General features: G+C 43.8%; 5 protein-coding genes and 2 non-coding genes across 7 annotated transcripts; 3 read left to right on the top strand and 4 right to left on the bottom strand.

Moving 5' to 3' along the window:
• Nucleotides 1–29,011: 29,011 nt before the first annotated feature.
• Nucleotides 29,012–40,918, bottom strand: LOC132586452 (uncharacterized). Its single transcript, XM_060258533.1, has 4 exons — nt 40,599–40,918; nt 38,651–38,892; nt 30,023–32,220; nt 29,012–29,082 (listed from the first exon to the last, which is right to left on the bottom strand). Exons 1-4 carry the CDS (start codon nt 40,875–40,877, stop codon nt 29,012–29,014), a joined length of 2,790 nt encoding a protein of 929 aa, XP_060114516.1. The 5' UTR covers nt 40,878–40,918.
• A 36,898-nt stretch (nt 40,919–77,816) lies between these two features.
• On the top strand, nt 77,817–398,744 carry ITPR2 (inositol 1,4,5-trisphosphate receptor type 2). Its single transcript, XM_060257486.1, has 57 exons — nt 77,817–77,911; nt 108,866–108,936; nt 115,705–115,820; nt 118,292–118,378; nt 124,503–124,661; nt 133,323–133,421; nt 135,177–135,260; nt 138,967–139,113; nt 139,247–139,342; nt 146,208–146,252; nt 154,201–154,349; nt 163,119–163,218; nt 163,328–163,488; nt 165,562–165,703; nt 168,479–168,640; nt 180,145–180,317; nt 180,573–180,692; nt 180,787–180,972; nt 186,607–186,858; nt 190,998–191,142; nt 192,598–192,748; nt 194,784–194,977; nt 200,456–200,588; nt 202,937–202,994; nt 210,339–210,504; nt 217,630–217,803; nt 227,611–227,700; nt 228,591–228,716; nt 228,840–228,962; nt 234,278–234,478; nt 238,361–238,612; nt 251,129–251,254; nt 256,902–257,030; nt 258,646–258,766; nt 265,570–265,760; nt 268,934–269,076; nt 278,341–278,449; nt 286,731–286,839; nt 294,419–294,606; nt 300,714–300,897; nt 307,546–307,802; nt 309,878–310,078; nt 313,807–313,917; nt 316,063–316,158; nt 322,919–323,038; nt 324,382–324,489; nt 330,335–330,527; nt 334,005–334,130; nt 342,776–342,951; nt 356,793–356,957; nt 370,667–370,862; nt 372,752–372,839; nt 374,856–374,988; nt 388,146–388,311; nt 390,463–390,623; nt 396,244–396,405; nt 398,480–398,744. The coding sequence occupies exons 1-57, from the start codon at nt 77,820–77,822 to the stop codon at nt 398,564–398,566; spliced, it is 8,100 nt and encodes a 2,699-aa protein (XP_060113469.1). The 5' UTR covers nt 77,817–77,819; the 3' UTR covers nt 398,567–398,744.
• On the top strand, nt 121,712–121,783 carry TRNAP-GGG (transfer RNA proline (anticodon GGG)). The gene has a single exon. It is a non-coding gene; the product is annotated as a tRNA-Pro (tRNA).
• Nucleotides 191,791–191,857, top strand: TRNAN-GUU (transfer RNA asparagine (anticodon GUU)). Its single transcript has one exon. It is a non-coding gene; the product is annotated as a tRNA-Asn (tRNA).
• A 10,387-nt stretch (nt 398,745–409,131) lies between the features above and the next one.
• Nucleotides 409,132–438,069, bottom strand: SSPN (sarcospan). Its single transcript, XM_060258001.1, has 3 exons — nt 437,763–438,069; nt 430,190–430,276; nt 409,132–410,190 (listed from the first exon to the last, which is right to left on the bottom strand). The coding sequence occupies exons 1-3, from the start codon at nt 438,066–438,068 to the stop codon at nt 409,825–409,827; spliced, it is 759 nt and encodes a 252-aa protein (XP_060113984.1). The 5' UTR covers nt 438,069; the 3' UTR covers nt 409,132–409,824.
• A 22,704-nt stretch (nt 438,070–460,773) lies between these two features.
• On the bottom strand, nt 460,774–507,256 carry RASSF8 (Ras association domain family member 8). The gene is made up of 4 exons (XM_060258338.1): nt 507,068–507,256; nt 484,559–485,445; nt 462,585–462,729; nt 460,774–461,209 (listed from the first exon to the last, which is right to left on the bottom strand). Exons 1-4 carry the CDS (start codon nt 507,168–507,170, stop codon nt 461,088–461,090), a joined length of 1,257 nt encoding a protein of 418 aa, XP_060114321.1. The 5' UTR covers nt 507,171–507,256; the 3' UTR covers nt 460,774–461,087.
• Nucleotides 507,257–517,710: 10,454 nt separating this feature from the next.
• LOC132586024 (histone H2A-beta, sperm-like) lies at nt 517,711–518,413 on the bottom strand. The gene has a single exon (XM_060257942.1). The coding sequence runs from the start codon at nt 518,175–518,177 to the stop codon at nt 517,728–517,730; it is 450 nt and encodes a 149-aa protein (XP_060113925.1). The 5' UTR covers nt 518,178–518,413; the 3' UTR covers nt 517,711–517,727.
• Nucleotides 518,414–556,083: the final 37,670 nt, after the last annotated feature.

Genomic DNA, 556,083 nt, shown 5'->3' with positions numbered 1-556,083 from the left:
GAGGAATGGACCTCTGGGGAAGCTGCTAGGCAGTAGTTTTTGGTAGGCAATCAAGCTTGGTTCTGTCAGTAAAAGGTGGAGGGAGGAGGCCCTTTCCAAGCCTGTTTTGGCCTTTGAGGGAGAACTCTTTGGGGTCAGTCCTGACCAGTGTTCCCTCTAAGCCGAATTAATGTGAGCTAGCTTATAGTTTTTTAGCCTCCAGATCACACATTTTTGTCTTAGCTCAGGAAGGATGACCCCACAGCAAACTGCTTTCTGCACTAGCTCACAACTTTCGTGCCAGTAGCTCATGGAGTAGAATTTTTGCTCACAAGGCTCTACAGCTTAGTATTGGTCCTGACTAGGGTTGCCAGCTCCAAGTTGGGGGAAAATTCCTGGAGATTTTGTGGTGGAGTCTACAGAAGCTAGAGTTTGGGGAGGGAAAAGGCCTCAGCTTGACTATAATGCCATAGAATCCACCCTCTAAAGCAGTTATTTTCTCTAGGGGGAGAGAGATCTGTTGTCTGGAGTTCAGTTGTGATACCAGGAGATCTTCAGACTTCACTTAGAGATTGGCTACACTTGGCCTAGCTGCTTGCTACTCTTCAGCAGCAGCCCCTCATGACAGCCAGCATGGCATAGGAGTTTGCGCTTCAGAGCAGCATCTGTCAGACCAAGGTTCTTACTGTGGAAGCTGACTGGGTGATTTCAGAGCAGTCATAGACTTTCGACCTAACCTACCTCACAGGGTTGTTGTCAGGTCAAAAGGGGGAGAGCAGAATGATGTAAGCTGCTTTGTCCTCACTGCGGAAAAAGACTGTCCTTTTTCAAGGCAGGGGCTGCAAGGAAGGGGGAATATGGAAAGTTGAAGTCAGAGGGGCAGATAAAGGTAGGTTGATGATTGGAAAGAGGATACGTTTGCCAACTCCAGGTTGGTAAATTCCTGGAGATTTGAGGGGTGGAGATTGGAGAGGGTGGGGTTTGAGGAGGGGTGGGACCTCAGACAGGCACAATGCCGTAGACTCCACCCTTCAAACCAGCCATTTCCTCCTCCATTGTTGTTAATCTCCAGGTAAGGGCTGGGGAAATTACTCAGAATTACAACTGCTCTCCAGATGGCAGAGATCAGCTCCCCTGAAGAAAATGTCTGCTTTGCAGGGTGGACTCTGTGTCATTATACCCTGATGAGGTTGCTTTGGTCCCCACTGTGTAGAAAGACTGTAGTTTTCCTAGGCAGAGGCTGCAGGGAGGGGGGAGGAGATGGAAAACTGAAGTCAAATCAATTCCCCTATAGAAAACAGTTGTCTTGAGGTGCATATTCTATGGTATACCATAACACAACCATGCCAGGCCAAAAACTCAGACCATGCCACAAGCTCTTGCTGATGCTAAACACTGCAAGGCTGAATAGGACAGGAAGAGGCAGCAACAATGCACCATAAGCAAAAGGAACACTGAACTTCAACGTCTGTGTGACCGTTATCATGCCCCCCGCCTTATTCTTCCTTATGTCTATTCTGGGCCTGTTTCAGGGCTTTGAGGAACCCCAGACATGGGGACACACATACACATGTGGGAGGGGAACCAGCATCTGTTTCAGCTGTGGGGTAGGTGAGAAGGCAGCAAGGGTGAGTTTGGGTGGGTGGGAAGACAGGGGGGGTGTGGTTAGTGAAGGCCAGGGGTTGGTAGATGGGTGGGAAGACAGCAAGGGTGAAGGTGAATGATTGTCACAGGTGGGGGTGGGATACAACAATAAAATATTTTGAACCACAGGTGGGGGTGTAGTGGAGTGCCATGGGTGTGGGGGTAGTTGAAAGGAAGAGGTGGTTGTGGGTGGGTGGTAGTTGGATGGGGTTGGAAGACTCCAAGGGTAGGAGTAGTGAATGCCTTCGCTTGGGTGTGTGGGAGGGAAGACAGCGGAGGGGGGGCACTTGTCCAGAGCATCTTTGTAGAGCTTGTATTGTCTCTCACAGTGGGCCTTATTACTAGTTAGATATAAAGATACATTATTGTGATATTTGATATGTGCATAATTTGAAACAAATTGGACTGAAGCAGAATTATATTCTAGCACTTTATTAAAATTACTCAGACAACTTTATAATACATTTGGATAAGTATAGTTAATTTGCACACAGCATTTTTTGCAGTATTAGAAAATAATTTTTATTGAATAAAATCATTATTACAGTTGTAAATTGAAAATCCCATGGATGGTTTGATTATCTCTTTAGAAAATTCTTCAAAGTGTAATTGAAGGTTAGTTTGCACAAAATTTTGGACAAATGCATGAGTACATTGTAAAGTCTCCCAATTTCTTTTTTGTTACAGATTGGAAACAGAAAATGGAAAAGCCAGCCGGCAGTAAATACTACATCTAAGATCTAGAATTGGTCATGCTGCATACATTTTTAATGCCTGTTTTTGGTATCTGTATTCTAAGATTCAGTTGCTTTTGCATATTGTTTACATGCTTTTCTAATTTTAGCCCTTTTCTATGAAAATATAAAATGTTAATATAAATCTTTAACCCCTAATCCCCTTTTAGTCTGTCACTGAATAAAGCAAGACTTCTATTTACAACTAGCAGTATGGTCTTAATAGAGCTCATTTGCAATATACAATCACAATATATTTGCGTGAAACTTTTAAATGTTTATTTAGTACTCTTTAGATGCATGAGAATCTTTTAAGGGACATACTTCCGGTCTCGGCAGGGTGGCGGCGCATAAAATCCAGTATTAGACTTGAGATGCCTTGGCCCAACCTCAGTAAGGAGCTGCCCTTGAACAAAAACTTGCTCTTAGCATTGCCGGCAGGGCTTTAAGTGTAAGCATGACCCACTGAACAGAATTCTTTGGGGGGATAAAGATTAAAAATTACTAATAATCCATAAAAAACTGTATAGACTTCTTTGTAAATTACAGATTAGAAGTGGGGACCTGCAAGGAACTTGTGGGGAGTTTCCCTTCCCCCTTTTTTGCTCTCTTCCCCCTTCACTAACAATCCTCCTCCTCTTTCTCCCCCCATCTGTCAATCTAGCCCCATCTCTCTTGCCCCCATCCCTTCTCTGTTAATCTCCTCCTCCTCTCTGTCAGTTTACTGCCTATATCCCCCTTTCCCCCATATCCTTTTTCTGATAACCTAACGCCCCAACTTTTTTGCCCCCCCCCACCTTTCCTCCACTAGTCTTGCTACTCTCCCTCCCACCCTTGGTACGCCACTCACCCCCATCATTGCAGTTCTCCTTATCTACGCTCCGTGGCGCTCCTCTTAGCCCCGCTTTTGCAACTCTCCCTGTCTACCTCACACCCTTGGCATTCATGTGCTTCCCACCCTTACTGCTCTCCCTACCTACCTTCCATAAAAATGTGCAGTAGGCTACTGGCCCAGAGCGGGCAGTGGCAAATACTTCTTCCCAGCTCAGGGAGGGGGAAAATCACAACACCCCCACTTTCTTGTTGGGCTCAGCATAGCTCCCAGCCTGCCACAGGGCAGCTCTCAGCTTGCTGCACCTCCACTGCCGGGCCCAGTGCAGCTCCGGGACTGCTGCATCTCCACTGACGGGCCCAGAGTGGCTTCTAGGCTGTCCCACTTCCACTACTGGGCTCAGGGTGGCTCCCAGGTTGCTATCCCACCAACATCAGGCCCAATACAACTTGTGCAGAGAATGCTATTTTATATGGGGGGGGGGGTTAACTCCCACTGCTTTTTTTTTTCTTTGTCAGATTTTTCTGCAAACCTAGAGAACCTCCCAAATTTGCAGAAATATCTGTTTAGTGTCCACGTGACCCTGATATATGAATTTCGGTATCTGCAGATGGGGTCCAGATATCACTAATACCATACCATAGACCTTTATTGGCATTGATATAAGGGTACAATATACTTTAAAACCAACAATAACACTATAGAATATAATAAAACCTTAAAAAAAAACAACAGCAAAAGTTAAATGACATAAAATAGCTGTGGGCTATGCATGAGTAAAAGCCTCTCTGATTTGGATCGCAACCTGTAAAAAGCAAGCAACGTGAGTAGTGACAAAATTGTGTTTCCCGTGGAGTAAAAAGCGAACCTTGGCATTGACAGAGAGGCCTTGATGGTCAAAGAGCAGAGCATCTAGGTATCTTGCTCGTGGACTGCTATAGAAAGGGCAGTCCAGAAGAACATGAGAGACCGTTTCAATGGCTCCTTGGCTACAAGGGCATCGTCTAAGATTGCGGGGGATTCTGTGGTATCTTCCGGAGAGGATGGCCGATGGTAGTGCATTAAATCTGGCCAGCATGAATGCTCTTCTTTGGTGAGGATCAGTTAAAAAGAGGAAATAGGGAGCTAACAACCCAGGAGTCTGGGATAAACCCAGATAGCTTGGGGAGCAAGTTTTCCGAGCTGCCTCAGTTAGACGTTGCAACTGGATATCTAGTAGTCTGCGTTTGATGGATTGAAATACCGCAGGAGCAGAGGATATCGGTATCTGCAGATGGGGTCCAGATATCACTAATAGTAAATAAATGTGTCCCCTGAACAGTGAAAAAACTTTGCATGAGGAAAGTAGTCTTTTTCGGTTTATTTGTTTCAGCCAGAGCATGCAACTTTTCAAGATTTACCGTAATGTGGCAAAGCTTGACAAATCCCTTGTCACAATAGTGCCTCGTTGTTTCAGTGTGGCAGCTAGCGTTTTCGGCATTTTATTGTAGCATCTCTTGCCAAAGCTCAGTGGAAGTGTAAATCTTATTTAATCTTTCACATCAGAATATTTTTGTGGTATTATATGAAAGGGAAAGGAGCGAGTGAAGGGTGAGCTCTTCTCAAACGTGAGCTTTTGCAAGCGCAAGCCCTCACTATTCCAGCCAGATGGAAACATGGTAAGGGATCCAAGAAACCGATGTGGATGAACAGAGAGCTCCAGAGTAAACTAAGAGAGAAAAAGGAAATGGAGAGAAGGACTGGCCTCTAAAGAAGATTATATGAGAGTTATTAGGTATTGCAGATCAGCCATAAGAAAGGCCAAAGCTCAGTATGAGCTGGGTCTGGCTAGGAGGTCTCGCCGCAACAAGAAAAAAAAATGTAGATAGGTGAGAAGCAAATGCAAAGTAAAGGAGGCAGTTGGTTTGCTCTTGGGAGTAAAAGGAGAAACTCTGACAGAGGGCAGGGGAAAAGCAGACAGGCTTAATGATTTTTTGGTCTCAGTTTTCTCCCTGAAGAATTCAAACCCATCTAGAATTGGTGGAAGACTTAACAGAGCGCTTGAGAGGCTTGTTGACCTGGGCAGAGAAATTGTGGAGAGGCACCTGGCTGCACTGGATGAGTCCACATCCCCTGGGCCGGATGCTGTGCACCCAAGAGTGCTCAAAGAACTTTCAAAAGAGCTAGCGGAGCCTTCATCCATCATCTTCAAGACCTCCTGGAGAACTGGGGAGGTCCCACAAGATTGGAAGAAAGCAAACGTTATCCCAATCTTTTAAAAAGGGAAGAAGGATGAGCCGGGAAACTACAGGCCAGTTAGTCTGACTTCTGTTGCTGGAAAGATATTTGAGCAGATTTTAAAGGATTTGATCTGTGAGCATCTGAAGGATAACTTGGTGATTCAAGGAAGTCAGCATGGATTTGTCTCCAACAGGTCTTGCCAAACCAACCTGGTTTCCTTCTTTAATCGAGTAACAAGCTTTCTGGATTGTGGGAATGCTGTTGATGTCGTTTACCTAAATTTCAGTAAAGCTTTTGATAAGGTTCGCCATGACATTCTGATGGGCATACTGGAAGACTGTGAACTGGACTACAGAACAGTTCGGTGGATAGGGAAATAGTTAGAGGACCATACCCAAAGAGTGGTTCTCAAGTTTCATCAGATTGTGGAGTTTCATCAGATTGGAGAGAGGTGTCCAGTGGGGTGCCACAGGGCTCGGGTTTGGGCCCGGTTCTTTTCAACATATTTATCAATGATCTGGATGAAGGGGTGGAGGGGTTGCTCATAAAATTTGCTGATGATACCAAATTGGGAGAAGTAGCAAACATCCAGGAGGATAGAGTTAAAATTCAACAAGATCTGAATAATTTGGAGAAGTGGGCAGTTGCAAACAGGATGCAGTTCAACAAAGATAAGTGCAAAGTCTTACATCTGGGCCACAAAAAATGTGACGCACAAATACTGGTTGGGGGATGCACTTTTCGAAAGTGGTGTGTGTGAAAGAGATCTTGGGGTACTAGTGGATTGTAAACTAAATATGAGCAGTCAGTGTGATGCTGCGGCAAAAAAGGCAAATTCAATCCTGGGTTGTATCAAAAGGGTTATTACATCAAAACCACCGGAGGTCATAGCTCCGCTGTATACTGCCTTGGTCAGGCCACGCTTGGAATACTGTGTGCAGTTCTGGAGGCCTCACTTCAAAAAAGTGGGTGCAGAGGAGAACAACGAGGATGATCAAGGGCCTGGAAGAAGAACCCTATGAGGAAAGGCTGAGGACCTTGGGAATGTTCAGTCTGGAGAAGAGGAGATTGAGGGGGGGGACATAATTGCTATCTTTAAATATTTGAAAGGCTGTCTTTTAGAGAAGGGCGAGGAGCTGTTCCACGTGGCAGCTGAGGATAGGACCTGAATAAATGGGCTCAAATTACAAGCAGAAAGGTACTGGCTGGATATTAAGGGGGTGGGGGATTTACAGTCAAGAGTAGTTGGAACCAGCTGCCTAGGAAGGTGGTGAGCTCCCCTTTATTGGCAGTCTTCAAAACGTGTCTGGATGATTATTTGTTGCAGATGTTTTAGGCTGATCCTGCATGGAGCAGGGGGTTGGACTAGATGGTCTGTATGGCCCTTTCCAACTCTTACGATTTTGGGAAAATCCTCTCTTTGCTTATTTATATGTAACTTCAACATTACACCATTCAGTGGAAGTAAATAAAATTTTAACCAGTTGCTTTCTTTACTAGTGCCAGTATTCACTTAAACAGAGCTTTTAAAAGCAGCAATGGAACTAAGAGAAATTGGTGAGAGGTTAGGGTTAGAGGTTTCCCCTGTATTTACTTACGTACTATAGCCCTTTTGCATTGCAATATGTGGCACTCTGGAGGCGTTGCAATATGTGGAATTGTCCCCATCTTAAAGAAGAAGAAAAAAGATGATCCGGGTAACTACCGACCCGTCAGCTTGACGTCTATACCTGGAGAAGTTTTAGAACAAATAAACAGCCCTGGAACGTTTAGAAAGAATGGATGTGATTACTAAGAGCCAGCATGGGTTTCTCAAGAACAAGTCATGTCAGTCTAACCTGATCTCTTTTTTTGAGAAAGTGACTACCTTGCTGAACATGAACATATGAAGCTGCCTTATACTGAATCAAGACCCTTGGTCCATCAAAGTCAGTATTGTCTTCTCAGACTGGCAGCGGCTCTCCAGGGTCTCAAGCTGAGGATTTTCACACCTCTTTGCCTGGACCCTTTTTAGTTGGAGATGCCGGGGATTGAACCAGGGACCTTCTGCTTACCAAGCAGATGTTCTACCACTGAGCCACTGTCCCTCCCCTAGAAGGGATCAGGGGAATGCTGTAGACATGGTTTATTTTGATTTCAGTAAGGCTTTTGATAAGGTTCCACATACTATCCTTGTTGACAAGTTGGTAAAATGTGGTTTGGATCCTGTTAGCTTTAGGTGGATCTGTAACTGGTTGACAGATCACACCCAAAGAGTGCTTGTGAATGGTTCCGCATCCTCTTGGAGAGGAGTGACAAGTGGAGTGCCTCAAGGATCTGTCCTGAGGCCTGTTTTGTTCAACATCTTTATAAACGATTTGGGTGAAGGAATCGAGGGAATGCTTATTAAATTTGATGATAAGACCAAATTGGGAGGGGTTGCAAATACAGTAGAAGACAGAAACAGGATACAGGATGACCTTGACAGGCTGGAAAACTGGGCAAAAATCAATAAAATGAATTTTAACAGGGATAAATGTAAAGTTCTGCATTTAGGTAGGATGGGGGAGATTTGTCTCAGCAGCAGTATGTGCAAAAAGGATCTAGGGGTCTTAGTGGATCGTAAGCTGAACATGAGCCAACAGTGTGATGCGGTGGCTAAAAAGGCAAATGCAATTTTGGGCTGTATCAACAGAAGTATAGTGTCCAGATCATGTGAAGTGATGGTATTGCTTTAGGCTGCTGGGTGGGACTGAGACACAGGATTGAGGGGCTTGGTAATAGCACTCAAAAGGTGTGAGTCCTGTATGCTAGTGAGAGTGTCTGTGAGGGGATTTATCTGGCACAAGTCAGAAGTCCTCAGTGTGAATAGCAATGAGTGTGTGACCCTTTTATATTTTGGGAGTTGGGAAACCCAAGTTTAGGGGTACAATCCATCTCTGCATAGAGTGTTCCTATAGTGCTAAGGCAGCACTGCCTGCCTGTACAAAGTTCTTATATATTTTAAAAACCTGCCTGCTTGTTAGTGTTTTTATATATAATTAAGCCTGCCAGTGTTTGATGTTTTAAACAGTTCAACTTGCCCAGTCTCTGGGGATTAGAGATTGTCTATTTTGTTAAACTGCCTGCCAACTGCTTTGTTTATAATAACCAATTAATATTATTTTTCACTCCTTCCTTGCCTTTTGTAATCCAATAAATAACTTTTTGGTTTTAAATTTGAAAACGTTTGGTGCCTAGTTTATTTCTGACGGGATTTTAGTTTGTGTGCCTGAGGTACTGGGTGGAGGTGATAGGAAAAAATTGCAGTGGTCACCCTCCCAAGCTGACCCTGATTGGTTCCTTACATATGTATTTTATCATTCTATGCAAAGAAAGCGTTAAGAGTTTTAATAAAGATATGTGTGTAATATTTGTTCATGACTTGCAGCTCTCAAACAGCTGATGTTTATTCTATGTGGCTCTTACGTTAAGCAGATTTGGCCACCCCTGATCTAATCCAACGTCCTTAATAGCCAACCAAATACAATGAGAAGGCCTACCAGATACAATGAGAAGGCCTACCAGATACAATGAGAAGGCCTACCAGATACAATTAGAAGCCAAACAGATACAATTAGAAGCCAACCAGATACAATGAGAAGGCCTACCAGATACAATTAGAAGCCAACCAGATACAATGAGAAGGCCTACCAGATACAATTAGAAGCCAACCAGATACAATGAGAAGGCCTACCAGATACAATTAGAAGCCAACCAAATACAATGGGAAGGCCAACCAGATACAATTAGAAGCCAACCAGATACAATGAGAAGTTAAGCCCCAAACCTCTCCCAATTGTTGATAGTCAGGAGCATACTTCTTTTGTTTCAAACAATTTATTAGTAACATATGGTAGCATAATCAATTTCCTATATCATTAATAACTACTTTTCCCCCTCTATCCCATATATTACTTTCTACCCACCCCTCCCCCCGTTATTTGACCCCCGCCGGTGTACTTTACTTAAAAAAATTAATATTAAAGGTACCCTTAATTACTAAGAACCAAAATTAATATCCTCCTCCCTCTTGTACTTAATCATTATCAAAAATTGTCCAATGTCCTTTTATTTTCCACTCTTTTTCTACGTAACTTCTAAACTTTTTCCACTCCATCTTAAATACTTCTAAATCATAGTCTCTTAAGGTTCTTGTTAACGTGTCCATTTCACTCCATGTCATAACTTTTACAATCCAGTCCCGTTTCTCTGGTATTTTTTATTGCTACCACAACTGCGCATACAATGTCCTAGCAGCTGAGAGCAAGTCAGGAACATACTTCTGAACATGGAGGTTCAACTTAATCATCCTTGCTAATACTTTATGGAAGTATCCATATTCTATTAGACTTCGATGGCTGCTGGATACTTAAATCTGTGGATTGGAGTCACATGGAGGCTAAAGGGATTTTTCTGCACACTCAGCTGTGACACTTTCCAGAAAAATCTGAAACTTGCAAAAAATACAGAGAGGTTTACATCCATCATCAGTGGGAGGGGATCCAAGCTGGGTTCAGCAGCAGTGGTGATGCTGCTCAGACACAGCCACTGCAGCAGAGAATGCTGGCTGCTGCTCCGTGTCTGGCAGCAGCAGAGGAGCTCCAGCCCAGCCATTGTAGGCCCAGCATCAGTGATGGAGCAACTTGGCCCAACCATGGAGCATGTTGGCTGCTGCTCTGGGTCTAGCTGCAGTAGCAGAGCAGGTTGGCTGCTGCTCAGGGCCTGGATGTAGTCTGAAGGGGAGGAAGGAAGCCTCAGCAAACCCATCCAAGCAGCTCTGAATAGGGTTGCCAATCCCCAGGTGGGGGCAGGGGATCCCCCGGTTTGGAGACCCTCCCCCCCCCCCGCTTCAGGGTCGTCAGAAAGCGGGGGGAGAGGAGGGAAATGTCTGCTGGGAACTCTGTTATTCCCTAGGGAGATTTATTCCCATAGAAAATCATGGAGAATTGATCTGAGGGTATCTGGGGCTCTGGGGGGGCTGTTTATTGGGGTAGAGGCACCAGAGTTTCAGTATAGCATCTAGTGTCTCTCCCCAAAATACCCCCCAAGTTTCAAAAAGATTGGACCAGGGGGTCCAATTCTATGAGCCCCCCAAAAAGGTGCCCCTATTCTTCGTTATTTCCTTTGAAAGGAAGGCATTGAAAAGGTGTGCCGTCCCTTTAAATGTGATGGCCAGAACTCCCTTGGAGTTCATTTATGCTTGTCACATCCTTGCTTCTGGCCCCGCCCCTAATGTCTCCTGGCTCCACCCCAAAGTCTCCTGGCTCCACCCCAAAGTCTCCTGGCTCCACCCCCGAAGTCCCCAGATATTTCTTGAATTGGACTTGGCAACCCTAGCTCTGAATTAGCTACCAAGAGAGGAAAAGGGGGAGGAAGGAAGCCTTGGCAAGCTCAGAGCACCTCTGGGCAAGCCACTTAGAGAAGGAAATGGGGGAAGCCTCAGTGAGCCTGCCCAGAGCAGCTGCTCCAGGCCTGACCATGGCAGCAGAGCATGCCAGTTGCTGCTCTAGACCTGGACTTAGTCTGCAGAGAAGGAGAGTAAGGAAGCCTTGGCGAGCCCACCTGGAGTAGCTTTGGACAAGCCACCAAGAGAGGGATGGGGGTGGGGAGGAATTCTAGGTGAGTCTGCTTGGAGCAGCTCTTGATAGGCCACTGAGAGTGGCGGGGAGGAGTTGGGTCGAGCAGCTGCAGGGGAGCCTAGAGAGAAAGCAGGGGGATGAGATTGCTCCCTGTGAGTATCTACTTGTCTATAGCTAATCTCCTTTTAAAACTAAACCAGGGGTGTCAAACTCATTTGTTTTGAGGGCCAGATCTGACATAAATGAGACCTTCTTGGGTCAGGCCATGCCAGAGCGGGTCGTATGTGTTCCTGTTTAAGATTAGGTAGCAGAAACCTTCAGGGAGGGACGGTGGCTCAGTGGTAGAGCATCTGCTTGGTAAGCAGAAGGTCCCAGGTTCAATCCCTGGCATCTCCAAAAAAGGGTCCAGGCAAAGAGGTGTGAAAAGCCGCAGCTTGAGACCCTGGAGAGCCGCTGCCAGTCTGAGTAGACGATACTGACTTTGATGGACCGAGGGTCTGATTCAGTATAAGGCAGCTTCATATGTTCATATGTTTATAAAGGACATAGACAAACACAAAGATTTTTTTTTAACTTAAACTAAAACATGCTTAAAACAATAGCACTTGTTGGTCTTAATGGTGATTTCTTTGTATTTCTCCCATAGGATCCAGGGAAGCTCTGGCTCTTTCCTTCCTTCCCCAGGGGACCAGGAGGGGGAGGAACCTCAGCCAATAGAAGAAAGAGAGGCTTGGCTCAGTAGCTCTGCTGTGCAATTGAGAGATAAGCCAAATACAAAGAGAATCACGGAAACAAGACTGTGTAAACAAATCCGTGAAAAATAACTAATGCAAATAATCACTAATAAATAAATATGTATAATTCCAGTTACACATATATAGTCCAGAATATATCACAAAAAGCCTTATAAGACCACAATGATTCTTCTAATATTTCTTCACAGTGCACACAAGCGCTTAGTAGATTGAAATTGATAAGAACAAAGTGCTGATCAAACACTGAAATTGAAGTCCCACATATTTCAGGTATGAAGCAGACGTCTTGCCGAAGCCCTTGATGTGGATAGTTGACAGTAATCTTCACATTCTAGTGGAGCTGCACCAGTTACCGGAAGAGGTCAGGGCCCTGTGGGACATTGGACAGTTCCGCGGGGCCTGTAAGACAGTCCTCTTCCGGTTGGCTTATAACTGACCGGCATTGAAATATTGAGATATTCTGACAGAAGGCTATAAGATAGCACACTGAGACTGGTTGATGTATTGATATATTAGTTGTTTTAATTATGTAAATTATTATTGTATTTTAATTCTTGAATGTTATTGTTAGAATTTTTATGTTGTGAGCCGCCCTGAGCCCGCTTTGGTGGGGTAGGGCGGGATATAAATCAAATAAAATGAAAAATGAAATTAATTGAGGAGGGATGTTACACCATCCACCTGGATTTCTTATACATAATATATGCGCCAACAAAATGTTCACATATAATCCAATCTCAAATGATACAAATAAATTATAACTGAATAATGCAAACCTTACCAATAGGAATTTCTTATAGAGTGTCCAGCACAGTGGCAGCAAGCATGGAGAAAGCTATCATTTTTCAAAAACAATATCAGCAATTTGCATCAGAAAATGTTTGAGAGGATTCTGTACCTCACGCTGGTCTAAAGTGTTTTCCAATCCCTGCGCCACGGGTGCAAACTAGGCATGTGCATTTCCTCTAGAGGAATCAAGGTGTAAAGGGCTGAAACATCTAAGGACATCAACACTGCTTCCCACAGAACACGCATGCCCTCCACGTTGATAATAAAATCACTAGTGTCCCTCAACATCCACTGGAGTGACTTTGTGACCAACACTGAAGTCCTCAAGCGGGCGGAGGTTACCAGTATCGAGGCACTGCTGCTGAAGACGCAGCTGCGCTGGGCAGGGCATATTTCTAGGATGGAAAACCACCGCCTTCCCAAGATTGCCCTGTATGGTGAACTCTCCACCGGCCATCGAAATAGAGGGGCACCAAAGAAGAGGTACAAGGACTCCTTGAAGAAATCCCTTGGCACCTGTCGCATCAACCATCACCAGTGGTCTGACCTAGCCTCAGATCGCAAAGCATGGAGGCACACCATCCACCAGGCTGTCTCTTCCTTTGAGAACGCACGTATAGCTGGTCTTGAGGACAAAAGGAGATTGAGGAAGAATCGCACTGCTACAGCACCAACCCTAAATCAGACTTTTCCCTGCAGCCACTGTGGCTGGACCTGCCTGTCCCGCATTGGTCTTGTCAGCCACCAGCGAGCCTGCAGCAGACGTGGACTATTGCACCCTTCTTAAATCTTCGTTCGCGAAGCCAAGCCGAGAGAGAGAGTGTCCCTGTAACGGTCCGTCCCAGTTGTGACTGAGATTTAGGGCAAACTGTTGTGGTTTTTTTATAAATATTTTTATGTTTTATTGATTCTTGTAAAATTGACCATTACAAGATATGATTGTTCGAATTACAAATAACCCTTCCCCCCCCCCCCCCAACCCTCCCCAACTACTCTTAGTCTTTCCCCCTCAGCCAAGGGCACAAAGTCTTGATCTTCCACTAAATGTCCTTCCTTGTTTCTCCCGAGATCCATTCTAAATAAGGATTCCATCTGGTCTCGATTTCCTTGACTTTATCTTCCCACGTGGAATCCTTGTTGATTGTTGCCACGATGTCAGACTGTATGTAATCAAACAAATAGTTGTGCCAGATTTCTATTGACCATTTACTTTTATCTTTCCACCCCAAAGCGATGACCACCTTCCCCGCTAATATCATCGCCTTGGCAAGGTTTTGAGTGGGTCTACTTAGTGCCGGACTTCCTATTGTACTTAACAACATCATGTTAAAGTGGACTGTTAAGATGGTGGCTAAAGCAATAACAAAAACCAGGCCCCAAACTGGGTGCTGGGGGTAGTTCTGCCACCAGACTGGGTACTTTCAAACCCTGAGGTCCCCAGTCAAACCTCAGGGTTTTTTTTAATCCTATACTAGGGAAAGCCAAACCACATCTATGTGGCCAGGAGTTCCCCAGAACAAAACACTTTTCTTTCTGGTAGTTTAGGCAAGTTCCGAGGCGGTTAGGTAAGATTTTGGCATAAGTTGTTACGACTTTCCAAGCAAAAAGTAGAATATCTTCTTAAAACAAAAAGTTTATTTAAACATCAGCATAAGAATTACATCGGGAGCTGTGAGCCAAAATAAGAACGTCATATATCTAAACATTCTAACTGGTTCCAAGGTAGGCAAGGCAACAAAGTCCATTAGAAGTCCATAAATGAAGACCCCAGCGTGGTATGGGTCTTAGGGTTTAGCCCAGAGGTCCTCAACCTTTTTAAATAGGGGGCCAGTTCACTGTCCCTCAGACTGTTGGAGGGCCGGACTGCCGTTACTGTACAAGGCCGCGGGCCGTCAGTTCTCCGTCTTCTGCATCTCTCTCCCTTCCCCACACCACACACCCCGGCCTGGGAACTCACCTCACCTCGGTATCACCTCACACTCTGTCTCCGCCGCCTCAGCCCAGTGCCAGAAGTGTGCATTGCTAACGCGAGTTTAGGTCGAACGTCACTTCCGGTCTGATTTTGCCATAACCCGGTGGGCCGCATAAACGTCCTCAGCGGGCCGCATCTGGCCCGCGGGCCGTAGGTTGAGGACCCCTGGTTTAGACAAATAGTCCCAAACAGACTAAAGAGAATAAAGAAAGTGAATTTTTTATTCCTAGGAGTCCCCCGTGGCTGAATTCTAATAATCCAATCAAAACCCGAGCTGGTCAGAATAACACTAATTGCATACTGATAAGGAAGGCAGCAACAGATGACTCCCCTTTGTTTCCAGGGCAACAAGCCACAGGTGCAACTAAGCTCAAGGCCGGCACTAATAGGCTTGACCTTTAGGTTTCAATCTATTGGGCCCTGCAGGAAAAACTTTTCATATAATAAAAGTTTACAAGCAGGCCTCAAGCCTGCCTAATTTAAAACTAAGAGGAACCATTTTAATTTGGTCTACAGCATTACAGTCCCTCACACAGGACTGAATCCGGAATACAAACGGTTGCAAAAAAGAATCCAGGTATTTGGACAAAGGATAGGGAATTCTTTTCTTTTCCTCTTACATTGAGAATGATTAATGTTTGAGTCTAGTAGCGCTAAGACCAACATTTTATTCAAAGTATAGAATTTCATGTGCATGCACATGTGTGCATGCAAATGAAAGCTTATACTTTGAATAAAACTTTGTTGGATTCAAACTAGGGCTGCCAATCCCCAGGTGGGGGCAGGGGATCCCCCGGTTTGGAGACCCTCCCCCCCCCCGCTTCAGGGTCATCAGAAAGCAGGGGGAGGGGAGGGAAGTGTCTGCTGGGAACTCTGTTATTCCCTATGGAGATTTATTCCCATAGAAAATCATGGAGAATTGATCCGCGGGTATCTGGGGCTTTGGGGGTGCTGTTTGGAGGTAGAGGCACCAAATTTTCAGTACAGCATCTAGTGCCTCTCCCCAAAATATCTCCCAAGTTTCAAAACGATTGGACCAGGGGGTCCAATTCTATGAGCCCCCAAAGAAGGTGCCCCTATCCTTCATTATTTCCTATGAAAGGAAGGCATTGAAAAGGAATAACAGCGTTCCCAGCAGACATTTCCCTCCCTTCCCCCCGCTTTCTGATGACCCTGAAGCGGGGGAAGGGCCTCCACACCGGGGGATCCCCTGCCCCCACCTGGGGATTGGCAACCCTATTTGTGCAGTTGTTGCTGAGAGAGGAGGGCCTGTTTGCCTGGGGGTGGTTGCTGGACCCATCCTCTACTCTGCTCTGGCTGGTGAGTCAGAGGTGGGTGGGGTTTGAACCTTTAAATTGCAAGGCTCCTCCTTGCCAGAGGTGTGAGCCTTTGGCGATAGCCAAAGGGCTTTTGGCCTGTGGCTCTTACCTTGGGGATCTAGCCTGGGGGTTCTTTAGGTAGGTGAGTAGTTCCTCACCTTGTCAAGCACGGTTATTCTCTCCATAAGATGGCTGAAGTATTGTCAAGTAAAAGCACTGGTTACCCTCTATTCCCTACACCCCCCCTTTCCCACGTCCCTGCTGCTATCTGGAAAAGGATGTTTATCTAACAGAATTGTCTTGCTGTGTCTAAGTGCCCAAACTCCCACTTTCATTCCAGGCCCTTCATGAGCCTTATCTTGGTCATGGGTTGGTGTTAGAATGCTATTGCTAGGTAGAGGAAATTTACTGCTTTGTCCTTTGAACCCCAGATTCGAATGGTGTGTTTTTGTAATGTTTTTATGATACCCTATATCAGTGTTTCCCATTTGCAGGGTCGTGACCTGGTACCGGGCCACAGAAGCCTCACTACCGGGTCACAAGAAAAGTCAAAGCTAGCCCCGCCTCCAGCAAAGCTAGCCCTGCCTCTGTGTTGTGCAGAGAGGAGCTGGGCTGCCCTCTCCTTCCTTCTCCCCTGCTCCCAGTGTTTAAGAGAAAAGCTGGCATCCATTGGCACTTTAGACCCATGAAGTGTTCTTCAAGGTATGAGCTTTCATGTGCCTTGCAGTATGTTCTTTTGGGGAGATTCCCCCAGGAGGCCTCAGCGACAAAGAAGGGTGTGTGTTTTTTTCAGCCAGGAGGGGCAGGGAGTGGGCATTCCAGTAGCTGGTTGTTTTTTTTTTTTTACCAAACGACCTCTGGGCAGAATTTTTTGCTGACTGGGGTCATCTGATGGTGAGGAAGGTTTTTTTTCCCTTTGCCCCTCCATTCTTTCTTTCTTTCCCTGCAAGTGATGCTCTGTCTATATTCTTGGTGCTGGGAGGGGGGGAAGCAACAGTGGGAGGGCTTCTAGTACCCTGGCCCCACTGGTGGACATTCTGGTGCTTTTTGGGCATTGTATGAGGGAATTTGGGACTGGATAGTCCACTGGCTTGATCCAACATGGCTCCTCTTATGTTTTTTTTTTTTTCTTTCCATGTCTTGTCTTGTCTTTCCTTTCCTTTCCTTTCCTTTCCTTTCCTTTCCTTTCCTTTCCTTTCCTTTCCTTTCCTTTCCTTTCCTTTCCTTTCCTTTCCTTTCCTTTCCTTTCCTTTCCTTTCCTTTCCTTTCCTTTCCTTTCCTTTCCTTTCCTTTCCTTCCTTCCTTCCTTCCTTCCTTCCTTCCTTTCTTTCTTTCTTTCTTTCTTTCTTTCTTTCTTTCTTTCTTTCTTTCTTGCTGGATGAAACTTTTCTGTTCATCATACTGTTGTTGCAGACATAGGAGCTCTGCCAATGAAAAGTTGGCACCCCCAGTTGTAGCCAGGTGGCCTTCTATGAGATTTCTGTGTGAGTGAGTGAGAGTAAGAGGTGTGGGGCAGAGATTATTGGAGATTACTGCAGTATATCTCAACAGCACTGGAAGAGATGGTACTATGAACTTGGCACCATTTTACTGGTCCTGCTTTTAATGGCTGTCTGACACCAAAATTAATCCTGTAGATATTAAAAAGTATGAAAGTAGTTCACTGGCTAAGTATCTGCACAACAGGTTGCTTTTAAAGGCATGGGAAACACCACCAGTAAAAAGCTGCAAGCCCCTCATAAATATCCTTTTTGGGATAACTTTAGAAAAGCTTGTATGAACTTCATATAACTTGAAATTAATTAATTAATTGCAGTACAATTCTCTGCTACCTTTCACAGAAATTTCCCATTGTTTCAACCAAAAAAAGGTATGAAAAATAGCTGTCGAAAGATTTTCTTGAAACCAAGCAAGCTTGGTTGTAGCTTGAGGAAGGGTTCCAGTAGTAGCAGCTGAAGGAAGGGCCTACTAAATGTGTCAGCATATTTTGAGGTAGAGCAACTGCCAGGGCCCAGTGTGGGTGGTACACAGTGCTGGCATTCCTGATGGCAATGGCAACAGCACACCCAACTGCATGCACTGGCCAGTGTTGTTGAGGAAGGGATGTGTAGGTGGTGCAGGCAATTGAACATGGGCATTAGGAGTGCTTGCAAGCTGGAGAAGAATACACAAACAGATAGATGTATGCAGGTGTGAGGGTGAAAAGAGGACTGCCCACTTTCCACCTCCATTTTGGCTCAGCATGAGTTTCAGAGATTTTTTTCTGAAAATGAATTTACTTCTGAAGAAGAGGCAGGTTTGGGGGAGTGCTCTGGAAGTGACATCACAGGAAAAGGTGGAGTTTTGGTTCAATGTGCCCCAGAAGTGACATCACTTGGTCCTTGACACCACAGGAAATGACATAATTTCTGTCTCCCGATTCCAATCCCAAAGTCTCCTGGCTCCACTCCCAAATTTTAGTGGGCCACAAAGGAGAAGTGTGAAAATAACCAGGCCATGGGAAAGTAAAGTTTGGGAAACTCTGCCCTATATAGCATCTTGTAACCTCTGATACCTCAGTCTTCTCAAAGACAATGTTCTGTATGCAACTTGGAGTTAAATAAAGACGTTCATTTGAACCATAACAAAGGACTCTATTATTGAAACTACTCATGCTTGACACACAAGTAGTCTCAAGTGGCTGTTGGTGGTGGAATTTACAGGAAAAATAATTTTGAAATGAATTGCAGCAGCATGGCTGGGGAAGGAGCTGAGGCAGTGAAGTGTACAGTCTGTTGGATGTTTGTATTTCTACTTGAAAGTAGCAGCAATTACACTTGCAGCAAGTGTAAGTTAGCACCCTGCTGGAGGAGAAGATAAGGGGACTGGAGACATGATTGTCCACACTGTAATGTATAAAGGAAGGTGAGGATTTTCTTGACAGAACCCACGAAGCATTCTCGAAAGGACATCAGGAGGAAGAGGAAGCGGTATCTCAGCAATTGGAAGAGAATCCAACACAGGAGGAGGGTTCATGGGAAAATGTAACCTGAAGGAGCAGGAAAATCAGGAGATGTTCTGAGCCTCTGCTACTCAGCAATCGGTTCCAGGATCTCCCAACAGTAACTCATTCTGAACCATTGGGGCAAGGGCTACTTCCCCAGCCTCCACGAAGCTTGAAAAAAGTTTCTCAGGATCCTGTGGATAAGAAGCCTGGAGCTTCTGCTCCCCAATATAGAAAGAGGAGGGTGGTAGTAATTGAAGACTCCTTGCTCAGAGGGATGCCCAAAGTGTGCAAACAGGATTTGTTGTCCTGTGAGGTCTGCTGTCTGCCAGGTGCATGCATGCAGGATGTGACAGAAAGGATTGAAAGACTTATCAAGCCCATGGAATATTATCCATTCTTGCTGATCCACGTGGGAAGAAAAAAATGGGAAAAGCCTAAAGAAGCTGAGGTGGTTCCATAAACAGCTCTCTAAAGACTTGAGAAATAAAAAAGACTCCTTTAGGAAATGGAAGGAGGGCCTTATGACCAAGGACGAATTTAAATGAATAACCAGTGCTCGCAGAGAAAGAGTTAGAAAAGCTAAAGGTCAATATGAACTTAGGCTAGCCAAAGATGCTAAAATAAAAAAAAAAGAATTCTTTTCTTATGTTCGGAGTAAGAAAAAGAACAAGGACAAGGTAGGACCATTGCAAGGGCAGGAAAGTGAAATTGTAGCAGGTGATGAAGAGAAGGCAGAACTGCTCAATTCCTACTTTCCTCAGTCTTTTATTTATTTATTTATTTATTTATTTTATTTGCATCCCGCCCTCCCCGCCAAAGCAGGCTCTTCTCTTCTGAGGGAAACAGTGTTCAACATAGCAAAAGCAGAACATATAATGAGAGAAGGGAGTTGCAGCCTAACATCAGCATAGGGGTAGTCCATAAACACCCAGTTTATTTAAATAAAACAAAGTCCTCAGGACCAAATGAACTGCATCCAAGGGTACTAAAAGAGCTTATGGATGTAATTTCTGAGCCTCTGGCTACTCTTTTTTAGAATTCTTGAAGAACGGGAGAGGTGCTGGAAGATTGGAGGCGGGCAAATGCTGACCCCACCTTCAAGAGGGGGGGAAAGGAGGATTCAGGTAACTACTGACCCATCAGCTTGATGTCAATACCTGGAAAAGTTTTAGAAGAAATCATCAAGCAGTCAGTCCTGGAACATTTAGAAAGGATGGCTGACAGCATGGGTTTCTCAAGAACAAGTCATGTCAGTCTAACCTGTTCTCTTTTTTTGAGAAAGTGGCTACCTTGCTGGATCAGGAGAATGTTGTAGACATGGTTTATTTTGATTTCAGTAAGGCTTTTGATAAGGTTCCACATACTATCCTTGTTGATAAGTTGGTAAAATGTGGTTTGGATCCTGTTGCTGTTAGGTGGATCTGTAACTGGTTGACAGATCACACCCAAAGAGTGCTTGTGAATGGTTCCTCATTCTCCTGCAGAGGAGTGACAAGTGGAGTGCCTCAAGGATCTATCCTGGGACCTGTATTGTTCAACATCTTTATAAATTATTTGGATGAAGGAATAGAGGGAATGCTTATTAAATTTGCTGATGAGACTAAATGGGGAGGGGTTGCAAATACAGTAGAAGACAGAAACAGGATACAGGATGACTTTGACAGGCTGGAAAACTGGACTGAAACCAATAAAATGAATTTTAGCAGGGATAAGTGCAAAGTTCTGCATTTATGTAGGAAAAATCCAATGCATGGTTATAGGACTGGGGAGACTTGTTTCATTTTTAAGAAACTCCCACCCCTCTTGAATCCCCTTCTTCCTAAGTATTTCTGACCATGGGATTTTACCCAGCATCTGTTGGAGTTCGCCTTTCTGAAGTCCAACCTATATGTTTAACTATGTACAACTTTCCCCTTCCCTAAGACCGTATATCCAAAAGCACATGGTTACTACTGCCCAGATTGCCCACTATTTCCACCTCATCAACTAGTTCTTCCTTGTTGGTGGTCGTTTTCGCACTCCCCTTAATCAGCAGCGACGACCCTCTTCACCACGCAGGATCTGCGCGGATTTCGCACTAATTGCCGCGGAGCACCCAGAAGAGCCGGAAAGTCCCGGCGCTTTTGCAGCGCAAACGGAAACCACCAAAACCCAGTTTCCGTCTGCGCCGCAAAAGCGTGGTGAAGAGGGTCGTCGCTGCTGATTAAGGTGAGTGCGAAAACGACTGGTGAGAATCAAGTCCAAGTTAGCAGATCCCCTTGTTTCCATCTCCACTTTCTGGAAAAGAAAGTTGTCAGCAAGGCAAGTCAGGAATTTACTTGACCTTTCATTTGTAGCAGAGTTGGACTCCCAACAGATTTCTGGGTAGTTGAAATCCCCGTGACCACTAAGTCCCTTCTCTTGGAGAACGTTGCAATGTGTTTTAGGAGTATCTTATCCAAGTCTTCTGCCTAGCTTGGTGGTCTATGGCAGACCCAAACCATAATATCACTGTTATTTCTTATTCCTTTTATTTTTACCCGAGATGCTCAACTGATCACGTATGGATCAGAAGAAGGCAAGTGTGAGCATCATTGCCCCAGTAAAAACCTTCCCACATGGCTCTACAGCTGACCTAGGGTTGCCGGGTCTGTGTTGGAAAATACCTGGAGACTTTGGGAGTGGATCCAGGAGAGGGCGGGGTTTGGGAAGGGGAGGGGCCTTAGCATGGCACAATGCCATTGAGTCAAAGCAGCCATTTTCTCCAGGGGAGCCGATCCCTGTCATCTGGAGGCTGACCAAATTGGTATGCGATGGATTCATGGGACAGCAGCACCTGTCCTTTGAATGAAGATTCACTGATTTTGCTTAGTTCAAGAGTGGGAGTTCTGTCAATAATTGCCTACGGAGCCTTCAGGAAAATAAGTACTCTGTAGTCGTTAACATCTCAATCACCTTTGGTATGTTTTATTGTTTCAGAGTACTTGTGAGACAAAACAGAGACAAGTAATTATGCTGTTAACTTTGTGCTTTGCCTGCAATATAGGCAGATTTTTTGTCTTTACTGGGCATGGCAGATGAAGGAGTTTATGCTAAACACTTGGCTTCACGAACGGCTTTATATGTATCTGTTTTGTTTGGTACTTCATTATTAGGCATTATGAAATAATTACTAGCACGTCCAAATCCATAGTCACGCCTGTTAGCAGTTTCCAAAAGCCAACTAGTTTGTTTAGGGTTGTTTTTTTAAAAAAATCCATTATAAAGACAAATAATTGTTCCATCTTCCTGGACTATATTATCAGTATAGAAGATGATGAAGAAGAAGATATTGGATTTATATCCCGCCCTCCACTCCGAATCTCAGAGTCTCAGAGCGGCTCACAATCTCCTTTATCTCCCTCCCCCACAACAGACACCATGTGAGGTGGGTGGGGCTGAGAGGGCTCTCCCAGCAGCTGCCCTTTCAAGGACAACCTCTGCCAGAGCTATGGCTGACCCAAGGCCATTCCAGCAGGTGCAAGTGGAGGAGTGGGGAATCAAACCCGGTTCTCCCAGATAAGAGTCCGCACACTTAATCACTACACCAAACTGGCTCTCATAGCCTTGCTTTGGAACTGGACTTCAAATGGTTATGGCTGTCACAAGTCCGGCTAGGTCCACCCATTCCATATAGTGGTGAAAGTCTATATTTTGGGGATGGAGGTAACCTGGAGGCAGCAAGTTTTGCACTTGGACTGCAGGGGTGCTGTTGGGATGGTGTTGGCACAGGTAACCATAATTCAGCTGGCCACGGAACCTCTTGTTCAAGTATCATTGATTTCTGGGATTTCAGCACATCCATTTCCAAGTCAGCATAGCTAATGAAAGGCCTTCCATGAGATCCAATTATTTTCGTCTTGTATTTACAGTAGCAGAAGGTCATCATCGATATTATCGTAATAGCAGCACACATGCTGATTAGCAATGCAATTTTTTTCCCCCTCGTCCAGGAATGGCAGTCTTTAAATGCAGTTATGGTTTGGTTTGATACGAAGGACTCATTACAAGAGCAGGTTCCATGATACGCAACATCCTCTGTATGGCAGATGTTGTATTCTGGCAACATTGCCTCAACAAAATTTGGATTAACACTTCCACTTGGTAGTCTAAGTTTAGCCAGCACTCCCTGGATTTCGTCTCTTGCACATCTGTTATTCCTTGTGCAAAAAGAATTGTCATACCATGTGATAAGAGTGGACCCAGGTCTGAGATGCAGCAGTATCATACTGCCTGGATTGTCGGTGCTCAAATATCTGGAAAGCTTATCAAAAAACAAGTAAATTTGTTCTCTTTCTCTCAGGAATGAGTGGTAGCTATTGTTTGTTCTTATAGTATAATTGTGACATGGGATAGCGGTAGGTCTGAGTAGTTCTATTGTCAGTATATCAGATGTCTTCAGGCCTTCAGAGTCCGTGGCAAACAGTAAAAATTTCTGAGGTGAATAATGGAAATCATTAGCAAGTGGGTAGCCATGCATGGTTTGGGAATGTGAATTAAACTGCAACCAGTTCCCTGGGCCTATGGGAGAACCATCAGCTGGGTTCATTCCAAGGGTCAGCTGAGATGTATCTCCATCCTCCTGATCATAAAATGTGTCTGGAGGTACTGAAAATGAGAACTTGTGTCCAATTGTTGCCGTTATCCAGTTAATGGCATTGACAACTCTCGGGGAGGTATTCGGCTGACCTAAGAAAGGGAGAAGAAAACAGAAAAGAATACACACAATAGTCTGGTACTAAATGACAAAATGAACTTGTCAAACTATGCCAGTTTGTTTTATAGAATTTATCAGAGGTAAGCCCTGGCAGTTCACCTTGCTGAGGCAACATTTCCTAAACATTCATTGGTAGTGACGCTAGCGTTGTCAGGCAGTGCCTAACGGTTGGAGGGAGGGTTGGGAAATGCAACATTGCAGGACATTTTTTGAAAAAATGCAGTCTCAGGTTCTTACTGGAAGTATGGTTTTACCACAGAGTTTCCACAAATTTTTGTATAAATTGCCATCAAGTAGCTTCTGACTTATGGCAACCCTAGGAATTAATGTTCTCCTAAACGCCCTAGAGCTACCCTTTGTCACTTCCAGTAAGAACAAAGCTGCATTTTTTTCTTCTGACGTGTTCTGACAATGGGTGTAGGCTTACCTGTCAGCATGACCTGGGAAGCAAGCAGCCAGAGTGTATGTATTGCTTTTGGGCCATAAAATGATCCCTCAGATGGCACAAGTGGAAGGATGCTTTCACCTGCATACAGTGAAGTGAAGGATGCATCCAGGACTGTATAGTAAATGGATTATTGACAGTGAATGTATTAGTGAGAAAAGATTGCCAAAAAGACATCAAGTTTGGGGGCAGGAACAGTCGTGGCACCCGTTTTGTACTCCGACCCTTCCGTCTGCCACTGGCCTGCCTGAGCGATGAGTCAGCACTTGGAGTGTGCCACTTTTCCCACTGACGAGGTGGTCAGCAGGGGGAGGGGGCAGAGGGCTTTACACAGCCCGAAATTGACCTGGGGTGGGGAAGGGAGGGAGGAGGAGGTGTGGGGGATGGCATGATGCCGCGGAGGGGGCAAACGTGGCCTGACTTCCCCCTGGCCAGAGTCAGCGGTTTAAAAGGTAAATTGCTCCCATATTGTTTCTTTCCATTTTTCTTTTCTTTTCCTTTCTTTTCCTTTTGTCCCTCCTTTCTTTCACTCCTTCCCTCCGTTTTCCTTCCTTCCTATTCCCTTTCTTTTTCTTTTTTCTTTTTCTCTCTATTTTTCTCTTCCAACTCTCTCCCTCTCCCTTCTTCCCTCCCTTCCATCAATTCATTCTATCAGTCTTTTCCCCTATTTGCTTTATTTCCCACTCCCCTTCCTCTCTCTCTTTCTCTCTGTCAGTCTTTTCCCCTGTCTCCTTCCTTCCTTCCTTCCTTCCTTCCTTCCTTCCTTCCTTCCTTCCTTCCTTCCTTCCTTCCTTCCTTCCTTCCTTCCTTCCCATGCTAATCTGAGTAGAGCGGAGTGGAGGGGGGAGAAGCTTGAAATGCCCTGCTATTTCATATTTCCCCAGCACTGCCTTCTTTCTTTCTTTCTTTCTTTCTTTCTTTCTTTCTTTCTTTCTTTCTTTCTTTCTTTCTTTCTTTCTTTCTTTCTTTCTTTCTTTCTTTCTTTCTTTCTTTCTTTCTTTCTTTCTTTCTTTCTTTCTTTCTTTCTTTCTTTCTTTCTTTCTTTCTTCTCCCCTCCCTTCCCCTCCCTTCCCTTCCCTTCCCTTCCCTTCCCTTCCCTTCCCTTCCCTTCCCTTCCCTTCCGGGGTGGGGAGAGAAACTTGAAATGCCATTTCATGTTTTCCAGGCTGAGAGCATTTTGTATTTTTAGTTTTCTGCTGTGTGATCCTTGTGCTTTTTCTTGATGTTTTATTTTTAAAATTGCATTGCAAAATTCCACTATTCTCCTACCTTTCCTAAACAAAATATTGCAAGAGTTTTAGGCTTGTTTGTACATCATTTCCTGTCTCCTGGCTCCACTCCCAAATTTTAGTGAGCCGTGAAGAAGAAGTGTAAAAATAACCAAGCCATAGGGGAAGAAAGTTTGGGAAACCCTGCTCTACGTGACAGCCCCTCAAGTACTTGAAAATGGTGATCATATCACCACTTAGCCACCTCCTCTCCAGGTTAAACATACCCAGCTCCTTCAGCCTTTCCTCATAGGACTTGGTCTCCAGACCCTCACCATCTTTGTTGCCCTTCTCTGGACCCATTCCAGCTTGTCTATATTCTTCTTTAAATGTGCCCAAAACTGAACACAATACTCTAGGAGAGATCTAACCAGAACAGAGCACTTTGTGTTACCTGGATACTACTGTTGATACAGCCCAAAATCGCATTGGCCTTTTTAGCTACCGCATCACACTGCTGATTCAAGTTCAGTGTATGGTCCACTAAGACCCCTAAATCCTTTTTGCACATACTACTGCCAAGACAATTCTCCCCCATCCTATAATTAAGCATTTGATTTTTCTTAATTAAATGCAGAACTTTACATTTATCTAGGGGTCATTTTGTAGAAAAAAAGGTGCAGGAGCTCAATAGCATATGTCATTTGCATATGCCCCGGGATCTGTGTGCAGCAGGGAGAGAACTCCCCACTGCATGCAGATCGTGGCTGAAGGTTCAGGAGGTGCGCTCCTGTTAGCCCCTGCTGAATTCAAGCCCTGCATTTATCCCTGTTAACATTAATTTTTATTGGTTTTAGTGAAGTTTTCCAGCCTGTCCAGATCATCCTGTATCCTGACTTTCTCTTCTATTGTATTTGCATCCCCTCCGAATTAGTATCATCTGCAAAATGAGGTTCAATGTGGCCAAGTGCAAAGTAATGCACATTGGGGCCAAGAATCCCAACTACAAATACAAGTTGATGGGGTGTGAACTGGCGGAGACTGACCAAGAGAGAGATCTTGGGGTCATGGTAGATAACTCACTGAAAATGTCAAGACAGTGTGCGATTGCAATAAAAAAGGCCAATGCCATGCTGGGAATTATTAGGAAGGGAATTGAAAACGAATCAGCCAGTATCATAATGCCCCTGTATAAATCGATGGTGCGGTCTCATTTGGAATACTGTGTACAATTCTGGTCACCACACCTCAAAAAGGATATTATAGCATTGGAGAAAGTCCAGAAAAGGGCAACTAGAATGATTAAAGGTTTGGAACACTTTCCCTATGAAGAAAGGTTAAAACGCTTGGGGCTCTTTAGCTTGAAGAAACGTCAACTGCGGGGTGACACGCTAGAGGTTTACAAGATTATGCATGGGATGGAGAAAGTAGAGAAAGAAGTACTTTTCTCCCTTTTTCACAATACAAGAACTCGTGGGCATTCGATGAAATTGCTGAGCAGTCAGGTTAGAACGGATAAAAGGAGGTACTTCTTCACCCAAAGGGTGATTAACATGTGGAATTCACTGCCACAGGAGGTGGTAGCAGCTACAAGCATAGCCAGCTTCAAGAGGGGGTTAGATAAAAATATGGAGCAGAGGTCCATCAGTGCTATTAGCCACAGTGTGTATATATATGTGTGTGTGTGTGTATATATATATATATATATATATATATATATATATATATATATATATATATATATATATATATATATATATATATATATATAAATTTTGGCCACTGTGTGACACAGAGTGTTGGACTGGATGGGCCATTGGCCTGATCCAACAGGGCTTCTCTTATGTTCTTACGTGACACAGAGTGTTGGACTGGAGGAGCCATTGGCCTGATCCAACAGGGCTTCTCTTATGTTCTTATGTGACACAGAGTGTTGGACTGGATGGGCCATTGGCCTGATCCAACATGGCTTCTCTTATGTTCTTATGTGACACAGAGTGTTGGACTGGAGGAGCCATTGGCCTGATCCAACAGGGCTTCTCTTATGTTCTTATGTGACACAGAGTGTTGGACTGGAGGGGCCACTGGCCTGATCCAACAGGGCTTCTCTTATGTTCTTATGTGACACAGAGTGTTGGACTGGAGGAGCCATTGGCCTGATCCAACAGGGCTTCGCTTATGTTCTTAAGTGACACAGAGAGTTGGACTGGATGGGCCATTGGCCTGATCCAACATGGCTTCTCTTATGTTCTTAAATTTAATAAGTGTTTCCTCTATTCTTTCATCCAAATCATTTATAAAAATGTGAACAAAACAGGTCCCAGGACAGATCCTTGAGGCACTCCACTTGGTATTCCTCTCCAAGAGGATGAAGAACCATTAACAAGCACCCTTAGAGTGCAATCTCTCAACTAGTTATAGTTACCAGTAACAGTAACAGGATCCAAACCACATTTTTCATTTGTCAATAATAATATTATGTGGAACCTTACCAAAAGCCTTTTTTTGGTCCCTTTCCTTGAACTCTTCTTTTGTCTCAATGGGAACCTCTTACCTGAATGTAAACCCTTAGGACAGAGGTGTCAAACTCATTTATTTTGAGGGCCCGATCTGATATAAATGAGACCTTGTCGGGCTGGGCCATATTGGGCTGGGCCGTGTGTGTTCCTATTTAAGATTAGGTAGCAGAGATATAAACTTTATAAAGGACACAGACAAAGACAAAGACTTTTTATTTATTTTTTAAAAACCCTTAAAATAAAATATGCTTAAAATATTGGCCCTTGTTGGTCTTAAAGGTGCTTTCTTTGTATTTCTCCCGTGGGATCCAGGGAACTGGGCAAAGGAAGCTCTGGCTCTTTCCTTCCTTCCCCAGGGGACCAAAAGGGGGAGGAGCCTCAACCAACAGATGGAAGAGGGGCTTGGCTCAGTAACTCTGCCGTGCAATTGAGAGAGTCTGGCAAAGCAAACTCTCCCCTTCCTCCCCAAAGGAAAAACCTGAGCCAATGGAGAAAATAGAGGCTTTGCTCTGTAGCTCCTGTGCAACCGAGCAAGCCTTGCAAACAGCAGTTATGCAAAAGGAAGCAAGAGAGAGGGCTCAGGGGCCTGATAGGAGCCCTCTAAGGGCCTGATTTGGCCTCTGGGCCACATGTTTTAGGAGGTAGATTTAAACCCATATAGATCTTAATCCCTTCAAGGCAGGGTATCCTGAGGGAGAAATAAATATCTGTGGATCTATTAATTGTTTTCTTTTAATAAGATTGCACATGGGAAAGCACTGGCATAAATGCCATGTGAAGATGAGCAAACTCACAGATTAGATTGAGCATGTAAAATCATTCTAAACGAGATTAATGACACATTTTTGCTTTCTTAATCCTTTATGGGCAAAAAATCCTCAAAGGATTCTTATCTGGGCAAACTTTGTATCCTGAAATTAAGAGTATCCATTCAGCTTTCACAAGCAACTAAATAATATTTCTATAATAGCATTAAATTAACATGGAATTCCTCATTCATTTAGGCATTATCTTACCCCCTCAACAAGGATCTCAGGACAGTGTACATTATTCTTTCCTTTTCTATTTTATCATCATAACAGTCTTGTAAGGTGGGTTAGACAAAGATACACATACGGATTGACTAGCCCAAGGACACCCAGCAAGCTTCATGGCACAGTAGAGATTTGAACTAGGGTCTTCTAGATCTGAACTGTGCACCCTTACTGATACACCATTCTGGTTCTACTTCTTAAAATATGTGGTGAAGGCCACTGGCTGAGACAGGTTTAAAGTTAATACTCTTTATTAAATAAGTTGATAGTAAGTCTGTTGATGGCTATTACCAGTGATAGCTTAATGGAACCTGCATTTTCAGAAGCAATTTACTGAAGACAAAGAATGGGTCATGGCAGCTTAATCAGTGGGTCTTGGGAAAGCACCTGGCTGCTTTTTTGGAGAAAACTGGATCCTGAGCTTGACTAGATCTAACAAACCTGTTGATATAATGAGATTATTGACCATAGCTTTCCCAAAGAAGTAAAGGGTATTAGAAAGCATGTTCTGTGAAGAGTTTTTAGTTAACCGTTTTTCCTAATATGAAGATGAAGTTATTGGATTTATATCCCGCCCTCCACTCTGAATCTCAGAGCGGCTCACAATCTCCTTTCCCTTCCTCCCCCACAACAGACACCCTGAGGGGTAGATGAAGATATTAGATTTATATCCCGCCCTCCACTCCGAGGAGTCTCAGAGCGACTCACAATCTCCTTTCCCTTCCTCCCCCCCAACAGACACCCTGTGAGGTAGATGAAGATATTAGATTTATATCCCGCCCTCCACTCCGAAGAGTCTCAGAGCGGCTCACAATCTCCTTTCCCTTCCTCCCCCCCAACAGACACCCTGTGAGGTAGATGAAGATTTAGATTTATATCCCGCCCTCCACTTCGAAGAGTCTCAGAGCGGCTCACAATCTCCTTTCCTTCCTCCCCCACAACAGACACCCTGTGAGGTGGGTGGGGCTGAGAGGGCTCTCACAGCAGCTGCCCTTTTAAGGGCAACCTCTGCCAGAGCTATGGCTGACCCAAGGCCATTCCAGCAGGTGCAAGTGGAGGAGTGGGGAATCAAACCCGGTTCTCCCAGATAAGAGTCCGCACACTTAACCACTTCACCAAACTGGCTCTCCAATTGTTGTTGAAAGCATGTTAGGGACTGACAAGGATACAGTTTCCCCATAGAATGAAATCTGAGGTGAGGGGTTCAGATGGACATGCTAGTAAATATTAAGAAAACAAAACAGAGCTTACCTTGTACCCCTGGAAACACAGAAGTGGCATGAAGTTCAGCCTGCAAAGATGTGACAATTGAATCTTCCAGCAGCCAGGATGTAAGTTGCCTGGTGATGGGGAAGGCTGCGTTGGTTCCCAGTGAGCTAGCCAAAATTAAATCACTTGTCTCCAGTTGTAAAACACCAGGACATGCCACAGGGATTCTAACAACACCACTGGCATATGAACTGAAATAATTTGTAGAGAACTGTAATGTGGGAGAACCAACAGATTCTATAGGCAAGGAAAGCAGTGGAGTATCATAAGGATAACACAAATATGTCTGACTTGCCCCTTGACATAGGCTGTTTACACTTAGAAACTGGCTGCTTAAAACACCACCACCAGATGTTGTAATATAAATTAAATTGCATGGCTCTTTCCAAAGGGGAGTCTCCACATGCATTTTGGTAAGACTTGAGGCTTTGTAATTTAAAAAAAGTTCGTTTGTCTGTGGAACAGTCACAAAAGATTCTGATGCATGTTCATCAGTCTTAAATACTTTTTGGCTCCCGCATCTGCTAATGGACCATAATTCTTCCACTGGTAATATATCATGAAACGTAAATGAACTTTTCATTTCTTTTGTTGTTGATAAAGGCAGGGAAGGAAGTTCTGTGGGGATGCTACTTGTTCTGGATTGTAATCCAAATTCTACCGGAGAGGTAAACAGGGAAATGATGGATTCTTGTATGCTATATGTTGTCAAGGCAGGAGTTTCGTCACTGTAATATAATTGTGGTACTGGACTTGTTTCAGGAGCTAGCCAAAGTTCATGGACAGAAGCACTGCCTGTAGTGGCTAAATCAGGTGTTGATGTAACATCCATCAAATTTAAGTCCATGGCCCACTTGGACATTTCAGTCAGGACTGAAGGAAGTTGGGGAGAGTTTTCTTCGGTAAAGAGATGTTCTTTCACCTGTGGACTTGACATAAATGATTCTGAGACATAACTGCTGTCGCTAAATAGGTCTTGGTTTTGATGGCTGCAACCTGAGAAGAACAAAGATGTGGCCACATTGGAAACTGGAAACCTTAGCTTTGCCAGTGTGCACCTGGTGGAAAGTACAGGAAGATTGGCTATTAAAAAAGTGTCATCAGATGCTAATCCAGCTGTTGTTAGACAAGCATTTGGGCTGCTAGGAGCTAAATTTGTTACAAATTCTTTTGGAAAATGCGCTACAGGCATATTTCCATAAAGTGCATCTTCTTGTGAAACAGAAACACTTATTGTGGACTGAACAGATCTTGAGGCCTGGGTTTTGCTGGCTGGCACAGAAGAACTTAAATAATACTGAGTGAAATGAGGTTTTGGCTCAGATTTCTGAGGTGTGGAGTGCATACCTTGCTGTTGAAACTGTGGGAGTTCTGATAATGGTTGTGTTCTGAAAGGCAGATCATCCTGTCTCCCAAATTCTGTCGGTAATAATGTCATCATGGAAGGCGAAAGTTCAGGAACAGCAGAAGAGAGAGACTGGAGAATAGTAAATGCTGGTGGTCTAGTATGAACACTGAGAACATGTAAGGTTCCTAAATCCCTCTGGCTTGTAACAGAATGGAAAGAGATATCAGTGAAGCTGGGAACAACTGTCTCATGGTACAAAGATGATGAACTTCCATTAGGTCTTGCAGCAAACTTTGTATGGAGCAGACCAATTGACCAAAAAGTGAAGGCCTCTATTTTTGTTGGTTTCACTGCTATTTTAGTTGGTCTCACTGTAGGCCTTGGGGTGACCATTAATTGCCTCCTGTGTTGTTTTCTGACTTGCTTTTTCTCATTGCTGACTTTCTGAAGTATTCTCCAGCCAGCAATTTCATAGCCCAGCAACTTTGAGAGATGGTTTGACTGGACATTGTGTCGTAGAACTTGTTCTAATTCATACAACATAGCAAACACTCCAAACCCAACTGGCCAACATAGTCCTACATAGTGGTTTTCCACAGTGCTGATGTATTTAGTATCTTCTCTTAGGACAGTTAGATTCCACAAGTATTTGTTAAACGATTCCTTGAATGGAATAAGTGTCAAGAAGGATGGGTCCAGGTGGAGATACTCTGCCATAGCATAGATGAGAGAGATTCGTTCTTGAATGGTTAGAGAACCAGCTGTGTGGTAGATTATGATCTCAGCAAAGGTGACAGAAGTGTCCCTTGCACACAGTTCTTCAGAACAGATACTGAAATCCCCAGAACATATGCTATTAATATATACTGACTTTATTAAAACTTTAGTTACAGTCCAAACTTATCAATGTTTGCTCAAAACTAAACCTCAGACACTAACTTCAAATGCCTCTTGGGGTCCAAATGACTCACTCCCTCCTCTTTTTTCTTCCTTGAGATACTCCAAGGATAATTATTTGAATTCTGCAGGAATTTGCCTTGCCAAATTTTGTATTCAATTTAACAGAATCTGGCTAAATGGTCTAAAAGAATTCTGCAATTCAGGAGAGTTTACATTTGCATCAGTTAGAGGATGCAGTGTAATCGATTATGTTTTAGTGCCTTCCTCCTTTCGAGACGTTGTGGCAGACTTCTCTGTAGGGGATTATATTAGCAGTGACCATTTTCCTTTAATCTTGACTATTAAAGTCGACTCCCCTTTAAACCTTTTGTCTTCTGTGCCAGTCCAAAGTGAAGAGTCAGCCTTTTTACTAAGAATTCATAGGGGTCCCGCATTAAATGAAAAAATCCAACTACTGTTTAACTCTAGTCCATCTCTAGAGTACAGGTCCCTAATACTTTGTGCTGATGATCCACTACAAACTCTTAAATCCTACAGTTCATTAATATCACATATGATTGATTCATTGAACCAAAATTCAGAACCTTGGAGGAATTCACAGAATAAATTAGGGAAAAGCATCTCAAAGCCCTGGTTTGATAGGGATTGTAGGAACCTGAAAAAACTATTACGTGCCACCTACAGCCATTATAGAGAATCCAAGGCTGTTGCCCTTCCTACTAGCTTTTTCAATCTTAAGCTTCTGCAACTCATAAAAAAAAAGAGAAATGATTATATTAATGGCCAGTGGGAGCAACTGATACAAGCGGCAACTTTGAATAATTCAAAACAATTTTGGACCATAGTTTCTGGTGCATTCCATAGGGAAGCTCCCCTCACGTCCCTTATTCCCCCTCATGTCTGGTTTCAACATTTCCTAACAGTGTTCTATGAGGAAGGTAGAAGTGTTTTAGAACCATCTGATTTTTGTTTGAGTGACTTACCTGATTGGCCCCCTGTAGTTTCTGATGAGATAAGGGAATTAATTGTCCAGCTAAAGGCTGGGAAAGCCCCTGGTCCAGATGTGATAACCCCTGAAATCCTAAAATCAGACCCGGATTGGTGGGCTCCCTTACTTGCTGCCCTTTTTACAATGGTCGATAAAACTGGTTTAATGCCCGAGGCCTGGACAAATGCAGTAATAGTGCCAATCTACAAGAAGGGTGACTGTTCATCCCCCTCAAATTTGAGACCTATTAGCCTCCTCTCTATAATTGGCAAGTTGTACGCCAAGCACTTGTTAGCCAAACTTACTGCATGGATGTCACAACAACAAATCCTAGGGCCAGAACAAGCGGGTTTTCGCCATGGGAAATCCACACTGGATCACTGCATCATCTTGTCCCATCTAGTAAATAAATATACTAGGAAGGCCAAGCTTAAGTTATATACTGCCTTCCTCGATCTTAAAGGAGTGTTTGATTCCATAGATAGAGACTTACTTTGGGACAAATTGAATAAAATGAATATTGACAAGCGACTACTTTTTCTTATCAGAAAATTGCATACCTCAACTACTTGCCAGGTTAAATGCTCTCTAGCCGGAAAGTTAACAGCAAAAATTCCATCTAATAAGGGTGTTAAGCAGGGCTGTATTCTAGCCCCCTCCTTATTTAACCTTTTCCTTAATGATCTAGCACTGACATTGTCTGGCACCGATGGTCACAGCCCTAAACTTGGTTCCACTCACGTGCCACTGTTACTGTATGCAGATGACGCTTTACTAATGTCCTGCACACGAGTGGGTTTGAAGCGTCTTTTTAGCCACTGTCTTGAGTATTTTGAATCTAATAAGCTCCAACTTAACTTTGAAAAAACCAAAATTCTTGTTTTCTCAAGAACTTGGAAATTATTCAATTGGGACTTTAATGGAAATAGAATAGAGCAGGTTAGACACTTTAAGTATCTAGGTATTCATTTCCAATACAATGCTTCTTGGACTGTTCAGCGAAGGTCTGCAACTAATATGGCTAAGGCCAGTGCCCAGGCTCTCTGTCGTTTTTTCTATAATAAGGGAAATCAATTTGTGCCGGCTGCTCTGAAAGTTTTTAAGGCCAAAACATGTGCGCAACTACTATATGGTATGCCATTATAGATTGGTGCGTTTGATTATTCCTTGGAACGCATCCAAGCCAAATTTCTTCGTAAAATTTTGGGAATGCCATGTTGCGTGCCTTATGCAGCCCTTTGCCTAGAATCGGGGTAGGTCCCACTAGAAACTAGGGCATGGCTCTTAACTGTTAAATATTGGTTGCGAATACACTATAACTTCGATCCTTCCAGTCTTATCTTTCAAATGCTCTCAGAATCTAGTTACTCTAATTGGCTAGACTCCATCGAGAAAAAGATTAGCACTGTTGGTTTATCTTTAGAGTCATTATCCATGCTCTCACAAATGGAGGCATTTCGTATGATTAAAACCAGAATTCTGGATATTGAATTACAAAATCTCCACAGCGCTGCTAATAAAACTTGTTCTCCCGTGAGTCTAGGGTTTTCGTTTGATGTTGGCCATATGGCTTCCTATCTTTATTCTTTGCAAAGTCCTCAACAGCGTAGGGCCTTTTCATTGGCAAGATTTGATGTTATGCCATCAGCAGTTCTATATGGCAGATATCATAATATACCCTACCCGGCCAGACTATGTCCATGTAAGTCTGGATCTATTGAAACCATTTCACATATTCTCCTGTATTGTCCTTTTTATCTAAGTATTCGTGGTCGATTTTTGGATCCTTTTCTTTTAAATAAGATGGGTCTGGCTGATTCAGATAAGGTCCAGTTTCTTTTGAAGGATGTTATTCCTGACATAACTGTAAACACTGCCTTATTTCTGTACTGGGCCAAAATGATTCGTCAAGACAAGGAACAGTCTTGTTGTCCCATTTAACTGTGATCTTATGTAAATGTATTTTAATCCTGATGTCCAGTATTTTAACCTATTTTCTGTTTTTCAACCCATTGTTCTTTTAACCTGTTTTTACATGCCATTAAAGGTTGATTGCTTGATTGATTGACTTTATTAAAACTTTAGTTACAGTCCAAACTTATCAATGTTTGCTCAAAACTAAACCTCAGACACTAACTTCAAATGCCTGTTGGGGTCAACAAACATTGGTGCATACAATCCAGGATCAGATCTCCTAACATCTTTTTTTTTTTTTTTTTTTAAATGTGTGACTACTAATTTGATGGAGAAAGTGATAATAAGAGAGGGTATGTTTAACCCATTCTTCCTGTGCTATTTTCCAGATCTAAAAAGCTCTTGTTTTATTTCCAAAAGCTGATGGGACAATACAGGAACCTGTATCTCCCCCCCCCCTTATTGGACCTAATAGCAACCTGGGGGAGGAATAGACTGGGGAAACACCATGAGGTGAAAAGGTACTTCCTTTCCTTTATCACTTGCCTCAATCAGATTAGCAGTCTCACAAGTCCCCTTTCAAATCAAGAAAAAGTTAAGTTGTCAAATAATAGATTCTGGAGATCATAACTGGGTGAAAAGGTAGCACATATATGTTTTAAATAAATCAATAAATCTGCATCGCATCTATTTTGGCTCTTCACTGTGATGTGGGTAAGGTGGAAATGATTAAACATACTCTAGGTGTAGCCTTTATAACAAAACATATGCCAGATACCTACAATTCATATCAGTGAAATTTAAGGGCCTCTTGGAATCTGAAACTAGGAATATACTCCTAGCAGAACAGACCACAAGTCACTCTTGCATGTTCTAAATTTTTACTTTCATCTTCTAGAATATACAAAGATGATCTAAAAGAGTGATCCTAAGGTACAAAGGACTTCTGTATCCTTTTGTCGTTGGCTTGACATTAGTTCTTTTTAAATTAGTATAATATTTTATGTAATTATCTATATTACATACAGATTGTGCTTCTTTTAATGTATTCATATTGGCTGTGGGCTGTAACATTAATAAATTTTAGTTGTAGTCAGATACCTTTAAATGAAATTAGGACTTTCACTGACTGCGGTTCCAGAAAGTGAAGAGCTGTTCAGAAACAGGACAATAGGTAACAATTGCCTTTGGAGAAGACATTTTGTCAAAACGTGTTAGGCATTGCACTTTAGCCCATAAATTCTCCATCTAGAACCAGACTGGTCACCTTTCTGCTTTCTTGGCCATTTTTGTTTCTACTCTGTTTTCTTTTAAAAAAAATGTTCAATATTCCCTCTGTACAGTCAAAATGCACATTAATGATTTCTGCATGAGTGATGTTGATTACAGGGGAGGCAAACACTCCATACATACGGGGAGGGACGGTGGCTCAGTGGCAGAGCCTCTGCTTGGGAAGCAGAAGGTCCCAGATTCAATCCCTGGCATCTCCAAAAAAGGGTCCAGGCAAATAGGTGTGAAAAACCTCAGCTTGAGACCCTGGAGAGCAGGGGAGGGACGGTGGCTCAGTGGCAGAGCATCTGCTTGGGAAGCAGAAGGTCCCAGGTTCAATCCCCGGCAACTCCAAAAAAGGGTCCAGGCAAATAGGTGTGAAAAACCTCAGCTTGAGACCCTGGAGAGCAGGGGAGGGACGGTGGCTCAGTGGCAGAGCATCTGCTTGGGAAGCAGAAAGTCCCAGGTTCAATCCCCGGCATCTCCAACCAAAAAGGGTCCAGGCAAATAGGTGTGAAAAGCCTCAGCTTGAGACCCTGGAGAGCCGCTGCCAGTCTGAGAAGACAATACCGACTTTGATGGACCAAAGGTCTGATTCAGTATAAGGCAGCTTCATATGTTCACAAATACAGCTCTAATTCCCCTGCACGTCTGTTGCCATACGGCTCTCTTGCTGCGCTTTCACTGTATATATAGCTGTAAGCTCACATGGGATGGGAGAATCTGACAATAGGGTCACTTCCCATGTTTGTATCAGTCTGATGGCCCGCTCCTACTTCTAAAGCAGTCGATCCTGCCCAAATGATCTCATTCTCACAGTTATATTATCACCAAAGCGTGGAGAGCATCTGTGTGGGAGCACACAGTTTTCTTTCTCATAGAAAAAATGTAGGATCCCACGGACCCTTCTCTGCGACCATCTTGATATTATGACTAATTTTTTTCCTTCCATTCTCCAAGTTACTTATATGATTTTAAATGCATATTACATTTTACAAACCACGTCATGTTTTTTGAATCACCTGATCCAGAAGTACTCCCACTGGCTGAATTCATCCATACCACTTACTGTACTTTTTAGCCCTACTATCCTCATGCGCATGTGAGAAACTGGCACTTTTAAATGCTCAAGTGGCAGGTTTCTGATTTGTGCAAATCAGGTAGCTTGAATTGCAATGGAACTGGAATTTTGTATGGGTGAAAGGCTGACTGACTATCAGATTCACATTTCAGACTTTTGGCAATTTATAATGCATGCACATTGGACTCAGAGTCCAAGCTCTATGTGGGCTGGATCTTCCAATTTTCTTATACTTGAAGAGAAACTTCTAAATTAAAAATAATACACATCCTAGTTCTATAGTGGCAAATGTCCTTGCATGTATGAAAACAGGAAACCATGCCTGGGGCTCAAAGGATTATGGCCACAATTGAAGAAAGATCTATGTACAGATAGAGCAATTATATGTACAACTAGAGTTGCCTTTGGTGTTTCTACTACAGCCACTCCTCAGGACAAACTGGCAGTGTTTTCCTGTTTAGCTGTGCAAATGGCCTCTACATAGATTTTAAATACACCTCTGGCTGCACATTCAGTTCTTTATTTGTTTCATTCAGACACCATCTTTATCCTCAATGAGGACTCAAAGTGGCTTACACCATTCTCCTCTCTTCCGTTTTAGCCTCACAACAGCCCTATGAGGTAGGTCAGTCTGAGAGCGTATGACTGGCAGCAAGCCACCATGGCAGAGCGTGAACTCAAACCCTGTCTCCCAGATTCTAGCATGACACACTAACCACTACATCACACTGGCTCTTCATTCCCTCCTACATACACATGCATATAGATTACTAGGATTATAGCCTATCTGCATAACAACCTCTAGGCTTAGCAAGGGAGCATATCTTCAGCCTGCAGATGCTTCCCCAAGTCCCAGTTTGGGAAGAACAGCGGGGTATAAATGAGGTAATAGAATTCCTTAGGTTGTTCCTATCCTGCAGCAAAAGAGGATACTTTAATTTCTGTCCTATCCCCAGAGTGTTCTTTCTATTCTCTGACCACTGAGTCCAAAATGTCCCTTATTTTTTTTCTTTGTTGTTAATGCAGAGCATGCAGCAAACATCAGAGGAAACTGAGTCATGTGAATTTAGTTACATGCTTTTAAAAAAAAAAAAAAGACCTTCAGCTTACTTGTCATTCGTGGGCTTTTGGTTTGTGCTTGTTTGCTTTTCACAGACAGTTATGTGGTTGTGAACATGAAGTGTGAAGCTGACGGTGGCCACTGGTGTATTTAAGTCACAAGCCTCTCCATGTGCTGCTACAGTGAGATAGTATTCTCCACTCTCTTCCAGCATTGGCAGCCCTTGAAGGGTTCTGGTGGTAGGGTTATATTCTAGCCATTTTGGCAAAACTGATCCATTAGCCAGAGAGACCTGTTTATAAGCAGATGGAGAAAAGACAAGCCATTGGCATGTACCGTAATAGACACAATAATACTGCTTGTTCAAAAACGAGACAATGAAGCAATTCTATGTGGAAGTGTTTTAATGTGCCTCCTTGCCACCACACAACTTAGAATATAGGAATTTGTTAAAAACAACAACAGAGGAGAATATTGTATGATCACTTTACAGGGTCTTGAACGAAGAGAATGAATTCTCCTCATAAACCTTAACAAGGAAATTGATATTTAAAACCAATAATATTTCATGTCTAAAAACAAGAGGAGGGAGAGAAACCTTAACTGTTTTAAGAGGAAATTAAAATTTTGTCTCCTGCTTCTCCTATGCTGTTGTCTGGCAAATGCAGGAACTTGGTGAGGGTACAGGTTGGGCTGCCAACCTCCAGGTGAGGCCTGGAGGTCTCTCAGACTTATAACTGATCTTCAGACTACCAAGATCAGTTCCCCTGCAGCTCCAGACATCATATTTCTCCTGAGCTCCATCCCCGCTTCCCAATGCCCACCTCCAGGCTTGGCTGAGGCCAGTCACTTCCCATCCCACTGGTGGCTGAGAGTAAGCTGAGCTGCTGCAGGGCCCTGGCACCCTCCTCCTTGTGCTATTGCTTGAGGGTGGGGGGCTTAGGCAAAGAACTGGCTGTGGGGATGCCTCCCCCTTTCCTCCATCAAGGACTGCCCTTCTGGTTTCCAGCAACTGGACTACAGCTAGGGTTGCCAGTGTCCAGGTGGTGGCTGGTGATCTCCTGGGATTACAACTGATCTCCAGGTGACAGATCAGTTCTCAAATATGGTTGAACATGCAGTGCTAATATAAAAGGGATGGTGGCTCAGTGGTAGAGCATCTGCTTGGGAAGCAGAAGGTCCCAGGTTCAATCCCCGGCATCTTCAACTCAAAAGGGTCCAGGCAGTAGGTGATGGAGATGGAAGGACGGTGGCTCAGTGGTAGAGCATCTGCTTGGGAAGCAGAAGGTCCCAGGTTCGATCCCTGGCATCTCCAAAAAAAGGGTCCAGGCAAATAGGTGTGAAAAACCTCAGCTTGAGACCCTGGAGAGCCACTGCCAGTCTGAGAAGACAATACTGACTTTGATGGACCAAAGGTCTGATTCAGTATAAGGCAGCTTCATATGTTCATATGTTTGGGGAGGGATGGTAGAGCATCTGCTTGGGAAGCAGAAGGTCCCAGGTTCAATCCCGGCATCTCCAACTAAAAAAGGGTCCAGGCAAATAGGTGTGAAAAACCTCAGCTTGAGACCCTGGAGAGCTGCTGCCAGTCTGAGGAGACAATACTGACTTTGATGGACCCAGGGTCTGATTCAGTATAAGGCAGCTTCATATGTTCATATGTTCAAAATACAGAATATATGTTAATTATGCATAGGAAATATTAAAATCACAAATAAAAACCACATAGCTATAGTTCTGTATAAAGTAGCTATACCTAATTTCAGAACAAATGTCAGAATATATAAATACAGGCTTAAAGGTACAAAATGTGCCAAATACAAGAACCCATTGAAGTCCCTCCCCTCCCTAAACCCTGCCCTCTTCAGGCCCCACCCCTAAAATCTCCAGGTATTTCCCAACCTTGACCTGGGAATCCTAACTGCAACAGAACAAAAAGCTTAAGTCATCAAGTGTGGCCAAGGGCATTCTTTCTGGCCTACTGCAAACAAGCACTACCTTGTAGTGAGTTATTGTTCCATGGAAAGCAAACGATGATATGGGGTAAAAAAATAATTTCCCCGGAAATGCTCTTGTGTCTTGAACACCTTGAAAGGCCTGTATTTCTTCACACGTGTCATGTGACTGCTTGACAACAGCAGCAGGTCTGAGAATGGCAAGAGATGCCATGATGAAGAACAAGGACAGAGCTGGCAGCATTTGCCTCGCCGGTGGCAAAGTGGCACCAAATGCAAAGCAGCAGTCACTGGGCACTGTGAGGGTGAAGGAGGCCTCCATTCTTCGTCTGTAAAACAAGGATGATGGATACGACAGTGTAGTCAGAACTGGAGAAAAACGAAAGATACCTAAAGGCAGCTCAAGAGGAAGCTTGAAAAGCCATAAAAGACTCTCAAGATACTACCGAGAAACCACATTTAATTTTAAACAAACTCAGCAAATGATTGACAAATGGCAACTACTTTAAAAATAAGCCAGGCACTCACTCTTCCACTAAGGTAAGGCTTCTTTCCTTGAAATTCATCCTACAATCCTACAGTTTCCTTTAACGATTATCGCAGCCCAGTCAATTCTTCTCCCTTGTCCAGATAAAGAAGGCCACTTGGGTCTCTGAATGATGAAATACAACACTAGGGCTCCTTGAGGGGGGCCTTCAACTAACAGCCTCGTAAAATAAGAGCCAAATAAACTGATCTCACTTACTCAAGATTGGGGATTTTTGTACAACTCAGGGATACTAGATCAGACACGTAAACACAGCTGAACAATGAAAACATTTCACCAGATCAGCCACCTAAATTATGGCTAAGGGAGCGATGGAGGGAGTGGGTGATTTCTTGAACCTATGTGCATCTAGCTGCCTTCACATCACCCCCATAGGGAAGCCTGTGTTCTCCAGAGGGGGTGGTGGTGGTGGGTAGGAAGTACTTCCCTGGGCAAGAAGGGTGTGTATGTACTATTTCATCCTTCTCATGAGACCCAAAAGATGCAGATCTAGAAGCAAAAACATTGTTGGTTCTTTAGGGTATCCCAGATAGTCCTTACTGAAGTAATTTTGGAATGGCACTCTGTAAAGGTAAATCTACTTTAAGGATAAAATACATTAAAATATAAAAATAAAATCCAATGGTACCTTGAAGGTTAACAAATGTTTATTCAAGCATAAGCTTTCGTGCGGCAGAGCTCACTTCAGCAGATATATAAAGTGTTCAGTCATTAGGCAGATTCATTTATCAAAGATTTCAGGTTTTCACGGCTGGTAACATCATTAGGGTTTGTAGAATCTTTCGGGCTCAAGTGCCGTGTTCGACTGGAGAAAGTTTTTCTTCCAGACGTTTCGTTCTTGGCTACGGAGAACATCCTCAGTGGCGTTGCAGCCGGAGCAGGCGCACTGACTGCAACGCCACTGAGGATGTTCTCCGTAGCCGAGAACAAAACATCTGGAAGAAAAACTTTCTCCAGTGGAACACGGCACTTGAGCCCAAAAGATTCTACAAACCCTAAAGATTTATACTCAATGCTGCAAACAACAGACAGGTGAGGTGGGCAGGCAGACATGTTCCAAAAGAGATGCCAGTTATAATATAGCGCAGGGGTGGCCAACGGCAGCTCTCCAGATGTTTTTTGCCTACAACTGCCATCAGCCCCAGCCAGCATGGCCAATGGCTGGTGCTGATGGGAGTTGTAGGCAAAAAAAAATCTGGAGAGCTACCGTTGGCCGCCCCTGATATAGTGGGCTCAATGCAATGAAGAGGCAAGGTGGTAGTGATCATAGCTCTTTTTATTATCGCAGCATAGTATAGGGCTGTGCTCTAAAACTGAAGACTGGGCCAACAGGGTCAACTATATATACACTCCCAAGTTCCCACGCTAGCATGCTATTGGACCATTCAAACCAGCAGGGGGCCTGTGATTGGAGCAGGACAGCAGGGATTTGGATGCTACTACCCGTTGTTCCTGAGTCCCCAAGCTCAGTTCTGCAGGCTCCAATGAGCCAGGCAAGAACACCATGCTTTATATATATACGATCACATATACAGCACCAGTATTAAACTATATCCAATCTGTTGTGTACTCCATTTTAGTCCCTGAATCTCCAACACAGTGTTGCCTAGCGCGAGCAGGGGAACCATAGGATAGCGCGGGTCCCCTGACTAGGGAAGGACAACTGACCACCTATTAAGAACTGTGGCACAAACTTTAACCGTTCGGGATTGGACTGGACTCGGGAGGGGGTTGTTCCGGGTGCATGCATATAAGCGGGGACCTGGCCCCGCCATGTTGTCTTGTTGTGTGGTTGTTAATAAAGTATGATTGCTGTTGAACATCTCCAAACCCAGTACGTTACACTAGTGACGAGGATGTGATCCTGTTGAGATAGCCGACTGCTCAGCTGCACGCACGCTCCAAGCATCAGCTCCAGTGCTCTAGCCATGCTCTGAGCCAGCACCGTGGCTGGGATCGTGGCTGTAGCTCCAGCACACCAACTACCAGAGTTCAACCCTTCCAGGCCGGACCTGTGGGAGTCATCAGTGGACTGGCTCAAGTATTGCGTCCTGCTGCACAAGATGGAGGAAGCAGATGACCAGAAGGTGCTCCTGCTGAGCTCATGCAGAGTTGAGACTCTGCAGCTGATGAAGCACCTCATCACACCAACCACACTCGCTGCCGCCACCTACGAGGGTCTGATCAAGGCAGTGACTGACCACTTATCGCCACAGGCGATCCTCCTTGCATGCCGGCACTCCTTCTACAAGTGGCAGCAGCGGCTGGCTGAGTCCACAGCTGACTACCTTGCTGAACTTAGATGTCTCACCCTGTGCTGTGACTTCCGAGGGGACCTGGAGGACATCCCGCTCAACCGATTCTTGAACAGATACCTCATCTGGCTCATACAGTCTGCCCCATTCCACCGGGCAACCAATGGCCAAGCAGAGTGCATGTTCCACACAACAAAACAAGCCCTCGCCCGCATCATTTATGGGGATTGGGACCACCGCCTGGCCACCTTCCTTTTTGCGAACAGGACTACCCTGAACCCCATTACAGGCCGCAGTCCAGCGGAGCTGTTAATGGGCAGGCGTTTGATCACCCGACTGGACAGACTGCATCCCAATCAAGCACCAGACCTCTGCAACTCCCCCGAGGTCTGAGAAGCCACAAGGGGGTTCTTTCCGGGAGACCCGGTATACACAAAGAACTTCTCCAGCAGACCGAAATGGCTGCCAGCCAGAGTGATGAGGGTCACCAGCTCCTGCTCGTACGAGGTGTCGGCAAAGGGGGGGGTCAGATCCTCCATCAACACATCGCTCAGTTGCACCACTGGACGTTGCCAGAAGAACCAGAAGAGCCCGAGGTAACGGGGGCGGAGAAGTCTTAGGGTCACCACAGACTGCCGACACACCATCTCCAGACCATCTGGGGTTCCCCATATAAACCCCAGAGAGCACTGAGGTCAGCAGGGAAGAACCTGCTGACTATCCCCGGGCCGAAAGAGGTAAAACTACAGAGTACTCGCACCCGGGCTTTCTCTGTAGTGGCTCCACACCTATGGAACCAGCTCCCGGAAGAAACGCGGGCCCTGCGGGACTTTGAACAGTTCCGCAGGGCCTGCAAGATCATCCTTTTTAGGATGGCCTACACCGATTAAAGAAGAGACTGCTAAGGAAAATTTACCATCTGTCTTAATAGCACCAGGATGTCAATCTTATTTTATTTTATTAATTTTAGAATTTTAATTAAATTGTTAAATTAGTTATTGTTCGAAATCATTGTATCTAATGTATTGATTTAATGCTGTTAGCCGCCCTGAGCCTGCTTCGGCGGGGAGGGCGGGATACAAATAAAATGATGTATGTATGTTTGTATGTCTGACCTCCAAACCTCACAGAGACTTATCTACATGTTCCCCTGCAGGGGGGAGTGAAAGGATTCCATTCTCTCAGAATCCACAGAGCGTGTCCCCCCTTCCTTGCCTCCCAGTGAGAAACTGGCGGCACCGAGCATAATTCCTACAGCCCCAGTTCCTCCGGCCAAGCCTCGGCGTTCTCATGGCCATCGAATGGTGGCCACCGAAAAATCTCATGGATTATGTGTGCTGAAGTGTGTGTGTGTGGGAGTGTTGTATACTGCATTTTGGTCCCTGAATTTCCAACACAGCTTTGCCTAGTGTGAGCAGGGTCACCTGACTAGGGAAGGACTTAACTGCTCACCTATTATGAACTATGGCACGAACTTTAACCGTTCAGGATTGGACTGGATTTGGGAGGGGGTTGTTCCGGGTGCATGCATATAAGCAGGGACCCAGCCCCGCTATGTTGTCTTGTTGTGTGGTTGTTAATAAAGTATGGTTGCTGTTGAACATCTCCGAACCCAGTACATTACACAATCAAGACAGTAATCTGTGCACTCAGAACGGTTGAGTTGGGGGAGGGGAGGGATTTCAGTGGGTATAATGCCATAATGTCCATTCTGCACAGCAACCCCCCCCCCCCCCGGGAACTGATCTCTGTATTTTGGAGATCAGTTGTGATTCAAGGAAATCTCCACGTCCCATCCAGAGTCTGGCGACTCTATTCAGAACAGGTGAAGATCACACCAAGGGCTGGCCCTATCTGGCACCCTAGGCAAGGCTCCCTGAGCAAACACAGGTCCCAGACTGTATTCATAAGTGATTCGAGAAGTGGGTTGAGGATCAGGGCAGGCTTCTTTAGAACTGGAGGGTACTTCTCTTTTCTAAGGACCTGGGGAGCTGTATGTTAGAATCCACATCAAAATGCAGCCATGGGATCAGGGCCAATGCTAGGGTTGCCAATCCCCAGGTGGGGGCAGGGAATCCCCCGGTTTGGAGGCCCTCCCCCCACTTCAGGGTCATCAGAAAGCGGGGGGAGGGAGGGAAATGTCTGCTGGGAACTCTGTTATTCCCTATGGAGATTTATTCCCATAGAAAATCATGGAGAATTGCTCCGCGGGTATCTGGGGCTCTGGGGGGGGGGGCTGTTTTTTGGGGTAGATGCACCAAATTTTCAGTATAGCATCTAGTGCCTCTCCCCAAAATACCCTCCAAGTTTTAAAAAGTTTGGACCAGGGGGTCCAATTCTATGAACCCCAAAAGAAGGTGCCCCTATCCTTCATTATTTCCTATGGAAGGAAGGCATTAAAAAGGTGTGCTGTCCCTTTAAATGTGATGGCCAGAACTCCCTTTGGAGTTCAATGATGCTTGTCACAGCCTTGATCTTGGCTCCGCCCCTAATGTCTCCTGGCTCCAACCCCAAAGCCCCCAGATATTTCTTGAATTGGACTTGGCAACCCTAGCCAATGCACCTACACCCCCGCCCCCCAGCTGCTTTTAGACCCTGTAGGCTGTGTTGGAGTTTTCAGGTTGACATCACTTTCAGTCATTATAGAGTTAATGTTGCATGAGGTCTGTAAACAGGATATGACCTGACTGACGTGTAACTAATTAAGAGTAGAGTTTACTTTGCCCAGGAAAATTGTAGGTGGTGTTAGTTAAATTTTATTACCAATTTCTGCCTTTCTTTGTGGGAGGCGAAGAAGCAGCAATTTCCATTACTGTTTTTTAGCCATGCTGTACTAAGCATGTAGCTGTAGAGACTCGGTCTGTATTTTTCTTTTCTCCAAAGTCCCCCCCCCCTTTCCTTTTAGTAAATAATTTTTCTCCCTTTAGGGAAACACAAGGGCTCTTGTTTATTTACTGGCTCTTATTTATTTACTCGGCTACTCTGCATTGAAGTGCCCACAATCAACAGGTTCTGGAAAGCTCGGATCACGACAGAAAGCAAAGAGCTCTCTGTGTGTTAGCTTTGTGTTTTTGAGCTAAATAGAACAGAGAGGACACAAATGTTTCTTTCGCGTTGGATTTACTTGGACACAGCCCTTTTCCCCTTTAATCTCTCTTGACTTGCATGAGGGGTCATGTTATAGAAAAAGAGGTGCCAGAGCTCATTAGCACAATTCATTTGCCTGTGCCACACACCCCTTACATTACCGGAAGGTGTACTCAATTATATCAGCTCAGCATTTATCTTAAAATGTTGAGTTATAATTGTCATAATAAAACCTTACTCCCATCTAGGGTTGCCAAGTCCAATTCAAGAAATATCCGGGGACTTTGGGGGTGGAGCCAGGAGACTTTGGGGGTGGAGCCAGGAGACATTGGGGTGGAGCCAGGAGCAAGGCTGTGACAAGCATAATTGAACTCCAAAGGGAGTTCTGGCCATCACATTTAAAGGGGCGGCACACCTTTTCAATTCCTTCCTTCCATAGGAAATCATGAAGGATAGGGGCACCTTCTTTTGGCGCTCATAGAATTGGACCCCCTGGTCCAATCTTTTTGATACTTGGGGGGGGGGGTATTTTGGGGAGAGGCACTAGATGCTATACTGAAAATTTGGTGCCTCTACCCCAAAAACAGCCCCCCCCCAGAGCCCCCAGATACCCGCGGATCAATTCTCCATGATTTTCTATGGGAATAAATCTCCATAGGGAATAACAGAGTTCCCAGAAGACATTTCCCTCCCCTCTCCCCCCCCCTAGGCTTCCCAATCCCCCCGCTTTTCCGGGAGACTTCTGGGTTCCCAGCTTCATCCCCCGGTCTCCAGAAATCAGGAAGCGGGGGGGTGGGGGGGTGGAGGGGGGGGGAGAACATACCTGAAGCGTTCATGTTGGTGTAGAGCTCCTGAGTCCTGAGCAGTTTGTAAAATTTCTGCCCCTTTAAGGCTGGGCAGGAAGGAGGAAACAGGAAGGGCTTCGGAGTACGGCCCCGCCCTTTCTTTGCTTTCGTTTTCAGAGCAGGCAGAGGGAAGAAGACCAAGTGCGGTAAGTGTTTGTTTGTGTGTGTGAGAGAGGGAGGGGGCAGGGAGGGGGGAATTCCCTGGTATGGAGGCCCTCCCCCTTCCTTTAGAAAGCGTGTGTGGGGGGGGAGGGAAATGTCTACTAGGCACTCTATTATTCCCTATGGAGAACAATTCCCATAGGGAATAATAGGGAATTGATCCGTGGGTATTGAGGGCTCTGGGGGGGCTATTTTTTGAGGTAGAGGCACCAAATTTTTAGTATAGCATCTAGTGCCTCTCCCCAAAATACCCCCCAAGTTTCAAAACGATTGGACCAGAGGGTCCAATTCTATGAGCCCCAAAAGATGGTGCCCCTATCCTTAATTATTTCCTATGGAAGAAAGGCATTTAAAAAGGTGAGCTGTCCCTTTAAATGTGATGGCCAGAACTCCCTTGGAGTTCAATTATGCTTGTCACATCCTTGTTCCTGGCTCCACCCCCAAGGTCTCCTGGCTCCACCCCCAAAGTCTCCTGGCTCCGCCCCCAAAGTCCCCAGATTTTTCTTTAATTGGACTTGGCAACCCTACCCCCCCCCCCGCTTTCTGACGACCCTGAAGCGGGGGGAGGGCCTCCAAACCGGGGGATCCCCTGCCCCCACCTGGGGATTGGCAACCCTACTCCCATCAAACTTTTTAAATTACTTTCTCCTATAGTAGCAGTCCCATGATGAGGATTTCCATCTGTCTGCTTTATATGTTTTGATAATTTCCCCATTTTTTTTGTGGGGGGAAATATTAGAAATTTTGCCAAATCTTAGAGTTCAGCAAAATTCTCACAGTGGAGTTGCACAATAGAGCCCAGTATTGGGGCGGGGGGGTTAAAAAAGAAAGAGCACAATAAAATTTAGAGGCTCCAGAGCTCTGCTCCTGTGAGCCCCTGCCGAAAATGAGGCTTGCTTGTGTGTAAGCAGAGGCTTTTCTTTCAGCAGGATGTGAGAAGCATGCAGCCCTTCTGGATTTTTTTTGTTTCCACCGAAGCTGAGAGGAAACTGCAAGCCAAGAGAACATGCAGAGAGAAAGGTGGGGAGGGGATCCTTGCCAGGAAATCTGTCCACAGAAAGAAACTTCTTGTGAAGTTGCCCTCCAGCCTCAAAAAGAGTCAGCCATGCCTGCTGAGGAGGAAGCCAGCTCCGGCACAGCTACTGAAGGAGCGGGAGAGAGGGATTAAAAAAAGGGGTCTAGCATGGGGAGATTTAGTTCCATCTGAACGCGGTCAGCGCGAATAAAAAGATTTTTCTTGAACCCACTGTTTAATAAGGAGGGGAGAGGGAGAGCTTGGAGCCAGGAGCCGGAGGGTTTGATAAGACCTTCAGAGACAGAACGTTCCTGCCCCTGCTGCAGAGCGCCGCTGCCCTCAGCCGACCACTTGCTCCAGCGCGGTGTGGCCTGGCCTGGCTGGGAGAAGGAACCACTCAATGAAGACCCATGGCTGGGAGGGAGCAGAGGGGGTACGCCACTTGGCTCTTCTTCGCCTGCCCTGGCATTGCACTGTGGTGGCAGAGCCCTAAAACAGGGGGACGGTTTCAGATGATGCCTCCTGATGACAAACCTGTCCATTCATCCCTGCCCTCTGTGCCTCAGACATTGTCATGTGGGGGGGGGGGGTCTTCCAATTTGGCACCCTCTGAAGGCCTGCGACCTAGGCAAATGCCTAATTTGCTAGTGGTTGGGCTGGCCCTGAGCACACCCAATCGTTGATAGGCAAAGTAGGATTAACATTGGTACTCGCTGAATGCAGCTAGTTGCTTTTAAATGCCTGTATTTTAATTGGTCTGTGACTAAATAAAAAAATCTGAGTCTACAGTAGGGTTGCCAATCCCCAGGTGGGGGCAGGGGATTCCCCGGTTTGGAGGCCCTCCCCCTACTTCAGGGTCGTCAGAAAGCGGGGGGGGGGTATAAATCAATGTTCTTCATTGTTATCTCTATTCCAAGGTACCTAACTTTGGTTGTGACTTCACAACCTGTCACCTTTTGTAGTTCGTTTGTTTTATTTGGTTGCATGTTTTTACAGAGGAATTTCGATTTCTCCTTATTTATGTATAATCCTGCTAGTTCTCCGTACTCTTTTATCTTAGCTAACAGCAGTGGTGACACTTGAACCGGATTCTCCATTATGAACACTATATCATCTGCAAAAGCTTTATATTTATAAGAGAATCTTCTAATTTTTAGACCTTCTATTTTTTCATCTTTTTGAATTTGTTGTAACAAAATTTCAAGAGTCATTATAAACAACAATGGTGATAGCGGGCATCCTTGCCTTGTTCCTTTACTCACTTTCAATTCTTTGGTAAGGTCTGCATTTATACACAATTTTGCATGCTGATCTGTATATATTGCTCTTGTCATTTTTATAAATTGTTCCCCTAAATTAATTTTTTCCATTACCGCAAACATAAAGTCCCAATTTAAGTTGTCGAAGGCTTTCTCTGCGTCAACAAAAAATAAGGCCACTTCTTTTTCCGGGTGCTTTTCATAGTATTCCACAACATTAATAACAGCTCTTACATTGTCCCTTATTTGTCTTTTAGGAAGAAATCCCGCTTGGTCTTTGTTTATAAAGTTGGTCAGGTATTGTTTCAGTCGCTCTGCTAAAATTCTTGTATAGATCTTATAGTCATTATTCAACAATGAGATTGGTCTATAATTTTTTACGTTTGTGCTATCTTTATCTTCCTTAGGAATCAGAGAGACTACAGCTTCCCTCCAGGTCTTTGGGATTTTCCCTTCTTCTCTTATCGTGTTTAACAACTTCAACAGTTTGGGTGTTAATTCATCCTTGAGAGATTTGTAAAATTTTGACGTGAATCCATCTGGCCCTGGAGCTTTACCCTCTTGCATTGCTTTTATTGCTGCTTCTATTTCAATTTTCTCTATTGGGTCATTTAATATCTTTTTCATATGTTCCTTCAAAGGTGCCACCTGAATGTTTCGTAGATACTCTTCCACTTTTTCTTTACTTACATTCACACCCTTGAATAAATTTGCATAGTATTTAAAGAATTCTCTTTTAATTCCTTCTTGATCCACTACTGTTTTCCCATTTGCCATGATTTTATTTATAGTCTTATTTTCTTTCCTTTTTTTTAATTGCCAGGCCAGGTATTTACCAGGTTTGTTTGCACTTTCAAACGATTTCTGTTTCAAATTTTTTAAATTCCATTCTAGTTCTTTATTCAGCAAATGTTTAACTTGGGATTGTAATATCGTAATTTCTTTTATTAATTTTTTCTTCCCTGGTCTTTTTTTTTAAGTCCTTTTCTTTTTTATCTATTTCATTTTGCAGTGCTGACAGCCTTTCTTCTCTTGCTCTTTTGTCTTTATTATTCAATGTAATTAATATACCCCTCATTACTGCTTTATAAGTGTCCCATACTGTTGGATATTCCATATCATCCGTTTCATTTATTCGGAAGAATGCTGCAGTCTCCTTTTCTAAGAATGATACAGTGTCTTTATTTTGTAGTAAATCCTCATTAATTCTCCATCTTCTTGATTTTCTTTGCAATTTTGTTGACCAGCATATTGGATTATGGTCCGCCCAAACCTTTGGAAGAATCTCAATTTTTTTTGTTATGAGGCCCAAGCCTTGGGAACCCCACAACATGTCAATTCTGGAAAAAGAATTATGCCTTGCTGAGAAAAATGTATAGTCTCTTACCTCAGGGTTGAACTTTCTCCAAATGTCTTCTAGATTTTCCTGTTTAATCAACTCAAAGAAAGAATTGGGCAGCTTCCCTTCTTTATCATTCTTCTTTGGACTTGATCTGTCAAGGTTGTTTTGTATTGTCCCATTAAAATCGCCCATCATCAATACCTGGTCATAAGTCTCTTCGTCCATTTGTCTATTTATGTCTTTAAAGAATTTGTCTTTCGCTCCATTGGGTGCATAGAGTCCTAGTAGTAACGTTTTTTTCGCCTCTATCGTCACCTCAACAGCAATCTTCCTTCTTTGTCTTTAAAGATTAATTTTGGGTCAAGTTGTTCTTTAATGTAAAAAACCACCCCTCTTTTCTTTTGCTCTGCTAGTGAAAAAAATTCCAACCCCAAATTTCTATTCCACAAAAATTTACTGTCCTTGCGTTGTATATGAACTTCCTGTAAACAAATTATATTACATTTTTGCTTTTTAATCCAATGAAATGTTCTCCTTCTTTTCTGTGGTGAATTTAGTCCATTTATATTCCAAGATAGTAATTTGTACTCCATTATGATGTTGGTTCTTTATTTTCTTCAAAAAAGCTATGCATCTCTTGTTCGCTTCTTATTGTAATCCTTTTGCCATTTTGTTCAAATCCAAGACCCTCTGGTATTATCCATCTATATCTTGTGCCCTCTGCACGCAACTGATCGGTTAGCTTCTTGTACTTTTTCCTATCGCTGATCACTTCTCTTGGTAGCTCTTTCATTATTTTAACTCTGCTCCCTTCTATTGCCCAGGCTTTTTGGTACCCTTTCCTCAAAATTTTCTCTGCCACTTCTTTTGATCTTAATCTTATGACGATGTCTCTTGGCAGACCTTTATTTTTCGCATAAACTGAGTTGACTCTGTAGGCACCCTCCAACATACTCTTAAATCTGTCAGGGTCTTCTTCTATGTACTCAGTGATGATATCCACCATATAGCCTTTTAAGTCTGTATCTTCTTTTTCAGGTACCCCTCTTAGACGCACTTGTGACTCCAGCAACTTACAGTCGTGTATTATGACCTTTTCTTGAATTTTTAGCAAGGCAGAGGCCTGTGTATCCACTTTCATCTCTACCTCTTTCACTTTATTTTGAGTCTCTTCCTTAAAATTCTCTATCTCCTTCTTAAAGTCTCCAACTTCTTTTTTAATATCTTTTTTTATTGCCAAATGCAATTTGTCCATAGCTTTTAACATTTTTGCCTCCAGAGCGTCAAATTGAGACTGCATCTTGTCAAATGATTGGGCTCTTGCACGTGTTGTTCTTTCTACTGACATATAAAAAATCACCAAACCTTAAAAAAATCCCCACATAAAATTTAGCATCCAATCCAATAGCTTAGAGCCAGTTCTTTCAGATGAGACTAGTTTCGTTTTTCTCCCTTCTTCCTAAGCAAAGATATTGAATTTTAACAATTTTGACAGTTTTTCTCCCTTTTAAAATGGCAATCGTTATTTCTCTATGGTACAGTTCCAGCCTAGAGAGGTCTCTCTTCGTCTTTCTTGATCTGAGTCTTGGACTCAATTCCTTCCTAGTTCAAAGGTCGGATGTCACAGCTCTTGTTGTCCTTATAGGCTCTGATTTATTGTCCAGCCCCTTTTAGTTTCACTTCCTGTCACAGCTTAGACTGATCTCGTGTCTAGTCTCGCAGTTTTTTGAGCTGCATGAAGAAACCGCAACCACAAAAATTCACAACAATATGTCTTTTCTCCAAAATATCTTTGAAGGCAATTGTTTTTACGGCGTTCAGTTTTCACAAGCTGAATTCTTTTCCTGCTATGCCCCCACTCAGCTCAGTTCATTCTAGGTTCTGCAGTTTATGGGCATATATACACGGCAACTCTCTTTTCTTTCTTCTGCGTCACCAGCCTCCCATTGCCAACTTTCACTCTTATCTTGAAGGGTTTTTTTTTTTTTTTTGCTGTTGTTCACATCCAAAGCCACAGAGCTCAGCTTAACAAGGTAAAAGTTTTTTTTTTCCCATTCAATTATGCTTTGCCTTCGTCTGTTATTAATCCACTCAGTGTTTAAACTATATTCAAAGTCTCTCAGAGTGAAGATAAGAATGATGAGTCTACCTTTTAGATGTTCTCAACTCCCCCGGCTGCTATTTTCTTGCAATTAAAATCAGTCCTTCTAGAGTGCTTGGATTCCGACAGCCTTAAGTGACCGAAGTCACTTTAGAGTCACTGCAGACGATGGTTGACATTCCATTGCCGGACATCAAGAAATGAAGGAGTCAGCTCCCTGACTGCTCCAGTTCGATATCAACAGCATTAAAGGAAGATAAGTCGTCTTGGGTTAACCCTTGCCTAGGGTTAATGAGCATAGACCTTATCAGGGGTCTTTAATACCCTGAACAGTGACAATAAAATCCCCCTCTGTTAGGGAGCTGCAGACTGTCTTCCAGCCAAACAGGAAGTCCTGACATAAACAATTATGAAAAACTGTGGTGTAAGATGGACAAAGATTTGATGAAATGGAATAAACTCAACTTGTCCTTACTGGGCAGGATAGCTGCAATCAAAATGAATATTTTGCCAAGGATAATGTATTTGTTTCAAACCATCCCGATTGTAAAAGAAGCAAAACAATTCAACAAATGGCAAAGGAAAATCTCTGATTTCATCTGGGCCGGAAAGAAACCAAGGATAAAGATGAAGATCTTAACGGATGCCAAAGAGAGAGGAGGTTTTCAACTTCCCGATCTAAGACTATACCACGATGCAGTTTGTTTGACATGGATAAAAGATTGGATAATGCTGTTAGATAAAAAACCTTTGTGGTTAGAAGCTCACGGAAATAGATTCGGCTGGCATGCATACATGTACTATGGGAAGAATAAAATGGATGGTTTTTTCTCTCACCACTATGTCAGAAATACATTACTAAATACTTGGATAAAATACAAGAAATACGGGGACGAGAGAAAACCATTATGGATAGTGCCAGCAGAAGTAATAAAAATAACAGCTGATTCTGAAGAAAAAAGAGAAATGTCATATAACCAACTGCTTAAGATTCAAGGAGACAAAATTGAATTAAAAACCTCAGAAGAGCTAAATAACAATTATGATTGGTTTCAAATGCAACAAATTAAAAGTTTGATGGAAAATGACATAAAATCAGAGGGGATTAGACGAGAACAAACAGAACTGGAAAGAGTCCTGTTAGGTGACAATGAAAAATTGATATCAAAAGTATATAAGTTATTATTGAAATGGTCTACAGAAGAAGAAGTAGTAAAGCCTCAAATGGTCAAATGGGCAATTAATGTGAATAGAGAAATACAAATGGAAACATGGGAGCACCTCTGGAAGAACTCAATGAAGATATCAACTTGTCAAAGCATTAAGGAGAACTGTTTTAAAATGATGTATAGGTGGTATATGACTCCGAAAAAATTGGCTAAGATAAGTAAGAAAATGTCGGATAGATGTTGGAAATGTAAAAAACATGAAGGTTCTTTCTTCCATATGTGGTGGACATGTGAAAGAGCGAAAGAATTCTGGAAGATGATACAACAAGAAATCACCAAAATGTTGGGCTATGATTTTAAGAAAATTGCAGAGACGTTTTTACTTGGATTACAATTAGAAAAATACCCAAAAGAAGACAGGACTTTAATTTGGTACCTGTTATCAGCTGCTAGGACTTTGTACGCGCAGCTTTGGAAGCAAGAAAAAATACCAGAGAAATGGGAATGGACCATGAAAGTTTTATCGTGGTGTGAAATGGACAAATTAACCAGAACACTAAGAGACTATGATTTAGAGATATTCAAAAGGGAGTGGAGAAAATTTAAAGGATATATGGAGAAAACTTGGAAAGTAAAGAAATATTGGACATTTTTTTAGTTGTAAGAATATATATACGGAACTTTGAGCAATCAGAAGTGCCTTTAGTATGGATTTGAACTTATAACCTCGGGGAAGTCAACATTGGAGGGAGGGGGGATGAAAATGTCATATGGGTTAATGTGAAAAAAGAAAAAATTAAGAAATAGATAAGCTTTGTAACCATATGCTACCAATAAATTGTTTAAAACAAAAGAAAGCGGGGGGGGGAGGGGAGGGAAATGTCCGCTGGGAACTCTATTATTCCCTATGAAGATTTATTCCCATAGAAAATCATGGAGAATTGATCTGCAGGTATCTGGGGCTCTGGGGGGGCTGTGTTTTGGGGTAGAGGCACCAAATTTTCAGTATAGCATCTAGTGCCTCTCCCCAAAATACCCCCCCAAGTTTCAAAACAATTGGACCAGGGAGTCCAATTCTATGAGCCCCAAAAGAAGGTGCCCCTATCCTTCATGATTTCCTATGGAAGGAAGGAATTGAAAAGGTGTGCTGTCCCTTTAAATGTGATGGCCAGAACTCCCTTTGGAGTTCTATGATGCTTGTCGCACCCTTGCTCTCGGCTCCGCCCCCCAATGTCTCCTGGCTCCACCCCCAAAGACTCCTGGCTCCACCCCCAAAGTCCCCAGATATTTCTTGAATGAGACTTGGCAACCCTAGTCTACAGAGAATTGTTTACAAGGGAGTAATCTACAAGCAGAGGGCTTTTAATCATTGAATCTGTATTATCCTGCCAAAAGGTAAAAAGAATCCTGTCTCCCACACACTTTTGCAGATGGCTGAGCTGATGCATTCTCATCAGTAGCGGAATGGATGATGTAGGCAACCTGATCAATGTGGAGAGTTACCAGTTGGAGTTAACAACTGACCATAACCATCCTATGTAGCAACCACTGATGCAGTGAAAAGAATTTTACCAGCCTCTGTAATCAGTGGCGTCCAACTTATTTGTTACAAAGGCTGCATCTGACGTAAATCTTACTTTGTCTGTATGGGCTGGTTCTGGATCCCCAGCTGTATGTATGAAACCCCTTGTCTATGTCATCTTTACTATCAGCAGGAGAAGCCTTGTAGAATTTGGGTTGCCATCTCTTGATTGAGAAAGTCTTGGAGATTCAGGGATGGAGCCGTAGGAAGACAGCGATTGGGGAGAGGAGGCACCTCAGCACGTTATAATGCCACAGAGTCCACCCTCCAAAGCAACTGTTTGTTCCAGGAGAACTGATCTCTGTAGTCTGGACAGCAATTGTAATTCTGGAAGAATTCCAAGTCCTAGCTGGAGGTTAGTTTTATTAAGTGGATCATGGGTGTAGAGATCATAACCAAAATACAAAGAACCGTGTGCAGAAAGATAACTCAAACTATATTGTTGGGAAAAAAATAGAATAACATATGATACCACGTTACCAGCGCACCTAGGCTGTTATACAATTTTGGGACTTAATTTTTTATTATTTTACTAGGAGTAAGGCTTGTTGTGAAGAAAAAATACACTGGGCTCTAGAAGGAGGCTCTGGGCAAGTGTCCCCCCACCCCTGCTGTCTTCCCACCCAAGTGAACGCATTAACTTCCCCCCCACCTCAAGGGGAGTTTATCTCTGCTATCTAGAGAGCAGTTGTGAATCTGAGTGATCTCCAGTGGTTCCCTAGGAGGAAATTGCATTTTACCTGTCTGAGGTCCCACCCCTCCACAGGCTCCACCCCTTAAATATCCATGAATTTCCTAACCTGAAGTTGGCAACCCTATCTCGTTCCCTTTATCTACCCCTCTGACTTCAGCTTTCCATCTCCTTCCCCGTCCCTGCAGCCTCTACATAGGCTGTCTTTCTCCACAGTGGCGGGGGTGGGGGGAACAAAGCAGCTTGCATCATTCTCCTCTCACAACCCTGTGAGATGGGTTAGGCTGGAAGTCTGTGACTGGTCCAAAATCACTCAGTCAGGTTCCACAGCAAGGACCTAGGTCTGGCAGACCCCACTCTGAAGCCCTAACTCCTATGCCCTCCTCAAACTCCATCACAGAATCTCCAGGTGTTTCTCACCAACCCGGAACCGGCAGCCATAGTCAGGAGTGGCCCCAACGAGTTCTGCCTCAGAGGCCTGTAGTGAGACCTTTCAGACCAACAGTCTATCTCTGACGGACTGTTAAATAGGAAGGAGTCATCAGCCATTACATCAGCTTACAGCATTCTCCTCTCCCTCCATTGAGCTGAACAATAACAACCCCATGAGACAGGTTAGGCTGGTTTGAAATCACCCAGTCAGTTTCTAGAACCCTCACCTGGAGATTTGCAACGGTGGTTCCCCAGGAGGCCTGTAGTGATACCTTAGGAATTTCTGACCAACCTGGAAAGATATAACTAAAGGCCTTTGGATGAGTGCCCCCCAGCCTTGCTGTCATCCCACCCTCCCAAGTGAAGGCATTCACTCCCCCCCTGCCCCCCTGGGCTTCCTACAATAGGCCCTGAGGAGAAGCAGAACATGAACATATGAAGCTGCCTTATACTGAATGAGACCCTTGGTCCATCAAAGTCAGTATTGTCTTCTCAGACTGGCAGCGGCTCTCCAGGGTCTCAAGCTGAGGATTTTCACACCTATTTGCCTGGACCCTTTTTGGTTGGAGATGCCGGGGATTGAACCTGGGACTTTCTGCACACCAATCAGATGCTCTGCCACTGAGCCACCATCCCTCCCCAAACATATGAACATATGAAGCTGCCTTATACTGAATCAGACCCTTGGTCCATCAAAGTCAGTATTGTCTTCTCAGACTGGCAACCGCTCTCCAGGGTCTCAGGCTGAGGGGAATGAACATATGAAGGAGGGGAATGAACATATGAAGCTGCCTTATACTGAATCAGACCCTTGGTCCATCAAAGTCAGTATTGTCTTCTCAGACTGGCAGCAGCTCTCCAGGGTCTCAAGTTGAGGTTTTTCACACCTATTTGCCTGGACCCTTTTTTTGGAGATGGCGGGGATTGAACCTGGGACCTTCTGCTTCACAAGCAGATGCTCTGCTACTGAGCCACCGTCCCTCCCCAAACATATGAACATATGAAACTGCCTTATACTGAATCAGACCCTTGGTCCATCAAAGTCAGTATTGTCTTCTCAGACTGGCAGCTACTCTCCAGGGTCTCAAGCTGAGGATTTTCACGCCTACTTGCCTAGACCCTTTTTTTGGAGATGCCAGGGATTGAACCTGGGACCTTCTGCTTCCCAAGCAGATGCTCTACCACTGAGCCACCGTCCCTCCCCTGATCAGTAAGCTCCCTGTCAGCAGAGAACTGTCTCCGTCAAAGGTCAGTGGCCTTCTGCTGGGGTTCTTGCCTGAAGTTATGTATATGGTTTGTGGCATATGATTCCTGCTGGGCTCATTGGAGCCAGGAGAGCAGAACTTGGGGGACTTGGGAACAATGGACAGTAGGATCCAAATACCCTACACCAATCACAGGCCCCTACCCATTTGAATGAACCAATGGCATGCTTGCGCAGGGACCTGGAGTTGTATATAGGTTGGGCCCGTGGCCCCATGGTCCAGTCTTGTTAGTGCAGCCATCTACCATGCTGCCTCTAATAAAGAGCTGTTATCACCGTTGCAACGTCTCCTCAATACTTTGAACCCACTATATTATACCTGATGAGGCCGGTGGTGGGTGGGGGCGAGCAGAATGAGCCAATAGCACGGCAGAGACAGTGTGAGCCATTCCTGCACAGGCCACATCCAACGAATGAAAATCCTCAGAATTGCCACCACAGTTGTGCTTTTATTTATGACTGATATTCTTGTACAGTACATAGAATGAGTAACTCAACATAAGTGCTACTGTCTAGGAAGGGCGACATTCTTATCAAAAACACTGGGCGTTTTCCCACAGAGCTTACCGCAGAGCGACGTCCCTCTTCACCACGCAGCGTCTGCGCGGATTTCCCACCAACTGCTCCGCAGAACCAGGAAGAGCCGCGGCTTTTGCATCGCTAACGTAAACTGGTTTTTAGCAGTTTACATTTGCAACGCAAAAGACCTGGCACTTCCTGGTTCTGCGGAGCAGTTGGTGGGAAATCCGCGCAGATGCTGCGCGGTGAAGAGGGACGTCACTCCGCGCTAAGCTCTGTGGGAAAACGCCCATTAACAAAATACTAGCACTACAAACAACATAACCAGTACAGTGCTCCACACTAATACACTATTCCTTATCCTAAAAAGGGAATGGACATCACATCTTAGACAAATATCAACTATTTAATAAATATTCTCATTCACAATTAGAAAGACCAAACAGAGGTCTTCAATATCTTGTTTTTTTAATACAGTTGATAATCAGCAAAGCTGAGTAAGAAACAAAAAGTAGAAGTCCATCAGACTATGGGGAACTTCTACTGTTGCCTGTTTTCTGTCCACCTTTCCTCAGGTCAAATTGGCTTCACATAGCTGACAAACTCTAATCTGTGTAGACGGCTGCCACTTTGAAAACTCTCTGAAAAAGTTTGGAACCTCCACTGGTCCTGCTAATAGGTAAGTTTTGAAATGTAACAACAATACGTAGCAATATGTGAAGCCTTTTAGACCTGATGAAAGGCAGACAGAAGCAGGCAAAAGTAGCAGCTCCCCATAGTCTGATGGGCTTCTGTTTCTTACTAACCTTTGCTGGTTATCAACTGTATAAATAATCAAGATACTGAAGACCTCTGTTTGGCCTTTCTGGAGGTTGGCAATTCAAATTAAATTCACGTGACAGATGCTGCCTGTTTATACTTGCCCTTGCTCCCTTCCTCTCCCGTATTTAGTAAATAGTCATTTGTATTCACCACCAAACAGCAGCAGGCACATGGTAAAACACCATCCCCTGAAAGTGGGTACCATTTAGCTTCATACTCACCCCGTGGGGTAGTTCACTATTACTTCCATTTTACAAAATACGGAACAGAGTCTAAGAGCCCATAACTTTCCCAGGATCTCTCAGTTGGATCCAAATCTCCCGGATACAAATTGAATGTCCTTATATGCAAAAGGAAAAAAAAATTGGAGCAGTATCCAGAACGACTGTTGTTGTGAAGTCAAGTGGCTAAGTACAAAGAAGGTTTTGAGGCCTGGAGATACTGTTCTCTCTGTTCTGTCGCCATTCAGAGTGTTCTAGGAAGAAGCCTTTGTGCTCATGTTGCCAGGTTACATTTAGATGCATCTACAGGCTGCTTCTCTCATTACAAGATCTTGGACAACTAGTATTCCTTGGGGGAAAAACAGATGCAAGTTTTGCGGTGAGATTACACTATGAATTGTAGCCACATTGGTGGATAAGATTCCAGTTAACGCCGTAGTCATCCAAGCATACCTTGGAGAGAGGACACAGGTAACACCTGTTGAGACTTGTGGCATTGGGTCCATTGCAGGAAAGGGTGAGGTTGTGCAGGGTTTGTAATGGAAATTCAGTACCTCCCAAGGAGCCCTCCAGCCTCATACCCCCTTCCTTCCTTCCCCTTTCAGCCCCTGAACTCCTCCCCCCCACCCTTCAGATCCCTCTTCAGTCACACCATGCCCCGACATACAATATCAGGCATGAAGGAACCAGGCAGAGTAAACAGAAAATACTTATTTATTAACCAGATACTGTAACTGTTAACTAAATAAGAGAGCAGCTAGGGAAATGGAGAAGAATTAACACAGGGTATGCTATAAACACACAGGGCAAAACTCTCCCAGAAAGAAACTGGCTGGAAAACCAATGAAGTTCCCTAATATAACTGTCTTACTGAGTTTCTAACACAATACTCAATACCCTCTAGATATGGTTGCGGACATAGTTAATTAGTCGGAGCTGGCCGGCGGCATTCTTATCGGCCTCTTCTCTGACATGGCATTTTATATCTAATTAACATTTTATATTTATTCTTGTGGCTGTTTTTGGCTAGCCGCATAGAAAGCCTGCTTTTCTTTCAGACAACTGCATCGGCAGGCAGCTGTTTCTCATTTAAAGACTTTTATTTTCTAGTGCTCTGACACTCTCACACTGTGCGAAATTGGCTTGGCCTTGAGATAGCGACTTTCAGAGCAGAGCTAGAGACTGAGGCTTTAATATTATTTTGCCTCATAATTTTTTAAAAAATCGTTATTATTTCTTGGTTTTTCCCCACCCCTTTCTTTTATACAAGACTGTTACAGAGCTCAGCAGACGTAGCTAGTCAGACCAATTTTACAACTAGCTCCACAATTTTTGGTCTCTACTGATAGAACTCTGAAGTTACTGAAGCACAGATGGGGAGGAAAAGAGCCCCCCCCCCTCCATGAGCTTTTGGCATCCCAGAGAAAACAGAGAGGATGGATGACTTCTTGGATGTAAGTTCTCCTACTATTTGCTCCCGCCAGCACTTCCCTTTTCTACTCAATGAGAAGACGTTACAATCTGCTGATGCCGGCATTACTAATGAGACCAGAACTTTATTTTTATTTATTTATTTAATTCGCTTTATATCCCGCCCTACCCCACCGAGAAACTTTAGGAGAAACTTTAGTTTCTCCTGCTCCCAAATTATCAGCTATGGAAACTTCTGAGGAGCAACTGATAAGAATTCATGTTAAGGACTTTGAATTCTTGGCTTCCCAAACACTTTTAATAGCTCAAACGGTGAGCAAAATTTAAGAGAAACTTGATCCGTTACTTCAATTTTTTTTTTTTTGCAAACTATCTTTGGATTCCCTGCTTTCAAAGCAGGCTGAGCGAGAAAGCAGATACATAAACAAGCACCAGAGACAAATCTCTTATTCTTCAAAAGAGAATAAATCCACTACTCTGCAGGCCCCTGAACCTAAGCTTTCGTGTGCTCTAAACACATATGAACATATGAAGCTGCCTTATACTGAATCAGACCCCTGGTCTATCAAAGTCAGTATTGTCTTCTCAGACTGGCAGTGGCTCTCCAGGGTCTCAAGCTGAGGTTTTTCACACCTATTTGCCTGGACCCTTTTTTGGAGATGCCGGGGATTGAACCTGGGACCTTCTGCTTTCCAAGCAGATGCTCTGCCACTGAGCCACCGTCTCTCCCCAACACACTTCATCAGACGAGGAATCTGGCACAGTGAGCAGAGCCACACTTACGTGAGAGTAAGTGAGGTAGGCAGATACCTAGACTGCCACCTCACCAATTGCTTGGAGCAAAGAAAGAACGACGGGGCCCCACCCCCTGTCCAGCTCCCTCCGAAGTGGGAAAGGGCAGAGCAGGGCAGGGGGGCGCAGAGTGTTTTTCCTTCGCTCCAATTGCTCGGAGTGAGGAAAGAATGACATGGTCCCGCCCCCTGCCCAGCTTCCTCTGAAGTGGGAGAGGGCTGGGCAGGGGGGCGTGCCAAACATCCTTTCTCGACTTTGAGCCATCGGAGCCAAGAAAGAACACTTGCAAAAACGTGCCAGCGTGATGACATCGCTTCTGGGTACCACACCCAGAGTTTGCATGGGGGCAGCAGTGCGGGGTAGACTGCATGACATTTTGATCTCTCCCTAAATGCCACTCTCCCAGGCTGCATTTCCGAACCAGGAGTTGGCAACCAAGAGATCAATCTCACCCTCCTTGGTCGAGGAATCTTCTCCGTCTGGTAGCAGCCTCTCTGCTACACAGGTCCTGGCATCAGGATCCTGGGAGCTACTTCTGGCTCAGCCGGAGCAGGCCCTGAGAGCAGCTCTGAGCTTAGAGGGGGTCCCAGACACTGCCGCTGCTGAGCTTCAAGATGGATGGTTAGACTAAAAAGGCTCAGCAGTGGTGTGGCGGCGAATGGAATTCCCCTCCCTCGGAGTTTTGCAGGCCTCCACTTGTGATAAATAATCGGACTATAGAGATCATTTACCCTGGAGAAAATGAGCAATCCTATATAATCTCACTCTATGTGTAGAGTCTTGTGTAATCTCTGCCTCTTCAACAGCAAATGGTTTACCTTTCTCTTTCCGTTTCACCTAGAAATGAGCCTCCAGGTGGGACCCGAGGATCCCCCAGAATTACAGCTCATCTTCAGACTACACAGATTAGTTCCTCTGAAGAAAACCGATGCTTTGGAAGGTGGACTCTATGGCATCGCACACTGTAGAGAAATGTGTCATTTCATGGGAGGCTGGGAACAAGATGCGAGGAGCAGTGAAAACAGGACCTAGAGCCCTGCAGACTGGGCAAAGCAGGAAAATAAAAGTTTTTGTCCCATACAAGGAGGGGGAAGACCCCTCAGTATATCCAATTTTGAGAAAGCACCTATGCTGTGGGGGGTTGCAGAGACAGACTACATGTCCTACCTCTGTTGCATCCTAACCGGGGAGCTAGCTGCTATCTACTACAGCATGCCCAGGATGGAGGGTGGAGTAACTTTTAAGGATTTCAAAGCCACAGATATTAAAAATGTTCAAACTGGGGGCTGACCACTTTCAAAAGCAGTTTCAGGTTTTATTCCCACAATGAAGAAGTTGGAGGAGCAGGAGGAGATTGGATTTATAACCCACCGTTCACTTGGAATCTCCTTCCTTTCCTCTTCCCACAAGAGACACCTTGAGATGGAGTTGGGGCTGAGAGAGCTCTGAGAGAACTGCTCTTGAGAGAACAGCTCTGTCAGAACTGTGGCTGACCCAAGGTTACCCAGCAGCTGCAGGTGGAGGAGTGGGGAATCAAACCCAGTTCTCCCATATTAGAGTCCACGCGCTTAACCACTACACCAAACCACAAAACCTATTTGGAGCATGTGGTAAAACTAAGTGAGATGGGGAGGAAATGGGTGGAAGAAACCAAAGCAGGGAACTGTGAAGCTTTGAGAGCCAGTTTGGCGTAGTGGTTAAGAGTGGAGTCAGTCACAGTTCTCTCAGAGCTGTTCTCTCAAGAGCTTTCTCAGTCTTACCTGCCTCGCAGAGTGTCTTTTGTGGGGAGAGGAAGGGAAGAAGATTACAAAATTAGATTTAGGCTTAAATTTATTAGACATAGTTTCATCCTTGTCTCCAAACATGTTATCTTAACTTAATATTTCTAAAGAACTTAAATAAATTAATATATGTTTCAAATGAATCATAAGTGCTGACAGGAACATATCCCAAACCAAAATTCAGAACTTGTTTCTCTAAGTCTGTTAACTGCCTTGATGACAAATTCACAACTAACTTTTCTTCTTGCTCTTTTTGGACCCTAACAACAAACTTTTGGCCCCTATGGATTATAAAATGCTCTGAAACTCCAAGTGAAGAGCAGGGTACAAATCCAATCTCCTCTCCTTTAAGTGTGGATTTGGGTTGCTCAGCTGTTTGTAATATAATGCTGTAAATGCGAGTGTTAATTCAGTGAAAGCCTGATGCCAGTTTGAGTGACTAAGTTTTCCTACAGAGAATTGTTGTGAGCACAGGGTGAGTTACTGAAGTTTTATATGTTATAAGTAATTTTAATGAAGTGTTTGTGATTACCCTTGCGTGTTGTATATGCGTGAGGTTATTTTAAGCTTGTTAATTTCAGTTCTGTTAAAGTCAGGTAGCTGGAAGAAGAGGGATTCTCCATCAAAACATACAAATATCTGGAATGTATGTTGCCAACCTACCAAACTACTTTGAATAGTTCTGCATACTTGGGATTTTTTCACTACATTTCAGTGTGATTTAACATGGAGCTGTTTCCTGGTGTGAAACTGAGCTGTGTCATCATTAGAGTTGACCATGGAGATTTATGGCATGTTACATGAAGGTCAGCGTGCTGCTTTAATGACTGTTTTAATGTTATGTTTGATGGAAATTGTATGAGTGACTAACCAGCATGTGTATGATTTGTTAACAAAGTAAATTTATGAGTGACTATAAGTGAAGGTTATGTGTACTTGAGTTCATTGCATGGATATCCAAGCGTGTTTTGCCAGCTTTTATCAGCCATTAATAGCACAGGTCTAGGAGGCATGTTTTTGGCCTAACAGCACCCCGAACCCTGTCAAGCGGATGGAAAGTTTCAAGAATTGAATCCAAGGACGGCCAAGGGGCCACTAGTTCACTTATTGTATCAATGGTTGCTGGGAGATCACATTGGAGAGACAGCACTTTTTCCACAAAAAAAGCTTGCAAGAACCTCAGAGCTGAGAGCTGATTACCTAATGTTGTGGTTTTTCTCAGAGAAGTTAGTGATCCAATTATCCTAAATAATTGCCTGGGTGTGAGCTTGTGGAAGCAACGGAAGCTGTGAAATACTCCTTCATCACCATCTCATAGGCTTTCCTATAAGATTTATTTATTTATTTATTTATTTTTCGCATTTATATCCCGCCCTCCCCGCCGAAGCAGGCTCTTGCTGCCTCATCATGAGTTTGCTGCCACACTTGCGCTAGCCCTCTCAGCACCCTTTTCACACACACCCTGAGTTCCATTGTATATCAGGGGGGCAATTTAGTGCAGAAGCATAGAGAGCTTTGGGAGGCAATCTCAGCGATGGCTTTGAGAGATGGGAATCCCAGTCCTCTATCAGCACATCTAATGAGTCACCAGAGGACATCGGATCCCATAAGGCATTCTGGAACCCAACTGGATCCAGTCTCTGCAGGTGAGCATAAATCCACTCATCACCTTGACAGGGGGTGGGTGGGATAGCCATCTGGGCCTTTAGAGCAAAGTGATCTGACCAGGGCACTCTGTCCTTATCTATCAGATCCATATTTATCCCCATACCAAAAATCAGATCTAGCATGTGACCTGCCTGATATGAGGGACCTGATACAATCAGGGAGAGTCCTAGTGCTTGCCACGAATGACACCAGGTGTGCAGTCTGCATTAGGGTTGCCAAGTCAAATTTAAGAAATGTCTGGGGACTTTGGGGGTGGAGCCAGGAGACTTTGGGGGTGGAGCCAGGAGACATTAGGGGTGGGGCCAAGATCAAGGCTGTGACAAGCATCATTGAACTCCAAAAGGAGTTCTGGCCATCACATTTAAAGGGACGGCACACCTTTTCAATGCCTTCCTTCCATAAGAAATAATGAAGGATAGGGGCACCTTCTTTTGGGGCTCATAGAATTGGACCCCCTGGTCCAATCATTTTGAAACTTGGGGGGTATTTTGGGGAGAGGCACTAGATGCTGTACTGAAAATTTGGTGCCTCTACCCCAAAAAACAGCCCCCCAGAGCCCCAGATACCCGCGGATCAATTCTCCATGATTTTCTATGGGAATAAATCTCCACAGGGAATAACAGAGTTCCCAGCGGACATTTCCCTCCCCTCCCCCCGCTTTCTGACGACCCTGAAGCGGGGGGAGGGCCTCCAAGCTGGGGGATCCCCTGCCCCCACCTGGGGATTGGCAACCCTAACAGTAGGCCTTGTACTAAAAGTCCTGTAAGCTCTTGGAGGATTGGCTACATTGGGGGGGTGGCCTAGTATGCAAAGGAGTTCCTGCTGCAAAAAAAGGTCTTGCTTCTGGGGCAACAGAAATGCTGTCATCGGGCCCAAGCTTTAAGGCTTCTTTGTTGGACTATGTGGCCCTAAGGACAAAACTCTCCTATTTTAAAATTATAGGATTCCATGTTAATACAAAACAGACTAAAGCTTTATTTGAATGGTAAGCATCTTGGTTTCAAGATGTTTATAGGGTAGCCATTTGACAGCAAGGCTGATTCTGTTAATTTGGCAGATCATGAAAAGGAAGGCAGGAAGGGCTGCAGCAACGCTTAGTTCATGTGGCCCTTTATTACACACCCAGGGAAATGCTGATTGTCACTTTGGGCTCAGTCAGCAATTTTTCTCCAGGCCAATTCGGCAAGGGATCTTGGAGGTTTTTGCCATCTTATGGGCATGGATCAGGGGTCACACAGAAAAGCAGGGAACAAAGATTTGAGAAGACTAACGATACTAGAGAGGCTGTCAGGAAGGGAATTACTAGAACCTACAGGAAAAGCTCTGGCTCATTTGGGTACTGGAACGTATTGGCATCGATAGTGGAACGTTTGGGGTTGTGCTACCAGAGACTTTGCTGAGCTTGAGGCTCCAGAACAATAGCCACCTGGACTCTGGGAGGTGGCCAGTCAGGAGACAATGGGGCAGTACTTGTACCTATAGTTAAGAGTCCATGGGTTTAGGGTGGCATCATTTGCATGTATATAAGCAGGGGCATTGGCCCTGGAAACCAGTCTTGTTGCTGGTTTCATTATATAAAGCAGAGCTGTTTCACTGCAATGCATCTTGAACCCAGTATAACACCCCACCTGACTTGTCAATGGGAGGAGACAGTGATTTGATGAAGCATCCTTGTAAAAAGAAGTCAGTCTCTTTTCCTTTGGGGGCTGCATCTTGGAGAAGAACAGGCAAATCTTTCCCCTGAGCAGGTGACCACGGACCATGTGCTCATCTCCAGACCTGAGGAGATCCTTAAGGTAATAGAAACTTTGTAAAAAAAAAAAATTAGTAACCTGCTAAGCTACAAGGTAGGGAGCCCCGTGGTGCAAAGTGGTAAAGCTGCAGCACTACGGTCCGAGCTCTCTACTCACGACCTGAGTTCGATCCCGGCGGAAGCTGGGTTCAGGTAGCCGGCTCAAGGTTCACTCAGCCTTCCATTCTTCTGAGGTCAATAAAATGACTACCCAGCTTGCTGGGGGGAAAGTGTAGATGACTGGAGAAAGCAATGGCAAACCACTCCATAAAAAGTCTGCAGAGAAAATGTTGTGATGTGATATCCCAGAGTTGGAAATGACTGGTGCTTTACCTTTTTTTTTTTTAAGCTACAAGAAGCCTGTCCTATTTTTACCATTAGATAGAGCATATATAAAGAGACAGGGAGAGAGGATTTGTGATTTCTCTAATTTCCTTTGTTTTCCTTGCTCAGATCTGGTGTTCTGCTAAAAGTATGCTTGTAAACATTTTCTTTTTAATAAATATTTAAAACTTTTGACTGCTGGGAATGGTTCTCTGTATCTCATAGTCCTCTGCTGTTTCAAACATGCTATTTTAAGAAGAGCTCCAGGGAGGTTGGCAAGTGGCTGTTCCTCCAAGGGCATCCAAGGCACTAAACTGACCCAGTGACAGCCAGGCATTGGGCAGTGGGAGACAGAGAGGCAAGGCCTCTGAGCTTGGAAGGGAAACTGGGAGTCCTGATCTTCCCAGTGGGAAAATCCTGTTACCCATTCCTATATGGCTGGAAAGACACATATTCCTGATCTTTCATGTTCATGGCCTATGCTTCGATCCTGCATACTTCAAGTCTGTGTTTTCAATTCAAACCTTGATGTCAGCAAGAGACAGAAATTTCTATCGGGTTAATATGGACTCTGTTAAATTGTAACCAGGACTCTCAGTCAGCAGAACACTAAGATACATGCAAGAATATTGATCCATTATTCTGTAATATATTTCAATAATACTCATCATCTATTATTAAAAGTTGAAACAAAAACATTACATTTTTCTCCTCCCTCCCCCCCTTTTCATGACCTCCAACGGTGTATTTTAAGTAAATTGCTAAAACTAAAATGTAATTTTATCAAATAAAGAATCTTCATAAAAAATCTTACAAGAAGATAAAAAGGAAAGAAAAAACCATATGTTATAATTATAATCCATCTTCATTATAATCCTTTAGTCCTTATCAAAAGAAAATTAAAAATAAAGTATATTCCCATATTCCCGCTTTTTGACTATAGTTCATGTATACTTCCTCCAATGTTCAACTATTGTCAAAAATCGCCAAGTATCCTTTAACCTTCCATTGTTTTTCAACATATATTTGAAATTTTCCCCATTAATTTTTAAACTTCTCTAGATCATTTTCTTTTAAGATTCTTGTAAGTTTATCCATTTCACTCCAATACATAACTTTTAAAGTCCAGTCCCATTTTTCTGGTATTTTATCCTGCTTTCACATCTGTGCATATAGTGTCCTTGCAGCTGAAAGCACGTACCAAATTATCGTTCTATCTTGTTTCGGAAATTTTTCCATTTGTAATCCCAACAAAAAGATGTCTGGTGCCTTCTTAATATTATAATCCAAAATTTTTGAGATCTCTTGCTGAATCATTTGCCAAAATTGTTTTGCCTTTTGATTTTTGTTTTTTCACCTTATACAAATATGAACAAACAGATAGAAATGAAGACTTGCACAAGATCCTGCTGCAAAAAGAGGCATACTGGATACACCGGTTTAATTGCATTTCTCTATATGGACTGAATACGACCAATGATTTGACATGCTTTTTATGAATGGTCTTCTTTATAACATTAAGACTGCTGTGCATAATTTGCCTGTGTGATAACATATTTTTGTATAAATTATGGGATTTGACATTCTTTGTATGGAATATTTTGTATGTTGTATCTGTTGTGATATAGTTTGTGGTGTTTGTGTCTTTTAGCATGTTGCATTAGAAATATGTTACTTTACCTTTAAGAGGTTTGTGCAATGGCAGCTGTAAATGAGATGTTTGCCTTTTTGAACATGTTAGTTGCACCATTAGGGTGCACAAGAAGCCACATACTGAGCTGTAGCCGATGTGAAATTGCTGATGGAGACACTCCGCGTCCCTCTTTTTTGAAAATTGTGTAAAGAATCCGTATAATTGAATCAATATGTAAGTATGATATATTTTTTTTTCTCTGGAAGAGGGTTGGTGGTGTCTGAATGTCCTTCTGATATTTTTGTATAATATTTTCTTTTGTTAGTGGTCCCAGGTCTGATGAAGACTGGAAAGGAACAGGTATTTAATCGATTGGCTTGTCACCACACTAGTTTGGGACTTGAATATACATGTTTTGGACATTTGGACTGATTTCTATATACTTCTTAGTAAATTGGTCACTAGCTTGCATTTTTTGTTGTGCTCTCTATGTCTGTAGCAGGCAACTCACTCACCATCCAGTCCTCTGCGTTGGTCAGCAGCCTAGGAAACCTTCCGGCTGCTTCACTACCAACCAGGCCACCGATAAAAACTCACGAGTACAACATTCTGCTTCAGGATTAATGCTGCTGTTTTCCTCAGTGAATCCACAGGATTCTGGCATTCACAGGTATGTCCAAATTTCTGAATTGCAATTTAAGAAGTATAGGCTTTTCTAAACTATTGAGAGGAGCTTCATTTCAGTGCTCCCTCTCAGTCGCCATCTTAGTTCTCTCTGGATCACCATCTTCAAGTACTTGAAGGGCTGTCATATAGAGGATGGTGCAGAATTGTTTTCTATTGCCCCAGAAGGTAGGACCAGAACCAACGTGCTGAAATTACATCAAAAGAGTTTCCGGCTCCACATTAGTAAGAACTTCCTGGCTGTTAGAGCGGTTCCTCCGTGGAACAAGCTTCTTCAGTAGGTGGTGGGCTTTCCTTCTTTGGAGGTTTTTAAACAGAGGCTGGATGGCCATCTGACATCAATGAGGATCCTGTGAATTTAGGGGGAGGTGTTTGTGAGTTCTCTGCATTGTGCAGGGGGCTGGACTAGATGACCCTGGAGGTCCCTTCCAACTCTATGATTCTATCAGTTAAACATGGCTGGTAGTGGGCCAGCATGGGAGTAGGCAAGGTAGGCAGCCACCTAGGAAACCACCTGGCCTATGGGGGGGCACTGAGCTCCCCCTCCCCTCCCCCTGCTGCTCCCGGTTTCCTAGGTCTGCACAGACCCAGGAGCTGAAAGCAGCAGGTCAGCACATCAGTGTGAGTTCCCCTCCTAGCTCTTCCTCCAAGGGAAGGCGGGCATGGAGGAGAATGTGCCTTGCCTGGCTGCTCTCATTTTAAAGGCAAAAGCAGCTGAGCAAGGCATCGACACGCTCCTCTAAGCTTGCCTTCCCTCGCAAGGGAACAGGGGCTCGTAGAAGAACATGTCTCACCAGCCTTCAAGGTGAGAGCAGTTGGGTGGGGCATCGATGCTTGGAGGGACCTGAGGCTTGGAGCATACCGTACCCATGAAATGCGAATGTTCACTTGCTGGACATGTTTTCTGCTAAGTTCATGGTACCTCTAGTGATAATATCTTGATTATCACAATCTTATATAAAATCCTAAGCTCAATAGAGGAAGAAGAGTCCACACTGTTTCAAAAGCAATGGCCGAGTGACTTAATAATAATAATAACATTTTATTTATATCCCGCCCTCCCCGCCTAAGCAGGCTCAGGGCGGCTAACAACATCCATAAAATACAATACAATAAATATACAAGACTTTAAAATAACATTATCCAAAACAATTCTAAATTCACATTTGACATAATTTGACAGAACAGTGATGTTCCTGGCGCTATTTCTGTCAGTTTACGTAATAGCGAGGATCCCTGGGCAAATTTTTGGCGGATCCATTTATTTAGCGATCATAAATCAGCAGTCTGTAAAAGCTGACCTAAAAAGGATAGTCTTGCAGGCCCTGCGGAATTGGTCAGGACTCCGCAGATATCTAATGAGGATTGGGAGGTAGATCCAAGCGGGCAGCTGTGTTGGTCTGAAGCAATAGAACCAAGCAGTAGACAAGTCGCACCTTTAAGTCCAACTTAAGTTTTATTCAGAATGTAAGCTTTTCTATGCTCTTAAGCAGACTTCATCAGACAAAACTGGAATGTCAAGCAGCAGTTCTTCATATAAGTGGGCAGTGAGTTGGTATGTTGATTCATGGGAATGTTTTTAGCAGATTAAAAGAATCACAAATTGGGGCCTGTGTTTGTTTGGTATTGTCAACTGGGCTGTAACAGCCATGGAGGGTGATAAAAAGCAGACATGTCGTAGGTGTGAAGTGCCATAAATCTGGGTGTCATTCTGGCTTCTTAGTTGTGGGTTTAAATGGAGGGCATTAGTATCTCAAGAGGTTATAACATCATATAGTTTGCCATTAGAAGAAAAGAATACATTAAAATATAGTGGAAGATGGGTTAGTATATGTAATAAGATCAACAGCCAATATATCTATTTGAGAATGTCAATACAAAAAAACAAAATATTCTGATACACTGTTCTAAAAGAGAAATACATTCTAGTTTGCCATTAGAAAAAAAGGGTACATTAAAATATAGTGGGAGATGGGTTAGTATATGTAATGAAATAAAAAGCCCATATCCCTTATTTGAGCATATCAGTACAAAAAACCAAAATATTCTGATACACTGTTCTAAAATAGAAATACATTTTAGTTTGCCATTAGAAAAAAAAGTTACCTTAAAATATAGTGGGAGGTGGGTTAGTATATGTAATGAGATATAAAGCCCATATCCCTATTTTGAGTATAAGAAAAAAAAAACATTATTCTGATACACTGTTCTAAAAGAGAAATACTTTGGAATACTGTGGATGTATAGCTAAACTCAGTGAGAGTTGGTTTAGCATATGTAATGAGATAAAAAACCAATATCCCTGTTCAGTCCTGGGGAGGTGTTTGTCCCAAGTTTCATAATAATTTGTAAATCAGCAATTTCTCTCTCCATTCTGTTCTTGAAGTTCCTTTGCAGTAAAACAGCTACTTTGAGGTCACCCATTGAATGCTCAGGAAGGTTAAAGTGTTCTACGACTGATTTCTCAGTTCTGTAATTCCTGATATCAGATTTGTGTCCATTTATCCTTTGGTGTAGGGTTATGCCCTATGTAGAGAACTGTAGGGAATTGCTGGCGTTTAATGGCATATATAATGTTGGAAGATGAACAAGTGAATGAGCCTGAGATGGTGTAGTTAACATTGTTAGGCCCAGTGATTGTGTTGTCTGGGTGTATGTGGCAGCAAAGTTGGCACTTGGGTTTATTGCAAGCTGTGGTGCAGGTGTTCATGCTTAGATGCGATGTTGTATTGTTGTGGGTGAGGAGTTGTTTGAGATTGGGGGGCTGTCTGTGTGCAAGAAAAGGTTACCTCCCAGTACTTCTGAAAGAGAGCTGTCAGTGTCCAATAGAGGTTGTAAGTTGCTGATGACACGTTTAACTGTTTTCAGTTGAGAGTTGTGTGTGACTACTAGTAGTGTTCTGTTATTGTCTCTTTGGGATTGGGAGGGTATTTGGTCCTCCTCTGACATCATGTCTAGTATCTTTGTGGTTAGATTTCAAGCATTTAAAATTGTAGCCAGTGGTGCCTAATGCTCTCCATGCTATACAGATTTAAAGCATCTAAAACTCCAAATTGTGTTAAACAAAGTCGGCAAATCATTACATACATCCACTCCTGGTGGTCTTGCCCCTACACAGAGCCGGATCTAAGCGGGGGGGGGGGGGGGGGGCAGAGGGCGCCGATGGAGGGGGGAGGCGCCAAATTGGGTATGGAATCCATTGTATTCTATGGGACCATAAGATAGAATGGCCCATAAGGGGGCGTCATTTTTTAATTTGCCCCCCCCCTCAAAAAACATGTAGATCCGGTCCTGCCCCCACATTCAGATATATTGGAAAATGATTGTTTCAGAAATAAACAACATATTCAATATTAACTTACCTTTCAATCCTGAAGTGATCTTACTGGAAAACTGGACCCACTCACGCAGAAAAGAGGAAAAGAGAAATGTCATCAACACTCATAGCAGACATTGGAAAAGCTCTAATATTCCGACTCTGTATAGCTGGAGAAACAAAATCTGGGAATATTTTCTTAGCAAACTTGCATATTTACAAAATGACATCCCACCAGCATTATATGAAAAGAAAATGATAGAACAATGGTATTCAGTTATTGCTTACCTGTCAGAGCAGAATCCTTTGTACCAACATTTATTTCTGAACTATTGTGCTTAGTAAGACTATGGATCATGCTGCCTATTTTAATACATGTAGATGTACTTCTTTGGTCAATCAATGAAGTTTATTTGGGAAAAAAAATGTTAAGCACATTGAGGAACTTCCTATGGAGGACGAATCAGCACGACTCCCATCAACATTAGCCTTGTTCATAAGTTACTTACAATCCGTGCACTTTGTATGCACCTTGAGTAAATCTCATGTCAATAATTGATGTACAGCTAGTGTGTTAAGAATATGCTACAATCCTCCCCAACCCTATCATTAAAGTCGCCCGCTACCAAAATTTCAGTGGCCAGAAATCTCTTTTCCAGGTTGTCCAGAAGTATGGCCATATGGTCCCAGGCCTGGGCAAGAGTTCACCATAAACATTCACCATAATCAGGGCTATGGAGGGGAGGGCCAGTTGGACTGCCTGTGCAGTAAAGCTATTTGCCAGAAGAGTTATTGGCTTTGAAACTAGGTGCGAGGAAACTTTGTAATCCTTTTACTCTGTATAACTGATTTCTTTTATGCCAATAAAGGCTGACGATGAGCTAGTGTGTTAATTTTTTCATAGAATATTTTGTATTTTTATCTATATTTTGTATTGGTGTTGTTAACAACCTCAAGACTCAATAGCCAGGGAAGGGATGCGATAAAAATTGCAACAAACAAACACAAACCCCAAATTTATCCTGTTGATTCCATTTCATTCAGAAAATGAACAAAAATCCTGTAAGTGAGCCAGTTTGGTGTAGTGGATAAGTGTGCGGACTCTTATCTGGGAGAGCCGGGTTTGATTCCCCACTCCTCCACTTGCACCGGCTGGAATGGCCTTGGGTCAGCCATAGCTCTGGCAGAGGTTGTCCTTGAAAGGGCAGCTGCTGTGAGAGCCCTCTCCAGCCCCACCCACCTCACAGGGTGTCTGTTGTGGGGGAGGAAGGTAAAGGAGATTGTAAGCCGCTCTGAGACTCTTCGGAGAGGAGGGCGGGATATAAATCCAATATCTTCTTCTTCTTCTGTATGAGAGGGGTGTTGCACAGGAGAGGGGTTTTGCCCCCATGTCCTGTGTGTATGCCTTTTGCAGGCATTTGCAAACTGGCCACAGTTTGAGAGATGAGATGCTGGTCTAGACGGCTCATTTCCATGCTATGACTTACCAGCTCTTATGTTCTCCCACCTAACTTTGCATCAGTTATCTGGAAGCAAATCAGAGTTATCTGATGCAAATTTCTGTACAAGGTAAGGTGGCACGCTGGTTCACCCTGCCTCCATTCGGTCCTTAGGATAAGTTTGTGAGGTCAGCGAGGTAAAAAAGAAAAAAAGATCCCAGTGAGTTTCATAGCTGATTGGATTTAAAATGTGAAAAAGGCATAATCAGTATTTTCACCCTACGCTTAGCCGTGGAATTCACTGGAAGCAGAGAGAGAATAGAGAATGTTGCTGTTTTACAGTTCAGTCTAGGGTTGCCAATCCCCAGGTGGGGGCAGAGGATCCCCCGGTTTGGAGGCCCTCCCCCCACTTCAGGGTCGTCAGAAAGTGGGGGGAGGAGAGGGAAATGTCTGCTGGGAACTCTTTTATTCCCTAAGGAGATTTATTCCCATAGAAAATAATGGAGAATTGATTCGCGGGTATCTGGGGCTCTGGGGGGGGCTGTTTTTTGAGGTAGAGGCCTCAAATCTTCAGTATAGCATCTAGTGCCTCTCCCCAAAGTACCCCCCAAGTTTCAAAAAGATTGGACCAGGGGATCCAATTCTATGAGCCCCCAAAGAAGGTGCCCCTATCCTTCATTATTTCCTATGGAAGGATTGAAAAGGTGTGCCGTCCCTTTAAATGTGATGGCCAGAATTCCCTTTGGAGTTCAATTATGCTTGTCACAGCCTTGATCTTGGCTCCACCCCCAAAGTCTTCTGGCTCCACCCCCAAAGTCCCCAGATATTTCTTAAATTGGACTTGCCAAGCCTAAGGCTGTGACACCTTTTCAATGCCTTCCTTCCATAGGAAATAATGAAGGATAGGGGCACCCTATTTTGGGGCTCATAGAATTGGACCTCCTGGTCCAATCTTTTTGAAACTTGGGGGGTATTTTGGGGAGAGGCACTAGATGCTATACTGAAACTTTGGTGCCTCTACCCCCAAAAACAGCCCCCCCAGAGCCCCAGATACCCGCGGATCAATTCTCCATGATTTTCTATGGGAATAAATCTCCATAGGGAATAAAAGAGTTCCCAGCAGACATTTCCCTCCCCTCCCCCCGCTTTCTGACGACCCTGAAGCGGGGGGAGGGTCTCCAAACCAGGGGATCCCCTGCCCCCACCTGGGGATTGGCAACCCTACACAGCCTTGATCTTGGCTCCACCCCTAATGTCTCCTGGCTCCACCCCCAAAGCCCCCAGCTATTTCTTAAATTGGACTTGGCAACCCTAGTTCAGCCCTAGCTATAGGGTTGCCAAGTCCAATTCGAGAAATATCTGGGGACTTTGGGGGTGGAGCCAGGAGAATTAGGGGTGGAGCGAAGATCAAGGCTGTGACAAGCACCACTGAACTCCAAAGGGAGTTCTGGCCCTCACATTTAAAGAGACGGCACACCTTTTCAATGCCTTCCCTCCATAGGAATTAATGAAGGATAGGGGCACCTTCTTTTGGGGCTCATAGAATTGGACCCCCTGGTCCGATCTTTTTGAAACTTGGGGGGCATTTTGGGTAGAGGCACTGGATGCTATGCTGAAAATTTGGTGCCTCTACCCCAAAATAGAGCCCCCCTGAGCCCCAGATACCTGCAGATCAATTTTCCATGATTTTCTATGGGAATAAATCTCCATAGAGAATAACAGTTCCCAGCAGACTAGGGTTACCAAGTCCAATTCAAGAAATATCTGGGGACTTTGGGGGTGGAGCCAGGAGACTTTGAGGGTGGAGCCGGGAGGCTTTGGGGGCAGAGCCAAGATCAAGGCTGTGACAAGCATCATTGAACTCCAAAGGGAGTTCTGGCCCTCACATTTAAAGGGACGGCACACCTTTTCAATGCCTTCCTTCCATAGGAAATAAATGAAGGATAGGGGCACCTTCTTTTGGGGTTCATAGAATTGGACCCCCTGGTCCAATCTTTTTGAAACTTGGGGGGCATTTTGGGGAGAGGCACTAGATGCTATACGGAAAAGTTGGTGCCTCTACCCAAAACAGCAGCCCCCCCAGAACCCCAGATGAATTCTCAATGACATTCTATGGGAATAAATCTCCATAGAGAGTAACAGTTCCCAGCAGACTAGGGTTGCCAAGTCCAATTCAAGAAATATCTGGGGACTTTGGGGGTGGAGGCAGGAGACTTTGGGGGTGGAGCTGGGAGGCTTTGGGGGCAGAGCCAAGATCAAGGCTGCGACAAGCATCATTGAACTCCAAAGGGAGTTCTGGCCCTCACATTTAAAGGGACGGCACACCTTTTCAATGCCTTCCTTCCATAGGAAATAATGAAGGATAGGGGCACCTTCTTTTGGGGCTCATAGAATTGGACCCCCTGGTCCGATCTTTTTGAAACTTGGGGGGTATTTTGGGGAGAGGCACTAGATGCTATGCTGAAAAGTTGGTGCCTCTACCCAAAACAACAGCCCCCCCAGAACCCCAGATCAATTCTCAATGACATTCTATGGGAATAAACCTCCCTAGGGAATAACAGAGTGCCCAGCAGACATTTCCCTCCCCTCCCTCTGCTTTCTGACGACCTTGAAGCAGGGGGGAGGGTCTCCAAACCGGGGGATCCCCTGCCCCCACCTGGGGATTGGCAACCCCGCCCAGCTAGCGGGTGCAGGGCAATGCCCCAAAGCTGCACCGCAGGCCTTTCCCCCCCGAGGGCCGCAGCGCGAGGCTGGTGTCTTTCGGCGCCCTCCTTCCGCAGGTTCGACCAGCCTCCCAAACCCTCCAGCTGAGGCCGCCCCGCGCACACCTGGCCGGGCCGCCCTCCCCTCCCCTCCTCTCGCGCCGCCCCCGCTCTCCGGCGCCTGCTCTTGGGACGGCGCCGCTCCGCCCTCTGCGCTGCCGCCGCCCGGTTTCGCTTTCGGCAGGGCGAAGGGGCGGCCGCCGCTTGGCCGAGGCTCGGGGGAGGCAGCTGCAAGCGGGAGGCGACGCGGGGCGCTAGACGGCGTGGAGCGCCTGCTCTGGGGGAGCCGCGGGGCGCGCGCAGCCGGAGCGAGGAGCGGCTGCCCGAAGATGGCTGACCAAACGTCGGGCTTTCTGCACCTCGGGGACGTCGTCTCGCTCTACGCCGAGGGCGCGGTCAGCGGCTTCATCAGCACCTTGGGGTGAGCGGGGGCTGCCGCGGGGAGGGCCCTGCAGACGCGCTTGGAGAGCTCCGCGCACGCAACGCCCGGCCGCTGAGGAGGGTCGCCGGATGACTGAGCGGGGGGGGGGTCGCTGGGCACTCCCGGAGAGCGCTTTTCACACGCGCTGCATGCACTCGCAGTCCGCTCTCCAACTGGCTTTTGGAAGTTCGCACAATAAAATCCAGTTGGAAAGTGGCTTGAGAGTGTGTTGTTTAGTGTATCTGATCGCAGCCTTAAAGCATTTTACGAGTCCTGTGCCTTGCTAGAGCTCTTCCTTACTCCATGTCTTGTAAGCCACCCTGAGCCTGCCTCAGCAGGGAGGGCAGGGTATAAATTATTATTATTATTATTATTATTATTATTATTATTATTATTATTATTATTATTATTGTTAAGAACATAAGAGAAGCCATGTTAGATCAGGCAAATGGCCCCTCCAGTCCAACATTCTGTGTCACACAGCGGCCAAATATATATATACACACACACACACACTGTGGCTAATAGCCACTGATGGACCTCTGCTCCATATTTTTATCTAACCCCCTCTTGAAGGTGGCTATACTTGTGGCCGCCACCACCTCCTGTGGCAGTGAATTCCACATGTTAATCACCCTTTGGGTGAAGAAGTACTTCCTTTTATCTGTTTTAACCTGTCTGCTCGGCAATTTCATCGAATGCCCACGAGTTCTTGTATTGTGAGAAAGGGAGAAAAGGACCTCTTTCTCTACTTTCTCCATCCCATGCATAATCTTGTAAACCTCTATCATGTCACCCCGCAGTCGACGTTTCTCCAAGCTAAAGAGCCCCAAGCGTTTCAACCTTTCTTCATAGGGAAAGTGCTCCAGCCCTTTAATCATTCTAGTTGCCCTTTTCTGGACTTTCTCCACTACTTATTATTATTACCACTACTACTACTATTATTACTATTATTATATTACTGCTGCTGCTACTACTACTACACTACTACTATTGTTACTACTACTACTATTGTTATTACTACTACTATTACAGCTACTACTACTATGATTACGACGACAACTACTGCTATTACTACCACTACTACTATTTGTTTCCTGCAGCCCTCTCAGGGCTCCCTAATGGGAAGAGAAAGAGAGAAAATGCCAAAGTTTTAATGTACAGGAAACAGCAAACGGATAGGAATGTGGAGAAAGGAGGAAAACCGGAAGTGCTCTAAAAGAGCCGGGGAGCGCAGGCTTTTTGGGAGGGGTGCTGGTCCTGTCTTTGCACAGCAGCCCGTGGAAGGTTCGGGACGACCAAGCCCAACACGAGCCCCTTGGATGTTTGGGGGAAAAAGTGGTTTGCGCGCTCACACTGAGCTACTCGGCGTTGAAACGGGGCTGCGCATTGGCCTGAGTCGCTTCCAGTGCAATCCTAAAGAGAGTTACTCCAGTCGAAGCCTGTTCATTTCAATAGGATTGCATTGTTAAGGTTGACTCGGAAGTGAGCCGCAGGAAGGGTGCCGCGCTGCAACCAGAGACTGTGAGGACGCACGCGCTTCCTTTGGAGAAAGCACCTTGTGAACTCACTGCCGAGAGTAGGTCTTGCGGCACCCTGAAGATAAACAAGTGTGCTTGCAGCATAAACTTGTAAGTGAATTTGCCAGGGGTTACTTTCTGCATAAAAACATAGGTTTGCCTGGAACTCTGCTACCCCTGCAGAGCTGGTGTTTATCTTTTATTTAATGACATACACCTGCTAGGAGCTGTATAGAATGTAGATACTGGAGCTCTAAAGTAAGTATAGCCTCAGACCCATGACAGTGTAGCTTTAATTGCAGACCCATGATTTAATTGCAGTGTATCTGCAATTGCAGACTCATGACTGTGTCTCTTTAATTGCACGTGCTAGTTTTCACAGTCCAATACTGTGCAGAGTTATTCTGGTAACTGGCTTACGCTGGAGAAACTCTGTGCAGGATTGCACTGTCAGACTGACAAGATTGGAGATCCAGTGGGATACAGATATTTTAATAACTTTAGTAATAATGTACTCTGTATTTTAAAACGCATACATGTTACCTGTTTGGATTGCACCTGAAGGAATAGCTGTAGTGCTTTCCAGTTCTGCACCTTAACCGATACAAAGATGAGCAAAAAATTAAGTGTTGTTCCATTATGCTTCTTGAATTGCCTGCTTATGGTAATCTTAATGGTTCCATAAACATCGATCAGGCATTGCATTGATAAACTTGATAATGGTTTTTAATCCTCTTGAACAGTCCATAATCAAAGAAGTTTATTTAGAAAGTAACTTTATTTGTAGAGCCAGTTTGGTGTAGTGGTGAAGTGTGCGGACTTTTATCTGGGAGAACCGGGTTTGATTCCCCACTCCTCCACTTGCACCTGCTGGAATGGCCTTGGGTCAGCCATAGCTATCATAGAATCAGAGTTGGAAGGGACCTCCAGGGTCATCTAGTCCAACCGCCTGCACAATGCAGGAAACTCACAAACTCCTCCCCCTAAATTCACAGGATTTTCATTGCTGTCAGGTGGCCATCCAGCCTCTGTTTAAAAACCTCCAAGGAAGGAGAACCCACCACCTCCCAAGGAAGCCTGCTCCACTGAGGAACCGCTCTAACGGTCAGGAAGTCCTTCCTAATGTTGAGCCGGAAATTCTTTTGATTTAATTTCAACCCATTGGTTCTGGTCCTACTTTTTGGGGCCATAGGAAACAATTCTGCACCATCCTATATGACGGCCCTTCAAGTACCTGAAGATGGTGATCATATCACCTCTCAGACGCCTCCTCTCCAGGCTAAACATCCCCAGCTCCTTCAGCCTTTCCTCATAGGACTTGGTCTCCAGACCCCTCCCTATCTTTGTCGCCCTCCTCTGGACCCATTCCAGCTTGTCTATATCATTTTAAGGATACATTTTGTGGTGCCCAAAACTGAACACAATACTCCAGGTGAGGTCTTACCAGAGCAGAGTAAAGCGATACCATCACTTTACGTGATCTGGACGCTATACTTCTGTTGATACAGCCCAAAATTGCATTTTTTCCTTTTTAGCCACCTCATCACACTGTTGACTCATGTTCAGCGTATGCTCCACTAGGACCCCTAAATCCTTTTTGCACATACTGCTGCTAAGACAAGTCTCCCCCATCCTATAACCATGCATTGGGTTTTTCCTACCTAAATACTGAACTTTACATTTATCCCTGTTAAAATTAATTTTTATTGGTTTTAGCACAGTTTTCCAGCCTGTCAAGGTCATCCTGTATCCTGTTTCTGTCTTCTACTGTATTTGCAACCCATCACAATTTAGTATCATTGGCAAATTTAATAAGCATTCCCTCTATTCCTTCATCCAAATCATTGATAAAGATGTTGAACAAAACAGGTCCCAGGACAGATCCTTGGGGCACTCCACTTGTCACTCCTCTCCAAGAGGATGAGGAACCGTTCACAAGCACTCTTTGGGTGCAATCTGTCAACCAGTTACAGATCCACCTAACGGTAACAGGATCCAAACCACATTTTACCAACTTGTCAACAAGGATAGTATGTGGAAGCTTAACAAAAGCCTTACTGAAAGGAAGATAAATGATGTCTAGAGCATTCCTCTGGTCCAGCAAGGTAGTCGCTTTCTCAAAAAAAAGTGATCAGGTTAGTCTGACATGACTGGTTCTTGAGAAACCCATGCTGGCTCTTAGTAATCACAGACATCCTTTCTAATGTTCCAGGACTGACTGTTTGATGATTTGTTCTAAAACTTTCCCAGGTACAGATGCCAAGCTGACGGGTTGGTAGTTACCCGGATCCTCTTTTTTCCCCTTCTTGAAGATGGGGACAACATTCGCCCGTCTCCAATCTTCTAGCACCTCTCCTGTTCTCCAAGAATTCTCAAAAATAATAGCCAGAGGCTCTGAAATCATTTCCACAACCTATCACAGGAGTTGTCGTTGAAAGGGCAGCTGCTGTGAGAGCCCTCTCAGCCCCACAGGGTGTCTGTTGTGGGGGGAGAAAATATAGGAGATTGTAAACTGCTCTGAGTCTCTGATTCAGACAGAAAGGCGGGGTATAAATCTGCAGTCTTCTTTTTCTACAAATATGGTAGTATGTACGAATTCCTTGAGCATGGTCTTAGTGGTGTGGTACATATACTGTGTATGTTGAAGTATATATATTGTAGTGAAATATAGTGGAAATATAGTGAAAGATGGGTATAGTATATGTAATGTGATAAACAGCCAATATCCCTTATTTGGGTATATTTTATTTATTTTAGTAGATTTATAGTCCGCCCTTCTCCATAATAGGCTCAGGGTGGATCACAAGCATGATAAAACAGTAAAAATACAACAATGAAACCATAAAACAATCAAAATATGCAGCATGGATGGTACAGCGTGTTTCATGGATTAAGTTATAGGTAGAATCATAGAGTTGGAAGGGTCATCTAGTCCAACCCTTTGCACAATGCAGGAAACTCATAAATACCTCCCCCTAAATTCACAGGATCTTCATTGCTGTCAGAGGGCCATTGATGTCAGATATCATAGGCGTCATAGTTGTAGGCCCAATATCTAGCAGTCCGAATACTTGGTCAGTACAGGAAGGTCTGTTAGATTATATGAGCAGTAGGCAGATATCATTACAAAAAGCATTATTATGATACACTATCCTAAAAGAGAAATACATTGAAATACTGTAGATATATAACTAGATTTGGTGAGAACGGGTTTAGAATAATGAGCTAAAAAACAATATCCCTGTTTCCTGGAGAGGAGTTTGTTCCAAGTGTTGTAATAATTTGTAATTCAGCAATTTCCCTTTCCATTCTGTTCTTGAAGTTCCTTTGCCATAAAACAGCAACTTTGAGGTCACCCACTAAGTGTCCTGGGAGGCTGAAGTGTTCTCCTATAGGTTTCTCAGTTTTTTGATTCCTGATGACAGATTTGTGTCCATTTCTTCTTTAGTGTATGGTTTGTCCTGTTTGTCCTAATGTAGAGAACCAAAGGGCACTGTTGGCACATAATGGTATGCAGTTTTAGAAGATGAGCAAGTGAATGAGCCCGAGATGGTGTAATTGATGTTAGGTCCAGTGACTGCGTTGTCTGGATGTATGTGGCAGTAAAGTTGGCATTTGGTTCTGGTAACAGTGTCTGTGTTCAAAATAGACGTTGCATTATTGTGAGTGAGGAGTTGTTTGAGAATGGGAGGTCACTTGTGTGCAAGAAAAGGTCTGCCCCCGAACACTTGTGAAAGAGAACTGTCATTATCCAGTAGAGGTTGTACGTCACTGATGGCGTGTTGAACTTTAAAGTTGACAGTTGTATGTGACCACTAGTGGTGTTTTATTATTGTCTTTTTGGACTTGCGTTATTTATTTATTTACTTATTTATTTACGGGATTCCTATCCCACCCATCCCATCAAAGCCGACTCAGGGTGGGTTACACGCATAAATATAGTACAATATATAATCAAAAACATAAAAATTTCTCAGTTTAAACAATACAAAATGTACAGTTATTAAAGCAACAACATGTTGGTATCTACCTAAGTCTGCTCACTAACATTCTAATTTTAAATTCAGTTCGTGGTAACTGTAATTCTTCATATGAGCAGCTGAAAAACAGGTTGGGGCCAGTTTGCAATTGTATCAGGTGTCCATGGCCTCAGCTAAAAGCCTGGTGGAAGAGGTCCATCTCGCAGGCACCGTGGATGGAACCACAGTAAGTTCTGCAAGGCCCTGATCTCCACGTGGAGCTCATTCCACCGGGTCAGAGCCAGAGTCGAGAAGGCCTCGGCCTAGTTGAGGCCAAACAGCACTTTCTCAGGTCAGGGACAACCAGTGTGAGGGTTTGTCAAGTAACTCTCGGATAGACTATAAAGGCATAGGTGAAGCTTTAATAATACATTACAACTACAGACCTTTCTCTTGCAGAGGCCATGCCTGAAGTGAATGTAAGAATTAGAGACATCATTAAGTTAGGCTTCCCAACCCCCCCGCCCTGCTGGGGGACCCCTGGATTAGCAGCCTAATCCCCCACTATCTAAAAATCTGATAGCGGGGGTGGGGTGGAACGGCGTCGTGTCTCTTTCCCTGCCTGGGTTCAGGCTTCTCCCTTCCTCCGGCTCACAAAGACCCGCCCACCGCCACCCTGCTATTCGCTCCAGTCCGGCCTCCCTTCGCGAGGTGCATGCTGGGATTTGTAGTCCTTACATCCTCTCACGTCTGCTGAGCATTATTCTCTATGTGGAGATTGATTCTCATAGGGTATAATGGGGAATTGATCTGGAGGTTTCGAGGGCTCTGGGGGAGCTGTTTTTTGAGGTAGAGGCACCAATTTTTCAGTTTAGTATCTAGTGACTCTCCCCAAAGTATCTCCCAAGTTTCAAAACGATTGGACCAGGGGGTCCCATTCTATGAGCCCCAAAAGAAGGAGCTCCTATCCTTCATTATTTCCTATGGAAAGAAGACATTTAAAAAGGTGTGCGGTTCCTTTAAATGTGATGGCCAGAACTCCCTTGGAGTTCAATTATGCTTGTCACACCCTTGTTCCTGGCTCCGCCCTGATGTCTCCTGGCTCCACCCCCAAAGTCTCCTGGCTCTACCCCCAAAGTCCCCAGATATTTCTTGAATTGGACTTGGCAACCCTACATTAAGTAGTTCTAAAAAGTGCAGGCTCCCCCCCCAATAGCACATAGCAGGGAACACATCTCCTTATCTCTTGAGAGGTAAAGGCTATTCTATTCTCAGCCTCTGTCTCCAGATAGTGGAGTGGAAGGAAGGGCCCCCACATTCCCAGGCGCTACGAACATCTCCACTATGAGAGACAAGATAACCTTTTACAAGTACAGCATGACCTCATAACATACTACATAGTGAAACTAGAGATGTAAAATTTCTGGAAATTTTGAAGCTCGGAAATCCCCCCAGTTTTTTTCCATTGTATTTTTTTTTAAATGGAAATTTTTGGAAAAATTGAAAAAAAATGCTACATTAGCTCTTCTCTCCCCTCCCCCCAGATTGAAAGTCATTCTGTTACTTTAAGAACATAAAATATGACTATGGACAATTTTATTTGGCATGAAATTATCACAACTAGCATATTAAAAATATAGTGTATCCAAACAATGATTACAAATAGAATTTACTTTTTAAATAATATTTATTTGTAATCGTAACAAATGGAGCAACAATCTCCTGAACTGTTTACTAGTTTATGTGGAACAGACAAAAAAACCTCCACAAAACAATTTTTAAAAATCCAGAAGTAACAATTATTCATATTTCCTCTCCACAGTATTAAATAAAAGTTAAAAAAAACTCATTCTCATAAAAAGAATTGAAGAGAGGGGGAAGTGTATAGAAGGGAGTGTAGGACTAAGTTTCAATGAATGGGCATGACCTTGTCCTCGGTGCATAGAAATTAGAGCAATCTGATACCATACATAAATATTTGAGCACCTTATCTTAAAATATTTTATTCATCATGTTAAAATAAAATGTTCCACAATCATTTTTTTCCTTTCCTTTCTTTCAGTTTTTCCATTTTTTTCAGAAAAAACAAAACAAAAAAGGCTTCAGGGAAAAAAAACGAGGAAAACCAGGTTTTTTTTCCTGAAATTTTCCGGGCCTTCACATCTGTAAGCGAAACAGTAACAGTTACATATAAGGTTACTCATGCAGGAGACATTACGTGGATCCTAACACTGTGCCCCCACAATATTACCCCCCACTGGCTTGGTGGGGTACTATTTCCGTAAACAAAGGCCAACTTACAGATTGGCTATACCGGTCTTCGCCTTTGACATTCTGATTGGTCAAATAAGTCTCATATCTCATATGACAGGAAGGCTGGCTTCCAGCCTTATGTGTGCAAACCTTCCCACAGCCCCATGGAACTTTGCACCCAAGCAATTGGATTCAACTGTAAGAAATACACTTAAGAGGAGAGGAAACCTCTGATCACCCCCCGCCCCCCCCCCATGGGCAGAAGTCCAGACTGCTGCAGTGGTGCAGGCAAAGAGGCTCTGTTGTTGCAGGTTGTCACTTGTCATTGCAGCCTCCTCATACACTCCTCCCAGCTGACTACAAGTTCTTTGTAAGTGTCCCAGCCAGCTTCAAAACATGATGAATTTCAGTCACAAAATAAGCACCTTATAATGGAACAGAAAATGGTGTGTATGTGTGTTTGAACTGAAACTGGTTGCATAATCTCAACTTCCGTTGCTCGGAGGGGGCAAAGAGAGGGGGAGCTAAGAGGGCATGGTGCAGGAAAATCTTGAGTGGTTTGTCTTGGTGAGCACCACGAACCGAAGCAGCAGCGAAGAGCTTCATCTCTACTGCCTCAAAACACACAAACACACACCACTTTCCCTCTGCAAATTGCAGACAACTGCTCAACTTGAGCTGCAGACAGCTGCCCCAAGGAAGAAGATGCAAACCTTGCAAAACCTCTATTATCCACCATTCTGATCGCTCCAGTATCTCTTGAGCTGCTGCTTCTTTTCTGAGAGCGATTTGATGAGCCAGCACATGCAAAGGATGTGCCTAGCTCCCAGCGCACTACCTGGAAAGTGCTATCCCTCAATGGACAGTGCTTTCACACCACCCGGGTCCCCAAGGCAAGCATCAAGAGCCCCCAGGACACAGAGACTCCAGGCGCAGGTCTGGGATGAGGTGGGGGGATGGACTGGAGCAACCTTCACGGCAGAGGAGCAGCATCACCAAAGCTGCTTCAGGTTTGCTCAGTGCCTGGCTCTGGAGGGCATAAAGCCCAGACTCTGAAACATGAGCTGGGGACTCCCCGCTCCTCCCTGGCCAGCCAAACCGAACACTGCCACCCCCTTTGGTCCTTGCGCCCATAGCGCAAATGGGGCAACGCTTCTTTGGAACCTTGCAGAGCTGGGGTAGAGGCCAGGTTGAGCAGGTGTGGGTGCCGGGGAGGGTGGTACCCTGCTGCCCCCACCCTTGGATGATGAGCAGTCAAAACATCAAGGTCACAGACAGCCCTCTTTCCCTCCCACAGCAGACAAAGCTGTTGCTTGTGTCCTGATAGGATGGGGAGTCTCTGACAGCTCAAGGAGGATCCATGAGTAGTGTGGCGGACCGGTCCTGCATCTGCTAGCTGGCCCTGCCCAGCTCTTCTGGGTATGCTGACCTGAAAGGGCCGTTCCACTTTGCTGCCTCAGGGTATTTGCTGCCACCGCTGTCGCTCTCTGGGCTCTGGTTAGGTGGGACAGCCTCCCAATCTCCCTCTGAACTCCCTAGGAACTTGCCTCAGGGCTTCCCAAGGATCTTTGGGGGCTCCCCTGGAGAGTTGGCAACCTACTGCTGTGCTACCTCTTTCTACCCTAGGGATTCCGCAACCCATTTCTAGCGTCCCAAGAGGTTGGGGGAACTATGTGGTACAGAGGGACTCCACTTTAAACAGAAAATATCTACGGTAATTGACTATGTACAGGCATTTCAAAGAAAAGTGAGCAGAAGAAATAAATCAAAGTAGGAAACGAAACGCTCCTCCTCTCATTGTTAAAATACTTGCCCTAACTAGATGACATGCAAGGCAGGAATCTTACTTGGACTGTTGCATGCCTGACCTCACTTTCCTGAGTCTGTCTGAACTCCAAGACTGAACTCAGCTGACTGCCTGTCCACTTTTAACTGTCTGCTTTCCTGCCCCAAATCTCTCTTGCAGCATTCTGGGAGGCACGCCTCAAGGACTTCCTGTTTCTTTAGGAGGCTCCCCCAGAATTGCTGGTTCCAGACAGGAGGGGAGAGGGGAGGAGGAAGAGACTAGGTTCAAAGCTTGCCGAGAGTTTAATAGACTCCTCCAGCCAACTTCCAGTGAAAGACCAGCCAAAATGACATTTCTCCTCAAGCAGTTTGTCTGGGAGGCTGCAATGGGTGGTTGAAGTAAGCCCACTCTCAGCTGAATCTCAAAGTGTGCGGCCTGGCTGGAAGACACTTCCGCTCCTGCACAGCCTTCCTGCGCTCAAGTCAGCCATGACCCTCCCCTCTCACCACATCTTAGCATTGATTGTGTCCTTAACGAGCCAGCGCCTCCACCAACAAAGGCGACAGATGGGGGAGGGACTAAGGCCAACTTTCCATGACTGAGGAACGTCTTGCCAGTTGCTCGCAGGCTGGATTAAAGCCCTGGGCAGGCCGGTTCTGGCCCGCGGGTCGTACGTTTTACACCTCTGGTGTAGACTGTTACTGTAACAGTGTTCAGCATATGGTAGAAAATCTACCCAATCATCCTGTTGGTAATTGATATAGCATCTGAGAAATTGTTTCCAGCACTTGATTAGTCCTCTCAGTTTGCCCCTCCATTTCTAGATGGTGAGCTGAGCTGAGCCCTTGTTCCGTGCTAGTCAGTTTCATAATTTCCCCCCCGGAATTTAGCCACAAACTGGGAACCCTGTTCTGAAACTATTTTGTCTGGAAAGGAATTCAAGTGTGCTACATGCTGCGTAGACAGTTTGACTTAGCTAGCTTTTGGGCAGTGGGAACCTGGGCACATGGCACAAAATGAGCTTGTTTAGAAAAAGTATCAGCAGTCACTAATATCACAGTTTCCCCTTTGCTGGGAGGGAGATCTGCGATAAAGTCTATCAAAATCACTGACGATGGACGGGCAGGGTTTGCAAAAGTCCAGGTGGTTCCCTGCCCCATCCCCCCCCCATTAAACGGGTTTGATAAGAGGTCACATATTGGGAAATGTCTTTGTGCATGACTAACCACCAAAATTGCCTCTGGGTCAAATGCAGTGTTTTTACAAATCCAAAATGCCCTGCTGGTTTGCTGTCATGACAATGTTGTAAAATCTCTTGTCTCAGGACTTCAGGCACATATCATTTATCACCGATGTACATATGAACATATGAAGCTGCCTTATACTGAATCAGACCCTTGGTCCATCAAAGTCAGTATTGTCTCCTCAGACTGGCAGCGGCTCTCCAGGGTCTCCAGCTGAGGTTTTCCACACCTATTTGCTTGGACCCTTTTTTGGAGATGCCAGGGATTGAACCTGAGACCTTCTGCTTCCCAAGCAGATGCTCTACCACTGAGCCACCATCCCTCCCCAAACATATGAACATATGAAGCTGCCTTATACTGAATCAGACCCTTGGTCCATCAAAGTCAGTATTGTCTTCTCAGACTGGCAGCGGCTCTCCAGGGTCTCCAGCTGAGGTTTTCCACTCCTATTTGCCTGGGCTCTTTTTTGGAGATGCCGGGGATTGAACCTGGGACCTTCTGCTTCCCAAGCAGATGCTCTACCACTGAGCCACCATCCCTCCACTGCTCTCCAGGGTCTCAAGCTGAGGTTTTTCACACCTATTTGCCTGGACCCTTTTTTGGAGATGCCAGGGATTGAACCTGGGACCTTCTGCTTCCAAGCAGATGCTCTACCACTGAGCCACCATCCCTCCACTGCTCTCCAGGGTCTCAAGCTGAGGCTTTTCACACCTATTTGCCTGGACCCTTTTTTGGAGATGCCGGGGATTGAACCTGGGACCTTCTGCTTCCCAAGCAGATGCTCTACCACTGAGCCACCATCCCTCCCCTAAATGTAGAGGCAGCCATCATCACCCAAGGTTTTTGAAGTCCAACTTCCTGTCCTCTGCCAGTGTGTCTTTCATTTTCTCAGTCCAGGGATTGGGGGGGAAGGTGGCTAAATTATTGCGCCTACTGCAAGTTACTACTGCAACCCCCCCCCCTCCCAAACTGGGCAGGCATAAACAATGTTTTGACAGTTTCCTCCCTCTGGCTTTTGTGTTGAGGGAGGCACAACAATGTACCTGCCAAAAAGCCCAACTTCTCTGGGAGGTGTTTTAAAGTGCATTGGAATCTTGAAAAGAATTCCACCCATCCGAGTTGTTTAGCCCCCAAATGCTGTGGGGAGGGGAGTGCCTCCAAATTTCTGTGATCAGTTCATACTTCAAATGGCACTTTGGCACCCTCCAGCCAAGTCGCAAGCGCTAATTTTACAATGGCAGCCTCTTTGTCCCATACTGACCAGTGGTTCTCTATTTTTGAAAACTTTGGGACACATATGCACAGCGATGTAATGTAATTCCTTCCCCAGGTCCTCTTGTAAGGTCACCTGGCCCATGCCCATGTCACTTGTGTCTTCTTGAACAATGATTTTTTGTTCTTATCTGCTGGCAATCAGTAGTCCAGTTCAAGCTAGCTCCAGGCTACGCTTCCTGGAGAGCCAGTTTGGTGTAGTGGTTAAGTGTGCGGACTCTTATCTGGGAGAACCGGGTTTGATTACCCACTCCTCCACTTGCACCTGCTGGAATGGCCTTGGGTCAGCCATAGCTCTGGCAGAGGTTGTCCTTGAAAGGGCAGCTGCTGTGAGAGCCCTCTCCAGCCCCACCCACCTCACAGGGTGTCTGTTGTGAGGGAGGAAGGTAAAGGAGATTGTGAGCCGCTCTTGAGACTCTTTGGAGTGGAGGGCGGGATATAAATCCAATATCTTCTTCTTTATCTTCTTCTTCTTCTTCTTCCTCTAGCTTTTTCCCCTTAGTAAGTCTGTTGAAGGTAATGTGGTTTGGGCAATGGAAATCCAACTCCTCCTTGTGGAATTCACACTTAGACAGTTTTGCATACAGCTTGTTTTCATAGAGGGTGCATAAGACTTCCCTCACCAGTTTCACATGAGATGATATATCATCTGAATAAATCAACATGTTGTCTAAAGTAAACCACGACTCCCTTGTATAAAAATTTGTGCAAGACTTTGTTGACTCCATCATGGGGAGGCCAGGATATAAATCTAATAAAATAAATAAATAATAAAATAAAATAAAATAAAAACCCTGGGAGCCCCCTGAAGTCTGAATGGCATCACCAAGTATTCGAATTGTTTGGGGGTGGTGGTGTGAAAAACAGTTTCCCACTCATCTCCTTGAATGTGGACCTGGAAGTATGCATCTCTCAAATCCAACTTTGTAAAAGTCTTCCTATTAGCCCAACGGGGATTAGGGGGAGGGGGTGCGCTTTGGACATGGAAATTGCATTTATCCCCCTATAGTCAATGCATGGTCAGAGTCCCCCATTTTTCTTTTTCCTCAACAGCACTGGGGCAGCATGTGGGGAGCTTGCTAGATGCATAAAACCTCTTAAGTTCTTGTCAATGAACTTCTGCAGCTCAGCCGGCTCAAGCTGCACTCATGGAGTACAACTTTCCTTTGGGAAGTGTTTCTCCCAGAATCAGTTCAGTGGCACAGTCCGTGGCATGATGGGGTGGCAGCTCATCAGCCCCCCCTTAATCCCTATATTTAGGAGGGATTTCCCCTAGTTCCTCCTTCAAGAATACGGTGTCTGGGAGGGAAGGAGGGGTGGAACCCTACTTTCGGTTCTATCTATGCTCTTTGCATCTTTCATCAGGGAAGCAAAGTTGGCCAGCATTCTATTGTATCTAGAGGTGAGCCAGTTAATTCCTAGTACCACGGGGAATTTTGTAGCGGGTCTCACAAAGCTCCTTCTTTCCCAGTGATCTCCCATTCCCACTGGCACCAGCTCAGTTTAAAAAATTCAGGGGTCGCTTTGCATGGGGGTCCCATCCATCTGGTTGAACCGGATAGCTTCTTGAAGCTTCATCAGATTTCGTCTCAACCTTGTGACCAACGCTAGATTAATTAAATCCCTACTACATCCAGAGTCCAGAGTTGGACCTGGATGTGAGGTCCTTGCAGGGGGGTTCACTAAGATTATGGGGATAAAGAACAAAGTTCTTTTGTCCTAACCTGAGGTGGCATGCTGATCCCTTGGACCTGCTGATTGGCACCCTTCACGGCAGGTCTTGGCTGTTTCCCTGACAGCTGTGGCCCTGCTCTGTCTCTGTCAGGTGAACTTCCTGACATAGGGCTCTTCAGTGTCAGGACACTGTCCTGCCATGGGCTATTCTTCTTACATGTTTATTGTAACTTAGCTGCGTGTCCGCCTATATGCTGTAAAGCAGGGGTCCTCAGACTTTTTAAATAGGGGGCCAGTTCACTGTCCCTCAGACTGTTGGAGGGCCGGACTGCCGTTACTGTACAAGGCCGCGGGCCGTCAGTTCTCCGTCTTCTGCATCTCTCTCCCTTCCCCACACCACACACCCCGGCCTGGGAACTCACCTCACCTCGGTATCACCTCACACTCTGTCTCCGCCGCCTCAGCCCAGTGCCGGAAGTGTGCGTTGCTAATGCGAGTTTAGGTCGAACGTCACTTCCGGTCTGATTTTGCCATAACCCAGCGGGCCGCATAAACGTCCTCAGCGGGCCGCATCTGGCCCGCGGGCCGTAGTTTGAGGACCCCTGCTGTAAAGGGTTGGGGGAAGAGTGATACTCTTTTGCTTTGTAGTTCAGATGCTTTTTTTTTGCTTTGTAGTTAGATCCAGTGTTTGTAAACTATAGCTTATCTAGTTGTCAAGGAAACGGGGATTTGGCAGCGGCAATGGAGATTCCCTCCCTCGACCAAGGAATGCGAATGGCCTTGAAGGTGCGAAGGGAAAGGTAATTCACTTGTCCAGCATTGTCTAGGAAAGTGTGGCTTGCACTTTTCTGAACTACGTGATATCTGTAATTCTTGGTTTCACTTCTGGCAAAATGTGAGGTTTTGCCAAGTAACAGACTTTGGCTATAAAGGCATAGGTGAAACTTTATTAATATGTTACGAGTACAGACCTTTCTCTTGCAGAGGCCATGCCAAAAGAAAAATGAAGAATTATAGACATCATTAAGTAGTTCAGAAAAATGCAGGCTCCCCCCTTCCTCTCCAGTAGCACATAGCAGTTCAAAAGGGAACACATCTCTTGAGAGGAAAGGCTGTTCTATTCCCAACCTCTGTCTCTAGATGGTGGAGTGGAAGGAGGGCCCCCCCCCCCCACATTCCCAGACACTACCAACATCTCCACTGTGAGAGACAAGATAACCTTTTACAAGCACATCAGGACCTCATAACATACTACATAGCAAAACAGTAGCAGTTATGTACATATAAGGCCACTCAGGAAGGAATGCATGACAGGACATTATGTGGATCCTGACATTCAGATGACATCGACCAGCCGATCTTAAGTCCCTTTGTGGGACACATAGGGAGAGGCAGCCCTGCAGGTATGTTGGTCTCTGGCCATTCCAGTCCTTAAATGTTAAAACCAAGATCTTGAACCTGATTTGGAATTCTGTCGGCAGCCAGTGCAGTCCGCAGAAGGCTGGTTGAATGTACGCCCATAAAGGGGTCGTAGACAGCAGGTGCGCTGTTGCTATCTGCACTAGCTGTAACTTCTGGGTTAGGTGCAAGGGTAGGCCTGTGTAGAGCATATTATAGTAGCTTAATTTGGAAGTGACCATTGCATGGATCACTGTAGCCAAATCATTGGAAGTGAGGCAGAAAATTTGCTGCCAGACCTGCCGAAGATGGGAAAAGGCAGATTTGGCAGCCATTGTGACCTGGGCCTCCATAGATAAAGAGGCATCCAGCATTACACCTTGGCTCTGGACTTGGACACAGATATTAATGATACCCCATCCAAAGTTGGAAGCTGGATTTCCCCTCCCAAGTCCCCATGACTCAGACACAGGACCTCTGCCTTTGAGAGATTCAACTTCAGCCGACTCCGCTTCAACCAACCAGCCATGACTCCCAGTGCCCATTCCAAGATATCTGGGGCTGTCCATTAACAGATACAGCTGGGTGTCATCTGCATATCGATGGCATCCAAGCTCAAACTCCTGGGTCAGCTGGATGAGAGAGTCATATAGATGCTAAGTAACTTAGATTTGCTCCCTGAGGGACCCTGCAACTCAATGAGAATCATGTGGAGACCTTCTCCCCTAGCACCACTCTCTGTCCCTGACATTGGAGATAAGAGGAAACCCATTTCAAGGCAGTCTCTTGAATCCCCAAATTGGCTAGGTGGTGAGTCAAAAGATTGTGATTGACCGTGTTGAATGTTGCTGTAAGATCTAAAATAACAGCTGTCTCCAAAGTTCATTTGTAAGGGTGACCAAAGCCATCTCAGTCTTGAGGCTGGGTCAGAACCCAGACTAGAAGGGATCTAGGATAGAGATGTCCTCCGGGAAAGCCTGCAGCTGTTTGGACTCCGCTCTTTCAACTACTTTGCCCAAGAACAGAAGGCTAATCACTAGGCAGTAGTTGGCCATGACTGTTGGGTCCAGCGATGGCATCTTTAAAAATGGATGCACCGCTGCTTCTTTCAGCCTCCCTGAGAAACCCCCAAAGGCAGGGATTGATTGATAATGGGGGGTGGAGGCAAACTCTGTCTCCACAGGCTTTCACTAATCAAGACGGGACATGGGTCAAGGAGGCGTGTTGGGCCTCACAGCTCCAGGAGTCTTGTCTGTACCCTCCTGAGAGAGGTGGCTGAATGTGTCCATTATAGGACTAGGAGACAGCCAAGGGGCTTCCAGTTCCACTATTGTTTCAACTGTGGTGGGAAGGTCTCAATGGAGCAACAAGACTTTGCCATCAAAATGGTTCACTGAAGCCTCACAGCCTATATTTTGTTTGCCCTGTGGCAATGATGTCAAGGACTTAATTGTTCTGAATAATTGTGCTGGTTGGGAGCTCCCTGATGAGATGATAGCCGCATTATAGTTCTTCTTTGTGTCCGTTGTCAGATGTATACAAATGAATTAAATGGTATTTTTCTTGGTATGAAGATAAAGTCATGGAAAAACCAGTTTCTGCATTCTAAACTCCTGCTAAAGGCAGAGTTGGTCAAAAGAAGCTGTTATCAGGAGGCATTATATCAACACCATAATTTCACATAAGAATGGTAATGACCTTTGGTTTGGCAATATAAGGGCATTTTTATGGAGATAATGAGCTATGGGCTGCAGTATTTTGGGAAATGTAACTGTGCTTGCTCTGCTCCTTCATGTGGGCTTTCAAAGCTACCACCTGTTCAATGGCTCCCTCCAAAACAATCAGAGGTCTATTTGAAATCCATCTCTCAGCATTTCAAGAAAAAAGCAAAATTATCCTTGGATGTGACATTTGGAAAGACTATAAAATGAACAGGCTTCTTCGTTGCTTCTCAGCCTCTTGGCTTTTAAATGTATCAGCATTCTCAGTTAAAATCATTCTATCACGTTAGTATCTCATAACATCCTCAGAACTGTATATTAAATGGAGTTCTGGAAAAAGGACATGGATGGGCTGCAGAGACTCTATCTCCATATGGCACATCTCCCTTTCATAATAGTATTTTTACTTAAAAACACACTAATATTTTCTCTTTACTCATTGCTTTTTGCTTTTTTAATTTCTGCCTTTATTTTCACTTTTCTTTGCTCATATTCTTCAAACAACAACAGAAAATATGCATTATTGCTGTTATTTTTCCTATTTGTCTGATCTGTGCGTTGTCTTTTTTTTTTTTTAAATATTCCCAATGAAACCTTTAAAAAAAGAGCTCCGTCACTTTATTGTGCAACAGATTTAACAAAGAAAAAGAAAGCACGTCTGGTAATCACTGCAGTTTAGGTATTATAAGAATAGCATGCTAGTTACTTCTGTGCTTAACCGAAAGATATTTGACTAAAGAGATTTATTCAAGCGCCAGGCATTTGAAAACGAAACGCTTTTTGGTTTAGAGTATCCCATGCTCCTGAATACTAAACAGGCTTGTAATTAAGAGGCTGAACTGGAAATTTCTCTACTGACTCATTGTTACGAAGCTGTAGCAAAATGCAACAGTACAAAGTTTCAGATGAGTAGCCATTTTAATCTATGGCAGCAAAATAAAAGGCCTATAATATTAACTGACAATGAAAATATCTTGGATGGAACAAAATGCATCTATAGACCGCCGGTTTTATTCTATCTTGTTTTTATTAATTTATGGTTAATTGTATTTTAATAGTATTTTTAAATGTTTTAAACTGAAGTGTTTGAATTATTATGCTGTAAGCCGCCCTGAGACACTTAGGTGAGAAGGGCGGGGTATAAATCCTAATATAAATAAATAAATAAATAAAACAGGCCTCCAGCGACACTTCAAAAGCCGACAGTTTATTCCAGCATGAACAGACTTCACCTGTTTTAGTCATATCTGACCCATGAAACTTGTGTTGAAGTAATTTTGTTATCTTTAAGGAGCTGCCACTTTTCGGCTACTGCACTCCAAGGCGGTTTACAACTCAAAGTAACACCTGTCATGCAATACACACAACACAAAGTTATCCCAAAATATCTACACAGCCAGTCTAGCTGTTGCCTGGCAAAGAATCAGGAAGTGCCCGTTGCCAGACAGTAAGAACGAACCAGCAGAACTTCTGAGGGGTACAGACTCAATAGCACCTTTCTACAAAAAAGAAAGAAAAGCAGAAACTTCAAAGGAAATATACAAAGTGAAAGTGCTGAAACAGAACTCATCAAAATATTAAACACTACATGTCATTCCATCTTTATTTATTATTTTATTTATTTATTTGATTTATATCCCGCCCTACCCCACCGAAGCGGGCTCAGAGCAGCTTACAACACAGAGATTCTAACAATAAAATTCAAATTTTAAATACAATAACAATTTACATAATTAAGAGATTAAAACATTAAAATACATTAAAAATCAGTACATCAATCCAACACTACGCTACCTATCAACTTCCTTCAGTATTTTGGTGGTTTTGATGGTTTTGGTGCCGGTCAGTTATAGGCCAACCGGAAGAGGACTGTCTTACAGGCCCTGCGGAATTGTCCAATATCCCGCAGGGCCCTGACCTCCTCCGGTAACTGGTTCCACCAGCAAGGGGCTGTTATTGAGAAGGCCCTGTCCCTGGTTGACTTCAACCGGGCCTCCTTTGGCCCGGGGATTACGAGCAGATTTTGGGAGCCAGATCGCAGTACTCTCTGGGGAACATATGGGAAGAGACGGTCCCTAAGGTAGGCAGGTCCTAGACCATATAGGGCTTTAAATCTTAAACAGCGATTTGGATTTTTTTTTTTTTGATGACACTACATTGGCTTTACAGGACTCACAATTGAAAAAGAAATTTTAATGGCTGTTCTTTGTATACCTTTTCTTTATACTAATATCAGTTTCACTTGAACTATTTGGTTATGTATCCTCTGGCCTCCCTGAACATCCCGGATATGGAACTGCTAATTCTGTTTATTTATGATGGGATCAACACCTAACCTCTACATCAATTCCTCCCTCTTCCCCACCCTCTAACCTGCCTCATAAAATTGCCCCAGTATGATTTTCCATCACATCTCTATCTGATGAAGTGAGTTGTGACTCACAAAAGTGAAAACTGAAGTTAATGCTAGTCTTTAAGGTGCCACGGGACTTTTATTTTGCTTCGTCCAACTAGTATGACAATGTGGCCAAGTGCAAAGTAATGCACATTGGGGCCAAGAATCCCAGCTACAAATACAAGTTGATGGGGTGTGAACTGGCAGAGACTGACCAAGAGAGAGAGCTTGGGGTCGTGGTAGATAACTCACTGAAAATGTCAAGACAGTGTGCGTTTGCAATAAAAAAGGCCAATGCCATGCTGGGAATTATTAGGAAGGGAATTGAAAACAGTATCATAATGCCCTTGTATAAATCGATGGTGCGGTCTCATTTGGAGTACTGTGTGCAGTTCTGGTCACCGCACCTCAAAAAGGATATTATAGCATTGGAGAAAGTCCAGAGAAGGGCAACTAGAATGATTAAAGGGCTGGAGCACTTTCCCTATGAAGAAAGGTTGAAACGCTTGGGACTCTTTAGCTTGGAGAAACATCGACTGCGGGGTGACATGATAGAGGTTTACAAGATTATGCATGGGATGGAAAAGGTAGAGAAAGAAGTACTTTTCTTCCTTTCTCACAATACAAGAACTTGTGGGCATTCGATGAAATTGCTGAGCAGACAGGTTAAAACGGATAAAAGGAAGTACTTCTTCACCCAAAGGGTGATTAACATGTGGAATTCACTGCCACAGGAGGTGGTGGTGGCTACAAGTATAGCCACCTTCAAGAAGGGTTTAGATAAAAATATGGAGCACAGGTCCATCAGTGGCTATTAGCCACAGTGTATGTGTGTATATAAAATTTTTTGCCACTGTGTGACACAGAGTGTTGGACTTGATGGGCCGTTGGCCTGATCCAACATGGCTTCTCTTCTGTTCTTACCCATTTGCAATCACCACAGTGCTAACCAGCAGGTTCCAAATTTGAGCATCAGGTGTTTCTGGCACCTCTGTTACAGGGGTTTGTAAGATATTATAAGTGCTTAGGAGCACCTGAGAAGTATTATATATTCAGCAGATTAAGCGGAAATGTTTTTTCATCAAATGAAAACGTTGTCATATAAACAAACCCTGTGTTTCGTGATGGAGAATGAGGAATACAAATTCTTCTGTTAAACAAACAGCAATTGACAACTGCCAGTAACCCTCTAAGGAACTCAGTAACAATGAATGTTAATTGCAAAAATAAAGTGATTGTTGTAAGTAATTTTGTTACCTTTAAGGAGCTGCCACTTTTCTGCTACTACATTCCAAGGCGGTTTACAACTCAAAGTAACACCTGTCATGTAATACACGTAAAACAAATAGTTATGCCAAAATATCTACACAGCCAATCTAGCTGTTGCCTGGATTTTAAAAATAGAAACTTTAGCAAATCTTGAGGAAACAAGTCATACAGTAAGATCTGTTAGTACACGGAAAACTCTTGCAAGGGAAATTGCAGAAATCCTTTCATCTATGACGTTTAAAACCACAAAGAATTATTTAGGCTAATTAACTGTCAGAGAACTATTATCCACACGTATCAGAACATGGGACAACTGACCCATCTTTTGTACTTTCTGGTATGCATACAACTTAGCAATAGTCCCTAAGAGTTAAACCAGCACTTCCTAACCTAGGTTGTAACTTCTGGGGGTGAAGTTGAGAACCAGTTTCAATTTATAAAAACTGAAGCAATCCACCCAAGCCCAATACCTCCTCTAAGCTGTGAAGTCTTGTGAGCAAATAAATCTATTTTGTGAGCTGTTGGCATTAAAGTTGTGAGCTACTGCATAAATTAATTTGCTCTGGGACCATTTTTTTCTGAGCTAAGACAAAAATGTGTGAGCTGGAGGCTAAAAAATTGTGAACTAGCTCGCACTAACTCAGCTTAGAAGGAACACTGCATAAGAACATAAGAGAAGCCATGTTGGATCAGGCCAGTGGCCCATCCAGTCCAACACACTGTGTTGCACAGTGGCCTAAATTTTTTTTATATATATATTTTTATATGTATGTGTGTGTGTGTGTGTATATATATATATACACACACACACACATATATACACGCTGTGGCTAATAGCCACTGATGGACCTCTGCTCCATATTTTTATCTAACCCCCTCTTCAAGCTGGCTATACTTGTAGCTGCTACCACCTCCTGTGGCAGTGAATTCCACATGTTAATCACCCTTTGGGTGAAGAAGTACACCTCCTTTTATCCGTTCTAACCCAACTGCTCAGCAATTTCATTGAATGCCCACGAGTTCTTGTATTGTGAGAAAGGAAGAAAAGTACTTCTTTCTCTACCTTTTCCATCCCATGCATAATCTTGTAAACCTCTATCATGTCACCCCGCAGTCGATGTTTCTCCAAGCTAAAGAGCCCCAAGCGTTTTAACCTTTCTTCATAGGGAAAGTGTTCCAAACCTTTAATCATTCTAGTTGCCCTTTTCTGCACTTTTCCGAATGCTATAATATCCTTTTTGAGGTGCGGTGACCAGAATTGCAAACAGTATTCCAAATGAGACCAAACCATTGATTTATACAGGGGCATTATGATACTGGCTGATTTGTTTTCAATTCCCTTCCTAATAATTCCCAGCATGGCGTTGGCCTTTTTTATTGCAATCGCACACTGTCTTGACATTTTCAGTGAGTTATCTACCATGACCCCAAGATCTCTCTCTTGGTCATTCTCTGCCAGTTCACACCCCATCAACTTGTATTTGTAGCTGGGATTCTTGGCCCCAATGTGCATTACTTTGCACTTGGCCACATTGAACCTCATCTGCCATGTTGATGCCCACTCACCCAGCCTCAACAGATCCCTTTGGAGTTCCTCACAGTTTGGTGTAGTGGTTAAGTGTGCGGACTCTTATCTGGGAGAACCGGGTTTGACTCCCCACTCCTCCACTTGCACCTGCTAGCATGGCCTTGGGTCAGCCATAGCTCTGGCAGAGGTTGCCCTTGAAAGGGCAGCTGCTGTGAGAACCCTCTCCAGCCCCACCCACCTCACAGTGTGTCTGTTGTGGGGGAGGAAGGTAAAGGAGATTGTGAGCCGCTCTGAGACTCTTCGGAGTGGAGGGCGGGATATAAATCCAATATCTTCTTCTCACAATCCTCTCTGTTCTCACCACCCCGAACAATTTAGCGTCATCCTCAAACTTGGCCACTGCACTGCTTACTCTCAACTCCAAATCATTTATGAACAAGTTAAAGAACATGGGACCCAGTACTGAGCCCTGCGGCACTCCACTGCTTACCGTCCTCCACTGTGAAGACTGCCCATTTATACTCACTCTCTGCTTCCTATTAATTAGCCAGCTTTTGATCTACAAGAGGACCTGTCCTTTTACTCCATGATTCTCGAGCTTACTAAGGAGCCTTTGATGAGGAACATTATTAAAAGCTTTCTGGAAGTCAAGGTAAACAATATCTATCAGGTCTCCTTTGTCCACATGTTTGTTCACCCCCTCAAAGAAATGTAACAGGTTAGTGAGGCAAGATCTTCCCTTACAGAACCCATACTGAGTCTTCCTCAATAACTCATGTTCATCAATGTGCCTACTCATTCTGTCCTTGATAATGGTTTCTACCAACTTTCCCGGTATTGAAGTCAGACTGACTGGCCTGTAGTTTCCCGGATCTCCTCTGGAACCCTTTTTAAAGATGGGGGTGATATTTGCTACCTTCCAGTCCTCAGGAAGGGAGGCAGATTTCAATGAAAGATTACATATTTTTGTCAGAAGATCCACAAGTTCAACTTTGAGTTCTTTCAGAATTCTTGGATGTATGCCATCCGGACCTGGTGACTTATTAGTTTTTAATTTGTCTATCAGTTGTAGGACCTCCTCTCTTGTCATCTCAATCTGACTCAGGTCTTTCAACACCCCTTCCAATATAAGTGGTTCTGGAGCAGGCAAACACTTCTCATCTTCCACAGTGAAGATGGAGGCAAAAAATGCATTCAGCTTCTCAGCCATTTCCCTATCCTCCTTCAGTAATCCTGTGACCCCTTGGTCATCCAAGGGCCCCACTGCCTCCCTGGCTGGTTTCCTGCTTCTAATATAGTTGAAGAAATTTTTATTGTTGGTCTTTATGTTTTATGCAATATGCTCCTCATAGTCCCTTTTTTGCCTTCCTGATCACAGTCTTGCATTTGATTTGCCACAGCCTGTGTTCCCTTTTATTAATCTCACTTAGACTAGCTTTCCACCGCTTAAAGGAGTCCTTCTTACCTTTTACAGCTTCCATTACTTTTTTTTGTTAACCATGCAGGCCTTCTCTTATATCTGTTCGTGCCTTTCCTAACTTGTGGTATATATTTTATCTGAGCTTCTAGGATTGTATTTTTAAATAGCCTCCAAGCTTCCCCAAGGGTTTTGACTGTATTTACCTTTCCTTTCAGTTTCCTCTTCACATGCCTCTTCATCGCAAGAGAATTTACCCCTTTTAAGACACTTACCCTTCTGACTTCTTTATTTTCTGCTAAATAAAAACTTGTGGTTTATCTCCATCAGTGTTGTGACTTTCTGGTAAAAATCCATATGGAAAAAGGATTCATATCTACAGTGTATACAATTACAACAGCATCCCAGCAGGGTCCAAGTAAGAGACCAGTGGGGGCACGCAGCTTACATTCTACCAGCACTTCAGTCTCAACTCGTATCACCTATTTACCTGATTGTGGGTGACTGGGGTTTAACAGAGACACAAAAAGGCTGGTGTGTAGAACTGGACATTTTAAAAATGGCCCCATGGACCTGCAGATGTGCCTGAAGCATATCAGTTCAGTATACTAGTAAGCATAACAACTCCTTCAACCTAGCATGCTTCTGCCTTAAAGGTACATTCTCTTATATCCCCTATAGCTGTCCCTTTTGCTCTCTGGACAGCCTTTTGAACAGACTGCCCAAGTGCTCAGTAAGTGAATACAGATAAGATGATACCATATTCACAGACATTATAAACAGAAGTGTCATTTGAAGAAAGAAGCTATACAGCAGTGGTACTCAGTCCACAGCTCACAGAGCCCTATTCAAGAAGAAGATGATGATACTGGATTTATATCCCGCCCTCCACTCCGAAAAGTCTCAGAGCGGCTCACAATCTCCTTTCCCTTCCTCCCCCACAACCATCTCCTTTATCTTCCTCGCCCACAGCAGACACCCTGTGAGGTAGATGAAGATATTGGATTTATATCCCACCCTCCACTCCGAAGAGTCTCAGAGCGGCTCACAATCTCCTTTCCCTTCCTCCCCCACAACAGACACCCTGTGAGGTAGATGGAGATATTGGATTTCTATCCCGCCCTCCACTCTGAAGAGTCTCAGAGCGGCTCACAATCTCTTTACCTTCCTTCCCCACAACAGACACCCTGTGAGGTGGGTGGGGCTGAGAGGGGTCTCACAGTAGCTGCCCTTTCAAGGACAACCTCTGCCAGAGCTATGGCTGACCCAAGGCCATGCTAGCACAATTATTATCAACCAAAAGAGTTGTATTTACTTCTACCCCTGGCACCCTATACTTCAGAGTGTATTGCAGCTTACCTGTTTCTCTGGCAGTGGCTGTTTCAAGATGGAAACCAGCTGGCAACTTACGAATCTTAGTAGGCGAGGGTTTTCCCCATTCTTCTGAAGCATATGGCTGGTGTCATATTGGGGAACAGTGCTCAGAACAGCCACAAGTGATGTGTCGAAGAGCCACAGGTAGCTTCTGAGCCACTATCATTGCTCTATGGAATAAACAGGAGCTGAAAAGCATGGGGACCCTTCATCCAACATAGGCTGCTGATTCTTCATCCTTCTAGCCTTGAAATCTAGGTTACAAACTGTTGGCAGCAGAACAAGGAAAGGAAGTTGTCAGCGATCCAAACCCTTGACATGAACGTTCTCAATGTTTCCTAAGGAATTAGTACCCAGGACAAGCCTTGCAGTGGGTTCTGGAATGCAGAAACAAGATGAAAAAGATCTCAGGGGTAACGTGCTGGGAAAACTTTGTAGATCCGTCCGTTTATTACAAAGCTTCCTTTTATTGTGTGTAGGGAAAACCCTCACTTCCCCTCTTCGGCTGCAGCAGAACAGCAGTCACTGTTGTGGGTTCACCAGGCTAGTGGAAGATAACACTGTGGAAGGGGAAGTTTAGTACCCAATGAAGGTCTACGTTTACACCAGGCCTCATTTTGGGCAGGAGCTCACAGGAGCAGAGCTCCAGAACCTCTGAATTTTTATTGTGCTCTTTCTTAACGCCCCCCCCCCCGCCCCCAACAAAAATCCAACTTGCTTCTGGGCTCCATTGTTCAACCCCACCTGTGAGAATTTTGCTAAACTCTAAGATTTGACAAACTTTGTAATATTTTTTTCCCATGGAAAAATTGGAAAGAAACCAAAACACATCAAGCAGAAAGACTGGACTCTTCATCATGCCGCTGTGGCCACATAGGAGAAAGTCATTTAAAAAGTATGATGGGAGTAAGGATTTATTATGGCAATTATCATTCAAGAAGCCTTTTAAGGTAGATGCTGAATATAATCACCTTCTGGTGATGTCAGGGGTGTGTGGTATATGCAAATGAGTTGTGCTAATGAGCTCTGGCACTTCTTTTCCTACAAAATAACCCCTGGTTTGCACCAAGTATTCCTTCCATGAGCTTCCTCTCTGACTCTCTCTGGTTGCAGGTTAGAAGAGTAATTCAGTGTTTTGTTTGGGACTTTGTGGAGGGGGCAGACTGGTTTAGGAAGGGCAATCAAAAGACTTTCTGGGCAGAGAGTGACAGATCAACCAGGTCTCTGCTAGGTAATCCAGACCTCCTTCATTATCAACAGTCCTGCAGCAGCAGAACAAGTCCATGTGTTTCAGTATAGCCACCAGGTATGCTCCCCGTCAGAGCTTTGATCTTTAAACACAGCAGATAAAAATTATTATTTGATTATATTGCATTTATGGATCACCCAATCCCTGCTACTGCAGGGAATGGGTGATGTACATAATTAAAAAAATTAAAACCATTAAAGAAGAAGATGATATTGGATTTATATCCCGCCCTCCACTCCGAAGAGTCTCAGAGCGGCTCACAATCTCCTTTACCTTCTCCCCCAACCCCCCACAACAGACCCCCTATGAGGTAGATGAAGATATTGGATTTATATCCCGCCCTCCACTCTGAAGAGTCTCAGAGCGGCTCACAATCTCCTTTCCCTTCCTCCCCCACAACAGACACCCTGTGAGGTAGATGAAGATATTGGATTTATATCCCGCCCTCCACTCCGAAGAGTCTCAGAGCGGCTCACAATCTCCTTTCCCTTCCTCCCCCACAACAGAAACCCTGTGAGGTAGATGAAGATATTGGATTTATATCCCGCCCTCCACTCCAAAGAGGCTCAGAGCGGCTCACAATCTCCTTTACCTTCTCCCCCAACCCCCCACAACAGACCCCCTATGAGGTAGATGAAGATATTGGATTTATATCCCGCCCTCCACTCTGAAGAGTCTCAGAGCGGCTCACAATCTCCTTTTCCTTTCCCCCCACAACAGACACCCTGTGAGGTAGATGAAGATATTGGATTTATATCCTGCCCTCCACTCCAAAGAGTCTCAGAGCAGCTCACAATCTCCTTTCCCTTCCTCCCCCACAACAGTCACCCTGTGAGGTGGGTGGGGCTGGAGAGGGTTCTTACAGCAGCTGCCCTTTCAAGGGCAACCTCTGCCAGAGCTATGGCTGACCCAAGGCCATGCTAGCAAGTGGAGGAGTGGGGAATCAAACCCGGCTCTCCCAGATAAGAGTCGGCACACTTAACCACTACAACAAACTGGCTCTCCACATAAGCAGTACTAATGCAGCAAGTTTTAAAGAGTCAGATGGCAAACTTTCAGTTTCGTATTCTGGACTACAATCACCTCGTAGGTGGTGGTGGTGGTGGTGGGAAGGAACAGAGCAGCCTGGAGAGGAGGACGGGGTGCCAGCCAGAATGGAAACCATTGCTGTCCTCAACCAAAAGCCCGGCAGAACATCTCTGCCTTACAGGCCCAGTGGATATTCAAGAGGATGTCTTCACAAAGTACTATAAAAATCTCTGACATAGCTGACTCTTCCTTATTACAAGCAGGCAATAAAACCTTAGAGGACTGGTATTTAACTGGTGGATCTGTGCCAGTGGTCCGCCACTATTTACTCCATCATCTTTTCTTTCATTAACTCTATCTCATGTTCAAAGAGGTATGGATAAACCAGCATTTAGAAATAGCATGCTTGACACTCTCCTTGGGACATGCTGCTTAAACCACTGCTTAAATGCTGTATTCTTTCTGGGGTAGTGACGGCTTCTCTCTCTGTGGTTATCCCAATAATCTGATTAGGAAAGTTCTTTGTCTTAGTCTGTTGATGTTTTTTTTGACTGGTCCAGAAACCCTAGCAAGCACATCTTTTAGTTTGACACAGTTTTTGGGTAGAGTCCCTGGCTTCCTTCTGCACACACACTACGCTATACAGAATGCTATATCACAGTGAAATAGAGTTCAATGTGAAGTGATATAGCATTCTGCAATGCAGAAGTATTGAAGAAAAAAATATTGTCTTCCATGGTGAAAGTTTGATTAACATAAGAACATAAGAGAAGCCATGTTGGATCAGGCCAACGGCCCATCCAGTCCAACACTCTGTCACACAGTGGCAAAAATTTTTATATATACACACACTGTGGCTAATAGCCACTGATGGACCTCTGCTCCATATTTTTATCTAAACCCCTCTTGAAGGTGGCTATACTTGTGGCCGCCACCACCTCCTGTGGCAGTGAATTCCACATGTTAATCACCCTTTGGTGAAGAAGTGCTTCCTTTTATCCGTTTTAACCTGTCTGCTCAACAATTTCATTGAATGCCCACAAGTTCTTGTATTGTGAGAAAGGGAGAAAAGTACCTCTTTCTCTACTTTCTCCATGCATTATTTTGTAAACCTCTATCATGTCACCCCACAGTCGACGTTTCTCCAAGCTAAAGAATCCCAAGTGTTTCAACCTTTCTTCATAGGGAAAGTGCCCCAGCCCTTTAATCATTCTAGTAGCCCTTTTCTGGACTTTCTCCAATGCTATAATATCCTTTTTGAGGTGCGGCGACCAGAACTGCACACAGTACTCCAAATGAGACAGCACCATCGATTTATACAGGGGCATTATGATACTGGCTGATTTGATTAATTTTTCAGTGTCAGATCAGTCAAGATCCTAGCAGTAGAACAACACAGCTCTTTTGGAGCCAGCACAGCAGAGAGACTATGAATTTCACAGACATGCAAGTTAACCCTTGAAAAAGAAACTCTAGTTCGAAATGGACTATATATAGTAAATTTGATCCGTTGGGTTCATCTATGGATTTATGAATATTTTTCTGCTGCTATTTTTGGAAATGGTTATTTTGAAATAGTGGATCATGACATGAATTTTCTGTTTAGACGGAGGTTGTGCATGTATTTGTATAGAAATAATTAGATTGAACAATAGTATTTTGGATAAGTGTTTATTACAACAATATTGATTATATGTATCACATGGTGTAGTTTGGTTTATTTTTGATTGATCTTTCTCCGTGGTTCCTGATATATTTCTGGCTACAAAGCCAGTCAAACTTTCTGGATCTTTTCTGTCGCCAAGTTATAACCTGACAAATTAAAAAAAGTTCAGCCTTGTTTATTTTAGAATTTCAGCTAGTGAATGAAGCATTATACTTTATTCACTAGCTGAAATTATAACATAAACTTTATTCTCTAGTTGAAATTCTAAAATAAACAAGGTTGATTTTTTTTTAAAAAAATCAGCTAGTACTTGTATTTTCTATTACATTTTTTATTCCATCCTTCCTATAAGGAGCTCATGGTGGCATATATTGGCCTTCCTTTATTGTTATTCCATTGTAATCCTGTGAAGATGGTTAGGCTGAGAGAGGGTGACAGACCGAGGCTTACCTCATGAGCATCATAGCTGAATAATAATAATAATAATAAGATGATATTGGATTTATATCCCGCCCTCCACTCCGAAGAGTCTCAGAGCGGCTCACAATCTCCTTTACCTTCCCCCCCCCACAACAGACACCCTGTGAGGTAGATGATGATATTGGATTTATATCCCGCCCTCCACTCCGAAGAGTCTCAGAGCGGCTCACAATCTCCTTTACCTTCCTCCCCCACAACAGACACCCTGTGAGGTGGGTGGGGCTGGAGAGGGCTCTCACAGCAGCTGCCCTTTCAAGGACATCCTCTGCCAGAGCTGTGGCTGACCCAAGGCCATGCTAGCAGGTGCAAGTGGAGGAGTGGGGAATGAAACCCGGTTCTCCCACATAAGAGTCCGCACACTTAACCACTACACCAAACTACACCAAATAAGGATTCAAGCCTAAGTCTTCCCAGCCTAGTTACCGTGCTATACCGTGCTATACTGTTTCAACTGTTCTCCATTGATTTGCCATGAACAGCCCAGTCAATCCAGATTTCTTGAATTTTAAACAGTTGTTGAAATCATTAGGACTAAACTTATTTTATTTTATTTATAACCCGCCCTCCCCACCGACGCAGGCTCAGCGTAAAATCATAAGAGACAATTAAAATCAATAAACATTAAAAATTACACATTCAACAGTTAAAACAGGATATTAATTTTAGTGCTGTTTCAGTGGCTACGGCCTAAACTTGATGTCATGATTCCCTGTGACTTCAGACCAAGGGTCCCTGTGAGTACACTCTCCCTATTTCCTACTCTGCCATTGTGACTTACAATTTATATTTCAAATGCCCACTCACCGCAGCTGCCACCTTAAGTCCAGACTTTCCACAGCCCACCCAACTTGTAAGTTTGCAGGACCCCTGGGCATTCCTCCATTTCCTCTGGCTTCTGCTGTTTTCAAGAGTGACTCTTCTGCTGTCTCTGTGAGTCTGTTGCTCCGGCTTCCATGTGCTACTGCTGATCTTCCAGGTGGTGGCATGAGCTCCACCCTGGCTGTAGGAGTGGTATTTTGCCTCCCACTGGCAGTAGCTTCTTTCTGCCCTCCAGGCACATATATCCTTAACGTTGGTCAAAGCCACAAGAGAGCCTCAGCCACTGATTGGGCCCACTGGGATTCCTGATTGGTTACACCTTAATTCCAAGTGCGGGGTTGTGCTGGGATGGGTAAGAAACCCATTGGTGTGCAGAAGTCTTTTGGTCTGGCAGAGAAAACAGGTAGCCAGTATGCAGAACTACAGTCTAAATCACATTGTACCTGATGTATGGTTGTTGGACAATGTAGCATTGTCTCTGTAAAGCCTGGCAAAAGAATAGCATGATTAAACATTGCTAAGCTTGCCAGTGTTTCTTCTGCAGCAAATGGTAAAAATGTTTGTTTTGCAATTTAGAGGTAGAGTGGCACATTCGTGAGTTCATTCAGAGATAATACTTTTTCTTTCTTTCTTTCTTAGTGCCAGAGACGTGATTGTGTGATTATTTGAGAGGAATACATTGGTTGGATCCTACAGATCCATTCTCGTAATGGAGATGACTTTCTCTGGGGCAAGAGGTTCTTCTCTTGTGTCAGTGGAAAGCTTCTTCTGTGGAGGTGTGTTCCTGTGTTAGTGGGGGTGGATCCAGCCCACTGAAATGTTCTTGGAAGTTTTGATTCTACGTATGTGAGTGGTGTGAAAGCAATCATTAAAATGACGGCAAATAAACTGTTTCTTCCAGGCTGGTGGATGATAGATGTGTGGTTCAACCAGATGCTGGTGATCCTCATAATCCTCCTAAGAAATTCAGAGGTAAGCAAGTAAAAGTCATATATACCATACCAAACCTTTAATGAAATAACGGTTGCAAATGAGAATGCACCGAATATTAAAAAAAACTAAACATTGGAGATAAAATCAAAAAGAAACCGAGATTACAAATGCATTCATACATGGTCAGATTGAAATTTAAGAATGTCAGCCAAAATTTTTGCCGCAGCCTCGCTAACCTCCCACTCAGTATCATTCAGTAAATAATGACAGGGTCGCAGAATAAAGAGATCTGGGGAGAAGGAAAGCTTGCAAAATAGATCTTTACGGAGATTATGATATATAGAACAATCAAGCAATATATGCTGAATTGAGTCGGGAATATTCGCTCCATAGGAACAGAGTCTATCACATATCTCCCCTGTAAAACTTTTGAGGGAAATACATTTAGTCTGGCCAAAATAAATGCCCTGCGAAGTCTAGGAATAGTTAAGTCTGATAGATAATGGGGCATTTTGCCACAAAAAACATTGAGACCTAAGGATGCTGGGGAGCAGATATAAGGGTCCGTTGGGCATTGTTTCGTTTCCTCCAACTCCAAAAATTCTCAGTTTAATACATTTGAAGATATATGACTCATCAGGTGCAAGAAAATCATCAACCGCTATCCTCAACTGGTTAAGTTTGGAATAAGAAGTGCTGACCTGGATGAAATATATGGATCTCTTTTCAGACAATCAAGAAGGCTGTTAGGATCCATTCTAAAATGAATTTTGAGCCAGAATTTAAACACTGCAATCCAGGCTTTTGCCTCCACCAAAGACTGACCCACTTCAGAGCAGAGAGCAAAGTAGGACACACATTTTGGCATACCAAGAATTTGTCTACAGAATGAGGCTTGAATGCCCTCCACTTTACTGGTAAATGTTGAGATCCGTATAGGGATACCACAGAGAGTTTGGGCTAGCATTTTAGCTTTGAACACTTTAATTTCTGCTGGGACTAATTGAGATTTATATTTCTTCTTGATATTTATATTTCTTCTTTTTTATTATTGACATAGTTTTGTCAAGTCCAATAAATCTATCAGAGTAGTAGGATTGCTTGTGTCAAATGGACACTGCTATATAGTCCATTTGAAATCCCTGGCACTCCTTTAATCAAACTACTGATTTTTCTTTCTTTTTTCTTTTTCCCCCTTCAAGTTTTAAAAGTGTATCTAACATCAGTAAATTTACACAGAACATAAACTGCAGTGTATGAAGTAACTCAAAAATGCAAGAGAAAATTATAAATATATATAAGTGGAACCTAAATACATTAACAAAAATGGTAAGTTAAACTAAACATCAAAGAACTGAAGTTGGAAGATCTCTCTGCTTTAAATACATAAGGGGAGCAATTCAATCAATCCAGAAGTTGAATGGAAATTAAAAGAGAAAAGTGAAGTGAGGAAGGGAAAAGGAATAGGATGAAAGAGGAGATGAAAGGAAAAATATAGATAAAATTATTGATACCCACTCCTGTGCCCAAAAATATAGTGTGAAGTGAACGTTGATAAATAAGTAAGAAAACAAAAAAGACAGTAGGTAAGAGGTAAGAATTAGAAGTAGATCATAGCCATCTGCGAGGGGCTGTAAGGAGGAAGCTCATGTGAAGTGACATAATCGATTAAAGGAAACCATTCTACTGATTTTTCTTGATTTAAGTTCTCGGGGGTAGTACTAGGTGGCAAGTACAAGCAGGTAAGAACATCTGTAAAGCTTTGAAAGGCCCTTTAACTGTATAGGAATGCATTTAGATCTAAGATTTCTTGAACATAGGCTCCTTCACAGTTCTGAGTCTATGATTTGTCTAGAGCAGAGGTGTTGAAATTTTGGTATGAGAGCTGGATCTGACATATATGGGACCTTGTTGGGCCAGGCCATGTACGTCATAAAATATAATGCCAGGTAGTGGATAAATAATCATTATAAAGGACATAGACAAACACAATTAAAGATATTTTTTCTTGAGATACAAACGTGCTTAAAACGTTAACACTCTTGCAACATTTTGTTTATTTAACAGTCTTTGATAACTGACACCTCTTGCCCTGAATTACTGTATCAAAATCTGGAGACAATGTCTGTGCTGTAGCATTCTTGAATATGCTGTTTAGGTGTGTATCTGTATGCTACAACTGTGATTTTGTTTTATTGACATTCATTACAGAGATGAGCTGTTCACAGTCATACTTTGAATGCTTACAAAATGTAGCAGCGAATAAACGCAATTGTGCCTATTTAAAGAAAATGGTATGTAAACCTACAATTAAACCTGCTGGGTAGTAAGCTCCCACTAGACTTCCTAAATTGAAATCAGGCAGTGTTCCAGGGCAAGACCCAACAAGCGTCACAGAAAGATTCCACAAGCAAGCCTGGGTTTCAATGGAACAATCCTAGCACAAGTGCTATGTAAAGAACTGATTAGGGGCAGCTTGGTGTCGCTTGTATTTGACAGAGTTGACAGTTTATAGCACATGCAGGGAAAGTGAAACTTATCTGCTAAGCTAGATCATCTAAATGACAGGAGGTGGCTGGGTGCCAGGTTGCATCAGCCCAGAAGCACAGTCAGCCTGACTCAGCAGGATGCTGATTGGTTACTTGATGTATAAATGTACAAAGACACTTTGCTATGTGTGGGTTATGGAAGTTGGAGAGCAGCGGAGCATTCTGTCGGATTGGAGAGTGAGAGGTGTGAATAAACTGTATATTGTGGTTTTACAACTGCTGTGTGCAACCTTCATTCTTGCGTCACTAAAGACCACCCTCTTAAGCTCTAGGCGCATCAACATTTGGGAGGGTGACCACTAAGAATTTTTCCCTGTCACTTTCCCTCAGTACCTCAGGCACCCACACAGAAATCCTGTCAGAAGTATAAAAATAGGCACTAAATGTTTTTAAATTTAAAAAAACCCACAAAAGAATATTTATTGGTTCACAAAAGGCAAGAAAATGGGATAAAATAATATTAATTAGTTGTATTAAAAACAAATCAGACAACAAAACACCACCTATCCATTCTTTGGACGACAATGCTAATTTTACAAGTATCATCGCTTTTGTATGATGTTGGACTGGGGTGTTTATTTGCTCAGCATACACCCTGTGAACTGTGAACAGTTGTCTCTTTTTAATTCAATTAAAAGTGAAAAATTCCTTTTATGCTGGTCAGAGTTCTTTGCCAACCGCCTCTTCACATAAGCCCAGAGGTCCTTGAGACCCGATAATTCCACCTCTGCCACCATATCAGGTCTGAAGCCAATCACACCCAACCATCCCATGCAGACTGGCTCCCGTTCCTTACATCACCATCTTCAAGTACTCGAAGGGCTGTCATATAGAGGATGGTGTGGAATTATTTTCTGTGGCCCCAGAAGGACTGATCAGAACCAACAGGTTGAAATTAAATTAAAAGAGTTTTCAGCTAAACATTAGGAAGAACTTCTGACAGAGCGGTTCCTCAGTGGCACAGGCTTTCTTGGGAGGTGGTGGGCTCTCCTTCCTTGAAGCTTTTAAAACAGAGACTAGATGCCATCTGACAGCAATGTTGATTCTGTGAATTAGGCAGGACATGAGAAGGAGGGCAGAAAGGGTTGCATCAGTACTTAGTTCTTGTGGCCCTTTCTTACATGCCCAGGGAAATGCTGATTGACAATTTTTCTCCCGGCCAGTTTGGCAAGGGATCCTGGAGGTTTTTGCCATCTTCTGGGCATGGAGCAGGGGTCACTGGTGATGTATGTGCATTGGGGAGGTATTTGTGAAGTTCCTGCATTGGGCAGGAGGTTGGACTAGATGACCCTGGAGGTCCCTTATAACTCTGTGATTCTGTGATTTCAATGTGCATCACCTTACACTTAACAGCAAGGTTCCCATTAAGTTATGCTGGCCTGTGCTGGTGCACATATTTTTTTGTTTTTGTTTTTCTCTTTTCTTTTTCTTCTTCCCTCCCCCATATATTTCCTTCCTTCCTTCCTTCCTTCCTTCCTTCCTTCCTTCCTTCCTTCCTTCCTTCCTTCCTTCCTTCCTTCCTTCCTTCCTTCCTTCCTTCCTTCCTTCCTTCCTTCCTTCCTTCCTTCCTCCCTTCCTTCCCTTCCTTCCCTTCCTTCCCTTCCTTCCCTTCCTTCCCTTCCTTTCCTTTCCTTCCCTTCCTTCCCTTCCTTTCCTTTCCTTCCTTCCTTCCTTCCTTCCTTCCTTCCTTCCTTCCTTCCTTCCTTCCTTCCTTCCTTCCTAACATAGCTTGCCAAAATACCTGAAGAAATAATCCAGCAAATAAATAATTCTAGTAGTTCAGTTTGTTACAATCAAAGATCAGTTAAAAAGGAAATAAATTCGAAGTTGTGCCAGCAGCTCATGGCTGCTTTTATTCTTGCCTGATGTGCTCTCTCTCTCTCTCTCTCTCTGTATGTAGTGATGTATAATTGCACAGTGAAAAATGAAATATTTACTTAGATGCTATGAAAAACTAACAAATGAAGAGAGACTTTATGCCTTTATGCCATTTTGTTTTACATGTTTTATTAATTGCATTTTTTCCTGCTTTTCCTCCAAGAAACTTTAGATCAGGGGTGTCAAACATACAGCCCTTGGGCTGTATCTGACCCATGCAGGGCTCAGATCTGGACCCTGAGCAACTTCCTTCTGCTACTTCCTTTCCACGGGTGCTGCTGCAGTTGCACTATATTACACCCCCCACCAGCTCCCTCAGTAGCTCTTTGCTTTCTGCTTCTTGCCTCCCTCCTCCATCTCTCTTACACAAATAGCACTAGAGCTCCATGGCTGCTTTCTGCTTTGTATGGGAGAGAAAGGAAGACAAATCTCTGTCTCTCCCTCTCTCTCTCGCACACAAGTGTGCATGTGTGCACACACAGAGATTCCACTTTGTTCTTTGGGTGGCGGAGGGAAGAGAGAGAAAGAAAACAGCTTCAGGACCAGCAACATTTTATTCTGGGTATAAGCTTTTGTGTGCAAGCACACATCTTGAGAGGGAAGGAAGGTGGGTAGATGGATTCTTCTGACAAGCAGAATGTACAACAAGGAAATTATTTTGGCTTATTCTGAAAAGTAAAAAAAAAGACTGGATTTCTCTGTTCCTATTTGGATTTATTTTCTTTCAAAAATACCCTGATTAGGAATTAGAACACTTAAACTGGTCCTTATATCTTGGAGAGTGGAGTGATTGTAGATGACAAATGATAATAACACACATTGGTAATGAGACAGGAAAACTAACTCTGAATTCAGTCCTGGAGGATGCATTGTCTTGAGCTTCATTATCAATTGCAATTAGGAAAGCAATTTCTATTTCTAATCTCCCTTTGAAATTCCTTTGTAAGAGTACTGCTACTCTTAGGTCAGCAACTGAATGTTATGGTTTCCATTTACTCTTTGCATCCTCCTGGACCAAACTGAGACCTAGGTTTCCTATCTCATTACCAATGCTGGTATCTCCATGCCTACTACCTCTCTCTATATCACACCTAATCCAATCAAGCTTGCTATTGTCATTCATCTGCTATTGCCATTTGACATCTGAAGTCACCTTTATAAAAAAGTGTACCTCTCTGTTACATTTTACATGTTACATTTTATGACACGCAAGGTCCAGCCCAACAAGTGAGTTTTATGTCAGATCTGGCCAGGGCTTTTTTTGTAGCAGGAACAGTAGGCCTTGTGAACTCTTGGAGGATTGGCTACATCAGGAGGTGTGGCCTAATATGCAAAGGAGTTCCTGCTACAAAAAAGCCCTGGATTTGGCCCTTGTAACGAATGAGTTCAACACCTCTGCTTTAGATGGTCTACATGATTCTTTCCTCCATTGATATCCTTACAACGCTGTAAAGTACGTTAGGCTGAGAAAGTAGCTAGATTCAAGACCAGAAGCACCTCACAGAGTTTGTAAACTGGAAAAAAAAAGTTTTAAAAGTCAGCTCTCTCACAACTTTAACAGTTTGGCTCACAGGTTTGTTTGTTTTTTGGCACACAACACTCACAGCTTAGAGGGCCATTACTGACCACCACTGAACTTCATTTGCCACATTGTCATCCGCTCATCCAGTTTGTGGAAGTCCTCTAGGAGCTCTTCACCATCAGCTGTGGGTTTTACCATTCTGAATAATTTTGTGCCATCTGCAAACTTGGCCAGTGTTCTTCTCCACCTCTACTTCCAGAGTGTTGATGAATAAATTAAATAGTATCAGTCCCTATACTGATCTTGGTGGGGCTCCCACTGTTTTATTTTCCTCCATTGTGAGAATTGCCCATTTATTCCTTCTGCTTCCTGTCATTCAACTATGTAGATTAGCCAGGACACATGTGAACGGAGAATGTTCCCGGAATGCTCTGCAGGACATGGGTTTCCTTGAGAGACAAGTTAGCATGGAAAAGTTTCGCTGAAGGAAAATAATCAAATGCCTGCCTGTGGATACAGGAAAGACAACTGGATTGATGGCTGTACAATTTTTGTGAGGCCTTTGTGGTGTCATTAAAAGACTGTACAGGCTCTAATATACAGATATGTCAAGGAGGAGCATATGTCCTCAGAAGTCAGTCACGATGGGTTTTGTAGACCTTAAAGGTAAAGATAGTCCCCTGTGCAAGCACGAGTCGTTTTTGACTCTGGGGTGACATTGCTTTCACAACGTTTTCACGGCAGACTTTTTACAGGGTGGTTTGCTATTGCCTTTCCCAGTCATTTTGTGGACCTTACTGCTGGGTTATTGCGGATAGGATTGCAGCCTTAAAAGTGACTTTGTTTTCTTGTCCTCAGACTGTCTCTTTAAAGTATGTCCTATGAACCGATATTCTGCACAGAAGCAATACTGGAAAGCCAAGCAGGCAAAACAAGGGAATCACACGGAAGCGGCACTGCTGAAGAAGCTGCAGGTAAAAAGGCACTATGGCATCCAGAACCTTTCAGGCAATGGTTGTTAATTTGTGGTGTGAATGCAATGGTTGTAGCTGGAGATGAGAAGGCCAAAATATGCTTCTCCTAGTTAGCTCATCCATTGCTAGATAGTTAAATCCAATTTTGATTTCTCAAATGGCTATCCTGGGAGGTGGGATGGTTGTCTTTCTCTTCCCGTAGCATGTCTTATTTTTCAGCAGTGAAATGCGCTTGAATAAATATAATGAATACCTATTGGCTAGTGCCTTTGAAATTCTCTACCGATGAGTGACTCCTTTTACTCCCTCCCTTTCCCCTTCATGCAGTTTATAAAACTTTAAAATAAATGCAGTCGTTTTACTGGTTTTCAGAAGTAGAATGCCAGCTACTGAAACATTTGGACACACAAGTGCTCATATGCATTTTAAGAGAGAGAGAGAGAGAAGAAATGAACATTAGGGTTTGTAGAATCTTTCGGGCTCAAGTGCCGTGTTCTACTGGAGAAAGTTTTTCTTCCAGACGTTTCGTTCTCGGCTGGAAGAGAAACTTTCTCCAGTAGAACACGGCACTTGAGCTCGAAAGATTCTACAAACCCTAATGATGATGCCAGCCGTGAAAACCTGAAATCTTTGATAAGAAATGAACAGTTTGCGAACACCCAGGGTTGGCGCCAGGGCTTTTGGGACCGTAGGCGAGGCCCCCCTGCCTGCACCCTTCCTCCCCCCCCACCTGTGAGCAAAGCCAAAGAGGCAGAAGAGGGTGACGAGGGCAAGGACGGTGGTGGCGCAGCAAGACTCAGCACCTCAGAGCCAGGGCAGGAGTCTTGCTGCGCTGTCCCCACCACCAGAAGCACAGAGCCGGGAAGACTGAGCAGGGGCAGTGGGGCGACACATGTGCTCTGAGGTGCTTGGTCAGACAATTCTTTGTCTTTTTGAGAACCTTATCTCATTTTTAATCTCCCCTTCCCCCCTGAAAGTAAAGAAGAAGAATTGCAGATTTATACCCCGCCCTTCTCCCTGAAGTAGAGACTCAGAGCGGCTTACAATCTCCCATGTCTTCTCCCCCCACAACAGACACCCTGTGAGGTGGGTGGGGCTGAGAGGGCTCTCACAGCAGCTGCCCTTTCAAGGACAACTCCCACGAGAGCTATGGCTGACCCAAGGCCATTCCAGCAGGTGCAAGTGGAGTGGGGAATCAAACCAGGTTCTCCCAGATAAGAGTCCACACACTTAACCACTACACCAAACTGGCTCTATTTTTGCCAGCTAGAAAATGGCTGTAGAGAGCAAGTTTGGTGTAGTGGTTAGGTGTGCGGACTCTTATCTGGGAGAACCGGGTTTGATTCCCACTCCTCCACTTGCACCTGCTAGCATGGCCTTGGGTCAGCCATAGCTCTGGCAGAGGTTGTCCTTGAAAGGGCAGCTGCTGTGAGAGCCCTCTTCAGCCCCACCCACCTCACAGGGTGTGTGTTGTGGGGGAGGAAGGGAAAGGAGATTGTGAGCCGCTCTGAGACTCTTCCGAGTGGAGGGTGGATATAAATCCAATATCATCATCATCTTCTTCTTCTAGAGGGAGGGATTAAGACTAATCTCCCTCCCCAAACCACTTTTCTCCTTGAAGAAGCAATCCTGGTAGCTAAATCTGGAAAAGGCAACAAGAACAGTAGTTTATTTCAAACAGTAAACCATTTCTAGTGCGTGGTTGAGCCCTAAGTGTATGTTGGGCATTAATTTTGCATTCTAAGAGCAGAATTGCATGCTGTACGCTAATGTGCATAAAACAAGCCTGCGAGCTGCTTCTGGAAGGAAAAGGAACTTTGAAGTAGAGGAACAGCACGTGAGGTTTACTTCATATCTGAAAAAATAACTGATTTTCTTAAAAGGGCTTCCAGTGTGTGCTTGTGTATAAACATATTTCTCAACTATTTGCAGGGTGGGAGGGAGGGGCAGTAGAAAACTGGTGGGTGAAGTAGAGGCTCAACGTTCCCTCACCTCTTGCACTTCCCCACTCCGAATGACCACCTCCTCACAAGGTTTGTCCCAGAAGTGCACATGGCAGATTTGTGTTTAGTGCATCATTCCACTCTTAATGGTGCAGAATTGTGCTCTTCTACGCCCATTGATTTAAATGGACTTAGGGCCAAATTGTACAAGATGATTTTTAATGAGTTGGATTGAGTTTCCCAGAGCTGAGTTGCTTTTCTCACAGGCACTTAGCAGTTGTGGGGAATGGCAGTGGGGCCTTGAATCAGCTCAGGACTGCGATGTTGGGGAGTTTGGTGAACCTATGTGACAGTGTGGCTGCAGGGTAAGTGAGTCAGGTCCATTCCTCTGGACCAGACTCCCTGGATCTGACGTTAAAAATTATATTGTGTCGTTTGCCCTTAAAGCTTTTGTGTACCTCTGGTTAGTGCAGTAGAGGCTGAGGCCTGTTTTTGAAGTCTTTGGCTTCAACCTTGCCAATCTTGCAGCATGCAGCGGAACTGGAGCAAAAACAGAATGAATGTGAGAACAGGAAGCTGCTGGGAGAAATTGTAAAATACAGTAACGTCATACAGGTGAGTTCTGATCTCCAGCCTCCCCAAAAGGGGAGGGCAGATGGTGGTATAATGTCACTAACAGTCAAGAAAGTGAAATCAATATGCTGTGCCACTCAGTACCCAGTGTCCTCAGTTCCACAGCGGATGTTGCAGAATAACTGTGGAATAACAGTTGTGATGAGTAAAATTAGTAGGAAGGAGCTGTGAGAGCCAGTTTGGTGTAGTGGTTAAGTGTGCGGACTCTTATCTGGGAGAACCGGGTTTGATTCCCCACTCCTCCACTTGCACCTGCTGGAATGGCCTTGGGTCAGCCAGAGCTCTCTTATTTGGGATAACCAGGTTTGATTCCCCACTCCTCCACTTGCAGCTGCTGGAATGGGCTTGGGTCAGTCAGAGCTCTCTTATCTGGGAGAACTGGGTTTGATTCCCCACTCCTCCACTTGCAGCTGCTGGAATGGCCTTGGGTCAGCCAGGGCTCTCTTATCTGGGAGAACCAGGTTTGATTCCCCACTCCTCCACTTGCAGCTGCTGGAATGGCCTTGGGTCAGCCATAGCTCTGGCAGAGGTTGTCCTTGAAAGGGCAGCTGCTGTGAGAGCCCTCTCCAGCCCCACCCACCTCACAGGGTGTCTGTTGTGGGGGAGGAAGGGAAAGGAGATTGTGAGCCGCTCTGAGACTCTTCGGAGTGGAGGGCGGGATATAAATCCAATATCTTCATCTGCCTCACAGGGTGTCTGTTGTGGGGGGTGGGGAAGGTAAAGGAGATTGTGAGCTGCTCTGAGACTCTTCGGAGTGGAGGGTGGGATATAAATCCAATATCTTCATCTACCTCACAGGGTGTCTGTTGTGGGGGAGGAAGGGAAAGGAGATTGTGAGCCGCTCTGAGACTCTTCGGAGTGGAGGGCGGGATATAAATCCAATATCTTCATCTACCTCACAGGGTGTCTGTTGTGGGGGAGGAAGGGAAAGGAGATTGTGAGCCGCTCTGAGACTCTTTGGAGTGGAGGGCGGGATATAAATCCAATATCTTCATCTACCTCACAGGGTGTCTGTTGTGGGGGAGGAAGGTAAAGGAGATTGTGAGCCGCTCTGAGACTCTTTGGAGTGGAGGGTGGGATATAAACCCAATATCTTCATCTACCTCACAGGGTGTCTGTTGTGGGGGAGGAAGGGAAAGGAGATTGTGAGCTGCTCTGAGACTCTTCGGAGTGGAGGGCGGGATATAAATCCAATATCTTCATCTATCTTCATATTGCCTGAAAACAGATGAGGAGGGCAGGACAGCTGTCTCTTGAGAATATTTGAGCAAGTGGTGCTTTCCCCACTCCTTCATGGCAAGCTTCACTGACCCCAGTCCTCTCTTCATAATTCATTTTGTCCTCCTCTTCACAGCTCTCTGTATCCCTACCTGTAGAAATTCCATTTTGTCACCACTGAGGGCAGGAGCTGATAGTGTTGATGAAGCTCCCTTCCTCCTAGCCTGGCCATGCATCCATCTAGTGTGGGAGGTGCTTCCCATGGTTTTGGGCAAAGAGAGGTTTTTTCCAAACACCTGCTGTCTTGAAACTCTTTAAGTGGAGACTGAACCTGGAACTTCCTTCATAGAACGCAGGCACTCTTCCACTTGACTCTTCCCACTGTACATTAATGTACTTTGATGAAACTGTGTATATAGGGTTGGATTTTCAGTTGCCATAATAGCAGACATGCTGGCGTGGATAACCGGAAAAAAGCCTGCAGAAAACCCCTACGGTCAATAAATGTTCACAGGAAAATGCCCACGTGGAAATAAGCCCATATGGAAGAAAGCCCACATAGAAAAATACCATGTAAAGCACCATAACTATTTATAATTGTGGATAACCATTCATCTCCATTTATGAGAATGAACAGTTATTACCTATTTTATGTGATTATAGGATTCAAATATGTCATATTCACATGCAACAATCTGTGCTGCGATTTTGTCAAGTAAATTAAATAATAATCTTGCTATTTGTATATTTGAGCTGCCTGTGCATTAGCCAAGATTGGGAATCCATAGCTTCATTATTTCAAACATTCTGTCATAGGTGTCCGTTCTTTTTTTGAAGTAAAATGTAAATACATGGTGGGTATGAATTACCCAGCTTGGAATGCCATGTGTACGGTTGATAAAAAATATTCGGCACTTTATCAAAGGTGCCATCTCCATAGATGGTATCTTTGTTTAATTCGAGCATAAGACCTCTATCGCCTAAAATCAGAATTCTGTATGGATTTTCCACATTGGAATCATGACGTATCAGTTGCCTATACTTCTCAGGAATGTCAAAATTTATGAGATTTGGATTAGGCAAATTAATAATAATAATAATAATAATAATAATAAATTTATTTTTATATCCCGCCCTCCCCCGCCAAAGGCAGGCTCAGGGCGGCTAACACGACATGGTACGCACCATGATTACGATAAAATACAATCATTACTATAAAACAATTAAAATAAATAAAATTACATTCATAGATTAAGTTAAAATTAGATAGACAGTTAAACCATTATAAGTTATAAATTGCTGCTTGTTCTATGATAGTGAAGACTTCTTGCAAGGGATAATTGGGCATATGGGCCAATATATCATTATTTAACCCTGACATCACATTTCCCATTACATTGTGAGAAGTAGCACTTACTGCTCTCATGTCTTTCCTCATTTTCCTTCCGGCAACATTAGCTGCTGCTTATTGAGGACAGGAGTCCAATCCAATCCAAATACCTTTATTGGCGTAGAAATAAAAAGTACAGCATGGCAAATTTACACAGAGTTTCAGTTATAAAAACCAGTCAAACATCAAGAAGGGGAGCTGGTCTTTTGCTCCCTGATTGTTATGGCAGCCAAAAGATACTTTGCAATTAGGCTTGTGATATGGGAACATTGGTCAGATAGCGGAAAGGAAACTAACTTCAGATAATCCAGAAAGGTTAGACAGGATAGGTTTGAATATACAGTCCCGCACTTCCCCATAAAAATCACAGTGAGGTAAGACATGGGCGACTGTTTCGAGGTGCCTTCCATTACATGGGCAGAATCTTTCCTGATAAGGGATGTTGCCAAACCTCCCAGATAGTACCGCTGAGGGTAAAACATTGAGTCTTGCTAACATAAAGGAGCAGTGCAACTGGGGTGATATAAACTGGGAAAGGTAGGCAGCAGGCAGCCCATAATTTGGTATTAGGGAGGGACAGTGGCTCAGTGGTAGAGCATCTGCTTGGTAAGCAGAAGGTCCCAGCTTCAATCCCTGGCATCTCCAAAAAGGGGTCCAGGCAAATAGGCATGAAAAACCTCAGCTTGAGTCCCTGGAGAGCCATGAATGGGGTTGTGGCTCAGTGGTAGAGCATCTGCTTGGGAAGCAGAAGGTCCCAGGTTCAATCCCTGGCATCTCCAAAAAAGGGTCCAGGCAAATAGGTGTGAAAAACCTCAGCTTGAGACCCTGGAGAGCCGCTGCCAGTCTGAGTAGACAATACTGACTTTGAAACAGGCCCATTCCCCCCCCCCACCAATTAAAAGACCCCCTTGGGTGGCAGGGACAGCGTGCAGTTGGGGCAGCCTGGGGTGGCAAAAACCCCAGTCTGTGAAAAATTGTCTTCCACGAAACCAGTCCCTGGGGGTTGGGAGACACTGCCTTAATGGAAGCATGGTCTGAAAAAAAGGCAGAAAAATGTAATAAAAGCATTGGCACTGGGATATATTGTTTTCTTTTTAAAGGCACCCCCATCCACCAAACTAAACCACAGACATATGGTCACATGCTTCTTTGGCTAAGGAATTATTTCAGCAAATGTGCCATATTAAGTCAACCATATGGAGCACATGGCGTTAACACATTACCCAAAACACATTCTAAAGAAGTACAAAAAAAGATAGCTGGCTGCTTTGAAGACCTTTCAGCAGACATACCGTTTTTTTTTAGTTTCCTCCCAATCCTATGAATGAGAAACATAATTTGAAAAAAAACATGCTTTACTAAATTAAAACCCTGCTACTTCTAAATTAAATTCTTCCCAGTATCTAATTTTTTGCCCCTTAGCAAGAGGAAAATGTGTGGAGAACTTACTTATGTAAAAAGTCTTGCTTTCTTCAGCACCTGGCTAATAAAGGGCCTGGATCATACCAGGCCAATCATTTTATATCTCTACCATTGTGCAACTAAAACGACCATCCTGACTGCAGAGACTGGTCTGATCCAGCAGGGTTCTTGTTTATGTTTATTTCGATTTATACCCCGCCCTCCCCGCTGAGGCGGGATCAGGGCGGCTTACATCAAAATCATAATATACTATGATTGCAATCATAAAATCAATAAAACCATTAAACAATATAAGTTAAAACAATATAGAGTTGGTACTAACAAATTAGATGTTACTCATATTCTCAGGACGACAGTTCTTCCAGAATTATCCTACGGTGGACTGAAGGCTTGCCGGAAGAGAATGGTCTTACAGGCCTTGCAGAACTGAGCGAGATCCTGCAAGGCCTTAACCTCTTCCGACAATTGATTCCATCAGGAGGGGGCTGCCACTGAAAAGGCCCGATCCCTGGTGGTCGGCAGTCTCGCCTCCTTCAGCCCGAGGATCACTAGGAGATGTTGAGATCCAGATCTTAGTACTCTCTGGGGAACGTGTGGGGACAGACGGTCCCTCAGGTAAACGGGTCCTTGGCCATATAGGGCTTTAAAGGTGATAACCAGCACCTTGTAATGAATCTGGTACACTATTGGTAGCCAGTGCAGTTTCTGCAGCGCTGGCTATATGTGCTCCCACTTGGGCAGCCCCAATAACAGCCTAGCAGCCACGTTCTGCACTAGCTTATGTTAATTATGTTACCCAGCCCTCTCAACTGCTGCCATGGCTTCCTCCTCCTTCTCTTTCTTAAATAGTAAAAGTAGTTAAGGCCTCATAGTTCTATGAAGCTAGGCAGGGCTGACTCAGGTAAGTACTTGGAAGGGACGAATCAATAAACATAGTGGTGATGAATTAAAAAAATGGTATTTGTAATTGTAATTCAAGTTTATTTCAAGTTTTAATAATTAATAAAAATGGGATTTTTCCATGTGGGCTTTCCGCCCCATGTGGACAATTTTCTATACGGACTTCTTTTCATGTAGGCATTTTTCTATGTGGGCTTTCTTCTTGTGAACATTTATGGTTGTGTTTTTTTTTTTCCTGTGAGCTTTATAGAACTGCTGGCATGGGCACTTCTGACTGAAGAAGTGGCAAGGATGCTCTTTGCTGAGTATTCCCTTTTGCCTCATACCCCACTCTGCTCCCACACTTTTCCCATGACCTTGTGGAGCAGAATTTCAGGGTCACCTAGGAGAGGGGAGGTTCATATGATGCTGGCTCTGTACATGTTATAATAATAATAATAATAATAATAATAATAATAATAATAATAATAATAATAATAATAATAATAATAACTTTTTATTTGTATCCCGCCCTCCCCGCAAGCAGGCTCAGTGCGGCTCACAACATGTAAATACAGTATACAATAAAACCATGTGCATCAATTATAAATTCATATACAATTTCAATTATAAAATCAACCTTAAAATCATTAAAATTACATTACTTAAGATTATGGTGCTATAATTAAGATCTTTCATAAAATCCAGTGATTAAAGCGTAAAACATAGAACATTTCCAACAGGGCTTTCTTGGCTCGGTTTTATGTGAAGGCTATTTTAAAGAGGTAGGTCTTACAGGCCCTGCGGAATTGATCTAAGCATTGCAGGGCCCGTACCTCCTCCGGAAGTTGGTTCCACAGCTGGGGGGCTGCTACAGAGAAGGCCCGATCCCGGGTGGACTTCAATCTGGCCTCCCTTGGCCCAGGGATATTCAGCTGGTTCTTTCCAGCTGACCTCAGCGCCCTCTGGGGTTCATGCGGGGAGAGACGGTCCCTCAAGTAGACAGGTCCTCGGCCACATAGGGCTTTAAAGGTGATAACCAGGTGTTCTTCCAGGCAGCAGGGTTGGAAGTCTTTGCATAGATCCAACCAGCCCAGGAGGAACCACAGAAGTAACAATATCAGGTCTATGTCAGGCTTTGGCTGTATTGTCCATGTGTACATGTATGCATGTGTGTGTTCATTTTACTATTGACAGTTGCTTCACATCAAAAGCAACAAGTACCTTACAGTCAACAAGAGATTGCCAGCTCTGTTGGAGAAGAATGCTATGCGAGTCTCTCTGGATGCTGCTGGGAACGAGGGGTCATGGTTTTACATCCAGCCCTTTTGGAAGCTGAGGAGTGAAGGCGACAATGTAAGTGAGTGGAAAAGAAAACATTTATGTGTGAAGAACTGAGTGGTGCTAGGACAGAGGCCAGAGTCATTTTCCCACATCCAGAATGTTCTAGAATCTTGAACCGTTTGTAAGAGCCGCAGGGCTGTCTTGCCACTCAATTCTCCAGTGCCATATGCTCAAAATAGGATTCAATGCATCTTGGAATATCCTTTAAAAAAGGTTGGCATTGAATAGATTCCATATTCAACCTGGGCCCAAGCAGGACTTCTCTTGTAATACAGTGCTTTAAATATGTAAGTAGCTCCTATGTATATAATTTCATGGACCCGTGAAAGGGGGGGGGGGAAATCATATCATTCTGAACTCGGCTTCAGAGGTCAGGTGCAGAAAGGTAAGGTATTTTTACAAACCTTAGGAAGTCCTCAAGTGTGTAAAAGAATTCCAAAATATAGACAAAGTGTGTGTGCATGGAAAGGGGGGGGGGCGGTCAACCACAACAAAACAGAGATCCTGGTTGGCGTTATACCTAGCACCCCAAACGATGAGGCATTTTAAACCAAAGAAAATAAGGAATGGCCAAGGGGAAGGGAAGAAAGCGGTGTAATGGTGGTTGGGAATGGAGTGAGGCTTGGTGGGCATGGAGGAAAAGGCAGTGAGAAGAAGTCAACAGAGGTGAGAACAAGTATAGGCTCTCTTATTTCAGGAACTTTTCAAGGAATTATGGCTCTCATTTTCTGTCTCTTAATGACTAATTCAATTCTACAGGTTTGTTTTGTATAATGCATTATCTGGTCTTACATGACAGTAAGTAAACTTTATGTGCAGCATGGCATGTGAGAACTTTTTCATCATTGAATGTTTTGGTGTTGAAAAGATGCTCATCAATATATATGCATGTGTGTGTTTATGAGCATGGTGATTCCAGGCGAGGTTACCAATATCTATTTCATCTTTGTAAAAATAAATAGCGGGGAAAAAAGAATCCAATTAATTAGTTTTGACTTCATTTATTTAAGGGTGGCATTTGATATAATACTGTTTAAAAATCTTGGTTCAATGCCTGGTCTGATATTGTTACCTAGCAGTCAAATGGAGAGAAAACATGGCTCAGTGGTGGTGCACTCAGGGGTGTGAACTGGCAGAGACTGACCAAGAGAGAGATCTTGGGGTCGTGGTAGATAACTCACTGAAAATGTCAAGACACTGTGCGATTGCAATAAAAAAGGCTGCCATGCTGGGAATTATTAGGAAGGGAATTGATAACAAATCAGCCAGTATCATAATGCCCCTGTATAAATCGATGGTGCGGTCTCATTTGGAATACTGTGTACAATTCTGTCACTGCACCTCAAAAAGGATATAGCATTGGAAAAAGTGCAGAAAAGGGCAACTAGAATGATTAAAGGTTTGGAACACTTTCCCTATGAAGAAAGGTTAAAGAGCTTGGGGCTTTTTAGCTTGGAGAAACGTCAACTGTGGGGTGACTTGATAGGGGTTTACAAGATTATGCATGGGATGGAGAAAGTAGAGAAAGAAGTACTTTTCTCCCTTTCTCACAATACAAGAACTCGTGGACTTTCAATGAAATTGCTGAGCAGTCGGGTTAGAACAGATAAAAGGAAGTACTTCTTCACCCAAAGGGTGATTAACATGTGGAATTCACTGCCACAGGACGTGGTGGTGGCTACAAGCATAGCCAGCTTCAAGAGGGGTTTGGATAAAAATATGGAGCAGAGGTCCATCAGTGGCTATTAGCCACAGCATATTATTGGAACTGTCTGGGGCAGTGATGCTCTGTATTCTTGGTGCGTGGTGGGGGGCAAAGTGGAAGGGCTTCTATCTCCACTTGTGAACCTCCTGATGGCACTTGGGGGGGATTTTTTTGGCCACTGTGTGACACAGAGTGTTGGACTGGTTGGGCCATGGCCTAATCCAACATGGCTTCTCTTATGTTCTTATGTGACACAGAGTGTTGGACTGGATGGGCCATTGGCCTGATCCAACATGGCTTCTGTTATGTTCTTATGTGACACAGAGTGTTGGACAGGATGGGCCATTGGCCTGATCCAACAGGGCTTCTCTTATGTTCTTCTGTGACACAGAGTGTTGGACTGGATGGGCCATTGGCCTGATCCCACAGGGCTTCTCTTATGTTCTTATGTGACACAGAGTGTTGGACTGGATGTGCCATTGGCCTGATCCAACGGGGCTTCTCTTATTTATATTTTTTATTTATTTATCTGAGATTTATATCCCGCCCTTCCCACCAGGTGGCTCAGGGCGGCTTACAACATGTAAAACTAACATAAAAACATAAAATTAAGCATTAAAATTAACATTTCATAGTTTATAGTTAAAAATTTAGGCATTTGTTATGTACATAAACGTTAAAATCATAGTTCTGCTTAGTTCAAATGCCTTTGGAGTTAGACTCTTGTGGAATGAGTCCCAACTGCCCTGACATATATCCTGCTACAGCAAAGAGTGTTGTGAGGAAAGTGCATTTGCTGCATAGCATTTCATGTGATCTGATGAGCCACTGGTAAAAATGTAGGGGTAGTAGCAATACTTAACTCACACATTCTTAGAAAACCTTTCATTAATTTTATGTTGATAAATAATTCATTATCATGAAAGTGTAATAATTTAAATTATTACTAAAGCAAAAAGTCTCCTGAAAGACCAATCTGAAAGAGCTTAAATGTAGTGGTACACATTGTAATTCATTACAGAAACAGCAAAAGAAAGGGGAAATAATTCCTTTTGAACTTCTGTCTCAAGCAAAACATTGTTCTTATGTGACCCAGAGTGTTGGACTGGATGTGCCATTGGCCTGATCCAACAGGGCTTCTCTTATGTTCTTCTGTGACACAGAGTGTTGGACTGGATGTGCCATTGGCCTGATCCAACGGGGCTTCTCTTATGTTCTTATGTGACCCAGAGTGTTGGACTGGATGTGCCATTGGCCTTATCCAACAGGGCTTCTCTTATGTTCTTATGTGACCCAGAGTGTTGGACTGGATGTGCCATTGGCCTGATCCAACAGGGCTTCTCTTATGTTCTTATGTGACCCAGAGTGTTGGACTGGATGGGCCATTGGCCTGATCCAACAGGGCTTCTCTTATGTTCTTATGTGACACAGAGTATTGGACTGGATGTGCCATTGGCCTGATCCAACAGGGCTTCTCTTATGTTCTTATGTGACACAGAATGTTGGACTGGATGGGCCATTGGCCTGATCCAACAGGGCTTCTCTTATGTTCTTATGTGACCCAGAGTGTCGGACTGGATGTGCCATTGGCCTGATCCAACAGGGCTTCTCTTATGTTCTTATGTGACCCAGAGTGTTGGACTGGATGGGCCATTGGCCTGATCCAACAGGGCTTCTCTTATGTTCTTCTGTGACACAGAGTATTGGACTGGTTGGGCCATGGCCTGATCCAACATGGCTTCTCTTATGTTCTTATACACTTACTCTGTGTGCAGAAAGACCTACATTCAGTCCCTAATATCTAAACGATCGTTGTCTGAGATCCTTGAGAACCACTGTCAATCAGAGTTGATGGTCTGGTTGGTGGCAGGTTCATATGTTCAAACATTCGGATATAACAAAGGCCGTAGAAAATAATGCACATTTTAAAAAGTGTTCTAGAAGACTTCTAGAAGACTTTGGGTGCCACATTCCCTGGGTGTCCAAGCTTTATTGAGAAGCATGGCACATCACAGGGAGAGCTTTCCTGCTGAAATGCAGTGGTTTAGTGGAACTCTTTCTTATTTATTTATTTGATTTATATTCCACCCTCACCAAATGGGCCCAGAGCGAATCCCAGCAACGCAGAGTCAAAAGACTCATTTACAATAAATTGCAATAGATTAAAAACATTAAAACAGGAAAAATCAAAGGTAGCAGCAGCTACAGAAGAAAGACCCTTTAAGGCCACATAATGGAGTAAGCGGATACTTTAGTAAGTTGGGAACTGGGGCAGGGAGGCCAGTCTGAGATGGACACCCACCGCCTCACCCAAAGGCCTTAGGAACAGCTCCATTTTACAGGTCCTGTGGAATTATACAAGGTTCTGCAGGGCCCTGATCTCCAGTGGGAGCTGAATCCACCAGCCTGGAGGCAAGACCGAAAAAGCCTTGGTCCTGGTCAAGGCTAGGCGGACATCCTTTGGGTCGGGGTTAGCCAGCAGGTGTTGATCATGTGATTGCAAATCTCTTTGGGGCACACAAAGAGAGCAGTCCTTCAGATATGTCGGTCCCAGGTTGCATAAGTCTTTCAAGGTTAATACCAACACCTTGAAGTGGATCTGGAACTCAATTGGTAGCCATTGTAAGCAGCACAATACTGGCGAAATGCATGCCCTCATAAGCAATGCTGTCAGCAGGCACCTTGGGAGGGACGGTGGCTCAGTGGTAGAGCATCTGCTTGGTAAGCAGAAGGTCCCAGGTTCAATCCCTGGCATCTCCAAAACAAGGGTCCAGGCAAATAGGTGTGAAAAACCTCAGCTTGAGAACCTGGAGAGCCGCTGCCAGTCTGAGTAGACAATACTGACTTTGACGGACCAAGGGTCTGATTCAGTATAAGGCAGCTTCATATGTTCATATGCTTGGGGAGGGATGGTGGCTCAGTGGTAGAGCATCTGCTTGGGAAGCAGAAGGTCCCAGGTTCAATCCCCGGCATCTCCAAAAAAGGGTCCAGGCAAAATGGTGTGAAAAACCTCAGCTTGAGACCCTGGAGAGCCGCTGCCAGTCTGAGAAGACAATACTGACTTTGATGGACCAAAGGTCTGATTCAGTAGAAGGCAGCTTCATGTGTCCATATGCCTTCACATTCTGTATCACCTGGAGTTACTGGATCAGTCTCAAAGGCAAGCCTGCATAGAGCAAGTCACAGTAATTAAGCCTGGAAGTGACCATTGCATGGGTCACTGTAGCCAAGTCCTGGGAGGAGAGGTAGGCAGCCAGTTGCCTGATCTGCCAGAGATAGGTGGGCAGCCCAATCCTGGCCTCAAACACCCCCCCCCCACGCACACACTCAGGTACAGGACCTCTGTCTTCATTGGATTGAGTTTCAACCAGCTCTGCTGTAACCAACCAGCCTGAAACCTTATGATTTATGCTGGTGTGATTTGTGTGTGTGTTCGCTTTGTACTTTCTCCTAAACTTTCTGTCCTGTTCAGGTTCTGCATAGAGCCAAGAATCAAATATGGCTTAACTGAGAGGTGAGAGGCTAGAAACTAATCCAGAGATGTCAAACTTGTTTGTTACAAGGGCCAGATCTGACATAAATGTCACTTTGTTGGGCTGCGCCATAAAACATAACACAAGGAGCCACGGATTAAACCTTTATGAAGATGGTTGTTAGATGCTGAATGGCATTAACCGGCATGCTTGGATCAGGTGTGATATGCAGAGGGGTACAGCCATGGAGATATCAGCATTGGTAATGAGACAGGAAACCCAGGTCTCAATTTGGTCCAGGAGGATTCAGTCCAGGAAGATGCAAAGAATAAATGGAAATAAGCCTTAACGTGAGCAGTGACGCAAGAAAGCACATTTGTTGTTGTTCAGTCGCACAGTTGAGTCCGGCTCTTTGCGACCCCAAGGACAAAGTCATGCCATGCCCTCCTGTCTTCCACCATCCTCCAAAATCTGCTCAAATTCATGTTTATTAAATCACTAACGCTGTCCAGCCATCTCATCTTTTGCCATCTCCTCCTCCTTTTGCCTTCTGTCTTTCCCAGCATCAGGATCTTCTCCAAGGAGTGCTCCTTTCTCATTTGGTGGCCAAAGTATTTGAGCTTCAGCTTTATCATATGACCTTCCAGAGAACAGTCAGGATTGATTTCCCTTAGGGCTGACTGATTGGATCTTCTTGCAGTCCAAGGGACTCTCAAGAGTCTTCTCCAGCAACACAGCTCGAAAGCATCTATTCTTCTGCGCTCGGCCTTCCTTATGGTCCAGCTCTCACAGCCATACATTACTACCGGGAATACCATCACTTTGACTATACAGACTTTTGTTGGCAGGGTGATGTCTCTACTTTTTATTCTACTGCCCAGGTCCGCCATAGCTGTCCTCCCAAGGAGCAAATGTCTTTTAATTTCATGGCTACAGTCACCATCTGCAGTGATCTTGGATCCCAGAAATGTGAGGTCTGTCACTACTTCCATGTCTTCTCCTTCTATTTGCCAAGGTGTGATGGGGCTGGATGCCATGATCTTAGATTTTGTGATGTTGAAAGAAAGCACACACACTACCACAAATTTTGTTAGTTTTCAAGGTGATACTGGACTCTTACTCTTCGTACTGTTATTAGAAACCACAACATTAAAAAAAACAACAACAGTTGGCGGAAATTTTAACCTTCCAGGACATTCAGTTGCTGACGTAAGAGTAGCAGTTCTCTTGCAAAGTAATTTCAAAGGGAGAGTCTGCTGAATTGCAACTGATAATGAAGCTCAAGACGATGCATCTTCCTGAACTGAATTGAGACCTAGATTTCTTCTCTGCTGTCATTTGGAGTCTGAAAACACTTCATTCTCCAAGGTATAAGGACAGATGGACTCCAGTTGTAGCTGTATTTGAAGAAGTGAGCAGTAACTCATGAAAGCGCCTACCCTGCCACAAGTTTTGTTAGTCGTTAAGAGGCTACTGGACTTTTGCTCCCTTCCACTAATAGAGAATGCAAGCTGTGCTGTTAGGTTTGGCCCCCTCCCCTTCCACCTTTATCGTTTATATGGTTTTCATTTGTTTGTTTTCCCCCTTTCCCCTTCGCCTTCCTTTTCTGGGAAGTTAGTCCAGTCTATAAACTGAGCTCTTCTGAACTCTGTCAGTGTGTATTCTCTGTGTAGGGAGTTTATTATGCAGCTTTTAATTTTGATCATATTGTCTTGTCGTAGCTACCTCTTGAATTTCACCTGTCTGAATCTGATCCTAGGATAATGGCATAGATGTGTTGTTATAGGTTTTTGTCTGGGGATTTAAAGGGTTAAGTATTTTGTGAATATTTGACTGCACTTCTCATATATCGTTTTTTAAAAAGTTTAATCAAAAAAAAGAAAGACTGAAGAACTGGAAAGGGGTTAGTGCCATGGGACCTCTATCACTCACTCACTCTCTCTGGCATTCTCTCTTTCTCTCTCTGGCTCTTTCCTTCTCCCTTCCTTCCCAGAGGAGGAGGTCTCATCCAATCAAGGGAATGGAGGTTTGGCCTTCTTTCTCTCCTCTGTGAAGCAGGAAATAGGAGAGACCGGGCAAAAGCCAGCTCTGATGCTGGAAACAGGAAGGAGGAATAGGAAGTACAAAGCAGCAGACAGCCAGTTGCTTGTGGGCCTGATGTGTTTATGTGTGTGCACCTACTCTCAAACACTTTCTAGTATGCATGTATCTCTTGTCTCGGTAGTACTGGGGAGCAAGGGACCTCCAGACTTACCCCTGCTGTCTAATGACTCCCATGATGCATTTATGAGTAAGCTTCCATGTGCATGCACAAGGCTATTCTTGGCAGTATTTGAGCTTGGTCACTTGAGTAGCATCCTGATCCTAATTTTACTGATTCTCTTCTGAGGATGATTTTTATCAAATGTTTGTCAATATGTTAAGCAAAACAGAAGCCATTTTTATGCATGTTTTAAACATGGCCTAGCAAGATATGAGAGAAGGTTATCCAAAGTAGCAGCAGCAAAAATGCCCAAGGTATCTTAACCAAATAACTGAAGAATACCAATATACACAAACCAATAATTCTATTGACAAAATCTTCAAGCAAAATCACAACCAATCAATATAAATCATGCAATATGTAGCCCATATGTAGAAAAGAATGATTTCAGTTTCTCATGCAGAAAGTCTTTCTGCACAAATGAACAAAGTATATATAGAAAAGGAAAGGTCCCCTGTGCAAGCACCAGTCGTTTCCGACTCTGGGGTGACGTTGTTTTCATAACGTTTTTATGATAGACTTTTTACGGGATAGTTTGCCATTGCCTTCCCTAGTCATCTACACTTTCCTCCCAGCAAGCTGGGTACTCATTTTACTGACCTCAGAAGGATGGAAGGCTGAGTCAACCTCGAGCCGACTACCTGAAAACCCAGCTTCCGCTGGGGATCGAACTCAGGTCGTGAGCAGAGGGCTCCGACTGCAGTACTGCAGCTTTACTACTCTGCGCTACGGGGCTCTATATTTTAGACCTCACCTACACTATTGTGTTCAGTTTTGGGCACTACAATTTAAGAAGGATATAGACAAGCTGGAACTTGTCCAGAAGAGGGCAATGAAGATGGTGAGGGGTCTGGAAACCAAGTCTTATGAGGAAAGGTTGAAGGAGCTGGGCCTGTTTAGCCTGGAGAGGAGACAATTGAGAGGTGATAAGATCACTACCTTCAAGTACTTGAAGGGCTGTCCTATAGAGGATGGTGCAGAATTGTTTTCTTTTGCCCTTCTAATGCCTTCCCAGAAAGCAAAATACAGGGAATACTTCAGGGTGGTGTCATTCCTCTTCAATAGCCTTTTGATGTTCTGGAACCTGTTAAGAATTCAAAGCTGTGATTCCATAGTTGTGTAAGTATGCTGAGCCTATGAACTTGATCCTCCTTAAAAACAATAACCCTTAAAGTAATAACACAGCGAAAGGAAATAGAACAATTGCATTGATGTCTATTTTGATTTTCTAGATTGTTGTTGGAGACAAAGTGGTTCTTATGCCAGTCAGTGCAGGACAGCCTCTTCATGCCAGCAACATCGAACTCCTGGACAATCCAGGATGCAAAGAGGTGAGTCTGCCAAGAGCTGATATAACGGAGAAACCAGGAACCTAGCAAGTAGGAGCTTCTCACTGGAATAGGCTTTAAGGTCAATAGAAGACTGAGGGGAAAGGGAAGCTAGTCTTAGGACAATTGGACTGTAACTAAATGATCAAGACACACGCAGCCTTAGGGTCAAGGATCTAGAGCAAGGGTTTCAAACTCATTTATTATGAGGGGTGGATCTGACATAAATGGGACCTTGCTGGGCCAGGCCATTGTGTCGTAGAATGTAAAGCCCGGTGGTGGAGATGTAAACTTTATAAAGGACGCAGACAAACACAAATAAATATATTATTTTTTACTTAAAATACAAACATGCTTAAAACATCAACACTCTTGCAATATCTTGTTTATTTATCTGATGCTCCCATGCTGCCTGGAGTGGGGAGCAAACCACTTCCCCAGCTCACTGTCATGGTCAATGCTCTGAGCCTAAGACCCAGGGGAAAAGATGTGCAAGCTTTGCAAGCCTTTATGACTTCTTTGAAACAAAATACCTGCCTTCCCTTCTAGCAGGGGCTCTGGCAGCCAGTGCGCTGATGAAGACCTGAAATGGAGGGTGATGTATTTGAAATTGGCTGAAAAACTCAGGCACCAATGTGCATAGCTCCTCCAGCCACATGCAGACAGCAGCAAGAGACAAAAAAAAAAAAAAATGGAACTTTTGAGAACACACAATGTAGAGGGGCCACTACCAACAACCAGCAAATTCCACAGAACAATCAGCACAGTCAACAACCATCTTCCTTATCTTCAAACCCCTTCCAACCCTCCCAGCAATTAACACGGAACAATGGTCACATTCAACAGCCAGTTTCCTTATCACTACCCTTCCAGGAAGCCCCACCAAACAATGGGCACATCCACAAACCAATTGCCCTTTCATCACATCCCCTCCAGCCTAGAAATAGCAGCTCTCCAGCAGCCCTGGCCCCACTCAATGCACAGCAGCCAAGAAGGTCTGAGCGCCTGCTCCGGCTGCAACGCCACTGAGGATGTTCTCCGCAGCTGAGAACGAAACGTCTGGAAGGAAAACTTTCTCCAGTAGAACACGGCACTTGATCCCGAAAGATTCTACAAACCCTATTGAAGTGTTCTCTTCCATTCACAATGGAATCTATGCTTTTAAATTATTGGCCTACAATAACAGAGACCCCATTAAAAAAAGAACTGGCATCCTTTCTGTTGATAGCTGTGAAGATTTTAATAGCCCAATACTGGAACAAGAAAACGTTACCTTCAATCCAACGGTGGTGGGCTAAAACTTGGGAGACAGCTGCAATGGACAAATTAGCTATACAAATCCATGTAGCCGAAGTCCCTACAAGAGACAACAATTTTATAGAAAAATGGTATTCTTTTTTGATTATGTTAGTAATAACAAAGAACTACAGAATACAATTCCACAAAAATATATTACTTTTTCTTACAATTAATATTGTGTAGTAAACTGAATGTCCTATGATCGATGTGACTAAGCTATATGACAACTTTTGCGGTACTACATTGTTTATAAGTTTTGAGTTATTTTTATAATGTTGATGTTGATTAACTGAAATTGTTATAAATATGTTTTGTTATGATTTTGTCTTTTAATTTAGCAATAATATATGCGGTACTAAATATTGGCAAGCAAAAGCCTAGGCAAGCTCTGGGATTATATGAAACATAGTGTGCATTTTACGCAATGAAATCTACAATTCTGTATATATTTGCCTGCAGGTGAATGCTGTTAATTGTAACACGAGCTGGAAAATAACTTTATTTATGAAATACAGTTGCTACAGAGAGGATGTGCTTAAAGGGGTAAGTATGAATGACACAAGCCTTGTGGAATGGCCTGCCTGATGAAGTCAAGAAGGCTCTTACTCTCCTGACTTCCCTCAAACTATGCAAAACTGAATTATTCAGGAGGTTGGGGTGTTGTGCTGTTTTTTACAGAGGTAAGACTATAGTATAATGAAATCTTTTCAGAAAGACTTTTGGTAAAGGAATAGGGACTGTAGTCTGAACTATGGTGTCTAGTATATATTGTTTTGCCATAACTAACATCTTTCTGTGTAGCTGCTTCAGTGTGTAATATGCGTAAAGTGTCATGTTATTGCTTGTTTCAGCTCCATTCTCAGATTTTCTGTTCATTTTCAGATTTCTGCAATCCAAGCCTATAGTCTTTTTTTAAATCTGATGCTACATGCCTGTTTGCTTTAAATCCTTTAGTGCCGTTTAAATGGCCTTGAGTCTCAGTGAGAAAGGAAGACAATAAATGATGGAAATAAATAAATATTTTTAAATACTACACTTAAATCATTTGGTAAAGGGATAGGGACCATGGTCTGTAGTACTATGATGTCATCTAGTATATATTGTCTTGCCATAAGTAACATCTCTCTGTGTAGCTACTTCAGTGTGTAAAGTGGGCTGACGGGTACTGCCCTGAAATGGAACCAGTTATGGCTGCCATTTAGACCTTGAAAACATCCAACTTTGAAGAAAATTTCTTATTTTTTTTAAAAAGCTAATTGAACCTAAAACCCCAAAATGGTGAAGTGACTTTTGCACATTTGTATATATTGCAAACCACCTCGTAAAAAGTCTGCCTTGAAAACGTCGTGATGTGACGTCACCCCAGAGTCTAAAACAACTGGTGCTTGCACAGGGGACTACCTTTACCTTTCCCTATATATTGCAAAAGAACAAAAGTCACCCTTCTGGTGACTTTTGGGGTTGCTGTAGCAACCCAAAATAGTGCACAAAAATGTAGCAGTAACAAGAAGGAGGGATGACCCATAACTAGAATGGTGAGTTGGGGAGGGAAACTGTCAAGGAGCAGACTGGGAGAGGGAAATTGGATTTCTCCTGTTAGATCCCTTCTTGTAGTCTTCTGAAACTATTCTTATATGAGAGAGATCACAAATTATGTTGCCCTGGTTCTTCAGTTATGCAGAATGATTATTTGTTTGTCAGGTACCAGGTGTGCCATGTACACACCACACCCATCTTCTGGGCATGGAACAGGTGTCACTTTATGTGTATGTGGGGAGGTATTTATGTATTTCCTGCACTGTGCAGCAGGTTGGACTAGATGACCCTGGAGGTCCCTTCCAACACTATGATTCTATGTTTCTCCCTGCATTCAGTGAGAAAGAGAACATATTCTGTCTCTCAGATATGAAGAGAAGAATGTCAATGTTTTTGGTTTAGATTTTTGGATTAGATTATCCCAAAACATTTGTATTTTTGAGAAACCCATAGATGCCTAAATCTGACAGAATAAATAGTTAAAACAACATTGGCAATACTTACATTCTTTATTTTTGCTTTACAAAGGATGCTGAAGGTGACAGAATATAAATATCTAAGACTGCAAAATTTTAGAAAAGAGAAAAACAATTGTAAACATCAATATGCCGATTAAGTGTAAACTTCCAAAATTGTCTAATGTTCCCAAATGATAGCAAACATTGTTTTTAGATTGTCTCCTGTTTTTTAAATGTACACATTCAGTCAGTTTAGCTATTTTTGTGATTTGCCAGGCTTTTTTTTTTAAGTCCTCCTTTAATGGAGGGAGATTTAGAAGTTTTTTACTATCAACATATTTGCCAGTTGTCTGAAACTGAAGATAATATTTTTTGTAATACACAGAGACTGGGTGGATTTTATTTTAATCATTATTTAAATCACTAGTCAGCAAGGCATGATTTAAATCATAGCTTTGTACATAAAGGCTAATTCTTTCTGGCCATAATAGATACAATCCAGATGAAGATTTCATTTTAATATATTATCTAGGGATGGGTATGAACCAAATCATGATTCATGCTAAAAATGGATGAGTCATGGTTCATTCTAAACTGGTTTATCTGATCCCATCACACTTAAACACAAAATGAACCAACTTTCTTTCTTGGCATGTTGCTTGGTTCATGTTTGCTCTGTTTTTCCAGGCAGCTTGGCGCCAGCATGTGCACTTCTGGTCAGTTTCCACAGAAACTGACAAGATATCATAGCTCCACTCTCCCCCCCATCACTTGTGCTTCTAATCAGTTTACAGAAAAACTGACTAGATGCCACAGCTCCACTCTTCTGGCCCCTTCACTTCTAGTCAGTTTCCAGAAGAAAGGCAAGCCGCCCTGCAGCTTCCGGTTCCTTTAACCCCCAGGAAACTTGGAAAATAATTAGATGCTGCAGACCAACTCTCGCCAACTATCTGTGGTGTCTAGTTATTCTAACAGGAAACCTCCTCACACTTAACTTTTAACAATCCTCCTTATCCGGACCTATTCCACCCTTAATAATCTTATATTTATTGAACATCTTGAAATTTAGGATTTAAGAGATAAGGAAGAATTGAAGAAGAATTGCAGATTTATACCCCGCCCTTCTCCCTGAATCAGAGACTCAGAGTGGCTTACAATCTCCTATGTCTTCTCCCCCCACAACAGACACCCTGTGAGGTGGATGGGGCTGAGAGTGCTCTCACAGCAGCTACCCTTTCAAGGACAACTCTTGCGATAGCTATGGCTAACCCAAGGCCATTCCAGCAGGTGCAAGTGGAGGAGTGGGGAATCAAACCCGGTTCTCCCAGATAAGAGAGCTCTAGCTGACCCAAGGCCATTCCAGCAGCTGCAAGTGGGGAATCAAACCTGGTTCTCTCAAATAAGAGAGCTCTGGCTGACCCAAGGCCATTCCAGCAGGTGCAAGTGGAGGAGTGGGGAATCAAACCTGGTTCTCCCAGATAAGAGTCCGCATACTTAACCACTACACCAAACTGGCTCTCCATCCCATGCAAGGAGTGATTCTTTGTACATAGGCTTGTAGAGAAACAATGGGATTAATTTCTTTTTTCCAGTTCTATATGTTTATTTTATAACCTTTTTGCTGTGAAGCATGTGATCGCTGCAGATACAAATTCACTATTCTGAGAACTGTAAAACCAAGCATCTGCGATAATATTGTCTAGATAGAAAATCACCCAATAATCTTACAGAAACTTTTTAAATAGCATGATATTGTGAGTGGATTAATGGAATTCATTTGCCAAAAAAAAAAAAAAATTAAACTTTGCATGCTTATACAGCCTCATGCTACATATTTAAAAACGAATCCTTATTTCATAATGAATAACCTTTGGGCTATAATGTATCTTATAATGCAAAACTAATCTTTTTACAGTAAGATTCAACAGTGGAATCAGCTACTGAAGGAGGTGGTGAGCTCCCCCTCATTGGCTGTCTTTAAGCAGTGGCTGAACACTTACTGGGCATGCTCTAGGCTGATCCTGCATTGAGCAGGGAGCTGGACTAGATGGCTTGCACGGCCCCTTCCAACTCCATGATTCTATGATCTTTAGATAGATTTTCCCTCAAAAAAGCATCTTATTAGAAATCCAATTTAAAAATTAAAAATCTGATTTAAAAAAAAATCATTGATTTTTATCCACCCCGCATAGAGAACTGACTGGCAGAACAATAGCTATAAGAATACTGGTAAAACTTCCCTTTTATTTATCCAGGGGGATGTTGTCAGATTATTCCATGCTGAACAGGAGAAGTTTCTTACCTGTGATGAGTATCAGAAGAAACAGCACATCTTTCTTCGGACAACGTTACGTCAGTCGGCCACTTCTGCAACGAGTTCTAAAGCCCTGTGGGAAATTGAGGTTTGTGTGGCCACTAACTGATGTTTTCCTAAACCTGAGAGACTTCAGAATATTTAACTCCCTAGGACGGTGATGAAGATTTATAACCATCTTATTCTGTGTAACTATTATCTGTGGGCCTTTTTTCCTATAGGTGGTGCACCATGATCCGTGCCGTGGAGGTGCGGGACAGTGGAACAGCCTTTTCAGATTTAAACATCTGGCAACTGGAAACTATTTGGCTGCAGAGGTGAGAATTGCTTCTACTGAATACAGTAAAGAATGTTGTGCTGGAATTGTCTGTGGCCGGCTTATACCTAGTAGAATCCCAGGAAACTAGCTGCTGCTTGAAAATCAAATTTCATGAGAATTTGTATGCAAGGGTAGTTGTTTGTGTGAAGAGCTGTCCGTCTGCTTTGGGCAGAGGATAACCATGTTATTCTTGGTTTGGTTTGCCAGCATGACCACAGCAGCTAAATAACATAGACTGTTCCTTAGTGCATGTCTGTGAGTTGACTTGTCTTATTGTGAAACTTGGGTAAGCATGTGTTAAAATTCCCAGCACTTTGGGATACTGCAGCTTTTCCCCACCTTCCCCAAACTTCCCCTTCTGAGATGTGGAGAGATATGAATGACAAGGAGCCGGGCTGGTCTAGGAAACAGAATGATTCTGTTTTCTCAGCCATAGTGGAAGAAGGAGGGTTGTTTCTGAGTGTGAGGAGTAGGGTTGCCAAGTCCAGTTCAAGAAATATCTGGGGACTTTGGGGCTGGAGCCAGGAGACTTTGGGGGTGGAGCCAGGAGACATTAGGGGTGGAGCCAAGATTAAGGCTGTGACAAGCATCATTGAACTCCAAAGGGAGTTCTGGCCCTCACATTTAAAGGGACGACACACCTTTTCAATTCCTTCCTTCCATAGGAAATAATGAAGGATAGGGGCACCTTCTTTTGGGGCTCATAGAATTGGACCCCCTGGTCCAGCCTTTTTGAAACTTGGGGGGGGGGGTATTTTTGGGAGAGGCACTAGATGCTATACTGAAAATTTGGTGCCTCTACTTTAAAAAACAGCCCCCCCAGAGCCCCAGATACTCGCAGATCAATTCTCCATGATTTTCTATGGGAATAAATCTCCATAGGGAATAATAGAGTTCCCAGCAGACATTCCCCCCCCCCCCGCTTTCTGATGACCCTGAAGCGGGGGGAGGGTCTCCAAACTGGGGGATCCCCTGCCCCCACCTGGGGATTGGCAACCCTAGTGAGGAGCATGAAGTTTGTTGCTGATTTAAGGAAGAGTTTTTGTGTAAGTGGGTACCTGATATGAAAAAGGCTTCTTTGCCTTTTAGTTGGAATAGTTGTGTTTCTGACTTCTTTCCATCTTGACTTCTTGTACGTTTTTGCAATGTCTACGCAAGATCAAATGGCTGTGGCTACTGGGAGAGAGGGCCTGGTAATTTTATTCTTTTTGATATTATTCTAGGTTTTCATAGACATGTGATCTTGCACTGGATAACACCCCGCCCCACACACATACACAGTGTGTTTGGTCTGCACAATGGGGGCATCTGTTGCTCTTAGAAATGTGAAAACATGATTAAGAATATCAGATAAGCAGAGTGATTGCTTATCTGTGTTCTTTCATCTTAGAAAGATTAGACTGTGTTGTGACTTATTAGTGACGTCGCAAGCATGGCCATTGTTTGTTTTGTTCTAATAAAGGTATCTGCAGTAAAATATGAACAACAAACCACTGCAGGAACAGCCTGAACAGGTTTGGAATTTGGAATCTGTTGCCTTTTTTTTTTAGTTGCTGAACTCCAGTTCTCTCTGGAAGAAACCTGGAGCTTGCACATTAGGTAGAGAACATAAGAACATAAGAGAAACCCTGTTGGATCAGGCCAGTGGCCCATCCAGTCCAACACTCTGTGTCACATAAGAGAAGCCATGTTGGATCAGGCCAATGGCCCATCCAGGCCAACACTCTGCGTCACATAAGAACATAAGAGAAGCCATGTTGGATCAGGCCAGTGACCCATCCAGTCCAACACTCTGTGTCACATAAGAACATAAGAGAAGCCCTGTTGGATCAGGCCAATGGCCCATCCAGTCCAACACTCTGTGTCACATAAGAACATAAGAGAAGCCATGTTGGATCAGGCCAATGGCCCATCCAGTCCAACACTCTGTGTCACACAGTGGCCAAAAATTTTATATACACACACACACACACACACTGCAGCTAATAGCCACTGATGGACCTCTGCTCCATATTTTTATCTAAACCCCTCTTGAAGGTGGCTATGCTTGTGGCCGCCACCACCTCCTGTGGCAGTGAATTCCACATGTTAATCACCCTTTGGGTGAAGAAGTACTTCCTTTTATCCGTTTTAACCCGTCTGCTCAGCCATTTCATCGAATGCCCACGAGTTCTTGTATTGTGAGAAAGGGAGAAAAGGACTTCTTTCTCTACTTTCTCATCCCATGCATTATCTTGTAAACCTCTATCATGTCACCCCGCAGTCGACATTTCTCCAAGCTAAAGAGTCCCAAGTGTTTCAACCTTTCTTCATAGGGAAAGTGTTCCAGCCCTTTAATCATTCTAGTTGCCCTTTTCTGGACTTTCTCCAATGCTATAATATCCTTTTTGAGGTGCGGCGACCAGAACTGCACACAGTACTCCAAATGAGACCGCACCATCAATTTATACAGGGGCATTATGATACTGGCTGATTTGATTTGATTTGTTTTCAATTCCCTTCCTAATAATTCCCAGCATGGTGTTGGCCTTTTTTATTGCAAACGCACACTGTCTTGACATTTTCAGTGAGTTATCTACCACGACCCCAAGATCTCTCTCTTGGTCAGTCTCTGCCAGTTCACACCCCATCCTTTTTGAGGTGCGGCGACCAGAACTGCACACAGTACTCCAAATGAGACCGCACCATCAATTTATACAGGGGCATTATCATACTGGCTGATTTGTTTTCAATTCCCTTCCTAATAATTCTCAGCATGGCGTTGGCCTTTTTTATTGCAAACGCACACTGTCTTGACATTTTCATTGAGTTATCTACCACGACCCCAAGATCTACCACTATACACTATACTTCTGTTGATACAGCCCAAAAGTGCATTTGCCTTTTTAGCCACCACATCACACTGTTGACTCATGTTCAGCGTATGGTCCACTAAGACCCCTAGATCCTTTTTGCACATACTACTGCTAAGACAAGTCTGCCCCATCCTATAACAATGCATTGGATTTTTCCTACCTAAATGCAGGACTTTACATTTATCCCCATTAAAATTCCTTTTATTGGTTTTATCCCAGTTTTCCAGCCTATCAAGATCATCCTGTATCCTGTATCTTCATCGTGGTCTCTGTGCAGTTCCGCACATGGGGTTATCCGCCAGCATCGATCCCGACCTCGGAGAATGAAAGTAATCTTGGAGCGTTAATTTTGCCGCGCACTTCCGCTCGTCCCGGGGAGGAGGCATCCACTGTGCATGCCTAGACCAGAGGGAGGCGCTTCACCCACCCAGTTTCTTCTTTACTGACGCCCCGGATACACCTTCCTCTCTGAGTCTCTTCTATTCACTGCAATCTTCATCTGTTTTCCTGCACTTTCTCCTCACCGTTTGTCTTCGTCTCCTTCTTCAACTTCACTGGTATCGTTAAAAAAAATTGTTATTATCTTTCTACCCTCTTTCTACCTTCATCCCTTTCCTTCTTCCTCCCCCCGTCCCCGGGCGGATGGAAGGGAAAGACAAAATCACTTTCAAGAAGTGTGTTTGGTGCGCCTCAAAAATCCCATCCACAGACGGACATTCTTTATGCCTTTTTTGTCTGGGTGAGGCCCATCATACTGACACTTGCCTGCATTGTAGTCAGTTTGGAAAGCAAGCAAGAAAAAACCGTGTGGCTAGACTCAGAAGTCATTTGTTAGAGTCGTCACTGCACCCTACTTCAGGATCTCAAACCTCGCCATCTTCCCTATCTACTCAAAAGGTAGTGGCTCGACCGGCAGCTTCCGTGGCTTCGGTTCCCAGCAAGCTGAAGTCCGGGAAGCACTCAAAAAAGTCTGATGATTCTAGCAAGAAACATCGCACAGAATTGACTTCTAATGATCCCCACTTGGAGGCGTCTGTCGTGATAATCACAGTGTTCGTACGAACGGCATTCCTGCCAGGAGATGACGATCCATCATCCACCATTTTAGAGATGGGATAATGTGAGATGGGACTGTAAGGGAGGTCATTTGGTGTTGCCGGTGTGGATTAAATGTCTGGACAAACCACAGTTGCAGAGGGCGCATATGAAGTCTTGCAAAAGTCCCAAAGAGGGACAGGGGGCAGTGCCCTATACTGGATCTTAGAAAACTCAAGCTCCATATTCGCTACAAAAAATTCTGCATGATTACTCTGCAATCTATCCTATTACTGATTCCAGAGCAGGCCTGGATGGCGTCAATAGACCTACAAGATGCTTACTTCCATCTCACCATCAATCACCATCACAGAAGATTCCTCAGGTTTGCTATCGGAGATCAACACTATCAATTCTGCGCTCTCCCCTTCGGTCTTTCGACAGCACCGAGAGTTTTCACGAAATGTATGGCAGTGGTGGCAGCTGTACTCCGGCAACAACAGATCTCCATTTACCCTTATATAGACAATTGGCTGGTCGTATCTCAAGCAAAGGAACAACTTCAGAAGGACATCTTGTCTACTCTGTCCCTCCTGTCTGCACTAGGTCTTTAGGTCAATCATGCAAAATCCAACCTGAATCCCACTCAGAACATACAATTTATAGGGGCACGTCTGTCGACAATATCACACAAGGCCTACCTTCCCGCAGACAGAGTGCATCATATCCAGTCCTTGGCCAATACCATAATCACGCACCGTACCCAAACAGCCTTCATCTTCCAGCGGATGTTAGGTCTCATGGCGGCCACCACCTGCACACAGTGTTCGAGACTTTCGGGGTTCCGAAAATAGATGTATTTGCATCTCCAGACATCACCCAGTGTCCGCACTTTTACACCCAGGGTCCTCCATCCCCACTGTCTGCGGGGGACACCTTCCTCCATCAGTGGTCCGGGACACTACATTATCTATTTCCACCAATCCCTCTCATCACGAGAGTATTGCAAAAGATAAAGTTAGATTGGACCAATTGCATCCTGATTACAGCATGGTGGCCCCGTCAACCCTGGTTCACCACTCTTCTCTTCCTCTCGGACAGCACGTTCCTCTGACTTCCTCAAGTTCAGGACTTGATTTCCCAACAAGAAGGCAAGGTTCTGCACCACAATCTGGGACTTCTACGACTGACTGCCTGGAAAATCAGTTTCTGAATTTTCCTTCGGACGTTCGTCATGTCCTACTCAATGCCAAAAAATCTGCCATCAGAAAATCTTATTCTTTAAAGTGGAAACGTTTCTCTGTGTATGCTGCTCTACATAATTTCAAGCCTGAACTCTCCACTGTAGCTCAGATCCTGACCTACACATTATCCCTTTCTAACTCAGGACTGTCGTACTCTTCTCTGAAGGTCCACTTAGCGGCCATCTCTGCATTCCATCCATACATCGAAGGGTGCACTGTTTTCTCCCACTATGCTACCAAAGCCTTCATGAAGGGGATCCTCTACCTTCATCCTCCAATATGTCAGCTTCACCCCACATGGAGCTTGTCTCTTGTGCTGAGCCAATTAATGAAGCCACCTTTTGAGCCCATGGCATCCATTCCTATGCATCTCCTGTCCTTGAAGACAGCTTTGCTGGTAGCGCTTACTTTTGGCAGAAGAGCCAGCGACATCTGCGCTTTCAGAGCAGACCCGCCATACACTATTTTCCATCATGACAGAGTTGTTTTACGGCCTGACCCTTCCTTTTTAGCCAAGGTAGTCTCACCATTTCATCTAGGAAAGTCGTCTACTTTACCTGCCTTTTTTCAACACCCTGCCGACGCAGGTCAACGAACTTTATACAACCTGGATGTACGTAGGGCCCTTGCTTTTTACATTGAGAGGACACGTCCATTTCGAAAAGACACTAGACTCTTTGTAGCATATGCAACCCCCAACCAAGGCACTAAAATCTCAACACAGAGATTTTCAAAATGGATTGTGGCTGCTATTACTTTATGCTATCGACTGGCTAAACAGCCTATACCTGAACATTTACGAGCTCATTCTACCAGAGCCGTTGCCACTTCATCAGCCTTCTGTAAGGGCGTTCCGATGGAAGACATTTGTGCTGCTGCAGTCTGGTCGTCTCCATCTCCGTTTGCCTCGCACTATGCTTTAGACGTCCGTGCTTGGCGTGATGCGTCCTTCGGGCAGGCTGTGCTACAATCCATTTTCAACTGATGTCTCCAGTCGGCTACACTGTAAGTACAATATTGCTTCTTATATGCATAACTAACTGTGTCCTTTGGTTACAGATCCAGCACCCACCTCCGGACAGATTAGCTTGCCAGTCACCCATGTGTGGAACTGCACAAAGACCACGATGAAGATAAACAGGTTTCGTACCTGTAACTGATGGTCTTCGAGTGGTCATTTGTGCAGTCACACACGCCCGCCCAACCTTCCCCACTGCTGGTTCCTTGTTCCTAATTAAAAAAATTTCCACCTATATGGTGGCGGGAAGAAACTGGGTGGGTGAAGCGCCTCCCTCTCGTCTAGGCATGCACAGTGGATGCCTCCTCCCTGGGACGAGAGGAAGTGCGCGCCAAAATTAACACTCCAAGATTGCTTTGAATTCTCCAAGGTCGGGATCGATCCTGGCGGATAACCCCATGTGTGTGACTGTACAGATAACCACTCGAAGATCATCAGTTACAGGTAAGAAACTTGTTTTTCTGTCTTCTATTGCATTTGCAACCCCTCCAAATTTAGCATTATCAGCAAATTTAATAAGCTTTCCCAACCTTCGCTCCCAGCTCTTTAACCTCCTGACCCAGAGCCGCAGAGTCTCTTTTAATACCTTCAGGACTGTGATGGATAGTATTATTGGTTCCCACATGGATCAGCAGAATCATTTGTTTCCACATGGATGAGCAAGAAAGAAAGTTGTACTGTAAATTTTAATGAAGTGCTTTCCTTTTGCAGTTAAATCCATACTATCTAGACAGCAATAATGGAGAAAAGGCTGTGGTAAGTACTTTTTCTTTAAATATGCGGAACAGTTGCCTGCATAATCAAACAAAATTGGAGGTGGGGAGTCACCTGGATTCTAGAAACAAATGGAACAATAAATCTAATACATTACTTTTATATTACAGAGCTAGGAGTTTGTCGCTAGTCTTTTTTTTAGAATATGTCAGGTCTTAGTAGACAATATTGATTTTGATGGACCTTGTTTTTAATGTTCGGCCCTTTAATTGCATATTAACCTTTTAGGTTTCTCACTCCAGTTTTTGGGTTAAGTTTCTTTCCCTTCTTTGTTTTTCTGTCCTAATTCAGTATAAGACAGCTTTGTGTGAATGACCATTGCACTCCCTTGTCTTGTGATGTTCAATTATAAAAATCGCTAAAAAGATTTTCCACTGTGTCGAGATCAATTGATTATGACTAAAGACTGGGGGGATCTTGGCCTGAGTATCAGACTTGGTTGAAATCATAATGGATCCACTGCTGCTAATGTTTTACCCTTAGCTACTTCCCTTCCCCCCTTTTCTTATTTTGATTTGCAACTGGTGTGAAGGAAATAGTCGGCGCCTTCTCAGGGCCTGAGGTGGGAGGAAGCCTTGCATGATGATACAAGGACAAACGGCTAGCTATCGCCTGAGAAAGTATCTTGTAGTTATGTGTGAATGTTCCCTCCTGGAACCCCCCCCCCTTATGAATGTTTTTGAAGTGTATCTTAAAACCCATGTATCAGTGTATTGGTTTCATTCTTAGCAAGCTACAGGCTTGCGCCAGAGTACCGGTTATCAATAAATGTAGTCTTAGTATCAACTTTGGCTCATTCTTGAATCTGTCGACTTGACACACTGTATATGCATCTGATGAACTGAACTCTATTTTCTGAAAGCTTATGGTTGAATAAATGTTGTCACTCCTTAGAAGATCACTTTTCCAAAGGTAGGCTGGCATTCTTGGACCAAATTACATCTTGATTATAACTTGGCCTTTTAAACAAGGGTATAGGAAAGATGGCAGATTAAATCTCTACCACTGCCATATGGGTTGATGCTATATATCTATCACTCTCTTCCTATTATAATTACTAATTAGAGAAATGGATGACATCATTCCAGGAGTCTGATCTGAGGGTAGTAGTGAAGGGAGACACTGTATGAATAGTCATTGGACACATTTACCTGGTTCCTCTACCACATGTAATGTCCAGATAGAGAGGTTTGTTTCCCCACAGTGGAATTCTATTCTGGGTATTGTTCCCAGAGATGCTAAATTTCCAGAAAGTTTGAAGCCATGATGAAAATCTCTGGCTTTTGTTTGGGGTAGGGGGGAGGGGAACTGAAATAAATGCATTACTTATTTTCCTACATAACTAAACTTGTTTTACTGCTTTAACCCCTTAAATATATAATTTATAACTTAGCTTGTAAAATGGTACTACTTGAAATATTTATGGAACACAAAAAATGTAAATGTCTTGGTTTTCTGTAAGAAAATCTGCAAATATAATCAGTACTTAAGAGAGGCTGGCTTCAGACAGCCAATTTGAGCTGACATAGGCACTTCAAAGAAAGATATCCCACCACCTACCGAGGAAGCCTGTTCTACTGAGGAACTGCTCTGACTGCCAGGAAGTTTTTCCTAATGTTTAGCCAAAAACTCTTTTGATTTAATTTCAACCCACTGGTTCTGGTCCAACCTTCTGGGGCAAAAGAAAACAATTCTGCACCATCCTCTATATGACAGCACTTCAAGTACTTGAAGATGAGGTTCCTGTCACCTCTCAATCATCTCCTCACCAGGCGAGACATTCCCAGCTCCTTCAACCTTTTCTCATAGGATTTTGTCTCCTACCCCTCACCATCTTCATTGCCCTCTTCTGGATACATTCCAGCTTGTCTGTATCCTTCTTAAATTGTGGTGCCCCAAAATGAGCACAGTACTCTAGGTGAGGTGTAACCAGAGCAGAGTAAAGCAATACCATCACTTTGCATGACCTAGACACTATACTTCTGTTGATACAGCCCAAAATTGCATTTACCTTTTTAAGCTACTGCATCACACTGCTGACTCATGTTCAGTATATGTTCCACTAAGACCCCTAGATCCTTTCTGCATATACTGCTGCCAAAACAAATCTTCCTCATCCTATACCCATGCATGGAATTTTTCCTACCTAAATGCAGAACTTTACATTTATCCCCATTAAAATTTATTTTACTTATTTTAGCCCAGTTTTCCAGCTTGTCAAAGTCATCCTCTATCCTGTTTCTGTCTTCTACTGTATTTGCTTCCCCTCCCAATTTGGTAACATCTGCAAATTAAATAAGCATTCCCTCTATTCCTTCATTCAGATCATTTATAAAGATGTTGAACATAACAGATCCTAGGACAGATCCTTGAGGCACTTCACTTGTCACTCCTCTCCAAATGGATGAGGAACCATTAACAAGCACTCTTTGGGCATGATCTGTCAACCAGTTTCTGATCTACCTAACAGTAATAGGATCCAAACTGCATTAACAATGTCAGCAAGAATAGTATGTGGAACTTTATCAAAAGCCTTACTGAAATCAAGATAAACGCCGTCTACAGCATTCCCCTGATCCAGCAAGGTAGTAACTTTTTCAAAAAACAGATTTCAGGTTAGTCTGCCATGACTTGTTCTTGAGAAAACCATGCTTGCTGTTAGTAATCACAGCCATCCTTTCTAAATGTTCAGCTATTGACTGATTTGTTGTAAAACTTTTCCAGACATCAAGCTGACGTGTCGGTTGTTACCTGGATCCTCCTTTTCCCCCTTACTGAAATGGGGACAACATTTACATGCCTCCAATCTTCTGGCAACTTACCTGTTCTCCAAGAATTTTCACAGATAATGGCCAGAGGCTCAAAAATTACATCTCCAAGTTCTTTTAGTACCCTTGAATGCAATTCATCTGGCCCTGAGGGCTTTGTTAAATTTAAAGAAAGTAGATGTTTATGTACTACCCTTCGCCGATCCTATGCGGCAACTCCCTTCCCTCATTATATTTTTGGGTTTTGCCATGTTGAGCACCATTTCCTACACAAGAGAAGACTGAGGAAAAGCAGAAATTGAGCAGTTCTGCCTTTTCTTCATCACCTATTACAATTTCACTTTCCTGTCCTTGAAGTAGACCTACCATATTTATGCTTATCTAACCCCCTCTTGAAGCTCTCTATGCTTGTGGCTGCCACCACTTCCCGTGGTAGTGAATTTCGCATGTTAATTACCCTTTGGTATTATTTTCTATTTATAGTCCACCTTTTGCCAAATGGGCTCTGAGTGGGTAGCAACAGTCAATAATACAAGGTTAAAATTATATATATATATATATATATATATATATATATATATATATATATATATATATATATATATATATATAAACATTATACAATCTAAAAACAATATAACTGTCTAAAAACAAACGCCAGTTCTGCAGTTAGTGGTATCAGTTGCCTCTACTCCTTCCATACATCTGCCAGCTGGTATAAAATGAAAGGGTCAACAGAGTTATTTCATCAGGGTCCGTGCCAGCAGGAAGGCCACAGAATAACAAAATGTCCATCACCTCAGTTGAATGCTCTTTCTTACAGGTTCTTTCTTAGAGGCCCTGAGGAACTGCAGCAGTCCCTGCAGGGCCCTAATCTCCAATGGAAGCTTGTTTCACCAGGTAGGGGCCAGGACAGAGAAGGCCCTGGCCCGGGTTGAGACTAAGTGGACTTCTTTTGGCCAGGGATTACCAGCAGATGTTGATCCATGGAGCATAAGGCTCCCCGGGGGAGGGGGGCGGGGTTTACGGGAAGAGGTGGTCTTGCAAATATGCTGGTCCCAGGCCGTTCAGGGCTTTGAAGGTCAGAACCGAAACCTTGAACCAGCTCTGGTACTAAATTGGTAACCAGTGCAGCTGGCAGAGCACTGGTTGCCTATGTGCCCTTATAGGCACTGCAACAAGCAGGCGCGCTGCAGCATTCTGCACCAGTTGGAGTTTCGATATCTGATTCAAGGGTGCCAGTTGTTTCACCTGCTGTAGATAGTAAAAGGTAGACCTGGCTACTGCGGTGACCTAGGCCTCCATAGACAATGAGGCATCCAGAAGCACCCCAAGGCTCTGAACTCTCGGTGACGGAAGTGCCCTGCCATTGGTTGGGAGCCTTGTTCCCATACCTATTCCACCCCGGGCCAGACACAGGACCTCCGTCTTAGATGGATTTATTTTCAGTCAGCTCTGTTGCAATCACCCTGTCATGGCCTTGAGTGCACAGCCAAGATTTTCCGGGGCAGAGTCTGGGTAGCCATCCTTCAACAGATAGAGCTGGGTGTCATCGGCATATTGATGGCAGCCCAACCAGCGTTCCCTCAAAGCTGAGTTAGTGTGAGCTAGCTCACTATTTTTTAGCCTCCAGCTCACACACTTTTGTCTCAGCTCAGGAAAAATGGCCCTAGAGCAAACTAATTTATGCAGTACCTCGCAACTTTAATGCCCGTAGCTCACAACTTTATTGCCTGTAGCTCACAAAGTAGAGGTTTTGCTCACAAGACTCCACAGCTTAGAGGGAACATTGAGCCCAATCCATATCTCCATACTAACTGGGCAAGGGGACGCATATAGATGTTAAACAACATTGGCGACAGGATTGCTCCCTGTTGCACTCCACATTCTAATGGATACCACTGGGAGACCGTGTCACCAATTGCCACCCTCTGTCCCCGACCCTGGAGGAAGGAGAAAAACCATTGGGTATGATGGCTGCAACTACAGCAGTCCTCCTACATGCATGCTTGTGTATGAGACCGCTACAGATGTGGTTTGTCAGGCTGTTCAAACCTGCACTGCACTCTCAGAACTGGAGACCCATGCTACCGCAGGAGGTCCTAGCTTTCCTTTCCTGGTGGCAGATGAGCGAGAACCTCATGCAGAGCACATCGTTTCAGATTCCCTCTCCCACTCACACGGTGACAACGGATGCCTCCCTCTGGGGATGGGGAGCGCATCTACAGGGGGTTTGTGTCGGGGCCCCTTGGGTACCGCATTTCCAAACCAGCCATATAATCTTCCTGGAACTTCTGGCAATCAAGTACGCTCTTCACTCATTACTGTACCTACTGAAGGGCTGTGTGGTATTGATCCTCACGGACAACACCATGTCAACAAGCAAGGCAGGACGGTGTCCCGCAGACTGTGTTACCTAGCACTGGTCAAATGGGAGAGCTGCCTCCGCTGGGACATATATCCCAATAGCCACACACCTACCGGGCATCCAGAACGTCACAGCAGACACCCTGAGCAGAGGGGAGGGGACATCATTCCATGAGTGGGAACTCAACTGGACATACCTACAGCTTCTCTTTCAGAGATGGGGACACCCGGGCATTGATGTGTTCACAACCAGACGCAACAAGCAGTGTTGAATATTTTGCTCCCGGGTGGGAACCGACCCCAAGTCCCTCAGAGACAGGCTCTTAGTACCATGGGAGGGGAGGCACCTCTTCCCCTTCCCTCCTCTTATCACTAGAGTGATACAGTGATCCCCTGTGCGCAGATACCCAGGGGAATCTTGATCACCCCCTGGTGACTGAGGCAGCACGGGTTTCCTTCCCTGCTGCACCCGTCGAAGTGAACCTTTTATCAGTACCTTCTAAAACCCGATCTTCTCCTAGGCCATGGTAGCCATCTCCTTCACCACAGTGTTCCTCACCTGAAGCTGACCACCTGGAAACAGCACTAACGTCAGTCAGGAGACAGATTGATCATGTCCTGCTTAACAGCAGGTGACCCTCTATGAGAAGATAGAAGGCTTTTATGGACCATCAGGGGTATCCTCATGATAGCATATAATGATAGGCCTCTGATTACATTGAGATCCTTCAGGTTGTGGGGATTTATCTTTGTGGCACCTTAGCGTTTCTGCAATCCTTGCCAAGCACGGTCGTAATTAACAATTCAGCCTGTGTAATGCAAAGCCTGTTTGTTTTGTAGGGCTCACTTGGGAAGAGTCTTACTAAGTCAGAGAAGCAAAAATTAAAAGGAAAATGTACCCAGTGCTGTAAAACAGCAGTATGTGGGTGTACATATGAACATATGAAGCTGCCTTATACTGAATCAGACCCTCGGTCCATCAAAGTCAATATTGTCTTCTCAGACTGGCAGCAGCTCTCCAGGGTCTCAAGCTGAGGTTTTCCACACCTATTTGCCTGGACCCTTTTTTGGAGATGCCAGGGATTGAACCTGTATACACTTACATAAATATTCAAATCATGTAAGAACTGTTTGTGGCAGTGAACAGATGTCCATGTGCACACAGTCACACTGATCTTGATGTATTAGATTTGTATTCAGCTGAGGCACACATGTCTGCATCAGCTTGGATAAGGTATATATCTTGTTAAAAAAAGTCCGTCTCTTCCTTTTTCTCCTTTGAACAGTATTTGCACCAAAAATTCTCTACAAAAAGTACTGAGTCACAAATAATGATAAGATGAATGAAAGGTGTTAGGTGAAGACACTGGATTATGTTTAATTTAACAGAGGCTTCTGGAATCTGAGCTCTTAATAATCATAATTTCAGCTGCTGTGTGCACATTAACTTGAAGCATTCGTGTAGCAAAAAGACTTAAACATCATTACACTAAGCTGTGTGGTACTCTTCTAAAACTATTGACTTCAGTGGATTTAAAAGGATGCAACTTTTAAGCGTTGCACTATATGACTGGGAGACCAAGTTTGCATTTTAAAGAAACGATCTGTAAGGTCTAGTACACCTCTTATTCTATACTGTGGGTCAGTCTGTGGAAAGGAAAGGTCCCCTGTGCAAGCACCAGTCATTTCCAACTCTGGGGTGACGTTGCTTTCACAACGTTTTCACGGCAGACTTTTTACGGGGTGGTTTGCCATTGCCTTCCCCTGTCTTTTACACTTTCCCCCCAGCAAGCTGGGTACTCATTTTACCGACCTCAGAAGGATGGAAGGCTGAGTCAACCTTGAGCCGGCTATTTGAAAACCCAGCTTCCCCTGGGGATCGAACTCAGGTCATGAGCAGAGTTTAGGACTGCAGTACAGCAGCTTTAACACTCTGTACCACGGGGCTCTTAACCGAGTCAGTCTATACATGCAGAAAAAACATCTGTGCATCCGTCCTTGGGTGGTACCGCTCCCCTTTGCTGTTAGGGAAACCATTTTTTCATTATTTCATGTAAAAACTTTGTATAGAAAAGTTTTTACATGAGAAGTATAGAGAAGTAAGGAAAAGGTTAGTTTAGAATCCTTCTTAGCATCCGTTGTATGCTGAGTCCCCCCCTTTGCCATCTGAAATTGCATAATCCCAGCAAGACTGTACCACATAGTTGCTGATGTGTCAGTTGGTCCTGAAATCCATGTACAGTCTGTGTTCTCTGAATTCTAATTGAAGACCCTGGACTTCCTGCAGGACCTTGAATGAAATATGTCTGTACTGAGAGTTTTAATACGAAGCCTCTGGTAGTACATATTCTGTAACTCATCAAAATGTGCAATGTAGGGTTGAGAGGAAAACAAGAGTTCTGCCCAAATCTTTGTTGCCATCTAGAAGACCCTTGATATAGAGACAGGCGAGAAGCTCCTTTCTTATCACATCCTGTCTTCCACTTGTTTTGTCGCTTTATCTTTGTCCTTCTTAATTGCTCTTACTGCATAGAAAGAAAAATAGCCTTGAAAAAACACATATCTGGTTCTTATGTCGTTCACACTGGATAATAACGTGTACAGTCATGGGAGGCTTTTTGACCTATTTGTGAGCGAGTGGCTGCTTGTCTCCCTAGAACCCTGAACCAGATTGCTCTGTGTTTCACAGTCCACACAAAGCCTAAAATACCATGGTGGTGATTTGTGCAAAAACCAAGCAACCTGTGGATCATACAATAAGATGCAGTGTAAGACATGTAACTCTTGTTCATCAGCAGACAGAACCTCTCACTTCAAAGAAGAAACGGCAGACAGGGGAGAAAATTATGTACACTTTGGTGTCTGTGCCGCATGGAAATGATATTGCCTCTCTTTTTGAACTGGATGCAACTACCCTTCAGCGAGCTGACTGCTTAGTTCCCAGGTACGATTGCAGACATGACGCGGTCTACGTAGATGTGCATCTGTGTACAGGTACATGGACCTATGTATAGGATTGCTTCAACATTGCCAGTGCCAGAAAGTAAAGGGGAAACAAAAGCTTCCCTTTGTATGAGTTACAAACCAAGAATGCTGACAGGCAAACAAAAGATGAATAAAACCTGAAACGGGTGTTGGCAACTGGCAGTGAAATAAATATGAAGTTAAGAAACAAGATTTCAAATGGGATATCGCAATATAACAACCCGATTGTTAGCTGAGAGATTGGATCAGGCTACAGAATAAGGCGTTTACGATGAAATTGGCTCTGATTTTGAAAGCATTTTACCCATAATAATACCTTCTCCCTCCACCCCAGCCCAAAGGGTTGTAAATTTTCAGGAATGAGAACTTCTCAGTAGAGAGAAGCTCCATTATTTAGCACAAAGTTGGCTAATTAACAGCCTAGTTGTATGGGTTGCCTAGTTGTATGGGTTGGTATCTTATGTCAGGGCCGGATCTGTGGGGGGGGGGGGCAGAGGGAGTGGCTTGCCCCTGGCACCATTTGGGAGGGGACACCAAATTGGGTGCTCCCCAGGGGATGGGTGGAGCAAGCCAGCAGCCCCGAAGATCTGCTGCTTTTGCCGCCTCTCTCTCTTGTGGGGAGGCAGCTAAAGCAGCCCAGCACCCCTCAATCTGCCTCCTTCCCCAACTGGCCAGCAGGGGTTTTTAATGGGTTGGGAGGGAGATCAGTTCTTTTAATTGCTTCTCTGCAAAGCAGAGAGGCGTTGAAAAACAGCCCTGTGCCTGTGATCTGCCTTCCCTTCTGTGCTACCACTGCCTCTCCTCCTCCTTCCACCCTTTCCCCCAGACGCCTCCTTCTCCTCTCTCTAGGTCCCTCCTACTTTGGTGGTCTGCCTTGCCATTCTCTCCTCGCTGCCCTCCTCTTCCCACTCCTCTCCTCCATGCCCGGTTCCCTTCTCCTTTGGCTGTCTTGCTGCTGCTTTCTCACCACCGACAGGGAACACAAGCAGCCTGCCTCGCAGAAGCTGTGGAGCTACACTGGCACATGGCAGAGGCACGCTGCATTGGTCCGGCAAAATCACTGCAAAGCTTCCTGTGTTGGGAGCTTGCTTCCCCACCCCCCTCGGTGACTTGCAGGCTCCCTCTGTCAGTAGCAGAGGACAGATTTTTTTAAAAGTTCCCTTTGCTCTTTTGGCTGCCTCCACTCTTTCTATCAAGTGCAAATGAGAGAGGGGGAAAAAACCCCAACAACTTCCCGCGGTGGGAAGACAGTGGCGGCTGCGGGGAGGCGGCAGAAGGTGGCGGGAAGACAGCGGCAGCGGCGGAAGATAGCGGCAGCTGCAGGGAGGTGGCGGGAAGATAGCAATGGCTGCAAGGAGGAGAGGTGGCGGGAAGACAGCGGCAGCTGTGGGTAGGTGGCGGAAGGCGGGAAGACAGCAGCGACTGTGGGTTGGTGGCAGAAGGTGGCGGGAAGACAGCTGCGGCTGCGGGTTGGTGGCAGAAGGCGGCGGGAAGACAGCGGTGGCTGCGGGTTGGTGGCGGAAGGTGGCGGGAAGACAGCTGTTGGTAGGTGGCGGGAAGACAGCAGCGGCTGCGGGTAGGCGGCAGAAGGCGGCGAGAAGACAGCAGCGGCTGTGGGTAGGTGGCAGAAGGCGGCAGGAAGACAGTGGCGGCTGCGGGTAGGTGGCGTAAGGTGGCAGCTGTGGGATGGTGGCGGGAAGACAGTGGTGGCTGCAAGGAGGCGGCGGAAGGCAGCGGGAAGACAGTGGCAGCTGTGGAGAGGTAGCGGAAGGTGGCGGGAAGGCAGCGGCATTGTGTGCATTTACTTTTGCCCCCCTCAAAAAATATGTAGATCCGGCCCTATCTTATGTTCATCTACTAGGGTTGCCAACACTAGCTTGGGAAATTCCTGGATATTTGGGGGGGGGGCAGTGCTGAGGAGGATGAAACTTTGTGAGAGGGTGGAGGCTCAGGAGGGATCTAATGCCATAGAATCTGCTATCCAGAGCTGACCATTTATATTGTAAGCTATCTTGAGCTCTGTATGGAAAAAAGTGGCTAATGTTTTAATAAATAAAATTTCCTCTAGACCTGCAGGGGTGGCCAACGGTAGCTCTCCAACGGTAGCTCTCCAGCATGACCAATGGCTGGGGCTGATGGGAGTTGTAGGCAAAAAAACATCTGGAGAGCTACCCTCGGCCACCCCTGCTAGGGGAACTGATCATTGTAGCCTGGAGATGAGTTATAATTCCAGGAGAATGCTAGGCCCTGGAGATTGGCAACCCTAAACAGCACTGTACCAGCACTGTTGAAGGATTGTCTGGTGCAGTAATATCAGCACATTTACCAAGGAAGCCTATAGCAGTCTCATAGCTTCTGCCTAAACAGCACTCATCTTTGCCTGATACGTGGAAGTGCAAGAAAAAATTAACTCCTCCTGCATGCCTCAGCCCCTGCCATGAATTCCCGCTTGCCCTGTACCTGGTTTAGCCTTTAGAGAAAGGTACTTCGTTGTGTGTGTCGTTTGATCCTCTGTGGGGCAGGAAGTGAGAAAGCTGAGCCTTGCTGGTTGCAAGAAATAATGGCAGATTACCAGCTGCATCCAGAATTGGTGGGCCTCTTGATGCATGGGTCTTCTTGCGCTAGATGTGCAGTAGACCACTGCATGGTAACTTGTCTAGACCTGTCAAGCGCCGATATTGCCCAATAACAAAGTCCTTTTGTTTTGAATCAAAGATAGGTTTATTGTAAGAAACTCAGGAGCTTTTCCAAGGACCCAAGCCTTGGGAGTAACGGGGTACAAACAGTTACATAGTTGCTATACAGGATATCATCAAAGGTTACATTACAGGCGCACACTTGAGTCACGGGTTCAAAGGTTACTAAGCAACCATTACTAAGGAATTTTAGGCTATTGAAAACATCAAACCTTCTCACACTTCTCTGTGAAGAGATAAGAGTTGTCTGTGTGAAACCGGGGTGGGGGGAGCAGCTTGGGGGTACCAGCGGCCAGCCTTTAATATAAACATCCCAGGGCCAGATGTTTTCTCCACGTGCCCTTTGGGTTGTAAATAATGGGGGAGAGCTGGAGAACTCTCTGCGTAGCAAAATGTGGTCCAGAAATGAGCGCGCTTGACAAGACCATTGTATGGCAACTTAAGGCCATTTGGCTGACTCCAGGTGTGTTAAAGTCTAGCAGAAACAAGAATGTGCCTTCTCATGAAAGCCAGAATGCATGATGGGCTTAATTCTTGCAATCTTCCCCCTTCTTGATGAGGAAGAATCCTGTAAATCAGGCTCCTGCACCTTTGGGGTTTTTCATATTGCGTATCCATGGGAAAGAGCGTGTGTCATCATTTTCAGTGTTTAATCCCTGACCTACAGCAAGTATTTGTCTTTGGTCTGCTGTGCAGTTCTGCATTGGGGACTATGTATGTGTAAGGCCTGCTAATGGAGATGATTTTTTTAGGAATAGAAAAGGTCCATAAGTAAAAAGACCGAAATGCTTCAAGATTATATTGCAGCGCAAGATATGGACCTGGCTTGCATGACCGAGACCTGAGTTAGGGAGGGCAAAACAGTTGCCTTGAGAGAACTTACCCCACCAGGTTTTTTGGTCCTGCATCAGTCTTGAAACTAGGGGCAAGGGTGGAGTGGCATTGATCATCCAGGAGGCTCTCTCCTTCAAGCCACTCCCCATCCCAGAGATCCCCAGGATTTATTGTGTTGGTCTGGTGTGGAACACTGAGGAGAGTTTGGCCGTCTGTCTGGTGTACCAACCACCTGATGCACCAGTGGACAACCTTCTGAGACTGTTGGAGGCAGTAGCTGAGTGGGACTTGGAGTTTCCAAGATTGTTGATTCTTGGGGACTTCAGCATCCATGCAGGTAGATCTGCCGCCTCCACTCAGACCTGGTGTCTTCCACGGCAGCATTAGGACTCTCCCAATTTGTTTCAGGTCCTAAACATCAAGCAGGCCACACCTTGGATTTGATCTTTGGCATGGGGATGGATGTGGATCTAACTGCAAAAAAAGAAGTGCCATGATTGGATCACTTGGTTTTGAAGACCTGGCTGGGCATTCCCACTCTTCCCTGTCTAGGCGGTGAGCTGATTTATGCTTGTCCACGGATACTAATGGGCCCAATTGGGTTCCTGGATGCTCTGCAGGATCCAAAGCCTTCCGGCACCTCATTAGATGAGCTGATAGGAGACTGGAACTCCTGTCTGGCTGAAGCCATCAATAAGGTTGCCCCACGACGTCCTCTACACTCCTGTGGTAAATCATCCCCTGGTATACAGAGGATCTCAGGGGGGTGAAATGTGAGCTTAAACTAGAGCATGTTTGGTCTCTCGGCTTGGCTTCGCGAACGAAGATTTAAGAAGGGTGCAGTAGTCCACGTCTGCTGCAGGCTCGCTGGTGGCTGACAAGACCAATGCGGGACAGGCAGGTCCGGCCACAGCGGCTGCAGGGAAAAGTCTGATTTGGGGTTGGTGCTGTAGCAGTACGATTCTTCCTCAATCTCCTTTTGTCCTCAAGACCAGCTATGCGTGCGTTCTCAAAGGAAGAGACAGCCTGGTGGATGGTGTGCCTCCATGCTTTGCGATCTGAGGCTAGGTCAGACCACTGGTGATGGTTGATGCGACAGGTGCCAAGGGATTTCTTCAAGGAGTCCTTGTACCTCTTCTTCGGTGCCCCTCTATTTCGATGACCGGTGGAGAGTTCGCCATACAGGGCAATCTTGGGAAGGCGGTGGTTTTCCATCCTAGAAATATGCCCTGCCCAGCGCAGCTGCGTCTTCAACAGCAGTGCCTTGATGCTGGTAACCTCCGCCCGCTTGAGGACTTCAGTGTTGGTCACAAAGTCACTCCAGTGGATGTTGAGGATGGTGCGAAGGCAGCGCTGATGAAAGCGCTCAAGGAGTCGCAGGTGATGACGGTATAAAACCCACGATTCGGAGCCGTAGATGTTTGGTAACATACAACGAAACTACAAGGACATCCTATAAGATATTTATGAAATCCTATGAGTTGGTGGTGAAGGCTGCAAAGAAGGAAATCCTATTAAGCATTCATCATATCCATTAGCTGTCGCCCAGCAGAATTGTTTAGGGTGATCAGGTCTTTAATGTTCCTCACAGGCAGGGGCCAAACAGACATAGAAATTCAGCTATTTTCTCAGAAGCATTCATGAGCTTTTTTGCAGACAAAGTCTTATAGCTCCGCCATGACTGGTCTGCCAATCTTGACACAGTATATGAACTGGAGGCCTGTTGGCTACCTCTGGATTCAGTTTGTGATTCTTTCAGCTTACTCTCTTCTTCCAGTGTTGACAGTTTCCTGGGTACTGTTAGGCTGACCATGTGCCTGCTTGACCTGTGTCCCTCATGGCAGGTCAAAGTTAGCAACGAGAGGATCTGGGGCCCTATGATGGATATCATCAATCTGTCCTTGGAGACAAGGGTGTTTATGGAGGGTCTCAAGGAAGCCATGGTTGTACAGCTCTTAGAAAAAATATATTTAGATCTTTTAGATCCAACCAATTACTGCCCAGTTTCTAACTTGCCATTTCCAAGAAAGGTGATTGAGAAAGTGGTTGCTGAACAGCTCCAGGGTTTCCTGGGGACGCATTGTCACTAGACCTGTTCCAGTCTGGCCTCCACCCTGGCCATGAGACACTGACTGTGCTGGTTGCTGTGACAGATGATCTTCATAGACAGCTGGATTGAGGCAGGTTGGCGCTGCTGTTATTGCGTGACCTCACAGTGGTGTTTGACACAGTTGACTATGATCTCATAAGTCATTGCCTCACCAATGTGGGAGTTTGTGGGGCAGCCCTCAAATAGTTTACTTCATTTCTTCTTGATCAGGGACAGAGGGTGGTGCAGGATGAGAATGTGTCCACAAGGTGTCCCTTATTATGTGGAGTTCCACAAGGAGCAGTCCTCTTTTAGATGTTTTTTAACATCTATATGTATCCCCTCACCCAGGAATTTCAGGCTTGGATGTCATCAACATGCAGATAACATCCAGTGGTATCTGTTGTTGGATAATCAGGGATTGGAAAAGCCATGGTGGGTTGGCTATGGAAGAGCAGGTTGAAGCTGAATCAGTTAAAAATGGAGGTCTTGAGGCTGGGGGGGAGGGGAAGGTGGGATTGGAGTGCAGACTCTCAGCTCTTGACGGGGTGCCATTAACACCGGCACCATCTGTCAAGAGCCTGGGCATGACGCTGAATACCTCCCTTTCAATGGAGGCATACGTCATGTATATTCCCAAGGTGGTGTTTTTCACCAAGCCTAGTGACTGGCTCATTTCCTGTCGTGCTCAGACCTAGCCACAGTGATCCATGCAATGGTCACCTCCACACTAGACTACTGTAACTCGCTCTACGCTGGCCTACCCTTGAGACTGATCTGGAAGCTCCAACAGGTCCAGAATGCAGTAGCGCAAGTCCTGACAGAAACACCATAGATGGCACATATCCAACGGTTCTGTGCTGGGACCTACATTGGCTCCCACTGGAATACCAAGTCAGATTCAAGATTTTGGTTTTTACCTTTAAGCTCTTGAGTGGTCTGGGACCAACATATCTGTGGGACTGTCTCCTCTGTTATGGCCCTGGGAGAGCATTATGCTCTACTAGAAACAACTTTCTGGTGATCCCTAAGGAGTTCCTGGTCTTGACCTGGTGGAACTCTCTGCTAGATAACATTGGGGCCCTGCAGGATTTTATGCAGTTCTGCAGGGCCTGAAAGGTGGAGCTGCTCTACCAGGCTTTTGGCTGAAGACATCAACAGTTTGCAAGCTGGCTGGCGCCTTCCATCCTCCACTGGAGTCGCTTGCCCTTTGTCCTTTCAAATTCACTCCACTACAGCCTTCTGCAGAGGTGTCCCATTTCATGAGGTCTGTAGAGCTGTTACTTGGTCACCAGGGGACTTGTTCATTCAGCACAACACCATTGTTTGCAGATGCCCAGAAAGATGCAGCAGTGGGCAGGGCAGTCCTGCAGTCTCTCTTTGATTAGAAATCCAACCCACCATCAGGTGAGCGACTCGTTAGTCTCCCCAATGCGGGACTGCACAGAAGACTGAAAATGAAAACACAGTAGCACCTACCTGTAACTGTTGTTCATTGAACAAAACAGGAGTCAGGTAGCACCGACTTAGTTTTATTCAGAACGTAAGCTTTCGTGCACTCTCCAAGCACACTTCATCAGACGAGGAATCCGGTACAGTGAACAAAGCCACACATAGCTGATAGGTAGTGGCTCAGAATGCAAACTGGTACAAATTTAAGATCCAATGACAGAATAGTAAAAATTGGATTGATTGTATTTTATGATGTTGTAAGCCGCCCTGAGTCCGCTTGCGGAGAGGGCGGGATATAAATTGAAAGTAATAAATAAATAAATCTGGTAGGGTGTGGTTTAGAATGCAAAATGGTACAAATTTAAGATTCAATGACAGAATAGTAAAATTAACAATTTGAGCAAACCTTTGATTTGAGTAGCATGAGTGTGCAAAAGCAATAAAACAGTAATATGTCAAAATGCGAGAATGTCTGTTAATGACCATATTGTATTAAGCCTGGGTCAAAAGGAAGGTATTTATATCTTAGAAGATTTCCCATCCAACTAATTTACCTTTTAACATGCAACATACATATAGTTTGCCATTAGGAGAAAAATACATTAAAATTAGTGGGAGATGGGTTCAGTATATGTAATGGGATAAACAGCCAATATCCCTTTTTGAGTATGTCAGTACAGCTAAAAGAGAAATACATTGGATAGTGATGTTCTTGTCCACCTAATTTACTTTTTAACGTAAACATCATTCTAGTTTGCCATAGAAAAAAAAAAGAATACAATAAAATATAGTGAAAATGGGTTAAGTATATGCAATGAGATAAACAGCCAATATCCCTATTTTGAGTATGTCAGTACAAAAACTCATTCTGATACACTATTCTAAAAGAGAAATACATTGTAGTAGTAGTAGATTTTATTTGTATCCCGCCTTCCCTGCCTAGGCGGCTCAGGGTGGCTAACAACATTTTATACATTTACATAGATAAATAAAAACTTTAAATTTAACAGTTAAAAATTAAACATAAAAACCAGTTAATAGAATTAAAATACATAATTCAAGTTAAGTTAAATGTATCTGGAATACTGTAGATGTATAACTTACCTCAGTGAGAGTGGGTTTAGCATCTGTAATGAGATAAAAAAACGATATCCCTTGTTTAGTCCTGGGGAGGTGTTTGTTCCAAGTTTCATAATAATTTGTAATTCAGCAATTTCTCTCTCCATTCTGCCCAACTGTGAGCTCTTTCTGTGGCTGTGTTTTGTGCCACAGAGGGGCACAGCAGTGTGGAAGGACTGAGGGAAAATGACGCAGCTTGTCCTTGGCATGATTTCAGTGACCCACTCTGGGCATGTGCTAAGGAAAAGGGCGCCTTTTCTGTTTCTAAGAAGTTAGAAAATTCTCTCCATCTGCATGCCTGTGCATGCACATTCCCTAATGTGTGCCTGCACAGAAGACAACAGTTAGAGGTAAATGCAACCCTATTTTCTAGGATTTGGTCCTATTTTGCTACTCTTCCAATTTATTCTTGTCTTAAAAGATTTTGTCAATGGAATTGCAGCCTATATAAATGCTTTGCCATGGTTTGAAAAATGATACAGCATGCTCAAATGACTTAAAGCTGCTCCTTGAGAAGTGTTTTTTCCCTCTGCTTTAGAAATTCATATGTTCGACTGAGACACCTCTGTACCAATACGTGGGTTACCAGTACCAGCATCCCAATAGATAAAGATGAAGAAAGGCCTGTGATGTTAAAAGTAAGTATTGAGACCAGTCAGTGTAACTTAGCTGAAGAGTAGTGTTTTTCACTGTTAAGTGCTGATGATGGTTCTCTCCCCCACACCCCGCTTCCCCACATTGCTGTAGATTGGAACTTGCCAAACAAAGGAAGACAAGGAAGCTTTTGCTATTGTGTCTGTTCCTCTGTCTGAGGTGAGGGATTTAGATTTTGCCAACGATGCCAACAAAGTTTTAGCAATGTCAGTTAAAACACTGGAGAATGGCTCGATATCGCAAAACGAAAGGAGGTCAGTGTTCTTGCTTCCTGCTTTCTTCCTACCCTCTCCTTGATAGGACACTAGTGAACAGGGTAGACTGGTCATTGAACTCATGGGGAAGGTTCCTGATGGGCTGGCCCACTGATGAGCCGGAGACAGCTGAGCCAAGAGACCCTTGATGGTGCTGGCAGTGCTGAAGGCGCTACTCAGATCAGACCAGGCCCTGGGCATTTAGTTCAATTTGCTCTAGGGTGGTTGTAATGTCCTGATTGATCCCTGACTGGCAACAAATGTGTGTATATATAATGTAGCATACACACATCATAATGTTAGACTTTGAATCACCCAGAAGAAGAAGAAGAAAAAAAATGACATTTTAGTGTGGATAGAAATTATGATGGTTTATTTGCTACAGATTATTTCAGATTACTGTCAATCCTAGTTTGTGACTGCTTTTTGGTCTATTCGGTGGTGGAAAGTGTTGCCAAGGGGCAGCCAATTTACGGTGATCCTGTCGGGTTTTCAAGACAAGAGATGTTCAGGCCATTGCCTTTCTTCATAGCAACCCTGGACTTCCATGGTGGTTTCCTATCCAAACGCTAACTAGGGCCAATTCTGTTTAGCTTCTGATATCTGATCAAGTCAGGGCCGGGCCATCCAGGTCAGGGTGGGTTCTGTTTACAGCTTTGCAAATTTGTCTATTGCACATGTGGTAGAATCATACCCATCCTTGCCCTGTCTCCAGGCCCATCTCACTTCTGTGAAGGAACAGTTCTCCACATATGTGTCCTTGGCTTAGCAGGGGGAGAAGGTTGAAGGGGTTGATGTGGCTGAGAATTTTATGTGTCAGGAAGAACCCTGACCTGAATGGCCCAGCCTAGCTCAACCTTATCAGATCTCAGAAGTTAAGTACAGTTGTCCCTGGTCATAATTTGGATGTTCCAAAACACCTCTGAAAGTCTCTTGCCTTGAAAACCCTGCAGAGTTGCCTTAAATCAGCTGCAACTTGGCAGCACTTTCCACCACCAGAGGGAGAACAACACTGAGTCTACATCATCTTGTCAGTAATAATTCCGACAAGCCAGCAGAATAGAAGAAGAGATTGGATTTATACCCCATCCTACTCAGAGTGGTTTACAATCTCCTTTCCTTTTCTCTCCCCAAAACAGACACCCTGTGGGGTAGGTGGGGCTGAGAGAGCTCTCAGAGAACTGCCTTAGCTCTTCTGAGAACTTGTGACTGAACCAAAGTCACACCAGCAGCTACATATGGAGGAATGGGGAATCAAACCTGTTTGTTCCAGATAAGAGTCTGTGCACATAAGCACTACACTAAACTGGCCAGTTAATAATTTTGGCTGGAGTAATTATGTGTACACTGAACTTGTGTGGTGTTGGAATCTCAGCACATCTTTGCATGCTCTGTGCACAGAGTCCTATCCCACCTCCTTTCACAGTCTCTGTTAGTCATGTCTGGGCTGTCTCATATCAGGATGAAGGGCAGGTGATCTCTTCATTGCAACGGTGACTTTGAGTGTTGTTCTTTGCTTTTACCAAAATGAATGAATTAATATCATTTAGTTATTTGGGAGAATCAAACCTGATCGTTTTTTTCATGGCCTCATTATGGCTCATCTACATAGCTCCATTCAGGGTTTTGTTTTTGTTAGGGCAAAGCTTCATGTTATGTAGGAGGTACAGGATCAGGACTCTTGAATTGGTCTTTGATATGGATATTCATTGCTTTCCTCAGTCAAATCCATGCAAATGATTTACAATAAAATCCTAAGCACAGGTATATCTTTCTAAGGCCATTTTAGTTTATGGCCATTTTAGTCAATGGCCTTAGAACGATGTAACATTGCTTAGAATTGCATTGTTAAATACAGAGCTTGGAATAAAAGAGACCCAACCCAAAGTTGTAATGTTTTCTCTAATGTTAAAAAGCAGGGAGGTTTTTTTTGAGGAGGGGGCCTGATTTGGAATGAAGGCCTGGGTCCTTAGGATGGGTTTCCTTTGTGCTGGATCCAACTTGTAATATGATAGAAGGATATATTATTGGTAATTGATGCTTATTGACTATATTGCGTTTCTCCAAACCCAGGTTTGTTACCAAGCTCTTAGAAGATCTCATTTTCTTCATTGCTTATGTACCAAATAATGTTCAGGAGGTTTTGGATGTAGTAGTCACTAAACCCAACCGGGAAAGGCAAAAGTTAATGAGAGAACAAAACATATTAGCTCAGGTACGTGTTTGATAATTAATAATGGTTTCTATGCAGCAGATGATTTTATTAGGATAATATAGGTCTGCTAGCTGTTTTTCACATAGCATGTAAATAGGCATCAAAGAGAGAGCTATCAGTTGGCAAAGGATCAGAAATACAGCCATAATCTCCCAACTACTATTGGTACAGTGCAGGAACTGCAAGCTTGTTGTCCGTCTTCAGGCCCCATGTTGGACCACTTCAGCCGTCTCTCTCCGGAGGATGTGGACAGGATCTTGGCTGCAGTGAAGCCCACCACTTGTCCCTTGGACCCGTGCCCATCTTGGCTTGTTAAAGCAGGTGGGGATGATACTCAGGGGCCCTTGGTTGAGATTGTTATCCCTTTCATCAGGGGTATTTGCGGCCAAGCTTAAAGAGGCAGTGGTTCGCCTGCTTTTGAAGATGTCATCTTTGGACCCATTGGTCCTAGCCATTTATGGCCCGTATCGAATTTACCTTTTCTGGGCAAGATAATTGAGAAAGCAGTGGCAGAGCAGTTTCAAGTTTTCCTGGAAGATACATCTGCCCTTGATCCCTTCCAGTCTGGCTTTCGCCCTAATCATGGGACAGAGGCTGCTCTGGTCGCCCTCACAGAAGACCTCAGAAGGCACCTGGACCAAGGCGGGTCAGTGCTGCTATTACTTTTAGACCTTTCAGCAGCATTTGACACAGTCGATTACAATCTAATGACCCACCACCTTGCCAATGCTGGAGTTCAGGGGGTGGCCTTACAGTGGTTTTCCTCCTTTCTCCGTGGTCGGGGACAAAGGGTGGTGATCGGCGAGCAGTCCTCCCTGCGTCATCCACTAGAGTGTGGTGTGCCACAGGGAGCTGTTCTCTCGCTGATGATGTTTAACATCTATATGCGCCCCCTTGCCCAGATTGCCAGAGGTTTTGGGCTGGGTTGACATCAATATGCAGATGACACCCAGCTCTATCTGTTGATGGACGGCCACCCAGGCTCCACCCAAGACCATCTATCCAGGGCGTTGGAAGCAGTGGCTGGTTGGTTGCAACTGAGCCGGCTGAAGCTCAGTCCAGCCAAGACGGAGGTCCTGTACATGAGCCGTGGGGGGCTAAGATCAGGCATCTGGCTCCCCATGCTGGATGGCGCATCTCTTGTGCCAGCTCAGAAGGTGGGGAGTCTGGGTGTGATACTGGATGCCTCCCTCTCTATGGAGGCCCACATCGGCCTTTTACCATCTTTGGCAGGCCAAGCAACTAGCGCCCTATCTGGCCCCTCGGGACTTTGCTACAGTGATCCATGCAACAGTCACTTCCAGGTTGGATTACTGTAACTTGCTCTACACAGGCTTGCCCTTGAGGCTGACCCGGAAACTCCAGCTGGTGCAGAATGCGGCAGCACGATTGCTGACTGAATCGCCTGTACGGGCGAGCAGTCGGCCGATGCTGCGCAGTTTGCACTGGCTACCAATCGAGTACCGGATCCACTTCAAGGTTTTAGAACTGACGTTTAAAGCCTTACACGGCCTGGGACCAACATACCTGCAGGACCGTCTCTCCCCATATGAGCCCCAGAGGTCATTAAGATCAGCAAATCAACATCTTTTGACCATCCCTGGCCCAAGGGACGTCCGGCTTGCCTCGACCAGGGCCGGGGCTTTCTCAGCCCTGGCCCCAGCCTGGTGGAACCAGCTCCCTTTAGACGTTTGGGCCCTGCCAGATCTGTTGCTATTCCGGAGGGCCTGTAAGATGGAGCTGTTCTGCCAGGCCTATGGCTGAGGCAGGCGGACGTCCTTACCTTATTATACCATCAAATTGGCCTCCCTGCACTGTTACTTAAGTTGGGCCAATGCAGCTGATATCCTTGACACTGATGTGTCCACACCATTCCATGCCTCATTGAAATCAACACTGAGTTAAATGGCTTATCTTGTATAAATTTTAATCTGTTTTTAATTGTGTGATTCTGTTTTATTGTTGATTTGACTGTTTTATTGTGTTGGAACCCGCCCTGAGCCCATCACGGGATAGGGCGGGCTATAAAGCAACAGAAATAAATAAATAATAAAATAAAATAAAGGAGTGTGGTACGCCCATTCTCTGCCTTCCATTGATTTCAGTCGGGCTTCCAGCCTGGCTATGGGACGGTGACAGTTGTCCTGGCACTGGTCTCCAATTGCAAATGGATAGGGGAAACTCTTCTCTGTTAGATATAGTAGATCACATAATCTTTCTGAATCACTGGCAGAGAAGCATTTGGAATAATTAGCATTGTTCTCTGTTGGTTGTGGTCTATTTTATATGCAGTTTCCCTTCGAGAAGGGGAGTCTTTTCCTTGGTAACTGTCAGGCATTGCACCCCTTTCCCAGACGGGCCTTATTCCTTTGTTGTTCAGTCGCACAGTCGAGTCTGACCCTTTGCGACCCCCTGGATAAAGTCTTGCCAGGCCCTTTTGTCTTCCACCATCCTCTGCAGTCTGCTCAGAATAATCCAGAAGACTGAAATTTGCCCCAAATAGAGTCTGAAGTCCATTTTGTGGTTTATTAAAGAAAAAAAAATGTATTAAGAATGAAAATTGCATTTAATGTTCCATTATTAATTGCATTTAATGTTCCTTTTTTTTTTTTATCCGTTGAGTTATTCAGCCTCCTATACGTAGGCGTGGTGCATTAATTTTCTTTCCGTTGGCTTGAGTTTTTGCTTTTAATATGGCATTTACAGGACTTCTTCAAAAGACTCTAGGCTTGCTCTCACCTTCAGTTGTCCCTTTTTTGTTTGTTTCCTTGACAGATATTTGGAATCCTCAAAGCTCCATTTAAAGATAAAGCAGGAGAGGGAGCCATGTTGAGGCTGGAAGATCTGGGTGATCAAAGATATGCACCATACAAATACATCCTGAGGCTTTGCTATAGAGTGCTCCGACATTCCCAGCAAGACTACAGGAAGAATCAGGTTGGGCTCGGTGCTTTTTCCATGTGCCTCCATAACTGAATATGTCGTTCAAGGACTGAGCATTCTTAGAGCTGCATACAGTCCAGAGGGGTATGAGAGCTACAGTTTTCCTTTCAGTAAGGACCCTTGTTCATTTACAAGGGTGATTAACATGTGGAATTCACTGCCACAGGAGGTGGTGGCGGCTACAGGCATAGCCAGCTTCAAGAGGGGGTTAGATAAAAATATGGAGCAGAGGTCCATCAGTGGCTATTAGCCACAGTGTGTGTATGTGTATAAATTACTTTCCCTATGAAGAAAGGTTGAAACGCTTGGGACTCTTTAGCTTGGAGAAACGTCGACTGCGAGGTGACATGATAGAGGTTTACAAGATAATGCATGGGATGGAGAAAGTAGAGAAAGAAGTACTTTTCTCCCTTTCTCACAATACAAGAACTCGTGGGCATTCGATGAAATTGCTGAGCAGCCAGGTTAAAACGGATAAAAGGAAGTACTTCTTCACCCAAAGGGTGATTAACATGTGGAATTCACTGCCACAGGAGGTGGTGGCAGCCACAAGCATAGCCAGCTTCAAAAGGGGTTTAGATGAAAATATGAAGCAGAGGTCCATCAGTGGCTATTAGCCACAGTGTGTGTGTATGTATAAAAATTTTTTCCACTGTGTGACACAGAGTGTTGGACTGGATGGGCCATTGGCCTGATCCAACATGGCTTCTCTTACTGGCCACTGTGTGATACAGAGTGTTGGACTGGATGGGTCGTTGGCCTGATCCAACATGGCTTCTCTTATGTTCTTTATTTGACTATTATGACTACAATAATGCTATGTGCCTGATTCTGTGGCTCATGTGCCTCATCTGATATAAATACCGAAACAGGGCGGTCCTAAGACCTGCGGGTTACTCGGTGATGTCTTCCTTGCAAAACTGGCTTATATTTTCTGATGTGCGTGATGGATTGTGTCATCTTGGGTTGATTTGCTGCTGTTGCTTTCACAGTGCTATTATTGTTTATATATTTGACTGGCAGTAAAGCCTGTTGTAGGAAGACATGCAGTTTGAAACCCCAGTCAAGGCGCTGCCATCACACACACACTCCCAACCACCCAAAATGGGCTTTGCTTTGGGTCTGGTTGGAACTGGGCTTTTATTCCAGGAGGGGGGGAGGAGAAGTGGACAGAGCCACCAGCAATCTGGGCAGAGGAGAGATGCTGCCCCAGGCAACGGCCCCTATCCCCGCTGTCACATGCTGCCTCTTTCTCCTTGCAAGGGAAGCCGAGCTCAAAGGGGAAGAAGGCACCCCGCTCGGCTGCTCTCGCAAGAAGGTGAGAGCATATGGGCAGGCCGGGCGCCCTCTTCTCCTCTGACCTTGGAGGGAAAAAACATGCCCCTCTTGCCTGCTCTCGCTTTCAAGGTGAGAGCAGCTGGGTAGAGTGCATTCTCCTCTGAGCCCAGCTTCCCTTGCGAGGACAGCCGGACTCTGCGGAGAGTGCCACCGACACGCTGTCCAGCTGCTCTCAGCCAAGAGTGGTGGAGTGGGGGCACTCCATAGGTGAGGTGGCATCCCAGGCCACTGCCAACCTTGCCTACTCCCATACGCCGGCCATGGGCCCTGCTGCTCCAAGGCAAAGACTCCTGCCCCATGGTAGTGTGCACATTGCTGCCATGCGCCACCTCTTTCTCCTGCCCAGGACCCAAGCAGGTGAAGAGGGCGGCGAGACGTCTCTCCACCACTCAAAGGCTGCCTTTGTTTGCAAAGGAAGGCAGTCTCTGAGCAGTGCACATGTCACCAACGCCTCTTTTGCCCACTGAGGATGAGGGCAGGCCTAGTGCTAGGGCCTTGGGTGCCCCAGGCCGGCACCTGCCCTGCCCCCCACCATGCCTGCCCTGCTGCCGCACTCCCACCCATGGGGAGAGCAGGCGATGTGGCATGGAAGGAGGGCTGGGTGGGCTCTGGCTGAGCGAGGTCTGTGCGGTGCACTCTCGGAGGTATGGAGCACCTCCAAGAGCACACTGCAGAGGCATTCTCCTCTTAGTTGCACTCAGAGAAGCCGCACCGACGCCCCGCCCAGCTGCATTCACCTTGATGGCAAGAGCAGCCGGGCAGGGTGTATTTTCCTCCAAGTCGGGCTTCCCTTGCACATGTCAACACGCCTCTGAGCAGTGCACCTAGCGACTTCCTGAATCAGTGCTCTCGCTAGTCAACGATGAAATGTGGGACGGGGCTTTGGGGAGGAGTTTGCAAGGGAATCTGGGCTTGGAGGAGAGTCTTACTGATGCTCCATCCAGCCACTCTCATCTTCCTAGGTCTGTGACCGAGTATAGTGGGGTGGGGAGGATGGGATACCCAGTGGTGCCCTGTAGGTGAGGTGGTGCCCCAGGCCACCACCTACTTTGCCTACTCCCACACACCAGCCATGGGCAAGCCAGGTCCCTCTGCGGTCCATCAAATATACAAATAGCAAAAATATTATTTAATTATACTTGATAAAATCGCAACAGAAGCTGTTGCATGTGAATATGACAAATTTTAATCCTAAAACAACAACATAAAATATAGGTAATACCTGTTCATTCTCATAAATGGAGGAGAATGGTTATCCACAATTATAAATATCTGTGGTGCTTTACATGGTATTTTTCCATGTGGGCTTTTTCCTGTGAGCATTTATGACTGTGAGTTTTTTTCTGTGGGCTTTTTTCTGGTTACCCTTTAAATTATATTCTTGGCTTCTTGTTTTTCCATGCAAACGTATTTATTTGTTTTTGCCAGTCACTCAAAGTCTTTTCAGAGATTGACACTGGAATAATCCGTAGCAGAAAGTTTAATATTGGTAATTTATTAATTTTTATTGCAGAGATTCTTCCAAGCCGGGATAGTTGTAGTTTGGACCATCTTTCAAAATCTTTTTGTATTTTAGTGTAATTTTGTCCCATAAATTGTATTAATAGTATAATTTTGTGTAATTTTATCTCGTAAGATGTATTCCTAAGTATTTGACTGGATTGCTTGTCATATCACATTCTGAATTTTTCTTAATCTCTTCTTCTAGTTTAGATGGAAATATTAGAATGATCTTGGTTTTCTTCCTGTTGGACTGAAACAAACCAAACTTGTTGATTTGCTCCATTACATGTTGGAGAAATAATTGGGGGTTTGAGAATGTTAGGACCATGTTGTCAGCATAACTCATTAGTTTAAACACTTCTCCTGCTTTTACTCCTTCAATATTAGAATCTGGTCTTAACTTGGGGAGGGACGGTGGCTCAGTGGTAGAGCATCTGCTTGGTAAGCAGAAGGTCCCAGGTTCAATCCCCGGCATCTCCAACTAAAAGGGTCCAGGCAAATAGGTGTGAAAAACCTCAGCTTGAGACCCTGGAGAGCCGCTGCCAGTCTGAGTAGACAATACTGACTTCGATGGACCAAGGGTCTGATTCAGTATAAGGCAGCTTCATATGTTCATGCAGAAGCAAATATTTCCATTGTGAGAATAAAAAGAAGTGGACAAAGTGGACATCCTTGACAGCTTCCTTTTTCTATTTTAAATCCATTTATCCATTGATTAAAATTTTTGCATGTTGTTTATTATAGATATTCTGTATCCAATTTAAAAATCTGTAACCATACTAAACATATTGTAGTGTTTTGCCTTCTGGGCTATGTTGCTTTGCTAGCAGGTGGATTCGCAAGCACTCCTGCTTGCGACTCCCCCTGATCAGGCAGGGGGAGGGGTGCCACGGATGTTACACCCCCAAAGAGTCCCTGGGGGGGTCTCTTAGGCATGGGGCTTTCACAGTGGAGAAGGGGCGCAACGGCAGTTGCTCCTGTTCCTTCTGTGTGTGCTCTGAAGCTCTTCCCGTCGCGATCGCTAATACAGCAGCAAGAGGCAAATGCTCAATTGCTTGCCTTTCTTTTCTTTAACAAGCTTTTGATCTATCACCCCTCTATCTCAAGCATGACAAATCTGCAATGCAAGTAAGTTGGCTTTCAATTGCCAAGGGCTATTGGGTCCTTTTTACATTCTAATGACTTAGTAGTTCAAAGGAAGGGAAAGAGATTGATATCTCTAATTTCCCTGTGAATGAGGCCGTGGAAAGTCAAAGAACATCTTTAAGTACTGGAAACAATTTGAATTAATTGGAATATGGACATTTAAATCTACCCAGTTCATAATTGGATATTTGTTAAAGGGCTGCAATACGGTCTGAACAAAATGAGATACTTGTTAGAGGAATTTTTCCTTGTTGTCTGATCTGAAATTCATACGTTAACATCTAAAACTTCAGTTGGAGGAGATTGAGAAGGATGGGCTATCTGGGACTGCGAGCTACTTTTTAATCAGGATTAATGGACTGAGTTTGCTGACAGAGAAAAATGGCTTCGCTAAGCGAAATTTCTTATAAAAAAGACATTTTAAGCAGTTTAAAATCTCTGAGGCAAGATCTTGGTTTATTGGTTGACTTGATTAAGAAACAAATGGCAACTTTTTTGCTGAAAGCTTGTGAAACCTCAAATCTACATGAGCAGAGTGCTAAAGAGAACCTGGTGATGTCTGTGGAATTGAAATGGGAGACTGAGCTGTTGGGAAATCAACAAAAGAAAATTAAAATGGAATCTTGTGGCATACTTATAAAAGAAATGGAGACCGACTCAAGCTAGGTTGATAGGAACAAAGGCTGTGGAATTTTTCTCATCTCCTTCGAGAAGGATAACTGCATTAAGAAGTAAGAAGATGCATTTTAACAAGAAAATCATGATGTGGAAATCTTTCAGAAAGAAGAGCCTCCTGAACTAGATTTTTCTCAGTGGATAGCTGGACGTGGACTTCGTAAGAAATTCTGATATGTGAAATTAGAAGGCTAAGTGAGACTTCTTTTCTTTTCTTTCTGTTTGTTTTTGGGCTATAATAAGCTGTCTTGTTTAAAAAATATGGATTTAAAAGTTAAAGGGCTAAAAAGTTTTTGAAAATAATTTTATGTAAAAATAGTTATTTTAGATTAATTTTTAAGATGGCAGATAACGTAATTTCTTGACAAATTGCTGAACTTGTTTTTAATAGATAATATTAGTTTCTCTGTTTGTTATAGATACGGGTAATTCTACAAGTTAATCTATAACTCAGGAGATAGATTTCTTTTTAGTAAGAAGGGTTTCCTGAAATGTTTTTACCTTGGATAGTTGGGTAGGTAACTCTCAATAAGAACAGATATGAGACTTTTATTTTTGGGTCATAAAAAGTTGTTATTCCTAGGGATACAAGAGGTGGATTGTTAAAAAGGCAGACAACAGAGATGTTATGTAAACTGCTACTAGATTTGGTTTTTTTAATAATGTCCCCCAGGAGAAACTGGTTATATTGAGATAGACATAATACCAGGTTGTATTTCTTTTTTAGTTTTTTTTAAGGAAAAAGATATGCATTTTTCGTGTCACTGTTAATGAGGATAGCGATAAACTGACAAATTAGTTTGTGTTTTTTTACCAAGGTTAAGCCAAAGTAGTTAGTTTCGTGCTGAGACTGCTCTGACTTGTTCATATTTATATGTGTTGAAGAAGAACTGTTTAGACTTGTATTGCAAATAATAGCTTGGTAAAAATGGTTTATAATGGAAGATAAAGATGGTAAAATATATGGAGAATTTTATACTTGCAGGTAGAACGAATTGGATATTTTATTTGGAGGTAGATTTAAAGTTGATATATTTGTATTTTTCCCTTCCCCCCCCCCCCCCCGCCTTTCCTATTCTGTATATGTCCTCCCCCCCCCTTTTTTTGTATCTGTGCTTATGCTTTTTCTTTTGTAGTTAAAACCAATAAAAATTAGAAAATATTGTAGTGTTTTTGTAGAAAAGTTCAATACATGTTATCAAAGGCTTTTTTAGCATCTAAGAATAAAAAGGCTGCTTTTTTGCCATTATGTTTAACAAATTCTAGTGCAGGGGTAATGAACTCATTTGTTATGAGAGATGGATCTGACATAAATGGGAATTTGTGAGGCCAGGCCACCAGGGAAAAACATGAAATGGCTAGGCATTGTAAGTTTTGAAAGCCCACACTACCTCTCTGAAACAAATACTTGCCTTCCCTTCCAGCTGGGGCTCTGGCAACCCATGCACTGACAAAAACTTGAAAAGATGGAGTGTTTGAAATTAGCTGGAAACCACAGCCACCATGCCAGTCAAAGAGCACAGATTCTATTCCCAGGAGCTGTCATTCCACTTTGAGGGCTGTCATTCCAGTCCCAGAACGCTTCTGTTTATCCCAAGGGCTCTTATTCTACTCTGCACCATTCCAGTCCCAGAGAACAGATTCTATTGCTAGCAACTGTCATTCTACTCTGGACCGTGTCATTCCATTCTCAGAATACTTCTGTTACTCTCAGGGCTGTCATTAAGAAATTGTGTGCTCTAGCAGTGGACCTCTGGGAAGACTGCATACAGATCCAGACTTTCATAGTAGCTACTCACCTGCCCGGGGAGCTCAATGTGCAAGCAGACTCCCTAAGCAGAGGGGAGGCTTCTGCTCACAAATGGGAGATGAATTGGTCTTACCTCAACCCCGTCTTTTTGAAGTGGGGCTGTCCCACAATAGATGTCTTTGGACAGATTTAAGGACAGTTTCTATCCAAGTGCTGTGGTTAGGTTAAATGCAGGGTTATGAAGGATTATCTGTTTTAGATGTATTTAATGGTTTAAATGGTTTTAATGGTTTTATGAATGTTTAATGGTTTTATGAATGTTTATTTAATGGTTTAAATGGTTTTAATGGTTTTATGAATGTTTATCCGTTTTAGATGTATTTAAATGGTTTTAATGGTTTAAATGGTTTAATGGTTTCAGATGTATTTAAATGGTTTATGAATATGTGTGTTTGATGTGTTGGTATGTTTGTGCAAGAGCACCTCATTTCGTTGCTCTCTTTTTGTTGAGAACAATGACAATAAATTCATCTATCTTTGCCACGGTTACCAATCGCAAGTGCAAGCAGTTCTGTTCCAGAGGGGGGAAGGGGCCAGGACCCCTAGGAGACAGTCTCCTGCTGCCACGGGTGGGCAAGTTTCTATATCTGTTTCCACCCATACCTCTTCTCATCAGGGTGGTTCATAAACTGACCTGGGAACATTCAGAGTGCATCCTGATCTCTCCTTGGTGGCCATGGCAGAATTGGTTCCCGATCCTTCTCGCTCTGGGGAAAGAAGAAGAAGATAGAAGATATTGGATTTATATCCCGCCCTCCACTCTGAAGAGTCTCAGAGCGGCTCACAATCTCTGTTACCTTCCTCCCCCCACAACAGACACCCTGTGAGGTAGATGAAGATATCGGATTTATATCCCACCCTCCACTCCGAAGAGTCTCAGAGCAGCTCACAATCTCCTTTCCCTTCCTCCCCCACAACAGACACCCTGTGAGGTGGGTGGGGCTGGAGAGGGCTCTCACAGCAGCTCCCCTTTCAAGGACAACCTCTGCCAGAGCTATGGCTGACCCAAGACCATGCTAGCAGGTGCAAGTGGAGGAGTGGGAAATCAAACCCGGTTCTCCCAGATAAGAGTCCGCACACTTAACCACTATACCAAACCACAAGTTTCCCTCAGAACTAGACTTTCTCCTGGCTTAGGGGAGGCGACTTTTTCATCACAATGCCCCTCATCTCAAGCTGACAGCTTGGCTGATCAGCTTCCAGCCTTCTCAGATGGAATAAAGCATATCATGTTGAACAGCAGGAAGCTGTCAGCTCGTCACTCCTATGTGGGGAAATTGACTAATTTCACGAGGTTTGTGATGGAGAGAGGTGTTAGTGCCCAGGCTGCAAGTCTTGAGTATGTATTTGAGCTCTTACTGACACTAGTGGATGCCGGACTTAACCACTCCTCTATTCGAATTTATTTAGCAGCTATCTCTGCCCATCATGATTTGGTGGATGGTAAATCGGTCTTTACGCACCCATATACAAAATGCTTCCTGAAAGAAGTCTAAGGTTCCGTCTCCCACATGGGACCTTCCCTTGGTTCTGGATAGACTGACAAGGTGGCCCGTTGAGCCCTTGGCTTCCTGCCCACTGCATCTCCTCATGGAAGTCTGCCTTTTTTGGTTGCTGTTACGACAGCCAGAAGAGTGGGTGAATTGGTGGCTTTGCGTGGTGTTCCTCCCTACATTTCTTTCCATGATAGGGGGGTATCATTGGCTCCTGATATTTCATTCCTCCCAAAAGTGGTATCTAGCTTCCACTTCAACTTGGAGGTTGTGTTGTCCACCTTTTGCCCTTCTCCGGAGGAAGAGGGATGTCTTCATTCCTTGGATGTTAAAAGGGCCGTTGTTTTTCTTGCATCGCATGAAGGCTTACAGAAGGGACCCCAATTTATTTGTCTCATATGCAGCTCCAAGGCTGCGTCTCAAGGTCTCTGCCCAAAGACTATCAAAATGGATCACAGAGACTATAAGACTTTGCTCCCTGCTAGCAAAAAGACCTTTGCTGGGTCTGATCATATGAACATCTGAAGCTGCCTTATGTTGAATCAGACTCTCAGTCCATCAAAGTCAGTATTGTCTATTCACACTGGCAGCAGCTCTCCAGGGTCTCAAACTGAGGTTTTTCACACTTACTTGCCTGGACGCTTTTTAGTTGGAGATGCCGGGGATTGAACATGGGACCTTCTGTTTACCAAGCAGATGCTCTACCACTGAGCCACTGTCCTTCCCATCTGTGCTTATTCCACTAAGACTATGGCTACATCTACGGTGTTCATCAAGGACACTTCCTTGACATAAATTTGTACTGCAGCAACCTGAGCATCCCCTCATGTCTTCATGCAACATTATGCCCTGGACATCAGGAAGCACTACAGAGCACATCAGGGTAACCTGGTCCTTCAAGTGGCTACTTCTGCCTGACGGCCAGCTTCCACCACCAGGTAGACCTAGCTTGCTAATCTCCCATGGGTGTGAAGCACAGAGACCATGAAGAAGATAAACAGGTTGCTTACCTGTAACTGATGATTTTCGAGTCATCATCTGAGCATTCACACCACCCACTCTCCTTCTCCACTGCTGCCGGTCTTGTTTATTCTAGACTGACTGCGATTAGAAGGAACTGGTGGGATCTCCGTGCCCGCTCAGTGAACATGCACACCGGGGCTGTCACGCATGCCCACCGGGGTCAGGGAGCAAAAAATCCCGGACTTTGGAATTACTGATTGGGGGTTGGCACTGGCACTTCATCCCATGGATGTGAATGCACAGATGACCACTCAAAGATTATCAGTTACAGATAAGCAACCTGGGTTTTTTTCTTGTCCCTCAAATGGGTAGTCGCCATTCAAAGTTTCCTATACCTTTCCCCTCCTTAAATATACCATACAGTTTTTTTATTTATACAATTTAAAAGTGTAGCTTAGCCATTTTCAGCAATAACACGTTTACACCAATAATAAAACAGTATTTTCATGGTATGTGCTTTCACTATTTATGAACTTCTTTCAAATATTAAATCAGCTTGAGTCTTCAGTAGCTGAGTTTACAGGCTAAATTTTATTACACTGACCTGTTAGATATATTAAAAGAGAGAGTAGGAAAGGATTAGATATAAACTAGTATTAGCAAGAAAAAGGAAACACTAATACTTGAAAGGGATATAGGCTAACAAGGAAGAAAATAAAGGATTTTATGTTAATATTAATTGTATTAGTTAGTATAGTTTAATGTTGGGATTTTGAAACAAAAAAAAATTGTAAAAAATAAAGTGCTAAATTTTAGTATGTTATAGAGAGGAGGATGGATATATAATCTTTACCAGCTGGCAATTAGGAGAGAAAATGAAGGCAGGATGCCAAAAGCAGTTAGCCTGCAGATATATTCGGAGCAAATTCAGTTTGTTTGTTTATACAAACATTCCAAGAGTCAAAGTTACCCTCTAAACAAGGAGATATCAGATGGGCAGCAAGTCATAGGTTAAAAAAAATTCAGTTCATTATATGTGTCTAATTCAGACCTAAAAGTACCCAGCCAGTACAGGTAGAAGCAGATACGGTACATTCCATCAGTAAATTGCAAAAAAGCAAAATTAGATAATCCCATGGGGATGGGAGAAAAGCAGGGGGGGGGGGAGCCCATAGGTCCTGAAAACTGAAAGTTCAAATTTCTGCTACTATGTTGTTTTTAGCTTGTTCAAAATAGTTCATTAAAAAAAAAAGTAACAATATCAAAAGTTTAGAAGTAGATCGGCATCCTGGAAGTAAATCAGATTTAACTTTTTTCCTTGGCATTTTTATCTGTTTTTCCTGAGTCAAACTGATATGACACATAGTTGAAAGAATGGGGCATAAAAAGTTCCTTAAAAATATTCATTCACATGTGTTGTTGAAAGCTTTCACAGACTCATTAGTCTGGAATAAGTCTATCTTGTTATTGGTCAAAGAAGGATATTTCCCTTCCAGGACAGAGCTTTCTTCTTATTAGAAAATGAAGCAAAAAAATAAATTTTGGGGAGAGGGGATAGCTCTTCATTAAAGTGCTCCTAGCCTTCTGCATAGTCGTGACTGTTAAAATCAACTGGCGGTGTGACTTCATCATTCATGTGCCAAATTTAAATTGTCTGTTTTAGTATTTTTGTTGTATGCAAGGGAAAAGGCTTAGATGGGGAAGAAGACCTGATAGGGAGGGGTGTAGGAAAAGCTGGGGAGAGTCCAAAGGGGTCTGCTCTTACTGGCAGTATGCTTCTCCTTCCCCACAGTCTTGGTGTTCTTAGAGCTGTTCTGGAAAAGTACCAGGTGAGCTCACCTGTTAAAGTCCTTCTACAGAAGGGGGAGGGGTTGACTGTGCCTCCCTCCAGTGTTTATAGCAAAACGTTTTCTGTGGGGTAGAAACAAAATAGAGATTGGTTCTAACAAGCAACTTTGATAATCAGAAGTCAGCATTTTTTATTATCATCCTGTAGAATTCCAGCAACTGCACTGACTCCCAGTGGCTTTCTGATCTCAATTCAAGGTTATTGGTTTTGACTTTTAAAGTTCTTTGTGACTGGGTCCAAATATCTTCAGGATCCCTTTCTTTCTAGTCTTCTGCATAGTCATGACTGTTAAAATCAACTGACGGTGTGACTTCATCATCTATGTGCCAAATTTGAACACCTAGTGCTTAAACACAGGTGGGGATGATGGCTGCTTTCATAGTTGATACTTTCCATAAAAGGCCTGGGTGAGCTGTAAAAGGTTGTTCTTTGCACTGGCATTTGGTGTCCAGAATCAAACAGGGATGTGGAAGTACTAGTATTAGGTACTTTTTTTTTCTAATGTGAGTGTTTTATTATTAAAATAAGAGGCAGGGAAAGGCAGAATAGCGATGGAATAACGGAAAACAATAAAGAAATTGGGGTGGCGCAATTCATCCTAAAAAAATAAAGTGAAGGAGCCATTTTGTTCTAGTGGCAACCTCAAAAGGCGCAGGGCGGGGGGGAAGTACTCTTCCAGCTTTCAAGTGATTTGACAGACTATCCTGGGATTTTCTTGCAGGAATACATTGCAAAGAACTTCTGTGTCATGCAGTCGCAAATTGGCTATGATATCTTAGCAGAAGACACAATCACAGCTTTGTTGCACAACAACAGAAAGCTACTAGAGAAACACATCACAGCTAAAGAAATAGAGACATTTGTGAATTTACTCAGGAGGAACAGAGAGCCAAGGTTCGAAGCAACATTTGTATCCCCCCCTCTCCCCCGCTTTCTAAACACTGCTGTTTTTTATTTGGATAGCAGCTCTGGATATGTATGTGTAAGGAATCTGTTGGATTACTTCTTAAAGTAACCCATATCTCTATATAGTGTGGTCCATATTTTGGTAGCAGGGTACTGTCGATGATCCTTGTGTCGGTTGTTTTTCATAAATCCAAACTGTGATTTTTGTGGATGTTTTCTTCATAATTCCCCCTTCCCTACAAGGTTCTTGGACTATCTATCTGACTTGTGTGTTTCCAACGCAACGGCTATCCCAGTAACTCAGGAGCTGATTTGTAAATATATGCTGAACCCAGGAAATGCCGATATTCTCATTCAGACCAAGTAAGTTAACTAGAACCTTCCTTTTACGCATACTATTATCTTGCACTATTTATGTAGATCATCACTAGCTATCGCATGGCTTGTTTGTTTAAAGGTTGGTTTCAGTGCAAGTGGATGGTCCCATGGAATGTTCTGGCCTTTCTGACGATAGTGATGAGGAAGAGGTTTGGCTGTACTGGATCGATAGCAATAAGGAGCCACATGGCAAGACAATCCGGCATCTTGCTCAAGAAGCGAAGGAGGGCAACAAGAGTGATTTAGAAATCCTTACTTATTACAGGTAATGCAGTGTTCATTTGAAGAACACAGTGGTGGCCGATGGAACATGCGTTAACTCTAGGATCTTCTAGGAATGCTGAGTTCTCTCCATCCTCTCAGGATTCATCAGCACTGAAACACAAAGTTTCAACAAACTTTCAAAATTCCCAGATAAATCTACTGGAGTTAAGACAGGCATGTGTAAGTTACGATCCACCAACAGGATTGGTGGCATACTAGGACCTCAGTAAACATCTTGGCCGTTTTCCCACTGAGCTTACCTCGGAGCGGCGTCCCTCTTCACTGTGCAGCGTCTGCGCGGATTTTCCACCAACTGCTCCGAGGCTGCTCCGAGGAACCAGGAAGTTCCCGACCTTTTGCGTCGCAAATGGAAACTGCCAAAAACCAGTTTACATTCACGACGCAAAAGCCGCGGGACTTTGCGGCTCTTCCAGGTTCTGCGGAGCAGTTGGTGCGAAATCCGTGCAGACGCTGCACGGTGAAGAGGGACGTTGCTCCGGAGTAAGGTCAGTGGGAAAACGACCCTTGTTTTAACTGTTTGCTAGACCATGCAGAAATATTCTCAAGCACCTGCAGCAGGCCGCAATATACAGTTTACATAGTCCTGAGTTAGGAATTAAATCAGTGCCGGGGGGTGGGTGGGGGAATTACCCCTTTGAAAAAAATGCACCTACAATAGGCTTCCCAATCCTCTGGTCCCAGCGGGGGAACCCTCAGTTTTCCAGGCTCCACCCTGCCCACAGCCAACTGGCTGGCAGGGGAAGCCCTACCCACACAGCCACCTTGCGCCTTTAGATCTCTGCAGGCAAACACATTGTGTTTAATGTGTGTGCGTGCCTTTAAATTTGAGCAGGAAGTGAAAGCTGCATTGGGAGAGGCTAGCAATAGAGCCGAGAGAGAGAGAGAGAGAGAGAGAGAGAGAGCGCAGTCCCTCTGCTTGCTTTGGTTTTGTTTCAAATGTCTTTGTATAGGAACCAGAGCTAGTAAGTGTGTGTGTGTGTGAGAGAGTGAGTGAGAGTGAAAGAGAGCACAGTTTCTGTGCTTGTTTTGGATTCATTTCAGAGGTCTTTGTATAGGAACCTGATTTTAGGATGGAGGAAAACACCACCTCTCTCTCTTTTCACTTGTCTTTGTTAGTGTGAAAAAGTTGGTTGGAAATACAGCAGCTCCTGTGCACAAAGCCCCCAGTGAGATCAGAAAAGTGTGTGCTTGCAAACTCTGTTTATTTTGGCTGCTTTATTAGTGTGTTTACTTTCATTTACTGGAATTGCAGCTGCTGGGGGACAAGGAAATGAAGACTATTCAGGGGAATTGCACTGCTATATTTTTATTTATTTTAGGGAATGGGAAAGTCTCCTGGCTCCACCCCCCAAAGTCTCCTGACTTCACCCCCAAAGTCCCCAGGTATTTTTTGAGTTGGCAACCCTAAACTACACCCATTTTCAGTATTGTTAAGTTGGAAGTTGGGGAAAACCTATAAAAACAGTGTCTAAATAAAGCCGCAGTCCATGAATGCTGCTACCAGAGGTGCTGTCATGCTGTTTTTATTTTGATGTGATGGAAGTGGGGTTGGCTTCAGGACCTGGTGAAGTACCTGGGCATGCCTGAAACTACAGCAGTTCCCTAGACTAATCCCTAATTGATCCCTCAGTAGGAAGACGGGTGGAAAGTTACCTTGCAAAGTGGTGCAGTAATTAGATTATTGGATTAGGATCTGGAAGACCCGGGTTTTGAAAGACTCTGGTGTGGAAGTGTTACAGGTGACGTTGGCCCAGTCACACCTCTCAGCCTAACCTACATCACAGGATTGTTCCGAGGATAAAAGGAAGAAAGGGAGAATATTGTAAGCTGCTTTGGGGCCCTGTTGTGGAGACAAGTAGGTATAAATAAATACCGTATTTTTTGCACCATAAGGCGCTCCGGATCATAGGACGCACCTTCCTCCTGGGGGGCGATCCGCTGCCTCTGCCTCCGATCCCGGCGCTTCCCCCGCGCCTGCCTGCCTGGCTCCAGCTTCTTCCAGCAAGCGCTGGGATCGCTCCACGCTGCCCTCACCGCAAACCCAGCGCTTTGCGAGCGCCAGCTGTGGAGAGGGCGGCGTGCTTCCTCCGTGCCTGTCTGCCTGGCTCCAGCTCTGATGCTTACAGCAAGCGCCGGGATTGGAGGGCAGAAGGAGTGATCCTGGCGCTTGCTGTAAGCGTCAGAGCTGGAGCCAGGCAGGCAGGCACGGGGGAAGCGCTGGGATCAGAGGCGGAGGCAGCGGATTGCCCCCCCCCCAAGGAAGGTAGGTACCTTTGCTCCATAAGACGCACACACTTTCCCCCCCACTTTTTTGGGGGGGGGAAGTGCGTCTCATGGTGCGAAAAATACGGTATTTAAATAAAAATTGAATTCTTGCTCCCCCCATTTAGGCCCATTATTGTGGGTTCTAAAGAGCAGATGAAATTCTCCTGTTGCTGATAACTTCAACAATCCTTGAATTTTAAGCCTTTATTATAAAATGTGTAAAACCTGGAAAGGTTCTCAAGAATCATTCATGACTACCTAGAGAGCATCATAATTCTGACAAGAAAAACAGCTCAGATTTTTCATTCTTGCCTATTAGTTATAAAAGGAAGAAATGCCAAACTATAGCAAGTAGGCAGAAATTCTGAGCCTAAAATTAGGAGGAAGAGAAGGACCTCCCACCTCCCATGGCAACTTCTGCTTTGGGTAGCATGGAAAAGCAACATCTTTCACCTGGTATCAATAGCATCACAAGGGCATGTTGATTTGAAGCGGGCAAATTCTTATCAGTTTATTAGGAATCAAATCCCTTTTACAATTAACTGGTTGAGTAGCAATATTTAGTCAAAAGTAATCAAGTTTTTAACGGTACCCGCATTATTTGACATTTCAGAGTCAAGCCACTGTTGATAATATAACATGGGAAATGTTTTAAACTTTCTTTGTGATACTGTCACAGTTTTATTTCTTTTAACTTGCACATACGTGATTTTAACAGGACTTAATTCCACTTAAGCATGTTTTTAAAAAGATTACACAGCTACCAAAAAACAAGTGAATAAATAATGTATAGTCCGTAGAACTCCAGGATTCATTTTACAATTACAATGACAGTGGCAAAAATCTTTTATATATTATTCCCCTTTGGTCTTGGCAAATCCAAGCTCCCTCATTGGTTGGGACTGGGTAGGACTGTGGCGCATCAACCTTTGGCCCGTCAAACCCTTCATCAACTGCTCTTGCATCGCATTGGCTGACTCTGCTCTCCCCCAGCCCCTGGCAGCCCCAGGACAGATGAAGATTGGGCCTCTGGGGAAACTGCTAGGCAGTGGCTGCTGCTAGGCAACTAACCTTGCTTCTCTCAATAAAAACCAACTAAGCTTGATTTTCTCAGTAGAAGCTGGTGGGCGAGGCCCTTTCACATCCTATGTTGGCCTTTGAGGGAGAACTCATTGGTTGACTCCACTCCTCTCTCTCACCCAAGTGGCTGTTGCTAGCCAGCCAAGCTGATTCTGTCAGTCAAAGGCAACCAACCTTGGTTCTGGCAGTTGCTGCCTCTCCCTGATCTCATTGGCTAAGTTGCCTGTAGCACTGCTTTGCAGAGGAGATAAAGAAAGCCTTCCCTTGACTGGCTGAGGGACTGAGGAGGACGGAAAGAGCCATAGAGAAAGCCTTCCCATGATTGTCTGAGGAATGGAGGTGGAGGGAAGGCTTTCTCTTCATTGGCTGAGGACTCCCTCAATTGGCTGACAACTCCTCCCTATCCTCCTCTGGGAAGGAAACACCCAGTGACGGGGGGGGGGGGGGATGGTGTCCTGTCATAGTAGGCCAGATACAGAGAGAGACAGATAGGGAGGGAAAGCAAGAGACAGAGAGAGATTGAAGTCAACTTTATCAGAGATAGAATGTTGTTCTGAAAGGTATCACTAAAGGCCTCTGAGGAAAAACTCATTGAGGCCAGTCCTGACTAGGGTTGCCAGTACCATGTTGTTGGGACATCCCTGGAGATTCTGTAGTGGAGCTTGAGGAGGGCATAGGTATTAGGGCTTCAGAGCGGGGTTTGCCAGACCCAAGTTCTTGCTGTGGAAGCTGACTGAGTGATTTCGGATCAGTCATAGACTTCCAGTCTAACTTGTCACACAGGGTTATTGTTCAGATCAAAGGGGGGAGAGGAGAATGATGTAAGCTGCTTTGGTTGACCCACGCACACACTGTGGAGAAAGTCTGTCCTTTTCCTAATTAGAGGATGCAGGGCAGGGGGAGGTGATGGAAAGCTGAAGTCAGAGAGGCAAATAAAGGGAAGGAAATAGGTTTGCCAACTCCAGATTAGGAAATTCCTGAAGGGGTGGAGCCTGAAGAGGGTGAAGTTTTAGAAGGAGTGAGACCTCAGACAGATACAATGCCATACACGCCACCATCCAACCCAGCTATTTCCTCCTGTGGAACCACTGTTGCCAATCTCCAGGCAAGGGCTGGAGATCAATCAGAATTACAACTGATCTTCAGATTGCAGAAATCAGCTCCCCTTGAGGTGTGTGTGTGTGGGGGCGGTGAATGTCTTCACTTGGGTGGGTTGGAAGACAGTAAGGGTGGGGGGCACTCACTCAGAGCTGTGTTTTTCTTCACAATGGGCCTTATCTCTAGTATTCATTATAAAACTGCAACAACAATCTAGTGGGGTGCAGTGTACTGGAAGTGAGGGGTGGCACATGGGAAATGACATCACTTGACTTGGAAGTGACATCACAGGATGTGACATCACAAAAGTGATATCACATCCATGCTCCTGGATCCATCCCCAAAATACCCAGATAGTTCAAGAGTCGGACCTGGCATCCAGGACTTTTTTTGTTGCAGGAACTCCTTTGCATATTAGGCCACACACCCCTTATGTAGCCAATCCTCTGATAGCTTACAGGGCTCTTAGTACAGGGCCTACAGTAAGCTCCAGGAGGATTGGCTGCATCAGGGGTGTGGCCTAATAGGCAAAGGAGGTCCTGCTAGAATTCCTTACAGGGCTCTTCGTACAGGGCCTCCTGTAAGCTGCAGGAGGATTGGCTACATCAGGGGGGTGTGGCCTAATAGGCAAAGGAGGTCCTGCTAGAATTCCTTACAGGGCTCTTCGTACAGGGCCTGCTGGAAGCTTCAGAAGGATTGGCTACATCAGGGGGTGTGGCCTAATAGGCAAAGGAGGTCCTGCTAGAATTCCTTACAGAGCTCTTCGTACAGGGCCTACTGGAAGCTCCAGGAGGATTGGCTGCCTCAGGGGTGTGTGGCCTAATAGGCAAAGGAGGTCCTGCTAGAATTCCTTACAGGGCCTGCTGGAAGCTCCAGGAGGATTGGCTACATCAGGGGTGTGTGGCCTAATATGCAAAGGAGTTCCTGCTACAAAAAAAGCCCTGCTGGCAACCCTAGTATGAAGCAAGACTAGGTTACGAAATTTACTTCTAAAACAAATGATTTCAAAGTTGCTTTGGGGTTAGCAGGTGAATTGCTGTGTTCGTGTTTGTGTATCTGTACACCTTTTATAAGTAAGTTCTGAAAGATTGAAAGACACGTCTCGTCAGATTTCAGATATGTCCTTCAGGAGGCCACCGTGGAGTGGAAATGACGGTTTCTTTATCTTAAGGTATCAACTGAACCTCTTTGCACGGATGTGTTTGGACCGCCAGTACTTGGCAATCAACCAGATTTCCACCCAGCTCTCAGTAGATTTGATCCTGCGCTGCATGTCAGATGAGAGCCTGCCTTATGACCTGCAAGCCTCTTTCTGCCGCCTCATGTTGCATATGCATGTGGATAGAGACCCTCAGGAAACCGTTGTGCCTGTGAAATATGCCCGACTATGGACGGAAATCCCTACTAAAATAACCATCCATGAGTAAGTTCCCTTTCGAAAGGAGCAGAGCGAGTTGATCGACGGTGCCCTCAGACAGATAAAATAAAGTGGCTTTGATCTTATGCAAAAGGGAAGTTTCTAACCTCCCTTTTCCTGATGATATTGACCATGCCTTCCAGAATCCCGACCCTCTGGGGTTGCTGGGCCCCCAGGAAAACTGTGAGTGGGGCTGAAGTGAAAAGTCTGTTTTTGGAGTGGAGAATTGGTAAAAGTTGCACCCATGCCCTTCCACTCACAGGGATTGTCTCTTCTGAGGGGAAAATGTAGTTAGAATCCGAGCCAGTGTTTTTCATCTCACAGGCTTAAATGGCTAAACACATGGAGGATTGATGTATTGATGCCCATTAGCTATGGTAAGCACAGTGAAACCTTGATGTACAGAGGCAGGAGACCTCTGAATACCATATACTGAGGATTACTAACCAGAGAAGATTGTCATGTTCACAGTTTGTTTTTAAGTAGATTTGTAGAATATAGCATTGCCACCTGTTCTTAGAGAAAATGGAAAGACCACGCCAGTCACTAAGAGATTAAAATAAAGTAAAACCAGTGGTGCAAAAGAAAAGTAAAAATGTATTTTATTATTCAGTTAAAATCCCACAGATCCCCTATGTATTTTGCCAAGAAGCTTCATCGGGGAATCTGTTAGTCTTGCAGTGATTCTTCAAAAAGATCACCATCCACCTTGGCTTTATTTTTTAATCTCTATCTGTTGTGGAACAAATGGGATACTTTCTTTGTTAATTAATTCTTCAATTATTCTGCTCATTGTATGCAAGCTAAATCATTTATAGTGGAAATCATAGAATTATAGAGTTGGAAGCAACCTCCAGGGTCATCTAGTCCATCTCCCTGCACAATGCAGGAAATTCACAAATACCTTCCCCTAAGTTCACAGAATCAGCTTTGCTGTCAAATGGCTTTTAGCCTCTCTTTAAAAACCTCCAAAGAAGGAGAGTCCACCACCTCACAAGGAAGCCTATTGCACTGAGGAACCACTCTCTCAGAAAGTTCTTCCTAATGTTGAATCAAAAACTCTTTTGATTCAATTTCAACCCATTGGTTCTGATCTGACCTTCTGGGGCAACAGGAAACAACTCCATACCATCTGCCATAAGACAGCCCTTTAAGTACTTGAAGATGGTGATCATATCTCCTCTCAGCCATCTCCTCTCCAGGCTAAACATACCCATATCTTTCAACCTTTCCTCATAGGGCTTGGTCTCTAGACCCTGGACCATCGTTGTTGCCCTCCTCTGGGGGTGTTCCAGCTTGTCTATATCCTTCTTAAATTGTGGTACCCAAAACTGAACACAATACTCTAGGTCAGGTCTAACTAGAGCAGAGTGAAGCAATACCATCACTTCACGTTGTCAGGCATGGGTTCATTGAAGCTCACAAGAACGCAGACTTAGTAGTTTAAAACAAAGTTGCATTTATTGGATACTTCAGAGTTACTCCAAGCAAGCAGGTAAATTGGAACTGATAGAGACTGTTTCAATCTATAGCTATTCATCCTCTACTTCAAAGCATTCAGATCTACCCCACAGTTCCCAAAACAAAAGGCTTCTTTTGCATATGAGACATTCCCAGCGCTTTGCCTTATCTCTACCGTTGGTGGTTACATTGCCCAGAGGTGCTGGCCTTGGAGCCTTCGGAGAGGAGGTGAGAAACTGGCACCTATGGGTGGCTTCAAAGACTCTTGGCAACCTTTGATAGTCCTGGGAAAAGGCTCTCTACTCTTCCCCCCTCCCTTCTGATTGACCCCATTTCTGGTTAGTAAGAATCCCCTTGCACATTTGATTAACGTTAGTAGCAATGGTTAATAATGCAATGAATGAACAGAGCCTGACACACGTGATCTGGACTACACCATACTTCTGTTGATACAGCTCAAAATTGCATTGGTCCTTTTAGCTACCGCATCACACTGCTGACTCATGTTCAGTGTATGGTCCATCAAGACCCCAAGATCCTTTTCACACATACTACTGCCAAGACAAGTCTCCCCCATCCTATAATGATGCATTAGATTTTTCTTACCTAAATGGAGAACTTGGCATTTTCCCTTGTTAAAATTTATTTTATTTGTTTTAGCCCAGTTTTCCAACCAGTCAAGATCTGTTTTCTATTGTATTTGCTGCTCCTCCCAATTGAATTCAGGTAGTGGGCAGAGCTTGGACTGCAGTACTGAAGCTTACCACTCTGCCCCATGGGGCTCAGCATTTTAACTAAGATGTCTATTTTATACATATGTTAGAAATCTTCAGCATTAGTTGTTTCAAACACTTTCTTTCAATAAAGAGTCTAAAGAATTTAAAATCTGGTAAGTTTACCATGAAGAGAGTGTATCAATCAAATCAGGAATGTCATCATATTTTGATAAATATTCCATCAAGGGGAGTCAGATCGCCTCAAAATTGGATGAAAATTTTTGAGAAATAAAAAATAATAATAAATTATCAGAAAGTGTGGCCATAATATGGCTCAGCAGTGTGAGGCAACCCAGAGATGCCTCAGAAACCAACTTGAAAAATCTGTTGTAATGAGCACATCTGCTGCCCACCCCCATCCCGTACTCACCCCATCATCTGGTGTCCTCAGAGTGGCTCAAAAAGCTACCACATTCAAGTGGTAGTAAATTTTTGAGCCGCACACAAGTTGCGTCTTCAGCGTCTGGATGCGGAAGAGAGCAAGCGAGACACATTGACGGTTTGAAACCGAGCCATACCAAGCTGCTTCCAGGTGGTTCTTCTTTTTTAAAATATTGCTATCAAGCACATAGGTGCATGGGTGCATGAGCACTCATGTACATGACGAAAAAATGATTGGGAAAAAAGCCCAAACAAGCTACAGGGGATGGTGCACTGCAGCTGTCTGATTGCGCCAAGTCGCCCCACGGACAGGTTTGTAACAGCTTGTGAGGGAGCGTTTGGATGGTTTGGGCGTTTTCGCACTGACCTTCAAGTGGTGCGACCACCCTCCTCACGCCGGAGGATCTGCAGGGATTTCGCACCAGAAGCGCTGGCGCACCCAAAAGAGCCGGCGACTTCCGTCGCGAAACCAGCTCAAACGGAAACCGCCAAGAAGCAGGAAAACGTTTGAGCTGGTTTCGCGACGGAAGTCGCCGGCTCTTTTGGGTGCGCCGGCGCTTCTGGTGCGAAATCCCTGCAGATCCGCCGGCGTGAGGAGGGTGGTCGCACCACTTGAAGGTGAGTGCGAAAACGCCCTTTGAGAAGCTTCTTTTTGAGCTGGCCCAATTTAGGACTCCTCCCATCTGCCCTCAACTGGCCTGCTGTTATCAGCCTATATGGGTTCCATAACTTTCTGCACCATAGTGATACATCTAGGGGAGCTTTGACTTTACAGTGTGAAGCTATAGTTGATTTCACTGTGTAGAAAAGAACTGAAATAGCTTCAGATCTGTGAGGGGCAAGAATCAGACTTTCAACCATTGAGGAAAAGATGGTCAGAATTACATAGGATTTCAATACCAGTTATTGTGTGAATTTGTTTAAGTACTTGTTCCCAAAAAGAGTGAATATAAAGAACAGGTGAGCCAGCAGTGCAGATAATCTCCACATTGTCCACACTCTTTCCAGCAGTGTGGACTTACTGAACTAGAAATGGGTGCCAGTTTTTGTGGGGTTGGATACCACTTCGATAACAACTTAAAAGCGTGAAAGGTTCGATAACAACTTAAAAGGTTGCTGGCCGCTACAGCTTAATGCAACATATAAACCAACAACAACAATCTGTTGCACAGCAGCTGCAGAGAGGACAACTAAGACCTGTTGTACAGAGAATGACAAATTTGGAAATGGTTAAGATCATAGCATCAACATTTTTATGTATTTATGTTTATTTTATTTTGTGTTTTATGGTTTTAATGTTATACCCTTATGTTTATTCATGCATGCGAATGTCTGTGTGAGCCGCCCTGAGCCCGCCTCGGCAGGGAGGGTGGGATATAAGGGGAACAAAATAAACAAATAAATTGACATTTCATTGGCAATATTTTTGAATTAACTGGAAGTGAGAAGTATGGCAAAGTATTGAGCATTTTCTGCCTCCTGATGAATGCTGCTCCTTTAGTTTGCTTTCATTGCCTTCTTATGTAGGTATGACTCTTTCACGGATTCAACAAGGAATGACATGAAGAGGAAATTTGCCTTGACAATGGAATTTGTAGAAGACTACTTGAGGGAAGTTGTGAATCAGCCATTTCCCTTCGGAGACAAAGATAAGAACAAGCTAACTTTTGAGGTAATTTTTGTATCACCCAGGCCAGCACCTAACATGCAGCTCAGATCAACACCTGCCAGAAGAAGACTAGCAAAGTACTAAAGCTGTTTAGCTCACTCTTCTTTGCTCTTTCCTTACTATTACTTGCAAATCTTCCCATCTGTTGTCTTGTATACATGGTAATTTCTGATAGCTCCTAGTTATACCAATGGTCCAGTCTTTGAATTACTCCAGAGACTTAGCATCTTCCTTCCTGCTCTGCTGGGGTAATGTAAGAGTGCTCAGATCACATGGGCATGACCCAAAGTGCAGCGTTTCATCATGCCCATGCACTGATAGAAGAGTGCGCATGATTCTGCACAAGCACAGAAGATGTGCAAGGTTGGATACAGAATTTATCATCCTGAAAATCTAGCTACTGCTACAGAGCTTGTAAAAAAACTAAACTGCCTGGTAAAGATCCAGAAACCAGATGCAGGGTTCTGAAAGCTTGTCAGAGATCATGGGATGCTGCCTCACATCGCTCCTTGCCCTTCTCTGTGATTCAACAGAAGCAGAATAAATTATGCCACATTATATGCACATGTGCTTGATGCATACAGTCTATCTAGGTTTAACAATTCAGGTTGCATGGTGTAGAGTGATGCAAACCAAGGGACGGGGAGGGACGGTGGCTCAGTGGTAGAGCATCTGCTTGTTAAGCAGAAGGTCCCAGGTTCAATCCCTGGCATCACCAAAAAAGGGTCCAGGCAAATAGGTATGAAAAGCCTCAGCTTGAGACCCTGGAGAGCCGCTGCCAGTCTGAGAAGACAATACTGACTTTGATGGACCAAGGGTCTGATTCAGTATAAGGTAGCTTCATATGTTCAAACAGCACACCATAACAGAGCTAGCTCTGAAATGGCTTTCAGCTACATCCTGAAGAAATGCAGAGGACAGGCTTCATAAAAATAATAGTTACAATGTAATAACAACTGTGGTCCCTGAACCCGATGCTGGGTTTTAGGTCTTTTGCTCCACCTTCCTTCCCAGGCCTTCCAGAGCTGAATTCCTGCCTGATCATAGCCAGCATGTTGTCAAGTTCATGAGAACCTCACACTTCGTATTCATTTTTTAATTTATTTTATCAAATTTATATCCCGTCCTCCCCTGTTATATGTTACTGGGACGAGTGAACAAGCTGTCCAGGCGCGTGCTGATAAGAATGGGAGCCTTATGTCAGAGTAGTCCAATTTCTTCTCTGATGACCTGAAGTCCCTAGGTTTGCAGCACAGCAATGACCTCGTCATTTCATGGCCGGGTTCAGGCCCTGAGCTATTTCAGGCAGGATCCATAGTTTCCATCAAACTTGCAGATATACATCTGCAAAACAAATCCTTCCAGTGGCACTTGTCCAGATCCATTCATGACTAATTTCGTGTTGACATTTTGTTCTCCCTGTTGATCTTTCCGTTTTTCCCCCCTGCCTTTCTGTAGGTGGTGCACCTGGCTCGCAATCTCATATACTTTGGGTTTTATAGTTTCAGTGAACTACTGAGGCTGACCAGAACACTCCTAGCTATCCTTGATATTGTACAAGGGCCTGTGTCATCCTACTTTGAAAGATTAAGCAAATTTCAGGATGGAGGTAAGAAGGGAAAAACAGCAGACAGTGCTTAACACTTTTAATACATTATTTATTAGTTTCTCTTTGACCGTTATTTTCCATGTAAGAGATGCTTCAAAGTAGATTCCCAGGTATTTAAATTGATTTACCTGTTCCATTGGCTGGCCAGCTATGTCCTGTTTGAAGATTGTCCTGTTTTTCTTTTGGTGAATATTATGACGGATTTCACCATGTTGATAGACGAGCCCTTACGATAACAGTAAAGCTTAAAAATTTTTAACAGCGTGCAAAGGCCCACTATTGGTCTAGACATTATCACTGCATCATCAGCATATAGAAGAATTTTGTGCTTGGATAAATGTGGAAGATGACATGCTTCCTTCAGAAGACAGGATCTGAGGTCATTTATATATATACTGAACTACAGGGGCACAAGTACACATCCCTGCTTGACTCCTTTTCTAGGGTAAACGGCTCAGATATCTGTCCTACCTTCCTTCATCTAGAAGGGTGGATGTAAAGCTGTTTAATTAATTAAAGGAGATGTAGTTCAATGCTGTATTTCTTCAGCTTTTCTCATAGCCAGAGTCTAGAGATTGTATCAAACACTGATTTTAGGTCCAGGAAGGCAGTTGCCAACATGCCTCCTCCAGAATTCCTGTATTTATCAACCAAGGACTGGAGGGAATGGTAATGGTTGATGGTACTTGCTCCTTTTCTAAAACCAGCTTGTTCATTTCCCAGAATGTTATTTCCTTCAACCTCAGATCCCAACTTTTCAAAAAGTATTTCAGCTATAAAGTTTTCCTATAGTGAACAACAAGTTTTCTGGACAGTAATTCATTGGGTCCATCATAAGAACATAAGAAAAGCCATGTTAGATCAGGCCAATGGCCCATCCAGTCCAACACTCTGTGTCACACAGTGGCAAAAATTTTATATATATATATATATATATATATATATATATATATATATATATATATATATACACACACACACACTGTGGCTAATAGCCACTGATGGACCTCTGCTCCATATTTTTATCTAAACCCCTCTTGAAGGTGGCTATGCTTGTGGCCGCCACCACCTCCTGTGGCAGTGAATTCCACATGTTAATCACCCTTTGGGTGAAGAATCCCCATTTTTGTAGATCCCCATTTTTGTAGATCAGAACAGTTATTGCACTATGCCAGACTCTGGGCATCTTTCCTCTTATTTATTTCAGTGGAAAAAGCAGCCAAAATCTGCATCCACCAGTCTGGGTCAATTTTGAACAGGTGGCATTAAATTGGGCCCAGGTGCTTTTCTTTAAAAATTAAAATCCTAATCTCATTGGCCATTGCCAGAAGCCATTCCTTCATACCCAAAGGCAAGATTACCCTACTTTCCTGGGTATCTCTATTTCCATTTGTAAAAATAGAGGTAAAAAAACAGTGTCTGGAATGTGACAGGAGACAGGGAGCTGTGTGTTTAATCCTCTTGGAGTTGTCATTACAGGTTTTTTTATTTGTTGTTTTTATGGCTCAGAGCAAACTTTCCCAATCTCTTTCCCGTGCCTCAGACTTCTTAAATCTCAAGTTTTAATATTGTTTTGTTTTTCAATTTCAAAATACTCTCTATTCTATTTCTTATATAGGCAAGTGATTGATCTTTTGTACCAGTTATTTCTGTCAGTTGTACCCTGTTCCATGGGCTAAAACGGAGTGCAGAAAACGCTTTTGAAATGCTTCTTCCCTGGGATAAAGCCATGTTCAAGCGCAAAGCTGAATTTCAGCAGCAAAGTTCTGCTCCATATTTTCCAAATTGGTCAGCAAACATATCCCATTCAAACCAGTTTTGGGCTGAGAGCTGAAATATCTTTATTTGACTCAACTGGTGGACTTTGTAAAAAAAAAAAATCATTTTGGTATTTGTAGATGAGTTATGAATTTTATTAATTACAAAACATCATTTATTTATGTCGAACTCCTCTTTTTCTGTACCAGTCATATAAATCGAAGCAGCCAGTGTTCAGTAGCAAACCTCTATATTTGTGTTTATTTCTGATATGTAGGAAACAATGTTATGAGGACCATCCATGGGGTCGGAGAGATGATGACGCAAATGGTTCTGAGCAGAGGATCCATCTTTCCTCCCGCGGTGCCTGATGTACCTCCAAGTGTTCACCCAAACAAACAAACGGGCACTGTAGAGAGTGAAGATATTACTGTGATGGATACCAAGCTAAAAATCATTGAGATTTTACAGGTAAAAATACCTTTGTTCTAAAATTAAACGAAAGCACTAATAGAATTCATTAGTGATGTATTTCACTGTGAGCTCAGGCCATTATGTTGCTTCTGCAGCCTGTGCCTGAGGGAGATGAGGACTGTTTCAGCTCCATCCAAGGTTTCCTCTGTGACTGCATTATAGAATGATGGCTGATCCATCTTTGTTAGAGCTAGGAAGGCAAGTGAGACAGGACATGGTTGAAGGAGTCTTTTAGTGTTGATATGGTGTGTTTGAGGCTCTTCGTTGTATGTCTGACTTTTACTCTGCTTTTAAAGCATTATTAATTATTGTTAAGTTGGTTTTAATCAGTAAGCCACTTTGGACTTTTAGGAAAAGCCATATCAGATATCTTCAATTAATATTAAGGAACATGCATGAGGACTCAAGACCTGGTTTTTAGAGCTGTAGCACTAGATTTTGGTTTGAGCATAAAGTTACTTCACCAGTTTTTTGTACTAGACTAGGGTTCTGAGTCTTGTGTATTCTGATAGTAGAAGACTGGACTACCTTGGTGCAGAAAGAAAGAAAAAGAAAGAAAAACTCCATGGAAAGAAAAACTCCAAAAGCTTCTAGAAAGCTCTGATGAGCTCCGCTCCATCAGAGTTGGACCGCTTTTCCTGTGGTAATAGTTCCATGACAGAGGGGGAGGGAATAGAGATGTAAAATTTCCAAAAATGTTGAAGCTTGGGGGGAAAAAACAGTTTTTTGGGGGGGGGAAACTGAAATTTTTGGAAAAATTGGAAAAAAAATGCTATATTAGCACTGCTTTTTTCTTTCCAGATTGAAAGTCATTCTGTTACTTTAGGAACATAAAATATGATTATGGACAATTTTACTTGGCATGACATTATGACAACTAGCACATTAAAAATATAGTGTATCCAAACAATTATTACAAACGGAATTTACTTTTTAATAATAATATGTAATTGTAACAAATGGAGCAACAATCTCCTGAACTGTTTACTAGTTTATGTGGAACAGACAAAAAAACCTCCACAAAACAATTTTTAAAAATCCAGAAGTAACAATTATTCACATTTCCTCTCCACAGTATTAAATAAAAAGTAAAAAACTCATTCTCCTAAAAAGTATTGAAGAGGGGGGAAGTGTATAGAAGGGAGTGTAGGACTAAGTTTCAACGAATGGGCATGACCTAGGACTTGCTTGTCTTCAGTGCACCGAAATTAGAATAATCTGATACCATACATATTTTTAAGAAATGCTTTGGAAAATATTTGAACACCTTGTCTTAAAATATTTTATTCATCATGTTAAAATAAAACGTTCCATAATCAATTTCTTTTCTTTTTTTCAGTTTTTCCATTTTTTCAGAAAAAAACAAAAAAGGCTTCAGGAAAAAAAACAGGAAAAAACCCAGGTTTTCCCCCAGATTTTTTCCAGTTTTTTTTCCAGGCCTTCACATCTCTAGGAGGGAGCACTCTTCCCTCAGTTCTCTTTCTACCGCTTTGGAGAGAAGACATTCTGCAAGCTGCTTCTTAGAAAACTTCGTCAGGTGTTCTGAGAAAACTTCGTCAGGTGTTCTGAGAAAACTTCGTCAGGTGTTCTGAGAAAACATCTTCAGGTGTTCTTCAGGGTTTTTTTCATTACTAGAGAGCAAAATTACCTGCTTTTAAACATCATGGTCTTGTTTCAAAAGTGCCAACCCTGCAGCACAAAAATGGTTTGGAATTATGAACATGCTGAATGCATAATGTATTTAGGAAAAGGGCACGATATTAGCATCTGCCAAGTTTGCCAGCTATTCATCCCCAAAGTATGCCAAGACTGGGCTTCCTGCCTAAAAATGGCATTATGGGAAAAATTATTAGGTATACCACCAAAATAAACCAAGTCCTCCCATAATGGATCTTGCATTCCTTTTTTAGCCTCAGTCCTGGCATTGAAATCTAAGCCTGACAATGAAGAGGCCTTGCCCACACAAAGAGAGACAGAGCCTCCAGCTAAAAAAGCTAAGAAGAAAATCTAAGCATTTGGAGTCAGCACTGTCACAATCCAACTGATCCTCCAGCACAAAAACAACTAAGTCTCTGCCTTGACCCCCCACTCAATGCCATTTGTCTTTGTCTTCTTGGTGCTGAGGTCTGTCTCCAGCTTGGATCAATCACTCATTTTCCCCATGGAGTTGACGTTGTTCACCTTGGAGTGAGCTTTGAAGTCGAGGTGACTGAGCTCTCCAAGTCAGTACTGATCACTGTCACCAGATTGAACTCGGAAAGCTCACTTGACCTCGAAGGTCTCACTTGCCTCAACTCTGTTTTTCTGTCTATTGATGCCAGAGGGTATCTTTCAAGGGAGAGAGGATATGTCATCACCCCCTCCTTGGGAGTGACAGACTATCAGTCCTCAGGGACAATATTGTTGAGATGCCCCCTCAGATTCTGAAGGCTGAAGACTGACCCTTGGCTGGGCAGTCTTCCACCTGGTCAGACCCCAAAATACCTCAGGCAGGACACTGGCTCCCTCAACCACAGTGCGGTTTTTACCCTCCCCAGGTAATTCCCCCTTGGGGGCAATGGGATTTATCTCAAACCTTCCCACAATGGTAACTAGGGGTGTGTAAAAGAAAAAAAAATGGAAAAATTCAGATTCAGGGGTATTCAGGGCTAAAAAATACAGGACACCGCATATCTCCTAATAGCAGATTTGGGAGCCAAATCTGATTCAGGAGATACATGGCTATTTCCAAATATACGACCCCATTAATACCCTATGGGCCATTGAAATCAGTGGCAAAATAGGGTATAATGAAGTGTAGCTGGGGGCAGGGGGTTTGAGATAGAGGCTCCAGATTTTCAATGACGCTTCAGTGAAAATTGAGGTGCAGGCTCTCTGCGAGGACTGCTGCACAGAACCAGTGCATTAAATGCACTACTGCCATGCAGCAGATATGGGGCATGAACTTCCGGCATGTCAAGCATCTGCCCACTGAACCACAAACTCACAGAAGAAATACCCTATTTGGGTGCCCATAGAATTGGACCCCTTGGTCCAATCTTTTTGAAACTTGGGGGTTCTCTAGGAGAGAGTCCCCTGAAAATTTGGCGCCTCTACCTCAAACCCCCTGCCCCCCCAGCCGCACTTTATTATACCTTATTTTGCCATTGATTTCAATGGCCCATAGGGTATAATGGGGCCGAATGGACGGCAATTTGCAGCTGCAGTATACGGCTCCCGAATCAGATCAGAGAATCTATACTGCTTTAATACAGCCGAATCAGCTGTTTTTCAGGGGTGTATTCATTTTGGCCGAACTGAATGCACACCTCTAATGGTAACCTCCATCAAGTGCAGCCTACCCTGGGATGAGTTCACAGAGTGCATCTGAGATGCAACATCGCCTTTCAAAGGCCACTTCGGACCTGTTGTCCTGGAATCCAGATGAACTACAAGACACCCCTCCCATTTTATTAAAATCTTTATTCAGAAAAGATAGCAACCTATTTGTCTGCTTTAAGGGTTCTAGTAAGGAGAGGACTGTGTCAGCTCAGTTATTTTCTAGATGGGTGACATCAGCTGTTAGAATTGCATATGACAGAGCAAAGGTGGACTGTCCACTCATAAAAGCTCACTCAATGAGGGCCCATTGATCATCAGCAGTTTTCCAATGCAGTGTTGATATATGAGAGATCTGCAAGGCAGGAACTTGTGTGGCCAAGAGACGCTGCATGCCTCTATAGGGGTACCCGACCTGAATAATGGGGTTCCCAGCTCTGGAAACAAAATGGATTATTGTCAGAAAACAGGCCAAGGAAGAACACATTCTGATGTCAAATAGCAGAGAAACATGCTGGAGTCTGGCTCGGAGTACAACATAGGCATTTCCCTGGTCTGACTACTCTCCCCCTCCCATCTGAATGATGAGATTAAGAGTTCAACACGTAAGCATTGTTTCTGCTGTAATCCTTGGCCAACTAATTAAGTTGCCATCTCCCGGTTTTCGTACTGCAACTCTTCCTATCTTTGTTTATTCTTATAGTAAAGCCTGCCACCTGGAGAAATCCCTTGTTTTCTATACTTACTCTTCCTCCAGGTATCTCAGATAAATTGATTTAACCATTAACCATCATCCTAAATCATCGCAACCCAGTCTGACACTTATTACTTCACCTGGAGATCCATTCATGTGTTCAGGATATGCCCATCAATGACCAATAAGGTCTCCATAGTTACAGGAGGGTCTCCTTCCCTCAAAACCCTATATAAACTGAGTTCAAATCATGTCACGTCCATTCTGTAAGGTACCATATACAGTTTGTACACCCCCCCCCCCGATTACGCTCTGTAATTGGGTTTATTGGGCGTGTCACACTGGTCGTGCATGCTCCCCTCTCCATTTTTCCTTGCTACATGGACATCTGCACTTCAGACAGGTAATATTACCTGCTTCAACCATCCCTATAAACCCCTATCGATCACCTCTATCTTTCCTAGTCCTTGCTTGTGTATATTATATTGTTTGTGCATGTGATTGTACCTTTTACATAATTTTCTAGTAGACATTATAAGATACAATGGATCTGGAGTCTTCCTTCCTGAAACCAGACCTTTGTATCATTGGTGAAGATCTCAGCTCCTAATTCGCTCTACCTCAGTCTCCCTCTTGCTAATTTCCCCATCTAAAAGAGGACACATCAAAGCATTTCTGATAACACTTGGTTCTCGCCATCCAAGTTCATGAAGCACTACTGGATTGATGTGGATTTCAGGAGGGAAGCAGTTGTGGGGAAAACAGTGCTACAGTCATTATTCTGATAATCAGCCCACACCCACTTCCTTGGTATGTGAGCTTGCTATTCTCCCATGTGGGACTACACAGAACATGAACAAGGAAAAATGGTTGCACTTGCCGGTAACTGATGTTCCTCGATTGTCTTCTGTGTAGGCACGCATCCCTTCCTCCTTTCCCTGCTGTGGACTGGCACAGCCATGCTCTGTTCTACGCTCCATGGCAGCAAAGGGAACTGAGGCAAGAGTTCTCCCTCTCTTTCAATCACGTTGCCATTTTGGCAGGAAAAAGGCTCCCTGATGGAGGTAAGGGGGAGCACTCATCAGAGGAGCTTCCTAAAAGCATGTGGAGGTTTTCCTTTTGCAGCAGGCCTGCACTGAGGCAGTCCTACACGGAGACTTGTCCCCCATTTTTATATGCTATCTGTAGATGCTCCTGGAACTGTAAAAAAAAAATGTATCTTCATTTATTGTTTTTATATTGTTTACTTTATATATTGTTTTAAATTATATGTTGTATGTTGCCCAGGGCCTTGTGACAGCCAGGATGGAATGATTAAAACAACAATATCTGAAAAAGTGTACATTTACATGAAAGCCTATACCCAGAATTAAACTTTGTTCTTAAAGATGCCAAAAGATTCAAACTTCGTTGCAAAAAAAATAAATAAAATAAAAATGACCTATTATCCTTTTGTCTTGTAGTTTATACTAAGTGTTCGACTTGACTACAGAATATCCTACATGCTATCTATTTACAAGAAGGAGTTTGGAGAGAGCAGTGGAAATCTTGATACTTCCATGGCATCTCATCCTGAGTCACCAGTTATCACTTCAGGTAGAGTGGTTAAAATGGGATAATTTAAAACAAGAGAGGATTCCTTTTAATTGGCATTGGGAGGGGAAAAGATGTGCATTTGTCTTGAATCAAAAGGTTTAGAAAATGGTGCAGAAAACATGAAGCCTTTAGACAATAGTCACATACTCAGAACCTGTAGGCCTGGCAATTGGCAAGCAGGTTTCCTGCTCATATCCCTCGATTGCACAGAGAACATAATGAGTATTATGTATTTGATTATGAGATGTCCTGAAGCAGTAGCTGATATGGGGGCGTAAGAAAGACCCTCTCCTCCTACTACCACAGTATGGAATGGCCTGCCCAAGGAGGTCAGGAAAGCTCTCACTATCCTGGCTTTCTGCAAACTATGCAGAACTAAATTATTCAAAATGACTTCTCTGTGCAGGTAACAGGGTTGCACTGTTCAAAGTGGTTAACGAACTTATTTACTTGGATACATTATTAGGGACTGTGGGCTATACTTTTGTGCATAGCTTACTGTAAGTAGAATCCTATTACATACGCTGTACCTATTAAGATGCCATGTTAATGCTTATGCTGTGCCTCAGTTCTTTCTGGTGGTTCCAGATTTCTACAATCTGATCTCATTGGAGAGCCAGTTTGGTGTAGTGGTTAAGTGTGCGGACTCTTATCTGGGAGAACCGGGTTTGATTCCCCACTCCTCCACTTGCACCTGCTGAAATGGCCTTGGGTCAGCCATAGCTCTGGCAGAGGTTGTCCTTGAAAGGGCAGCTGCTGTGAGAGCCCTCTCCAGCCCCACCCACCTCACAGGGTGTCTGTTGTGGGGGAGGAAGGTAAAGGAGATTGTGAGCCGCTCTGAGACTCTTCGGAGTGGAGGGCGGGATATAAATCCAATATCATCATCTTCTTCTTCTTTGTTCATTGAATGTTCCAGTTCGTTGATCGTACTGACTCACTATGTATAAAATCTACTTCAAGCCCCTGTGAGAAAGGGGGCTACGAATAATGTAAATTTTGAGTTCCACTTAAGGAGAAGTGGTTGTGGTGTCCTTATTAGATGGCCTCACAAGATGATGATGGAGATAACATGATTGTGGCTTAAAGCACTGTGGAGATGCACAGCTACTGAATGGGTACCAGAGCTTGCTCGGGGCATTAGGTTCTGCTGTCATTCAGTAGCTGAATGCCTGTGTGATGTGATAACGTTGTTGTCTTTGTCATAACTTTTAAATACCTTTTGGTAAAGGCACTACTTCATTCTTCCCATTCCATGGCACTCAGTGGCAGGAGGGAGAATCTGCCTTTCACACCAACATATAGGACCAACATATAGGACCTCCTTTTAAGGCCATGGTCTGATCAAAGGGTCAAGACAGATCCTATTCTTCCATTAATGTTGCATCTCCCAATTCCGCAGTTATGGTTCTTGAGTGGGAAACGATAGGGCAGCCTGAACAGGCATTCAGATAACAAATCGCTGCTGGGCTTTATTGTTTCAGTCACACATCATTTAGTTGTTCTGCTGTTACTGATGCCTGGGATGTAACATGGGTCAGTGCCATGTGAAACTGGCTGTATGTACTCTTCAGAGCCAGTTTGGTGTAGTGGTTAAGTGTGCAGGCTCTTATCTGGGAGAACCGGGTTTGATTCCCCACTCCTCCACTTGCACCTGCTGGCATGGCCTTGGGTCAGCAAGAGCTCTCTTATCTGGGAGAACCAGGTTTGATTCCCACTCCTCCATTTGCAGCTGCTGGAATGGCCTTGGGTCAGCCAGAGCTCTCTTATCTGGGAGAACCAGGTTTGATTCCCCACTCCTCCACTTGCACCTGCTGGAATGGCCTTGGGTCAGCCAGAGCTCTCTTATCTGGGAGAACCGGGTTGGATTCCCCACTCCTCCACTTGCACCTGCTAGCCTGGCCTTGGGTCAGCCATAGCTCTGGCAGAGGTTGTCCTTGAAAGGGCAGCTGCTGTGAGAGCCCTCTCCAGCCCCACCCACCTCACAGGGTGTCTGTTGTGGGGGAGGAAGGGAGAGGAGATTGTGAGCCGCTCTGAGACTCTTCGGAGTGGAGGGCGGGATATAAATCCAATATCTTCCTCTACCTCACAGGGTGTCTGTTGTGCGGGAGGAAGGGAAAGGAGATTGTGAGCCGCTCTGAGACTCTTCGGAGTGGAGGGCGGGATATAAATCCAATATCTTCTATCTTCTTCTTCTTCATCTTCTTCTTTAACATTAGTTAAGAATGGCTAATTTCCCCAAATAATACCAGTCTTGGTGATTGTTTCCTTCTAGTGCAGTGTGAGAGGGGAATCATGACTGTTTGTGACAAGGTGACTCTGCCCTTCATCTGTTTTATGTTCTTTTGTAGCTGTTGTTCCTGACATAGATGAAATTGCAGCTCAAGCAGAGACTATGTTTGCTGGCAGGTAAGCTTCAAAAGGAGCCATTTCCTTTGCTCTCCTCTCAGCCAAACCTTTCCCCTTCCTGCATTTTAATGTCCCACTTAGTGTTTGTGGTTTCCTATTACCACTGTTTTTTTCTTCTTTCTGTCTGGAACAACAGAAAAAGGGTTCTTTTCTTATGTTCAGAGTAAGAAAAAGAACAAGGACATGGTAGGCCCATTGCGATGGCAAGAAAGTGAAATTGTAACAGGTAATGAAGAGAGGGCGCAACTGCTCAATTCCTACATTTCCTCAGTCTTCTCTTCTGAGGGGAACGGTGCTCAACATGGCAAAAACAGAACATATAAGGGGGGTATGAAGTTCCCACCTAGGATCAGCATAGGGGTAGTACATAAACACCTACTTTCTTTAAATGAAACTAAGTCCTCAGGGCCAGATGAATTGCATTCAAGGGCTCTAAAAAAGCTTGCAGATGTAATTTCTGAGCCTCTGGCAGTTATTTTTGAAAATTCTTGGAGAACAGGAGAGGTGCCGGAAGATTGGAGGTGGGAGAATGTTGTCCCCATCTTCAAGAAGGGGAAAAAGGACGATCCGGGTAACTACTGACCCATCAGCTTGACGTCTGTACCTGGAAAAATTTTAGAACAAATCATCAAACAGTCGGTCCTGGAAAATTTAGAAAGAATGGATGCGATTACTAAGAGAGAGCCAGTTTGGTGTAGTGGTTAAGTGTGCGGACTCTTATCCGGGAGAACCGGGTTTGATTCCCCACTCCTCCACTTGCACCTGCTAGCATGGCCTTGGGTCAGCCATAGCTCTGGCAGAAGTTGTCCTTGAAAGGGCAGCTGCTGTGAGAGCCCTCTCCAGCCCCACCCACCTCACAGGGTGTCTGTTGTGGGGGAGGAAGGTAAAGGAGATTGTGAGCCGCTCTGAGACTCTTCGGAGTGTAGGGCGGGATATAAATCCAATATCATCATCATCTTCTTCTTCGAGCCAGCATGGTTTTCTCAAGGAGCGTTTTCGCACTAGCGTTTACTCCGGCGTAGCACCCCATTTACCTCCGGATCTTTTCCTGGTTTTCCCACCTGTTGCTCCGGCGCTGCGGTTTGCTCCAGCGCTTCAGGGGTTTCACGCCAGAGTATGTTTTTCAACATCCTTCCAGAGTTTTTGAAAACCTCCGGATCCACACCGGATCCACTCCTCGGAGTTTGCTGTGGGAAATCCATCCACGCCGGATCGACTGCTTTGTGGGCGTCACCCTCTCCCTTTCCGTCCTCCCACCCCATCCACCCCCTTGGCCAATTATCAGCCGTTCGCGGCGCTTCCCAAAAGTGCCCGCACGGCCATTTTTTTAAAAACTTCATATTTCTTGCGTAATAGCGATATTTCGAAATTAACAAAAAAAAACCCCCTCCTGCGTTATTTGCCGTTGCGTTATCTTGCAACTACATTATACATTGTTGGGGGGGGGGAGAAATCTAGTGCCGGCGTGGGCCAAAGCGTTCATGTGTGTGTGTTTTAAAAAGGCAATGCCTCCCTCAGCTGTGCCACCAGGATTTCTGGACCTGCACAAAATCGCCATGTATAAAATGGGAAGTTGGAGTCCTGCATTCTTCTCCCTGGCTACATTCCGCTCGGTTAGAAAATAGACGCGAGCTCGCTCTTCACACGCGCCACAGAAGGGGAAGAAGAGAATGGGGTGTGGGGGGGGAGCTCTGGCGGCAGGAATCAGTCAGGTCCCCGTTGCAAGCGCCAGCCAGGGAGGGGAAAGAGCGCAGAGGAAATCCCAGCTTCGCCACCCGGGAGGGAGCGAGGCTGGGAAAGGAAGAAGCTGCCACACACACACACACACACACCCCTCGATTTCTCTCTCTTCGTTATTGCGATATTTCGCAACTTCAGAATTTGGGGGGGGAATCTAGTGCTAGGATTCTCCACTGTGAATGCTTCTGTTAATAAATAAAGGGCTGTGGAGGATCCTACAGCTACAGCCAATCCATGAGCAGAAGCAGCACACGTGATGCGGTTTGTCCATGAAAAGAAGGGGAAGGAACAGCTGTGACTGCTCGATGTTACGTTATTACGTCCTTACGCAACCAGACTTGCGCTTAAAAAAAAAAATGATTGACAGGGCATCGAACTCAAGTCGATGCCAGTGGGAAAACGATTTGAGCCGGGGCTTCATGGAAAGCGACTCCGCAAATGAGTCCATGTGCGAAAACGAGGAAAATGAGCCGGACATAATTGCGCCGTGGAATAAGGGGAGCAAACGCTAAGTGCGAAAACACCCAAGAACAAGTCATGTCAGACTAACCTGATCTATTTTTTTTTTGAGAAAATGACTACCTTGCTGGATCGGGGGAATGCTGTAGACATCGTTTATCTTGATTTCAGTAAGGCTTTTAATAAGGTTCTACATACTATACTTGTTGACAAGTTGGTAAAATGTGGTTTGCTTAAACAATTTTTATTTGGTAATATATGGTAATTATATCCAATACTAATAAAATATTAATAAACACTTACTACCTTCCCCATATATTACGCTTTCCCCTCCTCTCCTCCCCCCAAATCTTGACTTTCGCCGGTGCCAATGGCCTAAAATTCTAATATCAAAAGGTATCTTTAACTTTAAAAGAATCATCATTAAAAAAGGAAGTATATATATGCATATCAATTTGCGGAGAAATAAAAACAAAACAAAACACATTTCTTATACTTTATAAAGTCCCACCCAGTCATTATAGTTCATCTTCTTTCTTCTTCTAAAAACCTAAGTGGTATTCTCAAAAATCACCCAATGTCTTTTTATTTTCCATTCTTTTTCTATATATCTTCTGAATTTATCCCAATCCGTTTTAAATCCCTCTAAATCATAGTCTTTCAAGATTCTTGTAAGTTTATCCATTTCACTCCATGACACAACTTTTACAATCCAATCCCATTTTTCTGGTATTTTATCTTGCTTCCATAACTGCGCATATAATGTCCTAGCAGCTGAAAGCAAGTACCAAATTACAGTTCTATCTTCTTTTGGAAATTTCTCCATTTGTAATCCCAATAGGAAAGTCTCTGGAGTTCTCTTAAACTCATATCCCAAAATTCTAGAAATTTCTTGTTGAATCATTTGCCAAAACTGTTTCGCTCTTTCACAAGTCCACCACATATGGTAGAAAGAACCTTCATGTTTTTTACACTTCCAACATCTATCTGGCATCTTATTGTTCATTTTTGCTAGCTTTTTAGGAGTCATATACCACCTGTACATCATTTTATAACAGTTTTCTTTGATACTATAACATGTTGAAATTTTCATAGAGTTCTTCCACAAGTATTCCCATGTTTCCATCTGTATTTCTTTATTAACATTAATTGCCCATTTTATCATTTGAGATTTTACTACTTCATCTTCAGTAGACCATTTCAGTAATAGTTTATATAGTTTTGAAATCAACTTTTCATTATCTCCAAGCAGAACTTTTTCCAATTCAATTTGCTCTTTTCTTATTCCTTCACTTTTAATGTCGCTTTCCACCAGGTTCTTAATTTGTTGAATTTGAAACCAATCATATTTCTTACTTAATTCTTCCATCTTGATTTTACCACCTTGAATTTTCAATATTTGACCATATTAGCCACTTTCCTTCACCTTCAGCATATATTTCTATTACTTCCATTGGCACTATCCACAATGGCTTTCCCTCATCTCCATATTTTTTGTATTTTACCCACAAATTTAACAAATTTCAACTTATATAATGGTGAGAGGAAAAGCCGTCCATTTTACTTTTACCATAATACATATATGCGTGCCACCCAAATTTGTTTCCATGTCTTTCTAATGCTAATGATTTGGATGAAGGAATAGAGAGAATGCTTATTAAATTTGCAGATGATGCTAAATTAGGAGGGGTTGCAAACACAGAAGAAGACAGAAACAGGATACAGGATGACCTTGCCAGGCTGGAAAACTAGGCTAAAACCAATAAAATGAATTTTAACAGGAATAAATGTAACATTCTGCATTTAGGTAGGAAAAATCCAATGCATGGTTATAGAATGGGGGAGACTTGTCTTAGCAGTAGTATGTGCGAAAAGGATCTAGGGGTCTTAGTGGATCATACACTGAACATGAGTCAACATTGTGATGTGGTGGCTAAAAAGGCAAATGCAATTTTGGGCTGTATCAACAGAAGTATAGTGTCCAGATCACGTGATGTGATGGTATCGCTTTATTCTGCTTTGGTAAGACCTTACCTGGAGTATTGTGTTCAGTTTTGGGCACCACATTTTACGAAGGATATAGACAAGCTGGAATGAGTCCAGAGGAGGGTGACGAAGATTGTGAGGTATCTGGAGACCAAGTCCTATGAGGAAAAGTTGAAGGAGCTGGGGATGTTTAGCCTGAAGAAAAGGGGGCTGAGAGATGATATGATCACCATCTTCAAGTACTTGAAGAGCTGTCATATAGACGATGTTGTGGAATTGTTTTCTGTGGCCCTGGAAGGTAGGACCAGAACCAATGGGTTGAAATTAAATCAAAAGAGTTTTCAGCTCAACATTAGGAAGAACTTCCTGACCGTTAGAGCAATTCCTCAGTGGAACAGGCTTCCTCGGGAGGTGGTGGGCTCTCCTTCCTTGGAGGTTTTTAAACAGAGGCTAGTTGGCCATCTGACAGCAATGAAGATCCTGTGAATTTAGGGGGAGGTGTTTGTGAGTTTCCTGCATTGTGCAGGGGGTTGGACTAGATGACCCTAGAGGTCCCTTCCATCTCTATGATTCTATGGTGGCATGGTCTGAGAACTTTACTGCTGTGTGTGGTTTGTGTGCATTATCTTGTTCTCTGTGCATTTCTATTTTTGTAATATCATTTACTTGTTTAAATGCTTATGCTTTTTTCAGATTTCTGCCTTTTCCCTTCAGTTCCAGTCATATTATGTTGCTTATTAGATGCCTCATTCTATTAATTGCATCTTACACTGTGTAATCTGCTTTGAATCTCAGTGAGACATATGGGCTATAAATAATGTAAGAACATAAGAGAAGCCATGTTGGATCAGGCCAATTGCCCATCCAGTCCAACACTCTGTATCACACAGTGGCCAATATACACAAACACACAAACACACTGTAGCTAATAGCCACTGATGTACCTTCGCTCCATATTTTTATCCAGTCCCCTCTTGAAGCTGGCTATGCTTGTAGCCACCACCACCTCCTGTGGCAGTGAATTCCACATGTTAATCACCCTTTGGGTGAAGAAGTACTTCCTTTTATCCGTTTTAACCTGACTGCTCAGCAATTTCATCGAATGCCCACAAGTTCTTGTATTGTGAGAAAGGGCGAAAAGGACTTCTTTCTCTACTTTCTCCATCCCATGCATAATCTTGTAAACCTCTATCATGTCACCCCGCAGTGATATATTATTGACATTGATATAAGGGTACAGTATACTTTAAAAACCAACAATAACACTGTGGGATATAATAAAACCTTAAAAAAAACCCCAGCACAAGTTAAATGACATAAAATAGCTGTGGGCTATGCATGAGTAAAAGCCTCTCTGATTTGGATCGCAACCTGTAAAAAGCAAGCAACGTGAGCAATAACAAAATTGTGTTTCCCGTGGAGTAAAAAGCGAACCTTGGCATTGACAGAGAGGCCTTGATGGTCAAAGAGCAGAGCATCTAGGTATCTTGCTCGTGGACTGCTATAGAAAGGGCAGTCCAGAAGAACATGAGAGACCGTTTCGATAACTCCTTGGCTACAAGGGCATCGTCTAAGATTGCGGGGGATTCTGTGGTAATAATAATAATAATAATAATAATAATAATAATAATAATAATAATAATAATAATAATAATAATAATAATAATAATAATAATAATAATAATAATAATTTATTTCTATCCCGCCCTCCCCGCCGAAGCAGGCTCAGGGCGGCTCACAACATAAAATGCACTGTACATCAGTTATACTTATAAAAACATAGTTAAAACAAATTATAAATTATTAAAATTAACATTCTTCCGGAGAGGATCTTCCGGTATCTTCCGGAGAGGATGGCCGATGGTAGTGCATTAAATCTGGCCAGCATGAATGCTCTTCTTTGATGAGGATCAGTTAAAAAGAGGAAATAGGGAGCTAAAAACCCAGGAGTCTGGGATAAACCCAGATAGCTTGGGGAGCAAGTTTTCCGAGCTGCCTCAGTTAGACTTTGCAACTGGATATCTAGTAGTCTGCGTTTAATGGATTGAAATACCACAGGAGCAGAGGATAGATAAAATGCATCCAAAGAAATTCCTATGGATGTAATTTTCTTTTGGATCAGGGTCAACCATTTGGATGCATGATGGTCCATCAGCATCAAAAAGGTGAAAGAATTCTGATCAGAATTAAATAAAAGGCGCAGCCAAAACTTAAAGGTGTGAACTGGCAGAGACTGACCAAGAGACAGATCTTGGGGTCATGGTAGATAACTCACTGAAAGTGTCAAGGCAGTGTGCGTTTGCAATAAAAAAGGCCAACGCCATGCTGGGAATTATTAGGAAGGGAACTGAAAACAAATCAGCCAGTATCATAATGCCCCTGTATAAATCGATGGTGCGGTCTCATTTGGAGTACTGTGTGCAGTTCTGGTCGCCGCACCTCAAAAAGGATATTATAACATTGGAGAAAGTCCAGAAAAGGGCAACTAAAATGATTAAAGGGCTGGAACACTTTCCCTATGAAGAAAGGTTGAAACGCTTGGGACTCTTTAGCTTGGAGAAACGTCGACTGCAGGGTGACATGATAGAGGTTTACAAGATAATGCATGGGATGGAGAAAGTAGAGAAAGAAGTCCTTTTCTCCCTTTCTCACAATACAAGAACTCGTGGGCATTCAATGAAATTGCTGAGCAGACAGGTTAAAACGGATAAAAGGAAGTACTTCTTCACCCAAAGGGTGATTAACATGTGGAATTCACTGCCACAGGAGGTGGTGGCGGCCACAAGCATAGCCACCTTCAAGAGGGGGTTAGATAAAAATATGGAGCAGAGGTCCATCAATGGCTATTAGCCACAGTGTGTGTGTGTGTGTGTATATATATAAAAAAATTTTTTGCCATTGTGTGACACAGTGTTGCACTGGATGGGCCATTGGCCTGATCTAACACGGCTTCTCTTATGTTCTCATGTTCTTGTAAGTACTATTATGATGGCCACTTCAGATACATCTCATTGGATAGGCCAAGCCTTCAGTATTTTCTAGTTCTTACTTTGGCCCATTGATGAGAGAGAGGAATGTATGCCGAAGCCTGTGATTTTTCCTGGGGTGAGTTTTCCAAATCCTTTGTCAACAGTATCCTTTTACCTTATTTGTGTGCAGAAAAGAAAAGAATGCGGTGCAGTTGGATGATGAAGGAGGCAGGACTTTTTTGCGTGTCCTGATCCACCTTATTATGCATGACTATCCCCCTTTGCTGTCAGGAGCCCTACACCTCTTGTTCAAACATTTCAGCCAGCGAGCAGAAGTTTTGCAGGCATTTAAACAGGTATAGTCACAAGAGTGTGCCTTGAAATCTGTATGCATTTTTTGGAAAAACTCATTATATGCCCTCAAGTTGTTTCTGGTGTATTGTCTATAAGTGTTCTTAGTAATGATGCAAATTCAATCACAATTTTTACTGATTACCCTTGCCTGAGTCAGTGGAGACAGTTCTTCAGGCTTCACTTTTCACTAGAGAAAGTCAACAAGATAGTGGTGGAGACAAATTTCCAGAATTCAGGCACCCATGTTATTGCATGCATATAGAAGGCTAGCCTGAGCTGTATCCTGTAAACATGATAGACAACATAATGTTGTTGATTTCACCATTTTTATAAATAGGGAGTTGTTCCAAAAGACCAACTCAGCCACTTTTAATTTTAAAGGGGGTGATTTCTCTGAAATGAGGAAGCACGTGAAGAGAAAACTGAAAGGAAAGGTAAAAAAGGGTCAAAAAACTTGGTATAGCTTGGAGACTATTTAAAGCTACAATCCTAGAAGCTTAGATAAAATATATACTGCAGGTTATCAAAGGAACAAATAGGTATAGAAAAAGGCCTGCATGGTTAACAAACAAAGTTACGAAAACTGTCCAAAGTAAGAAGGATTCGTTTAAGTGGTGGAAAGCTTGTCCCAGTGAGGTTAATAAAAGGGAACACAGGCTGTGGCAAATAAAATGCAAGTCTGTGATCAGGCAGGCAAAAAGGGAATATGAGGAGCATATTGCGCAAATATCAAGACCAGCAATAAAAATTTCTTCAAATATATTGGAAGTAGGAAACCAGCCAGGGAGGCAGTGGAGCCCTTGAATGACGAAGAGGTGAAAGGATTCCTCAGGGACGATAGGGAAATTGTTGAGAAGCTAAGTGCATTTCTTGCCTCCGTTTTCAATGGCCGTACAGGAAAAAGTGCAATATGTAGTACTGACCAGAATTCATAACTTCTCAAGAATCTGTTTTCATTTTGTTTTTTAAAATCAAGTTTCTCACTCTTATGAATGCAATAATATGCTTGGGAAAATAGGCTAGAAAAGCCTAATGAAACTGCTGGAATTAAAATTCTTCCAGAAGAAGGGAGAAGGAAGTTGTTATGCTCAGGATGCATAAAATGTGGATTCCGATGTCTCTACACTAATGCATAGAGTATGGGAAACAAGCAGGAGGAACTGGAAGTCCTAATAAAGGAAAGAGACTATGACGTAATAGGCCTTACTGAAACTTGGTGGGATGACACAACTGGAATATTAGGATTCAGGGGTACAACTTATTTAAAAGGGTCAGGCAAATGAGAAAGGGCGGAGGTGTAGCAGTGTATGTGAAGGAGGTATATACTTGTGAGGAAATATGTGAATCTGAGCATAGCAGCTCAGTTGGGAGTCTCTGGGTAAAAATAAAAGGAGTAAGAAATAACAGTGATATTATTGTGGGGGTCTGCTATAGACCACCAAATCAATCAGAGGACTTGGATGAGATACTTCTACAGCAGATAGCAAAGTTCTCCAAGAGAAGGGATACTGTGATCATGGGAGATTTCAATTACCCAGACATCTGTTGGAAGTCCAACTCTGCTAAAAATGAAAAGTCAAACAGATTCCTGACTTGTCTTGCTGACAACTTCCTTTTCCAGAAAGTGAAGAAGGAAACAAGGGGATCTGCTATCTTGGATTTGATTCTCACCAACAAGGAAGAATTGATTGAAGAAGTGAAAATAGCAGGCATACTGGGCAGTAGTGACCATGCAATTTTGGAATTTACAGTCTTAGGGAAGGGGAAAACTATACATAGTCAGACTTATAAATTGGACTTCAGAAAGGCAAACTTTGATAAACTTAGAACTATGCTGGGTAAAATCCCATGATTAGAAATACTTAGGAGGAAGGGGGTTCAGGAGGGGTGGGAGTTTCTTAAAAGTGAAATACTGAAAGCGCAATCACAGACGATTCCTATGAGAAGAAAAAATGGAAAAAACCTAAAGAACCCGAAGTGGCTCCATAAACAGCTCTCTAAAGATTTGAGAAATAAAAAAGACTCCCTTTAGGAATTGGAAGGAGGGCCTTATAACCAAGGATGAATATAAACAAATCACCAGTGCTTGTAGAGAAAAAGTTAGGAAAGCTAAAGCTCAGGATGACCTTAGGCTGGCCAAAGATGCTAAAAACTACAAAAAAGGGGGGTTCTTTTGTTATGTTCAGAGTCAGAAAAAGAGCAAAGATATGGTAGGCCCATTGCGAGGGCAAAAAAGTGAAATTGTAACAGGTAATGAAGAGAGAGCAGAACTGCTCAATTCCTGTTTTTCCTCAGTCTTCACTTCTGAGGGAAACACTACTCAACATGGCAAAAACAGAACATATCATGAGAGTGTGGAGTTTCAATCTAGGATCAGCACAGGGGTAGAACATAAACACCTAGTTTCTTTAAATGAAACTAAGTCCTCAGGACCAGAGGAATTGCATCCAAGAGTTCTAAAAGAGCTTGCATATGTAATTTCTGACCCTGTGGCTATTATTTTTGAAAATTCTTGGAGAACAGGAGAGGTGCTGGAAGATTAGATGCGGGTGAATGTTGTCCCCATCTTCAAGAAGGGGAAAAAGGAGGATCCGGGTAACTAACGACTCGTCAGCTTGAGATCTATCCCTGGAAAAGTTTTAGAACAAATCATCAAACACTCAGTCCTGGAACATTTAGAAAGGATGACTATGATTTCTAACAGACAGCATGGGTTTCTCAAGAACAACCTAATCTCAATTTCTGAGAAAGTGACTACCTTGCTGGATCAGGGGAATGCTCTAGTCATAGTTTACCTTGATTTCAGTAAGGCTTTGATAAGGTTCCACATTTTATCCTTGTTGACAAGTTGGTAAAATGAGGCTTGGATCCTGTTACCGTTAGGTAGATACGTAACTGGTTGACAGATTGCACCCAAAAAGTGCTTGTAAATGGTTCCTCGTCCTCTTGGAAAGGAGTGACAAGTGGAGTGCCTCAAAGTTCTGTCCTGGGATCAGTTTTGTTCAACATCTTTATCAATGATTTGGATTAAGGAATAGAGGGAATGCTTATTAAATTTCCTGATGATACTAAATTGGGAGGGGTTGCAAATACAGAAGAAAACAGAAACAGGATACAGGATGACTTTGACAGGCTGGAAAACTGGGCTAAAACCAATAAAATGAATTTTAACAGGGATAAATGTAAAGTTCTGCATTTAGGTAGGAAAAATCCAATGCATGATTATAGGATGGGGGAGATTTGTCTTAGCAGTTGTATGTGCAAAAAGGAACGAGGGGTCTTAGTGGATCATATGCTGAACATGAGTCAACAGTGTGATGCGGTGGCTAAAAAGGCAAATGCAATTTTGGGCTCTATCAACAGAAGTATAGTGTCCAGATCACGTGATGTGATGGTATCGCTTTACTCTGCTCTGGTAAGACTTCATCTGGAGTATTGTGTTCAGTTTTGGGCACCACATTTTAAGAAGGATGTAGACAAGCTGGAACAGGTCCAGAGGAGGGCGACGAAGATGGTGAGGGGTCTGGAGACCAAGTCCTATGAGGAAAGGTTGAAGGAGCTGGGCATGTTTAGCATGGAGGGGAAGTGGCTGAGAGGTGATATGATCACCATCTTCAAGTACTTGAAGGGCTGTTATATAGAGGATGGTGTGGAATTGTTTTCTGTGGTCCCAGAAGGTAGGACCAGAACCAATGGGTTGAAATTAAATCAAAAGAGTTTCCAACTCAACATTAGGAAGAACTTCCTGACCATTAGAGTGGTTCCTCGGTGGAACAGGCTTCCTCGGGAGGTGGTGGGCTCTCCTTCCTTAGAGGTTTTAAAACAGAGGCTAGATGGCCATCTGACAGCATGAAGATCCTGTGAATTTAGGGGGAGGTATTTGTGAGTTTCCTGCATTGTGCAGTGAGTTCGACTAGATTACCCTGGGGGCCCCTTCCAACTCTATGATTCTATGATCAGGTGACCAAAGGCATGGAAAACTGGCTCCAGGTATGCCACACTGATGGACCACTCATGCTCCACTGTGCTGGTTCGGCTGAGTGTCTCTGCTCGAGAATTCTGAAGGCTGGGAATATGAATGGCAGATAGAAGAACATTGTGAGAATGGCACCATCCAAATGGCTATAGACGGATGACAAAGTTTGGCAGGAAGTGTTTGTGAGTTTCCTGCATTGTGCAGGGGGTTGGACTAGGTAAACCTGGAGGTCCCTTCCAACTCTATGATTCTATTCCTGACTAGCAGAAGTAAGGTGTTACGCAAAATAAAATGATAAAAATTTCCATAATTTATCTAGAAATAAGGTCCTGTTTCATAAACTTAGAATGACTTGGTGCAGAATTTTTTTTTAAAAGCATGGAAATTCCTTTAAATTCAGGGTTTGTATTTTTAAAAAGACAAGTATCTGTATTGTTGGGGAGAAGCAGGCATGAATGTATGATAGTAAACAGTAGACATTTTATTTCTGAATAGTGATTTGATACTGAATAGTGATTTCTCTCCTTCTCTAGTCTCCCATAAAAAACAGTCCTCTACACCTAAGCTGTATTTGCTGTTATTATATGATTTTATCATTTCCACTATTCTGATTTTCATCCAGTACCTCTAAAACTAGGTGAGAGATAACTGCCAACCCTGATTTCACTCCATGTCTTCACTAATAAGCCTGGCAAATGAGCAGCCTTGTAACAAATAAATAAATTTCACAGATGAAATAAATTGGGAAGTTGTGAGAAAAAACTTAGAATCATAGAATCATAGAGTTGGAAGGGACCTCCAGCGTCATCTAGTCCAACCCTCTGCACAATGCAGGAAACTCACAAATACCTCCCCCTAAATTCACAGGATCTTCATTGCTGTCAGATGGCCATCTAGCCTCTGTTTAAAAACCTCCAAGGAAGGAGAGCCCACCACCTCCCGAGGAAGCCTGTTCCACCGAGGAACCACTCTAATGGTCAGGAAGTTCTTCCTAATGTTGAGTTGGAAACTCTTTTGATTTAATTTCAACCCATTGGTTCTGGTCCTACCTTCTGGGACCACAGAAAACAATTCCACACCATCCTCTATATAACAGCCCTTCAAGTACTTGAAGATGGTGATCATATCACCTCTCAGCCACTTCCTCTCCATGCTAAACATGCCCAGCTCCTTCAACCTTTCCTCATAGGACTTGGTCTCCAGACCCCTCACCATCTTCGTTGCCCTCCTCTGGACCTGTTCCAGCTTGTCTATATCCTTCTTAAAATGTGGCGTCCAAAACTGAACACAATACTCCAGGTGAGGTCTTACCAGAGCAGAGTAAAGCGATACCATCACATCACGTGATCTGGACACTATTCTTCTGTTGATACAGCCCAAAATTGTATTTGCCTTTTTAGCCATCACATCACACTATTGACTCATGTTCAGCTTATGGTCCACTAAGATCCCTAGATCCTTTTTGCACATACTACTGCCAAGACAAGTCTCCGCCATCCTATAATCATGCATTGGATTTTTCCTACCTAAATGCAGAACTTTACATTTATTCCTGTTAAAATTCATTTTATTGGTTTTAGCCCACTTTTCCAGCCTGTCAAGGTCTTCCTGTATCCTGTTTCTGTCTTCTACTGTATTTGCGACCCCTCCCAATTTAGTATCATCAGGAAATTTAATAAGCATTCTCTCTATTCCTTAATCCAAATCATTGATAAAGATGTTGAACAAAACTGGTCCCGCGACAGATCTTTGAGGCACTCCACTTGTCACTCCTCTCCCGAGAGGACGAGGAACCATTTACAAGCACTCTTTGAGTGCAATCTAACAACTAGTTACAGATCTACCTAACGGTAACAGGATCCAAGCCTCATTTTACCAACTTGTCAACAAGGATAATATGTGGAACCTTATCAAAGCCTTACTGAAATCAAGGTAAACTATGACTAGAGCATGCCCCTGATCCAGCAAGGTAGTCACTTTCTCAGAAATTGAGTTTAGGTTAGTCTGACATGACTTGTTCTTGAGAAACCCATGCTGTCTGTTAGAAATCATAGTCATCCTTTCTAAATGTTCCAGGACTGAGTTTTTGATGATTTGTTCTAAAACTTTTCCAGGGATAGATCTCAAGCTGACGAGTCGCTAGTTACCCGGATCCTCCTTTTCCCCCTTCTTGAAGATGGGGACATTCACCAACCTCCAATCTCCCGGCACCTCTCCTGTTCTCCAAGAATTCTCAAAAATAATAGCCATAGGCTCAGAAATTATATCCGCAAGCTCTTTTAGAACCCTTGGATGCAGTTCATCTGACTCTGAGGACTTAGTTTCATTTAAAGTAACTAGGTGTTTATGTTCTACCCCTGTGCTGATCATAGATTGAAACTCCACACTCTCATGATATGTTCTGTTTTTGCCATGTTGAGTAGTGTTTCCCTCAGAAGTGAAGACTAAGGAAAAGTAGGAATTGAGCAGTTCTGCTCTCTCTTCATTGCCTGTTACAATTTCACTTTCCTGCTCTCGCAATGGGCCTACCATGTCCTTGCTCTTTTTCTTACTCTGAACATAACAAAAGAACCCTTTTTTGTTCTTTTTAGCATCTTTGGCCAGCCTAAGGTCATCCTGAGCTTTAGCTTTCCTAACTTTTTCTCTACATGCACTGGTGATTTGTAGGAAGGTATTCTAAATAATCTGGTCAGAAATGAATAAAATGATTTTTTTTCAACACCATGTCTAAAGCATCAGTTAAAACAAACTACAAAACATTAAGATGGCATCACATTGTCCCGAGTCTGCTTCAGGTCTTATTAAATCAGATCTGATCAGTCAGATTTCAAATTCTCAGAGCCAGACAGGAGCATTTTTCCTGGCAATTTGTGCCTATAATTGGAAAAGGCAGCTTGAGCAGGATGGTCCAATCATAATAGGCTTATCCTTTCATGCCTTCATCAACATGTGATCTATTCCAAGTAATTCATGGCTGATAAATCAATGACCTTATATATGTGAACCAACCCTCTAGACCTCTTTGAACTACTAACATCCCATTTGGTGATCTTTTAGAAGGGGGAACACTTTTGTGATTTTCGAAGTGCTTAATTGTAACAATTACTACTAGTACTCCAGTAATATTTTTGTAAAATTATGTTTTAAACAGGTTCAGTTGCTGGTGTCTACTCAGGATGTGGACAACTACAAGCAAATTAAAGCTGATCTTGACCAGCTGAGACTGACAGTAGAAAAATCTGAACTTTGGGTTGATAAGAACAGCAGTTATGAGAGTAGTGAACTATGTGAAAGTCAAGTCAAAGGAGGCGATGAGCCCGTTGAGGTGTGTGTCTTGGTTTCGATCTGAGCATGCTGCATGGGGCTTAATAAAAGAATGTTGACACAAGGCAGCTTCCCATAGAAATAACAAAAACAGATAATGTTCCTTAATTTTGGAGGATGACAGATTTAGAGGATGACAGAGTAAAAGGTGTCTTTTTAGACTTTCTCTCTTGAGGAGTTCCTCAAGAAGCTCCATTGGTGTTTCAAGGCTCGTGAGGTGATGGAAGTCACCAGGTCAAGGAATTTAAGAGCAAGTCGGGTGAGGTAGTGGTTGGAATGTCAGACTAAATTATGAGAAATGTAGGGTCAAAACTTACTTGGATAGGAAGCTTGCTGGGTGATGGTGGGCCAAAACAAAAGAGAAGTCCATTAGCACCATAAAGATTAACATTTATCCAGCATGACCTTTTGTGAGTCAGAACTCACTTCTTCATATGCAATTAAAAGAGAGAAAATCTCATTCCTCATTTTTGCACAGAAAATTTCAGAAGTGAACTAGGAGAGACCTGTTGTCAGAAATCAGGTGTGGTTCAATGACATAGTTTGTTCCATTATTATTATTATTGTAGTTATTTATTTATGTGTTTAGTTTTTATTTATAACCTGCTCTCCCAGAACTGACTCAGAGTGGGTAACATCCTTTTGAAAAACATACAAGATTCTAAAAATATTAAAATACAATCGTTAACTAAAATTTATTATAATTTCAATAAATATCATAAGGACTATAATATATGTACAGCTAAAAGATGGTATTCCTGTGAAGGGCAATGTTAACTGTTTGCATTCTGGACCAATTGCAGTTTCTGGGTCAGTCTTAAGGGATGTCCTGCACAGAGTAGGTTATGATAGTCCATGCTGGAGGTTGCATGGATGACTGTGGCTATGTCAGAGGGTGACAGGAAAGGGAACCAACTGCTTAACTTGATGAAGATGGTAAAATGACAATGTCAAGAGTCGATATTTCTCAATAAGCAGTCTTTTGTTTTAAATCAAAGCTGTTTTATTGTTAGAAACTCAGAAGCTGTACCAAGGACACAAGCCTTGGGAGTAATGATGTATACAGGGTTACACAGTTGCTATATCTTCAAAGGTTACCATGCAGATGCATACTTGAGTCATGGGTTCAAAGGTTACTAAACACTATCTCTTTTATAGCTAAGGAATTTAGACTATTAAAAAACATCTCCCATTCTCACACTTCTCTAGACGAAGATAAGAGATGTCTGTGTGAACCTGTGGGAGAGGCGACTTGAAAGTGGTACCAGCCAGGCCATAGCATAAACATCCTTGGGCCAGATGGATTTATTACTTGCCCAATGGTTGTAAATAAGGGGGGAGCAGTAGAGAGCTGGTGACCTGCTCTTTATCTAAAAAACAATTATGTTACAGAAATAAGTGTGCTTGACAGACGGCTTAACAATATTTGTTAACAATAACCTAGCCCTCCATTGAAAGGAAGGCATCCAGGATTACCCCAAAACTTCTGATGGATGTTCCAGATGTTACTGCTACCCTATCAAGAGCTGGGAGTTGACAACCTGACTCAGAATCCCTACTCCAGCCCAGCCATAGGATCTCCATCTTCGTTGGATTTAATTTTAGCTGGCTCTGCTTTTATCAATCAACCACAGCCCCCAAACCCTTGACCACGTTCTCTGGAATAGCATCAAGAAATAATGAGAGGGGTCAGGGATTTTAGCCCTTCTGTCATGTGGCAAAGTTCCAATTACCTACTCTTAGCCTTGCTTATCTTACCAGGCTGTTACGAGGGTAAAATTGGGAGGGGAGAACCATGTGTGTTCCTCTGAGTTACTTAGAGGAAAGGTTGAATAAAAATGTGTTTGAGAGACATAAGAATATAACAATTATGTGTAGAGTACTGCATTAGAACCTAAATTTAAATCCTTATTCATCTGTCAAGTTGACTGTGAGAATAAAATGGGGTAACCCCAACTGTACAACATTGAGCTCATTTGAGAGAGGGCTACAGAAAATGAAATTATTTTTAGAAATGAGCTTACTTGCTATAAAACACACAGTGATTTTTCATGTGCAGTATGTTGGAAAGAGCTTGATAGAACCCTTTCCTTACTGAGTTTTGCTGGCAGATGTGTGACCCATCCAAGTGCCGGCACAGATCCTCCCCATTGATTTCATGCTGATATCTTATGCCAAATTCCATTGATCAACTTGAAAATCAATTTTTAAAGCACAAATAGTGAACTCTTCATGGCTGATGGAAAATAGGGAAAGCTATTTGATGAAATCCAGTGAAGAGTCATTGTCTTTCTTCCGTTTTACTGTATCAACCTGCTGAAGTGTGCAGTATTGTATTCTGCTGTTTCACTGGTAATCTAGAAATAGCTGTCAATCTTGTGGGAAGCCTCTGAAAGTATTGTATCTCTAGAAGTGTCTGATTAGTGCATGTGCTTTCTTTCCTTTATTTTCCTTGTTTACAAGCCAAAGGGCATATGGTGATCTCAGAGCCCTGCAAAAAAGAGAAAGCTTATCAGACTGGAATAAAAATGTGTCCAAGTCTCGTGAGGTAGCTCTCTGGTTTCCATAACCATAATCCCTCTCACATTTTGGTTCCCCAGCTCTCATTTTGAGCCTTAAATAGCTGAATATGCCATTCTGTTTGCTACCACATGGTAACTTAACCTTGAACAGCTTTGCTGTTGAATGAGGATAGAGTGGAGGATGCTTTTCAGGGGACTGTGACTGTGTGTGTAAAATCCTTTATCCTCAATTGTTTATCTCCAGCTTTCCCTCCACCAAGTATCTTTTCCCATGGCTGGGCATAGTGGGCTGGGTAAAAAACAGCCTTTCTGGGAGAGAGGATGTTAAGGGGAGAATTGACTATTAGGAAATAATAATAATAATAATAATAATAATAATAATAATAATAATAATAATAATAATAATAATAAGCCAGTTTGGTGTAGTGGTTAAGTGTGCGGTTAAGGGGACTTTGGTGTAGTGGTTAAGGGGAGAATTGACTATTAGGAAATAATAATAATAATAATAATAATAATAATAATAATAATAATAATAATAATAATAATAATAATAATAATAATAATAATAATAATAATAATAAGCCAGTTTGGTGTAGTGGTTAAGTGTGCGGACTCTTATCTGGGAGAACCGGGTTGCACCTGCTAGCATGGCCTTGGGTCAGCCATAGCTCTGGCAGAGGTTGTCCTTGAAAGGCAGCTGCTGTGAGAGCCCTCTCCAGCCCCACCCACCTCACAGGGTGTCTGTTGTGGGGGAGGAAGGGAAAGGAGATTGTGAGCCGCTCTGAGACTCTTCGGAGTGGAGGGCGGGATATAAATCCAATATCTTCATCCACCTCACAGAGTGTCTGTTGTGGGGGAGGAAGGGAAAGGAGATTGTGAGCCGCTCTGAGTGGAGGGCGGGATATAAATCCAGTATCTTCATCTACCTCACAGGGTGTCTGTTGTGGGGGAGGAAGGTAAAGGAGATTGTGAGCCGCTCTGAGACTCTTCGGAGTGGAGGGCGGGATATAAATCCAATATCTTCATCTTCTTCTAATAATAATAATAATAATCATAAATTTTTATTTATACCCCGCCCTCCCCGCTGAAGCAGGCTCAGGGCGGCTTACAGGACATGGTGGGTCACACCATAATATTACAATAAATACAACATAACCATTAAAATACATTTCCTAAAAACAGCGATTAGATCAAAATTTAAAATTTAAATTACAGTATAAATTAATGGTGGTACATTCTTAATATACATGGAAATGGAGTAAGCTCTCTCCTGCTTAGCTTCCCTGCAAATGCCCCCTGTCAAACAAGTGTGCTTGTTTGGAGAAGGTATACACAATTAATAAAATCAGATCCCTTACTGGGGGACAAGTCTGTGATAAAATCCATCAAAACCATTGACCAAGGCAAGGGCAAGAGAGGGTCTCTAGGGGCTATAGAAGTCCCCATTAAACAAGTGGGACATGATAATATGTATTGGGGAAAGTATCTGTTTATGTATTGGGGAATGTATTGCACATGTCCAGTCACATGTCTCTGGGCTAGGTGTAGGTTTTTTTACAAACTCATAGTGTCCAGCTAGACCGCTGTAATTGACAATGTTGTAAGATTTCTGCCCTTAGGCCCTCCGGCACGTACACTCTCTCACCCCTGTACAAACAACCATCTGTTCCCGAGGTGAAGATGTCATCCACATCCTGTGCCTTTTCCTCGAAGCAATGCTTTTAAAAAATTTTCTACCCAGGCGTTGGAAGTTTTTCATTATCTGTCACCTCCTCCGCTTGACTTCCGTGTTGTAGGAGGTGGGATAGAGCATCAGTGATAAAGTTTGACCTCTCAGGTCAAGTTGAAGTTTGAGAAAAATGCTGCCCACCTAAGCTGTTTAGCTCCCAATCACCTTGGGGAGCATAACGCTTCCAGATTCTTGTGATGCGTCTAAGCTTTGAAAAGTACCCAAGAGCCCTTCAACCAGTGATGCCAGGTAGTTAATGCTAACTTAACCGCAGCCACCTCTTTGTCCCATACTGACCAATGTCTCTCTCTCCCTCTCTGAAAATTTCTTCAAAACATGCATGTAGGGTGTGTAACTTCCCCTTGGGACCCTCTTGCAAAATTACCCTTCCCATAGCAACGTCGCTTGCAACAACTTGGACGATGAACTTTTTATTCTCATCGGGGTGTCGGAACACAGGTTCTGGGTGTTGGAACACAATTTTTTTTTTTAATTGAAGACCTGCTGGCAGTCTGCAGACCAATTCAGTCTAGTGCTTGGCTTTGCCGCTCTCAGTCCCTTCAAGTCCGTTAAAGGCAACGCTACGAAGGGTTGGTGAAACCAAGAAATCATTGGAGCTGCTGCCTGATCTTAGGGGGTTCCCAGCCTAGCACATCCCAGACCTTAGCCAGGTCCATCCCCAGTCCCTTGCAGGATACTCTATAGCCCAGAAAATCCAATTCCTCCATATAGAATTCGCATTTAGATAGCTTCACGTACAGTTTATTTTTGTAAAGGGTTTTCAGTACTTCTCTCACCAACTTTACATGGGATGACACATTGTCCTATGGGGGAGAGGCTCCTGCAGCTTCCCTGCAGATTTGAAGCCTCTGCCTCAAATCCTCTCCTCCCTAGCCACAATTCATTGTACTCTATTTTGCTAATGACTTCAATGGCCCATAGGGTATAATGGCAGGATGGGGCACCCTCTTTGTGTGCCCCTAGAATTGGACCAAACATTGGGGTGTCTGTGGGACTCCCGAAGCTTCCCTGCAAATTTGGAGCCTCTACCTAAAACCCCCACCCCCCCAGATGCAATTCAGTGTACTCTATTTTGCCATTGACTTCAGTGGCTGTCTAATGGGGCCGTATATTCCAGAACGTCCAAATATCTCTTGAATCAGATTCGGCTACTGAATCCGCTATTAGGAAATATTCGGCCTCCCAAATTTTTAAGCCCAGAATACCCCTGAGCCTGAATTTTCCTGATTTTTTTTTTTATTATTTGCACACCCCTACTACACGCTCACGTTTCTCCCTTGGTGACTCTCTTTCCCCGGTCTAGGTGTCTGGGTGACTTTTGTGGTGGAGAAGAAGAACTTGCAAGCCTGCTTATTTCCCCCTCCTTCCTTACTTCACACATGGTAGAAATAGTTGCCTACCTATGGGTCAGCACTCAGAGGCGAGGTCCTGATGCTATGCATGTTTACTTGAGAGTAACCCTGCATTAAGTTCCTCCTCACTCAGGAGCCACACTGTTAACAAGTATACTATATAGGCCACATCCTTATAAGACAAAAGGGATCTTTTATTCAAGTACTCTGGGAGGAACACCTTCAGAGAGAAAAAGGCACCAAACTCCAAGCTCTTAAATATATGGAAAATTAATTTAATATTAACCAATACATGAATTTAAAGGTTTAGGTATAAGATGCAGTCAGTGTATGATCACAGGCTTACATGGTTAAATTCTTATATGGCTGCAGCCTTCTCTACTCTAAGGTTCCCTAGCCTGTTACATTGATAAAAGCAAAGCCATTATATGAATAGCAAAGAGCATTTAATCTCACCGCTCCTAGGATTTTCTAGGTGATTGTCTAATGAAGAGATGAGGAAGATGGAGTGGCCGGGCTTCCCGGGAGGCTCCTCCCCTATACTGAATTTTCCTCCCAATTTATACACTTTTGCAAGATGTCTGCCCCTCTCCTCTGACCAATCAAAGATGAGAAAACTATCTTCTGACTGGAAAGTCCCAAATTACCACTACATCTTGGAATTTACCAGAGACCTCTCCCCGGTACTTTTCCTCCCTGGGTCCTTTCCAGTACCAAAACATCCCCTTTACATAAGAAAACCACCTTTGTTGCCAAAGGTGTCAGCCTGGCCCTTATTCACAATTCTGGGTCCTTGGTATCAGAGGGGTCAGGAAACTGAAAATTTCCATCTGATACTGGGTAACTCAATTTAAAAACCTCTTATTCTGACCATATCCTGGTCAATTCCCCATTTGATACTAGGGAGCCTAATTTAAACCCATTATTCTAATCATGCTACTATTCTCCCCTACATACCATAGACCAGGGGTCCTCAAACTACGGCCCACGGGCCAGATGCGGCCCTCTGAGGACGTTTATGCAGCCCACCGGGTTATGGCAAAATCAGACCGGAAGTGACGTTTGACCTAAACTCGCGTTAGCAATGCACACTTCCGGCACTGGGCTGAGGCAGGAGAGACAGAGTGTGAGGCGATACCGAGGTGAGGTGAGTTCCCAGGCTGGGGTGTGTGGTGTGGGGAAGGGAGAGAGAAGACGGAGATGGAGAACTGACGGAGAACTGACGGCCCACGGCCTTGTACAGTAAAAGCAGCCACCACAACAGTCCGGCCCTCCAACAGTCTGAGGGACAGTGAACTGGCCCCTTATTTAAAAAGTCTGAGGACCCCTGCCATAGACGATACATTCCATAAATTATGAAATCATAACATACAATAAAGGCAATGTTTGTGCATACAGGGGTTCATGATTATGTATTCCCAAATATGTTTCATGTTGTTCCCACCTACACATCTATATATGCATGCATGCCCTCACTAAACCTTTCTAATAGCTATGCTTACTCATCCGTTCAAACTTATACTTACTAGCCAGTTTAAGTCCATCTATAGCTTTCTAAAGTATCCTATTATATATGTAGCATACAGATATCTAACTAAGTTCTAATATATAAATCTGTTTAACAAAATCCTTTTTCTAAAATCCTTCCTTCTGTGTCTTTGCAGATGAATTCTAACAGACAGCTTCTCCTCTTTCCCCCTCCTTTCTCTACTTTGCCATGGTATTGGATCAGTTCCCTGTATAAATTTCTCTCAGTCTATGAACTATAGGAGGCTATCTCTTTCACCTTCCCCCCCCCCCCTCATCTTCCTGCAACCGGTGTTAGGCATAACGTAATTCCTTTTCTTAAAGATTCTGTATATACTGTACATATTATTCTCTATAACTCAGGCAATTCAGTATTCGTCACATGCCTGTGCTGGATCCTTCTGATGACAGTTTATTTTTGCCAATTTTTGATAATGTTGATGAGCCACCATTCCAATGATCTAATCACCTTCCTAGGAATGTTAAAGCCCTGATGTGGGGAATGCACCCGTGTATCAAATCATCTTATAGACCAGTTTTGTAGCTCCCTCATGTGCAGCCTAGCAAACAGAAACACAGCAACTGTAGATGCCATCAAGCCAAAGGCTCATTATATCATTTAAACAGACTGAAAACATTTCCGCTGGAGGGATGTTACCATAGTCTTTAAACTCAAAGCTCTATCCGTAGGCAACAAAAGCCCTACTGACTAAGGGACTTGTATAGGGTTGGGTCAGTGGGCAGCACGGTCAGGGTTTTGTACATCTCTCTTTGCACAGAATACTGATGAATTCTTGTCAGAGATTAAGAAAAGCAAGCAAGCGGTGAGATTTTTGAGTGTCTACTCTGGTGGAAGTCAGCAGGGATATTGCTATATAGGATTGGTTCAGTGGGCAGCATGAAACCCTGGCCATTAGATGAGGCTGAGAGTCCCTCAGCAGTGGGCAGCTACCCAGTACCCAAAGACTGGATCCGAGATTGTAAGTTTGAGTCTTCCGTCTCAAGATCGGAAGCCAATTCGAATCCGTCACCTGATGAGAGCCTAGGAGATGCATTTTCCTCTCCAGCTAATGAGGACTTTAAGTCGTATAATGAATAGATGGTGTGCATGGCATGTGCCTCAGAGATTAATGTAGCCGTTTCAGATTCAAAACCTAAAGAGAAAATTCTGGCATGTTTATCAGCAGCACCACCTTCCACAATCTTTCCCAGGACCCTTGGAATCAGGGGGAAAGGTTGGAACACATACAGCACTGCTACCCAGAAGTATATCCACCATCCAGTATGCATGCTTCTCATTTCTGTCATCCAGATAAAGAACTCTGCACTTATCCTTGCTGAACTTATATATATAAAAAAAAGCACTGCTCTCTAAAACTCATTTGTTATCAGGGCTGGATTTCACATAAATGTGGCCTTTTGGGGCCCAGCCATATGTGTCATAAAATGTCATGCCAGGTAGCAGAGATATAAACTTTATAAAGACCACAAACAAAATTAAAGATTTTTTTTAAAAAAAAATTGAATAAAACATGTTTAAAACATTAGCACCCTCGCAACATTTTGTTTATTTAACAATCTGATAACTGACACTTTTTGCTTTGAATTATTGCATCAAAGTATGGAGCCAATGTCAATCCTGTAGCAATCTTGAGTATGCTGTTCAGGTTTTGTTCAGGTGTGTGTCTGTAAGTTGCAAACCTACTTTCGATTTACTGACATTCATTACAGAAATTTCATGGTCAATGCCTTGAGCCTAAGATCCAGAGGAAAATATGAAATGGCTGGACATTGCGAGGTGTTGAACATAAGTTGCTTCATGTGCTGGTCAGCCAATGGAGAAAATAGAGGCTTTCCTCTGTAGCTTGATTGAGCAAGCCTGGCAAAGCAAGCTGTGATGCAGAAGGAAGCAAGAGAGGGAGAAGGAAGCAGGCGACAGTGATTTGTTTGTGGGCCTGATAGGAGCCCTCCAAGGGTCTGATCTGGCCAATGGGCCACATGTTTGATACCCCTGCTCTAAGATCTCTGGCAGAGTATAAAATTTATCTTCACTGGAATTGTCAAAATTACTAGATAATTTTAACAAAAGATTTATACTATAAAATTTTAAAATGGATTATGTACAGTTTAGACAAAACAATACGGGACAATTTATGTAAAGAAAATATTGTAGAATTAAGCTTGTATTCTTTGAAAGTATTTTTATGCAAAATAACAACAGAATGTATTGTGCTTTCCTATCCCTTATCCCTATTTTTTTCTGAAACCAATAAAACTTTTGAAAACTGTAAGATCTCTGACAGAGAAATGTCTTCCTTAATGTTTCCAGATGGGAATTCTATAGCAGGAGTTCAATGGCGCCTTAAAAACTAAGAACACATTTCCAGCACAAACATTTGTGAATCTAAGCTCACTTAATCAGATGTATAATGCTAACACTTACTACCTGTAATTTTTTAACTGGAGATAACTGGACTAAACTTTGAATCCTTAGAAATTTGAAGGTGGCCTTGGCCCTGTCTCCAAATTTTGGCCATTGCAAATAAAAAGTTGTCTACCTTATTATATTTTATATAATCTCCTTGCCTTTTGGTATTGCACTCTTTTGGCTCATGTTTGGTATTTTGAAGTTAATGTTTCTCTTTTTCTAATTACAGGAATCAAGTATTCTGAGTTCAATTCAAGATGGTAGCAAGAAGCCTCAGATTGACAGCAATAATAGTAACAACTACAATATCGTTATGGAGGTTTGTGCCTTTGTAGATGATGTGTCTTTCAATGGTAGCTTATGTACTAGCTGACATTTTATAGCAGGGGTGGCCAAACTTGCTTAAAGTAAGAGCCACATGGGATAAACATCAGAGTTTGAGAGCTGCAAGACGTGAGAGTGGCTGGACTTGCTTTGGTCCACCAGCTCCGGAGATGCCGACCGCACCCCTGTCCGATTCACTGTGCAATTATATATTATTACACATACAGAAAGAGAGAGAGAGCATCAGGCAAGCCTTGAGCGGCTCATACAACATTTTTTTTATTTCAGTTTTTAACTGATCTTTGATTGTAATAAACTGAACTACTAGAAAACTAGAACTATTTGTTTCCTGAAATTTTTATTGAAAATGAAATATTTTGGCAAGCATTCTCTAGCTCCCTCAATTGGAAACAAATTAGAAAGAGAGAGAGAGAGGTGGAAAGAAAGCACCTTTAACTTTAAATGTGTTCTCCAATCTCATCCCGCGTCCCCACGCCAACCAACTTGGCTTGGAGAAAAGATTTCAAGAGAGACATGCCCTCTCTTAGCCAAGCTAGCCAGTTGGTGTGGCAATGGGGCAGGACTTGGAGAACATATCTAACTTTAGAGGGAGAAAAAAGAGAAAGAAATAAAGAAATCTGGAAAGAAAGCAACGTTAACTTCAAATGTGTTCTCTGAGCTGCTGGCTAGCTTGACTTGGAGACGGGATTTAAAGAGATAAATGCCTTCTCCAAACTGGCCAACAGGGCAGTGGGGGCTTTGAGAGCCATACAATATGTGTGAAAGGACCACAAGTGGCTCCCAGGCTGCAGTTTGGGCACCCCTGTCTTATAGTCTCCTGTATGTATTCTTTGTGAATGATAACATAATTCCTTGTATTGCCAGATTTTGATTCGCCTAAGTAAGCTCTGTGTCCAGAATAAAAAACGTCGAAATCAACAACAGCGATTGCTTAAAAACATGGGAGCTCACTGTGTAGTGTTAGATCTTTTACAGATACCATACGAGAAGGTAAGAAACAAACATTTAACTATTGTAATTAAGTTTGATTGTCTTTTGGCTTCTCTGTTCTTTGGGGAATAGAGTATTCACAGTTCATACGTTATACATTTTAACAATTAAATTTATCTGCAGACAGATGAGAAGATGAACGAAGTGATGAACTTGGCTCACATGTTCCTTCAGAACTTCTGTCATGGAAACCCTCAGAATCAAATTCTGCTTCATAAACATATAAACTTATTCTTAACACCTGGGGTGAGTACCTGATTGGACGATAAATGGCATCGACAGGAACAAGTGGGATGCAATTAAAACATTACAGAGGGGCAAATTCCTCTTTTTCACATTGCTTTACCTTAAATTCCTGGATTCTCATAGAAGTTAGGAAATACCTTGCTACCAAGGCCAGTAATATGAGATCATCGGTTTAATAGGAAATATGAAACAAGCCTCTCCTTGGAGTACCCTTTCATCTCACACAGAGATGAAATAATTAATAATTCAGCATAGAGATCACAGTAGAGCAGTACATAGGCAACAGATTAGGGACTTCCAACCTTACATATACACAGTTTATGAGAATAGGGGACATTTCAGATGATAGATGCCTTGACAGAGGCTAGGGCTACTTGTATAAACAAGATTTCACAACTCATTAATAGTAATAGGATGGGCCATTGGCCTGATCTAACATGGCTTCTCTTATGTTCTTATGTATTTTAAAAATTATACTTAATAGTCCCCTAGTAGTGAGTCACTGCATATTTATGCAACTGATTGCCTAATCACAGTTCAGAGGTTAGGATGTGCATTCCTCTCTGTAGTCTTTCCCTAGAGGGAATTTCCCCTTACTTTGGTTAAAGCATACTTTGGTGCCAATAATTAAGGCTATCTGGGTCTCTTGCTTTAAGAAACCTAGTTAAACTGAGAACCTCTGAATAGTCTTAACCAGAGCTGTTATTGGGATTGTTGTGTCCTGTCTGGCTCAGACTATGGCAGCATGGTTCTTCCGGGAATAATAGTCCAAAGTCAAGGAATTGTTGCCAGAGCCTGAGCAGCAAGGACAGGAGTGTCAGCAAGCTTGGAAAGGGTCAGTGGCCTGAAGGGCTAAACAGTAGTGGAGTTGTCCATACAATTACAAGTACAGGAGGCAGGATCTGATCTACAGAGCTAGAACATAGCTGCTGGTAAGGGGAGTGAGTGCGATTTGCTTTTCTAAAACTGCTGGGGAGCGTTACCTAGGGTTGCTGTGGGAGGGAACTGTGTGAGTGCTTGGTGCCTGCTGGAGAGGGGTTTCTGATTGCTTTTGTGTGTCTTTTGTGTAGCTGTTGCTGAGTGAGGAGAGCTTGTTTGCCTGGGGGTAATTGCTGGCCCCACCCTCTGCTGTTGCTCTGGCTGTTGAGTCAGAGGTGGGTGGGGGCTTGAGCCTTTAATTTGCAAGGCTCATCCTTGCCAGAGGTGTGAGCCGAAGGGCAAGAGCCAAAGGGTTCTTGGCCTGGGGGTTCTATAGAAAGATGGGTACTTACAAGTAGTTTCAAGTGGGAGTGGGATTTAAAGAGAAGTCAAGATACAGAAAATTTTGAAATGGATTGCAGCAGCATGGCTGGTGAGGGAGCAAAGGCAGTGACATGTAAAGACTGTGGGATGTTTGTATTTCTATCTGAGACTAGCACGAATTACACTTGCAGAAAGTGTAAATTAGTGGCCCTGCTGGAGGAGAAGATACAGGGACTGGAGGCACGATTGCCCATACTGCAGTGTATAAAGGAAAATGAGGATTTTCTTGACAAAATGTATGAGGCACTCTTGAAAGGACAAGAGGAGGGAGAGGAAGTGGTATCTCAGCAATTAGATGAGAACCCAACACAGGAGGAGGGTTCCTGGAAAAATGTAACCTGAAGGAGAAAGAAAATCAGGAGATATTCTAAGCCTCTGCTGCTCAGCAATATGTTCCAGGATCTCCCCACAGTAACTGATCTGAACCATTGGAACAAGGGCTGTTTCCCCAGCCTCCAAGAAACTTGAAGAAAGTTTCTCAGGATCCTGTGGATAAGAAGCCTGAATCTTCTGCTCCCCAATATAGGAGGAGGAAGGTGGTGGTGACTGGAGACTCCTTGCTCAGAGCGGTGGAGCCCATAGTGTGCCGACCGGACTAGTCATCCTGAGAGGTCTGCTGTCTGCCAGGTGCACACATCCAGCAAGTGACAGAAAGGATTGGAAGACTTATCAAACCCATGGATTACTATCCTTGCTTGCTGATCCACATGGGAACAAACAATATTGCCCGTCATAGCCCTGAACGTATTAGAAAAGGTTGTGTTTTCATCAGTTCTTCCTGTTGAAGGCCGTGGTTTAGGACGGGAAAGAAGAATACTTCAAACAAATGACTAGCTACATCGATGGTGTCGTCAGGAAAGATTTGGATTTCTGGACCATGGCTTACGCTTTCAAGACGGTGGTCTTCTATTGGGAGATGATTTGCACCTTATGGCAGTAGAAAAAGGGTGTTTGGTAACAGCCTTGCTAACCTAATAAGGAAGGCTTTAAACTAATTTGTATGGAGGAGCGAAACAATAATTCAAAGCCTCGTAAGATGCCAGAAACTGGGGATAAGGACATTAAAGATTTGCAAAGAGTGGCGCATATGCTAAGTAATTTGAACTTGCAGGTCTGTATGGAAACTAAACCCTCGGGATGCATAAAACGTGGATTCCGATGTCTCTACACTAATGCACAGAGTATGGGAAACAAACAGGAGGAACTGGAAGTCCTAATAAAGGAAGGAGACTATGACATAATAGGCCTTACTGAAACTTGGTGGGATGACACTCACAACTGGAATATTAGGATTCAGGGGTACAACTTATTTAAAAGGGACAAGCAAATGAGAAAGGGAGGAGGTGTAGCAGTATATGTGAAGGAGGTATATACTTGTGAGGAAATATGTGAATCTGAGCATGGCAGCTCAGTTGAGAGTCTCTGGGTAAAGATAAAAGAATTAAGAAAAAACAGTGATATTATTGTGGGGGTATAGACCACCAAGCCAGGCAGAGGACTTGGATGAGATACTCCTACAACAGATTGCAGAGTTCTCCAAGACAGGGGTCCCTAACCCCTGGGCTGGAGACCGGTACCAGCCCGCAGCGTGTTTGCAACGGGCTGCGCAGCCTCGCTGTCCTCCCCCCCACGGCACCTCCCCCCTGTTTCCACCATTTTAAGGCCGGGGGAGGGAAGGAGGAAAGGGCAGCGTTGCTTGCCACTGCTGTGGTTTTCCTGCCAATCAGCTGATCAGCTGGGGGCGGGGTCAGGCTGGGAGGCACTTCACGGCCCCTTCCCTGGCCTAAAAATGGTGAAAATGGGGGGGGGGATGGGAGGAGGTGGCGAGGCTGTGTGGTGGGGCAGCGAAGGAGGGAGGAAGAAACGGGGGAGGAAAAGAGAGGGGGAGGCGGCGAGGCTGCGCAGGGGGGCAAAGGAGGGAGGAGGAAATGGGGGGAGGAGGTGCCATGGTGGGTGGGGGAGAGGCCAACCTGGGTGCCCCCACCCTGCCAGCCCGGGGGCCACAGTTAGCGTGTCAGCCCTGGGGCTGGTGCCTGGATCCACAAAGGTTGGGGACCACTGCTCCAAAAGAAGGGATACAGTGATCATGGAAGATTTCAGTTACCCAGACATCTGTTGGAAGTCCAACTCTGCTAAAAATGAAAAGTCAGATTCCTGACTTGTCTTGTTGACAACTTCCTTTTCCAGAAAGTGAGGAAGGAAACAAGGGGATCTGCTATCTTGGATTTGATTCTCACCAACAAGGAGGAACTGATTGAAGAAGTGGAAATAGCGGACACACTGGGCAGTAGTGACCATGTGATTTTGGAATTTACAGTCTTAGGGAAGGGAAAAACTATACGTAGTCAGACTTATAGGTTGGACTTCAGAAAGGCAAACTTCGATAAACTTAGAACTGTGCTGGGAAAAATCCCATGGTCAGAAATACTTAGGAAGAAGGGGGTTCAGGAGGGGTGGGAGTTTCTTAAAAGTGAAATACTGAAAGCGCAATCACAGACGATTCCTATGAGAAGAAAAAATGGAAAAAGCCTAAAGAAGCCAAGTTGGCTCCATAAACAGCTCTCTAAAGACTTGAGAAATAAAAAAAGACTCCTTTAGGAATTGGAAGGAGGGCCTTATGACCAAGGATGAATATAAACAAGTCACCAGTGCTTGTAGAGAAAAAGTTAGGAAAGCTAAAGCTCAGTATGAGCTTGACTGGCCAAAGATGCCAAAAACAACAAAAAAGGGGTCTTTTTTATGTTCAGAGTAAGAAAAAAGAGCAAAGATATGGTAGGCCCATTGCGAGGGCAGGAAAGTGAAATTGTAACAGGTAATGAAGAGAGGACAGAACTGCTCGATTCCTACTTTTCCTCAGGCTTCTCTTCTGAGGGAAACAGTGCTCCACATGGCAAAAACAGAGCATATAAGGAGGGTATGACGTTCCAACCTAGGATCAGCATAAGGGTAGTACATGAACACCTAGTTCCTTTAAATGAAACTTAGTCCTCAGGGCCAGATGAACTGCATCCAAGGGTTCTAAAAGAGCTTGTGGATATAATTTCTGAGCCTCCGGCTATTATTTTTGAGAATTCTTGGAGAACAGGAGAGGTTCCAGAAGATTGGAGGCGGGCAAATGTCCCCATCTTCAAGAAGGGAAAAAAAGAGGATCCAGGTAACTACCAACCCGTCAGCTTGACATCTATCCCTGGAAAAGTTTTAGAACAAATGATCAAACAGTTGGTCCTGAAACATTTAGAAAGGATGGATGTGATTACTAAGAGCCAGCATGGTTTTCTCAAGAACAAGTCATGTCGAACTAACCTGATCTCTTTTTTTGAGAAAGTGACTACCTTGCTGGATCTGCATCTGGGTATGTAGCAGGTGTCAATCGGGGTGGGGTGGGAAGGTATTTGTGAGTTTCCTGCATTGTGCAGAGTGTTGGACTATATGACCTTGGAGGTCCCTTCCAGCTCTGTGATACTATGATTCTAGGTGTCTTTAATTGCTGGGTTGTGCTTGTTCACTGGGATTTCTTCATTTAGTGGCTGAGTTTGGTTTTCCATCTGGATGCCCTTGATTCTAAAAAGTCCGCTTTTAGTGGGGTCTGCTGAGGTATTGTCCCATTCTAATGCATGGTGAGTCTTGACACAAGCTGTCCTTTAATCCTGGATCATGTGATTACCTGGCTGGGATTACTTGGCAAAGTTAAGAGGATGCACATGACCATTGGGGCTGTATTGCATTGCCAGAACTATACTGTAAAATAATTTCAGAATCAATTCTCAGATCTATTTTTCATTTGCCTTCAGTTGTATGTGTCTGAATGAAGTAATTTACCTGGGGGCATTTGGCAATATTTTTCCCCCTGTTTCCGCTGACAGCTTCTTGCAGAGTAATGTTATAGGTGCTAGAGACTTGCATTTTCCATGTGTTTTTTCCCTAATTACCGTACTTCAGTCAGAATTTATGAGTGCTCTATTTTCACCATTCTTCTGTGGGGCTTTGTTTTTGTCTGTTTGCGTTTAAATTAGCTTCTTGAAGCTGAAACCATGCGGCACATCTTCACAAACAACTATCATCTGTGCAATGAAATTAGCGAGCGAGCAGTGCAGCACTTTGTACACTGCATTGAGACACATGGCCGCCACGTGGAGTATCTCCGGTTCCTGCAAACCATTGTGAGAGCAGATGGCAAATATGTCAAGAAGTGCCAAGATATGGTAATGACAGAGGTATGTTAAACCAAACATTCTACGAGCACTTTCCCCCACTGGAGTTATTGCACTTCCTGATTAATGATGTAATGCAATCAAAGGGAGTGGTGCTTCATGGGGAGCGGAGGCCTTTCCCCAAGGTGCTTACCGTCTGAGCTGATCCAGTCCCTCCCATCGCTTTCCACTTATTTATGTGCACTATTTATAATCCACACTATCCTCTCCGTTATGTCCTGCATAGTGAATTGGATTCTTCCTTTGAAAGAGTTTTTATCCTTGTATGTTGGAATGTTTTGCCATCCAGCAGTTTTTGTCGCTTCCTAGAAGCACATTCTCCTTCCAATGAAAGAGTTTTTACCCTTGTATGTTGGAATGTTTTGCCATCCTAGAAGCACATCCGTTTAATCTTTGTGGCACAGGGATGATAAGAGAATGCAGTTATTAGAAGGCAGTTATAGGTCTAGTCCTGCAAGAGGCACACAGGATTCCTATGGGGCTTGCTTCTGGGATCTTGGGATCATTGCTTCTAAACAGGGAGGCTGAACTTGGGAGTTCAGTGATGGAGTTCAGGGGGGAGCAGGAGAGAACACCTCTAGTCCAAGTTTCCTGAGAAAGGACATACAAGTGTCAAATCAGCAAGGATGGTGGTATGCTGCTGTGTTCTTCCTGCTATGGAAGTCCACGAAAGTTCAGCTAAGCACCCTGTTTCACTCCAAAATACCTTTAAAAGACTAATAATTTATGAATGTCGAAAGCAAGCAGGTGGGCAAGGGCTAGCCAATGTTTTGCAGGAAATGCCACAAATATGGTTAGAACATTGTGCTGACAGCTCTTCTGCTGTTATGGAGAGTGAGAATCTTGAGGTTGGAGGACATCAGTCTGAGGAGGAGGAATGCAGTCCCTTAGAAGGGACCTCTTCCATAGCCTAGATATGTTGCTAGATTGTACTGAGGAAGGGGAAGCAGTTGTGGTGCACATTGGCACCGATGACATTGGGGAATGGAGTTGGAGGAAATGGAAATGGTCCCGGAGGGAAAAAAATTAGACTGCTAGACAGAAAATTAAAAGCCAGCACCTCAAAGGTAGCATTATCAGAAGCAGAGAGCTATATGTGACCTTTAGTTGTGTTTTGTTATTTTCTCTTTTGTGCCCGTCTGTTTTGAATGCCTGGTGAAATATGTCCAGTGTTTGTTTACCAGGGCTTTCTTTGTGTCCACACAAGAAAGATATCATCAATGTATCACAGGTATAAGAGAGGTGTGAATGGGTAAGTGTTTAGGAAGCATTATTTTAAGCCAGCTATAAAGGTGTCAGCATACGGTGGGGCCGCCCATGGCTATACCATTGATCTGAAGGAACCAGTTGTTAACAGATTTGAAATGGATATGGGTGAGAACAAAATGGCAGAGTTTGATGGCAAAGTCAGCTGTGGTGTTGTAAGAAATTATGTTCCTTATGGCTTGTAATCCATCTTTGTGAACTCTAGTTTTATAATTTTTAATGATTTTAACTACAAAAGGGAGAAGCAAGAGCAAAAATACATAAAAGGGGGGGAAGGGCATGTACAGAGTGGGAAGAACAGAAACAAAGAAAAGTACAAATATATTAATTATAATTCTACCTCCAAATAAAATAGCCAGATCATTCTACCTGCAGTATGAAGTTCTCCATATATTTTACCATCCTTGTCTTTCATTATAGAAAACTAAACTATTACTAGCAATATAAATTTTTTATTTATTTATTTATTTATTACTTTGCATTTATATCCCGCCCTCTCCGCAAGCGGACTCAGGGCGGCTTACAGTATCATAAAAACAATCAATTCCATAAAACATATAAAACCATAATACATTTATCAGTTTAAAACTATTACGCTATCTCGATCCAGTCTGGCGGTATTGGGTTCTGACTATGACCACCAGCTTCTGTAGGATGTCCGGTGGCAGCCCATTTTCAGTCAACCAGAAATGCCTGTCTAAACAGTTCGGTCTTACAGGCCCTGCGGAACGCCGACAGATCCCGCAGGGCCCTTATAGCTTCTGGGAGGGTGTTCCAGAGTTCTGGTGCTGCCACCGAGAAGGCCCTAGATCTTGTTGCGCATAGCCTGGCTTCTTTTGGGCCAGGGGCAGATAGCAGATTTTTTGTCCCTGATTGCAGTGCTCTCTGGGGGATATATGGGGAAAGGCGGTCCCGTAGATAGGCAGGTCCCTGACCATAAAGGGCTTTAAAGGTTAATACCAACACCTTGAAGCGAACTCGGAACACAACAGGCAACCAGTGCAGCTCTCTCAGCACTGGCTGAATGTGCTCCCGTCGTGGTAGCCCCATTAACAGCCGTGCCGCAGCGTTCTGCACTAGTTGTAGTCTCCGGGTTAGCGTCAGGGGTAGCCCCATGTAGAGAGCATTACAGTGATCTATTCTTGAGGTGACCGTAGCATGGATTACCGTCGCTAGGTCGCTGTGGTCCAGGTAAGGGGCCAGCTGCCGTGCTTGCCGAAGATGGAAAAAGGCAGATCTAACAGTGGCTGCCACCTGAGCCTCCATTGTAAGGGAGGACTCAAGGAGCACGCCTAAGCTCTTGACCTTGGGGACCGGTATTAGTGGCACCCCGTCAAGGGCCGGCAGCTGGATCTCTCTCCCCGGACCGCCCCGACCCAGGTAGAGAACCTCCGTCTTCGTTGGATTCAATTTCAGCCGACTCAGTCTGAGCCAGGAGGCCACTACAAATCTCTTTGAATTCAAACTCTATCTTCTAGTATATTTGCTGCTCCTCCCAATGTGGTGTCACCTGCAAATTTAATTAGTAGCCCCTCCACTCATCCAGATCATTGATAAAAATATTGAAAAGTACATGGCCCAAAACTGAGCCCACTGGACACCTCCCTCCATTCAGATGTAATGCCATTGACAACTACTCTTTGAATGTGGTTCTCCATCCAGTTCCCTACCCACCTAACTATCCTAGAGTCCAGTCCACAATCCTCTAGTTTACCATCAGAACATCATGGGGAACCCTGTCAAAAGATTTACTGAAATCTAGGTAAATAACATCAATAGCATTCCCTTGATCCAGTAGGCTTGTCACTCTCCAAGTTATTTGATTGCAAAGATGTGCCCTTATAATTCACCTGGAAATTGAGGGGAAAGACCCATCTATAATAGATATTATACTTTATTAGTCTTTCTGTAATTGGCTTTAATTACCTTCATTTTTGCATAGTTTTCAAAGTCTTGGAAAACTACGATTTTCTTTCATTTGTTACATCAAGGCTACTTTAGTTTTGGACTCCCTAAAATTTCTTTTGTGAGATAGTTAAGGAATTTTACTATTATCTATCTTAAGGTGTGTATTTGATTAAGATACTAGCCTGTAAGCTCTTTCTATTATAGCTCCAGAGGACTTATAGCCATAAAAATTGTTGGAAATTATAGCCATTGTTGGTGGTACTGTCCTCTCTTACTGGGGTTCCGGTGGCAAGTCTGCAGTTTTATTTGTAAGATAATTAATTAAATTACCCACTTTTGTGCTGGCTTCCACCAACTAATTCAGAATGGTTGGAAAACGTTAAAGAGTATTATATCTTAGACAAAATTTCCAAGAAATATTCAAAGCCAGATGATGATTCCTGTATCACTAATTTTGTTTCAACCTGGCTTCCAGTAATGACTTATGTTTTGCATGCTGACCTTTTCCTACATTTGCCTTCTCAATGGATCCTCTACTATAAAAGGTAAAGGTCGCAATGGGTTTGTGGAGGTGTTGCATTGTACACCAAAGAGGGCATAGAATCAAATAAGTTTAAAAACATCAGGGGAATGAACTCCCCAACAGAAGTGATACGGGTAGAAACTTAAAGTGTTTAAAAGAAGTGACAGTTTTCCTTGTTGTCATTTCAGCTCCTGAATGGAGGCGAAGATGTGCTGGTGTTTTATAATGACAGAGCCTCCTTTCCAGTCCTTCTCCAAATGATGTGCTCTGACAGAGACCAAGTAGATGAGAGTGGGGCTTTGGCTTACCACATCACCCTGGTGGATTTGCTAGCAGCATGTACAGAAGGGAAGAATGTGTATACTGAGATCAAATGTAATTCCCTTCTGCCGCTGGATGACATTGTGAGAGTGGTTACTCATGATGACTGCATACCTGAGGTAAGCTGGACTTTGCAGCACAGTGAGTGGCAAATCAGTGTAAGCATACTTCAGGAGCCTCTGAAGAAACAGACAGCATTCAGAGTCACTGGGCTAAAAATAGCCCCAGATGTTCATATTCCATTGAGTTGCTTTCAGTGAAGAAGTAAAGTAGGCCATTTGACATTTCTAAATGATTAAGTGAAGCAGTGTAGACTTTCTTTTGTGCTGTAGCAGGCACTAAAGTGCGATGTTTCCTGTCCCTGCTCCTATTTCACAAGGAACAGTGATGTCATATAAACTGGGGCCAGAATACCATTCATTGTTCTTACAACAGGTGTACAGCACATGGATATGTACAGGGCCGGCGCATGGAAGTTGGTGAACTAGGCAATCGCCTAGGGCACCATCTCCCAGCAGGGCCGGGGGACTGTCGCCCCCTCCCTGATCACACCATCCCTGAGCCTCTGGCTCATTTTTTCTTGGCTCTGAGGGATCAGAGGAGTTCCCCCAATCCCTCAGAGCTGAGAAAGAGTGGTGTTTCCCTTCCCCTGCATCCTCAGAGGGCACTGGGGAAGCGAAAGGCCGTGTGATCTGGCCCTACTCAGCTTTCCCACGCCGCGTGAAGGTCGAGCGGGAGGGCATTTGCACAGAGGACTCCTCAAGAGGAGCTCTCCATGCAAACAGGGCCATCTGGCCTCATTCAGCTTTCCCAGGAGCCCTCTGTGTAAACGGGGCCCGATTTGGACCAGTGCTGGGGGCCCTCCCCCACTGGAGGGCGGAGCCAGGGCCTTGCCTGGGGTGGCAAAAAACCCAGCGCCAGCCCTGGATATATAAATATATCAGAGTATGGTTGAATGCTGCTTGAGATATTAAAACTAGGGGAGGGACGGTGGCTCAGTGGTAGAGCATCTGCTTGGGAAGCAGAAAATCCCAGGTTCAATCCCCGGCATCTCCAAAAAAGGGTCCAGGCAAATAGGTGTGGAAAACCTCAGCTTGAGACCCTGGAGAGCAGGGGAGGGACGGTGACTCAGTGGTAGAGCATCTGCTTGGGAAGCAGAAGGTCCCAGGTTCAATCCCTGGCATCTCCAACTAAAAAGGGTCCAGGCAAATAGGTGTGAAAAACCTCAGCTTGAGACCCTGGAGAGCAAGGGAGGGACGGTGACTCAGTGGTAGAGCATCTGCTTGGGAAGCAGAAGGTCCCAGGTTCAATCCCTGGCATCTCCAACTAAAAAGGGTCCAGGCAAATAGGTGTGAAAAACCTCAGCTTGAGACCCTGGAGAGCAGGGGAGGGACGGTGGCTCAGTGGTAGAGCATCTGCTTGGGAGGCAGAAGGTCCCCGGTTCAATCCCTGGCATCTGCAAAAAAGGGTCCAGGCAAATAGGTGTGAAAAACCTCAGCTTGAGACCCTGGAGAGCCTCTGCCAGTCTGAAAAGACAATACTGACTTTGATAGACCAAAGGTCTGATTCAGTATAAGGCAGCTTCATATGTTCATATGCTTGGGGAGGGATGGTGGCTCAGTGGTAGAGCATCTGCTTGGGAAGCAGAAGGTCCCAGGTTCAATCCCCGGCATCTCCCAAAAAGGGTCCAGGCAGATAGGTGTGAAAAACCTCAGCTTGAGACCCTGGAGAGCCGCTGCCAGTCTGAGAAGACAATACCGACTTTGATGGACCAAAGGTCTGATTCAGTATAAGGCAGCTTCATATGTTCGTATGTTCAAAACTCTCCTCCAACAGCACATATCAAATGAATCAACTTTTGTCCTTTCAGTTTTCTTCATTGTCCAAGCCGGGCATTCAAACACATAAAACAGCCATATACAACAATATGGTTAAATAGTCCTCAGGCTAGGAACCATCCATAAAACAACTAAAAAACATTGGTCGGGAGCACTATTCTATATTCCACCCCCCCTTCCCCTTCTGAGTAGGGTGATAGGAAAGCTAGTGATGGAGGCATCAAACTGTATTCTTTTAGCCTCCTTTTGACCTCAGATCTGGTTTTTAGAGCTGTTTTGCATAGCAGTCTTGGAGTTTGTTATGTTCCCTCCTGCCCCAGATTTACTGACAAACAGTCAGATATTGCACCACGATGAAGCAAGGCTGCAACTTGCAGTGCGAAGGATCTGACCCTAGGAATATACTTTGCCCCAGAGGTGCTGCATATTCTGATATAGGCCCAGAAGTCTTCTAAAGGTACTCTTGTAAGAAATGGGTGCATTTTGAAGTTTGGTTTCATCTAAGGGAGTACCCCCTTCAACTGTCCACTATATTTTGTTCTGGAGTATTTGCTTTCTTTAGCACAGGAAGGGGTAGCCATATCCAGGGGTCATTTAATAGAAAAAGAGGTGCTGGAGCTCATTAGCACAACTCATTTGCATAACTTATTTGCATATGTCATACATCTCTGCCACCACCGGAAGGTGTACTAAATTATATCAGCTCTACCTCAAAATGCTTCTTGAATTATAATTGTCATAATAAAACCTTACTCTCATCATATTTTTAAAATTACTTTCTCTCATGTGGCTGCAGTGGCATGATGAAGATTTCCATCTGTCTGCTTTATATGTTTTGGTTATTTCCCCATTTTTTGTGCGGGGGGGGGGGGGATATTAGAAAGTTTGTCAAATCTTAGAGTTCAGCAAAATTATCGCGGGGTTTGAACAGTGGAACCCAAAAGCCAGTATTGGAAGTGTTAAGAAAGAAAGAGCACAATAAAATTTAAAGGTTCCAGAGAGCCGCTCTTGTAAGCCCCTGCCCAAATGAGGCCTGGCCATATCCTTGTTGAAGACCCACCTCACAGCCATTTCAGCATTTCATAAGGAGATAGACAGTGGCTCCATTTTCTCTCAGATGATGTCCCAGCATTTCCTTAAGGGGCTGTCAAGTGTTTTCCCTCCCTCCTCATTGTCCCTCAGTGGTCCTTGCCTCTGGTGACTGATGAAACCTTGTCTGACCGACAAAACCACCATTTGAACCACTAGCCACATGTCCTTTAGCATTGTTCTTGAGGAACGTGGCCTTTTTAGTGGCAGTTACCTCTTCCAGGAAGGTGAGTGAGCTGGTGGCCCTCAGGGTAGATGTCCCATTATTCAGGGTTTTTAATGAAAGGGTGGTGCTTCATCATAGCATGGACTTCCTCCCAAAAGTAGTCTCCAAATTTTACCTGGTGCAGGAAATTGTCTTACTGTCCCCACCCACCCCTCTCAGGGCCCAAAACTGAGAAGACCCTGCATACCCTAGACATTTGGAGGTCTCTATTGTATAATAGTGACATGACCCAGTCATTCCATAAAGATAGGGCACTTTTTGTATGCTACTGGGGTTCTAAGAGGGGGTGGGCTGCCTCTTCCCAGTCCTTGTCCCTCTTGGTGGTTGCCTCAATTTGCTCCTTCCATGTGGCAGTGAGGAAGCCATTTCCACTGGACATGACAGAAGACTCTTTTAGAGCGCATGGATGCCCAGCTGTTTTCCACAGGAGCTTAAATAAAGGCAGGAGACCTTTAACACATAACACAAAAATAGTTTTCAAATGTTCTTTAAAGACAAGGGAGGGAGGGGTTCTGTGGCCTGTTTCATGTTAGAAGTCATTGTGGGTGAGGAGTAACCCCCACACACTGTAGCCCTAATTTGAACTGAGCCTGTGTATAATTTATTTGAAATAAACAAATGCTTTGTTGAGGGACCTCCCAGCATCATGAGCTTTGGACAGAGGAAGAGGCTAAGATCATACTTAGGCTATTATCAGCAGAAATAAATGTGGGCAGAAGCATGCAACCAAAGTTTTGGAAGTGAATGCATGCTAATAAAAGGAAATTAGTGAAGAGATATGGTTAGCTAAAGCTGGAAGGATATGGAGTTGGGAAACTGGAAGACCACAGTGAAGTGCATTACTGTAAGGGCGGGGTGAATTAAAATAACCCTCAGTTACCACACACTGGTTTCCTTTCCTTTGTGACATTGATTTGGGTTTAGTGCAGTTCTTACCATCTTAAAGTCATCCATCCTTCCACTTTCTAACCTAAAAACATGTTCTTCTCCTACTGAAGTGGCAATTGGTGTCTGCACATGCTCCAACTGACAGTATCAAATCGCCTCACTCTCCTTTGGTGCTTCTTTTGGAACTGCCAACTCTTGACGGCTCTAGCAAGATTAGCTTTCAGCTGTAGTTCTTCCCCCTCAAACCTTCCAGTGTTCTCTGTCTTTATTAGCAGACTATTTGTGTGTGTTTGCATATATTTCAGTGTCCCTTACTTCTTCAAGCAATTTGAAGATGCTTGCTTAATATCCAATTGATTTAAAAACAGTCTTGATTGCTATCATTAGGGTTTGTAGAATCTTTTGGGCTCAAGTGCCGTGTTCTACTGGAGAAAGTTTTCAAATGTTCTTGATTGCCTTGGCTTTTACCAACAGGGAAATTTATCTGAGATTGAAATACAGATGGATCAGTCATTCTTGGCTTTACCTTGGAGTCTCTAGTCCACTTAATTTAAATCATTTATTTAACGCCAACTTTTTGCCACTCTATCAGTCTGTTCTCTCTTCATTCAAATAATGGGAAAATAAACTCCTCTCTTGGCCAGAGCGACTTTGTTTGCTCCTTTATCCTTCCTAAATTCATCTACCGATTTAGGACTTTACCCATAGATACCCCATCCAAACACTTCACAATATGGCAGCGTTCACTAAGTACTTTTATTTGGAGTCATGAGAAACCTAGAATCAATAGGTCTTACAGAAGTGGTGGTTTGAGCAATTCTGATTTAAAACTATCATGATTCAATCCGTCTTTCTGATATACTTAAAATGCTCCATTCATCTCATCACATAGAATAGACTGACATTGAGTGTTTTCATGTTTTTCCATTCTCCCTCCTGGAATTAACCTGGACTACTTTCCCTCTAAATGCCTGCTACAAACCGGGGGAGATAAATTTTAATAAATCTGGAATGGTAGATGCAATACTTTGGCGCCCTCCCCCCCCCCCCCTCCATTTTTCACATTTCTATGACAAGACTAATTTTTGCCAGCCTTACAAAACAGAGTTTATGATGTCTGGAAATCTGCTAATCTATCTAGAATAATTGACAATAAAAGACAATCGAATTCAAGATAAATTATCCTTAGACACTAAGGCTACTTTAACTCTACCGTGGCTTCAATATCTACAGTTAAAGCACTTTTTAGAGCAACCGAAAATCATTGCTGCCTTCTCTAGAGATCTTACACCTTTTGAACATCTCAAATCTGGATGTGATACATCTAAGGACATTATCTCTAAATTATACAAAATTCTTAGCACTGATTCTTCTCTGCCTTCATTCACAGCATTGTGGCACAGGGGCTGCAACCTTACACTTACTGCAGACCAATGGCAGCAATTATGGTCCTCTCCTGTTTATCAAACTAAGATGAAAAAGAAGACGACGACTACAGATTTATACCCTGCCTTTCTCTCTGAATCAGGAACTCAGAGCGGCTCACAATCTCCTATATCTTCTCCCCCCAACAACAGACACCCTGTGAAGTGGGTGGGGCTGAGAGGGCTCTCCCAGAAGCTGCCTTTTCAAGGACAGCTCTGCGAGAGCTATGGCTGACCCAAGGCCATTCCAGCAGCTGCAGGCGGAGGAGTGGGGAATCAAATCCAGTTCTCCCAGATAAGAGTCTGCACACTTAACCACTACACCAAACTGGCTCTGATGTTCCAGTCATTTAAGGTATTGGCATGCTGGTATTATACTCCCCTGCAATTTCACCGTATTAACTTTCAAACGGGGGCTCAGTGTTGGAGAAAATGCAAAAAAATAGGAACTTATTAATACTCTTGGTGGTCTTGCACTAAATTGCAGCCCTTTTGGAGATTGGTCTACTTGCAAATACAAGATATAGTTAACCATCGCTTTCCATTTACACCGGAAATCAAGCTGCTTAATCATTGGCATAATGTTCAGATCCCTAGTACATGTAACCCTTTGATTACCTTTTTATGTGCTGCAGCTAAAGCTGTGAATGCAGCTGCTTGGAAGGACCCTCATCCTCTGGTTTTTACATCTTGGCATAAGAAAATATGGGACTATATGCTCTCTCTCTCTCTCTCGGCTTGGCTTCGCGAACGAAGATTTAAGAAGGGTGCAATAGTCCACGTTTGCTGCAGGCTCGCTGGTGGCTGACAAGACCAATGCGGGACAGGCAGGTCCGGCCACAGTGGCTGCAGGGAAAAGTCTGATTTGGGGTTGGTGCTGTAGCAGTGCGATTCTTCCTCAATCTCCTTTTGTCCTCAAGACCAGCTATGCGTGCGTTCTCAAAGGAAGAGACAGCCTGGTGGATGGTGTGCCTCCATGCTTTGCGATCTGAGGCTAGGTCAGACCACTGGTGATGGTTGATGTGACAGGTGCTAAGGGATTTCTTCAAGGAGTCCTTGTACCTCTTCTTTGGTGCCCCTCTATTTCGATGGCCGGTGGAGAGTTCGCCATACAGGGCAATCTTGGGAAGGCGGTGGTTTTCCATCCTAGAAATATGCCCTGCCCAGCGCAGCTGCGTCTTCAACAGCAGTGCCTCGATGCTGGTAACCTCTGCCCGCTTGAAGAACAGTCTGAAGACAACCTGGATGCACCCACGGTCCAAGCATTGGCACCTTATCGACTACATTCTGGTGCGCCAGAGAGACCTTCGAGATGTCTTACACACCCGAGTAATGCCCAGCGCAGAATGTCATACGGATCATCGTCTTGTACGCTGCAATCTCCGTCTTCACTTTAAACCCACACCCAGGAGAGGAGGTATCCCTCGGAGGAAGTTTCAGGTTGGCAGCCTCCAGTCAGCCGAAGTTAAAGCTGCCTTCCAGGCAAAACTCCAGTCAAGAATTGAGGACCTCAGTTGCCCCACAGACCCTTCTCCAGAAGCACTCTGGGAACACCTAAAAACTACCGTCCTGCAGATCTCTGAAGAAGTCCTCGGGTTCTCCACAAGGAAGAACAAGGACTGGTTTGATGAGAACAATCAAGAGATCCAAGAATTACTGGCAAAAAAGAGATCTGCCTACCAAGCACATCTTGCTCAGCCCTCCTGTCCTGGGAAAAAAGCAACCTTTCGCGCTGCATGTAGCAACCTCCAGCGCAAGCTTCGAGACATTCAGAACGAGTGGTGGACCAAGCTTGCAGAGAGAACCCAGCTGTGTGCAGACACTGGTGATTTAAGAGGGTTCTACGAAGCCCTGAAGGCAGTATATGGTCCATCTTATCAGGCTCAGAGTCCCTTGCATAGTGCAGACGGCCAAGTGCTCCTCACAGACAAGGCATCCATACTGAACCGGTGGTCGGAGTATTTTCAGGTTCTCTTCAGTGCCAACCGCGTAGTTCAAGATTCAGCAATCCACCTCACCCCACTTCAACCGGTGAAAACAGAGTTGGATGAGATCCCCACCCTAGAAGAGACTGTTAAAGCCATCAAGCAACTGAAAAGTGGCAAGGTAGCAGGAGTTGATGGAATTCCACCAGAGATCTGGAAGCATGGGGGCACAGTACTACATAGCTCACTTCACAAAGTACTTGTCACCTGCTGGGAACAAGGCAAATTACCACAGGACTTTCGCGATGCAATCATCATCACCCTATACAAGAACAAAGGGGAAAAGTCAGACTGCTCCAACTACCGGGGGATAACCCTGCTCTCCATCGCAGGCAAAATCCTTGCCAGAATACTCCTGAACAGACTGGTGCCCACCATTGCAGAAGAACTCCTCCCAGAGAGCCAGTGCGGCTTCAGAGCTAACAGGAGCACCACCGACATGGTATTTGTTCTCAGGCAGCTCCAAGAGAAATGCAGGGAACAAAACAAGGCCCTGTATGTGACTTTTGTCGACCTTACCAAAGCTTTCGATACCGTTAGCAGGAAAGGCCTGTGGCAAATCTTGGAACGTTTAGGATGTCCCCCAAGGTTCCTCAGCATGATCATCCAGCTACACGAAGACCAGCGAGGCCAAGTCAGACACTGCAACGACCTCTCGGAGCCCTTCCCAATAGGCACAGGTGTAAAGCAAGGCTGCGTTCTTGCGCCAACTCTCTTTACGATCTTCTTTAGCATGATGCTTCAAAGAGCCGCAGTAGATCTAGATGAGGACGATGGTGTCTACATCCGCTATCGCACCGATGGCAGCCTGTTCAACCTGAGGCGACTAAAGGCACACTCCAAGACAATGGAAAAACTCATCCGAGAGCTACTGTTTGCTGATGATGCTGCACTCGTCTCCCACTCGGTATCAGCTCTGCAGCATATGACGTCCTGCTTTGCAGAGGCTGCCAAGCTATTCGGCCTAGAAGTTAGTCTGAAGAAGACAGAAGTTCTCCACCAGCCTGCACCCCAGGAAGATTATCACCCTCCCTGCATCACTGTGGGTGAATCAGTTCTGAAGACAGTCCAGCAGTTCAGCTACCTGGGGTGCATCATCTCCTCAGATGCCAAGATCGACAAGGAGATTGACAACAGGCTGGCAAAGGCAAACCGTGCATTTGGCCGATTGCACAAAAGAGTGTGGAGCAACAAGCATCTGAAAAAAGGCACAAAGATCAATGTTTACAAAGCGGTTGTGATGACAACCCTCATCTATGGCTCCGAATCGTGGGTTTTATACCGTCATCACCTGCGACTCCTTGAGCGCTTTCATCAGCGCTGCCTTCGCACCATCCTCAACATCCACTGGAGTGACTTTGTGACCAACACTGACTATATGCTAATGGAGAAGATAACAGCAGACCTACAGTTTTCTCAGCTAGACTCTGCCCATGACTCTTTTGTTGCTATATGGTTTCCTCTGATGGACTTTGTATCCTACATTAGGGTTTGTAGAATCTTTCGGGCTCAAGTGCCGTGTTCTACTGGAGAAAGTTTTCGTGTTCTTCTTCAGTAGAACACGGCACTTGAGCCCGAAAGAGTCTACAAACCCTAATGATGATGCCAGCTGTGAAAACCTGAAATCGTTGTATCCTACAATTTGTCATTGTTTAACTTTTCATCTCCTATTGATGTTCTGCTCTTCTTATGTGTTGCCTGTTATGGTTTAATTACACTACACCTACCTCTGCTTTTGTGTTATGGTAAATGTTGTACCTCGCCCTTTTAAAAAAACCACTATATTGTATATACCTACATTATATTTTCTTCCTTGCTGTTTTGATACAATGTTGTATGCTACTGTTTTTAAAATAAAGGTTTTTTAATGTAAAAAAAAAAGGAAAGAAATTTATAGCAGATATTTCTATCCCTAACTTGACAAGTGAACCTTGCTAATGGTTGGAGTGGCCCATATCTAGTGCAGAGATAATAGAGGCAATTGATTGCTTAAAAACAGGGAAATCACTGGCCCAGATGGACTCACCAATACATTTTGTAAATGTTTTGCTAAAGAATTTAATTCTTTACTTAGAAAACCAATTTTCTAAATTGGAGTGTAAAACTGGAATAGCAATGTTAAGTATCCTACCAAGCAATCTTGAGAAATGGAAAAAGCACACAAAAATCTGTTGGTAGCAGCAAGGCAGTTTCTGGCACATGCCTGGAAACAGTCATTGCCCGGCATAGATTAATGGTTTGACATGTGATTCTAATGAACAAAATAACAACATATAAGAAGGTTTTTGAAGGAAAAATTGGTTCCCAGGAATTGTTTGCTCGAATTTGGTCCCTTTTATTAAATATTGGAATAAATATAGACCAAAAAAGCAAGTAAAATAATTTTGAAATGTATTTGATTAATTGAATGTAATAGATAGAAGACTTTGCGGTAGCTTAGACCAGTAGAGTATAAAGTTTAAAATTTGCATTTTGCATTTTCTACGTGACTTTTTCTAACTAATTATCAAATTGTATTGTTAAATAAACAAATTAAGTTTAAAAACTAATAGTAAGGGACTTGTCGTACTGCTTACTTTATTCCTTTTTAAAAACAAACTTTCTTTTCTATCAATATAGCCTTATGTTGACAGCAACCATACAAATAAAATTTCCCAAAAGATAGAATATTAATACAAAACGAAATTCAGATATTTTGATGGCATTTTACACTCCATTGAAGTTTTTCATCTATATAATCAAAAAATACAAACAGTTTTCCAACAAAGTTGTCCACTATTTTAGGATTGTCATTATGTATAATCTACAAAGCAGCCCCGTGGTGCAGAGTGGTAAAGCTGCAGTACTGCAGTCCTAAGCTCTGCTCATGACTTGAGTTTGATCCCGACAGAAGCTGGGTTCAGGTAGCCGGCTCAAGGTTGACTCATCCTTCCATCCTTCCGAGGTCAGTAAAATGAGTACCCAGTTTGCTGGGAGGAAAGTGTAGATGCCACCCCGTAAAAAAGTCTGCTGTGAAAACATTGTGATGCGACATCACCGCAAAGTTAGAAACAACTGGTGCTTGCACAGGGGGACTACCTTTACCTATAATCTACATAGCTATTTTATCTTGATTTATCATTAACCTTATTAAACCAACTTTTTATTGTTGGAATTTTCTTAGTTCTCCATCACCTTTTTAAGTTCTGTTTTACCTGCTAAGAGTAATAAAAAAATTAGTTCTACTTTCAAAGCTGAAAAGGTATGTTTTGGCCAAAAATTTCGCAAAACGGATTCTGGATGTGGGGATAGGACAATTCACTATTTCCTCTATCTTGTTTAGGATTTTTTTTACCAGAATTCTGTCTTCAGGCACATCCACCAACTATGGAGGAATATGCCAACTTGATCACATTCTTTTCAACAGAGAGATCTGTAAGCCAAATAGCCCTAAAAATAGGTTTGGGGAATTAGTTTGGTAGGCAACTAGGCTCTAGCAAGATCTATGTATACAGAAGATGTCTCCTTTGGAAGTCACCCAATAATGAGGAGTTGTTGTCTAATAATCAGTGGTATTTATTATAAAATAAAGGCAATCATACAAGGGAATAAAATCATTCAACACACATACAGTCCTAGGAAAACAGTATGAAACACACAGGGATAACACGAGGATGGACAAACAGGGCAATACAATTACCTTTTTTAGTGCATTGTGCAATTGATGATATTTTAGTCAAGGTATATGGATGTTAAATTTATGAGAGTCTGTTTGGTGTAGTGATTAAGTGTGTGGACTCTTATCTGGGAAAACCGGGTTGATTCCCCACTCCTCCACTTGCAGCTGTTGGAATGGCCTTAGGTCAGCCATAGCTCTTGCAGAGCTGTCCTTGAAAGGACAGGTTCTGTGAGAGCTCTCTCAGCTTCACCTACCTCACGGAGTGTCTGTTGTGGGGGAGGAAGTTAAAGGAGATTGTAAACCACTCTGAGATTCCAAGTGAAGGGTGGGATATAAATCCAATATCTTCTTCTTCATTGTGCATGAGTTCTAAGTTTACCATTTGTACAGATATCAAGTAGCCAAAATATTTTATGTTTCCACAAAATCTGAAACTCAGATGTTGGGTTGCCAGGTACGAACCATGGCTTCCCTAAAAAGGCCATCACCGGAGAGGATGGTGGTACCAGTGATAATCTATATTGATTCCATATGTCTGTTCTGACTTCAAAAATGGGTTGTGTAGCTGAAGTCTTTTCCTTTCAATTCTGATATTCAATATACATTCATATTAAAAAAAATGGGTATCTAAGACGTTTAAATTTGTACCCATGCTTTACTGCTTGCTAGAATTGAATATAAAAGAATATTCCACAATTGAGCTGCCAAACAATATTTTTCCAAAATTGGGACACCTAAACCTCCCAAGGTTGAAGGTTTGGATAGCAGGTAAAACAAAATTTTAGGGTTTTTATTATTCCAAAGAAAAGAGGTTAAACAAGATTGCCAGTTTTAAGAATCCTTCTGTGGTATAGGGATCTGAAGATTTTGAAAAAGAAAAAGAAATGTTGGTAAAATAAATATTTTAATAGGGGTCAATTTTTTCCAGGAAAATGAAATTTAATTTAGACCAGTTATCCTAGGCTATTTTTAATAGAGCTAGATAAGGGTGCATAATTAGCAGAATATAATTCTTTAAATCTTGCGGAACTTGAATAACTAAGTGTCACCATGATCTAGTCACCCACTTAAAAAGAAATTTTTCATCTTTGCATTCAATGTATTACTCTATTCTGTAAAGCACGTTCATTGTTCATAAATGACAACAGAAAGGCAGAAGGCAGGGCTGGATTTAGGAATAAACTAGGTAAACTATGGCTCAGAGTCTCATAATACTAGGGGTATTTAAATAAGAAAAATGTGAAATTGTCTCCAGCTGCAGCTTCTTTCCATACTGGCTCAGATTAAGAGAGAGACAGAGAGAGACTCAACAAGAAGATCCAAATCAACTTTTTTAATAATCATGTAGGACCTCTGAAACTTACCTCATCATGTCATAATCCATACCTGCCCAGGTCTATACCTAAAGTGATTGGGTTTTTTTGTACAAGTTTGAAGGCTGTCATTTACAAAAATATTTTATGGACTACAAGGAAAATAGCATCCTGGCAGTTTTAGTGTATTTTGCTTTGTTTTTTTACTCTTCAGGTCAAGATTGCATATGTGAACTTTGTCAATCATTGCTATGTGGACACTGAAGTGGAAATGAAGGAAATCTACACTAGTAACCACATCTGGAAATTATTTGAAAACTTCCTTGTTGATATGGCAAGGGTAGGCTTGTATATTCTGTTAATTATTGCAACAGCTAAATTGTCAGTTGTGGTGCTTCTGCTAATTAAATGTATTCATTGTTGTGGTGTCTGTGCAGTCACACGTGGGTTCTGTACATGCACAGGCCCCTCTTGGAGAGGATTTTTTTTAAAAATTAAGTATAGTTTAATACAGAATTTCAAAACAGGCCTAGAAAAGCAGTGAACAATAAAGTTACCGTATTTTTTGGTCCATTAGACGCTCCGGACCATTAGACGCAGGTGCCTGGCTGGGAGACAAGTGGCGAGATCGCTCCCTCCGCCCCCACAGCAAACCCAGCACTTCACAGGGAGCGATCTCGCCGCTTGTCTCTCAGCCAGGCACGCAGGCACGGGGGAAGCACGCCGGCGTGCCTGGCTGGGAGACAAGCGGCGAGATCGCTCCCTGCGAAGTGCTGGGTTTGCGATGGGGGCGGAGGGAGCGATCTTGCCGCTTGTCTCCCAGCCAGGCACGCAGGCGCGGGGGAAGCACGCCGCCCCCTCCACAGCCAGCACTCGTGAAGCGCTGGGTTTGCGGAGGGGGCGGGTGCTTCCTCTGTGCCTGTCTGCCTGGCTTCAGCTGATGCTTACAGCAAGCGCCAGGATCGCTTCCTCCGCCCTCCGATCCCAGCGCTTGCTTTAAGCATCAGCTGAAGCCAGGCAGACAGGCACGGAGGAAGCACTTGCCCCCTTCGCAAACCCAGCGCTTCGCGAGCGCCAGCTGTGGAGGGGGCGGCGTGCTTTCTCCGTGCCTGCCTGCCTGGCTTCAGCTCTGATGCTTAAAGCAAGTGCTGGGATCGGAGGGCGGAGGGAGCGATCCTGGCGCTTGCTGTAAGTGTCAGAGCTGGAGCCAGGCAGGCGCGGGGGAAGCGCCGGGATCAGAGGCGGAGGCAGCGGATCACCCCCCCCAGAGGAAGGTACGTACCTTCGCTCCATAAGACACACACACTTTCCCCCCACTTTTTTTGGGGGGGGGAAGTGCGTCTTATGGTGCGAAAAATACAGTAATTGAATAACAATTGGGATTACAACAAGGAACATGTAAAATTCTAACAGACCATGCAAAAACCTCAATGTATAATTTGATTTTACATTTAGAAAGCCAGGCAACTCAGCTCAGGGAGGGAAAAAGAAGACAGACAAGCCACAGGAAAGGTTCTAATATGAAATGGACTGACATAAAAGATGCATTGTGACAGTTCATGTGGGAACAAAAGCGCCCCAACCTCACTAACCATGAAGCTCTCTTTATGACTTGAGATTCACACAGAATTCAGGGTCTCCTTTCCCCTAATCTTCAGCTCCTGTGAGCAAAAAGGAGCAATGATTGCCATTCCAGAGGCCATCAAGAAAAATATGAACACAGTCCTCTCCTCTGCCGAGGCCATGTGGTCTGACCAGTGGTCTGACCAGCAGACAGTCAATTTGTAACGGCTTTTAACACAGTTTAATAAAGGTACTATCAATTTGGAAAGGATTGTGATACTGTTTCCTGCTCAGGCTATGGTCTATGAAGAATATCAAAATGCCCTTTCTGAATGTTTTTGTCCATCCGTATATAAGAAGCATGCTCTGCATATGTCCAAGAAGTGCAGGGCTTACTCTTTTTCATTCTGCTGTCATGGATGTCATATTAGCAAGGTGATATACTGATTTAAATTTCCAAGTCCCTCAGCCTTTCCTCATAGGACTAGGTCTCCATAATTTTGCATGCTACACCCACCAGTCCCTCAATACAGCCACAGTACAGTTCTCCCCAGGCTAATGGGTAAACCGTTGGATCCTATGGTCACATGCTCCCTACATCTTTTAGAGGAAATACAAACAAACACTGTGATACGCTCCTTAACACATTTAGTAAAACTTTTTTACAATAATCATATTAATCTTTTGCCACATTATAGTGACGTACATTCTACAATATTATAAAGAGAAGTCCATCCTCTTGATGTTACAATAAACACCCAGATGTAGGCTCATTTCATCAAAATTTTCCTCAGGATTATTCTTATTTTCTTCAAAGTTATCAGCCTCTTGTTACAATCCAGTTTTATACTAGGAGCAAGCCAATCCGTAACCTCTTTTCTAAACAGCTGTGAAAGCCATTTGAATTTGGCAGCTAACAGAAATGTTGAGTTGATTTATTTTGTCGTCGTTTCTTTCTTTTTCCCATTTGCCTCTCCTTCTTTAGGGGGCATTCCAGGGTCTTCTGAACCTGATCACTGTCTGGTTTCAGTACTTGTAAGAATTCTTCCACCTGTTCTAATGCTATTATGTTCTTACCCTTTGACAAGAATATTTCTAAGGTGCATGGAATTTTCCAACAATAATATAATTTTTCTTTTGAATTCCTTGTGTCAGATTTCCAAATTCTTTCCTTTTCTTGATTGTATCCAGTGGAAGATCTTGAAGTATTTGAATTTCTTTACCTTCAGTTCTGAGAGGCTGCTTCCTGTGTTGTGATAAAATTGTATATTTTGATTTATTTTTTTTTGTGAGTGAAAGAGACCACTATGTCTCTTGGTAGATTATTTTGTCTTATTGTATCTTTAGCTGATACTGAAGATTTTCTCCATTTCTGGGAAGTCACCTTGTACCTTTAAATAATCTTGTATTAATTTTCTGAACCTGTTTTCTAAATTCTGATCATAGAAGGATTCTGGAATAATGTGAAATTGTAGATTATTAGTTCTAAGTTTCATTTCTTAAATTTTAATCCTTTGATTTGCTTCTGTTGGGGAGTGTTCTTGTACTACTTGAAACTTGTCTTGTTTCCTTTCAAATTCTTTTTTAATCTCTTGTTTGTTTTCTTGAATCTTTTGGATTATTTCTTGCAGTCCAGTTGAAATCTCAGTCCTTATTTTTTGTATATCTTCTTTAGTATCTTGTAGTTGAGTTAGTACTCCTCTATTTTCTTGTTTAAGTTTAGCAGTTAAAGTTTTAATTTGTTAAAAAAGGGATTTTTCTAAATCTCATAATTTGAATATCTTCATCAGAACTGATCCCCTTTTTTGTAGATCTTGTTCCAGTTGCCATCTTTCTAAGCTTTGTTAGTTTTCTTCTGTTGTTGAAATGCCTTATATAATCTTTCCATAAAGCTACATAAACTTACATAATCATAGCATTATAGTGTTATTTAAACTTCTACAGTTTTAAAATATAAGCAATCTTAGCAGTTTTAAGATAATCTTAAATGTCTTAATATTTAACAATATGAATGGATTGGAGCATATAATATGTATATTTTATATATTCAATCAATTTCTGTCTTCCCCCTCCCCCAATACAGACTATGTTATAAACTTCTACAAAGTTATAAATTTCTGCAAAATTGTAGCACACAATTGCTATTTTAGCTGATAAAATGAAAGGTTTCAGTTCAGATTTTACAATTGAAAATAACTGACAGTCTTAGTTATAAAGAATAAAAGTAAAATAGATAGTCTGTTGAAAATGTGTGTTACTCAGTATGAGTTGTACAGCAGGTAGCAGTAAGAACTTAAAATCTTGTGTATTTAAGGCTTGAGTTGGGCATAGGAGACCACCAAGATGGGAGCAGTTGTTTCTTCTTTCAATGTTATTGTTACTCAAGTGACAAAAAAGGTACAATATTCCATAGAAGGTCCAAGTAGTAGTCAATATGGAGAAGGATTGTAAATCAGTACTTATATTTTTTAATATGCCAGTGTTCTTGTTCATGAAATACCATCCATAAGAGAACAAGCATTTAGAATAGTCTTTTGAGATCTAATTTGATATAAGAAGATAACAGCAAAGCGAAGTAGCAGCATAAAATCAGTGGTACTTTTTTTTAAAAAAGGTGAAAGAATAGAGGCGGTTTATTCCAGTTTGTTGCTAAAGGAAAAAACACAGGGCAATTATATACCAAAGGACAGAGCGTGAAAGTAGTGGCAGTATTCAAAGACTTGCTTGGACTTTCTCTGTGAAGACACCTCTTTTATCGTTTTTTGCTACTGTGTACTTTAGTATAATTTCTACTTTGTATAATGAGATTTAGTATAATTTCTACTTTGTATAATAATATAATTTCTTTATAATTTTTTTTATTTGTGAGTACACAGTTGTTTTGACTCCCTTGCTGCTATAAAAAGGCAGCAGCAGAATACACCCTCACTATGGTTGTGTGTGTGTGAAATAATGTTATTTCTTTGCCAAAGCAAGTTGCTACAAGGCTCATACTGAGTGAGGTGGACCTACAAGGATGATGACCCCAGGCCATTAAGGGTTTTACAGCCTTATAACGTTTCCCCACATACTTAGAAAGGGAACTTTTCTGCTGCTCTTGGATCTTAGTCCCTCTGCACTGCTCCTTGGCCTTTTTTCAGGCTGGCCCATGTCTTTTTGTGTTTTAACAATTTATTAATAACATATGGTTACAATATTTAATTGTCTCTTTTCTATACTAACCCATATGATATTTCAACCCCCCCTCCTTCCCATATTTGACTTCCCCGAAGTTACAAATTTAAATTCAATTATAAAGGTACCACTAACCAATCAAAGTTCAATACGTTTCTTTTCTCATTAATACTAAAAGATTGTCCAATGTCTTTTTACATTCCACTCTTTCTCCATATATCCTTTAAATTTCTTCCACTCCTTTTTGAATATATCTAAGTCATAGTCTCTTAAAGTTTTAGTTAATTTGTCCATCTCACTCCACGATAAAACTTTCACAATCCAATCCCATTTCTCTGGTATTTTTCCCTGTTTCCACAGCTGCGCATACAATGTCCTAGCAGCTGAGAGCAAATACCAAATTAAAGTCCTGTCTTCCTTTGGAAATTTTTCTAATTGTAATCCAAGCAAAAAAGTCTCTGCAGTTTTCTTAAAGACATAACCCAAAATTTTGGAGATTTTGTTGTATCATCTTCCAAAACTCTTTCGCTTTTTCACAAGTCCACCACATATGAAAGAAAGAACCTTCGTGTTTTCCACATTTCCAACATCTATCCGACATCTTTTTACTCATCCTAGCCAGCTTTTTCGGAGTCATATACCACCTGGCTGGCCCATGCCTTTTGTATCTTGACAGCTCCCTCCTATGTTTACCTGGATATCCTGCTTAATATACTTCCAAGGAAGAATGTTTAGAGTGGCAGTTTGAGCCAACAAATGAATTTTGTTAAGGCCTAAGTGCTTAATTTTGAGGTGTAACAGGCTCTCACGTATACTGAATTGTATGCTGGTGGAGTAATAATGAATACCAAGGAGAGGACAGCATCTGTGTCCTCAGAAACCACATTAGTCTTGAGCGATCAAGATTCTAGGATCTAGAGACCATGGAATCTATGATCTGAATTGGAAATCTCCCAGCCTGAGCTAGAACTTGGCCTGCTGAGGTACTGTGGACTAAGTTCTCTCAGAACTTTCTTTAGGCACAGGAGTGACAGTAGTGTACAATCCTTTGAATGGCAAGCAGTGCCCAAACAGTGTTCTCTCCTGGCCTAGGTTCTATTCTGGTCTAATGTATTCTGAGAGAATACAAAAATATGAATTGTTTGAATTGTGTATTTGTGTTCAATTACTGTGGGCACTGTTTACCAATATAACTGAATTGGCCCTGCAATTTCCCCACCTTCCCTGCATGACCTCTCTACCCAATCTAGGTTTGTAACACAACCACAGACAGAAAGCATGCAGACACATCTTTGGAGAAATATGTCTCTGAGCCCGTCATGAACATTGTGAGTGGCTTTTTCAGTTCTCCATTTTCAGACAATACCACAAGCCTCCAGGTAAGGACAAATGACTGTTCAAATCAAAATGCCATTTTATACTGCTGACATGCCTCCCCCCCCCCCCCGCAGGAATGCCTGAATATTTCTTTTTAAAGGCAAACAAAGGAGAAAGTCGGAGCCTAGACTACTGATCAGCCTAGCCCTGGTGTCTCCACCATTCTTGCCACTGGGGCACAACAGGAGATGTGGCCTGTTCCAGATGATTGGCCTGTCTATGCCTGTTGCTTTCTCTTTGGGTTTTTGCAGGCCCTTTGGCTGCCAGAACTGAGCAAGAAAGTGGCAGAATATTGGCTGTATTATACTGATGTGGGTATCTGAGAGAGTTGACATGCCAGGGCCCAAGATGGTTTCTTGACTTCCAGGGAGACTCCCACCTGCCGTTTTCTCTCCACCTTAGATCAGCAAAGTGCAAAAGCAGGTGATGGATCCTGGTATTCCCCCTTTCATCTGCTCAGCACCAGGTGGTACCTGCTTAGGGTTGCCAATCCCCAGGTGGGGGCAGGAGATCCCCCGGTTTGGAGGCCCTCCCCCCGCTTCAGGGTCATCAGAAAGCGGGGGGGAGGGGAGGGAAATATCTGCTGGGAACTTTATTATTCCCTATGGGGATGTATTCTCATAGGAAATAATGGAGAATGGATCCGTGAGTATCTGGGGCTCGGGGGGGGGGACTGTTTTTTGATAGAGGCCCCAAATTTGCAGCATAGCATCTGGTGCCTCTCCTCAAAATACCCTCCAAGTTTCAAAAAGATTTGGATCAGGGGGTCCAATTCTATGTGCTGCAAAAGAAGGTGCCCCTATCCTTCATTATTTCCTTTGGCAGGAAGGCATTTAAAAGGTGTTGAGTCCCTTGAAATGTCATGGCCAGAACTCCCTTTGGAGTTCAATGATGCTTGTCACAACCTTGCTCCTGGCTCCACCCCCAATGTCTCCTGGCTCCACCCCAGTGTCTCCTAGCTCCACCCCCAAAGTCTCCTGGCTCCACTCCCAGAGTCCCCAGATATTTCTTGAATTGGACTTGGCAACCCTATATCTGCTAACAATGGTGGTAGGCAACCATTCCAGAAGGCCTACCTGCCTGACTCCCCCCACATCCAGTTCAGAAATCTGCAAGATACCATGAATGTGGATTTCCTGGGACTTGCACAAAGACGTCAGTGCCGTTACTGAGAGGGATCCTTCTGAGGGCTGTTCTTCTGAAGTCTCTCCTAAAATAAGCATAAGGTGGAGAAATGCTGAAGAGTTGGGATCTTCTGATGTAGCCAAAGAATTTAAAGACGAGTCTTCCATGAAAATGCTTAAGTGTGAACAACACCAAATTCTGGGTCTGGGTAGTTCACGATTTGTTGGCCTTTATGAGTCAAATTCTCAGAAATGGTTTTCTTCTCATTGATTTGGCCTTGTAGAAGAATACCAGTCAGTCCCATTTTGTGTACCCTGACCAAAGAGACATTCTTGCAGAATCTGTATTTACTTCAGAAATGTAGTAGAAACGTGGAATAAATTAATGATAATTCAGTTTTTTTGGTTGTGCAAGAACATAAGGCAAGTATTACTTATCTTTGAAATGTTTTAGATTACCCAACAGAATTTTTTAATTTGGTTTTGCTTTCAGACTCATCAGCCTGTGTTTATTCAGCTGCTGCAGTCCGCATTTAGAATATATAACTGTACCTGGCCAAATCCGACCCAGAAGTCTTTGGTGGAATCCTGCATCAAAACTTTGGCTGAAGTTGGTAGGTGCACATTAAATTTCAGTTATGACTTCCAGTTCAAGGGATTTTATAATAGTACTCTGGTTATTTTCATGACTTTAGTCTCCAGGGAAATCAGAGGAGCAAATTCATCAGGAAACCTCTGCACAGTCTCTACTGAGCAGAAGCAAGTTGTATTAGAAGATAGCAGTCCCAGCAGGAGATTAAGGATGGGCATGAACCACCTCACAAAACCTAAATTCATGATGAACTGGACTTGGTTCATGGTTCGCAAGCTGAGGTTCATGCCATCCCACTGCCACAAACCTCCCAGGTGATTTTGGGAGGTTTGTGCAGTTTGTGTTGGCAGACATGCTTGAAAAAGTCATTTAGAGAGGCTGCGGTGCAAATGATATACATAATATATTTGAAGAAATTTTTATTGTTGGTCTTTATGTTTTTTGCAATATGCTCCTCATAGTCCCTTCTTGCCTGCCTGATCACAGTCTTGCATTTGATTTGCCACAGCCTGTGTTCCCTTTTATTAATCTGACTTGGACAGAGACTTCTAGTTTTGGTGACCCAAGGTAGGGAGCTTCCTGGGCCAGCTCCCGAGGATTGCCCCCTAATCAGGCAGCAGAGGAGCCTTCCCACATCGGGGGGGGGGGGGACTGCGTCATGGATCCCAGAGGGGTCTGTGCAGGCAGGTGGCTTGAGGAGCGGGACGGGACGATCAGCGGTGGCTGTATCCTGATCCCCTCCTCGCTGCAAGCATCGCTGCCCCTGATCGCCATTTTAAATGGCACTGGGGTTCAATACCGGACTCTTTTGATTTCTTCTTTCACTTTTAACTTCGGACTCTGCATGATCGGACTTGACTGGACTTGGCTATCCCTCTGCCGATTGTAAGTTATTCCATTTTCTTTTCCTTTGGGAGGCTGGAAAAATCAAGAGGAGCAACGTTAGAGGTGAGCGTGAAGGGGGAAAGTGGGGGGCCTACCTGGTCTCCCTTTTCCTCAGGCAAAGGCTTCCAAAAGTTTCTGTGCCTCAATTTTCATCTGCTTTTAAGTGGCTTGCTCTGGATCTAATTTTTTTTTAAGTTCACACCAATCTTATTCCAAGAAGAAAACCTGTTGGTGTAAAACTAATCGGAATTTCCAGAAAATCTTACCCGTGTACTGGTAACTGACCAGCAGATTATTCGTGAATATATCAGGCAGTGAAGTCTAATAGCTGCCTTGGAAGATTTATGTTCTGAATAAAACTTGGCTGGTCTTAAATGGTTAACAATATTGCTGGAGAAGAAGAGGAAAGGAGCTCTATGGAATAAAGCTTGCTGATTCCAAATAGGCAGGAAAGATCCCATGGTTAGTGGATTATAAGAGAGAGTCTGTGGGAAGATGTAACGTGCTTCGTTTTTTGCTTCCCCCCCCCCCCCCCCTGTGTTTGCACTGCCTATTTTTGTGGATTATAAATCTCTCGTTGGGATATATGGGTCTTTTTTTTGTTTTATATTTTTCTGTGTGCCCAGTTGCTGGATTATAATTATAATGTTGTTTTGAACGTATTGGTGGATTTTTGTTTTTTTACTTCATCTTGATTTTGTACTAATCTTTTTGGTTTTGGGTTGCTGGATACAAGAGGCTATTGCCCTTTGCATTTAGGCTGTGCATTTTTAAAGTACAATCTGCTATCTCCGCGTGGTTTTTTAGAACGGAGTCTGACTACTTGGATCTGACAGTTTTGGATTATAATTTATAGCTCTGGTGCCGGATTGTTTGATTGAACTGCTGTAAAACTGCTGTAAAAAGGAGTGACAGGTCTATTTGAATTGACTTAAGGGTGCAATGGACTAGACTGAGCTGAATTATCTATTGTGAGAATGCAATACAGGGCACTGTTATTGTGAGTTTGACTGTTTGGAGTTGGTGATAACCAAAGGCTGTTAAAAAAATTTCGTTTAATATATTGGTTACTATTGTTTGGGGTTTGTTAAATTGTTGATACATGTAAGAAGGTTCTGTTCCCAAACAAGCTACTATCTCTCCATAATATCGATATTATTGTTGAACAGTGGGTTTGTTGATATAAACAGGAACATTGTGTTCAAAAACAGGCTGGTTAAGTGGAAACATTTAAAGTCTTTGGCCGTGAGGTCTAATATACTGGAGAGGATGGACAATAAAATGACTACTGGTCTTAAGGAGGCCAAAAGGAAAAAAGAGAACCGAGAAGGTAGACCCACGATCCTGTCGCCTAGCGTTGCATCTGGCCCTGGCAAGTTTACACTGGTAACCATGCATGGTGATATGAAAGAAATGCAAAATACTCTTTCAACTGCCATAGCACAACTGACGGGCAAGGTAGATAATATAGAAGAGCAGATGGCGGAGATTAAACAAGAACTTCAAAAGAACAGAAAACAAACAGCAGAGACTAATGAAGCTTTGAAGGTCCTAAATGCACAGGTGGCAGATAATAGTCAAAAGGTGGAACAATTGGAAAAGGAGCAGCAAGCATATGATAGTAGATTTCTTCAGCTAGAAATAGATCGACTCAATTGATTACTTGATAAATAAGATTAATCAATTTGACAGTTGGGCTGGACTAAAGATAAACTACCATAAAACAAAGTTCATGACCAACAGAACAAATCCAACTACTCCAACAAAAATCAGGATTCTCCTATGAGAAAAGAATTAAATACTTGGGCATATACATTACAAACAAATGTAGTAGCCTAAAGATGGATAATTATGATACTGCTTAAAGAGATTAAAAAAGATTTGGGAAAATGGCAAAATTTGAATTTATCCTTAATGGGAAGAATAGCTTCAGTAAAAATTAATATTCTACCAAGATTGTTATTTCTATACCAAACTATACCTGCGCTTCTAACTAATGTGTTTTTCCAAGAATTGAATATAATGATTCTGACTACATTTGGCAAAAGAAAAAACCAAGAATTAAACTGAAGACTTTACAGGACTCTAAGTTAAGAGCAGGCTTGGGTCTTCCCGACTGGCAACTGTATTACAAAGCATTGGTGCTGACCCGGGTAAGAGACTGGGTCTTATTGAATGACAGGAGACAATTATTGCTAGGGCCATGATCTCACTTTGGACTGGCATGCGTATTTATGGTCTCAAAGACTAGAAGGGCACTCTTACTTTAAAAATCATTGGTTCTGGAAATCGTTGCACCAGACATGGGCATGGTTAAAATCGAGAATTGAGAAAATTCTAAGATGGGTGTTTCCAGTGGAAGCATTTACACCTCCGAATCTTATAAGACCAAATCAGAGCTATAGATATGAGGAACTGTTGAAAAAAAACACAATCAACTGAAAACCAAGGAAGAGTTAGAAGAGATGGATATTAAAATGAATTGGTGGTTGAGAACACAAGTGGAATTCAGATATGCCAAAGATAAGATAATAGATGTTATATGGAACAATATCCATTTGACAAAATCTTTTTGGGTCCCCAAGAAAAACTAATTTCTAAATTATATTCATATTTGCTACAAATGAAGATGCAAAATGAGATTGTGCAAGATTGTATGGTTCAGTGGGCCAAGAATATTGGTTGCAATATTACGTTAGAAGAATGGGAGAGGTTATGGAAACTTAATATTAAACTAAGTCAGTGGCCTTTAAGGAAAATCTGTGTAAGATGTTTTACAAATGGTAACTCCACAAAAACTTTGTAAAATGTACCCTAACATGTCTAATAAGTTTTGGAAATGTACTAAGCAGGTCAGGTCATTTTACCATATGTGGTGGACTTGTGAGGTGGTGAAAGACTATTGGAAGATGGTGCATGAACTAATACAGAAAATTTTGAAGATACAGATTCAATTTAAACCAGAACTATTTTTATTGAACATATATCCTAGTGACTACACGAAAGAGATGAGACATTTATTGGCGCATATTAATACAGCAGGTAGAATTCTTCTGGCACAGAAATGGAAACTCCAGGAAATTCCTACAAGATTGGATTTGATGGGGGAAATTTTGGAAACTGTCAAGACGGATTACTTATCCCAGCTGCTGGCTGGGAAACCTAAGGAAGAAAATACTGGGTGTTTTATGTCTGGTTAGATACTTAGGATTCTCTGGTGTGAACTTTTACTTTCTATCTTTCAGGCAATATATACTACATGATCATTTTTTCGTAATAGAAATGTAAGCTTAAATAGATAATTTGAATGACTTACAATTGCTAAAATACTTTATTTAGATTTTCATGATATAGTTTAAAGTGATATTAATATTTGTTAATACCTTTTTAAGGAAATAGCTTCACGCAGATCAGATTATATTTGTATTGATTTTTTTATTTCTAATTCTTATCTCTTTGTTTTGTTTCTTTTATACTTTGGAAAACTAATAAAAATTTTGAAACTTAAAAATGCGGCTGACAGATCTAATAGTAACAGTACTGCTGAGCCACCCTGATCCAGATGTTGCATGAGGTCATTTATGAGGGTAACCAGAACTGTCTCCATCCCATGACCTGGTCAAAAGCCAGACTGGAATAGATCCAGTATGAAAGTGTCATTCAGGAATCCCTGTAGCTGAGTCGCCACTGCCCGATCTATGACCTTATCCCAAAAGGGAAAGTTCGATGCCGACCAATAATTCGCCAATACGGCCAGGTCTGCAGATGGTTTTTTCAAGTGGGGATGGACCACAGCCTCTTTAAGAGGTGTGGGAAAGATCCCTTCTAAGAGGGATCTGTTGATAATAACCTGCAGTGGTTCACATAGCAAGCTTTTATAAGCCACAGGCACAGGTCCAACCCACAGGTAGTAGGGCATACAGCAAAAAGGATCCTGTCAACCTCCTCCAGGCTGAGTGGAGTGAAGGAATCTAGAAATGGACCAGAAGACATTCTCGGTGTCTTGAGTTCTTTCACTGTATCAGTTGTGACAGGGAGGTCGCATCGGAGCGATGAGACCTTATCTGCAAAAAACCTCGCAAAAACCTCGCAGCTAATTTCCAATTCTCTAACATTTGGTTTACCTTGTGGTAAGGTTGTCAGTGACCAAATTGTACTAAATAATTGTGCTGGGCGCAAGGTTGCAGACGTTCCCTGGATCCCATGGGAGAAATATAAAGAAAGCACCCTTAAGACCAATAAGTGCTTATTTTTAAGAATGTTTAAAGTTTTTTTTAATCTTTAATTGTGTTTGTCTGTGTCCTTTATAGAGTTTATATCTCTGCCACTTAATCTTAAATAGATACACAAATGACCCAGCTCGACATGGCCCAGCCCGACAAGATGTGGTGACTCATTTATGTCAGATCTGGCCTTTATGACAAATGAGTTTGACACCCCTGGCTTAATCTGTGTTGGCAAGGGGTATAATGTTTCTGCCTGTCAGATTTGTTGAAAATTTAATCAAAAAGCTGGGGCTGATAGAGCCTCTTGTCTCAAGGCTGCCCTTTGGGAGAAAGTACTGTCCTTATCACTCGCTTATCACACCTGTCACTAGCCCAAGTGTGTTGACCTCGGTTCCACAGCTGGGCCCACCAATTCTGAACCTTTTATCGGTTCACTCTATTCCATCGGTTCCTACCGCATCCTTGGTTATCCTCAGGGTATATACCTTGGTTATCTCCAGGCAGGAGCAGATGCACAGCCAATCTCCTTTTCCAGTCTAAAGCCAGATTTACAAATTAATTTGAATTGGACAGAAAGATACAATCTAATTAAATAGTTCATTCTTCCTAAAGGCTCCTTGCCTTTAAAAGCCAGACTTAATGAGGTTTTATATCCTTTCATACATCTTTGGAACACTAAACACAAATGCCTCTTACCCAATATCTCAAAATATTCTACTTTTTAAAATAAAAAAAATGGTTCCTCTATGGCCAAGCTGGCAACTCTTTCATGTTCTGAAGACAATGTTTTATAACACGCTTGACTGACATATCAAACAAACATGGTATTTTGGGAAAATCAGCTTTGGAAATCAAATTAGGACAATCAGCTCCCTGGTTTCTCTATTTTCAATTAGGTCAGCTTGACAAATCTTATCTACACTCCTAACAGATCTGGAATGTATCATACACTCAAAGATTTCAGGTTTTCACGGCTGGTAACATCATTAGGGTTTGTAGAGTCTTTCGGGATCAAGTGCCGTGTTCTACTGGAGAAAGTTCTCCTTCCAGACGTTTCGTTCTCAGCTGCGGAGAACATCCTCAGTGGCGTTGCAGCCGGAGCAGGCGCTCAGACCTTCTTGGCTGCTGTGCATTGAGTCTCAAGAAGGTCTGAGCGCCTGCTCCGGCTGCAACGCCACTGAGGATGTTCTCCGCAGCTGAGAACGAAACGTCTGGAAGGAAAACTTTCTCCAGTAGAATACGGCACTTGATCCCGAAAGACTCTACAAACCCTAATTATCATACACTCCTATGACACTCAAAACTGTGGTTTAATTTCCAGCATCCATAAGCTTCTTCTGAATACACCACAAACAAAACTTCTGCCTTATCAACTTGCATGTCAGAAAGGTTGCACAACACCCCTTGCCCTGTCCTCCGTCATAACCGAGGGACATTCCTTGCTGGCAGATTTGTTACAAAATAGAACTGGTTTTCCACTTTAACTTGCACTGTAAACAGTATAGCTCTTCTAACACAAAGATGCCAAGGCCTGGAGTACTTCCACTTTGTACTCAGAGAAAATAATGGCCTATATCCACTTTCAAAGTTGAGACTGTGATTTGCAATTGACTTCTAGGAAGAACCATTCACAAGAACAGCCCCTTGTCTTGTCAATTAATATCCATTTATAGGTATTCTAATATTTTCTTATTATATGTGTGTCCTTCCCAAGCAAAGAACCGTGGCATTGCAATTCCAGTAGATCTGGACAGCCAAGTCAATACATTGTTCATGAAGAGCCATACCAATATGATCCAGAGAGCAGCAATGGGCTGGCGAATCTCTGCCCACAGTGGTCCTCGTTTCAAAGAAGCCTTGGGAGGACCTGCCTGGGATTATAGGAATATCATTGAGAAGCTACAGGTATCTGGGGAAATGGTGAATGTATGAACTGTTTATGGTGAATGTATGAACTGGAGAGCCAGTTTGATGTAGTGGTTAAGTGTGCGGACTCTTATCTGGGAGAACCGGGTTTGATTCCCCACTCCTCCCCTTGCACCTGCTAGCATGGCCTTGGGTTATCCATAGCTCTAATAGAGAGCCGGTTTGGTGTAGTGGTTAAGTGTGCGGACTCTTATCTGGGAGAACCGGGTTTGATTCCCCACTCCTCCACTTGCAGCTGCTAGCATGGCCTTGGGTCATCCATAGCTCTAATAGAGAGCCGGTTTGGTGTAGTGGTTAAGTGTGCGGACTCTTATCTGGGAGAACCGGGTTTGATTCCCCACTCCTCCACTTGCACCTGCTAGCATGGCCTTGGGTCAGCCATAGCTCTGGCAGAGGTTGTCCTTGAAAGGGCAGCTGCTGTGAGAGCCCTCTCCAGCCCCACCCACCTCACAGGGTGTCTGTTGTGGGGGAGGAAGGGAAAGGAGATTGTGAGCCGCTCTGAGACTCTTCGGAGTGGAGGGCGGGATATAAATCCAATATCTTCCATCTACCTCACAGGGTGACTGTTGTGGGGGAGGAAGGGAAAGGAGATTGGGAGCCGCTCTGAGACTTTTCCGAGTGGAGGGCGGGATATAAATCCAATATCTTCTTCTTCATCTTCTTTATTACTATTTAAATATACACAAGGTATTCAAGGATATAAATGTCCATGTTACAAAGGCACAATATATCAATTCTTGATGTTATCTGACCTTGTAGCTCCTCTTGTTGACTTTTATACAACGATACTCAGCAGCTTGGGAGTCACATGTGCCTCTTTGATGTACTCTTCTGAACACTGCTTCCCTTGGTGCCCAGCCCATGTTCCAGGAAAACTGGCAATTTCTTTAGAAATTGAAATTATGTAGTCATTACTATTGGTCCAAAATTCAACCATTGTATTTTTAAAGTGCAACACAACTTGCCCAGGATGATTATATCAGGGTTGGGCAGATGTAGGGGTTCTGTGCTTGAGGCTTGGCCAACATATGTAGCTAAGGTGGAAGTATAGGACATACCACTGTTGAATATTAGCTCATAAACAAAACTCCCAGTAGTGAAGACAGACAACCGTAGATGCTCAGAGATACTGTACTAATTAAAAGGGTTATATCATATATTGTTAGTACATGTTTGGGGTTATGTTATTGTCTGTGGCTGGCACCCACACTCCCCACACTCACCTCTGGTGATAGAGCCAACACTAGGGCACCCTGACCAGTGGGATTTGGGAGGTAGCAATGGCACAAACAGAGTGGAGAAGGAGTGGCCTGTCCCAATGTGAACCTAGCTGGCCACAAGAAGCCAGAAGATTCACTAAATAGAACACAAGTGAAATTCACAGTATGGTAGCAGACAGGCCTACCACAGGATGCTTAGCCTCACTCATTGCAGAGATAGGTGGCACCTGTGGAGTGGAGGGACGTGGTAGCAGCACAGCTAGTAGGGGAGATCGGGCTGGGTCCTGCAGAACAGGGGATAGGCCCACAACTGGACATAGGTTGGCAAGAGTTTTAGGGGGAGGAGCAGGAAAGAGAGGCCTTGCTAGGCCTGCATTGGTGGAAAACCATGTACAAGAAATTCTAGATGCAAAATTAAAAAGAGGGGTGCTGTATTTTCGAATTAGATGGAAACACTTCCCACCTTGTCATGAGGAGTGGGTAGATGCTTCAAATGTAAGAGCTACCAGATTAATAAAGAAATTTTACCAATTAAACCCAAACAAACCCCAGAAAAAATCTTGGGGGGGGGGCATTATGTCAAGCATGCTATTTCTGTGTACTTAATCAATGCAGTTATTGGAATCTAATTTCCCTCTCTCCTTTGTTCTAACATCTTTCCTTTCTCATAGTTGCATTTCAAAGCTCACCCCCCTCTTCTCACCTTCCCTTTTCCTTTCCCACCTTTGGCTAGCAAGGAATGCAGTAACTTTGATGATAGAGAGAAAGGAGGCGCCTCCCCCGAACAGTTCCCATTCACCGCTTATCAAAAGAAGTAGGAATGCATGGGAACGAGGGAAGTTTCAACCACATGATAATACTGGATAATATTTTTGCATAGTTGTAACAATTCACATATCCTTGTTATGTCTTGAGGCTATCTTTTCTATATCCTTTGATGTAGACCTTAAAACGCTATGCTATGTGCAACTCTGTGTCACTCTCAAGGTACCATACCTTGAGCAACAACGGATTATCAATAAAACGAGTCTTTGTATCAAACAATTGCTTGTTTATTCGAAATACCAATGCTTGACACACTCCCATTATGTTTTGAGAGAAGCAGGTGTCCAGAAACGGGGGGGGGGGGGACAGAACCTTCCTCCTCTCTCTAATCCAAGGCTCATTCTAGGTTTAGCCAGAGAAAAAGGGAATATTGGAGGACTCTATGTCCCCTGAGCACTGTGAGAGCTTAGCAATTATATACATATTATTATTTGAGGTGGTGCCCAAGGCATACAGAAGTCATTTGGCTCTTTGATCAATCGGAACTGTGAATATGGCACTCCATGATCTGCACAGAATCTGACAGGATGTGACACAGCGTAAGAACTGTTTTAACAAGTCACTTTTAAAGCACACACTGAAGTGGTTCATAGCATTCTGGATAGGGTGCTTCTCAGCACTGTACATTCAATACCTTTCTGGAATAAAAAGAGGGAGGAAGCACCAAGGAAAGGTGAGAAGGACCAGAAAGAGAGCATTTTCTACAAATTATTTAGAAAGTATTTTCTGTTCTCATTTTCCAGAAAAGAAATAGAACTTTCCTTTTCCCATTGGCACTTTAAAGATTTTCTATATGGGTTACTCTTTGGGGATATTTCTTTTCTTTTCTTTTGGATCTTTGTTTTTAGGTTCCATACACTTGTGGTATTTATTGATCATGCACTTATATTACATGCATAGAAAAGGGCATATAAATCTGTTTCAAATAAAAATGTTTTAAATGCATTGCAGGAGTATATTTTCTTCCTGTCAGCTCAGTTGAACATTTAAGGTGATAAAAAACTGAGCATTTATCGGCTGCTTAACTAGACAGTTATTGGAGACTGTCTTGTAGAATGCCCACTAACATCCATGTTCTGATGACCTCTTTTTGGCTTAATTTTTTAGGATGTGGTAGCTTCCTTGGAACAGCAATTCAGTCCAATGATGCAAGCTGAATTTTCAGTGTTGGTTGATGTTTTGCATAGCCCTGAGTTGCTCTTTCCTGAGGGGAGTGATGTTCGAATCAGATGTGGAGCTTTCATGTCCAAGTAAGTGCCTGAAGTGAGTTTTGTTTCATTTTTTTTCTGCAGAACAACAACAACAAAAAACCCTTGGAAGTATTTGGATTCTAACACAGAGATGGTCCAGGCCAAGCTGATCTTGTCAGATCTCAGAAGGGTTGGCCTTTGTTAGTACTTGAATTGGAGACCACCAAGGAACTCCAAGGGTCATATACAATGACAAACCACCTCTTTTTGTCACTTGCCTTGAAAACCTGACAGGGTCACCATAAGTTGGCTTGGACTTGACATCACTTTCCACCACCAACATATGCTTCTGAAGTGGAAAAAGGGGCTAGTTTTTCTATAGTTCCATCTGACTTTATGCCACTGTTGAGGTTGAGCCTGCCATGCTTTTTTTCTTCTGAATTCTGTTAAGTTTCGTTTCTCTAGTGCTTTTATGTAACTGTTAAGTGGGTGCAGGAGGGGGATGGAGGACAGAGACCTTGTTATATATACATCACTGCTGTAATGAGCTCGCTTAGCTAGTTATAGTAATGAGCCCAGTTGGCCTGGGAATGCAACTGTGATCTTGGAGGTGGAAAGCCTTGGAAGATGCATCGCACCTTGAAGTACCAACCTCTATGAAAACCAATGGACTAAGGGGGTGGGGATGATGCTAGCCCATGCTTTTTGCTGTTTATAACTGTAACCATTTTGCCTATTGAGTCATTCCTGGCGATGGCTTTCTAACAGAAGGTTAACTCTTGTATCTGACTTTAATCTTTAATGGTTTTGACGAGGAAAATGTACAGGACCCTGTTATTACCAGGCGGGTCCATGAGAGCTCATTTGGATTGTTTAACTGGCTGTTTCCAGGAGCTACAGTCCAGAGGCAAGGATGTCTCTCTGGAGGACCAGGTTTATATTTTGCAGAGCTCTCTCCCCCCGGATTATATTTTTTGATTACGTCTTTGGAATCAGCTTCTCCAGCTTCCTTCACACTGGCTTATGTTACTACAAGTCTTCTCAACAAGGAGAGGAGATTGCTAGCTGATAACGAGCCAGCTGTTGCTTCTAGGAGCGTTTCCAAGTGGCAGGCTGCCAGAGGCGTTTCCACGGAGACCGGTCGTAAAGCTGTCATTGCAAGAGAAGAGGATTTCCAGCCGTTTGCTTTACATCTCCGGAAGTGTTTTGTTTGTGGCTCGCAAGTGCATTTGAGGAAATCCTGCCCAGAGTTGAAGAAGAGGAGAAGCAGTAAGGCTTCATTCCAGCAGTCTGCTGGGAACGAGCAGGCAAGGCTTGTCACGACTGCGACTCCACAGAGGGATATTTCGTGGCTGCTTGACTCAGGGGCTTCATCTCATATTTGCAACCAGAAAACTCTGCTAGAGGATCCCAAGCAATGCAGCCTGCAGCATGTGCATCTGGCAGATGGGACTGAATCTGAGATTCTATGTGAGGGAAATGTTAATAATCGTGTGCTCTTTAAGAAGGATCCTAGCTTTGGGTTCCTAAGGGTATTTGGGACCAAGGCCTGGGTCAATGTGCCTCTGAAACAGAGGAAAGAGGGTGCTGCCAGGTCTAAATAGATCACAATCCATTAATGTGGTCTACAAAACCCGTGACAAAGACTCTAAGATGGCAGATAAATGAAGATTTGCTACAGAAAAATGAAGTAGTGGTATCTCTGGACAAGGAGTCAACCACATAATTAAAGCTTAAGCGCATTCACAACCGCCTGAAAACTCACCATAAAGATGTAGCGTTTCTACAGGAAACGCATCTTAGAAATAATAAGAATTTTTTTTATTTAATTCTCAATATTTTTCCATTTCATTTGATGCTCTAGGATCTTCCAGCGGTGTGGCTATTCTATTGTGCAACAGGTTCATGTGCCAGGCCAATGAAAAGGATGAACGAGGTAGATTTTTATTTGTTAAAGGGGGCCCTAAGCAATGTTTTAGTAACATTGGCAGTTGTTTACACTCCAAATTCCGGTCAGTTAGGCTTTATAAGGGAGGTAACATCTAAACTTCAGTCTTTCCAAGAAGGTTCTCTTATTTGGGAAGCTGACTTCAATTACCTTATCAATAAATTTTTAGGTAAGGCAACTACACATCATTCCAAGAGAACCCTGAATCAAACCCAAGCCTCAATCTCAGACCTCCAAAAACTTATGCCAGATATGAACTTAGTTGGCGCTTGGCGTTTTTTACAACCTTCAGACTGAAGGGTGTAAAATATACTTATTTGCTTATTTCTCCAGTCATTTCAGTACCTTTACTAGAATAGATTATATTTTTATCTCTTCTTCCCTTGTTATACTTATTTCTCCAGATTTCAATACCTTTACTAGAATAGATTATATTTTTATCTCCTCTTCCCTTGTTAATTCAACTACTGCTATGATAGGGCTCACTTGTTGATCTGATCATGCCCTATTTACGTGGCAAAATCATCTCAATATCCTCTGCCTATAAAAGGAAGAAAGAAGAAATGAAATAAACTTTTACTAAATAATATTAGATCTTTAGAATCTCAACATAGGAGAACCTGCAGCACCAAAATATATAGAAAACTTTTGGAAAAGTAGAAAAAATATGAAGCGCTGGAAGTTAATAAAACAAAACAAAATGTCTTATATTTAAAGCAATCATTCTGGTATAAAGGCCCACAGGCTCTATGCTTGTTAGCTTGGAAGGTTAAGAAACGATAGAGTTAGGTATTAAAGGCATTTAGGATTTTAATGGTCAACTACAAACATCTTATCAAAGCAATTTTAAAAACATTTAGAGAATTTTATATGAAATTATATCTTCTTAAAACTCTAATAAGTCCTTGAAAATTCTTACAGATCCACAAAATTTTTTTAGAACAACCTATTGATGAATTAGAGATCTCCCGGCACAGATGGTTCTACTTTTGGGTTTTTATAAATTTTTAAATTCTTTATTATCCCCTTATTTATTAGAGATTTTAAATCATATTTGGTCTACTGGCTTCGCACCTCCAACCTGGAATCTAGCTAAAATAGTGGTTCTACATAAGAAAGACAGGGATCCCCTCTCACCTTCTTCCTACCAACCTGTGTCCGTCCTAAATCACGATTACAAATTTTTCACAAATATGTTAACACAACGCCTAAATCGCATAATAGGTGATTACATCTCAGCAGTTCAAACCAGTTTCATATCGGGGAGGGACTTAACCGACAACATTAGAAAAATGTTAAATACTATACACTATTGTAAAACAAACTCAATGAATGATACATGCCTTCTCTCACTGGATGTGGAGAAGGCATTCGATACCATAGAACATCACTATTTAATTTATAATAATAATATAATAATAATAATAAATTTTATTTGTACCCCGCCCTCCCCTGCCGAAGCAGGCTCAGGGCGGCTAACAATACGGTGACCAATGGTGCACCAACAATAAAACAGTCACATTAGAAACATTAAATTAAACATTAATTAACCTTAAAAACCTGATTAAAACAATTAACTAAAACATATTATAACGCTTTACTTTTACAATAAGCTAATTTCGGCCCTAAATTTTGATAAATCATCTCTTCATTATACTCTCAACCCCAAGCTTTCTTATGCATTAATAATAACTGTTTCTCTTTGGCTAGAGGAACACACCAAGGATGCCCACTCACCGCCTTACTGTTTGTGTTAGCAGTAGAACCCATAGCCAACAACTTATGGGACCATAGAATCATAGAATTGAAAGGGACATCCAGGATCATATAGTCCAACCTTCTGCACAATGCAGGAAACTCACAAATACCTCCCCCTAAATTCACAAGATCTTCATTGCTGTCAGATGGCCATCTAGCCTCTGTTTAAAAACCTCCAAGGAAGGTGAGCCCACCACCTCCCGAAGAAGCCTGTTCCACTGAGGAACCACTCTAACAGGAAGTTCTTCCTAATGTTGAGCCGGAAACTCTTTTGTTTTAATTTCAACCCATTGGTTCTGGTCCTACCTTGTGGGACCACAGAAAACAATTCCACACCATCCTCTATATGACAGCCCTTCAAGTACTTGAAGATGGTGATTATATCACCTCTCAGCCACCTCCTCTCCAGGCTAAACATGCCCAGCTCCTTCAACCTTTCGTCATAGGAATTGGTCTCCAGACCCCTCACCATCTTTGTCGCCCTCCTCTGGACCCATTCTAGCTTGTTTATATCCATCTTAAAATGTGGTGCCCAATACTGAACACAATACTCCAGGTGAGGTCTTACCAGAGCAGAGTAAAGCAATACCATCACATCACGTGATATGGACACTATACTTCTGTTGATACAGCCCAAAATTGCATTTGTCTTTTTAGCCACCGCTTCACACTGTTGACTCATGTTCAGCGTATGATCCACAGACCCCTAGATCCTTTTCACACATACTACTGCTAAGACAAGTCTCCCCCATACATTGGATTTTTCATACCGACATGCAGAACTTTACATTTATCCCTGTTAAAATTCATTTTATTGATTTTAGCCCAGTTTTCCAGCCTGTCAAGGTCATCCTGTATCCTGTTTCTGTCTTCTACTGTATTTGCAACCCTTCCCAATTTAGTCTCATTGGCAAATTTAATAAGCATTCCCTTGATTCCTTCATACAAATCATTTATGAAGATGTTGAACAAAACAATTCCCAGGACAGATCCCTGAGGCACTCCACTTGTCATTCCTCTTCAAGAGGATGAGGAAACATTCACAAGCATTCTTTGGGTGTGATCTGTCAACCAGTTACAGATCCATCTAATGGTAACAGGATCCAAACCACATTTTACCAATTTGTCAACAAGAATAGTATGTGGAAACAAAAGCCTTACTGAAATCAAGATAAATGATGTCTAGAGCATTCCCCTGGTCCAGCAATGTAGTCACTTTCTGAAAAAAAGAGATCAGTTAGTCTGACATGACTTGTTCTTGAGAAAACCCATGCTGGCTCTTAGTAATCACAGCCATCCTTTCTAAATGTTCCAGGACTGACTGTTTGATGAAATGTTCTAAAACTTTTCCAGAGATAGATGTCAAGTTGACGGGTCAGTAGTTACCTGAATCCTCCTTTTCCCCCTTCTTGAAGACAAGGACAACATTCGACCACCTCCAATCTTCTGGCACCTCTCCTGTTTTCCAAGAATTCTCAGAAATAATAGCCAGAGGCTCAGAAATTACATTTGCAAGCTCTTTTAGAACCCTTGGATGCAGTTCATTTGGCCTTGAAGACTTAGTTTCATTTAAAGAAACTAAGTGTTCATGTACTACCCCTATGCTGATCCTAGGTTGTAACTTCATACCCTCCTTATATGTTCATGTTGAGCACTGTTTCCCTCAGAAGAAAAGACTGAGGAAAAGCAGGAATTGAGCAGTTCTGCCTTCTCTTCATTACCTGTTACAATTTCACTTTCCTGCCCTCACATTGGGCCTGCCATGTCCTTGGTCTTTTTCTTACTCTGAGCATAAAAAAGAGAATTTTTAAATTGTTTTTAGCATCTTTGGCCAGCCTGAGCTCATACTGAGCTTTAGCTTTCCTAACTTTTTCTCTACAAGCACTGGTGATTTGTTTATATTCATCCTTGGTTATAAGGCCCTCCTTCCAATTCCTAAAGGAATCTTTTTTATTTCTCAAGTCCTTAGAAAGCTGTTTATGGAGCCAACTTGGCTTCTTTAGGCTTTTTCCATTTTTTCTTCTCATAGGAATCATCTGTGATTGCGTTCAGTATTTCACTTTTAAGAAACTCCCACCCCTCTTGAACCCCCTTCTTCCTAAGTATTTCTGATCATGGGATTTTACCCAGCATAGTTCTAAGTTTATCAAAGTTTGCCTTTCTGAAGTCCAACCTATAAGTCTGACTACGTATAGCTTTTCCCTTCCCTAAGACTGTAAATTCCAAAATCACATGGTCACTACTGCCCAGGGTGCCCACTATTTCAAATTCTTGAATCAATTCTTCTTTATTGGTGAAAATCAAAGCCAAGATAGCAGAACCCCTTGCTTCCTTCTTCACTTTCTGGAAAAGGAAGTTGTCAGCAAGACAAGTCAGAAATCTATTTGACCTTTCATTTTTTAGCAGAGTTGGACTTCCAGCAGATGTCCAGGTAATTGAAATCTCCCATGATCACTGTATCCCTTCTCTTGGAGAACTTTACAATCTGTTGTAGGATTGTGCCTGGCTTAGTGGTCTATAGCAGACCCCCACAATAATATCAGTTATTTCTTACTCCTTTTATTTTTTCCCATAGACTCTCAACTGAACTGCTATGCTCAGTTTCTCATACTTCCTCACAAGTATATACCTCTTTTATATATATTGCTACATCTCCACCCTTTCTCATTTGTCTGTTCCTTTTAAATAAGTTGTACCCCTGAATCCTAATATTCCAGTTGTGAGTGTCATCCCACCAAGTTCATGTTATCTCAGGTATCCATATTAATACCCATCATTTTCACATACGTTTATTTGCAGATGATATAATCCTTTATATCTTGAATCCTCTGATACGTCTTCCAGCTATCCATTCACACCTAATAAAATGTAATATAGCTGCAGGTCTCAAAGTGAATTTTGACAAATCTATTTTGTATCCAATTTCCATCTCTTCCACAATGAAACAATCCATATAGCATTTGTATTCTTACCATTGGGCAAAATCTTCTTGGAGATACTTAGGTATCCATATTCCATTGCAATTCACTAAATTAATTCAATTTAACCACTTGACAATTTCTAATTCTTTTAAGGATCTTCTTTCAGGTTGGAATAATTTTTTTTGTCACTTCTTGAGAGAGTACAAGTTATCAAATCTCTTATTTTACCCAGAATCATTTTTATATTAGGGCTATTCCTTTTTCCTTACCTTCATCTCTACTTAAGAAATGGCATCAGACTTTAATAAATTTATTTGGGGTTTTTAAAAATCTTGAATTAATTTCTTTACGCTTCGTACATCTATTAAGTTTTTCAGTTCTTGATATTACTCTATACCATGATTCTATACTTTTAACCAACCTTATTAAACAACACAGATTTTATTATGAAGCAGACTGGAAGATTATTGAAGACTCTTATTTAGTTTTTAGAACTTTTCACAAAGAACTCTGGCATATTTTTTTTTAAAAAACTACCTCCATATATTCGCTCTAATCCTTTTTTGGAAGCAACTTTTAAGGTATGGATTAAATATCACTCTTAGTTAGCTCCACCAACCTCCTCCTTAACAAATTTTATGGGTCAGAGATGGTTCTTGCCAGGCAGCTCACGATCCTCTTTTCAGATGTGGAAATCAGCTGGCATATCACATTTTTATGACATATTAGCTGATGGCCTTTTGAAGAATAAAATGGATTTGGAGACTAAATATGGACTAAATATACCTTTGTATGAATATCTGCAGGTCCAGAAGCTTCTAAATGCACATTATTTTGACTTCCCCTTCAGGGTTCTATTATCTGAATGTGAAAAGTATATGTATTCCAATGCAACACCAATAAAAGGGCTAATATCAAAAATTTATGAACTATTACTTTGCTGCAAATCTACCAGTCTTCTCCATTATCAAAAGGCATGGAATGTGGCCTATAACATACTCTCATGGAAGCTCAATGGCACTCGATTTGCATGTCTTCCCCAATTTTGTCAAAATCCCTTAACATCCAACTACAAGCATACAAAGTAGTAGCTCGTTGGTATTTGCCATCAACACAGTTATCACACTTTAAATCCACAGTTTCACCATACTGTTGGAAAGGCTGTGGGATTCACGGCACTTACTTTTACAACTGGTGGCAATGTCCCCAAATTACTTTCTGGAAGCAAATCTCAAAAATTCAATCACCATTTTCTCTCTCCCTTTCATTCCTGAACTTGCTTTATTGTCTCTATGGGAATTACCTAGCATTCCCAAGTGCTAGATTTAATTTAATTGATTTTCATGGCTGCAAAATATGCTGTAGCCAGGGGCTGTTTTGTAGAAAAATAGGTGGTGGAGCTCATCCAGGGATTGTTATGCAGCTGCACAAACTATTCAGTGGACAAGGAGGTGGAACTCTCAGAAGGAGGAGGTGGAACTCTCAGAAAGGTTCAGGAGCTGCGCTCCTGTGAGCTCCCACTGAATCTGAGGCCTGACTATACCTAAAAAATGGGGAACTACTGATATACTTTCACTTCACTCCTGATCATTGAAATGTGGGAATACGTTATGCTAGATAAGCTAACTTTTGACGTAGGCCAACCGCAGAAACATTCTCATCAATCCTTTTTTATGGCTAAATGGCATCCTTTTTTTGAGTAAGGAATTTTCCTTCTGCTACTTTTTCAATAATGGCTTTACATTGAAATTATTTTTCTTTCATTGATGTTGTAATTTATTGTAAACTTAATTAATTTTTTAATTCTTATTTTTTCTTTGTGTAAAACCTAAGATTTCTAATTTAAATAAAGTTTGTTTATCTGAAGAAAAAAAAAACCCTGTGTGACTAGAGCTTAAATATCCCCAGCAGATAAACCAAACAGCCAAAAGAAAAGTTTTTATCAATGTCTGAGGTTAGTTCCCTCTCTCCAATGGTTTTCTTGAGGTGTGTTTTATTTGTATAATATGGTGATGGAGGTTATGGCTTTTGCCTTCTACCTGAAAGTTGGCCCTGTTGATGTTTTCATGGAGCTGTTCAGTGATGGAAGTGGTGCTGAATTGCTTGTTGGTGTGGTAGAAGGTTTATCCAAGACCGTAGCTGAATGATAAAATCTACTCTTTTAGAAACAGCTGAGCTGACACTAGTAAATAGGAACTTAAAGTGCCGTCTTTATCAGAGATACACCCTTCTAAACCCATTGACTTTGGTAAACTTAGAAGGGTGTAATGTTGCTTAGCAAGACAGTACTATTCCTGTTCATTGTTTACTTAAAGATAGGAAGCTAAAATTGCACACTTGAAAATTACTCTTTACTTTAAAATAATGTGTAATATTTTAAATACTACTTTTAAAAGATAATCATATATTGCAAAGACATTAATGAAATGTCAAATCATATATTAATATGTAAACATCCTAAATTTTAAAAAGGAATAAGAAATAGATTAGAAGAAAGGAAGAATTGTACCTTAGCAAGAACATAATAAGATATTTTAAATTAATATATGTATAATTTGTATGGAACTTGTAGTATAGCTCAAACATTGTTAATTGTTAGCTTTTGCAAATGTAATGAAGGGGACTAAGAGGTCATAAGAACTTTTCTTATCCCTTAAAGGTTACATTTCGTGTTATGTTTTTGTTTTATTTTTTAAGGCTGATAAATCACACAAAGAGGCTAATGGAGAAGGAAGAAAAACTCTGTATCAAAATTCTGCAGACATTACAAGAAATGCTCGACAAGAAGTACAGCTTTGCAGAAGAGGTACATGGGGTATCTTAGTTCTCAAGTGCACAAATATATGTGATATTTCAGCAAAATTTGTGCCAATCTTGTGTGTGAGGGATGGCAGATCTTTCCATTGTAAAGCAACTTTTGTGTCTGAGGCAAAATGTGAATCATCTCCAGGTGCAAAAAGAACAGATAACTAGTCATGGTCTTTTATTGTAGTATCAGCATCCTGTGCAGGTAGAGGTGTGTTCAGCTGGCATTCACATTAGTTCAGGAGCATTAATCTAATTTGAATGTAACAAGCCTGAAAACAAGAGCTTTTCTCTGAAATCTATTTCGTTGTTGCCATTATTATCAGGAAGATTAGTTCCTTAGCAAATGCCAAGATTCTGCCCTTCAGTGTCATTCTAGCTGTCTTTCTTGGTTAAGATGATAGAATTATAGAGTTGGAAGAGACCTCCAGGGTCATCTAGTTCAACCCCCTGCACAATTCAGGAACTTCACAAATATCTCCCCCACACACATACATTCCTAGTGACCCCTGTTCCATGCCCAGAAGGTGGCAAAAACCTCCAGGATCCCGTGCCAAACTGGCCTGGAAAAATATTGCTAACTGACTATGAAGTGGCAATCAGCACTTCTCTGAGCATGTAAGAAAGGGCCATGAGAACTAAGCACTGATGCAACCCTTCCTGCCCTCCTTCTCATGATTGCCTAATTCATGGAATCAGCAGTGATGTCACATGGCCATCTAGCCTCTGCTTAAAAACCTCCAAGGAAGGAGAGCCCACCACCTCCCTAGGAAGCCTGTTCCACTGAGGAACCGTTCTAACTGTCAGGAAGTTCTGAGGATAAGGGGAATGTGCCCTCAGAAGGGACCTCTTCTTCAGTTGGTGAGGGGGTATTCTTTCACGCCAAGGAACCATCCCTGGGCAGGGAGGGGGGTGGTCTTGGTAGTTGGTGATTTGATCCTTAGGCAAGTAGACAACTGGGTGGCAAAACCGCGTACTGACCGTATGGTGACTTGCCTGCCTGGTGCGAAGGTAGTGGACATTACGTGTGTTGTAGATAGGCTGATAGACAGTGCTGGGGAGGAGCTAGTGGTCGTGGTGCATGTTGGCACCAACGATATGGGGAAATGCAGTCGTGAGGTCCTGGAGGAAAAATTTAGGCTGCTAGGCAGGAGACTTAAGGCCAGGACCTCCAAGGTAGCCTTCTCAGAAGTGCTACCTGTTCCACGTGCAGGGCTGGAGAGACAGGCACAAATTAGAAGTCTCGATGTGTGGATGAGACGATGGTGTAGGGAGGAAGGGTTTAAGTTTGTTAGGCACTGGGATGCTTTCTAGAACAAGCGGGAGCTGTACAAAAGAGACGGTCTCCACTTGTCCCCAGATGGAACTAGACTGCTGGCGCTTAAAATCAAAAAGGTGGCAGAGCAGTTTTTAAACTAAATCTTGGGGGAAAGCCGACAGGAGATGAAATGTCTCTGGTTCGGGAGGATTCATCTCAAAGAGATGAAGGGTTAGCTGTTACTTTTCTACCGGTAATGGATCAGAGTTGTCCACTGAGATGGTGACAAACAGTATGGAATGTCTGCCTAAGTGTCGAGGCAGCAGGAGGAAGGTTGTAGGCCTAACATGCCTTGGGAATTATAGTTGTTTGTATACAAATGCTAGTAGTGTCTGAGGTAAAATTGGTGAGTTGGAATGCTTAGTGTTGGGGGGAAATATAGACATTGTGGGTATTCAGAAACTTGGTAGAATGAGGCAAATCAGTGGGACGCAGTGATTCCTGGATATAAATTATATCAGAAGGATAGGGAGGGAAGGGTTGGAGGCTGGGTTGCTCTGTATGTCAGAGAGGGTATACAGTCCAGTAAGACTGAGAAGGTTAGAGAATTAGATTCCCTTCTAGAAATGCTTTGGGTCGAAATAGAGGGCCCCAAAGGAAATTTAACTATGGGAGTTTGTTATCGCCCACCAAATCAAAAGATAGAGGACAATTATAATATGATAGAAAGATTAAAGTTAGTGGCTAAACGTAAAAGCTGTGTCATAATAGGTGATTTTAACTATACGCAAAATGATTGGGTCAATATGTGTTCAGGTCGAGAGAAAGAGATTGAGTTTCTAGATGCTCTCAATGACTGTGCTATGGAGCAGATGGTCACAGAACCTACCAGGGGTGGGGCGATCCTAGATTTGGTCCTAAGTAATGCCCAAGACTTAGTGAGAGATGTAAAAGTGATCACACCACTTGGGAGCAGTGACCATAACGTTATTGATTTCACCATTTGTATAACTAGGGAGCTGCCCCAAAAGACCAGCACAACCACGTTTAACTTTAAAAGGGGCAAATTCTCTGAGATGAGGAGGCATGTGAAGAGGAAACTGAAAGGAAAGGTAAATGCAGTCAAAACCCTTGGGGAAGCTTGGAGGCTATTTAAAACTACAATCCTAGAAGCTCAGATATAATATATACCACAAGTTAGGAAAGGCACAAACAGGTATAAGAAAAGGCCTGCATGGTTAACAAACAAAGTAATGGAAGCTGTAAAAGGCAAGAAGGACTCCTTTAAGCGGTGGAAAGCTACTCCAAGTGAGATTAATAAAAGGGAACACAGGCTGTGGCAAATCAAATGCAAGACTGTAATCAGGCAGGCAAAAAGGGACTATGAGGAGCATATTGCAAAAAACATAAAGTCCAACAATAAAAATTTCTTCAAATATATTAGAAGCAGGAAACCAGCCAGGGACGCAGTGGGGCCCTTGGATGACCAAGGGGTCAAAGAATTACTGAAGGAGGATAGGGAAATGGCTGAGAAGCTGAATGCGTTTTTTGCCTCCGTCTTCACTGTGGAAGATGATAAGTGTTTGCACGCTCCAGAACAACTAATTTTGGAAGGGGTGTTGAAAGACCTGAGTAAGATTGAGGTGACAAGAAAAGAGGCCCTACAACTGATTGACGAATTAAAAACTAATAAGTCACCAGGTTCAGATGGCATACATCCAAGAGTTCTGAAAGAACTCAAAGTTGAACTTATGGATCTCCTGACAAAAATATGTCATCTTTCATTGAACTCTGCCTTCGTTCCTGAGGACTGGAAGGTAGCAAATGTCACCCCCATTTTTAAAAAGGGTTCCAGAGGAGATCCGGAAAATTACAGGCCAGTCAGTCTGACTTCAATACCGGGAAAGTTGGTAGAAACCATTATCAAGGACAGAATGAGTAGGCACATTGATGAACACGAATTATCGAGGAAGACTCAGCATGGGTTCTGTAAGGGAAGATCTTGCCTCACTAACCTGTCACAGTTCTTTGAGGGGGTGAACAAACATGTGGACAAAGGGGACCCAATAGATGTTGTTTACCTTGACTTCCAGAAAGCTTTTGATAAGCAGATGAGGTTCAAAGTGGCCAAATGCAAAGTAATGCACATTGGGGCCATGAATCCCAGCTACAAATACAAATTGATGGGGTGTGAACTGGCAGAGACTGACCAAGAGAGAGATCTTGGGGTCGTGGTAGATAACTCACTGAAAATATCAAGACAGTGTGCGTTTGCAATATAAAAGGCCAACGCCATGCTGGGAATTATTAGGAAGGGAATTGAAAACAAATCAGCCAGTATCATAATGCCCCTGTATAAATTGATGGTGTGGTCTCATTTGGAATACTGTGTACAATTCTGGTCACCGCACCTCAAAAAGGATATTATAGCATTATAAAAAGTTCTTTCCCTATGAAGAAAGGTTAAAACACTTGGGGCTCTTTAGCTTGGAGAAATGTCGACTGTGGGGTGACATGATAGAGGTTTACAAGATTATTCATGGAATGGAGAAAGTAGAGAAAGAAGTACTTTTCTCCCTTTCTCACAATACAAGAACTTGTGGGCATTGAATGAAATTACTGAGCAGTCAAGTTAAAATGAAGTACTTCTTCCCCCGAAGGGTGATTAACATGTGGAATTCACTGCCACAGGTGGCGGCGGCTGCAAGCATAGCCAGCTTCAAGAGGGGATTGGATAAAAATATGGAGCAGTGGTCCATCAGTGGCTATTAGCCACAGTATATATATGTGTGGACAAAATATATCTATATATATATATTGGCCTTTGTGTGACACAGAGTGTTGGACTGGATGGGCCATTGGCCTGATCCAACATGGCTTCTCTTATGTTCTTATGATGTTAATCCTAATGTTGAGCCGGAAACTTTTTATTTAATTTCAACGCGTTGGATCTGGTTCAACCTTGGGTGTGGGGGAACAGAAAACAATTCTGCACCATCCTCTATATGACAGCCCTTCCAGTACTTGCAGATAGTGATCATATCACCTCTGTTTTCTCTCCAGGCTAAACATGCCCAGCTCCATAAGCCTTTCCTCATTGGAGTTGGTCTCCAGACCCCTCACCATCTTCATTGCCCTCCTCTGGACCCATTCCAGCTTGTCTATATCCTTCTTAAATTGTGGTGCCCAAAACTGAACACAATACTCCAGATGAGGTCTTACCAGAGCAGAGTAAAGCGATACCATCACATCACATGATCTGGACACTATTCTTCTGTTGATACGGCCCAAAATTGCATTTGCCTTTTTAGCCACCGCATCACACTGTTGACTCATGTTCAGCATATGATCTACTAAGACCCCAGATCCTTTTCGCACATACTACTGCTAAGACAAGTTTCCCCTATCCTACAACCATGCATTGGATTTTTCCTACCTAAATGCAGAACTTTACATTTACCCCTGTTAAAATTCATTTTGCCAACTTGTCAGCAAGGATAGTATGTGGAACCTTATCAAAAGCCTTACTGAAATCAAGATAAACTATGTCTACATCATTCCCCTGATCCAGCAAGGATGTTTGGTACGGGGCTCATATCTGGTCAGTCCTTCTGCCTGCTTTATCCTGAACATGCTTTTTCTTGCTGCTGGGAAGGATCTGAGACATCCAAGAAGTAGGAATTGGACAGCCAGGTGACTTTAAGCCACTGTGACTCCTATATGTTACTGCCAGCTGTGACTCCTTGAAATAACATATTTGCTATCATGTTAAACAGTCAAGCAAGTTGGGATCTCAGTGAGATTGAAAAGCTGTTCTCATTTTAGTATTCGGTGCAAGCCTATTCACCAACAACGATTTGATTTCAGCTAGGCAGAGCAAAATCTACTTGATATTTGTATGCTATAGCTCTGAAGTGTAGAATCGACTACAGGCAGTGGTTATTCCTAATATCATCTGACAGTATGTACATGGTCAGCTAAAGAGCCTGAACACCTTACATGACACCAGTGGTTTCAGGCATGAAAAGGGAGATTATGAACATATGAAGCTGCCTTATACTGAATCAGACCCTTGGTCCATCAAAGTCAGTATTGTCTTCTCAGACTGGCAGCGGCTCTCCAGGGTCTCAAGCTGAGGTTTTTCATACCTACTTGCCTGGACCCTTTTTTAGTTGGAGATGCCGGGGATTGAACCTGGGACCTTCTGCTTCCCAAGCAGATGCTCTACCCACTGAGCCACCATCCCTAGTTAATGTGCTAGTTAATTGCTTTCAGAATGATAATTTCTCTTTTGGGCTGTTCTTTCTTTAACCACCCCCCCCCCCCAAGATTCTCCACTTAATTAAACTGAATACCAATGCCAGGAGACAACATCAGGGTGTTAGCCAAACTGCCCTCAGACAAGGTATGAAGAGTTTAATTAGGTGAGCCAATATGGCTAAAACATATGGGGTCTATAGCCTATGTATACAGGAGTCTGTTCACACGGAAGCCCTCTTAAATAATGATGAGATTGATATACTGAAAATTGAGTTTTATTGGAAAATCACAAGCTCACAAGGAAAACACAATTAATCAACTATCATACAGGCCTAAGAAACAAGGTAGGAAATTGGATAGGGAAACATATAAGGTAGGAGACACAAGGAAATACTTTGCCTCTCGACAATGAAAGGACAGCCATCTGCAAAGTGAGTGGAAATAGGGAAAGGGGCAGCAAGAAACTACCAGTGTCTCCCACAATAATGGGCCCAAAATTGATCAGGATTTGGGGGTGGCTCAGACAGCAAAGTAGGGGTACTGTCAGAGACATAGGGTTTTCATAGGTGATTTTAACTACCCGCAGATTGATTGGGTCAATATGTGTTCTGGTCGAGAGGAAGAGACTGAGTTTCTAGATGCTCTCAATGACTGTGCTATGGAGCAGATGGTCACAGAACCTACCAGGGGTGGGGCGATCCTGGATTTGGTCCTAAGTAATGCCCAAGACTTATTGAGAGATGTAAAAGTAATTGCATCGCTTGGGAGCAGTGACCATAATGTTATTGATTTCACCATTTGTATAAATAGGGAGTTGACAATTATCTCCATCTGTTTTTGACATCTTGTTGCTTAGATGTTTCTTTCCCTTGCTTGCTTTTTATGATATCTTTACTAGCAGTATATGGTGTTTGAATCTTTTTGACTTTCATAAATGCATACTTGGTGTGGCCCCTCATGCAGTCATCTTCTAGCTGTTTGCAATGTTTGTCCCAGTGAACTTCCCTGTTTTTCCTTGCTGTCCTCTGGAAATCTGTCTGCAGGCTTCTTGCTTCTTTCCATTTTCCTGCTGCTATGGCTGCTTTTCTTCGGTCTGCTATTCTTATGGTTATGTTTGGGAGCCACTTGCACTTCTTCTCTGCTTCTTGCATGGGTCCAGCTGATATTTCGATTATTGTCAAATGAATTTCCTGCCACAGTTTGCTGGGCATTCTCTTTGCAGTGTCAGCAGTTCAAACCTATTTTTTACCTCAATTGTGTATGGTGTGTGTGTGTGTGCTGTCCTTTTGAAGTTTGACTCTGGTTTTAGACACCAACAATTCATGATCTGAACCACATTTGGTGCCTGGATACTGAACTGGTCCATCTATGATTGCATAGAATATAGTCAATCTGATTATGGTGTACGTTTGGAGAGGGTTAAGTGTATAAGCGGCATTTGTGCTGTTTGAGCCAAGTATTCATGATTTGAAAATGATTTTCTTGCCTTAATTATAACAAATTATTGCCTGCATTGTTCCTTTCCCCAAGTCCAAATCTATCCGTGATGTTTGTCTCTGCTTGGGTGCCTACTTTTGCATTAAAAATCACCCAATATGTAAGCAATGTCTTTTGGGGGCATACATTTGAGAGAGCATAAGAATAAGTAGAGCCTGCTGGATTAGACTATTAGTGCGTCTAGTCCAGCATTCTCTCTCATACAGTGGCCAATCAGTTACTATGGAGACCAATAATGGGGCATAGAGGCCCAAGCTTTCCCTTGATGTTGCCTCCTGTCACTGACATTCTGAGGTTTGCTGCTTCTATAGATGAAGACTCCCTTCAATCACCGTGGCTATTAGCTACTGATGGACCTCTTCCCCATGAATCTAGCTCCCTTTTTAAAGCAATCTATACTTAAGGCTATCCCAGACAGTGGAAAGCTATTTGTTACAGTTTTATTTATAGATAAATGATCAGACTTGGGCTGGTGTGATGAATTCTACAATGTGAGGATTTTGTTCTCATTAGATGAGATTTCTCAGGGCAGTTCACAGCAATTCCCCCTCCCCCCCATGAAAACATGTCAGTGTTTGCAACTAAGATTTTCAAAGATTTCAGGTTTTCACGGCTGGTAACATTATTAGGGTTTGTAGAATCTTTCGGGCTCAGGTGCCATGTTCTACTGGAGAAAGTTTTCCTTCCAGACAAGTTTTCCTTCCTTCCAGTTTTCCTTCAATGCACAGCAGCCAAGAAGGTCAGAGCGCCTGCTCCGGCTGCAAACGCCACTGAGGATGTTCTCCGCAGCTGAGAACGAAACGTCTGGAAGGAAAACTTTCTCCGGTAGAACGCGGCACTTGAGCCCGAAAGATTCTACAAACCCTAACTAAGATTTTCCTTTGATCAGGTGTTATTCCTTTAACATTAGATGGAAAGAGAAGCTGAAAACTTGCAATGAAAATGTACTGGGTGAAGCAGTAGCTCTTCCTAATGATACTTACTTGCCCAGTCCAGTAATCCCATATTGACTCTGCTATGCACACAGACCTCCATTGTCTGCAAAGAGAGGACAGATCAGTGCACAGTGCATTCCAGGGTTGCATCTCCGCATGTGCGCATGTAAAAACCTGCATATATTTGCTATGAATATGGGCCATTATAGTTTCCTATTTTTCTGAACCTGTACTCAGATGATGAATTTACTGATGACGAATTTACTCTGCAATGAAGATCAAATGGAAAACAATAACTCCTACTCACATTTCCCCCCACTTTCTTCTTAAAGGGCAGCAACTTGAGAAAGATACTGCTCAATCGCTATTTTAAAGGTGGCAGTGGAAGCAGCATCAGTGGCCCCGTGTCCAGCAGCTATGGCAAAACTGCGCAAGGGGGAGGTAAATACCATCTTTAGGGGAAAAAAAGAATTAAATATTATAGCTTTTTCTGGCAAGGGGCATCTTTTTCAGTTGAAGAAAAAAGCAGTTCGACTAGCCAGAGTCCAGCATGTTGAATCTTTGTGGAATGTATATTTTATGCATCTAACAAAGTGAACTCAGTTTCAAAAGTCCCACTAGATGGTGTAGTATGTCATGCCTTGAAATCACTGAGACATGCAGCTCAGTCCTGCGTGTGGCTCAGAACTAAGTCCCAGAGTATTCAGCTGATTTACTTGAAAGTAATTAGGTATAAGGATTACACTTGATTTGGCTAGAACGTACCCAGTGTCTGCTTATCTCAGTCTTACCAAGGCTGTGTATTTTGGACTACAAGAATTCAGAAAAGTAATGAGCACTTAAAGCCTTTGATTTCAGTGGGCAAAAGTATATCTGCACAGGATTGCAATGTAAATGTATTTGTTAATGTACCAGTAAATAATTAAAATATATCCATGAAATGATATAATGTACAAAGACAAACCTAGTTTTGTGACCAGTTAGTGAATTTTCATTTTCCTCTGTGATGTCCATGCAACCACGAGGGTGGATTCTGCACTGGTCCAGAATGCAAGCTCAAAAAATTCTAGAGCTCCAGCCAAAGAATTGTTCAAGTCTCCTCCTTGGGGAGGAGCCTGAAGTTGATTCCTTATTTGCAGTTCCTTATTCATTCCTTATTGGTTACTTATTTGTGAATACAACCAAAAACAATGAGGAGAGTTTGAAAGCCCTGAATCCCAAAATAAGTTCTAGACTGCCATATATCATACACCTCCATGTTCAAGGGACTCTGCCCTTCGAGAGGACATGTGCTGCCTCATGGTCCAAAGAGCAGTTCTCATGCCAGTTGCTCCAAAACAAAGTGCCCCCCTGGACACTCAAACAGTAAGACACTGGGGCCAGGCTGTACCCCAAAACAATATTTGGATCACCCCAAAAGACACATCCCCAGGCTCGGGACACTGTCCCATTCAACTAGACATGCAGTGGTGGTCGGTCCAAACACTGGTTCCAGTGCAACAAGCTTCCAATTGAAGTGCCACCTAGAAGCCTGTATTCCAGACGCCTGTATCTCTGTAGCGCTGCAGCTACAGAGATTTCTAGATGACGCTTCTGTCCTGGACCCGTGCCAGTCTGGCTTCCGACCGGGTCACGGGACGGAGACGGTCCTGGTCGCCTTGGTGGATGACCTCCAGCGGCAACTGGATCGAGGCGGTGTGGCAGTGCTGATGTTATTAGATTTGTCGGCTGCATTTGATACAGTCGACCATCAGTTACTGATCCGCCGCCTCGCCGACATAGGGGTAGAGGGGCTGGCCTTACAATGGCTTTCCTCCTTCCTCATGGGTCGGGGACAGAGGGTGGCGATTGGGGGTGAGCGATCCCAGAGGCGCACACTAGACTGTGGGATGCCCCAGGGAGCAGTTCTCTCCCCGATGTTATTCAACATCTATATGCGCCCCCTCGCACAGATTGCCTGGAGATTTGGGCTGGGTTGCCATCAATATGCAGATGACACCCAGCTCTATTTACTAATGGACGGCCGGCCCGCCTCCGCCCCGGGGAACCTGGACCGGGCTTTGCAGGCTGTTGCAACGTGGCTTAGACTGAGCGGGCTGAAGTTGAACCCAGCGAAGACAGAGGTTCTCCATGTGGGTCGTGGCACTCTGGGGAAGGAAATATATCTCCCGGCCTTTGACGGGGCGCCACTGAAGACGGCGCAACGGGTAAAGAGCCTGGGTGTTTTACTGGAGCCTTCATTATCAATGGAGGCCCAGATAACAGCCACTGCCAAGTCAGCATTTTTTCATCTGAGGCGGGCGAGGCAGTTGGCCCCTTTCCTAGAGCGGCAGGACCTAGCAATGGTGATCCATGCGACGGTCTGTACCGGACCCAGGAACTGCAGCTAGTGCAGAATGCGGCGGCCAGGCTGCTACTTGGTCTCCCAAGATGGGAGCATATACGGCCGGGGCTATGTGGACTGCACTGGCTGCCGATTGTATACCGGATCCAGTACAAAGTGCTGGTCATAACCTTTAAAGCCCTATATGGGCAAGGACCGACCTACCTGAGGGACCGTCTCTCCCCATATGAGCCCCAGAGAGCACTGAGGTCAGTAGGCAAAAACAGACTGAATATCCCTGGGCCAAAAGAAGTTAAACTTCAAAGCACCTGCACTCGGGCCTTTTCAGCCGCGGCCCCACAACTCTGGAACCAGCTCCCAGAGGAGGTGCGGGCCCTGCGGAGCTTAGACCAGTTCCGCAGGGCCTGCAAGACCGCCCTCTTCAAACAGGCGTTCACCAATGACTGAGCTAATGTTTACTGCTAAATTAATAATGTTTACCGCCAATGTTAGTTTTAGGAATGTTTTGATTATTGATTGACTGGTTTTAATGTGAACTTAATGTTTTATTATTGTACTGTTTCACTTTTAAATGTTGTTAGCCGCCCTGAGCCTGCCCCGGCGGGGGAGGGCGGGATACAAATAAAATTTTACATTACATTACATTACAAAGCAGATTTGAACAAGGAACTATTTTGACTGCTTGCCCTCTGCACCCCAGAATGCAGTATGGGCCACCACATGCCATACACTCCCACGTTCAGGGTTCAAAGTTCAAAGTATTTTATCATTATCAAAGATTTCAGGTTTTCACGGCTGGTAACATCATTAGGGTTTGTAGAATCTTTCAGGCTCAAGTGCCGTGTTCTACTGGAGAAAGTTTTCCTTCCAGACGTTTCGTTCTCAGCTGCGGAGAACATCCTCAGTGGCGTTGCAGCCGGAGCAGGCGCTCAGACCTTCTTGGCTGAGCGCCTGCTCTGGCTGCAACGCCACTGAGGATGTTCTCCGCAGCTGAGAACGAAACGTCTGGAAGGAAAACTTTCTCCAGTAGAACACGGCACTTGATCCCGAAAGATTCTACGAACCCTAATATTTTATCATTGTAGCCATAAGCCATAAGCCAATATTTTATCATTGTAGCCATAAGCCATAACAACCCCCCAAAGTATACAGTTTACTTCTAGCCATAAAAATTAAAACATTGGAAAAAAAACATAGTAAAATACAGAACTATGAGCAAGATTTAAAACATAAATAATAAAACGTGACAGAATGAGACTATAACTTTTCTAAAATTCTTGTATGGGTGACTCCTTATTTTTGTTGCTAAAAAAGATGAAAGTAGCCACCTTAAGGTTAACATCTGGAATGGCATCAGTCAATAAAAAATTAATACCTTCCTCTTCTTATTTAAACTTTGTGAGAAATTGATTCAGCAGTTTATTTTGAATGGACCCATAGAATGGACAAGATAGAATACAATGAGCAATATCTTCTATCTGATTGGTACCAGAGGAACAAAGAAGCAGGTCTACAGGTATTTTTTGAAATCTACCCTGAAGGTAAAATTAATTAAAATAGTAGTAATCAGAAATATAATTTTTATATAGTTCTTTGGAAGAACCTCATTTTCAGAAAGGTAATTAACAATAGGATACCAAATTGCAATCAGTTTAGCTTCTTGAGAGATTGATGTAGCGGGTTCAACATAGGATGTGATTTTATACTTAATGAAATAGTTCCATAGTTTGCACTGCCAAGTTCTAATAGAAAGTCTGGTTTTAGAGATCCAGAATGACGCTATCACTGATCGTGCAATGGACAATAATAAGTGAACAGACTGAATTTTCATTCAATCACCAGTAGAATCAGACTATTTGCCCAATAATAAGATTTCAGGAGACATAGGAAGTGCAATTGAAGTAATTTGTTTCGTCTGATTAACAATTTGGTACCAAAAGAGATTAACATATTTGCATAACCACAAGCAGTGGTCATCTTTCAAGCCACATTGTTTCAACAGTTCGGATCAGTATTCTTTTGTACGTGATGAAATGTGGCTGGGGCTAAATACCAACAAGTAAGGACACTGTAAATTTTAGAATTGTACAAGGCAAGGACCAAATTAAGATCCAATCTTTCTCAGTTAAGTTTCATTGACAGTCAGCCTCCCATTTTGCTTGATAAGATAGCAAAGACTTGTGGTTGAGCAATATTAAAATCTTATACATTTTTGGAAAGCATCTATGTAGAAGCCAGATCCAATTTACCTAGAAAATTTCAAAATCAGTCTGGAAGCGCATCAGTTTCTCCTTGAAAAGAGAAGATTCTAAGAGATGTTTATTTGCAGATAAGAGAAGGTTTCTATTAAAGCATTTGCTGTTTCCATTTGGATGCTCTTTTGTTTTCCCTCCTTTGCCCTTTTCCTCTCTCCCCCCCACACTCGAACATTTAGAATTTCATGTCCAGGGAAAGTGATAACACCAACAGGAATTATGCTCCAGTGTGAACAGTGGGAGCCTGGAAATATTCACCTACTCGTGTGTTAGTTTCCCTTTAATCTAGTGGTTGGGGGCAAACTTCCGCACTAACCTTTATTTCTTTGATATGTATTCTGAAAACAAAAGTAGAGTTTTATGACCATGACCTGGGGTGGGGGTGGGGAGTAGTTGAGGTATTTTAATGTGTCTTTTATTCAGTCAGGCACGCTTGACAAATGCCCCATGGGGATCAGGACGCCTATAATGAATCATAATAAAAGCTTCTTCTAAACCAGACAACTTTGTGTGGGCATTACTTGCAAGTTTTACACAAACTAGCTCTGGGAGAGTGCTCTTTCATCTATTGTCAGGTGCTGCTCCAAGCGCTGAGGCGAAGGAAATGAGAGATATCCATATTTTAAATATATCAATAACCACAAGAATTTCTGCTTCTATTTATTTATCAAAAGCAGCGTTCCTTTCCCGCCTCCCAAATGTAAAAACTGTGTCCCTTTCTTTTGTGTTTAAAACAATTTTATTGATAACGTATGGTAACAATATCTAATTATATCATTACTATCTCTAACCCATATGATATTTTCCAATCCCCCCTCCCTCCATTACTAGACTTCCGCCGAGGTTATATACTTAAGTTCAGTTATAAAGGTACCCTTAACCAATCAAAGTTCAATATCTTTCTTTTCTCGTATTCATGTTAAAAAATTGTCCAATGTCTTTTTACATTCCACTCTTTCTCTATATATCCTCTAAATTTCTTCCACTCCTTTTTAAACACATCCAAATCATAGTCTCTTAAAGTTCTTGTTAATTTGTCCATCTCACTCCACGATAAAACTTTCACAATCCAATCCCATTTCTCTGGTATTTTTTCTTGCTTCCACAACTGCGCATAAAACTGTCCCTTTCTTGACTCCTTGGGAGCCTTATGGAAAAGCAGCTCTGTTTTTTTTTTTTAAAAGGAAGGTGCCCAGTTCTGATTGCCTCAGTACTGTTGTGTTTAGGAAAATTATCATTTGAAAAAAACTAAAACAAGATATTGTTTGCTTACGAGAGATGCGTATCAGGAAGAAAGATGCAAAGTAATTAGTATATAAAACTTTGGAAGAAGGATTTATTTTGGCAAGAGGTAAGAAGAAAAATGGTTAAATATAATTTAAAGCCAGAGTTGTATCATTCTGATATTTTTCTTGGCATTTTATCACACATGCACTTTCAAGTTTGTTTGTGAAACTGCAGGAACTAGAAACCTTGGGTCCACCTTCTAGCATGAGTTCTCACTTAGTGCTGAGAGTAGGCCTTATTTTGGGCAGGAGCTCACAGAAGTGGAGTTCTGGAATCTCTAAATTTTGTGCTTTTTCTTTCTTACTCCTACTCCCCGCCCCCCCCCCAAAAAAAAACCCTTGCTTCTGGGCTCCATTGCTCAAACCCCCTGTAAGAATTTTGCTGAACTCTAAGATTTGACAAACTTTCTAATATTTTCCCCCACAAAAAATGGGAAAGTAACCAAAACGTATAAAGCAGGCAGATGGAAATCTTCCTCATGCCACTGCGGCCACATAGGAGAAAGTAATTTAAAAAGGATGATGGGAGTAAGGATTTATTATGGCAATTATAATTCAAGAAGCATTTTAAGGGAGATGCTGAGCTGATATAATTGAGTGCACCTTCAAGTGATGTCAGGGGAATGTGGCATTTGCAAATGAGTTGTGTTAATGAGCTCCGGCACCTCTTTTTCTATGAAATGACCTCTAGCTGAGAGACAACTAATTTATTTGTATCTCATGGTGCCCACTTTCTATTTTAACAAAAGGTAAGTTTTCCGGAAGCTGAACACTGACCCAATACCATAATTTGTTTGGAAATTATTATGGAATTCAAGGACAGCCTAGCTTCACCCCCTAACATCAGAGATGTGAAGGCTCACACTTTAGGCTTGTAGGTGGTAGATCTCATTTGCTTGGGGACTGGCTTCCAATTTCAAGTCAACTATTAGTGCTTGCTGGTTCCTAACATTCTCATAATACATGCTGGAAAATGGTGATCTTGGCCGGATCCAGCAAGTTTTTAAGGTTTAATTTAAGAAGTGCTTTTCTGGATCATGTCAAGGTCAATCTTATTCAGTGTGCTTTATTAGACAGCAGGTATGAATCAGTCTCTACTCTGCATGTAGCAAGACTATATTTTCAGGATCATTTCAGACATACATAGCTATGCTTTACAGCTTGTGACAAGTACCTGAATATGCATGCTCGCTTGAACATTTGAAATGCATTAGTGAGACCTGGGGGTTATAGTGAAATCAGTAGACCTTGCAGGACTCCTCAGGAGCCCCCTAGGGTAGGATTTTCTGCTCCTCTTGCCTGGTACTGTTGTTGCTTATTTACTTCAGTTTCAGTTTATTTCAGTTTATATCCCGCCCTTCCCACGGAAGCGGCTCAGGGCCGCTTCACTAGGGTTGCCAAGTCCAATTCAAGAAATATCTGGGGACTTTGGGGGTGGAGCCAGGAGACTTTGGGGGTGGAGCCAGGAGACATTAGGGGTGGAGCCAAGATCAAGGCTGTAACAAGCATAATTGAACTCCAAAGGGAGTTCTGGCCATTACCTTTAAAGGGACGGCACACCTTTTCAATTCCTTCCTTCCATAGGAAATAATGAAGGATAGGGGCACCTTCTTTTGGGGCTCATAGAATTGGACCCCCTGGTAAAATCTTTTTGAAACTTGGGAGGTATTTTGGGGAGAGTCACTGGATGCTATACTGAAAATTTGGTGCCTCTGCCCCAAAAAAACAGCCCCCCCCGAGCCCCAGATATCCACGGATCAATTCTCCATGATTTTCTATGGGAATAAATCTCCATAGGGAATAATAGAGTTCCCAGCAGACATTTCCCTCCCCTCCCCCTGCTTTCTGACGACCCTGAAGCGGGGGGAGGGCCTCCAAACCGGGGGATCCCCTGCCCCCACCTGGGGATTGGCAACCCTACGCTTCACATATTTTTGAGTTTACCCTGATTCACATTTGAGCCTGATGGTTTTTCTACTTTCGTGTTAAAAATGGTACTCTTTTATTATTATTATAGCCACATATATACGGTAATTCCCAAATTCTAAGAATGGGAAAATGGTACATAACAGTAGATGAGTTTAATTTACAGTTTTGCTATGCATATGTATATTGTTGCCTTGTATGTATTCCAGGTAGCTTTTCAGGACAAGATTCAGATAAGTCTGGCGTGCCAATGCATGATATCCAGTGCCTTCTGGATAAAGAAGGAGCATCGGAACTTGTCACAGATGTCATAGTTAGTACTAAAAATGACAGGATATTCTCAGAAGCCCTCTTGCTTGGCATTGCTCTGCTGGAAGGTGGAAACACACAGATTCAGGTACTTATTTGGTGCTACGGTATTGTTTTTATATATCTAGATTGATATTAATTTAAAAAAAAAACTTTTAAGCTATGAAAGCAGTCTTATGGTTGTATAGAAGCATGGGAATGGGTCTGGTTTGTGCGCAGATTCACCCCTACCCCTAAAATACCAGATGTATTCGTCTCCAAGGCCAGTCCCAGGCTTGCTGGCACCCTAGGCTGGGAGGGTGGGGGTCGCCCCTCCCTTCGGGGCAATTTAAATTGCATGGGAGGGATTCTGAAAGAAGCTGACTGGCAGTCGGTTCAAGACTGACAAAAGGACTAGTGTAAATTAATTCATTTATTTTAAAAAGGAATAGGAAAGCACAAACCCACAAAGAGACAAAACTGTCAAAGAGGTGTTCTAAAATATGTTCAGTGGCAGTGGAATAAGTTTAGCCCCAAAGAATTTTCTTCAGGATTGAAAAAAATTATTTGCTATTGTGCTAACTCACTTTTAGCAAACCAGTTCTCAAAATATTACTAGATTTTGTAGGGAAGACATTCTTTGCCAGGGAGTTCTTCACCCTTTCCTTGTGGTTTTTAAAAGGATTAAACAAATTCATGCAGGCCAAGTATATCAACAGATGTTAAAACATGATGATAAATGGTTCCTTCCTTACTAGAGGCAGCTTTGAAGGCTAGATGCTGGAGGGCAAGCAGCAAGATGAAGTCATTACGATTAACTTCTAAAGGCTTCTGACTGATGTTAGTTACAGGATACTGGCCTAGATGAACTTTGGTCTAATCCAGAAAGGCATTTCTCACGTTCTCAGTGCTGTTAACCATATTTCTGTACCACTTAGAAATGACCACTATGTCTGACTTGCAGTTTTGCTCATCACTTTGGTGTGGACCATATGAATGCATTCCATAGGCATTACTTGGGTTGCCTGGTCTGACTCAGGAATATCTGGGGACTTTGGGGGTGGAGCCAGGAGATATTGGGGGTGGAGCCAGGAGCAAGGATGTTGCAAGCACAATTGAACTCCAAAGGAAATTCTGGCCATCACGTTTAGAGGGACCGCATTTCTTTTAAATGCCTTCCCTCCATTGCAGGATAGGGGCATCTTCTTTGGGGAGCTCAAAGAATTGGACCCCCTAGTCCAGTCTTTTTGAAACTTGGAGGTTTTTTTAGATGAGGCACCAGATGCTATGCTGAAAATTTGGTGCCTCTACCTCAGAAAACAGTCTCCCTAGAGCCCCAGACACCCACAGATCGATTCTCCATTATACCTTATGGGGACTAATCTCTGGAGGGTATAATGGAATGCTCAGCAGATACTTCTCTCCTACCCCTTCAATTTTTGATAACCCTGTAGCAGGGGGGAGCCTCCAAACCAGGTGATCCCCTGCCCCCACCTGAGGATTAGGCAAACCGGAAACCACAGTGTGCAGATTAGTAAAACACAAAAAGAACACTGTGAAATTATATTCTGTAAATAAATGCTTTACATGCTTTTCTCATTATAGTGAACACCTGTCACTCTTTACAAAGTTCCAATATCAACGATAAGTTCACAGTTCAAAGTTCATAAATTGAAACAATATTCCAAATGAAATCCAACTCTGATGCTGTATATAGTAGGTACCAAATCCTGCTATCTTTACACTCCTCTTGTTGGCAGATGTAGACAGTACCAAATTTCAGAATCAATCCTGAGGTAGCAGTCCTCTTTTCAACAGGTGTGGCTACACGAGTCTCAGGTTTATTTCATGTTTCATTTGCCACTTCCACTGGCCATGTATTCTTTACTCAGGAACTTAACACATAAAGTGAAATTAGTAAACAAAATATATAGAAACAAATAAATTACAATAGTGCATTCAAACAAATCTTACCCCGTGCTAAGTCAACCGCTTACATCTACTTTATTTAGTCTTTCTGATTTGCATGAATGGTTCTCAACCTTGAGCTCTCTTGACATTCATTAAATGGTCTACAACAGCTGTTTCCAATTAATGACTAACATAACACAAATATATTTTAAGTAAACACTAACAACAGATCCAAGGAAGCATTTAGATCCCAAGGGGACATGGTCTGAAATTTTTACAAATTTATGTGGACTTTAAAGTTAAAAGTGCTATTTGGTGTAAGTAAACAGGATGAACCTAGAGGAATTTAAACCTGTCGTCTTTCATAACTCTTCTTCTAGCATTTGAAAAGATTGTATTAATAGATCTAGAAAGGGAGGAAGCCGTCCCGTGCAGGCATAGATATAACCTTACTCGTGAGGAATATTCTACGATAAGAGAACTGGCCACTGATCCTAACTTGATTATAAAACCGCCAGATAAAGGGGGGGGGGGGAGGGAGTGGTTTTGATGAACAAGCCAGAATATTGTGCTATGGTGAAAAGGTTGCTGGAAGTTCCTGGCCATTATAAACAATTAATGGGGGATCCAACAAAACATATAATGGCTACAGTGAAAACAATGGTAACTGAAGCTTTGATGCCAGGATGCATTAATGAGCGGGTGGCTAAGTTTTTGTATAATGAGTTTCCACAGTGCCCAGTCATATATGCATTACCCAAAACACATAAAGGGGGCAACCCGGCTCATTTTGGGTCCAGGATCTATTTTAGAACCATTGGCACAGTACCTTAGTTTTTTTCTACACACGTTCATTCCCAGTATTAAGTCTTTCATTAAAGATACGAAGCATTTTATCCAGAGAGTAGAGGGATTGGAAATTCAACCTGATGTAGTGCTGGTCACAACGGGTGTGTGTGCGTTCTATACAAATGTACCACATGAAGAGTCGAGGGTGGCAATAGAGAAATGTTTATAGAAAAGAACGAATAAGGTTCATCCTCTCAATCATTTTTTACTGGACATTTTGGATTTGGTTTTTGAGCATAATTTCTTTAGATTTCTTGATGAGCCACAAAGAGAGGTCGATTAGATGCTTGCATATGCCTTTCAATATTCAATTTGACCTAAGCAAATAGTTAATATTCTTAAGAAAAATTGGCACATGGTAGCAGATTTACCAGGGTGCTCTTCTTTTCTGGTAATTGGCTGGAAGAAATGTAAAGCCTTTATGAGACATGTTAATCCTTCTGTACCAGCTATGCCTATTGGACATTAGAAATGCAAAAATTGTTCAATTTGTTCCAGTACTATGGAAATGAAATCCATAAATGGATTTACTTGGAAACTGACACATTTCAGTACTTCAAAAATAATTTACTTTTTACGGTGTCCATGTGTAAAATATCATGATGGGTTGAGTATGCGTAGCCTGAGGGCACACTTCTTGGAACATAGGTCCCGGGTTCACCTAGGAGTCCAAGAAGCTTTGATTGTCCAGCATAGTACAGATTTGCAGCATTCCTTTGAGGATATTCAATATACAGTTGTGTATGCCATTAAAGGACATCGGTTTAATGTGGAAAATGCATCAGAAATTTTGTTACAGAAGGAAGCCTTCTTTATTCATAAATTTTGGACCATGTCCCCCTGGGGTCTGAATGCTTCCTTGGATCTGTCAATGTTAATTTAAAATATGTTTGTGTTATATTAGTCATTAATTGGACACTGTTGTTGTAGACTATTTAATGCATGTCAGGAGAGCTCAAGGTTGAGAACCATTCGTGCAAATCAGAAAGACTAAATAAAGTAGATGTGAGTGGTTGCCTAACCAAGGGGTAAGATTTGTTTGAATGCACTATTGAAATTTATTTGTTTCTATATATTTTTGTTTACTAATTTCACTTCATGTGTTAAGTTTCTGAGTAAAGAATATGCGGCCAGTGGAAGTGGCAAATGAAACATGCAATAAACCTGGGACTCGTGTAGCCACACTTGCTGAATAGAGGACTGCTACCTCAGGATTGATTCTGAAATTTGGTACCGTCTACGTCTGCCAACAAGAGGAGTGTAAAGACAGCAGGATTTGGTACCTATTATATACAGCATCCTGAGTCGGATTTCATTTGGAATATTGTTTCAATTTATGAACTTTGAACTGTAAGGTGTAAAGCATTTACTTGCAGAATATAATTTCACAGTGTTCTTTTTGTGTTTAACCCACCTGAGGATTGGCAACCCTGTGTGCTACTTAGTTTCCACTGCAGATTGTGCTTCCTCTTTCACTAAAAGTACCATTTATGCAAAGGCCCATTGAAAGCCACTGATCTTGTGTGAACCGAACTTGATAATGGGAAAGGAAGCATGCTCTCTAACATGCACAGAACCACGGCCAGCCCTTCCACTTGACAAATCAGGCATTTGCCTAGGATGCCAGCCTGGGGGGGCACCAGATTAAGCGTTCCCTAGATGACTTTTATGAGGAGTCTCTAAGCCTGACCTTTGCCCCGGCTCTGAGCAAGCGCCGCTTCTCTCATCTTTTTCTCCTTCCTTGCTCCCCCCCCTTTCTCCTGGGCATAGTGCTTCCCTCCCCACCTTCCCTCCCGTTCATCCCCTCTTTCTTTCTTTCTTTCTTTCTTTCTTTCTTTCTTTCTTTCTTTCTTTCTTTCTTTCTTTCTTTCTTTCTTTCTTTCTTTCTTTCTTTCTTTCTTTCTTTCTTTCTCTCTCTCTCTCTCTCTCTTGCTTTCTTCCTTCCTTCCTTCCTTGCTCTCTCCCTTCCTTCTTTCTCCTGGGCATAGTGCTTCGTTCTCCTCCTGTCCCCTGTTCTTTCTCTCCTTCCTTGCTTTCTCTCTCTCCCTCCCTTTCTCCCAGGCATAGTGCTTCCCTCCCCACCTTCCCTCCCGTTCATTCCCTCTTCTTTCTTTCCTCCCTTGCTTTCTCTCCCCTCCTTTTTCCTCCACCCCCTTTGACTGCTCTCTGTTTTCCTGAGAAGTTGGTGAAAATAAAGATGGTTGCATTCACCAAGTCCTGTGAGTAAATTGCCCAGTGAGATCCACAAATGTGTGGGCTTGCAAACTCTTTTATTTGGCTGCTATGTGTGTGTGTGTGTGTGTGTGTGAGAGAGAGAGAGAGAGAGAGAGAAGCCATCTCTGGGGGATGAAGAAATTTTATTTATTTTAAGTAATGGGAAAGTCTCCTGGCTCCACCCCCAAAGTTCCCAGATATTCTTGAGTTGGACCTGGCAACCCTATGCTCTGTTGTCCACAGATAAGGTATTTTGATTCAAATGATTCAGGCTGACTTGGATTAATCAGAACTGAGCAGCATTTACTGCATCTTGTGATCATTGGTGAATCGATAGTGTTCATTGATCAAGAACAAGATCACTGATCAAGATATAGCAAGTGAAATAGTTCACTTACTTCTTCAGATGCCAGGTGATGAAATCATGAAAATGCTTCCCAATTGTACAGCAATTGTCAAATAATTATTTCACTTTAGTGCAATTATACAGCTGCAGTACTGCAGTCTGAACTCTCTGCTCACGACCTGAGTTCGATCCCCGGTGGAAGCTGGGTTTCAAGGTAGCTGGCTCAAGGTTGACTCAGCCTTCCATCCTTCTGAGGTCGGTGAAATGAGTACCCAGCTTGCTGGGGGAAAGTGTAGATGACTGGGGAAGGCAATGGCAAACCACACAGTAAAAAAGTCTGCCGTGGAAACGTTATGAAAGCAACGTCACCCCAGAGTCGGAAACGACTGGTGCTTGCACAGGGGACTTTTCCTTTTAAGCCTTAGAAACAGAATCCCCCTGGCTTTTCCCATCTTTTTCCTGCCTTGGTGTTTTTAATGGTGGTGGTGGGGAGCTGATTGCGCAGGATTCTACTAGAGGCTGCTTCTTTCACCATAAGAGTACCTGGAAGTCCTGATGACAATCCATCTGTTTTTGAACATGGGTTTGCCTAGTCTAGCAAAACCTAGCTTTGCCTAGCGCACCAGATAGTCTACGCTGGCCCTGCACAGAACTCATTGACAGGCTCCAAGCCCTGGAGCTCAGTGATGAGTAAAACTTCCTTTTGCTGACCGACATTCTGAAAGCTCAGCATAACGCCATGCAGGCCTTGATATTCCGTTCTCTTTGATTCAGGAAGTAATCGTCTGCTCCTTCAGTCTTTTGCAAGGCCTTAATGTGTTGTTTGCGTAATTTAATATTATGCTAGATACAATTGTTCCATTATTAATGTACTGGTACCTAATATTTTGTTCCAGTATTCCTTTTATCAGCAGCTGAATGAGCAAAAAAAGTCTGAGAAGTTTTTCAAAGTCCTGTACGATCGAGTGAAAACGGCGCAGCAGGAAATCCGATCAATAGTAACAGTGAACACTGTTGATCTGGGGACCAAAAGGAAGGATGAAGACAATGATGTGATAGTCCCACTTCCAAAAAAGAGAGGTAAAGAGAACAAGAGAATGTGCTCTGTCTGCTATGCTCGTTTCACTGCAGACTCCAAACACCTTAAGGAGGACGAGCTTGTTGAAGGCGGAAGGACAGAATTAAAGATAAATAACACTTCCACAATTTCTTCATAGTGGTTTTCCTCATCTGCACATAAATACATTTATTTAAATTATTATATGCCACCTTCCTTGTTATCAGCAATTGAATGTGGGGTGAAATGGAAGTGAACACAACAATATGGTGCTATGGAGCAGATGGTCACAGAACCCACCAGGGGTGGGACGATCCTGGATTTGGTCCTAAGTAATGCCCAAGACTTGGTGAGAGATGTAAAAGTCATTGCACCGCTTGGGAGCAGTGACCATAACGTTATTGAGTTCACCATTTGTATAGCTAGAGAGTTCCCCCAAAAGACCAGCACAACCACGTTTAACTTTAAAAGGGGTAAATTCTCTGAGATGAGGAGGCATGTGAAGAGGAAACTGAAAGGAAAGGAAAATACAGTCAAAACCCTTGGGGAAGCTTGGAGGCTATTTAAAACTACAATCCTAGAAGCTCAGATAAAATATATACCACAAGTCAGGAAAGGCACAAACAGATATAAGAAAAAGCCTGCATGGTTAACAAACAAAGTAATGGAAGCTGTAAAAAGTAAGAAGGATTCCTTTAAGCAGTGGAAAGCTAGTCCAAGTGAGGTTAATAAAAGGGAACACAGGCTGTGGCAAATGAAATGCAAGTCTGTGATCAGGATGGCAAGAAGGGACTATGAGCAGCATATTGCAAAAAACATAAAGATCAACAATAAAAATTTCTTCAAATGTATTAGAAGCAGGAAACCAGATAGGGAGGCAGTGGGGCCCTTGGATGACCAACGGGTCAAAGGATTACTGAAGGAGGATAGGGGAATGGCTGAGAAGCTGAATGCATTTTTTGCCTCCGTCTTCACTGTGGAAGAAGTGTTTGCCCACTCAAGAACCACTAATTTTGGAAGGGGTGTTGAAGGACCTGAGTCAGATTGAGGTGAGAAGAGAGGAGGTCCTAGAACTGATAGACAAATTAAAAACTAACAAGTCACCAGGTCCAGATGGCATACATCCAAGAGTTCTGAAAGAACTCAAAGCTGAACTTGTGGATCTCCTGACAAAAATATGTAATCTTTCATTGAACTCTGCCTCCGTTCCTGAGGACTGGAAGGTAGCAAATGTCATCCCCATCTTTAAAAAGGGTTCCAGAGGAGATCCAGGAAATTACAGGCCAGTCAGTCTGACTTCAATACCGGGAAAGTTGGTAGAAACCATTATCAAAGACAGAATGAGTAGGTACATTGATGAACACAAGTTATTGAGTAATACCCAGCATGGGTTCTGTAAGGGAAGATCTTGCCTCACTAACCTGTTAGAGTTCTTTGAGGAGGTGAACAAACATGTGGACAAAGAGGACCCAATAGATGTTGTTTACCTTGACTTCCAGAAAGCTTTTGATAAAGTTCCTCATCAAAGGCTCGAGAGTCATGGAATAAAAGGACAAGTCCTCTTGTGGATCAAAAACTGGCTAATTAATAGGAAGCAGAGAGTGAGTATAAATGGGCAATTTTCACAGTGGAAGATGGTAAGCAGTGGGTTGCCACAGTGCTCAGTACTGGACCCCATGCTCTTTAACTTGTTCATTAATTATTTGGAGTTGGGAGTAAGCAATGAAGTGGCTAAGTTTGCAGATGACACTAAATTGTTTAGGGTGGTGAGAACCAGAGAGGATTGTGAGGCACTCCAAAGGGATCTGTTGAGGCTGGGTGAGTGGGCGTCAACGTAGCAGATGAGATTCAGTGTAGCCAAGTTCAAAGTATTGCACATTGGGGCCAAAAATCCTAGCTATAAATACAAGTTGATGGGGTGTGAACTGGCAGAGACTGACCAAGAGAGAGATCTTGGGGTCGTGGTAGACAACTCACTGAAAATGTCAAGACAGTGTGCGATTGCAATAAAAAGGGCCAACGCCATGCTGGAAATTATTAGGAAGGGAATTGAAAACAAATCAGCCAGTATCATAATGCCCCTATATAAATCGATGGTGCGGTCTCATTTGGAATACTGTGTACAATTCTGGTCACCGCACCTGAAAAAGGATATTATTGCACTGGAAAAGTGCAGAAAAGGGCAACTAGAATGATGAAAGTTTTGGAACACTTTCCCTATGAAGAAAGTTTAAAACGCTTGGGGCTCTTTAGCTTGGAGAAACGTCGACTGCGGGGTGACATGATAAAGGTTTACAAGATTATGCATGGGATGGAGAAAGTTGAGAAAGAAGTCCTTTTCTCCCTTTCTCACAATACAAGAACTCGTGGGCATTCAATGAAATTGCTGAGCAGTCGGGTTAGAATGGATAAAAGGAAGTACTTCTTCACCCAAGGGGTGATTTACATGTGGAATTCACTCCCACAGGAGGTGGTGGCAGCTACAAGCATAGGCACCTTCAAGAGGGGATTGGATAAACATATGGAGCAGAGGTCCATCTGTGGCTATTAGTCACAGCGTATTGTTGGAACTCTCTGGCTGGGGCAGTGATGCTCTGTATTCTTGTTGCTTGGGGCGGGGGGGGGGGCAAAGTGGAAGGGCTTCTAGCCCCACTTGTGAACCTCCTGATGGTGCTTGGTTTTTTTTGTTTTTGTTTTTGGCCACTGTGTGACACAGAGTGTTGGACTGGATGGGCCATTGGCCTGATCCAATATGGCTTCTCTTATGTTCTTAATATGCACAACTGCACATAATGACACTCAAGGAAAACCAGTTATTACACACTGCAGAACAGAAGGACATATAAATGCATTATGCATCCAGGCATGTTCCTGTGAGAAGGAGATCTTCAGGTGCTTTGGTCCAAGATAGTCTAAGGCTTTACAGTTCAATACTTGAACTGAGCCTAGAAAATCATATGGTAACTATCTGAGATGACTGTTCTTTACCTTGTATGTATGTGCCTGTTGACTGGGATTTTCTTCAGAAATTCTGCTCCCCCCCACACTCTTTTTCTGAGGTGAAGCAGGTCATCTCAAGAAGCAGAGCCTTTTCTGTCATGGTGCCACAATTGTTGCACAGCTTCCCAGTAGCTATTTGCATGATGCTAAGCCTGTTGAGTTTGGTACTGTCAGGGAATTTTTTCCTTTAAATATATTTCATAAACACTTTCTGTACCCACAGTTCCCCAAAACAACTTGAAATTCTCAGGAACCTAATACATGAGATCCAGTAGCTTTTCAAAACAACAGATAATCTTTATTGTGCTCAGGGGTCATTTTGTAGAAAAATAGGTGGTGGAGCTCATCCAGGGATTGTTATGCAGCTGCAACAATGGACAAGGTGGGAAGGAGGAGGTGGAACTCTCAGAAAGGTTCAGGAGCTGTGCTCCTGTGAGCTCCTGCAGAACCTGAGGCCTAGTTGTACTCCAGTTTCTCTCAGGACAGCGCTCTTAAGCTCTATATATAGGAAAGCAAAACAGATAACACTATTGCATTATGCTCACAGTTAAAACTCAAATATGTTCTTATACAATTCAAATCCAGTTAAACACTTTCCAGTTCAGTAGTTAGACTTACTCTATTTCTCAATTAATAACCTCTTATAGTCGTATACCTGTCTAAGAATCTAAGTCTGCTAAAATTCTGAAACTCTCAGTCTTTCTCTTCTTTTTAAATTCTATCAGCTCACATCTTAAGTTAAAGATCTTTAACTCTGCTTTCTTGGCTTGACCTTCCCAAAGACAGCCTTTTGGCTCTCTGATGCAAGCAGTAAGATTATGAGAAATTTCTAAGGCTTATAAAGTTTTTTGCCCAAGAAACTTTATCCCTTATCTCTGATACTATCTCACTCCCAGGACAGGCTAACACTTTTCTCACCAGCTTCAACAACAGATGGTACTGGCCACTATCCATCTATCTTTCGATCGTGGGCTAGCTCAGCCACTGTCCAATGAGAACTTCCTCCTTATCTGATTTGTTCCCTCCACTTAACCAAAACATCTTTCTCTCCAGAATAGTTTTTTCCCTCATCTTCTCATCTAAGATAAACTCTTTCTTACTGACCTACTTTTCCCAGCAGCTAACTCTACAGACTATAGCTTCCAGCAATTTCTAGGTGCTTCAAACACTAAATTGACATGGATTGTTGACATAAGGGAACCGATTTTATTTTTTTTCTGCAACAGGTACCAGGTAAAGACACACTACCAAGCAGTGTTACACCCTTCCAAGTCTATTGAAGTCAATGGGCTTAGAAGGGTATAACTGCTTTGGAGCACAGTCTCCCAGGCCTGTTTAGGGCTGCCAGGTCACTGTTGGAAAATACCAGGAGACTTTGGGGATGGATATGGAAGCGGGCAGGGTTTAGAGAGGGGAGGGGCCTCAGCATGGTGCAGTGCTATGGAATCTACACTTCAAAGCAGCCATGTTCTCCAGGGGAGCTGATATCTGTCAGCTGGAGATCAGTTGTAAAAGCAGGAGATCCTTAGGCCCCACCTGGAGACTGGCAACCCTAGGCTTGTTAACTGATTTTCCTTTCCCTGTTCCCCTTACAGGAATTGCTGACTTGTTTTTTCTCTACTTTGTTTGTGTCATTTGTTACTTATCTGTAGCTCATAAACTGTCACTTCCTTGTGGTGTCTTAATGGCATTTTTACTAGATCTATAGCGTTCTGCCGATCTTAATGTTTAAACTTTTCTACTTGTCTTGACTGTTTAATGAACATTTATTTGTATTGTGTTTTGTTCTTTTATGCTGGACCCATGGTCAGCCACCCTAGCAGACCCTCTTGGCTGAAGGGTGAGGTAAAATGCTCCTGTTAATAATAATTATGAAGTTTTGCACTCCTGTCCAGCTTGTTGTTAGCATAATAGGTGTTAAAGATATCCAACACTATATTGGATTAACTCTGCTCTTCACCCCATGAAGTGTCGCTTGCCCAGGTCAGGTCTCAAGACCTGTATCACTTTTGACTGCAGAGGTTTGATTGCTGCATTTTGAAATAGAAATTCCTGGGCTTAGAAAACAAGCATGTTTGGGTGAGAAGACTTGGGTAGACATGTAGTCTCTACTTATGAACATATGAAGCTGCCTTATACTGAATTGGACCTTTGCTCCATCAAAGTCAGTATTGTCTTCTCAGACTGGCAGCGGCTCTCCGGGGTCTCAAGCTGAGGTTTTCCACACCTCTTTGCCTGGACCCTTTTTTGGAGATGCTGGGGATTGAACCGGGGACCTTCTGCTTCCCAAGCAGATGCTCTACCACTGAGCCACCGTCCCTTCCCTGCTCTCCAGGGTCTCAAGCTGAGGTTTTTCACACCTATTTGCCTGGACCCTTTTTTGGAGATGCCAGGGATTGAACCTGGGACCTTCTGCTTCCCAGATGCTCTACCACTGAGCCACCATCCCTCCCCTACCTACCTTTTAAATGTGCAGGGACAGTATCTTTTTCCATCTAAATATGAGGAGTATAAAAAGTTATGCATTATCAAGTGGTACAGCCCAGAAACAGTTTTACTGTGTTGCTGACCACTCTTGTATTCTGTAAAGCGCCATTTACATTGATGGTGCCATGGTGGTCATCAGTAATAATGATACTAGATACTCAATTTGTCTAGATTAGGCTTTAGAATATTCCCAGAAAATGCTCAGTGTATGACAATTCTCTACTGGGGAGGGGGGAGAAGAAATCCCTGAATTCTGGACAAGGCATGCTAACTGTCTGCCTCTCTGCACTGTGGCCTTTCTGAATAGTCGCACTGGCGAGTGGATTATGGTGGATGGGTGATGAATTGATGTATTGATATAGCATTCACCCAGGTCCACCATACAACAATAATATACCGAGTCCGGTACAAGGTGCTGGTTATTACCTTTAAAGCCCTATATGATCTAGGACCTGCCTACCTTAGGGACCGTCTCTTCCCATATGTTCCCCAGAGAGTACTGCGATCTGGCTCCCAAAATCTGCTCGTAATCCCCGGGCCAAAGGAGGCCCGGTTGAAGTCAACCAGGGACAGGGCCTTCTCAATAACAGCCCCTTGCTGGTGGAACCAGTTACCGGAAGAGGTCAGGGCCCTGCGGGATATTGGACAATTCCGCAGGGCCTGTAAGACAGTCCTCTTCCGGTTGGCCTATAACTGACCGGCACCAAACCACCAAAGTACCAAAAAACTGAAGGAAGTGTATAGATTGCATGTTGTTGGACGGATGCACTGTTTTTAATGTTTTTTAATGTTTTAATTTCTTAACTATGTAAATTGTTATTATATTTAAAATTTGAATTCTATGTTAGAATTTCTGTATTGTGAGTTGCCCTGAGCCCGCCTCGGTGGGGTAGGGCGGGATATAAATCAAATAAATAAATAAATACATAAATAAACAAGACTTGACAAGCACACTTAACATTCTAACCGGTCAAAGGCAGAATCGGTGTAAAACCCAGGTGGGGTTTGCAAGATCTCAGCAGTTTGAGGCCAAGATGTATATATTTCTGAAGTATTTTTTGTAATCTTCCTCATCCCCACAATTGAGTGGTGGGTTTCCTAGTTTGGAAATATTCAATTTTACCCGTTCCTCCTTGTCTTTCTTTTTTGCCATTTACATTTGATGTACCTATCTTACCCCACAGTAAGAGACTCAAATCTTCACCTGAAAGAAGGAATGAAGGGGCAATTAACAGACGCTTCAGCAGCAACCTCCAAAGCTTACTGCATGTATCGCAGAGAAATGGATCCAGAAATTGATCTGATGAGTTCAGGAACAGATGCAGCAAATGCAGAAGAAAAGTCTTCTGAAGAAATAACTATGACTCCTGCCATTGTAATCATGCAGCCAATCCTGAGGTTCCTTCAGTTGTTGTGTGAGAATCATAATCGGGAACTCCAGGTATGCTCTGGCTTTTTACTCCTAATATTGTAAACAGAATAGCAGTCAAAAGGGATTAAAGAAGAAAAAGTAGCTGAATTTCTTTTTAGCTGCAGGTTTGAAAACTTGTTATGTCTTGAAACATAAGCTAATGTACCGCATGGCGACCGCTACAGAGGCGACCCAGGGAAACCCACGGGTCCCCGGATGTAGCTCACCATCAAGATCTGTGGCGGGAAGTTTAACTGGCCAGGATTGGACTGGTCAGACTGGGGGCAGTTCCAGGGAATGTATATAATTGGGAAGTTTAACTGGCCAGGATTGGACTGGTCAGACTGGGGGCAATTCTGGGGAATGTATATAATTGGGAAGTTTAACTGGCCAGGATTGGACTGGTCAGACTGGGGGCAGTTCCGGGGAATGTATATAAGCGGGACCCGGCCCGCATGTTCTCTCTCTTGTAATGTACCACCGAATAAAGCATGTTGCCTTCAAACCGTCTCGTCACTCAGTACATTACAAAACTTATGAGAGATATTTGAAGGGGTAGTACTACCTTTCATGTTGGTGTTCAGCCCATATCTTCTTGCTCAGTTCTTGGATACCAAGCCAATTTTGAAAACAAGCATGCCAGTAGATTTCTATATACAACAGGTATATAAACATTAGTGGTCTGAGTTAGGCTGGTGGCAACCTGATAGAGGGCTTTCTCAGCTGTGACACTAAAATTATGGAACTCCTTCCCCAGGGATATTTAATTGTCCTTTTTATGTTTTTACATGCATATTTTATTTGTGCTTTTAATTGGATCTATGATCTTTTATATAACGTTCTGTTTTAAATTGTTATCAGCCTTGATGAACCTTACTGGGTAGAAAGGTGTGATATCAAGTTTGTATATAAATAAGAAGCTGTACATAAATAAGAGTCAGACCAGTGGTCTTTATAGCTCAGTACTAGGGATGGGCATGAACTGGTTCAGAAGCCAAAATTTGGCAGACCGTAACCTGGTTCAGAGGCCCTGAACCAATTTTTTGCGCAAGGCGCCTTCCCTGAATATTTACCAGACTTTTGTCCGGTTCGGCTGCTCAGGCCATTTAAATGTAACAGCTGAGTGGTGTGGGTCCAAAGTTCACCTGTTAAATTTAAATCGTTGTGAGCTTTGAAGCAGGGGGGAGTGAAACAGACTGCTGTTAGGCTGAAGCGAGTGGCAGCCATTTCAGCGCTCTGATTTGCACCCCCTGACGCCAAGCCAACGGGAACTGCATTTAACCCTTCCCTTCATTTAACCCTTCCCAGGCTATTCCCCCTTTTCTTCTGGCCATGATGGGAGAAAAGAGGAACCAAACTGGCCAGTTTTGTTTGGGCACTCTTTTGCCCAGTTTGGTTAGGGGTTTGGTTCAGGAGCTACCCAAGCTGGAATTTTTAGGTTCATGCCCATTCCTACTCTGTACCCTCTCATGTGACAGGCTTCACTCTCCAAAGACTTGGGCAGTGGCCCTTCCCCAGCCTGCTCCCTCCCTTGAGGTGAAGGCGAGCATGGCAGAGGCAGGTGAGGCCAAGCGCGCCACGCTGTGCCTGCTCAGCCTTTCCTGGGACACCTCACAGGGTGTCTGTTGTTGAGAGAGGAAGGGAAGACGATTGTAAGTCGTTCTGAGACTCCAAGTGAAGGGTGAAGTATAAATCCAATGAACGTGTGGTTTTGCAGCTAATGGTTTCTTTCATGGCTGTACAGCTTTTTATCATCCAAGGATAATGTTATGAATGCACTTAATGCACTGTGTTATCATAGGAAGAAGGTTTTTTTTAAAAAAAAAAAATTCTGCTCCAGAGAAAGATGGCTATTAAGATTATGAATGGCTTTTATATTATATTTATTTGACCTGGAAATTAATTTGGAGGAAAAAGCACAACAATTCAGAAGAGGTTGCTTTTGGTGTTTTGGGTTTTTTTAGATTAGACTTTTCAAAGTCTTAGTATTCTGTCAGTAAACTGAATCTTCAATAGAGAAAAGGCAGACTGGAAATGACCTAATGAAAATTAATAATACAATGCCCATGTAGTGTAATGATTATACAATGTTTCTACTTGCGCAGAACTTTTTAAGAAATCAGAACAACAAGACCAACTACAACCTGGTTTGTGAGACCCTTCAGTTTTTGGATTGTATCTGTGGCAGTACGACGGGCGGGCTTGGACTTTTGGGTCTGTACATCAATGAGAAGAATGTTGCTCTGGTCAACCAAACACTGGAAAGCTTGACTGAATATTGCCAAGGCCCATGCCATGAAAACCAGGTAGCTTTAACTTGTAGTTAACTCTTACTTAAATGTGTAACACAGAGATTTTTAAGGCTCAAAATATGCACAGTAATTATGAACATATGAAGCTGCCTTCTACTGAATCAGAGCCTGGGTCCATCAAAGTCAGGATTGTCTTCTCAGACTGGCAGCGGCTCTCCAGGGCCTCAAGCTGAGGTTTTACACACCTATTTGCCTGGACCCTTTTTTGGAGATGCCAGGGATTGAACCTGGGACCTTCTGCTTCCCAAGCAGATGCTCTGCCTCTGAGCCACCGTCCCTCCCCAAACATATGAACATATGAAGCTGCCTTATACTGAATCAGACCCTGGGTCCATCAAAGTCAGTATTGTCTACTCAGACTGGCAGCGGCTCTCCAGGGTCTCAAGCTGAGGCCTTTCACACCTATTTGCCTGGACCCTTTTTTGGAGATGCCAGGGATTGAACCTGGGACCTTCTGCTTACCAAGCAGATGCTCTACCACTGAGCCACCGTCCCTCCCTAATTAGTAAAATTATCAGATGCCTTTTTTATAGTTCTTTAGAAAGCCAAAAACGCTTTTAAAAACTTGGCCATCTAAGAAGCCAGCATTTAAAAAATATAAATCAGGCTTTCTCTAGTATGTATTATCAATATTTATCGTGGAGACCTGTGCTTTGGTTTTTAATTTTTCTCTTGAGGTGTTCAGGTATAAGTATGTATGGTGGTTGCTACAACCACCAGTCAGGGTTGTACCTGCATGGAGAATAAAATCTCCTTGACTGAATTATTGCAATGCATTAACTGCTAAGTCACAGCACTACTTGATGACTGAATGCTCGCTTACAACATTTGATCTTTGCCACGCAAGGCACTCCCTCCCTAAGGGAGATATTGAGGTTTGTTTGTTCATTCAAGGTTCAAAGTGAAACCCTGCGTTTTCCAGCCAATAAATAATTAATATACCGGTATGTTAAAACTTTTATTTAAAAATAATCTAGTATTTTTGCATCTGATTAAACAAAACATTATTGAATCGATACACTGATCACTGGTATACCATCTAGAAATCAATCCTATATAAGCATACATGTCATTCTATTCTAGGGTTGCCAAGTCCAATTCAAGAAATATCTGGGGACTTTGGGGGTGGAGCCAGGAGACTTTGGGGGTGGAGCCAAGATCAAGGCTGTGACAAGCATAATTGAACTCCAAAGGGAGTTCTGGCCCTCACATTTAAAGGGAGGGCACACCTTTTCATTGCCTTCCTTCCATAGGAAATGATGAAGGATAGGGGCACCTTCTTTTGGGGCTCATAGAATTGGACCCCCTGGTCCAATCTTTTAGAAACTTGGGAGGTATTTTGGGGAGAGGCACTAGATGCTATACTGAAAATTTGGTGCCTCTACCCCATAAAACAGCCCCCCCAGAGCCCCCGATACCCGCGGATCAATTCTCCATGATTTTCTATGGAAATAAATCTCCATAGGGAATAATAGAGTTCCCAGCAGAATTTCCCTCCCCTCCCCCCGCTTTCTGACGACCCTGAAGCGGGGGGAGGGTCTCCAAACCAGGGGATCCCCTGCCCCCACCTGGGGATTGGCAACCCTATTCCATTCTACCTAAGTTTAAGAAAAAAAAAATTAAGTTTCACAGCTTCTTACCAGAGCTTTGCCAAAAAGGAGAGAAACAGATTTCACTGAATTCCAACTCTGAGACATTTTAGAGGTTACAAGGTGTGGCCAGCCTATACCAAAGCCGTTGCATAGACCTACACATAACTTTACTAAACCATCTGATTTGTGCTTTTTAAAGACATGATATAAGACACCTCTGTGCATCCCAAAGAATAACTGCTGCAAACTCTGTTCATTTGTTCTTGCATTTATTCTGGGTATTCACAAATTATGCTTCAAGGCTGAAAATTATGTTAGCTGGAACAGTGAAAAAATGTATGTTTGCAGATTTAGTAATCTAAAACCAGACTCCCATACCTACTGTGTCAAAACATCCTAAACATTGATTTAAAATTAAAAAAGTTTTTAAAAAAGTTAAAAATTGCAGCATGTGTATTTAAACTCTCCCTCCTTAAAATTAATGGAAGTTTTAGAAGTGCTTAATTTGGACTGCCTTGTGCCTTTAATGCAATATGATAGAAACATTGTAGATGCAATATAAAATCTTCACTGTTTCTAGGTAAGTTATTTTCATGAATAGGGAGGGACGGTGGCTCAGTGGTAGAGCATCTGCTTGGGAAGCAGAAGGTCCCAGGTTCAATCCCCGGCATCTTCAACTCAAAAGGGTCCAGGCAGTAGGTGATGGAGATGGAAGGACGGTGGCTCAGTGGTAGAGCATCTGCTTGGGAAGCAGAAGGTCCCAGGTTCGATCCCTGGCATCTCCAAAAAAAGGGTCCAGGCAAATAGTTGTGAAAAACCTCAGCTTGAGACCCTGGAGAGCCACTGCCAGTCTGAAAAGACAATACTGACTTTGATGGACCAAGGATCTGATTCAGTATAAGGCAGCTTCATATGTTCATATATTCAATAGTTTATGAATGATTATGTTTACAATTTAAAGAAGTTTTAGACCAACGCAATCTATATGCATGAGCAACCTCAAGCGGGACTTTGGAGAGCCATCATAGATATATTCAAAATAAATATTCTATCTAAACATTCACTCAGTAATGTAGAAGAAGGTCAGTGCAGCCCTGTTTATTCTTTGAAATGATCCAGAGCTTGGGATCAAGCCCTTAGATTTTATTTGCTAGAGCTGCTTTGAAGTAGGATACTACTAGGCCTAATTCACAATCTCTGGGGATGGAGCTGAAACTGGTACAAGTATGTGTGTTTGGGGGGCAGGGGGCTGTAAGCACACTTACATATGTTAAATGCATATTCACATGGGGTTGCCAGCTTCAGGTAGGGCCTGGAGATCTGTATTTACGACCGATCTCTAGCTTCCAGAGATCAGCTCCTCTGAACTCTATGGCACCGAAGAGAGGACTCTATGGTGTTGTACCATGCTGAGGCCCCTCCGCTCTCCAAGCCCCACTGTCTCCTGAATCTACCCCCAAAGGCTCCAGGTATTTTCCAGCACAGACCTGGCAACCTTACTGAAAAATCTTACGAAAGTGGATTGAATTCAAATATATCTCTTTGCAAAAGGACATGTGTTCAAAACATTTCATCACCTGTAAATCATCTGAAAAACTTGATATATATTGGTCCTGAAGAATAATGGGCCTGTAAATTGGGTCCATGGATTCCTTTGGATTGGTGACTTTAGCTACCAATCCAAAGGAGAGCCAGTTTGGTGTAGTGGTTAAGTGTGCGGACTCTTATCTGGGAGAACTGGGTTTGATTCCCCACTCCTCCACTTGCACCTGCTAGCATGGCCTTGGGTCAGCCATAGCTCTGGCAGAGGTTGCCCTTGAAAGGGCAGCTGCTGTGAGAGCCCTCTCCAGCCCCACCCACCTCACAGGGTGTCTGTTGTGGGGGAGGAAGGTAAAGGAGATTGTGAGCTGCTCTGAGACTCTTCGGAGTGGAGGGCGGGATATAAATCCAATATCTTCTTCTTCTTCTACATATGCCTGTAGAAAACCAAGAAGTTGTGGGGTCAATCAAGTTTCCAGTGTCAAGATACTATATCAGAAACCAACATTGTTTTGTGTAGATAGTAAAATTAAATCAGGCTTGATCTCTGAATATTTGTATTGTTGGTTTTATACATATTTTGTGTTTTAGAGCTGTATAGCTACACATGAATCTAATGGGATAGACATTATCATTGCCTTGATCCTGAATGACATCAACCCCCTTGGAAAATACCGCATGGATCTAGTGCTTCAATTGAAGGTATAGAAAGGAAATGCCTACTCATGTAAATATCCTACCCTATGGGAGGTTGTGCTTCTTCAGAGAACTAGTTTTCACTTATGGTACTAGTACTAAAGTACCATTTACAGTACCTAGTCTTCACTTACAGCAGTTGGTGTGCATGTGTGAAAAACAGAAAGGCAGTTCTAAATGTCCCACATTTCTGAACTGATTGGGGGAGGCATTCAAAAAGGTCACTTTACAGTCACAGTTCAGTTTTCCTACATTGCATGTGCAGGTTAAGTCTAATTTTTTGTGCTTCATATCCAGTTACGATATGATATGCTAGTATTGTTCATGATACAATATGCTAGTATTGATTAATGATATGCTAGAATTGTTCTTCTGTACTATGTGTATAGAATAGTAATGGGAGTAATTACTTCATCTTAACAGTTCAGTTCAGTTTTCTTGTTCACATATGGAATTAATGTGTACAGAGGAAGGAAGAGCTGTCCTTTTGTCTCCACACCTGACTTGCATGTTGAGTGTATGGCCTGAACAAATGTAGATGTGTCCATGAACAAAAGAGAAGCCATGTTGGATCAGGCCAATGGCCCATCCAGTCCAACACTCTGGGCGTTTTCCCACATAGCTTACCTCGGAGCGACATCCCTCTTCACCGCGCAGTGTCTGCGCGGATTTCGCACCAACTGCTCCGCATAACCAGGAAGAGCCGTGGCTTTTGCGTCGCAGAAGAGAAGCCATGTTGGATCAGGCCAAGGGCCCATCCAGTCCAACACTCTGAGTCACATAAGAACATAGGAGAAGCCATGTTGGATCAAGCCAATGGCCCATCCATTCCAACACTCTGTGTCACATAAGAACATAAGAGAAGCCATGTTGCATCAGGCCACTAGCCCATCCAGTCCAACACTCTGTGTCACATAAGAACATAAGAGAAGCCATGTTGGATCAGGCCAAGGGCCCATCCAGTCCAACACTCTGTGTCACATAAGAACATAAGAGAAGCCATGTTGCATCAGGCCAAGGGCCCATCCAGTCCAACACTCTGTGTCACACAGTGGCCAAAAAAGCCAAGTGCCATGAGGAGGTCCACCAGTGGGGCCAGGGCCCTTGTAAAAAGCAGGGTCCCAAAGGCACATACAGAATGTTCACACATGCTCTGTAGGCATGGAGAGCTATTTTCACACCTTCCGCTGAACACAGGGAAATTGGGGATGGAGCAGGAGGCATAATCCAGTTCACCTGAACTGTGCTAATAGGTGTCAGCTATTTTTGTACTGTACTACCCTTGAAAAAAGATAGCAATCTTGAAACACTGAGTCAAATTATGTAAGTAATTTCCTGTGGTAACTATGGAGATATTTTTCCTCTGTTCCCCCTCTCACACCATGAATTGATGCAGCTCTGTTATATGGAATGTGTTGACTTTTTGGTGTATCCATGTGAGCATTTCTACTCAAGGCATATTATAAAGCAACCCATTCTGCCTGTATACCTTTAGAACAGTTTTATTTTTCTGCCATTGTGGGCTTTTCTGGGCTCAGTTTTTGTTGTAGTTCAGCTTCTTAGCTGTGGTGAGTTTTCCCCTCCCTTACACATTATATCATTTGCCGGTCTTCGGCTGGGTCCAGAGCAGCATTTTACGCTGGCGCTGGGACAGGGTGCAGGTGAACCAAAAATGTACGACCAAATACACACAGCTGCCTCCCGTCCCACTCCCGCATTCACCCCGGAAGTGGTAGCTTTTTGAGGCATGACTGGAATGGCCTTCAAACATATTGAGTGTGGGAGCGGGACAGGAGGCCGCTGTGCACGTTCGGTCATGCTTTTTTGGTCCACCTGTATCCTATCCCTGTGCTGGTGTAAAACGCTGGTCTGGACCCAGCCTTTGCTGCCCTGGTTTTTCTTCAAGCCATGTTTCTTCAGCTTTGCTATCACCTAAAATAACACAGGAAGAGCTTGACAAAATGGAAAAGCTATGACCAGGAAAGATACTGAGTGTAAAGGGCAGGGGGGAGCAATGCAGATAAGAAGCTGATCTGCAACAAAAACTCAGTGCCAGAAAATCCAACAAAAACTCAGTGCCAGATTAATTCCCACAGTTTTAATCCATGAAATAGATTTTAACTAACCATGAATTCTGTTTTGTGTCTTCAGAACAATGCCTCCAAGCTTTTGCTAGCTATTATGGAAAGCAGGCATGACAGCGAGAATGCAGAAAGAATCCTTTTCAACATGAGACCAAGAGAGCTAGTAAGTATATGGGTCTATATTCATAACCTTTATAATTAAAAGTACCATAACTATTTTTCACATAAATTATTTGCTACAGATTACTGGTTTTGGCAACTGAACCATGGCAAACTGACATGTCTGTAGCCCTAATTTTCAGACAGGACTTTGAGCAGGGTTATGCCTGTGTGACATCTGTCTTTATGGCTTCATTATTTGTATTAATTCCCACAGTTTTTCTTGTGATTATTCTGTTATGTGAATCATCACACTCCAGTCACATGTCATCTAAAAGAATACTCTGTGATGAGAACTTGGAGCTGTTTCTTTTCTGTGACAAGGACAATGACAGAAATGGACATCTCAAATAAAATAAAGATGACACTAAATAAAGCATTTATTTCTCCTGTATTCTTCTCTTCTCCCCCCAAAAATCTGAAGGTCTGTGCAATCTGAAGGATTCGGAGCTGATTGCTGGCTAGGGTTGCCAAGTCCAATTCAAGAAATATCTGGGGACTTTGGGGGTGGAGCCAAGATCAAGGCTGTGACAACCATAATTGAACTCCAAAGGGAGTTCTGGCCTGTTGGAGCAAGAATCTACATAAACCCAGTCTGACAGCCACAGTATGACAGCTGGTGATCTAGCTGCCAGGCTAGGTCACAGTGACCTGATCAGCAGACCGGCTTGAGCCGGCAGAAGCCAAGTGATGCAATCTGCTGAGTCAGCACGGCCAGGATTGGCTGCTTGGACTATATATGATCTGTGTGTGCATCACACAGGTCTCTCCCTGTGAGATGGTGGTTAGGCGAAGCACTTTGTCCGTGGAGGTGATATTGTATAGACTGCACAAGAGAGCACTTGTTGTGTATATATGTTAATACACCTTTTGGCACTAGTTGCACGTGTCTGCCTGATTTTCTTTCCTGAAGCCCTGTGTCGGGCAAGTCATCTCCCTCACTCTGCTACTCCCGCTCCGACAGGGTTATGGGCCCAGGGCGGTTCCGCTGCGCGGAGGAGAGAGTTGAGAGTTGAGCTGACTGTGAGGTTGGAAAGAGCCGGAGGCGAGGAACGCCGGTGAAGGACACAGAAGCACCACCGTTCTCTGTTTGAGAGCCAGAGGGACGTCGGCAGCCAGCCGTGAGGAGGAGTCGGCACGATGGCTCAGCAACAGCTTGGAGTAGCCGTTGAGAAGCTCACCTCAGCCAACTACGCGGTGTGGAGCCTGAGAATGCAACACTACCTCAAGCGTGAAGGGCAATGGCTGTTCGTGAGTAACCCCCCTGCTGACTTATCTCCTGCCGAGACTGTGTTATCGGATAAGGCACTGGCCAACATAGTGCTATCTATAGGAGATGACCAGCTGGTTTATGTGCGAGGGAAGGACACTCCCAAGGCTGCCTGGGACGCGTTGAGTGCGGTGCATGTTAGCACCACTGCTGGTTCCCTCATGGCCTTGACAAGGAGGATGTTCCGCACCGTTATGCCGGCTGGAGGGTGTGTGAAAGATCACATCAAACGGCTAACGGACTGTTTCGTTGAGCTGGAGGGAAGAGGCAAGACTGTAGCTCCAGACGACAGAGTGTACGTTTTGCTGTCGTCGTTGCCACCTGAGTACACTCCCCTGATAACTTCTCTGGAGACGGTGGACGTAGCGACCCTGACCATGGAATACGTCTGTGCCCACCTGCTTGACTTCCAAGAGAGAATTGCGGCCGTGAGCTGTCCGGGGGTGTCGGCCGGGCAGCGTGCTGTTATCGGTGTGTCCGGGAAGACAGCCAAGAATGAGCCAGCTTCTGCTGCTGGCAGGCGTCCGAAGGTGGAGGAAGTGGAGCCGACTGCGTTTGCAGTCCGTCGCTGCTATGGATGCGGGTCGTCGCAGCACCTGCTCCGAGCTTGCCCTGAGAGGGAGAAGAGGCGGGGGCGTGTGCGGCGAGAGCGGAGGACCGCCAGCCCGTGTGAGGAAGCAACCCGGCTGGTCACGTCTGCAGTAGAGAGCACAGGGTCTGCTTGGATTTTAGACTCCGGGGCAACGAGCCATCTCTGCTGCGAGAAGGAGTTGTTGAAAAACGTTGACAGTCCTGAGCATAAGTATGTGAGATTGGCTGATGGGACCACTGCCAATTCTGTTTGCTCAGGCAATGTGGAATTTCCTGCACTGAAATGTATGTTGCAAAATGTGTTGTATGTACCCTCACTGCAGTCTAACCTGTTGAGTGTTAGCACACTGTTTGACCAGGGATACCAGGTGAGATTTGAGAAAACCTGCTGCAAAATCCTGGGAGGTGGGGGAAAGTTGCTTGTGACAGGAAAGAGGGAAGGTAAACTGTATGTGGTCCAGAGTGATTGTGCCCAGGTGGCTCAGGTGTCGAATGAGCCTGTGCACAATAATTGTATACATTTGCTCCATAGGAGACTTGGGCACTGCGGATTTAGGGCGTTAAAGAAAACCCTGGAGCTTGTGCCTAGTTTGAAAGTAAATCCTTGCAAATGTTACTTGGATTGCCAGGTCTGCAAGAAGACCAAAAGCAAGGCGTGTGCTGTTGCTAAAGAAAGCTCAAGGGAAAGCACACGAGCCCTGGAACTAGTCCATTTAGACGTTATTGGCCCATTGCCAAAGAGTCTGTCGGGGAGGAGATACTGCTTGGTGGCCACCGACGACCACACGAGGTACGCGTGGGTTTTCACCATGGTGCATAAGTCTGAGGTGTATAAGACATTCACCAAGTGGGTCAAAACAGTGGAGAGACAATTAGGGGTTAATCTCCTAGCTGTACAAACCGACAGAGGGGGGGAATTCTTATCTAACCAGATGAAACGTTGGCTGGAGAACAAGGGCATTGCCCACCGTCTGACGAACCCGGCAACGCCCCGAGAAAATGGGCATGGGGCTGTATTGCAGAATGTGATGTGTTGCATGTTAGAGGATGCACAACTGCCAATGACCTATTGGGCAGAAACCATACATGCAGCTGTTTTTTTGCAAAATACGGTTTGGTGTAATACTGTGAAAAATGTGCCTTACAGGTTACTGTTGAACAAGACCCCAGATTTGAGTTCTTTAAAAGTCTTTGGGTCACGGGCTCGGGTTGGCATCCACTCCACGAGTAGCGGGGAGGGGGATGTCCGGGCAGAGAGCCTAATTTTTCTGGGCTACAAGCCAAGGGCCAGGTGTTATCGTTTCTGCAATAGCAAATGCAAGATAACACTTAGTAAGAGTGCCCAGTTCAATGAAGAAAGCAGCTGGCCAAGGTTGCACTCCTTGCAGAAACAATTTGTCCTGCTGCCAAGTAGCGATAACGATGTTGGAGCGCAGCCCAGAACTCCAGCCCAGGAGGTGGCACCCAGTGGGGCTGGAGAAGGTGAGCCGAATGCTGGCACAGAGCCTGACGAGCAGAGTCAGGAGGCAGAGCCTCAAATGCAGGAACTGGAGGTAAAGTGTGAGAGTCAGGAGGTTCAACACCCAATTACAGGGGCAGAGCAACCAGCCCAGGAGGTGGGAACAGAGCAACCCGAAGAAGACAAAGCTGGTCCAAACACAGGGCCACGGGTGTCTGCCAGGTCCACCAAAGGCCAACGTCCCGCTAGGTACAAGTGTCCCTATGTCACTCTGACTGTCAATCCAGACCCACCCGGATTTGAGGAAATGTTAAAAGAAAAGGCTAAGAAATGGAAAGCCTGGGTGGCAGAGTGCGAGGCAAGGGAGAAGGAGGCTGAAGCCAAGCGTCTGAAAGAGCTGGCTGAACAGGAACACGATGATGTGTTTTACAATCATGATGAGTTCCTGAACGAATTCCGGAAAGGGTTCCGAGCTACGTAAATATGAACTGTAATGTTGCTGGTGGACATGTATGTAAACTGTGTGAAGTGTTTTGGTGCACTGGGTTTAAATAGATTAGGAGGTGTGTTGGAGCAAGAATCTACATAAACCCAGTCTGACAGCCACAGTATGACAGCTGGTGATCTAGCTGCCAGGCTAGGTCACAGTGACCTGATCAGCAGACCGGCTTGAGCCGGCAGAAGCCAAGTGATGCAATCTGCTGAGTCAGCACGGCCAGGATTGGCTGCTTGGACTATATATGATCTGTGTGTGCATCACACAGGTCTCTCCCTGTGAGATGGTGGTTAGGCGAAGCACTTTGTCCGTGGAGGTGATATTGTATAGACTGCACAAGAGAGCACTTGTTGTGTATATATGTTAATACACCTTTTGGCACTAGTTGCACGTGTCTGCCTGATTTTCTTTCCTGAAGCCCTGTGTCGGGCAAGTCATCTCCCTCACTCTGCTACTCCCGCTCCGACATGGCCATCACATTTAAAGGGACGGCACACCTTTTCAATGCCTTCCTTCCATAGGAAATCATGAAGGATAGGGGCACCTTCTTTTGGAGCTCATAGAATTGGACCCCCTGGTACAATCTTTTTGAAACTTGGGGGGTATTTTGGGGAGAGGCACTAGATGCTATACTGAAAATTTGGTGCCTCTACCCCAAACAACAGCCCCCCCCAGAGCCCCAGATACCCGCGGATCAATTCTCCATGATTTTCTATGGGAATAAATCTCCATAGGAAATTATAAAGTTCCCAGCAGACATTTCCCTCCCCTCCCCCGCTTTCTGACGACCCTGAAGCGGGGGGAGGGCCTCCAAACCGGGGAATCCCCTGCCCCCACCTGGGGATTGGCAACCCTATTGCTGGCCCTTGATGCCATCACAGAATACAATAAATGGAGCGTAGAAAAAGAGAGAGAAATGGACACCCACAAAAACAACAGTAATCCTATTTGGACATTTCTCTTCCACATAGAACAGTTAGTTGTCATCCTCATAACAGTTTTGTGAAGTTGTTACTATTTTTGCTATTGTGTGTATGGGGAACCAGTCCTGAGGCTGAGAGAGGCCTGCTTAAGGCTGCTGGAGGGAGCTCATGACCAAGGCACCCTGAGAGTTGGGACCTCCTTGTGTCATGGTTCTCCATCCCCAGGGCTGACACACCTGAATAGGACAGGTAGGCAGCCGCTTGGGGCACTACCTACCCTCTCCCTGTGAATGCCCTACCACCCCCAGTGCCACCTCCTTGCTGCCCACCTCGCAGGGAAGGGGCGCCAGGGGTGGCTCAGCAGTGGGTGCACTTGCAGGCGTTCAGAGCCAGGCTGTGAGCACCTCCAAGTGCATCCGCTGCTATGCCAACCCTGCTCAGCCTTCCCCAGGTCTGTGCTTGGAAGCACCAGATGCTGGACGCACAGATGCAGGGAAGGCTGAGCTGAGTCAGCACAGCAATGTGTGCACTGCAGCCCTGCTCAGCCTCCCCCGGGACTCACCAACCAGCATCTGGTGCATCTGGTGGAAGCACAGACCTGGGAAGGCTGAGCAGGTATGGCATGGCGGTGGGTTCACTCAGAAATGCTGAGTGCCTTGGTGCCTACTGCCGCCACACTCGCCTTTGCCCTTGCCACCACAGGGGGAGGGGGGCTGGAGGCCTAGGGCTCCAGAAATCCTGGCCCTGGGCCTGTCCATCCCTTGCAACTTACTCCTAGACACTGCCACAGAACTCTTTTCTGCTTGTTGAAAATGAGTTGCTGTGTGTTAACGGAACCCAAAACAGAATTTGGTGCACATTCATCCCACCCAAACTCTCTCTTTGTCATGTTTCAGCTCATAGCATCATCTTCTAAAACATGTTATTTGATTCTTTCAAGGAAAGACCAAATAAATATCTTGGCTAAACAGTATCATTACTTAGGGAAAGGAAGTTTACTTGACTTTTACAAATTATTTATATACCTTGAAGCAAGTTGTTTGATGCCCTTACTTACTTTAACACCTAGGAGAGCCAGTTTGGTGTAGTGGTTAAGTGCGTGGACTCTTATCTAGGAGAACCCGGTTTGATTCCCCACTCCTCCACTTGCCTTGAGTCAGCCATAGCTCTGGTAGAGGTTGTCCTTGAAAGGGCAGCTGTTGTGAGAGCCCTCTCCAGCCCCACCCACCTCACAGGGTGTCTGTTGTGGGGGAGGAAGGGAAAGGAGATTGTGAGCCGCTCTGAGACTCTTCGGAGTGGAGGGCGGGATATAAATCCAATATCTTCATCTACCTCACAGAGTGTCTTTTGTGGGGGAGGAAGGTAAAGGAGATTGTGAGCCGCTCTGAGACTCTTCGGAGTGGAGGGCGGGATATAAATCCAATATCTCCATCTACCTCACAGGGTGTCTGTTGTGGGGGAGGAAGGTAAAGGAGATTGTGAGCTGCTCTGAGACTCTTCGGAGTGGAGGGCGGGATATAAATCCAATATCTCCATCTACCTCACAGGGTGTCTGTTGTGGGGGAGGAAGGTAAAGGAGATTGTGAGCCGCTCTGAGACTCTTCAGAGTGGAGGGTGGGATATAAATCCAATATCTTCATCTACCTCACAGGGTGTCTGTTGTGGGGGAGGAAGGTAAAGGAGATTGTGAGCTGCTCTGAGACTCTTCGGAGTGGAGGGCGGGATATAAATCCAATATCTTCTTCTTCTTCTACTTTATGAGTGACTTAGAAAAGAGGAATTGTACTGTCTTCTTTTTTTTCCCCATTTACTGCTTGATTTTGCTAATAATAATTTGCTGGTTATGTTTCTGAATTTTCAGATAGATTTTTTTTAAAAAAAACAAAAACCATATTTATACGGTTATTTTTATTTGGAAAATTGATTTTGTGTGCTCAGTGGCCTCCTGCCCCAGGATGATCTGACTATGTAGAGTTAGCCTGTGTATAGCTCATAATGCATTATCGGATACTGTTTGTTTTAAAGGTAGATGTAATGAAGAATGCATACAATCAGGGTCTGGAGAGTGGCCATGAGGAAGAGAGTGGAGATGATGGTATTTCACCAAAAGATGTTGGACATAATATATATATCTTAGCACATCAGGTATGCTATTTTCTTATGCTAGGAGTATGTCGGCTAATAACTTAGAACTGGACGTTTTGCTGGAAAGTATGCTTAAGGCCACTGGAAGGGAGTTCATGATCAAGGCACCCTGAGAGTTGGGACCTCCTTGTGTCATGGTTCTCCACCATCTGACACATCTGGATAGGACAGGTAGGCAGCCGCCTGGAGCACTACCTACCCTCCCCCTGGTCCAATCTTTTTGAAACTTGGGGGGGGGGGTATTTTGGGGAGAGGCACTAGATGCTATACTGAAAATTTGGTGCCTCTACCCCAAAACACAGCCCCCCCAGAGCCCCAGATACCTGCAGATCGATTATCCATGATTTTCTATGGGAATAAATCTCCATAGGGAACAACAGAGTTCCCAGCAGACATTTCCTTCCTTTCCCCCCACTTTCTGACTACCCTGAAGCGGGGGGAGGGCCTCCAAACCGGGGGATCACCTGCCCCCACCTGGGGATTGGCAACCCTAAGTATACAGTAGATACAAAATGTAACTACAGATTGCCTTTTCTCCAGGGGAGCTGGAGATCACTTGTAAACACGGGAGATCCCCAGGTCCCACCTGGAGGCTGGCAACCCTAAATACAATGTAAATTTTAGTTGCATTTCAGTAATAATACTGGGACTTCTGTTATATTTTCAAGCTACTAAAAGGTCATTAACATTTTTAACATATTGTCTAATGGTTAAGAGGGCCCACTTGCCATCGGGCAAGCTGACACCCTGCCCAGTCCACTACTGCACACAGGTCCCCTTTTTGTACCCTGTCTGTGTTAATATGGAATTTATAGTCTTCTGTATATATATGTAAGGAAGGTAAAGGAGATTGTGAGCCGCTCTGAGACTCTTCGGAGTGGAGGGCGGGATATAAATCCAATATCTTCATCTACCTCACAGGGTGTCTGTTGTGGGGGAGGAAGGTAAAGGAGATTGTGAGCCGCTCTGAGACTCTTCGGAGTGGAGGGCGGGATATAAATCCAATATCTTCTTCTAATATATATATATATATATATATATATATATATATATATATATATATATATATATTGCTTGGTGAAAACCCTAAATAGGGATGACACGCCATATGGATTTTTCTGCTGACATTACATGAAGACCCTTCCACTCCACATCACATTCCTGTGCTGCCCACAGACTGGCTGAATAATGGCTTATTGGGGTGCTATGAACTGGGTGTTTTGAATGGAAATAGGCCTTATGGTGTGGAGCCTGGTGTATGCATGTGTTGAGTAGAAGCAGGGTGATGTGAAAACTCGATGGGAGGGAATGAATCAAATAGTTTTCTTCCTTTCTCCTTCTAGTTGTCTCGTCACAATAAAACGTTGCAGCAGATGTTGAAGCCTGGGTCTGATTCAGAAGAAGGAGAGGAAGCCTTGAAGTACTATGCCAATCACACAGCCCAGATTGAGGTAAAGGATTGCCAGCAGAATAGAAAACAGTTCTTTATCAAACCACTGTGCTCTCTGCTATGTGTGTGTCTGAGTGAAGCTCTGTCAGCCCACTTCAAATTCATGGTGAGCCTATGAATTACTGACCTTCAACATTTTCTATTATTAACAGCCCTACTCAGCTTTTGCAAGCCGAGAGCCGTGGCTTCCTTGATCGACTCATTCCAACTCATGTTGGGTCTTCCTCTTTTCCGGCTGCCTTCAACTTTTCCTAGGATTATTGTCTTTTTCAGTGTCTTCTCATAATGTGACCAAAGTACAATAGTGTCAGTTTCATCATTTTAGCTTCTAGGGAGAATTCAGACTGGATTTGATCTAGAACCCACATTTTTCCTGCTACATACAAATACCTTTTCATCTTCTTTAAAAAGTATTGATTCTTTGTGCCCATATACTTAATATTGTATCAGTCACCTCTTCCTGATAACTTATGAGAGATTGGGACACAGCACACTATGTTTATTTATTTATATTTATTTATATTAAGATTTATACCCCGCCCTTCTCACCTAGGTGTCTCAGGGCGGCTTACAACACAGTAATTAAAACAATTTCAGTTTAAACAATTAAAATACCATTAAACCATAATTTAGTAAAAACAAGATAGAATAAAAACCGGCGGCCTATAGATACATTTTTTCATCCAGGATATTTTACATTGTCAGTTAATATCATAGGCCTGCCGGAAGAGGACTGTCTTACAGGCCCTGCGGAATTGCCCTAGATCCCGCAGGGCCCGCACCTCCTCCGGCAGCTGGTTCCACCAATAAGGTGCCGTTATTGAGTAGGCCCGATCCCTGGTGGATTTTAGGCGGGCCTCCTTTGGCCCGGGGACTACCAACAGGTTTTGTGAACCTGAACGTAGTACTCTCTGGGGAACATGTGGGAAGAGACGGTCCCTAAGGTAGGCAGGTCCTAGGCCATATAGGGCTTTAAAGGTCATAACCAACACCTTGTACCGGACTCGGAATATTACTGGCAGCCAGTGCAGACCCTGGAGCCCCGGTCGAATGTGCTCCCATCTTGGGAGCCCTAATAACAGCCGGGCAGCAGCGTTCTGCACCAACTGCAGTTTCCGGGTTCGGCACAGGGGTAGCCCCATGTAGAGGGCATTACAGTAGTCCAGCCTCGAGGTGACCGTAGCATGAATCACTGTTGCCAGGTCGTCACGTTCCAGGAAGGGGGCCAACTGCCTCGCCCGCCTAAGATGAAAAAAAGCGGACTTGGCAGTGGCTGCTATCTGAGCCTCCATCGTCAATGAAGGCTCCAACAGCACCCCCAGGCTCTTAACCCTGCCCGACGCTGTTAATGGAGCGCCGTCAAAAACTGGCAGGGGGAGTTCCCTTCCCGGGCCGCAGCGACCTAAGCAAAGGACCTCTGTCTTCGCCGGGTTCAGCTTCAGCCCACTCAGCCTAAGCCACCTAGCCACTGCCTGTAACGCCCGGTCCAGATTTTCTGGGGCGCAGGCGGGCCGGCCGTCCATAAGCAGATAGAGCTGGGTGTCATCAGCATATTGATGGCAACCCAGCCCATACCCTCGGGCCATCTGGGCAAGGGGGCGCATATAGATGTTAAATAACATCGGGGAAAGCACTGCCCCTTGAGGCACCCCACACTCAAGCGTGTGTCTCCGGGACAGTTCCTCCCCAATCGCCACCCTTTGTCCCCGACCGTCAAGGAAAGAGGAAAGCCATTGCAAGGCCAACCCCTGAATCCCTGCGTCGGCAAGGCGGCACGCCAGGAGCCGATGGTCGACCATATCGAACGCTGCCGATAGGTCCAACAACATCAGCACCGCCGAGCCGCCTTGATCCAGATGTCGCCGAAGGTCATCCACCAGGGCGACCAGCACCGCCTCCGTCCCGTGGCCCGGGCGAAAACCAGACTGGTAGGGGTCAAGGACAGAAGCGTCCTCCAGGAAGCTCTGTAGCTGCAACGCCGCTGCCCTCTCTATAAGTTTGCCCAAAAAGGGCAAATTCGATACCGGCCGGTAGTGTGCCAATTCGGTCGGATCTAACGTTGTTTTCTTCAAAAGGGGACGGACCACCGCCTCTTTGAGCGCCGATGGAAAATGTCCCTCCAATAGGGATCTATTTATGATATCCCGTATAGGATATCTTAGCTCCCTCTGGCAGGTCTTAATAAGCCAGGAGGGGCATGGGTCCAATTTACAAGTTGTTGGGCGTGCAGATAGGAGGATCCTGTCAACTTCTTCCAGGCTGAGCGCGCCGAAGCCGTCCAGGACACAGTCCGAAGACAGGCACGGAGCCTCAGGTTCGCTAACTGTATCTAATGTGGCAGGGAAGTCGGAACGGAGCGATGCGATTTTATCCGCAAAAAAATTCGCAAAAGCCTCACAGCCAATTTCCAATTCATTAAAATTTGGTCTGCCCTGTGGCAGCGTTGTAAGAGTCCGAATTGTATTGAACAGTTGTGCCGGGCGCGAAGTTGCGGACGCAATCTCTGCCGCAAAGTAAGTTTTCTTTGCGGCCTTGACTGCCACCTCATAGGACTTCATAACCTCTCTATAAGATGTTCGAGTCGCTTCATCTCGGGTACGCCGCCATTGCCTCTCTAGTCGTCTGAGTCCTCGTTTCAACTGCCGCAACCCCTGGTTATACCAGGGTGTCGGCCTTGAACGAGGGCGCAGAGGACGCCTAGGCGCGATCTCATCGATGGCCCCGGTGAGCCTATTATTCCAAGACTCCACCAGGTCATCGAGGGAATCGCCAGGGGGCCAGGGATCCCGCAGGGCCGTCAGGAACCGTTCCGGGTCCATCAGGCTCCGCGGGCGAGCTAAAATAAGCTCGCCGCCCAAACGGGGTTGGGGTGGGACGTCCACACGAGCCTTGAGGGCATAGTGATCCGACCATGGCACTGCTATAGAAGCAAGATCGTTCACTAAAACTCCCGACGCGAAGATCAAGTCTAACATGTGACCGGCCTGGTGAGTGGGTGTCGTAACTATTTGGGAGAGTCCTAGTGTCGCCATGGAAGACACTAGGTCCATCGCCTGATTGGAGGTCACGTCATCGGCATGAACATTGAAGTCACCCAGGATCAGAAGCCTCGGGTGCTCCAATGCCCATCCTGCTGCGGCCTCCATCAGTGATAATAAGGCGCTGGCCGGTGCGTTAGGCGGTCGGTACACCAGCCAGATCGCCAACCCCTCCCCAACATCCCACGCCAGGCCGGCACACTCAATGCCCTTGATCTCCGGAGTCGGGAGGGCCCGGAAGGAGTAAGCCTCTCGAATGAACAGGGCCACCCCTCCCCCCCGCCCGCTAGTCCGCGACTGGTGAAAGACCGAGTATCCCGGGGGCGCCATCTGGGAGAGAGCTACGGTCTCTCCATCGCGAACCCAGGTCTCGGTCACGCATGCCAGGTCCATATCCTGCTCAAGCAGGAATTCCCGGAGGATGGAGGTCTTATTATTAATGGACCTGGCATTACATAACACCAGTGACGGAGGCGAGTAATTTCGCCTTGCCCCGCTACCTGTCACCATCGGGATGGGACACAGGCTGGAAGGTGGTCGAGCACTATCTTGTCTCGATCTCCTTCCCCTCCATTTCTGCCTGTTCCCACCGTCATACCTTCCCCTCCCCAGGAGTACCGGAATCCCCAGGCCAATCATCTCTCACTGGTGCCACCAACCCTCCACAGACAGATGTTCAGATTTGTCTCTTCTCAGCCGTCCCACCTCCGATTGGCCTATCAATAAATACCCACTAATATCTAATGGTTACTTAATCTAATAGTTATTTAATCTACCCCCACCCCACCAATCCAATTCACCAGCTAACAATAATACTTTATAATTCCAATTGGCTTCTTAATTAAACTCTACAGTTATTTTCTCCTTCTCTCCAATTAATTTGCCATAAATAATTCCATTAAATTAGCTAGTCAATAACCAATTTTAAATAACCACTAATCAATCCAGTCTTAACAGTTTAAATAACCAATAAATTACATCAATCTTAATAATTTGGGAGATAGGATCCAGTAGGTAGGAAGGGACAGTTTGTACCAGCTAAAGTGCCGGGGGCAATAAAGTGCAATGATCTTAATAGTCTTTTGGCTAAAGTGCTGCTGTTTCAATCCAGATGTTTTTAAGGTGCTGGTGACGAAGGAGTGCAATGATCTTAATTTAAAGTGCAGTAGTGTCTTGTAAAGTGCAGGGCCTTTGGAGTACAATGGTCTTCATTGAAAGTGCGGTAGTGTCTTATAAAGTGCAGATGACTTGGTCCGAGTCTTGGGCGCTGATCTCACATGAGGGTCAGCACGCCACCCAATAGGCCCGGAGACCTTCAGTCCTGACGATGGAAGGAGGGAGGGAGGGAAGGGGGGGGAAGAAAACCAGGGCCGTCGTCCCGCCTCGGTACCTCGCCCAGTCCCGCAGTTCTTCTCGCCGTCGCCGCTACCTCTAGCCTCTCGACGGCGTCCTCTCCTTCTCCCTCCTTTTTATTTCTATCCCGCCCTCCCCACCTCGGCAGGCTCAGGGCGGCTAACAACATTTTATAAAAACATACACTGGTTAAAAAGCCTTTAAATTTAACAATATAAAACAGTAAACACTAACTTAACAGCATTAAAACAATCTAGTAAGTACAATTATTCAGCGGTATAGGTCTTCAAACCGCATTGGCGGATCCTTAATTGCCGATCTTCTTAGCAGTCCAGGTGTGCAAGCTTAAAAAGGGCGGTCTTGCAGGCCCTGCGGAACTGATCAAGGTTCCGCAGGGCCCAGCCACCAACAAAGTCAAAACATTGGACAGAAGTGTTGCCTAATGGGTGTGATTGCAGTAGGACATGCAGAAGGGGGAAAAAAACCTCTACACAGTTAGCATAAAATGCAGAATTATAGAATCATAGGATCACAGAGTTGGAAGGAACCCCCAGGGTCATCTAGTCAACCCCCCCTGTACAAAGCAGGAACTTCACAAATACCTCCCCCCTAAGTTCACAGGATCAGCATTGCTGTCAGATGGCCATCTAGCCTCTGTTTAAAAATCACCAAGGAAGGAAAACCTACTACCTCCTGAGGAAGCCTGTTCCACTGAGGAACTGCTCTAACCATCAGGAAGTTCTTCCTAGTATTCTTGAAGATGCGGACAATATTTGCCTGCCTCCGATCTTCTGACACCTCTTCTCCAAAAATACTCAAAAATAATGAATAGAGGCTCAGAAATTACATCCACAAATTCTTTTAGTACCCTTGGATGCAGTTCATCTGGCCCCAAGGACTTACATTCATTTAAAGAAACTAGGTGTTCATGTACTACCCTTAGGCTGCAACTTTCTTCCCTCGTCGTATGTTCTGTTTTTGCCATGTTGAGCACTGTTTCCCTCAGAAGAGAAGACTGAGGAAAAGTTGGAATAGAGCAGTTCATCACCTGTTACAATGCACTTTCCTGTCGTTGCAAGGGGCCTAGCATGTCTTTGCTCTTTTTCTTTCTTTGTATATAAAAAAAGGGACGGTGGCTCAGTGGTAGAGCATCTGCTTGGGAAGCAGAAGGTCCCAGGTTCAGTCCCTGGCATCTCCAAAAAAGGGTCCAGGCAAGCAGGTGTGAAAAACCTCAGCTGGAGACCCTGGAGAGCCGCTGCCAGTCTGAGAAAACAATACTGACTTTGATGGACCAAAGGTCTGATTCAGTATAAGGCAGCTTCATATGTTCAAATAACCTTTAACCTTTAATTTAACTATCTCTTTCGTCTTGCTTGACACTTTTCTCCTTCTCTTCTATAGGTAAGTTTATATTCAAATCTTGTCTGCTTTTGAGTGATAAATGTGTATTTGCAGATTGTCCGTCACGATAGAAATATGGAACAAATTGTCTTCCCTGTGCCGAACATCTGTGAATTCCTTACTCACGAATCCAAGTATCGGGTATTCAATACTACTGAGAGAGACGACCAAGGAAGCAAAGTGAATGACTTTTTCCTGCAAACAGAGGACCTGCATAATGAAATGAAATGGCAGAAGAAAATCAGGAGTAAGTTGAATTTAGAAACTTAGGGCGTTTTCGCACTGACCTTACTCAGGAGCGACGTTCCTCTTCACCGCGCAGTGTCTGCGCGGATTTCGCACTAATTGCTCCGCAGAACCTGGAAGAGCCGCAAAGTCCCGCGGCTTTTGCATCGCAAATGTAAACTGGCCAAAAACCAGTTTATATTTGCGACGCAAAAGCCGCGGGACTTTGTGGCTCTTCCGGGTTCTGCGGAGCAATTAGTGCGAAATCCGCACAGACGCTGCACAGTGAAGAGGGACGTCGCTCCCGATTAAGGTCAGTGCGAAAATGCTTTTAGTCTGCTTAAATGCTCTTATTGCATCTGTAACAGCTCTATTCACAGCTCTCTTTGGAGAATGGGGCCTTAATAGTCTGGCCTTAAAGCTCACAAGGGCAGGCCTGGTCTTCACATGCTGCAGAACAGGGGTGGCCAACGGTAGCTCTCCAGATGTTTTTGCCTACAACTCCCATCAGCCCCAGCCATTGGCCATGCTGGCTGGGGCTGATGGGAGTTGTAGGCAGAAAATTTCTGGAGAGCTACCGTTGGCCACCCCTGCTGTAGAATATTGTGGTAGAGTGGAATGGAAGCCCTACAGAGGGAGGTGAGCATATTAAAAACAGTAGTATGCATTTTGAAAGTTAGTGCATTAGAAAGCCAGAGAGGTTCCTGTTGGGAGATTTTGTGGAGGAAATTCTTTAAATTTTCCCAGACAGTTCAATGGACCACTGGATCACAAAAAGAAATTGAAAGATCTTTAGTATTGAAAAGTATATATTTTATTTCTGAAGGGATAGGGACACTGGGATGAAAATAATAACACTATAGACTATATCCTTACTCTATCACTAACAAACTTGGTACTCATAAGAACATAAGAGAAGCCATGTTGGATCAGGCCAACGGCCCATCAAGTCCAACACTCTGTGTCACACAGTGGCCAAAAATTTTATATACACACATACACTGTGGCTAATAGCCACTGATGGACCTGTGCTCCATATTTTTATCTAAACCCCTCTTGAAGGTGGCTATACTTGTGGCCGCCACCACCTCCTGTGGCAGTGAATTCCACATGTTAATCACCCTTTGGGTGAAGAAGTACTTCCTTTTATCCGTTTTAACCTTTCTGCTCAGCAATTTCATCGAATGCCCACGAGTTCTTGTGTTGTGAGAAAGGGAGAAAAGTACTTCTTTCTCTACCTTCTCCATCCCATGCATTATCTTGTCAACCTCTATCATGTCACCCCGCAGTCAGTCAGCTCTCCCCAGATCCAAAAACTGCCAACTGCTCTTCTTTAACTCTCGTTTTTCAACCTTCTGCTTAACATTCCATCAGCTCTCATCTCATTGGCAGTGAGCCAGATATCCCTTCCTGAGTCAGCTAAACAATATAAACTGGTAAGCATATTTAACCCTATAATGACTGAACTTAGACATTGCCTAGACATGCAGTATAAATACTCAGAATTCCAACAGTTCCAACTTGTGTCCTGTTAGCTTCTCCTCCCAAACACATTCTTTTGTATATGTCAGGATGCATTAAAACTAATTTATCCCTTGCAGTCTGAAGAAGTGCATACAGTCCATTCTGCATCTGGAGAACTTCCTCATTCCTTGCCATACCCTCATTTAGTGGCATGTGAGGATTGGGTGAAAGCCTGCTTACAGTGCCCTTTGTCACCCTGGTGTGGGGGAAAACTGATGTGCTTTATCTTGTATTTGCAGTGCTTTTTTGTGTGTGTGCAAGCTAGGCAGCTCCACCTGGGTTGGCTAGGGTTCTGGCAGAAGAAGGCAGTCATGTGTAGCAGAGCTGAGCTGGAGCCTGGCTTGCTGGCTGGGCATGCAGGGCTGAGCCATGCTGCGACGGTGCCCTCCTGAAGCCCGGCTTGCTGGCCAGGCATGCGGGGCTGAGCCGTGCTGTGGCAGCAGCCTCCTAGAGCCCATCTTGCTGGCCGAGCTTGTAGGGCTGAGCTGTGCTGCGGTAGCGACCTTCTGGAGCCTTGTTTTTGTGTGTGCGGATTTGTAAACAAACTGAAAAGAGCAACTCTTTGTTTCTACAGCCCCTTATCAACCACACTGAGTTGATACTTAGCCATCCAAAAATCTTTTCTCTTCTAGTTTTTTTTTATCCTTTATACAATTTTTCAAGTTCCTTTTCTATGCCTACTGCTCTGTTTTTTTTTTATTTTCTGAATGATGGTATCCATCAATGAGGAATACGCTGTAGAAAATTTATAGCTAATCTAAATATACATTTATTACAATAATTGTAAGGGATTACTCCAAATGTTCAAAAGAGTCCACACAAAGGACTCCTAAGAGCTTCAATGAACATTCCAAAGGAGTCCATGGCAAAGACTCATTAAATAAATATTCCTTAAATGAGTCATATGATGAGTCATATATCTTCAGATGTTTTAAATTGAGACTGTGGGAGTTGGAGGAAAAGAAACTACAGCCAACAGACCCTTATATTTGCTCCCCAGCTTCCTTAGGTCTGAATGCTTTCTGCGGCGAAATGCCCCATTATCTATCAGACTTAACCATTCCATGTCATCGCAGGGCATTTATTTTGGCTAGACTAAATGCGTTTCCCTCCAAAGTTTTACAAGGGAGGTATCATCGAGTCCCTTTAGGCGACAAACTCTGTTCCTGTGGAGCGAAGATTCCCGACTCAATTCAGCATATATTGCTTGACTGTTCCTTTTATCATAATCTCCGTAAAGATGTATTTTGCAAGCTTTCCTTCTCCCCAGATCTGTCTATTCTGCCACCCTGTCATTATTTATTGAACGAGACTGAGTGGGAGGTTAGCGAGACTGTGGCAAAATTTTTGGCTGACATCCTTAAATTTAAATCTGATCATGTATGAATGCATTTGTAATCTTGGTTTCTTTTTGATTTTATCTCCAATGTTTAAATTTTTATATTCTGTGTATTTTTATTTGCAACTGTTATGCCATTAAAGGTTTGGTATGGTATAAATATTCTTGCAGGCGCAATTAATATGCAAAAGAGTTTTTGGCAAGGACTCATTCACTAAATTATCACACAGGCACTTCTTAATGATCCCACATGATCTGATTATGTTTCCTCACACTGAAGGCTTGAAAGCCAAATTCATTTTCAAAATACAGTCCTCAATCATTCCAATGATGTGTGAGGAAATCTAAAGGTCCATTCACAAAATGCCCATCCAGTTTGACCAGTGTACCATGTTTCGTTGCCTTTTTCAAGACTGATGGCTTTAAATGGAACCAATAACTCCTGTCTTTTCATGCAATGCACAAACTCATACAGATCCTCAGAGGATTTTAGTGGTTTACTAACTATTTAGGGTAGATATTTCTGAAGGCATCATGCTCATTGTCGCCCCCCCCCCCAAACAAAGCCATCACTTTTTGGTGAACTTAATTTTGGATGTCTTCTTAACCTATTGCTGTTCTTCCTTTCCTTTGTAGATAACCCAGCACTCTTTTGGTTCTCCCGACACATTTCCCTCTGGGGAAGTATTTCTTTCAATCTGGCAGTTTTTATTAATCTAGCTGTAGCACTTTTCTACCCCTTTGGAGATGATGGAGACGAAGGTAAGTGGTTTCATTTTTAAATTTCTAAAACTCAAAATAAATACTATACAACTGTGTCTTCATGCATCATATAGTTCCACTTCATAAAAATCAGAATCATTGCTGCTCTGAAAGGCAACTTGGTCTCTTACAAGACACTGCAGTGGCGAGAGCATTGGGCCTGAATTTATGAATACAGAAAATTCAAATCACTATTCAGTCAATGCTTTCTGAGTGACCTTTGGCAGGTCACTACTTTTCAGACCCTGACTCACAGGATTCTTGCCAGGATAAAATGAAATAACATATGCTCCCCTGCTTTTCTAAGAGAAGGGTGAGCTAAAAATATACATGTTAAAGATACGGGTTCCTATCCATGTTTTGCCATATGCTCACAGGTCTTGGGAAACCACTAACGCTCATCCTTGTTTCTCATAAGCAAAATGGGAGAATTACTGATCTACATTTGCAGCAGAGTAGTGATAATTTAAAGGGTTAGAGTAGAAAATTATAAAACCCATTGCCATATCAGTGACTTTAAATCAGGCATGTCCAACTTCGAAAAGGTCGTAATCTATTTTTTCTGTACAAAAGTGCTGGTGATCTACCACCATGAAAATTTAGTTTCAAATTAGTTTCGAATTAGATTTTAACCCACCAAAGTTGGGTTCCACCCTCCCCCCCCCCCTTTTACAATGCACCTTCTGTCATTTACTGGTAAGCAAAATAAGCAAGAACAAAACAGAGAGATGACGATTCAGAAAGAACTGCAAACAGTTTTTCTTAAATTTTTATTGTTATAACTTTTTTTAACTGTCTTAATAACTTTCTTTAACTTTTATTGAGTAATTTGTGTTAAATGTAGGTCAAGTATTGATCCAGGCTGATCTTGTGCAATCTTTAAAACTTCGCTCTTGCTAATTAGTGAGACGTCTGAGCCTGCATTTCATCCACCAGCTTTTTGAAGTTGGGTGAATAGTGCGTGAGGGGCCGTCTCAGGGAATCCTGGAGATGTTCATCTATCATGTTGGAACGCTGTGCACTCTTTGTCATTTTCAGATGGGAAAACGCAAATTCACACAAATAAGTTGAACCAAAACAGGAGTATACAGCTTCACTGCATCTTCTCAAGTTGGGAAATTTGTCTCTAGGCACTAGCTTCCAAAACAATTCTTGCTCAGCACGGGTCTTGAGCAAAATGTCATTTTTAAGGGTTACTATTTCGTTTTCAAGAGATGCCTTGTTCAATGAGGAATTTTTACTGATAGCAGCTGCAGTTTCCTTAATGTCCATATCTGCTTCGAATGACAAGTACTCCACAACTTATTCAATTCTTTGGAAGTCACAGAATCTTTTTTCAAATTTCTGGATAACAGAGCAGATTTCTGTCACATACTTCTCATTCTGAAAAAGAAAATTTGGATATTGTCCCAGATAGTCCTGCATATTAGGAAAATGATCAAAAGTGTTGTTTGCAAGGTCAGTCATCATTAGCTCAAATTTGCTCTTGTAGGATGAAACTGTAATCATCTCGCCAATGCATTTGTTTTTATCTTGTAGTTCAATGTTCATATCACTTAGTTCGCCTGTAAAGTCAGCGAGAAATGCCAGATCACATAACCACTCCTCATCTTCCAACTCTGCTTTGTCATTTCCCCTCTCCTTCAAAAACCTTCTTATTTCATTCAGCAAATCACGAAATCTTTGCAGAAATTTGTGCTTACTTAGCCACCTTACATCTGTGCAAAATGATTTCCGCTGCCCCTTCATCAAGAGTAAGATTGAAAAGCCGTCTTTGAAATGATCTTCCATGAACTGAATTTACAATTTTGAAAGTGATGTCCATGACAGTCTTTGTATTGAGTCTCTTGCTTGCCAAAACTTGCTGGTGAATGATGCAGTGGTAAGAAAGGAAATCTGGAAAGCCGTCATGCTGTCTAACCTCACCTGTTATTGCTCTTGCTCCATCAGTAGTGATGGAAACAAGTTTATGCAATGGAAGATTACACTTTGTCACAAAAGAATGGAAAGAGCTGAATATTTCCTGACCGGTAGTTCTCCCTTTTAAAGAAATCCTTTCAAGTAGTTCTTCTTTAATACTGAAGTCTTCAAAAACCATCCGGATAAAGACTAGTAATTGGGCTATGTCTCTTATGTCTGTAGATTCATCCAGTTGGAGTGAGAAAGCAACACAAACTGAAACATCCTCCAACAATTGTTCAGTTGTGTCTCCACACATCTTTTCTCTTCGCCGCACGACGGTGTTTCTTGACAAGTGTACATCTTGAACAGCAGCTATGATCTCTTTCTTATTCTTAAATCCTTCAAAAAGATTGTCTGCTGCTTCAAGAAAACAATCTTTTACAAATTCTCCTTCATTGAAAGGTCTGCATTTCTTTGTGATCAGCTTGCTGACCTTGAAGGATGCCATGGTTGCATTGACCGAATGTGACCTTCGCTTCGCCATCAACTGTTGCTGGCAGCCAATTTAGATTTAAGTTCTTTGAGCTTCAGTTTATGAATTTCACTTTTGGGTGGAAAATCAGCATCAAACTTATTGCTATGCAGAGCCTTATAATGACGCTCCAGATTAACCTTTTTTGGGCAAGGATACAGCAGTGTTACAAAGTAGACAACAACACTTGTCTTTCACCATGATGAAGTAGTCCATTTTGCATTCATCGTGAAAGTGGCAGGTTTTTCTCTTCTTTGGAACACTCATCTTCGTTATACTGGGGTGGCTGGGGTGCTAAATTAACACTGGCTGAATCTGGTCCAAAACTGTCACTGTCCCAAAGTATTAAAGATCAACAGGAACTGAAGACCTCTGGATGATGCCAAAACCACACATGCAATTCTAAAAGTAAAAATAAGAATTCATCATACTGGCACCAATAATCAAATACCACCAAAACGAACAATCATCAAAAAAACCCAAACACCTGTCCAGCAAACCATGAGACCAAGTGGGGCTGGTGATCTACCTCTGACCCCTCCGCGATCTACTGGTAGATCACGATCTACCTGTTGGACATACCTGCTTTAAATCATCAGCAAAGCCATAAGCAGGCTAGCCAAAGCCATTAAAAAGCATGGTCAGTTCTTCTCTGTACATACTAAGACACTGTACATAAATTTGCCCACACATAATAAAAAGGAAGCCTCTCCAAACCATCTCAAGATGGCTGTCAAGCCCCATAGTTTATGATCCTCCTGTTGCAGTGACTCTTGTTTATTGCTTAGCTGTGTTTTGTATCTCTTGTGGAATGTGGGCTTAGACTGCAGAGGCGAGAAATGAAACCTAAGGACCTGTGCCTCCTTAAGGTGGGAACCAAAGCCAACTCCCCCAGCTCTGGATGTTATTATCTATTCCATCAGTGCTATGTAGTATTGTTGATGTAACCTGTAACCTTTGTAGTTTGAAATGCCTTCATGCCTTGCGTGTGGCAGGCTATTAACTGCCACTAACAGCCTATATGAACATATGAAGCTGCCTTCTACTTAATCAGACCCTCCTGGGTCCATCGAAGTCAGTATTGTCTTCTCAGACTGGCAGCGGCTCTCCAGGGTCTCAAGCTGAGGTTTTTCACATCTGTTTGCCTGGACCCTTTTTTTTTTTTTTTGAGATGCCAGGGATTGAACCTGGGACCTTCTGCTTCCCGAGCAGATGCTCTACCACTTAGCCACCGTCCCTCCCCAAAGACATGAACATATGAAGCTGCCTTATACTGAATCAGACCCTTGGTCCATCAAAGTCAGTATCGTCTTCTCAGACTGGCAGCGGCTCTCCAGGGTCTCCAGTGGAGGTTTTTCACACCTACTTGCCTGGACCCCTTTTAGTTGGAGATGCCGGGGATTGAACCTGGGACCGCCTGCTTCCCAAGCAGATGCTCTGCCACTGAGCCACCGTCCCTCCCCAGGGAGGGAGGGATCTTTGCTATGATTTGCCCAGATCAGTTTCCACACTGATCCATATCTGAAGTATACCATGATGCTTTCCATTACAATGCTTATTTGAACTACAAAGAGCCTCTTTTATTGAAGCACTTGGAGTCTTGACGAGGGCCACTTATAGCACACACAGAGAGGGCTTTTATTCTGGGGGAATGTTCCAGAACAGAGTTCTGGAACTTATTTGTGGAAACAGAATTCTCAAAAAATGTCAAATGTTCATGAGGGGCACCAGGAGAGTATGACATCACTTGTGATGTTACAAACATATTAAAATAAAATTAAATCAGATTTAAATGAGGGAATGCCTGGTAGCAGCTGTCGGCAAGCAGCCTGAAAGGACAGGGGATGTCTTGCTCTTGCCAAAAGTGAGGCACAGGCTACAAGCTCAGGGAGAGGCTGTGGCAGGGTTGGGTGGGAGAGAGAAGATCAACTGCAGCCTCTCTGATGGAAGCCTTTCTCCCCTGGCAGCAGTGCACTCTGGCCGTTGCTCCGTGCACTGGATCCCAGGCAAGTATGGCTTGGATTGCAGCCCTGGCAGGCCTGAGCCAAAGCTACTTGGCCACACTCCTGGCCAGCTCCTCTCCTGTGCCAAGGCCTCTGTGGCCATGGCAGGGCACTACTTGGCCAGCTCCCCAGCTGTGCCTTAGCTCAGTGGGGGTGGAGCCTGTGCTGCCTCTTGCTGGCACTGCCTGGTGGAGAATCTCCAACGAGGCAGTCAACCAGGCCACCAGTGCCATTTTTACCTTCCGATTTCTGGATTCCCACAGCTTCTGTTGCTCCCTCAAAGCAAGAGCTGCTCTGCAAAGGGAAGAGGTAAGAGCCACTCAGCAATGGTGGTGGTGGCAGGCTTCTTCAGATGAGGAGCACTGCAAATTTGGGGAGAGGGAAGCTCTGTGTGTGTGTGTGTGTGTCTCGACCGCATGATGACTGAGAAATATGAGAAGGATTTATGGCTATTTAGTGAGGCGACAACAAAATAATAAAGCGATTGAGGATTGTTCGTCAACATCAAGGGATTCATCAGTAAATCCAGCTGGAATTTCAACTCCCAATCACTCAGGTTTGGAACTTCAAAATGTAACAAGTGACTAAGGCTGTTCCACTTTGAAGTTAATGAAAGCTTCTGACCAAGTTGCTGGACTGTAGAGCCTATATAGATTGGGGACAACTCCAGTTTTTAAAGAAGAAAGGCATTACGTTTTTGTCGCACGCTTCCTCTTTGACAGAATACTGTAAGAACGATAAGATACCACGAGGGCTGAGAGTTAACAAGCCCCCTGCTATGTTCGGGGATGATGAAGCGTTTAAATCTCGCTGGGCTGCCATGCTTAACAAATGTACACTAGATCTTATGTTATTAATCACAGAATGTTCCAGGGAAGAAGAAGAAGATGAAGATATTGGATTTATATCCCGCCCTCCACTCCGAAGAGTTTCAGAGCAGCTCACAATCTCCTTTACCTTCCTCCCCCACAGCAGACACCCTGTGAGGTAGATGAAGATATTGGATTTATATCCCGCCCTCCACTCCGAAGAATCTCAGATCGGCTCACAATCTCCTTTCCCTTCCTCCCCCTCAACAGACACCCTGTGAGGTGGGTGGGGCTGGAGAGGGCTCTCACAGCAGCTGCCCTTTCAAGGACAACCTCTGCCAGAGCTATGGCTGACCCAAGGCCATTCCAGCAGTTGCAAGTGGAGGAGTGGGGAATCAAACCCGGTTCTCCCAGATAAGAGTCCACACACTTAACCACTACACCAAACTGGCTCTCCACAAAATGCGGAAGAATGCGGTAAAGTCAAGGAGGAAGTTGAGTTGTTTGAAAAATCTCTGAAGGAGACTTGTTCCATTGAGGTCTTTGACAGGAAGGTGAAGGAAATGGGAGGTGAGCTAAAGGAATTTGAGAAAGGTATTAAAGAGGTAAAGATTAAGAAGTATAATAGAGACTAAGGGACTATACGCAGGGAAAGATTTACACCTGGTGGTCTAATACAAATCTACTACAGAAGAAAAAAAATTCTTGGTCAGACCAACAACAAACATATTCGGAGGACGAGTCTTCTGGTTCTGCCTCTGGAAAGGAAACTGATGGAGGGAGCGATACTTACCAGAAGATCACTAGGAAGAGAGGTAGAGGTACTGGTTCTAATGGTTTTCAAGCTAATAGAAATGGTGGCGCAGGACAATTTTCGGGAGCCTCTAATAATTCGGCAGAGGAGTAGGGAGGAGGAACTACCGAAGAACATAGTGATTAATCTATCTGCCCAGCCACTCTCTGTGAGCGAGAGTCCCCTATTTTCACTTATATATGGACATCATGATCACTGGTTTGGTTGCCAGGGTGCCTGGAGTATCAACTCACACACATCTGCTCTAAGATGTGGGTTCCACCCGCCATTTTCTGAGAGACTTATGTGGATACTAAAAACCTCAGCTTTACAGCTTTACAGCAGCGCTCTCTATCTCTGAATGGGTGTTAGCTAGAAGTGAAGACAAGCTCCCAGCTGCATGCACAATCTTGGCTGTTGCAGTGGAAGAAGTCACGCCGCCATGAGCTGTCCAGTCAAGCGGTTTCCAGCCCTTTTCCAAGAAAGCCATGTTCTAAAGCTAACATCACCAGCGACCATTTTCCTGCACAACCAGGCTCCATGACGGAGAAACGAGAGCTTCACGTATCCCAACAGCTGCTTCAGACATCTGCATAAGGTCATCACGCTTATCTTAGGCGTGTATCCTGCCGGACTGCCCGAGTTTTTGTCAAACGGAACCTTAGACAAAGGATGGTGCCAGCCAGAAGAGTAAGAAGAGGAAGATCAGCCTTAATCCAGAGCCAGAGCTATAGTGTAAATTGGGTGTCACCTTAGATATCAATTCAGCCCTCTATTGTCACTTTAGATAAGTTTGTATAGTTTGTTTTAACCCACTCCACCCATGACTCGCCCATGCCTTGCCCAAACTGTCACTTTGGAGCCTCCCCTTTTTCTGAGGTAATACATCATGTGATGCAGCATCATGTCCCACCTGACCCCGTGTCATAAGCCCCAGGACTTCCTACCCCCTAAGGACTCAAGGTAGACCTTATAACCTCTGACCCAACATCCCACAGGTGTGCGTCTGACAGTACCCCTACCCCGCTGTTTAGATAAACCCCGATACCTGATCAGTTGAGGGTCCTTCCCCCATCTTCCTTGTTCGTCGCCATTGGTGCCTTCCTCAAAGACTACGATAGGTAATTATCACCCTGTTTGCCCATCCCGGTGTTTACCCCGGTACATTTTCATGCTGTTTTTTCTAGGCCTGTATGTGTGTTGTATGATTTTACACCCTTGTATGGTTGTCTTTATTTAATAATAAAATCCCTTGATTATTAGACAACATCTCGTTATTGGGTGACTTCCAAAGGAGAAATCTTCTGTATACACAGATCCTTGGTCTCGCTGAAAGCCTTGTTGCCCACCAAACTAATTCCCCAAGCCTAATTTTAGGGTATTTTGGCTTAATATCTCGAGGTTAGAGAATGAGGTCTTGGGTCTTGGCCTGGGCTTTATTCCTGCACCCAGGTATAATGTCTTTAAGACACGTGTTGATTTTTTAAAAATGATCCGGCAGATTAAGCTGCTCAAGGTGTTTGAGGGACAACAAGAAGAAAAAATAATTGAGAGAATTGAGAACGTTAGAGTCCTCTTCTTTGCCGAATTGGTGGAATTTTAATTCACAGAAGGGAGCGTTGCTGTCAGATGGCCATCTTCTTGTTGTTGTTGTTCAGTCGCACAATCAAGTCCGACTCTTTGCGACTCCATGGACAAAGTCACACCAGGCCCTCCTGTCTTCCTCCATCCTCCGAAGTCTGCTCAAATTCATGTTTGTTACATCAGTAACACTGTCCAGCCATCTCATCTTTTACCATCCCCTTCTTCTTTTGCCTTCTGTCTTTCCCAGCATCAGGGTCTTCTCCAGGAGGGCTCCCTTCTCATTTGGTGGCCAAAGTATTTGAGCTTCAGCTTTAGCATCTGACCTTCCAGGGAACAGTCTGGATTGATTTCCCTTAGGACTGACTGATTTGATCTTCTTGTAGTCTTCTTGCAGTCCAAGGGACTCTCAAGATTCTTCTCCAGCACCACAGCTCAAAAGCATCTATTCTTCTGCGCTCGGCCTTCCTTATGGTCCAGCTCTCACAGCCATACATTACTACTGGGAATACCATCACTTTGACTATATGGACTTTTGTTGGCAGGGTGATGTCTCTACTTATTATTATACTGCCCAGGTTCGCCATAGCTGTCCTCCCAAGGAGCAAACGTCTTTTAATTTCATGGCTACAGTCACCATCTGCAGTGATCTTAAATCCCAGAAAAACCTTGATCTTTGGGGCATTTATATATAACTTGCTGGAACATATACCAATCTTCATATTAGTATTATTATTTATTAAATCTGATTAACCACCCCATCCTGGCTCATGGCAGGCTCTGAACGATGTACAACATACATTAAAACAACATGCAAGTTAAAAACAGCACAGCGAATAATTAAAATTATATAAAATTCTCAGAAGGAGACCTATAAGTTTTTCTGCATTCTGGACTTCCAGGGCACCGTGTATGTATGGGGGGGGGGGGACTTGAAAAGCATGCTGGGGTAGGGGAATAGGAACACTGGGTTCAATGGGCCTCTGTGTGGTTGTTCTTTCATTTTCCTTACTTTCTCTTTCTAGGCACGCTTTCCCCAATGTTTTCCATTCTCCTCTGGATAGCAGTGGCTGTGTGTACATCCCTGCTGTTCTTCTTCACTAAGCCAGTGGGCATTCGTCCTTTTCTGGTTTCCGTAATGCTCCGGTCAATCTATACAATTGGTCTTGGGCCAACACTGATCCTTCTGGGTGCTGCTAATGTAAGTATTGTCATCCTCACTGTCTATAAAAATGCTTGGTTATCTTTTCGATTTGATTTAGTAGATTTGTATCTTGCTTTACTGTGTCCAGGCTCAAAGCAGGTACCATCGATAAAAAACGTGTAATGATTCAGTATTGGCATTTCTAATACACAAATACAATAAAGAAAATAAAATACCAAGTAACATAATAACATTTGTTGTCCAGTCGCAAAGTCGAGTCTGACTCTTTGTGACCCCATGGACAAAGTCACGCCAGGCCCTCCTGTCTTCCACCATCCTCCAAAGTCTGTTCAAATTCGTGTTTGTTACATCAGTAACGCTGTCCAGCCATCTCATCTTTTGCCGTCCCCTTCTTCTTTTGCCTTCTGTCTTTCCCAGCATCAGGGTCTTCTCCAGGGAGTGCTCCCTTCTCATTTGGTGGCCAAAGGATTTGAGCTTCAGCTTCAGCATCTGACCTTCCAGGGAACAGTCTGGGTTGATTTCCCTTAGGACTGACTGATTTGATCTTCTTGCAGTCTGAGGGACTCTCAAGATTCTTCTCCAGCACCACATCTCAAAAGCATCTATTCTTCTGAGCTCCTTATGGTCCAGCTCTCACAGCCACACATTACTACTGGGAATACCATCACTTTGACTATATGGACTTTTGTTGGCAGGGTGATGTCTCTACTTTTTAGATACCATCCAGGTTCACCATAGCTGTCCTCCCAAGGAGCAAACGACTTTTAATTTCATGGCTACAGTCACCATCTGCAGTGATCTTGGATCCCAGAAATGTGAAGTCTGTCAGTACTTCCATGTCTTCCCCTTCTATTTGCCAAGGTGTGCTGGGGCTGGATGCCATGATCTTAGTTTTTTTGATGTTGAGTTTCAAGCCTTCTTTCGTGCTCTCCTCTTTCACCCTCAACAAGAGGTTCTTTAGGTCCTCCTTACTTTCTGCTATTAGAGTGGTATCATCCGCATATCTGAGGTTGTTGATGTTTTTCCCAGCAATCTTAAGTTCAGCTTGTGCTTCATCCAGGCCAGCATTCCGCATGATGTACTCGGCATATAAATTAAATAAACAGGGTGACAATATACTTCCTTGTCGAACTCCTTTTCCTATTCTAAACCAATCAGTTGTTCCATATCCCTTTCTGACCGTTGCTTCTTGACCCTTATACAGGTTTCTCAGGAGATATGTGAGGTGGTCTGGTACTCCCAACTCTTTAAGGACTTGCCACAGTTTGTTGTGATCCACACAATCAAAGGCTTTAGCCTCCCATTATTTCTCCATAATCCAGCGAATGTTCGCGAACGTTCGCAATTTGATCTCTAATTCCTCTACCTCTCCGAAACCCAGCTTGAACTTCTGGTAGTTCCCGATTGACATACTGCTGAAGCCTAGCTTGTAGAATCTTTAACATGATCTTGCTGGCATGTGAAATGAGTGCAATGGTGTGATAGTTCGAGCATTCCTTGGCATTACCCTTCTTTGGGATTGGAGTATAAACTGACCTTTTCCAATCCTGTGGCCAATGTTGCATTTTCCAAATTTGTTGACGTAATGTGTGCATCACTTTAACGGCATCATCTTTTCAGACTTTGAATAGCTCAACTGGGATACTGTCATCTCCGCTCGCTTTGTTGTTAGTAATGCTTTCTAAGGCTCATTTGACTTCACTCTCCAGGATGTCTGGCTCAAGATCAGCAATTTGACAGTCATGGTTGTCAAGGACATTGAGATCCTTCTTGTATAATTCGTCTGTGTATTCTTGCCACCTCTTCCTGATCTCTTCTGCTTCTGTTAGGTCCCTACTGTTTTTGTCCTTAATCATGGCCATATTTGCACGAAACGTACCCTTGATTTCTCCAATTTTCTTGAAAAGATCTCTTGTCCTTCCCATTCTATTATTTTCCTCTATTGCTTTGCACTGTTCTTTCAGGAAGGCCTCCTTATCTCTCCTTGCTGTTCTCTGAAAATCTGCATTCAGTTGGGTGAATTTTTCCTTTTCACCTTTGCCTTTTGCTTTCCTTTTTTCCTCAGCTATTTGTAAAGCCTCATCAGACAGCCATTTTGCTTTCTTGCATTTCTTTTTATAAGGGATGTGATCAAGGTCAAACCTGAATGGCCTAATGGCTTCCCCAGTTTTCTTCAGTTTAAGCCTGAATTGAGTCAACTCATGATCTGAGTCAGCTCAAGGTCTTCTTTTTGCTGAGTGTAAGGAGCTTCTCCATATTTGACTGCAGAGTATATAATGAGTCTGATTTCTGTGTTGCCTATCAGGTGATGTCCATGTGTAGAGTCGCCTTTGAGGTTGTTGGAATAGGTGTTTTCTGTAACCAGTTTGTTCTCTTGAGAAAACTCTATTAACCTTTGCCCAGCTTCATTTTGTTTTCCAAGGCCAAACTTGTCCGTTGTTCCGGTTACCTTTTGACTTCCTACTTTGGCATTCCAGTCCCCTATGATAAGGAGGACATTTTTTTTGGTGTTAATTCTAGAAGGTGTTGTAGATCTTCATAGAACTGGTCCACTTCAGCCTCTTCTGTGTCAGTGATTGGGGCATAGACTTGACTTACTGTGATATTGAATGGTTTGCCTTAGATAAGGACCGAGATCACTCTATCATTTTTGAGATTGTGTCCCATTACTGCCTTCCTCACTCTCTTGTTAACTATAAAGGCCAGACTGTTTCTTCTACGGGACTCTTGCCCACAATAATAGATGTAGTGATCCTCTGAGTTAAATTCACCCATTCCTGTCCATTTTAGTTCACTTATTCCCAAGATGTCGATGTTCAGTCTTGCCATCTCTTGTTTGATTACATCCAGCTTATCTTGATTCATAGATCTTACATTCCACATTCCAATGCAGTATTGTTCTTTGCAGCATTGGACTGTTCTTTCACCATCAGACACATCCACAGCTGAGCATCCTCAGCTTTGGTCCAGCCGCTTCACTCTTTCTGTGGTTGCTTGGACTTGCCCTCCGCTCTTCCCCAGTAGCATATTGAGCATCTTCTGACCTGAGGGGCTCATCTTCCAGTGCCATATCTTTTAGCCTTTTGTTACTGTCCATGGGGTTTTCTTGGCAACAGGGCTCTTTTTCTAGCAGGAGCTCAGAGGGCTCTTAGTACAGGGCCTATTGTAAGCTCTTGGAGGATTGGCTACATCAGGGGTGTGTGGCCTAATATACAGAGGAGCTCCTGCTAGAAAAAGAGCCCTGCTTGACAAGGATACTGGAGTGGTTTGCCATTTCCTTCTCTAGTGGATCACATTTTGTCTGGGTTCTCAGCTGTGGAGAGCCAGTTTGGTGTAGTGGTTAAGTGAGCGGACTCTTATCTGGGAGAACCGGGTTTGATTCCCCACTCCTCCACTTGCTAGCATGGCCTTGGTCAGCCATAGCTCTGGCAGAAGTTGTCCTTGAAAGGGCAGCTGCTGTGAGAGCCCTCTCAGCCCCACCCACCTCACAGGGTGTCTGTTGTGGGGGAGGAAGGGAAAGGAGATTGTGAGCCGCTCTGAGACTCTTCGGAGTGGAGGGCGGGATATAAATCCAATATCTTCTTCTTCTTCTGTCCATCTTGGGTGACCCTGCATGGCATAGCCCACGCCTCACTGAACTGTGCAAGCCCTCTTGCTACATCAAGGCAGCAATCCATGAGAGGGAACATAATAAAATACATATTATAATATACCAGCACATCATTTAAACTCAGGAGGAAGTGACAGATAACCTATCTGATCTGAAAAGGAGAGTGGAGAAGTAGGGGAGAGGAGAATCCCCGTCAGAGATGGAACCCATCACTGTCCTCAACTATAGGCCCAGCAGAACAACAACAATTGTGGTGGGAAGTGCAATCCATTCGCAGCCAACTTATGACGACCCTGTCAGGGTTTCAAGGGAAGAGATGTTCAGAGTCATTTGCAGTTTCCTGCTTAGCAACCCTGGACTTCCTCAGTGGTCTCCCATCCAAGTACTAACCAGGGCTGACCCTCCTCAGCTTCCTTATTGTTCGTTGTTGCCATCATAGATCATCCAAAATTGATAAGTAGACAAAATCAGCACATCTATGTACAAAAAAATTTCAAAACCACATATGTTATTTGCGTTATTTATAGTCTGTACTTCTCATTCGGACTCGGCAGATAACAGGCTGGTTTAAATAGCAGGGACATGATTAATAAAAAAGATTTAACCAGCTGCTTCTTTGCTAAAAATACTGAATTGCAAAATTTGGCTACCTTGTTTTGTTTCCCAATTAGACAATGTTTTTTTTAAAAAAAATATGGAACTTTATAGTGATGGATAAAATTTCAGATCGGTTGTTGATATAAAAATAATGCCAACTATCAATCATGCCTCGTAGGAGAATTTTTTACAAAAAAATTTCTAATAACTCCATTGATGTTAAGTGTACTATATAAGAAGTAGGTTTTGTTTGTATTATGACTTTAGGGTACTAATGCCCTCATTCATAGTTTAATGTTTTATTTGTTTGTTGTTTGAATTCTTATAATATTGATAGGCATATAGAGTATACGGTTATTTAAAATTATTTTTTAAAAAGGCGGTCTCATTAGAACAATCTGAGAAGAGGAGGGAAGTCTAAAAAGTTGGTAAGATTGGAGTTATGTTTAGAGACCAAAAGTCCCTATACAGTGGGTAACATGCACATGATCAATGTCAGACGAGGAACTTCAAACAAAGGCATATCATAGTGTTGCAAAATTAATCCATTTATTTGAGAACAATCAGCCTGGTAAAGAGGCAAGTTGAGTTTGATAACTTCCAAGACCATGCCTTGCCTTTTTGTACATTTCAAAGGAAGGAAACAATATAGCATTTTCACACTCTCAGAGACAGTCAGTACTTCCCATACCTCCCTTATCTCACTCCCAGGAAGCTACCCACTGGTTGCCTTGGGCATGCTAACTTCAAAGGCCCAGATGGTTCCTAGGCCGGGTGTGAAATTCCTCTCCTTGCGGTTTGGAATTGCTTTGGGGGAGAGTACAGGTTGCTGTTCTCACAGTTAGTAAAAAGCAGGGTCGTAGCAAGGTACAATATGGCGTTAGTCATGTCAAGCAGTACATTACATCTATCATAGCACTACAACTAAGTTACATGTCTGACAATCAACTGTTTCATCCTGTCCATTTGGCTGAGGCAAACAAATTGGGAGTAAAGAACGTGTGCATATCTCCCTTCCAAAACAGCTGATGGTAAAACATTACACCAGGCCAAGGTGAAGGTTCCTCAGTATTCAAGGAATTCTAAACCACAAGTGGGGGCCCGCAACAAATCTGAAGTGTGGCTATCCCATTCCACCAGCCTTTGCTTCCTCCCCTCCCTCTCTCACACTTTCTTCTTCTTGCCACCCCTTTTCTTACTCTCGCCTCCACACCTCTCTCTTCCTTTTTCTTTTTGCCTACCACCCCATCACTCTCTTTGTTTTTCTACCTCCCAAACTCATCACTTTTTCTTTTTCTGCCCTCTCACTCTCCCAGCCTCCCACCTACTTCCTCCCCTCCTAATGATCATCAGTGGCAGCAGCAGCTCTCCAGGAATCACAATGAATCTCCCAGCTCCAAAGATCAATTTCCGTTAGGTTGCCAGTTCCTGAAGATTTGGGGGTGGAGCCTTGGGATAGTGAGGTTTGTAGAAGGAAACATCTTAAGCAGGGTATAATATCGTAGACTGCAAACTCCAAAGCAGCCATTTTCTCCAGCAAAATGTACTGAGACCAGAGACAGCTACTGTAGTTCAACCATTTATTTTGCACATACTGATAACAGGAACAATATACAAATGGGTCCCTAACAGGCTGGAACTGGCTGCTTAACTAACTCTCCCGCAGGTGGCTCTGCCTTCAAGCCTATGGTGCCTCAAACAGTCCAAATACATAACATCCAGGGAAGCTGATCTCTGACATCTGGAGAGCAGTTGTAATTCTGGGTGATCACCAGCCCACACGTGGAGGTTGGCAACAGTAGTTTTTAGTCGATCTTCCGTGCAGTCTCACACAGGACTGCCCACGAGCAGGTCTGCTTATGGTAGGTTTTTACAACTGAGAGCCTCCAGTGGTCGCTGTGTGCTGGAGCAGAAGTTTGTTCCCACTCAGCAACCACATGCTTCTATGCCACAGCCCTCTTACCCTCAGTTCCTCTTTTGCTGCCGAAGGAGTAAGTTGCTCAGTTGGGTCTCCTAGCTTCAACATTGGTGAAGAATTGTGTTGTATTTTGTTCTTCGGATCTTTCTGAGCTCTGGAATGACTCAGAAGGCCTTGCTTAAAAAGTAGATGAAGAAGATGAAGATATTGGATTTATATCCCGCCCTCCACTCCGAAGAGTCTCAGAGCGGCTCACAATCTCCTTTATCTCCCTCCCCCACAACAGACACCCTGTGAGGTAGATGAAGATATTGGATTTATATCCCGCCCTCCACTCCGAAGAGTCTCAGAGCGGCTCACAATCTCCTTTCCCTTCCTCCCCCACAACAGACACCCTGTGAGGTAGATGAAGATATTGGATTTATATCCTGCCCTCCACTTCGATGAGTCTCAGAGCGGCTCACAATCTCCTTTACCTTCCTCCCCCACAACAGACACCCTGTGAGGTGGGTGGGGCTGGAGAGGGCTCTCACAGCAGCTGCCCTTTCAAGGACAACCTCTGCCAGAACTATGGCTGACCCAAAGCCATTCCAGCAGCTGCAAGTGGAGGAGTGGGGAATCAAACCCGGTTCTCCCAGATAAGAGTCCGCACACTTAACCACTACACCAAACTGGCTCTCCATTCATTGTGGTGCTAAAATGACACAAATGGAGGAGCACGACCTGTGCCTTTTTTGCCCGGGGGGTGGGGGGAGAACTACATGCAAGGTTTACCAGATATTCACTTCCAAAGCCTGTAGGGATAGGGCTTCCACACTCAAGGCAGTTCTCTAGTAGAAAGCACTTAGAGCCTCTGACTCCCAATCTACAAGGCTGTTGAAAAGCATCCTACAACCGCTTCATCAGCGGGTCTAACAACATCAGCACCGCCATGCCGCCTCGATCCAGATGCCACTGGAGATCATCCACCAAGGCAACCAGCACTGTCTCCGTCCCATGGCCTGGGCGGAAGCTGGACTGGTAAGGATCTAAGATGGAAGCGTCATCCAGAAAACCCTGCAACTGTAGCGCTACTGCCCTCTCGATAATTTTACCTAAAAACAGTAAATTTGAGACCGGTTGGTAATTTGCCAATTCGGCCGGGTCTGCTGTACTCTTTTTTCAAGAGAGGGCAGATCATAGCCTCTTTCAGAGGTGTAGAGGTCAACAGTGGAGGTTGACGGTGGTCACTAAACCCCAAACTCCTGAAACCTGTCTTTTCTCAGTGGGGTACTCCAAGTATAAGAGAAGCCATGTTGGATCAGCCATGTTGGATGTCCCATCCAGTCCAACACCTTGTGTCACACAGTGGCCAAAAAAACCCAGTCACCATCAGGAGGTCCATCAGTGGGGCCAGGACACTAGAAATATTGCAGTCCAAGTTCTGCTCACATCCTGAGCTTGATCCCGGGGGAAGCTAGGTTCAAGTAGCCAGCTCAAGGTTGACTCAGCCTTCCATCCTTCTGAGGCCAGTGAAATGAGTACCCAGCTTGCTGGGGGCAAAGCGTAGATGACTGGGGAAGGCAATGACAAACCACCCTGTAAAAAGTCTGCTGTGAAAACGTCGTGTTACATCACCCCAGAGTTGGAAATGACTGGTGCTTGCACAGAGCCTTTACCTTTTTAATAGCCAATGATGGCCCTTTACTCCATATGCTTATCCAATCCCCTCTTGAAGCTATGCTTCTAGCTGCCATCACCTCCTGTGGCAGTGAATTCCATGTGTTAATTACCCTTTGGGTGAAGTACTTCCTTTTATCCATTCTAACCCAACTGCTCAGCAATTTCATCGAATGCCCACGAGTTCTTGTATTGTGAGAAAGGGAGAAAAGTACTTCTTTCTCTACCTTCTCTATCTCATGCATAATCTTGTAAACCTTGATCATGTTACCCCTCGGTTGATGTTTACAGAGTGACTAGCACAATGTCTTATGATGGAGAAAAATCTCTTGAGAGGCTCTCAAGTTCTTTGCTTTACAGAGTGACTAGCACAATGGAGAGCCAGTTTGGTGTAGTGGTTAAGTGTGCGGACTCTTATCTGGGAGAACCGGGTTTGATTCCCCACTCCTCCACTTGCACCTGCTGGAATGGCCTTGGGTCAGCCATAACTCTGGCAGAAGTTGTCCTTGAAAGGGCAGCTGCTGTGAGAGCCCTCTCCAGCCCCACCCACCTCACAGGGTGTCTGTTGTGGGGGAGGAAGATAAAGGAGATTGTGAGCCTCTCTGAGACTCTTCGGAGTGGAGGGCGGGATATAAATCCAATATCTTCTTCTTCTTCTTATGATGGAGAAAAATCTCTTGAATCAATCTTTTTCTTTCAGGGCACTCCCTGCCCCAAACATCACTGGCATTGAATGTGTTGGCCTGAGGAGGAGAGTTTGGCTATCTGGGTGGTGTACCAGCCACCGAGCGCGCCCCCAGAGAGCCTGCCTGCCTGCCCTGCTGGATGCGGTGTCGACCTGGGCATTGGACTTCCCTAGGTTGCTGATCCTGGGGGATTTCAATGTCCGTGCTGATGATGCGACATCCACGTGGGTGCAGGCACTGGTGTCATCCATGGAGACATTAGGACTCAGCCAGTTTATTTCATCTCCCACCCACCAGGCTGGCCATACGCTAGATTTGGTCTTTGGGGCCGGGATAACACCGGATCTAATTGCTGTTGATACAGTTCCATGGTCAGATCACTATGCCCTGAAAGTCCAATTGGACTTGCAACCCCCCCCCCCCATTTAGGCGGTGAGCAGATTTATGCTCTCCCGCAGAGCCAACTGGACTCTGAGCGGCTTCGGGAGGCCTTGTGAGATCCGATGCCCTGTGGCGGATTGCTGGATGAGTTGGTGGAGGACTTGTACTCCCTGCTCTCTACAGCCATCGACGATATCGCCCCCCCGGCACCCTATTTGCTGCCGTACCAAAACGTCCCCATGGTATACCCTGGGGCTACAGAGGATGAAGTGGCAACTTAGACGGCTAGAGCGAGTATGGCGGAGATCTTATGATGAGGAGTCTAGAACTTCTTATAGAACATTTATGAAAGTCTATGAGAAGGCAGTGAAGTCCTCTAGGAAAGATTTCTATGCAGCCTCCTTTGCATCTGCGAAATCACGCCCAGCCCAATCGTTTAGAACAGGCTTCCAAACTCCCCCCCCCCCATGGCCCAGTTATTTTTACACTTCTTCTTTGTGACCCACTGAAATTTGGGGTGGAGCCAGGAGACTTTGAGGGTGGAGCTGGGATGTCACTTCCAGGTCAAGGGTCAAGTGATGTCACTTCCGGGTCATATTGAACTAAAACCCCGCCTCTTCCTGTGATGTCCCTTCCAAGCATTCCCTCAAACCTGCCTCTTCTTCTGAAGTAACTTTGTTTTTCAGAAAAATCTCTCTGAAACTCATGCTAAGCCAAAATGGGGGTGGAAAGTGGGCAGTCTGCAACATTTCCATACGCTGCCAGGGTCCTCTCTTTCCACCCCCACACCTGCATGCACATGTTTGTGTGCCCTTCTCCAGCTTGCAAGCGCTCCTAATGCTCACGTTCAATTGCCTGCAACACCTACACACCCCTTCCTCAACAGCACTGGCCAGTATATGCAGTTGGGGGTGCTGTTGGCATTGAATGCCAGCACTGTGTACCATCCACAATGGGCCCTGGCAGCTGCTGTGCCTCAAAATACGTCACATTTAGTAGGCCCTTCATTCATTGCCATGTGGCTCATCTCATCATCAACTGCTTGCTCCTGGATACTTTATTATTTCAAACACTGGTTCTGTCCCTGAGCTTGCTGAACCAGGGTCCTGCTTGGAAAGACAGTGCCTGAGGAATGGAAGCCAACTTCTACCCCGGTCAGGCTCTGGCTCCTGGTTCTGGCTGCTTTTCGGGCAGGGAACCCTGGAATTAAGGGAGGGGGATTAAGGGAAGGAGAAATGACGTGAGGGAGGGGAGGTGAACACACACATACACACTCAAAGCAACCAAAATAAATAGTTTGCAAGCACACACTTTTGTAATCTCAATGGGACAATCTACTCACGGGAGTTGGTGAATGTAACTATCTGCTGTATTTCAACCACCTTCTCCAGAAGAAAATGAAAGGAAAGCAGCCTAGGTGAGGGAGGAAGGAAGGAAAAGAGAGATGAACATCCTCCCCTGCCCCCTGAAGGACTCTGTGCCTGGCTGGACTACTGGGGCTGCACAGCTTAGGAATAGGGCAAACCGGCCAAAGACCACTCCCACCAGAGCCACCCGGCTGCGCAACCTGGTTGGCACTGAAGGAAGGCTCCCTTGGTCAGCTGAGCAAGTGGTTCCGAGGATCAGGAGCTCTCTGGACGCCTCCTCCCCCCCCCCCCAAAAAATAAACTCCAAGTCTGGCAAAGCCGCCAGGCCATTCATCCTGCACTTGTTCAATGAGGAAAAGATCCCTCAATCACCCGGGCGAACACCACAAGGCTTGGGAACTCCCTGGACGCCTCCTCCCCACCACAAAAAACTCCAAGCCAGCAGAGCTCCTGGGTCATGCGGCCTGCCCTTGATGAACGACAGACAAACAAAGCGGGGCAAGGCTCGGGCTCTTTCCGGACACCTCCTCTCACCCCCCACCCCCGAAAAACTCCAAACCAGCAGAGCTGCTGGCTGAAGGAGCGCCCGAGGTGATGCAAGCCTTGGGCATTCGCCTGATGCCTCCCCTCTCTCTCTCTCTCTCACACACACACACACACACCCTGGAAAAAGTCCAAACCAGCAGAGCTGCCGGCTGAAGGAGCACCCGAGGTGGCGCAAGGCTTGGGCTCTCTCTGGATGCCTCCTCTCTCTCACACACACACACCCCGAAAAACTCTAGCAGAGCTGCCTGGTCCCGTGGCCTGCCCTTGCTGAACAAGGAAAAATTCTCCCAGTCAGCTGTGCAAGGTCACAAGGTTCAGGTGGTCTCCAGGCGCTTCCCTCCCCCCTCCCCCCCCAAGACTTCCACCCACCCAGATCAAAGGTTTTCTGAATTTATTAATTTTACTCTTCTGCTATTGGATTTTAACTTTGTACCACTTGGCATGCCAAACCCCACCAGCTATATGTAGCTCTGCTTACTGTACCTCATTCCTCGCCTGAAGAAGTGTGCATGCACATGAAAGCTGATGTTCTGAATAAAAATAAGTTGGTCTTAAAGGTGCAATCGACTCCTGCTTTGTTCCATGTCTATCAATAAACCGTTTTTTTGAATCTCAGCGAGAGGCCTGATTATTGAGGACTAGGCGGGACACAGAGCTGGCATATTTTTGGTAAATTTCTGGAGTATTCAGTTTGTATTTTACCAGTGAGGAAGTCTTTTAGCTGAAACACATTTGGTATTGGTTCTTGTATATGGATATAATTTGTATCTTTTAACCTGTATTTTTATTATTTTGACACTTGTCCTTATGTAAGGGTTAGGTACTCCTATGCAGAACCATCGGGTTCTGTTTTTTAAATGATGCTTTAGCACTTTTGAATGTATAATTAAGTTATACATGATATTTTGTACATTACCCCTACACACGTAGCTATATTTTAATTTCTTTTTCTTTGTCTCCATCTTTTCAGTTACCTTTGTCCTGTAGGGTTGGGTTTTTAATCTCCCTTTTGTCACATTCTTCATCCAGAGAAGGAAAAACAAAGTAGCATTTATTTATTTATTCATTCATTCATTCCATTCATTCATTCATTCATTTAAAATATCAATTAGCTACCCTTCTACCTCATTGGAACTCAACACACCTCACAGTGTAAAACAATAACAAATCACAATAAAATACATAAAACTGCAACTTAAAAATGAATAATTTAAAACTCTCGGTAAGCAGAAAAACTAATCAAATGCCTTCGTACATAAAACTGTCTTCAGCAGCTTTCTAAATATGTAGGGTGAGGGGACCAGGCACACCTCCTTGGGGAGGGTGTTCCAGAATCGTGGCACTGCCACTGCAAAAACCCTTGTTGTGCTGAGTAGCACCCCCAAGCTGCAAACCTGGCTTTTCAAGGGGAGTATAACCCCATCCAAGACCAGGGAGATCTCAAGCCCCTGCTTTGCCTTTCTACTAACCCAGGACCCCTCTGTCGTGTCAGTACTTTGTATAGATAATCTGTAACTTTTCAAGCTTCATTTGCCCCAGTGTCAACCAAGACTTAGGGTGTAAATACCTTGACCTAGATAGCAGAGATAGGGTTGCCAGTCTTGAGGTGGAGCCTGGAAAACTCCTGCTTTTATATCTTATCTCCGGCAGGCAGAGATCAGCTCCCCTGGAGAAAATGGCTGCTTTGAATGGTGGACACTATGGCATTGTACCATGCTGAGGCCCCTCCCCTCCCTAAAGCTCACCCGCTCTTAGATTCACCCCCAAAGTCTCCAGATATTTTCCAACACAGACCTGGCAAGCCTAAGCAGCGGCTAGTCTTATCGTGTCAGATTGCGGAGGCTAAAAGGATTGGCCCTGATTAGCATGTGGATGGGAGACCACCAAGAAAGTCCAGGGTTGCTGCACAGAGGCTAGAAATGGCAAACCACCACGACTCTTGCCTTGAAAACTCCACAGCATCACCATACGTTGGCTGTGACTTGATAGCAAAAGGGGAAAAGAGGGGAGGGGGGGGGAGAAAAGTGCACATAGATACATATCCTTACATTTGCTTTATCCAAATCAGGTAGCACTTTGTCTATAGATGGTTTAGAAGTACTGACAACCTTAAATTTAACTTTATTTAAAATTAGTGTGCCGTATATCTGCCCAGTTAGAGCCCACAAAGCAGTTAAAAAGATTGTTAAAAACTAGCTTTTAAATAACGGAATGCATGTGCGCGCACACAAAAAGAAGAATTCCAACTTCAGCCAAGAAGCAGAAAACATGGTTTCCTGCTCTTAATGAAGTCTGCAAATCTTCCCCTCCCCATGGATGAAGAAGAAGAAGATATTGGATTTATATCCCGCCCTCCACTCCGAAGAGTCTCAGAGTGGCTCACAATCTCCTTTATCTTCCTCCCCCACAACAGACACCCTGTGAGGTGGGTGGGGCTGGAGAGGGCTCTCACAGCAGCTGCCCTTTCAAGGACAACCTCTGCCAGAGCTATGGCTGACCCAAGGCCATTCCAGCAGGTGCAAGTGGAGGAGTAGGGAATCAAACCTGGTTCTCCCAGATAAGAGAGCTATGGCTGACCCAAGGCCATTCCAGCAGGTGCAAGTGGAGGAGTGGAAAATCAAACCCGGTTCTCCCAGATAAGAGTCCACACACTTAACCACTACACCAAACTGGCTCTCCTTTTGGAATTCTCCATCTGGAATTCATTCTCTTTTTTAAATTTCAGTTTATATCCTGGCCTCCCCCCACCCGCCCCAAGCTGGCTCAAGGCAAGTCACAACAGTGATTTCACAATGTCATTAAAAACAGTTATAGCAAATAAATAATTAAAACAATTTTGTTGTTGAGGCTACCCATTTTAAGCAGGTATGAGCCTTAAGGCTTTTCATTTCTTGTGTAGCCGTGAGTTATGATTGCATGTGGTGCCTGTGCCATTAGAGAAGAAAACGGTGGCCTTATAAACTTTGTTTAATGTGGTATTTTCAAGAAGCCGTGTTTGGGTTCTTGAAATGTAGGCAAGGCATATTTAATTTTTACATTTTGTCCAGCATCGCTTTGCACTGTCAGACAGATGCTTTGTGAATGACTTTAATCATGTGTTTCTCTCCCCTCAGCTTTGTAACAAGGTCGTTTTCTTGGTGAGTTTTGTTGGGAACCGTGGCACGTTCACACGTGGCTACCGAGCGGTGATCATGGACATGGCCTTCCTCTACCATGTGGCCTACATGCTTGTTTGCATGTTGGGCCTCTGTGTACATGAGTTCTTTTACAGCTTCCTGGTGAGTAGAGGCATGAGCTGTGCAGCTTGGGTGAGTCCCTCTTGCTGAACTGCAGCTCCCTGGGTTCAAGGCCCTTAGAATGCTAGCCCCTCATTTCAGGTTACAAGTCCCATTTGCAGCAGCAGCAAATTATCACGTTTACATTGAACAGGAAGAGATAGCAAATAGTCTATGTGATATTTCAGGCTATTTTAGACTACTGTAACGCACTCTACATCGGTCTGCCCTTGAATTCAATTTGGAGACTGTTTCAAGTTTTTTGGAATCCTGGTCTTATTGCATTGCTTGTTAGATGTCTCAGCCTATTGATTGCAGTGACTTACACTATGTATTTCTCCTTGAGGCTGTATGAGGTATATATTTTACTTTTCTTCGATATTGACCTTACAGCTGTGTGTGAAATGGCCCATATGAGATCACAAGGGTGAAAACCTTCAATAGTTCCTACTCATAGGCTGAATGACTTTGGGCCAATCATACTCTTGCAGTCTGATTTACCTTACAGGTTTGTTGTGAGGAGGGGAGAGACACATGTGCTGCCTTGAGCGTTTTGGAAGATGAATGTAATAAAAATACATAGGGGAGGGAAGGTCTAATCTACTGTTTCAATACATGGGAACATTTTCTTGGGCAAGTGCCTTTGAAATGCAAGGGAAGTGAGTACTGTGCATTTCAGGAGGGGATGACCTTTCTCATCTGAGGCCCTGGAGAGGTGCTGCCTATCTGAGGAGGCAATCCTGAGCTAGGTGAATGGTCATTTCAGACAGGGGGTGGGGTTGTAACTGGTTAGTGAGAGCAAGGGCTAGTTCACGAGATGTAGCTTTTCTACCTCATCTTAAGCCAGTCATCTTGTTATCTCTAACAGCCCAGAAAATCTACAATAACCATCTTGTTATCTCTTTTGTCATTTGCTGCTTCCCCTCTAAATAAATGGAAGTGAGTTTTGCAGTGCTGGGATAGATACTGTGTTTGCTGTATGAAATCTGTTTCTAGCAGAGCTCGGTCTCTGATACGGATTTATCTGTGAACACCTCTGTAGCTAACTTCTGCCTTTTTAACTACGATGTCATGCATGCCATGACAGAATGTGTCCCGATTTCTCAAAACTGCACAGCCACAAGCAACAAATGAAGATTTTTCTAGGAATCAGGAGAAGAAAAAGGTATTTGGGAGAGGGGCAACAACATTGGATTTGTGCCTCTGCAGCAAATTGTTCTGAATATTTCCCCCACTGTGTTTGCCTATTTTGCATTTTGCCTGGGAACTTTTCAGTGGTTCCTCAGTTGGCTCACCAATAATGGCAGACAAGCTTACTTCCTGTCAAACAGCTTGATGAGGAGGCCAAGGTCAGTTCTAGAACGGGGCAGAGGCTTTCTGCCTACTAGCAGATCCCCTGCTAATACCTACCTTTTTGCTCAGTGTACCCATGTGCCTTTACTTGCCTGTACGTTTTCACAGCTGTCTGCATTGCTTGCATCCTTTTCCCTGATGGTTCTAGGCAATATGGGCAGCTGGGATCACAGCTAGCGGAACACTCACAAGCAGGGGGAAGAAGGAAGGTTGACGGCAGTCGGCCATGCCAGCTGCTGCCCCCCTTGAAAGTATGCTGCCCCTAGCCCTGAGTGAAGTCCAAGGCACATCTCCTGCCCTCTGTACAGACTGGCAATGCGCTCAAGAGCATTAATAATAATAATAATAATAAACTTTTATTTATATCCCGCCCTCCCCGCCAAGGCAGGCTCAGGGCGGCTAACAAGACATGGTAAAACCATGATACAATAAAACAATATATAATATAATTAATAATTTAAACAGTAAAACCAATAAAACAATATAACATTATAATATAATCAAATTGTGTATAAGATGGCTCGATGTTATTGATGTTATCAGGGGTTCCGTCTTAAAAAGCTAGCTGGAAGAGGACAGTTTTGCAGGCCCTACGGAATTGGTTAAAATCCTGCAGGGCCCGCACCTCTTCCGGCAGTTGATTCCACCATTGGGGGGCCTTCATAGAGAACGCCTGTTCTCTGGTAGTTTTTAGTTTGGTTTCTTTTGGGCCAGGGATTTTGAGAAGATTTTTTGAACTTGATCGTAGTGCTCTCTGGGGAACATACGGGTTCCGCAAGTGCAGGGTTCCGCAAGCAGACATATTGGTTCTCTGAGGGCAGAGTTTGCCAGCTACTGCTGTAGATGACAAGGTCTGAGAAACAGCTAGTGATTTCAGTACTCACCCTGTGGACCCTTGAAGTGCAATGATTCATAGAATCTGTCACTTAGAGGCCCTGCAGCAACAGTGACCCAGCCTGTTTCTTGTGCGCATCATCTAGCAGCACGCTAGCCATGGCAGTTGTTTCTGACTTAGCCATGGCTTAAGCATGCCAGGTTAGAACAGTTGCGTGGCTCTTGAGAGGTTATGGAGCAGACATGTCCCCCAGGCCCCATGTGCTGCCACATGTATGCAAGCAAGTGATAGATAGATAGATAGATAGATAGATAGATAGATAGATAGATAGATAGATAGATAGATAGATAGATAGATAGATAGATAGATAGATAATTTTATTTGTATCCCGCCCTCCCCGCCGAGGCAGGCTCAGGGCGGCTAACAACATCATACAAATTTCAATTATACAAAAAGCAAAAAACACAAAATTACATTTAAGCATTAAAATTCTGATTAAGTTTGAAATTAGTTAATTAAGTTAATAAAAGTGCTAATACTGTTCTTTAGGATGGCGGTTATCATTAACAATTTCTTCCTTCGTCAGCGAAAGCTAGTCGGAAGAGGAAGGTCTTGCAGGCCCTGCGGAATTGTTCAAGGTCCCGCAGGGCCCGCATTTCCTCTGGAAGTTGGTTCCATAGGCTCGGGGCTACAGAGGAGAAGGCCCGGTTGCGGGTACATTGCAGCTTCACCTCTCTCGGTCCGGGAGTAGTCAACAAGTTTTTTCCAGCTGACCTCAGTGCTCTCTGGGGTTCATATGGGGAGAGACGGTCCCTAAGGTAGACAGGTCCTCGACCATATAGGGCTTTAAAGGTAATGACCAGCACTTTGTAACGAACCCGGTATGTAACTGGCAGCCAGTGCAGCTCGCGCAGTCCAGGCTGTATGTGCTCCCATTTAGGAAGCCCCAGCAACAGCCTAGCCGCCGCATTCTGCACCAGCTGCAGCTTCCGGGTTCGGTACAGAGGCAGCCCCATGTAGAGGGCATTACAGTAATCCAGTCTCGAGGTGACCGTTGCATGAAGTACCGTTGCCAGATCTTGGCGCTCTAGGAAGGGAGCCAACTGCCTTGCCCGCCTTAGATGGAAAAAGGCTGACTTGGCGGTGGCTGCAATCTGGGCCTCCATTGATAATGAAGGCTCCAGTAAAACTCCCAGACTCCTAACCCGGTGCGCCGCTTTCAGCGGCACCCCGTCGAAGACCGGAAGAGGTATTTCCCCTTCCCGAGCGCCCCGACCCAGACAAAGGACTTCTGTCTTCGCTGGATTCAATTTCAGCCCGCTCCTCCTCAACCAAGTTGCCATATCCTGCAAGGCCCGGTCTAAATTCTCAGGGGCGCAGTCAGGCCGGCCGTCCATCAGCAGATAGAGTTGGGTGTCATCTGCGTATTGATGGCACCCAAGTCCGTATCCCCTGGCAATCTGGGCAAGAGGGCGCATGTAGATATTGAATAACATTGGTGAGAGAACTGCCCCCTGGGGCACTCCACAGTCCAGTGTGTGCCTCCGGGACCGCTCGCCCCCAATAGCCACCCTTTGTCCCCGATCCTCGAGGAAGGAGGAGAGCCACTGTAAGGCAGACCCCCTCACCCCTATGTCGGCGAGGCGGCAGGTCAGTAGCCGATGGTCGACCGTGTCGAACGCGGCCGACAGATCTAGCAGCATCAGCACCGCCACACCACCCCGATCCAGATGCCATGGTGCCATGGTGAGGCTGGCCTCTCTGAGTTCGCAATGCATTAGATCTGTCATAAGGTACAGTTAGTCAGTCTGCTGCCTCTGTTGCTACTCCTGAAGTCTGCAGATTTATCTTCTGTAGTCTGTCCAGCTGAATTTGTATTGTATCCTTGTGTGCTTGTAATATATATATATTGTTTATTATATATAGTTACATGCTGTTACAATTTATTATACGCAATATTTGCAACATAGTATTGGGTGAGTTTTCAACCTTACTCGTGGTGTAACTCTTTGGTGGTTTACTCTTCACACAGCAGCCATTTTTTGAATGCAAGACTACACTACAGCAACATTTCATATAAACAAACGGGGAGGCACAAAATCCATCACTTTGTGCGTAGCGGCATCTCAATTCTGGCATTGGGGCATAAAGTGCAATGTTCTCTCTCTCTCTCTCGGCTTGACTTCGCGAATGAAGATTTAAGAAGGGTGCAGTAGTCCACGTCTGCTGCGGGCTCGCTGGTGGCTGACAAGACCAATGCGGGACAGGCAGGTCCGGCCACAGTGGCTGCAGGGAAAAGTCTGATTTAGGGTTGGTGCTGTAGCAGTGCGATTCTTCCTCAATCTCCTTTTGTCCTCAAGACCAGCTATGCGTGCGTTCTCAAAGGAAGAGACAGCCTGGTGGATGGTGTGCCTCCATGCTTTGCGATCTGAGGCTAGGTCAGACCACTAGTGATGGTTGATGCGACAGGTGCCAAGGGATTTCTTCAAGGAGTCCTTGTACCTCTTCTTTGGTGCCCCTCTATTTCGATGGCCGGTGGAGAGTTCACCATACAGAGCAATCTTGAGAAGGCGATGGTTTTCCATCCTAGAAATATGCCCTGCCCAGCGCAGCTGCGTCTTCAACAGTGCAATGTTAATCTGGTAGTAATTCACATAGAAGAGCAACACGGTACTCTAGTCAATATTCTGAGCAGAGATGCCTCACTGACCCAGAAGTGGTTACTTGAGAAAGAATACCTCATCGGAATTTTTCAAAAATGGGGAACCCCCCCCCCCAAGATAAATCTACTCACTTAAATTAATCTACTCAAATTTAATTAATAAATAAAATGTTAGCGCTTCTGTTTCAGGACAGCAGTGGGCAGAAATTCAATAGGGGATGACTTCCAAATCTGATGGCATGGGCCCCTATTTTATTCTTTCCCCCCATTGGACTTCTTCAGAAGGTAGTAACGAAATCACACTCAGAACACTTTGCATTCTCATAATGCTGAGACAAGTATTGTTCCCCTTGCTATGGAATTTAGCAACTGGGAATTGTATAATTCTCCCTCAAAAGGAGAGCCTTTTGCAGATAAGACCCATTTGGCACCTGGGAGTCAGCTTCCTATGGCTAACAGCGTGGCCGATCAATCTCAATCACTTTTAAGTGATAGGGTTGCTGAGGTGCTGTCTGCTTCACCTAGACCCTCCACATGTCAGAACTATGGCTGTAAGTGGAGAAGGTTTAGTGCAGGGGTGTCAAACTCAGTTATTAGGAGGGCCGGATCTGACACAGATGGGACTTTGTGGAGCTGGGCCATGTGTATCATAAAATGTAATGCTTGGTAGCAGAGATATAAGCTTAATAAAGGACACCAATACATTTAAAGATTTTTTTTTTTTTAATTAAAATACAAACATGCTTAAAACTCTTGCAATATTTTGTTTAAAATGGAAAGGTGGGGGAATAGTGGGATTTGGCAATGCAATTTTAAAAATAAACATCAAGGAAAAGCACAAGGATCACAGCAGAAAATAAAAATATAAAATGCTCTGAACCTGGGGAAACAATGAAATGACATTACAAGCGTCTCTCCCTCCCCTGGAGTCTACTCAGATTGGCAATGACTCTCCGTTGTAATATACCCCTTTGGCTGCGGGTTCCCAGGTTAGAGTACTCACTAGGTCAGGTCCATAACCTAGAACTGCTCAAGGCCTACTTTTCCTCAGTCTTTTCTTCTGAGGGAAATGGTGCTCAACATGGCAAAAATAACATATAATGAGGACAGGGAGTTTCAACCTAGGATCAGCATAGGGGTGGTACATAAACATCTAGTTTCTTTAAATGAAACAAGTCCTCAGGGCCAGATGAACTGCATCCAAGGGTACTAAAAGAACTTGCAGATGTAATTTCTGAGCCTCTGGCCATTATTTTTGAGAATTCTTGGAGAACAGGTGAAGTGCCAGAAGATTGGAGGTGGGCAAATGTTGTCCCCATCTTCCGGGTAACTACTGACTTGTCAGCTTGACATCTATACCTGGGAAAGTTTTAGAACAAATAATCAAACAGTCAGGCCTGGAACATTTAGAAAGATGGCTGTGATTATTAAGAGTCAGCATATTGTTTCTAAAGAACAAGTCATGTCAGACTAACCGTATCTCTTTTTTTGAGAAAGTTACTACTTTGCTGGATCAGGGGAACGCTGTAGACATAGTAGATACTAGGAGTAAGGCCTATTGTGAATACAATGGGCTCTAGAAGGAGGCTCTGGGTAAGTACCCCACCCACCCCTGCTATCTTCCCACCCACCCAAGTGAAGCCATTCACTCTTTGCACCTTAGGAAATGTGGATATCTGCCATCTGGAGAGCAGTTGTAATTCTGAGTGCTCTCCAGTCCTCACCTCGAGATTGACAACAGTGGTTCACCAGGAGGAAAGACCTCTCCCTCTGCAATTCTGAGTGATCTCTAGCCCTCCCCTGGAGATTGACAACAGTGGTTCCCTAGGATGAAAGGCCTCTGGGTGAGTGCCCCCCTATCCTTGCTGTCTTCCCACCCAAGTGAAGGCATTCACTCCCATCCCCCACCTCAAGGGGAGCTGATCTCTGCCATCTGGAGAGCAGTTCTAATTCTGAGTGCTCTTCAGTGGTTCCCCAGGAGGAAATGGCTGGTTTTGAGGGTGGCCTTGTGCCTGTCTGAGGCCCCACCCTTCCTCACACCCAGCCCTCTCCAGGCTCCACCCCTCAAATCTCCTGGAATTTCCCAACCTGGAGTTGTCAACTCTATCTCAGCCAAACATACTGGGATGAGGCTGAAGGGAGGAAAGAGACGGGGCGTTTTCGCACTCACCTTCAAGTGGTGCGACCACCCTCCTCACGCCGGCGGATCTGCAGGGATTTCGCACCAGAAGCGCCGGCGCACCCAAAAGAGCCGGCGACTTCCGTCGCGAAACCAGCTCAAACGTTTTCCTGCTTCTTGGCGGTTTCCGTTTGAGCTGGTTTCGCGACGGAAGTCGCCGGCTCTTTTGGGTGCGCCGGCGCTTCTGGTGCGAAATCCCTGCAGATCCTCCGGCGTGAGGAGGGTGGTCGCACCACTTGAAGGTCAGTGCGAAAACGCCCAGGGAGTGACAGGAGAAAGAGGCAGGAAAGACAGTGTTGTATATTGAACTCTGTCTTGCCAGAGCTCGAGTCTTCAGCTAGGTTACTAAGAACTCGAAGCTTTGCCCGCTCAGGAAAGAGACTGCTTCAGAGGGAACTGTCCTAATTGGACCTTAAACAAACATTTGGATAGCTGATATTTGGGACACTTGTAACGTATATAGTTATTAAAAATTTTTAGTCAAGCTCAATCTCTGGATGTTGCAGGAAAAAATTCTAGGCCCTGAACAGCTTGGCTTCTGCAAAGGGAAGACCACTTTAGACCACTGCATTACCCTATCCCATCTAGTCAACAAGTACACTGTGCAAAATAACCAGAAATTATTTGTTGCTTTTTTAGATTTAAAAGGCACATTTGATTCAGTTGACAGGCACCTCCTCTGGATTAAGCTAGATAAACTAAACATGGATAAAAGACTCCTTATGCTTATTAAGAGATTACACACTTCTACCACCTGCTAGATCAAATGCTCATTAGCAAGCAACCTAACATCGAAGATTGCTGCCAATAAGGGTGTCAAACAGGGTTGCATTTTGGCTCCCTTTTTATTCAATCTCTTCCTTAATGACCTGGCTATTCAGTTGTCTGGTCCTGACTGCCATAGTCCAAAACTCAGTGCATTACATGTACCCTTGTTACTTTATGCTGATGATACGGTGCTGTTGTCCTGCTCTAGAGTGGGCTTAAGACATCTGTTGTCCTGTTGTGTTCTGTATTTTACTAGTAATAAGTCCAAAATCTTAGTTTTTTCAAAAAAGTGGAGACTTTACAAATGGGTTATTGATGGTAAAGAGATAGAGCAAGTCAAGTATTTTAAATACTTAGGTGTTTATTTTCAATATAATGTGACTTGGTCTACCCATCGCAAGTATGCAGCGAAGATAGCTAACATCAGTGCATCTGCCATAGCTCACTTTTTTTATGCCAGAGGTAACCAATTTGTGCCAGCTGCCATAAAAATATTGAAAGCCGAAGTGATTTCACAACTTCTGTATGGCATCCCAATCTGGATTGGATCTTATGAAGGTGCTATTGAATGTGTCCAATGCAAATTCTTTCGTAAAATCCTGGGCATGCCAAAATTTGTCCCATGTGCAGTTATCTGCTTAGAAACTGGCATGTCTTTAATGGTTACTAGTGCATGGCTCCTGACCTTCAATTTCTGGCTACGCTTGCACTACAACTCTCAAATGCTCTCTAAATTTAATTTGTCAAATTGGTCAGCACAAATTGAGAAAAAAAATAAAAGCAATGGGTTTATCCCTAGAACTATTGTCCATGCTGTCCTTCACCACCGCAGTCCAACAAATTAAAAACAGGTTGCCAGATATTGAGCGTCAAGACCTATACAGACCTATCTGGCTAAGAAAACTTGTTCCCCACTGAGTTTTGAGCTCTCTCTTAGTACTGGGGAAATGGCCTCATATCTATCCGTCTTGCAGGTGCCACAGCAGCGTAGAGCTTTTTCCCTTGCCAGATGCAACGCCATGCCCTCTGCCGTTCTTTATGGCAGATTTAACAAGACAGCCTACTCAGTCAGATACTGTCTCTGTAAGCAAAAATGTGTGGAGTCAGTTACTCTTTTTTTTAATATGTATATTTTTATTATTAATACATTATCCGTTTCTCTACACGGTTTCTGATATCCATTTTACATTTACCCCCAACCCACCCCCCTTAGTCTATGCATCCTTTTCTTCTTCCAGCCAGGGACAAAGGACTCGAAGCTTCCACTGAATGTCCACTCTCCTTTCTTCCTTCGCCCATTTCAGATACGTCAGCCACTTTTCTTTAATTCTTGATCTTCTTTCTTCCCATGATTCTTCTTGCGCCATTATAGCGGCTATATCCGACTGGACAAAATCAAAGAGGTAGTTATGCCAAGTACTTTCCTTCCATTTACTTTTATCCTTCCATCCTGCCACTATTACCGCTTTACCCGCTGATATCATTGCTTTTAGTAAATGTTGGTTGTTTTTCCCTGTTTTTTCATTCCCTAATAAACTCATCTGCATTAGTTCAAAGTTAATTCTCGGCTCTACCTGAAAGAATTTCTTTATCATTCCCACTACCATATCCCATAGTTTCTTGGCCTCAGGACACTCCCACCACATGTGGGAATACCATCCCTTTTCTTTCTTACAGTGCCAACACTTAGGACTCAACCCAGGAAACATATTGGCTAAAGTAGCCGGAGTTCTATACCATTTGGTGAAAAATTTCAATTCCATTTCTCTAACCTTATGTATCTTAACTTTTTTTAAACCTTCCATTATCTTCTCCCCTGTTCGTTTCGTTATTTGGCCTTCTAAACTCCATGACCGTTGAAGGTAGCTTATTGCTCCTTCGTTACCTAAATTCATGCTCCTGTATAGGATGCCTGCTAATCCTTTTTTTGTTTTACCCATTAATTTATAAAACTTTTCCATAGGTTCTTCTTCATTTAAGTTACTCTTCTCCACTTCCTTTTTAACTTTAGTATACAATCCTGTGGCCTTAAGCCAGTATTGTATTCCTACGACTTCTTGAAATTCATGTAATGGTTTTAACTTATCTAGTATTAACAAATCTTCTACCCTTCTAAATCCTTTAGCCTTAAGTAGTTCACTCCACCTATGCTCCTTGTCTCCTTCCATCAACACTTCGTGGAGTCAGTTACTCATATTCTTCTTTACTGTAATTTGTATACAGATCTTCATCACAAGTATTTACATCCTCTTTTAGTTAGCATGGTTGATTGTTCTGATGTATTTTGAACGATACTTCATCTAGTGTCACTGAGAAAGTGGCTAAGTTTCTTTATTCTGTTTTAAAGGCATGTCAGAGGATCTCATAGAAACAGTTTATGTTTATTCTTTTCCTGATGTATATGTATGCAGGAAGAACTTCCTGACTGTTAGAGCAGTTCCTCAGTGGAACAGGCTTCCTCAGGAGGTGGTGGGCTCTCCTTCCTTGGAGGTTTTTAAACAAAGGCTAGATGGCCATCTGACAGCAATGAAGATCCTGTGAATTTAGGGGGAGGTATTTGTGAGTTTCCTGCATTGTGCAAGGGGTTGGACTAGATGACCTTGGGGGGGAACCTTGCAACTCTATGATTCTATGCAGTGGAGAGAAGCTGGCTCAAAGAATCAACTCTTTATTTGCAAGGACACAACTCCAGGAAGCATGAGCTTCAGTTGTCTATATAGGAATGCTGTGAGACTGATCTCCACTCCATTGAAATACATTGCAGCATAGACAAAGTTGCAAGGAAAACATGAAAATGGATTTTCCATTAAGTATCTATCTGTCTGGGCGCAGAGTCCTTAATGAGAAATCCATTCCACTTTTTCCATGCATCTTTGCTTCCTCCTATAGCCTGCAAAGACAAGGCAGAAAAGGCAGGGAACTGAAAGAGTGGGGAACTTCATCATCCTTGGAGCTTCAAAAGGTTAGGACAGGAGTGGGGAAGAAAAAGCCCATGGGCCTGATTAAAGCCCTTGGTGATCCAGTTCTGGCCCATCAGTTTTTTCAAGTACAGATTCTAAGTGGTTTCTGAAAGGTTTATGTAATTCGTTTCCACCAGTCGTTCACCATGTTCCTCAATGGAGCTGTTCTTTAGTTTTATCTGAATTTCTTTATAAACCATTTGAACCAATGGCAAGTTTTGAGTTGTCTTTCATATCATACAAAATGGCCTTTCTGGTAGCTATAACCTAGGCTCAAAGGGTAGAAGAACTCAGTGTACTGTGCTGTGACCCTTTTCTAAAATTTCAGAAGGAAAAAGTGGTATTGCAACCACGTCCGGGGTTCATCCCAGAGATGGTATTCAGGTTTCATATGGGTCAGGATATTACCCTCTCAGTTTTCTTCCCCAATCCTAACAGCTCAGCAGAAAGGAGTTTACACTTATTAGATGTTAGAAGAGCTCTTTGTTATTTAGGCAGAAAATTAGATTTTAGGAAGAATAGGAATTTGTCTGCTTTTGAGGCCACAACAAAGGTAAGGCTGCCTCTGCACAAACTCTGTCCAGATTAATAGCGTCCACAATTCATGGAGGCAGATATTGAATTCCCACTCAGCCTACGAGCTCATTCTACGAGGGTGCAACCTCCTTCAACAGCTTTTCCAGCAAAGCTACCTCTCAAAGATGTCTGCAAAGCAGCAACTTGGGCAACACCCTTGACTTTCATATGACATTACTCAGTGGACATTGAATCCAGGAGCAAGGCAGCTGTGGGAAAAGCAGTGTTACAGTCAGTCTTTTGCTGATGTAGCCCGTACCCTTCTCCTTTGTGAGTGAACTTGCTTCTCTCCCATGTGCGGCTGTACAGAGGCCACAAAGATTAAAATGGGTACCACTTACTTGTAACTGTTGTTCATCAAGTGGCCTTCCGTGCAGGCACAAATCCCTCCTTCCCTTCCCTGCTGTAGGCTGCTATATTGTATTCAGGTCCTTACAGCCGCAAAGGGAGAACTGTGGAAAGAGTACTTCCCCTCCGGGTCATGTGACCATTTGACAGGACAATCTGCATGAAGATTGAAGGGAGGGAGAGCACTCTTGGGCTCTAAAGACTTTTTTTTAAATGCTTGCTAACTCCTCTCTGGCTGGCTTGCGGCTGTGCAGTCCCATCTGCGACTGCACAGAAGGCTACTTGATGAACCAAGGCTACAGGTAAGTGCAACCCCATTTTACTCTAGAAACTACAGTCCTTATAATCTAGAAATATTTAATATTAAAAATGTAAAATAAAGAATGGTAGGCCCATTTAGTGCAATCCATCAGTCACGTATTCTAAGTTGCACATTCAGTTTCTGCAAGGCTTTGTGTGAACTGAACATACACAAATTTTAACCATTTAGAGGTTATGGCGAGTTAAAAATCAAATTATTGTTCTTCTTTTATTGCCCTCTTTCGAAACATTTAGTCTAATAATTATTTCCAGACCTGGCTCTACAAACGTGAGAGCTAAACATTTATTACTTTTCAATAACTGAAAGCTGAGACTATTGAGGTTCTCATGTGCCTTTTCACAAGAAGTGCCCCCGTGCTGTCAACCTATTCTGAGAACTGGTTAGAATATTTGCTAGTTCCTATACACCAAATGTCCTGTGTATATGGGGACATCTTTCAATACATTGCCATTTCCAGCTGTTGCCTCATAGTAGTGACTTGCACGAGCACAGTGGTGCAATTTCAGGTTCTGGCTCCTTTGAGTCCCTTGGAAGGATCAATCAGGAGGGCAGTGAGTCAGATGTAAGCTCTTCTGTTTTGCTCTGTTGCTGCCTACTTCGGCCATTCTGTAGAGGGATGCCCGTTCAGATATTTCTGGCCTTAAAATATATATATATAGTTTAAAACCTTTTAAAGAGCATTTTTCAGATACATTCAGATGGTAACGGGTTTTTCAGGATTCTGGTAAATGGGTTCTGGAAAATTCTGGAAATATTTAGTAGTATCCAGAAATATAGGGATCAGCATTCTATGGCTCTTGGGACTCTTTGCCTTCCATTTTACTTTGTGTCTGTGTCCATGTCTTCTTGCCAGGTCTTTGTATTGGCTTGCCAAGGATGGTTTGGCTTAGATGCTGTGCTTAGGTTGTGTTGGTCTTGCAAAAGTGTCTCTTGCTTAAGTTGGTTTGCTTTAGAGTCTGTTTTGAGATGGGTTGGATCCTCTGGTTTGACATTGGCTTGGGTTCTATGATTTGGCATTTGTTAGGCTTGCAATAGTGTTCCTTGGCTAAGTCCCCTGAGGGAAAAATGGACCTGAATCCTGGAGGGGGGGGGGCAAACCTACATCTGGATATCAAATGGGTATTTGGAACCTGAATAACCCAGAATACTGATAATCATTCCCTCTGAAATCTGGATCAGAAAAATATTGGATTTTTTTCTGGTACACTCCCCTAATTCCACATGGAGGGGCTGGAAAATATCTGAACCACTAGTTGGTCAGCTCTATTTTTATGCGCAAAAATGGTAGGCCCTCTATGGAGATCACTTCCTAAAATCAGTAGGCATCAGTTTTCGGTTGCACACTTCATTTACACAAGGCCTGTTGGGCCTCATGTAAACTGAGTGTGTACCTAAGAAGGCATTCAACAGTTTTCTGTAGTTCCACATTATAACAGGAAGTCATTAATGGTGGATGAGATGTCTTTCAGTGATTTTTTTGTTGTTGTTGTTACAGGTTTTCTCACTGAGGATCTATAGGTTTTTAAGGAACCCCAGGGTTGCCCAGATCACAGTTTGAAAATTATCACTCTAATGCATTTCTTGGGCTTATTTGGAAACATTATTGTATTTTATTTTATTGATATATGTTCTTTATATATTCTATTCATAGAATCTAAGTATTCTACTTATATTCCTCTGTTTCCTTGTTTTGTCTTCTTTCTTCAAAGCTATTTGACTTGGTATACAGAGAGGAGACTTTACTGAATGTCATTAAAAGTGTTACACGTAATGGACGCTCCATTATCCTGACTGCTGTGCTGGCTCTCATCCTTGTCTACCTCTTCTCCATCGTTGGGTTCTTGTTCTTGAAAGATGACTTCATTATGGAAGTGGAAAGGCTGAAGAACAGAACGCCTGTGGCAGGTATTGCTCTTTTTGCCAAAGCATACTCTTGCCAAAATTGCCTATGAATTTGCTCTGGTGTATTAGAGGTCCATTTCTGAGTTGTATAATTTTACCAACTTGAATTCCTTCAACTCTTTCATTGCATCACTGATACATGATGCAGAAAATAATGTGGAATTCACAGGGCAAAATAGGTGTTTGATAAAGCCGATCTATATCTTGTTTACTCATTTTGGAATTGTTAAATTAATCATAGAATCACAGAGTTGCAAGGTACCCCCCCCCCCAAGATCATCTAGTCCAACCCCCTGCACAATGCAGGAAACTCACAAATACCTCCCCCTAAATTCACAGGATCTTCATCGCTGTCAGATGGCCATCTAGCCTTTGTTTAAAAACCTCAAAGGGAGGAGAGCTCACCACCTCCTCAGGAAGCCTGTTCCACTGAGGAACCGCTCTAACCGTCAGGAAGTTCTTCCTAATGTTGAGCTGGAAACTCTTTTGATTTAATTTCAACCCACTGGTTCTGGTCCTACCTTCTGGGGCCACAGAAAACAATTCCACACCATCCTTTATATGACAGCCCTTCAAGTACCTGAAGATGGTGATCTTATCACCTCTCAGCCGCCTCCTCTCCAGGCTAAACATACCCAGCTCCTTCAACCTTTCCTCATAGGACTTTGTCTCCAGACCTCTCACCATCTTCGTTGCCCTCCTCTGAACCCGTTCCAGCTTGTCTAGATCCTTCTTAAAATGTGGTGCCCAAAACTGAACACAATACTCCAGGTGAGGTCTTACCAGAGCAGAGTGAAGCGATACCATCACATCACGTGATCTGGACACTATACCTCTGTTGATAAAGCACAAGATTGCTTTTACTCAACTCCATACATGTTTACAAATGAACATCAAAGAATGTGTTCATTCTGAAAATCTTGTAATCTGGTTTCAGGAAAATGATCTAGCCACTTAATGTCCTGCCTGCCAGCCTTTGTGAATAATTATAATGTTTTCTAAAACTGACATTGCTTTTATACATATCTGTCTAGCTATGAATATATTTCATCCTACCTAGATAGCAACTATGTTTAATGTCAGTTTTTTAAATTTAGGATGAAATAGCAATTATCTTGATATACTGTAAACATGTAAATGCTGTTTCTTCTTTATCCTGATGACATTAAGGTTCTTCTTCACTGTTGTCTGATTTATTTCTCCATTTCTTACAACACTAAGGGCGTTTTTGCACTGACCTTAATTGGCAGCGACGACCCTCTTCACCGTGCAGGATCTGCGCGGATTTTGCACCAATTGCCGTGGAGCACCCGGAAGAGCCGGAAAGTCCCGCGGCTTTTGCAGCGCAAATGGAAACTGGTTTTTGGCGGTTTCCATTTGCGCCGCAAAAACCACGGGACTTTCTGGCTCTTCCGGGTGCTCCGCGGCAATTGGTGCGAAATCCGCGCAGATCCTGCGTGGTGAAGAGGGGCGTCGCTGCCGATTAAGGTCAGTGCGAAAACGCCCTAAGTAAATTGTTGGAGCAAATATTCAAGCCAATTTAAAATTCAAATAATTTCCAGTATTTGTATTTTGGGGTCCCAAGCTAAGATGTCATAAAATGTAGTTTGGTTGGCTTTACAAAAGAACCTCGATCATTGTTAGCAAGAAGATCTAAAGCGGAGAGATACCAAATGTTCTATAGTACATACAAATAAAGTAAATGGACCTATGTATTTTGTGACACATTTTAATTTGGATGCTATGAAATTACACTCACATTAGATTTGTGATTGAGAATTTGGTAGCATGGCTGTGCCCTCATGTTTAATGTGTATGCCATACTTTTTATGATGTTGTGTGTGTGTGCAGAAAATCAAACTTTGCTAACGGTGTGCTTTTTGTTCTGTCAGACACTGACACAGTTCCCACCATGACTTTAACAGCAATGTTTGAAACATGTGGAAAGGATAATTGTACTACTACAATACCAGCCATAAAATCAGGTTAGTAAAATACCCACAAAACAGTTTTATTTCAACAAGTTATATATTAATTGGAAGGAAAAGCAGCATGTTATAGCCCAATCTCATCAGATCGTGGAAGCTAAGCAGACTTGATACTTGGACAGGGAACCATCAAGAAAGGCTCTGCAGAGGAAGGCAGTGGCAAATCACCTCTGCTTCTCACTTTCCTTGAAAGCCCATTACTGGGAATGCCATAAGTGGCTGTGACTTGATAGTGCATACATATAGAAGTGTTCATTGCTTTCTTAGAATGGAATCAAGGCCAGCAGAAGATAAAAATGGCACTCAGGCTAGAAGCATCTTTGACAACTATGTCTGCAGACGGAGGTTTCACATCATACTAGTGATGTGGACTATAGCCTATGAAATCATATGCTGTAATGTATCTGCTATTATTTAAGAAGCACCAAGTCACCTTTTTGGTTTTTGTTATAACAGATTAACAACACTACCCCCACTAGAATACAGATAAACCGTTTTCGCACACTGCTCACCTCGGAGTCACGTCCTTCTTCACTGTGCAGCGTCTGCTCGGATTTCCCACCATCTGCGCCGGAGGAGCAGGGAGAGCCGCGGCTTCTGCGTCGCAACGGAAATCGCTAAAACCCAGTTTCCATTTGCGATGCAGAAGCCACGGCTCTTCCTGCTCCTCCGGCGCAGATCGTGGGAAATCCGAGCAGACGCAGCGCAGTGAAGAGGGACGTGACTCCGAGGTGAGCAGTATGCAAAAATGGTTATAGAGTGCATGCATTTTCTATGATTCAACATTTCTTTAAGTACCATGCTCACTTGAACCAAATTGTTTTTAATTTAATGTTTTAATTTAAATGTTTTTTATTATTATTTTACTACAAACTGTGAGCTACTCTGAGCCTTCTTCAGCGGGGAGGGAGGGGATATAAATCAAATAAACATAAACACTTCTCTGCCTCTTATGCACTTCTAAGAATGTCTAAAACGCTAAGGGACATATAATTATCAGAAAGTCTAGAAGGTGTCATGGGATTCTGCAAGGGCCAGAACAGTACTGTAGGTTAGTGAAAAATGAATCCACATACAGAATGCCTGAAACATTTTACTTCAGTTTACATTTCTTTTCCCTTTTGTCTCCAATAACAAAATGAACAGCGCGCTGAGCCTTTCTGGGCTCCTTACGCTACTTCATTAGTTGCTACTTTCAGGAGTAGGCAAAATTTTATCCACAATCACGTTACATCAGGCATCTTCTTTCACCAGATGTTACCGGGAGAGAGCAGAGGAGATGACACAGGGCTACTGCTATTGATGGCAGCCATGTGTTCTCTATTATGATCTCTCTCTCTCTCGGCTTGGCTTCGCGAATGAAGATTTAAGAAGGGTGCAGTAGTCCACGTCTGCTGCGGGCTCGCTGGTGGCTGACAAGACCAATGCGGGACAGGCAGGTCCGGCCACAGTGGCTGCAGGGAAAAGTCTGATTTGGGGTTGGTGCTGTAGCAGTGCGATTCTTCCTCAATCTCCTTTTGTCCTCAAGACCAGCTATGCGTGCGTTCTCAAAGGAAGAGACAGCCTGGTGGATGGTGTGCCTCCATGCTTTGCGATCTGAGGCTAGGTCAGACCACTGGTGATGGTTGATGTGACAGGTGCTAAGGGATTTCTTCAAGGAGTCCTTGTACCTCTTCTTTGGTGCCCCTCTATTTCGATGGCCGGTGGAGAGTTCGCCATACAGGGCAATCTTGGGAAGGCGGTGGTTTTCCATCCTGAGCCCGCCTTGGCGGGGGAGGGCGGGATATAAAAATAAAGTTTATTATTATTATTATTATTATTATAAATATGCCCTGCCCAGCGCAGCTGCGTCTTCAGCAGCAGTGCCTCGATGCTGGTAACCTCCGCCCGCTTGAGGACTTCAGTGTTGGTCACAAAGTCACTCCAGTGGATGTTGAGGATGGTGCGAAGGCAGCGCTGTCCTTAATATATTCCGAGCAGACCCTTGGATCATATATCTGTGTTACACCACAGGGGAGGAAGATGAGGATGGGCTTGAGAGAACATGTGATACTCTGCTAATGTGCATCGTGACGGTATTGAACCAAGGCCTGAGAAATGGTGGTGGAGTTGGAGATGTGTTACGAAAGCCTTCCAAAGATGTAAGTATTTTCTGTGTGTGAGAGAGAGAGAAAAAGACAAGTTCACAAATCAAAATATCTCACTGTAGTGAAAAATAACGGCTAAACCAAAGTTAAAGAGGTCTTTCCGCTGTCGCCATGATGAGAAGAAGATGACCAACTTTTTTTTTTTAAATGAAAGAGGGCAAACAACAGAGGCCCACCTGGGAGGGCCAAGTCTAATGGAGCCAAGGGTGCAGGGCTTCAGGTGTCTGCGTAGCAAAACCCAAAGCTTGAGTGATAAGAAGGAAGAGCTTGAGCTTCTAGTGCAGACAGAGGGATATGATTTAGCAGGCATTGCGGATACTTGGTGGGATGATTCCCATGACCAGAACATTGTGGTGGATGGATATGAATTGTTCAAGGAAACACAGAAGGGTTGAAGAGGAGGCAGAGTGGTGCTATATATGAGGAGAGGGTTTGTTTGTTAGGAAAGAATGGAGGAGGAGGGCAACAGCCCAGTGGAAAGTATCTGGGTGAAGATAAGGGAAGGAAGGACAAATAGTATTGTGGTAGGAGTCTGCTATAGACCTCCTGACCAGGAAAGATGAAGAAGAAGATGAAGATATTGGATTTATATCCCGCCCTCCACTCCGAAGAGTCTCAGAGTGGCTCACAATCTCCTTTACCTTCCTCCCCCACAACAGTCACCCTGTGAGGTGGGTGGGGCTGGAGAGGGCTCTCACAGCAGCTGCCCTTTCAAGGACAACCTCTGCCAGAGCTATAGCTGGCCCAAGGCCATGCTAGCAGGTGCAAGTGGAGGAGTGGGGAATCAAACCCGGTTCTCCCAGATAAGAGTCCACATATTTAACCACTACACCAAACTGGCTCTCCACTGGAAAAGGAGGTGCATGCTGCCCTCTTTGAACAGCTCGGCAGGGTATCCAAACAACATAACCTGCTAGTTATGGATGACTTCAGCTTCCCTGATGTGTGCTGGGAAACAGACTACCAAGCATCCACAGTCATGCCCATTCCTGACCTGTCTAGCTGACGACTTAATTCATCAAATGGTGGAGGAAGTTATGATAATCAGCCATAATCAACTCAATATTGAGTAATGAGCGAGAGATGGTAGATGGGGTGAAAGGGGTGGGGACCTTAGGGGGAAGTGACCATTTCCTGCTAGAATTCCTTTTGCTGTGGGGGACCAAGAAAGTTCATAGCTACACATGTACGTTAGATTTCTGTAGGGCAGACTTTAATAAACTTAGAGGCATGATGAGAATAATTCCATGGGTAAGACTGCTGGAAGGGAAAGGAGCAAGTGAAGGGTGGGCTCTCCTAAAACAAGAGCTCTTGCAAGCTCAAGCTATTGCTCTTCCAACAAGAAGGAAACATGGTATAGAATCCAAGAAGCCAAGAACATTGAACGCTGTGATATGCTATGGGAGGAAAAGAAAATGTTCAAGAAATGGAGGCAAGAGGATAAGGTTGCTAGGCACTGTAGGTCAGCCGTCAGAAAGGCCAAAGCTCACAGTGAACTAAAGTTGGTGCCAGGACTGTGTCTTGTTATGGGCTATTCTTCCTGCCACAGATTTATTGCACCTATATGCTGTAAAGGTGGGGGAAATGATGCTGTTTTGCTTTGTAGTTTAGATCTGGTATTTTGTAACATGTAGCTTATATAGTTGTCAAGGAGGTGGGGTTCTGGCACCTAGAATGGAGACTTCCTCCCACGGCCAATGGATGTGAATGGCCTTGAAGGTGCAAAGGAAAGGAACCGAATGCTGGGCCACTAAACTGTCTCTGGAGTAAGGGAAATGTTTTCACAAACCCAAAATGACCTGCCAATTTATTATCATAACGATGATAACAATTTATTATCATAACATCTAGGTTAGTGCAGGAGCAGGGATTGAAGATGATACAGAAATGGTATTATACACCCATTAAGATGTATTATATCTCTAAATCAGGGAGTAAAAATTGTTGGAGGAAATGTGGAGAAATTGGAACTTTCAGTCACATGTGGTGGGATTGTCCCTTAGTGAAAAAATTCTGGTTGCAGGTTGGCATAGAGATGACAAAGATTATGGGATGGAAAATAAGTATATCTAAAGCAATGGCAATTATTAATTTGGATGGTGTGGGATTAAGATCAAAAGAGGATAGTAAATGGATTAATTTGATGTTAGTAGCAGCAAGACAAGTGATAGCAAGGAATTGGAAAGAAGCTGAGGAATTGACAATTAATCACTGGAGGGATAAAATGAATTATATAATTATTTTGGAGTATTTAACGATGAAGATACGAAGAATGAACGGATTAAAGGTTAGGGAACAGGAGGAGGGGTGGTTTAGGAAGATGGTGAGATATTTGGAAAAGTTTAAACAATTTAAGACGATTGGTTGGTTAATAAGAAAATGAATGGATAAGATGTTTAAATAGAGTGATGGAGTTGTATTTGGATGAAATGTTAATAGTTATAAATTTATGGAATATTATAATGTATCTATGGCCTGGGACTCTCACAGAGGTGGATTGGTGTTGGAATATATAACAATAAAAAATTTAAAAAATATATATATTATCATAACGATGGTGCAGGACATCAACTCAGGCACATAAAGTTTATCCCCTTTGTATAGACACCCATCTGCAAGGGCCCCTCCCCTACATAACCCCCAATTTTTAAGGTGTTATATCAATTTCCAGCAAGATGACTGGGTGGACGTACTACCGTTTGCAGATTATTGCTATAACAATAGTGTCCACAGCTCGATAGGAACCTCTCCTTTCTAAGTAGTCCAGGGATTGAAACAGAAGCCATTCCCTGGACTGCCACGGGGAGTAACGAGACTAGCAGGAGATTTCCAAGACTGGTGGTCTTCATTAGCTGTGCTCGAGGAAGGGAACCAATTGTCTTACCCACCTGAGATAGTAGAAGGCGGATTTGGCAATGGCTACTATCTGGGCCTCCATTGTCAAGGAAGGCTCCAGTAGCACCCCCAAGCTTCAGACCCCGGGTGCCGCTGTAAGTGGCGCACCATCAAAAGCCAGTAGGGGGATTTTCCTGCCAGGAACTCCGCAACTTAGACAAAGGACCTCTGTCTTCATCGGATTCAGCTTCAGTCAACTCAGCATGAGTCATCCTGCTACAGCTTGCAGCACCGGGTCCAGATTTTCTGGGACGCAGTCGGACCGGCTGTCCATCAGTAGATAGAGATGGGTGTCATCCACATACTGATGGCAACCCAGCCCATACCTCTGGGCGATCTGGACAAGGGGGTGTATGTAGAACAGCATCAGGGAAAGCACCACCCCCTTGCCCCCCAATTGCTACCCTTTGTCCCAAACCTTAGAAAGAGGAGAGCCATTGTAAGGCCAACCCCTGTATCCCTTTGTTGGCAAGACGGTGAGTCAGTAGCTGATGGTCATAAGAACATAAGAGAAACTATGTTGGATCAGGCCAATGGCCCCTCCAGTCCAACACTCTGTGTCACATAAGAACATAAGAGAAGCCATGTTGGATCAGGCCAGTGGCCCCTCCAGTCCAACACTCTGTGTCACATAAGAACATAAGAGAAGCCATGTTGGATCAGGCCAATGGCCCCTCCAGTCCAACACTCTGAGTCACATAAGAACATAAGAGAAGCCCTGTTGGATCAGGCCAGTGGCCCATCCAGTCCAACACTCTGTGTCACATAAGAACATAAGAGAAGCCATGTTGGATCAGGCCAGTGGCCCATCCAGTCCAACACTCTGTGTCTTATAAGAACATAAGAGAAGCCCTGTTGGATCAGGCCAATGGCCCCTCCAGTCCAACACTCTGTGTCACATAAGAACATAAGAGAAGCCCTGTTGGATCAGGCCAATGGCCCCTCCAGTCCAACACTCTGTGTCACATAAGAACATAAGAGAAACCCTGTTGGATCAGGCCAGTGGCCCATCCAGTCCAACACTCTGTGTCACATAAGAACATAAGAGAAGCCCTGTTGGATCAGGCCAATGGCCCCTCCAGTCCAACACTCTGTGTCACATAAGAACATAAGAGAAGCCCTGTTGGATCAGGCCAATGGCCCCTCCAGTCCAACACTCTGTGTCACATAAGAACATAAGAGAAGCCATGTTGGATCAGGCCAATGGCCCATCCAGTCCAACACTCTGTGTCACATAAGAACATAAGAGAAGCCCTGTTGGATCAGTCCAATGGCCCCTCCAGTCCAACACTCTGTGTCACATAAGAACATAAGAGAAGCCCTGTTGGATCAGGCCAGTGGCCCCTCCAGTCCAACACTCTGTGTCACATAAGAACATAAGAGAAGCCATGTTGGATCAGGCCAATGGCCCATCCAGTCCAACACTCTGTGTCACATAAGAACATAAGAGAAGCCATGTTGGATCAGGCCAATGGCCCCTCCAGTCCAACACTCTGTGTCACATAAGAACATAAGAGAAGCCCTGTTGGATCAGGCCAGTGGCCCCTCCAGTCCAACACTCTGTGTCACATAAGAACATAAGAGAAGCCATGTTGGATCAGGCCAATGGCCCATCCAGTCCAACACTCTGTGTCACATAAGAACATAAGAGAAGCCCTGTTGGATCAGGCCAATGGCCCCTCCAGTCCAACACTCTGTGTCACATAAGAACATAAGAGAAGCCCTGTTGGATCAGGCCAATGGCCCCTCCAGTCCAACACTCTGTGTCACATAAGAACATAAGAGAAGCCATGTTGGATCAGGCCAATGGCCCATCCAGTCCAACACTCTGTGTCACATAAGAACATAAGAGAAGCCCTGTTGGATCAGTCCAATGGCCCCTCCAGTCCAACACTCTGTGTCACATAAGAACATAAGAGAAGCCCTGTTGGATCAGGCCAGTGGCCCCTCCAGTCCAACACTCTGTGTCACATAAGAACATAAGAGAAGCCATGTTGGATCAGGCCAATGGCCCATCCAGTCCAACACTCTGTGTCACATAAGAACATAAGAGAAGCCATGTTGGATCAGGCCAATGGCCCCTCCAGTCCAACACTCTGTGTCACATAAGAACATAAGAGAAGCCCTGTTGGATCAGGCCAGTGGCCCCTCCAGTCCAACACTCTGTGTCACATAAGAACATAAGAGAAGCCATGCTGGATCAGGCCAATGGCCCATCCAGTCCAACACTCTGTGTCACATAAGAACATAAGAGAAGCCATGTTGGATCAGGCCAATGGCCCATCCAGTCCAACACTCTGTGTCACACAGTGGCCAATATATGTGTGTGTGTGTATACACACACATACACACATGTTGTTAAGGAGATGGGGCTCTGGTGCCTAGAATGGAGTCTCCCTCCAAGGGATGTGAACAGCCTTGAAGATGCAAAGGGAAAAAACTGTGGTGTCTTCTGATGATATGCAACCGTTTGTGTGAAAGGTGGGAGGGGTAGTGGAGTACACGATTTGACTGTCTGTAACAGTTATCCTCATTCCTATCAAGCCAGCCTCCATGCTAGAACATTTAACTCTTGTATCAAAACTAATCAACTCTACCTATGTTTTCATAAGGGAGAGTTTATTTGGTTGATACCTGATCAATCCTCACAGCTGGCCAGGGAGACTCACTACAAGAAAATCTTCAGATATATGAGTGGCAAATGCAAGATAAAAGAGACATTGGGCGCACTGTTGTGTGAAAATGAAACATTGGACCTACCTGAAGTTTTCTTCTCTTCGGCGGGGCAAAGTCATCCACAGTGCTTAGGTTATGCTCCCTCTCGCTCCAGGCAGGGCTATGCAAATCTGTTGTATGCCTAAGCAGGACCCAGGAGGAGTGTCCTTCCAGACATAAAATAGCCTAGCTCCTTCAACAAAAAATTGTAATGAAACAGTAACACTTCAGTGAACATGTTCAGCCATTACAGTCTTATCTAAGGTACTCTACCAGCAAACAAAATGAACCAGCTGAGGGAGGGAAAATTGTTGGATGACTTCACCCCACCGAAGAGAAGAAACCTTCAGGTAGGTCCAGTGTTCCATTCTCCTTCAGCAGGGAAAGTCATCCACAGTGGTTATATCCAAAAGTGAGATCCCACTGGGTAATGCAGAACAAATGTGGCAAAGGAAGATCAGTTTGCTGCTCTGCACATCTCCTTGATAGGAACCTTGGTTGCAAACACAACTGAGGTAACTCCTGCTCTGGTGGAATGAGGTAGCTCCTGTTCTGAGGTAGCTCCTGCTCTGCGCAATAATCCCTGATGGTATTCTCAACTCCTGTATGTCGTAAGCTTTCTGTCTACACAACTTAATCCAAAGACCAATGGTCACCTTAGAGGCCCTTTGCCTAAGTTTATAGTTCCATGAGAAACAAATAAAGCATCCGACAGTATGAAAGTCTCAATTCTAGCGACGTAGATCTGGAGAGCCCTCTGTAAGCCCAATTTGTGCCACAATCCCTCCCTAGGATGAGAAAGCCCAGGTCAAAAAGATGGTATAATTACATGTTGATATACATGATGCTGAAAACTGACTTCTGGAACAAAGGAAGGACCAGTCTAAAATTACTGAATCTTTATGGGAAACACATAGCTTCTTTCCAACTGAAAGGGTGCTCAGTTTCTTGCAGACGTGATGGTTATGAGAAGTGCAACCTTCCAAGATAAGGACCTTAACTCTGCTGTTTTTAAAAGTTTGAAAGGAGGTTTGATTAGAACCTGTAAGACTTTGGGTAGGCTCCATGTAGGCAATCTATGCTTTACAGGTGGTGCTAATTGGGAAAACCCCTTCAGATACTGTCTGATGAGCTTATTAGAAGCCAATTTTTCCATCTGCTGCTTCCCAGGACTGCCACAGTGGCACCCACTCAATGTTTTAGTGTATTAATTTAAGGCCTTTCTTCCACCCTGAATGGAGAAAATAAAGAATGTTCTGCTAGGATGTCCTTAGAAGGTCCACTTGATGCTCTGCAGCCCACTTAATAAAGGCAGACCAGGTATAATTATAAATCCATCTGGTTGCTGGCTGCCTAGCTCAAACAGTGATATCCACAATGTCCTGAGACAGACCTGATTTCTCTAAATCTGCCTGTTCAACCTCCATCCAATTTAGTCATAAGGGATCTAGATGGAGAATGGCTCCCTGGACCAATAAATCCCTTCTGTCTGGCAGGCACCATGGACTGGTTGATGACATTTGAATGAACTCCAAGTACCATGGCTTTCTGGTCTGGTCTGGTGCTACAAAAATCTGCCCTCTCTCTGTGGATTCTGCTTAACATCTTACAGATAGGCACGATTGGTTGGGAACGTATACAATTGTCCCTGAGGCCACCTCTGAATGAGGGCATCTACTCTGACCACCATTGGGTCTGTGAACCAGGTGAAACACCTAGGCACTTCCTGTAGCAAAAGAGATCCAAAATTGGGGCTCCCAGTCTTCTGGTGAGCTCTTGAAAGATTCTGTTCGGTCCAGGTCCTTCCTGTTCAACCAGTCCACTGTTGTATTTGGTGTCCCTTGGACATGCTGGGCTTTCAGACCCAACAGATGTTTTTTTGCCCGTAGGCAGATTAATGCAGCCTCTTGTTGTAACTTTGATGCTTTTGTCCTTCCTAGATGATTCATGTGCCCCTTTGCTGTTACATTGTCTGTCCTTATCAGGGCATACTGGTGATGAATCAGGTCCTGAAAAGCCAGAAGGGCCAACCTGATGGCCCTTAACACAAGAAAGTTCATGCTGTTGTCCTTCTCCTTCTCTGACCACCTTCCTTGGTCCACCTGGTTCAGGCAATGTGCCCCCCCCCCCAGCCTCTGGCACTGGCACTGGTGGTCACCAGTATCTGATCTGGAAGGATGAAAGCAACTCCCTGTTCTGAGTTTTCGTCATCCATCATAGAAGGGATCTCTTTAATGTTGATGGTAGCAGATGTATTTGTGCCATCTCCTCCCTGTATCGCTCTGGTATGTAAGCAAAGCCCACTGGAAAGGCCTCACATTAAATCTTGCCCAAGTCTATCGTGGATATGAAGATACCTAGCATTTGTACCAGCATCATGAGATCCAAGAATCTCTGTTAGCAAATGTACCACACCAGATTCTTAATTTTTGGCTGTTTCTCCACTGGTAAGGACACTCGAGCCTGCATGGTATGTAGCCCTGCTCCCAAAGTTACCAGGCATCTGGATGGTGTTAATTGACTCTTTTTGAAATTCAGAAGGAACCCATGTTCCTGGAAGATCTGGACTGTTCTGGTGGTGCTGTTCCTTGCTGACTGTTCTCTTACTAGAATATCATTGAGATATGGATAGGCATATCTCAAGGCAGCCATAAGGGTCACCATTATTTTTTAAAGACTCTGGGGAATGATGAAAGGCCCAAAGGCAGGGCCCTGTACTGGAATTGCCAGTATTTGAAAGCAAAACACAGATATTGTTGGTGTGCAGAATGAATTGGGAAATGTAGGTATGCTTCTTTCAGGTCTAGGGAGGACAGGAAGTCTCTCTGTTGCATCATTTGGAGTATCGTTTGCAAGGATTCCTTCCGGGTCTTGACCCACTTGTTGAGGTCCCTGAGATTTAAGATGGCTCTCCAATCCCTGATTTAATGGGAATGATGAGCAGGACTGATTGCACCTCTTTGAAACTCTGTGAAGTAAGAACCGTCTTGATAGCTCAATGGACAAAAGACGTTGGATAGCTTGGAGGAGCCACATCCGTTGCAGGATCCCTTTTGGTGTGGCCGACTGCACAAATCTGCGTGGGGGAAGGCTGACAAACTCTATTGTGTATCTGAACCGTATCATAGAAAGTACCCAATTATCCGACCCAGTGATTTGCCACTAGACGTGTGCAAATTCCTGCAGCCTTCCCCCAATCCTGGCATCATGCAGCAGGCTTTCTGCAGTGATGAATCACAGACTGCCTATTGCTGTTGAAGGTTCTACGCTGGAACCTGTTGTGCAAGCTGGAGTACCTGGAACTCTTAAAGTCTCCAGTATCTTTGCCACTGCCCCAGCCTTTGAAGGACCAGAAAGTCCTTATCTTTAGTTGCCAAGGAGGAGGGCATAGCCGTCTTTCTTTGGTTTCAATGAGTACCTTGTCCAAGGTGTTTTCACTGAAAAGGAGCCACCAGCAAACTTATCCATGGACAGGTTGGGTTTGAAGAGTGTATCAACCTTCCGCTATTTTAACCACAGGTTTCTCCTAGTCATGATGTTGGCAGCCTGTGCTCTTGCTTCAAATTGAATAGTGTCTGAAAAGGCATCTGATATGAATTGAGCTGCTGTCTTGATTTCCAATAACGACCTCTTGAGTACCGAGGGGTCTGGTTCTGTAATAAATTATCTGCCCGAATACTTACAGCTCTTGAGAAATTGGAGAGTACAGTGGAGCCTCTGAAAACTAATGATGAAACTCTCGGTGCGTGTGTGTGCAGAGTGAGGAACTGAGATATGTACAATAGTGAGCTCCGGTAAGGAAGTGAGCCAGACACCTGCACCTAGTATTAAAACAGTGTATTTACAAGCTATATACAAAGCAGTTACTAGTGCAGTGACAAACATCAACCTCAGCGACAAAGTACTCCGCCAGCATCTATCTCTCCAGTGAGCGAACTACACACAGGTAATGCAGTCCTTATATATGTACACCAGCCAATCAAGGCAGTCCATAATCTTGCTGACTCCAGCAGGTACTTTCCCCTTGTCCTTAACCAGCCAGAACCGGCTTGCTGACAAGGCCACTGTGACCTGACCTGTCAGTTAGATCTCCTGCTGGCACATTGCACCTGTCAGGCTGTGTAAAGGAGGACTCCTCTTATCAACAGAAACCTCATGTGAATATTTTAGAGCAGTCCACCAGGTCTTTAAGGGTATCATCTCCATTATTGGAGAGAACAGCCCCTGAATGTAGAGCTCCCACTGGGGCATCCACCAGGGGGATCTTAAGATCTTCCATGGTGTCCTTCGGAAGCATGTAAACTTCTGCCAGGGGCACTCAGAGATGCACCACTCCCTGGGACTGCCCACCCTGCCTTGAGAGCTGCCTCAAAGGTTTCAAGTAATGGGCACACAGTAGCATGTCTGGAAGTTTTGTTTTGTTTTCTAAACCACAGACATCCAGGTTGGAAGAGGAAGCAGGTGTGGGTTCAGTGTCCTCAGAGGAGTAATTCAGAGTAGCGATGACTTTTCCCAAGAGCCTTTGGTATTGCTCTGGTTGGAAGGACTTGGGGGAAGAGACCTCCTTATCATCTCAGTCCTCCCCGACCACTCCCTTTCCTCCATATCTGATTGCACAGCAATGGATGTGAGGACAGATCTAGTGTTCTCCCTGTCAGATCCCTTCCTGAATTGAGATTTTTCCAGGCTTTGGGAGTCCCTATGTGGGTTTTTGGAGGCATGGAGGAGACTGTGGAGTCTTGACCAGACTCTGACTATGGCTGATGCTGCCTCTGATCCCTCAGAGATTTTTTCCTTGTGTCTTGCTGCAAGGAACTAGACACTCTGGTGAGGAGGGTACAGGAGATGTGTGTCAGAAAAGAGTTCTGGGGGCCCCTGCTTCTGTCTCTGCCTCTTGCAGCACAAAACAGGCTATTTCTATACTCTGAACATTGGGAAACAGCACCCTCTTCCTGCAGCTGACCAGTGGTGGCTTGTGCAAAAGGCAGGAGGGGAGGTGCCTGCCAACCTTGCGAGGACCAATCAGCAACTGACTGGCCAAAAAATGCGGGCAAGAAGTTTACAGGTGCCATATTAGGAGTTCCTTGTACCCTGATAAGGCCTGGAGTGGAGTGGGAGGTCTGCATGGGCAGGGCACCCCCTTGGAAGTAGCAGCTGAGCCTGGGGTCTGTTGATATCCAGGAATTGCCCACAGACCCACCAGGACCCCGTTGGGGAGGATTTTCACAACCTGTTAAGATGCTCTCTGTCTCTTTGCTGGAGCTGCATTCAGATATGATGGCTCCTCATGGCCCATTTCTGTTGGTCTCCCTTTGGGCTGCACCACCAGGTCCCTGTCCGTTCCTGGAGGTGCTGGGGAGATCTTTTGGCTTCCGCCAGGAGTTTGAAAGCAAGTTGGAGTGCCCTTCCTGGCTGCTTCCTCCAATGTACCCTGAAGTTGCCTTTCTCCTCTTTGGGGTCATAGGGATCTGAGGCTTATCCTTCATTTGGTCCCTTTCCTCCAAGACCCAGGGTCTGAAATGGGGAGAAGAAAGGGAAATAAAGAAATAGGGGAGAAGAAAGGGCAATAAGAGGGGATGAAATGGGAGGAAGAAAGAGAAATAAAGGGAAATAAAGAAAGGGGGAAGAAAGGGAAACAAAGAAATGGAAAGCAAAGGAAATGGGAAGAAAAGGAAAGAAAGGAAAATAAAGGGGAGAAGAAAAGGGAAAAAGGGAAACAAAGAAATGGGGGGAAGAAATAGAAAGAAAGGGAAATAAAGAAATGAGGGAGGAACTTGCCTGAACTGTGACAGTGACTTTCCCAGATTCCACAAATTACTGTGAACACGTGTTTCAGGACTGATTTGGATACTATGAATTTGATACAATAGTTACAAGTTCTAATTGTAGAACCAGTTTCTAACGATAGGGTACAGCTCTGGAAAGTTCAAAGCGCAAAGAGTCTATGCAGACTGTATTGCCCTCGTTGCTAACTTACTACAGCATGCTTCCCCACCACTAACATTTGGGTAAGCTAGCCCGCCCTCTGACTGCAAAGCCTGGGAGCTGAGGTGGAGGCAGAGTCCAGGGAAAAGGATACTTCGGCACCACTTCCACGTGATCACAGCCCCTCCCCCCCCCCAAGTGCTACTTTTCCCCTGAAGAGATTCCTAGATCATCCCTAGCGGAGTCTGTGACATTGCCTCCTCACCCACAGTCTTTTTTTTCTAATTACTCATTTGATAGGCTGAATGAGAGTGGGGCAGGAACTACTAACCTAGATTTGTGTGTATGAACTGGAATGTCTGACTTCATAGTCCACTTAGGCTAGAATTATCAGTTAGCACCTGGAGAAGCAAACTTGGCCTGTTGTCATAACAGTGGAAGTGGAGATTGTACCATGACCCAGCTGGCCGGTCATCTCACAGCAAGCAAGCTGGGAAGCGTGAGCAGGTGGGCCCTGGAAGGAAAAAACAGAAGTAAAATGGTGGCATGGTTACCCTTTGCTTCATCAGCACTGATGGCAGAGGCTGCTTCTCTGGCTTGCAGCCTGGAACTCTTACTTAAATTCTGTCGCCTATATTTAAGCATAGAGTGTATGGGCAACATACTGGAAGTGAATGGAGGAGGGGGGGGGGAATTACATCCCTGTCTAAAATAATCCTGGAGGGGTAGCTATTGTGTTACAGGCAGAGAAAAATGTGCAGGGGGGCTGGTTGCGTCTTAAAGATGAACACATTTTATTGCAATATACATTTTTGTTGACTGAAGTCCATCTGCGATCCATACACATTTATGCTAGACTGGCAGTGCAATCCTAAGAACACTTCCATGGGAGTAAGCACCGTTGAATAGACCTGAGTAGAATTCAGAGTAGACCTGCTTAGGATTGCTCTTTCAGAGCCAGTTTGGTGTAGTGGTTAAGTGTGCAGACTCTTATCTGGGAGAACCGGGTTTGATTCCCCACTCCTCCACTTGCACCTGCTGGAATGGCCTTGGGTCAGCCATAGCTCTGGCAGAGGTTGTCCTTGAAAGGGCAGCTGCTGTGAGAGCCCTCTCCAGCCCCACCCACCTCACAGGGTGTCTGTTGTGGGGGAGCGAGATAAAGGAGATTGTGAGCTGCTCTGAGACTCTTCGGAGTGGAGGGCGGGATATAAATCCAATATCTTCATCTACCTCACAGGGTGTCTGTTGTGGGGGAGGAAGGGAAAGGAGATTGTGAGCCGCTCTGAGACTCTTCGGAGTGGAGGGCGGGATATAAATCCAATATCTTCTTCTTCTTCTTCCTTTAAATCACCACAAGACTACTTGTGTATTCCCCTCCAATAGTAGACTCTAATGTAGAAAAACAGAAATATGTAAAACCAAACTCATCATACTCTGTATGTCTATATTAATCTAGGCTTGTTACGTATGGGGACTAGGATATAAAATGCAAGATAGGACCATTTGCTTGAAAGCACCTTCTGGGTCTAAACTGATGCTATTAAAATGATTTAGTGTCGGTGTTTTTCTGCTGAGTGTCAATTTGATATCATACAGACGCTTTATTGTCATTCCAGGAGCCCCTCTTCGCTGCTCGAGTTGTTTATGATCTCCTTTTCTATTTCATCGTCATCATTATTGTCCTGAACCTTATCTTTGGAGTCATCATTGATACGTTTGCAGATCTCAGGAGTGAAAAGCAGAAGAAAGAGGAAATCTTAAAAACAACCTGCTTCATCTGTGGTATGTGGGAACAAGTCAGAGGAAAGCTGCCTGGGTTTAAGCTCTTCCTCCTATAATGAGTTGTCTACAACACCGCCTCTTCCTTGATTATAACAAACTAAATTACAAGTCAAAGGGAAGCTATATAGTTTGTTTGTTTGGTGATGAGATGCTAGCTTGACAGCCATTGCTATTAATAAAATACCACCAAGCTGAATGTTAGGGTATTTTCAGATACTACTGAGACCGCAGGAGAGGTCTGTGGCCTTTTCCTGTGAACTTCAGGGCATATGTAATAGGCAGTTCAAATCAGTTTGCTGTTGTATTACCAAGAGAGGATTTTCATACTGCCAACTGTGGTACTCACCTGGCAAAAGAGCTTTCATGTATTGGACAGTAATTTGTAAAGAAATGCTATTGTTTCCTCTGGTGCAGAGCCAGACAGAATTCAAAACGTGTTGTGCTTCTTCGTATTCTTTTCTACAATTTGATTATTCGTTTCCTTTCCCCCCAGGTTTGTTATGTGAAGTTTGGTGAACTACAAAAGACAGCATGCATGAGAGTAGGAATTTCAGCCTAGTCTGAAAGATGGCCCCTTATCTTGATACAGCTGTTCTAGCTAGGGGTGTGCAAAAAAAAAATTGGATTTACACGGATTTGGAAATACACGGGGCCAAAAAATTCGGAATACCGTGTATTTCCGAATACCGGTACTCGGAATAGCCACGTATACAGTAGATGCGCGGCTATTTCCGAATATATGACCCCATTATACCCTATGGCCATTGAAATCAATGGCAAAATAGGGTATATTGGAAGCCGCTTGGAGGGGAGGGGGTTTGAGGGAGAGCCTTCAAATTTGCAGGGGACTCTCCCCTACAAACCCCCCAAGTCCCAAAAAGATTGGACCAGGGGGTCCCATTCCAGGGGCACCCAAAGAGGGTGCCCTATCCCACCATTATACCCTATGGGCCATTGATATCAATGGCAATATAGGGCATAATTAGAGGCTACTGGAGGGGAGGGGGTTTGAGGGAGAGCCCCCAATACTGCAGGGGAACCTGCAGGGGACTCTTCCCTACAAAACCCCCAAGTCCCAAAAAGATTGGGCCAGGGGGTCCAATTCCTGGGGCACCCAAAGCCAAACCTAACTTCACACCAGAGAATCTCTATAGGACCCAAATGCACTACATCCATCTATCTACTCTATGAACCCTGCTGGCCTGGAACCAATATAAACCCAGTTGCCAACATCACTGCCACACAAAACACAATCTGCTCAAGGTCTGCTCTGCAGATCTGGCTGCAGCAAACCCAGATGCCAGCTCTCCAGCCCTGCCGCAAACAACGCAGGGAGAGCTGGCCAAGCACAACTAGCCTGCTGCTGGTTCTGGGTCTCTCACCCAGGTGCCAGCTTCCTTGCCACAGAACACACAATCTACAGATGCCAGCTCTCCAGTCCTGCCCCAAACAACACGGGGAGAGCTGGCCAAGCACAACAAGCCTGCTGGTTCTGGGTCTCTCACCCAGGTGCCAGCTTCCCTGCCACAGAACACACAATCTACAGATGCCAGCTCTCCAGCCCTGCCCCAAACAACACAGGGAGAGCTGGCCAAGCACAACAAGCCTGCTGGCTCTGGGTCTCTCACCCAGGTGCCAGCTTCCCTGCCACAGAACACACAATCTACAGATGCCAGCTCTCCAGCCCTGCCCCAAACAACACGGGGAGAGCTGGCCAAGCACAACAAGCCTGCTGGTTCTGGGTCTCTCACCCAGGTGCCAGCTTCCCTGCCACAGAACACACAATCTACAGATGCCAGCTCTCCAGCCCTGCCCCAAACAACACGGGGAGAGCTGGCCAAGCACAACAAGCCTGCTGGCTCTGGGTCTCTCACCCAGGTGCCAGCTTCCCTGCCACAGAACACACAATCTACAGATGCCAGCTCTCCAGCCCTACCCAAACAACACAACTCTCAGACAAGAGAAGCGGTGGATCACACCTAGCTCCACATCATTCTGTATCTGACACAAAGCAAGAAGCATTTAGACTTACCTTGAGTGATGGATGGTTGGCTGGTCCAGGCTCTTTTGCATTACCCAGGGTGCACCACGAGGAGGCAAGCCAGAGTTGCACCCCAAATGTCTACCTTCTGTATTTCTCTTCTCTTGCAGGCCTTGAGCGAGACAAATTTGATAACAAAACAGTTTCTTTTGAGGAGCACATCAAGTCAGAACACAACATGTGGCACTACCTTTACTTTATAGTTCTGGTACGAGTGAAAGACCCGACAGAATACACTGGTCCCGAAAGTTACGTGGCTCAAATGATTGTGGTGAGTCAGTTTCAGTATGAATTGTGGAGCCAGCGGCCCTTTCGGTCAGAACAGGCCTTTATTCTGCTCTAACTGTGGCCAGCCTCTGTATGTACAGTGTCAAAAGGTATTTTAATGCATTTGCAAGCAACTGTGGTGAAAGCACAGAACTGGATAAAATGAAAAACTGAAAGCAAAAATCCACAGCTCCTGTCAGCCTTCTGGGCTCCTAGACACTGTAAGTTTTTTTTTACATCTGCAAATGAAATGGGAATCAGAAGCCCTTGGATCATAATCGCAGTTCCTGCTCCTTTATTCTGCATTTTCATAATCCCCAGAGCTAGAGTGACTGCGTACAAACCAGTTCCTGCAACAGTTGACATTCCCAGAGACCTCAGATCTGTGCAGGGAGCTGAACATACATTCATGCCACTGTCTCTAGCAGCTTTCTTCGGGTCTGCCTGGGAGTCTGCCTAGGCAGGACAAGAGAAAGGTTTGAAATACTGCTTTGGTTTAAGTGCTTCCATTGGACACAGCAAGACCAATAGTAGCCCTCCAAGGGGAAACCACACCAAAAGATTGACCTTGATCACTTTGTCCTCCTTAGACTTCACAATACTATGAATACTTTAGAAGGTCCGTTGAATTCTGTGGGCTTTATTTCTGTGTAGACAGTTCTAGAATTGGACTTCAGCAGGTTGCATGAATGATGATCTGGTCCCAGGAGAGGCCACTTGGAAGGCTGATCCCTCCAGGCCCTGCACCCCTGCATCATCCTTGTCCCCCCATTTACAACCCAAAGGGAGATGATTGATGTTTCCATTACTGTCCGCTGGCCATTCTGTCATTCAGTGGCTGCTGCCATTTCTTCCTCATCCAAAGGAGGTGACAAGATAGCTGCTCACTCACTCATTGGTGACCATGTCCTCCCTGCTGTGGGGACCGCTCACTCCTGCCTGTCTGCCTGTCCACTTTCCCTGCAAGCAGTGGGTCTTCCCCAGGATTCAGCATGGATGTATTCTATTGTTCACCACTGGACAATCACTCACCCACCTGTTCAGGCCATGGCTGGGAACAGCAAGATGAACCTTTCCTCTCTGTCTGTGTCCTGGACACTGTACCTTGCTTGCTTGGATAGCATGACCAGCAATGGCAATTGGAGACAGCAGCTGTGATGTCAGTTCCTGCCTTGGGAAGTGGACTGTTGAAGCCCAGGAGTGGGGAATGAGAAAACCATTGCCATGTTAGGAAGTGATGATGGCTGCCCTGCAAAGGGTGTGTGTGTGGAGGTGGCACATTGTGGAGGACACGCAAACATTTTTTGCTAAGTGATCCCCAAGGCCCCAAGTTAACCCTTGCCCTCCGCATCTTCAACCTCAATCGGTACAGACCAAAATGACTCAATCTCACTCTACGAGTCTATTGATGCCGCATAGATAATTATTTCATGAAAATATACTTTTGATCTGTATTTGAATAATTTGTTTGCCCTCGGCTATATTTTGGGCTCACCAAAGCTATACATTTTTTTAAGAAAAACCTTTCAATTTCAGCCCTCCTATCTCTTTATCCTCTTTGATTTGCATCAGCAAAATCTCCAAAGTCATTATAAATAGCAATGGAAATAGAGGGCAACCTTGCCTTGTACCTTTACTAATTATCATTTGTTCTGTCAGATCTACATTCACACATAGTTTAGCTTTTTGTTCTGTATAAATTGCCATTACCATTCTTAAAAAATCATTTCCCAATTTCAATTTCTCCATCACCGCAAACATAAAGTCCCAGTTAAGACTGTCAAAAGCTTTCTCTGCATCAGCAAAAAATAACGCCACCTCTTTTTCTGGATGCTTTTCATAATATTCTACAATATCTATTACTGTTCTGATATTGTCTCTTATTTGCCTTCTGGGGAGGAAACCTGCTTGCTCCTCTTGAATAAAAGTGTTTAAATGCTGTTTGAGTAGTTCTGCTAGTATCCTAGCAAATATTTTATAGTCATTATTGAGTAATGAAATGGGTCTGTAATTTTTAACACACATGGCATCTCTGTCTTCCTTTGGTATCAATGAAACAACTGCTTCCTTCCATGTGTTTGGCACTTTCCCTTCTTGTCTAATAATATTCAACTTTTGAAGCTTCGGTACGAATGCATCTGCCAGTACTTTATAAAATTTTGCTGAAAAACCATCAGGACCCGGTGCTTGACCTAATTTCATTGAACTAATTGCTGCTTCTATTTCAACTTTTTCAATTGGTTCATTTAAGGCTTTTTCCATAGTTTCTGTTAAAAGGCTTTACTTTTATTTTCTGCAAGTACGCTTCTATTTTCTCTTTATCTACTTGTTGGCCTTTAAATAGTTTAGCATAGTATTTGTAAAATTCCCTTTTAATTCCTGCTTGATCCGCAATCTTTTTACCTTCAACTATAATTTTGTTTATAAATTTGTTCTCCCTTTTTTTCTTCATTTGCCACGCCAAATATTTCCCGGGTTTGTTAGCTCCCTCAAAAGATTTCTGCTGTAGTCTTTTTAAGTTCCATTCCATCTTTTTAAGTTCCATTCCATATCCTTATTCAATAGGTGCTTCAATTGGCTCTGAAAAATTGTAATCTCCTACAAAATTTTCTTTTCCCCCGGTCTCTTTCTTAATTCTCTTTTTTTTTTTGCCTATTTCTTTTTGTAAATCCACCATTTGTTTTTCCTTGTCTCTTCTGTCTTTATTGTTCAATGTAATTAAGATTCCTCTCATTACAGCTTTATACGCGTCCCACACGGTCTGGTATTGAACGTCCTGATTTTCATTCATTTGGAAGAAAGCTTTAGTTTCTTTTTCAAGAGATGCCACTATTACTGCGTTTTGCAATAAGTCCTCATTTAATCTCCATCTCCTCACCTTTTTCCTATCTTTTGCCAACCACAATTATGGATTATGGTCTGCACCTATTTTCGGAAGAATCTCTATTTTATTTGTAATAAGTCCCAAGTCTTTGGTGGTCCATAACATGTCAATTCTTGAGAAGGAGTTATGCCTTGCTGAAAAGAAGGTATAGTCATGCAAATTAGGATTGAACTTTCTCTATACATCCTCCAAACCTTCTTGTTTTATTAGTTCAAAAATGACTTTGGTAACTTGCTGTCTGTATTTTTTTTCCTGCATCTGTCCAAAGAATTTTTAATGGTTCCATTAAAATCTCCCATTAACATTATCTGATCATATGTCACTTGGTCTAATTGTTGTATAATGTCTTTGAAAAAAACATTCTTTGCCCCATTTGGGGCATAAAATCCCAATAACATTTTTTTTCTCATTTAACAACACCTCCACTGCGACATATCTACCGTCACTGTCCTTAAAAATCAACTTTGGCTCCAATTCTTTTTTAATGTAAAAAATCACTCCCCTTTTTTTTCTCTTAGCCAATGAAAAAAATTCTTCACCTAAAAATTTATTCCATAAAAATTTACAATCCATTTGTTTGATACGTACTTCTTGTAAACAAATTATATTACATTTTTGTTTTTTAATCCAATGAAATGTTGTGCAATGGGTACTGCCGGTCCACATCTCTCCCGAATGCTACGAGTGGGAGGGAAGGAGGCGGAACTGGGGCATGGGGAAGGGGGCATCACTCCTGCCCATCTTGATGTTACCAGGAGATAGGGGTAGTTTGGATCTAACAGTCAGCATTGTTGGTGCTAAGAACATGGGTCACTGTCATGGGGAGTGTTAGAGCCGAAGGAGTTTTTCTGTTGGAAATGTTGTCTTAAGAACATAAGAGAAGCCATGTTGGATCAGGCCAACGGCCCATCCAGTCCAACACTCTGTGTCACATAAGAACATAAGAGAAGCCATGTTAGATCAGGCCAATGGCCCCTCCAGTCCAACAATCTGTGTCACATAAGAACATAAGAGAAGCCATGTTGGATCAGGCCAATGGCCCATCCAGTCCAACACTCTGTGTCACATAAGAACATAAGAGAAGCCCTGTTAGATCAGGCCAATGGCCCCTCCAGTCCAACACTCTGTGTCACATAAGAACATAAGAGAAGCCATGTTAGATCAGGCCAATGGCCCATCCAGTCCAACACTCTGTGTCACATAAGAACATAAGAGAAGCCCTGTTGGATCAGGCCAATGGCCCATCCAGTCCAACACTCTGTGTCACATAAGAACATAAGAGAAGCCATGTTAGATCAGGCCAATGGCCCCTCCAGTCCAACACTCTGTGTCACATAAGAACATAAGAGAAGCCATGTTGGATCAGGCCAATGGCCCATCCAGTCCAACACTCTGTGTCACATAAGAACATAAGAGAAGCCCTGTTAGATCAGGCCAATGGCCCCTCCAGTCCAACACTCTGTGTAACATAAGAGAAGCCCTGTTGGATCAGGTCAATGGCCCATCCAGTCCAACACTCTGTGTCACATAAGAACATAAGAGAAGCCATGTTAGATCAGGCCAATGGCCCATCCAGTCCAACACTCTGTGTCACATAAGAACATAAGAGAAGCCCTGTTGGATCAGGCCAACAGCCCATCCAGTCCAACACTCTGTGTCACATAAGAACATAAGAGAAGCCATGTTAGATCAGGCCAATGGCCCCTCCAGTCCAACACTCTGTGTCACATAAGAACATAAGAGAAGCCATGTTGGATCAGGCCAACGGCCCATCCAGTCCAACACTCTGTGTCACACAGTGGCCAATAATTTTATATATATATATATATATATATATATATATATATATATATATATATATATACACACATACATACATACACACACACACACACACACATATAATACATATATATACACACACACACACACTGTGGCTAATAGCCACTGATGGACCTCTGCTCCATATTTTTATCTAACCCCCTCCTGAAGCTGGCTATGCCTGTAGCCGCCACCACCTCCTGTGGCAATGAATTCCACATGTTAATCACCCTTTGGGTGAAGAAGTTCCTCCTTTTATCTATTCTAACCTGACTGCTCAGCAATTTCATTGAATGCCCACGAGTTCTTGAATTGTGAGAAAGAGAGAAAAGTACTTCTTTCTCTGCCTTCTCCATCCCATGCATAATCTTGTAAACCTCTATCATCTCACCCCGCAGTCGACGTTTCTCCAAGCTAAAGAGCCCCAAACGTTTTAACCTTTCTTCATAGGGAAAGTGTTCCAACCCTGTAATCATTCTAGTTGCCCTTTTCTGCACTTTTTCCAATGCTATAATATCCTTTTTGAGGTGCGGTGACCAGAATTGCACACAGTATTCTAAATGAGACCGCACCATCGATTTATACAGGGGCATTATGATACTTGCATGCTTGCAGCTGACTAACAATAAATTACCATGGGAATCTCCAAAGTTATGCCATTGCTTTGGAGAAATTTAAGATTAACATTTCTTGACAATGTACCTGTCTGCTTAAATTCGGTGTCTGTCAGTGAACTGATGCTACAAAAGCAGCACTCTCTTCACAAGGAAGCCAGTCTTGTAAAGCTCCTGGAACTTTGTACCCCTGAAGACAGTGGAAAGAAGCAGGAAACACAACAGAATCCTTTTTTTATTTTTGCATAAAACCTGAAGCATATATTGTGACGCCTCTGCTAACATTCTTCCACTTCCCTGGGCAGGAAAAGAATTTAGACTGGTTCCCTCGGATGCGAGCCATGTCCCTGGTCAGTAACGAGGGCGACAGCGAGCAAAATGAAATCCGGAGCCTGCAAGAGAGGCTGGAGTCTACCATGAACTTGGTCAAGCAGTTGTCTGGACAATTAGCTGAGCTCAAAGAACAGGTACTTTCCATTGGTCATCTTATTTGACAATTTGACCATGAGTGTAAATAGCTGCAAGTAGGCCAAAGAAATTAGCCTCTGGATCGCAGTGAATTTTTGTCAGTAGGAGGTCTTATTCCAACTGCGGAGCAAGATTATCAAGTAGATGCAAGAATGTGGTCGGACAGAAGGGATTCGTATCAGGGCTGTCAGCTGCTTAAAGCATTGTCGTTAATTACCCTTAATGAATCAGCACAGTGAACTGGCTGGAAGGTTCTTATGCGGAGCAGTGCTGAAGCTAAAAAAATCATAGACTTACTTAATGCCTAGAGGGGAGACCCGATGGAGGTTGCTGAGAAAAGGGTATCAATAGATATTAATCTAATTTATAACTGCTTAATTCACACAAAAATCACCTCTTACCCAAAATATCACAATAGACAACCTTTTAGATATTAAAGAAAGCCTTAGATACCTTCCAGTTTAGTAAATGAAAGGAACCTTTTGTTGTTAGACGGAAGCATCCTCTGATTCATTTTCTTTCTCTTCTCTGCAGAATCAACAAATACACAGGTGCAATCTTAATGCTCAGCCACCACAGTAAAAATAACTATAATTATAATTATTGGGCTCCTGCCAATTAATCAACTACAGCTTTTAAAAAAATTAGGTGATAGCTTGACAGTGAAATCCTAAGAACACTTCCATTGCATAGATATGAGTAGAATTCCGAGTAGACCTGCTTAAATGCTCTGTTAAGGAGAAGGCCTGTGAAGGTCTACTCAGAAGTTAGTCCCAAGTTATTCAGTAGGGCTTACTCTCAGGAAAATGTTCCTTTGATTCCAGTCCTAGTTTCTTCTGAGCACTGTTCCCCAAGGTTGCACCTGCCCCATCTTTCAGGAAAGTGGGCAAGGCCCTCACCTGGTGGGATTTCTGGTTAGTAGTAGTTCCCACCTTGAAACAGATGCTGCCAGAGGTGCAGGCTTCATGCTAGGGATGGAAGTGATGTGTCTCCTTTGTGAGATGGCAATTGTGAACATAACTCTCTGTATGAGCTACAAAGTGAGTGAGGAAAAGGAAAGGTCCCCGTGCAAGCACCAGTTGTTTCCGACTCTGGGGTGACGCTGCTTTCACGTTTTCATGGCAGACTTTTTACGGGTTGGTTTGCCATTGCCTTCCCCAGTCATCTACGCTTTCCTCCCAGCAAGCTGGGTACTCATTTTACTGACCTCGGAAGGATGGAAGGCTGAGTCAACCTCAAGCCTGCTACCTGAAAACCCAGCTTCCACCGAGGATCGAACTAAGGTTGTGAGCAGAGTTTAGGACTGCAGTACTGCAGCTTTAACACTCTGCACCACAGGGCTCTTACAAAGTGAGTACCATTTCATTAAAAGAAGAAGAAGAATTGCAGATTTATACCCCACCCTTCTCCCTGAATCAGAGACTCAGAGCGGCTCATAATCTCCTATATCTTCTCCCCCCACAACAGACACCCTGTGAGGTGGGTGGGGCTGAGAGGGCTCTCACAGCAGCTGCCCTTTCAAGGACAACCTCTGCCAGAGCTATGGCTGACCCAAGGCCATTCCAGCAGGTGCAAGTGGAGGAGTGGGGAATCAAACCCGGTTCTGCCAGATAAGAGTCCACGCACTTAACCAGTACACCAAATTGGCTCTCTAAAAGTTTCTAGTTCGTATGTAGGGAACAGACAGGCAAGACGTTTAGGTTAGGAACCAGATCACTAAGAAAGGAAAGTGCTATTCAACTACTCTGGGTAATGTGAATAATATAAAGAGTCACTCTTTGTATACAGAATTGCTATGTTGAAAAGGAAATTGCCCTAAATTAATTCACTAGGACCTTGCCTTCTGGGAAATAATCCCATAGATTTAAATAAAATAACTCCATTGCAAAGAACGCCTTCTCCTTTAGTTTTCTTTTTTAAAATCAAAACACCCTTGCTGGTTTTCCTCAACTCTGTATCTCGAGATGTGGAAGGGGGGGGACACTGTCGCTATGTAATACTTGTAATTGTGTGCCTGTTGACTGAAGGACAGACAGAAGCTTATCGCCTACTCCCTTCCCTCTCCTCCTTTAGATGACAGAACAAAGGAAAAACAAACAGAGACTGGGCTTTCTTGGGTCTAACACGCCCCACGTGAACCATCGCATGCCACCACGCTGATGCCATGTGGGAAGTGAAGACAAGCTTTCCATCGATATTCTCACTTGATTACAGAACGGCCAAGATGAGGCGTGCTGAACAGCACCGATAGCTGGAAAGTTATAAACAACCAAGTGCCAAGATGTTAAGTTGTAGAGTTCTGGGAACAATTTGTAACTATTTTAACATGGTCGAAAGGAGCCCCAGGCACAAATGCTGTCGATGACAAGGAAAGGGGGATTGTCGACATTTGTTGTACGTGCCCTTCGTTTACAGTTCCTTGTGATTCAGCTGACTTCTTTTGGGACTGCTGCCAATGAAAAAGCGAGACAAAGTTTTGAACACTATCAACATCCTTATAAAGGGAATGGAGCAAGAAAGAGACAGAGAGAATAGTTTATTAATGCTGAATGCAGTATTCAGAATCTGTAGAGGGTCTTTGCTGTCACCTCTGCTGGTCAGTCTTGTTTCTCATGCTTCCTTGGCATTTGCTCTCTCCATTTTAATTATTGTAAACTGTCAGCCACAAAAATAATACTGTTATAGCATGTAAATTTGCAATAGGAGATGAACACAACCATTCTCAAAAAAGAGAATTTGCTGGAAAAACACAAGTTAACGAAGATCTGTTCCAATGCAAAGGGTATGTTAGCTGTTAGCTGCTGCTGTTACTTATTTATCGTGATTCAACAGCTGTGGGGAGAGCTTGAGATGTATGTACAGAACCACTGGTAATATTAACTGGAATAGATTTCTTTGCTCCTGGATTTAGATGTTCCTTAGTGAAGTGGTGTAAAGTAAAAAAAAGTTTTAAAACATTGTTCATGCACCATAAGAAAAACTGGAGAGAAAAATTATATATTTTATGACTGGTATTAGAGATTAATTTTGATGGGGTAAACAGCCTTGTAATGACTTTCTGGAGAGAATCATAATGGTGTCATTACTGTCCAGAAACCACAGAAAAGAGCTGTTGGGCTTAAATTGACCAAGATTAGGTCCAGCCTCTCCTTGCTGTAGAATGTTTTTATCCATTAGGTGACCAAAAAGGTTGAAACAAAGAAAAAGTGAAATATAACTATGCATATGGTAAAAAGGTAAAGGTAGTCCCCTGTGCAAGCACCAGTCGTTTCCAACTCTGGGGTGACATTGCTTTCACAACATTTTCGTGGCAGACATTTTACAGGGTGGTTTGCCATTGCCTTCCCCAGTCATCTACACTTTCCCCTCAGCAAGCTGGGTCCTCATTATACCGACCTCGGAAGGATGGAAGGCTGAGTCAACCTCGAGCCAGCTACCTGAACCCAGCTTCCACCAAGATCGAACTCGCGTCGTGAGCAGACCTTAGGACTGTATAACTGCAGCTTTACCACTCTGCACCACGGGGCTCTTACGCATATGTGCAAATGTACAAAATATCGTTTATAATGTAATAATACAATTGCAAGTTCTAAAGTTTCTTTTAAAAACAAGAATCCTATGGTTAAGCATATAAGTACCTAATCCCAGTATGAAGATAAATATCCATTTAAATAAATACAGGTTAAAAAGTACATAATGGCTGATTCTTCACTCAGGTTTGATGACCACTGAATCTGCACTGAATCCACCTGCTAGAGATATGAGTAATTAAAAATGCATCCACATTTTAAAATTTGCTCCTCACCTTTTACATCTACATTTTGCAATAGGAAGAAAGTTTGCAGGCCCTCGCCCCTCCCAGAGGCTGGAGGTTCAACTCAGCTGTCTCTCGCGATTGCCTGGTCATAGCTGGGGGGGGGGGGGGGGTTCCGAAACCCCAGTCAAGGTACTGCTGTCTAACACATACTCTCAACCACCCAAAAACGGGCTTTGCTTTGGCTCTGGTTGCAACTGGGCTTTTATTCCAGGAGGGGGGAGGAGAAGTGGGCGGAGCCACCAACAACCTGGAGCAGGCATGAGACGCCACCCCTGGCAAGGACTCCAGACACCTGCACAGCAGTGCACACACCACTGCCACACCACTGCCTCTTTCTCCTTGCAAGGGAAGTAGAGCTCAGAGGAGAAGAAGGCGAGAGCATCTGGGTAAGGCCGGGCATGCTCTTCTCCTCTGAGCTCGGAGGAGAAGAACATGCCCTGCTCCACTCTTCTTGCTTTCAAGGTGAGAGCAGCTGAGTGAAGTGTGTTCTCCTCTGAGCCTGACTTCCCTTGTGAGGGAAGCAAGGCTCAGTGATCCCCATCCCCAACCCATGGAGAAAGACTGTCCTTTTTTTTTTATAAAAGTTGCAGGGAGGGGGAAGGTGATGGAAAGCTGAAGTCAGAGGGGCAGATAAAGGGAAAGAGATAGGGCTGCCAACTCCAGGTTAGGAAATTCCTGGAGATTTAAGGGGTGGGGCCTGGAGAGGAAGACGTTTGAGTTAGTAGTGGATCATACGCTGAACATGAATCAACAGTGTGATGCGATGACTAAAAAGGCAAATGCAATTTTGGGCTGTATCAACAGAAGTATAATGTCCAGATCACGTGATGTGATGGTATCGCTTCGCTCTGCTCTGGTAAGACCTCACCTGGAGTATTGGGTTCAGCTTTGGGCACCACATTTTAAGAAGGATATAGACAAGCTGGAACGGGTCCAGAGGAGGGCAACAAAGATGGTGAGGGGTCTGGAGACCAAGTCCTATGAGGAAAGGTTGAAGGAGCTGGACATGTTTAGCCTGGAGAGGAGGCGGCTGAGAGGTGATATGATCACCATCTTCAGGTACTTGAAGGGCTGTCATATAGAGGATGATGTGGAATTGTTTTCCATCGCCCCGGAAGGTAGGACCAGAACCAGTGGGTTGAAATTAAATCAAAAGTGTTTCCGGTTCAACATTAGGAAGAACTTCCTGACCGTTAAGAGTGATTCCTCAGTGGAACAGGCTTCCTCGGGAGGTGGTGGGCTCTTTTTCCTTGGAGTGTTTAAACAGAGGCTAGATGGCCACCTGACAGCAATGAGGAGACAGAGAAAAGCCAGGCTGCGAGTAAAAGGAAAGAGAATAGAGGGAGCTTATAAAAAGTTTGTGGGGAGGGATCGCGCCAAGCAGCAGGAGTTGGGAACGGGCAGACTTTGGCAACAGTAGCAGCAGTACTAGATAAGAGCGAGGAAAGCTGAGGAGAAGTGAAGCTGCCTAGGAGAGGAGGCAGTACAAGGAGGGGGATGTGGGGGAATGTGCAGAGCTCAGCTGGGTGCAAGTAAGCAGCAAAAACAAATGACCCTGGGAGGTCCTTGTTTTTTTCTGCAGGGGGCAAGTGCTCATGTGCACGAGTGCTCCAGCGCTCTGAATGGTTTCTTAAAAAAAAACCCAACAACCTAGGAACAGCTTGGGGCAGCTTGGCAGCTCCACACCGCCAAGTCACCTTGCTTGCGCCCTTCCCTGTCCTGACAGCGGGGAGGTGACTGAAGGCCAGCTCAAAGATTTGCTAGTTCCCAGGAATTACGTCTGCGTCTCCTGCGAAGGGGCCATGGGAATGGAACAATGGGGGGGAGGAATGAGCAGCTTGGTGCCTTTGGCTTTGGAATGTAATGGTCAACCTAAGGTATTTCAAGAGACAGGTTCCTGTCATTGCCAGTTTTTGCAAGAAGCATTTTGCCTTGCAGTTTCAGTATTTCAATATTTTTATTTATTTTTATTTATTTGTAATTTATATCCCGCCCTTCCCACCAGGTGGCTCAGGGCGGCTGATAGACAACTCTTGGTTAACCATGGAGTGTGTTGTTAACTGGAAGTCCGGGGACCTGGCATTCTCCCCTTTCTACATCACCTGTTACAATTTCACTGTCCTGATCCTCAATGGGCCTACCATGTCCTTGGTCTTTTTCTTATTTTAAACATGAAAAGAAACATTTAGCAGCAACTTGTTTGGGCACCATCTTATTAGTTGACACATTCTTTACCTCAGAGCCTGCTTCATTATTTTCCAAGAAAAACAGCACTTTTACTTAGGTTGATTTTTTTGAAGATGAAGTAGAACACAATACTCCAGTGTTGTCTATCTTTTAGGAGAATTCAAATAGTATTTAGCTTATTTGAGGGCAGAAAAGCAAGAGTGGGGTTGAGGAGCTTTAGAAGAGTACATCCACCATCTTAGTCCCTGAAGGCCCACCCCCCTCTTGCATCATAGTAATTTTTTCATAGTTTTGCTTTGTTCGTAACTCATTGTTCCATGAATCTCTTTTTGGGTTGAGCTTCAGGTGGAGGCTAGAGATCTCCCAGAATTACAACTGATCTCCAGCCAACAGAGCTTGGTTGCCCTGGAGAGAATGGCTACTTTGAAAGGAGGAATCGATAGCATTGTACCTGCTGACATCCTTCCCTCAGCTATGCCCTCCCAAGCTCGGCCCCCCAAAGAATTTCCAGGAATTTTCCAACCCTAGCCAATGCAGAAATGTGTCCAGAACTAGGAAAGATTGGTCGTTTTCGCACTGACCTTATTCCGGAGCGACGTCCCTCTTCACCGCGCAGCGTCTGCGCGGATTTCACACTACTTGCTCCGCAGAACCCAGAAGTCCCGCGGCTTTTGCGTCGCAAATGTAAACTGGTTTTTGGCAGTTTACATTTGCGACGCAAAAGCCGCGGGACTTCCGGGTTCTGCGGAGCAAGTAGTGCGAAATCCACGCAGACGCTGCGCGGTGAAGAGGGACGTCGCTCTGGAATAAGGTCAGTGCGAAAACGACCATTATAAATACCTGATTCTTATGTGTCAAGAACTGAGTTCAAAAGCTGCTGGCAAGTTGTGGCCAGGGAACTCCTAGGACATGTCTGGTTTGATCCAGAGAGCGTATCCTAGGACAAATCCCAGCCCTCCCCTTATGGTGGGCAAGCTGCCTTTCAAGGAACCTTCTGCACAAGGAGCCTATGCTCCGCTTCCAAAGAAGCCCACATTCCCTTGGACGTACTGTAGATTTGAAAATCCCTTCTCGTTGACAGCAAGAGTTCTGTTACAGCTTATCAGAAAAGGAAGGCTTGCTTCTTCTACTTCTTTCATTAATATTTAAAAACACATTCCAATCACAAGGAGGCAGGATTGAGATTGGGAACATTTTGAAGGGCGGGGGAGAAGATGATAGTATGAGTTTTAAATATAGAACAAGAACAATTCGCAAGCTAGTAAACATGACGTTAAGAGGCTCCAAGAAGATATCACACCATTTAGCAGATCCAGTAGGTGTGCCTGGGAAACGGCTAATCTGATTGTGTGCAGCTTCCGGACTTCTGTTGGCGCTCATTTACAGGCACAACTCAAAGGCGTTACCCATGCAGACCAGGCAGAGCTGGCAAGGCATAGATGGTAGTCACATTAAGCTACCGTCTGGAGAAGTGGGCATTGCCAGCACACACTGTCCAGTGAAGTTGCTGTCATCCTCATCCCCCACATAGAAGCAAGTTTCTCTCCCCCTCTCTGTCTCAGAGCAGATCCCAATTGTCCTACAGCTCATGCTGGCAGATGAGGAATGAATATGTTAAGACCTCTATGAAACAGTCACCTTCTTGCCTTGATGTCTTTTTCTTTTGAGGCTGTTATGCCAAGTCTGGTATTTGGACAATCTCAGTGTCAAATAATTGCTGCTCAAAGAGGGCTTCACCTGTGTCCACTGGGGATTCCACTGCTTTCACCTTTTGTGTATTCTCTGTCACCTGGAGGTCTAATACTTTTAAGGCTTTATTAGTCTCTGCTGTCTGTTTACTATTCTCCAAAAGTTCTTGCTTGATCTCTGCCATCTGTTCACCAATATTTTCTACTTTACTAGTCAGTTGTGTGATGGCAGTCAGTAGGGTGTTTTGCATCGCTTTCATATCGACTTGCATAGTTGTAAACTTTCCTGGCCCAGCTGGGGCACTGGGTGAAGAGATTGGTGGCTTTCCTTCTCGAATTTCTTTTTTTTTACTGTTTCTTTAAAACCAGTCGCAGCTTTATTTCCCATCCTTATTAGATTAACTGCAGTCACAGCACCAAATCTGTGTATTGCCTCTTCAAATTTTGTTTTGGAACTCAGTAATGCTGTTTATAACAGATAAGCTAATCTCTGCCAGACAGTGCCTTATTAAAAATAGTTTTAAAAGAGAAACAACCTTCTCGTTTTCATCAACAATTTGCTGTACCCAAAACAGGAGAGCCAGTTTGGTGTAGTGGTTAAGTATGTGGACTCTTATCTGGGAGAACTGGGTTTGATTCCCCACTCCACCTCTTGCACCTGCTAGCATAGCCTTGGGTCAGCCATAGCTCTGGCAGAGGTTGTCCTTGAAAGGGCAGCTGCTGTGAGAGCCCTCTCCAGCCCCACCCACCTCACAGGGTGTCTGTTGTGGGGGAGGAAGGTAAAGGAGATTGTGAGCCACTCTGAGACTCTTCGGAGTGGAGAGCAGGATATAAATCCAATATCATCATCTTCTTCTTCTAGTCAAGTTAATAATAAACAGAGACTTTATAGAAAAACACAGCTGATACCACAGAACCTCAACAATTCAGTTCACTACAACAAATGCAATTCACTATAAGAAATCCTCTGCCAATGAAAGTGCACCTGAAGCTCAAATCACTGTCAAGTCTTTCAGCAGCTTCAGAGTACAAATTTATAATCCAGGGCTGAATGCCCTATTTGTAATCCCAAAAACAAGATCAAAAGAAAACCAAACCCATAATCCAAGGAAGATATAAAACCATGCAATTCCAAAGAAAAAGGAAAGGCAAAAAAGATAGTAAAAATAAGCAAAACTCCAACCTTGATAGGCAAAGAGAGGGAAAATGAAAAAATAAATCCAAAATAAATCCAGAACCAGAAGTATTCAAACCATATCAAAAATAATCCAACCAAGAGTGCAAAAAAAAATGTAAAATGAAAACAAAGTTAAAAAGTTATATCCATAAACTCCAACAGCAGGGAATTATAATCTACTTTAAAAGTTGATACAAATGTTCTTCTTTTAGCCAAGAATCCTGTTATACTTTATAGGTTAATATCCAATACCCACTAGGATTTAAAAGTCAAATCAAAACTCATATATATTTGTTAAGAGCACTTCAGTTCCAACTGCAAATTACTTCTTAAACCTACTGTCCTTCACATCTGTGTATGCTTAGACACCACCTTCCCAAAGTCAAATCTTTCTCTCCAAACATTGATTTAAAACAACTTAATTAAGTTCACCCATCAAGTCTCTTCTGAAACTAAGAATTGGTGTGTTTCTTCATGCAGGTATAATTATATCACCAGATTAGCAGAAACTCTTAGAAGCCTTGTATGAGAGGGAGGGAGAGTCCCCCCCCCCTCTGTCTTTTGCCTCCACTTAAATTCTGCTTCAGCCTTTGATCTCTGTTTTCCTGCTTGTAATAGATGAATGCCTTAAGAATTCACATAGAAAAGAGAAAGAACATTTACAGTTCAAGTAATATAGATGCAGCTTGTATTTCCAATTAAGAGTCTCTCAAATCAAAGAAAGGAAGGTGGGAAGCCAGCAGTTGACCCTTGTGCCATTTAAAAATGATCGGAGCAGCAAGGCTAGAAGCGAGCAGGATTGGGGGCAGCCACCTCCACTGTCTCCCCCGATCAACCACTCAAGCTTCCTGCCTTCTGGGACCCTTCCGGGACCCCAGAGTCAGGTCACCCTTTGTGGGGAACCCCTCGGATGTCTGATGTAGAAACGGCTCTGGATGAGCCGGTCCGAGCTGCTGCTGCTACAAGCGCGTCACCGAAACCGGAAGCGAGATGCCTTTTTTATAAAAGGCCTTCAAAATTGTCTATTCACTAGATGCAAGGTTTTTACGTTTCCCAGAGAACACTGCGTTCAGGGACAAAAAATCTATTGTCCATCCCTGGACCAAAGAAAGCTAGGTTGTGGCTGATGCGAGTTAGGGACTTCTTGGTGGCAGCACCAGAATTATGGAATGCTCTCCTGGAGGCTGTAAGGGCCCTGCGGGATCTCTCTACTTTCCACAGGGCCTGTAAGACTGAACTGTTTCGACCGGGAGAGAGGTGCCACCCTACATCATTATAGAGTACTATGTGATCACCGCTTATATTATATTGTAGTGATACAGCACCATGAAATGTGTTTTAAAAATTTTAAATTGTAATTATCTTTTATTGGTTTTAATCTATAAAAATGAATGTTGTTAGTCGCCCTGAGTCCGCTTGCAGAGAGGGCGGGATAGAAATTTAAAGTAGTAAATAAATAAATAAATAAATACATTTGCCGTCATGACACATTTGGAGCACCTCTTTCCGGAGGCTCTTTGGCACGTAGAATTTACTGTCTTTGTACCAGAAACCACCCTCCCCTTTCTTTACCCCTTCGGGTATTGCATCCGCTTCCTTTTCCACTTCAGCAATTAGTCTTTCTCCCCCCCCCCCCCCCCATTTCTCTTCCAGTTTTTCGTGCTTTGCTTGGGAGCAGGTAGTTACCATTCCCCCTAACTGGCTGGGAGAGATGACTGAGTCTATCACTTCCTCCCTTTGGCTGTTATGCTGAGGGAGTCTGGATAGTGCATCGGCTAGAAAATTCTTAGATCCCGGGATATGTTTCAGTTTAAAATCAAATTTCGCAAAGTTGGTTCATACACCACTACCTCTCAGTACAAATATTTCCTCAGGACTTAATTTATAAAGTTCATTAAAACTCCCGGGCCCCTTGTAATCTGAATGGCATTACTAAGTATTCAAATTGTCTCATCGGTGCATTAAATGCCATCTTCCATTCATCCCCCTCCTTTATGCGCACCCGGAAGTAAGCGTCTCTTAGATCCAGCTTGGTGAAAATCTTTCCCTCTGACATGGAGCTTAACAAATCCTTTATTAGAGGGATGGAGTACGCATTCAAGGTTGAAATCGCATTGATCCCACGAAAATCCGTGCTTTCACTAATTTGGGTGTGATTATGTCTCTGGTGCACTCAGAATCTAGCAGTGCCTGGGCATGTATAAAACATTTGAGGCTAGAGTTGAATAAAGTCAGTGGGTTGAAAAACAAGGTTCCCATAATTCTCACCCTCAGCAGTGCCGTTAACTCCACGACCTGCTACTTGGTACTTCTCAGTGCAAGTCGCCCTCATTTCCCCCCGGCTCTTCTTCCCAGGCATCTTCTCCCAGCTCGTCGACAATTATGATTTCTTCCTCCCGTGGGGTTGTGGACGCCAAGCTGCCTTTGGCTGTTTCTTTTGCTCTCCCTTCCACCTTTTTTGCCTTCGGTGCACTGGTCTTCGGAGTGGGGCGGGGGACCTTGAGGCTGTTCAGGGCAGTTGGCTGCCATATGGTTTGGGTCACCGCACCGAAAGCAGCGTCTAGGGGTAGCTGGTTTAGTTGCTCCCCTAGACTGGCTTGCTTTCTGCCCTTCTGCTTTCACCCCCAGTCAAGACTCACGTCCCCCCTTACCCCCTTGCTGCTGTTAACGCTGGAGAGCTACTCTCTTCACGTTGGTTTCCATCTCACCCGCCAGTTGCACCCACCCTACCAGCATGGTAGGGCGAGCCTGTTGGAGGGCTCGATCCAGAATGCTGGCATTCAGGTCCCTCTGGAACTGCTGGATCATCATTTGTTTGTTCCACCCTTGTACTTTGGCCGCACTAGCTCGGAACTCTGCAGCATACTCTTGCATGGCTTTGAGCCCCTGTTGTAGGTTCCTCAGGGTGGTCAGAGCTTGGGTCTCTTGCAACGGGTCTTCGTACTGCGTCAGTAGGGCTCGTAGGAACGCCACCACCGTGTCTAGTTTGGGACTTCTGGTCTTGTACAGGCTTACATACCATCTTTGGCAGCCCCTAATCCACTCTGCTAAATTCATCTGGGAAGGTGTGCCCCCAGAAGAACATAAAGCTGTTGGCTTGTATTGAAAAATACTCTATTTCTTCGGGATCTCCATCGAAGGTGGCATCCAACTCCCGGCCTCGCCCATAATCTCTTCACCAGTGGCTGTCCCAGTGGCTGAGGATGCTGGGGCAGCGGCGGATATGGGGGTTGTGGTGGTTGGCCCCCTCTTGGTGCCAATGGCTGCAATACTTGGTCTAGATGCCCCTCACCTCTTGGGCCATGAATGCATTGTTGGCTTGAATTTCTTCTCTTAATGGCCATCTCTGCCATCTCTGCCATTTCTAACCTCATCGTTTGGAGGAAGTCCCTCAGGTCAGGGTTCTGTTCTTCATCCTCATCTGGGAGCGGATCGGGGCATCGTTCTTCCCGACCATCTCCCCCGCTCGCTTCCGAGGCACCCTGGTCGCTGTCATCTCCCATCCTTGAGCATAAGGGGGGCAGTGCCAAGATAGCCTCTCTCCGAGTGGGTGCTTCATCCATTAAGCTAGTGGACCTCCTGGGGCCCCAATCCGTTGGGGTAATGAACAGCCACTGTATGTGCAGCGGAGACCCTCGCCCTGCTGGTCTCCTGGCATCAAATACATGCCACGGAGGTTGTCTCGGGGCTGTGTCAGGTCTTTGATCCTCGCCAATTGGTCGTTCTGGGTTTTTGGGGGCTTCTCCGTTTTCTGGAGCTCTCTCCGCCATTTGGGTAGAAAGTTTCAAATTTGGTTACATCCCCAAGTGGGATTACTCCCAAAATGTCAAGCGTCAATATTTTTCAATAAGCAGTCTTTTGTTTTAAATCAAAGCTGTTTTATTTAAGAAACTCAGAAGCTGTACCAAGGACACAAGCCTTGGGAGTAATGGCGTATACAGAGTTACACAGTTGCTATATTGGATATCTTCAAAGGTTATATTACAGATGCATACTTGAGTCACGGGTTCAAAGGTTGCTAAACACCATCTCTTTTCTTACTAAGGAATTTAGGCTACTAAAAACATCTCCCATTCTCACACTTCTCTAGCAGAAGATAAGGGTTGTCTGTGTGAACCTGTAGGAGAGGCGACTTGAAAGTGGTACCAGCCAGGTCGTAGCATAAACATCCTTGGGTCAGATGGATTTATTACTTGCCCCATGGTTGTAGAGAAGGGGGGAGCAGTAAAGAGTGGGAGATCTGCTCTGTGTTTGAGAACCCATTAGGTTACAGAAATAAACACGCTTGACACATCCCATTAAAAGCAATGCAATGTGGACCAACAGCACCTCTGGATCCTTAGCTCTGTGGGGATCTGGTGGGAGAATAGCTATTGTAGACATATTTCTCTTACCTTTATCTAAATGAATATATCAATTGAGCATGTGTTTATATATCAGTTTTGCACCCTCCAGTTTACATAAATGTAACCCTAATCCTAATCCCCCATTATGTAAACAGTCGTCAATTTGGTGCTGATTTGATAAGGATGCCTCTCCCCCCAGATCCCTATACTTTCTGTTGTTGGACTGTAGGAACAGTTGAACAGTACAACCGGATGCCCATATAGAAGACTTGGTACCTATCTTTCCACATCACAAAACATGCTGCAAAATCCACAAGAGCAGCCAGGAGGTTCAGAACAATCTGAATCAGTAAGTAAAGACTGAAAGTCCCAAGGAAGTTGGGACAGTCAGATACATCCTGGTAAATGAAAGTTCTGCTGAGGGGATCCTCTATGTCCATTTTACACTGGCAGGTCTCAGTGATGGTTTCACAGGTAAACTGGGTGATCTGTGAATAACAGTAGGTGGCAAATGCCACAGCGAGCACACAGACCACCAGACTCAGAACACTCAACAGGAAGTAGGCAACCTGGAAAGAAAGCACAAGGGGACACTTTTTAGCACAATGGAAGCCACTGTTGGTAGGTGACAGTGAACAGCCAAAAGGTCACATATGAATGCTAACAATCCCAGATGAATACAGCAAACATCCGAAAGTAGATAACAATTGCCTCAACTTTTCAAATGTACACCACTGAATGCTGGGAGTAAAATGAATGCAACTGTTAATGTTCACTGGGGAATCTCTGTGATTCTGGTCATTCACTAAACGTTTGGTTTGATCAGGTATTTGATGCTATGGTGTGTGAGGAATAAACACATGTGATAAACCAGTCTTTAGATCCAAGGATCCAGAGAAATGTCTCCCTTTTGAGGGTTGGGGAGCAGAAGTCCTTGAGGTCAGATTTCTAAAGGGATAGGCCTCTGAAGTACATTTCATCTAGGAGCTAAGTGTGTGAGCAATGAACTGGGAAAACACTTTAGACTGCAGCTTACCTCAGGTGGCCTCAACCAAGCTGAAAAGAAATAAAAAGAAAGAGGGCAGCTCCACACTCCATCCAAAAAAGAAGTACAAAGGAGAAGTGAAAGCGCTAGGGGATCCATCTGTCATAGAATCGGTAGCTGATTGGGACTGTTCATACTCAAGGGTAGCTTTCCACTGGTACTGATACTACTCTGTCTTCTATATGGGTCCCCCCTCCCAAAGGGCTTGAAGTTTGCCTCTTCTACTGATGGATTCTGGCCTAAGGTACATGTAAAGGTAGTCCCCTGTGCAAGTACCAGGTTGCTACTGACTCATGGCATGACATCACATCACGTTTTCTTAGCAGACTTTTTATGGCGTGGTTTGCCATTGCCTTCCTCAGTCATCTACACTTTACCCCCAGCAAGCTGGGTACTCATTTTACCTACCTTGGAAGGATGGAAGGCTGAGTCAACCTTGAGCTAGCCTAGACTGTCAAGCATCGATATTTCAAAATTATCAAGTTTTTGTTTTAAATCAAAGACTCGTTTTATTGAAATTCTATGACTTGCTCCAAGGACCAAAACCTTGGAAGTAATACAGGTTGTTACTTTGCATAGCATCTTAAAGATTTCTTCAAAGGCAGGATTACAGATAACTTCAAAAGAATAACATACAGATGTAAATTGCATTGAAGGTTCAAAGGATACAAGCAACTATCTCTTTGGTCACTACGGAATGGCAACATCTCCTGTTCTCATACATTCTCAACATGCTGATAAGACCTTTTGGCGAGAACCTGTGGGAGAGGCTTTTTACATTGCTATTACAAGGTTACTGACACAGCCCAAGTCTGTGAGATTTATTATGCAAGGAAATTCACTACTAAAAGAAAGAAGAAAGGGAAAGAGGAGGGAGGGGTAGATGTGAGAAATATAGGCAATGCAACATTCAGAAATAGCATGCTTGACATAGACCTGCTCCAGGACCTCTCCTTGTTCAGTCTCTGGATCAGGAAAGGTTACATCTAAGTCAGTGTTCCCCCCAACAATGACCACTCAGAGGCACCCAATGAACCTCTGGGCTGGGCATCAAATTTGCTATTTAAATGCTTGCCAAGGAAGAAAGTTGGGAACATCTTTTGTCAGCTGCTGAAGATAAAGGTTGAGCCTCCTTCATTACTGGCCATGAGAGACTTACTGGCACAAGGCCACCCAGCAAGCATCCAGGAATTTGAACCTTAGATCTTAGTCAAAGGACTCAAATAAATTGTACATTTGTGACTTGATTTGTAATATACATAATATTGAGGAACTAAAGTTCTTAAGCACTCCAGGGTGTCAGACCCCAGAGTCAAGGAACACGCAGGTAGTTAACTCAGGCTTTTATTCCAAGCATCTTAAGGCAATACAACGGTTTGCTGAAACTAACATCACAGCCCAGAGGCACTTCTTATATACCCTCGCTCGACCGTTATCAATTCAAGCAAAGCGCGGCATAAAACGGTGGGCAATTCTGGCAGGCATGCAATTCTGGACCCCCTCCCTATATTACGGAGTTCCAGGTGCACTATCTGTTTCCTACTCCACTCTCCTCCAGCTCATGACCTTGTTTGCCAGGCTAACAAGCTTCAAAGATAAGCTACTAAGGGATGAGCACAAGCAGGGCAAAAGCGAAGCAAGAATGCAGGCCGTCTCAGCAACAGTTACATATTGGTTCAGGGTCAGTCTCAGAGGACAATTATATGTTGTTTTATGGCAAGAGGATACAGTATGGAGTAGACTCTTGACACGGGGCCAGTTTGGCTTGGGAGTGCAGTGTGGGAGGAAGAGTGGCTTCAGTCTGCCCTCCCACACTTCTTTCCCCTAATCGAAACAGTAACTTACAGTCTGTGGTGCCTCGCAACAGGGCAAACAGCCCCTCCATGGCTGTTTCAGCATGGAAAACTGACACAGGAGTGAAGGCTGAAGCTATTCTCCCCGCCACCCCACCTGCACTCCCAAGATGGATCAGGCCCCAGAGTGCTTGAGAACTTTAGTTCCCTGATGTTAAATGTGACTGCAAGTGAGGTTGGGGAAGCCTGACCGATCTCAAGTCACACATGCCATCTGGTTGATCCCTGATACAACTACTCTCATGCTGGCTACCCATGCTGCCATGGAGGTTCCATTCAGCTAGTATGGCCAGTAGTCCAAGAATTATCCTTCATGAAATTGGCTAACCAGACAGGCCAGGATCTGAGCACTGCACATTCTGTACTCATCCACTCAGTTCTAAAAAAAAAAAAAAAACGTCATCCAGAGCAATGGCATTAAGTTCCACAGGTAAATTATATTTTTTAAAGCTTTCTTTAGTGGAGTCTCCTGTTAATTTCACTGGATGACCTTAAATAATTGTATCTACTTCCTTTAGGAGATTTCTCTCTCTTCTTTTCTAGCTTTTTGTGAACTTTTCAGCAATACAATACAGAAAAAAAAAAACTTGTTTCTCTAAATAAATAATGCTCCTTTTTTGAAGGCACGGCATCAGGCACAACTATCAGTGCAAAAGTCACTTTGCGATCTTGATGTCCCGGGAGTGTACATTTTGATAAAATCCTTACTCTATCTTGCCTTCTGGCTACAGTGTAAATCAATCCTCCTGTAGGTGTCTCAGATTGGAAAAAAAATAGCTATGTTATGATATTTGTACCGGTTATGTCTGATCTGTTTCCAAGCTAGTCGGAAACACCTGGAATTTTATTTAGAATTCTCACATTCCATTGGTATAAAACGGCTGTGGTGTGAAACTTTAGAAATCAAGGGCAATTTCTGTTGATTTCTGCACCTTTGATAGGAAGGCATAGGTCCATTGTTCGGATTTTTTTTTGTCAGGGTGCATCAAAATTTCTTAGAGACGCTTAATTTAATTAAAGTTTATTACATTAATTAAGCTCCCCTCTGCTTTTCACCCGTCGATGGCTCCTCTTCTCCCCTCCAGAGGGGGCTTCCCCAGCCTGGACCCCCGCCCCAATTGACTCACTCATTCCAAAATGAAGCTTCCCAATCCCTCCTGCTGGTTGGGGGTTGGTCCGCCTCCGGCTCTCTCACCCACCTCTCCCTTCTTCCCTGCCCCCCCCTGGCTCTTGTGACCTGGCTAAGCCTGGCTTGCAGGGGTGCAAAACTGGGCTGCATTTCCTCTGCTGAGGCAGCTGTTGCTTCTTCTTCCTCCTGGTCTGCCAACGTCAAGCCCAGCCTCTCCAACTTGGCATGCAGTGCAGTGACCCCCCCCCTCCCTTTTACAGGGGCCGGGAGGGGAAGGCAGTGCCAATCCCCAGTTGGGGGCAAAGGATGCCCAGTTTGGATGACCTCCCCTCGCTTCAGGGTTAGCAGAAAGCGGGGAGGGGGGGGAGAATGTCTACTGGGAACTCCATTATACCGTATGGAGACTGATTCCCTTAGGGTATAATGGATAATCAATCCATGGTTATCTGGGGCACTGAAGGGGTATTTTTTGAGATAGAGGCACCAAATTTTCAGCCTTGCATCCAGTACTTTTCCTCAAAACACCTCCAAAGTTTCAAAAAGATTGGGCCCTGGGGTCCAATTATATGAGCCCCCAAAGAAGGTGCTCCTATCATTCATTATTTCCAAATGGAGGGAAGGCATCTAAAAGATGTGCGGTCCCTTTGGATGTAATTGCCAGAACTCCCTTCAGAATTCAATCATGCTCCTCCCCCAAAGTCCCCAGATATTTCTTGAGTTGGACCTGGCAACCCAAGAAGGCAAGCAAAAAAAATACTGCTACAAACAGTACTGCTGGAAAAAACAACAATAATACATATGCTTCAATCCTTATATAATTTAAACCAGGGTATACAATGTCATCATACCTTCCCTCCAAAGAAATGACAATTACAATTCATTACAAACCAGTTGCTTCCACAGTTTCCAATAGAGGGATTAGTAGTTTTCAACAATTCCTTCTTTCAATAAATAAAGTTCATAATACAGTCTGTGAAAAGTTCTGAAATTCCTTCAAGTAGGAAGGACCAGGAAATCTTTACAGCCTTCATAAGACGTCCTCTCTGGATTTCAAGACGTTTCAGTACTGGCCCTCTTCAGTTATCAGGCTGTCAAACGGGAACTACAGTAAACCACAATAAAAATGCCCATACATAACATCATGTTACAACTCTCTCCATGCACAAACTTTAAAAACTACTCACCTTGATGTCATATGTATTATTGTTGTTGATGTTGTTGTTTTCAGTGGTGCTGTTTGTAGCAGCATTTTTTTTTGCTTGCATTCACACTGAAAACCCTTCTTCTGTGGTAACCCAAGAAGGCAGGCAGCAAGACAGCAAGGCAAGGTGATGGAGGAGTGAGCTGGTGCGCTTGCCCATTCGGAGAGCCACCAGTGAGCCAAGGCTGAGTGCAACCAGCTCCAGAAGGGGCGCCATGGGAAGGGAGGCCAGGGCTGAGGTCTCCTTTGGCCTCTCACCCTGCCTGAGCACCACCAGGTAATATAGAGCTGAATTCCATCTTGTGTGTTCAGTTCTGGGCCAACGAAGGCAGGAAATCCTGGTGCCTCTTTGTTACACTTGTCAGCTATGGGTTGGGAAATACTGAAGATTTGGGAGATGGAGCATGAGAAGGGCAGAGTTTGGGGAGAGAAGGGACTTCAGTGGGTATAATACCATAGAGTTCACCTTCCAAAGCAGCCATTTTCTCCAGGGGAATGTATCTATGTCTTCTGGAGGTCAGTTGTAATCCAAGGAGATCGGCAGCCACAACCTGGAAGTTGGCAATCCTATTCTTTGCTTCACAAACAGTTGGATGATCCGTTTGCATCCAGTCATGATGCTGCTGTCATCCACTGGCCAGGCCAGAGTAGTAAATCCTACAGAGATGCAGAGTTCAGTTCTTTTTGTGAGAGGTACTTTGGCTCATGGAAGCTGTCAAGACCTCGAGTCAAGGAATAATACAGTCCAATAATTCAGCAGTTTATTCCATAAGCATCATAAAGGTCATAAGGCAGTACATCATCTTTGCTAAGACTACCGTCATCCCCCAGGGGCTCTCCTTTTATCCCCTCGTCCTATCCATTACAATTCAAGTGCAAGCGTGGCAAAGCAAAAGCAAGAACCAGGTTTTGGCAGGACCCCCTCCCACTCTCTTTGGAGTACACCCCTAGTTCAAGTCCAGGTGTCTAATCTACACTTCCCCCCCCCCCCCGCATCTAACCTTGAAGTCGGTGGAAATAGCTTACTTCATAAGTTCCCAAGATAAGCACGCAGAGAAATTAAGCCAAGCAAAATGCATTCAAGCAATTTGGTTACAGTACAAAACATGGCAAGAGGAATGTAGAGAGATGACTCTTGACATTTTGCCTCCCTTCCCCCCGGCTTTTCTGGGTATTTCATGTGAAAGTCTTTGATAAGTTTGCGACACTGTGAATCTGCTGCACGAACCCATTCTGATCGGCCGAGAGGGTCCGTTTGATGAGATAGTACAGTTCTCCTCTTTTGATTTTTGAATCAAGAATTTCCTGCACCTCATGATGAATCTGACCACGAACCAGAATTGGAATTGGTGTCTTTCGTTGGGGGTGCCAAGCTGAGGGCCCAGGATCACGCTTGAGATAGCTAGCATGAAAACAAGGATGAATATGTTTTAAATTCTTTGGCAAGTCAAGTTCAACAGTCACATTGTTTATAATCCGTTTAATGGGGAATGGCCCCAAGTACTTCATACCCAATTTCTTGCAATTCTGGGCATTAGGAAGATATTTTGTGGAAATATACGCCACATCTCCTACTTTTAAATCCTATAGAGTGTTTTTTGTCGTACTGTTTTTTGTACGTTTCCTGAGCTCTATGTAGCTCATTTTGTATAGTCCCCCAGCTCGGTGAGATTTTGGTCCACCAATCAGCAAATTCCACTGGGGCGGCGGGGGGCGGTGGGATCTCTGGGAAAGGCTTCCCCTCATAGCCATTTACCACTAAAAAGGGGCTAGCGTTGGTTGCACTATGAATGCTGTTATTGTAGGCATATTCCACAAAGGGCAGGAGGGGCACCCAATTGTCTTGTTGGAAAGAGATGTAACATCTAAGGAACTGTTCGAGCACAGCATTGGTATGTTCAGTCTGTCCGTCTGTCTGTGGGTGGCGGGCAAAGCTAAGACTCTGCTCTATCCTCGCCATGGTGCAAAGATGCGTCCGGAAGTTGGCAACGAATTGTAGGCCACGATCGGAAATTATTTTACTTGGGAAGGTGTGGAGTCAAAAGACATGCTGCATAAACAACTGAGCCAGCTTCTTTGCTGTAGGTAACTGTTTGCACGGGATAAAGTGGGCCTGTTTTGAGAAGGTGTCTACGACCACCCATACCACCGTCTTTCCCTGGGAAGGGGGAAGGTCTGTTATAAAATTTATGCAAATGCATTCCCAGGGTTGAGAGGCGGGGGCTAGCGGCTGTAACTGCCCTGGAGTTAATCCCCCCGCTTTCATGGCCATGATGCAGGTCAGGCAGTCCATGTAGTACTGCGCTCTGTCCTTTCACAGCCCCGGCCACAAAAAATGCCTTTGTATTAGGTGGATGGTTTTTACAAACCCAAAATGCTCCCCCAGTTTGGAGCCATGTGCTCGTTGTATTACTTCCGCTTGTAGTGGCCCCGGGACAAACAGTTTGTACTGTAGTCCCTCAGGAGAAAGTTTGAGCTTTGAAGTACTGTCAGGTGGTTCAGCTGCCAACGTTTCCTTTAAGGATGCTAAAAATGATCAGAGTGCGCCATCCCCTTGCACTCTTGTGCACGGGTGGTAACCGGGGCGCTGAATTGGGTGGGTGTGAACAGCGAGTCTATCACCGCCTCTCTTTTGCTTTCGTGTTGTGGTAGGCGGGACAAGGCATCGGCTAGAAAGTTTAGCCTCCCCCGGATGTGCCCCAGTGTAAATCTGAATCTGTGGGAAAACCCCGCCCACAGCACTTGTTTGGCAGTAAGTTTCCAGGTGGTGATTAGTGATGCGAGGTTTTTGTTATCAGTCCATATCTCAAACGACTCTCTAGCGCCCTCTAGATAGTGCTGCCATTTTACTAAAGCCAATTTAATAGCGGAGACTTCCTTGTCCCACACTGACCAGTTCTGCTCCATGGAGGTGATTTTTTTCGATAAGAAAGTGCACGGGTGGAGTTTCCCATTCGTCCCCTCTTGGAGCAACACAGCGACTTGGGCGACATCGCTTACGTCAAATTATACCACAAACTTTTTGTTCTCATCGGGGTGGATGAGACAGGGTTCCAAGACAAATTTATTTTTCAGCTCCTCGAATGCCCTCTGACACTCTGGGGACCAATTCAGGGCAGCGTTCGCTTTTGAAGTGTGGGCGCCCTTGCCCTTAGTCTTTAGTAAGGGGCAGAGTGACTTCTGCAAAATTGCTTATGAATCCCCTATAAAAATTTGTGAAACTGACGAAACGTTGTAGTTGTTTACGCATCCGGGGGGCCTCCCATTCAATCACGGCTTTTACTTTTCCAGGGTCCATCCCCAAACCTCCTGCTGAGACTCAATACCCCAGAAAATCTAGTTCTGTCTTGTGAAATTCACATTTCGAAAGCTTAGCAAACAGTTTATTGTTGTAGAGGGTCTGTAACGCTTGACGCACTAACTTGACGTGGGAGGGGAGGTCTTGAGAATAAATTAAAATGTCATCCAGGTAACAAACCACGCCCTTATAGAGAAATTTGTGTAGCACTTCATTAATCAGATTCATGAAAACCCCCGGAGTCCCTTTCAACCCAAAGGACATCACCAAATACTCAAATTGACCCAAGGGGTGTTCAAGGCGGTCTTCCACTCCCACTTATAAGAAGGCAGTCTTCCACTCGCCCCCCTCCTTGATGCAGACCCGGAAGTACGCATTGAGATCTAGTTTTGTAAAAATCTTCCCCTGCGAGACTTCGCTTAGTAGGTCTCTTATAAGGGGGAGGTGATATGCATTACTTATAGAAATGGCATTCAAGCCTCTAAAGCCAGTGCACAATCTCAAACTGCCATCCTTTTTCTTGCGAAAGAGGACTGGGGTCATGTGCGGAGACTTAGCTGGCCAAATAAATTCCCTTTGCAGGTTCACGTCCAGGAACTTTTTAAACTCCTTTCTCTCTGCCCTACTCATCGAATACAGCTTGGATTTAGGCAAGGGTTCCCCCTCCAGAAACTCTATGACACAGTCTGTGGGTCTGTGATGGGGGAGTTCATCTGCTTCCTGCATGTCAAACACCCCTTGTGTTGCGGTACTCGGGGGGAAAGGAGGATACTTCGAGCACTGTCAAACACAGCTTTTCAAACTGGGGGGTGGTGGTTGAGGGCCCCATTCCTTGTTCCAGTGGTGTTTATCACACCCCTTGTCCTGGAAATAGATAGCATTTCTGCTCCATTGCACAAAGGGGTCGTGATCCGCTAGCCATTCCAGGCTGAGGACCGCCTGGAACTTGGCGGAGGGTGCTATCACAAACGTCTGAGGTTCCCAATGCTCCCCCGCTCCCAGGGCACATACCTCCATTCCCTCAGTACATGGCTCCCCCTTCATTGATTCCCCGTCCATCTGTTCAAAGAATAAGGGGTTGGGGAGTGGTTTCCTCTTAAGCCCCAGTACTTCCACTAAACTTGGGGAGAGTAAGTCTTTAGAGCATCCCGAGTCCAGGAGGGCCCGGACGCAGGAGAATGTCTTAGTCACTGGGTTTACTAAGGTGATGGGGACAAAATACAAAGTTCCTGAAATTCTCACCTGTAGTGGCGTGGCTGTAACGTTGACTTGCTGCTATGCACTCTTCACAGCAAGTCGTTGTTGTTTTCCGACAGCTGCTCCTCATTGTCTTCCTCCCCTGAGGCCTCAGGGGCTGGGTCCCAGCAATGCAGTGCAGCAGCCTTCCCTTTGCCGGAAGGGTCCTGACGAGGCCTGGTTTTTTCTTGGGCTCTCCCTTTGCTGGCATGCCCGCTCTAGCTTCTTTCAATTTGCTGGGGCATTTGCTGTCTATGTGGTTTTCTCTGCCGCACTTGAAACACAGTCTGGCTCTCGCCTGGCGCTCTCTCTCCCCTGGGGTGAGCGAAGGCTCCGGGGGCCATCTGCTCAGGGTGGGTTTCTGGGCCTTCTCCTTTGAGGCTTGGAGCCCTCACCCCCCCCCCCCCCTTGCTGCTTGCAGTGGAGAGCTATGATCTTGTGAAGGTCTTCTACCTCACAGGCTAGCTGGATCCAGTCCACTAGCAACTGGGGGTCCTCCGCTTTGAGAGCTTCCCCAAAGACACTGGAATTGAGACCTCTCTTGAATAGTTCGATCCTGGCCCCATTGTCCCAGCGGTGTACTTTTGCATTTAGGAGGCGGAACTCACTGGTATATTCTCTCACCGATTTCGAGCCTTGCCACAGGTCTTGCAGGGCTAATATCGCATTAGTTCCTTGCAGGGTTCCTCAAAGTAGCGTCGTAGGACTCTGAGTAGCTCTCTAGCAGAATTCAGTGCGGGGGAGTGGGCTTTGAATAGAGTCACAAACCAGTCCACTGCCGCTCCCCCACAAACAGCCCCCGATGTAGATTACTTTCAACTCTTCCGTCAGGAAGTTACACGCCCACACGCTGAGGTGGCCCCTCAGCAACACCATGAAGTATCCCAGCTTCGCAGGGTCCCGTCAAATTTCACTTTGCAGACCCGCAGCCCTCTGGGCACTTGAACTGGTTCCTCCAGCACCTCGGGTGCAGGGGGAGGCTGCTCTCCACCTGGCAGCACCTCTCCCCCCGGTACTTCCCCACCAGGAGCAGCCGGTGGCTCTTGTGCAGGTGCCCCAGTGACCTGAGCAGCTATGTCTCGTAGTTGACGGGTGAGGCCTCTCATCTCTTTCATCAGGAACTCATTCATCACCAGCATCTCCTCTCGCATTTGCCGGCTGTGTGACACTAACACTTCATGCATCCATTCACCCGAGCTTTCGCTCGCCCCTCTCCCACAGGGTCACTCTGTGTCCTCGCCCTCATCATCAAACCCCCAGGAGTGGAAGGCTCTGTAGAGACCCAAGGGCCTTGACCTGGAAGGGGGCCCCTCATGTGTGTCTCCAATAATACTCTCCCAGAGACCCCTGTGACCCCACTCCTTTTTCCTGACTGTAACAGAGGTGGGGACTAATTCGGCTCCTCCGCTTTCGGTTCTTCCTCTGCTGGATTAACAAATTTTTCCTTAGCATTGTCCTTCTCTTCTCCTGACATCTTCGGGGATGGATAGGCAGCTAAGGTAGTAGGTGAGTCTTAGCAATATGTCAAGGCCTCGAGTCAAGGAATAACACAGTCCAATAATTCAGCAGTTTATTCCATAAGCATCATAATGGTCATAAGGCAGTACACCATCTTTGCTAAGACTACCGTCATCCCCCAGGGGCTCTCCCTCGCCCCATCCGTTACAATTCAAGTGCAAGCGTGGCAAAGCAAAAGCAGGAACCAGATTTTGGCAGGACCCCCTCCCACTCTCCCTGGAGTCCACCCCTAGTTCAAGTCCAAGTGTCTAACCTACACTTCCCCCCCAGCATCTGACCTTGAAGTCGGTGGAAACAGCTTGCTTCATAAATTCCCAAGATAAGCATGCAGAGAAATTAAGCCAAGCAAAATGCAGTACATTTGGTTACAGTTCAAAACATGGCAAGAGGAATATAGAGAGATGATTCTTGACAGAAACATATCCGAGGGAAAGGTAGACCTTCTCCAGCCACTTGATTTCATTACTTGACTAAACCAAGAAAAAAGAACTGGAACTAGCAGGCATGACCAGCCACTGCTGGGTGTGCATGGAGGTGCATGTGAGTAGATCATGTACACTGAGAGCCAGTTGCACATATTTGCCCATCCTTCCAGTACACACAACCCTGAACTAGAGGTCCTTGATCAGGTGGGGCTTGGATGGCCTCCTCTCACTCCCCTATTGTAGTAAACCTTTCCATCCACAAGCACAACATCTAGCACAAAATGTTTATATCACAGTTTTCTTGGGGCACTTTGGAAACCAGGAGAAGCCAAAAAATAATCCCCTCCCACAATAACTAATAACAGCCCTTTTCTGTCCCCAAATCTGATATTTGACAATCTCTTTGCATTGCCTCACTGGATGGCTGCCCCCCTGCTCCCTCCCAGCAAGCTAACCTCACAGGACTAGTGTGTGGATAACATAAGATAACTGCCACCCTGACCTCTGACAGAATGACATGAGACAAATGGGTTGATCAAATAGCTTTTCCTTTTGCAAATAGATGTCTGTTTAAGCTTTCTGCTATCACTGATTACTATTGAGATTTTATAAACTTATTTGTATTTGTCTCAGTGCATTATTACCCCATTCTTTCTCCAGGATGCTCAGGGCAATCCTTCCTCCATTTTATCCTCCTAACAACATTGCATGGGTTTAGACAAAGACCATGATTGACCCAAGGTTACCCAGTTAGCTGCATGTTAAGTGGGATTTAAACCTGGGTTTCCCAGATCCCAGGTCACTTCTTTTACTGGTATGCCTTCCTGTCTCTGATAATCCCATTGTGATTAACTATTCCTTTGTATATGAAGATGAAGACAGGAAAAAGATCTTGGCATTCATGTTCAGCCTCACATACCAGAAACATAAGTTAGAACACTAGCGGGGTGAGGGGGGGCGGTGAGGAACCAGACTCAATTCAAGGAGCTGGATTCAATTATTGACTGATGTAAACCTGAGGCTGTGCCTTATTGATTTCTGTTTGTGTCATGGGTATCTATGTATGCCAATGCGGCCTGTACTAGGGCCTCATATACCCAGAGTTTTAATGGCACACATAGGCTGTGATCACACACACACTAAATACTGCACTTTCAATCCATTTTCAGTGCACTTTTGTGCCAGAAAATTTTGGATGGAGGGGCCCGGGAGATTAAAAATTGGGGGGGGGGGGGAGAGTAGGGCTTGGCTGCTTCTTCCCTCCAGCGGCCAGACTGCCTGGCCCCAGCTCTCTCTCCTGCTCTCTTTCTTGCTGTTGAGCTCTCACTCTCTCTTGTGCTCTCTCTCTCTCGCTATCCCTCTCTCGCTCTCCCCTCACTGTCACTTTCTCGCTCTCCCACTGTCACTGTCTCACTCTCGCCATTGCTGTTGCTCTCTCACTCTCTTGCTGTTCCTCTCTCACTCATCCCTTGTTGTTGCTCTCTCACTGTTGCTCTCTCTCACACACACACTCTTGTTGCTCTTTCCTGTGCTTGTTCTCCCTCCTTCCCATTTTCCTAAAGCTCCTAAATCCACACAGCAGGCAGGCACCTCTTGGGTTCAAAATGCCATGGGAGGGGGCAAGAGTGACCCCCTTCTCACTTGCCTCGATCTATCAAGACCCATTAAGACTCCGCAAGTGACTCAGGACCAGGACCATTCCCTGTGTCCTGTCAAGCCCCCCATCCTTTCATCCTATTTGGTTTACAACTCCTGTGTGATTACCCATGTTTATTAGCCCTCTCTGTGTTGTGTCTACAGAAGAATGTGAAGTGTCGAAGTTATAAATCTCCTCCTCTGCATTTTCTCAGGTTCCTTATCAGTTATCCAGTGCTCTGCAGAATTGCTTTGTAGAATTTCATAGTGAACTATAGATGTTATGGTAACCCCATAACCTTTAGGTTTGAAACTTTACTGCTGTTTGCTAATGGCTATTGAACAGCTATGCAATGCTTCCCCTACCTTCATTCCTTAATCTTCTCACTGAACCCAACAATGATATCCTATCCTATCTACAATAAATGAATCTATTTGCAAATACAAAGGATCTCATTATTGTTAGCATGGATGACTTGACATTGTGAGAAGATTCACTTGTAAGTGCTTAACCAGAAAACCAGAGAACTTTGATGCCATAGCAGAAAAAGCTCCTGATAACAAACAAGCACCAGAACTTCAAGAGACACCCCTACAAGGGGAGAGAGAAACTGGAGCCATCCCGAGATGACCTCCATGGCACATAATGCATGCATGCAGGCTGGCAGGGAGAGGTTTCCCGCTGCACATCCAGCATCTATTCATCTCTCCAAAGCTTTGGGATCCCCACAGATCTACGGAGATTATGGATGCGGGTCCAGCCAGATGTGATGCAATCCTGGGATTCCCCTCTGCCCTGACTGCAGTTGAGGAAGGTGAGGATGGGGAGCCACTAGATGACTGGGAGAAATCGGAATCGAGTGGAGGGGGTGAAGAGCAAGAGAGAGAACCCCAAGAGGGAAGGTGACCCCTTGACCAAAGACCTGACAACGGAGCAGGGGGAGGAGGAAATCCTAAACCGGGAGATTTCCTCCAAATGATAAGATTTGAGATGGTGGAGATGGCCCGAAATATGCAAGAAGAGATGAGAGCCCACTCCACTTTCATGGCAAAGGAACTGGGAAGACAGATAGCCAGGACTCTGAATCCGCCAGCTCCACCCCAAGAGCACCACAGGCTCTGCCACCCCTGCCCATGCCAAATTGAGGGAGATCCAGAGAACTGACTGCCACGTTCAACAGAGACTCGGAGGAGGTGGAGTACTTTGCCATACAAGCAAACAGCTTCATGTACTATGGCTATTGAACAGCTATACAATGCTTCCCCTACCTTCATTCCTTAATCTTCTCACTGAACCCGTCAGTGATGTCCTATCCTATATACAATAAATGAATCTATTTGCAAATACAAAGGATCTTATTATTGTTAGCATGGGTGACTTGACACATCCTGTCCAGTGGTGGGATTCAAATAAATTAACAACAGGTTCTATGTCCTAATGACCATTTTAACTATACCAAAAGATATACTGAAAGGTAGTTTAATAATTCACGCATTAAATACTGCAATAAGAACAGTAAAAGAGGTTAAGACAACTTGTTCAATGTTTGAATCAAATTCAGAGCTTTCTACAGCTGCAGTAGAGGAAAAAAATTACATTGGGGCATACTCCACATATCTCTCACATTAAATGGATAGATTAAAATGTGTAAGATTGATTAAAATTTCTTTAATCGGGTGACAGCCCTAATTATGGAATTTGATACAGGCTTAATTCAAGATACACCAATGACTAGAAAAGTCTGCAAACTGGAGGCTCCCCTTGAACTGGGAGACATGAAGAGTATCCCCAAAATGGTCAAGGATCTTACACAACCAACTGATGAATAGAGGTGATTTGCCACTGGGTAATCTTGTGCCAAGTCACTATCTCTCAGCCTAATCTACCTCACAAAGTTGTCCTGAGTGTGAAATGGACTAGGGGAGAACCATATGTGGTTACCCTGAACTCCTTGGACAAAGGGTGAAGTAAAAAATGTGATCAATCCTTGCATTTATACACTTTTAAATGCCTGTTTATTTGTTTACTTCATTTATGTCCCACTCCCTGCCCTGCCCTGGATAGCCCAGGATAGCCCCATCTTGTCAGTTTTTGGAAGCTAAGCAGGGCTGGCCTTGGTTAGTATTTGGAAGGGCAACCTCCAAGGAATACCAGGGGCATGACGCAGAGGCAGCAACTGCAAACTGCCTCTGAAATGTCTCTTGCCTTTAAAAAAGTCTAGCTCACTACATAGTGGTGCATAATGCTACAAGAGCTAGAATTTTGACTGCCAGACAATCTTAGGATCTGGTAATATTACCACACTGCCAGATGATGATGATGCATTGTGTGTAGTATAGCCAGGAAATCCTAAGATTGTCTGGCAGCCAGAAGTTCTAGCTCTTTTAGCATTATGCACCACTAGGTGACAAGATAGACTTGTTTTTTAATCAAGAGATGTTTCAGAGGCAGTTTGCCACTCCCTCTGCATCAGGACCCTGGCATTCCTTGGAGGTCGCCCTTCCAAATACTAGCCAAGGCCAGCCCTGCTTAGCTTCTGAGATCTGATAAGATCAGGCTAGCTGGGCCACTGCCTACTTCTGCATAATGACCCTGGACTTCCTTGGTGGTCTCCCATTCAAGCACTAACCATGGCTGACCATACTTAGCTTCTGAGATTTGACGACATCAGACTAGCCTGGGCCATGGTGGTCAGGGTGAACACCATGTTACATTATCTCAAATGCTACACTTTTGAATGGATTCAATTCACACACTTGAAGTCTGATTCACACATGCACCTACATCATTACTAAGTGGGGAAGAGGCATGCCAGAAGTTCATAAAATTGGTGCATGGCCTGTACAGGACAGAGAGAAATTATTCAATACCCTCTCATAACACAGGAATGTGGGATGTCCAATGAAATCGATGTTTGGTAGACTCAGGATGGAGAGCCAAAAGCATAATAAACATGGAATTGATTGTCACAAAATAAAGTGATTGCCACTAGTTGCTTTTGAATGGGAACTAGACTAATCCATGGATGATAGTTCTATTAATAGCTGTTAGCAACAATAGTTAAATGAGACTCTAAATTCTGATTAGCAGACTCTGGGTAGGGGTGGGGCCTGTTCTGTTTGGAGCTTCAAGATGAGATCTTGCTGACCTCTGCAAGAAACTGGATTTTGGACTTCAGATCTTTGGTCTGGACCATCTTTCTACTTTTTTCAGCACCTGCCAATTTGCAGCTGAATGTGTAAACAGATTTCAAGTACTGGTGTTGTAAGTAACAGAACTGATATTCCCCTACTCTCCCCTGCAAATTTTAGAGTTGACTCCCCGCCCCACCCTTCAGTGGAATTTGCTTCCAAGGAAACATGCACTTTTAGAACCAGGTGGGCAGCTGTGTTGGTCTGAAGCTGTAGAACAAAGTAGGAGTCAAGTTTCACCTTTAAAACCAACAAAGCTTACATTCTGAATAAAACTTAGTTGGTCTTAAAGGTGCTGCTTGACTCCTACTATGCACTGTTAGGTTATCCTATGCATGTTTTCCGGAAAGCAAATTACAGCAGTGAGGCATGCAAACACTCTAGGATCAGGCATTTAATTGGGTAAATGGTGGCTAACGTTCCACATAACGTTGTACAAGAAAGGCAAAGCTATGTAACATGGGGGAGGGGCTGGAGTTGAAAAATTCTGACTAAGCTAAAGTGAAGTCCCCTTTGGGCAAGAAACTCCGTGCACGCTTATTTCTCATCCTTTTCCTACTGATAGCATTGCCTGGTTGCATACGCCAATATACTACACCTTTTCCGCGTAGGGATTGCAAAAATGCAAAACAATTCCAAACCTCAGGTCTTTAAAAAAACTTCCAAGACCTCATATGCATGGGGCCAACGCACACAATGCTTTTTAAAAAGCATTTTCTAAACAAGCAAACAAAAAAACTTTCCTGCAGTTTTTGGAGGACTCCTTTTGCGTCTTAAGTTTGCAATCAATCTAACAAAAAAGGGGATGTCTAACTACACAATATTCGCCATCTGAAATAACAAGTTACACAAAAGTCCCGCTTGTTTGGGGACCAAATTGCTATAATGCTTGAGCTAGCTGCTATTGATGATGATGACACTAATAAGGAAAGACGAGGGAAATTAATAGAGAATCGGGGAATCGGTGATGCAATGGCTTGCTGATGTGCCCAGGAAAGAAAGAATGAGAAAACTGAAGGACTGAGAGGAGGGAAAAAATGACCAAAAGTCTTGAGTGTTGATTTATTGCACAAGCCGCTGGTCATTTCCATATATTGAAATGCGCCCAAGTGGCCAGCCAGGCAATTTCCTTTGAAAAGCGACTGCTGTCGTCCCCGGCCGGGCTGTTCCCACGTGACATCTCCCTCCCCCTCCAGAGTCTTTACACCTCCCAGCTCGGCAGGGGTGGGGAGTTGGTGCTCAACGTAATATGTGATTTAAGAAGTAAGACGGGAGTACGATCTTTGCCAGGAGGAGGAGGGTTGAGTGGCAGGGACAGGTGGGCTGGGGCGAAACCCATTTCCAAACTATCATTCCACCTTCCTTTCTCGCCCCCCCCCCCCCATCCCCGCGCTGCGTGTTTGCTTCTTTGTGTCTTCTACGCGGCTGCAGAATCAGCCAGGGAGGTTTGGGAGCAGTCCGGGCTTACTCGGGAGTAAACATTGCTGAATGCAGAGTTCGGAGCAAACCTCTATGGGATTTCTTAGCAACAGCATAGGATTGTAGCTGTCCAGGGCGCGTTTAGGCTGCAAACCGGTGCGCTTTTACTCCTAAGTAAGCATTACAGAACTCGCTGGGACCTAGCCTGACGCGCCTAGCAGCTAGATTGCCCGGCTGCGCCGCTAGTCGCGTTTACTTAAAAGTAAATCCCCTTGAATCCCGTGTGGCTTACTTTCGAGTAAGCATGCAGAAGGTCAGACTGCCGTTTACCGCGATCCTCTGGGGGTGTATCTGGGTCCTTTGAGCCTTAGCTGCTCCTCCGATTTGGGCTCAGAAGGACCCGGACTTGCAGCGCTCCTTGCCGCAGTTTCTCCCCCCCTCCCCCCAGCCAACAAACGGTTCTCAGAACCAATAGAACTTTAGGAATCGGTTCTATAGAACTGGTGCGAACCGGCTGAATCCCACCACTGATCCTGTCCCTGAAAGAAGCAGGGGGGAAATGACTCGGCACCATCTAGGTTCCTTGTGAGAAGGGAAGGCTTGTTCAGCCCTATACTGAAGCTGTGTTGCTGGAGCTTGGGGTGCAGGGAGAGCTCTCTGGCTGACCCCCGACAGAAAGGGTGTCACAAGAGGTCCCTGGCTGGCAAAGCAAGGCCCGGGCCAAGCAGAAGAAAGAGGTTGCAGCTGACCTTTTCTCGGCGATTCAGACAGCTGACATGTCCTCAGCTCTGGGGTTGGGACGGCTTTGGGGAAGAGGACTGCGGCAGCTCCTCTTGCAAAGCTGCCTCCAGGCATGCAAGGCTGTGAGCAGCTTCCTCTGGGGTGGGTGGGGAGAGCCTGGGCTGAGAGGGTTAAGTGCCCCACGATTCTCCCTTACTTTTCGCGCAGGGGCGGCACTGGTGAACAAGGTGTCTTGGGCCTGGCCCCGGGGAAGGCCGGTCAGGGGCAGTTCCAGACCATGAAGAACTGGCCAAGAGCTCTCTTGTTACTCTTTCTTGTGCTCGATTTCCCTCCCTTCTATTTTCCTCGGGTCCTGCTGCCAAATAAAGGGGCCCTACGCGGGGGGGGGGGGGGGTTGAATAAATCAGCCTGCCCTCTTCAGACCCTCCCCCATATCTATGGGCCTGGTGTGAACTGGCAAAATCCAGTTGGAAAGTACATTGAAAGTGCATCATTTAATGTGTGTGATCGCAGCCACATAGGAACTGACCATTTGGTTGCAATTAAACGTCAGTTGCATTAAAACCTAGTGAGGAATTTTATTTTAAACACATGACAATATGTTTCAACCATGCCTGTTTCTTGCTGATGTGGTTGTGTAAAAAACATGGCTCTGGCAGGCTGAATTGTATGATGAGCTGGGAAGGCTGCTGACTTTCAATCCAGGGCTTCAGGAGTTTGAGGGGCAGATGAAACAAGCATTTTCTAAGGCCGTTTTCCCACTGAGCTTACCTCGGAGCGACGTCCCTCTTCACCGCGCAGCGTCTGTGCGGATTTCCCACCAACTGCTCCGAGTAACCAAGTAGAGTCGCCGCTTTTGCGTCGCTAACGTAAACTGGTTTTTAGCGGCTTCCATTTGCGACGCAAAAGGTCGGGAACTTCCTGGTTCCTTGGAGCAGCCTCGGAGCTGTTGGTGGGAAATCCGCGCAGATGCTGCACGGTGAAGAGGGACGTCGCTCCGAGGTAAGCTCAGTGGGAAAATGGCCAGTATGTCAAAAGAAAGGGGAATTGGTGTGTGTGTGTGTCCAAAACTGTCTTTGAGATTGCAAAAAGTGATCCTGAGATCACTTAGCAGATTAGTCACATGACAAATACAGAGACAATTCCAAATGGCAGGTCGGCACTGTGGGGAGAGGAACCAAGTTATGAGGCCCAGGATGACTGTTCTTGTACAACTTGAGATAAAGACGGACTGGTGAGAAGGGACAGGTTGGCCTGTGACTGGCATTTTACATACACTGCCATTTTGGTTCTCCTGATTGAGGAAGCAAGAGTAAAGCCAAGAAGCTGATCCAGATGCGCAATCCTTGAATATTGCTCACATGCCACTGGACAAGCATGACTAGGGATATTCATTTTCTTAAACAAAAAAATCAAAACTCTGTGCTGAAGTAACACACATTCTGAACCACAAAGTGAGTTATTCAGAAATATGGTCACAGGGTTGCTAAGTGGCAACCAGAAATTTAATTCCGGATCCCAAGAAAGCCACCAGAATATTTTCCCACAGGAATAATATATACCCCACAAATTGGGGAAACCTAGGCACATCTCATCAGGCTGCAGTGAGCCCCCAGTGGGACTATAGCACCCCTAGACCTCTTCAAGTCAGGAAAATGGCATGGGGGTGAAAGACTGAAACCCCACTTCTCTATGAGCCATGGCCCTCATCTGAATTGGGCCTACATGGAACTCAGAATCGTCCCATGATCGGGTGAACCCAGGAAAAATGTACACAGCCAAAGCTCTGGAAATCACGTTCACAAAGTTTATGCCTCTTGAAATGTCTGATACTAATAAGAATGTCATGGAAGAGCAAACAAATGAAGCAATGTACCTTGATGGCAAACTGGACGCAGGTCTTCTCATCTGGTTGATAAGAGATACACAGCATCACCAGCCCTAGCATGGCCACGACACAAAGCTACAAAAAAAAAAATTCAATTTGAAAAGGCAAGAGGGAGACAGTCAGTGCAAAGCCTCTTTCTTTCCAAATGCCATGCCACCAATATATGTAAAGCAGTCAATCCACTATTTACTTCACATTGTTGACTGGAGCCCCTCCTGGAGTGGCTGAATCCATCTTGTGATGTGAATGGGGATGATGAGTCAGAATATGGGACCCCTGTTTGTCTAGAGCCCAGAGAAGTAAAAATTATGACTATTGCAGCATTTTTCATTTCGGCATTCCTAGGGCTATTATTTATTTTAGAGTCCCTCTGACTCCAGAATGCCAACATCTCAGTGACTAAAAACAGATCATATGGCCACCAGGATTTTTATTGGGGGGGGGGGGGAGAGATTACTTGATAACATACCCCATGGTTGACATACACAATCCAATGAACAGAACAGTTCATCCCACACACGGAGCTATTCTGTTATTCTCTGGTGGTGCATTCATTTTGGTCCCAGAAGTACTCTTCTGGGAATACAGGAAGCTGCACTCTGGGCACACCTTAACGCAGCATGAAATCAGGTCAAATATGAAATGACCCAAGATTTCTTTGACTGATTACATGACATGAAGAAGCATTAAATGCAAGGCAGAGCAGAGGGACAAACATAGTCATTGGCTTGCCTGCCAAAGACCATCTGCTTTCATCATTAGTTCCTTTCAGTTGCTACATCCTGGTACTGCGATAGTACACATGGAATAAATGTGCTACTGTAAGGTTTTGCCAGTTACTGATCTCAGTCAACTCAGTGCATATGAAAATGCTCAGACGTTTATTGGCAATTAATTGCTGCGAATGGGGTAACTCACAAACAGAACCAATAATATACCAAGCAAAACGGCATGCAAGCTAGAGACAGCCCCTGTCCGTTAAGGTCTCCAGGGTTAGGTGTATAACACAGAGTCTTCTTTGGGCATTTAAGGCCGTCTGGCCAGAGCAACACGTTGCCATGGCTACCAGTTATTAGTTCCACTGCTAAAGTCTTCCTCCTGAATATCTTGCGAAAAAGTTACAGCAAGCAAAATGCCAAAGCAAATACAATTTGGGCACATATTTGAGCGAGAGAGAAAATGAATGTACAGTCCGGACTCTAATGATATAATAGAAGGTTCCAATGTGGTATGAAGACGTAAAAAGGACAATATGCATGAACAACACAATACAATAGAAGAAGAAGATATTGAAGAAGATATTGGATTTATATCTCGCCCTCCACTCCGAAGAGTCTCAGAGCGGCTCACAATCTCCTTTACCTTCCTCCCCCACAACAGACACCCTGTGAGGTAGATGAAGATATTGGATTTAGATCCCGCCCTCCACTCCGAAGAGTCTCAGAGCGGCTCACAATCTCCTTTACCTTCCTCCCCCACAACAGACACCCTGTGAGGTAGATGAAGATATTGGATTTAGATCCCGCCCTCCACTCCGAAGAGTCTCAGAGCGGCTCACAATCTCCTTTACCTTCCTCCCCCACAACAGACACCCTGTGAGGTAGATGAAGATATTGGATTTATATCCCGCCCTCCACTCCAAAGAGTCTCAGAGCGGCTCACAATCTCCTTTATCTCCCTCCCCCACAACAGACACCCTGTGAGGTGGGTGGGGCTGGAGAGGGCTCTCACAGCAGCTGCCCTTTCAAGGACAACCTCTGCCAGAGCTATGGCTGACCCAAGGCCATTCCAGCAGGTGCAAGTGGAGGAGTGGGGAATCAAACCCGGTTCTCCCAGATAAGAGTCTGCACACTTAACCACTACACCAAACTTGGCTCTCTGACACAAATTGTCAGGGAACCTGACAGCTACATGTAATTATTCTGATATGCATGACTGCCATTTTTTCCTGAAATGGGCAATATATAGATTTTCTGCCTTGGTGCACACATCCCAGATTAATCTGGGGTTTGTAAATATGTTCTAAAACTGGAATGTATGCATGTTACCCTTTCAGAAAAAAAACAGAACCTGTGAGTGCTGGGAGTGCTGTGCGTGGCACATTTGTCCCATGTGCCTGGTGGACTGTAACAACTAAAAAGGGGCTACTAGAATTTGGAAATAGGTTCTGTGTTCTGACTCAAGGCCAGTGTTCTACTGCTCCAAATGACGAGTGGGGTAGCAAGGGGGGCCTTGCATGGAGAAAAGGTCAAATGTGCTTTTGGATGGTCACTTGTGGAAACGACCAATAAATGATTCTCTGCCATTACAAATATTTAATTGAACACCGAAGTCATCACTCGCGGGCTGGATCCAGACAGGCAGCTTTGGGCGCTCTGAATGCATCTCAAATTGGGCTGGTTCAAAATGGAGCAGGCAAAGCCCAATCCAACGCTCCCATGCAAGTCCCCCATTTCCTGTGTTTTGGAGTGCTTTGGAGTGGTCAGATGGTTGTTGTGTACCATCCCCTTGGTGTGGTTTTGGGTTTTTTTTTTCACACCACCAATCCGCCTCACTTGCATGCTCCCGCATTCAGACACCCAGAAAGGCAGACGGCGTGCAGCAGATGAATTTGTTACCACTTCCCAAGGGATAGCTCTTTGAGCCACCTCAGAGACACTGGAGGACAGGCTGGATGGGCAGCGGATGTGCATGTTGGAACTTGATTTTCTTAATCTGTCTGTGAGCTCTCCCTGTGTCAGCTTAAACTTCCCATCTGGACCCAGCCATGGATTCTCAGATCACCAGTTTGCTGCGGTAGATAGTATCATGTGTTTGGACTAAACGTCAGACCCCAGTCAGCTCTTAAATTTACTGGGTAGAGTTGCCAGGCTTCTTTGGCTACCAATGGGAGATGGGAAGGTAGGACTGTCAGATCTAAGTTGGGAAACTCCCGAAGACTTGGGGAGGACAGCTTGGGGAGGACAGGGACCTCAGCGTGGTACAATGCCATAGAGTCCACCCTGCAAAGCATCCGGTATTCTCCAGGGGAACTGACCTCTGTAGTCGGGAGATGAGCTGTAACTCCATGGAATCCCCAGGTCTCACCTGGAGGCTGGCATCCCTATGTAACCTTAGGCCATCTGCTGTCTTTCAGCCTGATCAGCGTTTGGATAAAAATAGGTAATAGTCATATTGAAATGGACATGGTTATGGATACCCAGGGGCTGGAAACAAAAGCATTTTTCACTTTCATGGGCACCTGTTTCTCCCACAACTGGCTTCCATCAGTAAAAAGCAAGGAATAGGTCAGACTCCTTTTCCACGCTGTTTTGGCTTTTGGGGAAGGATTTATGGAGCCAGGCCTGGTTGCAACCATTCTCAATAGAAGCAGAAAAAAAAAACATGGAATTGCAGTTCATGCTAGAGGTGGCTCAGTGGTAGAGCATCTGCTTGGGAAGCAGAAGGTCCCAGGTTCAATCCCCGGCATCTCCAAAAAAGGGTCCAGGCAAATAGGTGTGAAAAACCTCAGCTTGAGACCCTGGAGAGCCGCTGCCAGTCTGAGAAGACAATACTGACTTTGATGGACAAAAGGTCTGATTCAGTATAAGGCACCTTCATATGTTCACAAACACTGTGATATGCTGGCTAACACATTTAGTAAAATTTTTATCAAGAACCTTACAAATATTTTGTCATATTATAAAGAAGTACAACCTTACAATATTACAAGTTCATCCAATGAGCACCCTCATATAGGCTCATTTTGTCAAAGTGTTCCTCAGGAGTATTTCTGTTTACTTCAAAGTTATCGGTCTCTTGTTACAATTCATTGTGTGTATTAGGAACAAGCCGGTCCTTAACTTCTCTAAAAAGATGCAAAGGGCTTCTGGATGTGGCTGGCAAAATGCTCTCTGCAGCTTCTTTGTTTCCTTCAAAATTAGCATCCTGAAATAAACCATCTCTAAACATTAGTTGTTGGCTTGCTCCCAATATACACACTGAATTGTAACAAGAGGCTGATAACTTTGAAGTAAATAGGAATACTCCTGGGGAAGACTTTGATGAAATGAGCCTATATGATTGCTCATTGGATGGACTTTTCTTTGTAATGTTGTAAGGTTGTACTTCTTTTATAATGTGACAAAAGATTTGTAAGATTCTTGATAAAAGTTTTACTAAATATGTTAGCCAGCACATCACAGTGTTTGTTTTTATCTCCCCTGGTACCAACCATTGACAAGCCTAGCTATGATAGCACTTATGCTAAAATTGAAATTAATGCTTTGGCTAGCTTCAGGTTAGGATCTTGGAGACCTAGGTTCAAATCCCCACTGTGTTGGGGGGGGGAGAGGGAGAAGGAATAATTGAATTTATACCCTGCCCCTCTCTACAGTCTTCTTTCCCTTCCCCTCCCCTCCCTACAACAGGCACCCTGTGAAGTAGGTGGGGCTCAGAGAGCTCTTGAGGAACTGCTCTTGAACAGAACAGCTCTGAGAGAGTTATGACTGAACCAAAGTCACTCCAGCAGTTGCATGTGGAGGAGTGAGGATTCAAAGCTGGTTCTCCCAGATAAGTCTGTGTACTTAACTACTACACCAAACTGGCTCTTTTGTGGCAGTTACGGACCGTTTTCACACACAGCTTACCTCGCAGTCACAATCCTGTTCCCTCCGCAGCGTCTGGTCGGATTTCCCACCATCTGCGCCGAAGTTACAGGAAGTGCCGCAGCTTTTGCGTTGCAAACGTAAACTGCTAAAACCCGGTTTACGTTTGCTACGCAAAAGCCGCGGCACTTCCTGTAACTCCGGCGCAGATGGTGGGAAATCTGACAGACGCTGCAGAGGGAACAGATTGTGACTGCGAGGTAAGCTGTGTGCGAAAATGGTAGCACATTCTCTACCTAGTCTTCTGCCTAACTTACCAAACAGAGTTGTTTGTGAGAATAAAATGGAGAAGAGAAGAATGATGTAAATGGCTTTGGGTCCTCATTGAGAAGAAAGGTAGGGTATAAATGAAATAACAAATATATCTTAAGATGGGGAACAGATAAAATGTAAGTTGATAGGTAGCTAAGAAGGAAGCAGGGAAAAGTAAGGATATGGAGTCTGCCAGGAGGAGGGAAAGAGGAAATAATGTGAGAAAGGGAACCAGCAGCCACTCACAAAACCTTGAGGATTCCCTGCTATGCAACTGGGCTGGGCCTGGTAACTGGCACCACACAACTAGGCTAAACTTTTCCTGGGTAGAGGCTGCCAGGGAAGAAAAGGAGGGAAAGATAAGGGGGGGGCAGATAAAGATAGGTTGGCTGATGGTGGGAAGGAGGAGGACTCAGGAAAAGGCTAAAGACGGGAAAGAGGAATTAGTGGGGGGGAGGAAAACAATTAAATGCTACCCCATAAGTCCTTGCAGGTTCCCCACTTCTCTCCTGCTAAGTAAGGGACTGCCATTAACTGCTTACCTCTTTCTCAAGGCCTAGACAACAAGCTTGGGCTGAGAAACCAGTTGGGAAGACCCAGCCTGTCATCTCCACCACCAGCCCCACTGTTCTGCCTGCCAAAATTGCCTCTGTGCCAGCTGGGAGGGTATGGAAGGAGCAGTAGTCATTGGGGGGATGGAGAAAGAGGCTGGTGCTTTTCAAATACACCCATCCAACTTGATAGAAGAAGATGATATTGGATTTATATCCCGCCCTCCACTCCAAAGAGTCTCAGAGCGGCTCACAATCTCCTTTATCTTCCTCCCCCACAACAGACACCCTGTGAGGTGGGTGGGGCTGGAGAGGGCTCTGACAGAAGCTGCCCTTTCAAGGACAACCTCTGCCAGAGCTATGGCTGACCCAAGGCCATTCCAGCAGGTGCAAGTGGAGGAGTGGGAAATCAAACCAGGTTCTCCCAGATAAGAGTCCGCACACTTAACCACTACACCAAACTGGCTCTTTAGCTAATATAATAACAACAGTTGCCACACTTCTACATGAAACCAAAAGTGGGGGAATTGAAAAAAACCTAATGGGAGAGTTCAAGGCTTGTGGACAGCATAGATCTAGTTAAGCTCTGAACAAAGGGAGTGGGACTTTCTACAGCTGCAATGCTTGGAAACATATCCCAAAGCAAGTGTTAAACTCTGATTATCATCCCCCACCCTGGAGAATGTGGCTTGTGGACTAGCTTTTGCATAATAAAAAAATGCAATGACTGGGAGGTGGGGGGGGTAAGGATTATTTCTTATCCTCAACATGAATCCTCCCAATGCAGCAGAAAATTCCACTGTATATGTATGTTGCCATTTCCCCCCCAAGCATATTGAAACATATTTAGCAGATTTTTTAAAAGCAACCCAAAGTTTTTGTTTTTTTAAAAAAAAAATCCGTATGCATAAATGGCCATTTGCCTCCCTCTCCATTTGATCAACACAAATTAGTGCCTAGACATCACCTGTGCTGAAAAAGGCATGCATCCCTTTGCCAAAATTATACAGTCCCAAAGAACCATGTGACTTGCCATGCTCACAAATAGTTTTTATTAGATGCTTCTATCCTCCCTATTCTCACGCCAGAAGGCAAACGGATCGAATACTGCTTGTGACTTCGGCTTTTGTGGGGATGAAGAATGAAATGTGAAATACAGAATAAGTTTCTCAATGCAGGTCCTACACTAGACAGCACCAGGAAATCCAAAGTGGCACGACTCCAGAGTGGGGGAGGAAGCAAAGGTGAATCCAGTGAAATGGCAGGTTTATTTTATATCCCCTCCTCTCATTGTGGAAGCTTGCACAAATGACTACTCCATTTCCAACCTGGTTAGAAAGAAATCAAAGCAAAGACTTTCATCTCTCTATTTTGTCAGGGTTACTGCACGTGTGTGAGTCCTATCTGAATTGCAACCTCCTTCATAGGAGGTTGCAACCTCCTTCTCCTTACTATCCCTGGGCCGAAAGAAGCCCGCTTGAAAGCCACCAGAGAAAGGGCCTTCTCTGTTATGGCCCCTACATGGTGGAATCAGCTGCCGGAGGAGGTGAGGGCCCTGCGGGACCTTGTTCAGTTCCGCAGGGCCTGCAAGACAACCCTCTTCCGGCTAGCTTATACCTACCTTGAGAATTTAATGCAACTTGCCAGTTTTCCTCTTTTATATTTAGAATATTTATTAATTTTTAAGGTTTTATCTGTTTTAAATGTTTAATTCTTTCATATTTAAATATTGTTTAATTTTTATGCTGGATTTACTGTTGGAAGCCGCCCTGAGCCACTTGTGGGAAGGGCGGGATATAAATTCTAAATAAAATAAATAAATAAATATTTATTAATCTACAGTGCTTGAAGGAAGGTTACCTTCCTATACAGAATTTCCATTGCAATAGCTACTTTCTGTGAATGCATTATATGCATTGTGTGTGTGTGTGTGTGTTTACATACACATACACAAATAGACATTGCTGTTACTGCTAGGCAATTTTACTTGTCAAGAGTTAGCTCAGCTCAAGGCAAACAGAAGTGTAGTAGGGCATGCCGGGGATTAGTCTCAAGAGCAGCATTTCATGCATATCGGTGCTTGGAATGGTAGAAAGAGACAGGTTTGCTTACAATGATGCCAGCCCAATATGGAGTGTCTCTGCTCAGCACGGAAGAGCTGATGCTGGCTACGAGGAAGCCCAGCACTGTGATGGAGACCCCTAAAGCTAGCTGCAAGAGGGCAACCAGTAATGGGAAGTGGCAACCGCAGCACCTGTAGGTGTCCTCCTCCTGGCCCGGGCTGGGATCTCCTTTGGGTGGCTTCTTGGACATCAGGGCTGCTTTGGGCTCTTTCCTCGGCTCTGTCCCAGGTACTTGCCCTGTCTGGCTCGGATTATGTGTCAGGCTGCTTGGAGCTTTCTTCTCTTCTTTTCCCATGTTGGAAAAAAAAAATGGAGGGAAGGAGGGGACTGGACTCCGTTTCTGCTTTCTCCCTCACTCTGGCCTGCGTTTTCTGCTTTCTCCCTCACTGCCCACACAGCACTCCCCTTTTGTGGGGGCTGACTCATTTCTGGTATTTGCAGTGAGAAGGCTGAACTAATATGGAAAACATTTGGAGCAGATTGCTGGAGCTTCCAAGCGCCACATATAGCCCAGTGGAGAGGGGGAAACGAGGGGGTAGCAGACGGGCAACACACAGAAGAAGTGCATCTCACCTGGGTGCTCTGTTCATGGGAGCCAGGGAGTGCTAGAAGTGACTGATCCCACCTGGCAATGTGAATGAGAACCATGCACTTATGTGAGACGGGTCTTCCCTCAATGGAAGCTGCACTCACTTGATACTGTTTTGGGTTCATTCCTGCTGCAAGTGCAAAGGCATTCGTATTATGTATTGACTGACTTCATTCATACTTCACATTTCTCTGCAATGAAGACCTAAAGCAGTTCACACCACTTCCCTCATCTCCATTTTATCCTCACAACAATAATCTGCTGAGGTATGTTGAAATCTGCTTGTTATCCCGGGGCCAAAGGAGGCTCGTCTGAAATCCACCAGAGACAGGGCCTTTTCGGTAACGGCTCCTTACTGGTGGAACCAGCTGCCGGAAGAGGTGAGGGCCCTGCGGGACCTTGGCCAGTTCCGCAGGGCCTGTAAGACAGCCCTCTTCCGGCTGGCCTATAACTAACTGGCATTGGAGACTCTATAGAAGGTTGTAGTGTAGTATTCTGATAGATCGCTTGTTTTTATATGTTTTATTGTTTTACTGTTTTAACTGCTGTAACTTGATGTATTTTAAATCAAAGATTTATGTTAGATCTTATATGTTGTGAGCCGCCCTGAGCCACTTCGGTGGGAAGGGTGGGATATAAATGGAAATAAACTGAAACTGAAACTAGGCTGAGAGGCAGCGGCTGGCCCAAAGCCACCCAGCAAGCTCTCAAGGCAGAGTGGAGATTGAGACCTGCGTCTCCCAAAGGTGAAGTGGAAATTCAGACCTGGCTCTCTGACACTCTAAGAGTGCCAGTTTGGTGTAGTGGTTAAGTGTGCGGACTCTTATCTGGAAGAACCGGGTTTGATTCCCCACTCCTCCACTTGCACCTGCTGGAATGGCCTTGGGTCTGCCATAGCTCTGGCAGAGGTTGTCCTTGAAAGGGCAGCTGCTGGGAGAGCCCTCTCCAGCCCCACCCACCTCACAGGGTGTCTGTTGTGGGGGAGGAAGGTAAAGGAGATTGTGAGCCGCTCTGAGACTCTTCGGAGTGGAGGGCGGGATATAAATCCAATATCTTCATCTACCTCACAGGGTGTCTGTTGTGGGGGAGGAAGGGAAAAGAGATTGTGAGCCGCTCTGAGACTCTTCGGAGTGGAGGGCGGGATATAAATCCAATATCTTCATCTACCTCACAGGGTGTCTGTTGTGGGGGAGGAAGGGAAAGGAGATTGTGAGCCGCTCTGAGACTCTTCGGAGTGGAGGGTGGGATATAAATCCAATATCTTCTTCTTCTTCTAATCACAACACCATAGTATTGGCAATGGAGTATCCGTGTGAGAGATTTCTGTGGATTTTCTTCTATCAAACGCCCTTTCCCCTGCATTTTGCCCCCATTGAGCCACCCAAGGCTTTTGGAGGGCCTTAAAAATCTGCACTTGTTTGTAGGTTATATTTAAGATTGTTTTTCTGGTTAAATAACTGGGTCTTAACATAAACAGGAATACCCCCCCCCCTTATTTTTGTACCATTTCTTCTTCTCCCTGCGACCTTTCAATATCTACCCTGCAGTACACCTAAACCTTAAAGATATGTTGATCCTTCCACCTGTTGTTAGGCAGTGAGAGAGCAACTGGCACAAGCAACCTAGCTAGTTTAGTGGCACCGCAAAACGAACAAACAAACAAACCCAGAAGGGGCCTGTTAACTCCACTCAAAGAAGAAAATGCAGGTGAGTCCACAACCATGCCTCAGAACAGTTTCCAGGGGATGTTTCTCTCCAGACCAAGGTTGTTAAAGGATTATCTGCCCATCCCCCTTCTTCACACACATGGGCATTCTTGATTTTATTCTCATAAAGACTAGAAACCCAGATTATTTTGTGGCACCTACACTCCCAAATTTGTTCCCCAAATTTTATTGATCTGCACACTCTGCACTTGGCTTGTTTGCCACAGTTCTTATTATACTTTCTACTGAAGAAGAAGAAGAAGAAGAAGAAGAAGAAGAAGAAGAAGAAGAAGAAGAAGAAGAAGAAGAAGAAGAAGAAGAAGAATTGCAGATTTATACCCCGCCCTTCTCTCTGAATCAGAGACTCAGAGCGGCTCACAATCTCCTTTATCTTCTCTCCCCACGACAGACACCCTGTGAGGTGGGTGGGGCTGGAGAGGGCTCTCACAGCAGCTGCCCTTTCAAGGACAACCTCTGCCAGAGCTATGGCTGACTCAAGGCCATTCCAGCAGCTGCAGGTGGAGGAGTGGGGAATCAAACCTGGTTCTCCCAGATACGAGTCCACACACTTCACCACACCAAACTGGCTCTCATTGGGATGTGCTTCATCCACTAGGTGGCAGTATAGCTCTCATTATCATCCTCCCCACTATAATACAATAGCATTCATGATTGATCACAATTGATAAAAAAAACAAACACCTTTCTAAGCTTATTTTGTTCTTAGAAAGAAGGTTTTAATAGCGGCAGGATTACGCTAGATCCAGCAGTGCTGCTGTCTTGGTGTTGGTGTGAAGCACTGGAACAACAAAAGTCGATTTTCACTTTTAAGGCCAAAAGCTTTATTAAGAATTGATTGTTCACCTTAAGCCTTCCTTCCTCCCTCCCTCCCTCCCTCATTCCTTCTTTTATGAATTCCATCCCTAGTGGATCCCAAGCATCTGACTTTTTATTTTATTCGTCACTAAAACAGTGACTTTTTTGGCTCGCTGCTATAAAGTATTTGACATTCATATCTTGAGGCTCTCAAACATCTGCCATGTATTCTATGTGGCTCTTACATTAAGCAAGGTTTGCCAACCCTGGAGTGCAGCCTAAAGTGTCTGAGTATATGCATACAAAGTGTGCAACCCACACCCCATTCGAGGATTACAGCGCATAAATATGCAATAGCAAATTTATATTGCATTCATCTCCTCCCTCCAAACCCTCCCCCCCCCCCAGTGATATCCTAAAGCAATTCATACCACACAACAGCCATGAAAGGAAGCTGGGTCACCGCCTCAAGACCGCAAGAATTCAAGATTGCTTTTAGGGTGTGTTGATAAGACCTAATTTGCGATGCCTGTGCATTACATCGTCCTAAACTGCTGCTTTAAGCATTTTTTTTTTAAATCTTTTTATTGGGATATTAAGTGTAGCAATGCAAGATCTCAACGTGCACCCTTCAATGTACCACAAAATTAAAGCTTTAAAGAAGTTAATTGTTCACCCATCATCAACCTCAGATTCCTGTCCTGGCAGCTCCTTCCTGCCTTCCTTCTTTCCCCCCACCTCAACACTCCTGTCTCTCAGACATCTGATGTTCATTTTAATTGGCCCCGAGTCTGAAATGTTTGAATTTCATGTCTTTAGCCTTGCAAGCATATGCTGCTTATTATATGTTCCACTTAGGTTAAGCAAGTTTGGGATACAATGGTGCAGAGATTATAGTGTCAGCTTACATGTCGATCATGGTTCAAATCCAAATATTTTTTTTTCTTTCTTTCTAACTTTTGATTCATTGAGTTTAATAAGTCTGTATCAGGAACCGCTTGCCTTCATTATTAATGTATTCATCCCCCATGAATATATTAATCCTTCTCCTCTTTCCCCTCTTCTCTGCCTCACCAGACCAGAGGGGAGGTAACAGCAGCCGACCTCGTATTAACCAAGGTAGGCAAATGGAGCTTCCACATGAAGTGGCAGTAGATCTCTGATCCCGGGCCTTTTCCCATGACTCAGGATGGCAGCTGGAACCATACCCCCACCCAGATATTGCCAGCTGTTTCCTCTCTTTCCTCCTTCGCGGATTCCACCCCCATCGGATAGCCTGCAATGGTGAATCCTCTTTTCTTTAATAAACATCCTCTCTTGAACACAGCTTTTCTCTAATCTTTGCTTTGCGTTTTTCCACCTGAAATGTTGCCTAATTTCAGTGATCAGAGACAATGAATAGATGCTTTCATCAAAAGGTTGCATTTAAAAACAAAACAAAACACAAAGACTAAATGTTATCATGGCAGGGTACAGTAGGGTATGATATGGGACGATGCCACCTCCCAGAACTGGGAGTAGTCTTTTAAAAGAAAAAAGAATGTTTCCAAGCATGTGCAGAGTTTCTCGGCAGATCGTTAGGAAGTCCTCCAAGGAGCCTGTAGTGGCTTCCATGCAGGAAATGTCACGTTATAGTTTGCCCTTGAAAGAGTGTGCTTTGACTGTCTCTTTGCATGACAGGCAGAAGTTCAACAGGTACAGCCTCCCCAAACATAGAGGCCCCATGCTCCAACTTTGTAAAATAAGCATTTTTAGGCTGTGCCTTCTAAATATGCACGATAACAACTGCTATTTACTGATGACTTCCTCTGTCTTTATTACTTGTTATTGTTGATTTGCACAAGAATTGAAGTGTTCAGGTTAAACCTTCAGCAGTGCAGTTTAGAGTTGGAGATGTCAGGTGGTATGGCTTGATATGCAAATGAATTCCTACTGGGTTTTCTCCACAGAAAAAGCCCTTATATCATTGTCAATGGTTCCGCATTCTTTACCAAAAACACCCTTTTTCAAATTGTGAGGCTCTATACCTGGGGTGGCCAAACTGGCTTGTGGGGCTCTTGATGCTCCCAAAGCCCCATCAGCCAGCTTGGAGAAAGCATTTCGCTCTTTAAATGACTTGTTGAAGCTAAGCCACTTGGTGGCTTCAAGAATACATTTGAAGTTAAAGTTGCTTTCTTTCTACCTCTCCTTTCCCATCTATTTTCCTTCCTTCCTTATTTTCTGACTCTCAGACATCTGACATTCATATCTTGTGGTTCTCAAGACATCTGACATTCCTTTCTTGGGTCTCTCAAGCATCTAACATTTAGTCTATCCTCCCTGCCCCTTACAAACACCCTATGAGGCTATGTCATCTCACAGGGGACAGTTTCCAGAGCGTGGGGATGTGTCACTTGGGGTGGTCCTTGGAGGTTTTTAAACAGAGGCTAGTTTCCCATGTTTCAAATACGGGTTTGGTATTTGGATTCCCCCTACCCCAGGATTCTGAAATTATTTGGCACTATATACTCTATGCAGAATATCTCTGGACTGCTGGAGGGGCTGTTTTTGAGCAAATTGTACCAAAATTGCAATGAAACTGCTTGTTCCTGTTCTTTAAGTAACCTTCAAATTTCAAGTAAGTTGGAATACCTGAATAAGGTGCCCCAATCCAGAGGTCTTACCAGAGCAGAGTAAAGCGATACCATCACATCATGTGATCAATATTTTCTAGACTGGGCAGCTATGTTTGGTGGGGGTGGCACCTGTGTGCCAAGAGGGGGAATCAGGTACGGCAGGAGGGTGATCGCCTGGGACCTTGCCAGGTTGGACGCCCATGGGCTTCCATTTTCAGTGGTCGAGAATCCTGGGGTGCTAGGGTTGCTCGAGTACCTGACGCCCTGCTACAAAGTTCCTGCTAGAACCACCATTAGCAGGACCATTGTGCCATCTGTTTTCAGGGCGACCAGATTGATGGTGAAGGAGCATTTGTCCCGTGCTGTCAGGGGGACTGTTCATTTCACCTCAGATATCTGGAGCTCCCAACATGTGTATCTCTCCCTGACTGTGCATTGGTGGCAACCCAGTGAGCCGCAGGGTAACTGACAGCACCCACAGGCTCAGCCAGGATAACCCAGTTTTTTTTTTTCAGGGGCAGGAGGAAGAAAGGGACGGTGGCTCAGTGGTAGAGCATCTGCTTGGGAAGCAGAAGGTCCCAGGTTCAATCCCCGGCATCTCCAAAAAAGGGTCCAGGCAAATAGGTGTGAAAAACCTCAGCTTGAGACCCTGGAGAGCCGCTGCCAGTCTGAGAAGACAATACTGACTTTGATGGACCAAGGGTCTGATTCAGTATAAGGCAGCTTCATATGTTCATATGTTCAAAGAGGGAGGTGCCAGTGATGATGACAGGCAGCCAGTAGCCATACCAATGCTGAGGTCCCTCTAATGGGACAGTGATGCTGGTGTGTTGCTGAGCTGAGAGAGAAGGAATGGTTGCCTTCCTCTCACACAATCTGAGGCCCTCCCAGTGATCTTCCTCATTTGGGGTGCAACTCTGGCTCGCCTTCTCGTGGTGCACCCTGGGTAACGCCAAAGAGCCTAGACCAGCCAACCATCTATCGCTCAAGGTAAGTCTAAACGCTTCTTGCTTTGTGTCAGATACAAATGTGGAGCTAGGTGTGGTCCACTGCTTTTGTTGTTTGAGAGTTGTGTTGTTTGGGGCAGGGCTGGAGAGCTGGCATCTGTAAATTGCGCATTCTGTGGCAGGGAAGCTGGCATCTGGGTGAGAGACCCAGAACCAGCATACTTGTTGTGCTTGGCCAGCTCTCCCCGTGTTGTTTGGGGCAGGGCTGGAGAGCTGGCATCTGTAGATTGTGCGTTCTGTGGGAGGGAAGCTGGCATCTAGGTGAGAGACCCAGAACCAGCATGCTTGTTGTGCTTAGCCAGCTCTCCCCGTGTTGTTTGGGGCAGGGCTGGAGAGCTGGCATCTGGGTTTGCAAAAGCAGATTGTGCTTTGTGTTGCACTGAAGTTGGCAACTGGGTTTATATTGGCCCCAGGGTGCACAGAGTAGGTAGATTTAGTGCATTGGGGTCCTGTGGAGATTCTCTGATTTGAAGTTAGGTTTGGCTTTGGGTGCCCCAGGAATTGGACCTCCTGGTCCAATTTTTTTTGGCTTTGTGGGTTTTGTGTTGGACAGTGCCCTGAAGCTGCACAGCAGTTTGGGGGACTATCCTCAAAACCTCCTGCTCCCTAGTGCCACTTTTCCCATGATAATTATAGTGGGGGAAGTGGCTAATTGGTTTTTTCTCACCATTGGGAACAGTGTTCCTTTTGGGGTGCCCACAGATGAATGAAATCTTTTTGGGCCAGGGGGGTTGCATGTGGGGGAGTCCCCTGCAGGTTTCCTGCAGTTTTGGGCGCTCTCCCTCAAACCCCCTTCTGGCCAGAGCCACTTTTCCCACAACAATTATAGTGGAGGAAGTGGCTAATTGGGCTTTCCTCAGCGTTGGTAACAATGGGCCTTTTGGGGAGCCCACAGACAGGGACCTCCTGGCCCAATCTTTTTGGGACTTGAGGGCTTTGTAGGGGAGAGTCCCCTGCAGTTTTGAGGGCTCTCCCTCAAACCCCCTGCCCCCCAGCAGCCTCTGATTATGCCCTATGTTGCCATTGAATTCAATGGCCCATAGGGTATAATGGTGGGATAGGGGCACCCTGTTTGGGTGCCCCTGGAATGGTACCCCATGGCCCCTGCAGGTTCCCTGCTAATTTGGGGGCTCTCCCTCAAACCCCCTCCCCTCCAGCCAGCTTCCAATATACCCTATGTTGCCATTGAATAGGGCTGTATATTCGGAAATGGCTGTATATCTCCCATATATTCGGCTATTTCCAAACACTGGTATTCGGAAATATGCAGTATTCCAAATATTTTTGCCCCGTATATTTCCAAATATGAATAGTTCCAAATTGTTGTGGTGTTTTTCTTTGCACATCCCTGATAGTGACCAGAAATGCATGCAGTTTTCCAGATGAGACCGCCCTATTGATCTCTGTGTGTGTAAAGTGTCTTTAAGTTGCAGCCAACTTATGGTGACCCTATAGGGTTTTCAAGACAAGTGATTAAGCAGAGGTCATTTGTCATTGCCTGCCTCTGCAGAGTCTTCTTTGGTGGACTTCCGTCCAAGTATGGATACTGCTTTACTTCCAAGATCTTATGATATCAGGCTATATCATGCTGCCTTCCCTCTTCTGTAGATTTATACAGGGACATTATAGTATTTCCATTTTGCTTTCAATCCCTTTCCTAATAACCCCCAGCACAGCATTCACCTTTTCACTGCTGTGGCACATGGGGCTGACACTAACTGAGCTATCCTCGGTGACCTCAAGGTCTCTTTCCCTCTCAGTATCCCAGATAACGGGACACCATTAGCATATATCTGAAGTCGGGATATTTTGTTCTAATGTGCACCACCTTCCTCTAGGAATACAATTCTCTAAGTGGGGGGGAGGGAATTCCCTGCAAAAAACCCTCATAAATGACCAGTAGCTGTACAAAAGTCCTGTCCAGTTATTATAGAAATTGCACACATGTTTATGCATGAACATATATGAAACAGCCTTATATTGAATCAGACCATTGGTCCATCTGGGTCAGTATCGTACACTCTGACTGGCAGCTGCTTTCCAGGGTGTCAGCTAGTGGCCTGACACATCATCTCCTAGCTGATTTTTCCTACTTCAAAGTGGGAACTTCTTGACCTGTAGTGCAGTCTTTTACCACTCTGCCGCAAAGATTTTCAAATCCCTGTTTTGTGCATGGATTCCCACGTAGCATCCATCCTTCTTTTCACAAAGGCATGCCAGGTTGCAACTACACAAACCTTTTAATAGAATAAAGAGGGAGTGATGGCTTTTGATCATGCTGTACTGGAAATGGAAGCTTTATTTTAAAAAGAAAGAAAGGAAAGCAGCAAAAACACTGAATAAATAGACAAAATGGGTTTTTTTTGTCCTCTCCATACAATGGATGGCCTTCATTCAAACCATCAGAATACTGTAACAAATAGAATAAATGTGCACAAATCCATGGCTAACAAAATGCTAGAACATAAAAGTAATACTTTTGACACTTTGTTAAACATACAGCATGGAATTATTCAATAATGGAAATCAAATGTGAATACAGTTTGCTCATTTACACATCGTAATTAAGGCTCAATTCACATAGTAAAGCACACTTGGAATCTGTATCCTTCCAGAGAGCTCCCTGCCGCCCTATAAATATGTAATATTGTGCCCACAAGCAACAAATTGTTGAACCAAACTAAACCTTTTCATATTGCAAGTTAAAAGATACTTGTGTTGTCTTGCAAAATTGAACTGTACTTGAAACACATACAAACCAAAAATACCTCAGGGCCAAACTAAACATGAAGGTGTTCTCATGCCCATAGGGATGGCATCATTTTAAAATGGATTTAAAAAATGCTACAAAGGCCTGATCTTGACTGGGCCCACAGCATGGTGGTTAAGGCACTCTTGTCCCCCGCCCCACACGGTTGCCTTTGCAAGTGTGAAAACAGTTGTGTAGGTATATGGGACCCTTCTGCCACTTGAAATGACGTGTGAGTGGGGGAAAAAGCACCTCAGTCCAATGTTTTGAGAATCCAATCAGGATCAGGTGCTCACAATATTTTTAAATAACTTTAAAATGGTGGTGGCTTCCTCATGGCAAACACAAGGATGCCATCACATCTGGCCTCAGAGGGGACTGTGATGAATAATGGTCAACAGCTCTTCAGTCTCCCCCCCCGCCCCAAGCCTTTTACAGATAATATTTCTCAAACATGTTATCTGCATGTATTTTCAGATCCTGAAGTGTCTTGAATCAGTGCCCTCATTTCTTTAAAAGTATGTATATATACCTCCCTCCAGGACTGATTCACACAGATCTCAGTTTGCATTCTGTTATCTACTGCAAATGTTGAATTCAGCACAAGCATTTCCTCAAGAACAAGTGCTTGTCCCTGAAGAACATGGCTTTTTTCAACTTCCCCCTCCTGCAGCAGCTTGATAGGAAATACATAATCCCAGTCCAGGGGGAGAAGAAGAAGATAGAAGAAGATAATGGATTTATATCCCGCCCTCCACTCCGAAGAGTCTCAGAGCCGCTCACAATCTCTTTTCCCTTCCTCCCCCACAACAGACACCCTGTGAGGTAGATGAAGATATTGGATTTATATCCCGCCCTCCACTCCGAAGAGTCTCAGAGCGGCTCACAATCTCCTCTACCTTCCTCCCCCACAACAGACACCCTGTGAGGTGGGTGGGGCTGAGAGGGCTCTCACAGCAGCTGCCCTTTCAAGGACAACCTCTGCCAGAGCTATGGCTGACACAAGGCCATGCTAGCAGGCGCAAGTGGAGGAGTGGGGAATCAAACCTGGTTCTTCCAGATAAGAGAGCTATGGCTGACCCAAGGCCGTGCTAGCAGGTGCAAGTGGAGGAGTGGGGAATCAAACCCGGTTCTTCCAGATAAGAGTCCTCATGCTTAACCACTACACCAAACTGGCTCTCCAGGAGAAGAGACCTTGACGGACAGGATTTTTTTTGGAGGGGGGCATTTTAGAACGGCATAGGAGGGGAAAGCCAAATCATGCTTTGCGGACTGAAGTGCTTGCAACTGTGGAAATGCTGCTGGATCCAGTCTATAAGAACTAGGCACAGGCAGGTAAATTCTTTCTCTTGAATGATCCGTCTGACATGAAAAGGCAAAGAAAAAGGACAGGGCAACAGCAAGGCCTGCTTGTACTGACTACAACAGTTATTATTCCCTTATGCACACAATGCAGGAGGATATGCGCATCTTAGGCATACATGCCTGAAGCATGTGAGAAATCAGTTGCAGGTGACTTACAAAATGGAAGGAGTGTCCTAAAAAGAAAGCCAACATTCACTCCAAGTCTAGCTTTCCCCAGAGACTCATTTGCTAATTCAGGGGTCCCCAACCTCCAGTCCGTAGACTGGTCCCAGTCTGCAGCCTGTTAGTAACTGGGCCACAGAGCGAGGCAGAGGCACCATACTGCCCCTTTCGCCCGCCTGGGACCCAGGCAGATGAAACAGGCAGCGCGGCCTCTCTCCAAGGCTGCTTCCCCTGTGGAGTGCCCAAAGCACTACCTCTTTCAGCCACTCAGGTCCCAGGCAGAAGGGGCAGCATGGCAGTGACCTTCACCTACCCCTCATTAGACCCCATTGGGAGACAGGGACATGGCACGGGCAGGCAGTCTGAGGCGGCAAAACCCCCTGCACCCCCACCAGTCCATGGAAAAATGGTCTTCCATGAAACCATTCCTGGTGCCAAAAAGGTTGGGAGCCGCTGTGCTAATTCGCAAAGCAAATATCTATCTGAGGGCACAATTCTCAACCAACAAACAAGGAACTGGGGGTCCGAAACTACGTCACTGACTCTTGGGAAATGTTTACCAGTGTGCTGATGGTAAATTTCATATCAAGGGCATTGTTTATTCTTGGTTTGTGGCTTTGAGAGATGGGCCTCTCTCCATACAGATTTACATGCTGAGAAACACCTCCATGTGTTTTAGAAGATCTGGGGCATGACTTTCACTACACAGGGTGCCAGTCAGGGTCCAGAGGCTGTCAAGTACAGAGCGTCCGCTATATTCTCTTGAGGCTATAGGATACCTGATTTGTGGCTAGCTTCTACCCCTAACCTATATTCTCAAATCAAATGTTCTCAAGCACATGAAGAGCAAAGATCTTTGGAGGCAATGTTTTTTCCATGTGACAGCCTTCCTTCAAGAAATGTAGCAGTAGTAAGAGGAGGAGTTATATCCTCTTCCTCTCTTGCAGCCGATGTAATAAAGACTAGAGGGACGATGAGAAGATGGGCTATGGGCCAAATTAGGTGTACAGTGGAATGACCCTTCTATAAGAACATAAGAGAAGCCATGTTGGATCAGGCCAATGGCCCATCCAATCCAACACTCTGTGTCACACAGTGGCCAATATATATATATAGACACACACACACATATATATACACACTGTGGCTAATAGCCGCTGATGGACCTCTGCGCCATATTTTTATCTAACCCCCTCTTGAAGCTGTCTATGCTTGTGGCCGCCACCACCTCCTGTGTTTAATGTGTATGCCATACTTTTTATAATGTTGTGTGTGTGCAGAAAATCAAACTTTGCTAACAGTGTGCTTTTTGTTCTGTCAGACACTGGCACAGTTCCCACCATGACTTTAACAGCCATGATTGAAACATGTGGAAAGGATAATTGTACTACTACAATACCAGCCATAAAATCAGGTAAGTAAAATACCCACAAAACAGTTTTATTTCAACAAGTTATATATTAATTGGAAGGAAAAGCAGCATGGTATAGCCCAATCTCATCAGATCTTGGAAGCTAAGCAGACTTGGTACTTGGATAGGGAACCATCAAGAAAGGCTCTGCAGAGGAAGGCAGTGGCAAATCACCTCTGCTTCTCACTTTCCTTGAAAGCCCATTACTGGGAATGCCGTAAGTGGTTGTGACTTGATAGTGCATACATATAGAAGTGTAGCCGCCACCACCTCCTGTGGCAGTGAATTCCACATGTTAATCACCCTTTGGGTGAAGAAGTACTTCCTTTTATTCGTTTTAACCCAACTGCTCAGCAATTTCATCAAATGCCCATGACTTCTTGTATTGTGAGAAAGGGAGAAAAGTACTTCTTTCTCTACTTTCTCCATCCCATGCATAATCTTGTAAACCTCTATCATGTCACCCCGCAGTCGACGTTTCTCCAAGCTAAAGAGCCCCAACCAGTGGCAAAAAAAGATGTCAGCTTACATCAATGGGACTTACTTGCAAAGCAGAAGACAGGCATCTGTATGCATGCGTGAGCTGAATGTGATTTCAAGGGAACAGATGTTTACATTGGAGATTCTTTTCAGAAGGTGTATAAATTATGTGTTTCTTTGGCCTCTTTAAGAAATCTGGCATTTGTGGAAGGGTAAGCTGAAAAAAGATGCAGTCTTAAAATTTAGGAACTCAGATGGGTAGAGCCGTCTTGCTTAAAAAAAAAAGCAACAGCCTTATTATATATACATAGAATCATTTGGTGTTTTTACATTTAAAAGATTATTATTATTGTACGGCTTATATGGTCTAATGAAACAGGACTAATTTCAATAATACTGAATATTTTGACATGACACCAAATTCCACAATAAACAGTACTTCTGACTAGGTCATAACGATCTGTGCTCTGCGTAGCAGCTGTGGATGAAACTGGTTATGAAAATCTGCCCAGATGTTCTTCACCAAACAATTACATTGCAAAGATTTCAGGTTTTCACAGCTGGTAACATCATTAGGGTTTGTAGAATCTTTCGGGCTCAAGTGCCGTGTTCTACTGGAGAAAGTTTTTCTTCCAGACGTTTAGTTCTCAGCTGCGGAGAACATATATGCCCCTGAGGATGTTCTCTGCAGCTGAGAACGAAACGTCTGGAAGAAAAACTTTCTCCAGTAGAACATGGCACTTGAGCCTGAAAGATTCTACAAACCCTAATTACATTGCAATTAGGTCAAGCCTCAGTGATCACATGATGTGGAAGATAATGCTCCATTTTACTTATTTACTTGATTCTAGTATTACAGGGATATAATTTTTTAACAAGGGAACAGATTGGCTATAAAATTTTATTGGCTTATTAATGCATATACGGGGGAGGGGGGAAGGTGCTAGTGAAGCCATTTTAACAGTACAACATAGGCATGCCATGTGGATTTGCATGTACCAAATGGAAATGTGCCATGATAACCAAGAAAGGAATATATGATCAATTAATTTGGCACTCACATACAACCACATGTCTGCTTTTTCCCATTGCTGTTAATATTTTGAACATTCTAAACATATCTATACTAGCTTGATACCCATGCTTCACTACGGTATATAAGTACTATTTGCGAATTTCTTTGCTGCATCTCTAAGTTGCTTCCTCCATGTAGCATTGGTGTATCTTACATGACATCTGCCAGGAGTTTTCTTGAGGGCAGTAAGAGGTGATGGCTGTGAGAGGTGTGTGGGGGAGTTGGCCTGAGGGAGCGGTGGTGTGGTGGACACTTTGGCATGTTCACTTCCAAGAGATTCACTTCCAAATGGGCCCTCAAAAGGTCATGCACTGTTTCCCTCTGATCATTTGAAAGCTCAGTTTCCATACTTGCTTTTATGTAAAATCCCTAGTGAATTTTTAGAGGGAGGAAGACTGGGAGGTGCATTTTATTTCAGGGCACATTCAATGACTCCCAATAGGAAATGCATATTGTTTAGAACGTTGTGGGTGAGGACCCATCAGACTGCATATGCAAATGACCTCTGTGTTCCAACTTTTTTTTTGGGGGGGGGGTGAGGTATGGAATGTTGTCAGCAGTTTCCTGTAACTGTAACTCAGACCAGCCAGGCTCCACAGGAAGATTGGCAAGCCTAGTGAGCTTCAGAATGTTGGGGGTGAAGTAACTGTAATTCAGACCAGCCAGGCTCCACAGGAAGATTGGCAAGCCTAGTGCGCTTCAGAATGTTGGGGGTGAAGTCCAATCAGGTGGATTATGGAAATAACAATTTGCTGTAATTGTCTTGAGTGGGGGAAGAGGCAGCAGCCTCCTTGCCACACTGTATCCTTATGGGGAAACAGATTTTACTCCTTTTCACCCCCTTAGTGGGTGAATGTCTTAAAATTCTTTCTTAGTGGCTGTCTACATCATGAAAGGAATGTTCTCCCCAAGTTTCAAGTTTCTAGGTCCAGGGTTTTGGGCTGGGGTTTGACTTGTAGGTCAAGAGACTTGTCTTTATATATAGAGACAACTGTTCAACTAATGAAATACTGGTGAGCCAATTCAGTGTCCCAATTATGAACAGAGAGAAAGAGGAACAAGTCTATTATTTTCTATAGTTTTTTTGAACAGGCATTTTACATTTTCAAAGGTATGTTTGAAATGCAATATTGAGAGAACACTTGTAAACTAAAAACAATGATTCTGCATATTTTGCAGATTCTGTGTAACCCATTAAAATACAACCATGAATAGAATGAATATCTGAAATATTTGAAAGAAGTTCTGTTTCTGTTTTTATCTGCAAACAAACACATCCAGTTTGGTATTCTATATGGTCTCCTTTATGTATTTAAGAGAACAATTACAGAGATTTCGTCCCTACTGACCGGCAGCGTCGCTGTGAGGACAAAGAGACTTCTTTGCTCCCTTGGAGGAAGGAGGAAGACAAATTGGCCCTTCTGGGCACCTGTAGCTGAGGCAGAGCTTGCTGCAGTGGCAGCAGCAACTCCGCTGCTTCTCAGTCTCCATTCTGCAATCGGTGGGGAAGGAGCTCTATTTTGAGCAGCCCCTTCTGCAGTCAGATCGACGCTGGAAGCACTTGGCCTGTTTTAATAGTTCTTCTTCCCTCCCTTCTTAATTAAATTATTTTTTTGAAATTTAGTATGAATGGTAAGATATATACGTTGGCAAATATTTATGCACCTAACAAAGGACAGAATTTATTTCTGAATCGAATTTTTCAAAGATTGCAATCTTTTCATGAAAGGGAATTATTAATAGTGCGGGATTTTAATATGGATATTATGGAAAACAAGAAACTGAATTTTAAAAAATGGAGACTTAGAGAGAGAGATGATTCTTTGCAAAAGGAAAAGCAACCTATTTTTCCCCAAAAAAGGTACAAAAAATTCTCTTTTATAGACCATATGTTAATAAAAGAATCTGATATGAAAATTAGCAAGGTGGAAACAGGAATCTGATGTGGATTTCTGATCATGCACCAATTATCATAGAGGTAGAACTGAATGAGGAAAGGAAGGTTAACTGATGGAGATTTAATCCTAAAGTATTTTTTCAGCAGAAGGATGGGGAGGATTTATTAAAGGGGATGGAGTATTATTTTAAGGAAAATAGGCAATCTGCAGAAGAAGATATAATTTGGGATGCTGCAAAGGCAGTTATTAGAGGAATATGTATTACTAAAGAAATTTAGTTTAAGAAAATAAATATTAAAAGAGAGAAAAAGTTGAAGGAGGTGTTAGAACTTCAGAGGAAGTTGCAAAAGAAATATGAAAGGCGAATTCAGGAAAGACTGAATAATTTGAAAAATGAACTGAAGGAATTGGACCTTACCTTGTGTGGAAAAGGGAGTGAAAAATGACAATCAAAGAAGTAATATAAATACAATGAAGACGTTGGCAAATTACTTGAAAAAAAGAAGGGAAAGGCAAAGGATAAACTGTATAAAAATGAAAAGGGAAATAAGGTTTTAAAGGACAATCAGATAAGAAATCTTTGCTAAATATTATCAAAGGTTATTTAAAGTAGAGGAAAGTAAACAACTTGATGAAGTTATAAGGAATGAAGTTAAAGAAGAGGAGTTGATAGAATTAAATGATATTACACAACAAGAAATCTTAAATGCTATAAATAATTTAAAAATGGAAAATCTCCAGGTTTAGATGTATTCACAGCAGAATTTTATAAAATGGTGGGACATTTGATAGTTCCAGAATTACAAAGGTTATTTAATAAAATTTTGAATAAAGGGAAAGCTCCAGATGCTTGGAGGACAGAAATTATTACAATTGTAAAACAACAGAGAGATCTGGAGGATCCTAATTCATATAGACCGATAAACTTGGTAAATCAGGATTATAAAATTTTTGCAAATGTTTTAGCAAATAGATTGGAGAAGTTATTACCGAGTCTAGTAGGAAAAGATTAATATGGTTTTGTGAAAGGAAGGTATATAGATCACCCTATAAGGAATGTGACCAATGCTTTATAACATGGAAATAATAAGAATACTCTTTTGAAATTGGACGTATATAAGGCATTTGATAAATTAAATCATGAATACTTGTTCCAAGTGTTATATAAACTTGGCTTTGAAGGACCTTTTGTGAATGCAATAAAAGAAATCTATAGAGAAGGAAGAGCAGTGATCAAAATAAATGATGGACATACTACGGAAATATTGATACAGAGAGGAGTTAAGCAAGGGTGGCCTTTATCCCCGATGCTATTCATTATAGCTATGGAACCTTTGGCAGATAGAATTAGAAACATTATTAGAATACAGTGGTATAAGGTAGGAAAGGAGGAAATTAAATTGAATTTATTTGCGGATGATATATTATTGCTTCTAGAGGGAATCCTCTAGAAGCAATGGAAGAACTAGTAATAATTTTAGAAGATTTTAAAGCATGTTCAGGTTGGGGAGTAAATATTAAGAAGTCAGAAATAATGTTCAGCAAGATAGATTTAAAGGAACAAAAAGAAATAGCAAAGTTAACAAGTATGAAATTAGGAATTAGGAAGCTGAAATATTTAGGAGGAATAATAAGAAATGTTAAGAATTTTGTGGGGATAAATTATAAAATAATATGGAAGAAGATACATAAAACCTTAAACCAATGGGATAATAAGTATTTGCATATATTAGGGAAGATCAGAGCACTTAAAATGTTTATAATACCTAAGATGATGTACTTGTTTCAGGTACTTCCAGATTGTATCTAAGAATCAATTAGTAATGTGGGATAAGGTACTAAAAAACTGGGTTTTTGGAAAGAAACAAGCTAGAATATCAAGGAAAGTGATATATTCATCAAAAGAAGAGTTACGTTGGGGTATTGATATTGATGGAATTTGATGGTAAAAGTAAGAATAAATGGGTCCGATGGAAAGTTAGTATAAATAGAGCAGGCAGATTTGGAATATTTACACAAAGGTTAAAAAAGGAGATTGAGAATACAATAGGCCCAAGACAGACAGCGTTAAAAATATGGGGATGGGGGGGGGAGCAGGTTAAGTGAATGCCTCCACTTTCAAAGTGGGCCCCACTTGAATCACTACAGGAGGAATTTAAAAATTTTGAGACAACTTTTTGGAAAGAGCTAAAGGGAAAGGACCTATGGAAAATGAAAGATATATATAATGCTCAAGGGAGTTTAATACCAATACAAGATATATTGGGAAGAGAGGGAGGACAATATTGGTTAGGAGTTATTAGTTTATACAATATCTTGAAAGAAAGGAAGTATTCTGGAATATTAAATAAGGACACCCTGATGGTAGAAATGTATGGAATTAAGATAATAAAAAGGGTATTGCAAGAAAGATATACAGTATAATGATTTAAGATAAAAATGATATGATTTGTATAATACAGTCAAAATGGGAGAAGAAGTAGCGTTCAGAAAACAAGATAAATAAAATAATGAGAGGTATTAGTGTATAAAAATTGAGAAATGGAGAGAAATGGAGATTAAACCAGTATTGAAATAGTTTCAACTGCTCAACTATCTTATATGGTCATGGGAATGACATTCAATTGTTGGCATTGTAAAAAGGAAAAGGGATATTATGCAAATCTTTGCTGGGAGTGTTCTAAGGTGATTAAATTCTGGCAAAAGATCTTGAAAAACGACGAGGAAGTATGTAAGATTAAAGTGGAGTTATCGGGGAAAGTGATATTTATGTGAATTTTGGGGAACTATAAAATAGATAAATCCTATCAGGATCTATTTAAAGCTATGATTTTAGCTGTCCAAGCAGTTATAATGTTTGGCTGGAAAAATGCTACAAAATGACAGATGGAATGGATATTTATATGAATGGATCCAGTCGGACATATTATCAATATTAAAACAGGAAAAGCTAGGTGAGGATGAGATTGTGGAAGTTAAGAAGAGGTGGTTTGAGTATATGATGGGTAAAAGCAGGAGGGGCCAATAATGATATATTGGTTAAACTCCAAAAGATGCTTATGGCTACAGATATAAAATAAAGTATTATTTCTGGTCGTTTTGAGGGGGGGGAGGGAAATAAAATGGAAAAGGAGGGGAAAGAAGCATTTGATATATCGATGTATGTTATATATGCTATGTATTGTTTGAATTATATGGAAGCAGGATTTAAATACTTCAATAAACAAAAAGACTTTCACTTAAAAAAATGTATCTCAGAACTGTCATTTGCAGCTTCATTCAAACAGCATCAAAAGTTGTTCATAGGATCACCTCTAAATTCCACCCCTAATGTGGCAGTTTCTCTGCTGGGGCCAGAAAGCCCTCCACATCTGGTAATAGAAGGTATGGTTCAGGTATATTAAATTAGAAGAAGGTTGTAGTGGAGGAGGAGGAGAAAGAGGAGGAGGAGACTGAATTTATACCTGTCAAGCCCCTTCCCTCTTGTCTTTATTTACCACCTAATGCCTTCTGTTATTTACGACTTAGCTGACCTGGTATCTGGCATATTGCTGTTTATTACCCAAGACCTTCCTGTTTTGTCTACTGGAGAATGTAGAAGGTGTCACCCTCTCCTTTCTCAGGAATTCTTATCTCTTCCCAGAGCCTTAGTAGAATGCTTTGTAGTTTAGAGCTGTTCTGTTATTGTAACCCTATAACCTTTAGATTCGAATACTGCCGCCATTTGGTAACGGTCTATGCCATCCTATATAGTGAATGTGTAGCTGGTACCTCGTTTCAGTGACTATGTCTGTGAAGCATCTACTGTTCTAATAAATGCATCTATTTGAAATAAACAAAGGATCTCATTATTTGGAACATCGGGGCTTGACAATACCCTGCCCTTCACTGAGTCTCAGAGTGGCTTACAATCTCCTTCCATTCCTCTCTAACAACAGATACCCTGTGAGGTTGGTGGGGCTGAGAGAGCTCTTTGAGAACTACTCTTGAGAGAAGAACTCTGCAAGAACCTTGGCTGACCCAAGGTCATCTAGCAGGTACTTGTGGAATAGTGGGGAATCAAACCCAGTTCTCCCAGATTAGAATCTGCTGCTCTTAACCACTACACCAAACTGGGTCTCAATTTTTAAAATGTCCATTGTGTCTTTTTTAAAGTCACTATACAGCAGGAGAGGGGAGGCCTGGATTCTGATGGAGCTTGTAATACCGCATGTACTAAAATCACTTGCGACCTTAAAACATATTATACACAGGAGCCCAGCCATTGCAGATACAAAAAACAAAACCTGCATAGGGCAGTGATTTACATGCACTTATTTCTATCTCTGCCGGCATGCAATCATCCCCCCCCCCCCCCCCCCGAGATACTCTATTTTTGGTTGCATTTGGTGACAAAGTATCTTTGTAATCAGATGAGCTTTTGTTATTAAAATGGGTCTCTTCCTTTAGTCTTCCAATTATAAACTACTTTTAGAAATAATCCTGCATACTGTTATAGAACTCTCTACACTCACCCACACACACTCAATTCAGTTTAGTCCTGTGAGTAAATCATTTAGTCAATCCTGCACCATTTGTGATTGCCCCTGCCCACTCTTGACCTTTGGCATCAGGGTGCACATTGACCATCAGCGGACAGAAGCTGATTTGTTGTCAGCCCTCTCGGAGGCCACTATGAAGGGCTGGACGGGTTGCAAACAGAGCAGGGCAGCATTAAACTGGACTATTACAATAGAAAAATGCAACAGTGATAGAAAAATAAACTCTGGCAAAAACAACAAGAAACCTTGTGAGTTTCCATTGGAAAGACATTTGACTGAGGGGATCTCATTTGAGTTGTTGTTCTTCAGCCAAGCATATTTATTGTGTCAGGATTAGGGATGGGCATGAACTAATGAATCTGTGCACAAATTGAGCCAATTTGTACTTCATTTTGAACTGATTCATTGAATCACATTATCCCTGATCCAAAAATGAAGCACATTTCTTTCATGGTGTGTCATAGGGTTTGTTGCTACAGTTTGTTTGTCGGTCTGGCATTGATTCCATCCATTGCTAGGCAACCCTGGGGGTGGACTTTTGGAGGCCCTAGAAACACCCCTAGCAGTTGTCCATAGCTTGATTGGCTGCTCTAGGAGCCAACCACAGAGCTCCTGTTCTGCTCTATGGGAGCAGATGGTATATACTGCCACACCTTGAGTCACCTGATTTCACTTGCAGGCTGCAGCCGGAAGAGAAGAATTGTAATCTCTCTGATTATTCATTGCTGGCTGATTGCTACTGTGCTAGCTTTGAGGGACTCCTTTTGTCCTCTACCACCACAAGGTGGGGAAATTTTAACACCTCTCCCTGCTAGGAAGGTATTGTGGTTTCAGGGACCTGAGCAATGGAGGAAGCGTTGTTTCCTGCCTTCTTATTTTCCCCAAAACTTATTTGTTATTTTGCTGTGGGTTGTCTTGTGCCACTGTGCCTGGTCTTACTTGTTTCTCTTTGGCTTTTTTATTTTTAAAAAACTAACTTTCTAAGCCACTCACATGAACCAAACAAACCACATGGGGGCACCTGATTTGAGGGGCTGCAACATGGCCTCCTTAAATCCAATTCTCACCAAACTTGGAGAGCAGGTAAAGGAGAGTCAGTTGAAAAGCTTGCCATGAGTTTAGTGTCTCTAGCCCAGTGGAGGGTCATTCTATCTCTTCCCAAACCAAACAAACCAATGGACCATGAAACAGTCTAGGAAATCAAATGAACCATAAACCAAAACAAACCACCATTTTCCCGGTTCATGCCCACCCCTAGTTAAAATATATCTGATATAAACTCTGTATAATAAAACGTCTGACTAGAAGAGCCTCAAATACAGAACACTATCTTATTAGGTGAAGATTGAAACTTGTGGCACTTAGAAAATAAGATAAGCTTACAAAAATACTGTAATGATTATATTATGCCACTGGCAATACAACAAAATCCTAACTATATACGTCGATGGGGTCCAAACTAGCGGTAACTGAGAGAACTTGGGGTCAACATAGTAGATAACTCACTGAAGATGTTGACACAGTATGTGACTGCAATCAAAAAGACAAATGCTATGTTTGGGGTTATGAGGAAGGGAACTGAAAACAAATCAGCCAGTATCATAATGCCTCTGTATAAATCTATAGAGCAACCTCATTTGGAATACAGTGTACAGTTCTGGTCACTGCACTTCAAAAAAGATATTATAGCATTGCAAACGATGTAGGAAAGGGCAACCAAAAACGATTAAGGGGATGGAACACATTCTGTATGAAGAAAGGTTATAGAGGCTAGGAGCTCTTTAGCTTGGAGAAATGATAATTGAGGGTAACATGACAGAGGATTCCAAAATTATGCATGGGATAGAGAAGGCAGAGAAATAAGTAATTTTCTCCCTGCTGGTGGATCTCCTGATGGCATCTGGGTTTGGCCACTGTGTGACACAGAGTGTTGGACTGGATGAACCACTGTCCTGATCCAACATGGCTTTTCTTATGTTCTTAAAAATGTCAGAGGCCTCACAACAATAAAAAAGATATTCAGCATCTTTTCCTGCAACAGCGTTTCCTGGCATTGTGAATCACAGCAATGTAACCTTCTGTGCTCACACTCATTCGTGTATGTTCAAAGTCACACATACACACACCACTTCAGACTGCAAATATGGCATTAAAGCAGGGCTATACATCTCACCTGACACAGGACTGCTGGCTGAAAAATGGCCAGCTTGTGCTGAATTCTCCCCATAGCGCTTCAGACTCCTTAACTCGTGTTGCAGTATGTTCATAGTGTGTGTTTCTCTTCCCCTGCCACGGGCAGCCAGCAATCTGAAGTGGTGGTAGGGCAACTTAATTTGATGGGAGTACAATGTGGCCTTGAGCTCTGAATGGATAGAGAAGGGAAGATCGTCATGGGGCATGGTGTTTCAGGCAACAGTTCTGGATTGAGCTAGACCACCAGTTTCACTCTTGGCCAAGAAGTGCAGGAGAAGAGCCTCAGACATCAACATAGGCACATCCGCTGGTTCAGTGGAATAAATTAAACCTGAACTCATTTGGCTTCGACAATTCCTTGCACTCCAGTATCATTTGTTATACCAGCTAAGGAATAATACTTCTCTAAATGTATTAGAAAGATCAACAATGAAAATGGAAGTTATTTGCATGATCGTGGTTTGGCGGCCTTTACAACACTACCAAACGAGCATGCATCCACAGTTCCTTTAGTTCCTTATCGTCTTCATTCATTCAGTGTGCAGTGCAGGATTCCAAGTCTCCTGTAGGTCTGGTTAAAAATAAACACACCAATAAACTTGGTGGCTTCTGAAAGGTCACCATTTCTCCATATATCGCTAGGAGAACAGAAGCAAAAGGAGGTCCACAATAGCTTCATAGGTCCTCTCCAGAAGAGGTATATAGTGTTATACATAAATGCCCTCTGGGTTAAAACCAGATGACAGTGGATTCTGCAGGATCCGAAGATTGCTGGGAAGCTGCCGTGATGAGCCCGGGCGCTTCAGGCTTCCAGACTGAAATGGTACTTCTAGGGGAAAGCAGAGATTTGTTAGCAAGAAATTATCCATTTCTCTATTTAGAAGAAGAAGAAGAAGATATTGGATTTATATCCCACCCTCCACTCCAAAGAGTCTCAGAGCAGCTCACAATCTCCTTTCCTTTCCTCGCCCACAACAGACACCCTGTGAGGTAGATGAAGATATTGGATTTATATCCCGCCCTCCACTCCGAAGAGTCTCAGAGCGGCTCACAATCTCCTTTCCTTTCCTCGCCCACAACAGACACCCTGTGAGGTAGATGAAGATATTGGATTTATATCCCGCCCTCCACTCCGAAGAGTCTCAGAGTGGCTCACAATCTCCTTTCCCTTCCTCCCCCACAACGGACACCCTGTGAGGTGGGTGGGGCTGGAGAGAGCTCTCACAGCAGCTGCCCTTTCAAGGACAACCTCTGCCAGGGCTATGGCTGACCCAAGGCCATTCCAGCAGGTGCAAGTGGAGGAGTGGGGAATCAAACCCGGTTCTCCCAGATAAGAGTCTGAACACTTAACTACTACACCAAACTGGCTCTCCTAAGAATGTTACAGGCAGTAAATCTACATTTAAACCTAAGAATGTTACAGGCAGTAAATCTACAGTTATCCAGTTAAAGAGAAGCAATTTTATGTCCTCCTGGTTTCAGCACAAGAGACTTGACTACACTGTTGAATCATGGGTGTGCCATTCTGTCCATTCAAATAGTTTTGCTAGGTTAGAAGACGTCACAGTATTGCAAAATGTAGAGTAAAAAGTTGTGCAATATTATCTTGGCCTCTCCCTTCTGACCTGCTGTGTCACCCTTTAATGTCTGAATTCAGATTTTAAGTTTCATGGGCAGGGATCTTTCTTTTGTTTATCTTACTTGGTATAGTCCCCAAGACACTCATGGCGATATGAACATCTTCCATTAATACGGATGCAAAGTTTGACAGATATTGTATGATACAGCTATTGTACCACTCTCTATCCCCCCCGCCCCAAATACATTGTGCCCTGTGTGATTCTCTCTAGGAGAAAAAAGGTCAGGACTGCCGTCTCCCAGCTCGTTAGAGAAAGCTCCCCTGTATTATTCATCAATGCCACATTCAAAACTTTTATGGGGACACTGCCATCTGTATACTGCTCCATTGATTTCTGTTTACATATTACCGCCCGCCACCCTTTATGTATCTATTGTACAATTTTTATTATAATGGTTTATTGTGGTGGTAAATGATTTCATTCGGGGAAATGTTTTTGAATGATGAGAAATCTTTACGAATAAGATTCCTAACTCATTCAACTTAATCCTTCTTGGCCTGGATTCCCCAGGGAAGAGGTCGGAGGCAGCAGGTATATTTTCATCAAGGAATTCCCAAGGCATACCTCTCTCATGCTCTGTGTTCGAAGCCTCCGTTTCAGAGGGTTCTGCAGGCAGCACAGTGACTTTGGTCCCCGTTTGCTGGATAAATTGTTGGAGATTCACTTGCCGCAGCTCTTTGGTCAGCTGCTCGAGTTCCTGCTCTCTGTCCTGAGAAGAAATGCATCCAAACAAACTTATTCATCTTTGCACAATTAAAAAAACAATCACCACCAAGAGATTGTTTCATTTTAAACAGGGATGAAAGAGGGCGGTGCTTGACAGGGGAAAATACAGATTTAATAAATCTAGGCCAGTGTTCATTATTTTATTTATTTACTTCCGGGATTTCTATCCTTCCCATCTCGCCAAGACAGGCTCAAGGTGGGTTACAACGTAAATACGTATACAATAATACCATGACATTAGCCATTAGCAATATATAACAATTCAAAACCACACCGACAAATAATTAAGACAAGATGGCGGTAGTTCTTGGATCTGCCCAACACATTCTAAATAGTCAACTTCAAGTCATAGGCATTTAACACATGTAACATATAAACAGCCAAAAGAACAAAAGAACAGGTCTGGGGCAATATATAGCAGGAAGGACAGTTCATATCAGATGTCCACAACCTTACCTGAAAGAAGAGCTCAGTCTTACAGGCCCTATGGAACTGCAATAGTTCCCACAGGGCCTTAATCTCCATAGGGAGCTCATTTCACCAGGTTGGAGCCAGGGGAGGGACTGTGGCTCAGTGGTAGAGCATCTGCTTGGGAAGCAGAAGGTCCCAGGTTCAATCCCTGGCATCTCCAAAAAAAAAGGGTCCAGGCAAATAGGTGTGAAAAACCTCAGTTTGAGACCCTGGAGAGCAGGGGAGGGACGGTGGCTCAGTGGTAGAGCATCTGCTTGGGAAGCAGAAGGTCCCAGGTTCAATCCCCGGCATCTCCAAAAAAGGGTCCAGGCAAAAAGGTGTGAAAAACCTCAGCTTGAGACCCTGGAGAGCCACTGCCAGTCTGAGTAGACAGTACTGACTTGATGGACCCAGAGTCTGATTCAGTATAAGGCAGCTTCATATGTTCATATGTTGGGGGGGGGGGACAGTGGCTCAGTGGCAGAGCATCTGCTTGGGAAGCAGAAGGTCCCAGGTTCAATCCCCGGCATCTCCAACTAAAAAGGGTCCAGGCAAATAGGTGTGAAAATCCTCCGCTTGGGACCCTGGAGAGCTGCTGCCAGTCTGAGAAGACAATACTGACTTTGATGGACCAAGGGTCTTGATTCAGTATAAGGCAGCTTCATATGTTCAGAGCCAAAAAGGCCCTGCCCAGGTCAAGGCCAAATGGACATCTTTAGGGCCAGGGACTATCAGTCGACATTGATCAGCTGAACTTAAGGCCCTTCAAGAGACATATGGAGAGGCGCAGTCCCGCAAGTATGTTGGTCCCTGGCCATTCAGGGCCTTGAAGGTCAAAACCAGGACCTTGAACCTGATTTGGAACTCCACCAGCAGCCAGTGCACTCCTCAGATGACCAGCCAAATATGCACCCATAAAGGCATCATAGACAGCAGGTGAGCATCTCATTCTGCACCAGCTGTAACTTCCAGATCAGGTGCAAGGGTACACCTGCGTAGAGCAAATTACAATAATCCAATCTGGAAGTGACCATTGTGTGGATCACTGTAGCCAAGTCATGGGAAGAAAGGTAGGGAACCAGCTGCCAGACCTGCTGTAGATGGAAAAAATGTGGCAAACAAGCCGGGAGCACAGAGGTTTCCCTGCAAACCAAACCACCTAAAAACCTCTCCGTGCAACATGAAAATTAATTGTACAACTTACTCAACTTATCCAGTGTTTACTAATAATAATCATAGTGAGTTCAGTGATAAATAAACAACATTATACAACACAAAATCCCTCCAGAACATTAAACTGTATGCAGAATAATTTAATTGAACAGATAGGGGGACTAACAATTAAGCTGGACAGAAGAAAAAATAGATGGAAGGACACAAAATGGATATGTCAAACTTAAGGAAAGGAAAGGTCCCCTGTGCAAGCACCAGTCGTTTCCGATTCTGGGGTGACGTTGCTTTCACAACGTTTTCACAGCAGACTTTTTACGGGGTGGTTTTGCCATTGCCTTCGCCAGTCTTTTACACTTTCCCCCCCAGCAATCTGGGTACTCATTTTACCGACCTCGGAAGGATGGAAGGCTGAGTCAACCTTGGGCTGGCTACCTGAATCCAGCTTCCACCGGAATCAAACTCAGGTCGTGAGCAGAGAGTTCAGACCACAGTACTGCAGTACTGCTGCTTTACCACTCTGCGCCACAGGGCTGCTTGTCAAACTAAAAGCAAACCGTAAATTCCATTGATACAAAATAAATACCAAAGGATCAAGGTACAGGAAGATTTGAAAATAAACAGAAAGAAACGGAGACCAGGAGTGCTAGATCAGACATGGATAAGGCAGAATATACTTTAAGATCTTTAAGTGTACTAGAAGAGAAAATAGGGATTTATCTTGTTTAATACATTCACATTGGCCCCCATGTTGGAGAAGGTGAACAGAGATAGTGGAATGTGAATGTACATATGGCAATGAAAACACTGCCTTTGATCGCTGTTTTAATAATGTATGATTTTTTTGTTTGGTATGGTATATGAGTTTGTGCATAATTTCAATAAACTATAAACATGATATTTTTTAAAAAAGAGAGAAAGCGCTTAAAAGCTACAAAGAAAAATGCTGGAAATGCCAACATAGAAGGAAGCTTCTTTAATACGCAGTGGCTTGTATAAAGCAAAAATATATCGGAAAGAAAAACACTGGAAACATGCAGAACATATTAAAGTTGGAATTCCCAATGGAAGTCAAGAGCATGCTATTAGGTGTTCTAACTAACAAATTACCAAAATTTTTAGAAGGGATGTACATGGTGACAATGTAGCAAAATGGAAACTAGAGGTTGTCCATGTTTGGAAGAATGGGAAAATAAACCTTCTGAATATGCAGTTATGGCAAAATTAACTACCTGCTGGAGAAACAGGTCTGTTACAAAATTTGACAAAAGATGGAATGTGTATTGTGTATTATGTTAGCAGGAGACAAAGTGAGAAAATATATAAATGTAGCAAAATAGAAATAGAATTAAAATCTATTCCAAATGCAATATCTTGAATAAAAATAGGTTTTTGATATGAGATATATAATATACTTTTACATTTTGATATACTACTTATCTGTTAAGGGTTCTAATGGATATGGAAGAAAATATATTTAGTAATGGTGAAACTAGACATACTTGAGGAGAAAGGAGTCCAAGAGAAGTGGGAGTTTCTTAACTTACCTGAGAAATTTCTTGAATTGTTATTTTTCATTTAAAAATGTTCTATGTTCTGGCATAAACTTTTTGATTCGGATTTAAATCTGGAGAGCTGGCATCTGTAAATTGCGTGTTCTATGGCAGGGAAGCTGGCATCTGGGTGGAAGACCCAGAACCAGCATGCTTGTCGTGCTCGGCCAGCTCTCCTTGCGTTGTTTGGGGCATGGCTGGAAAACTGGTATCTGTAGGTTGCGTGTTCTGTGGCAGGAAAGCTGGCATCTGGGTGAGAGACCCAGAACCAGCAGGCTTGTTGTGCTTGGCCAGCTCTCCCCGTGTTGTTTGGGGCAGGGCTGGAGAGCTGGCATCTGGGTTTGCTGCAGCCAGGTCTGCAGAGCATACCTTGAGCAGATTGTGTTTTGTGTGGCTGTGACGTTAGCAACTGGGTTTATATTGGCTCCAGGCCAGCAGGGTTTATAGAGTAGATAGATGGATGTAGTGCATTTGGGTCCTATAGAGATTCTCTGGTGTGAAGTTAGGTTTGGCTTTGGGTGCCCCAGGAATTGGACCCCCTGGTCCAATTTTTTTTTTTTGGCCTGCCAGGAAAGCAGCGGTGAAAGTCTTTGATGAGTTTCGGGGCTCAAGTGTCACTGGACTTCACCTATTCTGCTGATGGGAAGGAAAATGGGTCCTCATTTATGAGATTCATGAACACACCAGGGCTCCCTTCAGTCCGAATGGCATTACCAGATACTCAAATTGGCCGAGGGTGGTGTTAAAGGCAGTTTCCCATTCATCTCCCTCCTTTATGTGTACCTGTAAATAAGCATCTCACAGATCCAACTTAGTAAACATCTCTCCCTGGGAGACCTTACTAAGGAGCTCCTTTATGAGCAGAAGGGGTAGGCATTATTCATGGAATGGCATTCAAACCCTGATAGTCAGTACAAAGTCTGAGGCTCCCATCCTTCTTTTTCCTGAATAGCATGGGAGCCCCGCGGGGGGGATAAGACAGGTCATATAAAACTCCTTTGAAGATTAGTTTCAATAAACTTCTTTAACCCCTCTTGCTCTTGGTGGCTCATAGAGTACAGTTCGGTTTTTGGTAGGGGCTCCCCTTCTATCATCTCAATAGCACAGTCTGTGGAGCAGTGTGTGTGTGGGGGGGGGGAGTTTGTTGGCCTCCGCTGCTTCAAAGACCCCTTTTAAGTCCTGATACTCTTGGGGGATTGTGGCTACCTCCTCCCTTGTCTAGCATAGTTTTTCCATTTGGGGAGGAGGTTCGGGGCCCCAGTCTCCTTTCCACACATGGCCCTTGTACTTCTCATGCTGGAAGTAAGTAGTGTGACCACGCCATTGCACAAAGGGTCGTGATTGGCTAATCAATCGGATCCCCAATATTATTTGGAAGAAGGCAGAGGGAGCGATTACGAATGGCCTCACTTCCCAATAACCCCCACCCCCATGGTGCAGGGGGCTGTCTCGTGGGTGCAGGGGTCTCCCATCATAAGCTCCCCAGTCATCTGTTCAAATAGTAGTGGGGAGGATTGAGCACTGCGCATTAGCCCTACGGCAACTACTAAGCCCGGGGACAAGAGATCTCAGGAGCACCCAGAATCTAGCAGGGCCTGCACATTCACAAACCTCATTAGCAGATTCACTAGGGTGATAGGAATAAAATATAAAGTCCTGGAAAAGCTCACCCATAGTGGCGTGGAGATGGCAGCGACCTGCTGGTGTGCACTCTTTACAGCAGCTCATTGGAGTTTCCTGCTGGCTGGTCCTCACCACTCTCCTCCCCTGAGGCCTCGCTGCACTGGTCCAGATGTCAAGCTCGACTATTTCAGTGTAAGATGGTTGAACAAATGTCAAACTCATGCTCTGGTTTTCCTCCATTATTTACAACCCATTCTCTACATTCTACCATCTGGCTAAGAATGTTTATGTCACTGAGAATGGCCTGCTGTGTCTAAAGCGTATACTCCCTAAAAGTCACAGGCCTGTTATCAGTTCATGAATTAGTGATAGAATGCTTTTGTAGAAGAAAGGAAAATTACTGCTGTACTCTTTTGAACCTTAGATTTGAATAAAGCACTTTTTTGTAACTGTTTATGATACCCTATATAGCATCATGTAACCTCTGGTATCTCAGTCTTTCCAAGGACCATGTTCCTTGGGCACCTGTGAGTTCCTAAATAAGCTAGTCTATTTGAAACAAAACAAAGGACTTCATTATTGGGAATATCGGGGCTTGACATTTTGGAAAGACTCCCACCTGGGAACTTAATCTAATTTGGAGACCTTTAACGCTATGACGGAAAAAGTTTCAGATAATGAAGAAGCTCCCACCGGACCAGGCACTCCGGCAGATGAGGATTCAAACACCGGAGACATCCTGGTGTCCCCTTTGTGGCACGTACTGGACACGCGGAGGCAAGTCAGAAGAGGGTCACTGCTGCACATCCAATGCTTATTAATCATCCTGAAGGACTGGGGCCCATGCAGGTCGATAACCCTGATGGACGAGAGGTCCAGTTGCTGAGAAGCAATCCTAGAGCTCCCGCCCCTGCGCATCAGATCAGGGGAAGAGGAAAACCCAGGGACTTCCGAGACAAGTGAGGGTGATGGCCGAGAAGACCAGGGCACAGACCCGGTCCCCAAGGAGGTGGAAGAGGATCAAGACCCTGATCCCCGGGACTTCCTCCAACTGATGAGATTCCAGATGGTGGAGATGGCTCAGAACCTCTGCGAAGAGATGCGGGCAAACAATATGTTTATGATCCAAGAGGTGAGGAGGCAGATTAACCAAGCTCTAAACCCTCTAGCACTGGCAGGGGGGCAACCCACCCTGCAGCAGCTGCCGCCACCACTGTCGCCGGCTGATTACGGGAGGGGCCGGGAACTGACAGCTACCTTCGATGGGGACTCCGAAGAAGTAGAATACTTCATCATTCAGGAGAATATCTTCATGTACTACTGGGGTCACACCTTCCTGGATGAATTCAGCCGGGTGGACTACCTCAGTTCCAAACTTCAAAGGGCAGCCAAGTGGTGGTATGTGAGTCTGTACAAAATGTGCAGCCCCAAGCTAGACGTGGTGGTGGTGTTCCTATGCGCAATCCTGATACAGTATGAAGACCCCCTCTAGGAGACCCGAGCGCTGACCGCCCTCTGAGAAATGGAGCAGGGTTCCTGATCAGTGCGAGAGTATGCAGCGGATTTTCGGGCCAATGCTGCGGAAGTATGAGGATGGCATGAGCAAATGAAGATTGAACAATTCCAGAGGGGTCTGAACGCATGCATCCTGGATCGAGCCCTCCAATAGGCCCAACCTACAACCTTGGTAGGATGGGTCCAATTAGTGGGGGAAGTAGAAACTAACATGAAAAGAGTGGCTCTCCAGCATCAGCAGGAACAAGGAGGAAAGGGGGGACGTGAGTCTCGGTCTGGGGCAAGAGCTGAGGGGAAGAAAGCCCCCGTTGGGACCAAAACCCCCATCCTGGTGACCAAATTGGGCAAAGAATCCTGGGGAGAAGAACCGGTGGGAAATGAGAGCGACCTGCACTGAGCAGTGCCGAGCGGCAGGTCATGGAACTATCAGCGCAACTACAGGTGAGAATAACTGGAAGTTTGTTTTTCATACCTTTGACTTTAATGAACCCCAACCTCAAGCGGTTTATACATGCGAGAGCCTTACTAGACTCGGGGTGCATGAGGGACATTATCACCCCAAAATTAGTAGAGGTGCTAGGTCTCCAAATGAGCCCTTTACACCACCCCATGCAGTTCGAACAAATGGATGGGACTATAATGGAACCGTGCACACAACAAACGCAAGGAGTACCAGTCAGGATCGTAGACCACAGGGACACAGAAATCTTCGTGATAGCCTCCTCCTCTTCCTTTGATATAGTCCTAGGGGTCAGTTGGCTAGCCAAACATGAACCAAATATTAAGTGGGGAGAACAAATTATTGATTTCAAAGACCCCGTGTGTAAGAACCACACATGGAGGCGGGCGTGGGGGCCTGAACCACCGCCTCTTAACAAAAACCTATGCTTCACTATAGAGGAGGTGGGATCAATCTCCTGAGAATACAGAGACTTAAAGGTGGTGTTCAGTGAGGAGGAAGCCAACGAACTCCCCCCCCCCAAGACACTGATTGCGCAACAGAATTAATACCAGGGCAGAGGCTAGCCAAAACCAAAATCTACTCCATGGGGTGGGCAGAGAAAGCTGAACTCCAGAAGTTTCTAGACAAGAACTTAGAGCGCGGGTTCATACGGCCCGCCACGGCACCCCATGTCGCACCAGTACTGTTTCGTAAGAAAAACGACTGGGGGCTACAGCTTTGCATGAATTTTCATGGGATAAACGCAATTTCCACATCAAATGCATACCCCATCCCCCTCATCAAAGACCTCTTAAGCATAGTGTCAAGGGGGAAAATATTCACTAAATTGAATCTGAGAGGTGCGTACTTTAGAGTCTGCATCAAAGAGGGGGATGAGTGGAAAACAGCGTTCAACATGCCCATGGGACAATTCAAGTACTTGGTAATGCCGTCTGGATTACAAGGAGCGCCCGGGGTGTTTATGAACTTTATTAATGAAGTGCTCAGGAAGTACCTGTATCAAGGGGTGGTGGTGTACCTGGATGACATCATAATTTATTTGGAATATCTCCCTACCCATGTCAAATTAGTATGAGAGGTATTGGAAAGCTTATATGAACACAAATTATTTGCCAAACTGTCGAAGTGCGAGTTTCACATGACAGAACTTGACTACCTGGGTTACAGAGTCTCGGGGAAGGGTTTAGCAATGGACCCAGCTAAAATCCAGGCCGTACTGGACTGGGAGCCCACCAAACCACGCAAGCAGTTACAATCCTTTATCGGATTTTCGAACTTTTACTGAAATTTTATCCAGGGGTTCGCCCACATCATGCTTCCGCTGACTGACTTGTTAAAGACGAAGGGAAAGGGATCGGAGGCGAAGCGGTCTGGCGCGAGGCTAATATGGACAGATAAATGTCAGGAAGCCTTCACCCACTTAAAAAGGCTTGTGAACCACTTGTGAACCAATCTTAATCAACCTAAATGAATTAAAACAATTTGTGATGTAATGTGACGCCAGCGATGTCGCTGTGGGGGAGAATTTTAATGCACCCAGACAAGGTGGGAGTCCTCAGACTGTGTGCGTACATTTCTAAAAAATTCTCCCCCGAACAGCGAAATCGGTCTGTATGAGACAAAGAGGCATTTGCAGTCAAATTTGCACTTGGAGATCTTGGTTAGAAGGGGTCCGAGTCCCATTCGAGATCTGGGCCAATCACAAAAACTTAGAAGCACTAACGGGCTGCCGAAAACTAACTAAAAAACAAATCAGGTGGGCAGGGTTTTTCGCCAAATTTTAACTTCAAACTAAAACACATCCTAGGGTCGAAAAACTTCTTGACGGGCGTCCTATCCTGCCTTCCTCAGCACAACAGCCAGAAAGAGGAAGTAATCGACTCCCTGATCTCCCCCCTCCCAGGGGAAAACTGTAAATCTGGTAATAGCCGACCCGTTTTCAAAGCAAGCACATTTTGTTCCTTGCTCTAAACTGCCCACAGCCAAGAAACTGGCCCATCTATTCTTCCAACATGTTGTAAGATTCCTTGCTCTAAACTGCCCATGGCCAAGAAACTGGCCCATCTATTTTTCCAACATGTCCGTAAGATTTTTGTAGGATTGTAGGATAAGATGTTTGTAGGATTGCATTGCTAACTATTCTTTTTACTGAAACCCATTCTTTCTTGCTAAGTGTCCTTGTCTTTCTGCTTAAGGAACCCACCACTAGTTGCAACATTGAGTCTGTTAGTAATGCTTAAGTATAGTTTTCCTATGGCATTTCTGTACTGATTGTCTTTAGGTAAAGGTTCACTTATTTCAGTGTTTTTAAGAAAGTTTCCATAAGTGTTGCTACTGTGTTGGCATTTTCTAGTCTTAAGATCTGTAAAAGTTCCATTATTTTCTATCTCTAATTTAGGAGAAATGAACCATCTTCCTCCCTTTATATTTGTATGCCCAGGTAGTAAGAAACATCTCCTAGGGTTTGTAGAATCTTTCGGGCTCAAGTGCCGTGTTCTACTGGAGAAAGTTTTCCTTCCAGACGTTTCGTTCTCAGCTGCGGAGAACATCCTCAGTGGCGTTGCAGCCGGAGCAGGTGCTCTGACCTTCTTGGCTGCTGTGCAGAAGGTCAGAGCGCCTGCTCCGGCTGCAACGCCACTGAGGATGTTCTCCGCAGCTGAGAACGAAACGTCTGGAAGGAAAACTTTCTCCAGTAGAACACGGCACTTGAGCCCGAAAGATTCTACAAACCCTAATGATGTTACCAGCCGTGAAAACCTGAAATCTTTGAAAACATCTCCTAGCGCCCTAATTTCTATTTCTCTGTTTAGGCACTTTACACTGTTATATTGCATTTGCCTCTCAGAACCCAGGACTAAGTCATCAATATATGTGAGAATAAAAGTACAATGTCTAACTTTGTGTTCAGTGTCATTATATATAATTACCCCATGGTAATGGCCATATGAAGTTCTCCCATTGCTAATGGGTGCATTCCATGCACTTGACAAATAATTGGCCCAGCATGGTTCACTCAGCATCTCTGGCCTCCCATTGACTTACTCTCCTGCCCCTGCCTACTGCAGGCCCAGAAATGTTGAGCAAGCCCCCCCCAAAGTCTTACCTCATAAACAGACACATCTCCGACTCTTTTCTGTGTCCTCTCTATCAATCGGCCTCACAAAAAGTGTTGCCAGCAACAGACCTCTGCTGCTTCATCATTGGCCCATACAGATGTCCTCCCAGCACATGTAGCCTCCAAAGGCCACAGGAATAGCCAGGGAACCGCCAATGCTGTATGCGAATAGGTGGCAAGGCCTGGCCCTGCTGGGAAAATTTCCTCACAGGCCATGGCTCTTTCCTGTCACTCCCTCATTCCCTCCTCTCCTCAGCCCCGCAGTTAGCCAGAGGCTGTTGCTAAGCAACCAACTTTTGTCAGTAAAATGAGAGGTCTCAGCTGAATAGAATGGCATATAGTCCACCCCCCAAAGCAGTTAATTTCTCCAGGATGGGGAGAGAGATCTGTTGTCTGCACTTCAGTTATGATCTTAAGAAATCTTCAGGCTTCACTTGGAGGTTGGCTACACTGGGCCTGGCAGCACCCTCTGGGTGACTTGTTGCCACTTGACTGGCATGACTTAACTAGGCCTGGCTGCTTGCTCCTGTTTAGCAGCAGCCCCCCATGACAGCCAGTGTGACTTAGCAGTTGCCAACTCCAGGTTGGCAAACTCTTGGAGATTTGAGGGGTGGAACCTGGAGACAGTGGGCTTGAGGAGGAGTGGGAGAATGACATAGACTCCACTCTCCAAATCAACCATCTCCTCCTGGGGAACCACTGTTGCCAATCTCCAATCTCTAGGTGAGGGCTGGAGATCATTCAGAATTACAACTGCTCTCCAGATGGCAGAGATCAGCTCCCCTTGAGGTGGGAGGGGGGAGTGAATGCCTTCACTTGGGTGGGTGGGAAGACAGCAAGGGGGGTGCACTCGCCCAGAGCCTGTTATATTTTCCTACAATGGGCCTTATTTCTAGTATAGACATAAATCCACTTCTCTTTGCTTGAAGCTTGTACTGTGAACATTGTGTGTAATTTTTTATTCCGGGCGTATGTTATTTCTTTTAGTCCATACAGCATTTTTGGGATTTTCAGGGCTTGGGTGTTTCAGGTAGCCGGAAAAAAAAAGCCCAATCCATATATGGCTGAATGCACACCCCTAGTCAAAGTCTTTAATGTAGGTACACTCAATAAATTACATCCTGAATCAGGTGCATACAGGATATCTCCAGTTTCATTTAGGCATTTTTTGTGAGGTGTGCTACAGCATAAACTTTGCCTTGAATCAGTATGCATACACCTTTAGCAATTTTTTATTTTTTCTCACTTTCATTAAATTCATCAAAGAAATCTTTGCAGTGCATGCTGTGACTAGACTCTCCACTGTCAATTAGCCACTAATTAGTTCCTGATTCTGTTTCAGCATAATCATAAATAAGGCTTTTCTGGTCTATTAGTTTTTTTAAAAAAACCTTTTTTTTCTTCATAGGCTGCATTAGGACCATCAAACTTTTGATTTTTAAAATTGCATCTATTTGTTTATAGCTTGTGTGCTATTCCTGTGTGTCTTAGAAAAACGACCATTAACTGGTGGCTCTCTACAGTTCATTGCAAAGTGACCCTTTTTATTGCAATTAAAACAATGCAGCAATTGGTTTTTCTCCCTTTCTCTGGGTGAGACCTATTATTTCAAATTCTTTCTAGAAATGTAACTTCAACCATTTGGTGTTTCAAATTCAATAAGCTGTTTTGAGCATTCTGTCCACAATTCTTTTAGTTTGAATTGAAATTTTTTGCATCTTTCTTTTGGCTTTGACTCTGCAAACTCACAGTCTAATTCTTTCCCTTTCTTTGTAGGATTCTCTAAGAGATGATGGCTGATATCCTGACCAAACTTCTACAAGACACAGATTCGAAAAACTATAAGCTGAAAATGGAGAACTCTTGCATGTTATGTTAAAAAGGGTGTTGGATATTGTAACTCTGAATGCAAGGATCTGGGAGGGAAAGGTACCCCCCCCCCCCCGCTGTACACATTCATGCAAAGTTTCAATATTCAACACTGCATAGGCTTTCAATAGATGGTAGACTATAACAGTTGGTACAAACTCTATATGAGCCCTGTTTTGGGCAAGTATGGTGTAGTACCAAAGGTCATTTAACTAAGTTTCCTTTGGAAAAGGCATTAGGCAGGGATGTCTTTTGGCTCCCTTTCTATTCAGTTTGTATTAGGGATGGACATGAACTGACTTATGAACTGAATTTCATGATGAACCAAATCAGTTTGTTGGATTGCAAACCATGATACAGGCAATCATGTTGCTTATGAACCACCCATGAACTGCCATGCGTTTTGCAGTGGTTCATTAAGTTTGTTAGAGTGGTTTGTTGGCCAGACATGCTAGCGCCAATAAATCAGTTGTCAAAGCAACGGGATGTTTGTGTGTGTGTGTGGACTTCTGCAGCCTTGGAAACACCAATCTTAACCCTCCAAAGGTTGATAGGCAGCTCTGGCTGCCAACAAGAGAGCTCCCATTCTGCTTTATGGGACAGAAGGGATATAACCCCTTACCTCACACACAGCTGCTTTCAGTTTGTCGCAGGCAGCTAGGCAGGCAGGAGAAGAAGACTGTAATAGGTGATTTTAACTACCCGCAGATTGACTGGGTCAATATGTGTTCAGGTCGAGAGAAAGAGATTGAGTTTCTAGATGCTCTCAATGACTGTGCTATGGAGCAGATGGTAACGGAACCTACCAGGGGTGGGGCGATCCTGGATTTGGTCCTAAGTAATGCCCAAGACTTGGTAAGAGATGTAACAGTGATTGCACCGCTTGGGAGCAGTGACCATAACGCTACTGATTTCACCATTTGTATAAATAGAGAGTTGCTTCAAAAGACCAGCACAACCACGTTTAACTTTAAAAGGGGTAAATTCTCTGAGATGAGGAGGCATGTGAAGAGGAAACTGAAAGGAAAGGTAAATACAGTCAAAACCCTTGGGGAAGCTTGGAGGATATTTAAAACTACAATCCTAGAAGCTCAGATAAAATATATACCACAAGTTAGGAAAGGCACAAACAGGTATAAGAGAAGGCCTGTGTGGTTAACAAACAAAGTAATGGAAGCTGTAAAAGGTAAGAAGGACTCCTTTAAGCGGTGGAAAACCAGTCCAAGTGAGATTAATAAAAGGGAACACAGGCTGTGGCAAATCAAATGCAAGACTGTGATCAGGCAGGCAAAAAGGGACTATGAGGAGCATATGGCAAAAAACATAAAGACCAACAATAAAAATTTCTTCAAATATATTAGAAGTAGGAAACCAGCCAGGGAGGCAGTGGGGCCCTTGGATGACCATGGGGTAAAAGGATTACTGAAGGAGGATAGGGAAATGGCTGAGAAGCTGAATGCATTTTTTGCCTCCGTCTTCACTGTGGAAGATGAGAACTTTTTGCCCACCCCTGAACCACTAATGTTGGAAGGGGTGTTGAAAGACCTGAGTAAGACTGAGGTGACAAAAGAGGAGGTCCTACAACTAATAGACAAATTAAAAACTAATAAGTCACCGGGTCCGGATGGCATACATCCGAGAGTTCTGAAAGAACTCAAAGTTGAACTTGTGGCTCTTCTAACAAAAATCTGTAATCTTTCATTGAAATCTGCCTCCGTTCCTGAGGACTGGAAGGTAGCAAATGTCACCCCCATCTTTAAAAAGGGTTCCAGAGGAGATCCAGGAAATTACAGGCCAGTCAGTCTGACTTCAATACCGGGGAAGTTGGTAGAAACCATTATCAAGGACAGAATGAGTAGGCACATTGATGAACACGAGTTATTGAGGAAGACTCAGCATGGGTTCTGTAGGGGAAGATCATGCCTCACTAACCTGCTACATTTCTTTGAGGGGGTGAACAAACATGTGGACAAAGGAGACCCGATAGATGTTGTTTACCTTGACTTCCAGAAAGCTTTTGATAAAGTTCCTCATCAAAGGCTCCTTAGGAAGCTTGAGAGTCATGGAGTAAAAGGACAGGTCCTCTTGTGGATCAAAAACTGGCTGAGTAATAGGAAGCAGAGGGTGAGTATAAATGGGCAGTCTTCGCAGTGGAGGACGGTAAGCAGTGGCGTGCCGCAGGGCTCGGTACTGGGTCCCATGCTCTTTAACTTGTTCATAAATGATTTGGAGTTGGGAGTAAGCAGTGAAGTGGCCAAATTTGCAGATGACACTAAATTGTTCAGAGTGCTGAGAACCAGAGAGGATTGTGAGGCACTCCAAAGAGATCTGTTGAGGCTGGGTGAGTGGGCGTCAACGTGGCAGATGAGGTTCAATGTGGCCAAGTGCAAAGTAATGCACATTGGGGCCAAAAATCCCAGCTTCAAATACAAGTGAATGGAGTGTGAACTGGCAGAGACTGACCAAGAGAGAGATCTTGGGGTTGTGGTAGATAACTCACTGAAAATGTCAAGACAGTGTGCAATTGCAATAAAAAAGACCAACGCCATGCTGGGAATTCTTAGAAAGGGAATTGAAAACAAATCAGCCAGTATCATAATGCCCCTTTATAAATCGATGGAGCGGTCTCATTTGGAATACTGTTTGCAATTCTGGTCACCGCACCTCAAAAAGGATATTATAGCATTGGAAAAAGTCCAGAAAACAGCAACTAGAATGATTAAAGGTTTGGAACACTTTCCCTATGAAGAAAGGTTGAAACGCTTGGGGCTCTTTAGCTTGGAGAAACGTCAACTGCGGGGTGACATGATAGAGATTTACAAGATTATGCATGGGATGGAGAAAGCAGAGAAAGAAGTACTTTTCTCCCTTTCTCACAATACAAGAACTCATGGGCATTTGATGAAATTGCTGAGCAGTCAGGTTAAACCAGATAAAAGGAAGTACTTCTTCACCCAAAGGGCGATTAAGATGTGGAATTCACTGCTACAGGACGTGGTGGCGGCTACAAGCATAGCCAGCTTCAAGAGGGGGTTAGATGAAAATATGGAGCAGAGGTCCATCAGTGGCTATTAGCCACAGTGAGTATATATATATATATGTGTGTGTGTGTGTGTGTGTGTATGTATGTATATGTATATATATATATATATAATTTCTTTTGGCCACTGTGTGACACAGAGTGTTGGACTGGATGGGCCATTGGCCTGATCCAACATGGCTTCTCTTATGTTCTTGTGTTAAAGGCTCTGGGGGACCACATTCTCCCCTGAGTGGGATTTCTGTGCAGCTGTCCCAGCTGGGGAGGTGCCTGGAGGAGTCAGGACTCTGACCAAGCACTTCTAACCAGTTAAGTTCATGGACTCTAATCTGGGAGAACTGGGTTTAATTCCCCCACTCCTCCACATGCACCTGCTCAGTGACCTTGGGTCAGTCGCAATTTTTGAAAAAGCTGCTCTTTCAAGAGCAGTTCTCGAAAGAACTCTCTCAGTCCCACCTACCTCACAGGGTGTCTGTTGTGGGGAGAGGAAGGGAAAGGAGATTGTAAGCCACTCCAAGTGAAGAGTGAGGTATAAATCCCATATCCTCCTCTTCTTCTTCACCCATCTTTCTGCTACAGCCAAACAGAGGGGCAAAGCCAGTGGGTTCCATGGCTGAAGGCCCATATAACCCCACCCAGCTGGGGTGGTGTCTGGTGAGCCCAAGGTTCTGAGCCACACCTGTCCCTTTGCTCTGCTCCGAGGGGTTGGGGGGAACCTGGGAGTGGGTGGTGACATCATGTGACATGCTGATGTCACCTTGAAGTGATGTCATCACATTGGTGATGTCAGGGGCGGCGCTCTGGTTTTAGGGTAGAACTCTATGGTAAGATTGGCATCAAACCAATCAAAATCAGCATCCGTGGTGGGCAGAAGCTCCAAAAACTGGGGGATCCCTTCCCAAAACTGGGGAAGGGCAACCATGTCCCTGTCGCCCAGTCTTTCACCAGGTGCTAGCTGCTGGCTGCCAACCTTACTTCTATCTCCTAGGATTGTTGTATGGATAAAACCAGGAAGAACCATGGCCTGGAGCTCTTTGGGGGAAAAGTGGGATAAAAATGTAAGTTAGTGTTAGTGAACAACTTCCAAAATAGTTTGTCTCAGTTTCTGTCTGTCTCTGTATTACACACGCAGAAAGAGCCACCAGAATCGTTCAGTAGCAGTGAAAGACCCTATATTCTGCAAGAGCCGGTTAAAACTTGCTTAACCCAACATGACTCAGAAACGCTTAGGGAAGCCCATCTGGTCTGGCTTTCACCAGACGGAGATTTGTAAGGCTGCAATAACAATAAAGTCATTTTTTTTTTTACACAAAATGTGGGCAATTTGTCCCTGCAGCTATAACAACATTTAATAGCAAAATTGGGTCAGTTTCTTTATAGAACCCCTATTCAGGTGGAGGCTGTTGGGGAGCAAATAGATAAACTTTTATTGCAGTTTTGTGTAAGACGGCAGGAGCACCAAAGGCAGTTGCTGGTGTTACTCTGCACGCAGATTTGGCACAATATTCTTTGGAGGCCCAAATATGGACTGCAACATTTAGGTTTTGGCTGAAAATACACTTTACAACAGCAGAGGGTACATTCAGACACACTAAATAACATGCTTTGCAGCTGGATTTTTACTATGTAAGAATGGCAAAATCCACTTGGAAACAGTCACTGTGTGAAAGCATCCAGAGAGTGACTATCTGTATTATTTGAAAAAGAATAGAGATACAAACCCTTGGGTAAGGCTGATAGAGGCATGATTGCAGCTATTGAGGGTATCCATAGCTGATGTTCATAGCTTAGGGATGTCAGCTTCATGAACAATTATAATAAAGAGCCTGTATTAATTGCATTCCTAAATACTAGTAGGAGATCCTGTAGAGTATGTTCTCTGCTATATTTGGATTTTGCCCTGCCAAACTTCTTTCATTATATTTTGAGTTTTTGACAGTACTCAAATATAGGAGACTATTTATGTTAAGAGCCCCATGGTGCAGTGTGGTAAGCTGCAGTATTGCAGTCCAAGCTCTGCTCATGACCTGAGTTCAATCCTGGCGGAAGCTGGGTTCAGATAGCCGGCTCAAGGTTGACTCAGCCTTCCATCCTTCCGAGGTTGGTAAAATGAGTCCCCAGCTTGCTGGGGGTAAAGTGTAGAGACTGGGGAAGGCAAGGGCAAACCACCCTGTAAAAAGTCTGCTGTGAAAACATTGTGAAAGCAACGTCACCCCAGAGTTGGAAACGACTGGTGCTTGCACAGGGACCTTTCCTTTCCTTTCCCACTATAATTGCTGTGGTGAAAGTGGCTCCGGCCAGAAGGGAGTTTGAGGGAGAGCCCCCAAAACTGCAGGGCAGCTTCAGGGGACTCTCCCACATGCAATCCCCCTGGCCCAAAAAGACTGCACCCAACTGTGGGCACTCCAAAAGGAACAATGATGAGAAAAAACCAATTAGCCACTTGCCCACCATAAGAGCCCCGTGGCACAGAGTGTTAAAGTTGCAGTACTGCAGTCCTAAGCTCTGCTCACGACCTGAGTTTGATCCCTGGTGGAAGCTGGGTTTTCAGGTAGTCGGCTCGAGGTTGACTCAGCCTTCCATCCTTCCGAGGTCGGTAAAATGAGTCCTCAGCTTGCTGGGGGTAAAGTGTAGAGACTGGGGAAGGCAGGGGCAAACCACCCCGTCAAACGTCTGCCGTGAAACTGTTGTGATGCAACATCACCCCAGGGTCGGAAACGACTGGTGTTTGCACAGGGGACTGCCTTGACCTTTATTTATGTTGGCTTGGCTGAATGCTGTCCCTTTGGAGGATTCAGGGGAGGATTCCTTTTGCAGACAGGCTTTGTAACTGTGGAACAAGAAAAAACTGGCACTCTAAAACATTGTTTATTTGAATGGTTTATTTCAGTCAGGCTGCACTGGATCTCCCCTTTTAGACATGATATGGCAACATTATTTTCTTTATAACAGATTGCTAAACTATTGGCATGAATGTAAGTTAAAGCTACCCAGGTAGTAGTAAAGTTTTTGTCAGCTGTCATTAAACATAAAAATAGGAAGGTTGATATTTAGTTGATTTTGAGTTACCTGACTTATAAGTGTGAGCTGTTCAAAACCATTGGGCTATAAGAAAGGAATCGTTGAAAAGAGAGAGGGCGCATTCACACTACACTAAGTAATGCATTTTGCAATTGGATTTTTACTCTGTAAGAATAGCAAAAATCCAGTTGCAAAACACATTATTTAGTGTAGTATGATTGCACCCAGAGAGTCCTCTCGAGTCTCAATGAGGAAGGTGAATGATAAATGAAGTAAAGGAGTATCCATAGTCATGTCCCCTACATCCCCATGTTTAGGAGTGGCGGTGAAAGACAGAACAGAGTGTACAGATACATTATGTTCACTCCTATACACCTCCACAGGCTTTTGAACTAATGCTGAACACTAAATCTCTCTGAGATCAATGTGTTTCGACTCCTCTTCTTTCCAGGGCTTCTCTGGAAGTGCAGCTGGCAACTTGCACATCTAGGGGAAGGAAGCAAAGTTGATTTACCCCATGTGGGGTGCAAATCAAAAGAAATTTCATTTCTGGGAGCTCCACTGAAAAGGGTGGGAACTGGACAAGAACAAAATTAAATGGCAACCTTGCAAGCTGATGATACTCTGAGTTACATGTTACATCATATGCAGGAGAGCCTGCCTTGGCGGGGAGGGTGGGATATAAATAAAAGTTTATTATTATTATTATTATTATTAGGAGAGGGGATATGCAGTATGGATGGAAATGTTTTATTATATATTTTATTTTTGAAATGATATGTTTGTTAATTGCTATTGTTTTTAAACTGCTGTTAGCCGCCCTGAGCCTGTCAGGGGAGGGCAGGATATAAATTTGATTGATAGATTGAAGGATGATAGGATGGATGGATGGATAGATAGATAGATAGATAGATAGATAGATAGATAGATAGATAATGGATGGATGGATGGATGGATGGATGGATGGATGGATGGATGGTAGATAGATGATAGATAGATAGATGACGGATAGATAGATAGACAGATAGATGATGGATGGATGGAAGATAGATGATAGATAGATAGATAGATAGATAGATAGATAGATAGATAGATAGATAGATAGATAGATGATGGATGGAAGATAGATAGATAGATAGATAGATAGATAGATAGATAGATAGATAGATAGATAGATAGATAGATAGATGATGGATGGAAGATAGATAGATAGATAGATAGATAGATAGATAGATAGATAGATAGATGATAGATAGATAGATGATAGATAGATAGATAGATAGATAGATAGATAGATAGATAGATAGATAGATAGATAGATGGATGGATGGATGGTAGATAGATGATAGATAGATAGATGACGGATAGATAGATAGACAGATAGATGATGGATGGATGGAAGATAGATGATAGATAGATAGATAGATAGATAGATAGATAGATAGATAGATAGATAGATAGATAGATAGATAGATAGATAGATAGATAGATGATGGATGGAAGATAGATAGATAGATAGATAGATAGATAGATAGATAGATAGATAGATAGATAGATAGATGATAGATGATAGACAGACAGACAGACAGACAGACAGACAGATAGATAGATAGATAGATAGATAATGGATGGATGGATGGATGGATGGATGGATGGATGGTAGATAGATAGATAGATAGACAGATAGATGATGGATGGATGGAAGATAGATAGATAGATAGATAGATAGATAGATAGATAGATAGATAGATAGATAGATAGATAGATAGATGATGGATGGATGGATGGATGGATGGATAGATAGATAGATAGATAGATAGATAGATAGATAGATAGATAGATAGATAGATAGATAGATAGAGCAGTGATATCACTCAGCAGCTCAGGAGTCATACATGACTCTTTGACATGCTGCCTGTGGCTCTTCTAAGTACCATTCCCCATTGTATCCACCCCATGTTTCAGGAAGTATGCAATTTCTTTAGAGATTAGGATAGCTTTGTCATTACTGTGGGCCCAAGATACTTGTCCATGAGGAGCAGATCAAGGTTGTGGGGATGCCAGTGTTCTGTGTATGAGGCTGGGTCCACACATTTAACTGATACACTAGCTCATGAAATACACTAGCTCATGATACACTAGCTCATGAAACACTAGCTCATGAAATAAAGCTCCTTGCAAGTAGAGACATGGAAGACATGGAAGTAGTGACAGACTTCACATTTCTGGGATCCAAGATCACTGCAGATGGCGACTGTAGCCATGAAATTAAAAGATGTTTGCTCCTTGGGAGGACAGCTATGGCAAACCTGGGCAGTATAATAAAAAGTAGAGACATCACCCTGCCAACAAAAGTCCGTATAGTCAAAGGGATGGTATTCCCTGTAGTAATGTATGGCTGTGAGAGCTGGACCATAAGGAAGGCTGAGCGCAGAAGAATAGATGGTTTTGAGCTGTGGTGCTGGAGAAGAATCTTGAAAGATCCTTGGACTGCAAGAAGATCAAATCAGTCAGTTCCAAGGGAAATCAACCCTGACTGTTCACTGAAAGGTCAGATGCTGAAGCTGAAGCTCAAATACTTTGGCCACCAAATGAGAAGGGAGCACTCCCTGGAGAAGACCCTGATGCTGGGAAAGACAGAAGGCAAAAGAAGAAAGGGACGGCAAAAGTTGAGATGGCTGGACAGTGTTACTGATGTAACTAACACAAATTTGAGCAGACTTCGGAGGATGGTGGAAGACAGGAGGGCCTGGTGTGATTTTGTCCATAGGCTCACAAAGAGTCAGACTCGACTGTGCGACTGAACAACAACAACAAAATTATAATAGAGAAGCACTTCTTTTTGAACATCTTATCTAATGAAGAGTTCTTGGGAGCCCAAAAGCTTACACACGGTTTCGTGCCATAACTCTGACTTGCAATCTCTCACCACCACTCCAGATACGCAAGCACTCACTAAGTTTCAACGGTGCTTGGAAGAGGCAACCCTATATCTATACATTTTATAGTTATTTAAGGAGGACCCACAAGACTTCCCATCTTTCCCCTTTCATTGGCCCTCAAGTTCCATCACCTCAACAGGCCTGGCTGCTGTGGCAGCAGTGGCTCAGGCTCACGGCCCTGCTCCTTCCTACTTCCAGGAAATTTACAGGGAGGCCACATGTTTGTCTTGGACCGTACCCTACAAAAGAAATGCCACCCGCCACACTCTGCCAAAATACTCGCTCTACTTTTGCTCACGGCATTTCATACCATATGGAAGATTTGCTATTACACAGTTAACTCTCTCAGCTTTAAAAGGCCCGACCCAAAATAACAATAGCAACAACAGCTTCATCACAGAAAGAAGAATTAAAGAAAGGAAGGGATTCCTCAGAGACACATCTAGAGAACTGGAGAGAAGTATGCACAGAAACTGGAGAGAAGTACCACAGAAACTGAGCTCATGCCCCCCCAAAGTACTTACAAAGTACGTAATGTTTAATTTTTTTTCAAGGGATGAACATAAGAACATAAGAGAAGCCATGTTGGATCAGGCCAATGGCCCATCCAGTCCAACACTCTGTGTCACATAAGAACATAAGAGAAGCCATGTTGGATCAGGCCAATGGCCCATCCAGTCCAACACTCTTTGTCACAGAAGAACATAAGAGAAGCCATGCTGGATCACTCTGTGTCACACAGTGGCCCAAAAAATTTTATATATATATATATATATATATATATATATATATATATATATATATATATATATACATACACACACACACACACACATATGGAGCAGAGGTCCATCAGTGGCTATTAGCCACAGCGTGTGTGTGTGTGTGTGTATATATATATACACACATACACTGTGGCTAATAGCCACTGATGGACCTCTGCAGCCATACAGATCATTATGGGGCAACCTCTTCCCCAGGGCATTTGTAAAATACAGTCATTCAGTATAGGTGATGTTTCAAAAATTAAACTGAATGATGACACTCTCACCTGCAACCGTTTGACAGCCTGGCCTAGAGACCTTTCAACAGCTTTAATGCCATTTTCCAGCCGGAGGCTTTGCTGCCCCTGAATATCAATTTCCCCTTTTACTTTGTTGATCTTTTCTTGGACGACGTCTTCGTTGACTTTTGACTCCTGCCCTTCCTGGTGTAACTTTTCTGCCTCCAGGTCACTTTCCACGCTGTGAATCTGGGCCGCATATTCCTTCAGCTTGCTCTCACAGTCCACAATTCTTTGCTGGATATCCTGGAGCTGATCTTTCAGTTGCTTCTCGTTCTCCTGCTCAATCTGGAGCTCGTTCTCCCAGAATTCCTCCTCCTCGATTTCCACCTCATTCCTTTTGATCTTCTGCTCCAGTTTGACTATTTCATCTTTCAGGCTGTAACTGTACCTCTGTTCCCAGTACTGGATTGAAGCATTGTTAGAGTCCAGCTGTTTCTCGATTGACTGAAGCTTCTCTGTCTGGAGGTGAATCAGTTTCTTTAACTCATTAATGGTCGTCTTGCAGTTGAGAACTTTCTGTTTGAACTCTGACTCTTTACCTTTGCCAAATATGTCCATTAATCCTTTTGTGCCACCAGTGAAAGTCAAAGATTTCCTTTTTGGCTCTCTCCTTTTTATTGCCTTGTCATTCTGGGGCCGCAGCTTGGCTAGGGGAGGTAAACTCTGCCGATACAAAGTTCTTTCAGGTATCCGAGCAACGCTGTCCGAGGTTGGCCTCTCACTGAACGATGGTCCTGTGCGCCTTAAGACTAACTGTACATCACTAGCATATTGCCCCCATTTGTTCAAGGAGATGATGGGGTTTTCATGAGGTGCCAGGTGCCTTTCGGTATCTCTCCATTTCTCTATCAAGGTGTACCTTCCTGTACGACCTAGAAGAGAAAAATCAGAGGTTGAAACTGCATGCAACATCTAACACAATCCTACACAGGGAGCGATTGGCTAAAGAGACAGCTCCACAACAGCCAAGAAATGGGACAGTTTGTCAAACCATGGATTAATAAAGTAATCAATATTTGGAACACTTCCCATGCTTGTGTAAACTTTAAAAAGTGAGAGCAGTTGTTTACATTTGCACAGGTTGTCACAGCATTGCTATGAAAGCAATGGGGAGGGACGGTGGCTCAGTGGTAGAGCATCTGCTTGGGAAGCAGAAGGTCCCAGGTTCAGTCCCTGGCATCTCCAAAAGAGCGTCCAGGCAAATAGGTGTGAAAAGCCGCAGCCTGAGACCCTAGAGAGCCGCTGCCAGTCTGAGAAGACAATACTGACTTTTATGGACTGAGAGTCTGATTCAGTATAAGGCAGCTTCATATGTTCATATGTTCAAAGCTTATTTTCAAACAGAGCTAACAACCCCCCTGCACACTGCAAACACGGGAAGTTTATTAAGGGGGGGGCTGCTATCAGGCCCATTGTTAGGTTTTTTTTGTTTGCACGGCATTTTTTTTCTTGTGGGGCAGCTGAAAATAAATAAAAGAAATAATAAATTGCAGCTCTTCCAACATGAATTGTATTTTAAGTCGCCCACCCCCCCGCACCTCTGTTTTGACATAGCATCAAACTTGAGTATTCAGTATGAGTGGAGAGTCAGGGAAGATGGAAAGGTGTCTGCAACCTGGACTCCCCTGACCCTTTCCCATGGCAAAAGGGACGAGGCCAGTCTCACCCCCCTACCTATAGCCATTTTTTCTTCAGGAACAACTAGCAAAGAGGTCCTGTCCTCACTTCTTATCTGCCTGTATCTCTTCCCCCCCCCCCACACACACACTGAAAATATAAAGGAAAAAGAGCCAAGAAGGTCTTCACGCCCCCGCCCCCCAAATTATCCTTAGACAAGTCACTCTTTCTCTCCCTTCCAAGGTTTAAAAGTATCTCCTTTCCTCCCTGCCCCTCCAAGTACTAACTTGTGCAGACAGCCCCCCTTCAGCCAGAGTTAGGGGAAGAGGGAGAGACTTCTACACTCTGCACTGGCCCTGGGAGGAGGAGCAAGAGCAGCGGCAAGCTCAGGAGCCACAATTGCAGCTGATGCACTGGAGGAAGGAAATACACAGGTAGAGAGGGAGGGTGGAGAGGGAGGCAGGGCGGACAGGGAGGGACAGCTGGTGAGGTCACGTGTAGGGTTACCAACAAATCAGGAAAAGGCAGCAAATTAGGAAGTGCGGAGAGTGCAGCCTGCACTGCAGCCTGACTTTACTGGATTTGTATTCCATCCTTCCCACAAGCAGGCTCAGGGCAGGTTCAATCATTTAAAAAAAATGTAAAAATATTTATAGCCTTGTGGGCCTGGCTGCCGTACCACTTGGATCATGAGCTGTGCTGGGCTTGAAGGGTAACAAGTACTTCAAACTAGCAATAAGCTTTGCCTCAGGGGGGCTTTCTAAACAAAGGTGTCTTATTCTTTAAACTCAGAAAATCTTGGAGGTGGAGAAAGGAGAAACAAAACATAATTTTCCCTCTGCCTGGTTAAAACGGCAATCTGAAGCAACAAGTAAGAGCGGAACTTGGAATCAGAGCTGCTAAACAGGGCAAAAATGGGAGGATCCATAAGAACATCAGAGAAGCCCTGTTGGATCAGGCCAATGGCCCCTCCAGTCCAACACTCTGTGTCACAGAAGAACATAAGAGAAGCCCTGTTGGATCAGGCCAGTGGCCCATCCAGTCCGACACTCTGTGTCACATAAGAACATAAGAGAAGCCCTGTTGGATCAGGCCAGTGGCCCATCCAGTCCGACACTCTGTGTCACATAAGAACATAAGAGAAGCCCTGTTGGATCAGGCCAATGGCCCATCCAGTCCAACACTCTGTGTCACATAAGAACATAAGAGAAGCCCTGTTGGATCAGGCCAGTGGCCCATCCAGTCCGACACTCTGTGTCACATAAGAACATAAGAGAAGCCCTGTTGGATCAGGCCAGTGGCCCATCCAGTCCGACACTCTGTGTCACATAAGAACATAAGAGAAGCCCTGTTGGATCAGGCCAATGGCCCATCCAGTCCAACACTCTGTGTCACAGAAGAACATAAGAGAAGCCCTGTTGGATCAGGCCAGTGGCCCATCCAGTCCGACACTCTGTGTCACATAAGAACATGAGAGAAGCCCTGTTGGATCAGGCCAGTGGCCCATCCAGTCCGACACTCTGTGTCACATAAGAACATAAGAGAAGCCCTGTTGGATCAGGCCAATGGCCCATCCAGTCCAACACTCTGTGTCACATAAGAACATAAGAGAAGCCCTGTTGGATCAGGCCAGTGGCCCATCCAGTCCGACACTCTGTGTCACATAAGAACATAAGAGAAGCCCTGTTGGATCAGGCCAATGGCCCATCCAGTCCAACACTCTGTGTCACAGAAGAACATAAGAGAAGCCCTGTTGGATCAGGCCAGTGGCCCATCCAGTCCGACACTCTGTGTCACATAAGAACATGAGAGAAGCCCTGTTGGATCAGGCCAGTGGCCCATCCAGTCCGACACTCTGTGTCACATAAGAACATAAGAGAAGCCCTGTTGGATCAGGCCAATGGCCCATCCAGTCCAACACTCTGTGTCACATAAGAACATAAGAGAAGCCCTGTTGGATCAGGCCAGTGGCCCATCCAGTCCGACACTCTGTGTCACATAAGAACATAAGAGAAGCCCTGTTGGATCAGGCCAATGGCCCATCCAGTCCAACACTCTGTGTCACATAAGAACATGAGAGAAGCCCTGTTGGATCAGGCCAGTGGCCCATCCAGTCCAACACTCTGTGTCACATAAGAACATGAGAGAAGCCCTGTTGGATCAGGCCAGTGGCCCATCCAGTCCGACACTCTGTGTCACATAAGAACATAAGAGAAGCCCTGTTGGATCAGGCCAATGGCCCATCCAGTCCAACACTCTGTGTCACATAAGAACATAAGAGAAGCCATGTTGGATCAGGCCAATGGCCCTTCCAGTCCAACACTCTGGGTCACATAAGAACATAAGAGAAGCCCTGTTGGATCAGGCCAGTGGCCCATCCAGTCCGACACTCTGTGTCACATAAGAACATAAGAGAAGCCATGTTGGATCAGGCCAATGGCCCCTCCAGTCCAACACTCTGTGTCACATAAGAACATAAGAGAAGCCCTGTTGGATCAGGCCAGTGGCCCATCCAGTCCGACACTCTGTGTCACATAAGAACATAAGAGAAGCCCTGTTGGATCAGGCCAATGGCCCATCCAGTCCAACACTCTGTGTCACATAAGAACATAAGAGAAGCCCTGCTGGATCAGGCCAGTGGCCCATCCAGTCCAACACTCTGCGTCACAGAAGAACATAAGAGAAGCCCTGTTGGATCAGGCCAGTGGCCCATCCAGTCCAACACTCTGTGTCACATAAGAACATAAGAGAAGCCCTGCTGGATCAGGCCAGTGGCCCATCCAGTCCAACACTCTGCGTCACATAAGAACATAAGAGAAGCCCTGCTGGATCAGGCCAGTGGCCCATCCAGTCCAACACTCTGCGTCACAGAAGAACATAAGAGAAGCCCTGCTGGATCAGGCCAATGGCCCATCCAGTCCAACACTCTGCGTCACATAAGAACATAAGAGAAGCCCTGCTGGATCAGGCCAGTGGCTCATCCAGTCCAACACTCTGTGTCACATAAGAACATAAGAGAAGCCCTGCTGGATCAGGCCAATGGCCCATCCAGTCCAACACTCTGCGTCACATAAGAACATAAGAGAAGCCCTGCTGGATCAGGCCAATGGCCCATCCAGTCCAACACTCTGTGTCACATAAGAACATAAGAGAAGCCATGTTGGATCAGGCCAATGGCCCATCCAGTCCAACACTCTGTGTCACATAAGAACATAAGAGAAGCCCTGTTGGATCAGGCCAATGGCCCATCCAGTCCAACACTCTGCGTCACATAAGAACATAAGAGAAGCCCTGCTGGATCAGGCCAATGGCCCATCCAGTCCAACACTCTGTGTCACATAAGAACATAAGAGAAGCCCTGCTGGATCAGGCCAATGGCCCATCCAGTCCAACACTCTGTGTCACATAAGAACATAAGAGAAGCCCTGTTGGATCAGGCCAATGGCCCATCCAGTCCAACACTCTGCGTCACATAAGAACATAAGAGAAGCCCTGCTGGATCAGGCCAATGGCCCATCCAGTCCAACACTCTGTGTCACATAAGAACATAAGAGAAGCCATGTTGGAGCAGGCCAGTGGCCCATCCAGTCCAACACTCTGTGTCACATAAGAACATAAGAGAAGCCCTGTTGGATCAGGCCAATGGCCCATCCAGTCCAACACTCTGTGTCACATAAGAACATAAGAGAAGCCCTGTTGGATCAGGCCAATGGCCCATCCAGTCCAACACTCTGTGTCACATAAGAACATAAGAGAAGCCCTGCTGGATCAGGCCAGTGGCCCATCCAGTCCAACCCTCTGTGTCACATAAGAACATAAGAGAAGCCCTGTTGGATCAGGCCAGTGACCCCTCCAGTCCAACCCTCTGTGTCACATAAGAACATAAGAGAAGCCATGTTGGATCAGGCCAATGGCCCATCCAGTCCAACACTCTGCGTCACATAAGAACATAAGAGAAGCCCTGCTGGATCAGGCCAGTGGCCCATCCAGTCCAACACTCTGTGTCACACAGTGGCCAAAAAAAGTATATATATATATATGGACCTCTGCTCCATATTTTTATCTAACCCCCTCTTGAAGCTGGCTATGCTTGTGGCCGCCACCACCTCCTGTGGCAGTGAATTCCACATGTTAATCACCCTTTGGGTGAAGAAGTACTTCCTTTTACCCGTTTTAACCTGTCTGCTCAGCAATTTCATTGAATGCCCACGAGTTCTTGTATTGTGAGAAAGGGAGAAAAGTACCTCTTTCTCTACTTTCTCCATCCCATCCCAACTCTGTATCATGCTACAGAGTTCACCTCATTGCGAGTGGTGTGACCCTATTTGGTGTTGCGCCTGCTTACGCTCCTCGGAATAACTGAAGGGGCTGAAAGCTGAGAAGTCCTTGTGGACCTTGAAGCATAGCAAGTGAGTACAACAAATGACTAAAACAGTGACTACTCTGAAGTACATGCAACAGATCTATTTAGCACTTCAAAGACTACCCCAGAAAACCAAAGTATAGGCCAGTACGCAGGAGGGGGGCTGCAGCTAAAGGGCCACAACTACAGGTGAGCAGTATGGTTGTTCCCACTGTAGCCTTCAGCTTCAGCCCCTCATCTGTACTGTGGAAACAATAAGACCAGCCACTCAGGGAAAGATGAAATTGGAACTGGGAGACTTCCTGGCTCAAAACGCATTCTCGTAAGTACTCTGTCACATCAGCAAAGCTAAATATATACTTACTGTACAGACTGGCTTCATGCCAGTTCAATCTATAGCATTTCCCCTAAGAACACTGAATTCTCAGTGAGAAATTTAACAGCCTCCCCACCAAAACCTCTGCACTGCAGTACTCTCTGAGAAGAGGGAATAGCAGCTGTCAGTTAAAAGTCTACAGTATGATTCTGCCCATTATGTTGATTTGAGAAGTGTTTTCGTGCTTATTAACTAGTTGCCTGTTTTTATGATTAGTTATGAGGCCAGGATTTTATTTTTTTATGGTTAACAAATTAAGTGGAAATTTGACAGAATTGTGAGTTACATAAATGCAGACTAAACCAGCATGTGTCAGGCACTCCCTCTACAAACATGGGTGGTACAATAAACCTTTGATCGGAAGACTGGTTTCACTCACCTTGAAGCTGCCTTCTTGGTGGTGAGGGAGAGGGGCAGTCGTCCATGTGTGGGAAACAGGGTCCTCCTCTGTAATAGGGTCGGATCTTCCAATCAATCTACAAGGGAGGTAGTGGCCTGTCCCTTGGGCAGCCCCCCCCCCCCCGAGTCATCTCCAAGCCATATACACTTTAAGGAATTCCCAGGACAAACCCCCCAACATCAGTGTTTCCTCTAAGCTGAGTTAGCGTGAGCTAGCTCACAGAATTTTAGCCTCCATCTCACATCTTTTTGTCTTAGATCAGGAAAAATGACCCCAGAGCACAACAATTTATGCAGTAGCTCACAACTTTAATGCCAGTGGCTCACAAAATAGAACTTTTGTTCACAAGACTCTGCAGCTTAGAGGGAATATTGCCCAACATGCCATCAAAGTTTCAATTAAACACAACTACTTTTAATACTAGATTCTGCCACACATACAAACAAAACAAGAGCAACCTGAAACCTGCCCCTGTGCTTAACAATAGTAACAACCAAACAGAAAACCTTAGAGAAGTTCAGTTGCAGGGGGGGGGGGGGGGGTTGTAGAAACCAGCGTCCTCTCCATAACATGGACAGCCTCCCAAATAAAACCAGGTGGATAGGACTGCACAACTTCCAGACAACCAAGAAGGAAGCTTCTTGGTAAGTGAAACCAATCTTCCATTCTCCAGTGGTCTGAGTAGTAGGGCAGTCCTCCATGTGTGGGACACAGAAAAGCAATATGTCCCTGGGTGGGAAAGACTTCCATGTCTAGAGAGTATGCTGAAGCACGCTGTGCCCAAAGGCAGCCTCTACTGATGCCCCCTTGTCCACCCTGAAATGACTGGCGAAACAGTGTACCAACATCCAGGTATCTGCCTTACATATGGTTTCTAAGGATGGAAATGCCCTATAAGCAGCAGCAGGGCTGGCTTGTCCACTAGGCAAACTAGGCGGTTGCCAAGGGTGCCAGCAGGGTGGGGGTGCCAAATTCAGCCCCCCCCCCAGGCAAACGCCTAGCTTGCCCGTTCTCCAGCCTCCTCCTCCCTCCCTTCCCCACCCCAGGTCTATTTCAATGCCCGGAACGGGCTGAGCACTGTTCCCAGGTTATCTAAAGGCACCCCCCATCAATCAGCTGATCGCTGGGTAAAACCGCACCATGCACTGTCAGCCTTGGGGCAGGCCAGCAGCAGCATGAAGGAACTGTGTCCTAAAAGGGAAGCAGTGGCCTCTGACTCCTCCCCACTTCATTCCCATCCAGGAAATGGGGAGGAGGCAGCAGCAGTGGCCGCTGCCTTTCAGGACACAGTTTCTTCATGCTGCTGGCCTGCCCTGGGGCTGACAGTGAGCACGCTGCACAGTTTTACCTACCAATCAGGTGATCAGTGGGAAGGGGCACCTTTAGATAGCCCAGGAACGGCACTTGACCTGTTCCAGGCATTGAAATAGACCTGGGGTGGGGAAGGGAGGGAGGAGGAGGCAAAGTGGGAGGCGGGGGGGGGGGGGCGTGGGCAGGAGGTGCAGGGGGGTGCTGTGGAAGGGGGCTGCGGGTCACAAGTTTGCCTAGGGTGCCATGCACCCTCGGTCTGGTGCTGAGCAGCAGACACGGCTGCCCCATTTAAGAGTATAAACTGTGGGGTTTTCTGGAATTAGCGCCTCACTGCAGGATGTGTTAACAGAGAGCTCTCCAGAGAACGGTCCTGAATTAGGTGATTGGACCCCTCCTCCACCCAGGGAACTGAAGGGGAAACCTTGGTAAAGGTCCCCCCAGCCGGTGGCTTGACAGGAGACAGTGGTCTGAGTGACGGTTTGGTCCACAGATCTCCACTCGCCATGAAGCTCCTTCACCGAGATTGCCTAGATCGCCATCTTGGACAAGAGGTAACTTCTGGATTATTTTCAAACTTTTTTCTGTTGATCTGCATCCTTACAACCTAATTTCTTGCTTCTACAAGAACTGAACTTTCTAACTTCTGTTTTGCTTTGCTTACGGATTTATAATTCAAGGAGGATAATCTTTGTTAAGGGGGAGAACCTGAGACGGCTGCAGAAAAGGGGGAAGAGGGAGGGGCTACCCCCCTAACCCCTGTTCCTCTCGGCTTTTAAACATCTCCGGTGATATCTCATGTAAATTAAAGAAGTCCCCCATGTTGACTGTGTGTGTTTATGTTAAGAAGTTATAATTTATTAGACAAGAGGTGAGAGATGAGTTTTTAGGGCATGCCCGGCTTTTCTCTTGCCGAAGATTGGTATTTCTGCATTTTTTGACGGATGGTGTCAATTTTCAACAGCTATACTGTTATAATCTGAGAAGAACTGCCTTGCTTGCTATGGATTACTATTCAGTTCTCTTTCCAAGGATTACACGGATTATAAAAATTTGGATATAAGACAAAAGTTACAGGGCTTCTGGGTTTCAGGAGCAGCTTCTACAAACATGGATATCTTTTGGTTAATGCAATTTGGACTTTTTGCAGTTTGATATTTTTGAGACAAATACTATTACCCTTTGGATTCTTGTAAACACTCTCTCTAGAATTGGAGCTGAATCTGTTGGGAAGGTGGACCCTGTGGGTGAGACTGGTTTCTGTTCTGTCTCTGTGCAGCTGATATAAAGGACTCTATTTTGTCTACCACTTTTTTTCTGGCTACATAATAAGAATTGTATATTTCAATAAGATTTGTGTATCTTAACACTGGCTATATTTGTGGTTGGTCTGTTTGGGTTGGCAGCTTATTGGTATTTTATTACTGGGGAAATATTGTTGAATTTAGTACCTGATCTGCTTATAACGGATATTGTGAACTGTCATAGTATGCTGTGTTCCATAACAAATCTTGTTTAAAGGTAAACATTCTTTTTTGTATTGAGGGAATCCCTCTCATTTAAAAGGGGAAAAAATCATCACAAATATAAGATACTGTGTAGCTTTTAAAGCTCTAAAACTCATATTGCCTTACCAAGCCTTCTTCTGTGTATGCTGAATTATCAATCTTTGCCACAATGATCAAAAAAGCTAATATGCCATCTCCAAGCACTCAGACTGGCCCTGCCAAATTGGCCACCCCTAATTTACTGGAAGAAATTACAGATTTACAATTGACGATGACAAAGGCCATGTTAGACTTGTCTGCCAAAGTAGTAACTTTAGGTGAACAAATGCAACAAGTTCAAGGAGATGTAAAGGAATGCAAAAACCAAACAACTGAAACCAGTAAGTTGATGAAGGTTCTAGATACAAAGGTGGTGAAGACCTCAAAGTTGAACAACTAGAGAAAAAACAAAATATGGTAGAAGCCGGAACCCTTTAACTTGAAATGGAGAGGGCAGCCTATATGTTGAGATTTCAGAACATTCCAGAAGATAAATCAGAAGATATTGTCAAAACAATGTCAGAGGCCTTAAGTGAAATGTTGCAAGATGAACACTTAGATATGAGATATGAAACAGACTGCTTCTTGGGTTTCCTCTGCATTTGTTCGAAAAAAAGCACTTCCAAGGGAAGTGCACGTCAGGTTCGCTAGGCGGAAAGTCAGACCCGGTTCTTAAACAAGGCAAAGAAATTCCAATACTGATAAAAGGTGTGAATATAAGAGTGTTGAAAGAAGTTAAGAACATAAGAACATAAGAGAAGCCATGTTGGATCAGGCCAATGGCCCATCCAGTCCAACACTCTGTGTCACACAGTGGCAAAAAATTTTATATATACACACACACTGTGGCTAATAGCCACTGATGGACCTGTGCTCCATATAAGTTCTTTGGTCCATGAGTCAAAAGAGAAGAAAATATCAAGAACTAAGTTCCTTCCTAAGAGAAAATGAAATACCATATACCTGGCTCACCCCAGAAGGTCTGATCTTAACATATGAAGAGAAAAGACACAAAATAACTTCAATTCATAAAGCGGAATATTTCTTACAGAAATATGCTGGCAAAGAGAAGAAAAATAAAGGGAAAGGAGAAGAACAAGATGATGAGGAAGTCAACAGTCTATCAGAACCAGAGGAAGAGAAGGAGCTGGATCAGGAGCGAACCAGTTGTAAAACGAGCTCAAAAGCTTAGGGAAATCAAAGGTAGTAATAAGAAGTTATCATAATGGCCAAACAACAAATCAAGATACTTTCTCTTAATGTAAATGGTCTCAACTCCCCGACTAAAAGAAGGAAAACCTTCACATATCTATCTAAATTCAAAACAGATGTAATTTGTCTACAAGAGACACACGTAATTCAGAAAGATCAAAAATTATTGCAAAATAAAAAACTGGGAATGGGGTTTTTTTCCTCAGACCCTAATCAGAAAAAAGAGGCGTCGCTGTTATATTAAAGATAAGTTTAATCCGCAAGTTTTATTTCCTTCAGAGGATGGCCGAATGCTATTTTTGGAGCTAAATTTAGAAGGGAAAAAGGTCTTATTGGCCAATATATACGCCCCTAATGATCATCAAGAAAATTTCTATCAGAATCTTTATCAGAAGATATTAGATTTGGACTATGATGAATATTGTGTAGTAGGAGACTTTAATGCTATTTTCAATAAAGATCTTGACAGAAAGGCCACTCCCCAAACAAAATCCAAAGGAATGATGCTCACTTCTTGAAATTAGCAGATAAATTAAATCTTGTGGATGCTTGGAGAACAAGATTTCCTTCATCAAGAGATTATACTTATTTTTCCCACAGACATCAGTCCTGGTCTAGAATTGATATGTGCTGGCTGTCAATAGGTTTGATGAAAGACTTTGACCAGGCACGAGTAATTTGATCCCACGAGTAATATCAGATCATACCACCTTAACTATCAACTTAAATGATGTAAGAAGAAGAGGAAGGTGGAATTTAAATACAAAGCTGTTGAAGGACAAAGACTTAGTATAGGAAACAAAAAAAGAATTCAACTTCTTTAAACAAAATATAAATCATGAAGTAACCATACAAACAGTCTGGGTACAAGTAAAGCTTTTTTTAGAGGACTAGCTATTAGGTTTGCAGCCAAATGAAAAAAAGAGAGAGTAAACCCAATTCAAGATTTAAATCTGAAACTGAGCAAAGCAGAAAAAAAACTTAAACAACAATAATTTAGAACAGAACTGCAAACTAATATTAAATTCCAGCAACATCAACTTAATCTCTTACTGATGGACGAAGTAGAAAAGAAATTGAAATTTGCTAAACAGAATTATTTTGAAAATGTTAACAAACCAGGTAGATGGCTGGCGTACAGACTGAAAAAAGAACAGGTGAAAAGAACTATCATATCCCTCAGAGGAAGCGATAATACAGATTTACAAATAAGGAAATGGCAAAGGTGTTTCCTTCCTGCAAATGACATGCTGTTCTAGACATCTCCCAGCATTTTTTAGATTGCCCAACTCTGTGGTAAACCAAGGAGCTGGGTTTTATCCCATGGGCAGAAAAAGCTAGTGAGAAGCAATCTTGTCTATAGTTTCAAGAAGCTGTCAAGGTCTGTGTCTTGCCATAATTTCATGTATTTTGCATTTTCATGCTTTGCCTCTGTCTGCATGCTTGCATTCTTTGTATAAGTAATTTCTCTGTTCAGATGTATTAGCTATCTTCTCTAATCCCCACCTAAACTTCTTGACAGACTGTCAAACAGCATTTATACAAGATGGTTACCATTTTCCCTTGTTCCTTTTTTCTGTTTTTGAAAGAAATTTTTAAAATGGTTCCCAAAAAACCCTCTCAAAGGTACTCTGTGAAATCCGTAGTTATTCCTGAAGTATTAGAAAACGTTACCTACATATTTGAAAGATATCGAATACGAGATTGTCAATCTTCAGTTGAGGCTGGACAACAGAGAGTCCCAAGCATGTTGCCATCCTCTTGATTAGATCACCATAAGACTTAAGATCTTCCAAGGGAGAAATCAGAGCCTCTTTGGTAACTGGAGTTGAAGGTGCTGGTTTGGTGATGTTGTGTTCAGAGTCCTGAGGGGCTGAACTAATGGAGTCTTCCAGGTCAGAGTTGTCAGGCTCTGAGCATGAGTCTTGAACTGAGGTCAGTGTCAAAGCAGGTTTAGGTCCAGGGGCTGATGTTGATGCCAAAGGTGCTGGTGCTTTCTGGGCTTCAAGGATTCATTGTATCAGCGGCGATCCAGCAATTGGCAGGAAGATCATCAGTCCCAGTCTGAGAAGTCTCTAGGTGGGTGCCATGTGTATGGTGGATGGTAGGGACCGTATGGATATCCAGAGTGGTGTTCCCAAAGAGATGGTGCTCTTGAGTAACAATGGCATCTGTCATTCTTGTAGTGGGGTCAATACTGATCAATGCAATGGTCAGCCATCTCTCAAGGTTGAGTCAAGGAAGATGTGCTGTCTCCCCAACAACCAGGCGGTGAATTCATTCGAGAGAGGCCTCAGATGGGGTAGGAGAGGTCTTCTGTGTTGAGGAATGAAACTTGTATCTCTTAGACTGCTTATGCTCCTTATTTTTCCGTTTTTTCGCTGGGGAAGAGGAAGGAGACTTTGAGCCCTGAGGTGGTTTGGGCTTCGATGTCAGTACATAATCAGCCTTCTGGGCCGAGGCTGTTTCAGAAGGCCCAGCTGTCAATGTCGAGGCTGAGGAGGTGCCAGCCTCCACTTTTGAAGCTGTCTCCATCGACTGAGGAGTCAACGCTGATTGAAGTAAGGTGACTTGCAGGTGAGCGGCACAATTTTTCTTGGTCTGCTTGCTAAACTTATAATAGTGGACACAAGAATCGGTAAGGTGGGCCTCTCTGAGACAAAGGCACAAGGGGTGTCCGTCCATGGGAGAGAGTATACTGCTGCACCAAGAACACCTCTTAAAGAACCCCCACATAAGCTGTTACCCAGCTCTGCAAAGGGTGGGAAATATGGGGTGGGGGGTGAAGGGAGAGGAATATTGACAAAACTAAAGTCACTACTTTTTTTTTTTAACAGATGAAGGAAAAGCAAAGACAAATGACAAGGGAGTGAAACAAACAGAAGAGCAAAAATGAGAAAAATGAAGAAAAGTATCACAGACCAGGGAGCTGGACAGTGTGGCGATCAAAAAAGAACTGGCGGAATCTTTGTGCCTCGCCTTTTGGGCAGGCATGGTGGATTCTCTAAGCATGCCCAGAGGCTGGGACACAAAATACCTCTAGTGGAGTTTCCAGCACCGATTGGAGGCCGGTGCTGGCGTTGTAGTTCCCAATGGTGTGATGCAGAGACCACGAAGAAGTTCATTAAATCTTAATTTAAAAAAAAGCCTATTAACATTTAAAGAGAAACTTCAAGCAGACCCACGGAATGGACAATGCAAGTCAAAATTAAAGAGATGATAATTAATAGTTCACAGTACTAAAAAAAATATAACAATACTAACAGAGAATGGAAGATTATTCAGCGGGGAGATATACAGCTTCAGTGAACATTATGATTCACCAGTGGCATCAGATTTTCTATCATACCGCAGTGTTTCACAGTGTTTTCACCACCAAGTCTGATTTTTCTTTTTATAAACATATTTTATTGACTTTTAATACAAAGTTACAACTGTATATACAATATAAAATAAATCGGAGACTTAAGAGGTTGCAGATTATAAAAATGCAAATTGTTTCTCTTAGTTCAATAAAGATGCAGTACATTGATAATATTTGGTATCTCAGAATGTATGTGTAAATATTCCAATATTGGTTGCCAAGTCGCTATAAAATAAGTTGTTTTTCTATATTAGTTTTCTATATTAGATATTGGTATCATTTCCTCATTCAATTTAGCCATAACATATGTATTCCAAATAATTTTGTACCAAAGATTAAAAAAAAAGATTTTTTCTTTTTTTCCAATTAACAGCTATTACAGATATGGCTGCATATATAAGCAGCATTATACGCTTTTGGATAACATTACAGTGTTTGGCCTCCATTCTTAAATTCAATAATAGAGATTTGGGAGTGAGATTAATTTTCTGTCCTGTTATTAATTGAACTTTCAATATTTTATGCCAGAAAGGTAGGATTTTTGGACATTCAAGTCAACAGTGTATATATGATCCAATACCGCATTTTCTCCAGCAAAGAGGTTGAACCTCTTTATTTAAATATACTAGATTTTTAGGAGTCATGTACCAGAAGGTTAGAATTTTAAAAGTTTGTAAACGTAAAGAAATAACTGAATTTGTATGTTCCACATTAGCCCAAGTTTCTGGAGTGAGTGTTGTTTTGCAATTTTTTTTCCATTTTGATTGATATGAGAGACCTATATCCACAGAAAGATTATCTAAAATTTGGTAAATCTTAGAGATATCCCTCTGTTTATTTTCGTCTACCAAGTTAAGTAGTATTTCAAAACTTGTTAATTGTTGTTTCATTATTTCTTGTAGCTTTATTTTTGTACACATAAGCTGTCTTTGTAAGTATTGATACCAAGTAGGGTTTTTTCTAAGATCTTATTTTTATGTATTAAGTCTCTAGCATACTTATATTAGCTTTTTTCCATGGTTCATATTCTACTTTGTTTAATCCTGGAGAGTACCATTTTTATCCTAAAAAAGTGGCAAATCTAGATATTTCAGGTAAAAGTTTTTTCCCTATATAAGTCCCATATTTTTAGAGTAGTAAATAAAAAATCATTCCCTTGAGTATTTTTTAATTTATCTTTTCTTTGTTGCCATATTGTTTCTTTTATGTCATAAGGAATTGTGAACTTATTAAATCCTGAGACCCAGTCTGGTACGTTATTTGATCTTAACATGATTAGTATTCTCATTATATGGGTAGCTATATAATAATTGTATAAGTGTGGATACTGAAATCTTACTAAATGAGATTGTCTATATATAGTATCTGTTTTTTACCATTCCAGAGAAAATCCAAAAGTATTTTTGCCATTCTAAAATTTGAGCTTTATTAATAAAAATTGGTATTGCTCTAAATAAAAAGATTTTGGTAAAATAAAAGATTTAATTAAATTATAATGATCCATCCAAGAAAATATTTGTTTATTCCAGTTTTTAAGTTGGAGTTTTATTTCTTGCACTATTTTTAGATGGTTTAACGAAAATATATTATTAAGATTGGCTGGTATTTGCATTCTCAGATATTTTAGTGATTGAATTTGAAGCTTTTTAGCAAGTTTTGTTTTTGGCTAGCATTGAGGTTTATTGGTAATATTTTTTATTTCAATTGGTTTATTTTCAGTCCAGATATTTCACCAAATTCATTAAGGATCTTTTCTAACTTTCTAAAAGAGTGATAAGGATCCATAAGAAAAAAGTAAAATATCATCTGCGAACAGAGTGAGCTTGTTTTCTTTCTCTCCTACTTTTACACCTTTTATATTAATTGTATTTTTGTTAATACATGCTAAGGGTTCAATTGCTATTGTGAATAATAACGGGGAAAGAGGACATCCTTGTCTTGTGTCTCTTTTTAAATTAAACGATAATGAATATGAATTATTTATTTTCAGGTTAGCCTGTGGATTGTTATATAATGCTGAAATGATAGATAAAAATATGTTCCAAAACCCATTTTGCAAAGTAAAGTTTTTAAGTATGGTATGCTGACCGAATCGAAAGCTTTTTCTATATCTAAAGAAAGCAATACAAGAGGGTTTTTAGATTTTTCTATTAGTTTCAAAATATTTAATACTTTGTGAGTATTATCTATTAAGTCTCTGTTTGACATAAACCCTACTTGATCTGGCAAAATATAATCAGTTATAAATGTATTTAGTTGTCTGATTATAACTGAGGTAAAAAAAATTAAATCAATGTTTAATAGAGATATTGGGCGATATGCAGATGGTAAGGACAGATCTTTATCTGGTTTTGGTATTATGGCAATTTCAGCTTGTTTCCATGAAGTAGGTATTACCCCATTCTCTCTGAAGTAATTGCATGTGCTTAAGAGAGGATCTGCCAAAAGATACACAAATACTTTATAGAACTCTGCTGTGTATCCGTCTGGACCGAGGGCTTTATTTGTTTTAAGTTGTTTAATAAAATGAAGAATTTCCTATTTTTTAATAGGGCTATCCATGTAATGTTTATGTTCTTGTTTCAATTGGATGTGAAAACTATCATGAAGATAACTCTAATTTTGATTGATCTGTTTGCTGTGCAGAGTATATATTAGTATAAAAATCCAGGAATGTTTGTAGTATCTCTTCATTACTAGAATGTAGTTTGCCATTCTTATCTTTAATTAGATGTACTGTTTTATCATTACGTTTGGCATTAGCTTTTTTAGCTAGGATTTTTAAATTTTTTGATGAATTTAGCCAAAGCTTACTTTTTAAATATAGTATATCTTTTTGGATGGAGTTCAGTTCTAATATTTCTAATTTGCGGCATTCTTGTAATAGCTTTTTATATACCTTTTTACTGCATGTAATCTTGTGTTTTTGTTCTAATTCTTGTATGCTAATTAATAACTCTTGTTTTTTCTTCATTTTCCGTTTTTTTAGGAATGAGGAGATAGATATTAAATGTCCTCTCAACACTGGTTTCAGTGCATACCAAGTAATCATTGAATTTGTCAATTCTGGAGGATTTTCTGAAAAATATTGTTTAATACGATTTTCTATTTCTGATTGTGTAATTTCATTAGTCAATAAAGATCTATTAAAAGTCCAATGAAATTATGAAGTTGTCTCATTTTTTCTAAATACACAATCAACCCATGCATGGTCTGTCCATAATTTATCTCCAATTTGGGTAGAAATATTTTTTTCTAAAATTCCTGATGACATTAGTATGTAATCTATACGTGTATACACATTATGCACAATAGAATAAAAAGTGAAGTCTTTTTCTTGAGGGTGTAGTTCTCTCCATGCATCCAAATATTGATATTCTGTAAGTAGTGCTGCCAATTCAGTTAGGTGTTTGGCTTGTTTTTTTGAGTTGTGTTTGTTAGTTTTAGTTTTATCTAAATAAAGATTAATTATGTAATTTAAATCTCCTAGTATAACATCTCCCTCTTTAAATTAGTCTAATTTTTGGAAAATTTCCCTTAAAAATGGGATTTGTTCCTTGCTTGGTAAATTGATCCAATTGTTGTAGTTTTATTGTCTAATTGGCCTTTTATAAAAAATATATCTCCCTTGGGGATCTTTTATAATATCAATTAGAGTAAATCTTACCTTTCTGGATAGTAATATAGCCACTCCCCTTGATTTGGATGTTCCAGAAGCCTGGAATTGTTGCTGGAACCATGTATTTTTGAAAATTAAATTGGAAGAATTCTTTAAATGAATTTCCTGTATTAATAAAAATATCAGGTTTTAATTTATGCAAGTTAGTAGGCACCCTCTTTCTTTTGACATTATTTAAACCATGGACATTCTGAGAAAGAATTTTAAGATTTTGTGTCATTTCTATTGAGTTTTCTTTATGTTTTCAAAAATTACAGCAATAAACCAGTAATTTTCTAGGGTTATTATACTTGTAAACAACAATTAAGAAACTTTATGCAGTCAACTATATATCAATAACACTATTCCTTCTTAAAAATACTATTACTAATTTTATTTATCAAGTATACTCTTAGTCTCCTGTAATTCTATTCAAATACCTCCTATTATCTATTATAACCTTATCAAACTATACTAATACTTTATCTACTACTTAATATTAATAAATTCTATTCTAAATTTTCACTAACGCTATAACACTAACAATTAAACTATAACTATTTTAGAAAAGAAAAAAAATCCTACTCAAAATTGTGTTTATAATAAATTCTATATTAGTAGCTACCAAACCCTTATGGCTCCTGCACTATGACAGGCCAGTAAAAGTATCAATAACTTCTACTACCAAAAACAGGTTACAAAAAACAAAACTGAGGACTTTTCTCTTCCTGTTAACAAAATTTTCAATAACTCTTCCTTAACTTCCGGCATCAATATTAAATTTTACACATTAATATGAGCTTTATATATTTTTTCCAATAAGCAATATTATTTCTTTTCAGATACATTTCCAACCAAACACACGTTACTTCCATATAAAATAAAGTCTATTTATGTGCTTGTAGATCTGGGGGATGAAGAAACAGGAATCCTACTATTCTTGTTCCTTGGAGGAGTAGATTGGGCAATTAATTTCGTGTTGTTTTTAGTCAAATCAGATGGTTCTTTTAGCCCCAGTTTTTTTAGAAGTTTCAGTCCAGATTCCACATCAGTAGCTTGAAGTTTTGCTCCATTGTGAATCACTTGCAGAGTTGCTGGACCAGACCACTTGTATTTCTGTTGCACAGTTTATAATGGTTGCAAAATAGGTTTCAAGTCTCATCTCTTATTGATTGCTTCATGGGGCAAGTCTGGAAAGACTTCAATTTTGTTCTCTTTGTATAGGAAGGAGCCTTTCTGTCTTGCTGTTTGCAGTATTTTTATTTTGACTCTGTAATCCATAAATGTTACCATTAAAACAAGAGGACCCTTCCTTTTTGGACTGAAAGGAGAGCCCAATCAATATGGTTTAGTCACTATAGGCACAACTTCTTCTTCTAAGTCCAGTTCTTTTGCCAACCAGTTTGCCATAAATATTTGTAATTCGTACATTTCAGATAGTTTCTCTGGGGAGCCTCTGAATTTCACATTATTTTGCCTAAGTTTGGTTTCCAACGCAAGAATTTTAAGAGTTGTAGAGTCATTTTCCTTTTCCAAGGCTTGGTTCTCTTCCTGAATTGTCTCTGCTAACGTCATAGCCATTTCTGTAGTCTTTTTTACTTTGGATAGAGTCAATGTTATTTCTGTCAACTGGGACTGCATTGGGTCCAAAAGAGCTTTTATTTTTTGAAATAAATTGTTTCCTAACTCAGTCAAGTCATTTTTAGATAAAGAAACAGCTTGTTCCTGAGTCTCCATTGCCCGGTCACCATTTTAGCATCGTCGCGGTTTTTTCCCTCCGCTTCCTTTAGTTGTGATTTAGTAAGAGCTTACCAGCGTGATTTTTTTCTCTGGTTGCTTCTGATATGGTAAGTTCTTTTTTTCTGTTGTTTTCTTTCCCATTCGCTGAAAAAAATTGCTATTTTAGTTGATTTTTCTGCCGGGATTAAAGAAAGCTATAGCCTTAAGCATCCATTTTCTCTCCATGAAGCCGCCACCACCCCCACCACCCCGGGTCTGATTTTTCTATGATGCAAACATGTGGGCTGTTTCCACAAACTGGAATAATCCTACCCCTGTTGGTTCAGTAAACAGTCCATTGGATTCCAAAGTGATTCAGTTTATCAAAGCATCAGGAAAGATAGTGACTCAACATGTGGTTTGAGTCAAGACTGAAGCCAATGGCTACAAGCATACACTTTATACACTGCAAAAGCCCATTTGCGCCCCTCTGGTTCCCACGGCTCAAAGCATTCTGGTTCTCACAGTCCCATCTGGTGCAAATACGTTGACAACGCAAAGAAAAACACTCTGGTTCCCAAGGTACCTCTCTTATTGCTGTTTACCGCGTTCCCGCAAGCATGCAAGTGTCATGGGTGCTGGGGACCCTGCAGAAGAAGCTGAGCCTGCAGGAGAAACTGTGCCCCTGCCACCTGCGCCAGTGCCCCCGCCTCCTGCTGGAGAAGATCCAAGCCCCCCTGCCTCGCCCTCTCGGGTGGCTTGGGTGAGTGACCGCCTTCGTCGGGACCTCAGGGACCGGAGGAGGGCGGCACGGTCACGAGCAAGACGCTCCCTGAGCCCTGAGTTTTAAAAGGATTCTGGCCTTCCTAGGAGTGAGGATGCTTGAGTCTCAGCAGGATCCCGGCCGCCCTCTGAGTCAGCAATTAGTCCAAATGGGCAACAGACAGCAGAGGGCTATATAGCTGTGGGCTTTGGGAGAAGGCTTTGTGGAAGCAACTAGTCACTTACCTGACGTTCTAGCATCCACTTCGGCTTCTGGACCCCTTGACGTTGGCTTTGACTTCTGGACCCCCTGACTTCGGCTTCTGAACCTCTGACCTGCGATACCTGGACTGTGATTTGGTTTTGGCGCTTTGGACCCTCTTTGCTCACCAGCTACAGACCTTGGACTGCCCCTGGACTTCGCCTGGCCTGGCCCCAGCTCGTGACAGCAAGCAAGATATAATAGACTAAACGTCAGATGGTGAATAATGTCAATACAGTGCATGAGTTACTTTCTGACTGTACAGTACTTTTAACCCTTGATTGGCACGGCGCTTGACAGAACTATAGTGTGTTACTAGCCAGATATTACATAACCTCAGACATTAAATGCAAATTCTTCTACACCAACCTACCACCACCAATACTCCCTCTAAGCTGTGGAGGGTTGTGAGCCAAAATTCTACTTTGTGAGCTACTGGCATTAAAGTTGTGAGCTGCTGCATAAATCAGTTTGTTTGGGGGCCATTTTTTCCTGAGCTAAGACAAAAATGTGTGAGCTGGAGGCTCAAAAGCTTTGAGCTAGCTCACACTAATTCAGCTTAGAGGGAACATTGACCACCACTATAGATATTCCAAAGTAGGAATGATCATATGAACATATGAACATATGAAGCTGCCTTATACTGAATCAGACCTTTGGTCCATCAAAGTCAGTATTGTCTTCTCAGACTGGCAGCGGCACTCCAGGGTCTCAAGCTGAGGTTTTCCACACCTATTTGCCTGGACCCTTTTTTGGAGATGCCGGGGATTGAACCTGGGACCTTCTGCTTCCCAAGCAGATGCTCTACCACTGAGCCACCGTCCCTCCCCAAGATCATGCAAGATTAATGCCCACTATCCATGAATGAACAACATGCTCTTACATCTTTGGGCTGAGACTCAAGAGTAGTGCAACAAAACTTATATATGTTAACTGCACAGAAGCTTAACTCTTGAAAAGTCAAAACAGAGAGTCTTATGTTCTCTTATAGCCTAATAATAAATTTGACAAACTGGGCTTCTAGAGACTGCAAACTATACCTAGTGACTCAGAATAAAGAAACCAGGGCTTGCAACAAAGATACCAACTCTGACCTCATAACTACTTTGACAAAACAACTACTGGAGCTAATGCTAGCCATACCACTCAGGTTCATTCACTTGTTCATCTTCCAGTGTTATATATGTCATCAAATGTCAACATGAGTCAAACAAGTCAGTTCCTATGCAAAAGAATAAATGGACACAAATATGACATTAAAACCTGCAACACTCAAAAACCAGTGCAAGAGCATTGTAATCTTTCACTCCATTCCATTGCTGACCTAAGAGTGGCAATCCTCAAACAAAGAAATGTCAAGGGGAAATTACAATGTGAGATTGCTGAACTTGAGTTCCTTCACAAGTTCAGAACAATGGACCCTCCCCCTCTCCCCCCAGGGCTGAATAAGGACCTAGGATTCTTATCTCACTACAAATGTTAATTTTCTGCTCTTAAGCATTTCATCTCTGCTGATTACAATATGCATTGTACCTTTTCTTCTTTTATAAGCATTCTTTACAATCCACCCTCTAAATGGGATAATGACTCAGAGATCTCCATTCCTACTCATGAGGAAAGGAGCTCTGGCACTTGAATGCCTAACTCTTGGAGATTTTTTTTGTGCTACTGGACTTGAATCTAATTGGAGAATGGAAAGGTCAGCCATGGGATCATATAGGCAGAACGAGTTTACACAATAGGAAGCCACTGGGCAAAGAACCTCTTCAAGGAATCTCTTCTGAGCTGATCGAAAAGTAAGAAAATGTGGTGGTTGATAAAGAACAAGCAAGCCTGAAGAGCAGTTTTTGGTAGAATAAAAGTTTAAGAGCCATAAGCCTGGAACATGAGAACACTATTTACTTACCTATCGCCTGAGCAAGTGCTATCACAACTTCCTGGCATGTTGTAACCTCCGTGACACCACAAACAATCCTCTGGACACCGTCCACCCATACTTTCAGCTCCATAATGTAATGAATCACCCAATCGCCATGAATGCAGCAGTCACAGTGTCAAATCACGTTTAAAGCAAGACAGCAGGCCAGCATATTGCAACAATTATCTGGAAAAGAAAAACACAACAACCTAAGTGTTGGAAGTCTGCCACAAAAATCTCAAAGTGAAAAAGTGAGCCAGAAAATCTCTGCCCCCTGCTTAGGGTTGCCAACCTCCAAGTGGTACCTGGAGTTCTCTTGGAAATACAGAAATTACTTCCCCTAGAGCAGGGGTCCCCAACCCCCGGTCCATGGACCGGCTCCGGTCTGTGGCCTGTTAGCAACCGGACCGTGAGTTGTATAATTATTTCATTATATTTTACAATGTAGTAGTAATAATAAGACAACGACATTGGATTTATATCCTGCCCTCAACTCCGAATCTCAGAGCAGTTCACAATCTCCTTTATCTTCTTCCCTCACAACAGACACCCTGTGAGGTGGGTGGGGCTGAGAGAGCTCTCCCAGAAGCTGCCCTTTCAAGGACAGCTCTTTGAGAGCTATGACTGACCCAAGGCCGTTCCAGCATCTGCAAGTAGGGGAGAGGGGAATCAAAACCTGTTCTCTCAGATAAGAGTCCGCTCACTTCACCACCGCATCAAAATAAAGTGCACAATTGTATCATCCCAAAACCGCTGCCCCCTCCCCCCAGTTCGTGGAAGAATTGCCTTCCACAAAACCGGTCCCTGGTGCCAAAAAGGTTGGGGACCGCTGCCCTAGAGAAAATGGCAGTTTTGGAGTGTGGACTTATGCCATTCCATATCATAGAATCATAGAGTTGGAAGGGACTTCCAGAGTCATCTAGTCCAACCCCCTTTACAATGCAGGAAATTCACAAATACCTCCCCCCACCCCCAGCAACACCTGCTCCATGCACAGAAGATGGCAAAAGACCCCCCCTAGGTTTTATATAAATAAATAAATGTGTGTGACATCCCTCCCTGAATCCCTCTCTCCACAGGCATTGCCCCCAAATCTTGAAGAGTTTCCCAGACTGGATGTCAAGCTCCTACATATCTTTTTATCTTAGAAACTGGGTTGTGGTATTTACTACTTAATAGCCAGGGCCATCTGGCAAAGGGGGGGTTAGCTCCTCATGAAGTATTGTTATGTCTCCCGAGTATGAGAAGAAGTGCCCTAGTAACTTCAAACATCCTTATCTCTTTGATATGCAGTTCTTCCTCTTTTGTTGTTTATTATAGTAACATTTGACTCTTAAGGTAGAAGTGCCCGCCAAATAGTAACGGCTGTGAAACCCCATTATATATTTCTGTGTATGCTTTGATTCTTCAGTTCTTTAAGTTACCTGTCCTGTAAGCATCTCTAGGTCTTAATAAATGAATCTAATTTGAAATAAACAAAGGATATCGTTATTGGGACTATTGGAGCTTGACATTCTGAAAGAACTCTGAATTAAAACATTCTGAAATGTTTTAAATGTTTTAATTATTTTAATTGTTTAAATGCTTAAACCCTATTTATGTGGGATTCTATGTTGTAAGCCGCCCTGAGCCACTTGGTGGGAAGGGCGGGATATAAATCATAAAATAAATAAATAAATAAACTCTCACTTTGGGACTGAACCAGATCCAGTAACTTTTAACGCTATGACAAAAGAAGCACCGGATAAAGGCCAAATCCCAGATCAACCAGCCTCTCCAGAAACCGGAGGCTGGGAACTAGGAGCCATCCCAAAACAACCCCCGTGGCACATAATGGACACAAGGAGACAGGCTGGGAGGGGTTCCCTGCTGCACATCCTGTGACTATTCATCACCCCAAAGGACTGGGGGCCACGCAGATCCACCAGTTTAATGGACGCCAGCCCGGCCAGACAAGAAGTGATCCTGGAACTACCTCCCCTCCAACTACGAGGGGAAGCAGAGGATGGCCAGGACCAGCTAGGAGCAGGAGGGGGTGATGGAAGAGAAGAGAATGTGACAAGCCCGATCCCTGAGGAGGAGGAGGAGGAAGATGGAGCGGATCTGAGAGACTTCCTCCAATTGATGAGATTCGAGATGGTGGAGATGGCACACAACCTGAGGGAAGAAATGTGCCTTACACAAGAGGTCAGTCAGCAGATCAACCAAGTGTTGGCCCTACAGTGACCACCCGCCCTGCAAGGTAGACCGTCGCCACCACCCCAGCTGTCACCAGCCCCACAGCGGTTGCCGCAGCCACTGGGGCCACCGGCACAGCCACAACCCCAGGTGCCCCCGGCACAGCTGCCCCCTCCTCCCTGAGATTAAGGGAGAGGGCGAGAGCTGGCGGCAACTTTCGACGGGGACCCTGAAGAAGTAGAATACTTCACCATACAAGCTAACAGCTTCATGTACTATTGGGGGCACACTTTCCCTGATGAGTATGGCCGGTTGGACTATTTGGGGTCAAAGCTACAAGGAGCAGCCAAGAGATGGTACGTAAGCCTCTATGAGAACTGGCGCCCCGAAGTGGACACTGTAGAAGGAGCCATCCTAACCCAGTATGAAGACCCGCTACAAGATACATGGGCCCTAGCCACATTGTGTGACATGCAGCAAGGGACCCGATCTGTGAAAGAATATGCCACGGACATTCGAGAGTCAAGGGGTGAACTGCTTGCAGAAACATTATGGCCTTGTCAAGGCACTGGAGATGGTCATGGTCATCCAACTGTGCCATTTTAAGGCTATATTCAGTACACTTTTTAAATAAGACCATTGTTTGGAAAAACACGGTGAACAAAGGCCTTCTTTTTAGGAGAAGTGGAAGGGAGGAAAAAAGTCAAGAGACAGTAGGAAGAAGAGAAAACTACTTGTGGAAAAACTTGCACTAAATAGCAAAAAAGAACAAAACATAATGTCAGTAGTGGTAAAGAAAGGACTGAGGGAAGGGTGCTCTCCCCACCCCATCACATGCCAGCTGGGTGGGAGGAGCTGGATCATGAGGGGAGGGAGCGAGCTCTTCAAACCTTTTACAGAGCTTTAAAGACAGATCTCTGTAGCAGGCCTCCGCGAGCTTGGCTCCCATGCATGCCTGCACAGAAGCCACAAAGATGAACAGACTGGAACATGGCACCCAGTCCAAGAACAGGGATTTCTATTCTGGAACAAAGATGCTCAGTTCACTGAGAATTATTTCAGACTATATGCCCTGAAGGCTCAGCATTGGATGTACTCCAGAACAGTGGCTCCCAACCTTTTTGGCATCAGGGACCGGTTTCATGGAAGACAATTTTTTCATGGACCGGGGGGGCATGGCACTGGGGTTTTTGCTGCCCCAGACTGCCCCCCGCACCACACCCCATCCCTGCCCCTGCAAGGAGAGGCAGCTTTGGAGGAAGGCCAAGCTGCCTCTTTCATCCCTTCAGGTCCCGAGTGGGTGGAAGGGGAGCAGGGCTACTCTGCCTTGCTTTGAGGCTGCCTCCCCTGCGAGGCCGTGCTGCCTGGGTCCCAGGTGGGTGAAAGGGGCAGTGCAGTGCCTCTACCTCACTCCACAGCCTGGTTGCTAACAGGCCAGGCTCCAGAAGAACCACATAAGAACATAAGAGAAGCCATGTTGGATCAGGCCAACGGCCCATCAAGTCCAACACTCTGTGTCACACAGTGGCAAAAAAATTTGTATACACACATACACTGTGGCTAATAGCCACTGATGGACCTGTGCTCCATATTTTTATCTAAACCCTTCTTGAAGGTGGCTATACTTGTGGCCGCCACCACCTCCTGTGGCAGTGAATTCCACATGTTAATCACCCTTTGGGTGAAGAAGTACTTCCTTTTATCCGTTTTAACCTGTCTGCTCAGCAATTTCATCAAATGCCCACGAGTTCTTGTATTGTGAGAAAGGGAGAAAAGTACTTCTTTCTCTACTTTCTCCATCCCATGCATTATCTTGTAAACCTCTATCATGTCACCCCGCAGTCGACGTTTCTCCAAGCTAAAGAGTCCCACCACTCGCACAGTCACTGAAAAGCAATATCTTAAATACGTTCCTTAACGTCATATACCAAAACCTCAGAGACTCAGATTTGTGACTCAAGTTGTTTGATATGAATAAAGTAAAAAAGAGCCAATGTGGTGTAATGGACTAAGATCTGGGAGACCAGGCTCGAATTCCTATTCCGCCATGTGAGGATAAAATACAGGACAAAATAATGACATAAGCTCCTTCAGGTGCCCATTGGGGAGAAATGCACAATATAAATGAAGTAAATAAGTAAGACAGCTTCTGCTTTGCTTCTTATTCCTCTGGGATAGAGGCGAAAGCATGAAAATGATTAACAACTCCTAGTTGGTTAACTTCTACATTTGAATTTATAAATAAAAAGCACAATGGTTTTGCCAGGTCACACGGAAAGTTGCCTTCAAAACTGAGGGGACCAAAACCATTTGCCACACGGCTTTGAGAAGGCAGGAATGTCTGCTCTTCAAAGGAAAAACTACAGTCCAAAGACCCACTCAGCATGCCTTGGAGGCAGCTAAGGAAATGTTTCGGACTTCTGTTGTAAGCAAGACTTCTTAGGACAAACATATCTTTTAACAACAGGGAGTAAACAATTAAAAAACAAACACCACACCCTGGTTGACACACAAACACACCTGGATGTGGAGTTTGATGCAGCAGGTTTGAAATAAATTGATAGCATTCTACCAAAAGTGTTATAGCCTGTTGTTACAGTTCATTGTTGCTAATGATAAAATAATCTGGTTACCTGCAGAAATGGTGAGCTGAAAATGATACTGTATAGCATCCTAATCCAGAGAAACAGCCTGATGCTACTCCTAGTTGTCTGTGGTTTATAGGAGATCACTCGCCAGCACAATTAGACATACATGTGAGATATGTCAAGTATAAGAGCAGTGGGGAGGGATGGTGGCTCAGTGGTAGAGCATCTGCTCGGGAAGCAGAAGGTCCCAGGTTCAATCCCCGGCATCTCCCAAAAAGGGTCCAGGCAAATAGGTGTGAAAAACCTCAGCTGGAGACCCTAGAGAGCAGGGGAGGGATGGTGGCTCAGTGGTAGAGCATCTGCTCGGTAAGCAGAAGGTCCCAGGTTCAATCCCCGGCATCTCCAGCTAAAAAGGGTCCAGGCAAATAGGCGTGAAAAACCTCAGCTTGAGACCCTGGAGACCCAGTCTGAGTAGACAATACTGACTTTGATGGACTGGGGGTCTGATTCAGTAGAAGGCAGCTTCATATGTTCATAACAGGGAGGCAGACACAGGATCTCCCCTTTCACTTAAAAAAAGCTCTTGAATATCGAATATTTGAAGAAAAAGCCAAGCAGGAATGTATTTGCATATTAGGCCACACACCCCATCCCAAACCAGTCAGAACTGTGTTCCTGCTCAAAAAAACTGGGGGGAAATTGCCAAAAGGAAAGGCCAAACCCTCACTCTTGGCTGCTACAAAGAAATAAATTGTTTCACAATGTACTATTATTATTGTGCTGCTTACGTAAATCACACTCTGCTCAAGCTTGCGTAAGGAATCATTATTTACTTGTCAAGAAAAGACACCAAGCATCTCTCTTCCCTGCAATTATCATTTCAGCAAAATACCTATCTGAGAAAGTCTTCAGCGTAACCACCTAAATAACTCTAAACAGAAGAAAAGAATAAGAGTCCAATAACACCTTACAGACTAACAAAATTTGCGGCAAGGTATGAGCTTTTGTGAATCGCTGCTCACTTATTCAGACACAGCTAGAAGAACATGAGTCCATCTGTGCTATATATTGGAGAGTGAAGCGATTTCAGATGCCGAATGACATTAGCAGATAAATGACAATAGGTGAATGATAATAGTAGGCGTGACTGGATTAGGTGTGTTATGCCACACTTAATCTAATCACATCTGCTATTGTCATTCACCTGCTATTGTTATTTGCCTGCTAATGTCATTTGGAATCTGAACTCACTCCACTTTCCAATATAAAGAACGGATGGACTCACATTCCAGCTGTATCTGAAAAAGTGTAGTAAGTGACTCATGAAAGATCATGCCCTGCCACAATTTTTTTTAGTCTTTAAGGTGTTACTGGACACTTGCTCTTTTCTAATGCTACAGGCAGACTAACATGGCTACGCATCTTGATCTAAACAGAAGAGACGATGTCTGAGCCACATGGAAGTTTCAAGATCAGACTTTGGACCATCACAATGATTGCCCCAAACTCCAGCTACCAATAAAGCATACAATATGAACACAGAGGAAGTGATTCACAAGAACAGCAGCTCCACATAAGAATGCCTGGCTACAGTCCCAACAATCTTTCAAATGTTTCTGAGGCAACAGCATAACAACTGCTGCTGCAAAGTGTGAACAACTCTTCTAACATTTAATTCAGTATAGCAAACATCCCAGTTCTATGCCTTCTGTGCCTAAAGAGTCACGTTGCTTACACCTAATACGCATTAAAAATGAACAAGTAAAAATACTTTTACCATGCTGAGCGGTACAAATGCAATGGCTGCTCCCATGTTAGGTTGTAATTAATCTGCTTTGAATAATCTTGAAGTAAAGACCCATGAGGACCTAAGAGGAAGTGACATTTTAATCATTCACAAAAAGCACTTTTGGTATCTCCTTAGTATAATCAAATCCTTAAGCTCTACAATTCCCCACTTGCTTGCTACTGTGTATGTGCTCCTTGCTAGCCCATGGATGGCACATCTCAGCTACTGAGTGGTAAAACTAGCCAACTCAGAGACTCCAATCATCCTATTGTCGGGTAACCGGAAAAAAGCCCAAAGAAAAAACCCCACGGACATAAATGCTCACAGGAAACAAGCCCACATGGAAAGAAGTCCATACTGAAAGAAGCCCACATAGAAAGAAGCTCCCATGGAAAAATATGTAAAGCACCATAGATGTTTATGATTGTGGATAACCATTAATAATATTTTGTTATTTTAGGATTAAAATAAAGTCATATTCATATGCAGCAAAAAGTGACCATTTTTATATTGTTATTTTAAGATTAAAATATGTCATATTCACATGCAACAAGAAGTAACCATTTTGTTATCAATGAACTTTATTAAGAAGGAAAAACAATAACAACAGAAATTAAACTCTACATAGAAATATATTTAAATAAAATTAAATACTTTAACTTTATTAAATTACAATTTGTCGAACTTTTAAACGTTAATACATTGTGGTACACCCGGTGACCACGACAAAAGACTATCTAACCCTAATAGTAAAAGCAACAATATTTAACAACAATAATAACTCAGATATAATTCTTCATTGCAAATTACCCAATCGCTTTAAGCAACTAAGGGCGTTTTCGCACTGACCTTACTTGGGAGCGACATCCCTCTTCACTGCGCAGCGTCTGCGCAGATTTCGCACTAATTGCTCCGCAGAACCCGGAAGAGCCGCAAAGTCCCGCGGCTTTTGCGTCATAAATGTAAACTGGTTTTTGGCCAGTTTACATTTGCGACGCAAAAGCCGCGGGACTTTGCGGCTCTTCCGGGTTCTGCGGAGCAATTAGTGCGAAATCCGCGCAGACGCTGCGCGGTGAAGAGGGATGTCGCTCCCGAGTAAGGTCAGTGCGAAAACGCTCTAAGTTTATCTTCCACCTGCTCATATTGCTGCACAGAACCATGTCATGTAGTGCCTCATATTTCCTCTTTTTCATCTCTAGGCAACCTGCCTGTGCATTAGCCAACATTAGTTTGTGACAAGCCAAGTCCCTCTGCAGTCCATCGAATAGAGACAACACACTGGGATGACTGAAATGGAACAAGGAATTAAGAGCATTGTGAAATCCCTCACAACAGTTTATAGTCTTTGGTAACCATTCCAGGGTTGCAGCACGATGATTACATATTTTTATAGGAAACTGAGGACCTCTACCAGCTGCACCCTCAATATATGTCGAAAAGAAGTACACGAGCACTGCTTTGTAGCTGTCTTCATCTGGAAATGTGGCAGCAAGCTCATCAAAAACAGTTCTCACATCATTGATTGGGGCAAAGGCTAATGCAGCAAGAGATTTCAGTGTAATTTTTATGTTCTTATTAGTTTCATATTCCGTCTTCAAGCCAACACTGTTGATTTTCCTAATGAGACTCTGACACAGGTGAAAATAATACCCTTTGACCTCAGCATGTGGAAAGGCAATTCTCACTGAATTCATACAAGCCTTCTCAAAATCCACTAAAACCCTCTGAGGTGACAGATCTGGAATCAATAGCTTCATTATTTCAAACATTCTATTTGAGGTGTCCATGTTCTTTTTTTGAAGTAAAATGTAAATACATGGTGGGTATGAATTGCCCACCTTGGCATGCCCTAAAAGAAGGTGCCCCTATCCTTCATTATTTCCTATGGAGGGAAGGCATTTAAAAGGAGTGTGGTCCCTTTAGATGTGATGGCCAGAACGCCCTTTGGAGTTAGTTGTGCTTGTCACAACCTTGCTTCTGGCTCTACCACCAAAATTGTCAGGTATTTCTTGAATTGGACTTGGCAACCCTATTCCATGTGGGCTTCTTTCAGTATGCACTTTTTTCTGTGTGGGCTTCTTTCCATGTGGGTTTATTTCCATGGAGGCATTTTTCCATGTGGGCATGTTTCCATAGGGGCTTTTTTCCTGTGAGCATTTATGTCCGTGGGTTTTTTTCTTTGTGCTTTTTTCCTAGAACCTCTATCATTGATGGTTAGATTAAAAAAACAAACAGACCCTAAGATTATTTTCATTTCTTCCCTCCCTCTCACGGCCTGGTTAGGTCTAATGTCTGACCAAGTGCAAATCACCCCCATTGACTTTCACTTTCAGCCTTGACATCTAAAAAAAAAAGTCCTTTTCACTTACTTCTTCTCTTGTAAAAAAACTTCTCTTGTACTCACTTTTGTTGCCAGTAGTTTAGACATTAATGGCTGTGTGTTGCGTAATTTTGAGGGGACAGCACATTTACACTGTTGTACAAGCTGTAGACTCACTACTTTACATTGTAGCCAAGTGTCATTTCTTCAGTGTTGTCACATGAAAAGAAATACTTAAATATTTACAAAATGTAAGGGGGTGTGCTCACTTCTGTGACATACTGTACACAGCTGTTTCACATCTTAGCAGAGCACTGGTATGGAAGCAAGTAGGACTATATTTTATTCAATTTTTTAATTCAATTTTTATTCGACTTTAAGCTCAGGTGACACTGGTGGTATAAAGCATATCTAAAGAGCTACCCAAAACAGCCTCTAAGACACCATCCGGGTCAACAGCATCTGTACCAGTTCCAGTCTTCTCAGAAGCATCTGTTTCTTCCAATCCATCCTGGAGCATTTCAAAAGTTGCTGTGCAGCTAAATGACCACTGACAAAACACCTCAACATATCCTCATTATCACAATTAATTCTGAAGAAACCGAAACAGACAGAAGCAGCTGGGCCATTTAATTTTATCTTTTAAAACACCACTCTTAGGCTTAAAGTCCTAACATTAGCATAGTTTGTACAATACCTACCATGTTATATCAAGAAGAACAAGAAATTTTTAAAGTTACATATTTTTATCCTCAACCTAGATTAAGTAATAGGAAATGTGATTTTACACATTCTATAGAATTCTGGCACAAAGGGAAGGAATGTTTGGGGACATAACTGAACTTAGCTCCAGGCAACAGTTACCACTTACCACACTATGATCCTATTTTGATATTATTTAGTAAAGAGAAATTTTAACTTTATTTCAGGCTTCTAAGCATCTGATTTGGGATTAAAAGAAGATCTCAACTGTACGCTATTAATTTGAATACAGAATCTGTCTGGAATCTGTCTCCTGAAAGAAAGAAAAAGTTTCTACTGCAGTGGAGGGGAAGATACTAAATTCAAATAGGGTTTGGCCTGGATCAGTATTTTCTCTCTTTGGGTGGAAGGCAGGGGCCCATGACCTTCTCTTGGGAGTTATCTGGATGTGGGAATGTCTGAACAAGCTCATGCCATGTCTCAATTCTGTGGCTTTGACATGGGGTGGAGTCAACAATAAGTATCTGATGCCTGAGATGTATAAATGAACATATGAACATATGAAGCTGCCTTATACTGAATCAGACCCCCCCTGGGTCCATCAAAGTCAGTATTGTCTACTCAGACTGGCAGCGGCTCTCCAGGGTCTCAAGCTGAGGTTTTTCACACCTATTTGCCTGAACCCTTCTTTTAGTGGAGATGCCAGGGATTGAACCTGGGACCTTCTGCTTCCCAAGCAGATGCTTTACCACTGAGCCACTGTCTCATCCCATATCTCCATTAGAATAAAGCCAGCGGCTGGGTTTTTACCTGGCAATCAGGTAATTATGATGGCAATTAAAAATGTCAACACAACATTTACAGTGTGCGCTTTGCAGAAATAAAGAGAAAGGCCTCCATTTCTCTGTCTGCGCCATACTATCAGAACAATAGCCAGATCAACTGAAATGGCCCCCATTAACCCAACATGGAAAGATACATATGCACACAACAAAGAGCTCATCATCCTCAGAGCAGCTTTTATTAGACTACATTCCCGGATGCTTAAAGGGCAGGCAGCATCTTCTTGACTTAAGCAGCGACAGCAGCATTATGACTTCTCCTTACAGAGTGGGCAGTCTTCTTGCCCCTCCCTCTCCGGGTGGAGGCTGCTGGCCGTTTCTTGGATGTGGCTCTCCCTTGTGGGAGGATGGTGCCTCCAAGCAGCCACTGGAGTTCAGAGTCACAATGGATAGTCTCATGTAAGTGCCGGGGGGCAATTCGGCGCTTGTGATCGTTGGCAGCAATGTTTCCAGCAATGTCCACAATATCGTATGTCATGTACTGGAGCACGGCAGCCATGTAAACCGAAGCCCCTGATCCAATCCGCTCAGCATAGTCTCCTCTCCGGAGGAATCTTTCTATGCGGCTCACCGGAAATATCAGCCCGGCTCGGCAAGACCGGGAGGTTTTGGGCCTCCTCCCTCGTCGAGAGGGCTCCAACTCTTCAGAGCTCTCCATATCACACTGGCTCTCAGACATGTGGTTCAACTTGCCGCTCAACCAACAGGATCCCTCGTCTAGCTTTGCACAATTTACCTCAGTGGAAACCGTCTGTCTGGATCTTGATGGTCTCGGCTTGCCTTGCTGCTCTCTTTTGTTTGGGTCTCTCTTCCTTGCCCTTCTGTTGTTCTGCCTTGGAATTTTGTTCTGACTTTACATACCTTTTGAAGGGCTGCCAGAAATCTGCACATTGAGTTGCCCACAGCTTTTTTATATCCTTGTTAGAGCATAGCAAGGCAGCTCCTGATAGGCTAGACGCCAGCCAATAGGATGCTTTGGGCATTGTTACTCAAGCCAAAAGACAGGCAAGCTGCTGATTTATTAGATCATTTCCATTATCTCCAAGCCTGAGCTGAAATGCCATTCCTTATTTATTACATTTCTGTCTCTGAAAACCTTACCTGAGTTCGGGAAAATCCACAGGCAGCGTGACAGTGAAATGTCTACCATGCAGAAACATCCAGCAAAACTGGGCCCAGTTTACTCTTCCCTTCAAAAGTTAAAATTGTATAGGGGGAAACACACATCGCAAATTTCATGAGCTTCAGGTAAATTGTGGTATGTGTGATAAAGATCCCCCACCAAAAGCTAGGCAAGATCTGGCAACTCTACATTATTACCTATTAAGTGTCACCCAAATCATTCAAATGTAAAAAAAACCCCCCTATTCTTGAAAATGGTTTATCTATCTACAGTTTACATAGGAATTATACCAAATGTAGTAGATCATTTTCCAAAAAAACCCAATTTCATGACACACCGAATAAGCATTTTGTGTTTCATTTCACTAATTCTAAAATGAGGTGGGGAAAACACAACTGGACATTTCAGTTGTATTCCTCCATATGCCCCAGTTTTCTCACTGCAAAAATTTAGAAGTGTCAGACTGTCATTCTATATATTTTGTAGAAAAAACTTGCCTTAAAAAGCACTTCACTTGTTCTAAAAGATAAAATATTTAATAGGGTTTTTTTTAATGCTTCCCAATATTCTGCTCCATGGAAGACATGATTTTACATTACTTCCTAATGTTGAGCCAGAATCGTGCTCAGAACACAAAAGTTTCCTGTATCTAGTTTAACGTATTAGTGGAGAGAGCCCAGAAAAGAATTACTAAATAATTACTCAAGAGATTCCAGCTTTCAGAAACAGAAGAAAAGGCTGCAAAGTCTGCAGCAAAGCTTTGAACCAGTTCTGCAAAGCAGCTGGAGAGCTGAGGTCTTGCCATCCTCCCATCATCATAGAGTTGGAAGGGACCTCTAGGGTCATCTAGACCAACCCCCTGCACAATGCAGGAAACTCACAAACACCTCCCCCTAAATTCACAGGATCTTCATTGCTGTCAGATGGCCATCTAGCCTCTGTTTAAAAACCTCCAAGGAAGGAGAGCCCACCACCTCCCGAGGAAGCCTGTTCAGCTGAGGAATCGCTCTAACGGTCAGGAAGTTCTTCCTAATGTTGAGCCAGAAACTCTTTTAATTTCAACCCATTGGTTCTGGTCCTACCTTCCGGGGCCACAGAAAACAATTCCACACCATTCTCTAGATGACAGCAGAAGGGATGGGAAGGGAAGGGGTGAGAGCGGCATGCCCTGATGGAAGGTGATTGGGGGGAGGGGTGACGGAGCGTGGTGCTGCATTGCAGTGCTGCAGAGGGAGGCAGCGGGGGGAGCCTGCCTAGGGCTCCACGTGCCCTTGGGCCAGCGCTGGCTGCAAGTTCATCTGGGAGACTAGAGAAACAGAGTTTCCTAATGGGTGCAAACATTACATTAAAGAGGCATTTACCTGTCACAGTAAATGCATTTTATATGGCCTCCAATGTCCATGTTCAAAATGGTACATTGCCTGCACCTCAGGAATGTTAAAAGGTAGGGTTCTGGAACACTCTTCTTGTCTGAAGAAAGTTGTCAGGGAAGCTCACTGGTGAATCACTAGCAGACACATGGCCATGCTCCTGGTTGCCCCATGCAGAATTAAAAAACATCCTTATAACAGAACTGACACTATGAAGATTTTACTCAGGTGAGAGACAAAATACATTTATATAAATTTGATACAGTAGAACCCAGAGGTCTCAACCAAAGTTTGGAATTAAGCTGCTTTTTGTAGACCCTGTTCCCACTGAGGCCTCTTTACGGAAGGAATGATGGCAAACACAGGGTTTCTGTTTAGCCTGCAGGTAGGAGATGAGTGCAAGGACGCTGAGTCTAGGAGTAGAAGGATCATATTTCAATCTAAAGGAGGAGGAGGAGGAGGAGGAAGAAGAAGAAGAAGAAGAAGAAGAAAAAGAAGAAGAAGAAGAAGAAGAAAAAGAAAAAGAAGAAGAAGAAGAAGAAGAAGAAGAAGAAGAAGAAAAAGAAAAAGAAGAAGAAGAAGAAGAAGAAGAAGAAGAAGAAGAAGAAGAAGAAGAAATTGGATTTATATCCCGCCCTCCACTCCGAAGAGTCTCAGAGTGGCTCACAATCTCCTTTACCTTCCTCCCCCACAACAGACACCATGTGAGGTAGATGAAGATATTGGATTTATATCCCGCCCTCCACTCCGAAGAGTCTCAGAGCAGCTCACAATCTCCTTTACCTTCCTCCCCCACAACAGACACCCTGTGAGGTAGATGAAGATATTGGATTTATATCCCGCCCTCCACTCCGAAGAGTCTCAGAGCGGCTCACAATCTCCTTTCCCTTCCTCTCCCACAACAGACACCCTGTGAGGTAGATGAAGATATTGGATTTATATCCCACCCTCCACTCCGAAGAGTCTCAGAGCGGCTCACAATCTCCTTTACCTTCCTCCCCCACAACAGACACCATGTGAGGTAGATGAAGATATTGGATTTATATCCCGCCCTCCACTCCGAAGAGTCTCAGAGCGGCTCACAATCTCCTTTCCCTTCCTCCCCCACAACAGACACCCTGTGAGGTGGGTGGGCTGGAGAGGGCTCTCACAGCAGCTGCCCTTCCAAGGACAACCTCTGCCAGAGCTGTGGCTGACCCAAGGCCATTCCAGCAGGTGAAAGTGGAGGAGTGGGGAATCAAACCCGGTTCTCCCAGATAAGAGTCCGCACACCAAACCACTACACCAAACTGGAAGACAATAGATGTCCTGACAACTAGAATATATATTTTTTTCCTTTTGGAATTTAGTGAGTATATGACTCCAGGGTTTTTTGGGGGGTGGGGAGGTGGGAGGCATTAGGTTAGAATGAAAAATTGTGAGTTTGTTTTGTTGTAGTTTCAGATATGGGGACACTGCTCTGGGATTTATGCGAGCTGGAGACTAAGGCTACTCGAAACTGGACATTATCGATGACTGGTCCAGCTCTGCTTTCTCGAGCTGGTCAACTCTGAAGTGGCCAGAGAAGAATACTGTTGGCTGAGCAACACTTTTGGACTAGCTTGACATCTATTTGTTTAGAGCAACATGCATTTGCATTGAGTCACTGCACTGTGTCACACTGCATTTTGCATTACTTTGTTGTTTGTAAATTTTCCTTGTTTATAGTGGGCTTTGTAACTTCATATATTGTTCTTAATTCCAGATGTTAAATACGTCAAAGTTTTAAGTACTTAAGTCTTTTGTCACACTGGGGCTTTTTCTTTTGTTCTTTAGCCATAGAATCACCCCAGGTCTCCTTTTGATTGTTGATAGGACTATGGAAAGCAGCAAGAAGCCATCAAGTGTTTTAAATATTGTAACCATTAATCCAACACCAGCTCCTTTGAATAATCTTCCACGAGAGCCAACTGTTTCAATCAAGAAAGGGAACCCTCACACTAGCTTTGTTATATCTTCTGAAGATCCAATTTTACATACCAACACAGAAGAAAATAGATGAGATGGGAGCCAATACTAATTTTATACCTCTGATTAAAGATGTTAAAGCATGATGATCCATCCAGTAAAAAACAGGGAAGGTGGGTGATCTTGAAATTATCTCCTGGAATATAGCTGGGTCCCCTATCATTGGCAAAGAAAAACAGACCTCGGGATATCTTAGTCCAGTTCATCTATCCAAGAGCAAGGGATAGGATTCTATGGGAGGTTAGATCCAAAGGAACACTAATGCATAATGACCGGAGAGTTCTGGTTCTACTGGATCTTTCACACGAGGCTCTGGAAAAACGCAGAGGGTTAAAATTTTTCGCGGCTAAACTGTTTAATACCAACATTGAGTTTTAATGGAACAATGCATCGGATATCTTCATGCACAGAAACGGCTCAACACTTAAGATCAACTCAATAACCACCGGGAAAGAAGTGCCCTCTCAACTCAATATCACACTCACGGAGGAGGAAGAAAAAGAGCTTCAAGCCACATATAATTCTACTTGAAAGGTTTTTATTCTTGCCATCAATTATCTTACTGCACCTAAGAGGACAGCCCACTAGATGGAGCTAAAGTGCCTTATTAGATGACTGCTTATAACAACTATCCTGTTGCTCTTAACTGCAAGTTTTGGTTTTTTTGTTCATCCATCTGGAAACTGAAGTTTATGCTTTTATTATTTATTGTAAGAGGAGTGTAATTTGGAGTGGATTTAATAAAGTATGTGGGGGGAGAAAGGTGAGTGGGGGAGATGTGTGATTGAAAATGTAAGAGAATGAATGTGTAGAATGGGTACAAGATTATTGTTTTTTAAATTCATAGGATTAATTATTAAGTTGGTTTTATGTATGTATGTGTATATGTGTGTGCATGTGTGTGTATGTGTGGGTGTATGTGTATGCATATATTTGTGTATGTGTATATGTGTGTGTGGGTATGTGTGCATGTATGTGTATATTTATTTATTTATTTTTACAAGTAGATTTTATGATCAATTTAATTCAAATTTGAAATCAATTTTTAGGTAGAAGTTAAGAGATAATTTTTGAAGGTTTTGAGTGCTGACGTATGGATGAATGTATAAGAGTATGATTGGGAGGGGATCACAGTTTCTCTAAAAAACAGCCTGATATTAATTTTGCAGTGGAAGGGAGGGGGAAAAAAATAAGGTTTAATGTTAAATAGTTCTACTTTGGTGCCTCCTGAATTATATTGTTTCTGCATAGGGACTTTCTTTGTGTTCAGTCTCTATATTCCCTTCCTAAGTGAAGGGACTGGAAACCTTCCCCCCAGTAGGAGACGGGTGTGTGTGGTGGTTTTATAGGTATAACTGTTATTTGATTTCTGTCCACTAACAGGCCTATTCTGTGGACATCAGATATTATTTATAATTTGTTGGAGACCATTTCTAATTATTTGAACCGTCAGGGTGAAAAGAGGGTAGTTATGCCAGCTAACTATAAGGCTTTATCTTGGAACTGCAGAGACTTTAAAAATCCGATCAAACAAAAAAGAATTTCGAATCTAATTAAAAAGGAAAGACCAAATATTTGTCTTCAGGAGACACATGTTAAAAAGGTGAAAACTCAACTATTAAAATCAAATTGGATATCGCAGTCCTGCTATGCTACAGGCTCCTCCAAAGCTAGGGGGGTAGCGGTTCTGTTCTCCAAGACTACTGTTTTCCAATGTTTAAATACAAAAATTGATACTAATGGTACGTTTTTGTAGCAGGAAAGTTGGATGGTCATTTGATAATGGTAGCATCAATATATGCTCCCAATGAAGGCCAGATCCAATTTTTACAGTCAACTTCAAATGATTTACATACTTTCCAAATCATTGGCTGTGACTTAAACTGCATACTTAACCTTAATCTTGATGAATCTTTTAGAACAAGGAAAGAGGTTAAGCAAACTCAAATGACGGAACTGGGAAAACTTCTGACTACTTTTAACATCACTGATGTCTGGAGGGAATATAATCCAGGGGCCTGTGAGTATACTTATTATTCTCACCTTCATGACACCTATACCAGAATTGATTTTATTTTAGTTTCAACTTCTTTTGTAAAAAATATGGTCCCTATTGATATAGGGTCTAGAACTATATCAGACCATTCTTGGATTACAAGTTCATTTAGTTTGTCTCCTGAAAGGGGGGAGAAACCTTCATGGATGCTAAATAAATTTTTATTGTGTAGTGAGTCAGTCTGCACAATAATTGAGAAAAACATAAAAGAATTTTTTTTATTTAATGATGACTGTGGTGCTTCTCAGAAGAATATGTGGGAGGCGTTTAAGGTCATGTTAAGAGGCAGTCTGATCTCTCTTTCTTCAGCTTGTAAGAAAGAAAAAAAATAAGAAACAATTACAGTTGCAATTGGAAATACAAAACTTAGAAAAAAACATGAAGCAGGGAGGCAAACGAACTTTGAAAAATCTCAATAATGCTGAAGAGCTAAATTAGAATTATTGGAGACTGATTCAATTCAGAAGGATATTACAGTATATATGCTAAGCAGAGATTTATAACTAAAACTCCAAAATTGTTGAAATTATTAAAATATAGAATATAGAGAAAGAAAGCTAATACCTTGATTTATTCTATTAAAAATAAGCAAAACAAGTCAGTAATTTCTTCTAAAGACATAGCGAAGGTATTTGTGAACTATTATAAACAACTCTACAACAAATCCGAAACCCCAAGACATAAGGCAGTATTTAGACCCCATTAATTTTAATAGAAAACTATCTTCAGACCATCTGGGGCTACTTGAGAAGCCAGTCACAGTTCCGGAATTAGAAAAAATTATTTCTTTAATTAAAAATAATAAGGCCCCAGGATACTTAGTAGAATTCTATAAGCAGTTTAAAACAAGTCTACTTCAGCCTTTCGTTGACATCTGTAATCATGTAATGGAATCTGGTAAGATACCCCATTCCTGGTTGGAAGCACGTATGGTAGTCATCCATAAAACTGGTAGAGATAAAGAATACTCAACCTCATACCAACCGATTTTGGTACTCAATCATGACTTCCAAGATTTTTTCTACACTACTAGCAAGTCGTCTGAGTGCCATAATAGATCAGTATGCACATACGGATCAAACAGGTTTTATTCCAACCCGATCACTATCTGACTATGTAAGGAAAACCTTAAATCTCATCACGTATTGTAGAGCTAAAAAAAGTACCTTCTGTTATATTGCCACTGGACGCGGACAATGCATTCGACAGAGTGGAACCAGTTTATTTACAAACTCTATTAAAGGCAATGGATTTTGGCCCTAAATTTTTAAGGTACTCCTGCTCCTCGTGCCTTGGGGAAAGAAAGAAAGAGCCAGAGCTTCCTTTGCCAAGTCCCCACCATCGGGAGAGATACAAAGAAAGCACTTTTAAGACCAGTGATATTTTATTGAAGGCATGAGCTTTTTGCCTTATTTCACACAGAGAGAGAGTTTTCTTGGGCTTGTTATGGGTGTAACTGGGTTCCATGCCTCTTTTTCACTGTATTCATGCCATCCAGTCTTTCTCAATAGGAAAGCATGTGAACTATTTTGAAGAGAAATAACAACAAGCCAGGATCAGGCTGAGAGTGTGTGTCCAGCCCAGGTTTACCCAGAAAATTTTCCTTGATTTTTCTTTCCTTTAATTGGGGATCTTGAACTTAGATTTCTCAGATAATAGACTGATACTGATCCCTGTACGTGGTTGTCTCTCTGTTCTTACACTGCCACATAGGAGCTGTAGTTATTTTGGGGGGAAGGGAAGACTATAGTTTTGTATACAAGCACATAGCCCTCAGTCTTTGCCATGGTGCCTTCACATGTCCTTGACCAGCACATGAAGCAACTTCTGTACAAAAGCTCACAATGCCCAACTGCTTCATGTTTTCCTGGGTTTGCAACTTACAAATGTGCACACCTGAACAACACCTGAACAGCATATTCAAGATTGGCACAACACAGACATTGGCTGAAGTTTTTGATGCAATAATCCATAGCAAGAGAGAGCGTTTATCAGAGACGGCAAAACAAAATATTGCAAGCATGCTAATGCTTTAAGCATGTTTTATTTTAAGTTTTTAAAAAAACACCCTTAGGTCCAGCATCCCTAGTACATCTGCAACTTCCAGAGGTTATCAGTTTTATTTTTATAAAAAAGCAAGTCCAGCCCAGGCTTACCCAGCAAATTTTCCTTGATTTTTCTTTCCTTTAATTGGGAATCTTGAACTTAGATTTCTCAGATAATAGACTGATACTGATCCCTGTACGTGGTTGTCTCTCTGTTCTTACACTGCCACATAGGAGGTGTAGTGTAGTTACACTTGCAAAAATATGCTTCAATGTATGTGGACCAAGCCTGCTGTTATCCCAGAAGCTGTGCAAGTGAATAAGATTACTACTGATTGAGAGAACGGCTTCAGTGTCCTCTACAGCTCCTCAGTAGAGATGCAGAAATTCTAGAAATATTGAAGCCATGGAAAAGATGCTAAAATATACGTAATTACTTTCTTACGTACTCTAAACTTATTTTACTGATTTTACAACATAGCATGCATATAAAACTCTACTAATCATATATATTAAATTTTAAAAATACAAATGACCTAACTTTTTACAAGCAAACTGTAAACATATCTAATACATGAGTTGCAAACTGCTATATCCTATGCTTAGAACATGTAGCTTGAAAGGCAGGAAAAATAAAAGTTGAAAATTGAAGACACATTTAGTAGCAAAGAAAAGAGAGCATGCTATTTAGATAGAACCAGATATAGGGTCTGTTCAGATGCACAGTTTAATCAGTTGTCGCTGCTGTTTCCCATCGAATTAGAAGTGAATGATCAGACAGCAACATCTGACTATTACCCGTTCCTCTGTGGTTATAAAACTGAACTACTGAATAGTGTATCACCGTCATGCACGTTATAATTATAGCACATAATTGTGGACAAAATCAGTCACCCATTTAAACACTGTGTTGCGTATGTCTGCAGAATATAGAGGTATCTGTATACTATTAGAGATGTGTAGCCCCATCTGTGGAGACCTAAATCCACAGATCGGGGCCACACAGATGCTAATCAGACGTTTCTGTAAACTTGGAGGACTTCCTAGGATTTGCAGAAAAATCTGATTTAAAAAAGTGGGGGTTTAAATTCCCCCCAAAATAAAAATAAAAAACATTCTCTGCACATCTGCAGAGAACTCACCTACCTCAGGCAGTATGCTGGGCCCAGCAGTGGAAGTGCAGTAGGTTGGGAGCTGTGCTCCTCCTGAAGATGGCAGCGCAGCAAGCCAGGAACCCATGCTAGGTCTGGTAGCAACACAGCAGCCCAGGACCTGTGCTGGACCAGTATTGAGGTGCCACAGCCCAGAAACCATGCTGGGCTTGGCAGCAGAAACAAGGAAGCCCAGGAGACACACTGGGCCTTGTGGTGGCAGAGGCGGAGTGGGTCAAGAGCCATGCTGGGCCAAGAGGCAGCCCAGCAGTCTGGGAGCCAGAGCAGGCCCAGCAAGGAATTGGAGGTGATGTGATTCCCCCTCCTGCAACGTTCACGGCCCCCTCGTGAGTCAAGGAGAAGTCTTCGCTGCCCCCCCTGCCAAGCCAGCAGCCTACCAGCCCGCTGGAAGGTAGGTGGGGTTAGCAGCAAGGGTGGGGGGGGTGTGAGTGTCAAGGGTGGGAGGTAGAGCTTCAGTGGTAAGGAAGAGCTGCAATGGTGGGAGTGAGAAGAATGCCAACGGGGGTAGGTAGGGCGAGCAGCAAGGGTGGGGTTAAATGAATGTCAAGGGGGGGCAGTGGAGTGCCAAGGACAGGGATAGGCAGAGCTGCAAAGGTGGAGGTCAGTGGAATGCCAAGTGTGGGTGTAGGCAAGGGAGAGCAGCAAGACTGGTGGGTGAGTGGAGTGCCGAAGTGTGGAATGCTGCAAAGGTGGAGGTGAATGGAGTGCAACGGGTGCAGGTAGGTGGGGAAAGCAGCAAGGGTTGGGTAGACTGATGGAGAAAAGTAGGGCAAAAGAGATGGGACTTGGGTTGACAGATAAGGGGAAGAGGAGAAAGCAGTGAAATATGGGGTAGGTGGATAGAAAAGGGGAGGGGCAGATTCACATAGAAGAGATGGACGCAAAAGAGGTTGAGAAAGAAGGGGAAGACTGTTAGAGAAGGGGGGATAAGGAAGGGAGCGAAGGGGGAAGGGATGATGACCCTCTCCACAGGTTTCTTGAGGGTCCCCACTTGTTATGATCTAATATAGTAAGCTGTTACATTAGAAAAATCTTCATACTGAATGAGTAAAACCTTATCTTAAAAAGCAGTTCACCGATTCCAAAAGACAAAGCATCTTATAGGAGGTCTATGGAAGTTTGCTGGGTGACGTTGGGCCACTCACACACTCTCAGCCTTAACCTACCTCAGAAGATTGTTGTGAGGATAAAACTGAGGAGAGGGGAATGATGTCAGCAGCTTTGGGTCCCCACTAGGTAAAAAGCCAGGGTATAAATGAGGTAAATAAATAAGAATAAATGCCTGCAAGCAAATGAAGTCCAGTCTCTTCTTCCTGAACCATTTAACTCGTGTAGGTGAGGTACCATAGGCAAATTAACAAGAACTAGCAGGATTACAAAAAAGACCAAGGAGGTGAAAATGGAAGTAGGATTAGAAAACTGTTACTATAAATACACAGAGGGAATTCAAAATCTCAACCAAGTCATCAGCAAGACCAGAGCTTGAGCGATAATCATTTAATCCTTTGTTGACCCACAAGGCAGAGGTCTAGTGCTTAAGATGTCAGATGGCATGAATTGGGGGTGGGTGGGTGGGTAGGAGAATGCACTGGCTCCAGATCGGAGTCCGGCCAGAGGCCTGATGTCTTGCCCCAGTTTCAGCCAGACGTTCAGTCTGGCTGTGTTTACATGACAGGAAAGCATCACATAGACAGGAAGAATCAGGGGCTTCTGAATAAACTCAGAGACTACATTGTTCAAAATCCAGGCTCAGACAGGCAAAGCTTTCCTAGCATGGCCATTCACTGCCTCTCAGAATTGGCAGCAAGGAACTGTTATCCCTGCACACTGGTTGGATATGTGTGTGTGTGTGTGTGTGTTTCGTTTTCTTTTTTCCATTCACTCCCCCTTTCTTTAGCTTCCCACCTACAAACTTACTAGTAGGGGGGCACAGGCCGTACTGTGGTATAGGCTGAACACTAGTTTTATTTAGGTTTGTTTTTCACATTTTTGCAAAAGAGCTGCCTTGCCAAACTCTAATAGAAACAGATGCCTTAAATTCTGTCAGCGAATCTGAAAAATCTGACGACGTCAGAGATAATAAGGATGTGAATCTGAAGGCAACTTATTTATTTCGCTTTACTTTGCCTTGCCCCCCCGACAGGAAATCATAGTTGCTTAAACTGTTCTCCTTTCCTCTATATTATCCCCACAACAATCCTGGGAGGTAAATGGGGCTGGGAGGTAGTGACTGGCACAATGCAATTGTCCACAAGCTTCCTCAGCAGAATGGCGATTTGAACTTGGGTCCCCCACATAGGGTTGCCAATCCCCAGGTGGGGGCAGGGGATCCCCCGGTTTGGAGGCCCTCCCCCCGCTTCAGGGTCGTCAGAAAGCGGGGGGAGGGGAGGGAAATGTCTGCTGGGAACTCTGTTATTCCCTGTGGAGATTTATTCCCATAGAAAATCATGGAGAATTGATCCGCGGGTATCTGGGCCTCTGGGGGGGCTGTTTTTGGGGTTAGAGGCACCAAATTTTTAGTATAGCATCTAGTGCCTCTCCCCAAAATACCCCCCAAGTTTCAAAAAGATTGGACCAGGGGGTCCAATTCTATGAGCCCCCAAAAAGGTGCCCCTATTCTTCATTATTTCCTATGGAAGGAAGGAATTGAAAAGGTGTGCCGTCCCTTTAAATGTGATGGCCAGAACTCCCTTTGAAGTTCAATGATGCTCGTCACAGCCTTGATCTTGGCTCCACCCCTAATGTCTCCTGGCTCCACCCCCAAAGTCTCCTGGCTCCAGCCCCAAAGTCCCCAGATATTTCTTGAATTGGACTTGGCAACCCTACCCCCACACTACAACAATAACAATAAATTTTTATTTATACCCCGCCCTCCCCGCCGAGGCAGGCTCAGGGCGGCTTACAGGACATGGCATAAGCCATGTTATAACAATAAAAACAGGAAAATACAATTAAATACAATTCACAATTAAATATTAAATAATCTAAAAACAGTCTGAAACAATATAATTTAGTGGTGCTACTATCTCAGTTGTGTTAAAGATGGTGTGATGCTTATGCCAGGTTCCATCTTAGAAGGCTAGTTGGAAGAGGACGGTTTTGCATGCCCTACAGAATTGATTAAGATCCCGTAGGGCCCGCACCTCTTCCGGCAGCTGGTTCCACCATTGGGGAGCCTTTAAAGAGAAGGCCTGTTCTCTAGTTGTTTTTAATTTGGCCTCCTTTGGCCCAGGTACTTCCAGAAGATTTTGTGAACTAGATCATAGTTCTCTCTCTCTCTCTCCCTCTCTCTCTATAACCACTATAGCACACTAGCAATCACCATCTTACACACATTTTTTTAAAAAATAAATCCACCTCATTACTTTTTAACAGGCTAGCACAGGGGTGTCGAACTCATTTGTTACGAGGGCCGGATCTGACATTAAAGAGATCTTGTTGGGCCAGGCCATGTCTGGTTGGGCCGCTCCATGACGGGCCGGGCCAAGTGTGTACCTATTTAAGATTAGGTAGCAGAGATATAAATTTTATAAAGAAACCAAACAAATGTATATTTTTAAAAAACTTAAAACATGCTTAAAACATTAGCACTCATTAGCACTCAAAGGTGCTTTCTTTGCATTTCTCCCATGGGATCCAGGGAACTGGGCAAAGGAAGCACTGGCTCTTTCCTTCCGTCCTCAAGGGAGGAGCCTCAGCCAATGGAGAAAATAGAGGTTTCGTTCTGTAGCTCCTGAGTGATTGAGCAAGCCTTGCGAAGCAAGCTGTTATGCGGAAGGAAGCAAGATATAGGAAGAAGGAAACAGATGACAGCCAGTTGCTGGGGGGGGGGGCTGATAGGAGCCCTCCAGGGTTTGGCCTCTGAATTGCATGTTTGACACCCCTGAGCTAACACAATTTGTGACCCCCAAAACAGAACACTTCCTCACTGCCATGTACTGCAATCTATGTGGTCCTTGTCAGATCAGAATACATCAGACGTGTCAACTCCACCAATTTTTGAAGTCCCAGGCAAGTCATAAATTGCAGACCTATTAGGCCTTTGATAGGCCCTCTTATATAGAGCTGGTGAATTCTAGTTGATTTAGTGCATCACAATTGTGAAGGCCTATTCTCATATAATTAGACAGAAATTTAAAAGGATGATGGAAAGATGGGAGCCGTCATGCCCCAAACACCTGCACTGCCCATAATTGGCTCTGCCCATACTCTTCCAAGACATCAGACATCACAGCTCAGACAATTTTTATAAACAGAACAAGCCCAGCTCACTTTGAAGAAGAAGATGATATTCGGTTTATACCCCACCCTAAACTCTGAATCTCAGAGTCTCAGAGCAGCTTACAATCTCCTTTACCTTCCCCCCCCCCTACATACTTGTTATGTCTTTGAGCTATCTTCCCTATACTCTTTGATGTAATCCTTAAAACACCATGCTATGAGCAACTCTGTATCACTTTCAAGGTGCTGCACCTTGAGCAAAAATGGATTATCAATAAACTAAGACTTTGTATTCAACAATTGCTTGGTTACCTGAAATACATATGCTTGACACCTGGAACTATGTTCTCTGAGGCCAAAAGGTGAAGAACCATCTCTGCATGAAGGTCTATGATTCTCTGAATCACCCCATGTATTGTCTGTGTGGAAGGAAAGGCACAGAGCAGTCTGTCTGTCCACTCGCAACTTAAAACATGTACCCCTATGGCCCACTGAGATCTTGTCTTCGAGATGACACCTGGCAGTTCTGTTCTGTTGTGAAGAGGTTCACAGATGAGTACTATAGAGAAAAACAGGGGCTCCCTGAGAGTAAGAAGGACTATAATTGAAAAAACATCAGAGTGAAAATATACTATCAAAACATATAGGTAATAGGGAAAACCCTTTTAGCCACTACATCTGAGTAGACTCTGCGCCTAAATAATCTAAGATGAATAATATGACTGTGCACAAAAGGCACCTTAATAATCCAAAGCTTTTCCCTTAAACAGACTGCAATATGAAACACAAGATACTATTATATATTATTATTCAAAACAGTCTACAGAAAAATAAATCCAAGCGCACACAGGCACTTTTAAAGTGTAAGGGCGGACAAAGAATGAGCTAGAGCCTTGTGAGGAAGAGACAGGATTTTGGGGTTCCACTTAAAAACCATGAGTCTTGAAAAAGGCAACGAAAAGTCTGATACTGGCTAACGTGGACTGGCTTTATGTGGATGAACTTATTCTTTATTCTACACCTCACTGGGAAAACAGTGGACTGAACAAGCAAGACTGTGAAGTGGGATAATTTGTTTCCTTAAATTTCTGTGCGCAATCTGGATGAAAGAATTCATTACAGACTGTTCTCTTATTTCAGTTTATGAGTCAACAGCAGATTCTTAACCTTCTAAAAGTGCCTGTGTGAATGGGAACCTGGATGTATTTTTCTGCAGACTGTTTAGAATTCATTTTGGCGCAGACTGTTTGAGAACAGAGGTTACGTCTAAGTGCCTGTGTGCGCTCTTGTGTTTCATATTGCAGTCTGTTTAAGGTGGAAGCTTTGGATTATTAAAGTGCCTTTTGTGCACATTCATAATGTTCATCTTAGATTATTTAGGAACAGAGTTTACTCAGAAGTAGAGACTAAAAGGGTTTTCCGTATTACCTATATATTTTGATAGTGTAGTTTCACCCTGACATTTTTTTCAATTATAATGAAGAAGGTCACAGCAGTCTCTCTGAATCTGTCACATATCTGTAGGAATATTCTACAGCCACCATAACATGTGAAAAGACGATTCAAATAGCACCTTCACATTACATTGTGAATATGATCAAAGAGCTTTTCCATTATAAAAAAATCCCAGACCACTTTATGCCATCTTGATAATGTGGGAACTTCAGATCTCAGGATTTGCCATAATATTCATAGTTTCCAAGAGGTGTTTCACTTAGAATCATAGAGTCATAGAGTTGGAAGCAATAAACAAGTTGCTTACCTGTAACTGATGATCTTCAAGTGGTCACCTGTGCGGTCACACACTTGGGTTCTGAGCCCGGGCTCGAATCCGATTTCGGAGAACTCTAATAGCTAGTGTTAGTGGGTTTTTGGCAGGTCTGTTCCTCTGCTCTGGGGAGCAGACAGCTACTGAGCATGCCCGGAGCTGAGGAGAAAGCCCTGCCCCCACTCAGTTTCTTCCAGCCACCACTAGCAAGGCCACCAGCAAGCAAGTAGACAGAGATGCCAGCAGTGAGGAAGGCTGGGCAGGTCATGTGTAACTGTACAGGTGACCACTCAAAAATCATCAGTTACAGGTACGAAACATGTTTATCTTCTTCATGTCTCGAATTTACCCTTTCTGGGTAAAATTATTGAGAGGGCAGTGGAGTTGCAGTTACAGAGCTTTCTGGAGGACGCTTCTGTTCTCGATCCCCACCAGTCTGGTTTTCGCCCGGGCCATGGGACGGAGACAGTGCTGGTTGCCCTGGTGGATGACCTCCAGCGGCACCTGGATCGAGGTGGCTCGGCGGTACTGATGCTGTTAGACCTATCGGCAGCGTTCGATACGGTCGACCATCGGTTGCTGACTTGCTGTCTCGCCGATGCGGGGATTCAGGGGTTGGTCCTACAATGGCTTTCCTCTTTCCTTGATGGTTGGGGACAAAGGGTGGCAATTGGGGGTGAACTGTCCTGGAGACACACGCTTGATTGCGGGGTGCCTCAGGGGGCGGCTGCCCAGCTGTTATTAGGGCTTCCTAGGTGGGAGCACATTCAGCTGGGGCTCCGGGGACTGCACTGGCTGCCAATAATATACCGGGTTCATTACAAGGTGCTGGTTATTACCTTTAAAGCCCTATATGGCCTAGGACCTACCTACCTTAGGGACCGTCTCTCCTCACATGTTCCCCAGAGAGTACTCAGAACTGGTTCCAAAAATCTGCTAGTAATCCCTGGGTCGAAGGAGGCCCGTCTGAAGTCAACCAGGGATAGGGCCTTTTTAATCACAGCCCCCTGCTGGTGGAACCAGCTACCGGAGGAGCTGAGGGACTTGAGGAACCTTGGGCAGTTCCGCAAGGCCTGTAAGACGGTCCTCTTCCAGTTGGCATATAACTAACTGGTATTTAAAAACTGCGAAGGAAGGCTGTGAGAATAGCACCGAACTGTCAGAATGCTTGTTCTTGTTTTACTGTTTTAACTATTGTAAATTATTGTATATGCATTTTAATATTTATTAATCTTATTGTTCCAGATTTTATGTTGTAAGCCACCCTGAGCCCGCCTCGGTGGGGAGGGTGGGATATAAATCGAATAAATAAATAGATAAATGTTTATCTTCTTTTTATCTTCTTCTTTTGCTCCAGAAAAAGAACAGGAGAAGTGCTGGAATATTGGAGGCGGGCGAATGTTGTCAAGAAGGGAAAAAAAGAGGATCTGGGTAATTACTGACCTGTCAGCTTGACGACTATACCTGGAAAAGTTTTAGAACAAATCATCAAACAGTCGGTCATGGAACATTTAGAAAGAATGGATGTGATTACTAAGAGTCAGCATGGGTTTTGCAAGAACAAGTCATGTCAGACTAACCTGATCTCTTTTTTTGAGAAAGTGACTACCTTGCTGGATCAGGGGAATGCTGTAGACGTCATTTATCTTGATTTCAGTAAGGCTTTTGATAAGGTTCCACATACTGCCCCTGTTGACAAGTTGGTAAAATGTGGTTTGGATCCTGTTACCGTTAGATGGATCTCTAACTGGTTGACAGATCGTACCCAAAGAGTGCTTGTGAATGGTTCCTCATCCTCTTGGAGAGGAGTGACAAGTGGAGTGCCTCAAGGATCTGTCCTGGGACCTGTTTTGTTCAATATCTTTATCAATGATTTGGATGAAGGAATAGAGGAAATGCTTATTAAATTTGCCGATGATACTAAATTGGGAGGGGTTGCAAATACAGTAGAAGACAGAAACAGGATACAGGATGACCCTGACAGGCTGGAAAACTGGGCTAAAATCAATAAAATGAATTTTATTTCAATGTTACCTTCAATGCTAATTTCAACTAGCAAAATTCTTCCATCTTCCGATGCAAACAGGAATTGTGGGTTGTTTATCCTTAACATATGTTGCCAGACCTCTCTTCTTTTTATTTAAGTCAGAAGCCAGGAAAAGATTGCCAAGTTTCTTATTTCTCAATAGATGTTGGTCTTTTGGTAGTATATGAGTTTCTTGCAGGCAGTCTACCGTACATCTGCCTTAAATTTGGATAAATGGACAAAAGTCCATTTATCCAAATCAAGTCCATTAATATTAATTGATAGGATTGAAGCCATCACGGATTTTACTTATTGTTAATTTTTTTACTTTTAGATCATCTCAAATCTCAAATAAATAAATAAATAAAATATTGGGTATGTCTTTGGTTCCATCAGACTGATCCTCTTCTGTAGATTCTTCACTATCCCCATTGTCCTTTTTCTTGTTGCCTTTGTCCTCAAATTTCTCCAAGAAGTTTTCAGCCTTATAGATTGATTCTGTATCTTTTATCTTCATATGTAAACAGAAGGCCTTCTGGAGTTAGCCAAGTATAGGGAGTTTCCCTTTCCCTCAGGAAGGATGTTAAAGTCTGGTATTCTCTTCTCTTCCGTCTGACCGACCATGGCACCTCTTTCAGAATTTTCACATTTGTTGCTGCTATTGTTATTGATTTATCTCTTGTTTGCTTAAGAACAGAGTAATATTCTTCTTTGTAAATATGACATGTATTTCTCTCGGTAACTCGTTTTTTCGGGCATAACTTGAACGGACACGATAGGCCTGATCAATATCTTCTTTGATTTTTGGTACCATTTGAAGTGCATCTGCAAGAGCCTCACTTAAGGTTTTATGCAAATCTTCAGATTTATCTTCTGGTACATTTTGAAACCTCAGCATATAGGCTGCTCTTTCCATTTCCAGTTGAAGAAATCTGCTGTCATAGGATTTCTGATTTTTCTCAATCTCTTCCACTTTTTGAGTATTGGCCAGGACTTTAGAATCCAAAGCTTTTAAAGTTTTGTTAGTCTCTGCTGCTTGTTTTCTATTTTCCTGAAGTTCTTCTTTAACTTCAGTCATTTGATTTCCTAGATTGTCTACCTTGTCAGTCAGTTGTGATATAGCAGCCAAGAGGGCATTTTGCATTTCTTTCATATCTTCTCGCATATTTGCAGAACTAAATTTGACATGCCCAGTAGATAAGCTAGGTGATGGAGTAGTAGCCCGAGTATCTCTTCTCTTATTCATCTCTATGACCCTAGTATAAGCGTCTATTATTGATCCCTATAATATATTTCAGAATTAACAGTTCACCTTACAATTCTTCCAGTTATAATGTTTTATATATTCACCACCTTGTTTGGGAACGAAATGATCCCACTTCTATCAACAAACACAGTAAAACCAAAATAAAGACAGTGAGTAAAATAAACAATATTGTTTTACAAAGATATAAATTTAAACCCAAATATGAACAGTAAACATCTCTTGTGGAAAGAGCAATAATGCCAGTATTTGCAGTTTGGCCAAGTTTACTGTAGCCTCATCAAGGTCACTCTTATCAACTTAAAAAGTTAATGTTTTCGTATATTCCAACAAAGTAGCCACACACACACACACAAAGTTATTAGCAACTTGCGTTAAGATTGGTCTTCCTCCAGTAGATGTTTCCTAAAATTGCACTCTAGTCCAAAATTAAGAGCACACAGCACATTATAATCCAGGATTTTGATATTTAGCGAATATGTCTTATATACAGGGCTGTACCAAATTTGTTGCCATTGTTCTTCATCTAGTGATTTCCCACAGTCAATGTGTCATGCATTTTGCTGGCTAATAGGGTTTAACCATACGTTTTGGTTAATTAAATTGTATATTAATATAATAAATCCTCTCATTGTCGTGGTTTGTTTTTGTAGTTTGGATACCATTTCCTAAATGAATCTTTTTTATTTCTCAAGTCTTTAGAGAGCTGTTTATGGAGCCACCTTGCCTTCTTTAGATCCTCCCAGTTTCCCTTCTCATAAGAATCATTTGTGATTGCATTTTCAGTATTTCGCTTTTAAGAAACTCCCACTCCTCTTGAACTCCCTTCTCCTTAAGTATTTCTAACCATGGGATTTTACCCAGAATCACTCTTAAATTTATCAAAATTTGTTTTTCTGAAATCCAAGCTATATGACTGACTACATACAGCTTTTCCATTTCCCAAGACTCTAAATTCCAAAATCACATGGTCACTACTACCCAGGATCCTACCACTTCCACCTCATCAACCAGTTCTTCCTTGTTGGTGAAAATCAGGTCCAAGATAACAGATCCCCTTGTTTTCTTCTCAACTTTCTGGAAAATGAAGTTGTCAGCAAAACAAGTCAGGAATTTATTTCATCTTTCATTTTTAGCAAAGTTGGACTTCCAACAGATGTCTGACTAACTGAAATCTCCCATGACCACTGTGTCCTTTCTTTCTGAGAACTTTGTAAAAAAAAAAAATAGACCGGGATAGATTCATTTTTGTAAGTCTTTCAAGAAAAAAAGTTATTTTTGAGCTATTTTATTGTGGTTAAACAATTTTGAAGTACAAAGTTGTATGGGGATCTTAACACCTAAATACTCCCAAGATTTATCAATCCATTTGTATGGGTATGAAGCTTTTATTGAAGATATAACATAAGAACATAAGAGAAGCCATGTTGGATCAGGCCAACGGCCCATCCAGTCCAACACTCTGTGTCACACAGTGGCAAACAATTTTATATATACACACACACTGTGGCTAATAGCCACTGATGGACCTGTGCTCCATATTTCTATCTAAACCCCTCTTGAAGGTGACTATACTTGTGGCCGCCACCACCTCCTGTGGCAGTGAATTCCACATGTTAATCACCCTTTGGGTGAAGAAGTACTTCCTTTTATCCGTTTTAACCTGTCTGCTCAGCAATTTCATCGAATGCCCACAAGTTCTTGTATTGTGAGAAAGGGAGAAAAGTACTTCTTTCTCTATAGTAAAGCAAGATAAATGTATTGGGTATATCTCAGACTTAGCTGTGTTTATACAGACCAGACCAGACCAGAAATGAAGCCAAAAGACTGTAACAATCTAGAAAAGAGTACCAGACTGGCGGGGACATCCTCTTGGGGCATGAACTCTCCTAAGCCCACCCGCATCGACATTCCTGCCATTTCCCTCTTCCTTGTTGTCGGAGGGAAACAAAGAAACCCCCTCTGGAGACTTTGAAAAGAATGGCTTTTACAACATTCCGGAAGTTTTCGCCAAGCTGAGCCTGGGGGCTTCAGATTTTGTCCCTGACTGGCTGCTCAAGAGTTGCTTCAACCTACGGGAGGGTCTGGCATGTTCCTCTGTGCTGGCTGCTGCTGTTCCCAGGCGGGAAGCAGCTGGGGAAGCTCTTGAGCTAAAGTCCAGGGAGGTCTACCAAAGGCTGGAGAAGCAGGGAAGGCTCCCCACTGCTGCAGACAGCTCCCTGGTATTCCTTAGAGGCCTATGGAATGACGCATGGGGGGGGGGGGGGTGGGGAGGCAGCAAACCCTTCCCGTTCCCCAAGATCCTTGCCTCCGTCTCCAGCATAGTGAAACCAGGAGCCCCCAGTGAGACCCACCAGGGCTGGTGCAGCTGTGGGAGACCCCTTGCCACTCAAACGGCTCCCCGACTTCTTACCTGCACCCAGGATGAGGTGGAGGTGGAGAGGAAGGCAGCAAAACCTTCCCATTCTCTGAAAGGGTCTCTCTAGGGCTGACAGAGCCTTCTGCCCTCAGCCAACCCAATCCAGGTGGCTTGCTAGGCAGCCAAATTGAAAATAAAAAGGTAAAGAAACAAAGGGAATTACCACTCTATGTGCAGTGCTCAGTCAGCAGCATCCATCAGCCATGAGGCAAAGCCCAAAAACTGGGGATGGTGGGAGAAGCCTCTGCCCCTACAGGAATCACAGAAAAAAGTGCAGTGAGGAGGAGCTTCTTCCCAAAGATCCTGGAGGAGGATCCTCATGCCTGAAGGAGGAGCTTCTTTCCAAAGATCCAGACGCACCCTGAAGAACCACTGCAGAATGGTATGTAAATCACCACATATCTGATCATGCTAATACAGACCTTAAAAGAAACAGCAGGAGCATACCTGACCATTAGTTACCCAAAATCTGTGGTTTCTTTCCAGTGTGGCTTTATGTAAATATAAATGTCAGCAGCTCACCCAGTTACTATCCAGAAGTTTTGGGTGGTCTTTGATTATCTCGACAAATAAGGCTACATAATTATGGTTTGATTTCTCATTAATTCTAACCTATGGCTATTCTTCAAACAGCAAAAATCATGAGACATGTATTGCTGTGGACACAACACTTTAAATAGCTCTAACTATGGTTTATTGCCTGTTAAGATTCAAACTGCGCAGCAACACCGTGGTTTGGCTCTTTGCAAGTTACAGTTAACATGTATACAATCTGTGTAAAATGTACACAGACTTTTTCTTTATATTTGCAGTAACTAATTCTCATGCTACATTCAATGCATGTACAGTTGAACATGTGAACGAATCGCCGCATTTATGCAGGTACTTGTCCCCAGTTTCATTTGTAAAGTGAACGCACATTGGCTCTTTCCTTCAAAGAGGTGTACATAGATACATGCAGGATAGGGTTGCCAAGTCCAATTCAAGAAATATCTGGGGACTTTGGGGGTGGAGCCAGGAGACTTTGGGGGGTGGAGCCAGGAAACATTGGGGGTGGAGCCAGGAGCAAGGCTGTGACGAGCACAATTGAACTCCAAGAGAGTTCTGGCCATCACATTGAAAGGGACGGCACACCTTTTCAATGCCTTCCTTCCATAGGAAATCATGGAGGATCGGGGCACCTTCTTTCACGGCTCATAGAATTGGACCCCCTGGTCCAATCTTTTTGAAACTTGGGAGGTATTTTGGGGAGAGGCACTAGATGCTATACTGAAAATTTGGTGCCTCTATCTCAAATGGAGAACCAGTTTGGTGTAGTTGTTAAGTGCGCGGACTCTTATCTGGGAGAACCAGGTTTGATTCCCCACTCCTCCACTAGCACCTGCTAGCATGGCCTTGGGTCAGCCATAGCTCTGGCAGAAGTTATCTTTGAAAGGGCAGCTGCTGTAAGAGCCCTCTCCAGCCCCACCCACCTCACAGGGTGTCTGTTGTGGGGGAGGAAGGGAAAGGAGATTGTGAGCCGCTCTGAGACTCTTCGGAGTGGAGGGCGGGATATAAATCCAATATCTTCATCTACCTCACAGGGTGTCTGTTGTGGGGGAGGAAGGTAAAGGAGATTGTGAGCCGCTCTGAGACTCTTCGGAGTGGAGGGCGGGATATAAATTCAATATCTTCTTCTTCTAAAAAACAGCTCCCCCAGAGCCCCCAATACCCACAGATCAATTCCCCATCATTCCCTATGGGAATCGTTTATGGAGGTGCATGATGGCTCTGGGGGCGGGGCTTCCCCCGCTGGCCCGCTGGCTGGGGGAGGGGGGAAGCCTGTAAAACCGGGGGATCCCCCTCTGGGATCTGGGGATTGGGAAGCCTAATGCAGGAAGTACACGTGTTCATTGCAACATGTGAACAGGACTACAGAGACGTTGGTAAGACCCACCTGTCAGCTTGCAAGCATAGAAGCTAGAGAAGTACAGGAGATGTCCACCACAGATGACTGTTTGCAGATGACATACTTCACCAATCTGTGGTTCACAAAGGCCACTTCAAGGCAAGATTTCACATTCCAGACTGTAATCAATCCTCAGCCATGCTTTTAGTTATTTAGACACAGAGCATAACCATGGTACTGAAAAACAAACCATATTTAAGCCTTAACAAATGAGCTCAAAAACCACTCCAAAGGAACAGCTGAGTCTTCTTGAGAATGCTGTTAGATTCTTTAGGGGATTGCAATATTTCCTTTACTCATATGCCACATTTTTCCTTTCAAGCACAATGCTACTAGCGAGAGTAATCTCTTCTTAATAATATTCAGTGCAGCACAATGCTCTAATTTAGGAGTATGAAACCTAAGCGGTCTGCCAGGCATTAATTTGGACATTTGCTAAATTAGGTTTTTACGGCGGAAAGCAGTTATGCACTCTGCTGTAAAAATAAAATTCAAAGGAATAGCAGATTCCCCTGAAGAAGCTCTATGTGAAATGTATAGGGATTTTTTTTTTTACCTTAACAATAAGCATCCCTCTTCATTACATGGTCAGCTCTTTTGCCTGTAGCAAGCAGCGTGACCCTTTCGTTTTCTCTTGAAAAGTAAACAGAGGAGGAGGAGGAGGAGGAGTTGGGTTTTATATCCTGCTCTTCACTACCTGAAGGCGTCTCACCTTCCCTTCCTCTCCTCACAAAAGACACCCTGTAGGTGGGGCTGAGAGAGCTATATGAACTGTGACTGCCCCAAGGTCACGTGGAGGGCTGCGGAATCATACCCAGTTCTCCAGATTAGAGCCCGCTGCTCTTAACCGCTACACCAAGCTGGCTCTCAGGAACAGGAACCTGTTCTATAAGGACACTTTTTTCCCCCAGATACTGTCTTTTCGAGTTTTGTTTGAAAAAAGTCCAGTATATTGCACTGACTGATCCAAAGCCTGGATGATGCTGCCGTGCAGATCCTACTCTTCCATGTTTCATCATTGCAAAAGTCTAGAACTCTAAAGAAACAGTTGTCCTGGTTCTATACAATAATGACTTGAAGGATGGTTGGTTCAAGAAAGCTTGCTCTAGGGACACACATCTAGGGATGCAGTACGAAGTGAATAAGCAGGCAGTCCCCAAGGGTCACCAAGGCTTATTTAGGGTCACCAACCTCCAGGTGAAGCCTGGAGTTCTCCCAGGATTACAATGGATTGCTTGGCTTCTGAAATCAGTTTCCCTGGAAGAACTGGCATCTTTGGAGGGTAGACCACGGTATCACAACTTCCAGAGCGCTTACCTCCTCCCAAACTCTGCCCTCTCCATGACCACCAAACCAAAGTGAACGAAGCGCTTGGGGTGGCTCACTGAGTATTTAAAGCAGGCCTGGGGGGGGGGGGAGGCAATAAAATTTTAGGTGGAGGGGCCCTGGGGCCGAAAATGATGTCACACACTTTAAAAAATAAATTAAAAAGAAGAATGATGGCGGCAGCAAGGACTGTGAGAGCAGCGGCAAGACCTTGGCGGTGAGAGCGGGGGCATTAAGAGCAGGGCAGCCAGAGCAGTGCGGAGAGAGGGGCGGTGAGAGCAGCAGTGGCAGGGACGGTGGGGCAGCGAGAACAGCGTGGAGAGCAGGGCGGCAAGAGCAGTAGGGAGAGCAGGGCAGCGAGAGCAGCGGCAGTGGTGAGAGTGGGGCAGCAAGAGCGCGGGGAGAACAGGGCGGCAAGGAAAGGAGGGGCCATGCAGGTGGAGGGGAGGTGGGTGGAGCAGCCTGCCCCCCCAACGCCCCCATAGCTATGGGCCTGATTTAAAGTTTCTCAGAAAACATTTTAGTGATTTGGAAGGCTCATGGGAGCACAAACTAGACATAATCATGGAGAATGAGAAAACAAAGATTCTTGGGGACTTCCAATTACAAACAGATTAACACCCACAATTGTAGAAAAAAAAACCTGAGGAATAGGGTTTGGATCCTAACATTGCACAGGTCCAGTTCATGATGTGGGATTGGTGATCAGCACAAGCAGTTTTGTACCTACTCATTTCAAGAGGTTGGAAATTAGAACATAACTGAAAGACTGTTATACATTGCACTGTATTTATATTGTATCTTATTCACTTTGCCTTTATTGTAAATTGTGGTATATATTCCATTTCTGAAGATTATACTATAATGTATTAGTGCAGTGGCTCCCAACCTTGTTGGCACCAGGGACCAGTTTCGTGGAAGATAATTTTTCCGGGGGGGGGGGGGCGTTGCTGGGGTTTTGGCTGCCCCGGGGCTATCCCCATCCACCCATGCCCCATCCCTGTTCTCCCCATGGGAGTTTTTAAATGAGGGGTAAGCACTGCCCAATCTGCCTGCCTGGGACCTGGGCAGATGAAAGAGGCAGTGCTTCAGAGTGAGGCTGTGCTGCCTCTTTCGTCCACCTGGGTCCCAGGAGGGTGAAAGGGACAGCGGGGCTGCTCTACCTCACTCTGAGGCTGCTTCCCCTGCAAGGGGAACCTCTGAGGCTGCTTCCCCTGCAAGGGGAACCAGCTTTGGAGCAAGGCCTGTTCTTGTGCAGCTAGAATGAGTCCTTCTATTTCTTTCTTCAGGTGTCCATTTTGGAGCCACTTTGGGGTGTTTTCGTTATTGAGTTTATTCTCTACGTCTTTCAAATATTGCCCATGCAAGGGATCCGTAAACTTCATCTCTTCCAAGCACTGTCCAGTTTTTCCATTTCTTCCATTGTTTTTGCGAGCTCTCCAGTGTTATCTGCTTTGCTTTCCGTTTGTTTTTCACATCTGTGATCCAGGTGGCTTTTTAACTTTTTTTACAATTAGCATTCTTTATTTTGGTTTTAGATTATTCTTTATTTTTTAAATTATTCTTTCATCTGAGAATTCTTTCCAGAAGGTTGTGTCTTTTCCTTGGATGGTTTTACTTCTACTTTTCATATGTATATTTTATTGTGTGTATATTTTTGTATGCATTGAATATTGTCTGTATATTTTTATGCTGTTTACTGCCTATGTCTGTAAGACTGTTTACTGTGCTGCTCCTGTTTTGTAATGTCTGTTTTTCTGGTATTGTTTTAACTCTGTTGTTTTATTGTTGTGAGCCACCCCTGAGCCCGCTTGTGGGATAGGGCGAGATATAAATCTAAAAATTAAATTAAATTAAATTTCATATGTATATTTGATCTGTATATTTTTACTGTTGCACACTGCCCAACCCTATTTTGCAGAATAGGGTGGTTTAAATATCTAATTCAATAAATATTTTTTTAAAAATCTCCCTCTAGTGATTTGTAGAACCGCCCTGTGGTGCAGAGTGTTAAAGCGGCAGTATTGCAGTCCTAAGCTCTGCTCACGACCTGAGTTCGATCCCTGGTGGAAGCTGGGTTTTCAGGTAGCTGGCTCCAGGTTGACTCAGCTTTCCATCCTTCTGAGGTCGGTAAAATGAGTACCCAGCTTGCTGGGGGGGAAGTGTAGATGACTGGGGAAAGCAATGGCAAACCACCCCGTAAAAGTCTGCTGTGAAAATGTTGTGAAAGCAACGCCACCCCAGAGTCAGAAACGACTGGTGCTTGCACAGGGGACCTTTCCTTTCCTAGTTATTCTGGAATTAGAAGTTTTGACTGTATTGCCGGATCCTACCGTCTCATCTCTTGAACTTCTAGACTATTGCAACAATTCTTTATTTTCGTCTGCAACTTGGGCTATTGCCTTTTCTATCTAACTGGTATTTCTTCCTGAGGTTTGCTTTCCTTCTTTCACTTTTGAGTTTTCTTTCTTTTAATTCCTGTAAGGTGCTTAAGTCTGAATGGCATTTGTTGTTTTTTTTCTCCAACCTCATTTGCCAGTTTGGTTTTTCCTTAAAATCCTTTCTTAATGTACTGTCCCACTTTTCTTGTTACTACGACTGCCACATTATACATCAGCTTTTGTTTATGTTTGTTGTACGAATTGTTTCAATTCAATGAGGAGACCACTGTTTAGGGGTAAACTCATGCAATGCTGCTCATGGGAAGACTGATTTTATTCACCTAGGAATAACCCCCTTCCTTCCAGTTCTCTGTTCCCCTTTTCTTCCCATGAAACTTCTGAGAGTTCTGCAGTTTCTTCCATCCAGAGTCGCATGGATTTCCTATAAAAAGATTCTTGTTCTCTACCTTTTTCAATGAATGAAAAGGGGGCTTCATCATTCAGATGTTTCTTCCCAACCCCCACCAGCACATCCTTTTCAGCCTCCTTGCTCAGCTGTTTGGTATACAAGCAAAAACCTAGTAAGTGTTCTGTCATGCACTTAAAGGTTCTCACAATCCTATCAAACTTCATATTTGACATCAGGAAGCTTCCATATTTCTGTCATTCCACAAATATATAAAACAGACTTCTTCATGCAGGTGTTTTACTAAAGTGTAGAAAATGCTTCCTCCCATATGCTCTGAAATGTGCAATTTAAAACTGACCATGTTTTTCTTCTGTGGGTTGAAACAGGAGGGGACGGGCAACTCACATTCCCAAAGCAAGAGTCAGATTACAGCATACCTACGTAGATGGCTCTCTGAGATGGGAAGCACCCTCCCCACTTCCCAGCCAGCAGCCACAGAAAAGGGCTGACTTGCTAGAGAGGAGGGAAGAGAACAGGAACTTCCCCAGAATACTCCGGGAGATTTCCCAGCAGGGCTCTGAGTCTGAAGGAAGTTTTGGAAGGCTCCAGGGCATGAGAAAGGGTCTCTTGGTGCTGATACTTTGAGTGGGGCTGATCTCTGGATGATGGTCATTCACAGCAGCCATCTTTTGCTGACCATGCAGTCTCCCAGGTAATGACACATCTATGGGAAACTTGCAACTTCTTAAGAACAGTAGTGCCTGCCCTATTTTTAACAGTTAAGGCATGTTTATATCGGGGACAGAAGCACTGCATTTTGCACCCATTCCTTTTCTTCTTCCTTGTTTCAATCTGATGTGGCGCTTAAGTATTCTTGTAAATATTTTATTTTCAATAAATTCTTTTGTTATTTTGGTGACCTGCTCTCTGTAACACCCAGATCCCCCACCATCTCTGGACATGCCACTGAAAGAGGAATCCTCATGTTGGGAGAAAGGCACTCAGTGCACATGTGGCTATTTCACCAGGGGAGTCATCAAAGCTGAAATTGGTCCCCAAGGTAACCATGCTAAGGATAATGGATGGCATAGAGGCAAGGTCTTGGGGAATGAAGGAAAGCTGAGAGTCTGTCCCTCCTGGCAGGAAGCTCCCAGAAGGACATTGGTGGCAGTGAGTTACCCCAGGGTTTCCCAAACTTTTTTCTCCTGTGGCCCAGTTATTTTTACACTTCTCCTTCATGGTCCACTAAAATTTGGGGGTGGAACCAGGAGACTTTGGGGGTGGAGCTGGGAGACTGGAAATGATGTACAAACAAGCCTAAAACTCTTGCAATATTTTGTTTAGGAAAGGTAAGGAGAATAGTGGGATTTTGCAATGCAATTTTAGAAATAAAACATCAAGAAAAAGCACAAGGACCATATAGCAGAAAACTAAAAATATAAAATGCAGGGCATTTCAAGCTTCCCCCCACCCCGGTCTATTATGATTAGCAATGACAAGGAAGGAAGGTAGGCAGGAAGGAAGGGAGGGAGGGAGACAGAAGAAGACTGATACAAAAGGAAGGAAGGAAGGAAGGAAGGAAGGAAGGAAGGAAGGAAGGAAGGAAGGAAGGAAGGAAGGAAGGAAGGAAGGAAGGAAGGAAGGAAGGAAGGAAGGAAGGAAGGAAGGAAGGAAGGAAGGTAGGTAGGTTTGGATATCTGGACCATAGATTACACTTTTGAGATGAAGCTCTTTTATCAGGAGATGATTTGAACCTCACAAAGTTAGGGAAAATGTGTTTTGTAAGAGGTTTGCAAACCTAATAAGGAGGGCTTTAAAATAAATCCTATGGGGAAGCGAGACAAAAATTCCAAGACTAGAACGATACCAATAACTGGAGATAAGAACACTAACGTTTTGCAGGGAGTGGCACATAGCCTAGGTAACAGTAACTTGCAGTTAAGTACAGAGACAAAACCTTCAAGGAGCATAAAATATGGATTCCAATGTCTCTACACCAGAGGTGTCAAACATGCAGTACGAGGGCCAAATCAGGCCCCCAGAAGGCTCCTGTCAGGCTTCCCCAAGCAACTGGCTATCATCTGCTTCCTTCTTCCTCTGTCTTGCTTCCTTCTGTGTCTCAGCATACTTTGCAAGGCTTGCTCAGAAGCAGAGGAGCTACAGAGCAAAGCCTCTATTTTCTCCATTAGCTGAGGCTCCTACCTTGGGGAGGGAGAGCTTGCTTTGCCAGGCTCTCCCGATTGCACAGCAGAGCTACTGAGCGAAGCATCTCTTCCTTCTATTGGCTGAGGCTCCTCCCTAGATTCCACTAGATTCCATTAACTTTCACTACGCCCAGAGCAAGCTCCATCCTCAAGACCATTTTTGGCTCATTTTTGGACATTTTCCTTTCAATTAATTTACAAAGTCACATGCCTGGCCATTTTTCAAAACTATTTTTGTGACTGGCACAGCAGCCTACCACTTTACCATGAGCTTCAGGAAGGGAGTGAGAGAAACTGAATATGACAAACTCTCTCCCCTTTCAGTAAACGTTTATGAGGTTTCTGAATATCATTCAAAATCACGCACATGCAAGCAGTGGTGGGATTCAAAAAAATTAACAGGTTCTATGTTGTTGGGTGATGGAGGGGAAGTGGGCGGGGGAAGGAGGAGACTGGAGCCGGCAGTGAACGGAAAGGAGTCTTAGCTTCGGCAGCCCTGCGTGGTGCTGGCAGCGGCGGCAGCAGCAAACAGCAGCCAGACAAGCAGGTGCCCCACGTGCCGCACTAGACACGCGCTGACGGGCGGTCGGGCGCGCGCACACTGAAGGAGAATGGGGTGGGGGGGAGAGAAAGGCGAGGGCGAAGCCAAACCAGCGGTCTAAGGAAAGCGCGTGTGTGAGAGGATGCCGAATGCTTTGGCGAAGCAGCTGCTTCGTCAGGCACACGCGTAGTGCACACTTGGTGGCCGCAAGTTGGGGCTCAGGGTGAAGCTCACACAAAAAAGTAATAAAAATTAACAGCAGGCGCCCGGCCAACAAACGGTTCTGCCGAACCGATAGCACATTAGGTATCAGTTCGGCAGAACCGGTGCGAACCGGCTGAATCCCACCACTGCCCATCCCCCTCTGTCTCCACTCCCCAAATCTTCAGGTATTTCCCAACCCAGGGCTGACAACCCTGAGTATTAATGAAGAGGGGGCTTACACACACACACACCCTACCAAGCTTTCCTAACTGGAAACAGTCCCAGGGAACTGTTTTTCCCCATTGGCAAAACTTACTGATGGCTATGGTTGCTAAGTGGGGCAGGTTGCAGGTTTCAGTTTTGATTTGGAACTTCTTATTTCAATCCCTACGTAACAAAACTGGGGAAAGGGGTTGGTTTCATGTATTTCAGATGTACATTTAAGGGGACTTGTACTTGCAGCTTTTTTTAAGGTGTATACCTAAGTCCCTTTACCTGTACATCTGAAATCTATGAAACCACCTCCTTCGCCCCGTTTTGTTATGCAGGGATTTTAATAAGCACACGTCCCGGGCTGCAGCTTTGTTTAGAATTTGTGCCATGGTAAAGTGGGGTTTGCCTCTATCAATTCTGTGAAATGGCTATGGGCATCTTCGCACAGCGGGGTCCTCCACTCCTGGTATGATGTTTTAGTGCTAACTGGAAAGGTAGGTGCTGTCCTCTCAGGAGGGTGTGTGGCTAGTGGCAGAGAATCTGCTTGGCCAGTGGAAGGTTCCCGGTTCGATCTCCAAAATCTCCATTTAAAAGGTTCAGATAGGGGTTGATGTGAAAGGCTGTAGCCCAAGTTCCTAGAGAGCCTCTTCAGATCAGGGCAGACAATACTGGAGTCGATACACCAATGGTCTGGCTCCGGATCACAAGCACAATGTCGCCAGTTCTACCTTGAGCATCAGGGAACAGATTCCTGCCTCAGAACTTGGAGAGCTGCGGCCACTCTGAGCGGACAATACTGACCTTGACAGCAGGGGTGGAATTCTAGCAGGAGCTCATTTGCATATTAGGCCACACACGCACACCCCGATGTTGCCAATCCTCCAAGAGCTTAGAAGTCTCTTTTTTGTAAGCTCTTGGAGGATTAGCTACATCAGGGGTGTGATTGCTCCTTCTATTCCAAGTGTAGAGGGCATCCTTGACAAATGGAAGATTCTTCTCACTGGATTAAGAAGTAGAGGCAACTTGTAACTACCTATCTATCCTGGGAGGAACCTTCATACCTACTCTGATTCAAAGACTTCCAATGCAGAAACACTGAGAGTTCCCTGCAAAGAGGACTGAAAATGAGAAAACGTACAAGAAGCTGTCTTATACTGAATCAGACCATCAATCCATCAAGGTCAATCTTGTCTATTCAGATCAGCAGTGACTCTCCAATGTCTCAATGTATTTCACATCACCCACTACCAGATATTTAACTGGAGATACTATGGATTGAACCTGGACTGAACATTTGTATTCAAAGCAGAAACCGTTTCCGCACACTGCTCACCTCGAAGTCACATCCCTCTTCACTGCACAGCGTCTGCTCAGATTTCCCACCATCTGCGCCGGAGGAGCAGGAAGAGTCGCAGCTTCTGCATCGCAAACAGAAATCGCTAAAACCCAGTTTCCATTTGCGACGCAGAAGCCGCGGCTCTTCCTGCTCCTCCAGCACAGATGGTGGGAAATCCAAGCAGACGCTGCGCAGTGAAGAGGGACGTGACTCCGAGGTGAGCAGTGTGCGAAAACGGTTCTTGTCTTTTCCACAGAGCGGCTCTCCTTTAACACATGGCAGTTAACCTTGTGTGTGTAGAAATACAGAGGTAAAAACTATATTTACTGAGCCTAAAAACACACAAAAGACAGGACAGAGGGACTGCGCGTACAATTTCACGTGCAGTGGAATCCAATCAATATGGCCATCCAAAACAACTCCAGTCTCCCTGCCATAAAAGTTGTCTTGTACCTCCATGCAGAAGGAGCAATCATATCATGAACAATGTTCAATTCTCACATGAAGGAAGATATCCTTGCAAGATGGGATCTTCCAGAGCAGGTGCTTTGGCTAGGCAGGAGGGCCATTAGCAGGAGGCTAATGGCAAGATTAAGACACACTCTGCAAACTTTGGCCTGTGCCCAAAAACTACATTAGCAGAGATAAAGCAGTCAGTCTTGTATAATGGATGTTCAGCATCTTCGCAAATATCTTCCAAGGCCTGGCGGGTAAAGTATGCTATTGAAGCAGCTGTAATGTCAGTAGGAGTCAGCATTCCCTGTGCTTCCCACGTAAGACGGGTATATTCATCTAGGCAAGGGCTGAGAGATGGCACAGAGTCATTCTTAACACTCACAGGCATATAGAAAGCCCTGAATGAAATCCCTGTGTTCCTGTGTCCTTTGCGTGTCCTATGCGTGTCACACCAAACTGAAAGAATTTGGGGGCAGAAACAGCTTGACACAGTACATTTGAGGAAAGGAGTTTTGACAAAGATGAGAAGGCTGAGAAAATTATTTTCCTATTGGCTGAGGAAAACATGGAAATTAAAGGGGATTAGTTTGCTTGTGGTGAATTAGGTTGGGAACCTATACACACAATTGTTAGGAAGTTTAAAAATAATCTTGCTGAGGGGGGTGCGGCGTCGCTGAGCAATGGCGGAATTATTTCCAAATGTGCCTATTTCACCAACAGCTTGAATTGGTTATTGATAAAAACAACCAAAAATCATCATGGCATGTTTAAGTAAGGATGGAGGTACTCACATGATTTAATGTGATATTTGACATTGGTTTGCATTTCTTCAGGTTCACATATTTATAACTGATTACATTATTCTGTGTACATGAGCATATGATTGCTCTTATATATTTGGAGTATGGGGCAAACTAATTCTGCTTCAGCAGATGTACTTCAAAGGGAACCGCCAAGGAAGTTCAGGGCCATGACGCGGAGGCCGGCAGTAGCAATCAGCTCCGTCTCTTCCCTTGAAAACCCTACAGAGTTGCCACTAGTTGACTGTGAATTCATGGCACTCTCCACAACAGCCCTCTCCCTGCTCAAGTTTCCTCTGGCCAAAAGGCTTGATCCCCGGAGGCAGCATGCACAAGCTCCTCTCTTTGTTCTGGAAGGCAGAAAAAGCTAAACCACTTTCACCTGCCCTAGCAAAGAGGAGCAAGACTGAGAACCAGTGTGATATAGCGGCTGGCATGCTGGACTAGGACCTGGGATAGCCAGGTCCAACTCCCATTCTTGCTGGGTGACCTAGGACCAGTCATTCACACACACACACACACAATCAAGGAATCAAACCCACTGTCACCCTATCATGGGAGGCCAGAGCTGTCTTCCTTGGAAAAAAACCTTCAGGCTGTAAACAGGGCCTTTTCAATCACAGCCCCCTGCTGGTGGAACCAGTTACCGGAAGAGGTCAGGGCCCTGCGGGATATTGGACAGTTCCGCAGGGCCTGTAAGACAGTCCTCTTCCGGTTGGCCTATAACTAACCGGCACCAAAATACTGAAGGAAGTCTATAGATAGCACACTGTTGGATTGATGTATTGATTTTAATGTTTAATTATGTAAATTGCTATTGTATTTTAATAATTTGAATTTTACTGTTAGAACTTTTATGTTGTGAGCCGCCCTGAGCCCGCTTCGGTGGGGTAGGGCGGGATATAAATCAAATAAAGTAAGTAAATAAATAAATAAATAAATAAACTGCACAGCCTTCCCGGCAGACTGCCACCACTCCTTTTATACATCTGGGGCCTCAGGAGGGAAAAAGGAGAACCCCCCACCCCTGCCCTTACCGGGATGACTAGCTTGCAGCCCTGCAGTGTAGACCACCTGCAACCTGCAGCCACACTCAACAGTACACAGGCAGCGTTGTCACCAAGAACCTAAAACACTGAATTCCCTTGATAGCTGTAGTGGGCAAACACAGAGACCAGCGCTAAAAACAAAAGATTTTTATTTAGAAAAAGCAAGTCAAAAGTACATAATTAAGGCAGTGTAGGAAAATAAAAAAATGCTAAACATAAAAAGTCTAATAAACACATCATATTGGACAGGCTAGTTTTACCGTGGGGATGTTGGCATCAGCCCTCAGTCGGACAGCATGACGACGTTCCAGGCTTGTTCTGGGAAGAGTGGCAAAACGGGCAGCGTGCCCTCTGCCACGCCCTTCCCACCCCCTGCTTCCTAGTGCAACAGATGGGGGTAATGAAAGGATCCCAACCCTCATGGGCATTCCGGACTATCCAATAGGAGCTACTGTCCTATTACCTCGTTAGGGGATGACTCAGCATAATTGGTCTGACGGTAAGAATTATCTCTGACAGCAATTACACTGACAACTGTCAAAGCTACAGCCAATGACATCAGTCCATATTGACCTAAGCAGCAGTTGAGCTTATCTTGCAGGTGGGAAGGCTAAGGTCAATTTATCTCCCACCCATGTTCTTAAAGGGGCCCTCCCTTGCTTTTAGTAATCTTGCCCATACAGATAGGCCACAAAGCCTGATTTGGGACTTTGGGGATCAAGAAAAGGCAAAGCTAAGAGGCTTAAACTTGACACACACACACTTAGTTTAACACACCCTCACAGGGTTGTTATGAAGATAAAACTGAGCTGAGGAGAACGACATAGGTGTCAAGCAAGCAGATTTCAAAGTAACCAGTCCTTGAGTTGAAACAAAGTATGGTTTATTGATAATCCATGTGCTTCTATTGAGCCAAGTATTGGAACTGATACAGAGTAGCAGTAGAATGCATACTTAAAGGTGGCACATCAAAGGTTCTCTAAACATTGCTACAATTGCTAAACAATCCTGTATTCACCTGTGAAAATTCACACAGCAACTTCTTTATCTCCCCTGTGGTTATTCTTCCTGGGTCCAGGCCTGGCCTGGGAAACTGCCCCTGGAGGCTTTATCTTCAAAGAGCAAATTCCTGCATTTGTTAGTAAAAGCGAAAGAGGCGCGAAAGAGGCGCCGGCTAATTCCCTGTTTTGATGTGCCTCAGCTTAGTTCAGGGTTAGTAACATTTTAAAGTAGAAGAAGAAGAAGATATTGGATTTATATCCCGCCCTCCACTCCGAAGAGTCTCGGAGCGGCTCACAATCTCCTTTCCCTTCCTCCCCCACAACAGACACCCTGTGAGGTGGGTGGGGCTGGAGAGGGCTCTCACAGCAGCTGCCCTTTCAAGGACAACCTCTGCCAGAGCTATGGCTGACCCAAGGCCATTCCAGCAGGTGCAAGTGGAGGAGTGGGGAATCAAACCCGGTTCTCCCAGATAAGAGTCCGCGCACTTAACCACTACACCAAACTGGCTCTCCAAGTATGGCAGTTATATTCAGATAAACACAGACAGTCATAGAAAGATAAAACATTGCTGGACAATAGGCTGCTTTGGAGAGAAAGGCAGGATATAAAAGAAGTAAATGAATTAGTAAGATAATAATACAGGGATAGATAACTGTACCCCACATAATCTTACTAATGGAAAGAAACACAGACTTGCTCATACAAGAGTTGCCCTTTGCACTATATAATTGTGCCAGTAATGAGAATGAACCTCAAGGCTGAAATTTGACAAGTATCAAGGCAAAGGACACAGGCACCATCACATCCGCGGGAAGAAAGCAGGACTTTAGGGAAGTTCTATATTCTTCTAAGCTGGCTGACACGCAAGATAACCCAGCAGGATTCCTCAATGTTGTATCCTGTCCTTATTGCCCCATCTTTAGAAGAGCAGATTATTATGCTGCTTTAATACCTTTGTTTATGAATTTCCCCATCTGTTCAACAACAGAAGAGACTTTGACTAGAAGGACCCGGCAATTCCACCACCCTTGGCACACAGAGAAACGTCGACTGCGGGGTGACATGAGAGAGGTTTACAAGATAATGCATGGGATGGAGAAAGTGGAGAAAGAAGTCCTTTTCTCCCTTTCTCACAACACAAGAACTCGTGGGCATTCGATGAAATTGCTGAGCAGACAGGTTAAAACGGATAAAAGGAAGTACTTCTTCACCCAAAGGGTGATTAACATGTGGAATTCACTGCCACAGGAGGTGGTGGCGGCCACAAGCATAGCCACCTTCAAGAGGGGTTTAGATAAAAATATGGAGCAGAGGTCCATCAGTGGCTATTAGCCACAGTGTGTGTGTATATATAAAATTTTTTGCCACTGTGTGACACAAGAGTGTTGGACTGGATGGGCCACTGGCCTGATCCAACAGGGCTTCTCTTATGTTCTTATGTGACACAGAGTGTTGGACTGGATGGGCCATTGGCCTGATCCAACAGGGCTTCTCTTATGTTCTTATGTGACACAGAGTGTTGGACTCGATGGGCCATTGGCCTGATCCAACAGGGCTTCTCTTATGTTCTTATGTGACACAGAGTGTTGGACTGGATGGGCCGTTGGCCTGATCCAACATGGCTTCTCTTATGTTCTTACAATAGTTCTTAAATTGAAACATTTCCAATAAGCACATCGGGTGGGGGGGGGGGCGGGGAGGAGACTTTATGCAAATAATCAATAAGCTTTATGCAAATAACTGACACACTTTCCCCGTGGACGTTTTTTGAGCCGGAACTCACAGGAATGCCGCTCTGGTTCCCCTCAGAAGCATTCCAACTGGCTTAGCCAGCGTTTTGGCTTGAGAATAGGCCCGAAAGGCAGCCATGGGCTCCTTCCTTCCCCAGCCTCCTCCACTCGGAGCAGGTGTGAAGTTCCAGCCCTTTAAAAAAAAAACCTGGGAAGCACCATTGTGGCTCTCCATGCAGGGGGCAGTGCCTCTGATGGAAGGAGGCCCCCCAGGGAGGCCAGGGCTGAGCTGACTTGCTTCCGCCTGGAGCTGATAGAAGGAGCAGGCGGGAGCCGGGCTGCCTCAGCCAGCAAGTCTTGTGTAAGAGGCACACAGCCACATGCTGCTCCTCCATCTGGTCCTTTTTCATCTCCCTACCTGAGGCAGAAAGAGAGTGGCCATCTTCCTTCTCCTCTCTTTAGTCCCCTCCCTCCTGGCCAGCAGCATGACTACTTGGAGCCTGGGCTGGAGATGGAGGCAGCTGAGCCGGGTTCGGGGCGGGGGAACAAAATTGCACTTCCTGAAACTTTGCAAGTGTGAGTCTGGCTGCTAGGAGTAGCCTTTGCTTGGCCGGGTGAGAGTATGCCAGTCCTTCTTATGGGAGGCTCCTTAAGTGGTGGCACTCTCTGATGTCTCTTAACTGCCTGCCTGCTGGCCATGGGAGTAGTGGTAAAGGCAGGAGGTGGAAGGAGGGAGAAGTACAACATGCTGCCAAGACCTAGTGCTCAGGGGTATGATAAGTAACCCAGGTCCATCTGCTACAGGACCAACCGCCCCAGCCGGTTTGGTGTAGTGGTTAAGTGTGTGGACTCTTATCTGGGAGAACTGGGTTTGATTCCCCACTCCTCCACTTGCACCTGCTGGAATGGCCTTGGGTCAGCCATAGCTCTGGTAGAGGTTGTCCTTGAAAGGGCAGCTGTTGTGAGAGCCCTCTCCAGCCCCACCCACCTCACAGGGTGTCTGTTGAGGGGGAGGAAGGGAAAGGAGATTGTGAGCCGCTCTGAGATTCTTCAGAGTGGAAGGCGGGATATAAATCCAATATCTTCATCTACCTCACAGGGTGTCTGTTGTGGGGGAGGAAGGGAAAGGAGATTGTGAGCTGCTCTGAGACTCTTTGGAGTGGAGGGCGGGATATAAATCCAATATCTTCATCTTCTTCTTTCTGTTGAGTTGTGTGAGAAATGGAAGAGAAGAGAGGCAAGGGAGCTGCTTCCCCCACCCCCACTGCTTCCCTTGCAGCTTGACTTCCCCTTCTTTTCTGTCTTCCACTTCTCTCTTCCCATGTATTTGCTTTCTTTGCACCTCCCTCCTCCATCCCTAAAATAGCCCTAGTTGCCAGATCCCCTCTGGCCATGGGGGAGTGGGGGGAGCGGCCGGATCCAGGTTGGGGAGGACAGAGACCTCAGTGGGGTAGAACACCATGGAGTCCACTCTCCAGATATCCATTTTCTTCAGGAGAAAGTGATCTCTGTAGT

This window comes from Heteronotia binoei, chromosome 17, assembly GCF_032191835.1.
Source record: "Heteronotia binoei isolate CCM8104 ecotype False Entrance Well chromosome 17, APGP_CSIRO_Hbin_v1, whole genome shotgun sequence".
Lineage (NCBI taxonomy): Eukaryota > Metazoa > Chordata > Lepidosauria > Squamata > Gekkonidae > Heteronotia > Heteronotia binoei.
The sequence above is the reverse complement of the archived record's forward strand: the minus strand, read 5'-3'. Positions and strand labels throughout refer to the sequence as shown.

Bases quoted from the DNA above. Each gene is read 5' to 3' on its own strand.
- LOC132586452 (XM_060258533.1), bottom strand. From the start codon at position 40,877: ATGGAGGCCTCCTTCACCCTCACAGTGCCCAGTGACTGCTGCTTTGCA. The intron at 38,893-40,598 runs GTAGTGCTTGTT...GCTTATAAACAG, and splicing joins GAACAATAACTCACTACAAG to GTCTCTCTGGCTAATGGATC. The intron at 32,221-38,650 runs GTAAGCTGAAGG...TGGGGATTTCAG, and splicing joins CAAAAGCCCACGAATGACAA to TATCTGTTCTGAAGAACTGT.
- RASSF8 (XM_060258338.1), bottom strand. From the start codon at position 507,170: ATGGAGCTGAAAGTATGGGTGGACGGTGTCCAGAGGATTGTTTGTGGT. The intron at 462,730-484,558 runs GTGAGAGTGTCA...ATTTCTTCTCAG, and splicing joins AGGCTGTCAAACGGTTGCAG to GACAGAGAGCAGGAACTCGA. The intron at 461,210-462,584 runs GTATGCCTTGGG...GCTTTCCCCTAG, and splicing joins GAACACAGAGCATGAGAGAG to AAGTACCATTTCAGTCTGGA.
- LOC132586024 (XM_060257942.1), bottom strand. From the start codon at position 518,177: ATGTCTGAGAGCCAGTGTGATATGGAGAGCTCTGAAGAGTTGGAGCCC.
- SSPN (XM_060258001.1), bottom strand. From the start codon at position 438,068: ATGGGAAAAGAAGAGAAGAAAGCTCCAAGCAGCCTGACACATAATCCG. The intron at 430,277-437,762 runs GTAAGCAAACCT...TTTTTTTTGTAG, and splicing joins CATATTGGGCTGGCATCATT to CTTTGTGTCGTGGCCATGCT. The intron at 410,191-430,189 runs GTACATTGCTTC...CTTTCTTTCCAG, and splicing joins GCGTCCAGTTTGCCATCAAG to GTTGCCTACTTCCTGTTGAG.
- ITPR2 (XM_060257486.1), top strand. From the start codon at position 77,820: ATGGCTGACCAAACGTCGGGCTTTCTGCACCTCGGGGACGTCGTCTCG. The intron at 163,489-165,561 runs GTCAGTGTTCTT...CTCCAAACCCAG, and splicing joins ATATCGCAAAACGAAAGGAG to GTTTGTTACCAAGCTCTTAG. The intron at 186,859-190,997 runs GTAAGTTCCCTT...CTTCTTATGTAG, and splicing joins ACTAAAATAACCATCCATGA to GTATGACTCTTTCACGGATT.